The sequence below is a fragment of the Pongo abelii genome, chromosome 13 (genome assembly GCF_028885655.2).
Source record: "Pongo abelii isolate AG06213 chromosome 13, NHGRI_mPonAbe1-v2.0_pri, whole genome shotgun sequence".
NCBI lineage: Eukaryota > Metazoa > Chordata > Mammalia > Primates > Hominidae > Pongo > Pongo abelii.
In genome coordinates, this window is record NC_071998.2 from 91905848 (window position 1) to 92482563 (window position 576716).

General features: G+C 38.2%; 6 protein-coding genes, 1 long non-coding RNA gene and 3 pseudogenes across 13 annotated transcripts in view; 4 read left to right on the forward strand and 6 right to left on the reverse strand.

The window, feature by feature from the left end:
* The first annotated feature begins 109164 nt into the window (after nt 1-109164).
* LOC100458571 (glyceraldehyde-3-phosphate dehydrogenase-like) lies at nt 109165-110179 on the forward strand (annotated as a pseudogene).
* Nucleotides 110180-122527: 12348 nt separating this feature from the next.
* On the reverse strand, nt 122528-158504 carry LOC129047957 (uncharacterized). Its single transcript, XR_008509894.2, has 3 exons — nt 158293-158504; nt 124540-124657; nt 122528-122956 (listed from the first exon to the last, which is right to left on the reverse strand). It is a non-coding gene; the product is annotated as an uncharacterized LOC129047957 (long non-coding RNA).
* An 82-nt stretch (nt 158505-158586) lies between these two features.
* PLPPR1 (phospholipid phosphatase related 1) lies at nt 158587-463986 on the forward strand. Of its 2 annotated transcripts, none has more exons than XM_024252216.3 (8): nt 158587-158962; nt 312257-312364; nt 401328-401516; nt 422793-422925; nt 439690-439940; nt 443315-443491; nt 447855-447986; nt 455324-463985. In XM_024252216.3, exons 2-8 carry the CDS (start codon nt 312302-312304, stop codon nt 455354-455356), a joined length of 978 nt encoding a protein of 325 aa, XP_024107984.1. In that variant the 5' UTR covers nt 158587-158962; nt 312257-312301; the 3' UTR covers nt 455357-463985. The 2 variants fall into 2 exon arrangements, with proteins under 2 accessions (XP_024107984.1, XP_054376350.1); XM_054520375.2 differs by lacking the exon at nt 158587-158962 and adding an exon at nt 218080-218473 and having other exon boundaries at nt 455324-463986.
* Nucleotides 463987-465340: 1354 nt separating this feature from the next.
* On the reverse strand, nt 465341-470633 carry LOC100461881 (acyl-coenzyme A amino acid N-acyltransferase 2-like). The gene is given in 4 exon segments (XM_003777417.4): nt 465341-465561; nt 465564-465918; nt 469028-469230; nt 470151-470633. Coding segments are annotated over 4 exon segments (1230 nt in total). The 5' UTR covers nt 470602-470633.
* A 31728-nt stretch (nt 470634-502361) lies between these two features.
* On the forward strand, nt 502362-505083 carry LOC112134889 (zinc finger and BTB domain-containing protein 10-like; annotated as a pseudogene).
* On the reverse strand, nt 504016-535102 carry BAAT (bile acid-CoA:amino acid N-acyltransferase). Its single transcript, XM_002820049.5, has 4 exons — nt 530090-535102; nt 514790-515314; nt 511976-512178; nt 504016-506896 (listed from the first exon to the last, which is right to left on the reverse strand). Exons 2-4 carry the CDS (start codon nt 515253-515255, stop codon nt 506309-506311), a joined length of 1257 nt encoding a protein of 418 aa, XP_002820095.1. The 5' UTR covers nt 515256-515314; nt 530090-535102; the 3' UTR covers nt 504016-506308.
* Nucleotides 517851-530091, reverse strand: LOC129047959 (UAP56-interacting factor-like; annotated as a pseudogene).
* MRPL50 (mitochondrial ribosomal protein L50) lies at nt 532797-543813 on the reverse strand. The gene is given in 2 exon segments (NM_001131378.1): nt 532797-536080; nt 543697-543813. Coding segments are annotated over 2 exon segments (477 nt in total). The 5' UTR covers nt 543789-543813; the 3' UTR covers nt 532797-535695.
* Nucleotides 543814-543903: 90 nt separating this feature from the next.
* ZNF189 (zinc finger protein 189) lies at nt 543904-555860 on the forward strand. Of its 6 annotated transcripts, none has more exons than XM_024252772.3 (4): nt 543990-544385; nt 544596-544731; nt 545082-545208; nt 553133-555860. In XM_024252772.3, exons 3-4 carry the CDS (start codon nt 545175-545177, stop codon nt 554851-554853), a joined length of 1755 nt encoding a protein of 584 aa, XP_024108540.1. In that variant the 5' UTR covers nt 543990-544385; nt 544596-544731; nt 545082-545174; the 3' UTR covers nt 554854-555860. The 6 variants fall into 6 exon arrangements, with proteins under 6 accessions (XP_024108536.1, XP_024108537.1, XP_024108540.1 ...); XM_024252771.3 differs by having other exon boundaries at nt 545124-545208; XM_054520377.2 differs by having other exon boundaries at nt 545127-545208.
* A 10741-nt stretch (nt 555861-566601) lies between these two features.
* ALDOB (aldolase, fructose-bisphosphate B) overlaps nt 566602-576716 on the reverse strand; it is a 14383-nt gene continuing 4268 nt past the window's right edge. The window contains 8 exon segments of the mRNA NM_001133694.1: nt 566602-567125; nt 570060-570259; nt 570670-570844; nt 571771-571854; nt 572699-572859; nt 573686-573740; nt 574983-575194; nt 575995-576116. Coding sequence (NP_001127166.1) covers nt 567030-567125; nt 570060-570259; nt 570670-570844; nt 571771-571854; nt 572699-572859; nt 573686-573740; nt 574983-575194; nt 575995-576106 — 1095 coding nt within the window. The 5' untranslated portion in view covers nt 576107-576116 and the 3' untranslated portion in view covers nt 566602-567029.

The following is a 576716-nucleotide window of genomic DNA, read 5'->3' on the forward strand; positions in this document are numbered from 1 at the left end:
TAAAGAACAAAGTTGGAGGACTGTTCAGAATTTAAAACTATAGTAATCTCAACAGGGTGGTATTGGTGAAAGGATAGGAGCATAGATCAATAGAACTGAATAGTGTCTAGAAATAGAACAACACAAATATGGTCAACTGATTTTCAACAAAGGTGCTGAGGTAATTCATTAGAGGAAGGATAGTCTTTTCAAAGATAGTGCTGGAACAAGTGTACATCCATATGAAAAAAAGTGACCCATATCTCACACTATATTTGAAAATGAATGCAAAAATGGATCAGAGGCTTAGATATAAAACCTGAAACTTAAACTTGTAGAGGAAAACATTGGAGACAAATGTTTGAGACTTTGAGTTAGGCAAAGATTTCACAGAGAGGATGCACAAAGCCCAGACCTTAAAAGAAAAAAACTTATAAATTGGACTTCATCAAAATTAAAAACTTCTGCTCTTTGGAAAATACTGTTAAAAATGAATAAAGTTAAAAATGCTATTACAAATGAAAAAAGGGAGCCATAGTTGAAAGAAAATATTTGCAAAACACTTGAGGATTTGTAACCAGAATATATAAAGATGTATCAAAATGCAGTAGTAAAATAACAAATCTAATTTTTAAAAATGGACCAAGGCTTTGAGTGGACACTTTATTGAAGGAGAGATACCAGATGGCTGGTTGTGAGTAAGCACATGAAAAGACACTTAACACTTTAACACAATTACTTACAAGGGAATTGCAAAGTTATGCTGGTAAATACTACCACACATTTATTAGAATGACAACAACAAAACGAATAAACTCCACCCCTTCATTTGTTTGTGCACCTTCACCCTAATCTGACAATTCTAAGTGTTGACAAGGATATGAGGATATGGAGTACCTGGAACTGTCATACGTTGCTGGTGGGAATGCAGAATAGTATGGCAATTGTGGAAAACAGTTTGGCAGTTTCTTATAAAGATAAACATATACTTAGCATAGGGCCAGCAATCCCACTGCTAGGTATTTGCCCATGAGAAGTGAAAACATCTGCCTACACAAAGGTCTCTATGTAAATATAGCAACCCAAATGTCCATCAACGGATGAATGGATAAATGAAATTTTGGCACACCCACACAATGGAATACTATTCAGCAATAAAAAGGAACAAACTACTAATACATGCAACAATATGTATACACATGTAGAAAATACATGTAGAAAAGTAAAACTATAGGAACAGAAATTAGATCAATGGCTGTTAGGTGCTGGGAGTAGGAGTGGTACACAAGAAAGTTTTTGATGAAGATAAAATTTATTTTGATTGTGATAGTTACAAAACTATGTACATTTGTCAAAGTGTATAAAATTGTACACCTAAAAAGGTGAATTTTACTGGATGTAATTTTTTTTTAAAAAAGGAATGATGGGAAATACTAAAACAAACTTAAATTAAAAATTAAGCCTAAATATCAGTTGTAAATTTAGTAACAATATCATACCCAGAGTGATAAATAATTCTTATAAAAAGGACAAATATTCAAGTAAATAATTTTACTCATTTGAAATAAGAAACTGGGTTCAAAACTGGAATTATGTATTATCTTTTTAAAATCATTGATTAGAAAAAATACAAATAAATATACCCACCCTTTCAATTCAAGCAGTCCTAAAGAAAGCAATAAATGAGTCAAAGGAGACCAGGAGAAATAAATTAATAAAGATAAAAAAAGATTTTTGTGGATTAGAAAACAGGAATATGAAGATTTGATTAATAAATTCCAAAAATTATTGGGAAAAATATTGAAATGAATTTCTGCTTCACTGCTGAAGAAATTAAGTGACATTGGAAACTAGAATAGAATACGACCACTGATAAAAAAGAAAACAACATATCAGAATAAGATGAGAAATTTACTGCCATGTTAACTTTGTTATCAAAAGCAATAATAATAACATATTTACATTCGTATTAAAGAGCAACAGATAAAGTAATTTTTGTCAAAAATATCCCTTTAAAAGAGGACAGTGTTACAGTTCTTGAATATGTGGTCATTGCCTATTGTGGAGATGAACGTGCTTATGACTCAGTAACTTAGCCAAAAGCTGAGCTAAACAATAACCACCAACTATGGTAAATTTGGCCAACACATACTATAAAGTGTTTTTATTCTTAGTGAAATTATAACAAACTGTCTCTCAGACCACAGTGCAATCAAACTAGAATTCAAGATTAAGAAACTCACTCGAAACCACTCAACTACATGGAAACTGAACAACCTGCTCCTGAATGACTACTGGGTACATAACGAAATGAAGGCAGAAATAAAGATGTTCTTTGAAACCAATGAGAACAAAGACACAACATACCAGAATCTCTTGGACACATTTAAAGCAGTGTGTAGAGGGAAATTTATAACACTAAATGCCCACAAGAGAAAGCAGGAAAGATCTAAAACTGACACCCTAACATCACAATTAAAAGAACTACACAAGGAAGAGCAAACACATTCAAAAGCTAGCAGAAGGCAAGAAATAACTAAGATCAGAGCAGAACTGAAGGAAATAGAGACACAAAAAACCGCTCAAAAAATCAATGAATCCAGGAGCTGGTTTTTTGAAAAGATCAACAAAATTGATAGACCACTAGCAAGACTAATAAAGAAGAAAAGAGAAAAGAATCATATAGATGCACAGAAATACAAACTACCATCAGAGAATACTATAAACACCTCTACGCAAATAAACTAGAAAATCTAGAAGAAATGGATGAATTCCTGGACACATACACCCTCCCAAGACTAAACCAGGAAGAAGTTGAATCCCTAAATAGTCCAATAACAGGCTTTGAAATTGAGGCAATAATTAATAGCCTACCAACCAAAAAAAGTCCAGGATTAGACAGATTCACAGCCGAATTCTACTAGAGGTACAAAGTGCAGATGGTACCATTCCTTCTGAAACTATTCCAATCAATAGAAAAAGAGGGAATCCTCTCTAAATCATTTTATGAGGCCAGCATCATCCTGATACCAAAGCCTGGCAGAGACACACACAAAAAAGAGAATTTTAGACCAATAGCCCTGATGAATATTGATGCGAAAATCCTCAATAAAATACTGGCAAACCGAATCCAGCAGCACATCAAAAAGCTTATCCACCATGATCAAGTGGGCTTCATCCCTGGGATGCAAGGCTGGTTCAACATATGCAAATCAATAAAAGTAATCCCTCATATAAACAGAACCAAAGACAAAAACCACATGAGTATCTCAATAGATGCAGAAAAGGCTTTCAACAAAATTCAACAGCCCTTCATGCTAAAAACTCTCGATAAACTAGGTACTGACGGGATGTGTCTCAAAATAATAAGAGCTATATATGACAAACTCACAGCCAATATCATACTGAATGGGCAAAAACTGGAAGCATTCCCTTTGAAAACTGGTGCAAAACACGGATGTCCTCTCTCACCACTACTATTCAACATAGTGTTGGAAGTTCTGGCCAGGGCAATCAGCCAAGAGAAAGAAATAAAGGGTATTCAATTAGGAAAAGAGGAAGTCAAATTGTCCCTGTTTGCAGATGACATGATTGTATATTTAGAAAACCCCATCGTCTCAGCCCCAAATCTCCTTAAGCTGGTAAGCAACTTCAGCAAAGTCTCAGGATACAAAATCAATGTGCAAAAATCACAAGCATTCCTATACACCAATAACAGACAAACAGAGAGCCAAATCATGAGCGAACTCCCATTCACAATTGCTTCAAAGAGAATAAAATACCTAGGAATCCAACTTACAAGGGACATAAACAGAACCTCCTCAATGAGAACTACAAACCACTGCTCAATGAAATAAAAGAGGACACAGACAAACGGAAGAACATTCCATGCTCATGGATAGGAAGAATCAATATCATAAAAATGGCCATACTGTCCAAGGTAATTTTTAGATTTAATGCCATCCTCTTCAAGGTACCAATGACTTCCTTCACAGAATTGGAAAAAACTACTTTAAAGTTTATATGGAACCAAAAAAGAGCCTACATTGCCAAGTCAATCCTAAGGCAAAAGAACAAAGCTGGAGGCATCACGCTACCTGACTTCAAACTATACTACAAGGCTATAGTAAAAAAAACAGCATGGTACTGGTACCAAAACAGAGATATAGACCAATGGAACAGAACAGAGCCCTCAGAAATAATACCACACATCTACAACCATCTGATATTTGACAAACCTGACAAAAACAAGAAATGGGGAAATGATTTCCTATTTAATAAATGGTGCTGGGAAAACCAGCTAGCCATATGTAGAAAGCTGAAACTGGATGCCTTCCTTACACCTTATACAAAAATTAATTCAAGATGGATTAAAGACTTACATGTTAGACCTAAGAACATAAAAACCCTAAAAGAAAACCTAGGCAATACCATTTAGGACATAGGCATGTGTAAGGACTTCATGACTAAAACACCAAAAGCAATGGCAACAAAAGCCAAAATTGACAAATGGGATCTAATTAAATTAAAGAGCTCTGCATAGCAAAAGAAACTACCATCAGAGTGAACAGGCAACCTACAGAATGGGAGAAAATTTTTACAATCTACCCATCTGACAAATGGCTAATATCCAGAAGCTACAAAGAACTTAAGCAAATTTACAAGAAAAAAATCAAACAACCCCATCAAAAAGTGGGCGAAGGATATGAACAGACACTTCTCAAAAGAAGACATTTATGCAGCCAAAAAACACACGAAAAAATGCTCATCATCACTGGCCATCAGAGAAATGGAAATCAAAACCACAATGAGATACCATCTCACACCAGTTAGAATGATGATCATTAAAAAGTCAGGAAACAACAGATGCTGGAGAAGATGTGGAGAAATAGGAACACTTTTACACTGTTGATGGGACTGTAAACCAGTTCAACCATTGTGGAAGACTGTGGTGATTCCTCAGGGATCTGGAACTAGAAATACTGTTTGACCCAGCCATCCCATTACTGGGCATATACCCAAAGGATTATAAATCATGCTGCTATGAAGACACATGCACACATATGTTTATTGTGGCACTATCCACAATAGCAAAGACTTGGAACCAGCCCAAATGTCCATCAATGATAGACTGGATTAAGAAAATGTGGCACATATACACCATGGAATACTATGCAGCCATAAAAAAGGATGAGTTCATTTCCTTTGTAGGGACATGGATGAAGCTGGAAATCATCATTCTGAGCAAACTATCGCAAGGACAAAAACCCAAACCTTGTGTGTTCTCACTTATAGGTGGGAATTGAACAATGAGAACACTTGGGCATGGGGTGGGGAACATCACACACCAGGGCCTGTCATGGGGTGGAGGGTTGGGGGAGGGATAGAATTAGGAGATATACCTAATGTAAATGACGAGTTAATGGGTGTAGCACACAAACATGGCACATGTATACATATGTAACAAACCTGCACGTTGTGCACATGTACCCTAGAACTTAAAGTATAATAAAAAAGAATAAAATTATTCTTAATGCTCGACAATTAAGATGGGGACATAAGGAATATAGAAACTGATATACATCAAGTTAATGAGGCATATAAAATTTTAATAGTTCTCAAATCTGTAAGCTGCATCCATTTAATCAAAATTCTCATGTAGTACAACAGGACAGTTGAGAATAATTCAAAAATCAATATTAAATGGAGAATGTAAAGTTGACTTTTCATTTGTGTGGGAATAAAGACTATTGTTTACCATGTGTGTTACTATTAGAGGAGTGTTCATCCTCAGACAAATGAAACAAAGTATGAATATTTTGTATTTTTGTGTGTAAAATATATGAATTTCAAACTTCCTCAGCAAGATAGTTTTTAATCTATTTTATGCCATAATGCAGTTAAATTTAAATTTTATTATACTCTTGGCTGCCCATATCAATATAATATGCATTTAAAATTATACTTTTACTTACAAAATTAATTTAAATTAAATAGCATTTCTCACTGTTAGCAGAAAAAAGTCAAAACTTGTTTTTATATATAGGTGGTATAAATTTTTTCTTTTTCTTTTTTTCTTCTTTTTCTCTTTGGCTTTTAGTAGCCTCAGGCAACATATACCCAGAGTGATAAATAATTCTTCAAAAGGACAAATATTCAAGTAAATAATGTAAATCATTTGAAATAAGAAACTGGGTTCAAAATTGGAATTATATATTCTATTTTACATATAAATATTAAATATAAATATATGATTTATGGAAGATTGCATTTAAATGGAATTTAAAATGTAATAGATTTTCAGCCTAAAATCACACCATTACAGCATACAATGCAAAAACTGTCAAATCCGCCAACAAGTATCAAGGTATTGAAGACCTTCTAGATATGTGCTATTTAATATGGTAGCCACTAGCTATGTGTGGCTATTTAAGTTTAAATTAATTAAAATGAAATTTAAAAAGTTAGTTTCCTCCTCACACTAGCCACATCTCTCTTGCTCAGTAGTATGCATGACTCGTGGCTATCATATTGTACAGTACAGATGTAGAACATTTGTGTTATCATAGAAAATTCTATCAGACCACATTTATCTATATTATTGTGAAAGGGATTTGCTAGTTAAAATAGTAAAAAAGGCTATATTATGTCTTGAAGTTATTCTTGTTAATGTCTTTTTAATGATTATAAGCATTTAGAGAATAGGATTTTTGTCTGACCAGAACCTGGTACATGCTAGATGCTTAATACATACAAATACACTTATTTTTTATACCCCACTGTCAATAATGAACACAACCACAGCAGAAATGGCAACAATACCATCATATATTTTCATATACTTTACATTTTATAAGGTGCTTTCATGTAAATTTTCTCATTTGAGTTTAAAAGCAGTTTCAGAAAGTTGTCAGTAATTCTTCCATTTTGCAGTTGAGAAGTCTGAAATTCAGGGAGGTGAAAGGACTTTTCTAAAGGTTAACATGTGTCTACTTGGTAAGGTGGTCCTAATTCTACTATCTTGAAGAAAAGAAAATTTAACAACTAGTATACATGTCAAATACTACAACAGAATATATTACACTGAATGCAGTTAACCTTGAGATGCTGTGTACAGATGCCATCTTGATGGGACAAACTGAAGCTACTGATCAAAGGAACAAAAGACACGTATCTCTATAGGGTCAGCCTTGCATTTGTTTGCAGCTGAAAACAATTATGAGTTTCTGCTATAATCGAGCAAACTCTGACAATATGCCGTCAGCCAAAGATATAGAAAATGCACAACTAAGCCAGTCTCAATTTGGCATCAATAAGGAATAAAGCTCCAACTGAAAACAGATGCCTATATAATCATGGGTAAGAACCTCCAGGTGTTTACATCATTTTAGGCCCAACATTTTGGAGACTGGATAATTTACGGGACTCCAACTTTGTGAGAAACGTGAGTGAGTTTTCTGATTCTCAGAGCTTAGGCAGGAATAATACTACCCAGATGGAGGGCTGATGCACAATTTGAAGTATTGTCACGTTTGGGTCAATGGCTAAAAGAGTTTCTGCAAGCAGTCAGAACATGTTGTTGCACATCAATCAGATAAAAAGTTGCTGAGTTTCAGCAAAATCCTGTCGGCCATGAAGGTGAAAACCATACTGTAAAATTTTTTGTCATTATCTACAGGACAAATGCTAAGCTTCTGTAGCACACTGTGTGTGCATGTGTGTGTGTGTGTGATGTATATTGGTATAAGGAAAAAATCACAAACAGAAGATAATGAGTCTGTGTGTATGTATGTGTATTGTCTGGATTTATTCAGTTGCAAATGTCAGAAATTCAGTTCAAATCAGCTTAAACAAAGAAACACAAATTGGAATCAATTGGCTCATATAACTGGGATTTTTCAAGGGGTCAAGCTATTTTTAGAAATGGTTGGATTGTGAGGTTAGATTGATGTCATTAATAATTTTTTTGTTTATTTGTTTTGTTTTCTCCATCTCTCAGAGCTGCACTCTTCTGTTGGACTCATTCTCAGAAAGCTTCTTTTCTTTTCTTTTCTTTCTTTTTTTTTTTGAGACGGAGTCTCGCTCTGTCGCCCAGGCTGGAGTGCAGTGTCACACTCTTGGCTTACTGCAACCTCTGCCTCCTGGGTTCACGCCATTCTCCTGCCTCAGTCTCCCGAGTAGCTGGGACTACAGGCGCCTGCCAACACACCCGGCTAATTTTTTTTTTTTGTATTTTTAGTAGAGATGGGGTTTCTCCTTGTTAGCCAGGATGGTCTCCATCTCCTGACCTCGTGAACCGCCCGCCTCGGCCTCCCAAAGTGCTGGGATTACAGGCAAGAGCCACTGTGCCCGGCCAGAAAGGTTCTTTTCATAGGGCCACAAAGCTGTTCTTAACCGCATCCTCTTGGTGGGTCCTTAGCCTCTATAATCATAGAAGAGAAGCAATTTTTTCCCCAATAATCACAGAAAAACCTCCAAGGACGGCTCTGATTAGTATGACTTTGGTCACCTGTCCATTTGCGACCAGAAGGATGGACAATGATTGACCAGGCCCTGTCATGTGTCTTTCTCTGGAAGGAAAAGTAGAGGTCACCTCACTCAAACCAGGTAGCTTAAGAATAGGGGAGAAGTAGTTCCTGAAATGAAAAATGAGTTTCTGATGGCAACCAGAGAAACAGATGGTCACTACTCGAGTGTGTGTATGTATGTATGCGTGTGTGTGTTGCGTTAAGACCAAACCCTAGACAATGTTCATCAGTCGCATTAGCAAGACCCAATTCAAGTACTATTTATAACTTTGTTATAAATCTTATGTTACTTTAGAAACTTTATGCTCAACCACAGTGTCCAATGTAAAAAGTAAGTGACTGATCTTGGATTGATGATGAGAAGTGCTAGATATGAAATTCAAATATCTTCATGAATTCACATGTAGCAAACATCAAAGTAAATTATCATTGTTTTATATGCTAATGACTTAAATAATTGGCTTTGGTAAGATAAGGACTGGGTGGTCTAATAGATTTCAATAAATATTTGTTGACTTACAAATGAATATGTAAGCAAAATCCTAATTAATTTTTCCCTATTATTGTTTTCATGCTCTTAAAATAATTTATTTTTTCATAATTTTCCAGATGTTTGCCAGCATAAAATAGAACTTGATAATAAATTTGACATTTTATGTGGCTCTCATGGACTTTCAGTTATTGAGCTTATGAGGAGAAAGACTTTTTTTTCCAAATGAGAATGGAGTTCTTGGCGGATAGAATTAGGAATTCATTTTAATAATAAAATCTGAGCAAAGATAAATGCTAGTTATCTAAATGCCTAATTTTCTTTGATTCTGCAAAATAAGGATTATTTTGCAGACTTCTTCAAGCTAAATCCGTAAAATGTCATGCTAATTATACTTGAGATGTGAAATTTGATGTGATTGTAGGAGCCACCACAGCTTTATTCTGTATCATACTTCTTTCAAATAGCAATCATAAAACCTTGAAAGGTTTTCAATATCGGATACTATTTTAGAAATCAATAGTACCCAGAACCATGGGTCACTGGAGAAGAAAATTCATATCACATAATGATTTAGGCTACTAAGTTAAAAGGCAATAATGCTCACTCTTTAAAATACATAGTTTGTCATTAAAGAAAACAGGTAGTTTCAGGGCACACAGCCATAGAATTCTATGTTGTTTAAAAAGTCTTTGTAACTACTATCTCTCTTATTCCTATTAAAAGAACATACCACAATGACTTTTCATCACACTTCTTTCAGTTGTTTTAAATACTGTTCACTCAAAATTATCCTATGACCTGTAGTGAGACAAAGTTTTTAGTGTAAATTTTGTTATCCCAAGGGGTAAGTGAGCTTATAAGGCAGGGTGTCTTCTAGAAGGTGGGACCATATTGTTTTCTTCAGGCAGCATTCCACAGAGGTACTACATGGCTGTTATTCAGGGACTCCTGAAAGCTGACAGCCACATCTTTTCCACTTGACTCTGAGCTATCATCACACATCTGTATAGAAAATCTCTAACAAAGCTCAGGGCCCCACAGTTCCTTCTTACATGAGGCATGTTCCGGTATGTCTCCCTGGTTCCTGTCTCTTCTTTCTAACTGCTCTTTTTATGGGCTGACCTGGCTGCTAACTTTCCACTTGTTTTTTACTTTCAGCCCTTAGGTCTGATTACACAGCTACCTCTGTGCTTCCATTCTTTTTACTCTTTTCGATGCCCCATGGCTTATCACTAGAACTGTCCTTCTTGGTAGATACCAACTTTTGTAATTCATTAACAGTCTTTGAGTATTAACTATTTTCAGCTTGAAGCTATTCCAAGGCTAGTCAAAGGAAGAATTAAGGATAGAATTTAGGGACACTGAAAGTTCAAGAAGAGAGCTGCTAAGAAATAAAAGGGCAATGGAAGGAAAGAAAGTTTTCCTCACTGAGTTTTATAATCAGAGAAGTCTATATTCTCTGCAGAGGCATGGACAGAATCTGAAAGGGTAGTTCAGTTGGGAAGCTATGTTGAAAACCAATGTCAAAGACTAGTTTTAAGAGAACAAATGTGATAGAGATCCCATTGGAGTGGTGCTACAGGTCATCAGAGTAGGGATTGACTTGCTCAGAGAGTCAGCCAGGATAGTGCCAGAACTGGAATTTTCATCTCAGCTGTTTCTAAAATCCGAATTGCATCTATATGTGCTACCACCCTTTCCGCCCTCACTTCTCAAGAGGGTTCATAAGTCTTCTTTGACAGTACAATAATTCAACCAACAACGAATACATCTAGTTATACTGGGAACCAACTGATATTCCTCTATGCTGTTCTCACAGATATCATGAGAGATAAAACATCAAATGCTGGCTAAGCTCTACACAGACTATACCTTACATTCCCCTAATTTACCCCATCTACTAACTGGTCAGGACAAACTGACCTGTTGACCTAGTGAACTGGTGTTGGCCACTAGTGATCTATGTATTTTTATAGGTGACCACAATGATTGGTTTCATATTGTGGTGCTCTTCCTTAAATATTGGGATTACATTTTTTCCATGTTCTATGTCCTGGCATCCTTTTCAGTTTTGTGACTCATCAAATATTAGTGACATTAGCTGGTTTTCTAATTTTGTATCCATCAATATGGTGTGCTCGGGCTATAAGACTTAGGGTGATATAATGTAGCTGATGTTTTCTTAGTATTTCTTGATTCATTTTGATTTTATTCCTGTTAATTGGACAACGAAAGCAAATGGAACTCAGGAGCTAAGGAGTTCTGATTTTTTGGAATGTCATCCAGCATGGTTATACCGTTGACCACAAGTAGTGAGTATATTACTTCATTTTTGTACTAAGAAAAAGTTGAGGAGAGAATCAGATCTTTTGTCAAACTTGTCTTTTTTTTTGGGTATCAGATCATTTGATGTTTAGTCTTCTAGGAATTAGTCTTGCTTATCTGAGCTGCTGCCTTAAAAATAAGTAACACTGTAAGTGGTGACTGAAAGTGACCGATATCTTAATTTCAAAGAGATTTTGCTGAACTCACATATAAGCCTCATTTCTGAAAAAAAACATGGTAAGCAACGTAAAATGTCTACTAAATTTAAAAAATAAATGAATTAAAAATCATTATCTTTTGCTCTTTTGAATAATACAGGCTCGCTATCCTCATCTCATTCCATTATAAAGAACTAAGGTCCTATAAAATCAGAACCCTTGGCCATATCCCAAGCTATATTAATTTTTTTGTAGAGGCCCTAAGACCGTGGTGAGTATTTCAAATATATTATTTATAATTTTTATTTCTTTTTTTTTTTGTTTTTGAGACAGAGTCTTGCTCTGTCGCCCAGGCTGGAGTGCAATGGCGCGATGTCAGCTCACTGCAACCTCTGCCTCCCAGGTTCCAACAATTCTTCTGCCTCAGTCTCCCGAGTAGCTGTGATAATAGGCGCCCACCACCATGCCTGGCTGATTTTTGTATTTTTTTAGTAGAGACGGGGGTTTCACCATGTTGGTCAGGCTGGTCTCAAACTCCTGACCTCAGGTGATCCATCCGCCTTGGCCTCCCAAAGTGCTGGGATTACAGGCGTGAGCCACTGTGTCCGTCCTGTGATTTTAATTTCTTAACCACAACTAGTTACTTGCCAAAAGTCAATCAAGACTACCTAATTTTTTCAGAAAACCTTCAATTACTTTGGATATCCCATTATGTCTGCATGATGGGTTTAAAAATATTTTGGGAAAACAGCTCTTTACAAAGTAGGTGATTGGGGTGGAAGTGCTAAAAGGGTTATCTTAAACAATTCTATATAAATTTAAAATAAATACTTAGCTGGCTTGAAAGTGCAGAGTCAGAACATTCTAGAAAATATGAAAACAAAACCCCTCATACTACTATGGACACTAAGGTCTATTTTCTGTTAATAGGGTAAAATATTAGACAGAAAACAGTATTACATGAAAAAGAAGGTTTATTTCCTGTTCATAGAGTACCAAATACCCAGATCACTCCAGAACACATTCCCCCAGCTGCCAGGAATGTTATGTGCTGATGGCTGGCAGGTGTTCCTCTCCAGGAGCTGCCTCAGTCAAATGGGGCCTTCTCTCCCAAGGTTATCTCTCCACAGGGGTAGCCCATGTCTAATAAAGGATCAAGGTGGAGTTACAAGGATTGCCCCTTGCCTTAATTTCAGACAACCCTAAAGGGGCATTCTTTCTCCAGAGTTCCCTGTGGGATCAGCAAGGCCTCTGTTGTAACTGCATCAAGTATCATAGATCAACTTTGCCCTCTGTCCAGTTCTCACAGTTGTCATTCATGAAATCACCATCCAAGGGGTGATTCATGCAAATCTCTACTCTAGAGTATGTTTCCAGGGAGCCAAGCCTATGACAGTTGGTACCAGAAATGGTTTTAGGGAGCCGAATCTATAGTGCAGTTTTGGAGCAGGAAAACCTTATCACCAACCGTAGGTAGAGTACATGGCCCCTGGCATGCTGTAATTCTGCAATTGCTAAAATTTTCACTGGGATTGCATAATATTGGAAGGGAATGCCTTGGTTGCTGCAATATCTCAGGCACTTGAGAGTTGTGTGGGAAACAGAAATTATGAGAATTACGGAATGGATCATGCTTCATAATACTGACGCATTGGAGAAGACAATGAAAGGCTAAAGGTTAATCACCAGATGAAGAAAAAATAAGTAAATCAGAGTGCCTTCTTAGCAGTGTATATAGAGATGTACCTCTTTTAGCTGAAAGAGCAGAACAATCTGAGGCCCAAAACTTAAGAGCAGCAGAGTTCTTGAGAAATTTGAACTCTCTATTCCAACAAATCTTCTATGCCAAATTCAGGAGGACCTAATTGGAAAGGTGTGGGACTCTGAGATTTGGAATGGGCTATCTGTAGCATTTTACTCCATAAATTTGAAACCTCAGATGCTATTGAACCCTCTGGGCCTACAGAATTGACCAGCTCCACCCTGTTAAATGCTGTTGATCCCTCCAGCTTAATGACAATGTGGAGGTCTCTACCTTGAAGGTCAATACATGTCCCCATAAGGAGATATGTATTGTTTGCTTGCTCTGTAGATATCTTTCACTGGTGTCTTTTTGTCAATTTCTCAATATATTTCCGAGATATTTTCCTTTAAATATATTTTGAGGCAACATTATTTGGCACATAAAGTTTAATTATAGATATATCATTTTCTCCTTATATCAGCAGCTTGGAGAGGTTGTGCCTGACCAGCATAGCTCTTCTTTATTTAGGTAAGCAGTAAAATCAGCTTTGTGCTTTTTTAATTTCAGATATTAAGTCTTGACCTCATCCTTTCAAAATACTTACTTCATTAGGTTGTTTTGAAGGTTAAAGTCAAAGAACTGAACAAATAATAGCTGTTTTTGTTTTCCATGCTATTTTGTTTGGTACATAAATGTTCAACATGGCCTTTTAGCTTTTATCAATATAAAATGCTATATTTTCTCCTTCAGGGCTTGAATTTTATTTTATTTATTTTAATTTTTAAAGATTGTTTATTTGTTTATTTATTTTAGAGACAGGGTATTGCTCTGTTGTCCAGGCTGGTGCAGTGGTGTGATCACAGCTCACTCAAACTGCTGGACTTATGTGATCCTCTTGCCCCAGCCTCTTGAGTAGCTGGGACTACAGGCTCATGCCACCACTTCTGGCTGGTTTTTTTAAACATTACTTTTTAAGAGATGAGATCTCACTATGTTCACCAGGCTAGTTGCAAACAGTTTTGTTTTATATTAGCATTACAACCCTTCCCTTCCTGAAATTTCTTGAGAAATGTTTTGAGTTTTGCCAATTTGTTGGCCTTTAATTCCTTTGTGTTTATTATTTCTGGTCAGAGGACTCCTCAAGGCAGAGATTCAATTTCATAAGTAGTATCTTAAAAATATTCGTCATTACTAGAAATAATTATTTATTGTGTTCATGGCTAATTTTGGGTACTGCTAGGGTATTAATTCAGTTCACATCATTATTAAAAATCTTTTAAATCTCCAAAGCCCAGGACTTCAATATTTTAACTTAGATACTTACATAGGGAACAAAAGTAGTGGGGTGAGAAGTTGGCATGTAGTGGCTGCAGTAGGAAGCAGTTAAAGGCTGGTGTAGACTCTATGTCTCTGAACTATAATATTCTACAGACCTGGGACCTCACTGATCAGAGTTTTGGGTCTACGTACATTTTGTTTAAGACCAAACAGGACTACTTTGTATCTGAAAGCCAAAAAGACCATCTGCCCTATGATTTTTGCTACTCAATAAGTGGGCCTTTTTCTCCTTGAAATAATCTGCGTATGCAAGCAACAGAGGTCTGAGAATTACTTGGTAAGTATACAGACTCAGAAATGAGTTAGATGTGCAGGTTAAAGCATGTCTAAACCATAATCATGGTCCAGTTGGATATGAACCTTTTATTCAAACTGATACCGGTGATAAACTACCAAAATATCCCCCTCCCCATTTTCAGTATTTAAAGATAACAAGATAACCACTCTCTACTTTTTTTGTTGTTTTCTGAGTCACATCAAACTACTTCCTAGTTCCTTAAGTGAGTTTGTATTTTATTTTAGACAGAAAGGATGATTTTTATTTTGTCATACATATTCTATGGTCCTTCTTATTAATAAGAAGATAGGCTAGAGTAGGGTTTCTCAACCTGGGCATTACTGACATTTTGGACCAGGTAATTCTTTGTTATTGAAATTGTGGCTCCAACACCTTTACGGCAGATGTGATGTGGCTTCTTTCTGGCACTTCCCCCAGTTTAGAAGAAAAGATAGCAGGTAGTAATTATGTTATACCATGAGGTGCTAGAGAAGGTAGGAGTCTTCCCACTGTTTTGAGCCCTCGGGAAAAGTACAGGGGTCAAAAAGACAGTTACTAATGCTTGGTTTTAACTCCAATTTTACTGTAGGACGTAGGATGAGTGCTGAGTCTCCTGGTATTTTCAGTTCAGTCATTTGTCATATGTTTTATCTCTAAAGTTACTTCTAGTAATGTGAATTATTCACCATTATGTCCTCAGTATCTCCCATATTGTCTGGTTTATGGGAGTCACTAGATAACATTTGTTGAATAAACGAATATTCTGAATGTTCTGTGAGTCTAAGATTGCACTTCCATTGGCATTCACAATTATGTTTGTCTTATCCAACACTAAATCCCCAGAACCTACCACACTTAGAGGAACATTTTTAGGAGTTAGTAAACATTTATCTGATAAAAGCATGAACAAACATCATATGATTTTTTAGATTGTAAGATCACTGACAACAAATACAAATTCCAAAGCTTTACCATATTACTTTTATTCAAAACTACTCTCAGTGCAGGATATAGGAATACTGCAATAATGTATTCCAGCCCAAGTCATGGTATTTTAATACACATTTGTCCAAAAAGTGAGTGGTTCTTGCACTGAATTAGGACTTGTCCAGGCAAATTTTTACCTGTCATCCTTCTTTGAACAGCTGTGGTTTTTCAAAGACAGCTTTCTTGGCTTTGAGGAGCACCTCAGTTAGAAACTGGCCAAATTTTGGTTCCCTTGAAGTCAAGATGACACAGAAAGATACAGAGAAAATGATTTCAGGCTTTGACATTAGGGGGACTTACGTTTCAGGTCCAGTTCTGCTGCCCACTTGGTATGTGTGTTTAGGGGAGTTTTACCCAGCATGAGCCTCAGTTTTTCCTCTGTTAACTAGGGACCAATAATACTTGCCTTATTTGCTTGTCAAGATTAAATGAATGAACATGCTGTATAGCTGTCAATATCCGTCCCTTTAAAAATAATTTATAGTTTTACTTTGTGGTTCATAATGGATGTGTTCCCAAAATTTGTGTGTGCGCATGAACATACAAATGTGCACCCACACATAAAATAGATTTTTAAAAATTATATTTAATTTGACATAAAACAGATAAATTTTCTTTATAAAGGACTCCTACTGTCGCTGTTTTTGAAATAGGAGTAGGATGCCCCTGGTTTGTTTTATTTGAAATTTTTGGGTTGGGTACAATTGGTTCTGCAGCATGAATTCTCAGTCTTCTGCATTATCAAATAATCACTTTATATTTGTATTCACTTTAAACTGAAATAAATATAGCTTCTTGGTCTCCAGTGAATTCTGGTCCCCAGATCTTTTTGTTATACGTATTAAAACAAGGCAGTATATCATAGTGGTTAAGATTACTGGAAGCAGACTGCCTGGGCTCTTGGCTAGCTTGGTCTTTACCAACTATGTGGCTTTGGGAAACTCCTAACCTTTTTTACTTCCTTTTCTAATGTGCAGAATGGGGATAATAATAGTACCTATCTTATGTTGTTTTTGTAAGAATTGAAAGACCTGATATCTGTAGGTGTCTTGCATGTGATTAGCGGTAAAGAAAATTTATTTATTTCCAAGACCTATCCTAGAGCTTATGCTTATAAATTGTTAGAGGCAGAGCTACTAGAGGGCATGCAGAAGCCTAGATTTTGGCAGTTTCTACCCCTTTATTTTTTCAATTTACGCAGAACACTCTTCACAAAACAGTTGTTTAAAATGGGGCCCTCCTTAGTGTTTTTGAGATTCTCTAGTGTATATTTAATTCTATTGCTCTTCCTAAGTGCTTCCAATGCACTTAAATGGCTTCACAGTTGAATTTTTCTCTCATCTGTTGTGGAATTCACTAAAGATAGTGTACAGCTATAAATAAGCCTACCCATGCAACCGTAACCATGGCAACCACCAGCCTTCAAACAGGGAGAGTGGGGCTTACAAGCTGGTCTCAACTTTACAACAGCCCAATACATCCCCTTTCAAATTAGGCAGCTCAGGACTGTGCTTTGCACACAACACAGCCACTCGTTGCTTTCCACAAAGTCTCTATCGTTTACTTCAATCGAATACAATTCATTTCTGACTTTCACACATTCTTTGAAAGCACTGTACTGGATTCTGTGGGGGATAATAAAAATGACTTTAGCCAAGTCCTCCCACCAACATACAGTGGGGTGGGTCTTCCTAACATCTATGTTTCTCAGGTTATTCTTTTGCTGAAAACTCTTCAATGGCTCCCTGGTGGATATAGAATCCATCTCTTGCCTACATTTTCTTCTTTTGAGAGACAGGGTCTGGCTGTGTTACCCAGGCTGGAGTGCAGTAGTGCAATCATAGCTCACTCTTGCCTACTGTATTCCTCATTATCCTTCCTATGACAGCCTAAACTCCAGGCTTCCTCTGAAAAATGTATGTTCTTCAATGGTGTTCTCTCTCTCTCTCTCTCTCCCTCCCTCTGAAGTTCTTTCCAGACTCCCTTATTTGCTTTGCAAGCTTTTAATTTTTCTCCAGTCTGAACTCAAGTGCTTCACCCTGTTAACTTTTCTGTTATGGTGTGGTTTTAAGATGAGTTTAATTTGCATAGAAGCCCATCAATTTTTTCTTGTTCACATGAATTGTTCAATGGAATTAAGCACCTACCTCACTGGGTACTAGAAAATTAAAAACAAAAACAAAACAAAACAACAAGCAAAAATCCAAATCTCATTTATCAAAAAAGACTATGTAGAGACAGCAAATGGCACTTGGCTCATTATTCCTTGCATCAGTGTAAAAGATGCTCATGATTGGATTTTTGTCTTTGAAGAGGCCAGTGAGAGTTGTGAAATGCAGGTATTTGGTAAAAGGTAGCTATTAATGTGGTAGACATTTATAAAGTAGAGTTTATAGAACTTGACTGATTATAAATGGGAGATAAAGGAAAGAGAGAAGCTGACTGTAAAGTCAAGATGACTGAGAGAGTAATGATGCCATCTGTTGAGACAGGAAACGGGAAGTATTAATTTATCTGGAAGGTGGAGTTGATTTTTGACACATTATATCTGATGTATCATTAGAACATACATGTCTGGTACACAGTTGGGAATTCTTGCATAGACCTCAGAAACAATGCAGAACTAGAGAAGTCGATGAGAAAATCATCAACATTTAGATGGAAATATATAACGATGGCATGAACAAAACTGCTCGAGGAGAGTGAGATTGAGGAGAGACATCCACATTCAATAAGGAAACTTCAGAGAAGGAGACTCAGGAGTCCGTGAGAGAGGGGCAATGGAAGTGCTAAGGGCCCAGGCCAGGTGCAGAGACTGGCCTTGAGTAGGAGGATAGTCTCCCTTTGAACTGTATGAGATGGGGAGTGGGGTTACATGGGAATAGCATAGCCAGTGTCTTTTCTCCTCTCTGAACAAAGTAGGAGTCAAGGGCATCTTTGGAGGTGATGGTCTGGAGGCAGGAATGCCACCTTGATAAGAATATAATTGGAAGTTCTACTGTGGGAAGTGATTTAGGGAAGGGAGAACATAACTAGGACTGAGTTACAGCAGCTGAAGTTGGGTAATTTATCTCAAGGTGGAGTCCATTACTGCATTTGTGTGATTTCCTTAAGTGGGATTTAATAGCTTGGAGTAGGAATAAAAATGAATAAAAAGGAGGAGATGACCTCCAATCCCATTACATTTCCTCTTGCTTGCTCCACATTTTGCCCTCCTTCCTGTTCCTTGAATACAGCTGGAATATCAGATGTCCCACCTGCAGGAATTTTTCCGGAAAGCTAACTGCTTGATTTACTTCCTTTCTGTCATTGCTCGTATCTGACCTTCTCCATGAGGTCTACCCTGACCATCCTGTTTAATATTTTAACTTCAATTTTCTACATTTCTGATCTCCCATCCTCTCCACCCCTTCTTTTACCCATCACACTTACCTCCTAACATATTAAGTAATTTACTCATTTATCATATTTACTGTTTATTCTCTGTCTCCCTCCACTGGTATGGGAGCTCCATGAGGACAGGAATCTTTACTCTATGATGTATCCTAAATGGTCAGAACAGTACCTGGCACATAATAGTAGTTCAATAAATATTTGTTGAATAAAATTAGGTTGACTGAAGAAATGTGGGTGTCAGTGAAGGCATATATTGGTTATTAGTTTTGGTCGAACCAGAAACAGAAAATCCATATGAAACCTGAACTTTTTACTGTTATCTTTTTTATTTACTTTGTAACAAATTTCTTAGGTTATAAAATTAAATTATGCCCTCTCCCTCTTCAGATGCCCCATTCTCCCTCTCCCTCCATATTCAGTTGTAGTTATAACCTACTCTGTTAGATCACTCACTCACATCTAAGAATAAAATCATCTCAGTATGATTGTTTTTCATACAGGCATTTTGCCTTCTAAATTTCTCTCTCTCACTCTTTCCTTATCTATCTAGACCACTGTTAATTCCAGTAGTTTAGAAGTGTTTGGAAGTTGGAGGAGGTATTTTGTTGTTGGTGGCAGTAGTGGGGAAGACCATGACCATGGCATAGGAAGAACTTCTTCTTCTACCTTTACATGAAATGGCACTTTTTTTCTGCCACACTTCTCTATAGAGTGTTGATGTTTCCCTAGAAAAAGATGCCTGTTTTTGCCCAGTGAATTCTAGATAATCAGGTAACTGAACTCAACTGCAAGATTCAATGAACTATTTTAATGTTTCATGGAGTTATTCTACACATTTACCTAAAAAGCAGTCTTGCGATTGCTAGATTTTATTATTTGTTTTTCCCTATATTTGAAGATCTGGTAAAAGTGATAAAACTAACTTTACAGCAGGTATGTTTTTTAACTTAAAAAGATTAGTGACTTTAAGTCAGATTGAGACCAGGTGGGGATGGCTCTTCTCAGAGGAGCAAAGCAGGATTTTCTGCCCTCTCCCAACAGGGGAGGACTCTGCTTCTTACTCACACAGAGTCTGGGGCTTAGGAGCTCAGCTCTCATTTTCCTCTCAACCTCAAACTTAGGCAGGCCCTGCTTGTCTTTACTGCGGGGACAATTTTTTTCAAGTTTCCTCTCCTGCCCCTAATCTTTTTCACAAATATTTAATGGAAATTAGTAAAATGATTTTGTGGATAGGTAAGAATCCCCCTTTGTCTGGGGCCCCCAGTCATTCTAAACTGTTGTGCCAACCCAAACTCATCATTTAACATGTTATTAAAGCCTCAGATGTTTTATTCTTGCCAACTTCTGTGGTGGCTACCTCCTACCTCCACTCTTTTGCTGAAGATGAAACAGCTGTGGGATTCATTTCTTTTCAGAGGGTGTTGCCATCTTTTTGGATTTTAGTGCAGTAGGTTACCTTGCAACCTCAAGTCTCTGTGGAGACTAGACGTTTTTCATAGGCTATCAGACTTGTTCTTATTGTTAGGGTAGGAGTGACTTTCTCTGCTGACTTTTTGCATCCTAGGTGGAAGATAGAATACACTTTTAATATCTGAGAGAATTATATGGTTCTTTTCCCAATCTGTTTGGCTATTCCTAAATCTCTTGGTTTTCTGCTCACATTTAAAAGATTTTTAAACATTTCTTTAAACATGTAAGACATAGCTATTTTGTGTTCTGTGTCTAGGAATACCATTGTCTAGAATCTTTGCTGGTCTGACTTTGCTTGTTATTGTTGTGGATGCTTTCAGTGGTTGTTCTTTGGGTTCTTTTATGTTTTGGGATTTTTGGCTGTGAACTCATGTTCTTTGGAACTTTATCTATGGGAATTTTCTGAAGCCTAGATTGCAGTTACATTCTTTTAGAAAGAATTTGTATTTAGTATTCCATGGAGCACAGCCGACTATTTTATATCAAATTATCTGCCTGAGGTTTTTCAGACCACACTGGTAGCATGAGTGGTAAGTTTTATCTATGAATTCTCAGGGATGGTATTTTTCTTCTCCACCTAGCACCAGGGCCAAGACAATTTGGTTTCTGAATAATGCTATTTTGCAAGATGGATTTACTTCACATCCCCACCATTATATGTATGATGAAAATCTTAGATGTTCCAGCTTTATTTGGGGCCTTGTGGGGGAGGGATTTGCCTATTTTACACAGACCTGTGACTTTTTCTGTCACCTCAGTGCCCTGTATAGCCATCAAAAGAGATATAGTTCTCCACAAAAAACTTAAGAAAAAATTACTTTTTTGCTTGGTTTCCTACCAAGATTCCTTTTACACCTTAATTTGACTTCTGTAGATTCTTTACATTTGTACCTGCTCTGTAATCAATTATTATTATTTTTAAAATTTAATTTAATTTTAAGTTCTGGAATACATGTGCAGGACATGCAGGTTTGTTACGTAGGTAAACGTGTGTCATGGTGGTTTGCTGCACCTGTCAACCCATCACCTAAGTATTAAGTCCCGCATGCATTAGCTATTTATCCTGATGCTCTCCCTCCTCCTGTACCCCCTACCCAGACAGGCCCCAGTGTGTGTTGTTCCCCTTCCTATGTCCATGTGTTCTCATTGTTCAGCTCCTACTTATAAGTGAGAACATGCAGTGTTTGGTTTTCTGCTTCTGTGTTAGTTTGCTGAGGATAATGGCTTAAAAAAATCAAGAAATCTCCTCCTTTAACAGACTCAAAAGAACAAAATAGATTTTCCTTTTATTTTTTAATTGATAAATAAAAATTATATATATTTATTGTGTACGATATGATGTTTTGAAATATGTATACATCGTGGATTGGATAAATTGAGCTAATTAGTGTATGCATTACTTCACATACTCATCTTTTTTTATTGTTATTAAGAACACTTAATAACCTAGTCTCTTATTGATTTTTTTGTTTGTTTGTTTGAGATGGGGGTCTTACTTCATCACCCAGGCTGGAGTGTAGTGGTGCAATGATAACTTACTCTAACCTCAAATTCAAGAGCTCAAGTGATTCTCCTGCCTCAGCCTCCTGAATAGCTCTGACTACAGGCATGTGGCACCATGCCTGGCTAATTTTTATTTTTATTTTTTGTAGAAATAAGGTCTTACTATGTTGTCAAGGCTAGTCTTGAATTCCTGAGCTTAAGCTATCTTCCTGCCTCAGCTACCCAAAGTGTTGGGATTATAGGCATGAGCCACCACACCTAGCCTCTTACTGATTTCTGAGAATACAATGCATTGTTATTAACTATAGTTACCATGTTGTGTATCTCTTGAACTTATTTCTCCTAACTAGTTGAAAGTTTGTATTCTCTGCACAACATCTGTCCGCTACCACCCTCTTCCCCAGCCCCTGGTCACCACTATCAACTCTCTGCTTCTACAAGTCCAACTTTTTAAGATTCCACGTTTAAGTGAAGCTTGGTGTTTGTCTTTCTGTGACTGCTTATTTCATTTAACATAATGTCCACCTGGTTCATCCATGTTGTTGCAAATGATAGGATTTCCTTCTTTTTAATCGCCGAATAGCATTCCATTGTGTATATATACCTCATTTTCTTTATCCATTTGTTTTTTGATGAACACTTAGATTGATTCCATAATGCAGCAATTGTGAATAGTGCTGCAGTAAACAGTAAAAAATAGTGCTGCAAGCACTGCAGAGAGTGCGGACATTTCTTTGACAAACTGATTTCATTTCCCTTCAATATATACCCAGCAGTGGGATTGCTAAATCATATGGTAATTCTACTTTTAATTTTTTGAGGAACTTCATACTGTTTTCCATAATGGCTGTACTAGTTTTAAGTTTCCACCAACAATGTGCAGGAGTTCCCTTTTCTCCATGTCCTTGACAATACTTATTGTCTTTTGTCTTTTTGATGACAGGCATTCTAACACGTGTGAGGTGATATCTCATTGTGATTTAATTTGCATTTCTCTAATGATTATTGATGTTGAACATTTTTTTCTGTATGTCTGTTGGCCATTTGTATGTATTATGATGCAGTTTCTGAAAACTTCACAAGCATGCAAAATCCTATAATATGGTGTCTTTAAAGAGGTTCATGAAAGGGTGGAAAGGGCCCTGAAAAGCACTCTTGAATGTAAGTTTCTGATAACTTTAGAATCATATCAGACTAGATAAGAATTCCTAGAACTTTAATAAAAAGACTGGTTTATAAAACTGTTAACTCAAACAGAACAAAAATTAATTGAATACCAAGAAAATACTTGGCCAGATTTTCATGCTAAATCAGCCAATGCTGAAATTGTTTAGATATACAATTTGAATGAACTCCATGGTCTAAGTGAAATTACCTATGGTAACCCATCAGTTGTCAGTGCTATGCACCTAAATAGGAGAAATAACTTGTATTCAAGAGGACATAAGTCCAATGTTAAGCATGGACAACCAGGATGGCTGCCTTGTCCTTCCTGAGTCCTTAAGCCTTTTTTTTTTTTTTAATTACAAGTTCTGCATTCATGACTCATCATGAAAAAGATAAAATGATCCAAATTAAATATTATATTGGTGTGGTGACTTCTAAATTGCTAAAATAGTTTATGACCAATGTGTGGTTTTGTCAAACCCATATTCCTGAAAAGACAATCAAAACCTCAGGTACATTTCACTACCTGATGGGCCTTTTAAATATTTATAGACAGATTTCATCCAATTGTCATTTTCAATGCATGTTTTCTGGTTGTATGAAAGCTTTCCCATGCAAGAGGGCTGATGTTATAACAGTAGCTCATTATGCCACAGTGTATTTTCACCAGCTAAAGAAAGCTTTTCATGGTTCACTGACTGACTGAGGACAATCAATCCCTTTACAATCCAGAACCCAAAGATTAGATCTGAGAACTTCAGAGAAAGAATGCTCTTGTCATCCACACTGCAGCAAAACTTCAGGACCTTGAATCTTGGGTTCATAATCTCACAACTCAGAAGGTGTCCCTCCACACTCTTGGAATGCATACCCATTGGAAACCTTAAGGTAAAGCTAACCAGGGAAATTTCTTCCCAGAAGAAGATAGCATCCTTAATGGAAACAGCTTTCCCCCCCAAGATCACAGGTCAAGCTTTCTCTACTATCATGAGACTCTTTCACTTTTTTCCCCTTACTTATGCCTCTATAAACAATAGAAGTGTAAAGGGAGTCTGTTGTGTGTACTCATGGGGTAAATTTTTACTTGTGAAAGATTTTGTAGCCAAACTTATACATTTGATAAACTTATGCCTTGATAGATGAAAGATGAAGGCTCAATGTAGGTGAGAAATTTTAATGGTACATACATTGCCTCATAATCAGTCAGAAATAGAACATTGGTTCATTCCTCTTAACCCACATCATAGGTTAAAGAGAATATTGCCAGGAGGTCTTTACTCTTCTGGAAGGGCATCATCTGTTAGGTTCTTTTGCCATGGTGTGGAGTAAATGAGGCAATGATTAGAAATTTATCCCTCATGATAAGCTCTATAGCAGATTCTGCTATAAAGGCTATGGTTACACAACAGACTTAAAATTCTCATGTGAAAGTTATGCTAAATAATAGAATTGCTCTAGATTACTTACTAGCTAAACAGAGAAGTATCTGTGCAGCTGCTGGCACTTCTTGCCCATGGAGAAATACATCACATCAGGCATTACAGAGATTCAGTTGTAGGGGATTAATGAAGAGACTGCTTAGTTAAAGTGAGTAGACTCTTTATCTAGCTCATTTTTAAATGTATTTGATTTTAGGTGGTTTGGTTTATGGAGCCCTGGGTAAGGAGCATACTCCAAACTCTTGGTATTATCCTTCTGATAGTCATAATAATAGTCTCCCTGGTGCACTGTATTCTCTCAAAAGTTTTAAATGTTGCATGCAGCCATCTATAGAATGTCAAGTGGTCTCTCTTCAACTGGAATGACAAGACCTGAAAGAAATGTGTGACCATGAGGGCACCATAATCTGTAAATGACGTGCTAAGACCAGAAACCCAAAATGATGGTAACTGAGAGAGGTGCTAAGGCCCTAAATTTTGGTGATACTCTCATCTAAGTGAGAACCTGACCAAAAAGGGGGAATTATTAAGCAAAATTGTGAGAGGCCATTGTTTTGCACTAAGCTCATGCAGTAGGCCCTAACAGACCAGACCAAACCAAAATGGAGTCACTTGCGCTAAATGTGACATAATCAAACTAAGACTTTAAAGAAACACATAGATTCTAGAACAGACCAGGTTTTGTTTTTTCCTCCTGTAAACAGGACATTCTAGCATATAAGGAGGTACCTCGACTCTAACCCTCACAAAAAAAGTAACTTAAATTCCTTCTTCCCACCTTACAAAACCCATGTTCTGCTATTTCCCAGTGAGTTTAAACACCAAAGAAGTATATTTACGATGGTGATTGTGACATCAATGACTAAAGTTTTGGCCAATCTCTCAAAATTGAGAAGACGACCAAAAGGGGGGAATTGTTAGACCAAGTTTAGCCTAGATCTGCCTCCTTACATATTTTAAATTTGGCCTAAAAGTTTCTCTGTACTTTGCAAACTATAGCCTAAATGGAGTTATATACAAACTAGTCTACTCTTGTGTCAATCACTGAGTTTTGGCTGATCAAAGGTGGCCAACTGTTCAAACTGTGTTCAAATAAGGAAAAGCCGAGCTGTAACCAATCCAGCTGTTTCTGTACATCATCTCTGTTTTCTGTATGTCACTTTCCTTTTCCATCCATAAATCTTCTTCCACCACATGGCTGCACTGGAGTCTCTGAGCTTGAGAGACTGACTGAATTGTACTTTGCTCAATTAAACTCTTTTAAATTTAATTTGGCTAATGTTTTTCTTTTAGCACTACATTCAGGAAATGTAGAATAATTTTAAAAAGTAAAATAGTCTTGATATATGTATTTCCCTAAATTCCAGTCTCATAATTATATGGATCTGGGATGGTTTATTTTTGAGATAAGAGTATTTTTGATATTCTTGCTCCCTCTTCTTTGAACAACCCATGATTTTTTCCATACATCTGATTTAGCACTTGGGTTCTACCAGAGAATTAAACCCTACAGAAAATGATTTTTAGTGACTACTTTCTCAATTTTCCCAAGGACGGTACAAGCTAGTACCATTTTAGATATATAAGGGAAGTTAATTTATTCTGTACAATGAATACCTGAGGCTGGAATTATAGTTAATTCTCTTATGGAGCCTCACATGAAAACAGCTGCTAAGCACTATGCTATGTGTCATTCTTGAGGGGTCTCTTCAGCTGACTCCAGTCATAAAGGAAGCAGGAAGCCTGGCTTTTTAGAGAGATTACAGAGTATATGAGAGAAGGCCTTCTACTGTAATTCATTGTGGTATTCCCATGCCTTCCACGTCCCGTTCCTAAATGGTAAGATGACTAAAAACATGCAATAGTTTGGTAAAGAAAACATGATTTATGAGATAGGCCATAGTTTTAGAAATGTCATTTGTTTTCATGGTTCAAGGAGAGTTTTCTTGATTAACAAAAAATATTTGAGTCTAATTTAAAAATGTGAGTTTTAATTCCTACTCTCACCTTTTTCTCTGTCTTTACTCCACGTAGGATGAAAACCTGACACCAAGAAGAGGCTAGTGAGTCACTTTGGTTCTATTTATACCTAAATGATTATTAAATTTATTTTAAATCTCTCGAGTTCATGTACTCTTGGATAACAGCTGTGGTGTAAGAGTAGAGAATTAACTTTGAATTAAATTATAAATATCAAACAGTGTGTCCACTTCCAGTAGGATGCAACAGAACAAATCACTGGTAAATGTGAATTCTTCAAATTATTTCAATATTCCCTAAGCCATTTACTAAGCTTTATTATACCTGTTACCCCAAAGAGCCATTTTTTTTCTAAAATATAGATCAGATTCTCTTTCACTCCCATATTTAAAAACATTTAAAAGCTCTCTGTTGCACGATGAATAAAATAAGAGGCTTTTATTGAGGAATTCAAGGCCTTTCAAAATCTGGTTTCAATTAGCCTCTCTTGCCTTCTCCATCCCACGAAGCTCTTGGTTTGGATATGGTGCATAACCTTTGTCCTAATATGCCATGCCTTTGCTTATGCTCCTCTTTCGACTGGAGTGCCCTTTTCTGCTTCTCCATAAGCTAAACTTTTATTAATCCCTCAAACGTCAACTCAATATCATCTTAGCTTTTCTTTAAGAAGAGAATAATGGAGTGGTTCTCAAACATGGTTGAACACAGGATCACTAGGTAACTGAAAAAAGAGAAATACCAATTCTGAGTCCTACACCCAGAGATTCTGATTTGTTTGGTCTGAAGTAGGGCCTGGGTATCAATACATTTTTTAAGGTTCGCAGGCAAATCTAACGTGCAGTCAAGTAGAACCCCTAGGAGTGTGGTTAAGAGCCCAGGATAGTCAGACTGTAGGTAAATCTTGATTTTACTACTGTGTGTTTTGTTGCTTAACTTCTCTACGTCTCAGTTTTCTCATCTATAAAATTGAGAAAATAATCTACTTAATTCTTAGGGTTGTTGTAAACATTAGCTTAGATAATGCGGGTCAAGAACTTAGCCTAAAACCTGACATAATAAATGTTAGCCATTATCAATAGAAAAAATAGTTGTTACTTCTAGGTTCTGGACTTTATAATTTGCTTTTAAACTCAAAAGTTAACTCAGTTATAATCTTTACCAGATTGTGTTTGTGTTTCTCCATCCCTAGCTTGTATCATACTTGAGAGCAGCAGCCTGGCCCTACTAGTTCCTGCCCTCGACTTCCTATTCGATCAGAATTATTTCCTTTTGACCTTTTCTTTTTAATAAAACATATTTGAAGACATCATTCTCTCTTTGGAGGAAAACTGCAATAAGATCTTAACTAATCTCCCTACCTGGGCTCTTCCCTGTTAACTGCATCATACGTGAGTTTTTTACCTTCTCTGTGCTATTAAGGGCATTGTGAAAACTGTTCTTATGGAACTCACAGTTCTTTATTTAAAAGTTTGACTTGATTTTCAACTATGAGCTCTTTGAGGGGCAAGGTCTGTATCTTATGTCACTTGCACAACTGGCTTTTAGCAGTTTCTAGGAACATAGTGCGCTCAACTTGCAGGAAGGGAAAAAAAGGAAAGAAGGATGAAAGAAAGAAATTTGGAGAGGATTAGACAGTATTTCTGAGCCTAATTAAAAAATACAATTGAAAGAAGTCTCTAAAAAATTATATTTCAAGAAATGACATAGAACAGAGGGAAGATGTGAATATGAAGAAAATCTAAGGCAACATAAATTCATAAATCATTGCATAGTGGTCACAGACTGTACTGGAAATGTTTTAAAGATTCAGCATTGATACTTTAATCATTTCTCAAGCTCTTCAATGGAGTTTTCTAATTATCTGCCTATGCCTTCTTCTTCCCTACCCCTTCCACTTTGCTATCAATCTAAGCTACTTTTATGACATGTCTTAAGATTGGAACACCATAATTAGGTGAATTTCTTACATGCAGACTATTGGATCATAATGTCCCTTGCAAAACAGAAAGCTGTAAAAGTAAATAAAGATGTTAAATTCCCTTTGTCAGAGTGCTGATGAAGAATGCTTCAAGAAATAGAATAATAATGCTGAAGATCATTAAAATAAATCTAAATTTAACCTGTATATTCTTTATGATTATGATTAAATGGAAAATTAAAATCAGCTTAATAGCTGTGCTGTTGAAATGTTTTGTGGTATGTTATCGGCATATTTCAAATTTTAGTACCAAACTCATTAGAAGATATTTCAAATATCTACATTTTGCCTAACCAGAAGACCATTAAAATGCACATTGTCTTTTTCCTGTGGGAATTATATGCCACATCTTATTTACTAGCCTTGGAGCATGTTTCAAAGTACTTAGTATTGCTATTTATGATCCAAAGTAGACAAAATGAACTACAGTGTCTATTAAGTTGTAAAATGTAGTCAATGTCATGTTTTTGTTTTTTTCTTCTTTTGTTTTCTTTAAAAAATAGCATTTATCTTGTTTCTATTTACAGAGTGATTCAGGCTCATTATTTAACATTTTGAAGCAAATAAGAGTAAAACAAAGTAAAAAAACTCATAATATCATGGCATTTTATTATTTTATGTTTTGTTTAAGCTTTTATTTCTTATGTGGAAATACATTAATTTAAAGAAACGTCCTCCAGATATTGTTACATCCCTGCAATTTCAAATATTCAAAATATTTTTGCAGCTTAATTTTTATGTTCATTGGTAGTTTCAATGGGATCAGGGAAAAGGGGTAAGACATTTATTATTCTAGCACATCTTATCATGAATTTTCTGCAACAGTTTTTGAATGAGTTGAGAATGAATTGAGAAAGAGAAGGAACCAGAATCTAGTTGCTAAGTGAAAGCTAGGAATCTATGCCAGGGGGTCAAGTTTGCTAATCTCATCTCAGAAACAGCAGCATCAGCATCAGAGCAGGAAGGAGAGAGAGACACAAAGGTGAAGCCCATAGGACAAAAGAGGCAAACCTGGAGAAATAGATCCCGGAAAGATGACAGAGTCTGAGGCAGGGTCTTACACCTTTTATCTTGTTGTATTTGACATTAACTGTAAAACAGAACACAGGAGACAAAGGGTCACTTTTCTTTTTCACTGTAAAGATTAAGGTGCATGCATACAAACACAGCTTATCTATACAGTGTCTTTATTTCAGAAGGCAAATTTTCATTTTTCTGACTGAAGGAAATCAGAGGATTTGGGCACTCAAGAGTGATACATACTTCAAGTCAGCATTGTGTACAGGATCATGTACAGGTGTGTGCACCACTGGGGGAGCTGATCATCAATGCCCTTGTAACTCTCAGGCAAACAATGGCCTATTTTGTGCTTTGTATAATCCTCTCATCTAGCAGACTAGAAACCCCGTAAGAAAGCCCCATTTTACATCCAAGGAAGAGGCAGTTCATATAATTTAAATCACTTGTTCAAACCTACATAATGAAGGAGCTCAGACTTAAATTCAGGTCTATTGACTGAAGGAAGGTGTACGATATTAAAAAATCTTAGAAATCATCAAGGTGAATTCCAGAATATTAAAATCATGGGAACTCTGTAAGCTTTAAGGGTATGAACTAAATACCCTTAATGGGAAGAACAGCTTCACGTCAGATATGTGGAACTCATTTCCTCAAGATTTTGTGCCATGTGAGAAGATAAATCTGATCAAGAGAGATTCTCAGAAATTTGCCATAGGGAAATTATGGGTGTGAGTGTTTTGATAGATTTTCAAATTCTGTGGCTTTGTACTCTCACCATAAACAAACTAACAAAAAACAACAAAAACCAGGTTTTGTCTTTTCATAACACAAAGTGAGGCAGCAAGGTAGTCCAGAAAAAATGTGCACTTTGGAGACAAATGTATTAAGGTACAACATTTCAGCAGCACCACTAATTAGGTGTAGTAATTGGGCACACTATTTAATCTTTCTGAATCTATTTGAATTTTGACATCTGTACGAGGGGGCAATAATTCCTTTCTCATAAACTTGCTATGCTGATTAAATGAGATTATGGATTATGAAAAGCTGTCTAGAAATGTTGGCTGTTGCTAGACAACAACGATTTTTTTTTTTTTTACTATACAGTGAAAAAAACCATTCTTCCAAAAAATGCCAGATGTTTTCCTTGGTTGTGTTTCAAAGAGCACTAAATATGTTTGCATCCTCCAGGGTGGTTGCTTTGTAAGCCAGGTGCGAAAAGGAGGCTCTTTCCCAGAGAGTTTCAACAGTGATATCAGCCAACTCACGTAATTCAAGACCATCTCAAGATGCCATGTGGACCTGGTATCCATCTGTTGTTTGAGTAAATAATAATTTAATTTCTATTTTCAGTTAAACAAAATAGACAAGAGCATCTACCATTGCTTGTTCATTGACAGTTTGTCTGCTCCCTGAATAATTATTGCGTCTCAGTTGATTGTTTCTATATCTAAATTTGGAGTGTCCCAAAATGAATTTCTTTAACCTTGGGTAAATATTGAAGCAATCAGTAGAAAATGCGGATCCACTTTTACCTAGATAATCAATTAACCTTGAACAATGTCTGACTGACTTCCCCTTTCCTAAAAATATTCTTCACCCACAGAACAAAATCCAAACCCTTCAAATGTGTACACAAAGGTCCTCACAAGTTAATCTCTGCTTTTTGTGCCCTGTCTTCCTTCCATGCTTTCTAGTCACAAAAACCTCGAGTGGCTTCCCAGAGTCCTCCACTGCTTGCATCTTTGTCTTTCTTTGTCGTCACACCACCTGCCTCAGGTCATTCCTTCATTTTCAGACTTGGATGAACATCACTCCCTAGTGTACGATCTGCATTCTTGAGCAGCTGTCAAGGGGCCAGCTGACCCACCACTGGGAGAACCTTGATCAATGAGAAAGTTGACAGACATTCTCTTTCTTCCTCTTCCTTGTAGACTACTTCCACATGTGGTGCTTCCAGAGTTGTACTTAGCAAACATGCTTGCTGAGTAAAATGCTCTTTCTCTCTGCTTGTGAAGCTATAGCTGTTGTAATGCATTGTATCACCCTGTATCACATCTTCCACCCCGCCACCACCCCACTCTAGTTTCTGTTACTTTTGTCGTCCTGGGAATATACCTTGCAAATTGTTAGTGCCTTAAGACTTACTTCAGGTTCTGCTTTCTAGGGGACCTAGGCTAAAGCACCATCATTCCTCAACTCACCAATCTTTTGCATTGTTTTTAGATATTCTACTTGGAATGTGCCTCCACTCTCCATTATTAATAAAGATCCAGTTGAATTGCTGATATCTCTGTGCTCTCATGGTACCTGGCACCTCTACTGTTACTAAAGCACAAGACATGCTATTTTGTATATATGTAGTGGTGGGCAAATCTCGTCTGACAGGCTGTAACCTCCTTGAAGACAGGAAAATCGTCATTTATTCCCATATTGTTAGCATTTAGAATGGTGCTTGTCACTGATATAGTGCTCTCTAAAATTGTTTAAGGAATGAATAGGACCAAACAGATTTATGTGCTTTCTTTGGCTTATCTTGAGCATAATGGTCTAATGCTAAGGTATTTTATCATTATTTATCACTGGAAACGTGTTATATTATTATCTTTATATGTGAAATAAAGGGAGCTCCTTTGACCTGGAACCAAGAGGAGAAAGTCATTTGAATGACTGTAATGTCAGAACTTCTGACATGATCACTTCTTCTTACTGATATATGTATGACACATGATTCTACAACACATATTTTAATCTGTCTTTTTTTGGACAAATTGGCAAATGATTGGTACAGCTCTAGATGGTGTTACTCTAAAATTATTTGTGATATGTACAGTTTTCTAGAATGACTTACTAATTGTGATTCCACAGCTAACTTGGGGACAACACATAGTCAAATGGACTTATGTAATGGGTCCAAAGGACAGAAATTTAGGAAGGCCTCAAAGGGGATTGAGGTAGTATTTTGTATTACCTAGATAAGCATTATGAATTTGGAATTATAGCAGCTCTAGGATTAGATATTTAGCCTACCATCTTGAATTTCTCCAATACAGTGTCCCCAAATGATACCTTCTCTTTCTTTACCTTTCCTCAGGTTGATATGTAGGATCTATATAATCTGTGTATTTTCCTGTTGACCCACAGGTGGATCAACCTGCTCTGGTAAATGTCTTTATTAACAGATGCTAAAGACAAAATACCAAGAGAGAATAGAAAAATACGGGAGCAAATCTCCTAGGGCAATGGACAAAGAGTGCATTTTCTCTCTTAAATATATCACCTCTATGGTCTCTTCTTCAGTGCCTCTTTCTGCAGCCTTCTGCTTGAGCCTCATGTTGTCTTGGGAGGGTTTAGTTGCGAAATCCATGTGTAAGTATTTTTCTTTGGGTTAAGCGAGTACAGAGACATTTCTTAATGTCCACAGTGTAAGGTACAGCAGGTGTCAAAAAAACGTAATACTTTGCCAGCCAAATATTGTTGACCATTTATACTGATCCTATGACCCCCTCCAAAGGGGGCATAAATGCATAAATGCGGAGAAAAGTGGGTTCTGGTAGTACTTGGGCCATAGTTAGAGATCGAGATCATGACTGAGAACTGAGAGACAGATACTAAGATGTATTGAATGCCTAAGCACTTTTCTAAGGTGTTTTATTCATATAATTTTTCAATAACAATACTGTGAACTAGGCATTTTATCTTCATTTTACATATGAGGAAATTGATAACCCAGCTGGTTTAAGTAACTTGTCCAGGACTACACAGCCAGGTAGAGGCTGAACAATATGGTTGTCAACAATACCATGGATATTATACCTTTCTGATGCGGCATGGTGAAGATTCTCCAGGAAGAAGACACTTTGGGTGACTTCTCACCTTTGTTATCATCTGTTTTCATGCTTGGTGAAATATTTATTATACATCACACTATTCCAGGCACCACTTCCTGCAAAGGCAGCCATTTCTCAAGTAACTCTTCTGTGTGACTAAGGCTATTTATGGTGGTAGTTGAGACTGGCAGTTCAATAGTTAATGCCTGGTGGCATAAAGCGTCCCACGGAGTGGAACCACTGAGTGAGAATTTCAGCATATTGGACTTTGGCAGACACAGGGTGAAGCAAATGAGCCTCCTGACATAGGCAGGTATCCCATTCCATTTGACATCAATTGAAAAGCTTAAAGAATGTTCTAAACCTTCCCAATCTCTTCTCCTGCAGGGATAATATCACATGATTTCTGAGGAGAACAGAAAGTTTATTTTGTGCACTTTGAAAATTTAAGAACTCAGGTATAAGTTCTTATAATTTGAACAGTTCAACAGAATGTTCAGATAAAAGGTTGTAAAAGCTTTTTCCTTCCTGTTGTCTCTTTCAGTTATAATGGTTGAGAAGCCACTTTAAGTGAAAGACCTTTCTTTCCTCTTTTCAAGATAAAGGCTCAAGCCCTAAGAATCTGCCAAAATAAACTATTTCACATAACAATTTATTCAGAAAAGAAGCACATGTGAACTTTTTTTAATTGTTCACAAAGCTCTCCTACTTTCATATGTAAAGGAAGTATGAAAATGTAATAATAGTAAGTTGGAGCCTAATAAACTGTGATTGTTGAGAGAAAAAACAGAGGCTTACTCAAGGTGAATTCCATTTCTTTTTAATTACACCATTTTATTTGTTATGTCTACTCTCATGTATTCACAGGAAGCCTTGTCATCTTCTGTATGGCTGCCATGTCTTGCTTTCTTTTTAAATCTAAGATGACTGAAATTGAATGCATTCACCTCTTCTGAAAGCCCACTTTCACTCTTGGCCCTGTGACCCCACCAATTTTTAAAGGCGTGGTACAGTCCTTACCTACTGCAATTCATGGAACCATTTTAAAGTCCCCTCTCTGTTGGTTGCCTCTCCAAATAGTCACCCTTCTCTTAATTGACTCCCTCTCATCTGCTCCAAACTTCATTCCTTCCCAAGCCTTGCAGTGTGAGATTCAAAACTCCAATTTTTATTAACCAATCCCACTGCCTATGGAACTTCATGATCCATTATTTCTGGCCAGGCAGTTCTGGTCATGGTCCTTCTAAGGCATGATGACATTCCAGAAACTATAATGCATATCATCGAATTCAGTCCTCACCATGGTGTAGTGAACATGAGTCCTGGCTGGTTGAGCATTGAGCCCAGGCGGGTAATGGACTTTATTGTGGGAATTTGGCAGGTAATGTAACTACTCCATGTGTTTGTCTCCTTATTTGTAAAATAAGGATAATTCTGGCATCTACCTCATTGGGTTATTGTGAGGATTTAAACAGGCATGTATTAACTGTTTCTAGCCCATAGGGTGTGCTCGGTAGATGTTGGCTGTTGGTATCAAATCATATAGAAGGAGACCCAGGCACAGACAGATTAGGCAATTGCCAAGGTGCTGTAAAGTCAGTGAAGTTGCAGTTTGAGTCATGTCTGACTTCAGTATCCATTTAAATATTATGCTATGTGGCTTCTCTTCACAGCATTTATACCTGCAGTCTCTTCTCAATTTCTTTACTTCAAGTAATAGCTTAGATCTCTGGACTATTAGTACTGCACTCCCCACCTCCTACCTCTGAGATGCCATGCAAACCATAGAGAGGTAGCAGGTGGCCCCAGTTTGTGCCTCTAGCCACAAGCCAGGAGGCTGTGATGGCCTGCTGCTGACTCCTCCTGGGCTCTGAACACTTTGAGTGAAACATCTGATTTAGGCAAGAGCAGGATACCTGGATTGAGGCCCTCAATGAGGTAAGCTGATCAACGCATTCTTTTTACATCACAAAAGACTTCTAAAGAGGCACAACCTGTATATTAGGATGCGAGAGCTGACAGGGAGACCCAGGGTCTACCTAGGGGTCACACTCTGGTGAAAGTCAATTTTCAGCACAGGGATCATATTCATGGCTTGAAGATTCCTGTTATACTCCTGACAACTTCCAAACAACTTCCAAACAAGTCAACTTCCAAACAAGAAAAAAACTGTTGAGATTCATGATTACCAGCACAGGACTAGGTTAAATAGTTTAGGCAAAGAAAAGTGTCTAGAATGCTGGAAGAAAGAAAAGAAAGGATAAAACTAATGTTTATTATGTGAAGATCTTTTCTGTGCGAGGCACTATTTCAGATATTATCGTATATTCATTAATTTGGCCCATAAAAATTTAATGAGCACTTTTTATGTTCCAGGATAGCCTCTGATAGGTCCTAAGGCACTGGGACTAATACAGCAGGCATGCTCTTTGCTTTTACAGAGCTTAGATTCTTGCACAGGGAAAGATGTAGAGAAACATTTATATATCCTTTTTTCAACTTCTGAGAGGAAGGAATGTATTTCCATTTACGAATGTGGAAACTGAGTCCCAGAGAAGTGAGCTATCTTGCTCAATATCACAGGTCCATTAAGAAGCTGCGTTTTATATCCAGTTATTTCTAGACATTAATTTTGATATTCTTCCATTTGTCACAGAATCTCTTCTGCCATTAACTTTACGGTTGGCTTTGTAGCTAACATTAGATTAAACAATAAATTTGAGAGGCAAGCTAGTGAGATTTTGACATATATTGGATTGTTCTTCCGGAAACAAGCCAGATGCTTTTATCCAGCTTCCTAAAAATTTTCAATATCAGAGTTCTTAATAGTGACTCTTGCTTAAGCATCAGGTATATTAGGCACAATTATTTCTGAGTAGCTCAATAACAATAATTTTCTTCTACCAGATCCCTTAAAAGGTACGCATTGATTCAAAATAAAATTAGTTCCAAGTGTAATTGTCTGCCTCTCAGCCCCAGGAAGTAGATTCCCACCAAAATTCCTCAAAAGATATTTAAAAAAAAAGAATGTTTTTTATCTACACTAGAAAATAGAGGCCGGGCTTGGTCGTTCACACCTGTAATCCCAGCGCTTTGGGAGGCTGAGGCGGGCGGCTCACCTGAGGTCAGGAGTTCAAGACCAGCCTGGCCAACATGGCAAAACCCCATCTCCACTAAACAGACAAAAATTAGCTGGGCATGGTGGCACATGCCCATAGTCCCAGCCGCTCAGGAGGCTGAGGCACAAGAATTGCTTGAACCGGGAGGCAGAAGTTGCAGTGAGCCAAGATTGTGCTTCTGCACTCCAGCCTGGGCAACAGAGCGAGACTCCATCAAAAAAAAAAAAAAAAAAAAAAGCCACCCTTTTTCAGGCTGGGTGCGGTAGCTCACACCTGTAATCCCAGCACTTTGGGAGGCTGAGGCAGGTGGATCACCTGAGGTCAAGAGTTCGAGACCAGCCTGGCCAACATGGTAAAACCCCGTCTCTACTAAAAATACAAAAATGAGCCGGGCGTGGTGGCATGTGCCTATAATCATAGCTACTCGGGAGGCTAAGGCAGGAGAATCGCTTGAACCCAGGAGGCGGAGGTTGCAGTGAGCTGAGATCCTGCCACTGCACTCCAGCCTGGATGACAGAGCAAGACTCCATCTCAAAAAAAGAAGAAGAAAAGAAAATAGGAAAGGATGTATGTTAATTAGAATAGGCTTGAGAAGGCTTCACTAACAACCTCAAATTTTAATCTGTGCATTTGTCACAACAAGGGTTTATTCCTCTCTCCTCTACTCTTTTATGTCTCTGTTAGGATATCACCATTCTAGCAAAATCTTATCTGCAAAACTTTCTAGTCCTCTTCCTCTAATGCTACATTTTTTAATTCTCTGTTTTATTTTTCTTTATAGCTTTTTTAAAACAATAGATCTGATTTGCCATAAATTTATTATTCATTTATTGTTAGTTTCCCTGTTTCACACCACTAGAATGTAACTCTATGAAGGAAGAACCCTTTTTTTCTTTCGTTTTTTGTTGCTATATCTTTATTGCCTAAAACAGGTTCTGGGGCATGGTAGGCCCCAGATCAACCAAGATTTCCTGAGTGAATGAATTAATTTAATGATGAGGAAACTGAGGCTAGAGAGCACTAGACATCTCATTCTGCCTCATTTTATATTTATCATTATGTTTTTGAGATCTTTCCATGTTGGTATACATGGATCTAGCTAATTCCTTTTAACACAATATTATATAATTTGAATATGTCAATTTTTTTTTTCTATTTCACCATAGATGAGCATTTAGGCTGTTTTCAATGTAAGATTTTGGTGTTAAGTGTGGAGAAGGATGTTTTCAGTTGGCTCAGAAATGCAGAAATCAGTTAAGGTCTAAAGCTAAGGGCAAAAATGCCTCACATTCTCTTCATGGGACCATCATCCACAGGTACCATCTGCCTCTCTTCAGGCTTGCCCTCTCCCAACTGGGTATAATAAGGGGCCTGGAAGAGAGAAGGAGGTATCCTCTTGGGGAGTACTGTATTCACACAAGGAAGTTTTCTCCTTACTTACCTTGCACTCTCTCTCTCTCTCTCTCTCTCTCTGTGCGGGGAGGGGGGCGGGTGTGACGGGAGAGGATAGCACATATCCCCTTCCTGAATCCTAGGAAAAGAGTCCACAAAAAATCATTTAGGAAGCGATGGGGTGCCAAGATTAACTCCCCTATACTACATTTTGAGTCAGGGAAATTCTCTTCTGCAAGTTGCTGATGTCTGAGGTGTTGGAGAAAAAGGAAGAGAGTAGAGGATAGATCTAACGGAAGGAGCACCTGGAAAGCTCCCAGAATCTTCTCTACTTGGCATGGCAAGGCCATGCTCTTTTTCTGTCTTTTAGTTGAAGAGTACATTTCTTTGGCACTCTCATTTAAAGATTTGAGTTGAAATATTGTACATTCTGTATTGGTCTTTCATCTTTCATCATTTACTTAAAAGTTGTTTTCTTTCTTCTTACTCTAACCATGTTCTTCTAAAGGCCCGAAGTTTCAAGTAAAAGGACCAATATAAACGATTTCATGTGTGGTTGTGGAACTCTTTACTAGGAGGACACAATGTCTTTAAAATATGAAATGAAGAAAACGATGCTGTATTCAGGAGCTCTAGTGGTACAAAAACAATTTTTGATCATTTATAACAAAATAGTCCTACTTGAGGGCTTTAAGTTAGATACCCAGAGTAACTTTTAGATACATTAAAAACAGTTTCCAAGCTGCCTTTAAATTTTCCTGAGTATGATTTACTTTTTAATTAAAAATCACACTCAAAATATATTTAAAGTGATTAAAAGTATCAGATCATAATGCAATATGAGGACATCATTTATATATAATTAGTTAATAAGGTATTTGCGGTTAAATCTCATTATTTACATTGATTGTGCCATTTCTGGATTGTTCATATCTTCTACCAGACTCCCTACATATAAACTGTTTTATAATTATTATGTTTTCCACAAGTGTTGGGATAGTTAATGCTTGTGAATATTTCTTAAAAGACGTAAGAGTTTTTATTTAAGTTATAGTGGATGTAAATCATGCACTTAAGTTTCTGAATATTCACCCTTTGATTTCCTCTGACTCTTTTCCAGATCCTCTTATTGCATATTGTACTTGAATGGACTCTCATTGCCATAACTGGAAATTAAATTATAAGCAGTTATCAAATTGCTGTCAAGTGATATTGATCTTTAAATGTAACCTATATATTCAATGCAGCATGTAAGGTGTGGGCTTGCTATCTGTGAAATGAGCTGTAGTAATAAATTGGGTACACTACATTATTCATCATGCTTTTAGTGTCCATTAAACCAATTACTAAAAAGTAGGAGGAGGGTGGATGAAGAAAGCCATTGTGAATGCTGGAGATTTTTAAATGTATAGTGTTACCAATGTGGAGAGGGCACTGCACTATTCACTTCTTTATAGTTTCTCCTTAGGAATTCTCTTTTTTTTTTTTTTTTGAGACGGAGTCTCGCACTGTCGCCTGGGCAGGAGTGCAGTGGCATGATCTCGGCTCACTGCAACCTCCGCCTCCAGGCTTCAACGTATCCTCCTGCCTTAGCCTCCCAAGTAGCTGGGATTACAGGCACCCACCATCACGCCCAGCTAATTTTTTTTTGTATTTTTAGTAGAGATGGGATTTCACTATGTTGGTCAGGCTGGTCTCAAACTCCTGACCTCATGATCTGCCCGCCTCAGCCTCCCAAAGTGCTGGAATTATAGGCGTGAGCCACCACCAGGAATTCTTTTCTAAAGAAGTTTCTTTACTGCCCATCATCAGATTCTACTGGGTATCTCTAACTCACCGCATCTCAAGCTGGTTCTTCTCTGGAAAAATGCTACTGTGGGCAGAATTTCCTTTACATTATGGCTCCTTGTGAGTTTTTGTCCAATCACAAGAGATTAGAGGAGCTGCTGCCAATATTTCTTCACCAGCCCCTTGCCCATCACCTTCAATTAGGGAGAACGGGTGTCCCACCAGACAGCTGCAACTGCTGAGGGGGCATCTGCAGCTGCCAGGATAGTACCAAGGCACTGCAAATGAATGGCCAGATTTCTGCCTGAAGGCACCAAGGTTTAGAATTTCTCCTACAGGGACATTACCTCCAACTCAGAAGGTGAAAAAGAACTTCCATGAAGGCTACCTCCCTATGGGAACTCCTGCCAGCACACAGTGAAGCCCCGAGTTAATTGCATGTCAGCACTGACTTTCCTGTCAGGAGGACTGTGACAACTGGGTCATGCTTATTTTAATCCCAGCTGAGGAAATTGGGGGATTAAAATAATTGCCTGGATATTTCTAAGTCAAACTGGAGCAGAAACTGAAGTTCACAGATAAAGCTTCTCTCCTGGCTAAATTTCATCTTATACTCACTTTATGCTTTCTCTCTCCTCCTCCCCGTCTCCTGTTCCACTCCTGCACTTCCCCCTGAAATACTGGATGGTAGTGAAAAGAGCTTTGGAGTTAAAAAGATTGGCCTCACAACCTCAATTTTCCACTTATTTGCCAGCATCACTTTTGGCAAATAACTTTATTTGTTGAACCTCCATTTTTTCATCTATCAAATGTATTGTTGAGAGAATTAATGAGTTAAATTATGTGAACAGTCTTGAGTTTGGTACATCCTCAGTACATCATTAAAGACTAATACTTTTATCTTTCTCAATATTATTTCTCCATTTTATCCATACTAGGTCTTCACAGCTCCAGTCTACAAACTTTCAAAGCTTATCCCAATACTCTGAGAGCATAAAGGATTATTCAAACAATAAACCACATCAAGCACTGTTCAGCTACAGATAAATTTAACGCCGTAGCTATTATCTCACTCATTGGCTAACTGATTAATTGGTTGATGGATTCATTCATTGAAAAATTGTTTCATAAGCAACACTGTATCCTGGATGCTAGCTGTGTCAGGAGCTGGGGAAGAGGACATCTTTTTAAGGAGATAAACAAGAGTTGAGTCTGGGATGGTAGAAAAATTTCTCAAAGAAAAACAGAAATGTGTTATACATGTGTGGTACTTTCTACAAGATTAACTTTCTGTACAAGACCAGTCATTAAATCCTGCCCCAAATGATTTGTTTGGTGGCTTTATATTTTCATCTCTTTGGCTTTCTCAAGGCAGATATTTCACGCTTTAGGCGGCAGAGTATAGAGGTATGTACACAGATATTAGAGTCTAGTTTACAACTACACTTTCTGGTGTTATAATTTAGTTTGATATTTCAGTTACTTACCCTCCCTGTGCTCAGTTTCCTCATTTGTAAAATGAAGCCTATAAAATATCATCACTTGATAGGATTGTTGTGACACCTCAGAACAGTGCTGGGCACAAAGCACTAAAGTATTAATAGTTAGCCCCAGAGTATTAGTAGTTAGCCCTAGAGTATTAGTAGTTAGTACTGTAAATTAATGTCTTTAATCTATGCTGGCATTGCATCTACTCTGGATTCTCACTAGTCCAAAAGATTTTGCCCAGATTTGCTTTCCTTAATTTGTATTGTAAAACAAGATTATAAACAATCCTTCCTTCTAAACAACACATATGACCTGAAGATTCCTATAAACTTTCTCCTTCCCTCTCTCTAGTTCTCCTCCTTTAAGGAATTGCAGAAAGAAAGGAGTCAATAGAAAATAAAATGTTGAGTATTTGGTGGGCTGTGGAGGGTGGTTAGTGATATATCTAAAAGTTAGTGATGATCTAAAAGCTGAAATTATGAAATAAAAAAGGCTGAATTATTCCTGTAAGACCTTTGCTAGCACTAATGAAATGCAGTGGTCCCTTTCCCCCTGCAGAATACATCTGGTGCAATTTTCCCTTTGGCCATAAATTTATGCATCCACAGACAGCTGAGCAATAAATACTTTGTTTAATTTCTCATAGTTCCCTGTTGAGAAGGGGTCTCTTCATATGATTAGACTTGATGTGAAAGAAAATGACAACATTCTTATTCAGTTTTAATCATTATTTCCCTCTGTGTTGTATATAATGTTTGGGTTATTTTAATATACTTAAGCAAAATGGGATAATTAAATAGAGTTGTAATTGGTTTAATTGTCCCCATCTTTACAAATTGTGTTTATTTTAGTAGTATTGACTTTGAGAAAATGAAGCCATGTATTGTATGTAATTATTTATTTTTGTGATTCGTACTCATGACATTAGGTAGCCTAGCTCCAAGATAGACTATACATACTCACTCATTGCATTTTCAGGTGCAGTGTTGCTCAGGGGAAGGATTTTTTTTTAATTTTTATTTTAAGTTCAGGGGTATAAGTGCAGTTTTATTACACAGGTAAACTTGTGTCATGAGGGTTTGTTATACAGATTATTTCATCACCCAAGTATTAAACCTAGTACACATTATTTATTTTTCCTGATCCTCTCCCTCCTCTCACCCTCATCCCTCTGAAAGGCCCCAAGGTGTGTTGTTTCCCTCTGTGTGTCCATGTGTTCTCATCATTTAGATCCTACTTATAAGTGAGAACATGTGGTATTTTAACTACTGTGTCTTAGGCTATCATGTGCTGTCCTGGAAGACAGTCTGAAGCAACAGGTTGGAACTGATGGAGGTAAGTGCTATTCTTCCAGCTTCCTCTCTTCCTTTACATGGAATTGAAACTCCTACTATAATCATTCTTCATCAGTTTTATTTTGTTTTAATCACTTGGATCTACAATGTTTTAATTTTCACAATTTCCAAGTTTTATTTAGAACTTTTACAGCAAGCTCAATAGAATCGTGTGTTGGTATATGGATTTCCAGGGGGAAAATGCCTTGGTTTGTAGCACATGTCACCATGATACCATGATGTAAATGGTATTGAAATCATGGCTGATTTCAAAATACCAATATAACATCACTGAATATGGAGTTGAAAATGTATATTCAGCACTCGAGAGCCAATGAAGCTGCTCTAGTATGCCACTGCCTCTGTTGTTAACAGAATATATATATATAATATATATAAAATATCATTTCAATGTGTCATCAAAATCTTAAAGTTAATAATGAAATAATACATCCTTTTTTCATGTTAAGTCTATGTGTGTATATATTTCTTAAACAATTTTTTATTGATGTATAACAGATGTACATAGTTTCAGGATACATGGGATAATTTAATACACTCATATAAAGATCAAGTCAGTGTACCTGGGATATCTATCACCTTAAATATTTTGACTAAGAAAACTTTAGTCAGTATTCAAAATTATTCTACACTATTTGAAAAATATTTTGTGTGTGTATTATGTATGTATATATTTATGTACATACACACATATACCTACACACATGCACACAGATCTCCTTTTCTTTTGTAGCTAGAATTTTAGGCATATTCATATCCTTGACAACTGAGTATCATGTGATTGCAAGTGAAATCCAGTATAACAGCTTTACTCCTTTGGATAAAATCTAAATGAATAAAGAGATCAGGCATAAAACCTCTCCACAATTGGAGAGATGCCTTCTTCTCTTCTCGGGCTGCTTTTCTAACAAGCCAGGTGTTCTTGGACTAAAAAGAAAAAAAACAGAGCATTGTTCTGTTAACCTGGTTTTTAGTACTGCATTTAAATGAATAAAAGGTCTAATTGAACAGGCATCACTTTTCACACTTCCTGAAAGCAGATTCAGATTGCTGTGAATTGTGATTTTGTAAGTTTTTTTTTTTTTTTGGATCGTTTAAGTAACACTCTCTAGGGAACAGCCCTTAGGTTGATTGAGGTTAGCCACAGCTAGCCACAGCTGTGGGGAAACTCGCAGTGCCTTGACAATTCTGTCTTTATTATTCTGAACAGTGCTGATGTTTGGCAAAGAAGCTGCGTATGGTGCCTGGCGATGTTCAGCTGAGTGTGGGTATGTGTCTGTCCATGTTCTCCCGGGGTACCAGTGCCCTCTGGACTTCTGAAATCTTGTAGTTTACCAGGTGCGTGCAGCCACGCACTGATGGCAGGAAGCAATAAACTGGCTTTGCTGCGGCTGAAAACCTAGTGTTTATGGAACAACTGAGGCTGACTCTTGTTGTTAAAACGGATTATAATGTCAACAGGACTGGCTACAGAGATTATGGGGTCTAAAGTAAAATGAAAATTTGGGGCCCCTTGTGAAAACATTATCAATGTTTTCAAGGCAGTGATGACAGAGCATTAAGCCAAGCACCGGGTCTTTGCCTTTCTTTCTTTTTCTTTTTTCTTTCTTTGTTTCTTTGTTTCTTTCTTCTTCTTGTTTTTTTTTTGTTTTTTGAGATGGAGTCTCGCTCTGTTGCCAGGCTGGATGCAGTGCAGTGCTGCAATCTTGGCTCACTGCAACCTCCACCTCACTGGTTCAAGTGATTCTCCTGCCTCAGCCTCCCAAGTAGCTGGGACTACAGGCACGTGCCACCATGCCCAGCTAATTTTTTTTTATTTTTAGTAGAGACGGGGTTTCACCATGTTGGCCAGAATGGTCTCGATCTCTTGACCTCGTGATCCGCCCACCTTGGCCTCCCAAAGTGCTGGGGTTACTGGCGTGACCCACTGCACCCTGCTGGTCTTTGCCTTTCTAAGTGCAGGGCCTTGAGTGAATGCACAGGTCATACACCCGTGAAGCTGAGCCTGAATGTCATCATAGGTTCTCTCCATCTCCTTGCCATGCCACAGTGTTACCATGACGATGGAGCTAGGAAGCTTCAATAGGGACAAGATGCACTGGGGAGCCCTTCACCATCCAGACAGGAAAGTGTCCAGTCCTTAAAAGAAAAAAGAGGCAGCATCTCCTTCCAGAAGATAACTTGGGCAGATAATTACAATATGCGGCAGCAGAATGATTAGTCAGAAGAATTCCAATAAAAATAAATTCACATGGTTTCAAAGTCCAGAAGGCCAAACCTGGGGCTTCCCTGGCCAAAAGGAGTCAGAAATCTTACGTTGAAAAAGTTCAGTGAGAACAATCTATCAAGTCTGCCCTGTAAGCAAAGATGAATAAGGAAGAACAACAGAACGTATTTTCTGCCAGGATTCCTACAAAGGCATCATTAAAACAAAAGATTGTAAAGTCTGTGAAACCGTCTGCTCTCTGACTTGGTGGAAAATCCTTAATTAGAAACATGTAGAGGTTAAAATACAGTTTACACTCTGTTTTATAAAAATGTCAGCATCTTTCTATGACCAATGTATTACACAGACCTATTGCAAATGATTATTCTTACTATAAAAGGATTCTCTCCAGCAGAATTGCACCCAAAGTCCCACTGTCACTTAAAAACCTAAAGAGTTGACAGTCCTTATTCTTCTATCTTTACATGAATGACAACTGGGGACAACACTAGAAATTGTAGAGACAGGAAATGGTAGCTGGGTGAGGGAGGGTCTGGATATCAGAAGAGAAAGGGCGAGGAAGCTTTAGTGTGGTGAAGTTTGGTGTCTGGAATTGAATAGAATGTTAAGAAACAATCAGCTCCATTGCAGGTCTTGGTCCTTGAACTGTATTTCTCACACTACACCCCACAGGCAATAGTTTTCCCTTCCGTGGCTTCAGCAATATCTTTGAGGGTGAGGACTTGCAAGGCTCTGGCTCTAGGTTGTGGCTCTTTTTCTGAGTTGCAGACTCAAACTTCATCTCCCACCACACTCCTATTAATGACGGGCTACCTGCAGGACTTAGAACACACAATGCCTTTCCCCTTGCTGTTTCCTCTGCCTAGAATCCCATCTCTAATGCTAACCACTAACACCCCCACATCACTGCCTTTCCAACTTGCTAACTCCTCCAGATTCTTTTATACTCAGTTCCAATGAAGCTCTTCCTGGAAGCTTTCCCCATGTGTCTTTCTGATTTTTATGCTTTCCTTCTGGCATCCATTGCCATTTCCTTCTCTCCCACAATACTTATCATAGTATACTATAATTGTGCATTAACTTATTTGTCTCTTTCCCCAAAACAAGAGCTCCTTGAGGGCTGGGGCTGAATGAGGTCCTATTCTTGTTACATTTTCAGTTCCTAGCTGAGGCATAGCAGGTACTCAATAGTTACACATTGTTATATGGTAAACACACGTGATAGCAGTAACTTAAGCATCCCTGAGAATAATCCCTTATGGCAGACACACCTGAAACAATACCTTAAGCATAGCCTATATGGCAGACACACCTGACAGTAATGACATCAGAAATGAGAGTTGCCACGTGGAGGTTGCTGGGAGGATGGTGACAAGTGAAAGTGGTATATAAACTGCATGGTGTTTACAAGTGGTTGTGATTCTCCCGTTTAGCCTGCTGCCACTGGACTATCCTGTAAGTTCCCCCCAAATAAACCCTATGTTTTGTTCACTGGCTTTGCGTCTCTTCTTCAGCCTCTTGAACCTGATGCCCTTCCTATTGAGGTTAACACGGGTCCACCAGACAATTGGCGAGCTAGCTGGGATGTTGGAGAAAAATCCCATGAATGCCAAGAAGATGGGATTGGGGAAGGAGAAATCCATGGGGGAAATTCCAGGCTGGCCATTCACATTTATGTGGGGCCCAATAGCCTCTGTCTTTGGTGGATGAGGCCTAACATGTGAGTACAGGCACACCCCAAAACGTTGAAGGGTCTGGAAGAGCTGTTGTAGGGGGCGGATCCAACTACGTGAAAGTGCCCAGACTGTGGCAGCTGTGGTTGGCTGGTTGCTCCTGACTACACTGTGAACAGCCAAGGAAGCTGAGCTTGCAGCACAAGTGAGGGCTTATCAGTTATAGGATGACCTATGATTAGAAAGAGGTGCCAGGTTAGTTCAGGCTGAAATGTCGGAGACCTTGCTGTCCCACCTGTGAGCACAGGGTGACAAAATGGAGACCTTGGCTTATCAGGTAGCCTGTTTGAAGGGTCACTGGCTGCCACATCAATGAGTCAGGGCTATCATGACTAAATTGTCCTGGGACTCCATAGAGAGCTCTAGTGAGGAGGAGAGTGAGGACTGAGGTCAGCCCATAGAGGTTCCTGTACCCTCTGCACATCCAGTGGTCACTACCAAGATAAAGGTGAGCCAACTGGGCCTGCAGGGAGTAGGCCCCCAAGAGTTGCCCCCAATTGAAAGGCAGCAGCATGCCACAATGTAGGACTATACTGCTGTGTAATTGGTAGAGCTGGGAAAGAGGTTCAGGCAGAAGGGGAGAGAGTTGATCATGGGGTGATTTCTCCATCTGTGGGACAAAGGGCAAAGGGTGTCGTACTCTCTGGACTCAAGATGAGTGGAATGGCACCCATCACAAGCCACGCAGCCCTAAGGCAGCACCTCTATGGCTTCAATAGTGAACATCGGGCCATTCCCATTCTTAGCTGAGTGGTTGCAGGCTGCAAGGCAGCCTGGTCAAATGAGGGAGACATCCCTATGTCTCCTCTGCAATGATAGACTATGGAGGAATTGCAGGATATCCTCCCAGAATTAGGGACAAAGCATGCTACCTATGCTTAACATTACCAAGGTCCTGACAATGAGCTTTTCACTGCTGCCATGAAAGACACCATTTTACAGGTGGCACCTATCTAATGGTATGGCATGCTAGTGTCTATCCTGAGCCCCTTGGTAGGACAGCCAGTGTCTTGGGCAGCCCAAGTGGCTGCCAGCTTTGGGGAAATGGAGAAACTGTGTAGGTGTGGGGTGCACACTGATCAAGGTAACCTGCTATTGCCCTTGCCATGGAACCTGCCCACTGTGGAGCACATCATTATGTGGCCTTGGAAATGGCAAACCAGGCCCCAGTGGTTTTGTTTTTCCACTCTATTGGGAAAGGCCTGGAGGGAGATATTGGGTCACACCGTGTTGCTCCCTACTCCCCCTCATATTTCTTTCTGGAATGGTGAGTCCTGATCCCCCTTGCACAGGGGGGATGATCATCTTCTCACTGTGGAATGTTGTGGTGCCCCTGGTGTCTTGCACTGGCCTCATGTGCAACATGGTGGGGAGGAGGAGGGGAAATCCATTTAGTACTGCAAACTTGTCCTTTCTTGTACCCACTAAACATCTCACCTTCTGCCCATAGACAGTGTGCAGCAAACATCTTCATTGACTAGGCACAGACAGTGGCTTCTCTCCAGAACACAACAGATGGTTGGGTCTGTGGAGAGCTGCCCTTCTCCTCCACCATGGGCCTGCTGTGGCACATCCAAAATCAACTCCCAAGCACTTAGAAAAACTTTATGATTGTTATTATATTCACTATTCTTTTTTTGTTGTAGTTTGCATTCCTGCTGCTGTGTCTGGCTGCAGTGTGCCTCTGCACACCTGGCCCCAGGGGAATTGTGGGAGAATGGTATGCTAAGAATATGGGGGCCATTAAAGGGGCTGCTGGGGTTGACACATCTGAAAGCAGTAACTTAACTTAGGCATTCCAGGAGAATGACCCTGTATGGCAGATGCACCTGACAGAAAGAAAGTAAGAAATGAGGGGCTGGGACTAGTGGCTCACACCTGTAATCCTAGCACTCTGGGAGCTGAGGTGGGAAGATCACTAGAGCCCAGGAGTTTGACAGTTTGAGATCAGCCTGGGCAACAAAGTGAGACCCTGTCTCCAAGAAAACAAAAAACAAAAAACAAAAACTGGACATGGTAGTTCATGCCTGTTGTTCCAGCTACTCAGGAGGCTAAGGTGGGAGGATCACTTGAGCCCATGAGGTTGAGGCTGCAGTGAGCTATGATTGCACCACTGCACTCTAGCCTGGGTGACAGAGCAAGACCCTATCTCAGAAAAACAAAACAAAACAAAATTAAAAAAAAAAACCCACACCAAAAAAACAAAAAACAAATAAATAAATTAGGGTTGCCATATGGAGGCTGATGGGGTGGAGGGTGATGAATGAAAGTGCTATATAAACAGCATGTTTCTTACAAGTGGCCACACCCACTGCCACTGGACCACCCTGTAAGTTCCCCTAAATAAACCTATGTTTTAGTTTGCTGGTGTCAGATCCATTCTTCAGCATCTTGAACCTGGTGCCATACCTAATGAAGTTGGTAGGGGTCCAGCATGGCAGTTGGATGGATGAATAAATCAATAATTAAGTGAATGTTAGTTCTGGAGGGACGAGTGGAGTTGTTGTCCACATGCCTGGTTCTTCCTCTAAGAAAAATTGGAGTGTGTGATGGTTAATATTAAGTATCAACTTGATTGGATTGAAGGATGCAAAGGATTGTTCCTGGGTGTGTCTGTGAGGGTGTTACCGAAGGAAATTAACTTTTGAGTCAGTGGACTGGGATAGGCACACCCACCTTCAATGTGGGTGGGCACCATCTAATCAGCTGCCAGCAGGCAGGAGAAGGTGGGAGGAACAGACTTGCTGAGTATTCTGGCCTTCATCTTTCTCCCATGCCAGATGTTTTCTGCCCTCAAATATTGGACTCCAAGTTCTTTGACTTTTGGACTCTTGGACTTACACTAGTGATTTGCCAGGGGCTCTCGGGCCTCCAGCCACAGACTGAAGGCTGCACTGTCAGCTTCCCTACTTTTGAGGTTTTGGGACTCGGACTGATCCACTACTGGCTTCCTTGCTCCTCAACTTGCAGACAGCCTACTGTGAGACTTTACCTTGTGATCATGTGAGTCAATTCTCCTTAATAAACTCCCTTTTGTATATACATGTATCCATATACCCTAGAGAACCCCGACTAATACAGAGTGGTTAATGGAGGAGTAGAAAGGGCATTATTTATGTGTACCTTATCTAGTTAATGGCTGTTGAGAACGTGTTCAGATGGAGTACACCTGCAGCTTGTTTCCTCACTGTCACAGTAAAGGGTCATGTGAAGAATTGTTTCACGTTCCTGTGTCAGCTGTGCATTGATATGGCCTTTAATCAGTGACTCTCCATTCTGGCCAAGAGTTCAGGGTACTCATATCTGGATCTTCTCATTCATTGACTCCCTCACTCCTTCAACAGTTTTTCTTTCAGCATCACTTTTGGCTGCATTCAGGAAATTGCCCTGATGTGATGAAATGAGCGAATGGGCTCCCGCTGTGTGTGTTCTCACTCCTCCCAGGGCTGTGTCTGGGACTCTGGGAAGCAGGGTGGTTGATGACTGGATGGCTGCTGCCTGCTCTCCTCTCCCCTTTCCTGATTGTCACTGACTTTGGCCTGACATTGCTTGGTGACAGCCAAGTCCTACATTCTGGGTTTACTTTGCTGAAATAGCCTCAGAAAATGGGACAGCTGCCTGCAGTTGCCCTTTCAGGTGAGACCAGGAGGCCAAATGGTGGATAAATGAGAAAGTAGTGGAGTGAGTTTATCTAAATGATCTATGAAGGGTCTCCTCCTGTGGTAACTCCTGCCTCTTCAGCTCCTGCTCAGGAATCTGGACCGTGGACATACAGGCAATTGGACAGGCATGTATTTCTACTTTTCTTACGTTCTGGTGACAGCGTGTCAGGTAGAATTTACTTCAGTGGAAATTAAAATTTGTAAATCCCACAGGTTCTTGAAGAGGTAACTTATAAAAGTCCTACTTTGTAGAACCACTGACAATAAATACCAAGGACTGTGAGAATGGGAAGGAAATTTGAAGAAATCCAATCCCTTGATTTTTTTTTAGATAATTGTAATAATTAGCATTAATTGAGAACCTAACTATGTGCCAGCATATGTATCACCTCTCTATTATGTCATTTAATCCTTAAAATAACAGGGCTGTAGGTCTTGTTATTTGCATTTTACTTACTTAATTTTTGGAGTCTATTTTTATTCTTTTCTTCAAGTCACACATGGAATTCTCATTTTAGAGATGAGGAAATCAGTGATCGGAGAAGTGAAAACAACTGCTTGGTCATTTCACTAGTGGGAGGTGGAGCCAGAGTTAGAACCCACAGATCCTTTTATATTACATCTATAATCATATCTACTATTTATTTAGAGCCTACCAGATACTGGGACGAGTCCTTCACATGCATTGAATTATGAGACCTCCTTGACTCTGAGATATAGATATGGTTATCTCCATTTGACAGGTTGGGAAACTGAGATTCAGAGAGGTTAAAGGGAATGCCTATTCAAGGTCAAGCAGTAGAATTGAACTAGAAATCTGGTTTTCTGGAAGGCAAGTGTTTCTTTCATGCTTTCAGGTTGTGTCAGTGTTGTAAGGTCTTAGAAGGTATTTTTGACGGTATTATTTTCAGATCCTGGAAGGAAAGTTTGGGGACAGTGAAGGTGCTGAATTGCCTGTTGGTATCCTGCACTTTTTCTGCCCACCTGAGTTCTCTCCTCAGTGTCCTAGAGGCAGGAAGCTTGCACACTTCATTTTCCAGAATCCTTTGTCAACAGGCTCCTACTGCAGATGCCACAGATGACAGGAATTCATAGAAGATTTGGGAGAGGAAGAGAAAAAAAGTCATCGTCCACCCCTCCATCCAATCTCCTACTACTCTCTGCATATTCACACCACTCCAGACCTCCTCTCAACCTCGTTGGTGTTGAGATAACAGTAATGAGGATACTACCCCTTAAGGGTTTTTGACTCAATTATCCTTCTACCTGGATTGTTTTTTCTAGATACTCACGTGACCATCTCCCTTACTTCTCTAATCTTTGTTCAAACATCCTCTACTTCCTGAAATCTTCCCCGAGCACCTTACTTAAAATGACAGAAACTATCTTGGCATGTTTCTAGTCCCCCATTCCCTGCTTCATTTTTCCCCATAGCATTTATCAGCATCTGACATATATTTTACTTGTCAATTTATTTATGCCAGTCTATTTCCACTAGAATATGAGCTTCACAAAGGCAATTATTTGTGTCTGTTCATTACTGATTCCCTGTTCCAAGAACAGTATCTGGCTCAAGTTGAGCACTCAATAAATATTTGTTGAATAAATGAGAATGCACACTGTCCCTGACAGGTGAGCATGGGTGGTCACTCTGTGCACGCCGCACTGGTGCACTCCTGGAGGTCAATCATAAGAGTCTCATTTGCTTTGATCCTGAGCCTGCCATCACCTTTGCTGTTCCTCCTACTGTTTCTTGCTACTCTGATCTGTGGGGGCATCTGTTGGGTAAGGATCCAATTTTCCATAAAAAGTACAGATGGAGTTATCAAGAAGGCTATGCACAGCAGGGAATCTAGCTCTGCCAACCATTTGTAAAATCTTTGTCATAGCAGTCAGTGATGTACCAAAGGGGAGGCAGTAAAGGCTGTCTGCCCTGATGGGGAGGAGTTGCCTTGACATTGTTTAGAATTGCCAGTACATGGTGATAACAGAAATCAGACTTTCAGTCGGCTTTATTTATAGTATTTGAATTTTCCCCAGAATACGCACTCATTTATTGCACTCACACTAAATATGAGCACTCTCACTGCCCTGCCCTGGGTACACTACAGGCAGCAGCAGAGAGATGGCTGAGGGTCTGAAGCTGACCTCTAACAGGCATGCCCACAGTGTTTGGGAGCTTATTGTAGTAACGCTTCCACCACTGAGAACAGCACTGCTTCACAAGGAAGGTTAGCATGGGTACTGATGCAGAACTTAAATTTGTTCAATGTATCCACTGCCATCCTGATGACCCAGCCTTATTGCCAAGTCCTGAAATTCCATGTTAGGAGAGATTTCTGGGTATATTATTTGCTTTGTAAAAAAATTATTCTAAAACTTGGCTTAAAATAGTATCTCAGTTTGAGTGCTAAGAATCTGGGCATCTTAATTGGGACTTTTTTTTAGGGTCTCACAGGCTGCAGTCAAGGTATAGGCTGGGGTTGTAGTCTCATCTCAAGGTTCACCTGGCGAAGCACCCACTTGCAAGTTCATTCATGTGGTTGTTGGCAGGCCTCAGTTTCTCACTGGCTGCTGGTCAGAGGTTACACTTAGTTCTTTGCCACATGGGTCCCTCCACAGAGCATCTCACAACATGGCAGAGTCAGCAAGGTAGTGGGCAAGAAACAGCACCAGCGGGAGAGAGAGGACTAGTGACAGGGAAGTCACAGTCTTTTATAACCTAATCTAAAACATGATATGCCATTATTCTTGCTGTATTCTATTAGAAGCAAGTCACTAGGTTCAGCACACATGCGTGTACATTGGGAAGGAATTACACAAAAGTATGAATACCAAAGGCAGAGATCACTGGGAGTCATTTGGGAAGCTGCCCCACATTAGATCTCTTCTTAATAATTACTTTAAATATGCACGCATTGAACCTTGGGATGCTCAGTAAATTTTTCAGCCAGATCTTATTTTTCCTATACCTTGTAGAAATTGCTATACCTTGAAGCTTCCGGATGGTGGATGAAGTTATTTTCTGGGTTATGCTGAGGATGAACATTTTTTTCTTGCTTTGAAATTTCAAAGGGAATTTGGGAGGGAAGAGAGTTAAATACGTATGATTAAATGTTATTTTTGCATGGAAATCTTCAACTATTTTTTAAAAGAAAAGATGCATGGGCCATACAGTTTTTGAGGTCTTGCATATGTAGATGTCTGGCTGTTGTATTTGCCTATAAAAGAGTTGGTTGGATATCAAGTTATTGATACATATTCTTCTCGAAATTTTGCTGACATTAATTCACCGCCTTCTGCATTTTTTGTTGTGGTGTACAAAGGAAGCCTTGGTTAGCTAGGTTCTCGATCATTGTACACAGATGCTTTCAGTACTCTCCCACGTTACCTAAATATTCACCTTTTTAGCATGTGGCAACAGTGTCCTGCTACAAGCATCTGACTTTGTGCTGATAACTTCTGTCAGCACATGGGCTGGCCTGAAGTAACAGGATTTAAGATCCCTTCATCACCTTTTAGCCAGAGTTGGATAATAGTTCAGGATAAATATCTCATCTTCCTCACCCCTTAAGTGGAATAATGCTTTATATTCCTAGATTTCTCCATTACAGTTGAGCTTCAGTGGCCTACAGCTGTAACAATCTCAATGAAGGTGACTTTAATCATGACTCACTCTTCCTTATTTCATGTACCCACTCCTCTACAGGTTCCTCCTGGGATCAGCAAACTCTTGTCTCAGAATCTTCTTTGGGGGAACTCACTGGAAGACAATTCTTTAGAGGTAAGTTTATTCAGGTATCGGTAATCTTGTCCAGATGTTTACAAGATTTCAAAAAATTCATTTATTTTGATTGCTCAAAATTTTGTCAGGTTTGCCAAGAGGTTGTGTTTCTTTTATTTTTAAAATATTTTAACTTTTAGGTTTGGTGGTACAAGTGCAGGTTTGTTATATAGGTCAATTCATGACTTGGGGGTTTTGTGTACAGATTATTTCATTATCCAAGTACTAAGTATAGTACCTGACAGTTTTTCGTTTGTTTGTTTGTTTTTTGAGACAGAGTCTTGCTCCATTGCCCAGGCTGGAGTGCAATGGCGCAACCTCGGCTCAATGCAACCTCCGCCTCTCCAGTTCAAGCAATTCTCCTGCCTCAGCCTCCTGAGTACCTGGGATTACAGGCACATGCCACCACACCCAGCTATTTTTTTTTTGTATTTTTAGTAGACATGAGGTTTCACCATGTTGGCCAGCCTGGTCTTGAACTCCTGACCCCAGGTGATCCACCCACCTCGGGCTCCCAAAGTGCTGGGATTACAGGTATGAGCCATTGTGCCCGGCTGACAGTTTTTTTTTTTCTGAACCTCTCCCTTTTCCCGTCCTCCTTTCTCAATAGTCCCCCAGTGTCTGTTGTTTCCAACTATGTGTCCATGTGTTCTCATCATTTAGCTCCCACTTATAAATGAGAACATAGAGTATTTGGTTTTATGTTCCTGCACTAGTTTGCTAGGAATAAGGGCCACCAGTTCTGTCCATGTTCCTGCAAAGAACAAGATATTGTTATTTTTTATGGCTGCATAGTATCCCATGGTATGTATGTCCCATATTTTCTTTATCCAGTCTACTGTTGATGGGCTTTTAGGTTGATTCCATGTTTTTGCTACTGTATTGCAGCACTATATTGAATAGTGCTGCAGTGAATGCACATGTGAATGTGTCTTTACGGTAGAATGATTTACATTCCTTTGGTTATATGCCCAGTAGTAGAATTGCTGGGTCAAATGGTAGTTCTGTTTTTAGTTCATTGAGGAATTGCCACACTTCTTTCCACAATGGTTCAACTAATTTACACTTTCACCAGCAGTGTGTAAGTGTTCCCTTTTCTCTACACCTTGCCAGTATCTGTTATTTCTTGATTTTTTAGTAATAGCCATTTTGACTAGTGTGAGATGATATCTCATTGTGGTTTTGATTTGCATTTATCTAATGATTAGTGATATTGAGCATTTTTTAATGCTTCTTGGCCGCATGTAAGGTATTCGAAAAAATTGAGGAGGAGGGACTCATCCCCAACTAATTCTATGATGCCAGCATCAACTGCAACCAAAACCTGGCAGAGACACAACAAAAAAAAGAAAACTTCAGGCCAATATCCTTGATGAACATCAGTGCAAAAATCCTCAATGAAATACTAGCAAACTGAATCCAGCAGCATATCAAAAAGCTAATCCATCACGATCAAGTAGGCTTTATCCCTGGGATGCAAGGTTGGTTTGACATTTGTAAATCAATAAATGTGATTCATCACATACAGAGAACTAAAGACAAAACCCACATGATTATCTCAATAGATGCAGAAAAGGCTTTTGATAAATTCAAGACACCTTCATGTTAAAAAACCTCCCAATAAACTAGGCATTGAAGGAACATACCTCAAAATAATAGCTATCTATGACAAACCCACAGCCAACATCATATTGCATGGGCAAAAGGCAGAAGCATTCCCTTTGAAAACCAGAGCAAGATGTGGATGTCCTCTCTCATCCTGCTATTCAATATAGTACTGGAAGCCCTGGACAGAGCAATCAGGCAAAAGAAAGAAAAGGCATCCAAATAGGTAGCAGTTGTGTATCTTTAGCAGATTTTTCTTAGACGTATGGAACCCTTTAAGAAATATATGCACTTATTTTTCCTAAGCTCAAGGATTTTGTTAAACTATAGCTTTGATCATTTTTTCTTTTAAAATTTATTCTGATTTCTTCATAATGTTCAATTTGCTCTGGTCTCTCCTCTAATATCACTAAACATCACTAAAAATTGGAATATTTGTTCTCTGTTTTCTTTCTTCCATATCTATAATGGTATCTTTCATTAGTTACATATGGTTGTTTTTAGTCCCTACATTTGACATGGTTTGGCTCTGTGTCCCCACCCAAATCTCATCTTGAATTGTAATAATCCCCACATGTCAAGGGTGGGACCAATCGGAGATAATTGAATCAAGCGGGCAGTTTCCCCCATGCTGTCCTCATGATAGTGAATAAGTTCTCACGAGATCTGATGGTTTTATAAGGGGCTTCCCCCTTCCCTGGGCACTTATTCTTTCTCCTGACACCCTGTGAAGAGGTGCCTTCCACCATGATTGTAAGTTTCCTGAGGCCTCCCCAGCCATGTGGAACTGTGAGTCAGCTAAACCTCTTTTCTTTATAAATTACCCAGTGTTGGGTATTTTTTCATAGCAGCATGAGAATGGACTAATACAGTAAATTGATTCTGGGAGAGTGGTGTGCTACTATAAGGATACCCAAAAATGTGGAAGTGACTTTGGAACTGGGTAACAAGCAAAGGTTGGAACAGTTTGGAGAGCTCAGAAGAGGACAGGAAGATGTGGGAAAGTTTGAAACTTCCTAGAAACTTGTTGAATGGCTTTGACCAAAATGCTGATCGTGATGTGGACAATTAAGTTCAGGCTGGGGTGGTTTCAGATGGAGATGAGGAACTTGTTGGGACCTGGAATAAAGGTGCTTTTTGATATGCTTAAGCAAAGAGATTGGTGGTATTTTGCCTGTGTCCTAGAGATCTGTGCAACTTTGAACTTGAGAGAGATGATTTAGGGTATCTGGTGGAAGAAGATTTTAAGCAGAAAATCGTTCAAGAGGAAGCAGAGCATAAAAGTTTGGAAAATTTGCAGCCTGACAATGCAGTAAAAAAGGAAAACCCATTTTCTGGGGAGGAATTCAAGCCCACTGCAGAAATTTGCATAAGTAATGAGGAGCCAAATATTAATCACCAAGACAATGGAGAAAATGTCTCTAGGGCATGTCAGACACCTTCAAGGCCGTCCTTCCCATCATAGGTTCAAAGGCTTAGGAGGGAAAAATGGTTTCTTGGGCTGGGCCCAGGGCTCCCCCTGCTCTGTGTGGCTTCAGGACATGGTGCCCTGAGTTCCAACTGCTTCAGCTCCAGCCATGGCTAAAAGGGGCCAAGGTACAGCTCAGGCCATTGCTCCAGAGGGTGCAAGCCCAAAGCCATGGTGGCTTCCATGTGATATTGAACCTGTAAGTACACAGAAGATGAGAATTGAGGTTTGGGAACCTCTGTCTAGATTTCAGAGGATGTATGGAAACGCCTGGATGTCCAGGCAGAAGTCTGCCGCAGGGGTGGCTCTCTCATGGAGAACCTCTGCTAGGCAGTGTGGAAGGGAAATGTGGGGTTGGAGCCCCCTCATAGAGTCCCCACTGGGGCACTTCCTGGTGGAGCTGTGAGAAGAGGGCTATCGTCCTCCAAACCCTGGAATGGTAGATTCAGCAACAGCTTGCACTGTGTGCCTGGCAAACCTGCAGACACTCAATGCTATCCCATGAAAGCAGCCAGGAGGGAGGCTGTACCCTGCAAAGCCACAGGGGTGGAGCTGCCCAAGGCCATAGGAGTCCACCTCTTGCATCAGTGTGCTCTGGATGTAAGACATGGAGTCAAAGGAGATCATTTTGGAACGTTAAGGTTTAATGACTGCCCTATTGGATTTTGGACTTGCATGGGGCCTCTAGCCCTTTTGTTTTGGCCAATTTCTCCCATTCAGAATGGGTGTATTTATCTAAAACCTGTATCCCCATTGTATCTAGGAAGCAACTAACTTGCTTTTGGTTTTACAGGCTCATAGAAGGGGCTTGCCTTATCTCAGATAGGACTTTGGACTTGGACTTTTGAGGTAATGCTACAATGAGTTAAAACTTAGGGGACTGTTGGAAGTGCATGATTGTGTTTCGAAATGTGAGGACGTTGGGAGGGGCCAGGGGTGGAATGATATAGTTTGGCTTTGTGTCACCTTGAATTGTAATAATCCCCACGTGTCAAGGGCAGGACCAGGTGAGATAATTGAATCATGGGGGCAGTTTCCCCCATGCTGTCCTTGTGATAGAGAGTGAGTTCCCTGGAGATCTGATGGTTTTATAAGGGCCTTATCCCTTCGCTCAGTACTCATTCTCTCTCCTGCCACTCTGTGAGGAGGTGCTTTCCACCATTACTGTAAGTTTCCTGAGGCCCTCACCAGCCCTATAGAACTTTGAGTCAATTAAACCTCCTTTCTTTCTAAATTGCCCATTGTTGGGTATTTCTTCATAGCAGTGTGAGAACAGACTAATCCAGCATTCTAAGAAGGCTTTTCAAGTTTTTAAATGACATAACTTCTTCCATTTTCTGCAGCATCGATTTTGTTCTTTACCCTCTCAATGTGGTCTTAAATTCTGCTATTGTGTTTTTTCAATTCCTTGTTATCTCATCCATTTCCCCCTTTCATCTCATCTCAGCTTTTAAAAGAACTTGTTGCTTCTTAAAATATATAACATATCTTTTACACTTTACTGGTATTTTCTGGAAATTTTTTAGACCTTGCAATTGACAGTATTGTAAAGGTTTGCTTTTCTCTGAGTCTCCAGGATGTTGCCTTTTCCTGTTATGCAGTTGTATATTTTGTTTTGTTCCATATTTACATTTCTTTTTTACTCATCCTTGGTAAAGGTAACATCTATATAGACTGCATTAGTCAGGATTCCCCAGAGAAACAGAACAAATAAGAGATATCTATCTATAGCTATAGCTATATATATCATATACCATATATATGTATATGAGATTTATTATGAGGTGTTGGCTCACATGATTATGAAGGCTGAGGAGTCCCACGATCTGTCACAATCTGCTCTCTGCAAGCTAGAGGCCCAACAAAGCTGGTGGTGTAGTTCTAGTCCAAGCCTGAAGGCCTGAGAACCAGGAGAGCCAATGTCTGAGGGCAGAAGAAGATGCATGTGCCAGCTCAAGCAGAAAGAGCAAATTCATCTTTCTTTTGCCTTTTTGTTCCGTTCAGACCCTCAATGAATTGGATGGTGCCCACCTGCATTGGCAAGGATGGATCTTTTTTACTCAGCCTGTCGATTCTAACACACTCAGAAATAATGTTTTGCCATCTATCTGGGCATCTTTTAGTCCAGTCAAGTTAACACAAAAAAATAGCTATCACATAGACTTAGTGTTTATCAACAAATAGGGTGATTAATTTGGCCTATGTACTTCTTCCTATTTGCACAGAGATCAAATCTCTTTCTTAGATTTCTTGTTGGAAGAAGGAAGATTCATGTACACAGGTCTTAAATTCCCATTTCTTAGCAGCCATGACCCCAGTGAGGGCGGCTTCTCCGTCATTGCCTAATTTTCTAGGATGTTAAAAACTATGAATAAATTTGCTAGGCTGCCCCATGCCGTTTGTAATTGTGCCCCTCTTAACCCTTTACTTCCATTTCCTGCCCAGTTATTTTTCTAGGATTTACAGATTCTAAGACGATGTAGAGGAATGCCTATGGAGATGGGAAAAAGTGGTTTCGTGGGTTCAGAGGTCTTCATGTTCCACTAAAGTTCTAAGAGTTATACAGTGATGATTCCTGGGAGCAGCTCCTCTATGTTGGTTTAAGAAACACTTTATGTTGCAAGGATTATAGTAGATTTTCCTACCTTATTTTTCATGGTTCTTTTATTTCCACAAAACAAAGATGGCTAATGCCATGAACTGATGCTTTGGTCAATTTTCTAAATTCATGTTATCTTTCTTACAGTTATTATTAGTTTCTCCCAGATTTTGGCATTACGTGGTGTGACAGCCTCAATTTCTAGTGGCTTTGTGAACTGTGTTTTTTAAAATATATTATCATTAATATTTCTTTGAAAGATTGAGAAATACTGCATAAGTAAATGCTAACAAGACACTCCTTTGAATGAGAAATCTCATCTTTACATATATTACAATAAATGCATACTAGAGTTTGTCTTATTAGTTGAATACAATGTATAGCAGTAGGGATTTGTGATTTCATGTGTTTTAAACTTTACTCATAAGTAATATTATTTTCTATTATGTGATTAAAATATCTGTGACAAATAACTATAAGCTTGCTTTGTACATGCTATAAATATCTAGCTTAAAATTATTTTTGAAGAACCACCTCAACTTTATATGCCAATCTTGAAGAATATTGCTGCCAAAAATTATGACGAAGTAACTCAAAGCATACATATTCATGGCCATTGCTTCATATCTCTCCTCAGAATTCATGATTACATCCAATGTAGTGACAGAAACTCAGGGGAAGATATCCAAGAAAGCAAAACCTAAGCCGCAGTGAATAGATCCCCATCTTTAACAGGTATTAAAAACATAAGCATGAGAATGATTGACATGCAGGTGGATATTATAAAAGTGCAAGACTTTGAAGGCTTTTTCTGATATGCTGAAAATGAAAAAGGAAATCCAGACTTTAAAATTCATGTGCTTATTCTTCTGAAGTTTAAATTTTGGCCCTGCCACCTGTGATTAAGATTAACAGTAGATTGGGAGGCTGAGGCGGGTGTATCACGAGGTAAGGAGATTGAGACCATCTTGGCTAACATGGTGAAACCTCGTCTCTACTAAAAATACAAAAAATTAGCTGGGCGTGGTGGCATACACCTGTAATCCCAGCTACTTGAGAGGCTGAGGCATGGGAATTGCTTGAATCCAGGAGGCAGAGGTTGCAGTGAGCTGAGATCACACCATTGCACTCCAGCCAGGGCAACAGAGAGAGACTCCGTTTTTTTGTTTTGTTTTGTTTTGTTTTTTAAAGATTAACAGAACAACTAAACTTTTAATAATATAAATAAATACATATCTAGATCAAATATCAAATGTTGCTGAGTTATTGATGAGTAGAAAAATCTGTACCTTTAGTTATTTGTGAGGGTGTGCTAGTGTGACTTTCATGGGAACAAGGGACGAATTGTGTGCATCTCTTCCAAATTCTGTGCTCAGTGACACAACACTGACAGCTTGAAACACAGCACGTTTGGAGCATTTATGTCATGGAAATCAGCAAATGCTACAGTTAGGGTTCCCTCCACCAGAAAGCCAGTTGTTAAACATTTATCAGCACACTGCAATTATTAGGGCCCTTTTTGTACTTTCTTTCCCATGTTTATATGATTATATTTAGTTTATTTATGTAAAACTCCCAGCCTTCATCATTGTGATTGGTTGAGTCAGCTAATGATACTGGATTCAAATTTTAGTACATTTGATTTTACACAAGAGCAGGAAACCATGCTCAAGCAATGATTTCCTCCCTTGTTTTTCATAAGGAGTTGTTGGTTGGTGGCTAATAACTGCAAAAAAGCAATGGCTGTAAACTAGATCCTTTTTTGATTGTTTTTAAATCAATCATCCCATGCTAAAAGATGCACTTCTATTCCATTTTTTTTAAAAAAGTAAACTTTAATATCAATTAGAGGATGTATGCCTCCAGTTATGTAATAATGGACTTAATTTCATTTGCTCTAGATAGTGTCTCATAAATGAGTGTCCCTGGCATAGGGTCATGTTTCAAGCTCTGCTCTGTCATCCTAAAGTGTGGAGGACTTCCTCAGGGTGGGTGTGGGAGACAGACTGTCTGACAGGAGTACCCTGAGAAGTTAAGGAAGCAGGGATTCTAAGAAACAGCTGGCTTCCTCCATTTCTCTCAGCCTCCTTGATATTTCTTTCTTCCTTACTCTTTCCAATTCTCCTTTCATCATGATCTAATTCATCATTTATTGCGCTAATTAGGTTGCATTTACATCTCAGACTTTAATTTTTAAAAAGAAACAGTTGATGAGAAAGATGACTATAGAGAGTCATGTAGGTGACCTAGGTAAGAAAGCAATTTGTCAGCTTTTTAAATTGGCATCTTAAAAATTCATGTTCAATATTTATCTGAGGAAGAGAGAATGCCAGTACCTGTTAGGAATCCTTTGTCATTTCACCTTGAAAGCACTACTCCTGTCTATTTCACAGGACCAATTTACATGTAACTAGCTGTGAATGAAACTAAAGGGTGTAGGGCTGAGTTAACTGGCACTGTGTTTTTGAATTAGTTCAGTAATATCTAATATTCCTTAGAGAAGTGCTTCTCAACTTTTCATGTGCTTATCTATCCCTGGAAATTATGTTAAAAGCAGATCTAGCAATTTTCATTCAGTAGGCCTGGGGCAGGGCTGGAGATTAAAGTTGTTGCTTAGAATATGAGATGTGGAAGCCTTGATAGACCTGTACTTGTTAACTGTTTTAAAAGTAATAAGATTTTGGTCTACTAAGTGAGAATATTTGTTAAAAGATGTTCTTTTAAAAGAAGTAATGAAGGGTGTTGAAACCAGAAACATTAAGCACAAAATAATGAAGTAAAGATTTAACGTGGACACCGCTAGATAACTGGACAGTCGTATTTCTGTAACAATTGTTGTGATGATAACCATATAAGTTTACTTCTTCATGTACTAGGACATTCTGATTTATGAATATGTGGTTACAAAGTTGCCGTTACATAATGTAGATTCCCCACCCCTCATGCAGTTTTCAACTGTACAATTCTGAGCAAGCCACAAGCTGCCTATGATGTGTTTTTGCCAGGCACCCACTAGATGCTCAGTGAATACTTGTTAGCTGAATTGAATCCAAAGGAAACTCACATACCTGCCTACACAATTTAAACAGTGCTTGCCACATGAACATGCTTTCAGAAATGATTATTTCTATTCTAATCTCTTCAGACCTAGATGATAAGCACTGTCTGTTTTTAGGCTTTATGACCCAAGTGCACACTTCTGTCCACAAAACAACCCCTTGACCATTTTAGCCACTATTGAGCTCTGCTCTTTCCAAACACCTATAGTATTTATCCTATCTTGTACATCTGCCATTTGTATTAGAAAAAATTGCATCTCTAAAGACACTGCAAAATTTTCAAAAAGAGAGGCAATGTCATCTTGTTTTTTGGGATCCCATTTCACTTAGCACAGAGTTAGACACAGAGCAGTTATTCAACTGAAAATTATTAAATTGATTTACCCCTTTGATACTTTATTGTCAATTATCCTTTATTTGTTAAATATCTTAGATAGTTCAGACAAGGCCCAACACTTCCATAATCAAACAAAATATATCATTGCTTTAAGAAATTTTCTTATGACTCAGCCTTTCAAACACCCTTAGAACAAGATATCTTTCGATGTTTTTTTTAAGTCTTAGTTATATTTCTACATGGATCAGCTAGGCATGATTGTTGGTTTATTTCCTCAAGGTACAGTTGAAAATGTCTTTTATTCAATTTCCATCAGGACTACTGGTTGATGTTTTCTGTATGTTTACCAAAGGGTCAGCTGGACATAATTTTTGGTTTGATTACTTCAACCAGTCAATATACTGAGAAGAGCAAATCCAGCTGAAACACAGGGAAAAACTAATGCATGTTGAAGCATATAACTACCATTATTGAAATATTAGGGTAGATTTTATCTGATTCTAGGTGCTTTCGTTTAAGAGTTTATTTAATCTTATAGCACTATGAGGTCAGTAATAGTATAACCCACATGTATAATGAAAGACTGAGGCTTGGAGAATTAAAGGTACTTTCCCAGTTTCATGGTGCCAAGAAAATGCAGAGCTTGGACTTGAACGCAGAGTATCTATCTCTAAAGCTGTGCTATCTAATATATTAGCCACTAGCTTCATATAGTATTAAAATTTATTAAAATTTAAAAATCAGTTCCTCAGACACACTAACCACATTTCAAGTGCTCAGTAGGCACCTGTGGCTAGTGGTTAATCTGCTGGACAGCACAGGTATGGAACATTTTCATCATCATGTAAAGTTCCATTGAACAGTGCTTCTCCAGAGTCTGCATCTGCTGGAGACCTGCCAGCTGTGCTACCTTTTGAGAACTTCGCTGTAAAAAGGCCTGGAAATTGGAGAGGGCAACTTTATGGGAATGAAGAACTAGGAGGGTAAGGAAGGGGAAGAAAAGAAAAGGAAGAGCCCTACATTCTAGCCCACCTGGGATCTACACTGGGGGCTTCATTTAGGGACTAGTCTCTAGAAAAAGAGAATAAATCTGCACATTAGTAGCCAGCAATAACCACCTGCCTCCATCCAGGCTATAAAGGCCTTAGGGTCCACTCTCCCTGGAGAAGCAAGATTTCACCCTGGTCTTGCTTTTGGAGAAGTATGAAAGCTCAGCACCAACCTCACCAGCCTCTGCCGACTGCCCACCCTAGGCCCCCTGGGGCTTGGATGGCCTGACCACTCCACATTCACTGTCTATTCCTGATTTCCTGACCAACTTTAATGACTGGCAGTCTGGTTTGCTTTATATACACTGAGAAGTCAGCATCTCAGTACAGACTCACCACCTCAGACACATTGACCACTCCAAATACACACTGAAATAAAAAAATAACAATTATAGCTTATGATTAATATATTCCAGGTACCATGTCTAGGTACTTATAAGGTAACAAGCAGAAACTGTAGTTATTACTATTTTTACTTACATCTATTTTTCTGTTTTGTTTATATATGTTTGAACTTTCACAATTCTATGAAATATTTATATATTATTATCATTCTCATTTTACACATAAGGAAACTTGGGCTCAGAGACTTGATCACACAGCTATGAGTCAGTAGAGCAATAGGTGAGCCCCATCCTACCTATCTAGTAGGTAGTTCCTCTAGTAGTTCCCAGTGTCTGTTGTTCTCATCTTTGTATCCATGTGTACTCAATGTTTAGTTGCCATTTATAAGTGAGAATGTGCAGTATTTGGGTCTCTCTTCTTGTGTTAATTTGCTTAGGATAATGACCTCCAGTTGCATCCATGTAGCTGAAAATACAAGATTTCATTCTTTTTTATGGCTGCATAATATTCTATGGTGAACAGGCCCTTAGTTTCCATTCTTTTTTTTTTTTTAAATAAAGTTTTTTCTTCTTTTTTTTTTTTTTAAAGAGCTAGAGTCTTGCTCTGTCACCCAGGCTAGAGTGCAGTGGCACAATCATAGCTCACCGCAGCCTTGAACTCCTGAGCTCAAGCAATCCTTCTGCCTCAGCCTTTCAAGTAGTTAGGACTATGGGTGTGAACCACCATATCTGGCTAATTTTTGTTTTTTTTCATAGAGACAGAGTTTTGCTGTATTGCCCAAGCTGGTCTTGAACTACTGGCCTCAAGTAATCCTCCTGCCTCAGTCTCCCAAAACACTGGGATTATAGGCATGAGCCAACTGTGCCCAGCACTGTTGGTTCAATTTTTTAAAGTTTTAGTTTTGAATTTTGTTAAGGCACATTTCAAACATTCAGAAGGCAATGAATAGTTTAACAAAGCCCTAAGAGTTTCACGAAGTACACATTTTCCAGCTATGGTAATCTTTATTATTTTTATTATTTTTTTCAACTTTTTTTGGGTTCAGAGGCACATGTGTAGGCTTGTTACATGGGTAAACCGTGTGTCTCTGAGGCATGGTGTACAAATGATCCCATCACCCACATAGTAAGCATAGTACCCAATAGGTAGTTTTTCAGTACCTGCCCCCTTCTTCCCTCCCCATTCTGGTAGTCCCTAGTGTCTATTGTTCCCGTTTTTATGTCTGTGTGTACCCAATATTTAGCTCTTACTTATAAGTAAGGACACATGGTATTTGGTTTTCTGTTCCTGCATTAGTTTTCTTAGGATTATGGCCTGTGTCTGCATCCATGTTGCTGCAAAGGACATGAGTTCATTCTTTCTTATGGCTGTTTAGTATTCCATGGTATATATGTACCACATTTTCTTTACTCAGTTCATCATTGATGGCATGTAGGTTGCTATTGTGAATAGTGCTGCAATGAACATGTGAGTTCATGTGTCTTTGTGATAGAATGATTTATTTTCCTTTGATGGAATGATTTATTTCTGATAGGAAGATTTTTTTTGTGGAGGGGGGGTGTTGTACTCACTCATGGGATTGCTGGTTCTAATGGAAGTTCTCTTTTAAGTTCTTTGAGACATCTCCAAACTGCTTTCCACAGTGGCTGAACTAATTTACATTCTCACCAACAGTGTATAAGTGTTCCTTTTTCTCCATAGTCTTACCAGCATCTGTTGTTTTTGGACTTTTTAATAGCCATTCTGACTGGAATGTGATGTTATCTCATTGTGGTTTGGAGTGATTAATCATGTTGAGCATTCTTTCATATAATTGTTGGCCACATGTATGTTGTCTTTTGAGAAGTGTCTCTTCATGTGCTTTTCCCATTTTTTAATAGAACTATTTGAGTTTTGCTTGTTGAAACTTACAGATTTTGGATATAAGATCTTTGCTGTATACATAGTTTGTGAATATTTTCTCCCATTCTGTCTGTTTACTCTGTTTAATTAGGTCCTATTTGTCAATATTTTTTTTTGTTGCAGTTGCTTTTGGGGACTTGGTTGTGGATTCTTTGCCAAGGCTGATATCTAGAATGATATTTCCTAGATTTTCTTCTAGAATTTTTATAGTTTTAGGTCTTACATTTAAGTCTTTAATACAACTTGAGTTAATTTTTGTATACGGTGACAGGTGGATGGTGGGGGATCCAGTTTCATTCTTCTGCATATGGCTAGCCAGTTATCCCAGCACCATTTATTTAAGAGGTAGTCTTTTCCCCACTGTTTGTTATTGTCAGCTTTGTTGAAGATCAGATAGTTGTAGGTATGGCTTTATTTCTGGGTTCTCTATTCCATTCCCTTGGTCTACGTGTCAGTTTTTTGTACCAATAACAAGCTATTTTGGTTACTGTAGCCTCATAGTGTAGTTTGAAGTTGGATAATGCGATGCCTCTGGCTTTGTTCTTTTTGCTTAGGATTGCTTTGGCTTTTTGGACTCCTTTTTTTGTTTCCATATGAATTTTAGAATAGTTTTTTCTAATCCTTTGAAAAATTATGTTGGTAGTTTGATATAAATAGTATTGAATCTATAGATTGCTTTGGGAATTGTAGCCATTTTAATGAAATTGAGTCTTTTGATCCATAAACATGGGATGTTTTTCTTTTTGTTTCTTTCATCATCTATGATTTCTTTCAGCAGAGTTTTGTAATTCTCCTTGTAGAAAACCTTCACTTCCTTGGTTAGATGTATTTTTAGGTATTTTATTTTCTTTATGGCTATTGTAAACGGGATTGTGTCCTCGATTTGTCTCTCAGCTTGAATATTATTGGTGTATAGAAATGCTACTGATTTTTGTACATTGTGTCCTGAAATTTTACTAAAGTTGTTTACCAGCTCTAGGAGCCTTTTGGCAGAACCTTTAGGGTTTTCTATATATAGAATCATATCATCAGTGACGAGAGATAATTTGACTTCTTCTTTTCCTATTTCCCGCGACGTCTGCTCCTGGGTTCAAGTGATTCTCCTGCCTCAGCCTCCTGAGTAGGAGCGATTATAGGCACCTGCCACCACGCCCAGCTAATTTTTGTATTTTCAGTAGAGACGGGGTTTCACCATGTTGACCAGTATTAAATTCTTGATTGACATTTCCTTTCTTTGAGAATGCTAAATATAGACCCCCAGTCTCTTCTGCCTTATAGAATTTCTGTAGAGAAGCGTGCTGTTAAACCTGATGTGGCTCCCTTTGTGTATGATCTGACTTTTTTCCCTAGTCGCCACTAAGATTTTTTCTTTAGCATTGACCTTAGTCTACTGACCATATGCCTTGCTGATGTTTACTTTGTATGGTATCAGGCAGGTGTTCTTTGGGTTTCCTATACTCAGCAAGATTAGATAAATTTTCTTAAACTATTATCTCAAATATATTTTCCAGGATGATATGGTTTGGCTCTGTGTCCCCACCCAAATCTCATGTCAAATTGTAATTCCCAATGTTGGGGGAGGGACCTGGTGGAAGGTGATTGGATCATGGGGGCAGATTTCCCCCTTCCTGTTCTCAAGATAGTGAGTGAGCTCTCATGAGATCTGATGGTTTATAAGTGTGTGGCACTTCTCCCTTCGCTCTCTCTCTCTCCCGCTGCTGTGTGAAGATGTGCTTGCTTCCCCTTTGCCCTTCCACCTTGATTATATGTTTTCTGAGGCTTCTCCAGCCATGCTTTCTACACAGCCTGTGCAACTGTGAGCCAATTATACCTCTTTTCTGTATAAATCACTCAGTCTCAGGTAGTTCTTTATAGCAGTATGAGAATGGACTAATACACAGATTGTTTACTTTTTCTCCTCTTTTGGGAATGCCAATAATTCATAGATTTGATTGCTTTACATGATCCTATATTGTTCATCTTTTACATTAAAATTTTTTTTTTTTCTGATTGGGTTAGTTAGAAAGACCAGTCTTCAAGCTCTGAAATTCTTCTTTCTGCTTGATCTGGTTTATTGATACAGCTTTCAATTGTATTCTGAAATTCCTTAAGTGAGTTTTTCAGTTCCAGTATCTCTAATTGATTTATTTTTAAGATATTTACCTCTTTTGTTATTTCCTGAGTTGCTTTAGAGGTTGATTTTTGTTCATTTTCAACCTTGTCTTGTATATTGTTGAGTTTCTCTGCAATCCGTGCTTTGAGGTCCCCATCTGTTATCTCTGTGCCTCTGTTTTTGCTAGAGATCATTGCGGGAGAGCTAGAGTGAGCCTTTGGTGGTATCACAGCATTCAGATATTTTATGGTGGCAGAGTAATTATGTTGGTTCTTTCCCATCTGAAAAGGATTGTATTGGGTAGGACTTTTTGGCTTTGCTCCTGTAGTCCTACGCACTTCTCTTGGCATGTTTTTTATTGGGCTATATGGCCCAACCTGCAGGCTGGTAGATGGAATTTGCAGGTAAGAGCCAGGTGCTTCACAAGTTGGTGGGTGTGAAACCTGGTTTTTGTTCACTGTCTCTTGTTTTGGGTAACAAAACAAGGTGCTGTCTCTTGTTTTGGGTAAAGGACTGGACATTGGGGTGCCCAGTGTCCTGAGCTTCCTGTTGTACAGAGGTGGGAGGACACAGCTGAGCAGAGCTGGAGCCCCTCCCTGGCTTCCCACCAATATCCCAATAGTGACAGAAGGCACCAGCCTTGATGAGGGTGGCTGGGGGGATTTCCTGGTAAAATGTGCTGAAGTTTTGGCAGAGGGTGTTGTGCAGAGGGGGGGTGAAGTGGTTGAACTGGCCCCCCCTTTTAGATAGGCAGGAATATGGTCTGTTTCCCTGTCACATTCCTGTTCCAGGGCTTGTGACTCCTAGTTCAGATACACACTGTCATCCATCTCTGGACTGCAGTATAGCTGGGAGGTATGGGCAATGCTTGTTTTGTGACTCTCCATGGGAGTGGTTTCAGGGCATAACCTTGTCACTCAACCTGACACAGATAGCTTTTAGACTCGCCTGTTCTCCAATGTAGCAATGCTACTGCTTCTCTTAAAGGAGGGGTGGAGGGGTGCTCCACCTTTGGGCCAGTGTGAGTAGGTGTTGGTTGTGGTAGTGTCAGCTGCTTGAGTCAGCTCAGCCTTAGTTTCTGGGGAAAGTAGTCAGGTTCCAGGAAACTTGAATTGAGTTAGGTAGATCCCCAGTTCCCAGGCCCCTCTATATGGTCTGCTAAACAGCATGTGAGTCCTGAAAGGGCTTGATCGGGGTCCAGCTAACCCAGAGTTGATGTGGTGGCTATTATGGGGGCAGGAAGGCTGGTCCCTTGGTGACTGATCAAACTCTCAGGCAGGGGCTGGTGGAACACTTAGGTGGTGGGAGCCTGAAGGAAGATCACAGGCCTGTGGGGACTGGGTTTTCAGAAGGGCTCTGGGCTGTAGGTGAAATGACCAGATAGGGGCAGGGCAGCTGTGCTGTGGGCCTTTCACTAGGGATGGCAGGACCCCTTAGCTGGGGCAATGGAGACTGGTGGCTGTAGGGAACATGGCATGCTCATACTTCCCTCCCACCCAAGTGATGCTGAACTTTACTACTGGGGGCACATAAAGGTGCCAAGCATTGTCTGCTACTTCTGGGAGTTTTTCCCTGGAGGAACACAGAGCTGTCACTGACCGTAATGTTCAGGTGGGGCTACCACACTGGAAGCCCAAGCTGGCAAGCCTTGCCTTGCTAGGAGCAGTGGGCATGGGAAGTGGATGGTCTGCTGTCCAGGTGGTTCCTGGGTGAGTGCAGAGTTCAGGCAGGGGTGGGGTTGCTGTGCTGGAAGCCCAAGCCAAGCCTTTCCTGGAGAGGACGAGTGGGGCAGTCTGACTACTCTTCAGCATCATGACTTTGACCTCTACTGGGGCTATGGCAGTTGGTGCTTGGCTGCTTAGGGATCCAGGGTCTGTGGGGTTTCCAGAGCAGTGCCTCTGGAAAAACTCCAGGCAGCTCTCTGTGTGGTCTAGGCGGGGCTGTGGCGGTGGGTGCTTCTGTGTTCAGGATTGCAAAGGTCCATGTGGCAAGTGTGGACCCCTGGGCACTCTCACTCATTCACCCTTTCTCTGCATTAGGGAGCTTCCCCTCGCTCCAGGCTGGTCCTGTATAGGCAGCTTCCTGGCTTTACTCTTCTCTGTTCTCTGTGGGTCCCCCTGCTTCCTTGGTGAATCCTGATATGGTCTCTTTAATGATCTACTTGAAGAGCTAGTGTTTACTCACCATTCTGTTTCCTCTCCATGAGAGCAGCACACACTAGCTGCTTCTAGTCAGCCATCTTGAATTTAATTCTACAGGGATCTTCACATTCTTAACAACTACACTGGATGGCTCTGCTTGTCCAGCATGATGTCAATTTTCTATGTTCTTGATCTATGTAAACACTCACTTGGGTGTCCAATTGGGCATAGTTTTCACATGATTACTCAAGCCATAGTATTGACAAGCATCCACTGAGCTTCTAGAACCTGCTCATTTTGATAGGTAAATACCAATGATGGTGACAAGCATGTAGTAACTGATTGGAAGAATTTTCATCTTTTTTACATCAAACTTAGAATTTCTACTCTGTCCAGTGGTAAATATTTGTTACTTATTTTGCATTGCATAAAATAATTTAAGTATGTACTTATAAGTATATACACTTTTGAGTTTGTCTTAGGGACAAGAGTTTGACTTCAATTGCTTATCCCCCTTGAAACCTGTTTTAATCACAAAGTTGGGTGTTGCTCTCTTAAGAGCAAAGTCATTAAGTTTAGGAAGGATGATTTGAGAATAATAAAAGTGGTAATTATACAAACAAATAAATGCAACAGTTAATATTTCATTAATTATTATTAGTGTATGCCAAGCTAGTACTGCTAATATAAAACACAAAGGGCTAACTTTTAGAAAATTGGTAGAGTGTCATGGATATAAATAAACTGGAAAAACAAAATCAAAGTCCCAGAGGCTGTTCATAAGTCTTTTGTAGACTGGCTGAGACAGCAGAAAGCTCCCAGTTCATTCTGCTACATAAGTAACACTCTTGTCGGCAATGGCTGGAGGACCAAAGAATTTGGAATGTGATTAAAAATTGAGAATGGCCTCTGACAGTATAATGGATGTGGTATCCAACTCAACACTAAACACAAATATGTCCAATAGGGGAATTTATTATGTCCTACATAGTTGGGAAACCTATATCAACTCCAAGATGTCACAGTGGGAGTACTTGAGTTGTTTCCTAAACCTAAATGTGAAACTAAAACTAAAATCAATTCTGGGGAATGCCTCTTAGCACTGCAGTGATGAAGCATAATTCAACCAGCCATATGTGGAAATGACATCAGAGGATAAACCAGCTTGTCCTGGCTGAACTCAAATGGGGTTAGCTCAAGAGCAAGGACAGGAAAGAAACATGATCATTCCAAAGGATAGTTTCCAGCAAGGTAACTTTGGGTAAATATGACTGGGGGAATTAAAAAGACAGAGGGAAGGCTTTGAAAACTGCACCAGTGATCACACAACAAAAAGTCATCAGCAGTGGTACTGAATCATGTGTAATAGCCACACCCAAGTGTGCCCTCAGCATCATTCCTCAAAGAGGGTGAGATGAATGGAAGTCATACAATGTTTTGTTTCTTCCCGAGAACATATAACTCCTAAGGAATCTGATGGGGATTGTACCTTCAGAACATTAGTGCTTAGAGATGTCTTTAAAATCTTGAGAAACATAAATACCTTGTAGGTTGGTTGGTTTGGTGTGTGTTTAAGTATCTGAAGAGGCTTAAAACAGAAATATAAATAATATTTACATAAATATAAATAATGGTAAAATTTAAATAAAGAATTAGGTAGGCTATAGAAGGATAGATGCAGGTATGCTTGGAAAGACAACAGTGTGGTTTTATGTAGGCTGGGATCTTTTTGTCCCTGTAGTGCCCATATAGTTTGGGGCCCTGCACAGTAAAATCTATTTGACAGTGACAAAGAGTGATTGAAATGAGCATGGCATGTGAATTATGACATTTGACTTGAGAGTCCAGACATTTAAACACTGCCACTCACAGCTTCCAAACCTTGAGCTGTCATGTATTTATTTCTTCATTTAATGGACATATTTACTATATAGTATAGAAAAGTCTAAAGAGGTATATGTGCTCATGTGACTGACTTTATACATGGGAGGAAGAGTGACCCTTTGCGCCAAAATGTATCAGATACTAACTAGATAGGGCCTATAGATTTTAATTAAAATCCCCACAATTAAAAATCAAATCAGTTTCTCTTTTATTGGTCAAATCCTCAATCCAATTATCTTTTTGCTTCAAAAAGTAATTAAAAATCCCACAGACAATAATCCCTTAAACCCAGGGAGTCAATGATTTTTTTAAGTGGAGGCCTTTGAAATCCAATCAAAGCCCTGTATAAATGAAGAAAAGATGGAAAATTTATTTTTCCTTTCCTTTCTCTTTTAAAATATAAATTCATTTATTCTACAGTCACTACTAATTTGTAAGGAAACATAAGAAATAATTTGTAAATTAGTCTACCTACTTTCTTGAAATCTCTTAGTGGAAACTTGCCCTGGATTTCCCACCAGCAGCTACATTGGCTGATGGTGTTTTCACAAGGATACAGCCAGCTGGATAATGACTGTTATCAAGGAAGAGGGACTTTGAGGGACATAAAGGATAGAAGTTGAAAAATAAAATTACATAAAAAATAGTCAATTTGTATTTTTCAAAAACTTCAACTCATGGGTTTAATTTTGTTTACTTTGAGGTCTTTATTTACAGTAGTTAGTTTTAAAGAAATGAAGGTCCTCATTTCCAAATTATAGCTATAGAAATCTAATCGAGTCATGGTTACATTACTCAGCCTTTTAGAAAATGGTGACTGGTATCACTTCTATTGTTCTTCAAGTAGAAAATAAAATAACAATTGAATTATTTCCTTAATCACTCCCTCCTTTCTTCCCTCCCTTTTATACTACCTTCTCCCTTTTCATTTCTTATTTTTAAAAATTAAATTAGTTTCCTTAGTGTTTTTTATTTGTTTAAATGGACAGATAAAGCTGTATGTATTTATCATGTTTCACATGATGTTTTGAAATATTTACATTAAAGAAATACTAAATTGAGCTAATTAACATATGCATTATCTCACAAAGTTATTTTAGTGATGAGAACACTTAAAATCTACTCTCTTAGCCTTTCTCAATAATACAATAAATGGTCATTTAACTATAGTCACTTTACACTAGATTCCTTGAATATATGACTTCTATATAACTGTAATTCTATATTGTTTGACCACCCTCTCCTCACCCTCCTTTCCCCCTCTGGGTACCACTGTGATACTCTCTACTTCTAGGAGATCAATTTTATATTCCAGATATAGGCAAGATCACTTGGTATTTGTCTTTCTGTGCCTGGCTTATCTCACTTAACATATTGTCCTCCAGGTTCATCAGTGTTGTTGCAAATGACAATGTTTTTGTCTTTTTAATGGATGAATACTATTCCATTTTGTATATACATCACATTTTCTTTATCTATTCATTTGTTGATTGACACTTAGGTTGATGCCATATCTTGGCTATTGTAAATAATGCTGCAGTGAAAATGGAAGTGCAGATATCTCTTTGACAAACTGATTTTATTTCCTTTGGATATATACCCAGTGGTGGTATTGCTGGGTCATATGGCAATTCTATTTTTTATATTTGAGGAAACTTCATAGTGTTTTCCATAATGGCTGTGCTAATTTGCATTCCCACTGGCATGTGCAAAGATGCCTTTTTTTTCCCCCACATCCTTGACAATTCTTATGGTCTTATTGATTATAGCCATTCTAACAGGGATGAGGTGATAGTTCCTTGTGGTTTAATTTGCATTTCCCTGATGATTAGTGATGTTGAAAATTTTTCCACATACCTGTTGGCCATTTGTATGTCTTCTTTTGAGAAATGTTTATTTAGGTAATTCATCTATTTTTTAATCACATTATTTGTTGTTTTGCTTTTGAGTTGTTTGAGTTTCTTATATGTTTGGTATATTAACTCCTTATCAGATAAATGGTTTGTAAATATTTCTCTTATTCCTTAGGTTGTTTCTTTATTGTTGATTATTTCCTTTGCTGCGCAGAAGTTTTTTAGTTTGATGTAATCCCATTTGTCTATTTTTTTGCTTTTGTTGCCAGTGCTTTTGAAGTTATATCCAAAAATTGCTACCCAGACTAATGTCAAGGAGATTTTCCTTCATGTTTTCTAATAGTTTTAAGTTTCAGGTCTTAGGTTTAAGTCTTTATTCATTTTGAGTTGATGTTTGCATATGGTGTGAGATGACATTTAATTTCATTGTCCTGCATGTGGATATTCAGGATCATTTATTGAAGAGATTAGCTCTTTCCCCATTGTATGTTCTTGACATCTGTGTCACAGATCAATTGACTATAAATGGGTCAATGGATTTCTAGGCTCTCTATTGTGTTCCATTGATCTGTATGTCTGTTTTTATGCCAGTATCATGATATTTTGAATACTATAGCTCTATAGTAGACTTCCAAATCAGGCAGTCTAATTCCTCTAGCTTTGTTCTTTTTGCTTAAGATTACTTTGGCTATTTGGGGTCTTTTTTGGTTCCACACAAATTTAAGGAGTGTTTTTTCTCCTTCTGTGAAGAATGTCATTGGTATTTTTTTATAGGGATTGCATTGAATCTGTACATTGCTTTGGGTAGTATGGACATTTAAACAATATTAATTTTCCTTAATTCTTCCAATCCATGAACATAGGATATCTTTGCATTTATTTGTGTCTTCCTCAACTTCTCTCGTGAAAGTATTATAGTTTCAGTGTAGAGATATTTCACCTTCTTGGTTAAATTTATTCCTAAGGTTTTTTAATGTCATTGTAAATGAAATTGTTTCCTTGATTTATTTTTCATATTGCTTGCTTTTAGTGTATAGACATGTTACTAATTTTTGTATATTTATTTTATATCCTTCAACTTCACTAAATTTGTTTATTAGTTCTAACAGTTCTTTTGATGGAGTGTCTAGGATTTTCTTTATATAAGATTATGTCATCTGTAAACAGGGACATCTTCCTTTCCATTTGATGTCTTTTATTTCTTTCTGTTGTCTAATTGCTCTGGCTAGAACTTCTAGTACTATGTTGAATAGAATTGGTTCCAGTGGGCACATTTGTCTTGTTCTCGATCTTAAAGGAAAAGCTTTCAACTTTTCTTGTTGAGTATGTCAGCTGTGGGTTTTCCATACATGACCTTTATTGTGTTGAGGTGTATTCCTTCTCTACCAAATTTGTTGGGATTTTTAGTATGAAAGAATGTTGGATTTTGTCAAATGCTTTTTTCTGCATCTAATGAGATGGCCGTATTTTTTTCCTTCATTCTGTTGATGTGTTTTACCACATTTATAGATTTCTGTGTGTTTGACTCTCCTTGCATCCCTGAGATGAATACCACTTGCTAATGATGAATGATGTTAAAAATGTGCTGTTAGATTTGATTTGCCAGTGTTTTTTTTTTTTTTTGAGGACTTTTGCATTGGTTTATCAGGCATATTAGCCTTTAGTTTTTTTTTCTTTTTGTAATGTCCTCATGTTCCTTTGGTATCAGGGTAAGCTGACCTCATAAAATGAGTTTGAAAGTATTCCTTCCTCTTTAATTTTTTGGAAGAGTTTGAGAAGGATTGGTAGAATTTTTTTAATGTTTGGTAGAATTAACTGTGAAGCCATCAGGTCCCAAGCTTTTATTTAATGGGAGATTTTAAAATTATTGATTCAATCTTCTTACTCATTATTGGTCTGTACAGATTTTATGTTTCTTCATAATTCAGTCTCAGTAGGTTGCATGTGTCTAGAAATTTATCAGCTTCCTTTAAGTTATCCAGTTTGTTGGCGTATAGTTGTTCATAATATTCTCTCATGTTCTTCTGTGTTTCTTTTGTATCAGTCATAATTTCTCTTTTTTCATTTCTGATTTATTTATTTAAGTCTTCTTTTTTCTGTCTAAACTTTGTCTAAAGTTTTATGAATTTTATCTTTTCAAAAAACCAACTCTTAGTTTCATTGATTTTTTTCTAGTCCTTATTTCATTTATTTCTTTTCTGATCTTTACTATTTTCTTTTTCTACTAACATTGGGCTTAGTTTGTTCTTGTTTTACTAGTTCCTTAAGATGTAATGTTGTATTGCGTATTTGAGTTCTTCCTTCTTTTTTGATGTAGGCATTTATTGCTATACATTTCCCTCTTAGAACTGCTTTTGATGCATCTTATAAGTTTTGGTATTTTATGTTTCCATTTTTGTTTGTCTCAAGATATTTTAAAATTTCCCTATTATTTTCCTCCTTGAACCATTGGTTGTTCAAATGCATGTTGATTAATTTCCATGTATTTGCGAATTATCTGAAGCTTTTCCTGGTAATTTAGTTTGTTTTGATTACTTTATAAATATTGAACCTTGTCAGGAAAAACTAATTTGTGAGATACAGTTGGTTTAGTGCGCTCCTTAAGAAAGTGGTTCATTTTGACAGCCTATTTAATACTTTGTTTACTCTTAAAACTGTTGGTCTGCAGCTTCCACATGTCCATAGCAGCTGCAGGACTGGAGTTTAGCTCTTAGAGGAGAGAGTACAGAATGCAGACCTTTTTAACTGGGGAAGCTTGATGCAGTCTGGAAGGCTGACAGAGACTGTACTTTCCTTTCTACTCCAGGGCCTTACAATAGCATGGATGAGGTTGGATTAACAGAGTGACAGAAAACACTTCCTTGTTTTGTCTGCTCAGAAGTGCTTGTTTCCTGCTCACTGTTTGTAGTCTTGCATTTGATTGTCCCAGATTAAAATATAATATGACAACATTTGGAGGGAAATACATGTTGTTTTTCTTTCCAAGATTCCCAGTTTTACATTTACCTGCCCTTCTCTTACCCCTACAAAAGACCCTAGTTATTCTAAGTTAATAAATGGGTAGGGATCAGTCTTGATGGCATGTCTTCATGCTTACATCTCTCCTGGGTTAATGTGTTATGGGAGAAAAGATTGATTTTTTAACAATGGTTCCTGGAGTCTTTGCATATCTATCTGAAAACATCTCTAATGTTGAAGGCCATTGCTTGTGCAGAAGGTGATTGGAGTGTCAAAGCCCACGAAAACCTGAAGGTGTCTCATTAATTATTTATTCATTCAACACATATTTGGGCATATATCATCTTATTGTGGTTCACTTTATTGTGTTCCACAGATACTGCCTTTTTCTTTTAAAATACAAATTGAAGGTTTGTTGCAATCCTGCATTGAGCAAGTCTATTGGTGCCATTGCCATTTTTCAACAGCATGTGCTCACTTTTGTCTCTGTGTCAGCACTGTCTAGCAATAAAGTATTTTGAAAGCAAGTATGTACATCTTTTTAGACATAATGTATAATTGATATATTATAATATCAATATAGTGTAAGTATAATTTTTATATGCTCTGGGAAATAAAATTTGCGTGACTTGTTTTATTGTGATATTCACTTTACTGGGATGGTCTGTAACTAAACCCACAGTATCTGTGAGGTATGTCTGTATATTAAATGCCCACTCTGTGCCAGGCACTGTCATAGGCAAACTATTATTAAAGGAAGAATCCAGGTTAGAAGAACTCTGTGTAGAAGATGACTTGAGTCCAATGTCAGGAATTGTTACTCTTATGGGTTGTCTACCTAGGTGATTTTTAGTTATCTACTTGGATTCCCACCCGGGATTTGGTGACTCCTGTGTATGGTTAAACATCTTCAGTGGTACATGAGGACCACAGTTATGAACTACCAGATTATTCCCTCATTCCTCAAAATTGTATTAATCTCTCCTTGGTTTGTATTTATTACATTTCTTTTTTCTTTTTTTTTTTTTTTTTGAGGCAGGGTCTTGCAATGTCACTCAGGCTGGAATGCAGTGGCATAATCATGGCTCACTGCAGTCTTGACCTCCCAGGCTCAAGCAATCCTCCCACCTCAGCCTCCTGAGAAACTGGAACCACAGGGACATGCCACCATGCCTGGCTATTATTAAAAATTATTTATGGAGATGAGGTCTCTCTATGTTGCCCAGGCTGGTGCTGAACTCCTTGGCTTGAGCCATCATTGTGCCTTGGCCTCTCAAAGTGCTGGTATTACAGGTATGAGCCAACATGCCTGGTCTCATTTCTTTAAAAAAGTGCCTTCAGACAAAAGGCTCTATCTTTAAAATTTCAGCCAAATCCAACACCAGCACAATACAAGACAACTTTAATAACACAGAACAGTGTTTCGATTAATCTGAGAAACACAGATCTCCTACTTGCAGCTCCACTGAAAATCCCCATATATTTAATTTCAATTAGGAATTCCATTACAAAGCCTCTCTACCACCCTCTGGGGCTGTACTGAGAAACACAATTGAAGACCCAGACCAGGAGTTTGAGAAGAATACACAGGTGCTCCTCAATTTCCAATGGGATTATGTCCTGATAAATCCATCATAAATTGAAAATATCATCAGTTGGGAAAGTACATTTTTGACTTAATAATATTTTCAACCTCTGGTGGGTTTAGTCCCATCTTAAGTCAAGAAGCCTACCAAATGACTATCCCTTTTGCACCATAGTAAAGTAAAACAATTGTGAGTCAAACCAGGGTAAGTTGGGGACCGTCTGTATATCTTTCTTCTCATGATAGTAAGGAGTAAATTTGCCAGCAATTGAGTACTTGCTAAATGCCGTATGTAAATTGTGATGTCACCAATCCTCAAATCAACTTTCTAGGTTTGGAGAGGAAAAGAAGAAAGCCATTCTAGAAGCCAGATAGGTTTGCTTGTTGGTCTTTCTGTATGTAGATTTGTTTGATACTTACCCACAGCTCTAGTGAAGTAGTGTTGTGTTTGGACAAACAATAGGCAAAATATGTCAAGATTATGTAACTAGATACAGTTATGGTTCCACTGGCCTAGAATCACAAAAGCTGAATTTCTTTTTTTATTTTATTTTATTTTATTTTTTTCTTTTATTATTATTATTATTATTATTATTATTATTATACTTCAGGTTTTATGGTACATGTGCGCAATGTGCAGGTAAGTTACATATGTATACATGTGCCATGCTGGTGCGCTGCACCCACCAACTCGTCATCTAGCATTGAATTTCTTTGTTCTCAGCCATTTGGTGGTGTTGCTTGATTTATTTTTAAACTATAAGATCAAGAAGAGAATCCCAAAGATTGTTAGGTTCACTATCAAACCCCAAACACCTGATGAAAACTAGAATACCCAGAATCAACAATATCTGGTAATAGGAATCCAAACCAAGAGTTAGTGAAGCTCTCACAAGTAGTGCTTGGGGAGTATATTAAGATTTTGTGCATGCTCAAGTCCTTGTGTTTGTGGGCTAGCAATTAGAAATATTCTTATTTATTTGTTCAAAGTATCAGCAAGACGATCCTTAGAGTTTATTGCTAATACCAAGGCAGCTGCAAAAAAAATCACATCAAGATGAAACGGCTGATGATTATTGAAATAAGTATTATGTGTGTAATATATCTCATCTCCACGGACAAATATGAGTGTGTGGCTTAAATAATTGTAAGACTTTCTAACTTTTTTGACTTGAGGAAAAGAAAAATTAAGAATCAAGTGAGCATTGTCACGGAGGAGGGACAGGCACAGATAAAACACAGAGACAAAGAGAACTTTCTAGCTTTGATTTCCAAATGCCTGAGTTTTTAGAAATATGTACAGAATTCTACATAGTTTGAGAAGAGAGGGTACTCTTTATTCATCTTTCAAACCTAGACCAGAAAAGGTTTCCTTAAAAGGAGTTCTTAGGGTATGTAGAAGAAATTGAAGGAAAATGAAACAGTAGATATTTTGAGAACAAAGAGAATAAGCTTGTATTTTGCTCCTAACTCAGGGTCCTGAGTTGAGCCAATCAGTGGATTCCATCTTCTTGGCCACTTGGTTCTGGAGTGAATCTCATGACTCCTGCCAGTAATTCTGGAACAAGTGCTCATTCTCTCACTGCAGTGAACCATTTTATTAATATTGGGGAAGCTAGCATCAACACAAAGCTGATCTGAGGAGAAAAGCAGAACGAAGGCAAGCGCACAGAATTACTGGCATCCTGAAATGACATCAGGAACTGCCATGTTAAATTGTATATGAAGCCGACTCTATCTTTTAACTTTTCATCTACATAATAAATCACCTTCATTATTAATTAAGTCAATTTGTTAGGTATTCTTTTACTCGAAATCAATAGTATCTTACCTAAGACAACTACTATTTTTCATTTACCTCCTGTGCTTGTCAAAAGCCTTAGGCATAAACTCATTTAATTTATATACCATTCTGGGAAGTAAACATAATTATCTCCATTTGACAAATTAGAAAGCCGAGGCTCAGAATTGTTGCTCAAGGTAGCAGAACAGATGGATTTGTGGTGGACTTGCTTCTATTAAAACTCCAAAGCCTGGACTTTTTCTGTTTATGTCATATTATATTTCAATTGTGGGGTCCCAGGTCACTTTTTAAAAATGTTTTTATTAAACATTTATAAAAACAGATATTTTTATTAAAGTTCTGTGTTCCATGTGTCTCATGCCTTTTGCTGGCTTCTCTCTGGAAGTATTTCCATCCACTGATGTTATTTGAGAAATAGGCCACACATACACAATGCTCATTTTTTCCTACTGAATAACTTCAGGGAATTCAGGAAACAGAAATCAAGGATAAAATAGAGTATTAGAATCTATTTTAAAACAGCCTCATGAATTCAAGGAGCAGAACTGAATGTACTACATTTAAGGTGGCACCATGAAGTAGCAGAAAATGTGGGGCTTTGGAGTTAGATGTACATGGGTGAAAATTCCAGCTTTGGGACATCTGTGTTTACAGGGTGGTATATTGGATGTGGTTAATAGATATGCCATGAAAATTCCACTGAAAATCCAAGAGAATATGAAAAAATAATAAAATTAACAATGGTACTGACAAAGAGAAGAATGTAGTTCAAAGTCTGGCCCAACTTTTCACTAACTGCATTATTGAGGGGGAAGAATGAAGAAGAACTTTCCTAGATGATGTGCCATGTGCTCCACCTAATCTAGTCCCTCAGAAGGTGATGAAAAACTCTAACCAATCCCTTCCCTTTATACCCAACTCAGGATAATGAAGGGTCACACAACTAGAAAAATCCAGGGTCATTTTGCAAGTTGTGCACACACTGCTCCCCTCTGAGCCAGACTGATCTGGAATCCTTTCTCCCAGACTCTGTGACAGTGCCCCAGCCCATCAACCCTCCAATGGCCGTTCTCTTTATCCAGTCCATGAGGTAAATACAATGTCAAAGACACACACTGCAGGAGGAAGAGAGGCTCAGAAAAAATTGCATTGTATGGTATACTATGAAAGAAATGTCCTGTATTATGGGATATTTAGTCAGAAAAAATGAAAACAAGTAGAGACATGTGGAACACAGATAGTGGTTAATAGAGAGGGATGAAAGAAATGACCAGATTGAGGAAGGGAAGATCCAACCTTAGCTCATTAGTCCATCTGCTAGGAATCACAAATGAAGCTGTTTGTGCAGAAGCTGGGTTGTGCAGAAAATCCCAGACTCCTTATGTGAAGGAAAGTGGCAATATCAGAATGGGGTGTAAGGAGGAGTGACAATCCACCCAAGTTTACTCAGGACAAACAGTGGAGTAGGATTGAAAGATGTGTAAACAGGAAAAAAAAGAAACACCAAAACCAACAAAACCAAAAAGCAAACCATAGGAGGCAATTAAAAAAATATTGACTAGGGAAGGATACTCAATATATGTGGTAAGTGTGGGGAGATAACATTTTGAGATACTAACATTTTTTTTTCCTGTGTGTACTTCATTTTTTCATCAACCTCCTACCTCTACCCCATTCAATGATTTGGGCAGTGCTATGCTCCTTGCTCAAGGCAGGGGACAGGATAGGATAAAAGATAGAAACAAAGGAGTCTTATTGACTTTGTCTCCAAAAAACCTAGGCCCTTAGGTGACTGGAGAGAATCTTAGGCACAGCCAAAATGTTTGGGATGGAAGAGAAAGAGGTTGACCTTGCTAACTCCCAGGTAGAAGAAGGTGGATGGATTGGTCCAGGAAGATGGATCCTGTATCTTGCTTTCTGGGGGAAGCCTGGAGTTCAGAGAGGAAACAGGTGTGGTAAGTTTAGAGAGAATGGGTCTTAGCCAGTTTGGTGGAGATTTTGATGTCTCAGTATGACACAGAAAGGTTAGAATATGTTATGTGTCCATAAAACAAAAGGAAGAAGAAGAGAAAGACATCCAACTTGAAGGGGGCAGGCAGAGAGAAGCTGGTGATATTTCTTTTAGTGGTGATCTCTGCAGATTAATTAACAGAGAATCAAAAGGGGTCACAACATTCTCAGAGGAAAACTGCATAGAAATATGATATTGAACATCAGATGGGAATCCAACTCCTTACATCAAAATGGCATAGCACTGTATAAATCACCCAGATTTTAAACACCCTCTTCGGCAAGGGGAGGGAACCCTAAATTTTTATTTTTATAGACTTAGAGGGTACAAGTGCCATTTTATTACATAGCTATATGTGTAGTGATGAAGTCTGGGATTTTAGTGTAACCATCACCTGAATAATATAAATTTTACTCATTAAGTAATTTCTCATTCCCCACCCCCTCCCACCTTTCCACGCTTCTGAGTATTTTACATGTATTATTTCATATGTTCATATGTACAAATTATTTAGCTCCCACTTATAAGTGAGAACATGTGGCATTTAACTTTGTTTCTGAGTTGTTTCACTTAAGATAATGGCCTACAGTTCCATCCATGTTGCTTCAAAAGACATGAGTTCATTCTTTTTTACGTCTGCATAGTATTCCATTGTATATATGTGTGTGTGTGTGTGTATAAAGAAAATGTGTGTATATGTATATATATATACATATACACACACCACAATATATATATATACATCTACACACATTTTCTTTATACAATCATCTGTTGATGGACACTTAGGTTGACTCCATATCTTTGCTATCATGAATAGTGCTGTGATAGACATATGGGTGCAAGTATTTTTTGATATGATGATTTCTTTTCCTTTGGGTATATACCCAAGAGTGGGATTATTGCTGGATGGAGTGGTACATCTACTTTTATTCCTTTAAGAAATCTCCATACTATGTTTCCATAGAAGCTGTACTAATTTGCATGCCCACTAGCAGTGTGTAAGCTTTCCCTTTTCTCTGCACCCTCACCAACATCTGTTATTTTTTCACGTTTTTCATAATAGCCATTCTGACTACTATAAGATGGTATCTCATTGTGGTTCTAACCTGCATTTTTCTGAGGATTACTGATACTGAGCATTTTTTTATGTTTGTTGGCCATTTGTATGTCTTCTTTTGCAAAATATCTGTTTATGTCCTTTGCCCACTTTTTAATGGGGTTATTTTGTTGTGGTTGTTGAGTTGTTCGCATTCCTTATAGATTCCAGATATTAGTCATTTTTCAAATGTGTAGTTTGCAAATATTTTCTCCCATTCTTCAGGGTGTCTGTTCACTCTGTTGATTATTTCTTTTGTTGCATAGAAGGTTTTTAGTTTAATTAAGTCCCATTTGTCTATTTTTGCATTTGTTGCATTCGATTTTAGCAATGAATTATTTGCCATTGTTCAGGAGAGTTTTTCCTAGATTTTGTTCTAGTATTTTTATAGTGTTAGGTCTATAAGTCTTTAATCTATCTTGGTTAATTTTTGTATATGGTGAGAGATAGGAGTCCAGTTTCATTCTTCAACATACGGCTAGCCAATTTTCCCAGCACTATTTATTGAACAGGGTACCCTTTTCCCAGTGTATGTTTTTGTCAACCTTGTAAAAAGATCAGTTGGCTATAGTTATGTGGCTTTATTTCTGTGTTCTGTATTCTACTCCATTGATCTAGGTGTCTATTTTTGTACGAGTACCAGCTGTTTTGGTTACCTTACCCTTGCAGTATAATTTGAAATCAGGTAATGTGATGCCTCCAGATTTGTTCTTTTTGCTTAGGATTTCTTTGGCTATTTGGGCTCTTTTTTGGCTCCATATGAATTTAATTTTTTTTTAATTCCTGAAAAATGATATCGGTATTTTGATGGGATTGCATCGAATCTGTATATTGTTTCGGGCAGGACGGTTATTTAACTATATTGATTCTTATGATCTGTAAGCATGGGTTGCTTTTTCATTTGTTTGTGTCATCTACAATTTCTTTCATCAGTATTTTGTAGTTTTCCTTACAGAGATTTTTAACCCCCTTGGTTAAGTATATTCCTAGGTATTTTTTTTGGTAGCTATTGTAAATGAGATTGAGTTCTTCATTTGGTTTTCAGCTTGAACTTTATTGATTATATAAATGCTACTGACTTTTGTACAACAATTTTGTATCTTCAGAATTTACTGAATTCATTTATCAAATCTAGGAGTCTTTTAAAGGCGTCCCTAGGGTTTTCTAGGTGTATCATTAGCAAACAGAGGTAATTTGGTTGGCTTCCTCCTTTCCAATTTGGATGACTTTTATTTCTTTCTCTTGTCTGAGATTGCTCTGGCTAGGACTTCCAGTACTGTGTTGAATAGGGCAGTGAAAATGGGCATACTTGTCTTGTTCCAGGTCTTACGAGGAATACTTTCGGCTTTCCCCCATTCAGTATTATGTTGGCTGTGGGTTTGTCATATATGGCTTTTATTATTTTGAGGTATAGGAACCCCAAAATATGTGAGATTAAGTTTATCCTATCTTGGTGGAATGGAAATTCAAAGTATATATTAGGTCAAGTTGTTAATATTATAATGGTCTACTTATTTGCACATCTGAGATTAATATTAACTACATTGGCTATAATAATTATTCTCACATCAACACCTGAGTCCCTCTTTTTCATAATAGAGATCAATCTTTTAAAATAAATAAAAATAAATTGTATTGATAATTTTACGCCACTTTTTAAGGTAGCTGGAGTGTAGCTACCTTAAAACATGGGTTATAATTTGCTATTACAAAGACTTCAAACTTATTTCCATAGACTTAATTCAGGTGGTTCAACAGTTTAGTAACAAGCACCTAAGAGCCAGGAAAAAAATGTAAGTGCAAACTTTACTTCATTCATTTCTCTTTCCTGTGAGTCAAGTATATCCAATGGCGCAAAACCAGAATTCTTCTTAATAAAATACACATGCATGCTAGTAACCTGACCTTGGGCTAAATGAGACCAATAGAAAGATCATTTATATAACTCAGAACTATCTCTAAAGGCCGGCAGCTTTTAGATTACAGAGGGCGTTGGAGAGAAGCTGCTTATAGGTCCATAAAACAGTTTGATTTAGCCATTTCTCTCTTGAGATTATAAGAGCCAGCAAGCCTGTGAAAGCTCACTCTGGTGTCTCTTCTATTTAACTTGTAGGTAAGTTTTTCATCTAACCTTGTGAAATAAATAATTCAAATAATGATGCGTGAAATTTTATCAGCGTCTTCTAAGAATAAAAGACAGAAGAATTTATTTGCACCACAATTTCCAGATGACAGAAAAAAAAGAAAAAAAGTTTCTGATTTTTATTCCATTGTGCTAAAAGCTTCAGAAGAGCTGTGTATTGGTATTTTAACTGGTTTATATAAAATATCACCTTGTGACAAAAAACCAAACACCGCATGTTCTCACTCATAGGTGGAAATTGAACAATGAGAACACATGGACACAGGAAGGGGAACATCACACACCGGGGCCTGTTGTGGGGTGGGGCAGTGGGGAGGGATAGCATTAGGAGATATACCTAATGTTAAATGATGAGTTAATGTGTGCAGCACATGAACATGGCACATGTATACATATGTAACAAACCTGCACGTTGTGCATATGTACCCTAAAACTTAAAGTATAATAATAATAAAAAAAAGAAAACACACAATGTTGGTGGCAATGTAAATTAGTTCAGGCACCATGGAAAGCAGTTTGAAGATTTCTCAAAGAACTAAAAAATTAAAAATAAAAAAATAAAAATAATAAAATAAAATATCACCTTCTAAATTCTGGATAGCTAGTCTCTCCCTATTAATACCTTCCTTTATAAATCTTTACAAATATTTCACTGGAAAATATTTTAGTTAAATGCATTTTTAATTCTGTAATGCTAAGTGCTTCTTATGCACAAGCACTCTGTCTTGTGCTTTCTTTGTAGCAATAACTAAAACAGTCTTTTTCCTCAAGGAGCTCTAGGCCCAGTGGGAAAACAAATGAGTATACAGATAATTACAATTCCATGATATAAGTATTGTGATGAAGACTTGTTGTATTAGTCTGTTCTCACACTGATAATAAAGACATACATGAGACTGGGTAATTTATAAGAAAAAAGGGGTTTAATGGACTCACAGTTCCACATGGCTGGGGAGGCATCACAATCATGGTGGAAGATGAAGGAAGAGCAAAGGGACTTCTTACATGCCAGTGGGCAAGAGAGGACTTGTGCAGGGAAACTCCCCTTTATAAAACCATCAGCTGTCATGAGAGTTATTCACTATCAGGAGAACAGCACTGAAAGACCTGCCTCTGTGATCCAATTACCTCCCACGACACATGGGAATCATGGAAGCTACAATTCAAGATGAGATTTCTGTGAGGACACAGCCAAACCATATCACTTGATATCTACACACATTAAGTATGAAATGGTTAAACAGGAAAATCTCAGACCATTATTAATGGTGAGGATGCGACATGGGAGGTAGGCCACAGGAGGAGTCATGCTTAGCACCCTGTGGCACCCATTTGTAGCTCTGAGGTCCTATCAGAGAGTTACTCTTTTGTCTAAAGGGTGGCACTTTCCTGACCTCTCCCATCCCAATAGTGAGGGTATAGATGTGCCCAATAGTGAGGGTATAGATGAGGGTACAGTCTTTCTAGGGGCAGAATTCAGGACCCTGAAGGCCCAGCTCAGGAGAAGACAGGCGGAGTCACAGACTAAAAGGAGGCAGGCAGAGTGAGAGGTGCCATTACCAGAATCAGACTAAGTTACTACAAATTTATACAGAGCAGGGGAACCTATTGGGAACTTACCTTGTGCTTTGTTTCCACTGCTGTGGTCCTATCAGCAAGAATTGAAAGGCATGTGGATTCCCCCCTTGAGAGTTTAATTAAGGCATAGTGTGCCTAAAGCCCTGGCTTTCATTTCTTCCAGAAAAGGCAAAAAACCTTCTGTTAGTCTTGGATCCTGAGACATCAAGATATTTCTAATGAGAATCAGGGGCTCTTGTGGGAAAACGAGAGGTAAGAACAAATTCCTGGTGTGTCAGATCAGTGGTACCATCTGGCCACCAGGAACAACATCAGGAGGCACAACTCCCCATGCCCAGCTCTGGGTCACACAGGTGTCTTTTCAGACTTAATAAACCCCCAAAGAGAAGAGAGGGAGAGATGGGGAAGAGAGTCCCTAGGTGAGTTCCCATGAATCTTGACTGGTAGCACTCTGAGTTGGGTCTTAATTGAGGGTTTTCAGTCTTGACACTATTGATATTTTGGGTCATATAATTTTTTACTGTAGGGGTTGTTCTGTGTACTGTAGGATGGTTAGCTGCATCTTTAGCCTCTACCTGTGAGATGCCAATAGCACCCTAGCCCCTCAGTGTGACAAAGTGGTCTCCAGACATGGCCAAATGTTTTCTGGGGTTCCCCAGTTGAGAACCATTGTTCTAAAACAAATATGAGAAAATGACAAGACATTATCTGAACCTGAGTCTTGTGGAACAGGCCATTTCCATTACACCTGGGTAACGAGTATGTACTTCAGGCATTTTGTAAACTTATTGGTACAAACAAACTTCTTGAGCAGTGATAGAAGGTGGAAGATAACACTAAGGGCTCCCAAACAAGAAGAGACATCCCATGTAGGCAGGGTAAGATTCACGGATAGGAATCAACAACACTTATACAGTGAAAGAAGGTGAACCCAGCTATGACAGAGCTATAGCCTTGAGCCACGCCTGATGACCTCTTACCAGGTCCCTAGTGAGGAAGAGCTGGACATTTATATCAGCTCCCAGATGAATACTGTTTATAATTTGTGTGTATAACTTTGTGATCCAGGCATCAAAAAATCATTTTTACGTGTAAGTTACCCATAAACCATGTGTGTAGAGTTTTCATTCCAGAATACCTGGAATTATTAAGAAAACCTTTTGTTGTCCTAATAGAATCCATGATCAAAGAGTACTTTGGGCCAGGTGTGGTGGCTCAGCCTGTAGTCCCAGCACTTTGGGAGGCCAAGGTGGGCGGATCACCTGAGGTCGAGAGTTTGAGACCAGCCTGACCAACATGGAGAAACCCCATCTCTACTAAAAATACAAAATTAGCTGGGCATGGTGGTGTGTGCCTGTAAACCCAGCTACTGGGGAGGCTGAGGCAGGAGAATCACTTGAACCCGGGAGGCGGAGGTTGCGGTGAGCCGAGATGGTGCACCATTGCACTCCAGCCTGGGCAATAATTGCGAAACTCTGTCTGAAAAAAAAAAAGTGTACTTTGACTACTGTTTTGAATCCTGGGTGAGCTCTAATTAAATATCAGAGTAAAATATCTTGTGCTTGGGCTTCCTGGAGCAAAACCAGGTAAGCAGTAACTCTCCTCTTAGAGTATGTTGCTTCTACCTTGCTTTTCTCTGAGTTAGGAAGCAAGGAAAAGGATTCCCCACATCTGTCCCCTTATCCAGACACTTTTCTGGTTTCCCTTTTTTGACTATTTCCCTGTTTCACACTGCCCTTGGCATTTATTAGAGAATCTCAATGGATCCCAAAGAGAGTGGGATTCACAGGGCTACCGGGGCATCCTGTTCTGAGCTGCAGCATCCAGTTCTCTCATGGTATTCTTACCAACATCCATTCTCCCAAGCCCATCTATTTTCATTCAGGATTTGCAGTTCTCTATCTCCACTGTCATTTCTTCCTTCTGAGTTATTATCACTGAATTTTAGTATGGGATTAAACTTTAGGAACTATCCAGTCCACTCTCTTTCACCCCTACCGCATATGTGTAACTGGGTATCAGAGAGGGTAAGTGACTTACCTAAAAACACCTAGCTTAGAAGAGAATATAGGACACAAAGGAGGACTGAGGATGAAACATCTGGAACACCAACATTTCAAAGATAAGAAGGCAAGACAAGTTGAGAAAGAGAGTCAGATGTGCTCAAGGAAAACCAAGCTCAAGAAGTGATGGAGAAGCCACGGGAAGAGAGAGGGTCAGGAAGAAAGGAATAGCTAAGAATCTAGTGCCGTTACAGGGGAAAGCATCCCTTGAACAGGATGTCAGGACCCTGATGTCCTGTGGGGGGAAAGGCAACCTGCAGGAGTTAAAGAGAGGCAGAAGGAAACTCAGGATTTTGATGATGAAGAAGCTTTATCTTGGAAAGAAGGAAGGATTTCATTCTCCCCTTACCTGTCAGAGAATGCTCCTGAATACCTGGAGAATTCAGTGAGATTTCCAGCAGTGTAGACAGCAGGACAAGCTGACCAGTGATGCTGTGAAAAGCTATCCTTAATTACAAAGCTTCCCTTGGAACTTTAGAATTTCTATGGGGTAAAAGAGGGAACTGGGGAGGGCAGAGGGGCAAAACAGAAAGAATTGAATTGATTAATTCTATGCCTTCTCTTTTGGTGGAGCAGAATGGACTATCAGCTCTGTTAGGGAAATATGTGCTTTCGTAATGGAGTTTAAAATTGTTTTTCTCAAATTTCTGCATCTTTTATCTAAGTAATTGATGAAACAGACTACCTGCTAGTTACATGTTGCAGGGTTATTTTTCTGCCTGGGGGTGTTTTTATTCTCTTGAGAGAAGGATGCTATTTCTGTAAATCTCAAACATTACATGCATCAGAGAACTCAAGGAAAAAGCTTTTATTTTCTTGAGACAAACACAAATAGCTCCAGTTTCTTCTACCTTTTTTTTAAAGACACCTCATAAAGTGCTATCACAAACAAGCTCCCCAAATGAATTGTTTAGTGCTACAGTTTATTGGTATGCAAATACACATGCACATATTGCACTTATATTCCATATCTAGTTATACTGTGCTAAGAGTGATAGATTTTAGAAGACTGATAGATTTTATTCAATGGGTAATAATAAGTACAGGCAAATAAGAAACTCATATGTTAAAAGGTAAATAAATGATTAATAGAAAAATTGTAAAATTTTCTGCCAAGAGATTGAAGTCTAGATTTTTGATAACAATGTTAATTTCCTACTCACTCTTATTTTCTCTTTTTAAATCAGATGGTAGTTTCCCAAATTCAAGTTATAAAGCCATAACACAACCTGCATTTTTTTTTTGGTATGCTAAATGGTAAACTTCACATTGCCAGAATGGTATCTTTGATAATTTGGGAGAGAATCTCAACCATAACATGTAACCTGCATACTACATTCTCTTACACAAGGGACTTAGGTCACTCAATTATATTTTAATACTTTTTATTAATTCTACCTCACAAATGAGCTTTATTTTTTCCATCATATTTTCTACTTAGTATTCCTTTGAAACTTCTTCAGCTGAAAGTTAGGATTCCATAAATAGCCCCATAGTGGCAGAGGTGGCTGGTGGGCTGGTTGGGGAGTGAGCCTGGAAGAGGTTATAGGCCTATATGACCCAAAGTGATCATACAACTTCAAAACGAAGAAGCTATTTTAATTTTGCACATTGTCTTACATATTCAGAATTGAACCTCATATGGTTCAAGAAAATGTACTTTTAATTCCAGATGTCTTCTTATTTTCCCTGCTGCATCTACACTCCCTAGCAGAGTATCTGGCAGACAGTAGGCATTTGCTAACTATTTCTTGATTAAATAGATGAAGGATAATTCTGCAGGCTTGAAGAAACAAACATATCCAAAGAAACAAACATTTGATTTAGTCTAGGTCTGATTTTGTCAGTTTTGTCCAAATTCCAAAGCAAAGCATTCCGTTATTTGGTCAGATAAAAATAGGAACAGCACAAGGCATTCAAAGCTAGTAGTTATAATGTGGATGTGTGCAAGATTTGGCAGCAATATCTGTGACTGTGTTGATGAGCAGGGTGGATCCAGCTGATGTCTAGAATACAGGGTACCAAAGTGAGTCATGTTATTCTTCCTGAGGATTACAAAAGTCTTATGGTGTTAAAGGTTTAGGTGTACACAGTTAAGCTACAATTGAGTGAAGCAGAAGATGCAACAGTGGAAAAATGACTGCATGTATGAGTAGATGACCTGGGTTTTTTTTTTCTTGATTATAGCATTTATCATGTTATATTGCAAACATCTCTTTCTGACTTTGGGGATTTTAAAGAAAGAATTATTTTAAAAATCTCTAACGTGTAGCTTAGTATTTGGCACACAGCAAAGCCTCTAATAAAACATTTACTGAATTGCTAGATGGATCTAGAAAAGTTTTATGAAATGAGATTCAAGTTTTATTTTGATGACTAGGGTGAGGATTAAAGCTGAAAAGGCATTCCAGAATGATAAACTAGATGTGCCAAGAGGCAGGAAAGGTCTGTATATTATGGAAAAATAAGCCTAAGTTTAACATGCAGTCGGTTATAAGCAACAGTTTAAGATAAGTATATTGGGAACAAATTATGGCATGCTCTGATAACCACATTGAAGAGTTTGAACAATAACCTATGCATTAGGAGACTGTGAAGGTGAAGTGATATTTTCCTCTATGTGTCAGTAGGACATCTCTAATAGCACAGTGCTATGTGCATTGAAGACTAGGAGCCTTTTGACCACTAATTTTTGATCCTATTTCAATTTCTAAATTTCTGGTATTATCTCCTCTGCCATAGGAGGGAACTAAGGCAGAGTTTAATGTTTCGCAATCATAAAACCTTTATAGGTTACAATTCTGTGTACTGTAGGATGGTTAGCTGCATCTTCCATGTTGGAAGGCATCTTTGGCAAATACAAAATTATAATCACCTAAATTATAACAGCTATGAGGATATATATAGTGTTATAGAATTAGGAGTATGTATCATTGGTATGACCATTAAAATAAATAAAACTTTGAAATTAATTCATATGTGTCCGTTATGTACCATGCTTTCAGTCTTTCTCAAAGCAATAGTATTATGGGTAAAGGGAAGATCTGCTGTTTTAGTGAACTCATTTGTGCTCCTTATTTCAGGAGAAAAGTAATAAGCCAATAACAACAAAAGTGTAATTACAAAGGATTGTCCACCTGCGTTATCAAATAAATACCTCAATTATCTGCATTATTTGTCAGTGGATGTTCAAAATAGCCTTACAAATAATTAGCATTATTTCATGGTATGAAAAAACTCCTGCCCAGCACAAAAATTTGCAGGTTAAATTTTGATTCAACAACTAGTTCAAATGCCTGTTTTGAAGCAGCCACTGCACTAGGTATGCCAAAACAGATTCTATAATACTCTACTTGTTACAGGGCTAACTTGGATATGCAGCCACCTGGGGAGTTCTGCTTGTCAAACCCAGCTCAGCAGCAGCTCTGGGTTTGTTTGGAGATTCTCAAAGCCTCTTGAAAGCTGTAACTAAAGTAAGGTCAGTAGTGGAACTGAGGCAATATAGCTGATTGCATTGCATCAGAGCCCCTTGGGCTATGAGAAACCTGTGTGACTTGACAAGTTTCAAATGATAATGAATGTGGCTGTTGAAGAGTCTGTCTAGTTTAGTCACCATTTTATCCTCAGATCTAACATAACTGCCTAGCTTATAGTTGTTGCATATATTTACAACATACATTTGTCGAGCAAATGAATTCAGAACTAAGCAAATTGGTGGTAAGAAATGTGCAGAAAAGAAGGAAAAAAAGCTTATCCTCTGCACAAATAAGTTTTTTTCTTTTTTGTGAAATACTGCATAAAGTTAACAAGTTTCTTTTTCACACTGGAGCATCTCAAAAATTTAGTATGACTGCAAATCCTCAGGAGAAGGATTTAATAAAGCAGTTTCCTAAGCTTTTGTTGAGTGTAAAACACTTTGTACTCAAAATACTGATTAACATCTTTCTGCAGTGCTTGGGCTAATGCAATAAAAGATCAGTATGACATAATATGCATAAAAAGTACTCAAGTTAAATTTTGTTGGCTACTTTTAGGGGCACGTTGTCTGTGTATCATTGCACACTGGGCCTCCATGACAATAAGAGTACATAAAATTCTTGAAATATTTGGGTGTATCTATAATATCAGTAATCTATTCTGATGATGATTGGAGTAATAAATTATTCTGTAAGCTCTGAGGTAACATAAATCCTGATCTTTAATCTGTCAAACAGTTGCAAAACCAAGTTATATAATACTGAAGAGTATACAAACAAGAACAAGAGGGCCAGGGGTTCTGTTGTGCATCTATATCCAAAATACTAGGGCAGTTTGTAAATTGCTAAATAAAGATTACTGAGTTCCATACCCCTTCCAGAATTTTTGGAGACAGGCTGAGGGAGGCCTACAGATCTGCATTTAAAAACCATTCCAAATAACTCTAAAGCAAGGAGGTCAAAGGAGTACAGTTTGGGTAACACTTATTTAAACAATAGCACAATATATCATTGTACTGATCAAATATATCCAGTTTTCCTAATGTAGAGTTACCCAGTTCTTACCTTTTAAACACACAACACACATATCTCCTCTGGGTTTGGATGAGATTATTGCATCCTGGGATTATGACACAGAGATATATATCTTTAGTGGACATTGGTAGCCATTGCAGAAAACGGGTAAGGAAGGTATAATTCAGAGTTTGCTTTGGGATCCTGTTTTACTAGTTACACTTATTTTTAAGATTACTGTGTCAGCAAGGATTGATATCGTAGCTTGAGTTGGAAGCTGCAAGAATAGTAAGGAGGGGAGAGATGCCATCTAAGCAAGGAGGAATGGAACAAATCTCCACATCTGTCAAGTTGACAAATGGTCAGAATGGCTGATAGAATGGTTAGGTATGATGACTGGTGACATGGGCTCTGGACTCAAGGTACTTTAACTCTACTAGTTAATAGCTGTGGGGCCTGCTAAACTTCTCTGGGCCATGGCTGTTTCTTTTCCTTTTTAAAATGAAGATAAGAACATTGTATATCCCATAGGGTTATTTTTGAGGTTTAAATGAGATGGTTTCTATAAAGTGTATAGCCCAATTCCTGGTATATAGTAAACATTTAATATCAGCAATTATTAAGTGGCAGTGGCCTCCAGCTCCTCCATTATAGTATTTGCCATCTTGATTCAATCCTGTCAGTATTGCAGATACTGTTATTAAAAATGAAATGTGCCTGGCACGGTGGCTCACACCTGTAATCCCAACACTTTGGAAGGCCGAGGCAGCAGGTGGATTGCTTGAGGTCAGGAGTTTGAGACAAACCTGGCCAACATGGTGAAACACTGTCTCTACTAAAAATACAAAAAAGAAAAAAAAAAAGAAAAAGAAAAATATTAGCTGGGCGAGGTGATGCGCCTGTAGTCCTAGCTACTCAGGAGGATGAGGAATGCAAATCACTTGAACTTTAGAGGCAGAGGCTGCAGTGAGCTGAGATTGCACCACTGCACTCCAGCCTGGGCAACAGAGTGAGTGAGACCCTGTCTCAAAAATAAATAAATATGGCAGCATAGTATTCCATAGTGTATATGTGACAGATTTTCTTTATCTAGTCTTTCACTGATGGGCATTTGGGTTGGTTCCAAGTCTTTGCTATTGTGAACAGTGCCACAATAAATATATGTGTGCATGTGTCTTTATAATAGAATGATTTATAATCCTTTGGGTATATACCCAGTAATGGGATTGCTGGATCAAATGGTATTTCTAGTTCTAGATCCTTGAGGAATCGCCACACTGTGTTCCACAATGGTTGAACTAATTTACACTCCCACCAACAGTGTAAAAGCATTCCTATTTCTCCACATCCTCTCTAGCATCTGTTGTTTCCTGACTTCTTAATGATCACCATTCTAACTGGTGTGAGATGGTATCTCATTGTAGTTTTGATTTGCATTTCTCTAACGACCAGTGATGATGACCTTTTTTCCATATGTTTGTTGGCTGCATAAATGTCTTCTTTTGAGGTGTCTGTTCATATCCTTCACCCACTTTTTGATGGGGTTGTTTGTTTTTTCTTGTAAATCTGTTTAAGTTCGTTGTAGATTCTGGATACTAGCCCTTTGTCAGATGGATAGGTTGCAAAAATTTTCTCCCAAAGGATGAGTTCTTGTCCTTTGCAGGGACATGGATGATGCTGGAAACCATCATTCTCAGCAAACTAACACAAGAACAGAAAACCAAACACCACATGTTCTCACTCATAAGTGGGAGTTGAACAATGAGAACACATGGACACAGGGAGGGGAGCATCACACACCAGGGCTTGTCAGGGGGTGGGGGCTTAGAGAAGGGATAACATTAGGAGAAATACCTAATCTAGATGACGGGTTGATGGGTGCAGCAAACCATCATGGCATGTGTAACAAACCTGCATGTTCTGCATATGTACCCCAGAACTTAAAGTATAATAAAAAAATTATATGTTAAATATAAAAGATGAAAATATATATACATATAAGCCTATATATATATAAAATATAAAAATCTCTAGACAGAAGAAAAATAAATAAAATAAAATAAAAATAAAACCATATACTCTTACATGGAGTACAGCCTTGGAGCTCAACAACTTGGGATCAAATATCAGCTATGTTCCTCACATTTACAAACTGTGTGAACTCAAGCAAGTTATTAACCCGTGTGAACCTGTTTCTTCACCTGTATGTAGGGATAGAGTACCTAAGGAAAAAAGATGGCTGTCATCATTGTCATAATTTTCAGTTGCTCAAGCACTTGGCAACTTAATGTCCTTGTGGGATCAATTTAGGTGTTCCTGCATCTTTCTAAACTTTATTACATTAACTTGAGTTCATTGAAAGATTCCCTGACTTCCCAGCAGGAGCAAGAGAGTGCCCAGGCTCAGGGCCAGCTGGAGTTCCAGGATCCACCCAAGTCAGGAATGAGTGAGAATAGCAGGTAGCTCTGAGGTGTTGGGTGAAGAGGGGCCAGAATCTAAGTCTTTGGCAAGGATGAACTCAGGTAGCCAGCGATGCTTCAAAGTGTCATGACCAAGGGGAGACTGAAGAGAGAAATGCATTCAAGAAAAAGTTTGGAAACTGGAAATATGCAAGGCCGACTGAGTGTCGCAGAGGCCATGCCTGGAAATGTTCTCCCAGGCAGTTCTCCAGGATGGGAGGAGTCTTGCAGAAAACTGCTAGCAGAAGCCCCTGGTTGGTAAAAAAAAAAAAAAAAAAAAAAAATGCTGGGCGCAGTGGCTCAGGCCTGTAATCCCAGCACTTTGGGAGGCCGAGGCGGGTGGATCACGAGGTCAGGAGTTCAAGACCAGGCTGACTAATATGGTGAAACCCCGAATCTACTACAAATACAATAATTAGCCAGTTGTGGTGGCACACGCCTGTAATCCCAGCTATTCAGGAGGCCGAGGCAGGAGAATCGCTTGAGCCCAGGAGTCGGAGGTTGTATGGCACTTTGGACAATACTTAGAAATATAAAATATATAAGTATTGTTCTTACTTTACATATTATATGTGAACTCATTGAGGCCAGATTCTGTGCCTAATCCAATTTTGAATCTGTGAATCTCAGAGAGTAAATATTTATTTAATGTCATTTGATTCCAAGAGATCAAGTTTTTCATCATCCTTGTGTTTCCCATTCCCTTCTGTTTCTAGGACACTTTTCAAATATTTAGGGCTCTTTAAGGACAATTATAAGTTTCAGCTAATAGGTTTTTCATATTTTAACCAGTCTGATATTCTCTGTAATAGGAACTCAGATTTATTTTGTATTTCTAGAACAGTTATGGATCAGAATGTATTTTCTACTTAGTAATTGTGTGTGTATTACATAGTAAGGGGAGATCTAGCAGCATATTGGAAGCTTCAGTATTTCCCACATCTATTTTGTGTTACAAAAGATTATAAGGATCTGTGAAAATAAAAATAAAAAGAGTAACTTTTACTTTTCCACATAAATTCTTTATCATTAGTTTGATAACAACCTGAGAAAGTTAAAACTTAGCTCAAATGTGGAAGTACAGCTTAGGATTGCCATGACTATGTGAAAGGATTTCTTGTAAGTTAAACCGATGTGGTATTTAGAAAGATGTATTTGCGATATCATTGATGGAAAATGAGAAAATTTGTATGACTTAGGAAAGGAAATTAGGAAATATTTCTACAAATCTCATCATTGTCTCTTAATTTTTAAACAAGGTAATTACAGAATAATTTAGAAAATTTTACATAAAATGTTAAAGAACTGTATTATGTTACAATATTCTCTTCAAACATCAACATACTTCAAAATCTGTAATTTCCTTAATGAGAGAAGATTTCCTTTTCATTCTCTTAGTTGGAAGGAACACTTGGATGCAGAGGTTTAACTCTTGATAAACAGGACAAATTATACACTTGAGGACAGAGTGTATAATTAGGAAACTAAATTAAAGAAGCCATCTGCTTCTTTATACTGAAGGTGGAGTGCACGGGGTCCTCTGAATTGCAACTAAAGACTTAATGTGTATGCGACTTTATGCTCTACCTTTAGAATGGACAGAACTCTTATTGTGACAGTTGTCAGAATAGAGTTAAGTGACTGGTTAAAGTCACAATATTAAATTTGGATTTAGGAAAGGTCTCATCATTCTTTTACGCTTCTTATCTTTTATATTTTTCACTTGTCTCTATTTTAGAGTAACATCAAAATCATTATTCATACATTCACTGAAACTAGAATCTGTTTTAGAGTCTTCATTTGTTGTGCAGTCTATGTCAGAGGAAATAATGCTGTTGTTTGCAGAATTGGTATAATAATTTGCCCTCTGCTCCCTCAAATTTAGTTCTGTTTTTCCTTGTTGACTGTAATAATTTTAAAAATAATGAAAATTTTCATTTGTTACATATTTACTCTGTTCCAGGCATGATAGGACATATATATTTTCTTCACTATGAAAATGCCCCTCTCACGGTCATTCTAAATGTAATTATCAACACTTTGACTGCAAAGAGACTTCGTGGTTGTTTCTGATTCAGGAATTTTATGTATTTTCAATGCCTGTCTCCCCCCTTATGACTACCGCATTTTATATACGCATGTATTTATTTATTTTTAATTAACAAGTAAAATTATATCTATTTATGGCATATAACATGATGTTTTGTTTATATATACATTGTGGAATGGCTAAATCAAGCTATTTAACATATGCATTATCTGAATTACTTATTTTTTGCAGTAAGAACACTTTAAATCTATTCTCCTAGCAATTTTCAAATATATTGTTATTAACTTTACTCACCATGTTGTACAATAGCACCCTTGAAATAATTCCTTGTATGTAATTGACAGTTTTAGTCTTTTGACTAGCATCTCTGGTAACCACCATTTTATTCTCTATTTCTATGAGTTTGACTTTTTTATACTCTACATATGAGATCATACAATGAATACTGCATTTTGGTAGTGATTGCAGAAGAGTCCTGATAATGCTGAAGTTAATTCTAAGAGCCTTTGGCAGTACTTGTCACCTAAAGTTTTTCTTGTATAAATTTTCTCAAGGGGCAGAATATCTGGAGATTGTTTGATTTTGGCTTTTACTGTTTTTCATCCTTATAATATTGTTGGTATAACTTTATGTTTCTTATCTAAAGTTACACTTGAAGGAAAAAAATCAGTGTTTTCAGAATGCTGAAACTTCTTTGTTCCTACAAGCACGTTATTTCGTCTCTGCATAAATGTCAACTATTCATGTGTATTTGTTGAATAAGAATATTAATAGTTCTAGGTAAACGTAAAACTATTTGAACTTCTATAAGCATGCTTGAATTTAAATTTTGCATTACATGTTTTGTGAGGGAGTTATAGTTGGTGGATATTTTTATAATTTTTATTATTTTTTATTATACTTTAAGTTCTGGCATACATGTGCAGAACGTGCAGGTTTGCTACATAGGTATACATGTGCCATGGTGGTTTGTTGCACCCATCAACCCCTCATCTACATTAGGTGTTTCTCCTAATGTTATCTCTTCCCTAGTCCCCCACCCTCGACAAGCCCTGGTGTGTGATGCTCCCCTCCCTGTGCCCATGTGTTCTCATTGTTCAACTCCCACTTATGAGTGAGAACATGTGGTGTTTGGTTTTCCATTCTTGTGTTAGTTTGCTGAGAATGATGGTTTCCAGTGTCATCCATGTCCCTGCAAAGGACATGAAGTCATCCTTTTTTATGGCTGGATATTATACTAATAAAAATATTATATTTTGTGCCATGGTTTCTGCTGTCATAAGAGTGGTGTCTGAGTACAGGCCCCTTGACCCTCAACTGCTTTTCTTGTACCACTCCAAAAGTCTTAGCATTTGATATTTACAAAATGTTTTAAAGTCACAAAATGCCACATAATAACTAAGACTCTCTGAGGAGATACTTTATAAATGAAGGAGGAGAGAGCTGCACTACCCAAGAGCCTTGATGTCTTCAGAATCAGACATAGTAGACATTACACCGGGCAGTGTGGTTTCTCCAACTCAGTCCACTGGCAGAGGGAGCAGGGGAGCATTGGCTTCTGTAAAGTTATCTTCAGACGCAGGAAAAATAAATGATGGCAGGATATTGGATAATTTCTTAAGATACCGAAAGCACGGCTATCAAGAAAGAGATAGGTATATTTGACTAAAATGAAAACATTCTATATAAAAAAATAAGCAAAATGAAAGGTCAAGTCATGACTGGAAGAACACTTTCATGCCTATAACTGACAAATAATTAGTAACCAGAATATATAAAAAGTTTTACATATTTAAAAGAGAGATAACATAACCCAATAGAAAAATATGCAAAGGATATATGCAGGAACTGTACAAATAAGGAGACCCAAATGGTCAAAAACTACATGAAACTATAAATAATATTTTAGCTATTGAAGGAGAGAAATAAAATGGGTTACCATTTTATGCCTATATGCCTGGCCAAAAATAAAAAGATGAAATCAATTATTGATGAACATATGGGGAAGCAGGAACTCCCATATGTGGTTGGTGGGAGTATAAATTGCTTCACTAACTTTGCAGAGTAATTTAGCAATGTCTAGAAAGTTGATGTATCTGCCTGGGGATTAGCAATTCTTCATCTAGGTATATACGGAGATAAGCTTTGGCATATGTGCAAAGAGACACGTACAAGGATGTCTTTCAGTGATCATTTTAATAATGAAAAACTGTCAAGTAATTTAAACTGTGCACTAATAAAATAATAGATAAATATGATATGTTAATAGAGTAACATCAATCAAAATAAATTTCTATACATCAATATGGATAAATCTTGAAACATTTATTAAAAATGAACTTATGGATATAGTCATACAGAAAGACATGATTGATGTAAATTTTATAATTGCCCCCAAATACTATGTGCTTTTGAAGAGATATACACCTATTAAAAAAGGTACAAAAACATGAGTGGGAAGGCTACCCAGCAACTTCATGAGGATTGTTATCACTGAGGAGGCAGGGAATTTGGATGATTAAGTGTTGATTTTGAATGTAATATTTTATTTTTTATACAAAGATCTGAAGTGAAAATGGCAAAATCTTAATACATGATTAACCTGGGTGCAGGGGTCTATAGGTAATTTTTATCTATGCACAGGTGACTAGTATCTAGGTACTCTGGGTATAATTTTTTGTGTTGAAGTAGTTTTAAATTAAAACTAAAAAAGACAAATATTGTGATAAACATCCCCATATCCCAGCTTTTGTGGTCCCTATTAATTACTACCTCCGAATAAATCTCTTACAGTATAATTTTTAGTTTAAAGCATGAACACATTTTTCTCTTAATTCATTTTTAAACACAAGTTATTCATTTTTACTGTGGAAAAACTAGAATGTAGAATTAAGGAAAAAATACATCCATAATTCTATAATCCAGGGACTATCACTTTTAAGATCTTGTTGGGTGTAATTCCAAACATACCACATACTTAGGGGTCTCTCTCTCTCTCTCTCTCTCTCTCTCTATATATATATATATATATATATATATATATATATTTTTTTTTTTTTTTAACAGTACTTACATTCTTCCCAGAGTAAGCACCAGGTAACCATCCCAGAGCTCTCTTTCAAAGCACTTTGCTTCAAGTTAAAATTTCTAAGAACCTATCAACAATGTCAAGTGAGGACCTACTTTATATGGGACTTTTTGTGTACAGTAAGTCCTCACTTAACATTGTAGATGGTTCTTGGAAACTGTGACTTTAAGCAAAATGATGCACAACAGGTTCTCGAATATTGTCATTTAGTTCAACCTATTTCATTATAACATTGATGAGAAAAAAAAACTGGTTTCATTTTTTGTTATTTTGCTTAAAGTCACAATTTCCAAGAACCTACCAATGTCAAGTGAGGACTTTATACATTTTTGAATCTTTTGAGTTTGGAATCATGTATTGGGTTGGTGCAAAAGTAAAAGTAATGGTGAAAACTGCAATTACTTTTGCACCAACCTAATAAATCTATATATTTAAAATTACAATAAAATTAAGAAAAACTTTAAAAAATCTTTTCTGCCAGTTATTTTACTACCCCACACTCAAAATTAATGTGTGATGTGATATGGCGTGGGGCCTCCAAAAGTGACTGTCAATTTCAGAATAAAAGTTTTAAAACAGTGCTGTTACTGTCTCTACTCTATTTTTGAGGGAAGTCCCACACAAATTTGATGTAATAAATCCAAAAGAAAAAATAACTTGAAATTTAAATAACTTTAAAAAGAAGGAAAATTGGCAAAGATTGTCCAAGAGTTCTCCCCTATAATAGTACTGGGTATAGACTTTCTTACAACTGAGTTTGTAGCCAACCTTTTAAATGGGTCATTCCTATGCTATTATAGTTGTACTGTTCTTGCTCATGGAAAAAGGTGTAAGTTCTCCAATTCATTTTATAAGATAACTCTGACACAAAAACCTGATGAAGACAGCACAAGAAAAGAAACATACCTGCCAATTTCCCCTTTTCTTTGAACAGTGGAATTTTTTTTTCATAGCTCCCTTGTGCTAATATATTCTTACCCCTACTGGGGATATAACTCAGGTGGTTCCATTAGAGAGCCTGTGTGTTCCTGTCTGAATTTTTTATGGATGGAAATTTAGGTGCAGATTGGAAAAAAGAACAAAGAGGAGGGAAGAAGCAGATTATCAACTCTAGACAAAGGAGATTGGACTTTCTTTTATTTACTGTTGTTATAAGGTGGAACCCCATGGAAGTCTTCTCTGTAACACATGCATGCACACATACCATACCCCACGCAAAACCCACATCTCTATTTGTTTTACACATTTTCACCCAGTGCAAATCTCTATAGTGGTCTTCAGTATTGTGCCCATTGCTGCCGGTCCACAAATGTTTCACGTGTTACATTTCCCACCAGCAACACAGCCAACTCTTGTTCTCAAGCTCTTACCCTTCAAGCTGGGGCTTTCTCCCATTTGCTTTCCAGGTATGCTATTCTTTCTCAGTAATTCATCTCAGGTCGTTTTTTAATGGGTTCCATTAATCTGGTCCATTTTGTCTATTCTGTCAGGAACCCATTGCTGATTTCTAGTGTGTAGACTCTATTTACACACTTTGTTGGACATTTTATTGCGAATTTTGGGGTAAGGACAGCCCTTGCCACCATTTTGTCTGAAAGTACCTTTACAGTATTTAATTAAATAATATACCTCTACCTTTTACTAAAATTGGCTCTCAAGTTCTTTGTGTAAGAGTCCCTCTCTTTATGAAATGAGAAAATGGAGGCACTTTTTTATGTTTGCATAGTACTTTTTATTGTGAAAGCAATTTGTTGGTTTTCCTTTGAGTGGAATTTCCTTCCTATAGAATTGGAGATAAAGAAAAATGTATTTCCTCTATTTCTCCCTCATGTGCCTTATGTTATACTCTTAATGCTTATTTTTGTCTTTCTTTTGCATTCCATTCAGAATAATTAACTGTCACCATACAATTCTTCTTGCTCCTGTATAAAGAATTAGCAATGGCTCCCATGCATTTTTGAAATTCTATTTCTTATCTTTTATACCATATTACTCTCTCATAACCAATTCTAGCTGCAAGTCTATCATGAATTATTTTATGGCCAATTTATTCTTTTCTTTCCAAAGACTAAGTATGATTTTTTTTCTGTTAAAGCTACGTAACTAGTGTTCCAATTTATAATTTTCCCAAGAATTCCTTTAATGTCCAAAGCATCTGATAAAATATATGTGGGATCACAAGCTTCCATTTGCTCCAGTACATTTTCAATTATAGAGTGAAGTGCTTAGACCTTCTGAGCTCCCAGAACATATATAATCTCCCGTAACTACTGCAAATTTCCATCTGCTTCTATCATCACTCAAACTGGGGGGTCTCAGGTGGATCAATGTGTGAGATAGTCCATGTGGGATTTTAAACTGTGTTTGTTAGAATTACAGATTGATGCCTGCCATCATTGCCCCTTGAACACATTCACAAAGAATAAAAGATCTGGTAGCTTGGTTTATTTTCTCTTCCACCCCGACACAACTACTGGAGAGGAAACATCACTGTGAGGTAGAAGTGTTACAAACTCAATGAACAGATCTGGATTTGAGTACAACTTTATTATTTATCTGGCTTTGGACAAGCTGTTTCTGAGTCTCAGTAAAATGGGATTGACATTAGAAGTTATTATAGTCCAGAACCAGGACTATTCTGAGGATTGACAAGGTAATAAAGGAGCTAATACATTTTGAAATAGAGTGAAGTGTTACATGCTCTGACTGGTGTCGAAGTTTACATAGCCAAGATCTATAGGCCCAGATTTTAAAGGATGAGATGAGGGCTACCATTTCTCCCTCCCCCACCAACTTCCCACTCCAATCAATCCTTGTCACTTTCCCTTGTCAGCAATTCCCTGGCTCACGCTTTAAGATTGGTCTCTCTTGAAGCAGAAAATACTTTAATGTGCCTAGACTGAGGCAAGGAATGGTCTCACCGTCAGTACTGCTCTGCTTCAACAATGCTAATTTTAGAATGGAGGAGTTCAATAGGCAATTAAATATAGAAACAAGGAGATAAGTCAGCTTAAAAACTAACTGTGAGGACTTGAACCAAGGAAATACTCCCAAATAGAGAATAAGCCTTTTTGCAGTAATATGCTTATTACAGTATTCTTTACAAAAGGACAACAAAAATCCCAGGACTTTGGGAGGCCGAGGCGGGCAGATCACGAGGTCAGGAGATCGAGACCATCCTGGCTAACACAGTGAAACCCCGTCTCTACTAAAAATGCAAAAAAAAATTATCCGGGCATGGTGGTGGGCGCCTGTAGTCCCAGCTACTCGGGAGGCTGAGGCAGGAGAATGGCCTGAACCCGAGAGGCGGAGCTTGCAGTGAGCCGAGATTGCGCCACTGCACTCCAGCCTGGGCGACAGAGCGAGACTCCGTCTCAAAAAAAAAAAAAAAAGACAACAAAAATTTAGAGACCACCCAATATATCCAGCAATAGAGGATTAATAAGTACACTGAAAAATTCGCTTGATAAGATATTATACAATTTTAATGGTTATATTTATGAATATTTTATGATAATTAAAGAAATATCTATTTTTAATGCTTAATTAAAAAACAACATAGAAAACTGAATGTACAATTTGATCTCAGCAATGTAAAAAAAATAGTTCAGATGAAATACACCAACGTGGTAACAGTGATTATCTCTGGGTTGTGAGTTTAAGATGATTTTGATTTTCTGAATAATTTTCTACAATCTTAGATTTCCAGTAATGGGCATATTTTGTAGGCAAAAAGGGTGACTTTTGACAGAAGATGGGCTGGGGTTTTGTGAGGTTCGTTATAATGTGTGATTTTTTGGGAGAGTTCGCTGTGGCCCTGGGTTAGCCTGCACCCTGATAACACTTCCAGTGTTATCAGAAGGTCAATTTCCTAGCTGAGAATCAGAGAAAATAAAGGTGGTAAGTCTTGAGAGACATTTTATTGTGGCTAAGGGAAACCCAATAAATCACCCAGCTCTGCAGCAGAATTCACCTTTCCAATGATGGGAGAGTATATGCTTGTCAGCACGGACAGGGATGAGTAAAACGCTGTCAACTTCTGGCGCTTCATATTTCCCTCCTCTTCACGTGTAATTAATTAGATATCCACTTACCAATAGTGTCAAAATGTAGGTCTGCTTCCCCAAGTTCATCCAAGTCACATCTGTTTCTCTCACAAGCGTTCTTCTGGTTCACATCCACTGTATATGCGTCATAGCCGCTGTGTGTGATTTTAATTTCTAAATTGTTGGAAAACACTTTAATATCATCCTAATGTACTGACAATGGTATGCATTGATTTTCACAACTGGAAAATACTTTTTGAAAAGGCACAGAGACTCTTTTGTTTTGTAAACACGCCCATGGATGCACCCAGCTGTGGGTTTTTAAAGTCATCATCCTGGGAGGCAATCCTATCGCCAATGCTGAAAACATTTTTAAAATTTGTTATGTGAGCTTGTTCCCCTGCCTTGTTGTCTGGGTTCAAATGATTTTTGGCTGTTTCCAAAATAGAAATGGACCCTCAGAGGGCATAGCAGCCATTCTGAAAAATCTGCAGCAGGCCCCAGAGGCAAGCTCCATAGAAGAAGAGACAGAGATTACTTATGTTGAGTTGATACTGTTTGCCTGAAACAAGCGTTCACTTGGAAAAGTAAACCAATCAGAATCCACAAGCCCAGGTATGTCAGCTAAAATACCAGCTGGAAACACGGGCACATCTCATCATCACTCAGAAATTGATATAACCCAGCTTTAGGAGAAACTAGACTGAATTCTGGGCTGACTTCTAGTACACAGCAAATAAAACTTCTTTAAGACCTGTTAGAAGGTCTTTATAGCCTTCAACCTCATAATTTCAAGAAACTCAAATAGGAAGAAGGCTAGGAGTTGATGGGCACCTACCTTATGCCAGACAAGATATAAGAGGATATATATATATTTATTAAAAATACATTATTTAATTTTTACATCAACCATTAATGAGTATTAATATCCTCATTTTACAGAAGATGAACTCAAAGTTCAGAGAGAGAAATAGTTTACATGAGGTTACTTTAAGTAAATGGTTGCACAAGAATTTGAATCCAGTTTTCCATAGCCTAAGCTTGCTCCACTACTCCATAAAGTAGAACTCTCACAAGGCTCAGCCTTGCATTTTGGGGGAGAGTTTTATATTTTCAATTTGGGTCATCTGGAAACTAGTGCTTCACACAAAGGAAATTTTTTTTCAGAATAAAATTTGGTCCCCTGATTATGTGGGAAGTTGCAGGTCTGCAGCACCTGGGGAGATAGCCAATGTTAATAAGGTGATTTTTAATGAGGTGCTTGGGAAAGGAAGGGCATACTCTTGCCATGCACAAATTTCTACTTCACACTTTAAGAAGGGTGCAATTAAACAGCAGCAATAATAATAGTTTACTTTTATTGAGGGTTTTCTCTGTGCCAGGCCCTGTGCTTAGAACTTTACATGCAATGGTGGTTAAGTGTAGGCTTTCTTCAGCTAGAAATATGCCTTCCTAAGGGATGAATTAGTAAATGTTTCTCTTGAGAGGTGGACTAAGGTATATTAATTATGGAAAATAGCACTACTTAGTGAATATATGTATATGTATATTTGACATAATATATTTATATGTAATTGGGGACTAGGAGGCATATACATTTCTCAAGAAAGTGCTAAGGAATAGCGAACAGCTTCTCCAGGAACATTTGACTACTCTTCTTAGCCAGTTATGCTCTGAGGAGTGAGTAAAAGATGTTGGGAAAAAAGTGTAAATTATACAGATTCAATCCATTTGTAGCAATAAACATAATGGCTCTGGCAATATTATGTGCAAATTACATGAAAATGTAAATTATTATGAATTAGAAATGAATTAGAAATCGATGGAGAATTAGGCTAAGAAGCTTCCTTTTTGTTTTTGTGGGTTATTTTCCTTTTGAGATAAGGATAGTGTTTCCCCAAAGCATCATGGCTTACCTCTATTCCTAGTTTGTATTTGCAGCATATAGCATTAATAAATACCCACTTATACATGGGGACTATATAAATAAGATATGACTCCTTCTCAGACCAGTATTAATGGCTTCTCACTTTTCTGTCATTCTAGATTTAATAGTGAAGAATCTCCTCAAATTTCAACAAGTGACTTTATCCTCATAGTTTCCTTATGTTTTCCAGAGTATGATTCCTTTACACAAACTACAGCCTTTTGTATTCTCTATGGACTTGTTGCTGCATTCTTTCCTTGGGTGAATATCTTCTTAATCATCCTCTGGGTTTGGTCTAAGCAGGGAGACCAAATTAGACCCCAGGAGTGTGAAATTGGCATATTCACAATTCTTGTTTTTTACTGTGATTCCTTTAAGTCATCCCTTTAGAGTCTGGATGTAAGTGAATCTATAATCCTAGGTAAACCATACTAGTGAGAGAAGAGCTACTTGTCAACAAATGGGGGCATACTCATTTTAATTATAATGTACAATTATTTTCTTAATTATTTTCATAATAACTTCAATGACACTGTATTTATATTAATAGCTCTGTAGTTTTTTAAAAATAATTTCAACTTTTATTTTAGATTTGGGAGTTACATGTACAGGTTTGCTACATGGACATACTGCATGATGCTGAGGTTTGGGGTACACATGATCGTGTCACCCAGGTAGTGAGCACAGTACCCAGTAAATAGTTTTTCAGCCCTTGCCCCTCTTTCCTCCCGCTATCCTCTAGAAATCCTCAGTGGGTATTGTTCCCATCTTTATGTCTATGTGTACCCAATGTTTAGCTCCCACTTACAAGTAAGAACAAATGGCATTTGGTTTTCTGTTTCTCTGTTAATTTGTTTAGGATAATGGCCTCCAGCTGCATCAATGTTGCTGCAAAAGACATTATTTTGTTCTTTTTATGGCTGTGTAGTATTCTATGGTATAAGTGTACCACGTTATCCTTTTCCAGTCCACTGTTGATGGGTACCCAGGTAAATTTCATGTCTTTGCTATTGTGAATAGTGCTGTGATGAACATACGAGTACATGTGTCTTTTTGATAGAACAATTTATTTTCCTTTCGGTATATACCCAGTAATGGGATTGCTAGGTTAAATGGTAGTGCTGTTTTAAGTTCTCTGGGAAATCTCTAAACTTTGAGAATCACCAATTTCCACGTGGCTGAACCGATTTATATTCCCACCAACAGTGTATAAGTTTTCACTTCTCTCCACAGCCTTGCTAGCATATGTCATTTTTTGATTACTAATAGCAACCATTCTGGCTCTCTGCTTCTCCTATTCAACAGAGAGCTACATCTTGTGTAGTGCCAGCCACATCCCTGAGACGCTATGGAGAAAGTGAAGGGTGGAGTAAATGAGTTTGGCTGTATTAGACACCAGGTCTCCAGGGCTGCTTTTAACTCTGGCAAAGTAGATTTTGTCATGATCAGTGACTACTTCATTGACCTCAACCACATGGTATTTACATGTTCTAATATGATTCCACCCATGACGAGTTCCACAGCACCATCAAGGCTGAGAATGCAAAGCTTGTCATCAATGGAAATCCCATTACCATCTTCCAGTAGTGAGATCCCACCAAAATCAAACTGGGTGATGCCAACAGTGATTATGTTGTAGAGTCTACCATTATCTTCACTACCATGGAGAAGGCTGGAGCTCACTTAGAGGGGAGAATCAAAACAGTCATCATCTCTGGCCCTTCTGCTGATGCCCCCATGTTTGTGATGGACATGAACCATAAGAAATACAAAAACAGCCTCAAGATTGTCAGCAATGCCTCCTACACTACCAACTGCTTAGCCTCCCTGGCCAAGGTCATCCATGACAACTTTGGCATTATGGAGGGACTCATGACCGCAGTCCATGGCCTTCACTGCCACACTGCCACACCCAGAAGACTATGAATGGACCATCTGGGAAACTGCGGTGTGACGGCCTTGGGGGTCTCCAGAACATCACCCCTGCATCTAGTGGCCCTGCCAAGGCTGTATGCAAGGTCATCCCTGAGCAGAATGGGAAGCTCACTGGCATGGCCTTCCATGTCCCTATCACCAATGTGTCAGTCATGGATCTGACTTGCTGTCTGGAGAAAGCCTTCAAATATGATTACACCAAGAAGGTGAAGCAGGCATCAGAGGGCCCCAAGAGCATCCTGGGCTACACTTAGCACCAGGTTGTCTTCTCCAATTTTAACAATGATACCCACTCTTCCATCTTCCACGCTGGGGCCAGCATCACCTTTGAAAACCACTATACCAAGCTCATTTCCTGGTATGACCATGATTTTGGCTATAGCAACAGGGTGGTGAAACTCATGGTCTACATGACCTCCAAGGAATAAGAACCTCCAGGCTACCAGCCCCAGCAAGATCTCCAGAGGAAGAGAGAGGCCTTCAGTCCTGCACCACACTGAGAATCTCCCTTGCCACAGTTTCCATGTCATACCTTCTAAAGAAAGAGTGGCCTAGGGAATCATACTTTGTTGTGTACCATCAATAAAGTCCCCTGTTCTGAAAAAAAAATAGCCATTTTGACTTATGTGAGATTGGTTTTGGTTTGCATTTTTTTGATCAGTGATATTGAGCATTTTTTCCTATGTTTGTTGACTACTTATATGTCTTCTTTTGAGAAGTGCCTATTCATGTCCTTTGCCCACTTTTTAATGGGATTATTTGTTTTTTGCTTGTTGAATTGTTTGTGTTCCTCATAGACTCTGGAAATTGGACCTTTATTGGGTGTATAGTTTGTGAATATTTTCTCCCTTTCTGTAGGTTGTGTGTTTGCTCTTTTTTTTATATAGTTTCTTTTGCTGTGCAGAAGCTCTTTAGTTTAATTAGGTCCTACTTGTCAATTTTTGTTTTTGTTGCAATCACTTTTGAGGACTCAGTCATAAATTATTCCTCTAGGCCAATGTCCAGAATGGTATTTCCTAGGCTTTCTTGTAAGATTTTTATAGTTTTACATCTCACGTGTAAATCTTAAATACATCTTGAGTTAATTTTTATATATGGTAAAAGGTAGGGATCCATTTTCTTCTGCATATGGCTAGCGAGTTAACCCAGCACCATTTATTGAATAGTAAGTCCTTTCCCCAATGCTTATTTTTGTCAACTTCGTCAAGGACCAGATGGGTATAAGTGAACAACTTTATTTCTGGGTTCTCTATTCTTTTCCATTGGTCTATGTATCTGTTTCTGTACCAGTATCATGCTGTTTTGGTTACTGTAGCCTTATAGTATAGTTTGAAGTTGGGTAATGTGATGGCTCTGGCTTTCTTCCTTTTGCTTAGGATTGCTTTGGCTATTCAGGCTCTTTTTTGAGTCTCTATGAAATTAAGAATAGTTTTGTTCCCTAATTCTGTGAAGAATGATGTTGGTAGTTTGATAAGAATTGCATTGATTCTGTAGATTGCTTTGAGCAGTATTGCCACTTTAATGATCTTGGGTCTTCCGATTGATGAACATGGAGTATTTTTCCATTTATTTGTGTCATCAATAATTCCTTTCAGCAGTGTTTTGTAGTTCTCCTTGTTGAGATCTTCCACCTCCTTCGTTAGATATAGTCCTAGGTATTTTATTTTTTTGTGGCTATTGTAAATGGGTTGTGTTCTTGATTTGCCTCTTAGCTTGAACTTCATTGGTGTATAGAAATGTTACTGAGTTTTGTACATTGATTTTGTATCCTGAAATGTTACTGAAGTCATTTATCAGTTCTAGGAAACTTTTGGTGGTATAATTCCATAGATTTTACAAAATAATGTGTATGTATATGATCTCATTTAATCTTTGCAACCACATGAATTAGGTATTGTTATATTCATTTTGCCAGTAAGAAAATTTATGTTCAGAAAGGTGGATAATTTATTTGTGATCATAGAACCAGTAAGAAGCAGAACTAGAAGTAGAACCTGGGTTTTATGCCTCCAAATCATGTGCTTTTCCCAAAGATCACTGGCTGTTTGCAAAAGGCTTTAAAGTATATCTATGGATTTTGTATAAGACATTTCAAATAGGGTAATAAAATAATAAATCAGTAATTTCAGTACATATTGACAAAGTGAACAAAAGTGAGTTTGATTAATAGTGTGTGAGGTTAGTTCTCGTTCTTATAGGTCCCTAAGGGAACATCTATTAATAGGCTTTGGAAACAGAAAATAACTAGCCTAGAGATTTAAGACAACATGCAAAGATTTAACCTCACAGACTGAGTGTTTATTAGAAACTTATGGTTGGCTTCTTTGAATGCAGCTGATGGGTGTATTACAGAGCTAACAAACAGGGGTTATCTTTGACCCCCACTCCACCACATGTTTGTATTTATTGAACATCTACTATGCACCAGACCCTGTGTTAGTTGTTGGGAATATGTCCATGAGCAGGACTGGTCTCTCTGCTTCTGACCTTCTCATTTCCTCATCCAGCACATTCTCTACAGAGATGAAGAGTGATCTTTCTAAAGTGCAAATCTGACCATGTCCAGTCAATGTCACCAGGCTGTAGGTTTTCACAGACAAGAGATCACAGCTGTCTGATTTACCATTATATCATCATGATCAATCAAATCCAAACCTTGTAGGAAACACAAGGCCCTTCACAACTTGGCTCCTGCTTCGCTCTTCCAGCTCCAGCTCCCTTCCCCTACCTTATACTCTCTGCTCCAGCCATGTTGACCTCCTATATACAGACTTAGGGGTGTACAAAGTTCTTTTTCTTCACAGGCCTGAGAAGTGCTACTCTCTTTTCTCTGAGGCCTCAGGCCACTATCCTTCTTTTCCCATTCGTCTCCTGGTAAGTTGTATTTATTCTTCTCCCTCATTTCAGGCTTCACTTCCAGTAGAAAATTTCCTAGAACTGTCCCACAGAACTATCAATGCTTTCCTGTTTTATTTTGCATTCACCCTACACAGTTATATTACCTGTTTACTTATCAGTGTATCTCCTGCAACAGTAACTAGCACACATCAGGCACTCAGATATTTTTAAAGTGGTCTCCCTCAGTCCATTTTGTTTCACTATATAGACTACCTGAGACTGGGTAATATATGAAGAATGTATTGGCTCACAGTTCTGGAAGTGGGAAGTCTAAGGTCAAGGCAGCTGCAGGTTTGGTGATTGTGATTCCCAGATGGTGCCTTGCCTGTGAAGTCTTCCAGAAGTGAGGAAGGTTGGATACTCACATCTCAAGGGACAGAAGAGGCAAGAGAGAAGAAGGCTGAACTCAACTGTCTATACAGGCATTCATCCCACCCATGTAGGCAATGAAATGACAATTAAATTTCAATGTGAGTTTTGGAGGAGACACTCAAATAATAGCTGGGTCATTGAAGGAATGAATAAATAAAACAGTAGTGGAAAATTTGTCAGGGATTTTGTTTTATTTCCTCTGTATCCCAGAATCTATTATAATACATAGGTCATAGTGAATCTATACTGAATGTTTTTAAATTAATGAATTAATTCATGAATGAGTTAGGCAAAGCTTGTACACACGTGCACACATGCACACGTGTGCACACACAAACACACTCACACAGATACACCAGGATGAGCAGGTTGCTGCTGTGGGCTCAGGTGGCCAGCTTTTATTCCCTTATCTGGCCCCGCGCACGTCCTGCTGATTGGTCCATTTTACAGAGTGCTGATTGGTCCATTTTACAGAGTGCTCATTGGTTCGTTTTTACAGGGTGCTGATTGGTGCGTTTACAAAGCTTTAGCTAGACACAGAGGGCTGATTGGTCCATTTTTGCAGAGTGCTGATTTGTGCGTTTACAAACCTTTAGCTAGACACAGAATGCTGATTGGTGCGTTTTTACAGAGTGCTGATTGGTGCATTTACAAACCTTCAGCTAGACACGGAGCACTGATTGGTGTGTTTACAATCCTCTAGCTAGACAGAAAAGTTCTCCAAGTCCCCATCCCACCCAGAAGCCCAGCTTGCTTCACCTCTCACCAGGACAATATGTTATATTAGGACCATTCAATCCAAGCCACTCTCATGTGGTTAATTGACACTGTCTCTTGAGTGTCCACTGAGAAATCATTCTGCAAGGTGCTAGATGCTAAGGGACTCATAACCACCAAGTGCTCTCATCAAGGAGAGTGACTACTGCAGTAATATATTTGAAACAAATCTATGGTTTTCCTGGTGAATATCCTTAGTGGCCTCTTTTTTTGTTTTGCCCCCAGGTTGAAATACAACCTATTTAACATGGTTTCCAGTGCCAAACCTTGCAATCTCCTCCTAATATGCCTTTCTGGGCTCAGCTGCTTCGGTTTCCCAACCACCATGCCTCTGATCCTCTGCCAATCCCAGACCCTCTGCAATTCTGCAAGTTCACTCTGTTCCATCAGGCATCTAATTTTCAGTTGGTGCTCCCGCTTTCTGAAATACCTCTTCTCAGTTTTCCACTTAGAGAACTCTTTCTTATTCTTTAAACCCACATTCAAAATGTCATCCCTTTTGTGATACTGCTCAAAGTGATCCAAGAAGTTTGTCACTCCATTTTCCTTGCACTCATGGTAATTCGTACAGACCTGTAGGATAAAACCTTTCAAACAGAATGGCCATTATTGATATGTATTTGTTGGTGAATGCAGTGTGCATCTTGATGTTAAGAAATATACCCTACTTATCTTTGAGATATCCAACCCTCAGCATACTGATAGGCACTCAGTAAATATTTATGCAATAATAAATGTACAAAAACTGACTTCTTAATTTATAATATAACACCATATATTATATTATAACTGAATTCATCATATCCCAATAGATGGGTCTCACTCTCTTATTTTTGCAGTTTAGGTTTGAAACACTACGTTATAAAATTCTAATAATTTTCTCAGCAGTTTATATCATAACAATAATTGTGAATTTTTGTTTGAGTCACATGCCTTAGACATCTGCTATTTTACAGTGTGCACAGTTTGTGTTACATAGTATATGAGCTATTAAATTATATGCCAGTATATTTGACAATAAATTAATAATGTAGTTTCTAAAGTAAGCATTCCTCAAATCAGGATTTCAGGTTCCATCCATGTTCTTTGATAAGTTGTAAGATCTTCAGTAGAGGACTATATTATTTCTGTAGTGTAAGCTGGAAGTGATTAATAAATATAGTATTTTATGTCACAATGCTCATCTTTGTACTGGTATTTCCATCACCTACATGCTTCTTTCCTTGATCAGAATCCTTCCTAATGATGACTAATGGTATCCCACAGAGGCAGAAAATGGAGGTATTGAAAGAGCAGGAATACACTTCTAGCTATAAAATTCTTACTGAAAGAGTTGCATGCTTGAAATAGAACACAAATATAATTGAATGCTTAAAACTGAACACAAATATAATTAATGCCAGAGTGGATTTGGTTTCCAATAAAAATATAAATGATTTAGTTTAAAATGTTTGAGATAAAAATATTAATTCTAGTTTGTGAATGTAAGAATGCATTTGGTAGCAAGGATTGAATAGATAAAAGCATAGTTCAAATAAGGTTTAAATGCTTTACATGTGAATTCCAAAAACAAGTTGTTTAGCATTTTGGTAATGTTTAATATTTATATTATAAATCAAATTAATCAAGAGATTTATCACATTTTAAAATAAAATACATTACATTAATGTGGTTTAAAATTAACTAGAGTTTAATAGCAAAATGTAGTAACAATTGCAGTTATGAGAACGACTTAGAATCTGAAAAGGAATACATTTGCTGCAACGTGTACCTATATTAACATGACTTTATGAACCACCTGGACCTTGAACATCTGCAAAGATGAAGATGCTGGTGACATTCAATAAGGATTTGATGAATTAATAAATATATATTATAAATTCTTTTACATTTGTCTTTTTATGTCAGTGACATAGTTTGGCTGTGCCCCCACCCAAATCTCATATTGAATTCTCAGGTGTTGTGGGAGGGACCTGGTGGGAGGTAATTGAATCATGGGGGCGGGTCTTTCCCATGCTGTTCTCATGATAGGGAATAAGTCTCACAAGATCTGATGGTACTATAAGGGGGAGTTTCCCTGCACAAGCTCTTTATTTTGCCTGCTGCCATCCACGTAACTAAGATGTGACTTGCTCCTCCTTGCCTTCTGCCATGATTGTGAGGCCTCCCCAGCCACGTGGAACTGTTAAGTCCAATAAACTTCTTTCTTTTATAAATTGCCCAGTCTCGGGTATGTCTTTAGTAGCAGTGTGAAAATGGACTCATGCAATCAGCGTGTTTGAAATGGCTGAAGTAGCTCCTTTCTTCAAAAGAACTCCAAACAAACCTAATTAAGAGGTGTTCTCTTTTTTTCACTTATATATTTTTTTCTAAATCATTGTTGAATTACATATATTGAAAGTGAACACAGGATTATCTGGGCCATTTTTATTTTAGGAATTCAAAGCACACATGCTTCTGCCTACCTAGAATGAGGAAAGAGTTGATAAAAGAGGTGACACATTGTGAACAGAATATTTTTATTATGCACACCTGGGATAGGTTGCTTTGGGCAAGAAGCTACTTGCCTGAACTGCACTAATATTTTCTCATGTATCCAGCAGCCTGCACTCTAATTTTATAATAAAAAGTCACCTGTTTATTATAAACATGCTTGAGACTTAAAATGTAACAAATTTGACTCATTACATTTGAACAATTGCTTTATATCTCACAGTCTGGTGAAAAGTAACTGTTTTATCAGATGTTATTCTATATTATAGTACAGCTGGGAATATATTCTTCAGGTGCCTTATGGCTAGTTCATATGATTTTTATACGAAATTTGCAGTGTGAAAAAGGATAATTCTCTGAAATTTTTGTATGTGATTAGATGCTTATTCCCACAAATTCTTCTGAGGTCAGAAGAAGAGTGCAGCACAGTCATTCTCAGATCTGAAACCATATATTACAGAAACACTCTGCTTAATGTGATATGTTGGGTAAGTGAGAATCAGATTAATAATGCATCAGATCAATAATAATAATATCTGTGTTTACTATGTGAAGATATTATTATAAGCAGCTTATATGTGCTGACTCATTTAGTCCTCAGGATAACTTTATGAGGAACACATTATTATAATCCTTTTCTCTCTGTTTAAAAAAATGAGCAAACTGAGGCATACAGAAGCAAATATTCCAGGATCACACAACCATCCAGATCAGTGCTCAGGATTATAAACAAAGGCAGCCTAGCACCCAACTCTAGGGACATAAGCTGCCTGGTGACTTGTACCCCCAAGACTTAGCAGCAAGCACTGGAGTTAGGTGGTGGGTATCTGTATTGTTACCAGCTCTGTATTTGATTCTGAAGTACATTTTTTGAGTCATATAACGTAGGATTTGAATTCTGACTGTGAGTATGTACTGACTATGTGAAGTTGGACAAGTTATTTAATCTTGCTGAGCCTCAATTTCTTCAGTAAAATCGGGAGATATTTACCACTTAGAGTTGTGGGTGAATTAGGTGAGCCGTCATGTGTGAAGCACTTGTACAGAGTACGTGTTTAAGAAAGAGAAGGTATTGCTATTATTATTATGGAGAGTTGACAAAATCTTTCTATGTTCAAATAACTCTCTTTGAAAAGTATTTTTGTGGGAGTATGAAGGTACTCATTACACTATAATTTTTAAACTTTGGCCTACTTTGGAACTGTGCCTTCTCATTAATTCAAGAAGAGATACATTTATGGTCTACTTTTCATCATGACTTCCATTAGCACCTTGACATGATTTCAGAGAAACTCTTAAAACAGTATCTCACGGCAATATATTGCTTAACATGATACATTGGGTAATAGAGGAAATGGCTCATTGCCAGTAACTGTCCTGGCTGTCTCCTTGCCTCTTTATGAGTGGGAAGTAGTCTGTGGGCAAGTCCCTGAGCAGAAGAGATGAAAATCAGAAGATCGCCTTAGTTTGGGTCTCCTGCCTTTAGAGAAAACTCAAGAGAGCACTGGCTGTTGTAAGGAGATAATATACTGGAATATGCCCGTTAGCTCGTATCCCATTTATCACCTTTCCCCATTTCAACCAGAGACACTCAATACTTTGAGAATGGTTGGATGATTATAAAAGAAAAACTGTTTAACTTTTGTCTTCCAAAATGGACTCTCATAGCCCAATTCAGAGAAAACGTTGTGAAAGACAAAGCTTTTGATGCAAGCTTTGAGAGCAAGACCCAGGAGAGGAAAACAGCATTTCAGAAGTCCACCAGTAAAGCCCTAAAGGAACAGTGAAACCCTACATAATAAAAATTGAAAACAAGATAGGTGACCAGTCAGAAGACTCTGACCTGGGGGTAAAGGGTGGGTGGGAATTGGGAAGCCCAGGCTTAGAGAGTAAAGAGAAAGAGAGAAGGGAGACTAGGGAGGAGGCCAGTGGGCTCCATGAGTGGAAAGTCCTCATGTAGGAGACAATGCCTAGCCTGTTAGGGTGGGCACATTTCATGGCCAGAATCATGAAGCTGTGGACATGAGCCTCACTTGCAGACTGTCCATAACAGTGTGTGACGGTTCCTGCCAAGGTGCTGTTAGCGCCTTCATCATGTCTGTGAGGGCTCTCTAGAGACAGACCCATTGACCCTCCAACAGCAGTGATACTGCCCGGGCCTCGACACTTCACTTGGCCCATCTAAACTAATTTGTGTGGAAAATCCTCCACTTCAACAATGCAGGACACTCGTAATCTCCTGAACAAAAACAGTGGGATCCTGAATTTACTACTGGGACTATTGTACAATATAAGGTACCCAGCATCTGGACCCATGCAGCTGAACAGAAACAGCTTGATTTTTTTTCCCAGTTGGGAAAATAGCCAAACATACTGTCAGTTTTGGACTATGCAAATTATAACCATCATGCTCTGTGAAGAGTAAACGTTATGCACTTTGTAAGAATGATGTATGTCCTGCTTTTCACAGTTGGTCACCTTATTAGTTTAGGAGGCAATAGAGTGGTAGTAAAACTGCTGAATAGCAGAGACTATGTTTAATAAGAGGCAGCAGACACTTGGAAAAGAGAGGGTAACAAAAATATGAGTTATTTGATTTTACATTGCAGAAATCATTTCAAGGAAAACACTGCTTGCAAGGGGATTATTGTTCCTATTTAACTTATAGGAGATCATTTTAAAAGTTTACAGAACTTTTAAACATGGATCTTTCAACCTCAAAGTACTCATATTTGTATATTTCCATTTGTTCCTTTTTATACATTCACAAAGAAGGAAAGAAGATATTTGTAAATTTTACTTTACAAAGGCAGAAGTAGAGTTTCTACTGTGGGGAAACTGACAAACAAAAGAACTAAGTGACCTTGGAAAAATCTCTTGTCATGAATTTCTTTTGACACAAAAAAGATGGCGTTTACCATCATTTGGTAAATGTATGTATGAAGAAAAGGTAGATTGTTCTGAAATGAATGTTTTAAAAGTTCTATGGGAATATTTTCATATCTGAATTTGTTCAAGAAGTCAAATATACACTTCCATGCAGCTTAGGGAATTTAGAATGTGAGCAACAGCTTTGATTTTACAATAAGGCTATTAGTTACTCATTTTTCTTGAAGAGGACTTCAGTTGAAATTTGAAGGGCTCTTCTGGCCAAGTCAAAGCTGTTATGGTAAATGATTCTTACCTAATGCTTCCCAGCAATAGTCACTACTTGAGTCCATTATGTCTTAGGTTATTTTATTATCACCTTCGTTGGCTTAGTCATGTAGGATTTACATAACTTTGTATGTGTCTGATTGCAGGTGCTGGGATGCCAAAAAGGAAATGAAAGCCGGGATCCATCTGGAGACCTTTACACACTCTCTGTTGCAAGAGGCTGATGAATGAGGGTAGGAAGACACTCATGGGGACAAATATCTTTGATTTGCAAATAGACTGATTCCTCCAATATTAACCCTGATGTTTGTCACAGGGTGTAAGTAATTATGGTAATGTGGGTGGGAGTTAATGGCAGTGTTAAAGCTAGTTTGAAAGGAGTTTTAGTGGATAATGTTTTTGAGCCTTAGTTTAAAAAGAAAAGGTATCCATTGAGCCTCATATAACTTCTTGAGGTAAGTAGCAAAGGTATTATTACCACCTCTATTTTGTGGATGAGGAAACTGTGGCTCTGAAAGGTAAAATGACTTGCCTAGGGTCATACTCTCAACCGTCCATATTTCTCTCTATTGAAGAAAATAAAACACTGTACTCAATTTGAGAATTCTCCAAGAGAGAGTAGAAGGGTCTGGTATTGCTTATCTGCAACTCCATAGGTGAGGCAACACTGTAAGATTACTTTAAATACTGAGGGAATGGGAATCTCCAATGATCTTTTGGATTATGAGTATAAGTATGAAGGAACCTCAAACTCAAGGCTAGAACCAGTATTGTAATGCAACATAGCTGGACTCCTAGTAAATGGCCTGGATTGGAAACATCAGCTGGTGAATACCAGGGACAGCACCACTGCATCAGCTAAGACCCAAGAGAAATGGGGCACAGTGCCCTCTGCAATCTCTGAGAGTTGAGAGAAAAGTTGAAACAACAGGATTTCAGAAAAAATTGAGCAAGGGAACTCCCCAGGTCTAAGGACCATTTTTATATCCCTCCCCTTGCCAGGCTGCTAAAACACCTCTTTTGCAAACTATCCTGAAATGACTTCAGCAGGATTTGCCACTATTGTGACTCCCCTTGATTTTAGGAGAGCCTCTAAACCTTGGGTTGGCAAGTTTCAAGCCATCTATTGCCTATTTTTGTAAATATGGTTTTATTGGAACACAGGCATTCCCATGTATTTACATATTGTCTGTGGCTATTTTCATACTATGAAGACAAAGTTGAGTAGCTGCAACAGAGACCATATGGTCTGCAAAACAAAACAAAACAAAACAAAACAGGCTTCTAGACCTTTACAAAAAATGTTTGCTGACCTTTGTCCTAGACTATTAATAGAAACATGCCTTAATCTTGATGTGAACTCTGATTGGTCAGGAATTACTGCCTGGACTTACTGTGTTGAAAACTCTGAGTCTCTGGTTGATAAGAAAGTGTGCAGGGATCTATTAGCAATGTCTGCTATAGATACAGAAGCTAGGATTGGTGACACTTGTGCCAAGTATTTGTAATTCTCTACTGTAGGGTTTTATTTTTCCACTCTGCTGTGAGACCAACCAACCTCAGCCAACAAATTCACTGATGCCTTGAGGATTGTTCTTAATATGAAGCCAAGCAGGAGACTTCTATTGTAAGGCAAATTTAATATGTTCTTGAATAAATTAATTAATGTAACTAGTCACAGCTGTGACTTGAATGTTATAAACTTTGCTATATAGTTTACAAATAGTATCTTATTTGTCTTTACAAATCTGAAAGATCTATATTTGTCTTTATTTTGTGGCTAAGGAAATTAAGATATAGGAAATTAGCTACTTTTAGTGTTGAACTCAAATATGGTTCCAAAGACAATAATTTCATTCTGTTGGGTTAATTTAAATTGCAGAGGAATCAAAATGTCATTTTTAGCCTTTTCTGATGCATACAATTCAACAAGTAGGATTTAAAGTTGTACTTCTAAGAGAAATATCCCTGGGGGACTTAAACTATTGGTCATTCACACTTTTACTTGTAATACCTCAATATGACCATTTTGCCTCTTAAAAACAATCACAATTTCAAATATTGTACAAATATAATAGGAAGTTGTTTATAAGGTTTTTTTGCTTGTTTGTATGTTTTAGGAAAGAAAGTGGGAGAAGCAGTTTGGGGGCATGAAGTGTTCTTAGGGCAAACAGGATATTCAGAGATTTAATGTTTGCAAAACAGAAAGTTTGAATCATAGCTGGGGCCTAGTAGGTAGATATGGAATAAATTTTTCTGGATAGTTTTAGCCAATGTTGTTTTGATTGAAACTAGCAGAAACTTTTCAGAGCTAACTTATGTTGAAGAGCATTTATTAAAAGAATGCATTTTTTTTCTCATGGAATGTAAGGGCAAAAAAGTATAGCTGGTCTTTGAAAGGAACTGGATCTAACTGAAAATTCTCTCTTTCATGGGTGTGCTTTCTTTCTCCAGCTTCTTTTATTTCTTTGCATTCATGCTAGAAAAATAACTGCCCTAAATGGGAGCGACATTACTTTTTAGACTTTGTCATAGACCTGGGATGGGGAGTTAGATGTTGTGTCAGGACCTTAATTCTCAAATCATGACCAAAGATGAGAAGGGCCAGCAACTTATTTAAAGCCAAGTTTCAACCCCAGATAATCTTATAGCCCCATGAAGAGGGGACAATTTTATGGGACCTGGAGAGGAGCTAAAATTAAAAGCAACTCTCTGAAGCTTAACAGTTTGAAAATGGGTCTAGTTTCTTGGGGTTGGTAAGAGAATGAGAATGGTTATAGCCAGGCCTACCTTACCAAGTCCTGTTGGCCCCTTTTTGAGAAAGAGGGAGAAATTTTATGGATCACCCATCCCTGAAGACACTAACTTTAAGAATAAAGCTCCTTATTGTTAATTTTGCTAGATCAAATCTTCTTTAAGACTCAGCAATTCCAGTTATTCTCTCACTGCTTCACACCACTCTGAGATTGAAGAGCAAGAATCATAATAGCTATTACACCTGCCAGCAAGTCAAATCTTTCAGGCTGAAGAATATGAAAGAAAAAAAAGAGACAGACTCATCAGTGACTTATTTACTCAAATGTCACTACTTCTTTATTTCAAGCTTCTTTTGCACAGCCTTCTTCTAGCATCTACTAATTCATCGAGTGATCAACTTCACAATTATCATTTATTCTCCTTTTCCACCTCTTTCTACACTCAACACTGGCAATAAAATATTGAAATATGACAAAGATAAATGCAAATAATATTTCTAGATATATGAGGTCTCAGGGAAGATAAATCACAAGTAGACATAGAATTTGTTTTCAATGAGTTCTGTTAACGGAAAGGTTTTATTAGCATATATATATATACACACACACATATACACACACACACACACGATGGTACAAACAAATCGTAATTGCCGTAATATATTTAAAGTGTTCAATGCTGAACAGGAAAAAGAACGTGCTTCAGCTTCAGTGATGATGTGGCTAGAAGGAAGGTATCCTATTCTCGGAGACCTATAATATAAAGTTCAAAAAGCTTATTCAAACCCATCTGCAGACATCACTGGATTATCAGTAAATATCCTTAGAATCAGGATTTGTTTGATTTTGGTGTGAGATTACTTAATATTCAGGAGAAAAAGCAAAATTCAGCATTTTATTTGAAAAATTTGATAAATATCATTCATATATAATGTTAATAAACATAAATATATTAAAATATGTATAATAATTAGTCAACAAGGTAGAGGGAGGTAAAATATTTTGCTGAAGATCACATGGCTAGGAAATATTAATAATTTATTGCAGTGTAAAGAGACATCAATTAAGTAGCAAGAAATAAAACAGGTTATAATCTTTGCTTCATTATTGACTAATGTTGAGCAATTTGCTTACAATTTCTGAAGGTCAAGCTAAGATTTATATCTCCAATATGTATACAGCATTTACAAATGAAATTGGTCACATTAGGGGAATAAATTTCATAAGATAGAAAGACAAATTACAAATAAATGTGTGAAAAATTTGCAGTAGTTAATCGAAGACATATCAAACAAACAATGAAGCATGGTTTGCTTTTCAAAATGCTATAGATTAAAAAATATATATAAAGTTTCCAATGGCTCAGTGGAATACGCCCTTTCAAACACTTTGGTAAAAGTTAAATTTGCATAGACACTTTGGTATTCAACATAAAAGGACTTTATTTCTAAGAATTGATGCTAAGGATACAGATAGACATGCAAATATCAAGGAAGCTTATGAAAGCATTATTACAGTAAAATATTGGAAACTTATTTTAAATATTAGATACTGTACATTCATAAAAATTCATATTCTCAAAGAAAATTCACAAATGTAAGAAAATGGACATGATATAGTGTTAATTGAAAACATGACAAAATACTATATGTATAGCTATATCTATATATATACAAAATGATACCATTTTTAAACAAATAAATGAATAAGAAAGGGCCTAGAAGGAAATATGGTATTATAATAAAGAAATTAACTTTAGGTGGTGAGCCTATAGATGATATTCATTTACTTCTATATATATTACTGAATATTCTTCAGAGAACACAAACCAATTTTAATTAAGAAAATGAGACCATACATTAATTGCTTCAGAAAAAAATAGAAATTGAAAAAAATTCTATATTTATGGAATAAATTATAAAAGTCACACAATAATTACTTCTTAAAAGTACTTATAGACTGTTTAGCTGGTAAATTTTCTCTAAGTTATGAAGCACAAATAATTCCCATCATATATAAACTGTTTCGTTTGTGAAATAGATAAAAAAGTATCCAATTTATTAATTCTTTATTAATACTATGAAAACATGAGACAGTTTGCAACAGCAATTAAAAAAACATAGATTAATTTTCCTTATGACCACAAAGGCAAAAATCCTTAATAAAATGCAAGAAAGGGCCAGGTGTTGTGGCTCACCCCTGTAATATCCAGCACTTTGGGAGGCTGAGGCAGGTAGATCATTTAAGGCCAGGAGTTCAAGACCAGCCTGGCCAACCTGGTGAAACCCCGTCTCTACTAAAAATACAAAAATTAGCCAGGTGGTAGTGGCACACACCTGTAGTTCCAGCTACTCGGGAGGCTGAGGCAGGAGAATGGCTTGAACCCAGGAGGCAGAGGTTGTGGTGAGCCGAGATCATGCCATTGCACTCCAGTCTGGGTGACAAAGTGAAACCCTGTCTCAAACAAACAAAGAAACAAAAAAAGCAAGAAAGTTGAACTCAATAGTATATTTGAAGTCCACCCACAACCAAGTAGGATTCATGTGATAATTTCAAGGATGATTTAGTATTAGACAATCTGTTTATACAATAATTTGGATAGGTTTAATGAGAATAAATAGATTTGAGACAATATGTTATAATTTCAGTGCAATCTGAAAGTGCAATGCTGTGTGATAACACACAGCATTTATTCTTCACAAAACAATCCTAAAAGCCTGGAATAGAAGTATTTCTTAACATCAATATTTATTTGGAACCAATAATTATTTTTTTAAAATATGCAACACCAAAGACCTTTCCACTTAAATGAGAAATAGACATACTATTTATTAATCAGCTCTATGGCAGGGACTAGGAAACATGCTGGGTATACCAGAGGGGAGCAAAACAGACATTATCCCTGCTCTGATGTTACTTCCAGTGTAGCACTGTAGTAGAATATATACAAGGAATAGGAAATTATATAATTTCTATTTGCATAAATACAATTTTCATGTGAGAAGTATTATGAAGAAAATTAACAGAATAATGAAATAAAATTAAGGGGAGGTTTGTAGGATGCTATGTAGAGTGTTTGCCAGAGAAGCTCTCACTAGAGAGGTATCATTTAAGCTAAGATTGGGAGGATAGGAAAGTAAAATACTTATTACTGTTTTTTCATGGTGGCCATTTACCATAGCTCTTGAGTTTATAGCAATTCAATCAAAGAATAAATAGATATAAAATGTATAATACTTGAAGAGACAAAAGTATTATTACTTGTAGATAATATGTCTACATATACACCCATATAGGAAGAAGATAAGCTAATTATTAGAATTAAGAAATATAATTCAGCAAAGGGATCAGACATAGGATAAGTATTTTTTTAATCAATGTCTTTTTTATATACTAAAAGTAAGCAAGTAGGAGATGAATGGGGGTAATATTTCCCATTATCAATAATGACAAAAGTCAGAAAATATTTAGTAATAATTTTCACAAGAAAAGTTTACATAAAGAAAATTACAAATATTTACTTGATGATATTAAGGTAATACTTGTATTGGTGGAAAATTATACCAGCTCCAGTACGGGAAGACAAAGAAAATATCTTAAAGGTATCATTTCTTCCCTAATTTGTAGTTTTATAGCATTTCAAGTATAAGCACTTGTATAACTTGAAAAAATAATTTAAAAATCTAGATTAAAAATATGTGTAATAGGGGAAGAACTTTCTCTGACCATTAGTAAAGTGTATTACAAAATCACAGAGATTACAATAGTGTGGGGTTTGAGTAAGAAAAGCCTGGTTCATCAAAGGAGCAGTAGAGTTAGACCTAAAAGAAATCTTACTATATATAAAAAGTGTTATATAATAAATATTATAAATAATGAAGAACAAGTTATTCAGTGCAGGATATTGAAAACAGTTTTATTTTTACTTCATACTATATAGAATTAAGTATTTAAAAATAACACTCTAAACAACTAGACATTTCTGTAGATGAGTATTGAATGGCCATTGAGATAGGAAACTGCATATTAAGTCTAAAAACGTAGAAAATTTTAACTTTTCAAAAGTTATGGGCTTAAGAAATCATCAACAGAGTAGACAGCCTACAGAATGGGAGAAAATATTTGCAAACTATGCATCTGACAAAGGCATAATATCCAGAATCTATAAGGAACTTAAACAAATTAACAAGCAAAAACCTAACAACCTGATTAAAGGATATGAACACACATTTCTCAAAAGAAGACATACATGTGGCCAACAGGCATACAAAAAAATGCTCAACATCACTATCATTAGACAAATACAAATCCAAACCACAATGAGTTGCCATTTCATGTCAGTCAGAATGGCAATGATTTAAAATGTCAAAAAACAACGGATGCTGGTGAGATTGCAGAGAAAAAGGAACACTTTTACACTGTTGGTGGGAGTGTAATTAGTTCAACCATTGTGGCGATTCCTCAAAGATAGAGAGGCAGAAATACCGTTTGCCCCAGCAATCCCATTACTGGGTATATACCCAAAGGAATATAAATCATTTTGTTATAAAGGTACATGCATGTGTGTTCATTGCAGCATTATTCACAATAGCAAAGACATGGAATCAACTCAAATGCCCATCAATGATAGATTGGATAAAGAAAATGTGGTACATTTTCACCATGGAATACTATGCACCCATATGAAAGAATAAAATCACATCCTGTGCAGCAACATGGATGCAGCTGGAGACTGTTATCCCAAACGAACTAATGCAGGAACATAAAACTAAACACTGCATGTTCTCACTTATTAGTGGGAGCTAAACATTGAGTACACATAGACACAAAGAAGGGAACAATAGACACTAGGGCTACTTAAGGGTGAAGGATGGGAGGAGGGCGAGGACTGAAAAACTACCTATTAGGTACTATGCTCATTACCTGGATAATAATCTGTATACCAAACCCCTGCAACATGCAGTTTACACCTTGTAACAAACCTACACATGTACCCCCTGAACCTAAAATAAAAGTTGGAAAGGAAAAATAACATTATGAGCTTAAAGCAAACAAAAATAAAAGATCCTTGACAAATTAGGAAAAGATTTTTAGGGAACAACAAAAATATTTTTAAAACCTCAATATCTGTGAAGCCCAACAAAGAATAAGACAGTAATAAACAATAGATGAAATGGGCAGGGAACATAAGCAGACATTTCAAAAGATTAAAAAACGCTTATCTTCATTAGTAATTCAGGAATAAATATTAAAATAACATGGCATTTTTGCCTATCAATTAATAAATATATACTTTAAAAAATGTTTACATGCACTGGCAGACATAGTTTAAAAGGCACTCTAACATCCTGTTATAGAAATGAACATTGGTATGACCTTTCTGCAAAATAGGTTGGTCATTTGTGTAAGATTTTTAAAAGAGTTTATATCTTTGGTTGAATAATTATAGTTGAGGGGAACTCAACAGAATAAATTAATCAAAGCTGTTAACAAAGATTTAGGTATATGAATGCTAGTCATGGCATTATTTGTAACCAGAAAAACTTGAAAACAACTAAAATGTGCAACAATAGAGAATTATGTAAGTACTATATTTATATGATAATGTGTTCCTTTCAAATTAAATGTTTTTGAAGAATATTTAGTTACATGGATAATACTCACAAAATTTTAAGTAAAAATGATCAAATTATTAAGTAAAAATAAAACTAAATACAAAGTATGACCAAAAATTTCAAAATACAGTATATATGAAGGTGAATGGATACATAGAAAAAAATTAAAATATTAATTAAACTATAATTATTTCTGGGTAGTAACATTATGAATATTTTCTCTTTGCTATATTCTTCTGTAGTTTCTAATTATTTTAAATCTTTATCATGTATTCATTGATGTCCAGGAAAGCCATCTAATAACAAATAACATTAACAATAAAAATGTATACAATAAGGATTTTGTAACAATAATCATTCTTTACAGGATCAAATGAATAATCTATATGTACACAATGAAATTTAGGAGGAAACATAGAACTTACAAATTTTTACTGCTAATTTTTATAGCTGTAACCCTTAAGTTAAGCAAGTTTACAGTTACTAACACTAGTAAAAACTGTGTAAAGATTTATAATTTTGTACTAATTAAAGATAATTTCTCACATTTCTTGACAGAATGGGGTTATACTACATTTTTAAAATCATATTATAAATGAAATCATGTTTCAAAGTAATAATATACTCACTATGATTTTCGCAATGTTATTAGAAGAAATCAATTGAGCATGTTCTTCAGTTTTGGTGCTATCATTGTAACAGCAGCCTTTACAGGAACACCCTCCATCCCCTTTTCTGTGTATGCAAATTATCAAAGTCTTGCCCCTGAGATAGTGATGTTTCCTACTGAAAGACATCAGAAAAATTCTTAATTCTGGTGAGCTAATCTTCCCTTGTAATCTGCTCTTCTCTGGTTTTAACCATGTACTGTATTCTCAGGGTTGAGTCTTTTTCATTGGTGGAAAGAATGCATATTTCTAATTATCTGATAGTAAAAAATAAATCTCTAACATACTGTGATGCCTAACGTGAAGTTCCTCTGAAAACAACTGAAAATAACATCTGCATCAATTTCTTATCGTTTTCGCTCTTATTTTGTTTTTTGTTTTAACGTTTGGACTCAACTTTCCCCAAGTTGCTCAAAGATTCAGATAATCGACCGAAGGCACCTGAGGCTGAGAAATGTGCTAGTAGTTGATGTCTGACATATTATCAGGGGAAGAGAGGATGGATTGACCCTTCCGAAAAATACCTTTAAAATTTAAACTAGCTTCATTTCTCACAGGCTTCTCTGTTTACCCTGGAATACTCTTGTTATCATAGAGAAAATAAGTATTAAATATTTTCTATGTCAATTCTGGAATGAATGAATAATTAGAGATTAACAGGGGTATAAGTCATTCAGATTTAACCTTGTCAAAGAGTAGTTCTCAGTTTTCATTCTGAAATAGTTTCAAAAATAAGTATAAGCAGGGCTTAATGTTTATAAAAGCTCTTCCACATCACATATCAATTTATTCTCTCAATGAACACGGGAAATAGGTAAGATTGCATCATCATTATTCTCATATTATGGAAGAGGGACAAGAGATTCAGAGATATGTGCTTTGCTCCAGGTCACAGAGTTATAGGCACAAGAGAAACGATTAAGATCCAGTTCTTCTGACCCCACTGTACAACACTGTTTATCTGTTAGACACCCAAATATCCAAATGCAAGTTGTAATTCATTAGTACTTCTCATAAAACAAAAAGAAATCCTTGACTGTACTAAATTCCTGGATATCAAATCACAAATCAGTATTTTTTAAGAAAATTAAGTTTAATTTATGCCAAGTACTTACATTGGTATCAATTTACATTTTTGTGACTCATATCACAAACCATGTCATTCCTTTGAATATGGAAAGCCCGAGTAGAATATTTATGAAAAGGATTTAACTCTATGGAATGAAAGGAATGACCCAGTCCCTGGATAATTGCAGGATTTAATTCTACAGAATTGTTACTGGTAGTAGATGCTGACCTTTAATTCACAGTTCCTAAATACACTCCCTAAACAGGAGTATAATTATATAAGGTACATTTCAAGCCAACATTTAAAAAAACTAAGATTTGTGGGAAATACAATACAAGAATGTGAGAGAGATTTCCACAAATGCATTTAGTGCTGGACTAGAGAAGAACATATCCAGCCTTCACCCCTTGAAACAGACTCAATCTGAGAAATTAAGAAATTGTGTACATCTCTGGAACCAGAAAACTAGCAACTGTACCATTGAATCAGAAAACTTAACCAGTTGTCTCTGATTATCAGTGCTTCTCCATGGGATGGCAGAAACACTGTACCTCACTTTTGCATATTTATTCATTAAAAGAAAATGGAAAAAATATCAAAAATGAGAGATGTAAGAACTTTCATTGCAGTAAATTCTGTAAGAGAAAAAATGTTAAGAACTCATTCAATTCAGAATCAGAAAGAATGAGCAGTGAGAATAGGATATTTCACTTGAATAGAGCAATGATGCACGATACACCAGAAGATGGAGGAAACTACAACAAAATTTGGAATGGAAATAATGCATCTATTTTTCCTCTAGTTGAGGACAAAACTAATAATCAGATTTGTTGTTCATCTGATAAGGGAGACTAAAAGCAACCAATTTATTATCAAGTCTAAATTAATTTTGCTTAGTTGGAAGATGGATCGAAAGACAGAGACAAAACTAAATCCACGAGGGCTCTAGTAAATCAGTGCACAACAAGGGAAAATGTGTTATTCTGAATAGTTAAAGATAAGTTTACCTGAGAAAATAACTGTAGAATTCAGAATATTTCATAAGACCTAGCTTCCTCATTAGAAAGCAAGAAAACAGGCCAGGCTCAGTGGCTCACGCCTGTAATCCCAACACTTTGGGAGGCTGAGGTGAGTGGATTACAAGGTCAGGAGTTCGAGACCAGTCTGACCAACATGGTGAAACCCTATCTCTACTAAAAATACAAAAATTAGCTAGGCATGGTGGTATATGCCTGTAATCCCAGCTACTCAGGAGGCTGAGGCAGGAGAATTACTTGAACCTGGGAGGCAGAGGTTGCAGTGAGCCAAGGTCGTGCCACTGCATTCCAGCCTGGGTGACAGAGCAAGACTCCGTCTCAAAAAAAAAAAAAAAAAGCAAGGAAACATATTTCCCAGGAAATTATAAAAGCCATGAAGAAATCATAAGATAAACCCAAAAGACAGGAGAATGAAATATAAAGGAATATGGATACTATAACAAGGATTTGGAGGCAACAAAAATATAACACCAGCACTAAAAGTATATTTCTGGCAATAGCAGACCAGATTGCTTGGATCAATCCTATTACTGAGAACAACTAGAAAAGCTAGACAAAGTAAAAACAATGTATGTTTGAAGGCACTGGAGGATTACTAAAATAGAAGGGATTTGCAGGAAAAAAAATCTGGGAAATAATTTAACCTTGCATTTGGCACTTTTTTTCTCAAGACAGTTTGCTGATTCTGAAAGTGTCAGCCTAGAGGTTGAGAAATTGATCTCAACTTGTAGCAGACTAACAGGGCTGGTGGTGTGAGAAATGAAGTTCAGAGTCCACCAATGGGGAGAGGCCCTGGTCTACACTTTTCAGTAGGGACAATGAAAGGCTACAATCTAAGAATAAGAATAAATTCAAAAGGGAGCAGCTCTGCATAGCAGGTGCCAACAAACATTTTAGCTTTTCTATAAAGGACCAGATGATAAATATTTTAGACTTTGCAGGCTTCACACTCAAATCTGCTATTGTAGTATGAGAGCAGACATAGACAGTATGTAAACACCTGGGCATGGCTGAATGTTCCTGTATTTGCAAAACAGGCTCAGAATCCTGTCCTTTTTTGGAAGGTATTATTGAGTAGATTATTGGCTAGGATGCCAGGGTCAGATTGGCAGCTAGAATAGTAGACACCTGCTTCCTAAGGGGTGATGGAAGGTGAAGGCAATGAGAGATTTAGGTAACTCCTGCTGCAGTTTGGGGTTATTTCTTGTGTGGTAGGCAGAATAATGCCCTACCCAAACATGTCCAAATTGTAACCGCAGGAACCCGTCAACATGTTGTAATGTGGCAAATGTTGCAGATGGAATTGAGGTAGCTGATCAACTGACCCAAAGACAAGGAGATTACCTGAATTACACAGGTGGGTGCAATATAGTCATAAATGTATTTAAAAGAGGAAGAGGAAGGCAGAAGAGAGAGTTAGAGTAGATAGGGAGACGAGACTATGGAAGCAGTGACCAGAATTATGCAATGTGAGAAAGACTTGATTAGCCATTGCTGGTTTTGAAGATGGAAGTGGGCCATGAGATGAGAAATGCAGACAGCCTCTAGAAGTTGGAATATGCAAGAAAACAGAATCTCTTCTAGTGCCTCCAGAAAGGAGCACAGCCTGATTTTATCCACTGGGACTCACTTGGTACTTCCGACCTCCAAATTTGTAAGGTAATAAATTTGTTCTGTTTGTGGCAATTTGTTACAGCAACACTCCTCTTACCTGGGGGTGGAGCTGACAATGCAGGTGGGGTAAAAGGAGACCCATGGATTGGCAGAAGGAGGAATGCAGAGATGGAGAATTAGGCTGGAACCAACACTACTCACTTGGTTTGCAACTGAATTATGCAAACCAACAAGGTATCAGTTTTATAAATGCTGCATTCTAATAATTAAAATCAAGAACAATTACCCCACTCTGCATAATCCTTCATGATTTAATGTTTCTTTAAAAGGAGAACGTTCATAATTAACTCATTTATTTATCCAGCCCCCGTTATTTTCAACCTGCTGTTTGTCAGATGAGATTATGACTTATAATAATAAAAAATAAAAATTGCTTCTTATGAAAAAAGAAGTCTATCCATAAGACCTGAAGCTGAATAAGTCTCATTACATATAAATTCGCAAAGTGGCAATCGTGACAGGCACAATTTCACCTTTGTAGGCACAAAATGGTGACATGAAGAGCAAGAGAGAGAAACATGAATGTTACTGAATTATACCACTCTTGCCTTATTTTAAAAGATACTTGAGACTGGGTAATTTATAAAGAAAAGAAGCTTAATGCGCTTAAGATTCTACAGGATGTATAAAAAGCACAGTGCTGGCATCTGCTTCTGGGGAAGCCTCTGGGAGCATACAATGATGGTGAAAGGCCATGTAGGGGAAGTTGCCTGTCACATGGCCAAAGCAGGAACAAGAGAAAGTTGTTGAGGGGTGGGGCGGGGGTGGGGGCGGGGGGGCAGCAGGTGCTGCACACTTCTAAATGACCAGATCTTGTGTGAATTCATGGCAAGAACTCACTTATCACCAAAGGGATGGCCCAAGCCATTCATGAGGAATCCGACCGCATGATCCAAACACCTCCCACCAGGCCCCACCTCCAACATTGGGAATTACATTTCAACATAGTATTTGAGCAGGGACGAACATTCAAACTGTATGAGTTACCTTGTATAAGTCCTTCAATTTAGAAAAATTGGATGTTAAAATAGGATGCATCCTAGCTTTTGACTAAGGCATAAAGACTGGATGGTATGTTCCAAGGTGAGTGGGTTTAGTTAAACAACTTATACATATTGAGGCTATAAGAGGTTAAGGTGATTGGAGACGACAAAATTTCTTTGTGTAGAACTCTGATTCCTAACCAACCTGGGAGGGATGAGGGGCATGGGATGAGTGAGTTTTCCTCACTTCAGGTCTACTGAGGGGGGCCAGATTCTTTCCTGCATTTGGAAGACACTGTGGACTGATGCCTGGCCTGTGCCGAGGCTATCAAAGAGAGAGATGCTAACTGAAGCTGCTCATGGAAGCACAATAAAGGCTAAATTTTGAAAACAATGCATTTTCCTCCAATAGAGAGCCAAAGGAGATCCTGGGGAACAGGCATGGAATCCATGTCTATCACAAGAATGTTGGCCTGAGGTCACTGAAAATAACATTTTGCCCAAAAAAGTGTCTACCAGAGTACGAGGGGAATCTTGTAGAAACTGAGGTTGAAGCACTGGGTGCAGAAACTGAAGGATACCTGTAGTGGCCAGCTGAAGGAGAGCCTCTACCAGGTCAAGAGAACTATGGTTGGGAAAAGCCAGCAGGAAGTCATCAATGGATGCTAATAGCGCCTCAAGAGCTAGAGTAATTTTTAAACATCGACCAGGTCCACGAGATAATTTGTATCAGCAGTTAAGTGTGAAGTTTCCTACCCCTGCCCCAAAACCTGCTTTTTTTTTTTTTTTTTTCTTTTGCCTCTTCTTGCTCTGAGCCCAGAGGGTCAGAAAAGAGAGTAGTGGCTGCCCCTTAAATCTGGTGAGAGAGCCTCCAAGGGCGCCTCACAGAGACAGTTATGGTTCCTTGCCTGAGTAATCTAAAGGCTAGAGGCTATGGCTACTGGCCTGATGCAGGAGTGAGGGAGAGAGAGAAGACAAAAGGCTGAGCTGGAGTTGGGGTTATATATTTGAAGGTCATAGGATGTAGCTGAATGCATGAGACTGTGCAAGATTCCCCAGGGAACTGCTACCGTCCCCCAGAATAGAGGAATACAGATATTGAAGCCGTGAAAAATGCCACCACTTAAATGGTAGAAGTAAAGAAGGAGTTTATTTTAATATAAACAGGTCCTCATCAAGCCTTCCTTTTGGTCAAAGGCCCCCATTTATGAGTCCTCTGCCTGACACCAGGGTTTCAGTCTGTGATCCTGTGAGAGGCCATGAGTAAAAGGCCACCTAGTAGCTAGAGCCACAGGCTCGATGTTATCAGTCTGGAGAATTAATGAATGGAGCCATTTAGCCAGAGATGTAAAGGGAAATAGAACTACTATGGAGTGAACTTAGAGTAATTTATTAGTCCTTTGAATCACACTCTCATTTGCTTTTATATATGAATAGTAATACTGCCAGTAATATCTTGTAGAATTCAAGTCAATGATAATAACTTAGTAGCAGTAACTACAATTTACTTGTCTATACTTTTCTAGGCCCTGACTAGGCTTTTTATTTATTTTTATTTTTATTTATTTATTAATTTATTTGTTTATTTATTTTTGCACCATACTGTTAAGTTTTCCTGAAACAAAGAAGGGGAAAAATGTATTGACCAAGGACACGAATTAGGTCCTGGCAGAGAATTCTTATTTTTCATGCATAGCATCAGTGAATAGTTCGTTCTAGCCTATTAATTATTTAAATAGTTATTATCTATGTTTGTCTTTCTTGCTTGAAATAAAAACTGCTGATCTAAGCTTATCTGCATCTTAACATCTTTTAGCAATACAGAGTGTGTACAAAAGCTTTTTTTGGCAGAGCAGAAAGAGGAAGATGAATCTTACTATCAGCCAAGAAGCTAGCAGCATGTCAGTCATTTTTACATGAATTCTCATTTAATTATGACAACAAACTTGTAAAAATAGATGTCTTACCTTTACTTTATAAATGAAGAGACAAAGGTCACTAAGTTATTAAGTGGCAAGACTCTGACTATAATTCCAATGTCTGATTCTAGAACCTACAATGAAAATATAGGCCCACTATTCTTTCCATGATACCATCAGAAAATGCTTTATATATCATATCTCATTTTATTTCTCCATATGATAATGAAGTAGATAAGAATTAAATGCTGTATTGCCAATTTTACAGACTGAGCATTTGTTGAACTGAACATAAGAGTCAGTCTAGGCAATCCAATGAGCCAATAAATTTTAACCCAAAGAAAAGTAAATGTGATCTGAAATGTATTCTATTTTGAACCATGATTTCCTTGTTGTAGTATGCTGAAAACATGTCCTCCTCTGCAAAAATTAATTTACTTATTAATGCCTGGAACCTATGAGTATTATCTTATTAAGCAAATGCATTTTACTTTATGTGGCAAAATATATGTTTAAGTTAAGGGTCTTAAAAGTCAGAGTTTATCCTGGATTAACTGGGTAAACCCTAAATGCAATGACATATTTTGATAAAAGACAGACTGAAAGAGATTTGAGACAAACTGTAGAGGAGAAGAGACACATATGTCAAACATATGTGCCTAAAAAGCTATTTCGGAATGAGACAATAGAATGGAGATCAATTGATAAAAGAAAGATAAAAGAGCACTTTATGTAGCTGAACAAAACCAAAACTTTTAAGTAGAAAAATGTTGTGGGGTGGGGGGAGGCGGGAGGGATAGCATTAGGAGATATACCTAATGCTAAATGGCGAGTTAATGGGTGCAGCACACCAGCATGGCACATGTATACATATGTAACTAACCTGCACATTGTGCACATGTACCCTAAAACTTAAAGTATAATAATAATTAAAACAAAGAAAAGTGTCCCCAAGATTTTTAAACACCATACTAAATCTCAGGACAATAGTTAAAAGAAAATCCTAAAAACTTCCAGAGGGGAAACATATTTCTCCTACAAAGGTACAAAAAATGGATTTTTATTTGACTTTTCTAGATTCCAGAAGATAATGAAAATATGCCTTAAACTATTCTTAAGGAAAATAATTTTGAATCAAGAATTCCACTTCAGCTAAATTTGCGCATAAGTGGAAAAGTTAAGTGGATAAGTTAAGTTCTCTCTCTCACATGCACTCTCAAAAATATAATTACTCAGGGAAACCCCTTGAAATAGCAACTGAAGATATGCCAGTAAAACAGATACAATCCAAAAAGAACACAAGGGAAAATAAAACACTGGTATACAATAAAACAAATAAAAATAAAATTATATTGTTACAACTATGTAGTTGTCAATGTATAGTAATAAAAGCAACAACATGGAGCTAAAAAAGGAAGTGGCAGGGTATAGAGAAAGAGAATTACAAATATGATAATGTTATTTAATTCAAGAGGAGGTTATAATACTAACCCTAGATATTGAAGGAAATAAACAAATTAAAATAAAACTTTAAGTGTAGCCATCAAAGGGAACATAGAAAACCATCAAACCATTAAAGGAAAGAAAAATACAACAAAATTTGATGAGTCAATTCTAAAAAAAGTATTTAAAAAGGGGAAAACCTCCAAGCAAACACAGTAAAAAGAAAATAAGATGCTAAGAATACCAATGTATCTTCAATCACAATAAATGTGAATGGATTAAATTTTCACATTGAATCATTCAGGACATAAGCACGGGCAAAGATTTCACGATGAAGATGACAAAAGCAAAAATTGACAAATTGGATCTAATTAAAGAGCTTCTGCACAGCAAAATAAACTATCAACAGAGTAAGCAGACAACCTACAGAATGGGAAAACATTTTTGCAAGCTATGCATCTGAAAAAGTTCTAATTTCCATCATCTATAAGGAACTTAAACAAATTTATAAGAAAAAAAACAACCCCATTAAAAAATGGGCAAAGGACATGAACAGACACTTCTCAAAAGAAGGCATACATGTGGCCAACAATCACATGAAAAAAATTCAGTATCACTGATTATTAGAGAAATGCAAATCAAAACCACAATGAGATACCATCTCACACTAGTCAGAATGACTATTATTAAAAAGTCAAAAGATAACAGATGCTGGTGAGGTTGTGGAGGAAAAAAGAATGCTTTTACACTGTTAGTGGGAGTGTAAATTAGTTCAATCATTGTGGAAGACGGTATGGTGATTCCTCGAAGACCTAGAGACAAATACCATTAGACCCAGAAATCCCATTACTGGTATATACCCAAAGGAATATAAAAAGTTCTATTATAATGACACATGCACATGTATGTTTACTGCAGCACTCTTTACAATAGCAAAGACATGGAATCAACCTAAATGCCCATCAATAATACACTGGATAAAGAAAATATGGCACATATATACCACAGAATACTGTGCAGCCATAAAAAAGAATGAGATTATGTCCTTTGCAGGGGCATGGATGGAGCTGGAGGCCATTATCCCTAGCAAATCAATGCAGGAACAGAAAATCACATATCACGTGTTCTCATTTATAAGTGGGAGCTAAAGGATGAGAACAAATGGACACGTGGAGGGAAAGAATGCACACTGGGTCCTATTGGAGGCTGGAGGGTGAGAGGAGGGAGACGATTAGGAAAAATAACTAATGCACACTAGGCTTAATCCCTGAGTGATGAAATAATATGTACAACGAACTCCCATGACACACATTTACCTATGTAACAAATCTGCACATCCTGCACATGTACCCCTGAACCTAAGAGTTTTAAAAAACATTTCCACATTGAAACAGAGGTGTATATTGTACCAAAACTAGTCCAAATAGAGGTTGCTTAGAAACGGTATACCAAAAATAACAACAAAAAGTTACTCAATAACCAATCATTCTAACGCTATATAAACCATTTCATGGCAGAGACAGATACAATTTTTTTTTACTTCAGTACATGAGGCTTCTGTAATCTAGATACAAAAACTAGACAGAGAAATAAAAATGAGAGAGAATTATAAATTTTATTATTAAATAGATGTAAAATCCTAAAATATTAAGAAAAATCTAATAATGTTTTAAAATCAAAATCCTTATCAAATGGTTTAGTCTCAGGAATACTAGAATGGTCAAGCATTAAATAATTTCTATTAAAGGGAGTGACTACACTAACAGATTGAAAGAGGAAAAATCACATCATCATCCCAAAAGATTCCAAAGAAGCATTTAATCGAATTAAATTCTCATTCTTGATAAAATTTATAGTAACCTAGAAAGAAGAAAATTTCTCAATGTAAGTGTCTCTACAAGAAAACAAAGCAAAATCATATTGACCCATAAAAATTTGGAAGCATTTGCAATAATAAAATATTTCAAATATGTAAAACTAAACCAAATGAGAAATATGTAATACTGATATTAAAAACTATAAATCTTTCCTGAAAGACATAAGAGAAGTCCTGAATAAATGAAAAGGTACTATTTTAATGGAGGGAGAGAGTCAATATTTTAGGTTGACAATTCTTCCACATTAATAAATTCAGTGCAACACATACATGATTGTAAAATGAAATTTATGATGATGACTTTAAAACTAATATCCAATAAGAAAATGCAGAAGAGTGATAAAAATTTTGAACACAGAAAAAAATTGATTTAATTACATACAATTTAAAAATATTGAATTGTCACAAAAATTAAAACCAGGCAGCAGTTTGGCATTATATTTTAAAATACTATTGCACATATTAAATAGCTGATACAAATAAAATGAAAAAGATAGGGACATAAATAGTAAAAGGAGCAAAGGCCATAAACAGGCAATTTACAGAAAAACAAAAATCATCAATAACAGGAAAAGATGCTCATAATATTTTGGGAAATTACAGTTTGTGAGAGTACTACTGTGAATCAGGCATTCTCATACATTTTTATTTCCAGGAGTATAAACTGGTAAAGTGTTTGGGGAGAAATTTTTAATTATTAATATCTGAAGTGCATGCACACTTCTACCTAGTAATATTTATCTGTGTGCAGGAAAAGACATGTGCAAAGATGTTCATTACAACACTGTTCAAAATAGCAAAAAATTAAAGATAATCTAAATGATCATCATACAGCAATGGGTAAATAAATGATGGTATATTCATATTAGCTGTTCTATGTAACAATTAAAAAGAATGTGGTTGATCTATGTGAACCTACACAGAAAGAAAGACATTAAGTGAACTTAAGGTATGTCTGATGCCATTTATTGAAAATGGACCACATATTTTATGTACATATGGTAGTGTACAGCAAATTTTATGTAAGTATGTACAGTAATATGTCAACAGTTCTCACCTCTGGAGAAAGTGGGATTGGTGGGAGAGTAGAAAATGGCAGTGAGGTCCATGTTTATTTTTTCTGTAAACATATCTCTATACCTTGAATTTTTCATAACATTATTTTGTAATAAACTAATAATACATACAACTGTGTTTATTTAAATGCACACACAAACACATATACACATTACTAAGGAAATCTCTCATTCTTAATAGACAATGAAAAGAAAGAAATGTGCCAGTTCTTCCACTGAGGCCAACTAGAAAACCTGGATAAAATATATTACATATCTACGCATAGATACTAGACAGCCAACATGTTGTTGAATATTTAAAGTAGGCTAGAGGAAGAGAGCTTTTCCTCTTTGAGAATTTACTGATTGCAGAGGGCAAGTGTTGAGAGATTACAAACCTGAGTGAGATTTTGAGAATCTCATAAAACTAAGGGGCTATGGACTTCAATTCCAGGGACCACCAAAAAGCACAGACCCTGGTGAACTCCTTGACTTTATCTTGGGATCTTAAAGAGTGGCAGCACTGAACTAAGAGGTAAATAGCACCCCTTCCCAATATGTCAGTAGCTTTGAGTCATCTCATTCACTCATTGTTATGGACCGAATTATGTCCCCCTGAAATTCATATGTTCAAGTCCTAACCCCTGGTACCACAGACTGTGACAGTATTTGGAGACAGAGTCTTTAAAAAGTAATTAAGTTAAAATGAAGCCATTAGAGTGGGCCTTAATGCAATGTGACTGGTGTCCTTATAAGAAGAAAAGATTCAGACACAGACACACACAGAGGAAAGACCAGGTAAAGATATAGGAAGAAGACAGCCATCTACAAACCAACAAGAGAGGCTTCAGAAGAAACTAACCCTGCTAGCACCTTGATCTGAGACTTCTAGCCTCCAGAATCATGAGAAAATAAATTTATGTTGTTTAAGCTACCCAGTCTGTGACAGTTTGTTATAGCAGCCTTAGGAAATATATTAACAATGATTCAACTGGATTAAAGTGAATCCTAGATTCCAAGTGCCCCAGGGACCAGGCAGAAACTAATCATGGGAGATATTTGGTCTCAAATTATTCCTACAAATGAAATGAAATTATTACAATAAAAGTAAAAGTAATCAAGAGATAAGACAATGCAGACGAAAAGCAGCAGAAATGATAATAGAAACTGACTTATAGGACCCCCAGTAGTGCAGTGTTAATACCTAGACTTTAAACTAAGTATGCCCAATATATTCAAGGGTATAAAACGTAAGACTAGAAATTTCAGTAGAGAATTGAAAACTAAAAAATAGTCAAATACAAATCTGAAAATGAAAAATAGCCAAAATTAACAACTTAATAGATGGAATTAACTGCAGATTAGAAACAATTGAAGAAAGAATTAGTGATTGAAAGGCTGATTAGAAAAAAAACCCAAAATGAGACACAAGGAGACAAAATGATAGAAAATACAGAAGAATGCATAAGCGATATGCAGGACATGGTTAGAAGATCTGATATATGTGGAACTGAACTAAAAGGAAGGAAGAAGAATGGTCCAGAATCAATATTTTGAGAGAAAATGGCTAAAACTATTCAAAACTGATGAAAGACATCAAGTCACATTTTCAAGAAGTCCTAAGAACTCCAAGCAAGGCAAGTTAAGTGAAATCCATCCTTGGAAGTTCTTCTTAAAAATCTTAAAAGCAGCCAGTGAAAAAACATTACTTTTAAAGGAACAAGGCTGATAGCTGAGTTGTCAATAGAAACAATGAAGCTAGAAAAAAGAGTATCTACAAAGCCCTGGAAGAAAATTACTGACCTAAATTATTCATCCTATGAAAATATCCTTCAAGAATAAAAGTGAAATGAAGACATCTCCAGATGAACAAAAATGGTGATAACTCATCACTAAAGGAAATTCAAAAGTACATTTCAGACAGAAGGAATATGATCCCAGATGAAAGTTTGGAGACGCAGAAATAAATGAAAGACAATAGAAAGATAATACATAGATAAATAGAAGTAGATGTTGAATGTATAACAATGTCCTTATGGATTTAAAATATGCATAAATTAAAATATATACAAATAAAAAATAAATCTTGACATTTGCAACAACATAGATGGACTTGCAGGACATTTTGTTAAGCGAAACAAGCCAGACACGGAAAGACAAATACCACATGATCTCATTCATATGTGGAATCTAAAACAAGTTGATCTTATTACAATAATGGTTACCAGGGGCTGGGGTGGTGGTCAAGGAGGGGGTTGAGGAAATGATCCAAGGTTACAACATTTCAATTAGATAGAATAAGTTCAAGAGATATATTGTGCAACATGGTGACTATATAATAAACAATGATACATTGTATTCTTAAAAAATGCTAAGGTTTAAAATGTTCTCACCACAAAAATGACAACTGTGTGAGGTAATGCATATGTTGCTTGGCTTGGTTTGGCCATTGTGCAGTGCTTATGTGTTTCAGAATGTCATGCTATATACAATTTAATCTGTCAATCTGAAAATTTAAAAATATAAAAATAACTATACATATATAGAGAGAGCATATATTGTATATGCTGAAAATCAATGCATTAAACATCTATCTTTTGAAAGTAAGAAAAGCCCAGTAAATTAAACTCTAAGAAATTAGCAGGATGTAATAATAAGAACAAAGATTAATAAAATAAAAATTAACAATAAAGAGAATAAAAAGGCCAAAAGTTTTTTTTTGAAAAGAGTACTAAAATAGAGAAACACTTCAAAAGACTGATTTTTAAAAAGGAAGATACAAATAACCAATGTCAGGAATAGTAAGTAGGAAGGGACCTCACTATATATTGTACAAATAGTAAAAATGTAGTTAAGATGGCATTGTGGACAATTTTATGACAATAAAATTGAAATATAAATGCAATGAACATACCAGAAAAATTCAACTTACCAAAAACTGACACCATAAGAAATAGAAAATATGAATTTTTAAAATTACTTTCTTTAGGGGGTACTTTGTGTTAGATATAAATTAACTGAAATTATCCCCTTCGTGTATGCACGTAGCAGCTCCACAGAGGGGTTTGTGCTTGTAAAATCAAGTATGGTTCAATGGCAAGTTAATGGGTGCAGCACACCAGCATGGCACATGTATACATATGTAGCTAACCTGCACATTGTGCACATGTACCCTAAAAAAGTATAATAATAATAAAAAAAGTATGGTTCTACATAGAGAAAGATAAAGGTATTCTACCTTACATTTCCTTTCAGTCTACATTTAAGAAACTTTCCCATCATGCTGTTCAACCTGTGCATAAAGTAGACCTGAAACCTGTCCTGCCCTTCTTTCTGCATATATACATGCTGATTGTAGACTGGGTTCAGGCAGAGTTACCAAAACCTTGGCAGGAACGAGGAAGGGGGAATGTTCATCCAAATAAATACTCAAGTGTGTGTCTTATTCTTTCCACTTTCCATAGATTGAAGCTAAGGCAAAGGAATGACTTTAAGCATCATCACAGAAGGAGATTATGATGATAGTTTGTTTAACGATAAGTAATTTCTGATTCCCTATCCGAACACTGTTGTAAAATATATTTTGCCTGTTTTTGTGCTTTTGTAAGAATATTTCTTATTAAATTAATCACACTGTTGCTGAAACTGAACAGATATTTCACATACTCAATGAAGTAAACTGTGGATTACGAAAGTTTACTAAGAAATAGCAAAATAGGCAGAAAGTAATCACAGAGTCTATAAAATAGACACTGGAATTGCTCTACTAGTAAACAGCATGAGTTATTCTTCCCACAGTATGGAGGAACTATCATGCTTAGATCTTTATTTTAAAACTCAGCTAATAGATATATCAGTAGAAATAATAAAATAATAAAACAACTGCATAATAAGTGAAATAATACAAAATCAACCAAAGCTTGTATTCCTGAGAAATTGGTAAGCTTCTTCTTTTTTCTATGGTGTGATCATCTCATGTTTTGCTTTTTGCTCAAACATACAGAGAACATAGAGAAAGGTTTGAGACTCAGGTTCACAAATCTGATTAATCCTTGTAGCCAATATATGACTTTCCTGCTATCTTCTGTGATACTGGTGTTCTCTGTTTATTTGTATTTTATTAATTTTTTAAAAAAAATTACAGTAACTCTACCTTGCTGGAAGGTGCTTCAACGTGAATGCATCATGTATAAATGTGAAACAACAAAGTAAAAATTGTGACATTATAAGAGAGGTTTTCCAGTAAAATTCAAGTAATTTATTTTATTTATCTAGATTATCCATTATATTTTATTGACAAAATTCAATTTATTGGCTTCTACGTTTATACCTATTGCCAGAAAGAAGCTCTCTGTGTATATGCTAAATTGTTAAGTTGTAGCACCTTGTAAATAAAGAAAAATTTTCAATGTTTATCAAAATGTATGCAGAAAAAAAAATATGTTCTTTTTCTTCACATAATAACAATGTCTTCTCAGCAACAATTCCTATAGTCCACAGTGCAATGATCCAAGCCTTCAAGGAGAGGAAGTGAGAGATGAGCCCCTCATTAAATGTTGCCTGTTGGGCTAGTTAGTTCACCTTGAATACACATGACTGGTGGCCAGCAAGGAATTGTCTATTAATTTAATTTTTTATTTGCAGACATTTATACATGTTGCCCATTTTAAGATAGCTCATCTATATACCAATCACTCAAGTGGACTAATTCTTAAGACTGACAGAGGGTATGAGTAAATGCACATGGAAATCGACAAGTGAACAGGCTGACAAATTCAGAACTGCAAACACACTGCTTCCATCTACTCAACTGGAGCCATGTTTACAGATCAGAGCTCAGATATACGTAAGAGTCCTTTGGAAAATGTCATTAAGCATTTGCTTCTCCATTCCTAAAAAGATCTAGTTTAGCCAGTGGTAAAGGGAAATATGTCAACTATAATAAAAATGGTGATAGCCTCATTTTTCAGCTGAATTTCCCACTATGAAAAGGGCTTAATTATTAGCAAAAAGCTCTGCTACCCAGGAGCTTTCCTCCTATCCAATGTGACATTACTCACTCTCCACCCACAGCCCAATGGAAAATTGTAATGAGCAAAGCTGGGGGAGGCAGCAGTGTAACAAAATTCTGCAAAACAATCCTCTTGAGTTGATTCCCTCACCCTTTCCTCTTTAGCAATATGCAAAACCATGAAACCAACCCACCACAGATGATATTTGTGAGGTCCATCACTCGGTGAGTTGGGTGCTATGAAATGTGTGTTACAGGAAAAGTCTATGTTTGAATAGGGCTTAACTTCTTTAATAATAACAATAATAATGGAATATACTATTTGCCAAACAGTATGCTAGGTGTCAAACATAGAATCTCATTGAATCCTTTAAACTACCTTACAAAGAGTGCATTATTTTAATCACCATTTTACAAGCTGGGTGATTTGCAGTTAAGTCTATGTTTCCTAGCACAACGCTCTTTCCATTCACCTACAGGACTCTCCTATTGAGTTTGCTGCATGGTTTTACCTGTGTGATGCTGTCCGTGAGATCTAGTCTGGTGTGTGTGTGTGTGTGTGTGTGTGTTTGGTATCTTCTATGCTGTTTGAGCTGCATAGGAAAACCTTCACCCCTCATTTGCCATACTGCCCCTGGTTCACAAGAAATTGTGCCCTACCACATCACAGCTCTTTTCCTAAGGATCCTGGTGCATTGCACGGTTTTCTTGTGACTATAGCATAATTTAGTCATCCACAGGCCTTAGGATGTACCATTGTGTGTACTATGACCCTCATGAAAACAAGAAATCTCTGAAGAGTGTCAGAAACTCTACATCAGAAGATGCACACTGGCTGTGATTTAAATCTTGCTTGTAGATGTATTTTCTTGACCAACACAGGGGTTCTTTGTCTGTGTTTTGGGAAACAAAAATATTCAACTTTTACAAAAAAATCAAAGATTTCATGTAAAACCTGACTTGCACCTTTTCTTGAAAAACTAAGAACTGATAACACTGTATCCTTTTTCTGCATGACAACTGTGAGTATCTTCCTTTAAAAGGGCATACACTCTGGTCTACTGCAGGACCTTTCTTCCATAAGTCTGTATTTGCATCTATACGTAGTATTGCTCGATGATTCTCATTGCCTACTGGGCAGGCATTGTGAGTTTGCTGATTCCTGCTTTGCTTGAATCATGACTCCCATCATCTGAAGCACTGTTAGCAAGGCATCTGTTGACAGCCAATTAGCCAAGACTGCCCTTTTCTGTTCTCTGTGTGGTGAAGCCATGTGTGACTTTTTTTTTTTTTTTGGTCCTCTTTGGCTATGTTGAGTACTTCCATTATCCACAACTAGCAAAACCCTATTCCACTTAACAGTCAAGAGAATGCAGCTAACCACTCCCTGAAGCTTCTTCACCCCCAAACTTCCTTAGGGTGTATCTGGAGGAGCTTTATGGAACAGTGAGAATTTCTAAAGATACCCAGGAATTGTGATTCCTGCTTCAGAACCTTGAGGGCACTTTTTTCACTGAAATGAAGGCTCACTTCCTATTTATTTTTCCTACCCAGTTGCAAACCATCTGGTAAATGTTAATTCTTTCTCCCAAACCGAGGAGAATGACCTGAAGTGGAGAGAGTAAGGAACTGTCAATTTATCCTGCAACATTTCAATGCTGTGTTTAGTGATAGCTCCCTTGCATTTCAATTCAACCCATATTCATCAAGCGCCTTCGACGTGTAAAGGACTATGCCCTGCAGAGTGGCTGCGGATCACACCCCATGTTTTTAAAGCACTTTGATATACATTATTTTATGTAAACCATATATTAATCCAATGAGATGTGTCTTCATTATGCCCGTTTTACAGATAATGGTCCCTAGGCTGAGAATGATCTTATCCAACATCATTGTGAGAAATAAAGAGCAAAACCAAAGTTTGAACTCAAGGTTTGGGACTCTATTTCAGTACAGTACCTAGAGTTTTAATATTATCTTAGACCATATTAGTCTAGAGGAAATGGTCTCATTGACAGAAGAAAAAAATGATTCTCTAGCTTCTTCCAGTTTTCTACGGTATATGAGATGGAAGCACAAATATTGATGAAAAGATCCTCTCTTCTACAAGCTATATTCTGTTCTTTAATTTGTATTTGGGTTTAATTTATTTAATTTTCTATTTTCTAGTTCTGGCTGCTGGTAAGAGGACACTACTAATCTAGAAAAGGGAGCCTCAACATTGTAACTGCCGCTGCAGCACACCATTATTAGAACAGATCCTAATATTTGGGATTAAACAGATACACTGAGCCAGCATTGCAGGTGCCATGGAAGTTTCACTGCCCTCAATATTGCTGACACTCATTACCATGGGCATGCAGCGGTACAGTTGCTGCTAGTTATCCCTGCCAGTCATGGACAGTGTGGGGACACTGGTACCACTGATTGCCAAAGCAGGGCTGTGCTCCCTGGTGCTCTGTATACACCCATGATGTGCTACTCTTTGGGAGTGGGCACAGAGATAAAGTGATTTGGTTTGGTGGAAGTGGTGATGGGATACTCCACAGCCAAGAGTTCTTCTCTGTGAGACCTACAAGAGGCAAGAAACAGTGGTGAGAGTCCTCCTGCTCCTCTGTGTCCTGGCCAGTACAATTCGCATTCACTTAGAATCAGGCACTCCTGTGGACTAGCAGAAGGCAGCAGTAACATTTTTCCTGAAATGAAACATCTCCTAGGAGTTAGGCATTTACTGTCTTATTTTATGCTCTAATTCTAATATGGAAGCACAGCTATTTATATGCCATTAATTTATTCATTTAACAAACATAAATGAAGTACTTATTGTGTACCAGGTAAGAGACATAACTCCTATTTTCAATTTGTTCACAGGCTATAAAAGGAATCACATATTGTCTTGGTCTGTTTGTGCTGCTATAACAAAATATTTGAAACTGGATAATTTGTAAAGTACAGAAATTTATTTTCTCACAGTTCTGAAAGCTGGGAAATCCAAGATCAAGGTGGCGGCATCTGGTGAGAATTTTCTTGTTGGGCCCTCACATGGTGAAGGCAGAAGGGCAAAAAGGGGAGGAATGCTATATTCTCAAACAGTGGGAGGGTAGAGGAGAATGAACCCACTCTCAAGCCCTTTTATAAGATCGTTAAACTTATCCATGAGGTCTCCATTTTCATGACTTATTAAAAGCCCTACCTCTTAATATTATCACAACGGTGATGAAAAGTTTCACCGTGAATTTTAGTGGGGATAAAAACAGTCAAACCACAACCATGTAGAAATGTGTAACTACAATACAGTATGAGAGGTTCTAGGATACAGGTACTCAGATGGTTGTGAGAACACTGAGTATGGATACTTTATTTCCCCTCCTCTATTTTGGGGGATTCAGAAACATTTTCTGAATGAAGGTATATCTGAGCTGACACTTGAAGGACAGAAAAGACTTAAGCAGACATGACGGGGTAAGTCACAGCAGCATGTAAGAAGTGCTGATAGAAGAAAACTTGGCACATTTGGAGCGGCTTTGAGGTGATAAGATTTGGGTGGGTTGTGAATAGTGAAGTTTGGGGCAGATATATCCTTGGTCAAGATCATGAAGGAACTTGAGCATCAGGCTGGGAAAACCCTTGAAAAGTTAAGCCAGTGAGTGACATGATCACATTTTAGATCCCTTCTAGATGCAGAATAAAAGATGAACCTGGTGAGGAGGACAAACCAAGAACAGCTCCTCTTTCTCTGGGAAGTTGATGCTTATGAACTGGACAACTTTGGGAGGTGTGGGGAACGACAGAATACCAACAAAGCCAGTCACATCAGTCTGGCAAGCAGAGGGGTGACAGCGGTTCCAGGCATTCTCGCTGACAACCCCTGCAGTGCAGGAGCCCTTGGGATGAGAGGCAGCTTCAGTCTGCCTGAGTGCCATGGGATATCTTACCAACCATGCAAAGCTGTGATTTGGCACATGTATCCACCAGGCCTGGGAGGAGCAATGCCACTGTCAACTTCAGGAGCCTAGAAAAGCTGACAGTAAAGAGAACTCAGACCAGCCTTAGCTGGATTTTGACAGCAGCAGTGGTTATAGAGTAGGGCTGGGCCTGAGGCCAAATGAGTTGGCAGGGTCTCCCTGGCCTCTGCCTTGCCCCACTCAGCTCCATCTGTCTAATGGTGGGTGTCAGCCTTGAAGAGTGCCAGCCATCGATTCTCGCAATTCAGGAAAGGAGAAGAGGACACATAAGATATATGCTCATAAATGAAAGACTGCCTAAAATGTCCTGGGCTAGAAACCAGTCACAGTGTGGCCATAGGGATCCTTTACACACTGTCCTCATCCTTTGCCTGCTTTCCCTTTTGTTTACTATTTTTATTCTTACAGAGATGCCCAAATGAATGTGTCAATAAAGACATTTTCAATGGGGCCAGAGAAAGAAAATCTAATTCAAAATGCCTTAAGCAAAAAACGAATTAACTGTTCAAGTAACTGAAAAGTCCACTGATATTTTAGGGTATAGTAGGATTAGGGATTCAAAACTGTGTTAAAGTTTCTCTTCTGTCATTCCCAGCCTTACAGCATTTTAACTGCTTAGCATCCTAGTATAAAAGAGGCTTTTTTTCCCATGGGAACAAAAGTTCTGAATTTTAATCTAATTTTCCTGTTTTGGAAAATGACTAGAGCAATGGGAAACTCTGGTTAACTAGGCTGGAATTCTATGCACACGCTTGCAGCGGGGAGAGGTTTTTCAATCCCACTCAAAACAAATGGATTAATTGTTGGAGAATGGCACTTTCTTAGAGGAAATGAGGAAATACGGATAGCATTACTGGCCAAAAGGGGAAAATTACAAACCAAAACAACAGACACTTCACTTTATTGAATCTTTGGCTTGCCAAGTTATGTGGACTAAAGGTGATTAATTCCAATGAAGGTTATCTGTTGATGATGATAGTATAATTGGTAATTAATGATGATTAATTATGATTGGTATTTTATGAAGAGATTTGTATAGTTTGGTATATTGTTGAGTAATTTTCCTGAGACAGTTTTCCTAGTTGGAAGAGTGGTTTAGACACTTTGCTAAGTTAATGTATCATTTACCATTAAAAGTGCTGTGGAATTATCCAAGGGCTAGGAGCCATGGTCTTAAAACATTTCAGTTAAATGACTTAAAATCATAACTCATACCTATATCAAAGTTAGGTGGTTAACATAAAATATTCATATGACTATAGTATATTATTCCAGCAACACCTTAAGATTGTTTCTAGCTAAGTCCCCGAGGCTTTTCCTTTATACCTTTCATGAAATTGTTATTTTACCAAATACATTTGTAAATTGAAAATAACATAAATGCACAAAGTCACAATATTAGGCATGATTTGTTCAGAGCACTGTCTGGAGGTCCTGACCTCAATTTCATTGATTACATTGGCACAAACAATACCTATTTGTTAAATAAAAGAAGAATGAATGAATGACTATCATAGTCTAATTCCTATAGGGAAGTTAAAAAATATATATATAGGTACCAAAATCCATTTGTAGATCCTTATCACCCCAGCTTGGGATGATACTTGGGATGTTAGCCTTGAGAAAAGAAAGAAAAAAAATCATGAAACATTTTGAAAAAAGAATTGTCCTGTCAGGGTGACAAAATATGATAACTGGTTATAATAAGAGGCCAAAGATGACCTCAAGTTTTTAAGATGACTTTTGGATGGGAAACATGAATGATGTTGCTGATGATAGCTTCTGTTTACTAAGTGTCAATTTCTTGTCAGACATCTTTTGTGTTATCTTATTTCTCATGATTTAGTAAGATAAATTACTTTCAGTATTTTATATATGAGAAAACAGGCTTAGAGTATCTTGCCTATGGGCATGCAGCTAAAACATTCCCTGACAGAGCTGGAATTCAACCCAATGTCAGCCTAATATCCTGTTTTTACTAGATTATGGGTATCATTAATATAATTCTTTTTGAGAGGGAAAGCTTGCTGGGAGGGAGTAATTGAAGGAGTGAATTACATTTATTTTTCTAATTTTAAAAATTGTGGTAAAATACACGCAACATAAAATTTACCATTTTAACCATTTTTAAGTGCAACCATCACCATCATCCGTCTTAAGAACATTTTTCATCTTCCAAAACTGAAACTCTACCCATAAGTAGTAACTCCCCACTCCCTGCTACCTGCAGCCTCTGGGAACCACCATTCTACTTTCTGTTTATATGAATTTGATTATTCTAGGTACCTTACATAGGTAGAATCATACAGTATTTGTACTTTTGTGACTGGCTTAATTCTCATAGTATTCAAGGTTTATAGCATGCATCAGATTCTCCTTCCGTTTAAAGGCTGAATAATATTCCATTGTATGTATATGCATGTGCTACATTTTATTTATCCATTCATCTGTCAATGGACACTTGGATTTCTTTTACACTTTGGCTATTGTGAATCTAAGTCCCTGTTTTCATTTTTAGGGGTATATACCCAAAAACGGAATTGCTGGAACTTATGGTAATTCTATGTTTAATTCTTTGAAAAATGATCATAGTGACTGCACCATTTTATATTCCCACCATTGGACCAAGGATCCAGTTTCTACAAATCCTCGTCAACACTTATTTCCTGTTTTGTTTTTTTTTTTTTTAAATAAAAGCTATCCTAATGGGAGTGAAGTGGTATTTCATTGTGGTTTTGATTTGCTTAGTGATGTTGAACATTTTTTTATGGTGAAAAATTGGCCATTCTTGTATCTTCTTTGGAGAAATGTCTATTCAACTCCTTTGCCCATTTTTTAATTGGGTTGGTTTTTTTCCTGTTGTTGAGTTGTAGTTCTTTATATAATCTGGATATTAATACCTTATCAGACATATGAGATATATGGTTTCCAAGTATTTCCTCCCATTCCATGGGTTGCCTTTTTACTCTGTTGATGGTGTCCCTTGAAGGTTTTAGTTTTGATGTAGTCTAATTTATCTGTCTCTTCTTTTGTTGCCTGTGCTTTTGGTGTCATATCTAAGAAATCATTGCCAAATCCAATGTCATGAAGCTTTTCCACTCAGAGTTTTCTTCTAAGAGTTTTGTAGTTTTTGCTTGTGTTTAGGTTTTTGATCCATTTTGAGTTGATCTGTGTATATGGTGTGAGTGTCTAACTTCATTATTGTGCCTGTTGGCCACAATATTTGTTGAAAAAATTGTCTTTTCCCCCGTTGAATGGTCTTGGCAAGTTTGTCAAAAATAATTTTGACCATATATGTGAGGGTTTATTTCTGGGTCCTCTATTCCAATAGTCTACATGTCTGTCTTTAGGCCACTACTACCCTATTTTGTTTAGCTTTGTAGTAAGTTTTGAAATCAGGGAGTTTGGGACCTCCAATTTTTTTTTTTTCTAAATTGTCTCTTTTTCTAATTGTCTCGGTTATTTGGGTTCCCTCAAATAACCTTGAGATTTCATATGAATTTTAAAATGGATTTTTCTATTTCTGCAAAAAAGATGTCGGAATTTTGATAGGGATTGCATTGAATTTGTAACTCAGAGTGAAATTTGAGTGAAATTTTTAGATAAGCTGAATTTCATAACTTGGGCTGAATGTGGAAAAATGCTCAGACAGCAGCTCAACTTGTGTGAATTCAACTCAGAAGTGTTGCTCCTACACTGGGGCCTGTATAAGAATATATTTGTTTTATTGAGGTTGAGTTTATCTTTAGAGGCAGTTTTCCTAAGGTGCTAGTTATAATTAGCATATATTTACCTGCCCCATTTTAATAGGAGTATCATGCTCACACTATTGTTTTTATTTTCCTTTACAATATTCCTCTCGCTGAACTTTTAGGGCTACGAAAGTTGGTTTTAGGTTAAAAATAGTATAGTTGCCCTTGCTTCCACTGTTCCATGTGGAAAACACAGCCAATTGCCTTACAAAAAGGAAAAAAATAATTTTCCGAATACATTCTTAAGATAGTGTGAAAGCCACACTCGCTGATGAAGAGCCCCTAAACTGACAACAGACTAAGATTTCCTGCACAGATTTCATGGTTCTTATTATTTTCCTACAGGCAGGACAGAAAGCAAGATTCAAGTTCCTTCTACTGAACACATTGCTGATGCCAGAGGTGAAGTGTGGAAAATGAAGAATTAGACTCAGGGTTGGCAATCTATAGCTTGTTGGCCAAATCCAGTCCACCACCTGTTTTTTTTTTTTTTTTTTTTTTTTTTTTTTAAATACACTGGAACACAGCCATTCTCATTCTTTTATTCATCGTCCATGCCTGTAGAGTAGAGTAGTTGTGACAGAGGCCATATGGCCCACAAAGCCTAAAATATATACAATCTGGTGCTTTGCAGAATAAGTTTATTGACCCCTGGACTAGACTATTAAAAAGTGAGGATTGAGGGCTGGGTGTGGTGGCTCACTCCTGCAATCTCAGTATTTTGGGAGGCTGAGGCAGGTGGATAGCTTGAGGCCAGGAGTTCAAGACCAGCCTGGCCAACATGGCAAATCCCTGTCTCTACTAAAAATACAAAAATTAGCCTGGTGTGGTCACACATGCCTGTAATCCAAGCTTCTTGGGAGGCTGAGGCACAAGAATTGAACCTAGGAAGGGGAGGTTGCAGTGAGCTGAGATCCTTCCACTGTACTCCAGTCTGAGTGACAGAGCAAGACTCTGTTTCAAAAAAAAAAAAAAAAAAAAAAAAGGATGATTGAGTAATTTAGTTCAGCTCTCTCATTTTAAAGATAATAAAAATAAAGACATATGATTTATCAACCACTGGGAGTGAATGGTTCCATGTTGGCAGCATGGAACAGACAGAGAAAAAGAGATAGATGGGCTTTTGCAAACCTATCTCTCCTGGATTAGGGCAGAGTCCACAGAAGGGAAAAGCTAGCAGTAGAATATCTATAAAATGTAAAGTCCAAGAGAGGTTGAATCACAATTCTTACAATTCCCAATGAGGTGTCTGAGAGGGATAACTGGGATGGCACCACGAGGTGGAATCAAACAGTGGTGGAATCAGTGATAGGTATCTGGGTCCTACTTGGGCAGACATGGAAAACTAGGTGGGAGTGGAGCTCCTAGTGTTGCTGGAGCAACACATATGCATAGATCCTGGGGGCTGGGCCATATGAGGCATTAACCCAGGTTATAAATCACGGTATATGAAGAAACCTAGAAATCAGAGCATATGAAATAGCAACAAGCATTAGGTCCAAGGTGGGTGAGATGAGTCCATAAATAACAAAGAGATTCTTGAGATCTGTATCGGTCAGTGTCCCAGCAAGAAACATAAATCACCCTAAAATTAAGATAAAATTAAGATAATCTGAGGAGAGTACCAGGGTTGGTCTGTATGATTGAAAAAATGTGGCAGAAGTGATGGCCTGTTACTTCTGAGATTAGGCTATAAAAGACTGCAGCTTCTATTTTGGGATCTCCCTCTCTCTCTCTGATGATCATTCTTAATAAACTCCTTTATTAGGTGAATGAAATGAAAGATAAAAGATAAACAGGATGCCGATCCCCTGGTCCTCTCATCCTCCTTTCCCTGTCTCAGAGTAGTTTTGATCAGAGATGAGACTGTTCATAGTTAAGCCTTCCTCCACCCCACAAACTCCCCATTACCCAAATTCCCATCCATGAAAACAGAACCAACTTCTTACTAGACCCTTACATGAAAACAGAACCAGCTTCTTACTAGACCCTTTCATTGAAGACAGCTATAGTAGAAATGCTGGGGGTAAAGTTCTGGGGGTGGTCCTTTTTGCTTTTTGGATTTTCTTGATGACAAAAAAGAGTTCTAACCATGATTGACCCAAATATTTTGTCCTACTTAGGGGCAAAGTTTAATATATTAGAACATTATTCTGGTGGATTAGTTTGGCCAGCATGAATCTATCCTTTGAATAATAGTACACTCTAAGCCAAAACTAATTCGCTTTCTAAACCAGAAAAATTAGAATGTACTTAATATATATGTTTCCATGGGGATAAAAACTATCTACAGAAGCCTGATTTGCTTTTCTCATCTCAACTCCCATTTATAGATAATCACACACAAAACAGTGTCTACTGACTTCATCATCTATAAGGAATGCCAAGTATCATGGTACTTGGTAGTCTATTTCAAAGTCAACGTGTTACCAACATAAATTCATTTTTGGCAATGTATTTATTCATTTACTCCTTAAACATTTACTGAACAGATACATCTTTCTCATTTTCACAAGGCACTAGGAGCATAAAAAAAGAAATAAACTCTGCTCTTGAATGGCTTACATCCAACCTAGGGGGGACAAGTCAGACATAAAAAAAGAACTTGATGTTGAGTTACAGTAAGAATATATGTAAAGGGCTATAGGGATAGTCTTGTAATAGTTTTTGATAGTTCCAGAAACACTTTGATTCTTGGAATAAGAAACCACTAGTTTAGCCCTTATACTAATGGCCTGACATTTTTATTGAACCAGAAAAGATTGCTATATATAAGAAATTTCTACAGGAAGAAAACATTATATATTTATTTGTCTTATTAGGGTGATTTTTGAAAAGAACCAAAATTATAGGTAGGATACAATTCAAATGGAAATGGTGCATTTCCTATTTCTTAGAAAATATTCAGAGCAGAATCTTTGCACATGCTATACCATGACAGAGTTATGTTACTTCACCTATATATAACCTAATACAATTTTCATATAGTTTTCTATATGTCACATATGTAACATAAAGAAAACTATAAGAAAATACAGTTTTATAAGAATCCAGACACCTCAATAGCTTCCATAACTCGAGAGAATTTAATGCCCAGTCCTTTCATCTATTACTTGTTTTTATTAATTATAGAATTTTTTTGGATATTATGTTTTGAATACCTACTTCTATTTAAAATTTAATAGCTAGTTTTCTTTAAAAATATAAAATTTCATATATAATATGTAATAAAATATAATAAAATATATAATTAAATATATGTAATATAAAAAAATAAAAATATATAATTTCATATATATCCAGGCAACAATGCTGGGTTATTTTGCTGATATAGGAAGTAAGGACATTAGGTATGTTGCTTCATTGGTAGAAGGAAGTACAAAGTTTAGGGATTATTCTTTAAGTAGAGCAGATGAGTATTAAGTCTGAAATCTGTGAAAAAGGAGCATTAAAAATACTGGCAGCCACTAAAATTCTTACCATTAATTTATCTCAAAACCATCTGCAGATGTGTGCATATTAATTGGCTTTGGGCATTTTGTTACCTAGGAGGAATAACACATATGATAACTAAAATTAGAAGGCAGGCAAAAAAAAAAAAGTGAAAATACAAAACTTGGTATTTCAATGTAGGTGGGGTGTTACAGCAAGAGACCCTGCCAGGCAGGAGTCCTTAATCACTGTGAGACGTGAGTGGCAAAAAGTGCTTGAGGCATGTTACTGAAAGACAAAGCTATCTCACACTTACGTCTAGATTTGAGGGTGGAAGGGTGAGAGTTGGAGCTATTCCCCATTCACACTGCCACACATCTTTATAGCATGCTTTTCATTACATGGATTTGAATACATCAGTGATCAGGGTGATGAGTGAGGGGGCGATGGAGGAAGCCAGAAGGAAAAATTGGAAGGCTTTTGGCTTTAATCTGCTTTGCTTGTTTAAGCTAAGGAAAAAAGATCTTCTTAGCCTTTTTTTTAAATAAACTATCACAATGATGAAAATATTAATAACCAAAATAAGAGCTACAGGTTATGGAGAGCTTGTTATGAGTAGGCACTATGTTAAGTGCTTTATGTACATCATCTCACTTAATGTCCCTGTGTTTTCCCTACTGTCCCCAAACAGTAAAAATCTCTTCCAGAACTGCTCATTCACCATCTCCTAGCAGACACACCATAAAGAGATTTCACTTTATTTGCAATTCTGCGTTTAAAAATTCTCCTTCACCCTTCACCTTGTTGGAGCTACTTTCTGCTTTGAGATGGTGAACAGGTCCATCTGCTTAGAGATGGTCCCTAAGCATTGATGGGAGTGGTATCCCTTTCCCTCTCACCCAAGGCCAGGCTCAGATAGAGTGGGCTTCTTGGCCAGGCATCCCTGGATACTTATTATTGTAGAAGGAAGTGCCTTAGAACTGTCTCCTACTGAGTGAACGGTAAACCCCAGCCCCTCTTAGTTCATGAATTCAAAGCCGTCACTCACCTTGTGCTTACGCACCAGGGCAAAGAGAATGGCTATCTTGCCTCAAGGAAGCAATTGGCCCTACCAATACTAACACCTTGCAATTCTAGTGAACACTGTTTACTGTTCTAAGGGGAACATAACAACAAGGCAGATCTATCTTGGATGCCTCCCAAGAAGCCGAGCACCAAAGGGAAGTCCTGATATAAACAGGCATGGAAGGAGGAGCTCCAAATACCCTACATGGTTCACTATAGAGGCTTTGCTGCTCTTCAGGAGAACCTGATCTCCCCTACCTGGTGGATGGAGACTCACTCTCACTTGTCCTCCAAGCAAAAAGATGCTGCAATTCTACTTCTTTCAAGGATCTACTGAGAAAATAAACCTGCCACTACACCCAGGGCACTTTCTCTTTTTAAGAACTTTCCCTTTTTTCTTTCCTTCCTCTAAGTCTGTTCTCCTAAACTTTTTGTTGGTGGTATTTAGACATGCTGTTTTTTTCTCCTCTGGGTGTGCTCTAGGATTTGATCTAATTGTCCTGCTGTTCGAGTGTCACTTGGCATTATTATTGGGAAGATGAATGGGATGTGGGTCAGAGTTCAGCAAGAAGGCATCTGCTTGCTTCCACTGTAAAGTGGAAATGCTTAGAAGTGATCTTTAATGAAAGCTTGGAAAAGATTTGCACAAGGCAGGCTGTCCTCTATTCCTCCAAAGCAGAGGGGACCAAAGGTGATCCTTTCCTGGAGGGACAGAAAATGAATAAAAAGGAGGTAGAAATCTCTTTACAGGGAGTTTCCTGCTTGGGATGTCTTTTCTTCTGTAGGAGAGAAAATGGGGTGTGGTGTGTGGGGAGACAGAACGATTAAACAGGGAAGAGATTGAAAATAGAAGCTCTTGAATGGATCCTAACCATTCTGTTTTGCTCACAGAACAATCTGATCCAAGAAGTTTCCACTCCACTTGCAATGACTCTCACCTGCCATCTCCCCTGGCCTCAGGTTACTGTGCCATAGCAGGCTCAGGTTCTCTTACTGGACTCTCTTCGAGTTGACAGTTCTCCCACTTTACCAAGTAGCCAGAGGCCTCACAAAGACCTAGAATTGCGTTGGCATTCTAGGCAAGGGGACAATGAACCCATTGTTCTTTTTTTTTTTTTTTTTTTTTTTGCCTTCTTAAATAGGGCAAATATCTCTTCCATTTAACCCTGTCACCAAAGGAGGCTGAGTATGGGGTCCTCAGAGACTCACCTTCCTTCCACTCCTCCTTTGTTGTTTGGAAGAGTTATCGCTAGCCCCCTCCTCGCCCTCGCCCCATTAAAGCTGTTGTGGGACCCGACTGGACGTTGCCTTTTCTTGCTCTTAAAAGAGTGGAAGTTGGGAGGGGAAGAAAGAAGCACACACCAGGAAACTCATTTTAGTTCGGGGCGACCTGCAGCGTGTGGTTCCTCCTGGACCTCTGGGGAGACGCATCTCGGTTGCCCGCGGGGTAGAAGCAAGAGAATGGCCCACAGGGACGCCCGCGCCAGCGCTAAAACCACACCGGGAGAGGACAGCCCCACGTTACCGAGGACTCGAGGCAGAAGCGGTCTCCAAGGATGGGTGGGGATCCCACCAGTGGCTTCCAGCGCTGCATGCGCCGCGGAGTCCCAGCGCAGGGCGCACCTTTGCGGCGGGGTTTCCCCTCTGCCTTCTGGGAACCCCGCGGAGCGACTGCCGCTGGACGCAATCTGGCTGGCTCGCCTCTACCCCGAGCTCACTCTCTGCTCTGCCTGGGCTCTGGAGCCAGCGCTGAGTCTCTCTTGAGCATGCGCAGCCCGGCACCCTCCCCGCCTCTCCCCTCCTCCACCCCCTCCGCGCCAGCCTTTTGCTCTTTCCTTTCATTAAACAAACAGGAGATCCTGAAACCTGGACCCTGTGCAAGCTGCAGCGCCAGGAGGAGGCAGCGGCGGAGGCAGAGCGCGGGATGGGCGCCCAGCGGCATCTGTGATCCCGCGCACCTCCGCCCCACGGGCGCGCGCACAAACACTGACACACACATACACACACTCGCGCACACACTCACACAAACACACACTAGTACACGCCCGCGCCGCGCGCTCGCCGGCTTGCTCTCCCACGCAAGCGGAATGCAGCAGTGCCTGGAGAGCGTGTCTCGGGCCGCCGCCTGAATGTACCTCGCTCCCGGGAGCCGGACGGCCCAGTAGGGCGCACTGGAGGACGCTCAGCTGCGGGAGGTGAGTGCGGCGCCCGCAGCCGGGCCGCTGGGGAAGTCGCTGCGCCGGGGCAGTGGGGCAGCGCGGGGCAAGCTCCTGGCCGGACCCGGCGGCGCAGGTGTCCCATGCCTTGCTTGTGGGTGTCGAGGTGCAGATGAAGGCGGCGCCGGGGCTGTGCAGAGGAGAGGACGAACCCAGGGAGGGTCGCCTCCTGCGTGGTGTCAGATTGACCCAGCAGAAAGCTACCACCTCCCTGCTCATAAACTTTCCTTCCATGTCATCTGGGAAACGTGGAGACAAAGGGGGCGTGGAGGCTCCCTCCGTCCCGTTCCACCCTCCTGACTGCATTCCGGGCTGCAACGCGAGCCTGCACGCGTTAGGTGGGTGTGCAGGCGGGGGCGCCCTGCAGGTAGCTGACGCCAAGTCCTCCCACCCGGGAGGGGGTTGAGATTTCTCACCCCAAGCTGTAAGGGTTGCCATTGATTTTCCCTCAGGCATGGGCACCTGTCATCCTTCCCTTCCACCCCTCTGCGTCCTAGGCGCATGGTGGGGTGTGTGTGTCACCTGGAAAATTGGAGGGGCAGCCTTCGGCTTTCTCATCGAGCTCCAGTGCCAAAGGCGCCGGGGTGAGGCTCGGGTCAGTGCGAGGATAAATGATGAGTTACTGACAGGCTTGCCATAATCACCTCCTAGAACGGAGGGCGCTAGGATCTCTCCTCCCCGGGGAAGGTGCTGTCTTCACGCACACCACCGCGGCAGCGCTGGGAGCTGGACAGGGGCTGCTGCTGCGGCGGCGGCAGTGGGAAGACGGGCTTTATCCTCTCCCAACCCATTTCCCAAGGGTTTTATGACACGCACGAGTGGAATATGTGGAGGATTCTGGGTTATTATTTTTCTTTGTGGGGATGTCTTTTTTTTTCCTTTCAACCTCTTTCCTGGGAGAGATTCTGTGGTGTCTGCTATCTAGTTGGTGGACAGGCACGGTTCTGAATATCTCTTCGGCCCGATGGAAAAGGTCCTGAGAAAAGGATTTCCTAAAATCCTTTCTACTGCTGGGGCGGGATCTCAGAGTGCAGTGCACCCGCTGCACCCGGGAAAAGCATCAAATCGAATGGCCTTTTGAAACAGCGGAGACTGGGTCAGCCCGTGAGGAGTCCAGGACTGGGACAAAGGGAGATAGAAGAGGGACAAATAATGGTCAGTTAGGAGAGGTGTGACTAGAGGTTAATGAAGGCAGAAAGAGGTTGACTGGAGGGGACGTACACTACGGCCTTCATTGAATTTCTATGCCCCTTCTGCTTGTATGGTTGGCAGCTCCTATTCTTCTGGTGGGACTCTAGTTTTGAGGTGTCTGGAACGTCACATCTGGAGCGTAAAAGACTTCACTATTTCTGGGATAACGTTTAGCATACTTACGAATTAGTTGTTTAGATCTAGAAAGTGCCTCGTGTGAAAGTCTCTCCATCTTGACGTGTTGGTTGTACCTGGAAGGAGGGATGGGCAGACAGGTACATTTTTGGCTCTTGTGCACGTCGGGAGCCTTGGATTTTTAGGAAAAGTGTATGGGGAACCTGGAAGCCAAGCTGATGCTGACAGAAGTAAACTCCGGAAGCTCAGATTCAGTACTTATGCCTGCTGCTCCTCACGGGTGGGGGTGAGGGCTTCTCTTCACTTTGAGATGACAGGTTGGGGAGTCTCTCTGCTGCTTGGGTTGGGGACCTTTTTATCTTTAACGTTCTGTGACTTCTTTGAAGTGGGAGAAAGCATGATATTTGTGAGATTAATTGAGAAATCACTTATGAAAGTAATCTTGACTCATAAGTAAGCATAGCCAAAGGTGAAAAGCTTTTTGAAGAAAGGAAAAAAAAAAAAAAAGCGGGGGGTGGGGGGGTGGAATTGGGAAAGAGATGCTAATTATTAAAATAGTTTCGCTTTTGTGATTTTTAAAGGTATTCAGTAAGATAGAAATATGAGTGTTTTATTTTCAAATAACTAGGGAAGTAAAGACCTTTCCAGGAATATTTTCAAGTGAAATTGGCATAGAGGGGATTTAACTATAATTGTCGGCATATGTCCTTTTTATCCCATGGTGAACACTCTCATCATTTTCTTTGAAAACCTTGGCAAGAAAAGATCAATAATATTTTTTGCTTTCACTAGAGCTCTTTATTTGCTTTGTTACTATATATTTCCTCTTCCTTCATCTGCAAGATCAGTTTATTTTGATTATACTAGATTCTATTTACAAGCATTTATTGACCACCTATCCTGTATTTAGCATTGGAAGTCATATAAAATATGTAACATAGCTCTGTCCCTCAAAGTGTTTATGTTCTAGTTGTAAATACAAGATGAACACACATGAAATAGAAAGCAGGATAGTTCTGTATTGTACTATGAGCTCTTAACGTGTATGCTGTACACTTCATCCCCTCCTCCTGAATTTTCTCAACATTCAGAAAACATGTATAAGTACTTGTTACATGCTGGAAGCTGGGAAAAAAAAAGATGAGAAAGTAAAAAATGGTCCCAATCATCAAGGAAACAGGTATTTAACTATGATGCAATCTGATTAACTGCTATAATTGTAGGTTAAACCATGTGCCAATAGTACAGGCATGAAAGTGATTTTTTCCTTTCCCTAGAGGATTTGAGCAGGTGATCTTTGAGAAAAATGAATAGTCTTTTACCAGGGAGGAAAGGATAGAAAGGACATTCCAGGCAGAGGAAATACTTGAGAGTGCCTGATAAATTAGGGTAACAATAAGCCATCTCATGTGGTTAGAGCCATTGAGGGTGAACAGCACCTGGGTGGCACCAATTAACAAGTAATGCTATAGAGTGAGTTTTTCAGAGATATGCTGAGTTTTTCAGAGATATTTTTCAGAATGCCATGGAGGCACAAAGGGAGGGCATCCAACTCAAGGAGAGTAAGAAGATTAAGAAGGTTTCTCAGAGAGCTTGACATTAGCTGAGTCTTGAACAAGGACAAGGAGGAAAGAAGGGCTTTCCAGGCAGAAATATCTCTGTAAGGCCTGGAAGTAGTTCTGTGTGGCTGTAGCGACAGATATGGGTTCTTAGCATTTTGCAGTGGCACAACATCAAGCAAGAGACATAAGCAGCAATCAAGTGTGAATGGAACTATCCAAGCATAAGAACTTCAATTATATGGGGAAGGCTAGGGGTGTTTGTTTGAAAGTTGAGAAAGTTTGAGACATGATCAGATTTGCATTAGAGAATGATGACTGTGACCACAGTGTGGAGGATGACTTGGAGGTGGTGAGACTGGAGGCAGGGAAATTATTGTGGAAATGTAGGTGTTAAATGACGAGGGTGGTGGCAGTAGGGGTGGACAAGAGGAGATGTATCTGAAAGACAAGTGAAGTAAAGCCTGCTAATATAAGAAGGGCCTTCCTTCTTCTGTGTGCTCGTGTATCACCCTCTTCTTTCCCAGCATTCACTTGTGTAACTGCCTTTTTTGCGTTGTGAGAGTAAGGCATTCACAGTGGCATCACCAGCATTTAGCACAGGCCTGGTATGGAGTAGGGACCCAATAAATATTTGTTGAATGAATCATTAAATAAATGAATGAGAAATCCAGCCATGAGGTGATGATTCCTGCATTAGAATAGTAGAAGATAAATCATGACTTCCATTTCTCCAAGGTGATCAACTGACTTGGAGGTCAGTGTTAAAATGTGCCAGGGAGGCCACAAATCAAAACAAAACCCACATTTTCTCAGCTGCCCCTATGAAGAAGAACTGTACCCTGAAGTGCCACTAGGAAATAGCATCATGACTTTTTTTTTATATTTAAAAAATGAGCTCATCACTGCATCTTGGAAGCAACAGCATTTAGCACAGTTGCTGATACATAGTAGGATGGCAGTGTGTATAAATTCCCTTTTCCCCCTTTCTTGTCAGAATTTCCTGATTTAATATACATTGTGAAAACTTTAATCTGCACCAGAGAGTTCATAAGGATCTTACTTAAAGAGCTCATTGCATCTTGGCATCCTGGAATGAGGGCCAGATCATCTGTGTTCCAGCCATCAACACTGCAGACCCAGGAACTAGGTCCCTTACTGAACCAAGCCCAAACATGTTGAATTTCATGTTGAATCTGAAAATGCCATTAAGAGATGCCAGAATGGGGAAAAAACATAGTCAGAGTTTGTTTTCAAATTGACTACGGGGAGTGCAACAGAAGGCAAATCAAAGATAGCACTTTGGGTTTGACCGTTGGTAGCTGGATTGATGGTGACAGAGGGATGGGGAAGGAGGTTAGCTCAGGAAAGTAAAAGGCTTAATGCTGTTTTGCAGAAATTGATTTTGGGGTGACACCAGAGCATCTTGGAAAGCATTAGTACAGATCCCAGCATCTAGTGATTTCAAAGTAAATGCCAAGTATTATTTTTATTAGGGAAGAAGATGGGAAGAGGAGGACACCATATAGCCAAAGACTAAATTTCAGCATTTAGCAAAATGTAGGGATTAAGGAGAGAAATAAGCCCCAGGAAAGAGCATAGGAAGTGAATACTCAGACAAGAACGAAAAGAACTGGCATGAAAGCAAAAGCCTCAGGGAACCATGAGGAGTGCTCAGACTTCACAGAAACAGTCCCAACTCTGCCAGGACTTGTTTAAGTGCCTCCACATGGAGTCCTATTTAATCTTGACAACACCTATGACTCCTATTCCCACTTTACAGCTGAGGCAGCTGAAACAGAGAGGTCCCAGTAGCTTGTCCATAGTTACCAAGTTACAAAGTATCAGAGTCAGGTCTCAAAGGCCATTTTCATAATTGTACAAGCAATTTCCTTTCATCAAATGTATAAATTACCAGGATGATTTTAAGTGAGGGGAGTTTGAAAAGGTTGAAAGTAGGGAACTGAAAAAGGACAATGAAAAAGAGTTTTCTGGTGACCATTAGGAAAGCAATCTTAGTATAGCAGTGTGCTCAGAAACCATTTCAGAGAGTTCAGTGGGGAATGGGAGGAAGAAAAAAACGTGCAATGCATAACTATCAGTCATTTATGAAGTCTAGCAGGGGAAAGAGTTATGAGGCTGTAGGTACAGTGAGAAGGTACAGTGAGTCTCAAGTGCAGTTTTTATCAAAGGGGAGCAGATGGAACCAGCTAGTGTCTAAGAACAAAGGGTTTGGGAAATGAGAACAGGAGAGGAGAGAGAGAGGAGAAAGGATGCCTTTCTCCAAGAGCATGCAAAGATAGATTTGAGGACAGATACAGAAGATGCTCTCCTTCCCCACAACTAAATGACTGAAGTGAGTCCTCTAAAACTCAGAGAATTCAGATCCTTAAATGTCCTGGAAACTTAAGGAGCTTCTGAGTGCCATACCTCAATGGTACCACTTGGGTATGCAGGCTGATGAGCCTGACTTGTTTATGTAGCACAGCGGTTGAGAGCACAGGCTCTAGAGTTAGGCTGTTAACCTGAATTAATTCTGAATTAATTCAGAATTCTAAATTAATTGAATTCTCAATTCTGGCTTTGCCACTTATAAACTGTGTGACTTTGGGCACACGGTTTTACTTCTCTGTGCTTTCAATTACTCCTGCTTTTAAGATGGAGCCCATTGCAGAGGATTGTGAGGATTAGCTGAGTTCGTTGTAAAGGTCGGATAGAGTAAGTACCTAATAAATGGAGAGTATTAAGCGTAATAGCAGTGAGGTTAAAAACATAAAGCTTTGACTTTATGCTCAAGACTCAAGAGATGGTGTGCTTTTGCGTTCATTAAAAAATTTGGGGGCGGGGGGGTTGGTTATAAATAGTTGGCTTGAATCCTGTCTTCCTAAGTGCAGAAATTAAATCAGCAGACACAAATATGGCAGGCACAGACCAGCTCAGCTGTCATAAGCCTAGGTAGAGTAGACATGTGCTGGGAGTACCTGCCAATAACACTTGCCTAGTTGCCCACTTCTCACACCTGTCTGGGGAAGATGAAAGTTTGCTTGCGTTTAGCCTAGTCTTTGCACCTTCAGGCTCATAGGCATCAGACAACAGGGACTTAGCTGTTTAGCAGATTGTTTTAGGGAAGCGACTACTTGTATTAATTACAGCACCTCTTCGGTACTGAGGGGCATAAACTGTAAATATCTCAAATGTGAGATTTACAACATTCCGTAGGAAATTAAATGCCTCCCTTCATGGAAAAATTTGTGAGGTGTTCTAAAATAGAATCCCAGTGGATGTGGAAACTCTGTCATCTAGCTATTTGGCAGCAGGGCAGGAACTGCAACCCAGGTTTGACTCATAACTCTGTGTCTTTGCGTTATACTCTGGCAAATACTTCTATTACTGTGCTGTAATCAAAGACTTTTTCCCCCCATCCATCCTATTAATGTTTCATCCAAACTAAACTTCTCACAGTTACCCCCATGAGATTTTTCTTTTTACCTTCAGGCCTTTCGCCATGCTGTTCCCTCTTTCTGGAATTCCATCATTGTCTTCCCCTAACTCCTTTGAGTTTTTAGGTCAGAGTCACTTTCTAGGGAAGTTGTCCTGACCTCTTAACTCTAAGGTTGGCTTCTCTTTCTATGTGTTTCAATAGTCCCCAACTCTGTATTTTTTTGTGCTTAACATAGTGCTTGGCATATAGTAAGTGTTCAGTAAACGTTTTTGATTGAATGACTGAATCAATTACTGAACCAACTTCTCCTTTTGAGTCATTGATGACACTTCAAATAAAGCAACTTCACATTATAGAAAATCATAGAATTGTTCCAAGTTCAAAGATTCATTAGAAGTTACCTAATCATACTTTCAAGTGAAATGACACAAGGAAACTGAGAACTAAGGAACTGCAGCAACTTACCTGAGGCTTTTGCTTACTGTAGTTAAGTGATATCAGAATGGAGGCCAGAATTCTCATATTCTAATTTCAGACCCAGATTCTGCCCAGGGCTGGGGTGAGGGTGGGGTGAGAGAAGCAAACGCGGATTGGTTCCTGACTTTATTTAAAATTTTGATACTGTGTGTGTTCATCATGGAATGTTGCATTATGTTTTTTTAAATGTTGCATTAAAATATTGTTTACCTTGATTGCTGAGTTTTTTGGAATGTCTTAAATTTTGTGCCCAATGCAGGTGCCTCACTCATCTGACCCTAGTCCCAGCCCTGCTCTTTCCACAAAGGGTACATCCTAGCTTTCCTACACTGGTGTAAAAATGCAGGAACAGTGTATATGGAAAGGGCCCTGATTGAAAATATTGAAACACCATTCATCATGGCGGTATGAACTGCTAATAAGCATTTCATGACCTGGCTAATCTTCTGGTCAATAAACGTTATGTTCACATTGTAAAAGCAAAGCCAAAAGAATAAGAATAAAAGCTCTATCTGCCTGTCATCTCTCTATTTATCTCTTTGTCTTAGGGCTAGAGCAAAATGTAAAGATCATCTAGACTAGTCCTTAATTTATAAATTTACATGTAGTTATTACTATACTTCCATATTTTTAAGTTTTTTGAAGACCCAAGAACCAAGATAGAAAAGAGAAAAAAACTATTCCATTTATAAACTTGGCTGGTCTTGGCTTACAGCACTGCTGGCCTGTTTTGAAGATTTGAGGTCAGAAGGTAGAATGGCCAAGCTTGGAAGGTAGAATGACAAAGCTTGGCTATTTCTGCCAAAAAAAAAAAAAAAAAAAGAAGAAGAAGAAGAAGAAGAAAGGAAAGAAGCATGAATGGAAAGGATAAAAAGAGATAGATGAAAGACATTTTCAGTAGGCCTCCTATGTACCATATGAGCTACTACTATGGATTATTAACCTCTACAACACACTGGAAAATAGGTATCAGTATCCCCATTTGGCAGCTGAGCAAACCAAGTCTCAGAAAACTGAATTAAGAGCTTACCTAAGCTCTCAAAGCTACTGCTGGACTGAAAACCTGGTCTGAGTCCAAAATCTATGCTTATCCTATTTAATCCTTCTGATTCTCAAAGGTGTAGAGTTTCAGATCACCCCATAACCTTCTTGCCACCCATGATGCCATGAAGCCTTAGATGAGAGCTTCAGCAGCTTGTCCATGTTTACTGGATGGGAAGTCAGCAGTCAGCTCCACATCGGGCTGTTATTTCCTCATTATATGGTACATTTATCTTTTTCCATTCATCAGTAACAACAGAGAGAAGAACTGCATACACATAAGAAATAATCCGCTGTTTGTGTGAATGTTATAAATTTTTACATGACATGATAGTCCATATTTTATATTGCCTCCATTATGTTAGAAAGGGCTTTTTCTCTGGGTATTATGGCATCAGGTGTTCTAGAAATGCTTACAGACGCAGGGTGAAGAAAAAGTGATCATATTTACTGGAGCAAATCTGTCACAATGAAGGGTAATGTGTTTGCATGGCTCTCTGTCAAGGGGTTCTGGGGTGCCCTTTTTATTGAGGTTTCTGATGAGTAGCATGGAGCAGTGACCTCCCCCACCAACATTTAGATTCAATGAAATACATAATCAAGTGGAATCAGATACAATTAACAAGAATAATATCTGGGTGAGAGTACTGCTGTTCGGCTCAGCAGCTCTGTAAGCCAAGCATGCTTTATCATTTTCCCATCTCCCAGCCTTTGCTAGCTATCGCTTCCAGGCAACCCACACACTCAAATGCTCTAATAATCAGCCCGCAGCCTTCCCTCCTGGGGGTCACAGGAACTAAAAAATAGAAAGACCTTTTCATTCACACTTGTATTAACTGGAAAAAACATTATCTCTCTGTATGTTTTTTTTTTTTTCTGCTGTAAAAGCAAGGGAATATCTCTAGGTTTGAGACAGTCTTTTGGGTCTAGTTTTTTTTTGCATGGATTGACATGTAATATGTGACACAGACAGTTCCTGGCCAGGCTAGTTTGAAACAATGTATTTTAGCAACTAAAAATGAATTAAGCCAATTATATGTGTACTATGATAAAATACAAAATGTAGATATAATGAGGTTCTTAGTGTAGAAAGTAAATATCACTCGTATTTCTGCTCTAACCTCTTTCCCAGAAAACCACTATCAGTTGTTTGGTGTATATTTCTTCAACTTTTTTGGTCCATTAACATTTACATTTATTATTTTTATAAAGGTAGGATTAACTTTACATATTATTTTACTATTTACTTTTAGCTATAATTTCAAATAGAAGCAATTTCTTTTCATTAATAAATATTTGGTAAATATTACTCTTATATGAAAAGGATGACTGCTGCTTTCCATCTTAAAATAGAGCTCAGTTGATATATCTTAGGGTCCTTTGGCCATCAGTCCTCATGTATATTCAGTCATTGAACAAATATTTTTTCTGAGCTCATTTGAAGAGCTACCTACTGTACGATGTACTTTGGAAACATTCACATTCTAGCAAGAGAAAAAAATAACGAGAGGACTTAATAAATGGCAAAAGCTGTAAATTCTCCTTGATTCACAGAATTGCTTGAAGGGCTAATCTAATTTTTAAATTGTCTAATTTTTCTAGATAAGAAAGTTGAGGTCCATCAAGGTTAAGTGATTTGTCCAGGTTTCCACAACTAGTGATTGAAGAGGCTGGGATAACAGGCAGTTTCCAGCCTGTTAAACCAGTGCTGATTTCATTACACTTGACTGCAAATCAACCCCCACATCAAGAAGAGGGAACAAGGGAACTCCACAAATACTAGTTTGAGCAACGGATTTCTGGCGCATTGAAATTCATGCCTTATGTAACTGCTGTTAACCCACAAATGGCTGCAGAGATTGCGTGCCCATCCTCCTGCCCATCCCTGCCCGTATAACCCCTCACTGCACTCTATCATCTCCTCCTCCATGGCCTGATATTCTCACAATAGAATAACACTTTGAAGTTAGACAACAATCAGCTGTAATATTGAGATCAGGTGGTGCCCATGTTACCTAGGGAGAGTGTTCATCTGTAAACCTATTGGTAGAGATTTATTTTTCAGTTTAGCTTCTTGCCATCCTGAACCTTAAGGAATGAATTCCAAGATAAATGAATTTTACCTGCTAATTTTAATCAAGTCATGAAGTCTTTGTTATACTAACCAATGATTTTTCTCCATGATAGTAGCATAAATAGAACTCTGATTCTTAAATACTCTAATTATCCTTCCTTGCTCTGAAAGCAGGATCATGTGGTGGTTAAGAGTTTGGACTGGAGTGTCAGATGGAGCTAGGTTCTAGGCTGAGCTCTGCCATCCACTAGCTTTGTGATGTTATGCCAATTCCTTACTCTTATTAAGTCTCAGATCTTTCATCTGTGATATGGAGATAATAAAAGTACCCCTTCCACAGTGATGTTTTTATGAGATAAATAAATTACTTGCCTTAACACAGAGTCTACAACATGACCAATGATACTGTAGCTGCCATTATCATTCATTATTTTTTATATACCCGTGATATACAGCTATAAGGGCTATATCACTTGACATAGCGCTTAGAACCATTTAGATGTCAAACTTTAAAATACTGAATAACACTCTTACCTTCTGTATTAGTCCATTTTCACACTGCTGATAAAGACATACCTGAGACTGGGCAATTTACAAAGGAAAGAGGTTTAATGGAGAACTCGCAGTTACATGTGGCTGGGGAAGCCTCATAATCATGGCAGAAGGCAAGGAGGAGCAAGTCACATCTTACGTGGATGGTGGCAGGAAAAGAGAGCTTGTACAGGGAAACTCCTGTTTTTTAAAAACCATCAGATCTCGTGAGACTCATTAACTATCGTTGAGAACAGCACAGGAAAAATCCACCCCATAATTTAGTCACCTCCCACCGGGCTCCTCCCATGACACATGGGAATTGTGGGAGTTACAATTCAAGAAGATATTTTGGTGGGGACACAGCCAAACCATATTGCCTCCTTAAAAGAAAAAAAAATAGAGACTTAAACCAGAAGTTGAAAATATGACTCAATATGCTAATAATTTGAAAACTTTTCAGAATATCACCTTTAGTCATTGCTGATCCATGAACTGCAGAATTCAGAACATAGCAAGAGGTGGGAAAATGAAAACATTTGATCAATACATCAAAACTTTGCTATAAAAATTAAACTTCAGCCCTCTTTGTCTGCATGATTTTATTTTCATGCAAATACTTGGGAATTGGTGATAATGTCTACCTTTCTCAAACATAAAGATAACACTATTATCACTATTACTTAAATATGTTTTTCAAGTCTCATTTGCCTTAGTTATACTGATAGGTTACCTGGATGTAGACACATATATATGCTTTCACAGAATCATGGAACTGAGGTGTGAATGTTAAGAATCCCAGCCACCTACTCAGTGCTGGAATCTCTTTTTTCATACTATGTCACAAGAAACTGTCCAGCCTCTCCTTTTTGGCATCAGGGCTCCATTTCTTCCCCTTCTTGGTGACTATAGTGGATATACCCAAGATAGAAGCTGATTGGGTGTGAGCTGTGGTTGACCAGGATCCTGAGAGTTGTTCATCAAACATCCCAAACATACTTTCACCTCAGGGTCTTTGCGTTTGCTGTTAGCTCAGTTTAGAATGCCTGTTCTACAAAAACTTGAATGTCTCCCTTTTCTACCACCACATCTGCTCAAGTGTCATCAGACAGGCCTTCCCTCATAACTGTCTAAAACACTCAACCCATTAATTTTTAACTCTTTACTCTGATTTGCATTTCTGCATTAGTACTGATAAATGCCTTATTATTCGTATGTCTGTTTACTTGTTTATTTGTGACCGGCCTCCTTCTACTATGTAAGCATCATAAGATGAGGGACTCTATATATTTTGTCCATTGTTATACCTCCAAGACGTAGAAGAGTACCTGTCACACTCTATAAATTTAATTAAAATGTATTTAATAAATGAACAAAAGAAAAAATAATTGTCGTCTTGAGAATGGATTAAGACACCAGTAGCAATCACTAGGTCTGAAACGCAGGAGAGCAAGAGAACATCTAAAATGGGACATTAGCTCCAGAGGCCGAGAATGGGGGAGATCTATGAATGCATAGTGGAAAATGGTCCCCAATGTAGGGGCTTGGTCCCATAGGACAGCTCTTAATGAGGCTGAGGTGTCTCAACCTGGATTTCGGGTACATGGATCTCTGGTGGTCGGGGCATATGCCAGAGAGCTTACTTATGCCATGAGCCTATTTCACTGTGGGACCTTCCAACATTAAAGCATTCTTCCTGATGGAGCTGAATTCTGCCTCCCTCTAGCTACTTGATGGAAGATGGCCAGGTAAAGCCGTGCAATTCATATGGAAGAAGATGAAATTAAGTGGTACCTATAGAAATACAACTCCATTTTGTATTAATATAAAGACTCATTTGTATAGTGTTACAACAAAATAAGCAAATGGGACACAGATTAAGGAATCAAAGTGAGAAAATACCTTTGGCGAACTAAAAATATTTAGGACAGATACCTTCTTATTTCTATATATGAACTGTTATTGAGGAAACACAAATTTCTATGGGAAATCTAGCTATCTTGGGATCTTTAAGTGTGAGGCTACCTCTGGTTACTAGGTTTGGTTCTGGGTGAAATGCTGACAGATGTTCTTATGTGGTTTATTGTGGTCTGTGTGGTCTAGGGGACAGCAGCCAGAGGCAGCTCTGTGGAGGACTTTGGGGCCATAAAGAAGCTTTGGACTACTTGAAGTTGTGCCTGGAGTCCCTCCTGGGGAAGCTGTGTAAGGAGTGGCAGTGTTGCCTGAAAAACTTAAGTCTGAGTCTCCGTCTCTGTGAATTTCCTTGGAGAGCAATTATTGAATGTTTTATGGTTCTCTTGCTTTGAACAGAAGTTTTCACTCATTTAAATGCCAACTACATGGAAGAATGTACTAAACCAATTGAAAGGAAATGTAAAATTCTTGGAAAGTTTAACCATGTTAAAAGAGAATATGATGGCCTAGACTCTTAAAAGATGTTAGCTTTTATGAGCATCATCAGGGAAAGTAAGTCTGGAGGCAGCTGGTGGAAAGCTAAACACATATAGAGAAAATATAATTTAAGGAAGAAGAACTGAGAGAAGAGAAATTTAATCATTCAGCACTGGGTGAATGGATTGCCTGACATTACAAGAAGGTTAAAGTCACTAGAGAATAAATCAGAATTTATCAGATAATTTGTAGCTTTTTCAATAGAGCATTTGGAGGAGAGAACTCCACATAGCTTCTTTCATCAAAGGGTGAGCCTTCATCCAAGAGCGAAATCTTTCCCCTCTCTCCCAAACTCTCCACTCACCTGTAAGTTTTTGTTCCTTTAGGTGTTTTCTTGAATTCAAGATTCTTTGTTGTGGATCCAAGGGGACAGTTGCTGAGATGAGGGTTTCTTTTTCCTCTTGTTAATTCAGAAAGCATTTAATAATCACCCCAGGGACACTTCTTTCTGTCTAGGAATTTGCCTGGCCTACCAGATCTTCTGTAGCCAAGAGACTTTCTGCTAGATTCCCCCTCACACCACGTTGGACACCATCCTGATAATAATGATGGGTTACCTGCCAAGGTAGATTCACCTTTCAAAGAGACCTGCTACTGAACATCTAGAACCACAGCAAGAGACTTGAGAACTTTTCTTTTTCTTCAAAAAAAATTCTGGATTATTTCTCAATTTGAGTTTAAGGAATTCCTATAACTTAAGTGATTATACTTTTGACCAAAAGAAAGTTTAATGAAATTATAATTCCCAGGGTAATATTCTGTAAATGAGAATGATTTAAACATTTTTAAATGGGAATTAAAAATAATTGTTTGATTATTATAGGAGATGAAAACACATACTTATCAGTCACTTCATATGGACTTCACCCAGGATAATTTCTCCTCTGACTTTTCCCTAATCTTCTGCCCCCTTTCTCCAGAGCTGCTTTCCCTTTGCATTTTTTTTCCATAGGTTTTTGGGGAACAGGTGGTATTTGGTTACATGAATAAGTTCTTTAGTGATGACTTTGGTTTGCCGATCACTGGAGCAGTATACACAGAACCCAATTTGTAACATTTTATCTCTCACCCCCTTCCCACCCTTTCCCCCTGAGTCCCCAAAGTCCATTGTATCATTCTTATGCCTTTCCTTCCTCACAGTTTAGCTCCCACTTATGAGTGAGAACATATGATGTTTGGTTTTCCATTCCTGAGTAACTTTACTTACTATAATAGTCTCCAATCCCATCTAGGTTGCTGCAAATGCTATTATTTCATTCCTTTTTACGGCTGAGTAGTATTCCATCATATATATATATGTATATATGTGTATATATATGTGTGTATGTATATACATACACATATATACATATGTATGTGTATATACATACACATACACACATATATGTACATACTTACATACATCAATATATCAGTCACAGGTTCTTTATCCACTCGTTGACTGATGGGTATTTGGGCTGTTTCTACATTTTTGCAATTGTGAATTTTGCTGCTATAAACATGTTTGTGCAAATATCTTTTTTATATAATGACTTATTTTCCTCTGGGTAGATACCCAGTAGTGGGATTGCTGGATCAAATGGTAGTTCTACTTTTAGTTCTTTAAGGAATCTCCCCTACTGTTTTCCATAGTGGTTGTACTAGTTTACGTTCCCACCAGCAGTGTAGAAGTGTTCCCTTTTCACCGCATGCACCCCAACATCTATTTTTTTTTATTATTTTTTGATAATGGCCATTCTTGAGGGAGTAAGGTGGTATCACATTGTGGTTTTAATTTGCATCTCCCTAATCGTTAGTCATGTTGAGCACTTTTTCATGTTTTTGTCCATCTTCTAGACATTGGCTTAGACAAAGATTTCATGACCAAGAACCCAAAAGCAAATGCAACAAAAACAAAGATAAATAGGTGAGACTTAATTAAACTAAACAGCTTTTGCATGGCAAAAGGAATAGTCAGCAGAGTAAACCGACAACCCACAGACTGGGAGAAAATCTTCACAATCTATACATCTGTCAAAGGACTAATGTCCAGAATCTACAAGGAACGCAAACAAATTAGCAAGAAAAACAAACAAACAATACCATCAAAAAATAGGCTAAGGAAATGAATAGACAGTTCTCCCTTTGCATTTGTATTTGTCTGCTCTCTTGCATATTTTGGGCAGCCTTTGCTGCTGACTCCTACTGCATGATCCCCACACTCTCCCCTAGACAGCTTTGCAGTTCATACATGCCCCCCCGAAAGAGAACATAGAAAACATTTGGAAGTGGTAGAGTGTGCTGTAAAGAGTGTGAGATTTCTGTCAAAAGTTCTTAGTGTAAGCCTTACTTCTGGCTTATTCACTGTGCAGCTGAGAATTTTCTTAACCTCTCTGAGATTTAATTGCTTCATTTGTAAAATGAAAACAAGGGTAACTCAAAGAGAATTGTTTTGAGATAAAGTATTGGAGGGTAAATTTTAAAATTCTGCACAAGTACTCATTAATACATTGTTACTAATTTAGCACCATGATTTTATAGAAAATGAAGGGAGATGAAGTAACTCTTCTGGCAATGTGAAACTCAAATTTTTACTGTTCATTTTTCAATTGAAAACTAAAGCATATAGTATGAATCAGATAGAAATGCATGTGCTGGCTGAGGATATAAATCACCCTAGGATCAGATGTGTTTCTCTTTGATGTGTCTAGGAAGTGTTTTATGGTAAACTTGAGTACATGTTTGGCATTCATACAGGGAATCTCTTTACCTAATTTGCCCAAAATTACTTACTTAAGGGTATTAGGTGTTATGTTTACCATGTTCCCTTCTTAATATGAGGACTATCTGAGATTACCCAGAGGAGTTAAGAAGATTCTCAGCCTTGATTTTAAAACTGTAGATGGGTGTAGAAGGGGGCTGCTTACAAAAGATGAAAATGGAAAGGGTCAAGAGAGCAGGGATCTGAGTTGATCCAAAAGGAATCAGCTATTTCAAGACTACCTAGATTAGAAGCACCAAGGTCTTGCCAGACATAGCTGTGTGGTTTGAAAGCACCAAACTCAGTGCCAAAAGAAGGGTCTCAATGCCCTCGACCTCTGTAGAGCTGGGAGTGGGAGCAGCTAAAACCATTTTGACCCGAATCACTAGGAAAATTCAACTGGATGAATAGTCTAGATAGAATCTGAACAGGCTGATGGAGGTCTTGGCAGTTAGACAATAGTTGAAACTAGGCACATTCCTGTTCTTTTATTTATTCAATATATTTAAGTATGTATTAAATATTTGTGGAATGGGTGAGTGAATGGAAGTGTAATAAGTAAGTGAATGGAAGTGAATGAGTAAGTCAATCAAAAGAGCAATGAATAAATGGAATGACTCTGAGCTTCTGAGAGTTGGAAGCTAGATGCCTAATTGGCAATAGGTAGGGAGAGAATGAGCCAACAATGCACTGGATTAGAGATCTGAAATGATTGCTCTAAAGAAGCATATTTTAACAAGACAGGGTCAGATAAGAGGCTAGCCCCAAAGCTGTACAAGCCATGAGTGATGACACCACCTGATGTTTGAAGAGTTTTTAATATCCTTGCACTGCCTTGCAGACATAGTATAGGATAATAGGAAGAGCTTGGGCTCTGGAATCCACCAGATGATTTTCAGTTCTGATTTACTAGCTTTAACATGGGAAAGATATTTAACCTCTCTAACCTTCAATTTCTTCCTTGAAAAATGGGTTCATAATACCTACCACATATGATTGTTGTAAGGAGCATCTGAGCTGTCTGTAAATCTCTGGGACGTTGTTCATTCTCAATAACTATCATTTGTCTTCCCCCTTCCTTGATCTTAGATTACAAAAATATCAGCAACATCCTCCAGATATGGACATGTTGAAAACCAACAAAAAATCATAGCTTCTTCCAAAATTACAGAAATTTATATTAACTAACCAACACTGGTTTACTCCACAAAATTCAACATACACATTGTAATGCATCTATGTGTCTGTAAGTGCACTGCATTGAGGCCCTACTAAACACAAACTTCACTTTATCCATTGCTGTGTGTGGACCTCACCCAGGAGAGTTTCTCCTTGGACATTTTCCCAGTTTTCTGCCCCCTTTTTTCCCAGAGCTACTTTTCCCTTGCTTTTGTCTTTGTCTACTCTTCTGCCCATTTTAGACATCTCTTGCTGTTCCTAAATGCATGATGCCCTCCCCTTCACCCAGACCGTTTTACAGTTCGTACTTCCCCTCCACCCCTGCCCAGAGCAATAGGAAAACTGCCAAGTTGCATTTTTCCTTCTCCATCATCTGCTCCAATTTTTCTTTACCTCTTTTATTCTTTTTTTTTTTTGAGACAGAGTCTTGCCGTGTCGCCCAGGCTTGAGTGCAGTGGCGCGATCTCGGCTCACTGCAAGCTCCGCCTCCCGGGTTCACGCCATTCTCCTGCCTCAGCCTCCCGAGTAGCTGGGACTACAGGCGCCTGTCACCATGCCCGGCTAATTTTTTTGTGTATTTTTAGTAGAGACAAAACTTTCACCGTGTTAGCCAGGATGGTCTCCATCTCCTGACCTCGTGATCCGCCCCCCTCGGCCTCCCAAAGTGCTGGGATTACAGGCGTGAGCCACCGCACCCGGCCTACCTCTTTTAGTCTTACAAAACTCAGTAAAACATCCTTTTATCTCTCAGTGTTTTCTCAACTCTTATTCCCTTAGTTTATTCTTGCTGTTACGAATTTCATAAATCCTTTTAATTATTTTATTTTAACGCATTTATCTTGGTTAAGTATCACTATTGGTATATGGCCTTTAAAATGGAACTTACTGAAAACCCCCCTTCTTTGGTCACATTGATCTCACTAGATTGGGAGTCGGGGGAGAAGAGGGTTGGTTTTGGGATGAAACTGTTCCACCTCAGATCATCAGGCATTAGATTCTCATAATGAACACGCAGCCTAGATCCCTTGCATGCACAGTTCACAATAGGGTTCGCGCTCCTATGAGAACTTAATGCTGCCCTAGATAATACATCTTTTCTTCCCTAGCAGAATGATTTATAGTTTTTTGAGTCTTATTTTTACTCTGAGATTCCCCTCCTCTCATATACATACATTTAGTCCTTTTAACCATTTCTAGATTAAGGGATTTTTGCTCCTTCTAGGAAGTTCTTACACTATTCCTCCTTGACAGTCAGGAACTCTCAAGTTTTGAGGATGTCTTCCATGCTTTCACATCACTGTTGATCAGAATTGGTTATAGAGTAATAATCTTCTTAATGACTTCATCTGTCCATTGAGAAGTGAACTTGCATAAAAGATGTTAAGGGTATATCTGAGCACTGTGTCAAGCAAATTGTCTTTTAGCCAGTTTGTGGATATTTATCTTCTATACCTACTCTGCCTTATTGTGGTGCATATTCTGTGCTTTGTGTTGGAAACACACCATTCCTTCCCTTCATCAGCCCAAGCAGTCTCCATTGTAACCTTACAATGGTATCATTTCAATTTCTCTCTCTTCTCATTTTTCAGCTTCATTGCAGCCAGCATGAATCCACCCCCAGGTCGGAACCATGTGATTTCCTCAGTATTTGATGCTCAGTACCTGTGCTTTTTCAAAGTGTGAATTTATAATGCTCGTGTAATTTATAATGCTCAAATGTCATTTATAATGCTCGTGTAAAATTTATAATGCTCAAAACAGTAGTCTGTTTTGAATACCCTCCTGTCTTTGAGCAGCCCTTCAATTTTGTTTACTACCCTTTTGATTACTCTCATGTTTTCTTTGCTCAGGCTACTGATCACAGCTAAGGTATTGCTAAGAACTTTAGAAACTGAACCTTTAATGTTGAAGGAAGTGATTTAACTTAGATGTGTCTTGCGGTTTTCCTCAAATTGTGCCATACCGGTAGGTGGACCCCAGCCTAGTATATAGAAGGAGTTAGAAAAAAATGTGTTGACTTGACTGACTGAGTGAATCACCTGCTCCTTTATCCCATTTGCCACACTCAGGTACCACTTGGCCCAACTTCATTTCTTCTTCTTCTGTGTCTTGAGAACTATGTCAGCAGAAATGTGTCAGAGAAACCAGTCCATAAATAGATCATTACTCATAGGGAGAGATGCCAAATAGGCTTGTTCTGTGTCCAAGAAAACACTGGGGCTCCTGAAAAGCAAAATGAAAAATGACAACAGAGTTTATAATTTCACTGGGAAGACAAAAGCCATAGATATAAGACAGCATAATCCTTGATCTAGTGAACATTCGAGATAGGAGGTACCAGGCCTTCCCTGAGCTAATTAAAAGTCACAGGGATCCTAGAGCCCTTGGGCCTCTCAGAAACTGTGTTAACTTCTTACTGAGTCTCTTATATATTCCTACAAGATATCAGAGAAGAATACACCACTTTAGGTTGTAAGGCTAACCTGGAGAAATGGGGCTTACAGTGAGATAATAAATCATAATAAGCCAAAAATCACTTTTCAGGAAAAGGCTTCTTTTACTTTACGTAAAGTATAAAGATTAATGTGACACTGTCTCATTTCAGGGAGATTCACAGAAGCATTGATTTTATAATAGGAAACATGCACATCTCCTAATGCATTTGCATTGAATATACATACTTCAATAGCCACAAATCCTCAGAGGTCAGGAAAAATCTTGATTCAGAGCCATCATCTACAGGGTGGCTATCCACTAGTACCCAGAGGCAATGATGCCTTAAAATACAGGAAAAGGGTAGCACCATATGGCGTAAAATGGGTTAATAAACATACTCTCCAAGAACATTACAAAATGATAAGAAATAGATAATAAAAAAAGAGCAAAGTGTATAAATAAGAAACTTATAAAAGAGAAAAGGCAACTAGTCAATATCATATCAAGGGAAGTTCAGTTTCGCTAGTGGTTAGAGAAATAAAAGCTCAAGATATCATTTTGCAGCTATCAGATCAGTAAACAATTTTAAAATATTGTTTTCATTGAGCACTGGCACTTGTGTGTGCCCCTGTGTGTGGGAAAACACACTTCGAGCACTGCAGACAGTTGTGTGAATTACTATAACAGTTTTGGGACTTAATTGGCAAATATTTTCAAAATTAATTATGTTTTCATTCAGTAATCCAACTTCAGGGAAGATAGAAGATATTCTAGAAAAATAAGGGTATGAATATTTAAGGATGTATCCAGTGATACAGCATTTAGTAGCTAAAATCTGGAAAAATATCTAAATACTTAACAAGAGGACATTGAATAAATTTATAGAGTATTAAATAAATTGAAACATTGTGCCACTTTGACAAATGTGACTTTATGTCTATTCACCTAGAAGAATGTTCATTATCCTTTGGCAGCTAGAAAAATAATAATAGTGGCTTAAAAGTACATACTTCATGTTATATGCCAGGCACTATTCCAAGTATTTTGCATATATTGCTTCATTAAGTTCTCATAGTATCAATATACAGTTGAGAAAACTGAGGCAGATATAGGTTAAATGACTTGTCCAAGGTCACACAAATGCTTAGGGGTAGAACTAGGACTTAAACTCTGATGGGCTGGCCCTGAAGTTGCCACTCTTAATGACTATGGTATACTTTTTTTCAACATATGGAGTAATGGATATTGTAAAATTCTATTTTTATATAAAAACAAGATAAAAAATAACCATATATATGTGTATGTATGTTAAGTGATCTTTTTAATAAGAGCCTTGATTTAAAAAAAAAAAAAAAGAGTATAGGCCATGCACGGTGGCTCACGCCTGTAATCCCAGTACTTTGGGAGGCTGAGGTGGGCAGATCACCTGAGGTTAGGAGTTCAAGACCAGCCTGGCCAACATGGTGAAACCTGTCTCTACTAAAAATGCAAAAATTAGCCAGGTGTGGTGGTGTGCGCCTGTAGTCCCAGCTACTCGGGAGGCTGAGGCAGGAGAATTGCTTCAACCTGGGAGGTGGAGGTTGCAGTGAGCCAAGATCATGCCACTGCACTCCAGCCTGCGACAGAGTGAGACTCCAACTCAGGAAAAAAAAAAAAGAGTATAAGCAATTCTCTGAGTTTATTACACTTAGACTGGACAACTATAACAGGAGCTTCCTTAAAGATTCCAGAAAATTCCAAGATCTGTGATTCTGTGAGTTCCAAATTGATTTGATTTTTCCTCAATGTCTTTTTTTGGGAAAAAAAACAAAAAGATGTACATGTGTTGAGAGAATTTTCTGTCCACTATGAGAAGTGGAGGGGAATAATGGCAAAGATTTTATTTTAAATATGAAGTCATTAATATAAAAGACAGAAAAGTAATGAAAACTATATGTATATTTGAGCTTTCCAAGAAGGGCTTGGGTCTTATTTTTGATATCCAGACATCTGTGAGGAAGATTTCCCAAATGAGTAGGTGCTGGGTTTTCTGCTGTTTATTTGTTCCTGGCAAAGCCAAGTGTGAAGAGACAGCATCTGGGACAGGGAGTATTGTAAGGACGTGTTTGAGTATTGTGGAGTAGGATAGAACATGCACCCAGAAGAGGGAAGAGGGATGATGAAATTACACAATGGATTTTGTCTTTCTGCTGGTCTTTCTATTGGTAGTGCCAAATTGATACAAAACATTTATAATAGTCACAATTGGCCCATCTTGATGCCTATTAATAGCAGCATTGATTGATCCTAGACAAACTAGAACTGTTCTCACTTTGAAACTCACAGAGTTTCAAAACCTGAAATTCTGAAACCCTTGTGTTACCACAACCTCTTAGCCTTTCATCTCATTGCCTCTGCACATCTCCTTTCATCCATCAGCTCTTACCCAGTCTCCTTAGCCTTCTCTTTGTCAATCGAATGTTTCATCCAAACTCTACTGTCACTCTAGGTTCACTTTGTCTCCTCCCAGGACTTCCTGAAGATGATCCTTTCATAGTTTCATCTTGCCTCTATTACTTCTTATTTTCAGTCTACTTTTCTAGCATATCTCACTCTATCGTCCCTTAAATGCTGATATTGATGAGCTTCCATTTTCTGTTCTTCACAACATTCAGTGTTGTTTCTGTTTTTACTGCTATCTCAGTTAAGGATGTAATTATTTTGCCCATAAGTTTTTACTCATATCCTCTTCTCTCCATCCCTTCCAATTCTTTGTTACTACTACTACTAGCACTACCTCTCTCTCTCTCTCTGTCTCTCTCTCTTGCTAATCGTTATTGCCCCATTACTCAACATGAGCAGCAGCTCATCATGAAATCTAAGCCCTTTATTCTGGCACTCAATATCCTCCAATAGTAAGCCCCAGACTTTCTTCCTCACCTTATTTTCTACTTGCTCAAGTTGCATCAGATTTATAGCCTTTCCACAAGCATGCCCCACATATTCCTGCTCCCATATCTTAGACCTTCTTGTCTCGTGTGCACTTGTCAAAGTTTTAACTATCCTTCAGTACCTACTGAAATCTTCCTCCATCTTTCAGATGCTTCTAGTCAGAAATAATCATTTTCTACTTAATTTTCACATTACATTTCTACTTCTACTAGTGCTTACTTCATTACTCTTCTTGCTTTGCAGCTATTTTATACACATGTTACTCTCTTCTGTTTACTCTGCACCTTCTTCAAGGCAGGTAGACATTTATTTTTTAATTTAGACATACAGAGCAAGTGTAAGTAATTCCGACACGCATTGGTGATAACCACTATTTACATTTTAATGTGTATCCTTGCAGGCTTTCTTTATGCCTACATAGAGTTTTCTTCATTTAAAAAAAAATGATGTTACCTTATACATATTCTTTTATAACTGGATTTTAGTATGTAAAGAGACATAAGAATTGAATGGTAGGTAAATGAGTCATATTAGAAACAGACTGCCTGAATTCAAATATCTGCTTTATTGCTTACTAGCTAGGTAAACTTAGGCATAATATTTAACCTTTCTGTACTTCAGTTGCCTAATCTGTAAAATATAGATAAGAATAATACTTATCTCTTATGCTTATGGTAAGGATTAATAACATAATCCACATAAAATATGCCATGGTGTATTGAACATAATAAGCACATAATAAATATAAGTGTTACTTGCTACTATTATAAAAATATATCTGAGCATAGCTTTAAGACCATATGTATGGTCTTGATGAGTGGTTTTCAACTGGTGGTGATTTGTCCCCTTGGGGAACTTTGGGCATGTCTAGAGACATTTTTAGCTGCCACAATGGGGTAAGGAGTAGTGCTATGGTGTCTAGTGTATAGAAGCTTGAGCTACTGTTACACATCCTGCAATGCACAGGACAGCCCTCCACTCCCACGGCAAAGAACAATCTATAATATTTTATAATCAATAGTGGCATGGCTGAAAAGCCACAATCAAGGGCATCTAGGGCCTCAGTTGGCACATACAAGATAGCGGAGAAGACGGAGATGGCTGGAGTGGCTGGGATTTCCCTCTATGTTGCCTTTTTTCATAGGAAGCTGGCTTGGGCTTATTTGCATGGTGGCAGAAGATTTCCCAGCAGTAATAGAGGGCAAACCCCAATGTGCAAAAACTTTTGTATCCTCTGCTTAGGTCATATTTTCTAATGTCCCATTGGCAAAAGCAAGTTCTATGGCCAAGCCCAGTTTCAGGGGGTAGAAAAAAGAGATTCCACTTTTTAATCAGAGCTGCAATCCATTGTGGCTTAAAAGAAAATCTTCCACATAGGGTTGGCATACTGTCAACTGAGGCTCTTTTTGCTAAACTGCCATCCAGGGAGGCAACTGGACTCAGTCAGCAATGGTCGCCTGTATTTCACTGTCTCACAAATACTTCTAAGCTGGTGGTAAAAAGAAATTGGCACTTAAATTCTTTGATCAATCAGGTGAGAGTAAAAGGACAGGGCGGAAGGAGCACAAAATAGATACTTTATGTCAATCCATTTTTGATATCTCCACTCAGAAGAGCCCAGATTCACATGTTAAATAGCCTGATGACATCTCAACTTGGATGCCACACAGTACCTAAAACAGAACATGTAAAAATATTTACCTTCCCTCACAAACCTGCATTGCCTACACTTCCCATTTCAGTTAATGGGGCCACCATTATCTAATCACCGGAGCCTGAAAACCAGATCTCCTCCTGGAGGCTTCTTCCCCCTCACTTCCTTTCTTAATGTCATCAAGCCCTCCATTACTTTACCTCCTAAAGGTCTCTCATATTGATTTCATACTTCTCCATTCCCATCACCACAGGATTCATTTAGACTCAGAATTCCTTGGTTGGATCATTACAATATCCTTTGTGTCCACTGTCAACTCTTCTATCTAATGCCTCCAGAGTTATCTTCCAAAAATAAACAATTTCAATTTCATGACAAAAATCTCTTGAATTTTATGTCCTCTGTGGAATCTCTGTGTCCTTCAGGGATTATGTTCAAATGCCCTAACAGGGTATTCATGTCCCTGCTCTGGGAGGAATGATAATTCCTCGGCCTACCTTACAAGATTGTTTGGAAAAACAAATGAGATACTGTCTGTATGTTGAATGAATGAACAAGGGTATGAATCAATAAGTGAATACAAAGGAAGTACTTCTGTGTGGCTGCAGTAAAGGATCTGGAAGTTGTAGGGGAAAGATGCATCTTGAAGGATAGTCTGGGGCTTGATCATAAATGGCCTTGTGTATGAGGCTGAGAAGACAAGGCTTTATTCTGTAAAAAATTAGAAGCATATGATGGCCTCTGATACTTCACAAAATCTCTAGAAAAAGGTATATAAAACCCCATGTATCAGGCTGGGAGAGGTGGCTCACACCTGTAATCCCAGTATTTTGGGAAGCTGAGGTAGGCAGATCACTTGAGGTCAGGAGTTCGAGACCAGCCTGGCCAACATAGTGAAACCCCGTCTCTACTAAAAATACAAAAATTAGCTGGGCATGGTGGCACACACCTGTAATTTCAGCTACTCAGGAGGCTGAGTCAGGAGAATCGTTTGAACCCAGGAGCCAGAGGTTGCAGTGAGCTGAGATAGAGCCACTGCACGCCAGCCTGGGCGACAGAGCAAGACTCCATCTCAAAAACAAAACAAAACAAAACAAAACGCAAAAAAACCCTTTTTGTCATAGAATTCAATATCAAAAATTATTAATGTGAATACTTTTGCCCATATTGAACTATAATTTCCTCATGAAACTTAATACCCCAAGTAGCCTGAATTCTATAACGTAATTTTCACAAAGGCTTTCAATTCACCAGATAATTTTTCAAGCCCCTCTCATGCATTCATTTATTTGGACACAACCTTTGACCTGAATCAAAAAATGATTCCAGAAACATTTCTGAAGCCTATTGATGACAGACTCAATTGGAACAGAATCCAAAATGGTATTGGCGTACTGGCATTGAGGTGTAATATTTATGTTAGGCCCTCCTGTCTTCAGCTGTGCTTTGCACAAACCTTTCTTTTAGACAGGATTTGTTCTTCACAAAGACTTATTGCTTATTATCCAGTGCCCTGTGATCCCTGAGGTTATTGAAAATTGATTTGTTCCACGGCCTTTCCAAGGTGCCGGCCGCTGAAATCCTTGGCCATCAAATGGAGGGAATTGCAAATAAATAAACAAATACATAAATAATAAACGAGCCTTCTTTGTTTCAAGTCTCTGACTTCCACTATGCTGCAAAACCTCTCCGTGTGCATTTGCTGTGTCAGCCAAAAGTGAAAAGACAGAATGGGAATTGAGGAAGGCCATTAGGAGCTGAAGCAGCAGGAATCAGATACGGAGAGCCCCTGGCCCTGCTGTGAGCATGAAGGCAGGGATGGTCTGTGGCAGGAGGGGAGCTAAGCACTTTTTTCTTTGCTTCTTGGTTAACAACGTGGTCATTTCATAAGCAAAAGGTTCCATGTGGACTGCTTAACCTGAGCTCATAGTTCAGTTCTTAAAATTCCAAGTCCCTTTAACTGAAAGGTTCAACTAGAACCAATGATTATATAAAACGGTTATCATTAGGATGGGGCTTTTCACACTTTGAATAAAATTAAGTTCTATTTTCCTTGAAGGATTTTTGCATCCTGTACAGGAGGATCATCTGTAACATTAAATTGTTTTTGAGTTTTTATGCTGACAGTGAAAAAGATCTAAATGGATTAGTCTTTCCTTTCCTATGCTAATCTAGGAAGCATCCTTTTGATACCCACCATTATAAAGACAATCTTTAAAACCAAATAATAGGCTATGAAATGTGTTGTGGGTTCTTATTTCATTCAAGACAGAGCTTACCTTTAAGTCTCCAGCTGAGACAGTTGGGTTTATCTTTCTGAAAGCAGTTTGGCCAAGTGTTTCAAGTAAATCAAAAGATCGGTTAATCAATTCCTTAGCGAATTGGATTAGACACTCTCATTTCAAATGGCAGTTTTATGCTTACTCATTGTCTTGAATAATCTTAAATACTTTATGCTATCTTCCTGCTCCATTATTTATGTAATCACTGGCCCTTAGTATTCTGCTTTAGGTCATATAAAATCACTTACAGATATTTTCATTACGAACACAGAAGCTCTTTATGTCATAATCCAATTTGATGGGTCTTTCCCCCTGCATTCTCTCATGTGGGAATTCTTGTTTTAACTTTATTGATCTGTCTGGTTTATTGTTGGGCCACATGGCTCCATATCACATGGGTAGGATGGAGAGGTACAGTGAATAGCCGTAGATGTTTTGAGGATTCTCTTGCTGGTAGACACAATTAACTTCATCTCTTTCAAGCTGTCAGTTATAAAGCCATTGTTTGCTTGGAATACATTTGGAATTTATGTCATGTTCCCCAAAGCTAACTGCCTCCTGTATCTGTAGTTGGCAGTTTCTACTTTACGCAAGTTATTAATACAAAAGCGGCAATAGCAACAGCTTCCATTTATTGAGTCTTCTTAAGTGCCAGTTTCTGCATAAATGCTTTACAGGCATTATCTTATTAATCCTTTGGTATTCTGGGGAAGTATGTACTATTATTACCCATAGTCTTTAGGTGAGAAAAGAGAGGCTGACAGAAGAAACCCTGTGCTTGTGTGGATGGAGGGAAAAATATGATCTTCTGCCAGCTCTAATTTAGAGCCGTTACACATCTGTGGCAGATGTAAGGCAGATGTTATTGACTCTAGTCTAGAGATGAAGTTTGTCAGATGAAGAAGTAAGTTATTTGATGACATTCACCCAACTAGTAAGTTACGGTGATAGATTTTAAAGCGAAGTCTTTCCACTTTAAAGCTTGAATTGTTGCAGTTTGGGACAAATCCTGAGAGAATTTGTTTAGGTAATTAAAAAAAAATCAAAGAGATTGTTGGGCCACACTAACAGTGCCCCTGATGTAGGCTATCACAGATTTATTATAGCATGGGCTAGTATATTTTTGTTTTTCTGTAGCAATACCTTGTGGCCTTTGGAGTGATTCAAGTTAGAAGATGAATGGGTGTGGTGGCAGTGGGCCCAGAATATTATGAAAATGCAAGACAAACAAGATGAGAGTGAAATCATCACAGAATATAGCCTGAGTAGGGCAAATGTACTAGAGCAAATTAGAAGGAGATTCATGTGCAAGGGCTAAGGGGAAGAATTCATCAATTACTCAAACTTTGAACTCCAAAGAAGTAGTTCAGTAGGTGTGGAAGAGCTGGAGATGCAGATGTAGATAAGGAGATTGTGATCATGTCCGTGGACCAGTGAGTTTAGAAATGGGGATGGAGTGGACTGAAGTGTAAACCACAAACGAGTGGTAGGGAGGGAGGAATTCTAAAGTCTGAGGGTTATTCTCCACTGCTCCTCAGAGACGAGCCTACCGCATCAGTCAAGCCAGGCTACTCATTACTCAACCCCCCAGCCCTCTGCCCTGTGTCCCCTAGCCCAGCTTTCCAGGCACAAGACAATACACCAAACATACCTAATGCATGAAGCCTGCCAGTGTTTATGTTGTTCTGCCCACCTTGAAAGCCATCTCCTCAACTGTAAACCCTGTATGTCTGGCACTTAGTTCAATGCTTAGCATTTTGTTGGCCTCAATTTGTGTCTTTAGAATAAATGAATGAAATAATACATTACTAGCAAATGTTTGAATGAATCCTATTCTTATTCCCAAAAAGTAATCCAATTTTTTAGTGTAATGTTAGATATATAAGGATCAAAAAAGTGATTTGATCAACTATTTTCTTGGTTAAAGGAATGATATTAATATTCTGCAAAAATGTACTGTAAATAGCAATACCATTTGGAAACCTATTTTTATGATCAGAAAAGTGGATTATTTCTCTAAAATGAATAAGCCAGTACCTGCATTATCAAGGTATATCATTCTAGTGAAAAATTTAGTATTTTGAACTGTTATATATTAATGGGCATTGTGGAAATGTACAATAAACAAGGTGATGGTATATTGTTAAAAAAAAAATACCTCATTTAACAACTACTGACTTTTTAGTGCTTACTAGGAGCCAGGAACTATGCTTAGTGTTTTATATATTTATACTAATTTGCTGACAGTTTTCTCAATAGCTCAGAAGGTGTCCTTAGTATTCCCAGTTCACAGAAAAAGACACTGAGATTTAGAGATATTATCTTAGTAAATAAGAAGGCTGGAGGTTGAACCTTCTGTCTGTTCCTGAAGAACATGCTTTAACCACTAGGTTATACTCTTTTCTATCGGAAGGAGTGCTTGGTTGAGCCCACATTGCATCTACCTTTATAACCAAGCATATTTGTGTACACCTGAGAAGACAATGGGCTAGACAGGCTGTTAGTTTCTTTTCGCATGAGTAACTTTGGAGGTGAGGAGGAAGAGAAAGTGGGCCTGGGGATTACAACATGATGGCTTTTGTGAAACATCTACCTTCATGCTCTGCCCCATCTGAGCCCATTGGAAAGCACCATTTCTAAGTAACGGTGTGGCAAAGCTGAGGGGGAAAGTGTGGAACCAGAGCCTTCTTCCTTGAACACACCTAGAGGTCCATGGTTTTGTGAGCACTGAGATACATCATGCTTGGCATGACTATTCTATATGGGAGAGGGGGCAGTATCAGCAGCTATGGTAGCAGCAAGGGGCCCTCCTCAAATGGCTTTGCTGTCTGTGAACACTGACCAAGAGAGCTGGAGTGGGAGAAGTAGACCCTGACAAGTACCATGTGATGATGAGAACTAAGAGAGCCGTTTGTGAGCTTACATAAGATACTTCGTGGGGCCCACCAAACATATCTGAGTGAGACTCTGAGGAGGTGGGGGTGGGGTTGTTTGCAGGTCCTGCCTGAACAGATGGGGCAGGAGACAGTGAAATTTGATTTATTACAGCTACTGTGATCCCATCTGTTGGTGAAGCCCAGAGAAACTCAACCATCCCAGACTAAAGTTACCCAGTCCCCCATTGCTAACAGAGGAGATGCAACTACTTAGACTGTATGTTCAGTCTGAAATAGTATGGGGAATAGACATCTTACCATTAATTGTGATATAGGCAAAATAGCATTTTGTACTTCATAATGATACCCAGTATAGTATAACATTTAAATTATTTTTTCTAATTTTCTATGTCATCTCTTTTATTTCTCACTGCTCAATTACGGGGCAGCCCCATTTTATAGGCAAAAGAGTTGCTCAAATTAAAAATAATATTAACAACAGTAACAACAATAATTAAGTTCCAAAGCATTATACTAAGCAAGTTATGTGCACTACTATTTAATCCTTAAAATTACTCTGTAAAATGAGTATTGGTATTATTTTCATATTATGGAGGAATAAATTAAGGCTCAAAAAAGTTAATTAACTTAAGGTTACACAGCTAACAAATTTCTGAGTCAGGGCTTCAATCCATATTACTCCCACCTAAAAGTACACACTTCCAGCCACTTACTATTCTGGTGGGGGGAGAACTAAAATTCTGATTTTGTGATTATCTGTGAAATAACTTTTCTGTCTGTTTTTTACCAGCAAGGGAGTTTTTCATTGCATATGAGGTAGACATTCTCTTAAATAACTTTTTTTGTGTGATCTTTTCATTAATATGTATCAAAAGGAAGCATATGATTTTCAGATGGATTCATTTCTCATTTCCACTGCTTTCATTAATTTGAATATCAAAGAATTTGCTTGTTTATACACACTCAAGAATGAGCACTCCAAAAGGAGACAAAAGCAACTCTCTGAAAAGGTTTTAACATGTTTTTATGAGTAAAAAATAGTTTGTGTGAATCATTCAGGGTTTGTGTGCATTACACACAAAAAACTAAATGAGTATAACAAGTTAAATTTATGAATTAAGGATCTGGTAATTCACCAGCCACCTGTCTGTAAAAGGCTTTTGAATTTGGTGTATGTAAAATGCTTCCTATAATTACATGGAGGGAATAGGCATTATGGCTGTAAAGTAATGAGGTTAAAAATATGCAAGAATTTACATATTTGCAAACCATATATCTGATAAGAGGTTAATATCCAAAATATATAAGGAACTCAAGCAACTCAATAGCAAAACCACAAATAATCGAAGTAAAAATTGGGCAAAGGGCCTGAATAAACATTTTTCAAAGGAAGATTTACAAATGGCCATCAGGTATATGACAAAATGCTGAATATCACTGATCAGCAAAGCAAAGAGAATTAAAACCACAATGAGGTATCACCTCACACCTGTCAGGACGGCAATTATCAAAAAGACAAGATAACAAGTGCTGGCATGGATGTGGAGAAAAGGGAACCCTTGCACACCATTAATGAGAATGTAAATTAGTACAGCCATTATGGAAAACAGTATGAAGGTTGCTTTAAAAATTATCTAAAAATAGAACTACAATATTATCCAGGAATCCCACTACTGGGTATATACCCAAAGGAATTGAAATAAGTATGTTGAAAAGATACCTGTATTTTCATGTTCATTGCAGCATGATTCACAATAGCTAAGATATGGAATCAACCTAAGTTATCATCAATGGATGAATGGATAAAGAAAATGAGTTATATATACATGATGGGATACTATTCAGCCTTAATAAAAAAAGGAAATCCTGTCATTCGCAACAAGATGGATGAATCTGGAGGATATTATGTTAAGTGAAATAAGCCAGAAACAGAAAGACAAATGCCAAATGATTTCACTTATATGTGGAGTGTCAAATAGTTGAATTCAGAAAAACAGAGTAAAATGGTGTTTACCAGAGGCTAGGAGTAGGAAAATTAGGGAGATGCTTGTCAAAGAACACAAAATTTCAGTTACACAGGAGGAATAAGTTCAAGAAATCTATTGTACGTCATAGTGACTACAGTTAACATATTGTATATTTGAAAATTGATTAGAAAGTAAATTTCATGTGTTTTCACCACAAAAAAAATTGATATGTGAGGTAATGCATATGTTAATTATCTTAATTTAGCCATTTCTCAATATATACATATAACAAAACACCATGCTGTTCACCATACATAAATATATATAACTTTTACTTGTCAATTAAAATAGGGGCTGAGTATTAAAAATATATACAATAATTTAGATAATTTAACACATTACTTTTTAATGCATTAAAAATAATGAGTGCAAGCTTTTCACTCTGTAGCAAGATACAGGGATTTTATACATTTAAATGTGTGTTTTTCTCTCTAAAGTTGTCACTTTAGAATTTCTATTTACTTTATTCCAGTAATAATACCATTTGTTAAAAGACTTTCAAAATTTCCCTTTGTGAATTTTCCCCAGAGCCACTTTATAAAGTACAAAAATGTTGTATCAATTTATAATCACTCCCTCCTTTTTTTTTTAAACAAAAAAGTGGTAATTCTTCATTCTGTAATTCGTCTTATTTACCAAACCAAACTCTGAACTGCTTTTGACCATTTTCCCAAACTAATCCTAGTGTCTGAGTATGAAGACTTGTCACCATTCAAGAAATCCAAAGGATTGTGGAGGAAGCCCCCAGAATATTTAAATAATTAACTTCCCAGTGTGGATTATACCCTGATTGGGCCTGCATGTCTTTGAGGTGATAGATTCTGCTCTGCCCTTTGCAAAAGCAGCATTACTCTGTAGTCTCACATATACAGATTGAAGATCTCATTTTGCCATTCTAATATCTTGAAATTATAAGATATGAAATATATCTAATTGCCTCTATGAAAGCAGAGGCAAATTTCTAGCCAGTGTGACGCGTTCTTCTGAGCTCTTCATCCCATTAACTTTCATTTATGATATTAAAAAAAAAACATGTTAATTAAGATATAACTTGCAAAATGCTCTGCAGTTTGTGTGTGTGTGAGAGAGAAAGAGGGACTTTCAGGAATTGAAGATTTTCACTGCAGGATACACTTCTGACAACTGACTAAAAAGCAGCTCAGTCAGACATCTTTATTATGGAGCGCAAGTCACATTTTAAACAACTGAAGCTTATTATTTTGGTATTTTCTTCTGGATTTGCCATCACTTTTAATGGCAAAAAGAGCAATTACATTTGCACCAACCTAGTAAGATTAACTCATTTGATTCCTGAGGCTCCCAGGGTCGTTTAGAGTTAATTTTCCCTAGTCTGTGTTCCCTAGACATGTTAGAGACTATTTTCTTCTCAAGATCAAGGAAGATGTTGTATTTATGCAGAGTCCTTAAAACATAGGTATTGTAACTGGCACATAGCAGATACAGGTTAATATTTATGGAATAATGAACAAATAATTGGTCAGGGTCTCTGGAAATCAGTTTGAACTGCTTTAATATGATAACCTCTACAGTTCCTCTGAAATCTGAACAAAATTTTGGGGTGAGAAAATCAAGAAATAACTATCTAGCTGGCTTGAGTCTAGAATCTTCAGGAGAGATAAGAATTATTATGCTATTTGGAATTGCTTTGATGTGAACAGCTGCATTTTGTTCATCAGATGATATAATTGCATAGGTAAAGGCTAAAGTAGCCAAAATTGAAAAATGGTTAATGTATGCAGTTTCTAGCTGTCAATCAAATTCTGCCTTTTGCAAGTATTTCTGGGGCATTCACAGTTATGACAAAATGTGGAGTGTGTGTGTGTTTGTGTGTGTGTGTGTGTTTTCCTTCACAAACCTCAGGATTTCATGCAAATGTCTGTCAGGGATCACATTAAACAACATTAACCACCTCAATGGAAGCTGAAAAATCCCTTCAAACTTACAGATATTCTCGAAAGAAGGTAATTTTAAAAAATATATGTTTTCTTTTCAGATCATAATTGTGCAAATGGGGCTCATTGATTGCCTGGATTTTAGTTTAGCCCTCATTAAACTACATACAGGCTAATATTCCTTTAATATTGGTAGACCTGAGTTTTGCAGAATAAGCAAACCTTTTGATAGGTTTTATACTTAAACATAGCAAAAAAATTATTTTAATGCTAGGTTATAGGCATAATCCTCACATATTTTAGACTGTATTATTTTATGCTGTGATTTAAACTGTTACATTTAGGGAACATGTTTAGAACATCTTATGATGCATTATAACTGCATTGAAAGCACTAACTCCTGAAATGTAGAGAGGAAAGGTAACTAAAATTACCTGAAATTTGTTTTTTTGTCTAAATATTCTTTCCCAGAAGAGACTCTCAAATGAAAACTGATCCAATAGATAACAATTATAAGGTAAGGCAAAAATAATAGGCTCTATGTTATCATATGATGTAAGCGCTTGTGCTGTCTTTGGGCTTGTGTTTGGAAATATGGTTTACTCTGGGTCATTCATTTATCATTGTGTCCACCAGATTTTTGTAATCCTCATGGTGATGATAACTTAATTTGCTACAGAGTCTTAGGTCATGCTCAAAGTTCAGTTTTGGGAGCAGCAGGAATGGGCTTGGCTTGATAACGATCACATGATCGTTGTGTGTTCTCAGTCAACTGTTTTTCATATATCCCAAAGGGTGAGAAACCTGACATAAACTTTCTTTAACACAGCTAGAGTGAGATATTTGAGGAGATTATGTTTTCTAAAACATATAGAGTGTTTATTAAGACTTTCAGAAAGTATAAAAGCTGCTAGGTAATGCACAAGGCACTTCCTTGAACTGTATACTTATTTCTTTTCATTTAAAAGAAATTCTAATTTTGTGAACTTTGTTCTTCCGGACCAAGCTGTGAGTGGAAAAGAAGATGGGCCTCTGCCCCATGCAGTCATTCAGGGCCTCACGGTGAAGGTATGGCATCCTCACATGTGGTTTTCAGAGACCCTTTAGGTGTCAATCAATGTCCAGCTGGCACTTAAGCAAAGAGAGTGGAGAGATTGTGAGGACCCTTCTAGTGGTGGCACTTCCACCCACATGCTATTGGCCAAGATTCAGTCACATAACTATGCTTACATACAAGGGGGAAGGAGGAGAACATAAAGTATTTTACTGGAAAGCCACTTCTCCAATTCAGCTCCTCAACACAGAATAGACATTCTCTGGTAGAACACTAGCGGTCTCTTCCACACTCCTCACATATTAAGCTCCATCCACCCTGACTTTTATCGTGATCCTGGCATATTTCCATCTCAGGGCCTTTGTCTATGTTGTTCCTCTTCTAGGAAAATTTCTGCTGCCCTTAACTTGTCTGGTCATTTTTCTTTTCAATCTTAAGGTTTTTCTTAAACACTATCCCCATCAAAGACACCTTTCTTAACCACCTGTCAAAAGTAAGATTGTCCCAAGTACCTTGTCGGTTTTCTTTACAGCACTTACCATAATTGGCAATCATTTGATCTGTTTACTTCCTTTTGTTTGTTTCTCCCACTAGAGTGTAAGCTCATGAAACTAGGTATATGATTGTCTTTTACACTAGTGAATTCCTAATGCTTGTCACAGTGCTTGACATGTAGTAGATGCTTATCAAATATTTTCTAAATTAAAGCAGAAGGCTCTGGGTTATGAGTAAATAATTATAGTATTAAACTAAAACACCATTACTATTAATAAAATTTATAGATCTATGATTCTATAGACAGGTTTGACAAAACACAGTCAATGCATCATTATTACCCTGTACTGACACTTTATATTAATCCAACTCGTTCTTGAATGATTATAAACTGACTATTCCAATTAGCTATTGATGTATAGTATGTTACCTGAAAACTTAGTGGCTTAAAACAGCAACAATAATTTTATCACCTCATGGTTTTTGCGGGGCAAGAATTCAGAAAGTGTTTGGCTAAACCTGGCTCAGAATTTCTCATGGGATTAATATTTATAGAATGAATGAATGAATGAATGGGGTTATGTAATGAATATTTATAGAATGAATGAATGAATAAATGGGGTTATGGAATGAATATTTATGGAATGAATGAATGAATGAATGGGGTTATGGTCAAATATTTGCTGGAGCTAGACCAACAGTGGGGCCAGAGCAAACACAGAGGCTGCAGGTTTCCAAAGATCAAGTATTCCTGTGAGCCAGTCAGAAGCACATTGTCATTTATGACTTAGCCTTGGAAGCAGGGCATCCATTTTGCTGTATGCCATTGGTTGAAACAGTCACAAAAGCCCTCCTGGTCCAAGCGGAGCAGACATAGACTCAATTCTGGGTAGGAGGTGCATCTTAGTCTGTTTTCTGTTACTATAACTGAATATCTGAGACTGAGTAATTTATAAAAAATGTATTTCTTACAGTTCTGGAGGCTGGGAAGTCTAAGATTGAGGGAGCGCATCTGATGAGGGCCTTCTTTCCGTTGGGGACTCTGCAGAGTCCTGAGGTCACTCAGGGAGTCCCATGGAAAGGCGGCTCATGAGAGAGGGCAAAACTGGGTTTCATAACAGACCTACTCTCATGATAACCAACCCATTCTCGTGATAATTGATTAATCAATGAATGGACTAATCCATGAGGGCTCTGTCTTTAAGACCAAATCACCTCCCAAAGGTCCCGCCTCTCAACACATCTACACTAGGGACCAACTTTTTAAGACATGAACTTTTGGGGGACACAATCAAACCATATCAAGAAATATCAAAGGATTTATGGATATATTTTTAAACTGTCATATCAATCAGGAGGGAATGAATCCTTGGACTTGCAGAGCATTTTAAGGACTTATTATTACCAGGCTTTCTCTCTCACCCTACTTTTTTATACAGGCCAGTAAGGAATTCCATAGCACTTAACCTCCTCCCTGCACAGAACGCTCTTTAAGTAGCTGAGGTATGTATGTGTTCAGAACTTCTTATTTGAAAAATGCCTCCTCTGCGGGATATTGTAGATGTCATATTATGAGAACCCTGACGTCGAATCGAGCATTCACTTCTTTTCATACCTTTGGAAATAGGCTGTATTGATTCTTAACATTTCTCTGGCACATTTGTGGAAAACAGCTTTTCTCAGAATAATTGGTCTTGGTTTCCCAGCCTTAATATTCTACATAACAAATCCTCTGTTTTCATTAAAGCATTTTATTTAAAACAAATGGGTCAAAAATATTCTTTACCCTGGTCACAATTCTGTAGGAAGAAATTGTCAAGCATTCTGGGATGCTGCTCTATAACCATCTCAGTAAAGTCTTCTCATGAGATGGTTTAAAAGGTGGATAATTTGTGTTAGAAAACTCACAAACTGTTAGATTACTCCAAGTTCCAAAATACGCAGGAAATCCTTAATCAAATGTGTAACATAATCCCACTATTATTTTTACTATGAGACTTTATTTATAGTTAGAAATATACTGTTCCAAGTGTGACCTTAAGCAAGGATTCATTGACTTAAAAAAAACTTTTTATTTCAAAGGAATTTTATTTTTACAGAAAAGTTGCAAGACTATTACAGGGAACACTTGTATAACCCTCACCTAACTTCCCCTATTGTTGACATTACTATGGTACTTTTGTCCCAATTCATGAACCACTATTGATACACTTATTAACTAAAATCCACACTTAATTGAGATTTTCTTAATTTTTACCTGTCTGCTTTCTGTACCAGGATCCCACTCAGGATACCACATTGCATTTACTTCTCATGTTTCCCTAGACTCCTGTAGACTGTTACAGCTTTTCAGATATTCCTTATTTTTGATGACCTTGACGGTTTGAGGAATGCTGATCAGATATTTCATAGAATGTTTTTCAATTTGGGTTTGTCTGATATTTTCTCATGATTAACAGGACTTACGGATTTGGGGGATGAAAATTGTCTGTTCTACCCATGTCATATCAAGAGCACATACTATCAATGTGACTTATCACTATTGATGTTAACCTTGATCACCTGGCTGAGATAGTATGTGTCAGATTTCTCCACTGTAGCAAATTACTTTTGTCCCTACCCCGTTCCATACTTTGGAAGGAATTCACCATGCACATCCCCCTCTTAAGGAATGGGGAGTCATGCTCCACCTTCATGGGGTGGGGGCGGGGGAGTATCCATTTAAGTTATTTGGAATCTTCTGTACAGGAGATTCATTTCTTCTCCCTCATTTATTTACTTAATCATGTATGTCAGTATGGACTCATGGATGCTTATTATATACTTTGGGTTATAATCCAATACAACTATATTTTGTTGCTCAAATTGTTCCATCCTTGGCCATTGGGAGTGCTTTCAGTTAGATCCTGGGCTCCTTTGACATATCCCCATCATAGTGATTTTCTTTGGGCACTTCCTTACTTTCTGGCCCTAAAAGATGTTCCAAACTCATCTTGTTTATTTTATTCCCCTGCCCTAGAATCAGCCATTTTTTCAAGGATTCCTGGTCCTTTAATTGGAAAATCATGTTAGAAACCAAGAACTAGCTACTAGATGTGCTTGTTGCTCCTGGGGTGGGTTCATTGAATTTCTCCAGCCTACCATTTATAAACACTTACCTACCATTTATTGAACAGCTACTCTGAGCTAGACATTTTAGTTACACAAGATGAATAAATTCTCACCCTGCCTGATGGTGTTCCAGATGAGAAAATTCTCATATGTTAAATGTCTTGCCTGAGATAGAGAGCTAGTAAACGGCAAAGCTAATATTCAAGCTTTGTTCTCTGTAATGGTAAGGACAGTGTTCATTTGCAATGATACCTCAACTCTGTTGTGAGGTCATACATTTTTTTCCTGCTGGCAGTCAACTATTTTATAGGTTCAAACTGCAACTGAACAATATAATATTTCTGTCTCAGTACACGTCACCAAAAAAAGACTCAAAGATAGGACCTATATTTAATTAGCAAATAACATTACTTCATATAACATCACCATCATTGTCTTGGTCTGCTTTAAGATAGGATTTGAGGAAGTACGGTCAATCAGAGGAAACATTTGGCTCTTGTGGCCTTGGGCTGTGCATTTTGTAAAACAAATATGGTTCTTGCCCTCAAGAATATTGTATTGAATAGGATGGGTAAAAAATATATATAATCAATAGAAATTAATGATTCATTAGTAACTAAAGGACTTTAATAAGAGGGTATGCAAGAGTGAGTCTTAGGAAGTTAGAGGATGAGTAACATGAAGCCAGAAACGACTCTTGAAAGAACAGAGGAAAAGTCAAATGCTTTTTATTCCGCCGAGAGAGGTCACAATCCACCTTTCAAAACTTTGTCTGGAGTGCAGATAAAAAGTCTTCCCTGGACTTCCAAACCCTTTGGCACTAACAGATTCCTTTCTTTCCTCTAGGTGGGTGCTGAGAACAGCAAAGATGGACAGGGTAGACCAAGCATTGTTCTGTTAGGGAGTTGAGTGTCATAACTAAGAGAACAGGCTTTAAGGACAGAAAAGCCATGTGTTTAAATCCTAGGCCTGGCACTTATGAGCTGTATGACCTTGAGTAGGTTCCCTAACCTTCCAGAGTTTTAGTTTGTTTATTGTTTAAGTGAGGAATAACAGTACCTTCCTCACAGGGCTGTTGTGAGAATTATTTGAGGCAAAACATATGCCGAGCATAATGCTAAACGCTGAGAAGGTACTCAATTATTATTAAAAGGTGTCTAAAGTACACATTAGCCCACAAAAGCCTATTCAGAGAATAATATGGTTGATCCATTATTATAAGGGCAATAATTGTTATATTAATGCCAAACATTTATTGAGCAAATACCATGTACAAGTCCTTGTTCTAGGACCTTACATATATTAACTGAATTAATTATACTAACGATATTACTGAATCCAACCAGTCTTTATAAATTATTTCTAGGGAAAATGCTTCTCAAATTTTGGATGTGGGAGAGAAGAAAGATAACACCTCAGTGTCAGTAGAGTCATGGCAGTAGAGTAGAGACATAGCCGGTGTATTGATGGAAGCCCGAGGGGAAGTGAACAGAGCAGACAGGTCCCGGTAGGGGCTTAAAAAAGCAGTATTTGGGAACAGGGTTTTCAGTCATCACTGAATAGCTTTGGAAAGACCTGGATTTGTGAATACATTTTCAATATTTTTTTTCTCAAGACTTGCTAACCAGGCCTGGTACGGTGGGAAGGGGTAGAATTTCAGATTGCTGTAATGCTGAAATATTTGGTATGGGTGAAACTTTATGAACTAAGAGTAGGGAAAATGCTCTTATTTTTCAGGGTGCCCATAGGCTTAGTATAAATTAAAACCTAGCCTCCCTGAGTCTATGATCCCTTCCCCAAACACCGAGAGACAAATGTGCTCAAGACTTACTAATTAGGTGGAACCATCTAATGATTTCATTGCTGTTGCAGCTTCCACTAAGAGAGTGTTTGATTCATGTAAGGCAATCAAAACTATAATCCACTGCTAGCAAATGGAGACAGACAAGAACGTTACTTCTAGTGAGTGTAGTGTATCAACTTTGATTATTATGCATAGGATGACAAGGGATAGGAAAAGGGCTCTGTCTGCTGAAAGACTACTTAGAATTACTGTCCATTATCCAGGGCAAATGTTTTACAAAATAAAACAGTGACTTCTGCTTAGGGTATCTTTGGGAACTGAGGACAGAAGAGGAAATTGACTACTGGAAAGAGTTCCCCTGGTGGCACTTAAGATGATCTAGCCTTCCCTAGTGGCTGTTGTTATTTTCCATATGGATGCTCTTCAGGAGGAAAGCAAGAAAACAAACCAGCATATTTGTTTAGAAAAAAAAAAAAAAAAGCTGTGATGCTGCAAAACTCATATTAAAATCTACAGCAGCCTGGCTCCTGATAACCTGTGAGTTGCTGGGCGTAACCACCTTTTTAAATCCTGTAATAGAACAACAACCAACATGTTAGATATAATGATTTTCATTTTAGAGATGAAAAAATTAAGGCTGATAGAGGTAAAGCAACTTTCCCAAGATCAAGTAATAGAGCTGGATGTCAACCTACACTTCCCCTCTCTAGAGCCCATGATTAGAATCACTGTGCTGCAGGTCTGTGTCTACAATGGTAATGTTGTGACATAACTGAGCAGTATCAGTGGTGTCCTCCCTGGAAAGGCCTGGCCATCCCAGTGATAGGTTTCTGAGTTAGAAGACATCTTAGACACTCCACATGTTCTTAACCTGCCTTCACATTGGAATTACCTGGAAAACTGAAAAATAAACTTATACCTGAATCCCACTCTCAGAATTTTAGATTTGACTGATCTGGGTGGAGCATTGTTGGTGGGAAAGGCAGGTATTTAAAAGTTCCCTAGTTGGTTCCAATATGATTCAAAGTTGAGAACAACTGACCAGCCCTCTGGACTGGCAACACTTATGTCCCTGAACTGTCAGCATCAGCATCATCTGGAAATTTGTCAGAAATGCAGACTGCCAGGCTTCACCTCAGGTGATTTGTATGCACACTCCAGTTTGAGAGAATGGTAGGCAGTGCCCAGCTAACCCCTAAGGGATTAGGAGGACTTAGATAGGGAAAGTGGGAAGGGAAGAACAGAGGGAATTTTGATGTTTTCTCATGATTAACAGGGCTTATGGGTTTTGGGGAGGAAAATAGTGCTGTTCTACCCATATCATATCGAGAGTACATACTATCAATGTGACTTATAACTATTGATGTTAACCTTGATCACCTGGTTGAGATAGTGTGTATCAGATTTCTCCACTGTAGCAAATTACTTTTGTCCCCACCCCCTTCCATACTTTGGAAGGAATTTACTATGCACATTCCTCACTTAAGGAATGGGGAGACATGCTCCGACTTCATAGGGTCAGGGGGACTATCAATTTAAGTTATTTGGAATTCTTCTGTACAGGAGATTCATTTCTTCTCCGTCATTTATTTACTTAATCATTTATGTCAGTATGGACTCGTAGATGTTTATTATATACTTTGGGTTATAATCCAATACTACTATATTTTGCTCAAATTTTTCCAGCCTTGGCCATTGGGAACTCTTTCAGTTGGATCCTGGGCTCCTTTGACATATTCCCATCATAGTGAATGTGAGAATAACATCGCAAAGGCCCAGAAAAGGAAGAATGGCACATAAAGGAACTAGAAGCAGGTCTTGGTGGCTGAAGCAGAGATTACCAAGAGATTATTAGATCAACCTTTTCATACAGATGAGAAATGCTTCTTTCTAGGACTAAGGACTGAGCAGTGGCTACTTCCTCTGTCTGCCTGGTTCATATCTTCCACCTGAAGTGATACCTTCTCAATAAGGGCCTTCCCTGGTTTCCTCATTTAAATCATAATCTTTCCTCTAAACGTGCACTCTCAGACTTCAATATTTGCTCCATTTTTTCCCCTCAACATTTGTAACCTTCTAATATGCTAAATAGTGTATTAATTTTGTCTTTCTTTGCTGCACATCCCCACCCTAGAATGTAAACTCAACGAGCACATAGATTTTGTTTTTGTTCTCCATTGTATCCTCCAGCACTAACAACAGTATCTGACACTTCAAAGAGGTGCTTCACATTTATTTGCTGAGTTAATGAATTAATCAATTTACAAAAATTTGGGTTAGGTTATGCTTACTTTATCTAGAGTGGGATTGTGAAATCAGTCAAAAGCCTTTTCAGGAGTTTAAATGAGTGAAGAACAAGATCAGGTTTGATTTTAGAAAGACCATCTGGCTGTGTGTAGCTAGTGGACCCAGGAGTGGGGAGGCCCAGGGCTGCACTAAACGCAGGGTAAGGCCAGTTTGGTGACAATGTCAGCCTGCCCTAAGGGAGCAGTGGCTGAAGAAGATAGGATGCATTTGAGGTCTTCTTAGGAAGTAGCATCAGCAGGGGACAGCTCAGGGGGTGAGAAAGAGAGGAGTCATTCTAGGTTTCTGGTTTAGGCAGCCAGAAAGATGGAAAGCCATCTGTAGGCAGTGCTGAGGAAGAACAGATATTTGGAGGGAAAAAGTTAAGCTGTTTTGAAGTATTAAAAATTGCAGACTGATGTAACCTGGTGGAAATGTAGATTTCACATTCATTAAACAGTGACCTATTACCCTTTTGGCACTATAGTAAGCCCCAACGAGTAAGTGGTAGTCATTCAGTGAAGTACCCAGTATGTGCCAGACATAGTGTCAGCTCCAGTGGGGAATGAGACAGGTGTGTGGATTCATCCTCCTTGCACTTGCAGAACTTGGAGAAACAGAAAAAATCATGTGAGAGCTATGGGAGTGAGAAGGAGAGAGAGAGAGACAGAGAGACAGAGAGACAGAGACAGAGAGAGATAGTACAAGATTACTTTCAGCTGGGCATTCAGGGGAATGCAGCTTTCTGGTAATGATAGCATTTACAATAGAGCTTAAAAGAAATATAAAGTTTAGAAACAGAACAAAGGAAATCAAAAGCATGAAGGCAAACAATCTACATACTATGTCAGGAATAGTGAATAATTTGGGTTGCCAGGAATTAGGAACATAGAGCTCAGGGTAGGGTGTGTAATGAGAGGCAAACTTGTAAACACAAATGGAAATCCTAGAAAGCCAGGTGAAGGAATTTCAGCTGTAAGATTCTGTAAGAGGTTAGCTTGGAACAGAATAGAAATACAGCAACTGTCTATTCAGTGTATCTATGAATCATTTTTGAATGGAGGTAATGGTTGAAATGTGGTGTTTGGAGAAGATACACATGATTTCAGTATGGACAATGGGATAGAGAGGGAAGAAGCTGGGAAATGAGGCTATTTCAGTAGTGTATTAGTTAGATAGCCTATTTACTGTGTTAGATATCCCTACAGTCCAGCGTCAATACTGTAAATGTTTGCCTGTCATTTTTGCAAATCCACTGCAGATGTTTCTGGTTGGGTGGCTCATTTGTACAGACAGCTCTCCTCCAAATTGTGACTCAAGCCCTCGTCTTCCTTATATGTTGTGGCTTAGCCCTCCTCTAGGTCTTTGGAGTCTCTCCTCCATCCAGCTCACAATTTGGAAAAGAGAAAGGAAGGTATTCTCAAAAGGATTCTATGGGCCATCCAGAAAGAGCAGATAGCACTTCTGCATGCATTCCATTATAGCCAGAACCAAATCATGTGGCTTCAGCTAACTGTAAGAGAGGCTGGGACGTGTAGTCTAGCTGTGTGCCCAGGCAGAGAAGGGAACTGATTTGGTGTATAACAAATCACGCTGTGCCACAAGTAATGAAGGTGAGAGAGAAAGATTAACTGAGGGAACAGAGAGGAAGAGATGCATTCAGTAGATACTGGGCAAGTGGAATTGGCAGTAAAATTGCTATTGATTGGGCGTCGGATGTAGGGTAGGCAAATAATACATTTTTCAAATAAGATTGCTGCCAAGGAAATGATATTTACATCATATGCCGTGGAAAACATATGTTAATATTTCCCAGATCTTAGATTGTCATTATGGGCTTTGTAGTTCAGAAGAAAACAAAGGAAACTATTGTAGCAACTCAGGAGAAGATTCACAGAGAAGTTTAGAAGTTCTTGCATCCATATGAAAGCTTTTTATTCTCGCATGTTTTATTAAAGAAAATAATTTCACCATTCATGGTTGCTATTCGTGAAAACTTTAAGAAAGCATGTGTCCAAATTTGTGATGTTTAGGAATTCTTAACTGGTTTAACCAAGTAGGGTAAGAATACACAAACTCATATAACTACCTTGACAAATGCAGAAAATCAAAGGTAGCTACTATTATTATGTAGATAAAACAAAGACAATTGGAGAGGAATGGGTCTAGGTTAGATGATCTGAGCACAGAGTAATAAATCATGGCATGTTTGTATAGCATGGTGATACTTTAAAACTCTAATTTTTGCTGGGTTATTTCTCAAAGGAACTTCCAACTCAATTGTAGCTCACCAATACAGGATTCTGGGTTGAAATTTGTTTTGCAGCCAAATTATTGCACAAATTGAGGCAGCTCTGCACAGCATGTGTTTTGTTTCAATGACTATACAGTGAGGGGTGTTATGCAAAGGGCCACTAATCAGGGAAAAGACTCTCTTCAACTTTTCAGGGCTACATGTAAAGGAAAATTTACATGTTTCATTAAAAGTGAACCATCCTATTGGTTTGTATGCAACCTGGATCATTTACATTTTCTGCTTAAAAAAAAAAAAAAGCTCAGACATTGTTTGCAGTCCTATGTCTTCCCTCAGTTCATTAGCCTGAATAAACTAAGTTCCCTTGGTGGAGAAATTGATTGTAGAGCAGTGGGTTTCTTGGGGTTGGTCATTGCTGAATACCCAGATAACCTCAATAAGATTAGCCTTGTCTTTTCCTATGGGCTTTGATGATGGCAATCTACTATATTCTCTGATTAAAATCCTTGTCACACTTGACTTTTGTTTTGCTTAATTTTTACAATGTCTTCAGCTTGAAAAATAAAAGTAGATCGATCTGTTTCACTTACTCTAAGTTAAGTTGTTCCTTACACGGATTTCCATGCATTGGCTCATGTTTGCGTATCTGCACTGAAGTAGCCAGTGCTAATCTATATGAATCTGTTTTATGAAGAGAGAAGAAAGAAGATGAAGCCATGAATATTAATATCCTATTATCATGTGATTATATTCCAAGCACATATACCATAAAAATCACAAAATGAGAAAGGAAAGGATGTCAGGATATTCTATATAATTCCTGTCCCAAAGAAATGAAGCCAGGAAAGCGCATGAAACAAAGTATGATTCAGGCCTTGCCATGGTAAAAAGCTATGGCTCCGAGGTTTCAATTCTGAATTCAATTGTGAAGTCCTAGGGGGTATACTGATGCATCAGGAAAAGTGAACATGGCATCCACTGTCTTTGTGGATCAATAACATGCAATACGTTAAATTGAAGGTTTGTGAATGCTATATATATTTCAGTTTAGGTGATTAGCTATCACAAAATCAAGTATGACATTGGGATGTAGCATTTTTCCTTAGTTATTAGAAATAGATCTAATAGATAAGCATGGAATTTTGGCTCTCATAAATCATTTAAACTCACTAATTTTTCCCTAAAAGAAAAAATGAGGTTCATAGAGGTAAAGCAGCTTACCCAACATGACCCAGCTAATTAATGACTTGTTTTGCAACATTACATGATAACCCATTTGCAGCAACAGGTCCACAAATATTCTTCTCTTTGAATAAGCATCAAGGCTCTGTCCATTCTTAAGTAAAACATTTCTCTGAGAAAATGGGGCAGTGCAAGGCATAGGAGAAACAGGTTTCCTTCCTCCAACTATCCTTTCTCTAACTATGACTTTGTGCTCCTGTTCTGTTTGGTTGCTATGTTGGTCATTCATTCATTTATTACCCACTGAGCATCACTATGTGGTAGGTTTTCTGCCAGGTTTAACAGAACACCGAGAGAATGGTGTATGAGTATGTTTGTATACTGGATGAGCTAAGTATTGCACTAATTATCAAGTGATTACCCAGAAAAATAATTTCAAATAATAGAAACATGTTTGGTGCAATGATAACAAAAGGAAGAACTACAGATACAAGTTTATGAAGTGTCATTAAAACAACCCCCAGCAGGATCTGATTCTAAAGTGTGGTGTTTTACTTTCCTTCCCAAGCAAAAGAAATTAAGGGCGATCACTTACTGTGAGCCACAGAATTTGAACCAAACATTAAGCATCTCCTAAAAATAAATTTTCATGGACAACAGTTGCGGGAAACTGCTCAAATTAGTGCTATAAAAATTAAGGTTTATGTTAAGAGCTGGAGAACAGATAGAATTCTTAAATAATCCAGTGTTTAAGAGAAGTAGATCTTTTATATTTTTGTTTGGGTTGAAAACTGAATTTTTCAAGTATTGTAAATTAGCATTTCCTTGTATGGATTTTCAGTTTGGTGACTTGTTAAGAGTCATATGCCTGAGATCACAGATAATAGCCTCACATTAAAATAAATTTGAATTCTGCTTCATTTTAAAATATGTTTGATTTGTTCACCACACCATTGGTCTTTTTATAAAATAGCTTTATTGTCTTTGGTAGAGTAAGGATAATATTACTATATTCATTCTCTGATTAGCACAATGAACATTCCACCAGCTTTGTACTAAATTATAAGCCCTGGTCTAATTTTCTTATTACAAATGACATGTGGAATACATTTTCTAATTACAGATGACGTAGATCACAAACAGTTCTCAGATGAGAGTAACAGAAAGAGACCAATCAAGGTAGAGTCATTTGGTGCCTAGTGAAGAAAGCTCTCTTGTGACTAGAAAACTCAAACTGCTATCTGGTCTCCTCCACAGATTTTTGTTTATTCAAAAATTATTTATCATTTACCCCCTAGTGCTACAGATAAACAGAGAGCCAGAGGAATTCCTTGCCTACTTGGAGCTTTCTCTGTGTAGAGAAGGCAGATAATAAGCATATAAGCAATTAATGATAACATACCTTCAGATAGAGATGAGTGCCAGGGATAGAAAATAAAATAGGACAGTGGTGTAGATGGAGAGTGGTTGGATGAGGATTTCCTTTAGCTGGGGGATAGGGTAAGAAGGCCCTTCAGAGAAGGTGAAGAGCAAAGTGAGAACAAGTTTAGTCAGAGGGAACAATCAGTGCAAAGACCCTGAAACTGGAACAAGCATGAGGTGTTGAGGGTCAGAAAGAAGGCCAGTGACACAGAAGGGGCACGCGGGAAAGTGTCAGATGAAGCTGGAGATTGGACAGGGACTTGAGCAGGTACAGCAGTGGCTATCAAAGTGCAGTCACTGGACCAGCAGCATCAATATCATTCTTGGAATTTGTGAGTAATGCAAATTCTCCAGGCCCACCCCAAACCTCCTGAATCAGACACTCTAGGGTGGGGCCCAGCCATCTGTGTTCTAACCAGCCTTCCAGGTCACTCTGATGCATGCTTAAGCTTTGATCTGCTTATCTAGAGCCTTGTCTGCTGTGATGAGGAATTTGAGTTTTAGTCTTTATTGGAAGCTTTCAAGCAAAAGACTGAAATAATGTGGCTTTGCCTTTGAGAAGATAACTTTGGCCTTTGTGAGAAGAATGGGCATATTGGTACTTACTCTTTTATGTATATGTTCTGACTAAAAATTGTGGCTCAGCGGGAAAGAACAATTAGCAAATTCGTGCAGAGCTCTATTTGCTTTTATTGTGAAGGATAATTGTGTTCAGTCTCATGTTTGAATCCCAGATGTCTGTACCTGAAAATGCAAATAGCAATTCCCTACTGTGAGATGTCAGATAACTGAAATCCAAACACACTTGTGGAAATGCAAACCCATTATCAATTGTCTTTGAGTACTAATGTCTTAAATAAGGCAGATTTTCTAGTTGAAATAAATAATTGACTTTAGTAATGGAATATAATTAGGAGAGTTATTAATATTAGTTGTCTATTTTACTGTGGATATCAGCTCATTTTTGGTATTGTGTGTGTGTGTAAAACATATTTCTAAAGTAGAAACTTAACCTTCCTACTATAAAATTCCTCTGGATATTTATTGAGTCTTCAAGGGATGATCCAAGAATGTTCTAGAACAAGTCTTCTTCCACTACTCACATTTGCCATTTCCTCTGCTTCTTCCCTACTTCCCTCTTTTCCTATGATATACCTGATAAAGTTATATGAGGGTATTTTGTCTGTGCCACAACTATCACAGGTAGACCTGTGCCACCTCCCATTACTGGAGGTGTTACCTCTTGTCATATGTCCTTGTGGCACTGTGGTAGCATCCCAGTGGACTAGCGCTATGGCTGCTTTGCTGAGGGGGCAAATCCCTCACACCCCATTGATGCCAAAGTTAGACAGACTAAACCCAAATAAATGCTGCCTCTGCTTCTTCACATCTCACAGATCTTTTGAGAAAAAGCCACTCTTTTTATTCCTGCTTATGCCCCTCTCTCTTCTTAGGACTAGACAGGATTCCTAGGAATGGCCAGAGGCAATTCTCCAAGACCAACCTGAGTTTTCATTCCTTCCCATATGTTCTCTTTTCTACCAGCCACCCCGTTTCTCCAGCCAACTGGCTTAACCATTTGTGTATTACTTGAAACTTTGCTGCCTTTGTTTTCTTTTTTTTCATGTATTCTAGACATATGCAGCCACATTAGTAGGTATATTATGCATTCAAATAGTTATGCATTCAAATAGTGCTAATTAAGTTACCTGAAGCCTGTAACTGACTGTCTTAGGTCAGCTTCTCCAAGATAGAGATTAGTGTGCAGAAAGTTTATTGGAGGATGTGCTCAGAATAGCACCTGTGAGGGGGTAGGAAGCTGACTGGACAGAGGAGGGAGTGAAACTGCAGTGCATCACCACAGAGGCCTTAGACAATCCCATGAGGAGCTCCAAAGCGGGGAAAGACCTTCAGAGTCATTCCAAATTGAGGCAAGGGAGCTGCATCTAGGAACCCCCCATATGACCTGGGTAGGGGGCCTAACCTTGGGCAAGGCCGCTCCCTTAGAAAGGGCAATTTCCAAAAGGGACACAGGTGTGAAAACCAGCACCTTAGTCCCGAAGAATGGGGAAGCGGATATGGGTTCTGTACCACTATCCACTACAGTTGCAGAAAGACCTTTCACTTTTATATGTGAGGGGAAACAGAATTTGTAAATGTTTATGATCATTCCTTTTCATACCTTTGATGAGCTAATGGCCCATAGGTGAAAAGTAGACCTGGAGGAGCTAGGAGAAAGTCAAATGGCTTTACCTGGAAGAAAAGAGAGTCTGGAATGGAGGAGAAGAAGAAGAAGGAGAAGGAGGAGGAGGAGGAGGAGAAGGAGGAGGAGGAGGAGGTGGTGGTGGTGGTGGTGGTGGTGGGTCAAGGGCTCCAGGTAGGGTCAGAGAAGTATCAGTGAGGCTGAGTTCTGAGATCTGGCAACAAAAAGGGGCTAGATGTGAGCAGGTCCTGTTCAGAGTAGAATGTAGAAAACCCTGGGGACAGATAACGATATTTAAAAAGGTGTTTTAGGAAATCTTTCTGTGTGAAGTAAAATACAACTTCCTTCCTGATCTCCTTGAGAATCTCTAGTTAAGATTTTCAGTTTTTTTGGAATCAGATTTGTGTGTGCTTCTAAATTTTTTTCCATGTTGAGATTGGCCTTAAGGTTAGAGAAAGATGATGTGAGATAGTCCATGTACCTATAAGTTAAAGTAAATCCGGCTGGGCATGGTGGCATACTCCTGTAATCATAGCTACCTGGGGGGCTAAGGCAGGAGAATCACTTGAACCTGGGAGGTAGAGGTTGCAGTGAGCTGAGATGGCACCACTACACTCCAGCCTGGGCGACAGAGTGAGACTCCATCTCAAAAAAAAAAAAAAAAAAGTAAATCTCTTGGCCATTTCTGCTAGTACTTGCTCCAGTCTATTTCCTTTTTGTTCTCCTCTATCTTCATTCCCTCCTGTCTCAATTCTTGTTTCTTTCTTAGTAAGAAAAAAAAGTATTCTTGGTTTCTCATGCAGAAAAACTCAGCCCTCTTCCTATCCCCACCCTCAAGCTTGATTCTGACCTCCTTTTGTACATGCAAAGATCAATTAATGTCATCCTCTAAACAATGTGCTAGATTGTCAGGGTCTTACCCTTTCATGTATGTTTTATTTAAAAATAGTGTTTTTAAAAATATTTTTAAAGTTATATGTGTGGATGGTATTAAGAGTTAAATATTTTAATATGTTGGTGAGGAAATGCCATCCTCCCTACCACTTTCACCTCCCTAGAAGCATCTGCTTTCCATGTTTTAAAGTAAATTTCCTCTCAGCAGTTTCCACTCATGTTATCTTCTTGTAGAAATCATTCCCATGGACTTCTGACCTGGCCCAGTCTGGTCTGGTGAGCCCCTAGGCAGGCTGCATACATTTTATTCTGCCATCTCCCTTTGTTGTCATCCTGGAGATTCTCTTTTCTGCTTTCTTGTGTAAAATCATCTGTTTCCTGAAATTCATTATTTCTACTTTCTTAATTTACTTCTTTGTTTTGCTGGAGCACATCTCTCAGTATCTTCCCAAGAAAGGATACACAAGAGGGAAGGTTTTGTTGTTGTTGTTGTGTGCTTTGTTTTAGAATTTTCATTTCTGAATGTTTCTCTTTTATCCTCATGCTAAATAATAATAGTTGGGCAGGTAAGGGCTTCTAGATCAAAACTCACTATTTCCTTCACATCTTGAAGGTATTGCTCTATTATCTTTTCATTTTGATTGCCTTTTTTTTTTTTTTTTTTTTTTTGAGACAGAGTCTAGCTCTGCTGCCCAGGCTGGAGTGCAGTGGCGCGATCTTGGCTCACTGCAACCTCTGTCTCCCAGGTTCACGCAATTCTCCTGCCTCAGCCTCCTGAGTAGCTGGGATTACAGGCGTGCGCCACAATGCCCGGCTAATTTTTGTATTTTTAGTAGAGGCTGGGTTTCACCATGTTGGTCAGGCTAGTCTTGAACTCCTGACCTCGTGATCCGCCTGCCTCAGCCTCCCAAGTGCTGGGATTACAGGCATGAGCCACCATGCCCAGCCTAGACTCTCCATTCTTTGTAGGAAAGCCTATTTTTCTGTCTCTCTGGAAGTTTCTGGCATCTTTTAATTCTCCCTAAAATTCTGAAATTTTACTGTGAAATTTCATACAATGCCTTAATAGGGGTCTATTTTTACCCATTACACTGGGCCATTAGGCTAGTCAGAGCTTTAAATCTGAGATTTATATCTTTCATGTATAGAAAATTTCCTTGAGTTTTTTTTCATTGACAGTTCCTCTCTTCTCTCTGTTCTATCTGATGATTCGATTTTTGAAATGTGAACATATTTAGAATCTCTGCATACTATGGAAAGATTTGTTGACCCTGGCCTTTACTGTAGGGTGATTGGATGGACTCTTTTCTTACAGAACTTCTGATATGGCTGGGTGCAGTGGCTCATGCCTGTAATTCCAGCATTTTGGGAGGCTGTCCTAAGAGTTCAAGACCAGCCTGGCTGACATGGAAAAGCCTTGCCTCTACAAAAATTAGCAAGGCATGGTAGCACATGCCTGTAGTCCCAGCTGCTTGAGAGTCTGAAGTGGGAGAATTGCCAGAGCCTAGGGAGGTTGAGGCTGCAATGAGCCATGATTGTGCCACTGCATTGCAGCCTGGGCAACAGAGTAAGACCCTGTTTCAAAAAATAAAATAAAAATAAAAACCTAAAAAGCAAAAAACAAACAAGCAAACAACTAACCCCCACCAAAACAACAACAACCAAACAACAAAAATACTGATATCAATATATTTAGATTTTTCTCTTTGGCTGGTTACAATCTCCAGAGAAGTCTCTTCTAATCCCCTGCATGTCTGCCAACCTCTGGGAACTGAGAGATGGAAAAGGGCTGAGGTCTGAGCATTCAGTCTGTAAATGCTCTATAATTCTGTCGTTTTCAGTATGGGGCTTTGCATTCAACTGTTTGGAGACCCCTTTTTCCCATTCCTGAGAATAGAGCTCCAGGCTCTACTAAGATGGAGAAAGAACAATGGTAGTAGACTTAGGAGGAGCAAATGCTTCCTAAACACTCTTCTAACACATCTTCCTGTGTTTAGCTGTATCATCTTTCTCCCTTTCAGAAGTATCTGGTGCCATTGATTCCGGAGCCTAGTGGGAGTTCTGCAGTGTAGAACAGATTGTTTCTTGCCTTTTCCTGCTGCTGATTTAGAATTCTGCTTTCTCAGTCTACCAAGTCAGTTGTCACCCATCCATCCATTCTCTAGCCCCCAACATTTTAGATTATTGTCTCCTCTCTCATTTTCCTTTGTGAGTTCAAGCATTTAAAAAATATCTTACTTGGGATTTAATGTGGTTTGGGGGGTAGGTGCAGAACTAAGTATGCGTATTTTATTTTTTTATTTTTTTGAGACAGAACCTCGCTCTGTCGCCCGGGCTGGAGTGCAGTGGTGCGATCTCGCCTCACTGCAACCTCTGCCTCCCTCCCGGGTTCAAGCAATTCTCTGTCTCAAACGCCTGCCACCACGCCCAGATAATTTTTGTATTTTTAGTAGAGATGGGGTTTTACCATCTTGGCCAGGCTGGTCTCGAACTCCTGACCTCATGATCTACCCACCTCAGCCTCCCAAAGTGCTGGGATTACAGGTGTAAGCCACCACGCCCGGCCAATGCATGTATTTAATTCACCACTTTAAATCAGAAATGACTTCCAATCTATTTCCTCCCCTCTAGTCTCTGAATTGGGTTAGAAGAAGTGGAGAATTATATGAATTATGGCATCTCTATCCCTATACTTCCCCATTAGAAATCAGAAATAGATACAGTAAATTTAGATTAATTTTTTTCTCTGTGTTACATATCGACATGGTCCAATTCTGTTTCTGCTTAACATAAGATGAGCAGAGATGTATTTAAATCTCAGAAAAAGGAATGGAGATTAGGTAATAGCAGAAATCTCCAGACTGTGTGGGATGTTGAAATGTGTTATCAGGGGAATCCGCTGAAGCTTGTGAGTAGCTGAATTGACACAGAGCTAGGAGCATAAGCTTGGATCTTAACTTGGCTGGCATTGCTTTTGTAAGGCACAACAATTGGTGCAAGAAGAAGCACACTCTTTTCTTTGTCTGGATTTGGAAATATCTGCAATTTTAAGCAGATGCAATGCTCTGGTTGATGCATCTTTAGATATTGCAGAGTTGTCCCTGAGATCAAGTCAGTTACATCCAATTAATGTCTGGGCTTCATTTTTGAGAGTGGAGGATGTAGTGGGTGTCAGATGGGCAGTGCCTTAGAGACAACTGTGGAGGGGAATAAGGGGCTCTGGCCATAGGTATAAAAACCAACACATGTAACCAACCTATTAATACTATATCTTCCAATTTCTTGTTGGAAAAGTGGTATCTGATTACCCTGTTACTATTACAGTCCCTAGGTTTACTTGCTCAGCCATTTGTTTTTCTTCTCTGTTATCCTTCATATTAGTTATAACATTAGCTTACCTAGATATTTTGGGGGTAATTTTTTTCTCTCTTCTGGTGAGAGTGAGGGGGTGTTGGGGTAAGCAGAAAAGCATTCCTCCTCCCCCACCAAGGAAGGGATTTTTATTTTTTTTTTTTTAGGAAAAAAGTGGTTTGCCCTTGTGAAGTTCACCTTAGATGATGAGATGTTATTGCATATGGTGAATCCAGTGCTGCAGGGAGAAAGCTATCTTTGCCATGCATTAAACTGAATTGGATATATGTTTAACTGCAAAGTCAAGCTCATGAAAATAAAGTTGTCATTTACTAGTTTGCAATGGAAGCTTGGCCACTCCTTACCTTTTCTGGGTTTTAAATTTGGAACAATAATGCTGGTATACTGATTATTTATTTGGCAAGGATTTTCCAGTCCCATGTGTTACTCAGGAGTAAAGATCATGGGCTTTGGGGTGAGATAAACCTGGGTCAAAATGTGCGTGACTTGGATCAAGCAAGTTAATCTTTCTAAATCTCAGCCTTCTTATTTGTAAAATGGGGATGATGTGAATGTTCCTCTTAGGGTTGCTGTGAAGATTAAATAAGCAAATATAAGTAAATTGCTCAGCATACAGCAGTGAGGGACAACTACTGTCATCAGCCTGATTTTCATTGCTGTCACGATTATTCAAAGATACCGAATATCAGAAGGGAGAAGAAGGAGAAAAAGGAATTTCCTAAGTGGCATGGGAGTAAGCTGAGGCCCGGCCTTTTCTTTAGAATCTAGTTTAAGGCCTTTAAAAGCTTGACTCTACAGCACAGATTAGCAAATGAATCCTGCTTTATGGAACAGGAACGTCCACTAGTTCTGTCTAGAATTTTTCTTTTCTTTTTTTTTTTTTTTTTTGAGATCGAGTCTCACTCTGTCACCCAGGCTGGAGTGCAGTGGCGCAATCTTGGCTCAAGGCAAACTCCGGCTCTGGGGTTCAAACGATTCTGCTGCCTCAGCCTCCTGAATAGCTGAGATTACAGATGTCAACCTGGGAGGCAGAGGTTACCGTGAGCCAAGATCATGCCAATGCCCTCCAGCCTGGGTGACAGAGCAAGACTCCATCTCAAAAAAAAAAAAAAAAAAAATGTTATGCAAAATTGACTGGAAAGAATAGCATGTAGTAAATGAAGCCTTTTTTCTTTCTCCTGTTATTAAATCAAACGCATTTCATAAAGGAGCAGGAGCCTCTTAAATAAATGCAATGAAGCCTCCTGTAAGCATTTACTCCAGGGACTAACAAAAATCAATTGGTTACTCAAGGTAGATCTTTAACAAAAGATTGAATCAAAATGGCATTGAAAATTGCATCTACACCATAAAGCAGTGTCCCCGTAAGAGGAGTGATCACTTACCATGCAGCATCCTTACTGTAGATTCCTTTATCTGTTTTAAAGGAGAAGGCTTGATTGAGGAATGCTGCATTGAATACAAAGGTTTATTCTTTCATCTGTTTACTTATAAATGATCAGATTCTTTATTTTAAATAACTAAGAGAAAGAAAGAATATTCCCAAGCCTTATAAAAGCAAGAGTAAGTACAGTCATGCATAATTCTCATGAGACCTCCACCTTGGCTGATACTGCCTAATTAATCTTTACAGCTCATCTGTAAGGAGGATGCAGTTTAAATGTGTCCCAATCTGTAGATCTAATAACTATGGAGCATAGAAGATAAATTGTGTTTGGCCTGAATGGCTGGGTTTAGAGGAGTTCTCTACAGTGACTATAATGAGGCCTATTCTAAGCTTTGCACACAAGGGGACTTTGACTCAGAGCTTTCTGTGTGGGATTCCTGGGAGGCTGTCTAATCAGGGAAAATTTGTTGGAAATGATCAGGTGGTCCTAGCCATTGGAGGAGTAACACAGTCTGTGCTATGCTTTTGAGACCCGCTTGGACCCAGTCTGTTTTCTAAATTCCAGGATCTGGATAGATTGAAGATGCTGTGCCCAGCAAGGTACATGGTGAAAATTCCTACCAATGATACTAAATGAACTAAAACTCTTATGCATCACCAGATGCCTATGGAGGGTGTTCCCTAAGAGTGAAAGCAGTGTGGCAATGATGATGCTGACATGATGATGGTGACAGTGATGACAATGATTTACTTTTATTTAATGCTGCTCTGGTAGGCACAGAGCCACATGCTCTATTTTATTTACTTTAATCTACACAATATTCTGTGCAGTTCGTACTATTGTAATACCAAGTTTATAAAGGAGAAGTAAAGTCTCTGGCTTTTGTTAGGAAAGAGAAAAGTGGAAAACCAGAGCTTCATAGAGGGAGTCATGCTTTTCTAATGTATGATTTGACAGTTTACTTTGCAAGGCTTCTTTGGTTTTTTACAGTTCTTTTCAATTTTTGATTCAAGGATTTCTTTGGGACATGGTATGTAGGTCTTTAACTAGGTACTAAGCATAAAGAAAGGAAAATAGGCCTAGTGCCTATCCTTAAGAAATTCAGTCTACCTTGGGCTACAAACTCAAATTCTTTCAGGGACAATCATGCTGTGTGACATTGACGAATATGGCAGTGTGACAGGGCCTGAGTCTGGCCAGAGAATGCATGTCCCACCTAAAGGTGTTCCAATTAAGATAAACAGCAATGGCAACAAAAATCCTTGCCACATAAGCAGAACTCCTCTCTGGGATGGATTAGGTCTGGTGATTATTTTTGTGATTCATGAGCTAGTTATTTCTTAATTCCTTGGCCAATAGAAAGTTTGTGATTTTTCATATTAAAATAAAAACATAGTTTCTGAACCTCTCTGCTATGGAAGCTTAGGAGCCAATGGATAGCCATGGTCAGTAAGGAAGATGAAGGAGGTAGGGGAGAGTCAAGGATGAGAGGATGGGATCCATCTACAGAGCACATGGCCAGATGGGGCCATTTATAATCATAATCCTAAACATAGAGGCATGAAGTCTTAGAAACAAATGTTGGGGCCAACATTAAAAGATAAAAGATACTATGGGAATAGAGAGGAAAAAAAACAATAGAAAAAATTCAATTCCTGTTTGGAAGTGAAGTCATAATTCATTAACTTTTGCCAGAAAGTTTTTAGAAAATGGATTCCGTTATTCCTCAGTAGGTCAAAGACAGGGCCTTTAAAGGAAGGGAGGCGGGACTAATTTTCAGAAGGAGGTGGTGCTGGAGGCACTGGGGTAATCCGTAAAGTGGACTCACTTCTTTAGCTTGTCCCCAGAACTTACTCAGGCTTCTTGGGGTTCCACTTGCCTCATTGGAAATGGACCAAGGTGGCTCTACTGTCTTCATCCTAATCCAGACCTGAAGTCTAAGGGTCTCTTTGCCTTGTTCCTGATCTTAGGTTGGAAACGTTCAATCTGTCATCATTATATATGAGGTTTTGTAGATGCCTTTTATCAGGTTGAGGAAGTTCCCTTCTATTCCTAGTTTATTGAATGTTTTTATCATGAAAGTGTTAGATTTTATGAAAAGTCGATCATGTGCTTTTTGTATTTTAATCTATTGATATGATGACTATGTTCATTTGTCTACTGTCTTTAATGTAGCTTCTTGAACACCTGAGGATATTTATCTCCGTATACTCAAATCATGTCATCACTTAAGCTCTTTGATAGCAGATATTAGGCTAGAATTTGGGGCACAAGAGTTTTTTGGGGATCAGCACTTATGGAAGAAGTGGGAGGAAGCAAGATTAGGCAGGGGAAGAAGGTAAATGGTGATATATGTCTGACAAAATCTCAGCCAATCTGTCAGCGAGCTGGATAGGAATTTTCCATCAGAGTTGTCCTGTGATGGGTCACAATGATTGGACCTTTTTGCCCATTTTTCTCAGTAACCAAATGTGGTCTACCCCATGAAGGGTGTGTCCCATAGCCAGGTAGCTGCCTACAGCTGAAGTGACTGTGAAGATGCTTATATCTGGAGGCTGTCTTCAGTAATCCTCCCCTGAAGGGTGATCTGGGCTATACATTACTATGTCAACCACACCACTGCTCATAGAAATCTGAGACTCTCACCCAAGATTTATTCTAGTATCAGAGGTTTTAGTCATAGAGTAGAACAGAAGTGTGTAGATAACCTTCATATCCTTGGTCAAAATCTATATACAAAATCTGTATAGTAGGCCAGTAGCCACAAATCCATAAGCAGGTTCCCATACTCCTTCATGGACTTCTTAGCAGCACAGAAAACTCTATATCCACAGTGTTCCAAGGCTTTGATGACTAATCTAAATATTATCTCATGAGAAGCAGGTCAGCCTCGAATCAAAAAATATTTGAGAGTCTGGAAGCAGCGACTCAGGCCTATAATCCTAACACTTTGGGAGGCCAAGGAGGGTGGATCACTTGAGGTCAGGAGTTTGAGACCAGCCTGGCCAACATGGTGAAACCCCATCTCTACTAAAAATACAAGATTTAGCCAGGCGTGGTGATGTACACCTGTAATTCCAGCTACTCAGGAGGCTGAGGCAGGAGAATCACTTGGACCCAGGAGGTAGAGGTTGCAGTGAGCCAAGACTGCGCCATTGTACTCCAGCCTGGGTGACAGAGTGAGTGAGACTCTGTCTCAAAAAATAAAAATAAAAATAAAAATAAAAAAATTGAGATTAGATTTGTATTTTCTATGATGACAGTTAATTCTTATAAAATCTAAGAAGTGAAGTTTTACTGACACTCTCTTCACTTAAGAAAGGAAATTTTTAATTGAATATGTACTTTAATGTCCCTGTTTTCTTTTATGTTTATTTATTCTGCTAGTCTTTTCTCATTGTCATCTTCATTTTTCTACTAAAAGTCTCCATACATGTTATTCAGGAAGCCATAGAAATCATGAGAAGAACAGAACAAGAGACGTAAAAATTATATCTACTTCTACCAAAGAAACATTTATAAAATATAGGATAAATACTTGGTTTGCTGTGGGTTTTACTTTTTATTCACTCTACCTTTGTTTCTCTACGTCTCATTTTAGTGGCCCTCTAAAACCAATGTAGACTGGGTTGAATTTACTTGTTCTTTGTTCTCAGAAAATGTGGCATAATGAACAGGAAACCACATTTACACTGATGTGAAGTGTCAATACATTTTATGTAAATAAGTCTCTAGGGTCTTACATAGTAGATTATCTGGGAAGTGGGGAGGGAGAAATTAACCCATTCAGTGTTGCTAAACATTGACCATAATCTTTTCGAGAAGTAAGAGTTACTATTTGGTATTATTTTATTCAGAATTGTCTACGTATTGTTTTCTGTGGCAAATGTTTCTTCCACAAATGAAATCACTGATCATTCCTTTAATCTGAAATTTGACTCATTAATAACAGGTGTTAGATGTATCTCTGTCTCTCTGATAAGTGCCAGCACTAAGCAGAGAGACTGGTACATGGTAGAGACTTTGTCAACACTGCATGAACAAATGCTTTTAGGTCTTTTCAAGTACAAATTAGAAGAGGACCCTTACTGATAGTTTGGAATATGAAAAGAAGCATCAAAATTTCCCCTGCCTTCAATTCTACCTTCCTCATCCTCATGGAAATGACTAGCTGAATTTAGATATTGCAGGGAACGTCAAGCAGTTTCTGATAAAATGGTGCAGGTATGTCCAGATAGAAAATGACTTTGAGGACCAATAAAGAATTTGTGGTAAGAGTACAGAAAATCTACTCTCAGCAAATTTCCAATATGTGCAATGATGGATGTTCATTTACTTGATGGTAGTAATCACTTCGGTATGTATATTAAAATGTCATGATGTACACCTTAAATGTATAAAATTAAAAATAAAATAATTATTAAAAAAGTTAAAGTAAATAATTCTAATATAAAAATATTTATTTGCTTATGAAATTACTGTCTCCCCTCTATTTATAGAAGTCAGATAGGCCATATAGTAGGCAAATGAAATCGCCAGATGAATAGCATAAAAGTTGAAAATAAATAGTCTCACTTTGTGTTTCCTTTCTTTTAAAAAAAAATAAAACACAGTTTAGTTCTGTAATATTGAGCAACTGTTGATTTTCATGATAACGATATCAGAACATCTTAAGTAATCAGCAATAAAATTTTCCATTGTTGAGCTCTATATGATCAAAAAGACATTTTTTATTGCTCTCACCCTGTAAAATGCTTTGAGGAAATTACAGCAAGGATTACAATGAGAAATGGTTGGCAATGATATTTCAGCTGTCATTTATCTTATAGTATTCACTTTTAACCTGCTTAGCCTTTTATTATTCCATGTCTAGAAATCTCCTTTATAATGAAATTACAACTTTAAATGGAAATTAACAACACAAACACAAAAGAGCTGCTCAAATTTTCTGCGCTGCATCATTACGGATCCCGGAATGTTAGTACTCAGCTGATGAAACAAATATTTTGACACCTTACAACAATTATAAATCGTGAACATTTAAAACTCACAGGGATTGCCTTTCCTGGTGAGTTGTCATGGATCTCTGATTCCTGATAAGCTAATTCTAGGAGACTGGCATATAATAGTGGGTAACTTTTATTAATTATGTAGTATTTGGCAGGCATTATGCTAATATGTGTTAAATCAGTTTTATCATTCAATCCTCACAACAGCCAAATGAGAAAGTTCTTATTGTCATTTTACAGATTATTAAATTGATGCTCAAAAAGTTAAGGGACTTGCCCAGGAATACATAGTAAGTAATAAAGCTAGAATATAGATAGATAGATAGTAGTTAATTGTTGTTAACCAAACACATTGTTATTGTAACTAGTTTAATTACATTTTTTGAAAAATACTATTAGTATTCTCATGATTATATTCACTGTAGAAAAATCAGAAAACAAGAAAAGTGTTAAGATGAAGCTAGAAATCACCCATGCTTTCCTTTAATGCTTGTCATTATTTAGATATACACATGAAGTACAAAGTTGGAATAATATTGGACCAAATGTAACCGGTTTTTCCATGTGAAAATGTAGTATGAACATTTGTTCATATCATTAGTTTTCTTCTAAAATGGTATTTTAATAGTGTTTAACACATGATATCATATTTCACCTTATAAATACATGGTTTAGTCAGCCAATTTCTTATTTTCATTTTGATTTGTTTTTCTAATTTTTCATCATTATAAGCTTATCGCAGTGAACTTTTCTGTTTAAGAATCTCTTGTTTTTTAATTATTATAAATTAATTGAGATTGAGTCAAAATTGCTACTTTAGAAGCATTTGATACATATTTCTAAACTGTCCTGGGGCAGATTTTTGCAAGATGTATGAGTTGTCCAGGGCTGCAGTAACAAAATACCACAAACTTGGTGGATTAGTACAACAAAAATTTATTGTCTCACAGACTTGGAGTCTGAGAACAAGGTGTTGGCTGGTCTGTGCTCCCTCTGAAACCTGTAGGGGAGGGATCATCTCTTGCTTCTTCCAGCTTCTGGTAGCCCCAGACATATTCCTTTGTTTGTGGCAGCATAACTCCAATCTTCACACAGCATATTCTCCCTATGTCTCTTCACACCTTCTGCCCTCTGTGTCTGTATTCAAATTTCCTCTTTATATAACGACATGAGCCCTAGTAGATTAGAACCTTTTCTTAACTTGGATAAATCTGCAAAGACCCCGTTTCCAAACAAGGTCACATTCTGAGGTATAGGGGGTTATGACTTCAATGTATCTTTTTGGGGGGACATAATTCAACACATATCACAAAGCATACAATCTTTATTAATGTATAAGAGTCCTTATTTCCCTGAAACTTCACCAGGACTGCGTAAAACTTAATAAATAAAAAAGATTTCATGTTTGCTGATTTAAAGATGAAAAACTGTGTGTACACACATACATGTGTTGTTTGATTTCTATTGAAATTGTGCATTTTCTTATGGATGATTATGCTTTCCCTCAATCCACCCTTGACCCACCCCAATCTGGCTTCCAGAGTGCCAGTAGCCTCCTTCCCTCTGAGTTCATTATTCACATCTCTGTTTTTTAACTGCTATAACCTCTTCAATAGTAATGCATTCTTGGGACCCAACTTACCTGCTTGAAACATATTTTAAGTTTGCCTTGCACAGCTGTGCCTTTCTGGTTTTCTTCCTTTCTTTTTGGCTGCTCCTTTTCAACTTTGTGTACTTCTGTTTTTTTCCCCATCCTCTGAATTCCACTGTTCTTCATGGTTGTGTGCTAGGTCCCTTCCTATCCTCCCTCCCTCCCTTTCTTTTCCCCTCCTTCCTTTTCTTCTTCCCCCTCCACTCTTCCTCGGCTTGGTAGCCTAAATTACCACATATGTTAATTAATCTCAAATCTGCATCTCTAATCTAGAGTGCTTTTCTGATCTTCAGACCCATGCATGTACCTGACATCAGTATTGCAGAATTCCAAATTCGATGTGTTCAGAAGTGAATCAACACCTATCTCCTTAACCTGTTTCTCACTTTCTATGTTTCCTTACAGAAGCACCATCTCATATAGTTGCCCAGGACAGAATCTTGGCATCATCCTCAATCCCTCCTCTCTCTCACTGTGTTAATTTTTTATTGCTACTCTAACAAATTGTCGCAGAATTAGTGATTTAAATGTACAAATTTAGTATCTTACATTTCTGGAGGTCAGAAGTTCACAATGACCCTCACTGGGCGAAAGTCAAGATGTTGGCAGGGCTGCATGTCTTCTGGAGGCTCTGGGGGAGAATCTGTTTTCTTGCTTTTCCTAGTGTTCCTTGGCTCATAGCTGCCTTCCTTCATCTTCAAACCCAGCAAGGTCAGCCTAAGTCCTTCTTACACTGCCAATTCCTCTGGCTCTCTCTTTTGTCTTCCTCTTCCTCTTCTACCCTTGTGGTCACATTGGGCCTACCATGATAATGTAGGATAATCTCTATATTTAAGGTCATCTGATTAGCAACCTAATTCCATCTGCAACCTTAATCCCCCTTTTCTGTATAGCTTAGTATATTCATAGATTCTGGGGATTCGGCCAGGGACATCTTTGGGTAGTTATTATTCTGCCTACCATACCTTTCTTAGCTAATTAGCTACTCCATCTAAAGGCTTTTATCTCTTAAATATATCTCAACCACTCCAGTTTCCTTTTCCTTTCTTGTCTTGACTTGTAATTCCGATCTCATCAACTCTCACTTGAATTATGCAGATAATCTCCTAACTGGCCTCCCAGCTTTTGGCTTTCTCCTTGCCAAGGCATTCGAAACACCTCCTTCCCTCTGCACTTCTTAACGTGAAGCATGGGTCCCCTCTTGATGTATCCATTGATTACATCCCCAGCTGCTTCTCTTGACACTCTCTCCTTGCACCCTTTATTTCAGCTGCTTCTGAACTTCATCTTCCTCCAGCACAACATGCTCTCTCTCACCTCTGGGCCTGTACACCTGTTCCTTCAAAGCAGAACACATTGTGTTTCTATCTTTGTCTTGCTAAAGTCTACTTCTCTTTCAGGTGTCATTTTAAAAGTCACTTTCTTTAGGAAGCCTCTGCTGATCCCCGTCCTCCAAATTGTTATATGTCCCTACTTCCCTATTTCAGAACCTATTAATTTTGCACTGTGATTTATTGTTGTTGTTGTTTATTTAACTATCTCTCTGCTCTTCTTGACTCTAAGTTTCATCAGGACCAGGAGGGAGTCATATCTGTCCTGTTAATCACTCCTGGCATATTTTTAGTGCCTAACTGATATTTGACATAGTAATTTCTCAAAATATATTTGGTGAATAAGGGAATCACCATAGTTTAAATCCTTATTAAATAAAATGGGTGCCCAGTCCAGCCTTACCTACCTCTTGAGCCTCATCCTACCTCTCTGTGCCCCATGCATACTGGCCTTTCAGCATTTCCAGGGGCCCTTACTCCCTCGTGCTGCAGGAACGCTGCCCCCTGCATCCTGTCTCTGAAGTGAATTCCCATGCCCATGCTTATCCTCCAGATCTCGGCTCAGGGCTCACCTCTTCAGGGAAATCTTCCTTGACTTCCATCCTATTGTGGACTAATTGTTTGTGTCCCCTCAAAATCCATCTGTTGAAACCCTGATTCTCGATGTGATGGTTTTAGGAGGTGGGATCTTTGAAAGGGTTTTAGGGTTAGATGAGGTCACGAAGCAAGGGTCCCCATGATGGGATTAGTGTCCTTATAAGAAGAGGAAAAGACTGGAGCTTGCTCTTCCTCTCTTCTTTGTGAAGACACAGTGAGAAGATGACCATCTGCAAACCAGGAAGAGGGCCCTCACCAGACACCAAATCTAATAGCACTGTGGTCTAGGACTTTCCAGCTTCCAGAGAAATAAATGTTGTTTAAGCTACTGCTACCGAGCCTGTGGTCTTTTATTATGGCAGTTTGAGCTTAGACACACTCTCACTGCTTTCTAAGGAAGGAAGGAGAGAGGCAAGTCACCAGCTTTGAGTCATTTTCAAATTTGATAAGAATAACAATAGCACTTTCATCTAAATTATAGAATAAAAGCTTGAACAGGATTGAGCCAAATACAGAAACCTGGGAATGCTAAAACTTCCCTCCAAGTTAATACTAATCCATTAATCAACACTCTCAGTTATTAATAGGCTGCCACCAAGCCCATGTAGAAAATATGAACGATAAAGTAATCACTGGGGAATCTTGAAAGCTAGATTTAATATTTCAGAAAAATTCATTCATTAATTTATTCACTCGATTGAGTGCCCACTTAATACGTAGCCCTGACATTTTTAACTGAATATTTTGGTCATGGGAGCTATAATAAAGCTTAGAAACTTCAGAATGTCAGCCTTCTGCCTATTCAGAAGTCATGTAATTAGTTCCTTGTCTGTTTTGATGCATCTAGCAAACATGCCACAACCATGGACCAATTTTGCATTCAACCCTATGTTCCTCTACTTTAACTTTGAAATTTTCATCCATCTACTTAACTGACATGTAAGTGCATCACTACTACAGAGCAGCCACTTCCATCTTCTTTGCTTAAATGAAATGGAGATTGTGACTACCTCTTTTCACTAGATCAGCTTTGGGGCTTTATCATCCCAGAAGTAGTCAAGGCCCAGAATGCATGATGACCAGGAATCTGTGAATCATTGCCAGCATTCCTGGATTACTCTCCAAAGGAGCAGACCATTGTTTCCAGCTCCAATGCAACATTTGATTTGTAACTTGCAGTTTTTCTGAAAGTGTGATAGGATACACGTTCTCTCTCCCAACCCCTTGTTCATGTGATCATCAAATCCCATAATTTTTACCTCTTACCTCCCATCTGCGGCTCTCCTGCTCCTCCTTTATCCAGGGCATCATCATCATCCATCTGAATTGCAGCCAGAATATTCTAGTAAGCTCCCTTCTTCCTGCCTTGCCACTCTCCAGATATTCTTCATATGGTTAGCCAGAGTGATATTTCTAAAAGACAAATCAACTCGAGCCATTCTCTTGCTTAAAAACCTTCAGTGGCTCCCTATTACCTATGGGCTTATGTCTAATCTCCTATCAAGACACTTAAGGCCTTTGCTATCTGGTTCTAACCTTCCTCTATAGCTCGCATTTTTTCTATTCTCTGTATAGTATCTTTGGCTCCTTTCGTTTCCCTGATCGTATTACCCTCCTGTGCCTTTGCAGTTGCTAGTGTTCTTTTGCAATATCCTACTTTCTCTGTCTTGCTGAATACACAGGAATGCACAATGCATTCAAACACGCCAGAGAAGCTCTCTGGAGCACATCCACCTCACCAAACCCATGCATAATTAGGCATTCTTTCCTTTATATTTTTATGTTTATAAAAATCAGATTAGATTAATAGATTATTGATCCCTTGAGCTTAAGACTATGTTTTATTTTCCTATATCCCTCAAAACTAAAACATGCAGCTATACATTATATAGTTGTTGAATTAATTCATAAATACCATCATATTAGAAAATGCTTATATGGTCATTAGTCTATGTTGGGCACTGTTCTAAGCACTGCACATAGGTTGCCTCATTTAAAGAATGAATGCATACAGCCAGGTGATCCTTTTGGTTAATAAGCAGCAAATTGTGAGTTAAATGTGGCAAACATGGGAAAACTACTTTAGCAGCCACTCTGTCACCAACCCACAATCCCATTTTCTTGCTTCCACTTTTTTCAGCTCACTAGTGACCTCCCATGGGGCTTCAGTCTATCTCCATTCTAGAAACCATCTGATATTAGGCAGGAAGTTTCAAGGAGCCCCATCCTCTTCCCTAGTGCCTGGTAGCATCAAGCCTCAGTGCTGAACACAAGCTCCAGGCTGTGTTGTCGATGGCCTTGCAGCTAATCTGACCCAGTGTGAGGTGTCTGAATAGTGATCTGTAGTCAGTGTTTATATAGTTGTCTATCCCTTTCTCAGATCTTCAAATTGTCTGTCCTGGAATGGTCCATAGTACCATGTTTTCTAAGCTCAATAGTCTCACTTCTTCTATCCTCATGTGCCTCAATCAATAGGATGGGACTTTAGACTGAATCCCTATTCCAAGATTTTATTTGAATAACATCTGAGATTAATTGGGACTTCTATTCATTCCCCACTGCTTCCTATGCTGCTGAGGAGTTTTCTGACAGCTGTGGGTAGAATTACAGTAGCTGATTGTTTGTTAGACTGCTGGACTTTTGAGCATTGTCCTTACTACTCCTTGGAGGTTCCTGGTCTGGATCTTTCCTGAGACTGTGATGGACTTGTTTGCCATATAAATGGAGCTTGCCTGCCAGTCCAAACCTTACCTGCATGTATCATAGTAGTTTCAATGTGAGAAAGCATAATTTTTCCCTTTATTTAGCTTATAACATAATCCTTTTTAAAAGCTAAACTTCCTTGATCACATACTATGTGCCAGACATAAAACTTTCACATAAAAGCTGCAGGGTAAGCATGACTATCCCCTTTATACAGATGAAGAAACCATGTTTCTGAAATATTAAATGGTTTTCTCAAGGTCACAGAGTAAGTGGTGGAACCGAGATTCAAATTACCACCAGTCTGACTCCAAACACCAAGCTCTTTCTCTGCAAATTGGAGAAGGAAACACTTGGGACACACAGAGAAGTATTTCTGGGCCTCTGAAGGAGGCTGAATTCATAATAAGTTCTCAATCAATACTCTTTGCTTTAAATGTTGACCCAGTATTGCTGTCCAAGCCTTTCTTATTGATTGTGGTTAAAGCAATTGTAAAATCACGAAGTAGAACCAATCAAAAGCTTCCCTGAAATGAACGAACGTGGAATGCCTTGTAGTTACATGACTGTGGGCTGCCAAAAATGACAGAAGATGTGGTTATAAGCACATTCAAATCCAGCAAAAGCCTTACAATTGCTGGAACAATTTTCTTCAAGTAGATGAGGGTATTTGAGTGTGGCAAACAGGTATAAATTCTGTGTAAACAGTGGTGTGCTTGGGCTACCCTGAAGATCACAAAAAGTGATGAGACAATGGGTGGGCCAGCACATTCTTCTTAAAAAGCAGTGGAATGCCAGCAGCATCAGGAAAGAGGCTGGGGGCCATAGAGGACCAAGTATACCTTTCGGAAGAAGAATACCGTAATCACAATGGGAAGTGGGCAGAACAGTAGCTACTCCTTGATCATCTCTAGCATGGATTGGTTAGCAATGCACACCTGGTACAGGATACAGTATCTGAGTGAGTGGACATATGATGCAATGATCCATAGGTGTCTACATGAGCAAGAGTGATCTGAATAGGCACACATAACATCAGAAGACGTTTGTGAAGCATATGTATGAACATGCGTAAGACCTGAGTGAACATGTGTATCATCTGCAAAAGGATAGGTAATAGCTAAATAAGCACATGAATATCAAAGATCAAAGTGAATAGTTTAACATAGGTAAGATTTAAATGAGCGTTGTTAACAACACAGTGAACATTTGCATTATTTTCATGTACATGTGTGCTGTCTAATGAGGATTTGCAATATCTCAGGAATAACATCTGAATAAGCACATGTGCTATATGAATATCAGTGTGTAATGTTGGAGCTCTTTGCCATCTAAGTGAATATGGTTTTTAGAAAAGCTGGCCAGGCACAGTGGTTCACACCTGTAATCCCAGCACTTTGAGAGGCTGACGTGGAAGGATTGCTTGAGCCCAGGAGTTTGAAAGCACTCTGGGTAACATAGTGAGACCCCATCTCTACAAAAAAATTTAAAACTTAGCCACATGTGGTGGCCCACACCTGTAGTCCCAGCTGCAAGGGAGTCTAAAGTGGGAGGGATTGCTTGAGACCAGGAGATCAAAGCTGCTGACATGTGTAACATTTTAGTGAACATGTGTATCACCCACATGAATAAGGACATGATCTGAACAGGCAGGGAGAACATCTGAATGAGGGTGGGTAACATCTAAGTCAGTGGATCTCAAACTTGAGCATGGCCAGAATCATCTGCACGACTTGCACAGATTGCTGGGACCTCACCCCAGAGTTTCTGATTCAGCAGATTAAGGGTGAAGTTAGAATTTGCATTTCTAACCAGCTTCCAGGTGACGCTGTGCCTGCTGGTCTGGAAAGTGCATTTTGAGAACCACTGTCCTAAGTATGTGTAACACCTGCATGTAACATCCAGGTAAGCTGACTAACATCTAAGTCAGATCTAAGTGAACATGTTAACATTTAAGGGACAAATGTATCACCCGAACAAGTATTGTGCCATCTACAGGAGCACATGAACATTTGAATGATGTGTTTAGAATATAAGTGAACCTGTGTTACATCTCAATACCTCTGTGAAACATGTGAACAAGCATGTTTAAAATCTGAGGGTATGTGGAATATCTGAGTGAGTGCTAGTACCATCTGAGTAGATTTAACCTCTAGAAGGTATGTATGTGTTTTACACCTGAAAGTATTCATTGTCTGTATCATAAGACAAACATATACAAATAATTACCATACACTGTGGGAAATGCAACAATGAGTGTCCAAGGAACAGAGACACACAAGAAACAATGGCCACATTCGGAATGGACTCCATCCAGAGGAGGATGTGTGGATGGAAGAGATGATGTGTGAGGTCTGTTTCAAAAGCTGATTAGGAATTCTTCAGGATGCCAGGAAGAGGTAGGTGGGGGAGGTATTTCTGTAAGAGGGCCCAGCGAAGGCAATAAGCATAAAATATAAAATAGCTTGGCGTGTCTGTAGAACCTCATGTAGTTTTGGATTTGTATAATGAAAATATGAGGAGTAGAGAATAGACTAGAGTGCTCATGAGACATCAGGTCACAGAAGTCCTTGTGGCCCATAACACTGAACCTGAACATGGTGGTGCTTTTTTTCTGCCTCCCAGTAAGTGATAGAGCATCAATGGATAGATTTAAGCAGTTAAGTCATGTGATTGGTTTGTGTTCAGAAATATCACTCTGGAGGCCGAGTGGAAGATAGATTGGAAATGCAGCAGGAAATCTACTGCAACATCTGTTTATGCCAGATGATAAGGTCTTAAATTATAGCAAAAGCAGTGGAAAAAGGCAGAATAAGAAGCCATTTTAGAAGTAAAAGTCAATAGGACTCGTGGGCTTGTGTCCTGGTGGGTCATGAGTATCAGGTAGAACGAATAAATGAGATGGGGGAGGAAGGCAGGACGCACAGGGAGGGATGATGCATTTGATATCAGACACAGTCAATTAAAGCACTTCTGCAACATTCAGAAGGGGAGGTTGCATACCCCTTCTAGGGTCTGGAGGTCAGGGGATAGTTCAGGTCAAAGACAGAAGTGTGGAGATGATCTGTCAGTAATAACTAAACTCATGGGAATGCGACTGACTAGTGAATGAGTGGGGAACAAAGAGGCTAAAGATGGGGAGCCCCAGGGGTCATCAACAAGTGAATGGTAGGTAAAAGAAGAGAAAGGGAAATGAAGTCAGCCCATCAGGGAAGCAGGCAAGATGCAGCAGCAAGTGGCCTCTCAAAACAGTGCATCCCTTTAAAAATGGGAAAAGTGTATTTAATGTAAATGTCAAGGATAGAGTGTGTGGTTCAAGAGGAACCAACTGGGAACAGGAATTCCTGAGTTCCATCCTGGCCATGGCACTGGGTACTTCTGTGGTCTTGGTTCATTAATTTGAGTTTCTGGGCCTCCATTTTCAAATATGGAAAGTGAGAAGTGAGTCTTGAATATAAGAGAACAAGAGCTCACTAACTTCTGTTTTGTCTATAGATGAGAATTTAAAGGCTGTCCTCAACATGCTTAATCTTATACAAGGACAGGCTCTGGAGTTGCTCAGTCCTGGGTTCAAAGCCTAAAGGCACCAATTACTAGTTCTTTGACTCTTGGAAAGTTACTCAATCCCTCTAAACCTCAATTTTCTATAAAATAAGTCTAATAGATGGATGTGGTGTGTGTGTGTCGGTGGGAGGCAGGGGGAGGAGTGTGCTGGTCAGTGGGGATGTGAATATTTAAAGAGACAAGCCATGTAAAGTGCTTAGCAAAATGCAAACAAACCAGCAACAGCAAAACAAAACCCTATGAATGCTATTATGATGGAGAAAGTTGAATTAAATTGTCTCTAATATCCCTCCTAGCCCAGCACTCTTTGTCTGTGTCTGTTTCCCTTTTTGTCTATGATCCCGTGATGAGCCACTTGGTGAATATTCATGTCCTAAATATTGACTAGGAAGAAGGATTTGTTTTCTGATTTCTGACATATATTGCAAAGTCAAGAGAAATTAATTGTGGTGGGAAAAAAATCATGAAATGCAAATATATCCAGCTCTCCCTTTCTGTGGGTTACCCATCCATGAATTCAATCAACCTCGGATTGAAAATACATGGGGAGAAAAAGGATGGTTACATCTGTACTGAACAGGTACAGACTTTTTTCCCTTTGCATCATTCCCTAGACAATACGATATGACAGCTACTTATATAGCGCTTACATTGTATTAGGTTTTATAAGGAATTAAGAGATGATTTAGGATATAGAGGAGAATGTCCATGTGTATGTTATATGCAAAAACGACACCATTTTATGTAAGGGATTTGATTACCTGTAGATTTTGGTATTCTTGAGAAGTCCTGGAACCAGTCCCCGCTGGATACCAAGGGATGACAGTACACTAAAAAAATATGGCTCACCAGAAAGTGCCCTTCTTTCTCCTCTTCTCCCCTTGAGGCAGTGAAGGAGTCTGTGCTGTATAGAATTGAAAGAGTTTTCCACTAATGTCCGATAATAAATTGCTTCCCAGATCCAGTCACTGATGATTATTTTTTTTCAGTGTATTGCAGTAAAACGAGAAAGAGTTATAGATTTGGGAAAAAAATGTGGTGGCTGATTATTTTCTTTCTTTTTTTTTCTGACATACGGTCAGAGGGACTCATCATTTCCTTTACAAGAATCACATTTTAGGTATTTTTTTCTTATGTGCAATATTCTGAAACATGAAATTTACAAAAAAAATGAGTTAATATGGGTCCCTAACTAAATTTAGAACCCAGCAAAGTAGAAAGATAAAAGCGTCTGATTTAAAGAATGTCACACATGGAAAGTGAAGAACATGGGAAGATCTCACCTTTGGGGTGGCAGTGATTATTTTGCAATGCAAAATTATTTCATCTCCATTTGCAAAGGCAGGCTAATGAGACTGAGTGGATTAAAGGGGGGACCTGGGAAAGGAATAAGAATTAGGTTTTACCTTCTAATTACTTATTTATTTTTATTTGTGAAAAAAACCTAAGACTGCATTTTCTAGGTATTATTGGAACTGTCTGCCTTTGTATGAGTCTTCCACCCTAACTCCTCACACTTCTCTCAACTCACCTGCTTAAAGTGCAACATCATTAATTTGACCACTAAAATAATATAATTATTATGGAAATGTATTTTAGAACACACCCTTTTATATGCTAGCATTTAAGAAATTTCAAGGAATTATTTTCTGATAATATATGGGAGAAGCTCAAAGACAGTTCATTAGAAACTATTTACTCTTTGTTTCGTGTGTGTGTGTGTGTGTGTGTGTGTGTGTGTGTGTGTTGTGTTCCTAGTTCATATTTATCAAGCAGTTATAATACACAGGTATTTCCCCAGGTTCTTTATAATTTAATCCTCATAGTTAGGGCCCCACAGTTAGGACTGTTATTTCCCCATTCTATAGCTAAGAGAACTGTGGTTAGTAATGCAAAGTAATTCACCCACAGTAACATAGCTAAACAGTGGGAGAATAAAATGTGAATGCAGATCTGCCTGATCTCAAAACTCACACTTTGAGCCAGTGTGCAGTATTGTGTATACAAAAAGGTATGTGTAAGTAAATTAAGCCTTAAGAAATGCACACCCATTCCTGTTAGTGTCTTGTTGAGCTTACTGCTGGAACTTTGTGCATTCTTTTATTATAGCATTTGCTCTGTGTTATAGTTACATTTCTCTCATTCTTTATCAATGATTCTTGACTTTTTTGTGCGGCAGGATGGCAGTCATGAATTCTTCAGAGGATTTATCAAAGTTAGGACCTCTCTGAAGAAACATGTGGACTGGGTTAATGTGCCAGTGATTACTTACATACCATCGTATATTTCTCCCATCAAAATATAATAAGTGTCCTTCGGTTTTCTGGTTTTTTATTTATCATTCTTTTATTTAGTATGCTAATACTAAAGGAAACGTGGTCCTGTCCTGAAAATGAGTGTTTACTGTCAATGCTCCTGAATCTTTGTTACTGTATGTCACCTTTTGGTCCAGCTGCAGCTCCAGAACCAGCTCTGGACAGTGGTTGACACATTTCTTGAAGACCTGAGGATAATCTGAGGTAATTCAAATGGAAAAAAAAAAAAGGAAACAATAACAATTCAGCATCAGACATTATTGCTTTCCAAAATTTCTTATGAAACACTTTACCAAATAAATGGTCATCCTCTTGAATAAATGGAATAAAAGGATGAATGAAAGAATAAACAAATGTAAAGATCCTTTAGATATCAATGGACCATATGGTTCAAACCCTTGAACAAAACTATTAGCTCCTTGAGGGCAAATCTTTTTTTTTTTCTGCATTCTTCATCATTCTATAGAAGCTGATTCTCAAGAACTATGGTATTTCTTGAATATATTTAAAAAATAAACCCATGAACCCAATACAGATGACCCTATACCACAAAGCAGATTAGCTCCTCTGTTTAAACTTTTTCCTTTAAAGCCAGGCTAGAAGCCCTTCAAAGAGTACTTGCAAATACAAGTGCAGTATTATTCTCCCAAAAAAGAATTCTGCCATCACCTCTTCCATGCTGTTTATAAGTTACTACCTTTTTCACTTATCATGTTTCTAGTAATTTTTATGTAATTGTCTGCTTTCCCATTCTACTGTAAGCTTGTAAACTGCTTGAAGGTAGGAACCACTTTTATCTTCTACTATTGTAATTCGATGTTTTTGGAAATAATAATAATAATAATCATGTTTGTTAAAAGAGACTTAAATCAGGTAATGCATGATAAAAATCAATTGATCTGTCTATGGACCAGGAGTTGTCAGATAGTAAGCACCTTGCAAAGGCTTATTCTACTTTGTATTCCTGACTGATAGCATAGAATCTGGTACCCAGTAGGTGCTCAATAGATGTTTGTTGAATGAAATAAATACATGCATAAGTGATGCATAAATAAATGATTATGCAATGTTTTGGATAAGTAGTATGATCAGATAATTTATTGTCCACTTTGAGACTCTTTGTGACCGTTAGTAACTAAGTAGTCATGCCAGAACAACAGGCATAGACAAGAACGGTCCAGGCATACAAGAAATTTGGTCACCTTAAGATAGCAAAATGGATTTCTGTTTAGAGAAAATAAAAGCCAATAGCATTGTAATTCAGTTCCTTTTATCCTTATTCTTCCTTTGTTTCTTTCTTTCTGGTAAATCCCACTTCATGCCATAAATTAACTCCAAACAATTAAGCTACACCTTTTGTCTGCTTTGGAAGTTCCAGAATTCTTTTCATCTCCAAGAGTTATTTTTTATAAAATGTGTTTTTATGTTAATATGCAATGGGTTTATTAGTGTTATTCCTGAATTAATAAATATTTTTTCAGTTTATCAATATTATTTACCAATATAGTAAAGACTGATATAACCCACATAAGCAAAAGCTCTTTTTGGTCCTCAGTAATTTTTTTTTTTTTTGAGACGGAGTCTCCCTCTGTCGCCCAGGCTGGAGTGCAGCGGCGCGATCTCGGCTCACTGCAAGCTCCGCCTGCCAGGTTGACGCCATTCTCCTGCCTCAGCCTCCCGAGTAGCTGGGACTATAGGCGCCCGCCACCACGCCGGGCTAATTTTTGGTTTTTTTTTTTTTTTTTTTTTAGTAGAGACGGGATTTCACCGTAGCCAGGATGCTCTCGATCTCCTGACCTCGTGATCCGCCGGCCTCGGCCTCCCAAAGTGCTGGGATTACAGGCGTGAGCCACCGCGCCCGGACGGTCCTCAGTATTTTTGAAGGGCATAAAGGGGTCCTGAAATCAAATAGTTTGGGAACCTCTGATCTACTGTAATTAAACACCATCATTTCAATAGAAAACTGAAACTTAGATTTCCCCAAGGGCATAGTTGATGCATTTAAATAAGCATTTTTTTATGTTCTCTCTTTTGCCATTGCTCATCATGTTTCATAGATCTAGGATTGTGAGCTCTTATAAAGCCAGTGTTATGCCATATACTTCTGGCTTATAGCACAATCATAGCTACACAGGAAGTATTCAAAATGTACTCACTGAGTGAATTATTATTCTCGTAAATTTCAAAATTTCTTCTAGTATGTTTTTCAAAAGGTATACATAGTAGGTTCATGCACAAAGCACTTAATGTTGAGTTTTTTAGCATTCCCATGGCAAGATCTTCTTGTAATTTAGTAATCTGTAATCCTACTGTCCCAGGATAATCACTGTTAGTATTCTTGGGTATATTACTTTTTTCTTTTTCAATACAGTTTGGAGTATTTGAGTACAACCTTATATTTTAATAAATTTTCCTCATAATCAGCTAGCCATATATAATATCTGCCACTGGGCAGATTGTTTGTGCCATGACACTTTCAAAGTTACTTTGAATTCTTGACATATACAAATGGCCATTGTGTGGCGCTGAGTGACTCTGCTTTAGGAAAGGTGGGGCTGCTTCTGTTCAATAATTTCCCAGCAAAGTATCCCAGACATGTAAACAGTTAGTCATTTTTAACAGTACTAAAACAAAACAGCTCTTGTTATTGTTTTAAATTATCATCTATAAAAGCAATATAATATGTATGTAAAGTGAATAATATGAATTACAAAACAAGTTTTTAGCTAACAAATTAGCTGAAGAATAGCAGGAACAAGAATTTCACCAGGCTTCAGAATTCATATGATGATTCAACAGGATTTTTGAATTTGAGTTTCAGATTGAGTGATAGATCTCACTTGTAATTTAAAACATACAAATGAAAATAACAAAAATAATACAGCTTCTTAGCTTGCAGAGTGACAAGGATTAAAATGTTGCATAATACTCAGTGTTGCTAAGGATAATAAAAATGTAAATAAACACAACTAGATGGCAATATGGGGACATCTAGCAAAATTAAAAGGCATCTATCCATTTACCTAGCAAATTCCTTTTATTCTGAAACATTTACACAAATTTGCAAAATATATATACAAGAATGTTATATCATTGTTTGTAATAGCAAAAATTGAATGAAACCTACTGTCTGTCAATATTGGACTGTTTTTATGAGCCATGATATATCCAGACCACTAAATCTAGTAAAATTATCAAAAGGATTGAACGAGAGATATAATGTCCTGATAGTGAATACTCTCCAAGGGGTATTGCTAATATTTAGCATGCTTCAATTTTTGTAATTTCTGGAAGAATAAGAAGTTGCTAACAGTGGTTACATCTAAAGTGCAGGGTGGCATGGAGGAAGAAAAAATATAGGTGTTTGCTTTTTGAGAAATTATGTTCATGTGTTACTTCTATAATTAGTAATAGTTTATAAAGGGCCTTAAGATGTATACCTTTTGATCCAGCAATATGACATTTTGGAATTAATCTTATGGGAATAACTAGGTATGCATGCGAAGCCATGGTCCCATAAGATGTTCTTTTTGCCTTGCTAATAATTGTGAAGAATTGGGAGCAGTATAAGTGATCAACCACAGAAGATGGGTTAATGGAATTATAGTTTATTATTAAAAATAATGTCATAAAGGAATATTAATCATGTATTAGATGATGACCCTTGGAAAAGTATGGACAGTGTAACTAAATATCTAAAATGATACATACCAAAACATGACTAGCGGTGGGGTAATGGGTAATTTTTATATTCTTTTTATTTTTAAATTTATGTTTCCTAAATACTCTCCAAAGAACAAGTGTTATTGCTATTAAAAAGAAAATAAGCAATTCAAGTCATTTTCAGAAAATAACAAATAAAAGCTAGGAAGATATTCCTGCTAAGGGTAAATCAATCTTCTCTTGATATTATTAGAATATCTGATTCTATATTATTGTAGCCCAATTCTATTTCATAGTTCAGTAATGCTAATAATGCTTTGCTTATGCAATAGAATTTATATGTAACTGATGCAGTCATAAGACCTTTTCTATTTAGCAGTGAATTCCTTTAATAAAAATATTTTGGAGATTGTATGGTGAAATATTTGGGGGATAGTATTTTCCTGTTATACCTATATTTGCAGCCTAAATAACATTAAATAATCAATGCAATTTGGTATGATTTGTCAATATTCTGTTAGTGCTAGTCTGGCATTTTATAAATAGATTTATTTACTTTGCTAAGATAGACAAACTATGAAGCACTGTCAGTTACTTTGTGAAAATTTCAAATGCCAGGTAGTGAAACCTAATAGCACAGTTGTAAAAACTGCATATACTATTTTCTGAGTCTCTCTGACCCCACAGCAGTGCAAATGCTTGCATTTCTCTCTGCTTGACCCAGTTGAATCATATCGTTTTAAGGTATCTGTCCACCCAACCTACCATGGATAATGAGACATTTAGAAAGGCATATAAATATTAGAAAGTCTTTGTAGTAGAACTGAATAAAATTTATTCACTCAAATACCAGTATTTTTAAATAGATACAGCGTTGCTTCAGCCTCATCTCCTCCCTTCCCAACCACATAATGTGCTTTATTTAAACAAACTGAAGTTCAGAGGATCATTTGGAATTTCCCTGTCCCCATATACACACTTTATCAGCAGGCATACATGTCAACTGAGAATCATATTTAAAGACAATGCAGTCTTACAATGTTATTTAAACATCTTACCTGCGTATTAGCTTAACACCTAGTTTGTCACTTAGAAACTTTTGTATCACAAAAGTATTCATGGTGGTGAAGACAACTTTCAGATTCTGTCATTTCTATATTGTTTTATGAAGCACATACATATATGTATTTATATTTACATAACAGGCAACAGGTACTCCACATATAGGATTAAAAAGTGGATACAGAAGGAAATAAAAGTTTATTTTCATGAATAGCATTTAGATAAGATTGCTGTCCTTACCTATTTAGTATTGGGTTCATATTCTGAGAGGATACAGTTTTTGATTTTAGGAGTTTGGCTATTGTTTTCATCTAAAAATATCCAAGATTAACAGCTTCAGTTGCAAACAGTGTCATTAGCAGTCTTTCAGATGGTTTAATACAGAAGCTATCTCTTCCTGCATTTAATCGTTGTCTCCTCCTGGCATGCAGTAATTCCTTCCCTCCACATGCAGAACCCCCACATGACTCCATAGTTACCCCAAGCAGTGCAGAACTGAGCTTGACAGTTTCCATATGGTGCTTCACACTTTGGGGAAATGTGGGAATGAGGAATGCTGAGAGTGCACTTTTCATTCCTCCAAATTGATATAGGAAGTGGTGCTGGCAGCTGTCTAACTGTGGAACATCTGAGCAGGTGTGTTAAAACTTCATCTTCACATTGTCAAATGCCAGGTGGCAGCACTTGCTTGTTTGTTTGTTTATCATTTATGTCAAAATAAACCCAGCAGAAACAAGATCCTGTCGATTCACATGGCAGACACTGACCATTCAGATGTCTGGCTCAGATATTTTTTTTTTTATTTTCGGTGAACATGATTTGCAGCTTAAAAGATGGATTCTTTCTTCTAGTTTTTTACTTCTCATTTTGGGAACTGAAAAATCGTGAAAGATGCTTCTAATTATCTGTTCACAATTGTATATACCTGGAACCTCAACCATGGCTGTGTTATTCTTTTAGACATAGACATTCAAGTTCAGGAGGTCATAGAATGGTAATCAGAGTTGAGAGAGGAAGTTATAAGAAGAATTTTATTCTCTTGCTGAATTCTTAAGCATTTTAATCCTTTTTTTTTTTTTTTTTTTTTTAACCCTGGAGGATGTTTTAGTAGCCTCCAGTGTGAAAACTAAATACTGGTTCTGATTTACTTGAACCAAAACTAAACGAAACGAAACACTAAGGCATTAGGTCAGTGTTTTTGTACATTTATGCCTTTATACTCTGTAAATACTGTTTGCTGTTTAGAGAAGCAACAAGAAAGTGATATGAGTAAGGGATATATAACTATTATTTCTGTTTTTAATTTTTCTGCAGGAAATAGATCTCTTATAAGACGAACCAGAAAATTTATCTTCCCAAGATCTTTGCAAACCAAAATTCAAATGTACCCATGGCACTACAATTACATTTCTAATAGGAATTTTTACAACTTCTTAAATAGTCCAGTATTGAATGTGCTTGGGGGAAAATGTAAGTGTTAAGAAAGAACAGAAAAAAAAAAAAAAAAAAAAAACCAGTCTATTTTGCCACTGAAGCTTTTTCACATGCAAAAAAACGAAACAACAACAAAAACAGAAAACCAACCAAACTCCCGCATTGTTGATAGACATACCTTTTTTTTTTTCCACAAGAAAACTTTTAAAAAAGCAATTTGCATATTTCTGCAGAAACGTGAAGCTCTGTGGTTCTTTTGGTTATGTTGCAGAATTGTGCAGAAGTCTCTGCCCAGCAATAAATGAAGGCAAACTTGGAAAGGTTAGCTGTAGGGTCTGCAGGCAGAGAGGAAGGCCTGGAACCTGGAAGGGGACTTCTTAGGAGATGATATGAGGAAGCACAGATAGGGAAGGAGGGAAAGGCAGTGACAGGCAGAAAATAGGGACAGTTCAGATGGTCTGAGGCATTAAAAAAAGTGTAGGCATTTTCCTTTCAAATGAAGTCAGAGAGAAAGAATAGGAATGAGAGAATGAATGAGGCCAATCTGAGGCTAAAAAAGAGGAATCTTCTCAAACTGAGCTTCTGTAATAACAGTAGTTAATATTTCATTGAACACTGTTCTAACTGCTTTAATATATCATTTCATCCTCACAACACCCCTGTGACCAGGGTACTACTATCATCCCCAACATAAATGAGCAGCCTAAGACCCAGAGAATTTAAGTAACTCACCAAAATCACATACTAGTAAATGGTGTATCAGGCAGGATCCCAACAGGGGACAGATAGCACACTTGTATTTGTCTGATTTAAGGAGAACTTAAACCTGAAGATCCAGGAAATAGATACGGCTGTGTGGCTAGGGTCATCTACAAAAGACTGAGATCTTTAGATAAGAAATGTAGCTGGCCCAAGGTCACTCTGCAGGGAGAGAGGTAGGAGTATCAGACCTCACTCTTCTTTCTTCCTGTCTCCTGCCATTGCTCCCCATTGGGAGGCAGGAAGGTAAGGAAGCCAGCTTATGTGACTCGCACAGGCCAACACCTCAGGGCACAGAACAGCATGATTAAGGTAGATCTTGGGGTAAGCAACAGTGGAAAAGGGATTTGAACTTAATCTGGTTCTGGGACAGATGCTCTTAACAATTACATATCTGCCTCTCTAAGTGCAAAGTGCTTAGGTAGAGCTGGTCCCAGTTTAATGAAGACCTGAATGGTCAGCGAGGGGTTACTGTTTTTCCTGTACTCCTTAAAAGCACAGTAGGTGGATGCTGGTAGACATGCATCTCTATAAAGGGGAGAGCTTAGGACAATTTGTTAATGGTCTGGTTTAGATGAACTTCTTCAGTACCTTTGAGAGGTGGTGGAGAGGTCTCCTTTTTATTTTGTTATCTCTTGTAGCTAATTATGTTTCTCAGCATAGTCTGAGCCCTGCAGTTGCTGGAGATGACTCTCCAGGTAACTTCAGCATCACACTCTGGGGCCAGACTGCATTTGATTATGCTGCATTCTCACATTCTGTCCCATATCCACAGTATTGAAAGTACATTCATTTATGACACCTCAATCCATTTCCACTCCAAAGCCCTAGTGAAACGAAGTGCCCCACTCACTTCTGGAAGATGGCTTTCTTCTTTCCAAATGGAGCTTTAGGAATGCACAGGAAAAGAGGCAGCCTAAGCATTTACATGTATCCGTGCTCCCAGGCTGATTCACACAAAGCATCAGCAACCTGCATAAATTTAGCCTGTGAGGGCAATTGTGATAGTTGTGAGAGTGATGACTGATTTCAATATGCAAGTATTTATTGGGTGTCTACAATGGGAAAACATTGGGGCTATAGTGATGAACACAACAGATGTAGTCTTATCATACTTTTGGAATTTTACTTTTAAAAGTACAAATGGCCAGTTGAGATCGAAAGATGTGTCTTTTCTTCCCTTAGGGAATATAAGAGAGGACAAAGAATTGAGCTTAAAAGAAAATCATAGATGTAAGAGACATAAAAAACCGTATTGCATAATAGCCTTTTTAGCAACCGTTACTTAAAACCTGACAGTGAAATGAGCATATATACCATATGGCATGTGTGTATTATGCTTTTATCATATTACTTGAATGTACACTTAGCTGCATCCCATTTTAATGAAAGGGATTTCTTGCTTTCTTTATACTCATAGAATTCCCTCAGATTCAACTACACTTAGCTGCATCCCATTTTAATGAAAGGGATTTCTTGCTTTCCTTAGTCTCATAGAATTCCCTCAGATTCAACTAAAAAAGATAATAACAGCAACAATAATAGTAATTTACTCCATTAAAGATGACCACTTTATGCTAATTTCCAAATAACTCTCACTACTTAACAGTAGATTTTGGACTCTACTCAAGACCTTCCAGTTTTTCGGAGAATGAGAAGAACATTCTGTAGAAGCACAAAACTTTCAAGATTCTCTAGGAATTAATACAAATCCAAATGTGGTTCTGTGGCCAAATGTCAGTATCATCTAGAAAATCCAATAAATACCTATAGAGTACTGACTGTCTGAGAGGCAGGCAACCAGGAAAAAACATGGGGTTAAGAGTACAGGCTCTGAGAGAATAATTATGTTTTGGGAACTATAGTATGTCTGTTATTAGATTCTAGTCTCATGAGTTGTTTTTTAAGTTTTTTTCTGAATTTAGACTAACTCTGCTTATTCTTGTGAAACCACCAGTGATCTCTGGCTGTTGCTCAGAAGAAACAAAAGGGATGGGTAATGTAAAAGTCTGAATCAATATTCTAATTTTGTCCACATATTGGAATCAGCTAGCGGTCCCATATCAGCTTGGTTCTATCAGTTCATGGAAAGCCTTCTTATTTAGTTTACTTGGGATAATTTTGCTTAACTGTTGTGGAATATATTGCTGTTGTACTCTTTGTGTAGAAATGCAGGATAAGGGCTTGGTGCAGTGGCTCACGCCTGTAATCCCAGGACTTTGGGAGGCCAAGGCGGGCGGATCACAAGGTCAAGAGATCAAGACCATCCTGGCCAACATGGTGAAACCGCATCTCTACTAAAAATACAAAAAAGCTGGGTGTGGTGGTGCGTGCCTCCAGTCCCAGCTACTCAGGAGGCTGAGACATGGTTTGCTTGAAGCTGGGAGGTGGAGGTTGCAGTGAGCCAGGATTGCACCACTGCACTCCAGCCTGGTGACAGAGTGAGACTCCATCTCAAAAAAAAAAAAAAAAAAAGTAAAAAAGGAAATGCAAGATAAGCTTATTGAATGTTTTCCTAAATTGAGCACTTATTAATCTTCCAAATATCATCTTTTGTTGAAACTCAAGATTTATGAGTGGCCCTCAACATACTGATGCTTTCTAACCAGGCTCCTCTCTACCCTGAATATAAAAGACCTTCATAGTTAGGCGGGGATATCATATCATCGTCCCTATTTAGCCTGAAGAAGTTACAGAAGATGGATCTTCATCTCTCTGCAACCCTTAGGATTAAGGATTCTCTTATAAAAGGAAGGGGGAATATGTCAGAGGCTTTTAAACCAGAGTGACTTTATCTTGTATAGAGGCTGGGTAAAATGAGGCTGAGACCTACTAGGCTGCATTCCCAGGAGGTTAGAGCATTCTTAGTCACAGGATGAGATAGGAGCTCAGCACTAGATACAAGTCATAAAGACCTTGCTGATAAAGCAGGCTGCAGTGGAGAAGCCGGCCAAAACCCACCAAAACCAAGATGATGGCAAGAGTGACCTCTAGTTGTCCTCACTGCTCATTATACACTAATTATAATGTATTAGCATGCTAAAAGACATTCCCACCAGCGCCAAGACAGTTTATAAATGGCATGGCAATGTCAGGAAGTTACCCTATATGATCTAAAAAGGGGAGGAAGCTTCACTTCTGGAAATTGTTCACCCTTTTCCTGGAAAACTCATGAATAACTCACTCCTTGTTTAGCATATAATAAAGAAATAACCATAAAAATGGGCAACCAGCAGCCCATGCTGCTGCTCTGCCTATGAAATAGCCATTCTTTTATTCCTTTACTTTCTTAATAAACTTGCTTTCACTTTAAAAAAAAAAAAAAAAGTACAGGCTCTGAAATCACACATGTGAAAGAAAACCTTAGGCAAATAGTTTAATTTCCAAAGTCTTAGTGTCCTTCCCTTTAAATGGAGATACTACCTCTTTCAAAAGGCAATTGTGAAGATCAAATGACATCCTGTACCTAGCACAGAACCTGGCACATCTGAGAACTCAATAAACATTCCTTGATCCTACCAGTATTCTCATAATCACCATAGTTTTGTCTGACTCCCTCTTTTCAAATTAAGTGGTACTCTGGGATATTGGGGTTAACCCTGTTCAAGGGCTGCTTTGTTGGACACTGTCAATAGAGACAGAATGTGTAAGTTTAGCAGTATTTTCAAGGAAAAAGCATAAAGGAACAATTCAGATGGTAGCCAATGGGTGAAAGAAGATAAAATATTCAGAGAAATTACCTAAGATACAGTGTAGCTGCTCTAGCTTTGATTTATGACTAACATCCTAGGACAGAGATGGGGAGGAAGCTGATAAACAGAGGCTATGACCTGCTGTGGGCAATAATGTTTCAGGATCTCAGATGCCACTTCACAGATGGGACATAGGTGTTGCCTGGTTGGGTTTCGAGTATCTGGGTTTAGTGGGGCTGAGCTGAGACAGCCAAAGAGAAAGCACATAAATATCCAAGGGAGAGAATGTGTCTGGCTTCAGACCTTACAGATCAAAATTGTCTCTCCAGATAAAGGTCTAAAAGAGAGAGCTGAATAAATCAAACAAGAGGTGACGAGAAATTGAGGAGGAAGTGAAGCACAGAAGATCTGAGACTGATATCTGAACTGGGAAGGGATACCTGGAACTCTCTCTCTCTCTTTCTCTCTCCATGGGTTCTGGGGTTGCACATTGGCTGAGATAAAGATGAATTTCAGTTGGACCAGCAGATATTGGAGAATGATGAGAGCAGCTGTTAAGGAAGGTAGGGGAAATATTATGAAGCTTACTTTAGATCATGCTAAGGGGTTTCTATTTGAGCCTGTAGACAATGTTGATCAGATTTCTGTTTTACAAAGACAACCCTTAAATGCTTCACCTTATCCCCACAGTACTAATTAATTGCCTTTGCTTCTCATTCCCACACGGCTTGGCTCTTGCCACATCATGACTTATTTTTTATTTTTTTTCTATGACTATCTTTCTCCTTCCAACTGTGAAATTTCTTGAAGGCAGACCCTATGTCTTTGACTTTCATGCCATGTTTTTTGTTTTGTTTTGTTTTGTTTTGTTTGTTTGTTTTTTAAGACAAAGACATGGCAGGTAAAATTCAAATTTGGATGACATCCATGAGACATGAGAAGTTTGTTTCTAGAAACTCCTGAAGGACTTGGGCTTGGGGCTCAGAGAGTAAGCTGCTTCTCTCCAATACTAAAATCAAACCCCTGGGAATGGGCCAGCCAAATTGGACATGTAGCACCAGGAGCTTTCTGAGAGTATTTTTCTCTTTCTTTTTCATCTCTTGTCTCCCCAGCCTTACCATGTTCTTGCCCATAGAGCTCAACATATGTTTAGTACATGAAAGACTGATACCTCTTCTTTGAAGGGTAATTTGTGGACAGGACCTTCAGAGTGGTGCTTTCCCCTGTGTTACGGTATCCTTGTGTTCCAGGGTGGTAAGCTGCTTTGGCAATGTGGCAGCCCACTGGCCTCCTGGGAGATGCTTCAAGAGTAAGCCATTTCACACCGTGCTGCCTGGGGAGCTCAGAGCAAACCCTGGCCATCAGATGTGGCCAGTGGAGGGCAGCAGAGGGCTGCAGAGCGTGGTCCAGTGTCCCTCTGGAGGTCCTGGAACTATCAGGACATGTATATGGATGTGAGAGTGCAGGATTGACAGGAAAATGCCTATCAGCAATCAAGAAGAACCAATAGATTCTTGGGAGAAAGATCAGGCTGTAGGGAAATTGAGGAGCTGGCACTTTGAAAACCCTGAAGTAGATTAGGGAATATCAGTGGGAAACTAGAAACTCAGCATGTGGAGTAAGGACCAGCCCAACACCATAACAATAATACTTCTGCCTTCTGCAGATCACCAGAGGCCAGAGATGGATGAGATGCCTTCCAGAGGACCTCAGTGAGAACCTCAATTGGCCTTTTGGCCCTCTATCTAGCTTAGAGAATGCAGTGGCTCTGGGCTCTGGAATAATAATCTCCTCCCCATCCTTCTTCACTTCCCTCCCCACCCAAACCACCAATTTCTGTCTCATCTGTGGTTTTATACTCAACTGTGGAGGCTAGTGCCATACATAGGTGAAAACTCAGGTTATCAGTGGCTACTCAACAGCCTCACTAGTGGCCAATCTTACCTCAGTTTACTGCCATAATTAGAAGTTAGCAGGTATTTCTACTTTTAGCCTCTGTTTTATTGGCTTTGCTTACCGGCTAAAACAGGTCTCGGGGTTCTTTCTGTGGCTAATTTAAGTCACACATGTTGGTACCTACAGTGATGTTCCAGCCAAAATATATTTGCACATGTAGTAATAAAAATAATCATCTGCCACATGTGAGAAAGAGAAAGAAATCTCTCACAATTTATTTTCCATTTTTTTTTACTCGTTAGCACCTTCACTCTAGCTATAACAGCCAATGGAATCCCTTGTTGTGAGTTCCTATTGTTAGCCTTGATGGCTAGAGTTGCTGATATTACTGGCATTAGGCTTTGCAACTTATTTCAAGGAAAGATAACATTTGGATGTCCACATTTTTGTTCAAGGTCATTGGCCAATTGTATCTTATCAATGTCTTTATTCTTGTATCATCTATATTTATTACACCTTAAGGAAGCATCATAAATATCCTTATTGGCTAGAGCCTCACTTCCTTGTAAGGTATCTTTTTCAATGACTTATCCTTGCCTTTCTGTTCATAGTTGGTTAGCAACAGGTGCAGTTGAATAAATGGATGGGTATGTGTCTATAAGATAAGTGCCATCTCCTTCTTTTATATTAAGATATTTCCATTTCTTCAGCTAAACAATGGAGATGATTGCACCACCATATGCTCCCCTCCTTCAACAGATGTAAGTGTGGGGTCATCACAAAAGAAAGGGTTTGAGGACCAGTTACTCAGCCGCTCATCCCAAATGGCTTAAGAATCTCTGTATCCTGGAAGAGAATATGGCCCTATGAGGCCCTTTCTATTATATCCAGAATGTAGTGACTTTTTCCTTCTTATTACCATAATCACATCCATTGCATTGGACATATGGTGGCTTAGAGGACAAAATTAGAATTAATCAGTGAGTGGCTATTACAGGGAAACAATGACTCAACTTAAATAGCATTTTTCTAAGTTAAACCTGCCTAAAGATTGACAGGGCTGATTCACAAGGAGGTGAACTGTAATCCTGGGGGTTTTAGGTAGAGGGGAAGGCCACTTGTCACCACTGGTTCTCTCTGATGGCCAGATCAGATTCTTTGTAAAATCTTCTGTAGCACCTGGGACACATAATTATTACAGGCTTCTAAAATGGGTTTCTAACAAGTTACTACTGTTACCTGAAATCATAGCCAGCAGAATAGTGCAATGCACTTTAAAAACAATATCTAACTTCTTTTTATCAGATGAGGAATAAATTAGCATTCATTGAGCTCCTGTGTATCAGGTATTGTGCTAAGCACTTTACATCCTTTAATGCTTGCAACAACCCTGTTAGGCAAGGGTTATTCTTTTCATTCCACAGGTAAAGAAACTGAGACTCAGAGCATTTAAGTCAATTGTCTAAGTTCACATCACAGTAGAACCCAAATCTGTAGCCAGATCTGTCTGAATGGCTGTCTTTTCAACACACCAGGCCACCTTTTATGAAGAAATAAAGGCTATGCTGACCAAAGCTCTGTTCTCCTGAGTATTATCATGCATTTTAGTTGCAAATAATATTTAAAACAGTAATACATAATCAAGGAGAATTTTTTTTTGTCAATGACTGCAGGGTAAACCTACCTCAGCTTCATTCTACATTTACCTCAGAGTGTGTGTATAGTCAGTTTTCACACTGAATGTCAGCAAATGGAGTGGATGTGGTGCTCAAAGAAGGCAAAAAATAAGTGATCGTCTTAGATTTACAAGAGTTGCAAAAATTTTGTAACCAGCTATGCTGTAAGAATTGTGAGTGTGGTCAAGTAAGACTAGTGAATTCTTCCAGAAGGTAGCAGCTTTTTCCCTTGCTATTACACTGGCTGAGTATCTACTCTTCTTTAGATATAGGATATGCACTAGGGAAGCTGTTTGAAGACTGATTACAAATGTGGCCATGACAATGTGGTTAAGTGATTTCATTAATATGTAGTTTAAAGAACAGAAAGGTCAGTGCCACCCCAAGGAACATGGAGGTAGCATTTTCCAATACTATCTAGAAAGCTGGAGCATGTCCAAATAGTTAGCCTTTGGGTATTTATTTCCTTTGTATGAAAACAAACATTGAGACTTGCTTTGTATTCATTTGTTTTTCAGGTTAGTTATTGCCATTTGCTTTGAACATGTATAAAGGGATTTTTCAGAAGTAGCATCTGAGCTGTAACAAGGAATCTTATCTGGCAATCTTCCCTGATCTGTCACTGAAGGCTAATCTCACCACAGGAACACTGTCATACATCATAAAGATATATACCCTTTCCAGGCATTTTAAAACACATTTATCTTTCCTTCATTTTACAAATACTGACTTTCTACAACTGTTGGTTTTAATAATATTACCAGCAAACAGTTAATTGTACTTGCTATGTGCGTGGCATGGTTCTAAGAGCTTTTTATCTCACAAGAACTCTGAGATGAATCTCATTTTCCAGAAGTGGAAACTGTATAAAGCTTAAATTTTTTTCTTAATAGACTAGGAAAAAAATAAGGTTAATCAAAATCCCTGCAAGCTTTAAGGTTGATATTTAATTTAAAACAAAACAAAAACAGTTTCAAAATAGTATATTCCCAAGATTATTTGTAGTCATATTTATTGTTCACCTTAACGTTCAGTCATCACTGAAGATCTCTGTAGCTAATCAGAGTCAATCGAGCCACTAAATTTATTGTGAAATAAATGACATCCCTATGAAAAATACTCTGTTCTAAATATGACCCAGGACAAACTCTGAATTAGAGCTGTTGCATTTTGTATACTACTGTACTTCCATCTTCATTAACACCTAGCCAGTCTTTCTTCTAACACCTAGTTAGCAACTGGTTACTGTCAAAGACTGCTGTGTTTCAGTTCTGTCCAGAGGAGCTAGATCTGTATTTGTCTACATCTGTTTTCAGAATTGCAAATGGTAACTTTTAATATAAATAGCTTTTCTTAAGTACAATGTTTTGGGGCCTCATAAAAGCACTCTTCCCTTAGACCTGAATGTAACATCGGTATGGTAGATTCACCTGGGCTTGTGCCAAGGTCTCAAGGTCTTTGTTATAGATGGTTCTCCCTATATGCCATATCAATATATCTCTATATTTTCAAAATCTGAAATAGTGTTCTATGCTCTAAAATTGATACCAAACATTAAAAATCTGAAAGTCCTCCCAAATTAGGAATATTGAATAGCTCTACCTGTAAGTTAGTCCCGAGGTCTTCAAGACACTAAGAAGTAGAATATTTTCATGGTTAGGTCTCTGAGCTTGGAAATCAGATGGCCTGAGTCTGATCTGGCCTGTACAGGCAACTGTGGGTTACCATAAATGTAATGTGTCCAGTGATAGATGGGTGCTCACAGGATAGTAGGGAGCCCATGGAGAGGGGTTGTTGGGGTGATCAGACCCAACACCAGGTCGTGGGGGCGATGAAGTCTGGCGGAAAAAGATTGAGAAAAAGACAGTTTGAGAAGTAAAGTGGGACCAGGGGGCCATTGCAACTGTGGAGGCTGCAAAGGCCCTGAGCTCTGGGAGCCCACGCTATTTATTGGTAATCCAACAAAGAAACAGGTGGTGAGAATGTGGAGGTTGAAAGGGCACGTTGCATTAAGCACATGATTTACAGCTGTGATGGTTTAGCATTTGCTCTGCTACTTGAGATAATGGAGAGCAGGTTCTTTTAATTCAAGATACAATCAATCCTGGGAGAGCAAGGAGCCAGCAAGTCTAGAAACATTCCAGAGCCACAAGCCCTGGATTCTATCCAAGCCACGAGGGATTTTATGCCCTGGGCTTAGATTATGGTGCGTCAGGGTAGCCTTCCACCTTTAGCACAGAGCTTGGTGTTCCAAAGGCCACAAGGGGTTTTAGACCCTGGACCTCGGACATGTTCCAAGACTCTTTTACATTATGTCAGACATGCAAGCCCTGCCTCAGCTTCTCCCAACACTCAGCTTTACCCAACATGCCCCCCTTCTCTTTTTTGTAAAACAGAAGGTATTGTTATTACTATCTTTATTACTAGCTATCATTATTTCTAGCATAAAAGGTGGCCTATTTTAATTGAGCAAGGCACTTTCATGCTCTGCAGCCCTTAATTGCCAGTTGGTGATCCAGCTTCATTTTTCTTAGCCCTTATACAAACTGGAGTCCCTCTGGTTTGAATACTTCCCACTTATCTCCCCTTTCCCTTTTTCAAGAGGACCCTTAATTCTAGGGGTTGAAGAAGGATGAAGGTCCATCTTCTGTAACTTCTTCATGCTGAATAGGGGTGATGATACTCCTGCCTAACTGTTCGGGTCTTGTGTATTCAGGGTAGAGAAGTTCAGTCAGAAAGCGTTGGCCCATTAAGCATCTGTAGGTAAAACCCTGGTGCTCCAGCAGTTTTTCAGCTTCCTGTGCAGTTTTCTTGATCTGTCTCCATGTTATGGGGATTGCACCTACATAGTTCATGCATCTCCTGCAAAAACACAAGCGTACCCTCAACCCCACATTAGTAAATCTACTGAAACAGAAGCAAAAACTTTTTTGGCTGTAGCCAGGAGGCCACTGATAATGAGAAACAGTCCCCTTCTAACAGAAGGCACAGGGAAAGCAAATCAAGGCTTTTCAAACCTTCAATTCACACCATACAGGTGGGCCCACTAGATGCTGTGGCTCATGATAGATCTTCAGATGTTTGGTGGGCACCCACACAGGCACCTGATCATCACCTGGAGAGACACAAGCAAATCCTCTTCCCCATATAGTTATCTTTCCTTTTTCCCACCTCTTTGTATGTGACCATATTTTTTTCTAAGGCCTGCGGCATTAAGACGAGTTAAAGAATGGAATGCTTATGCATCAGCAAAGACCGCAGAAACCAATGCATCCACCCCTTGATTAAGTTTAGTTAAAAGACCAAAAGGTCCTGGAGAGAAAAGAAAGAGCATTTTTATCCTTACCTCCCTCCCCTCTATTCCTTTTATATTTGCCCTTTGAGCCATAGCTAATTTCCATAATTCAGAATGTTCTTGTCTGTCCCTGCAAATCTCTGCTAGTCTTTGCTAGTCTCTACTTTTGTACCTCTTTAGGGCACTGACCTTATATTGCTAGTCTTTGCTTTTGTACCTCTTTAGGGCACTGACCTTATATTGCTAGTCTTCGTCTATCCCTATCTGTCCCTGTGGTACCTGTTAGTTCCTGTGAGTTCCTGCAAATCCCTATCTCTATTTATCTCTATCTCTATTTATCTCTACTTTACTTACTTGTCTCTACTTTACCTACTTACTTGTCTCTACTTTACTTACTTACTTGTCTCTACTTACTTACTTATCTCTACTTACTTACTTGTCTCTGCTTACTTACTTGTCTCAACTTATCTCTGCTTACTTACTTATCTCTACTTACTCACTTATCTCTACATCTTTCCTGGAAACCTTTTTTATGACCCTGGGTAGAGCTCAGAAATCCATGCTTTAAGCTTCAGCAAGAGACAAAACAGGGACCCTGGACCCAGCACCAGATTGAAGGGAATCAGTGCTCTCTCCTCCCTAAAGCAGGAAAACCAGAGTTAGGCCCTTGCACATTTCCACTCCACATCAGAGTCATCCTCAATTTCCTGGAATAAATTGTTGATCATGGCAATTCACATATTTAGCAAAACAGTGACCATTGTAACATTACAGACTCCATAAAGAACATAACCAATGTTTTCAATGAATTTGTGGTTATAACTGATGACCACTGATTTCACTTCAGAAAGTCCAAATATAGCCCAGAACAGTGTATTAAAACTCTGTTGTGAAGGCTTCATTTTGTTTTACACCAATGTAGTAGGAGTAGAGGTTGAACATTCCCATCATAAAGGCCACAAACACCACAATGAACACATTCAGCCCATATCATGCCTGTGTGCTCATTAAATCTGTTTTTCTCTAGCAGAGGCAGGTTAGCCATGAAACTGAAGCTTCAAGATGGCTTTACTTGTCCTATGCAAAGCAGCCCATGATTTATTTTTTCCGGGGACTACTGCCAACCAGGCCTGTGTGTCAATCTGTAAGCATCCAACAGCAGGTCTACTGTGCAAATAGGTCTTTTGTCAGATACTTGATTAACCCAATATAGAGCCTTTCCTATTGGATTAGTACTACCAAAGCCTCCTGTTCTTTTCACTGTGCTGCTTCCCAGCTTTATGTCAACAACTGAGCAATTCTTTCTCCTAGGGAAGCAGACCATGGAGTTGAGGAACTAATAACTAATTGAATTTCTCTGGTATAATCAGAACCAATCATTCCTGTATGCACAGTGACACCCTTCAAATTTAGACCAGACCTTCCAAGCAATAGACCAACTGTTCCTGAGGGCAACGGTCCCCTAACTCCCATAGGGATCTTTTTTGGTGGCTCTCCAGGAAGTAAGGAGACGGGAATTGTGCTGCAGAGGTCCACGGCAGCACTGCCCACCACGGCGGGAGACAATTGTTGCCGTTTGTAAGGGCACTGACTGTGCCAGATATGCCTTGGTTTATTGAGGTGCTCTCTGAATAAACAAGCCTCAGATTCCACTGGGTCTTAGTACTACCAGTTGCTCCAGGTTTTAATGTTGCAACTACAGGAGTGGTAAGTTTTTTTTTTTTTTTTTTTTTTGCATTCAACCTTTATTTATTCTACATCTCATTCTTCAGATAACAATGTGCTACTTTCCACTTTCCACACACATATTCTTAATTAATTTTGTTTGTCTATCCAAAAATTACAGAAGTATAAAAGGCATTTTGTTTACAATATGTATTAATATTTATATTTGTTTTTTTTCATTTATTTATTTATTATTATTATACTTTAGGTTTTAGGGTACATGTGCACAATGTGCAGGTTACTTACATATGTATACATATGCCATGCTGGTGTGCTGCACCCACTAACTCGTCATCTAGCATTAGGTATATCTCCCAATGCTATCCCTCCCCCCTCCCCCCACCCCACAACAGTCCCCAGAGTGTGATGTTCCCCTTCCTGTGTCCATGTGTTCTCATCGTTCAGTTCCCACCTATGAGTGAGAACATGCGGTGTTTGGTTTTTTGTTCTTGCAATAGTTTACTGAGAATGATGATTTCCAATTTCATCCATGTCCCTACAAAGGACATGAACTCATCATTTTTTATGGCTGCATAGTATTCCATGGTGTATATGTGCCACATTTTCTTAATCCAGTCTATCATTGTTGGACATTTGGTTTGGTTCCAAGTCTTTGCTATTGTGAATAGTGCCGCAATAAACATACGTGTGCATGTGTCTTTATAGCAGCATGATTTATAGTCCTTTGGGTATATACCCAGTAATGGGATTGCTGGGTCAAATGTAATTTCTAGTTCTAGATCCCTGAGGAATCGCCACACTGACTTCCACAATGGTTGAACTAGTTTACAGTCCCACCAACAGTGTAAAAGTGTTCCTATTTCTCCACATCCTCTCCAGCACCTGTTGTTTCCTGACTTTTTAATGATCCCCATTCTAACTGGTGTGAGATGGTATCTCATTGTGATTTTGATTTGCATTTCTCTGATGGCCAGTGATGGTGAGCATTTTTTCATGTGTTTTTTGGCTGCATAAATGTCTTCTTTTGAGAAGTGTCTGTTCGTGTCCTTCGCCCACTTTTTGATGGGGTTGTTTGTTTTTTTCTTGTAAATTTGTTGGAGTTCATTGTAGATTCTGGATATTAGCCCTTTGTCAGATGAGTAGGTTGCGAAAATTTTCTTCCATTTTGTAGGTTGCCTGTTCACTCTGATGGTAGTTTATTTTGCTGTGCAGAAGCTCTTTAGTTTAATTAGAGCCCGTTTGTCAATTTTGGCTTTTGTTGCCATTGCTTTTGGTGTTTTAGACATGAAGTCCTTGCCCACGCCTATATCCTGAATGGTAATGCCTAGGTTTTCTTCTAGGGTTTTTATGGTTTTAGGTCTAACATTTAAGTCTTTAATCCATCTTGAATTGATTTTTGTATAAGGTGTAAGGAAGGGATCCAGTTTCAGCTTTCTACATATGGCTAGCCAGTTTTCCCAGCACCATTTATTAAATAGGGAATCCTTTCCCCATTTCTTGTTTTTCTCAGGTTTGTCAAAGATGAGATAGTTGTAGATATGCAGCGTTATTTCTGAGGGCTCTGTTCTGTTCCATTGATCTATATCTCTGTTTTGGTACCAGTACCATGCTGTTTTGGTTACTGTAGCCTTGTAGTATAGTTTGAAGTCAGGTAGCGTGATGCCTCCAGCTTTGTTCTTTTGGCTTTGGATTGACTTGGCTATGTGGGCTCTTTTTTGGTTCCATATGAACTTTAAAGTAGTTTCTTCCAATTCTGTGAGGAAAGTCATTGGTAGCTTGATGGGGATGGCATTGAATCTGTAAATTACCTTGGGCAGTATGGCCATTTTCATGATATTGATTCTTCCTACCCATGAGCATGGAATGTTCTTCCATTTGTTTGTATCCTCTTTTATTTCCTTGAGCAGTGGTTTGTAGTTCTCCTTGAAGAGGTCCTTCATGTCCCTTGTAAGTTGGATTCCTAGGTATTTTATTCTCTTTGAAGCAATTGTGAATGGGCGTTCACTCATGATTTGGCTCTCTGTTTGTCTGTTGTTGGTGTATAAGAATGCTTGTGATTTTTGTACATTGATTTTGTATCCTGAGAGTTTGCTGAAGTTGCTTATCAGCTTAAGGAGATTTTGGGCTGAGACAATGGGGTTTTCTAGATATACAATCATGGTAAGTTTTATAGCTAATTGATTTTCTCTCCCATTAAGGAGAGAAACAGGAGGTGGCCATTCACTTAATTCAGCAGGTGGAGCTGACAGGCTAGTAAAACACACTTTTTTCAGTTTCCCTTTCTTTTATTTAATTTCCTCCAGTTTCTGTTCCTCACATTCAGAATCTGAAGTTAGTTGTGTACGCTCTTCCTCCTCTTACTCATCTGAATCTGTCTCATCATCTGTTTGAAATGGCTCAAGAGCTGCTTTTATTAGCGCCCACATTGACCAAACCGAGACTGGAATTTTTGCTCCATCTTTATATGCTTTTTAAAAATCTCTGCCAATTCTCTCCCATTTATCCAACTCCATAGTCACTTGTTCCGGGAACCATGGGCAAAACTGCTTTACTGCACTAAAGAGTGATAACAAATTCTAAGTACTAACTTTCACTCCCCCTCTTCGTAATAAATGCCTTAAGAAAAATAAGCAGAATGTCTACTTTCAATTTGTCCCATTGTTACCCTGGTTCTTCCAAGCACTCAACTTTCCCGCCGAGCTTCTTTTAGACATCCTCGGGTGTCCTTTGATGATGTGTCCTCTGCTTTGATACGCTCTACCGTTCCTTCACCGGGATCTTTGTCACCCCATGATGGGCACCAGGAATGTTGGTGTGATCAGATCCAACACCAGGTCGTGGGGGCAACAAAGTCTGGCGGAGTCTAAGGATTGAGAAAAAGTTTGAGAAGTAAAGTGGGACCAGGGGGCCATTGCAAATGTGGAGGCTGTGAAGGCCCTGAGCTCTGGGAGCCCACGCTATTTATTGGTAATCCAACAAAGAAACAGGTGGTGAGAATGTGGAGGTTGAAAGGGCACGTTGCGTTAAGCACATGATTTACAGCTGTGATGGTTTAGCATTTGCTCTGCTACTTGAGATAGTGGAGAGCAGGTTCTTTTAACTCAAGATACAATCAATCCTGGGAGAGCAAGGAGCAAGGAGCCAGCAAGTCTAGACACATTCCAGAGCCACGAACCCTGGATTCTATCCAAGTCACGAGGGATTTTATGCCCTGGGCTTAGATTATGGTGCGTCAGGGTAGCCTTCCACCTTTAGCACAGAGCTTGGTGTTCCAAAGGCCACAAGTTCCAAGACTCTTTTACATTATGTCAGACATGCAAGCCCTGCCTCAGCTTCTCCCAACACTCAGCTTTTCCCAACAAGGGATGGGGTAAATGAGGAGAATGAAACAGATAGACAGTTAGAGGATCATTTCAAGAAGATGAGGGATGAGAAATAGAGAAAGAAATAGAGAAAGAAATAGAGAAAGAGAGTAGGAAGAATTAAATCCATCAGATATTGGGCTGTGTGGGGGATATTGGGCTGAGGTGCAGGTAAGGTTTAAGGTTAACAGAATTTCTAGAAAAAGTAGTTCAGGAATTTTACTGGGATCTAGAAAACATTAAGCACTTTGGGATATTGAGAATTTTGTTGGGGAACATGGGCTCTGTGTCTAGAGATATATTTAAGGAAGAACTGGTACCATAGTTTTAAAGAACCAAGTGGTCTGTGGCTTACATTGGAACACAAACCAGAACATCCAGCTGTAGAGAAATTCAAAGGGAGAAAAACTTCACTGGAATCATGATTCTTCCCAGCGTATCTTTATAGATTTTTGTTTAAATTCAGAGAAGTTATTTCTTTAAAAGGATGAGTACTTATTTTTAAAAGTGCATATAAATCATTTTTTCCTTTGAGATATAATAGTGATCTTACCTACTCTTGCCAAACTCTTGTATTATTTGAACCAATCTATGGCAGGCAGTTTACTGAGTGCCAAACTCAGTTTCCATTTGCTGTTTTAAAGGCATGGTAGACCTGAACTTTCTTCAAAACAGCAAATGGATACTGTGTTTGGTACTCAGCCGAGTGCAGGTTTAACATGACAGGAGGGTGATGTTTTTTCTGTTGATGTGCCCAAGTTAATCTGAGTTCTCTCTCCAAATACATAGGTAGGTATTATCAATTTCTCTGCCTAAATCCATGTAATCTGCAGGGTTGACAACTTCTCTGGTGAGAGCTTTGAAAGCGGATGATTCCATAATACTCTCTCTTATTGTTTGATGAGGGTAATTCACAACATAACTCTCTGTGATGAGGAATAGAGAGGTTAAAATGCGGACTCAAGTTAACTCAATCAATAGAGGACTTTGAAACCCCATCTTTTTCCTCTTTCTGATAATACAAATCCCGTTGTTCTCTCAAAGTTGGTACAAAGCTGATCTATTCCTAGAAGCTAAACCTGACCAACTATACTTAATAATGCCTAACATATCATATATAGATATTATATAATATTAATCCTTCTTACATCTCACAGATCATAGATATAGATATACATCTGTACTAAAGGTGTTCTAATTACTTTATTGTCTCCCCAGGTAGATTTTGAACCATATAGGGTAGAGTTCCTTGTCCTCTAATTCTTTAGTGCTCCCATGCCCTCTTGTTCATTATAGAGCACACTGTAGAGGCCCAAGAGATCCTTGTTTAAAATTTAAGACTGCCTATATCAAATGTTGGCAAAGTGATGGAGTAATTGGAACTCTTATTCACCACTGGTGATAATGTGAAATGGTACATCCACCTTAAATAACAGTTGAGAAACTTAAAAAAAAAAATGTTACCCATGCACCATATGACCCAGCCATTCCATTGCTAGATATTTATCCAAGAGAAGTGAAAGCATATTTCCACACAAAAACTTGTAAACAATCGTTCATAGTAGTTGTATTTGTAACAGCCCAGAACTAGAAACTACCCAAAAACCTGTCCACTTACAGGTGAATGGATAAGCAATTTTGGTATATCCACACACTCAGCAATAGCAATAAAAAAAAGGGAAAAAGCCAGGTGCGGTGTCTCACGCCTGTAATCCCAGCACTTTGGGAGGCTGAGGCAGGTGGATCACGAGGTCAAGAGTTCAAGACCATCCTGGCCAACATGGTGAAACCCTGTCTCTACTAAAAATACAAAAAAATAGCCAGGTATGGTGGCAGGCGCCTGTAGTCCCAGCTACTCGGGAGGCTGAGGCAGGAGAGTGGTGTGAACCTGGGAGATGGAGCTTGAAGTGAGCCGAGATCACACCACTGCACTCCAGCCTAGGTGACAGAGAAAGACTCTGTCTCAAAAAAATAATAATAAAAAAATAAAATAAAAGGGAAAAAAATTCATACAATAACATGGATAAATCTCAAAATAATTATTCTAATTACAGAAGATAGACAACAAATATATATATTAATAGTATTCCATTTAGGTAAAATTCTAGGAAGTGCAAACTAATGTATTTTGACAGCAGTTAATGTAGTTGCCTGGGGATGAGAAAACAGAGAGCAGTAGATAAAGGACAATGATGAAAGTTTTTGGGGATATGGAAATGCTCATTATCTTGATTATGGTGATGGATTCATGGGTATATACATATGTCAAATGTCATCAAATTTACACTTTAAATATGTTCAGTTTATTTGTCAATTATACCTCATGAAGCTGGGGGAAAAGGCAAAAAAAAATTGTACAGAAACTATTCTGCATCTCCCTTTAGTATTCCACCGTCTCCATGTTTTCATGGTGAGAAGCTCCTGCTTTGAGACAATCACACAGATGACACTGAGCAGATTCGGGGCATTCAGGTCAGACAGAGCTTGCATGATCCAAGCTCTGCCACTTTATCAGTTGCATAACCCTGGGAAAGTTACTCAGCATCCCTACACCTGTTTTCTCTTCCATAAAATGGAGCTAATTACATGCCAACCTCAGAGGGATGCTTTAAAAACTAATTAGATTAAATGTCTGGTACTTCATAGATGGTAGCTATCACTATTAGATACGTTATTACATATTGTTAAGCACTTATTTTTTATGAGACTGGCACAAATTTACTGAGAACTTTCTCAGTTTGATTTTAATTCTGCTGATTCCCAACCAATTACTAAGAATAAAGCAACTAACAAAGAATAAGCAGACTATGGCTGAAAATATAGATAATACAAAATCACTTCTGGGAGCTCATCTTCTCCATTCTCCATCACTTGTGCTAAGCTGAGTTGGCAACATATGTGCAAGTGTGTTCAGATGTTCTCAGTAGAGAATAGGATAATACAGAGAATGTGTATCAGGTGCAAAGAGAGATTTAATAAACTGGTCAAGAAGTACTTGAAAAAGTATGTGTTTTGGTTTTGACAGGTATGGCTTTAAATATGAGCTCAGCCTCTTACTACTTACAGAGGAAGCCCTGGACAGGTTATTAAACTTCTATAAATCTGAGTTTATGCATGTATAAAATGTAGATAAAGGTACACACATCACAAATTTGTTGTGAGAATAATAATCATGTTAATATTAGAAATAATTTTAAAGATAAATATGTGCTTAATGGCCTCTACCCTTCTCATTCTGGATAAGGCCAATTGCATAGTTAATAATGATAATCATGTGATTTAACCTGACCTTGACGGCATTTTAAAAAAATTGCCTATTGTAATGCCCTGGTACAGCATTCTGTAAACTCATTCTGGAATAATCATGCGTATGCGTGAATGCAGGGAGAAATGAGATTACCTGAACTTCTGAACCCTCTCATTAATATTTCTTTTAAGGGGAGAATACCTGTCATATTTGAAACCTAAGCTGAGGAGGGTAGCTAAAGCAGTATTTTTGTTTAAAAGTAGTGAAGACAGGTGCCAAAACCCAAGCCTCTAATTCCTAAGGCAATTCCAAATTCCTTGACCCCAGCTGTGTCTGTTGTTGAGCTCATCAGGTTTAAAGGGGCCACCTGAGGAGGACTTTTAGCACTCACAAGTTCTATTAGGAAAATAGAAGCACAAAGTAAGCCAGATGGAGCCAGAATGTAGAGGACTCGTCGTGAGCGGGGAGCCCACTTGGTCAGCTCAGTGAAGGTTCTCCCTCAGATGCCAACATCTACATGTGGATATGGAAGGTTTGCCAACACTTACATTCTTTTTCTTAGCTAACTTTCCACAGAGTCTGAGAAAGGTACATATTGTAACCTAACTTTTCAAAGGAAGAATTAAGTTCTAGAGAAATGGGTAGTGAAGAACTTTGCTTTGAAAGAAATTGTTTGTAAAGAGTTAAAACCATGGACTCTGTACTCAGATTACCTGGGTTCAGTTTTTAGCTTTGCCACTTACTGGCTGTATGGTCTGGTGCCAGTTACTTAAACTTTCTCTTGGTTTCCCTATCTGTGAAATGGTGATAATAATAGTGTCTGCCTCATAGTGTTGTTCCCAGCACTGATATGAGTTGAAACAAGGTGGTCAGAACAGTATCTGGCTTATAGCAAGTGCTGTATTTGTGTTGGTTATTGTTTTTTGAATGTTTGCTACAGCAAGCTTCATAAGAAAAGAAGCTGTGGTGTATTGGGATTATCTTGGTTTTCCATAACTACATTTGTCTTAGACTATTTGCCTAGTAATGTCTAATGACATTGTAATGGTTTTTAAATACAGATAGTTTGGAAACTGAGGGGGCACTGTGCCTTCTCAGTGTCCTCTCATTGGACAACACTATTTCACTGTTGTTCAATGTTTTCAGCTTAAAGAACATCCTCCTTCCACACTAGAAGGAGGATGACTATTGTATGCCTATTATACTTGAGTTTATCCCTGTAGGAAAGTGAAGAAAACTAGAGCAAAGTAAAATTCAGTGCTAAAAAGAAATAAGCTATCAAGCCGTGAAAAGACATGATGGAAATTAAATGCATATTACTAAGTGAAAGAAGCCAATCTTAAGAGCCTACATATTGTAAGATTTCAACCATATGTCATTCTGGAAAAGCAAGATTATGGAGACAATAAGGAGGTCAGTGGTTACCGTGAGTTGGGGACTGGGGAAGAGATGAATAGGCAGAACACAGAGAATTTTGAGGGAGGTGAAATTACTTTGTATGATACTATGATGATGGATACATGTTATTATCCATATATCCAAACCCAAAGAATATACAAGCCAAGAATGAAGCCTAATGTAATCTATGGACTCTGGATGCTTATGATGTGTCAATGTAAGTTTATCAGTTGCAACAACGCACCACTCTGGTGGGGAATATTGTTACTGGGGAAGGCTATGCATATGTATGGGCAGCGGGTATATGAGAAATGTCTAAACCTTCCTCCCAATTTTGCTGTAAACCTAAATCTGCTTTATTATTAAGTCTTAATAATAAAAGAATGCATTAGAGGATTCCAGTACTTAAGTGGATTTTTTCATCCCTTCTTTTTTCCTCAGTCTCTGGAACTTGTCTCTGTCTTGAATAATTTTAAGCAAGGATTGTGGTTGTGTTCTCTCAGGTCTAAATTTAGCTGCCAGATTCAATCATGCTACAAAGCTGTGCAACTGAATTAGTGTTTAGCTGTGATAGAAATCCCTTGGGAATCAAGTTCCAATTAGGAAACTTAAGCTTGAGTAACAGTCTTAGAAATAAAATAATTTTTTCTTTCTTTTTCCATATATAGAATTTTCCCCATCAATACCCACTTTGATCCACAAAATTTCCTTTACCACACATGGTCTGTCTCTCTTATATTACACATGCTTGAAATTGATCTTATACTTTAATATTATTTTCCTTTTAATAAGCATAGTTTTCAGCTGCTGGGAAGAATATAGATCTAATTATTTCCCCCGATTTTATGTCCATTATGAAAGAAAATTTGCTGTAATTAAATCATTAAAGCACTATAATTTGTAGTAACATGAGAATGCAGGAAAGGGAACAGGTTGAATTTGGCCTCCAATATCAAATGGAACTAAATTTGAATTCTAGCTTCACCATTTGAACCCTTTTGTCATTTGATAAATTATTTAACTTAAGCTCCAATCACTTTATCTGCAAAAACTGAATAATAGTTGGATCTACTATACATGATATTTACATGGCTAGTTTTAGGCGATCATGATTAAACGATATGACATATGCAGGTGCTTAGTGTATTGCCTGGCATCAAGTGAACACTCAGTAAAGAGTAAGTAATACTGTATCACTGTTGCTCAATGTTTTCAGTTTAAAGAACATCCTCCTTCCACACTAGAAAGAGGATGACTGTTGTATGCCTACTATACTTGAGTTTATCCCTGTAGGAAAGTGAAGAAAACTAGAGCAAAGTAAAAACACACTTAAGCCATGCAGCAGAATAGTAAGGTGGTTATAGGCTTAGACAACCCAGGTGCAAGTCCCAGCTCCACTCCTTACTACTCTGAGTTTTGGCAAGTTGCTTAACCTTGCTGTGCTTCATTTTCTCCATTTACAAAATTGGATCCATAATACTACCTATTGGGTAGTTGTGAGAATTAAGTAAGATGATATACACAAGGCATTTGGCACATAGAACTGGCTCATGGAAAGCATTCAAATATTTGAATTACTAATATTCAAGGACAGGTGAGGAAATCATAGATTGTTAGCCTAACTAAACTCAAGTTTAGATTTGGAGTTCTAGGAAATGTTCAGGAGTTTTGTTCTACTGTATAAAGATGAAGTTGGCATCTGCTAATAGTTTCTGCCACCCTTCAAGCCAAACTGACTATATCTGTGTGTTAAGCCTTTACTGACTGCTTAAGAATTATAGAAAATATGAAAGTTTAACACTTAAGGAATTTGCTATTTAAAAAGACAAGCCTAAGTCATAGAAAATAATTTGAGGAGAGCATCAGATAATACAGTCCAAGTGTCAAGTGATATATTGTGGTCTGTAAGAACAGGATTTTTTTTTTTTTTTTGAGACCATTCCTTGTTCTGTCACCCAGGCTGGAGTGCAGTGGTGTGACCTGGGCTCACTGCAACCTCTGCCTCCTGGGCTCAAGTGATCCTCCTACCTCAGCCTCCCAAGTAGCTTTGACTACATTCATGCCCCACCATGCCTGTCTAAATTTTTTATTTTTTTGTAGAGACAGTGTTTTGCCACATTGCCCAAGCTGGTCTTGAACTCCTGAGCTCAAGTGATTTGCCCACCTCAGCCTCCCAGAGTGCCGGGATTACAGGCATGAGCCACCACGCATGGCCAGAACAGGAAAAACTGAAAGATGAACTTCAATTGTTCAGTGTATGGCAAATAACTAAAAGAGTTTGGAAGGTGGTAGAGAGAGATTCCAATTCTAGTCCAACAGAACAGTAAGAGCAAATGTGTGGGACACGGTGGAACTGGGCCTGGTATGGAGCAGCAGATGAATGATAAACCTTGGGAGAATCAGAGGATATCTGTGGGCAAATAGTGGGACGTGGGGCTGGGTATGGCTTATGAGGCAACAGAGGACCTGCAAAGAGTCGAGCTTATGGCTCAACTCACACCCTTCCCCATTTTACAGATGAGGTGATTGAGGCATGAAAACTATTTCTCTGTGTCATTATTAATTGGAGTCAGAGCTGGTGTTAGGTCCACCCTATTAGTCCTGACTCCCTGGCTAGTGAACTTGCAACTGCATCACTGTGTGGGATTAGAGATTACAAAGAACCTGGACTGGGGAAATTAGCTTGATGCTATCCCCATGGTCATTTTTCTAATTTTGTAAATTAATCGCTGCCCTTTTTCTATCCACACCATATTCCCTAAAGCGAAAAAAGCAAATGTTAATTCATAGGCCACTCAAACAAAGGCCTTATCTAAATCCCCATTTGGGAACATTCAACCCCAAACAAGCCATCTGGTTATTGGAGTGATGGCTTAGAATCAGGTACTGATTCCCAGGCAACGTGTTTTCCATTGTATCACATCACTTGCACTTGTTTACTGTGATTTCAAACTCCTCTCTTAAGGGTCTCCTTGTTTCTGTCCCTGCCAGGCTAAATGGCCCAGTGTTGTTTTGTTTGGTTTTCCTACAGTGTATTTTTCTCTCTCACTTTTACCAACTACCTCAAGATCAATGACACATTATCCTCTTCCACTTAAATGGGGCTCTCAGGATTGCTATCCCTGTAGCTCCCTAAGATCTGCTGATTTGGAGTTTATATTCTGTCGGGTTGTATTCCTGAATTATGTAGGTCATTAGAGTAGAAAGATGTTTCCCTTCTATTCTGAGTTACCTCTGGCTTAAAGGTTGCAGATCTTATTGCTGCAGGAGTCCTTTCTTGATAAAAGCTGGGGACTTACCTCCTTGGAGATCCCTGTTTGCTGCTACATTCTTGTACATTTTCACCTTTACATTTTTCAGTTTTCCCTTCCTGCCTCTGTCTGCCCAGCAGGCTCTCAACGAAGAAAGGAGCAGTAGGAGAGTCAGGTAAATCCTGTCCATTAACACACCCAAGGTTTATTTTAGATGGCTATGCTGGGAAGAGGAGGCAGGTCAGAAACCGTAGACAAAATGCAAAAGCAGGTAGTGTGTTCCGTGATTGAAGTTACAGGGATTTAGGAAAGTTTCTCTGATAACGTTTTTTTCCCCCTCATCAGCTTTAATCTCTCTTCTTCACCTCTGAGTGGGTGTTAATTACTTCGGAGTTCTTTTCTTGCCTCACCACCTCCTCCTCTTCTTCCCTCCTTTAGTGGAGGGTAAATAGGAATTAGTGGGGAATAATTATCTCATCTTCTCTTTCACCATTTATTACCAGCCCACTTCCCTCTAGAATCTGATATACTGCTTGTATGTTGCAAATTGCTCCAGAGTGCCTGGAAGAAACATATAATGTTCACATGAATAGCTTATGCGATCAGTATTACCGTTGAGAGAGTAAATACGTGTATGTACACTAAATCGGAGATCTCTTTCACTGGATATATTTAAATTGGGGGACAAAAGTCTTGTAGATTCTCTTTTGCTGATCCTATTTGATGCCATTTAACACATGGTTTGTATGACAACGTCCTTTTTTCCACTGACCTTAAGCTGCTTTTATCACCTTAGTGAAGCTTCCAATTTCTCTACCTTTACTTGTTACTATTGAATCTTTTACTCATAAATCTCTTCCTTCCTGTTCAATTTTTGGTCAATAATGTCAGCATATGTTTATTCATGAATTGTATTTATTCTGTATGTTTACTTTTAAGAACTTTATGTACGGAAGCATGTTGTGTTATTATAAGTCATACTAGCATGGTGAGAAATTGAACGTGGTTACCTGGCTTGCAACATCTGACTCTTCTGACTTGTAGTCAAGGTGATCTTCTCGGGATAGAATGATGGGTACCTGAAGCTGGGAAGGGCAGTGGGGGCAGTGGACAGGGGTGAGAGATGTGGGAATGGTTAATGGGTCTAAAAATATAGTTAGATAGAATGAATAAGATCAGGTATTTGTTAGTGCAACCGAGTGATTATTTTATAATAATTTATTGTATATTCTAAAATATAATTTTACATTTTAAAATGGCTAAAAGTATAATTGGAATGTTTGTAACTAAAAAAATGATAAATGCTTGAGGTGATGGATACCTCATTTACTAGGATGTGGTTATTACACGTTGTATGCTTGTTTCAAAATATCTCATATACCCTGTACATATGTAGACATACTACATACCCATAAAAATTAAAAATGAAAAAGATGTGCTCTTCACTGAGCCTGTTCCTTAAGTCTTAAGAGCAGTCAGAGAGGTGATGTTCTTTGGCAGACTGAGGGGCAGTTCTGGAGAGAAGGAAGTGCACTGGGCTTGGAAATATGTAAAGGCAAGAGAAGCAACTGGCGGGGAGAGGCACCATGCTGGTTTTCACTGCCAGGTGAGAAAGAAAGTCAGGGAGGAGAAGAGCACAGGTCACAAGGAATGGAAGTTGGAGGGACAAGAAATACATAGTTGGATAGGAATCGATGGAAGAAGGAAAGATTAAAGCAGGAGAATGTAAAGTATAATTAGGGACACTGATAGCCCATACTTTGCCTTGGGTAAATTAGAAAAGGATGCCAGTTCCTCTGGGTGGAGGTGGTCCTGTATTGGGGTGTACAGCTTCGTGAGCAGAGAGCAGGCTGCTTTTTAGCTTTCATTTGCCTCCTTAGTTGGGTGTCCCTGTGCAAGGCATAGCCTGCATACTGGACATGGCAGCCTGGGGTAAACTGCTCAAGAATATCCTCTAAAGAGCAGTCTACAGCTTCTAGTATGTGGTACCACTAGAAAATAACTGGAGGCTAAAAAGTAATGCAAGAAAATAGTTTGCCTCTGAAACAGTCATAATGTTTCTTTCCATAATGTATTAGGGTTTACAAATTTCCTAAACATCCATGCCTGATTTGATTCCCAAAATAGCCCTTACTATACTGTCATACCCACTGTGTAAATGAACAGACAGTTTCAAGTTATCAGGTTATTCACAAGTAATAAGCAAGTGGCAGAGGCAGGATTTAAATCCAGATCCTCTGACTAAAATCCTGAGCTTTTCTGCTGTACCAGGCTACCTACACAGCACAGAGATAGCATCGATGAGGCTGTGTGTGTGAATTATCATTATTACCCCTCATGCATATGGGTAATTAAGTTATGCACATCCAGTCATTAAGACAGCTCTGTCATCTTGTACCATCTTATCTGTCCTAGTATTATTTTCCATAATATGGAAAGTAGGCTATGGGTCAATACAGATCAGAGTTCTTGCCACTGAGGTGATTTCGAGAAATGAATTCCTGTGCCTCAGTTTCCTCATTTGTAAACTAAGGTCAGTATTATCTACCTCATAACTCACTGGGTTGTTAAAAGTCATGGTCATATTTCTGAGTGTTGACATTTATAAGACAGGCTATATTGCTGTATTCCAAAGACTAGTGTAGTACCTGGCACAAACAGGTGTTTTATATCTATCTATCTGCCTGCTTGTCTATTGAAAGAATTAACGAATTTGAAGGTTTACTGCATGCTGGGTGCTGTACTAAATGCTTTACAAATATTATCTATTTCTCATCACAGAGATGCAGGATAGATATGACAACCTCCATTTCACAAGTAAGGAAATCAAGATACAAGACTGGTCCTAAATCTTACGCTCTTAGCTACCAGAATCATTCAATTTGAACCCCAGCCCTGGCTCTCACTAGCTGTGTGACCTCTGTTGAGTTACTTCACTCATTAGCACCAGGCACTCTGATATGTGTGCCACATCTGTTGCCTGATTTAATGCTCACAAAGTGCCTGTGAAGCAGGAATTATCACCCTCCAGTGACAGAGGATGACTAGGGCTCAGAGAAGATAATACCTTACCAGGATGATAAAGCTAAAAAGTGGCAGAACTAGGATTTGAACCTGTGTATTTCTATTTCAAATTTCATGTTTTTTCCCCAGGGTTTGTTAGGATTAAAGTTGACTCTTCATGAACTGTGACCACTTCTGTGTGCCTATCCTACCAATGGGACGTAGTTGTCTTTTCATATGAAGGGAAGGGGTGTCCAGCAACTGTTTTTACCCTTAGAACTCATTGTAACTATTAATGTTTTCTAAGTATCATTTTTTTCATGTTGTCTAAGTATCATGTTTAATGACACCAATGTCTTCAAAGGGTGAAGAAATATAGATTATTTCACAACAAATACATGAAAAAAATCTACAAATTGCAAAATTAATTATTTTGCCATGAGGCCTCTTGGGATGAATACATTATAAAGACAGAACTGTGTTCACCACCATATGGAATGTTAGCCACTTTGGCTGCGCCTCTACATCCTTGGAAAGAAGCCAGTGGCATTGTCTCCCATGCGGTGAGACCTGTGAGAGTGTGCATTGCCAGAGCTAATGAGGGGTGTGTGCTTAATGGAGAAAATGTCACCACCAAAGACATGAAGGAGAGAGAGAATCTGACTAGTTGGTCCTCAGGAACTGGGCTTACAGTTCTTTACAAACTAAAGCTTTTCATATTTGTTTACTCTAGAGACATTTAAAAAGCTATCATGATTTTTAGATTTAGACTGGAAGAAAAGAGAAATTCTCATGGAGTTTGGGTTCCTTTTCCCCTTCAGGATTGACAGTGTGGTGAGGAGGTAGTCAGATAAGATGCCAGGGAGTGACTGCAAAAAGAATGAATAGGCAGTGTGTTACACTCAAATTGGTAGTGTTACCATTATATTGCCATTTTACTTCCAGGTAAGTGTGGAAATGTAAACCAAGAGTTATATATAATTGGCCAATGGAGTGACCATATTTTAGAAGTTAATACATTTTTAGGTTCACAGCAAAATTGAGCCAAAAGTACGGAGTTCTCGTATACTCCTTATTCCCACACATGCACAGTCTCCCTAGAATGGCCATTTTGAACTAAAAGATGAAAGTGGATGTGGTTTCAGAACCAAGGACTGAGGGCCTGGAATCTAGACCTGAATCTGGAATCAGCTAGAGTCTATGATCTGAAACAGCTGGAGAGCCTTTCCCTATTCTGTACCTCAACTGCTGACAGGAACAAGTGGAATAAGCATCTGCCCCAAATTGCCATTCGATAGAGTTAATAAGACAAAGCTGGTGAATCTATAACCTCCTCAAATGAGAGGGATAGTATGAGTACAAAAGGAACTAGAAAGGTATCATTACTTCCCTATCCACCTACATCCCTCTCTACTCCCCACTTTGTGTCACCAAAAGGTCTAAGGTTTTAAACATTCTCATAAAAATCACTTTTGAAGAATAGATTTTGTTTTTTCTAGAGAAACAGAAAATAAGGTGAATAAGTAGAGAAAGTGGATTACTGAAATGTACAGAAGCCAATTTGAGTTTTATTCATTCAGCAAATGTTTGTAGAGGTCTACTGTGTACTAGGCTCTGGTTGTTACTGAGCAGAAAAGGTGTAGGTATTTGAAAAGCCAGCAAGGATAAAATAGCCTTGAAATTGTTAGGGTGGAAATCGGTATGCAAAATGTTCTTTATATCTTTACACATATTGGCAAGTGGCTAAAAGGCAGCAGAGGATGCCTTACGTTTTTACAAAACAGTCTGTCTCCACAGGGACTTTCCCCCGTTTAAATGGCTCTTCATCATCTCATCTGTTGTAGAAGAATAAATAGCCCCTTCTAGAAGGTACAATATGCAGCTATTTAATGACACATAATAACCTAACAGAAGCCAGTAAAATTGTTATACCCTTAGACAGTGTGGAGCAGAATAGGGATAAAAAGATAATAACCAATTACTTACAATGGAATTTGGCCAATGAGTTGTGGGGAGGATGATTTTTGTGAAAAGCGTAATAAGACTTATTGAACTCCTACAATTTGGTACGTATGTACTCTGTCTAGTCTAGTAGGAAGGACAATACAGTACTAGGATGATAAACTAACTGGCAATAGCAAGATGCAAGGCAGATGTGAGAAAGGTGGAAAGTGTGCTCCGTGAGATAAGCGACCTCAAGGTCTGCCAGAAGGCAACACTCTCTGCTTAGAGGACTCATGATGATGATGCCTAGCAGGAATCCTGTGACAAAAGGATCCAAATATGGAAGTTTCTGTTTGGAAGAAAATATTACATTTCTGTATAATTTAACTCTATGTAGGAGTGTCATATTCTTTCAATATGAATTCCTTGACTAGAAAATAAACATTAATTACCAACTATGAAGAACTTGGCATGTTATACATTGTGAAGAGAGATTGGTCTCCTAGGAGAATCTATGGAAATCTCCTCTGGCAAAAGGGAAGATTCCACACTGTGAAAGTATTGGCTGTGTTTCATGTTATTTAATCATTAGCATCATAAATTCTTAATGACTAGGAGGGTCGATAAAACAAAAATAGCTGTAATTTATTGAGCATCCTCATTATGCCACTCACTGGGGTAAGCATTTGATGTGAATTATCTTATTAATTAATAAGATTAATATTAATTAATAAGAATTAATTCTGGGCACGATCTATGAACTAGACACTATTACCAATGGAGGATTAGAGAGATTAAGTAAGTACTTTGCCAAAAACCACACTGCAAATGGCAAATCTTACTACTCCCTGTTAGATGAAATTGAACTGAAGTAAAACTCAAGTTCTTAACAATAATGGTGAATTTTTCCTAACATACGATAAGCAGGAGGATTCTACGTTGTATATGGATGAGTATTTAAAAACATTTATTGAACAAGGCTTAGAAAAGAATCCAACCCTTAGTTCTTAGAATGAGACTAAGTAAAAATAGTAGATTCAAAGTTAATTATCTAGCAATAGGATGGACATGGGAAAGACATAAAGAAGTATGTGAGTAACTGAGATTGGAAAACTGCATGAAAACACACATCTTTACCTGAACCTCCGTCACTGACACCTTCTATTCCCACACTCCCTGGAATTTCAGTCCCTATATCCACCCAGTGATTCCCCACCACAGATCAACCCCATTGTTGACTTTCTCTACTGCTGCTCCTTTGTTGCCTAACAATATAGAAAATAAAATGCATAATCCTGCTAATTGGCCAGATCACTGCAGATTTATCATTCTTGGGCCCAATTGGTTCTCCCTGTTCAGCCAGTCTACTTTTTATCTTCCAGTGTCTAGTCCAAACCACGACCAGTTTTCTGAATCCAAATCTATCTGATCATCTCTCTCACTAGGTGATCCTAACTTTCTCCTTCACCAAGAGAATATCTCATTAGACTTTATCTTACATGTAAGTGAAAGGAGGTACAGAAAGTTTAAATAACTTGCCCAAAGTCTTACTGCTAATAATAGTAGAGCAGGGATTCAAACTTTGTCATTCTAGCTATAGACTTTGCCCTATTAACCACTATACCATTCTGCCTCTCTCTGGTCATACATTTTGAGTGACTTAATTAAAAAGTCAGGAAACAACAGGTGCTGGAGAGGATGTGGAGAAATAGGAACACTTTTACACTGTTGGTGGGACTGTAAACTAATTCAACCCTTGTGGAAGTCAGTGTGGCGATTCCTCAGGGATCTAGAACTAGAAATTCCATTCGACCCAGCCATCCCATTACTGGGTATATACCCAAAGGACTATAAATCATGCTGCTATAAAGACACATGCACACGTATGTTTATTGCGGCATTATTCACAATAGCAAAGACTTGGAACCAACCCAAATGTCCAACAATGATAGACTGGATTAAGAAAATGTGGCACATATACACCATGGAATACTATGCAGCCATAAAAAATGATGAGTTCACGTCCTTTGTAGGGACATGGATGAAATTGGAAATCATCATTCTCAGTAAACTATCGCAAGAACAAAAAACCAAACACCGCATATTCTCACTCATAGGTGGGAATTGAACAATGAGAACACATGGACACAGGAAGGGGAACATCACACTCTGGGGACTGTTGTGGGGTGGGGGGAGGGGGGAGGGATAGCACTGGGAGATATACCTAATGCTAGATGACGAGTTGGTGGGTGCAGCGCACCAGCATGGCACATGTATACATATGTAACTTACCTGCACATTGCGCACATGTACCATAAAACCTTAAGTTTAATAATAATAAATAATAATAAAAGAAGAAAAAAAAAAAAAAGAAAAAAAAAAAAAAAAATGAATAGATGGGTTAAAGACCCATCAGAACTTGAAACTTGGGCTGCTTCTGGCCTATAGCAGCCAGGACAGCTAGGCTTGTACTTAAATGTGGCCTGACCCCACATGCTTTTGTTTGGACTTGGTTTTATTTGGATGGCCCTTTCATCAGGGATAAGAGGAACTCCTACGAGGAATTTCCTCTGTGATTAGTCTTTGCTTTGTCCCAGCTTGCTGTGTGGCCAGAATAGATGCTCCCCCTGTCTTCGCCTGCTTCAGCTAGTTCTTCTACATTCCCTATTTTACTTGAGGACATTCACCCAGATAAGAATTCAGGAATAGTCCCAGAATCCTTCCTGGGCTCTCCTAAAACTCACTCTCTTGAATCTGTCTCCTTTTTTCATTTTCCACTGTTGTTTCTTTAATTCCTTCATTTGGCTGCTGCTGCTTTTTTTTTCCCCCTTGGCATTAAGGATTGAGTGATGAACAGGACAGACAAAGCCCCTCTCCTCAAGGAGTTCCTATTACAGTGGGCAGAGGATGCAACCGAGATCAGATTGTGATAAGTACTATGACAAGTGTCAAGTATGAGTGAGAAAAGCAAACTCCAGAGAGTAGGGTATAGTGGGGTGGCCTGAGGGTATTAAAAGCTTCTGTGAGGTAGATGTTCATAAATTTATTGTGCAACTAGAGATCCAGTTGAGTGATTTTTTTTTTCTCTTGTAACATTTGCCTGGTTGGATGAGGCACAGAGAAAGTGGATGGATCAATGGCTTTCTTCATTTCCTCGTCATCTCTTATTTGGCCCCATTACATCTAGTTCCTGCCTGTCTACAACTCCATATTAATGCCAGCATTTTCTTTGTAAAACACAGATGTGTCATATTGTTGCTCTGACTAGAAATTTCTATGCCCTCTACTTATAGCATTGGTTTCCAGACTTAAGTCTATCAAATCATCTAGAGAGATTACCAGACAGACTAGAGGCTGCCTCTTCATCCTTCATGCCTTTGCCAACTTCTTATTCTGTAGGTCTGGGGTGGTGCTATGGGCTGCATTGTGTCTTTCCTCAAGTTCATATATCGAAGCCCTAACTCTTCATCTCTCAGAATGTGACTCTGTTTGAAGCCAGGACCTCTAAAGAACTAAAGAGTTTCTGCACAGCAAAATAAACTACCATTAGAGTGAACAGGCAACCTACAGAATGGGAGAAAATTTTTACAATCTACCCATCTGACAAAGGGCTAATATCCAGAATCTACAAAGAACTTAAACAAATTTACAAGAAAAAAAATCAAACAACCCCATCAAAAAGTGGGCGAAGGATATGAACAGACACTTCTCCGAAGAAGACATTTACGCAGCCAACAGACACATGAAAAAATGCTCATCATCACTGACTGAGAAATGCAAATCAAAACCGCAATGAGATACCATCTCACACCAGTTAGAATGGTGATCATTAAAATGTCAGGAAACAACAGGTGCTGGAGAGGATGTGGAGAAATAGGAACACTTTTACACTGTTGGTGGGACTGTAAACTAGTTCAACCATTGTGGAAGACAGTGTGGTGATTCCTCATGGATGTAGAGCTAGAAATAACATTTGACCCAGCCATCCCATTACTGGGTATATACCCAAAGGATTATAAATCATGCTGCTATAAAGACACGTGCACACGTATGTTTACTGTGGCACTATTCACAATAGCAAAGACTTGGAACCAACCCAAATGTCTATCAATGATAGACTGGATTAAGAAAATATGGCACACATACACCATGGAATACTATTCAGTCATAAAAAAGGATGAGTTCACGTCCTTTGTAGGGACATGGATGAAGCTGGAAACCATCATTCTCAGCAAACTATCATAAGGACAGAAAACCAAACACCTCATGTTCTCACTCATAGGTGGGAATTGAACAATGAGAACACTTGGACACAGGGTGGGGAACATCACACACTGGGGCCTGTCATGGGGTGGGAGGAGGGGGGAGGGATAGCATTAGGAGAAATACCTAATGTAAATGATGAATTAATGGGTGCAGCACACCAACATGGCACATGTATACATATGTAACAAACCTGCACGTAGTGTACATGTGCCCTAGAACTTCAAGTATAATAATAAGTAATTAAGTTAAATGGGGTCATTGGAGTCAGCCCTAATCCAATGACGGGTGTCCTTGTAAGAAGAGATTAGGACACAGAGACACACAGACTAAGGGGTGACCATGTGAAGACACAGTGAGAAAGCAGCCATCTCAACCCAAGGAGAAGAGGTCTCAGAAAAAAACCAAACCTATTGACACCTTAACCTTGGACTTCCAGCCTCCATAACTATGAGAAGATTAATTTCTGTTGTTGAAGCCATCCAGTCTGTGACATTTTGTGATGGCAGCCCTAGCAGGCAAATACAGGTGGGATCTGAGAATCTGCATTTCTAACACATTTTCAGTTGATGTTGATGGTCCAGAGACCACACTTTGAAAACTACTGGTCTGAAAAACATTTTGCTAAATCTTTCATAAACTGGTCTATGTCCAATTTCATTTCCCCACCTTCTCATTCACTTATATAATAGTGTTCTAACCAACCACACTACTCATAGCATTTTCAACATGCCAAATACTTTCTCATCTGTTACCTCTGCTCATGCTGTTTCTCTTGCCTTAATACTTATTCCCCTTTCTCACCGTGGTGAGAAAGTCCAGACCTATCATATAGTGTTTGTCTTTCTGTGCCTGGCTTATTTCAGTTAACATAATGTCCTCCAGTTTCATTCATGTTGCTGTAACTCACAGAAGCAGAAAGTAAAATGGTGGATACCAGGGGCTGAGGGGACTGAGGAGATGTTAGTCAAAGGATACCAAATTTCAGACAGGAAGAATCAGTTAAAAAGAGCTATTGCACATCATGGGGACTGCAGTTAATAGCAATGTATTATATACTTGAAAATAGCTAAGAGAGTAGATTTAAGTGTTCTCACCACAAACAAATGATAAGTATTTAAGGTAGTTCAGCTGTTAATTAGCTTGATTTAGCCATTTCATAATGTATACAAATTTTAAACATATTGTACACAATAAATCTATACAATTTTTTTTTTGAGACGGAGTTTTGCTCTTGTTACCCAGACTGGAGTGCAATGGCATGATCTCGGCTCACTGCAACCTCCGCCTCCCGGGTTCAAGTGATTCTCCTGCCTTGTCGTCCCAAGTAGCTGGGATTACAAGCACCTGCCACCATGCCCAGCTAATTTTTGTGTTTTTAGTAGAGACGGGGTTTCACCATGTTGGCCAGGCTAGTCTCGAACTCCTGACCTCAGGTGATCCATCCGCCTCAGCCTCCCAAGGTTCTGGGATTACAAATGTAAGCCACCGTGACTGGCAATATATATGATTTGTCAGTTAAAAAATAAGAATCAGAATAAGAAAAGAAATATCAGGCCAGATATGGTGGCTCACGCCTATCATCCCAGCGCTTTGGGAGGTCAAGAGAGAAGGATAGCTTGAGACCAGCCTGGGCAACATGGCAAGACCCTATTTCTACCAAAAAAATACGAAAATAGCCAAATATGCTGGCAGGTGCCTGTGGTCCCAGCTGCTCAGGAGGCTGAGGCAGGAGGACCCCTTGAGCCCAGGAGGTTAAAGTGTAGTGAGCCTTGATGCCACCACTGCATTCTAGCTTGGGTGATAGAGCAAGAGCTTGTCTCAAAAGAAAAAGAAAAAAGTTCCCTAAACATAACTTCTGAGAATCCTTCCCTCATTCTACTATTTAGATAAAATTAATTACTACTTCCCTCTGTCTCCCATAGTGCTTCATATCTCTTGGTATTTCTCATAGTGTAGCATAATTCTTTATGTGTCTCTTGCTCTGAGGAACTATAGTTTGTTTGCTTCTGCATCCCCAATGACTTGCACAGGGCCTGGCACATAGCAGATGCTCAATAAATGTTTGTTAAAAAAATGACTAGTTAGGCAGTTAGATTCTTAGTGTGGTTGGAGAAGAGCCTTCAGAACAGTCTTGAATGAAAAAGGGGTAATACACTTGATCTCCTCTTATAAGGATACCTGATATTAAGCCTCCCTAGATGGAGGCCCATGTAGTAGAAAGTACAGGTCTCCTAGAACACTCCAAAAACTACCAGCCAGTCTAATTTAAGAGACTTTCTGTTAACTATGCAGAAAGAAAGGCAGGATGTTTCAAAATCACGTGTCCCATGTCCTGTCTTTCTTTTGGATTACCCGGGAATTTTAGAAACCAGTGAAGTACCATTATTGAAAGCACAGCTGAACAAACTGGCTGAACAAGCAAGTTCCAAGCATGAAGTGCAGAAGGAATGAGTTCCCTTATTCCCCAGTAAGGGCCTAAGAAGCAATTAACAAAATGTTCTCTGCCTCTAATCTCCCTCTCACCCCCAGCCAGGACACAGTACATTGCCTGAGTTCTCAGTGATGACACAGGCCATTATCCTAGGGTCAAGAAGCTTAAAATTCTGCCACAAACACATGACATTAGAATGTGAAAAATACAGAGATGCTTTATTTTGTGATATTGATATTTTGCAATTGTAAGCCTTGTTCTGATTCCACATGGCACTAAGAATTTTAAGAAACTTCTGTTTCTGATTTATGCTACTTAATTAAAAAGAAGTAGGATGTTGTTAAGGCTGTGTTGTTGGGTGAAATGTCGCTATGACATTTTTAAAACAGTGGAGTCACAGCTCAGCTACCTGATAACGTTAAAACTAAACAGAAACTATATGTGCAGGCTGAAAGTAACTTCCCTACAAAAGAGGTCCTGTGCTTGGAATTACCTATTGGCTGGTTTGATGGCCTCATTTGAACTTCACTCACAAGTTGTTCTCTGTGGCTCAGAGCAGAATTCTACCTCGTGCTTAGCGGTCTAGTGTATTTCCAATGTCTGCACATTTATAATTTGTAAGGCATGTCTTGTATTTGTTCACAGTAAGGGCTCCCTGTGAGAATTACCCGTTTTCTGTCTTTGGGTGGGTTTTACAAAAATAGCCACTTTTAGTCTTATGAAGGCACCGATTTCTTCATAATATTAGGGGATATTTTGAATTACTCTGGGAATCATGATGATGAATTTTCATACTAACTGCCTTTTTGGCTCATCCTGTCTTTTTAGTAGTACTCGCTTAGTGGGGAAGGAGCAGAATAGCATAAAGCATAGAGACCGATGAATTAAGAAGACGGGAGAGCAAAATTAAGGAGAAAAACAGACCCAGGAAATGGACAAACAGAAATAAATTCCAGGGAAGGAGAAGGAAAGAGGGGGACATACGTGGAGAAGAGAGAAGACGTAGTTTCAGGAATTGGAGGTGACTGTGCAGGAAACCAGCAGCTCATACAGCAGGTATTTTGGGAGTGTGGGGGGAAGGGCCCCAGGCACCCATTTGCTGTTTACACATCTCATGCTCTTTGCTATTCACTCTACTGTCATTATCCTGTCAAATCCTCCCAAGAACCCTGTGGGATGTTAACATCCTGGTTCAGTGGTTCAGTGAAGTTAAGTCACTTGCCTAATGTCACTTAGTAAGTGGCAGAAATGGAATTTAAGCCCAGGAGTGTTCTGACCTCAAAGTCCATTCTTACGGTCAAGTCCAAGGGGCTTTCTTTTTCCTGGCTCAGGGCATTCTGCAAACCATGGTCATAACTGAAGTCAAATTTGGATGCCCATTCACTTGAGGGTGGATATTAGGAGAGGGTGCTACAAGTGTGCAGTTAGGCTGTCATCAACCTACCTCTCTGCTCCGAGTGGATGGAGTGGAGTTTCAATTGCCTAGGGTGCCTTGCCTTAGTATAACTGTGAGTTGAGTCTTCCATACTCTCTCCTCTGGAATGTACCTCCCTTGGACCCTCATACAGTAAATGCCCTTGTAACCGATCTTCTTTACTTCAGTCCCATATTTCATTGCCTGGGGACTCTGCCCTTGTTTATAGGAAACTTAAGTGCTCCTGGTTATCTGACTTCAAACACTGCCTTGGTCATTGGCCTTGCAATGAAACTACATATACAACTCCTGCAAAAACTCTTAAAGAGTAAGAAAATTGCTAGCAGCTCCCAAGTAATCAGACCTGGAATGTAGATCCTCCACCACTTTTCTCTCATCTCATTTTCAGCCATTTGTTGGAACTGTTTCTTCAGCTCTCTTGTTGCCTCATGGAATGAATCTCCAACATTCTCTCCATCTCTATTCCCTACTCCCATTATGTGAGGTCAAGCCCTTTCTGTCTTTTGTTAAGCCCCTACATTAGCATTGTAAATAGCCCTATGCCAGGGTCTCTTCATTGTTCCTCTTAAAGATTTTTTGCCAGATTATTCTTACCCAAAACACAATGTAGGTCTTGCTATATGTTCACTTGGTCACACCAATTGCAGAATAAAACTCCCACACCTTAGTTTGGCTTTTGAAGCCCTCCACCCAGTCCCACAGAGACTCATCTCACCTTACCTTCTAGTACTCTCCAATCCAGCGTTCCCTATTCCAGGGCATATTTAGAATTTTCCCCATTTCTGTGCCTTTATTCCCACAATTCCGTCTGCTTGGAAGTCATTCTCCCTTGATCCCCACATGTCCAAATCTGTCTGTAATTCCAATGCCAGATACCCCCAAAACCTTCTATTAGCACTCTCTTCCCCATCCTTCTGGCTGAAGTAATGATCTCCCACCATCTTTTATTTAAAATTCTTTTAAGACAATTGTATTTTTAATTTGTATTTGAAATATTTAGGTAATAAGAAGCACCAGTGTTATGTATTCTTGCAGAAATTTGCTCCACAGAATTGTGAACAGTTGACACGTTCTTTCTGAGTTTTCCCCACACGTGTGAGAGAGTGGGAAAACACTGTTATCAGAGCTATGTTTAAAAGGAATAATTACCATAAAACTCTATACATTACACATCCAGAATTAAGTAAAGCATAGACACTGGAATATAACAGGGACTCTACAGATATTTGTGAATGAATGAATAAATAAGCAAAGGAAAATTCCTCAAGAGTTCAGTCTTTAAAAATCCCTAACCTTACAACCATTACCATGTTAAACACTTCTGGGACTTATCTGTGAGGACTCCAGAACTCTATAAGACCCCACAGTCTTATGGTTATCGGGGGTACCCATGTGTGCACCAGATATTCCATCTGGGACCTGTGGGCTTTACCTTCCCTACAGTAAGTTCCATACCTGGCTTACACTAGAGGTGGCTAGACAATGAGAACAGTTTGGCTGGTTATAAAATTCTCAGGTCATGTTTTCATTTCTTTAGAATTTTATCCATGGTTTTTCATTATATTCTATATTCTATTCTAATTCACTACATTGTCATATATCTTCTATATGTTGCTAGAAAGGAGTCAGAAGCCAATAGAAGTTTTTATTCTCCTTGCTCTTTATAAGTGGGCATCCATAGAATATTTTTTATCTTTGGAGTTCAGCAACATCATCAATACTGTGTCAGGCTTTCCTAGGGAAAGATATGTCTTTTTTATCTTCAGTTTCAAATCTTTATTCCAGGCTTATTTTCTTCTTTTAAATCTTTTAATATTTGTATTCCATTTTTTCTGTTCTCTTTTGCAGGAACACCAATTATAGGTATGTAGGATTCCCTTTGACTTCTACATCTATCATCTTTATAACCATGTTAATATCTTTGTTTTTCTTAACTTGTTTTATGTCATTTACTTAAGCCTCTCCACTGTATCCACAACTGTTTTTCAGTTGCGTTTATTTTATATATGTGCTTTTAATGGGACACATGCTTTTATTTTTATTTTCCATTTCTTGAACTCTGCCAACTCACTCTTTTTATCATCTTCTATAATCTCATAGTAATCACCTATTTGAAATTCTGTATCTCTTCTTTAAGCTCATTCTACAGCTATATGAAATATTTTTGTGTCTTTTGAGATTTATTTGTAGAATCCTTCCTTTTTATCTGATGGTTCTTTTTCTGTTAAATGACCTTAATCCAATTTTTCTTCTTTTCTTCTTTGTTGGGGGAATTCAGTTTTGTTTAATTTTGCTTGCTTTGGTTTTGTAGTTTTATGCATAGGTCTCAAGTTGGTGCCTTTCTGGTTATTAGTTATTCTTGATTTGGGCTACTAGCTTCTGAAGAATATATCTATGTACAATGAAAGAGAACAGTTAAATTGGAGCATTCTGTAACTTTAGTTGAGCTTCTTATGTCAAAAGCCTTCTCACAAAATCTGTTATGTTTTGTGTTTCTTATTTATTTTAATCTTAGGCATCTGATTTCAATTTTTGTCACTCAAAAATCTGGTGTGGTTTTTAGCAAAGCCTCTAAGTCATAGTTGGTTAGTGTCATGATCTGGGGATGGCTGCCTCTTGTCTTTCTGTCATCCTGTTCTCCTCTGACTGTCTCTATCAACTAGGTGGTTGTGCGGTGGATCATAGGAAGAGCCACTCGGCTTGTTTCCACTTCAGATCCAGCTCCCTGCTGATCTGTCAGGATATGACCTGCTTCTTTATGATATGTTTGTGAACTCAGATCTCATTGCCTCTAACAAAATGACATTTCAACATGCCTTTAAGGGCAGTGGCTCTCGTTCTTGGTGCAGTCTGCTTTCTACTTGAGCTCTGAGGCATACATGTTCACTCTTACATATACACATTTTACATGATTGGTCTGCTGTAGTTTATACTTGGGACAGCATTGCCATTTCTGTTTAAATGAATTTTTTCCTGTAATAGTCTTAAACGTGGTATTTTAGAGAACAGAATAAAATGGAAACATCTTTACATCTTTAAGCAAAGGTCCAGATGGCATGTTTTTAAAGGTCAAATCAGATGAAAAAAAAGCCATGTGTGGATTATAGAAAATACTCCATGAACTAGATAACACCAAAGTAATGGGAATTTGTTGCCCTTATGAGTTGGCTGTGTAATTCTTTGGAACTCTTCTCAGATGAAATAATGGTGGAAAAACAACTTTAAAATGTAGGAAACTAAGTATAAGGTGGTAATATTCTCTACAGAAAATAATTTATGTAAATCAAATTTATCCGAAGACACTTAGTTGCTGGAATACCCAAAGGCCTTTTTATTTATTTGGCTTCAAATATTTGTACTTATTATCAAAGGAAAATATATTAGTGTCCTTAAGCAGAGGCAAATAGCAGCTATTGCATAAATGTGAGATAAAGCCATGTTGCTTTGATGTGTTCTAGAGTCATACAGAATAGCAGAGCAGCATCCTAAGTAATGAGCTAATTGCCAGGTTCTCTGACATTCTGGATGAATGCTTGAGCATGTACCAATGAAGCCTCCTGTGTGGCAGTATTACTTGTCACCCTCCCCCACTATTGGTTTACAAAGGGATGGCAACTGTGTAGCACTTGCACTGCCACTTCTCTCTCTCCCAGTCCATAAATGAGTGCTAATTCATGATCTTATGCTTAGGTGGAACATGGCCTCAGAATCTTTCCCAGTACAAAACTTAAAGCACTACTATAAATCCATTCAAGTTGGTGTGACCAAACCAATCTGTTTGCCACTCTTTGTCTAACTCATCATTGGACTTCCTGATTTGATGATCTTCCAAAAATAATGATGAGCAAGTAGAAATGTGTGAAATTATACATAGAAAATGAGATCATCTAGTTCTAGATCCTTGAGGAATCGCCACACTGTCTTCCACAATGGTTGAACTAGTTTACAGTCCCACTAACAGTGTAAAAGTGTTCCTATTCCTCCACATCCTCTCCAGCACCTGTTGTTTCCTGACTTTTTAATGATCGCCATTCTAACTGGTGTGAGATGGTATCTCATTGTGGTTTTGATTTGCATTTCTCTGACAGCCATTGATGATGAGCATTTTTTCATGTGTCTGTTGGCTGCATAAATGCCTTATTTTGAGAAGTGTCTGTTCATATCCTTTGCCCACTTTTCGATGGGGTTGTTTGATTTTTTTTCTTGTAAATTTGTTTGAGTTCATTGTAGATTCTGGATATTAGCCCTTTGTCAGATGAGTAGATTGCAAAAATTTTCTCCCATTCTATAGGTTGCCTGTTCACTCTGATGATAGTTTCTTTTGCTGTGCAGAAGCTCTTTAGTTTAATTAGATCCCATTTGTCAATTTTAGCTTTTGTTGCCGTTGCTTTTGGTGTTTTAGACATGAAGTCCTTGCCCATGCCTATGTCCTGAATGTTATTGCCAAGGTTTTCTTCTAGGGTTTTTATGGTTTTAGGTCTAAAATTTAAGTCTTTAATTCATCTTGAATTAATTTTTGTATATGGTGTAAGGAAGGCATCCAGTTTCAGCTTTCTACATATGGCTAGCCAGTTTTCCCAGCATCATTTATTAAATAGGGAATCCTTTCCCCATTTCTTGTTTTTATCAGGTTTGTCAAAGATTGGATGGTTGTAGATGTGTGGTATTATTTTTGAGGGCTCTGTTCTGTTCCATTGGTCTATATATCTGTTTTGGTACCAGTACCATGCTGTTTTGGTTACTGTAGCCTTGTAGTATAGTTTGAAGTCAGGTAGCGTGATGCCTCCAGCTTTGTTCTTTTGGCTTAGGATTGACTTGGCAATGCGGGCTCTTTTTTGGTTCCATATGAACTTTAAAGTCATTTTTTCCAATTCTGTGCAGAAAGTCATTGGTAGCTTGATGGGGATGGCATTGAATCTATAAATTACCTTGGGCAGTATGGCCATTTTCATGATATTGATTCTTGCTATCCATGAGCAGGGAATGTTCTTCCATTTGTTTGTGTCCTCTTTTATTTCGTTGAGCAGTGGTTTGTAGTTCTCCTTGAAGAGGTCCTTCACATCCCTTGTAAGTTGGATTCCTAGGTATTTTATTCTCTTTGAAGCAATTGTGAATGGGAGTTCACTCATGATTTGGCTCTCTGTCTGTTATTGGTGTGTAAGAATGCTTGTGATTTTTGCACATTGATTTTGTATCCTGAGACTGCTGAAGTTGCTTATCAGCTTAAGGAGATTTTGGGTGGAGAGGATGGGGTTTTCTAAATATACAATCATGTCATCTGCAAACAGGGACAATTTGACTTCCTCTTTTCCTAATTGAATCCCCTTTATTTCTTTCTCCTGCCTGATTGCTCTGGTCAGAACTTCCAACACTATGTTGAATAGGAGTGGTGAGAGAGGGCATCCCTGTCTTGTGCCATTTTTCAAAGGGAATGCTTCCAGTTTTTGCCCATTCAGTATGATATTGGCTGTGGGTTTGTCATAAATAGCTCTTATTATTTTGAGATATGTCCCATCAATACCTAATTTATTTATTTATTGAGACAGAGTCTCACTCTGTTTCCCAGGCTGGAGAGCAGTGGCGTGATGTTGGCTCACTGCAAACTCCGACTCCTGGGTTCACGCCATTCTCCTGCCTCAGCCTCCTGAGTAGCTGGGACTACAGGCGCCCACCACCACGCCTAGCTAATTTTTTTGTATTTTTTTCTTTTTTGGTAGAGACAGGGTTTCACCGCATTAGCCAGGATGGTCTCGATCTCCTGACCTTGTGATCTGCCCGCCTCGGCCTCCCAAAGTGCTGGGATTACAGGCGTAAGCCACCATGCCCGGCCCATCAATACCTAATTTATTGAGAGTTTTTAGCATGAAGGGCTGTTGAATTTTGTCAAAGGCCTTTTCTGCGTCTATTGAGATAATCATGTGGTTTTGGTCTTTGGTTCTGTTCGTATGCTGGATTACGTTTATTGATTTGTGTATGTTGAACCAGCTTTGCATTCCTGGGATGAAGCCCACTTGATCATGGTGGATAAGCTTTTTGATGTGCTGCTGGATTTGGTTTGCCAGTATTTTATAGAGGATTTTTGCATCGCTGTTCATCAGGGATATTGGTCTAAAATTCTCTTTTTTCGTTGTGTCTCTGCCAGGGTTTGGTATCAGGATGATGCTGGCCTCATAAAATGAGTTAGGGAGGATTCCCTCTTTTTCTATTGATTGGAATAGTTTCAGAAGGAATGGTACCAGCTCCTCCTTGTACCTCTGGTAGAATTCGGCTGTGAATCCATCTGGTCCTAGACTTTTTTTGGTTGGTAGGCTATCAATTATTGCCTCAATTTCAGAGCCTGTTATTGGTCTATTCAGGGATTCAACTTCTTCCTGGTTTAGTCTTGGGAGGGTGTATGTGTCGAGGAATTTATCCATTTCTTCTAGATTTTCTAGTTTATTTGCTTAGAGGTGTTCATAGTATTCTCTGATGGTAGTCTGTATTTCTTTGGGATCAGTGGTGATATCCCCTCAAGGATCTAGAACTAGAAATATCATTTGACCCAGCCATCCCATTACTTGGCATATACTCAAAGGATTATAAATCATGCTGCTATAAAGACACATGCACATGTATGTTTACTGTGGCACTATTCACAATAGCAAAGACTTGGAACCAACTCAAATGTCCATCAATGACAGACTGGATTAAGAAAATGTGGCACGTATACACCATGGAATACTATGCAGCCATAAAAAAGGATGAGTTCATGTCCTTTGTAGGAACATGGATGAAGCCGGAAACCATCATTCTCGGCAAACTATCGCAAGGACAAAAAACCAAACACCACATGTTCTCACTCACAGGTGGGAATTGAACAATGAGAACACTTGGACACAGGGTGGGGAACATCACACACTGGGGCCTGTCGTGGGGTGGGGGGAAGGGGGGAGGGATAGCATTAGGAGATATAGGTAATGTAAATGATGAGTTAATGGGTGCAGCACACCAACATTGCACATGTATACATATGTAACAAACCTGCATGTTGTGCATGTGTACCCTAAAACTTAAAGTATAATTTAAAAAAAAAAGAAAATGAGATTGTCTGTCAGGAAACAAGTCTCTTTGCTTGTTTTTCAGGCCATTTGAGTAGGATGACTGACATTCAATTTAAATATTTATTGATGCCTTCTCCGGGCCAGTCCTGCTGAACTGGAGAAAGGAGATTGTTTTAGTCTATTGTGTGCTGTTATGACAATACCAGAGAGTGGGTAATTTATAAAGAACAGAGATTTATTTCTTGCAGTTACGGAGGTTGGGAAGTCAAGGTTGAGAGGCTTGCATCTGGTGAGAGCCTTCTTGCTGTGTCATCCCATGAGGAAGGGCAAGAAAGCATATATATGCAAGAGATTAAGGAGAGTGAACTCATCCTTTTACTAGGAACCCGCACCCGTGACAGCAGCATTAATCCATTCACAAGGGCAGAGGCCCCATGACCTAATCACCTCTTAAAGGCCCTACCTCTCAACATTGTTGCATTGGGGACTAGATTTCTTTTCTTTTTTCTTTTTTTTTTTTTTTTTACATAGAGTTTTGCTCTTGTTGCCCAGGCTGGAGTGCAGTGGCGCAGTCTTGGCTCAATGCAACCTCCAGCTCCCAGATTCAAGCGATTCTCCTGCCTCAGCCTCCCAAGTAGCTGGGATTATAGGCATGCGCCATCACACCTAGCTAATTTTTGTATTTTTAGTAGAGAGGGGTTTCTCCATGTTTGTCAGTCTAGTCTCTAACTCCCGACCTCAAGTGATCTGCCTGCCTCAGCCTCCCAAAGTGCTGGGATTACAAGCATGAGCCACTGGCCAGGCCAGGGGATTAAATTTCTAATACATGGATTTTGGGGACACATTCAAACAAGAGCAAATATGAATATAATATAGGCCTTGTCTTTAAGGAGTCAGCCAATTAGTCAGCTAGTATTTATCCAACACTTTTTCTGGCAGACATAATACTTAGCACTGGGGTTATAGCAGAGAACAAAAGAGATACTGACCTTGTCCTCATGAAATGAATAGTCTAAAAGGAAGATGGGAATTCAGCATATATAATGGTTAACTAACAAATACATAAAGTCCTACAAAGTAGTAGACTGTATACCACTGCTTGCATTTGACCATGGGTTCTGAGTTTGTTGTGGGTGGAGGGGTTTTCTAGCTAATGTTAGAGATAGCTGCAGAAGGCCAGGCATGATGGCTCACACCTGTAATCCCAGTAATATGGGAGGCCAAGGCAGATGGATAACTTGAGCTCAAGAGTTCAAGACCAGCCTGGGCAACATGGCAAACCCCCATCTCTACAGAAAATACAAAAATTAACCAGGTATGGTGGTGTCTGCCTGTGGTCCCAACTATTTGGGGGTGCTGAGGCAAGATAATTGCTTGAGTCTGGGAGGCAGAAGTTGCAGTGAGCCAAATTTGCACCATTGCACTCCAGCCTGGGTGATGGGAGTCAAACCCTGTCTCCAAAAAAAAAAAAAAAAAAAAAAGAAATAGTTGCAGAAGCAAACTAATAGAACTTGGAATGCTACATACAGTAAAACAGTTATATACAAAGAATAGAAAAAATACAAGACATAATGATTAATTCTGTCTTATAGGGTTTGGGAATCAGAGAAAGGCAATACCTGAGGGAGGTTTTAATGAATGAATGGTATGTCAATGAGAAGAGGAGAGGGGAAGTCTTTCCAGATGGAGCAAATAGCTTGAGTTCAAAAACTAAAGAGAGCTATTGCCTAGTATTTGCAGAGAAATATAAGTGATTCTGAATGGCAAGCATTAGGCAGGGTTAAGATAATAAAGGTCCCTATATGACATATAAAGAAATTTAAACTTTGTCTTTATATACTAGTGAGCCTGGCATTGACATGGTCCCACTTATTACAGAAGGATCATTTGGTAGCAGTATTGAGGATGGATTAATGGGTGGAATAAAACCTGGAGATAAGGAACAAAAATAGGTTATTATACCATGTGAGGGAGCTAATGAGGAATTATAATGAACTATTTCAATCACAGATTTGAAATGACAGATTCTAAATACCTAAGCCAACTTACACTTTTTGGTCCCCACTTCGCTTGATTTTTCTGTGTTAATGAAGATGAAAAGGAGAGAACAAATTTGGGCAATATTCAGGAGGTAAAATTCACTTGCCAACTGATTGATTGGTCATGATATTTAAGAGGAAGGATGGGTGATTAAGCATATCAAGGTTTCACTAAGTAAGATGCAGCTTCTATGAGATTTGAGCTAAAAACCTATGAGTTTAGTCTTGGATATATGAACTGTAGACATCTATAAACATTCAGTAAATATGTCCAGTTGGGTGGTGGCTATATGTGTCTAAATTTAAAAGAGTCATCAATCCTGAATATATGGATTTGAGCATTATTAGCATATTGTGATGGTTAAAACCATGTAGATGAATGAAATTACCCAGGATGAGCATATATGGTGAAAAGAAAAGTCTGAGAGGAAACCCCTGGGGAACATCGGTACTTAAATAGTTTGCAGAAGAATAGACTCCAGCAAGGCAGCCTACAAAGAAATAGTCAGAAATGTAAGAGGAAAATCAAGAGAGTGGTGTCACAGAAGTCAAGGTAAATGAAACTTACAGGGGCCAGGCGTGGTGACTCATGCCTGTAATCCCTGTACTTTGGGAGGCTATGGTGGGTGGATCACTTGAGGCTGGGAGTTTGAGATAAGCTTGGCCAACATGGTAAAACACCATCTCTGTTAAAAAAAAAATTAAAAATTAGCTGGGCCTGGTTGTACAATGCCTGTAGTCCCAGCTACTGGGGAGGCTGAGGCACGAGAATCACTTGAACCTGGGAGGCGGAGGTTGCAGTGAGCCAAGATTGCACCATTGCACTCCAGCCTGGGTGACAGATGGAAACTCTGTCTCAAAAAATAAAATAAGTGAATAAAAAATAAATAAATAAATAAATAAGCTTAAGGAAGATGGTTTCTACAGTGTTACAAATTACAGTGAAATGGAGTAAACTAGGGGCAGAAAACTGTTAGTTGGGTTTGGCACTTAAAAGTTTGTCGTTATTTAGTAAAAAAAAAAACTTCAATAGAGAAATGGTAAAGAAGCAGATTGCAATTAGTAAAGATGGGAAAATTAAAACCCCAAAGCACTATTTAGATGGAATGAAAAGGAAAATGGAGGGTAGAGTTAGGAAGATATCTGGAAAGGGATGACAGAGGGTTTCATCACAGAGTGAGAAAAGATTGTTTCCTAGGAAGAAGAAGAGGTCAGTGGAGGAGAGAGTGAGATGGAAGGTGATAGGACCAGAATTCAAATGAAGAAGCTGGCTTTCATCTCAGTTTGGATCTTTCCAGAAACATGCCATGAGACAAAAAAGCAGATACAAATAGTTTCTTTGGGAAGCAGAGGAAATATCAGTAGTGGAGTGGGACAGTGAGAAAGGGAAGGAAGGCAGCTGACAAAGGATAAACTGTCAAGTCAGCTATCATCATGAGTCGCTGGAACTTAACTCAGTGGGAAAGTCTATAACAGTGTAAAATGCATGCCTCAGAATTTTCTCAAGCAAAGGGTGGGAAAGCTGAGGCATTTTTACTCCAAGTACCTTCAAACGTTGGTTGAGAGTTGCTTCCTGGAGTTTTACTTCTCTGGCACTTCTAGCCTGCATTGCAGGTGACTGAGCAATTATCCTCTGCTTCAGGAAAATAGCTCCAGGTAAATAGAGGTTGCAGATACTGCACAGCTGGGAGTTGGGCCAGATCAACTGAAGCAGTAAGGCTTAGGGGTACATGCTAGGCACCAACTGCTTCTCCTACAGTTTGGAGGACTGACTTCAGCTGAGTGAATGGAGGCATGACATTGAATGGACTCTCCATTAACCTTTCATGTAATAATTTTGTGTGTGCTTATCGCTAAATTCATATACTTTCAATTTTAAGAGTCAAACATGTTTAAATAGAAATCTATAGGATAAAAACCTACCCCCATCTTACATATGCAATTGATAATATAATCCTGATGATGCCTGGCTCCAGTTTCAATAGAAGTAGAAGGTCTTAGTTGATTCAAAATAATCAGTGAATTAATCTAGGTATTTAGAAATTAAAGTGGGGAAACAAGCCCCCAGTCACAGAATTCATATCCTTAGGAAAAGTCATCATCCTATAGTTGGTCTCTCTTACTACAGAGATGTAAATATAGGCATTGGCCTTAAATTTATACTATTTTGAGTTGATTTGAAAGATTTGAGTGGTAGTTTAGGCTCTGGAAATATGTTTCCCTTCTGAATTTTTTTCTTTGAAATTTGGGTAAAAATGATTTTTCTCCTGCATAATGATACGAATAACACTATTTACTCTTAAATGTGTTAATCTAATTACTAAATATTAAAGAAATGATTGAAATGTTTCAAGGGGACATGGAGCTGAAAGGTGGAATGAGAGACTTCTATTTGGGCTATAAGCCTTGTGTTTGACCTTTTAAACTCAGCACTTCCACTACTTTATTTCTAAATGTTCTATGAAGAAATAAGAGTTTGTAGAACAAAACAGAAGGGCTAAAAGAGACACCAGTTAGAAAGAGGTGGAGAGTCAGCACTGGACTGCAAAAGAACAAAGATTCCAGGCATACAAGGATGATAAATCACTTCCACAAATGAGCGCAGAGGGATATTGTGTACAATGTTTCCATGAAGAAAGAGGGCACTGATAGGTATCCACCTGGTTGAAATGAACAACTACTGTGTTCCAAGCTTTGTATTGATAGTTTTAACCTTTACATGTCATTTTCTAGGGAGTGAGACCTTTAGAGCTGGATGCTTAAGACTGTAACTTAAGTTTCTTCCACAAAGAGGATTTATTTTGCTTTTTGTGACATTATGGTGCTAGAACAAAATGTACTAAGAAAAATTTGATGGCAGTGATAGCATTATCTTAAGGGATAAAGACGTGGAGTGAGAATGCTAAGTGTGGATGAAAAGGCCTCTTCAAAACCCATTTGGATTTGTAAAGTGCATGCCTGGAGACAGCTTGAGCCTCTAGAAATGAGAAGAACAATGGGAGAATGGTTTTATTCCCATCTGAATAATTGCAAGTTGACCTTCCTCCAACTAGAAAAGTGGGGTTGTGTCTGAGGACTTGGTTGGAGAATAATTTTTCCTTAGTTGCTTCATGATACTGAACAGGTCACTTAGCCTTTCTCCTCCTTACTTTCTTTCACAGTAAAATGAGATGTTAATCTCCATTTCTAAGGGTTGTTGTGGAGACCGCATGAAGACATTGATGTAACTCTGCCTGGCAGATAATGTAAAGTGCCCATTTGTGCCTTTTGCTTTCTTTGCTTTTGAGGCATTTGGCACTTTATTATTCTTTGATCAAAATGAAAGCTTTCACATGGGAAATCAATTTTTGGGGGATTTGGGTCTTCAAACTTTTATCCAAAAATAAAGACTATATATTCCATGGCATAGTGTGCGTGACAAATGGGAGAATTTAAAATGCAGCCTTAAAGGGTGTTAAAACAATTTTGTTTAACATGGACTGAGGATCAGCACAGAGCTCAGGTTTGATGGAGAGCATAAAATTAGACAAATTCCTGGATAAAAGACTTATAATCTAATTAGCCATCAAGATCCCATAAATATTTATGCAAAAATCATATGACTGGAAAGAATTTCAAGTTAAATGCAAATATGATTTTGAAAAAAGAAAGCCCTTAACTTCCTTGTTCACTCTAACCTCTTCTATGCATTCAACATGTCATCGAAATATTAAAAAAAGAAAAAACTTAAACCACTTTAGTATGACAAGTTGTCGGTAGCCGGATAGCTGACTGGATATAAAACATTATACCCCTTCAGCTATTAAACCTGTCCTTAAAAAAGAATATCTCTCAATTTCCTTCAAGATCACTTGTGCTTCAATGAATAGCATTAAACCGCTTTGCTTTTGATGATGTCATTTCATCAGCACAGTTTTTTGCCCTTAACCTATAAGAGATACAAGTGGGAGGTTCCTAAAAGTCATTTCAACATTGTCAGCTGAATATAAGTATGATTTTCTGAGCTGACTACAAATGGAACAAGCTGTAAGAGTGTTTTGTTCACTGCAGGTGTTCAAATATAGGCTCAGTATATAGTAGTTATCATGTTGCTTCAGTTACTCTAAAATGTTCTGGCTCTAGGAAACCAAAGACGACGAGAAGAATATGGACACACATTAAGTTGAGGAAAGAATTGGGTTATGGGGTATCTCTCTACAAACCTGCAAATAAGCACAACTGTTCACTGATGTTAAGCCAGAGAATATCTGAACCTCATTAGATTTTACTTCCTTGTATTTTACTGTGTGTCTCCACATACCTTGAAAACCACATTAACAAACTAGATTTGTACCCTTGCACTAAGGCTTACTTGTCGGATTTAGGGCAAGTTATGGACCTACTCTAGGCCTCAGTTTCCTTATCTGTAAAATGGGGTTATTAATAAGAGTGCCTGCCTTATAAGATTATTATGGGGGTTCATTAAGGCAATCCTGGAGAGTTTCACTCTGCCTACCTCACAGGAAGCATTCAAAATATAATCTTTTTACTAAAATAAAGACAAAATAGTGCTTATAAGGGGATTTTCCCATACCGTAGGACCATTTGTCTCTCAAAAAAATTATTACCTTTTTCAAACTGTAAAAGTCCTTTTCTGAAACTCTAAGCATAGGTTGGGTACTTGGACTAGATTCATGGGATATGTTTTTACCCCAGACTTCATTATTTTAAGTATTTAATTCATAGCATTCATTTAGAGTAAATATTTCAATATTTTTTTCTCTCAAAATACTGATAGCCTGGCTATCCTAGGTAAGCATTGTATAGGATAAGGAGCTAGCATGGTAAAGTAGGAAGCCCTCTGACTTTAGAGCGCAGTGGCCGTAGTTTATGTTCTAGCTTTGACACTTGTTAGCCTGGTAGCCACCTGAGGCAAGTTACTTAACCTCTCTGAGCCTCAGTATCCACAATTGTTAAAAAAAAATAAATAAAAGATAATATTATTTTTAAAGGACTGGAAGAAAAGCATAATGAGTAATTTCATGTTATATCATATGTACTGGCTATCCAGCAAACAATCTTTCCAAAGATTGCAGTTTTCACTTTTCAGCCAGCCAGGTATGTCTGCATGATTAAACACAGCCTGAGAGTGCTTCGTCCCCACCCCACAAGCAGCAGGAATATCTTCTGTCTTGCCTTTGTCCTAACACAGAATTGATGTAAGATTCTGAATTGTTCCCAGGCTGTGTCAGTATAAAGGCCCTAAATAAATGCTTTGGTTAGAAACAGTTTTGGCTCATTCACAAAGCAGTGACAAAGGTGACCAACTTCCAAAGGCAAAGCAAATGATTATGTGACTGGCTTTATTTGCTTAGGGAAGAATTTGTGAATTTTGTGCCAACAGCATATGTACACATTGCTGTAGCTATCTCTTCCTCCTTTTTAGAGCCATTGAGGCTTCTTAGCTTGATGGGCTAAACTAGAGAGAATTAGACTTTTTGTGTTATTAAGTTTGGGACATTCTAGCTTCAACCTTACCATTGCTTTTGATTTTTGTTTTCTGGGTCTTGTAAAAGCTTAGGGGGTTTGACCTACCATTTTGTTAGCATTGACCCATCACGGAGCTCTGCATGCTGGGTTTTTATGTTCTTGGTTGTCCAGATGGGTTTGTTCTGTGCTGTGAGGAATGCAGTTAATTAAGGCCTTCAGGCAGAACCTACAAGTGCTTTTTAGGTTTTTCTTGCTGATTGGTTCATCATTCTCCTTAACTTATTATCCACATTTCTCCTCCAATCTCAAGAATGAACTTCTCGTAAAGCCCCACCGGCTGACACATAGCCTGCAAACCGCTGCCTGTTTGACGGCCTTGTGGTTTCTCTGTGAGAAAAAATAATTGTCAAAATTAGTTCATATTTAAATCTTAAGCTTTTCTGAAAATAGATGTGAACAAATTAGGTGTCCTGGGAATTAACCAAAGCTAAGTAATTAATGATCTTTTTATCTGTGTGAATAAGGAGAATGTTTAATAAGTATTGCTAATGTTCTCTAAAAGCAGTCCCTTCTTATTGAACAGAATAGTATCGTAGTTTGTTCCTAATTGGTGTCTGAACACTCCACGACAAAAATAGAGAACTGAACTACAAATGCTGAGGGTAAGAACTTTCATTCAACAAATGTTTATGGAACACTTGGCATGTGCTAAACAGTACACACATCAAAAAATTTACCTCTCATAATACAAAGGAATAGACAGAAATGCAGCAAGTTTCAGGGACTAGCTTGCTTACTTGATTCCAGTTGTGATCTGGCTTCAAATCCATACCTGTCAGACTAAAACTAGTGCTGAAGTCTGTTGAACATGTGCTTTTTCGTCTAGGTGCAAAGTTACATACATGTACTCAGGTGATGGGGTTGGTGCTGACTTGGAGAGGAAATCTTGCTATTCTGGTGGCATTCTAGTGACATCCGGCTGAAGCACAGGTTGTTTAATGAACCCATCTAGATTTTACTCTGTAGGTCACAAGCCAGCAAGTACTGAGACCAAAAAAAAAAAAAGGACAAATGGATGAGAACACTGTAACAGGTGTTAACTTCATCAAAAGTTTATTTATAGATAGCAGCACAGTCAGTCAGCAGATGTAAATCTTTTGGGGGGGGGGTTAATTTATGTTAACCATTCCAGGTTGGGTGACAAAATAATATCAAATCCCTGGAATAATTTTTACCATCCTGTGAGGTGTGGAGCTTCAATGACATAGAAAAGAAGAGCAGGTCTCCTAAATATCATCATTGAATGTATCTTGGTAGGAATTTGTGGGTATTTGTTTGAAATTATGAAAAACTCAGGACATGTATCAGGGAGTCACCATCCGTGCATGCTTATTTTATGCTAAAATGAACCAATGTATCAGAGAGTAAACTAACCATCAGCCAGAAAGCTAATGACCAGGTATGTGGGTTAAGCCCTTCACTTCCTTTTCTTTTTATTTTTACAGAGAAGAATTGATGTGGTGACTAAGTGTTCAAACTTGGGGCCAGACACTTGGGTATAAATTCCAGCTCTAATACTTACCAGCTATGTGAACCTGGGCACTCTGCTTAAACTCTCTGTAAACATTTCTCATCTATAAAATGCAGTTTATAATTGGATCTATTTCATAGAGTTGTTATGAGTTTTAAATAAATGAATGCCATTTAAATTTTGCTATTTTCTTTTTTTTTTTTTTTTTTTTTGAGACAGTGTCTTGCTCTGTCGCTCAGGCTGGAGTGCAGTGGCACGATCTTGGCTCACTGCAACCTCTACCTCCCAGGTTCGAGTGATTCTTGTGCTTCAGCCTTTAGAGTAGCTGGGGTTACAGGTACACACCACTATGGCCAGCTGATTTTTTTTTTTTTTTTTGTATTTTTAGTAGAGATGGGGTTTTGCCATGTTGGCTAGGCTGGTCTCGAACTCCTGGCCTCAAGTGATCTACCTGCCTTGGCCTCCCAAAGTGCCAGGATTACAGTCGCAAGGCACTGCACCTGGCCAAAATTTTGCTGTTTTCTTCATTCCTGTGATCCTTACGTTTTGACAGCATTATAAGTTTTTTCCCTAAAAATTAAAGGGGAAAGATGAAGTAGAAGTAAAACTAAAAGTGTTTGTTTTTCAGGGTGTTTTGTTTGTTTGTTTTAGTAATTTTAGCACAAGAACCAGGTGAACCAGGTTGTTTGACTTCACTCATTTTCTTTCCAACATGAATATTATGATTGACTATGCATTAATCAGAGTCTTTTGCAGATATGAGAGGGGAGGGGGTTGGAGGTGAGAGGAGAGGGAGTTGGAGCTAAAGGCAAGCTTTTAGTCACCCCTTCCACAGTTCTCCTTGGAACAATCGTAAATATCTGCCATGTGTTGTTCACTTAGGTAACATTTAAAGCACCAGGCCAGATGCTGTGAGAGACATGAAGAATTATGCAAGTCAGAGATCCCTGTTGATTATAATCAGGATTGAAAGATAACACATATGTCTATAGGAAGTTAAATAAGAACTTTGGAGTCTGACTGAAAGAAAATGAGTGCACCAAAAGCAAATCAGACTGGGCTTAAGAGGGTTTAAGAGACGGTGATTTTCTCACTCTGTCATTGACATAATGTTGCCTGTGGTTAAGCACCAAATCAATGGCTGAGATGGTAAGTGTTGCATGGCTTATTGGTAGATCAAAGCATGACTGTTATGAATGATTTGACTGAGTTGAATACAGTCATCTGAGAAGGCTTCATGGCAGGGGTAGAAATTGAACTATGCCTTGAAGGATATGTAGGAGTTGGAAAAGCAAAGAGAAAATAAAGGATGCAAATACTTGTAGGAACTCCAATTTATTTGGGGAATAAATTTACAATAGGATATTATTTTTGTCACTTTTCTTGCAGCATGGTATTTTTAAAAGAGATATTTAAAGGCAATTCTCAATAATAATCTGCTCCATGCTGTGCCTGATTCTGGGCCAGATGAAGGTTGAGAGGAAAAATTGGGATTCATGAAAAGGACAGAAGAGGAGGCTGCAGGTGATTTAACAATAGAGTAAGCGGAAAGCTCTTCGTCATCTGTTCATCACCACTGGAGACAAAACAGAAAAGATGACTGTTTTAGTGTGAGGGATTTAAATAAATAAGGAAAAGCATTTTGACATCCCCATGACTCTCACTTTAATCAATTATTAAATCTTATCTATTTGCTATTTTAATAATTTTGAATTCACTCACCTGCCTGTCTGAAATGCCACATTCTTAAGCCACCATCTCCTTTTGTCTAGATGATCATAGGAGTCTTTGGCCACTTTACCATATTCATTCTTCTCTCACTCTCTGCCAAATGAACAATCTTTAATAAAAGCAAATCAGATCATGGCAGTTTTCTTCCTTAAAACCTTTCTATAATTTACTATTCTTATAATTAATTCCAAACTTTATAGCGTGACCTATTTGTTTCTGCATCCCGGGCCCTGCCTCTTCTCCAGCATCACTGCACGTCCACATTGCCTGGGCCCTTTATGTTTCAACCATACAGCCATGTTTTTTTTTCACTTCAGGAACTTCCCATATAGGATTCCCTTTGACAGGAATATATTTCTCACCCTCACTTAATTCCTATACATCCAAAGATCAGTTTTTCATGGGACAGTTTCCTGGCCCCCTAGCCTATGTTAAATACCGCATTATAGGCTCTGGGGAGACATCGTTTTTATCCCACTTGTAATGACTTGTTTAATATCATCTTTCCAAAAGACACTTAGTGTACAACTGTTGAACAAAATAGGCAAGAAGTTGTGAAACTTAGTAATACATTCAGACATTAAAGAAAGACAATTAGTAAACCAAGCAGAAATTATATTTGTCCAATGATAAGTGACATCAATGAAAGAGAAGATATAGAGTAAGGATCAGGAATTTTACATAAGGAAAGCAGTTTGCAGTATTAAAAAGAATGGTCAATATGTCTCTATATCATACAAAAATTAACTCCAGAAAATTATAGTGTTAAATGTAAATCTTGAAATATAAAGCAATGGCCTCAATAAAGCCTGGTATGGACTAGTAAGTCATTAATAAATGTTTGTCAAGGAGATTAATGAGCAAAAATTTCAGATCACATTCATTTAAAATTCTAAAGTTGGTTTAGCCCCACTATGCACACAGTGCTCCCCTGAGTGTGTAGCAGTGCGGGCAAACCATGGCCAACCCCAGCATTGTCTCAGTTCTGCTCTGAAATCTCCTGTGGTGAAAGAGAATTTCTCCCACTTCTTTGTCCTGTCTCCTGTGAGATTCCAACAGGGTCTAACAGAGCTAATTAGTTACCCTGACGCTAGGGCATAAGGACTTCCTGGCAGTGATTTCTGAGGATGCCAAAAGATCTATTGAAAAAAAAAAAACAAAAACTGTTCCAGAGAGTAGACATGCAGATAGATTTGGTATCTCAACTCCTGGATTGCTGTCTCTGTCTTTATGTCTCTCGGTGTGTGTGTGTGTGTGTGTGTGTGTGTGTGTGTGTGTGTGTGCCTTTCTCTCTCTCTCTCACACACACACACACATACACACACACAAACACATACACTTTCTCTTCCTGTCTCCCTTTCTGAAAAACAAACAGCTTGGCTCCTGGGCAGCTTAGCTTTAAATTGGAAAATGCTGCTTTGCTTGGCAGAACAACAGTATCACAGCCTCCCCACCGCTCAGAACAGCTTGTGACATACATCCCTGCAGGCAAGACCATAAAGGGCTGTCTAATATACTAGAACCACCACCTCCAAAAATACTTTCCTGCACAGCTTTTTAAGAATTCTAGTCTATCAGGGCATTTCCTCTCTTCTCCTGCAATTTGTTACTCTGGAATTGATCTTTGGCTTCTTTTCTCTTTGCTTAATTAATGATCCTCATCTCTTGAGTCATTAGAAACCAATGTGGCCCTGGAGATGAGAACTAGTACAGACATCAAAGGGCAATGGAGAGGAATCAATGACAGGACAGGAGTTCTGAAAGGGCACTTTGGTCCCTCTGACTTTAATAACATAACAAATGTCCCTTTTAAGCCACTTCAGAGAATCCCAGATTCAAACAAGAGCGTCTATCTACCTCTCCTCCCTGCTCATCTTAAAAATACAAAATCTAGATTGAAGCCAGCTCTTGCATCATTCTTGTATTAGTCTGTTCTCACACTGCTGATAAAGACATATCTGAGACTGAGTAATTTATAAAGGAAAGAGGCTTAATTGACTCACAGTTCCACATGGCTGGAGAGGCCTCAAAATCAAAGGCAAAGGAGGAGCAAAGTCGCGTCTTACACAGTGGCCGGTAAGAGAGCTTGTGTAGGGAAATTCCCCTTTGTAAAACCATAAGATCTCCTGAGACTTACTCACTATCATAAGAACAGCACGGGAAAGACCTGCCCCTATGATTCAATTACCTCCCACCAGATCCCTCCTACAATGCATAGGAATTATGGAAGCTACAATTCAAAATGAGATTTGAGTGGGGACACAGCAAAACCATGTCAATTCTAATTCTGTCCTAAATGATAGTGGCACCTAATAAGTCTCCCTCTAGTGGACACCCACTGCCATCCCTCTTGCATTCTCTTAGCCATAGTTAATAAAGGGACTCTAACATCCTTAACTTGCATTCAACAACCCAGTCACTATCTGCAGTGCTACCTTCCTTGGTGTCTTTTATGTGCTGGCCAAACTTGCCTAACCCTAATTTCATACCATAGATATGATATGGGATGTTCTGTTCCATACTTTGCTCATTACATTGCTTATGCCTAGAAATCCTTCTCCTTCCTCCTGGGCCTCTTCATAACTAACCTGTCCTCACAGACCTAGCTCAACTATCATCCATGGAAAAATTCTACTTCCTATGAATTCTCATTCTCTATGTTATTTTTTAAAATAGATTCTGCATTTCCATCTGCATATACTCTCTTGCTAGATTTTAAGCTACCTGCTGTCAATGACGGCTTGACTCATATTTACATGACTCAAAGCTTAAGATAAGGCCTTGAACCCAGAAGGTACTTAACACATTATTGGATGGGTGGGTGAGTGGATAAAGTGGAAGCTTTTTCTCAATGCTCATCTTCAAAATAATTTAGTTAAAGGCATTATGACACTAGGAACACTAAAGGCTTTCTAAAATGTGGCCCATTTTACAATAGACTTCAACATAATGCAAGTTCATCTTAAGCCTTATTAATGGACATTTTTTATTGAAAAAATGTGAGAGACCACAACGAAACAATCCATGACTTTTTATGTAGTCAGTCCTACAACCTGAATCATAATGGCAATGTAATAGGGGTTTCATTATTAATTTTGTTACTGATAACTTCAGTTACTTTTTTATATTTGAAATTTTATAACCAAAGCAAGAAGAGAATACAAATACGTAAGTATGCTTAAGAATCATATTCATTACTTTTAAGTTGAGAGCAATGACAACATATTCTTGGCCTATTTTCTCCCCAGACTTTAAACCAAGTACCACTTTCGCTGGGGACTTTCCCAATGTCTCATCCCTTTTGGGATGTGTGTGTCTGTGTGTCTGTGTGCTTCAGTTCTTTCTCCACTGCTTTAAGGTCTCAGTTTAACTGAGCATCAAAAACTCATTTTCCTTCAGACTTTGATTTTATTGAAGGAAACATCAACTCACTACTTTCTAATTAAACAAATCTCTTTGTGCCCTTCTACTTTTTGCGGCTATTTTTTTCTAGTGGAAAATTAGAGGTAAACAATAAGAACAATTTTAAGAAGAAATTAGGGCAATGCCCTTCTAGTCTGGGGATGGTGTTTTCCTACTTAGCAGTTCTCCAGGTGGTGGACCGTGAGATAATTCAGGATACTCCCTTCTCATTAGTTTATTTTGACATTATCATGCTCTCTGCTTTCTTCTCAACTGCTTCAGGTCACCTGCTGAGTTTTGTGGTTGGCATCATTCTTGTTCTTATTGTTGTCTTAAAAAGACTAGTGTAACAGAGATGGCTTACTTTTTTAGATGAACTCAAACTTTTTTAAAAAATTTGCTTTTTGTTACATGTTATCAAATATTATCAAGGTATATATCTTTAAAAAAAAATCTAAAGTGATTTTTTTCATAAGAATGAAGTCCCAGAGGTAGAATTTAATAGAATCATCTCTCTTTTCAATTTTATGTTTGAAAATGTGTTCTGGTTTACATTTTTATGTCTAGGACTTCCAAATACTTTATTTTTCACTATTCTTTGGGTCCAAGGTAGAGTGAGTTCTATTTAGTTGTAGTAGGCAGAGATGATTGACCTGAGACTTAGATTAAGACCATATTGTTGAGTTCTTTCAAGACCTAGTGAGGACTGACCCAAGACCTACGAGTGGATCAGGAGCTTAAAAAAACTGATCTAGAGCCAAGTAGAATCAAATGATGGAGCTGAGTAGCTGAGGGAAGTTGTTTATGTTAACATTTACTGTGTACCTACTATGTGCCAAGCACTGTATGAAGTGCTAAGGTTACTGTGCTGACCAAGACAAACATGGTCCTGGCCTCATGGAGCAAAGTTGACAGTCCAGAAAAATAAAGATATGAAACAATTACACAATGCATACTATATTAGTCTGTTCTCACACTGCTGATAAAGATATAACCAAGACTGGGTAATTTGTAAAGGAAAGAGGTTTAATGGAGTCACAGTTCCACATGGCTGGAGAGGCCTCACAATCGTGGCAGAAATTAAAGAGGAAGCAAGACACATCTTACATGGCAGCAGGCAAGAGAGAACTTGTGCAGGGGAACTCCTCTTTATAAAACCATCAGATCTCATGAGAAAGATCCCCCCATGATTCAATTACCTCCCACCGGGCCCCTTCTATGACACGTGGGATTGTGGGAGCTATTCAAGATGAGATTTGAGTGGGGACACAGCTAAACCATATCACATACTAGTAAGAACTATGATCAAAGTGTGTAATAGACCTGAAGTAGTCTGAGAAGGTGACAAAACTTTCTCACTGAAAATGGCATTTAGGCCAGACACAGTGGCCCATGCCTGTAATCTCAGCACTTTGGGAGGCCAAAGTGGGAGGATCACTTGAGTCCAGGGATTTAAGATCAGCCTGGGCAATGTAGTGAGACTCCATCTTTACAAAAACATTTTTAAAAGGACAGCTAGGCATGGTGGCATGTGCCTGTAATCCCAGCTACTGGGGAGGCTGAGGTAGGAGGATAACTTGAACCAGGAAGGTCAAGAGTATGGTAAGCTATGATTACATCACTGCACTCCAGCCTGGGAAACAGAACAAGATCCTGTCTCTTAAAAAAAAGAAAAGAAAATGGCATTTAATTGCAGATCTGAAAGACAGGCAGACATTTTCCTAGGCAAATATAGAGGGGTAAGACTGTTCTAGGCCAGGGGTCCCCAACCCCAAGACAGCAATGACTGTCTTGCAGACTTTCCATTCAGGCACAGAACTTAATTGTGAACCAGACATATAAGTTCAAAGGATTCATATAGGTAAATAGGGCAGCTGAGTCCTGGTCACTCACTTGAGGTCCAGGCGGGGATCCAGGATTAGAGGGAGAATGAGGTATTTGTGATGCACCAGATTTAAGCCACAGGAACAAAGCTGAAAGACTAGTCTTATGAACAAGGACAATGTACTGTGGGAGCCCTGAGGAAACCTGGAATTACCCCTGGGTCTAAAAAAGTCACTTAGGTACAATGTGGGGGCCCAGGTATCCTCACAGTGTTCCTGAATCTGGGTAGTTTGCAAAGATTTGACTAAATTTCAGATTTCCCTGGATTATAGGTCTTCCATTCTTTGTATCTCACTGCCTTAGCCTTAGTCGGGGATAGCTCAAGGGCTGCATTGTGGATCTAGCTGTAAGAAACTGGAGCGGAGAGACTGTAGAGAAGGGCAGTGCCAATGCCCCCCTCTTGTTGTGTCTGGGTCTTCACATGTCATCCTTTATAAGCTTTGCAACTCTCTAAAAGTGAACAAAGTATTTCTCTTGAAAGCTCAGATAGTGTATTCCTAAATCCCACACCATCTATTGGTGAAATCTATTTTGCACTCACCTGCAATCTCATTGCATTTGTTCCTATCCCTTAATGTCTTTGTTCTTTAAAAAATAGATTTTTCTAGCTTTGAGAAATTGAATGCAAATTAATTTAAAAATTAAATTTGATCTTAGTTGAGGATCATGTACTAAACAGAAATGATTCAGAATAGAGAGGGGTAGCTCAGTACCACTGAGGAAACGAATGCCTATTTAACTTGTGTCAAAGATGAGCTCCCTTTTGGGATCATGGCTTGCTCTGAGTATTGGGGAATATGATGAAATGTAACTCTCACGTCTCATTCTTTCTTATCTTTTAATTTTTCCTTTTCTACTCCAACCGTCTTACCTCCAATTAAGATTTGGCATCATATAGAAATACACCACTCTCCCTTAATTCTAGCCATAATCTCATTTTATTGTGAACCAACCTAATTTTGAGGAACTTCTAGGAAGTTTCACCATGTTAAATGTTGTGAAACTCGTATTAGAGATGCCTTCAACTTGACCTGGGCCATGGATCGTGCTGTCACACATATTTGCTTCCAGGAGGCCCCAACACCAGGGAAAAAGCATACCACTCAGTAGTGCAAAGACTGGCTATAACATATTAAGATGTCTTTTGCAAAATAAAAGATATCTCAATGAATATTCAGTATTTGGTAACAGACACACTAAAGGGGAAAAAAAATATGCTACAAGGAGTACTTTTCAGTGTCACTTTATGGTCCCTGGATGAGAAATGTTTTCATGCTCAATTATTATTCAGTCAAAATCTAAGTACACCTGATATCTGGTGAGTTAGTTAGGAGGTTTTCTACTTTGGTTAGTGGGAAGAGAAAGTATTCTTGGCCCCGTGTAAACCCCAATGATTACTTACTCTAATTCTCTTAGATGGTTTCTCTCTGGGCCTTGGGTAGTTTCCACCCGTGCATGTGCTCATCGGTACTCTGCTGAAGACTCAAGGTCCCTCTGCAAACCCCCAAGGGCTCTCTCTCTGCAGCACTCTCCTCTCTGGAACTCTGCCTTGTGAACTTGAGATGCCATGGCCTCCCCACATTCCCAGCTCTATCTACCCAACTCAGGGTGATCGCTGGCCGCTTGCGTGGATTCCCCTTGTTGTATCATTGCCTAGATACTCTCCAGACTGAAAGCTAGGGCAATCATGGGGCTCACCTCTGCTTGTTCCCATCTTTCAAGGATCATTGCACTTTATTGCATGTCCAATGTCTTGAATACCATTCTTTCAATTTATTTTTGTCTGTATTTCTTAGTTGTTTCAGGCATGAAATCCCACTTACTTTATCTTGGCTGGAAGCAAAATCCCTCCAGAGCTATTTTAAGGTTGTTAAGATTGTAGTCAGTGCTCACTTTTTGAGGCCTCAATCCCTAGGATAACAAACCCATAAAGAATAATCTACATCTAAGAGTAAACTTTGATTTTATGGCAAAGTGAAATGCAAAGATTTTAACTATTCTTTTAAAATCCTTTTCCTGAGTCACTAATTTAATATACAGTTATTTACAGTTTCTCTGCAAAGGATTATTTTTATATTAAGAGTAGCCTACTTACAAATCATTTTTATATTAATGAAATTGTTGTGAAGACTAAGTTTAATAGTTAATGAAGCTGCTAGAGTTTTACCTTTTCAGGCGTATTCTTACATATTTATTCATTTGGTTTTGCATATTTTTGATGCCTTTAAACAATTTCTTATGTATTTTCATGGGCTCTTAAATAGCTCACAGGCTCTAGCAATTGGCCCTATAGTACCTAATGGATAAAACAGCCCTGCTTTCTTCTGGAGTTCAGAGTGTTTTAGTATCATCCATAGACTCTGGGCTTAGGAAGCCCTTTGTTTCCCCCAGTACAACAAGACACGAGGTAATTTTCAGATTTCCCTCTGTTAGGTATTAGGCAGGAATATGGTTGTCCGCTTGGCTAAAACTATGACCTTTAACCCAGCTAAAGAAGTTTCTTCACCAGCTCAAAAATTCTCATCCTAGGGGCTCTGCTGTTAATTCTCCTAAATTAGTAGTTCTCCATCAGGGGAAGTCTCCATGCCTTTTTTCTCTCTCCTCTTGAAGAGGACATGTGGCAAAGTCTGTAGAAATTTTTAGTTTTCACCCTTGGGTGGCAAAGGGAGAATTGCTACTATTGGCATTTTGTGGATAGAATCTGGCAATATTACTAAACATCCAGCAATGTTCAGTAGAGGCCCTCACAACAAAGAATTATCTGGCCTGCAAGATCAACAGTGACAGAGTTGAGAAACAATGTTCCAGCCTAGGCAACGTAGTGAGACCCTGTTTCCACAAATCTTTAAAAATTAGCTGGACATGGTGGTGTGTGCTGTAGTTCCAGCTACTCAAGAGGCTGAGGTGGGAGGATTGGTTCTACCAGGGTGGTCAATGGTGCAAGTGAGCCATGATGGCACCACTGCATTCTAGCCTGGGCAACAGAGCGAGATCCTGTCAGAAAAAGAAAAGAAAGGAAAAAACACTGCTCAAAAATCAATGTAGGCTCAAAGTGCAGAATTCTTGGGCTTACTTCGAAGGGTACAATTTTTGGTGGGCTTGTTGTTGCCTGGCTTTTTAGATTTTTATTTTAGTGAACTCTATTAAGTCATTCTAATTTTGAACGGAATCATCATGACATTTTAAAAAGATTAATTCAACATATCCTCTATACAAAGAGCAATTTGTAGCTTCCTTAAAATCATAAGTGCTGGGCTATTACAAATGACCATGGTCTGTGACTTGACCATTAGCAATTTAACTGACATCAAGGCTGGGCAGAAAGACCCAGTAGGTCATGGAGACCCTTTTGAAGGGCATTTTTGTTCTCTGCACATTCCCTGACTGATCATATGGCTCTGACTTTGCATAGCTTAGAAATGAAAGAGGTTTGTTTCCATCCTGCTATCACCATGCTCCATCATCATCCATTTTCTGTACCACAGACACAGGTACTTTGTAATGGGTAATTATTTTTATTTGTCCTGAGTTACCTAGGAATGATTATATTTCTCATAAACAAGAGGAAAGAAATTATGTAGAAAATTCCATGGGAGCACATGAGATAGCATTGAATCTTTTATTGAAATTCATATTCCAATGAAGTCTGATTCATAATATATTTACCTCCTAGAAATGAAGAGCTTTATTTGAATTAATTAGCAAGAAACATCAGTGTCTGTCAATATTGATTTTTTCTTTGCCTAAGTTCCTATCTGATGTGGAAATAACCAATTCTGTAATTCTTATCCTTGAAGTATTCTAATTATGAGAGTTTGTGCATAATGAGCTTCAAGTACATAAACAAATTTTGGTAGCATCTATAGCTCTTCCTTGAACTTCATACATTTGACCTGGTATTGTTTTTAGAGTTTTACAAACATGTTAGGCTGATTCTTATCTTTGGAAACCTTTGTTCCTGCTGTTCCTTTTAGCTGAAATGCTTCTCTCTCCCATGTCTGATAGGGGAACACCAACACTATTTTAGTCAACTTAGACAAGCTGTCTCCTCTAACAAACCTTTACTTATGTTTATTCCAACTAGGGCTGCATTATCATTTCATGGGCCCTAAGCAGTTTTGTGGGCACCTTTCTTCATGAAAAAATTAAAATTTGTATTTTACAATTGAATTGGCATTAAACTGAATATATTAATATTATATATTGAAAACATTTTTGTCTACTTAAAAGTTAACTTTTCTTCTGATTTTAAAATAAAACATTTTTGTAGACTGCTAAAAAGTATTGTGGGTCCTAGGCACTGTCTACTGTGCCTAAAAGATAACACATCTCTGACCACAAGGGTTAGAATTGATCATTCTTTGGTGCCACCATTATTTCTTTTTCATATAAGTGCCTATGATACATTGTTATATTTGTTTATATATTTTTCAGTCTCTTCTTGATATCTGTTAGCCCATAGAATACAGGGTATTTGACTAGCTTATTGCTTCTAGTCATGCCTAATGGGATACCTGGCATGATTTAAGAATAAGTGAATGAATAAATTACATGGCTTGTTATGGTATTTTGAAACCTTTGTCACCAAGAAACTCAAATTCATGAGAACACAGCAAGGCTGGGCTAAATGAGAATCTTGGTGGCTGCCATATGTGGTACTTCTTCAGAAAGAGTTGTGACGACTTTTGCTTTGAGAAGATAAAGTAAGACATACTTTTCCCTATTCCTTTCACTAAGTACAACTAGAAAGCTTGGATGCTTTATATAAAAGAAAAGAAGACTCAAGAGAGAGAAAAGCCAGACTGGCTAAGGACTTCACAACACAAGGAACAACATAGTAGTGACTTCTCAGGATTTTCTTTTGCCTCAGGTGTCTCAGACCTGATATTGGAGAAGCTGGCAACCACAAATGCCAATAGGAGCAGACAAATAATGACCCAAGGAAAGCCTGCTTGTTCTAGCCAAAGGGCCTGGAAAAGGGTAGCCTGACAAGCCAGACAACTTTTAGATAATAACCTTCTTGACCCTAGTCAAACACCACAGAAAAAACTGAGGCCCCACCTCCACCTACTAGAAAAGATTGAATTAAGTGCTTAGATATCCACCCTGGCCAGGAGGTAAGGAGGGTCCCAAGACTCTTGCTGGGTTCAGGACAGAGGCCAAGTGGGGAGCCAGGACTTTATTTCTTGATGAGCAATGAGTATCTTCCCTTCCACGGTGTTAAGAGAGAATATGTGGGGAGCCAGAATTCCTACTCCAACAGGCAGTAATGAGGCACTCCTACCCGTTCCTCACTGGGATGGTATCAGAGGAAGCCTAATGTGAAGTTAGAAATTTTACGACCAATAACAATGCCACCTTCTTGTAATATCTGTGGAGGCCACCTAGGGGCAGTAATGAGGTACCTCTGTCTCCACCAGGGTGGTATCAGTGGAGGCCTAGTGGGAGTGCTGGACTCCACCTCTGTTAAGCAATAACAAGGGGCCCCTCTCTAACCATGTATAATAGGAGGCCAAGTGGAGAACCTAGACTTCACCTTCACATGGCAGTTACAAAGTGACATTCCCCCTCCACCCACTTGAGCAGCGTCAGGGGAGTTACAATAAAGCACAAGATCAAAAGAAAATTTTGAGCCTTATAATATCCTAAGGTTTTAATAATCACTTTTCATACCAAGAATCAAAAAGATCTCAAACTAATTATGAAAACACAATCAAAAGACACCAATGACAGGATAACATAGATGTTAAAATTATCTGAAAAGGATCATAGAACAGCCATCATGCAAATGCTTCAATGGAAAATTACAAGTATCTTTGAAACAAATGAAAAAATAGTCTCAGCAAAGAAAGTAAGTTTTAATTACTGTAACTTTGTAATATATTTTGAAATCAGAAAGTATGATGCCTCCAGCTTTGTTCTTTTGCTCAAGATTGCTTTGGTGATTTGGGTCCTTTTTCCATAGGAATTTTAGGATTTTTTTTTCTATTTCTGTGAAAAATGCCACTTGAATTTTGATAGGAATCACATTAAATCTGTAGATTGCTTTGTGTAGTCTGGACATTTTAACAATACTAATTATTCCAATCCATGAACATGGGATGCCTTTTCTTTTTTGGTGTCTTCTTCAATGTCTTTCATCAACATGTACTGTTTTCAGTGCAGATATTTTACCTCTTTAAATTTATTCCTAAGTGTTTTATTCTTTTCAATGCTATTGTGAATTGGCTCATTTTCATAATTTCTTTTTCAGACAGTTCATTGTTAGTGTATTTCTATACTGACGTATGTTTTGTATGGTGAGAGTTTTACTAAGGGTGTTTGTTGTTTTTGTTTGTTGTGGTGAAAGGAATGAGAATATTCCACTATACTAGGTTTTACTGAATCATTCTTCAAAGTAGTTGTTCCAAATAGCACTTCTTTCAGCTGTGTAGAAGAGAATTTGCTGCTCCATATGGCCAATCTTTGATGCTATCAGAGTTTTACCTTCTTCCAATTTCATGGATGTGAAACAAAAAATATTATTTTAGTTTTTATAACCTATTAATGAGGTTGTAAATATTTTCATGTTAGTCATCCATATTTCTTCTTTAAATTGACTATACCCATTTTTCTATTAGGTTGTATAATTTATATAATTTCTATTAAGTTGTTAGTCTTTTCTAATAATTCCCAATATTAATTTTATTTTGACATTGATTTGTATTTTTTACATTGTAAATTGCTTTCAAAAATCTGGATGGGTATAACAATAGTAAGGTAATCAGTATCTGAATTAAATGATCTTTGAAATTAAAGTTTAACAAGGAAAGTCTCTGAGTAAAAATGGCTAACTAGTAAAATGTAAATATAAAAGACATCATTAATGTGGATGGACCTGAGTGGCCAAAAACTGAAAATATTTGTATCCCATATGAGTGCTTACTAATGGGTGACCTCAGAAGAGGAGGATTTTAATGATCAAGTGGATAGAATGACCTATGACCTGTGGACACCACTCAGCCTCTTTCCTCAGCCACCCATGTCATCGCCCAATGGGCCCATGGACAAAGTGGCCATGGTGGCAAGGATAGAGGTTACACATGGGCTCAGCAACATGGACTTCCACTCACCAAGGCTGACCTGGCTACTGCCACTGCTGAGTGCCCAATTTGCCAGCAGCAGAGACCAACACTGAGCCCTAGATATAGCACCATTCCTTGGGGTGGCAGGTTGATTATATTGGACCTCTTCCATCATGGAAAGAGCAGAGGTTTGTCCTCACTGGAGTAGACACTTACTCCAGATATGGGTTTGCCTATCCTGCATGCAATGCTTCTGGCAAGACTATCATCCGTGAACTTATGGAATACCTTATCCACCATCATGGTATTCCACACAGCATTGCCTCTGACCAAGGCACTCATTTTGCAGCTAAAGAAGTGCAGCAGTGGGCTCATGCTCACAGAATTCACTGGTCTTACCATGTACCCTATCATCCTGAAGCAGCTAGAATGATAGAATGGTGGAATGGCCTTTGGAAGTCACAATTACAATGCCAACTTGGTGACAATGCTTTGCAGGGCTGGGGCAGAGTTCTCCAGAAGGCCATGTATGCTCTGAATCAGTGTCCAATATACGGTACTGTTTCTCCCATAGCCAGGATTCATGAGTCCAGGAATCAAGGAATGGAAGTGGAAGTGGCACCACTCACCATCACCCCTAGTGATCCACTAGCAAAATTTTTGCTTCCTGTTCCCACGACATTATGTTCTGCTAGCCTAGAGGTCTTAGTTCCAGAGGGAGGAACACTGTCACCAGCAGACACAACAATGATTCCATTAAACTGTAAGTTAAGAGTGCCACCTGGAAAGTTTGGGCTTCTCCTACCTTTAAGTCAATGGGCTAAGAAGGGAGTTACAGTATTGGCTGGGATAATAGACCTGGACTGTCAAGGTGAAATCAGTCTACTACTCTACAACTTAGGTAAGGAAGAGTATGCATGGAATCCATTAGGAGATCCATTAGGGCATCGCTTAGTATTACCATGCCCTGTGATTAAGGTCAATGGAAAACTACAACAGCCTAATCCAGGCAGGACTACAAATGGCCCAGACCCTTCAGGAATGAAGGTTTGGGTCACACCATCAAGAAAAAAAACACAACCTGCTGAGTTGCTTGCTGAAGGCAAAGGGAATACAGAATGGGTAGTAGAAGAAGTTAATCACCAATACCAGCTATGACCACTTGACCAGCTGCAGGAATAAGGACTGTAATTGTCATAAGTATTTCCTCCTTCTTTTGTTAAAAACATGTTTGTGCACGTATATACTTGTACTAAGAAAATATCTTCATTTTATTTCCTTTATCATGTGACATAAGATTTATTGACTTCATATCAGCATTTAAGTAAAGTATTGTTAACTTTATGTACGTGGGTTGGGGATTGGTACATTTCCGGTTGTATGAAGGGTAGTTATATTACATTAGACATAATTATGACCTTATTACTGTCTTTATTTGAAGATTATGCATAATCTCAGGAGATGTGTGTGGGTTCAAGTTGACAAGGAGTAGACTTGTGATGGTTAATACTGAGTGCCAACTTCATTGGCTTGAAGGATGCAAAGTATTAATCCTGAGTGTGTCTGTGAAGGCATTGCCAAAGGATATTAACATTTGAGTCAGTGGGCTGGAGAAGGCAAACCCACCTTAATCTGGATGGGCACCATCTAATCAGCTGCCAGAGAATATAAAGCAGGCAGAAAAACTTGAAAAGGTTAGACTGGCCTAGGCTCCCAACCTATATATTTCTCCCATGCTGGATGCTTCCTGCCTTCAAACATCAGACTCCAAGTTCTTCAGTTTTGGAACTCAGACTGGCTCTCGTTGCTCCTCAGCCTGCAGATGGCTTATTGTGGGACCGTGTGATTGTGTGAGTTAATACTTAATAAACTCTCATATATATATATATATACATACACACATACACACACACATATACATATATATACACATATACACACATATATATACACATACGCACACAATACATTCCATTAATTCTGATTATGTCCCTCTAGAAAACCCTGACTAATACAATTAAGAAATTAAAAGAAATGTCCATACTACCCAAAGAGGTCTATAGATTCAATGAAATCCCTATCAGAATTCCAGTGTAATTTTTCACAGAAATAAAAACAATTATAAAATTTGTATGGAACCACAAAAGATCTCAAACAGTCAAAGGAATAGAGAAAAAAAAAGAATAAAACTGAATGCATTACACTACCTAACTTAAAAATCTATAAGCTATAATGAACAAAAACAACATGGTCCTGGCATTAAAAACAGACATTTTGACCAATAGAACAGTATAGACAGCCCAGAAATAAGCCCATATATTTGTGGTCAATTGATTTTCAACAGAGGTGCCAAGAAAGCACTAGTGGAGAAAGAATAGTCTCTTCAATAAATGGTGTTGGGAAAACTGGATCTACGCAAGCAGAAGAACAAAATTGGACTCTTATTCCACACCATAAACAAAAATTAACTCGAAGTGGATTAACTACTTAAACATGAGACCTGAAACTGTAAAACTACAAAAAGAAAACCAGGGAAATGCTTCACAATATTGGACTGGACAAAGATGTTTTTAGATATGACCCCAAAAGCACAAGCACAAGCAAAATATAAACAAATGGGATTACACCAAACAAAAAAGCTCTGCACAGCAAAGGAAACAGTAAAGAGACAACCTACAGATCAGGAGAAAATATTTTCAAACATACATCTGATGAGGGGGTAATATTTAAAATATATGAAGAACTCAAACAACTCAATAGCAATAAAACAACCCAATCTAAACACAGTCAAAGAATCTTTGTAGAGACTTATCAAAAGAGGACATACAAATGGCCAACAGATATGTATTAGATTATTTATTATATATCTAAGATATCTTAGATATGTAATATATATCTAAGATATATTAGATATGTAATATATATCTTAGATATATTAGATATGTAATATATATCTTAGATATATTAGATATGTAATATATATCTTAGATATATTAGATATGTAATATATATCTTAGATATATTAGATATGTAATATATATCTTAGATATATTAGATATGTAATATATATCTTAGATATATTAGATATGTAATATATATCTTAGATATATTAGATATGTAATATATATCTTAGATATATTAGATATGTAATATATATCTTAGATATGTAATACATATCTAATATATCTTAGATATGTAATATATATCTAATATGTAATATATGATATGTAATATATATCTAATATCTAATATATGTAATATATATCTAATATCTAATATATGATATGTAATATATTTCTAATATCTAATATATATTTATAAATTTATATATATATATATGCTCATCACTGATGATCAGGGAAATACAAATTAAAACCACATTGAGGTATTACTTCATACCTGTTAGAATGGCTATTATAAAAAAGATGAAAGATAGTAAGTGCTGACGAGGGTGTGGAGAAAAAAAAATGCTTGTGCACTGTTGAATGGGAATGTAAATTAATACATCCATTCTGGAAAACAGTATGGAGGCTCCTCAGAAAACTAAGTATATAATTTATCATATTATCCAGTAATCCCACTTCTGAGTGTATATCCAAAGGAAATGAAATCAGTATGCCAAAAATATATATGCATTCTCATGTTCATTGAAGCATTATTCACAACAGCCAAGATATTAAAACTACCTAGGTGTCAATTATCAATGAATGGATAAAGAAAATTTGGCATATGTATGTGTGTGTGTGTGTGTTTGTATATGTATATGTATGTATATACATGTATGTATGTATATGTATGTATGTATATACATGTATGTATGTATATGTATATATGTATATACACACACACATACATATATACACACACCAAATTACTATTTGGGGGTGTGTGTGTACACACACACACATATATATATACACACACATACCTAATACGCCAGATTTTCTTTATCCATTCATTAATAATTGACACCTAGGTAGTATACATATAAAATTAATAATTGACACCTAGGTAGTATACATATAAAATTATATGTATACACCTAGGTAGTGTACATATAAAATTATATGTATACACCTAGGTAGTGTACATATAAAATTATATGTATACACCTAGGTAGTGTACATATAAAATTATATGTATACACCTAGGTAGTGTACATATAAAATTATATGTATACACCTAGGTAGTGTACATATAAAATTATATGTATACACCTAGGTAGTGTACATATAAAATTATATGTATACACCTAGGTAGTGTACATATAAAATTATATGTATACACCTAGGTAGTGTACATATAAAATTATATGTATACACCTAGGTAGTGTACATATAAAATTATATGTATACACCTAGGTGTATACATATAATTTTCTTTATCCATTCATTAATAATTGACACCAAGGTAGTATACATATAATGTGTGTGTGTATATATATATACACATACATATACACACATACATATATACACATATATAGTATGTATGTGTATATATATACACACACACACATACATACATAAACCAAATTTTGTTCATTCATTGATAATTGACGCCTAGGTAGTATATATATAGTACAGTATATATATAGTATAGTGTTACTATACTATTTGGTGAACATATATATGTAATATTGTAATGGAATACTATTTAGCCTTAAAAGGGGGAAATAACATGGATGAAGCTGGAGCACATCATGCTAAGTAAGATAAGCTAGGAACAGAAAGACAAATACCGTATGATTTCACTTACATGTGGAATCTAAAAAAGTTGAAATCATAGAAATAGGGAGTAGAATGATGGATACCAGTGGCTGGAAGAGGGGGATGGATGGAGAAAGGGAAGATGTTGATCAAAGGGTGTAAAGTTTCAGATAGACAGGAGGCATAAGCTTTAATGATCTGTTGCGCAGAATGGTGATTATAATGATATATATTTCAAAATTCCTATAAAATTAGATTTTAAATGTTTTGGTAGTAAAAATAAGTATGTGAGGTGACACATTTGTTAATTATGCTGATTTAATCATTTCATATTATAAAAATCAAAACACCACATTATACCTCATAAATATATATAACAACTATTATTTGTCAATTAAAGAAAAGTGGGCGGCAGCTAATGGGAACAGGGCTTGCTTTTGGGGTGAAAAAATATTTTGGAACTTGGTGGTGGTTGCATAATATTGTGAAGGTACTCAATGTCACTGAATTGTATTCTTTAAGATGGTTAACTTTGTATTGTGTGAATTTCACCTCAATCAATGAAAAAGATGGACAAAATAAAATTGAAACATAAACAAAAGACTGGAAGAAAATATTGAAAATATGTATCTGATAAAGATTTGTATATAGAATGTAAAAAAAACCTTTACACCTTGAAAATAATAAGACGAACAACCCAACCACAAAAAATATTTGAATAGACACTTCACAAAAGAAGATATAAAAATGGGTAATAAGCACATGGAAAGATGCTCAACATAATTTTTTATTAGCAAAATGAAAATTAAAACCACAATGAGATATCATTTCACGCCCAGTAGAATAGCTATAATAAAAAAGATAAATAATAAAAATGTCAATGACAATGTGGAGAAATGGGAACTCTCATACATTGCTGATGGGAATGTAGAATGGCATAGCTACTTTGGAAAACATTTTAGTAGTGCTGTTAAAAAATTAAACATAATTTAACATATGACCTAGCAATTCTCTTAGATGTCTAATATCCATGAGAAATGAAAATATAAATCCACACAAAGAATTGTACACAGATGTTATTAGCATGGTTTTCCATAATATTGGATACAACCAAATACTGGATATAGCCAAAAATTCAAAACAATCTAAATTTCTACCAACTGGTAAAGGTGCAATAGCCATACAATGGAACATTATTCGGCAGTTAAAAGGAAAAAAATTACTGAATGTGCAACAACATGAATGGATCTCAAAAATATGCTAAGTGAAGAAATGCAGAAATAAGAGGTCATGTATTATATTATTCTATTCATTTAAAATATCCAGAAAAGGCAAATCTGTAGAGTCAGAAAGCAGATTACCTGGCTTTGGGATATGGTGAAGGAGTTGATGGTGGGAATTAACAGTAAATAGACATGATAATTCTTTTAGGGGTGATTAAAAAGTTCTAAAACTATCTTATGAAAATGTTGCACAATTTGGTAAATTTATTTAAAATATTGAATTGTACACTTAAAATGAGTGAATTGGTATATATGAAATATACCTCACTATAGTTACTCCCGTCTCTTTATGTGTGTGTGTGTGTGTGTGTGTGTGTGTGTGTAGCCATATACATATAAAAAGCTTGGTTGCATTTTGGACCAGAAAAATGAAAATAGAGGGGAATTTCGTATCCTAAAGCTTGTCTTATATTCTCCACTTTGTTATTCTTTATTAATTGCATGGAGAAGCCATCTAAAACACTAGGTGTCTGATGCCTTTGCTTTTTCTCGTGCCTCTGCCTTCTTGAACATAATTAATATTTAATTTTCTTTTCAGATATACAACACTGTATTTGGCTGATGCTAACAGGAAAGTTCATTTATATCATAAATACTAAGTAAATTCTAAGATATTTGGGTTAAGTAAGGGCAAAATTAAAATGGTTGTCCATTTTAAAATGATGCTTGTCCAATCAATTGAATGTGTTTTCTACATATAGATTCCTTTCTTATTGTAGAAAATAACATCCTAAAATAGAATGGTGAAATAACACATGTAGTATGGGTATGATTTTATAACAGAAAATATCCAATTTTAATTGAAAAAAATTAAGTTGCCTAAAAAAATACTGTGATTGGTATGGATTTATAAAGCATGTAATGTTAAATTTGATCAGAGAAACTTTTAATTGACAAGTGAGGAGTTGATATCTCAAAAGGGAAGGATATGTATTTTAAAGTTTCATTCTGGAAAAGGGCAGAAAGAAACTTAGGAAGGATAGAAATGAAGACATTAAAATTAATGTCTGACCTTTTAAAAAGTACAGCTGGCCATTCAAATAGACTAGTACTTCCTATGTTACCTTTCATACTGTAATCAAAATCTACAAGAACTGTTGGTAGGGATGAAAGAGAAACAGAACAAATGAAAAATAATGACTTTAAGAGCAGATATCTGAAATGTGTAGTATTGCTTTGGCTAGAGAATAAAAAATGTACTGGATTTTTAAAACTCTGGACTGGAAATTTCATTAAAGCTTAAAATCTTTACTTCATTGTATTAAGAAGAATCAAAACTAACTGATCTCCTAATACAATTATATTTTCAGTTCAAAGCGGGGAAGATATGTTCTAATAAAATATCTAATGACAATCTGCTATTGCCCAGCTACTCCATTCTTGTAAGCTAAGTGAATGTCTTATAAGTTAAATGAAATGTGTTATGCCTTTACTGTTTTATGTTTGGGTCACACACAGGGCTGAGGGAAACCAGTGAAACAGATCAGTGACATATTAACCTGAAGTTGTTCATGGCTGTGTATTCAAGAGAGCAAGGACAAATAATGGTCAAGGAAGGAAGTCAGGGATTGGTGGCTCTGTACTAAATGTCAGCTTCAAAGGGAGAGACCAGAGCATAAGCAGACAATTCTCTAGGTTGCAAATTGGGAGGATTAGGAACAAGTAAGAGAGATCCATGCAGGATGGACAAGAAAAAAAAGTTTTATACCGAAAATTGTATTTCATGGCATTAAGGCAGTCTACTGGGGTAAGGCACTATGCAGTACTAGGCAATTAGAATTCTATTCACTAGCTATGTGCACAAGGGGCTCCTGACCTGGTCATTTTGGCTGTAAAACTATTCATGGCAAGTATATATTATTTGCTTTTTATTGGAATGATTATTAGTCTGACTTGACTGTGTTGTAGATCACTGTTTTGCTTTTGCACACAGTCTGCTTATCTAGAAGGTAGCTGATATTTTTATGTAAGTACCTAAGGGACTTCTCAATATGTGGTTCTTATACTATGCAACCTATTTCTATTTCAGCCTGGACAGTTTTAGACGGTGCAGTCTTGCTATATGGTGTGAGAAATGGCTGTAGGAAACAACACTCAACGAAGTTATTCCATCATCCCGTGTTTTATATTTGTTGAGGTATGTGTATTTTTTAACCTTTATGGACAAATTGAAATAAAAGTAACAGTTTTTATTCTGATAACTTAGATTATTTTATAAAATTAATTTTATGGTTGGTAATTCAATTTTGATAGCACAAATATTGGTAAAGATCAATAAACTATGCAAAATGTTTCTTAAATAGGAAGTCATAGAGTAAGAATTTTTTAAACTTCACCTTTGGGGTAGGAATATTGTGTTTTATTATATTTCTTCTATTTTCAACAATGATGTGAATGTTAACTATCAAAGAGAATGAAACATTTTAATTAATTTTTTTATTAAAAAATCAGTATCCTCTTTCAGGAAGTCAATAATCCAGGCATTTTACAGATGATATTAGTTCATGGTCTTTTGCCTTGGAACCCAAATAAAGAAAAATAATCTTAGAGTTTACTATCTCCTCTGGACATTTTAGTAGGGTATTGGGAGCTTGTGCAATGTGTGATTTATTTTGTCCTGAATTACTTTGTTCAGTTGCTCCAACTTTGTACTAGCAGTTTTTCCAGCATCTTTTTGGTTAAATTTCCTGGACTCTTTTGTACTCTGCCTCCGTTTCTATGTTTGCTATAGAGGAGACCAAGACATGAATTTTTTAGGAAATTCGGAAAAAAACTGCTGTCTAGGTTATCTCAAAATAAGATGTGGATTTGCCAGAGATGTTATTGTATCTGCCTTATCAAGAAAATAGGGCATCTAGTGGATCGGTTTTTTTAGCCTAAAGATCAGACCTAAAATATGACAGTGTAAAGAGCTGAAAAGGAAGTATCCTGAACTTCTGTCTGGGTAACTGAAGGATAGTCTCCACATCCCAGGGGTGAGCTGTAGCATATTCTTTGTTACGGCATCTTTTTGGCTGACTGTGGGAGAAATGTGTGTTGATCCGCTTTATTATCCATATAAAAACAAAGTTGGGTTAAACCACTGTTCGTATTAGCAAAAATGTACTTTCAGTACATCTGTTGTTTATACAAATCCTGTGAAACACTTAGACAAGAACTTTTATGTTCTCCAACTTGAAATAACTTTACCTGCCTATATAGTCAGATAATTTTGAGCATTCTGATTTTTGATCAAATATATGGGTGTATGGCGGATCATTGCGTTTCACCTTATAGATATTGCTTGGTACTTTTAGATGAACAAATATTTCATAATTTATTTTCTGGTGATATTTGATAATCTGTTCATATTGCAGAATCAGGTAAAGATAGGAGAGAAGGTTGGAACAGAGATGTTAATATAAGCGAAGGTACATATAGACTCAATTTAAGCTAAATATCTGAACGGGTAAACAAAGAACTCATCATTCAACAAGAAACACATATTCTTAATATTTTGCATTTAACTTGCTATACGATGCCAAAATAACTCCATTCAGACAATAGTGATAATTATATATATTGTGGGTTCTGGTTACTATTCTTCTTATTAATATTGTGGTGAAGGGAAAAAATCATTTTTCCTGCTGCTCATGCGAAAAGGTTAGAAGGTAAAATAATAGTACCTTTTTCAGTGTTTGCTTTCTCTTTTGTTATATGAAAAATAATTTTTTAAGTAGGCTGGGGGAAGTTAGGGAATAAGTCATCCATCATCATCTTTATCCTCCCTGCAGCAATTTTATTTTATATTTTCTTAAAAATCAAAGAGGAAGCAACCCTCAAAGTGAGACGTTTAATTTACTGCTGGAAGCTGTAGTCTCCGAAGATTTTCAGCTCTCTAATGTGTGAATGATGAGCTTGGCCGGTGGAGCAGCAACGAGGGAGATAAATTAGTTCTTCTGTAGCTTACCCTGACACAAACATAAATAGAAGTCTAAAAATCTGGGAGAGGAAAGATGATTTATTCTTTTTCTTGTCGTATTGTTGTTCTTATTTTGCATGGAAGTTCTCTTAGACCTCTCTTAGAAATAGGCAGGCAAAAGGGAAGGGAAGTAGGACACAGAAGACATTGAGGGGGAAGGAGGTGAATCTCAAAGTGACTCTCATGATTCTCGTGTATTTCATTCATCAAACACTTATTTTTTACCTATATTATTCCAGGTACTGTAACAAGGATATCACAAAACTTGGTAAAAAATGTCAACTTGACCAATGAATATCTTTTCACTGTTTTTTAATCATGAAAGAATTTAATCACAGAAAATAACTGACATCCCTGCACCTACCATCAAGACAAAATCTTAAAGTTTTGTCATATTTGCTTCAAATATTTTTGTCAAGGAAAATAAAATGTTACAGATATGGCCAAAATCCTATTGTCCTGAAGCCAGAAATCATTATATGTATGAAGTTTGGGGCTTCTTTTCCTTACATGTTTCCCATGCATGTTTTATATTTTCCTACATATGTATGTATTCATAAATATTTTAGGAAAATTTTACATAAATGACACTATGCTGAACCTTTCTTTCACCACTTGCCTTTTCATTCAACATTTTGTTTCTGAGATTTATCCAGATTGGCAGTCCATTCATTTTAATTGTTGCAATTTATCCTATTGTGCAAATATACCTACTGAGGGACAGTTTGTTTATGCGTTTGTTTACTTAATATGCTTTTTCACTGTCATAAATGTTTTTGCAGAAAATATTCTTATTTTTGTCTCTTTGTGCATACATGCAAGCACTCTCTTAGTCTGACACATAGCAGAATTGCTAGAGGATAATTACATTTGCCAGTTGTTTTCTGCTGCATTATAGAAGCAACCTTGATATTTGTATATCAATTTCTTTGAAGAAATTTTAAAAACCTCTATTATTAATTTTATGTCATATATTCTGTAGTTTCTTTTTCAGACAATCACATCATCTATAAGTGGCAGCAGATTTATTTCTTCTTTTCCAATTGTCATGTTTTTACTTTTTTGCCTTGTCTTATTGCTTTGGTTAAGAACTCCCCTGTAACGTTGGATAGAGGCAGTGGTAGAGAACATCTTTGCCTTGTTGCCGACCTTAAAGAAAATACTTCAAGTGTTTTACTATTGAATTATGAATAAACATGGATTTTTACTTTTTTCTTGCTCCCTATCATCATCTAATTTTGATTACTTAATTTGTTTTAATCCCCCATTTCCTTCTTTTATTGGTTAAAAATTATATTTCTTTTTTAAAATTACTTTAAAATTTTAAATATACATACTTGACAACACAAACTGAAGTTCATTAATAGCTCCATGATTCTCTTAAACAATCAATGACCGTTCTTTGGCTACTTTGAGCTCTTATATGTCATCCTTCATTTTTATATTTTCCTTAAAATTTTCACCTTTTTTTCAGTTGGACTTCTTTGAATTTACCTGTATTCATCAGTTTCTTTGCTTACTATTCCTCTCCTACTGTAATTTCCTCATGAAGTTTATTCTTTAGCAGTCCTTTCAGCAAGAGTCTAGTACTGTTGATGAAGAGATTCAAACTCTGAAGAGATTTATTCTGAGCTAAACATGAGTGACCATGCACTGTAACACAGCCTGCAGGAGACCCTGAGAACATGTGCTCAAAGTGGTCAGGGTGAAGCTTGGTTTCATACATTTTAAGGAAATATGAGACATCAATCAAATACATTCAAGATATACATTGGTTTGGTCCAGAAAGTGGAACAATCCGAAGGGGAGAACTTTCAGGTTACAGGTAGATTTAAAAATTTTCTGATTGGCAATTTGTTGAAAGAGTCATTATCAATAGAAAGGAATGTCTGGTTTGATAAGAGGTTATGGAGACCAAAATTTTATCATATAGATGAAGCCTCCAGGTAGCAGGCTCCGGAGAGAATAGATTGTAAATGTTTCTTATCAGACTTAAAGTCTGTGTAGATGGTAAATGCTGGTCAGCTTTTCCTGAATTCCAAAAGGGAGGAGGGTATAATGAGGCATGTCTGACCCTCCAACCTTGTCATGAGTTGGGGGATTAAATTCTCCACCTTTTTTGGTGCTCTGAAATTTCAATATAATATGTCTAAGTGTGAATTTATACTAGCTAGGACTTACTGTGTATCCTGAATATTAACAGTCATGTTTGTCACTAATTCTGTAAAACTCTCAGCCATTGCTGCTTCAAATATTTTTTCTGCAACATCTATGTGTATCTTCTCATTCTTTCACTCCATCTCTTAGCCCATTTTGTTGCTGTTTTTTTAATTTCCAGAAATTCTATGTGTTTTTAAAATGATTTTTATAGTGTCATTTTCTGTGCTTACGGTTTTGTTTCTTTTGTCCTTAATTATATTAAATGTAATTATATATTTTCAGATTGTCCTATTATCTGAAAATATTGGCACTGATCCTCCTGTTGGTTGTGTCTGCTGTCTTTAATGAACAAGAGGACATCTATTTTCTCATGGTGGACTGTTTCCTTATATTTGTGGTTTTTGTTTAGCTCCAGTTTAGCCGAGCTTACTTCTTCTGTAAGGTTCATGTAGACCTTAGGTGTTGAGAGTATCACTTTGGAGGAATTTTGCATAAATGTTTGTTGCCCTTGGGTTTAATTTCTATATTCAGCAACCAAACTTGTAAAGTCTCAAACGTATAGTCAAAGTTGATCTTTCCTTGTAGTCTTCCTATACCAGCAGGTGGATTATATGGAACACTTTCAGTTTACCTGTGAATTGAAAGGGAAGGAGAGAGGGATAACCATTGTTTGTAGATATTTGCAGTGGAATGTTTTCATGCCGTTTTTGTTTCATGAATACATTCATTCATTCATTCCACAAACACTTATTCAGTAACTACATTTTTCCCCAAGGCATTATGTCTTTTGCCGTTTTGGATACTTTACATAGTAACTATCCTTCTGTAACTTGGATCTCACTAAGTTCTTCATAGAGCTGGGACTGTTGGGCCATGCTTGAAATGCGTTTGACAGATCCAGGGTGGGAAAGAGACATACAAGCTGCTCATAGTGGAATGCTGATGTGCATTTTCTTGGTGATTTTAATTGTATGAGCAGAGTTTTGACTTGGGGATGTTTTGTTTATTTGTGGCAGTTGGTGAGGAGAACAGATGCCAACCAGCCTCTACAATTCAAAGTTGCTGATAACTGAGGAGCCTGCCTGGGACTCACCCAGGAGGCTGAAATGGTGGTAGAGAAGCTGCCTGACAATACAGCGGGCAACATAAAAGGTCTTATGGGGACCACAAGTCAGCAGCAGCACTGCCCCTGGTAATCCTTGAATTTCTTATAGACCAAAAGGAAAAGTTAAGATGCCACTGGAGAGAGAACAAAGTTTGTAGATTACGAGAGCACCTACAGGGAAAAGCTGAAAGGGAGAGGATTAACAGTGGGAGGAAAGCAGAATGGATCAAGAAGTATATGTAATGGACATGGCAGGCAGTTCTGAAAACCAAATCCTTGAATGATAGACATTCAGAAAAATTTCTCTTTTGTACATCTCCCAGTCTCAGCTGATCTTGAAATGTATCTTGCAGTCCTGGCCCAGAGCCCTTAAAAATAGGATAGTGATTTTAAAAGCCAGGATATAAACTTTTCTATCACTTATCAGACAGAATCACTAAAATTTCAAGATAGTCCACAATGATATTTCTGGCTGACAGGTCATAGCTCTTTACTGCTCTGGTTCTACCAGAGCAAGCTGAAACAATGCTGAGCCAGACAAAAGCTAGAGAAGTCAGATGGTGCAGGAAAAGGAGAAAATTGACAATCTTTAATGAACATGAGGACATCTATTTTCTCATCATTTTTTCTCCTTAAACTCATATCATTACTTTTTGTTAGAATAAAGGTACTTAAACATACCCAAAAAATTAAAAAGAGATAAAATTCAAATAGCCTGTGATTTTCATTCTTAGTCCTTTTTCCCTTCCTTCTGCCTTCCCTTCTTCCTTCTCTCCCATTCCACTTCTGATACTCTTTCTCTCTTCCTGTTTTCTTCCTCCTTCCTTTTTTTCACTGTCATTTCAGCAACACTTCTCATGCTTGAGGCTCTTTTTGTAAAAAGGACTTCTCTGAGGAAAAACACATTACAATTGGTAAGTGAAACATCTGAAAAACAGGAATGTAAACTTCTTGAAGTCTCTCATGCCTTCTCACAGCTAATACCAGGCATATTTGCCAAAATGCTTAAGACTGAGATGTCCTGTTTGACAGATATTCCCAGACATCAGTGGATTCCTCTCAAGACAATTTTACCATGTTCTCTATGAAACCATTAATAACTCAGCCAAGTCTCTTTTATATATTTGTGCTAATAGCAACTCTAAGTGGAGCTTAGTTACCATAGCAGACAATATTAAGTACCAGGAATTGGACAGAATGAATGAAATTGTTGTTTGATATGTACAGGTCTGACAGTTTTATCATTTTGATGGTTGCTCATACTTGCAATTTTTATTGCCTATTTTTGACAACTCATTTTTCTCAGCTTGAACCTAGCAGGTGATTGTTATAAATTGCAGACTGCAGATAAATAATATCATGAAGTTCAGCAAGAACTTGATGATTTTGAGTGTCTTTCTCTGGGGCCAGAACTTAAAGAATTCCATATCATCACTTTTGGGCATTGAATGCCATTTCAATGTTTCCCTTATTTTGTGTGTCTCAGGTTTTGAAAAACGAATGTCTCTTGGCCTTGCTTTTGGCCATTTACTTGCAGGTGCCCAAATTCAACAGTGCTGACTGCCCTGTTCCTGAGACTTAGATTGCAACTCTTACATTTTTACATTTAAGTAACATTGAAAGCTTTTTCTCTAAAGAAGCAAAAGAGGCTTTTAAAAAACTCTGCTGGATCTTATTAAAGTATCATAATTTTATCCTTATATAGAATGAGTGAGAAGAGAAAATAATTTGATGTCAAAAGCACAGAGTTTGAGTCTTGGCTCTGCCATTTATTGCTAGTATGAACTTGGGGAATTTCTTTGGACCCCAATTGCTTCATCTGTGAAATGGAAATAAAAATGACTTCCTTATGGGAACTTCTGGGGGAAAAAAAACGTGGCTGTACCTGAACGTGCTTGCCAAGAGGTAGGTGGTTAATAAATGTTAACATGAAAATAATGAAAAACAACAGCTTCTACCCAATATAAAACAACAAATTTGAAAAGAAAACCTACAAAACACACACACACATACACACACACACAACCTTGATACTAAGAGAGGGACTCTGCATAGTTTAATCCCTAGAAATGTGACATTGCTGGGCTTGAATATTTTTATAATATATACTAAGGTGGTTACTGAATAAGGTTTCAAACAAAGTAATAAAAATTTTTGAGAGTCTTTTAAATTGCAGTGACAAATGTAAAGTACTTCTGCATGCATTTTCTTATTTAAACATCATTTGACTAGTGTTTGCAATATCAGAACGAGGACAATACCAATATTCAAGTATCCACTTTTCATGGTATTGAAATATCAGTGTTAAGTTCTAAAATGAGCTATGGTTTCCATCACCCTTTATCCTTGTCTTTAGATGCTCTTCCAGTTGAGTGAGGGTTCCTCTGTTCTTCAGCATTGAGGCTCTACAAGTAGAGTATTTTGAGATATAGTCCACTGTTAAAATAAATTGTCACAAAGAAGAGAAGAGAATGTAGGGCTAAGAAAATGGATCTGGCACTGGAGGACAAGGAATCAGGAGAGAAGGAAATACTGCTCTCACAGAAATCAGGTGTTTAGACTCCAAGGGAAGGACTGGGAGTTGAGCGTGGAAATATCCCACCCCCTGTCTTTCTGTGATTCCCCTACTATGCCCTTTTCCTATTTTCCTTAATGGTTCATCCTTCTCTCCCCATCCTGCCCTTTCAGAGATAATAAAGACCCAGTCTGACTCTGGTCGGTAGGGGGGGGGGGGCAAGAAATACAAATCTCATAAATATAAGATATACAGCCTCACTAGTAATCTATAAAATGGTAATGATAACTGTAACATACCATGGAAACATTTTGAATGAGAAGGGATAAGGTCAGAATGAAAGTGCCTTTGCTCTTGTCAACATTTTGATGAAATAGGTAAATCTGCACATATCTTAAGATACATTATTCAGGTTTCAGATTTTTTATATCCCCAAATATTGGTGTTGTATCATTAAGTACACCATATTTGACATTTGTATGGTATTTTAGTATAAAACTGGAGTACTGAAAAAATCAATAGGATAATATTGACCCTATGCAATAGAAATTCGTCTTCACTTTTTAAATTTCAAATGAAAAGGTATAGAGGAGCTAATTGATTTACTTAAGGCTACATTGCCAATAGATGTTACACTTGAGATTTAAATGTAACATAAATGCAACTCTTATATTCCTTCCACTACAAATATGTAGGCATAATTATTGGTCTCAGAGTCACATTCAGGAAGTCAACTTTCTGCACTGGATAACAAAGATAGAGTAAGGAAGTCCTTTCTGATGCGTTCAGACATACAGAAATGTTGAAATATGAGATTTCTACAATCTGCCCTCCTTTAAGAGCTGAAAGAATATTTTTACATTTTAATCCAGGTAAATCTCAACTATCTGGAACTCTGGATACAGGCTCATTTTGTTTGATGGAGGTTTAGCTGATAATCAGAAAACTCCTTTGACGTCTGTAAGTGTTAAGTAACATTCTTTTAAAAATGTGTTTTGAGCGATTTCAAGCATATTCTATATAATAAAACATAATTTAATAATTGCTCAAGTACTTACGGCCCAGCTATATAAAATCTTAACATTTTGACATTATTTAGTTCAGATTTAAGATAAAATAATAAAAGCATAACTGATATAGTTGAAGCTCCCATGAACCCTTCCATACAGGGTCTTGTCTTCCTCTTTGCCTCTCCAGTGATCATCACCAAACTGAATTTGATGCACGTAGTTTTCTAAGATTTGAATAATTTTCTAAAATGTGTTTACTTTGTGCCTTAAAAAGTTCAAAATGCTGACCGGGTGTGGTGGCTCACACCTGTAATCCTCGCACTTTGGGAGGCCGAGGCGGGCGGATCACCTGAGGTCGAGAATTTGAGATCAGCCTGACCAACATGGAGAAACCCTGTTTCTACTAAAAATACAAAAAATTAGCCTGGCATGGTGGCGCACGCCTGTAATCTCAGCTACTCGGGAGGCTGAGGCAGTAAAATCACTTGAACCCGGGAGGCGGAGGTTGCGGTGAGCCGAGATCGAGCGCCATTGCGCGCCAGCCTGGGCAACAAGAGTGAAACTCCGTCTCAAAAAAAAAAAAAAAGTTAAAATGCTGAGCGCAATTACATGTGTTTTTTGATAAGGTGTATTGACCACAGGTTGTGATTATAGGCTATCATAGTTGTAGATGTTAGGAAATTGGACCAAATACATATATTGACCCAGGCTAAATATTCTAAATTGGCATTTTAAAATAATCTCTGCTAAAACTGACCTTAATAATTAGTATGCGATAGTTTTGCCATAATAACAGACTATGCCTAAATCTCAGTGGCTTAACATATCACAAGCTGATTTCTCACACTGCCAGTCCCATGTATGTTGGTTTGAGAGCTCGTTCATCACAATCACTCAGGGACCCATCCTGTTGGTATCTCCATCTCAACAAGCTTTTACGGTCACTTTGGTAAAGGGAAACAAACAAACATGGTGATTCACAACACAGGCTTTTATAGCTTCATATTTAATTGATATAGGTCAGTTCCACTCACATTTCATTAGCCAAAGCAATGGAAATGTGGCCATGCCCCACTTGAAAGAGAGTAGGGAATTGCATTCCACAAATGTATTGAAGGGAACGAGATTCTTTATAGCCTAAATGATTACCACAGTTCCCTCATGGTTTAATGTCTTCCTACGGAAAAGTAAGTCCCAAATCATCCAGATAATAAAAGTTTTTACTTAGACATATTCTAGTTCATAAAGGCATTTGCATGTGCTTGCTAGGTTTTTTATTCATTGAATAATTTATATAGTAAGTGGTGCTGATAGCATTCCCTGTCACTAAAGAGTTCAAGCAGAGACCAGTTTGCCAAGTGGTAGGAGGCTGAAGAGAAGATTCTAGCACTACATGAGTGACTGGACTAGGAGACCATTAACATTTCCTTGTGACTCTGAGTACCTGTCATTCCAAAGATGGCAGTCCTAGTGACAACCATATATACCGAAGTATCTGGCATCGCCCAGCTTCTACCCCAGCTTTCCTCAATCTGCCACCTGCTTTGTGTTGTTTTCCAGACCACTTGTTCCTATGCTGTATATACCATGTGGTAACGTCATGTGTTCCCTGTAAATTTCCCTGAGAATTAGCATTACAGTACTTTAAACCAAGCATTCTTCATAACGTTGAATGAATATACCAATACTTTGATCTTCATAGACTTTTACATTCTTGCCTTCCCTCATGGGGCATAAGCCCAGGCAACCATTCCAAGATAATGACAGACTCTGAAGGGAACATACTATATTTGTAAGAACTATAAAAGATAGCATCTTGTCTAATGCAGTGTATTATTTTGCAAAGGTAGCTAGTAAATTCATTCTTTGCTTTGCGATGCATTTTTCTCTCACTAAATTAATCCCTCTTTGAATATAATATCAACCAGTCTAGACCATCATTGATATGTGTGGCTGGCCAAGGTATTAGAATTTCTCTTGAATCTTAATTCCAAAATTACATGAAGCATAATTTCTAAGCTAATGCAGTGCTATAATAATTTAAGACAACTGACATTCTAATCTATCTCGGAGCCTATAAAAACAGACTTTAGAGGAAGTCTACTTTTAAGAGGATGAAATATAAAATGGCAATCTGTTGAGAGAGTAGCTTGGCAATGTTTAGCAAAATTTTCAAGACTTCGTATTTTTTTTAGACCCCAAAAGAACACTCCTAATAATCTATCTTACAGAAATAATCATGAATATGACAGATTTTACTGCAAGATAATTTATCGCAAAATTGTTAATAATTATGAAAAATAAAATTCCCAATACTAAACTACAGAGTATTGGTTTTAAAATTCTTGTCCCTTTATATAGTGGACCACTATGCATTGATTAAAAAATTATATTGTTGGCCGGGCGCGGCGGCTCACGCCTGTAATCCCAGCACTTTGGGAGGCCGAGGCGGGCGGATCACAAGGTCAGAAGATCGAGACCATCCTGGCTAACACAGTGAAACCACGTCTCTACTAAAAATACAAAAATAAAATTAGCTGGGCGTGGTGGCGGGTGCCTGTAGTCCCAGCTACATGGGAGGCTGAGGCGGGAGAATGGCGTGAACCCAGGAGGCAGAGCTTGCAGTGAGCCGAGATCGGGCCACTGCACTCCAGCCTGGGCAACAGAGCGAGACTCTGTCTCAAAAAAAAAAAATAATAATAATAAATGTTAAAGATTTAGCCTCATGAGGAAATATTCAAATCAGATAGTTATGTGAATGCGGGAGGGAATGGCTTCAAAGCAGTATGTAATCTGAGTTTCCCCAGGCTTTCGCCAGTACATGAATATAGATGACAGTCATGGTATCAGTGAGAACTAAAACACCAGTATCTATTGTTCAGACCTGTTCACAGTGGATTCCAACAGCTCTACACAATTGCCAGGTTGAGCCTGAGATTTTCATCTGTGTTCATGAAGCAGTCTCTTGCCTTGTTACCCAGAGAACTAGCCACCTTTTTCTTTGTCAATTTTGGTCACGCATATCTGTTTCCTCAAGCAAAGAAACCATGTAAAGTTGCCTCACCCTGCCATTGCTAGCATTACTCACAAGAGGGATGCTAATATTGACCCACTAGTATTATACTTTCTCCACACAGAGGCGGGAAGAAGCCCTGCTCCCAAACTTGATGTCTCACTGTCACCGGAACATCAGTGGGGTGCTGTGTCTTAAGGACAAATATTTAAGGCAGACTTCCATGTCTTTCCTACTATCATTTTTTCTCTACTTTCTCTATGCAGGTTAATTCATAAAAATGGCTTTTGTGAACCATCAGACTCACTAACTTCTCAGATATGCCAGGTGTGTTAGTTATGGCAATAGATATTGCAGGCTCCAAGCCAGATAACCTCTCCATTCCAACTGGGCAAGACAGATGTAAAATGTGATGCCTTTTTGGAACTATGTGCCTATCAAGTGTATGCCTAGAAAGAAAAGGTATGCACCAAAATCAGTGTCTATGTCTGGGTATTGGGATTAAAAACACATTTTGTGCAGTGAACTTGTATTTCTTTTTATCAGAAAAAATAAAATAACTATGTTTAAAGACTGCATTAAATTACTGATGTGTGTAGTATGAAATACAGAATTCTTTATACAAAGTTAGAGACTGGTTATGTCTTCTGCGATTTGAAAACTATTTATATTCACAAAAGATCCAAAGACATATCATTTCTCAAAGCACAATGGAAATAATGAGAGTTGCTCTTTCTAACACCCGATTATTTTTACAACACATTCTATGTGGTTTTCACCAATGCCAAGCCTTAGGGAGCATGACTATAAATAAATATACTCACATTTCACTTGTCAGTCTTGTTTAGGAAAATAAATAATATTTGAGTATTCTGAATTTCTTTTATTTTAGATTAATTGTTCATTACATAAAATGATTTTCCTTATTTTCAGTCTTAGTACTATATTTTCTACATATACGTGTGTATGTTGCTCTGGCCAGTATACCCACTGGTATTCTCAGTCTTTGTGGTACATGTTACATCAGTAAAGAATCTGTGCCCTACTCCCATCCCCATGAACCTGTCACCACCAAAAGCATCCCTCCCCACAGTTAATAATAAAAGCATAGACTCTTAGGGCTAAATGGGGCCTTAGATCACTTATGCAAATCCCTCATTTCAGATAAGGTAACAGATTCATAGAGGTTAAGTAACTTGTCTAAGATTATACAACTGATTATTAACTGAGTTCACAACCAAACCTGCAGGTCTTGATTCTGTCCTGATCAATGACAAATTTCATACTCAAAAATTTCAAGATTTCAAAAGCAGAACTATAAAACTTATTTCAGAATGTTTATAGCAAGAATGATTTCATAATGGGCAGTGTGGTGTATCTTCACATACATAACATGATGAGAGGTGGAGCCTTCAAGATTAGGAGAGCCTAGGGCCTACAAAGATTCTTTTTTTAAAAAAAAATTTTATTATACTTTAAGTTTTAGGGTACATGTGCACAATGTGCAAGTTTGTTACATTTGTATACATGTGCCATGTTGGTGTGCTGCACCCATTAACTTGTCGTTTAGCATTAGGTATATCTCCTAATGCTATCCCTCCCTCCTCCCCCAACCCCACAACAGTCCCCGGTGTGTGATGTTCCCCTTCCTATGTCCATGTGTTCTCATTGTTCAATTCCCACCTATGAGTGAGTGAGAACGTGGGGTGTTTGGTTTTTTGTCCTTGCCATAGTTTGCTGAGAATGATGGTTTCCGGTTTCATCCGTGTCCCTACAAAGGACGTGAACTCATCGTTTTTTATGGCTGCATAGTATTCCATGGTACAAAGATTCTATAGGAGCTTCCAGTCATCTGTCTGAAGGGGTCAGGAAAGCCAACCAGAGGAATTTACATGTAGACCAATACCTGAAGACGGTGAGGTGGTATCCAAGTGTGAAGGCATAGGCTCATGGGAGAAGGGCTTCAGAAGGAAAGCATAGCTTGGCATGGACGAAGACCTATAAAGGTACTGAGAATTTGAAGAGCTGAAAGGGTTTCAAGGCTGGAGCTTAGAGGATGAGACGGGGAGTAGTGACAGTGCAAGGTAGGCAGAGGCCAAATCATGCAGTACCTTGCAGGCCATGTTATGCAGTTTATTTATCGTAAGAGCTTTGGGAAACGAGCATTCTTGAATATTTTGAGTTTAGACCTTACCTGCTGATATGAGATCACAGAAGTGGTGCTGAGAACCTGGAGCCATGGAAAGGAGACATGAGCTGAGATTTTCACTATATACAATAGATACCATATTCCTTCAGACTGCAGAATATCTTTCTCAGAGGGGAACAAGTGTCATGGCCCCAGTGCTCTCACTGCCCACTTTCCGTAATACATAGTAGACAGATAAAAATGTGAAAGGAACTCAGTTATTGAAAAACTTCTGAATATAAGGGATTGCATTCTAAACAACTATGTCACCCTGTCTTATAACTCAGGAAACTTAAAAATACAATCTCAATGGTTGGCCTAACTTTGATGCTTTGCAAAGCTGCTTTGGTTTATCTGCTAGTCCCTGTGGCAGGGGCTTGAAAATATTTTCCCAATATTTCTAACCAGCATATGTAAGTACAGTAACTTTATTCTCTGTCCTAATGTCAACTCTTCTGTCCTATTTTCCCCATAAATTTACTCCTTCAGCAGACCATGTGTTAGAAAAATGTGGCCACTCTAGCATAAGGGTATCTGATACTTTTTCTCCTGATGCATGATCTGTTGGATATAAAAGTGATTTGTTTCCCCATATAAATGATTTTTCAGAATTGGACTGGCAAAGTGTTAACTCATCCATATACTCATTATATTTTCTTTACGAGCAACAGCTTATATTTGAGAATTGAGACACAGAAAAATAAGGTACATCTATAGCTGAGATAGAGATCTTTATCTCTGAGGTACTAGTTAGCCTGTATGGAGATTCATTAATAGCCTTTGGTTTCACTAGCACACTTTTTTCATACTGCAGTACACAGACCACCTGCTTTGAAGTGATTGGAGTTCTTGTTAAAATTCTGAACCCAACCACTGATTTTAATCAGAATGGGACGAAACTAGAGATTTGCATTTTATAAGTTTTCAGGTCATTCCAGTAAAGCTTGAGAACTAAATGAATAAAGAACCTCACTGTGGGAAGGTACACCAATAGAGTGTGGGAGATGCTCATTTTCTCATGATCTATCCCCAGGGGCCTTGCAAACAGTTCTGGAACAGATAGGATTCTCTGTCCTCTGCCTGAGGCTGTTCTCCAGCTTTAGGAACATGCTAGGTCAACAAATAGACTATAATTGATGGGGCATTAGCAGTCTCAGGAGCAGCCCTCAACAAAAGAAGGAGGGGTGATGGTAGATAAATAATCCAGCTTCCTCATTCTTCAGTGGGACAATTCACAGGAGTTTGATATAGTCTCTGAGAGGGTACCAGCAAAATAGAATGCCAGTTGCCCATAGTGATAACACACTCATTAATGGACCTCATTGGCTTCCCTCCCTTTCCATCCCTTTGGGAAGTGATCCCATCCAACATGTTTCCTGGGATCACTTCACAAATAAACTTCTTACACCCACATAATTGTTTCAAAGTTCACTTTATGGGAAACCCAGTAAGGCAGAGAATACATACAAAGTGGAAAAACTTTATTCTAACAAAACTAGGTGATACTATTTGAAGGATAGAGGGCTACAACAGTTTTTAAAGAGATTTGAAGTAAATCTGAGAGCTATGTGATCCAGGGTATTTATTACCGAATTAAGTCAGTGTAGACAATTTCATTTTATTTATTTTTCATGTTGTATGCCATTATTTCTGTGTAGGTCCCCATCCTTCTGTGAAATTTAATGTGTTCCACATCCTATCCAACCAATGCATTTTAATCATTTGATATTAAACTCTGCAACTTTTCCTTGAGAACATCTTCAGATTTTCTGGGGATAAATATTTGGTATACATTGCATGGAATGTAGATAACTAAAAAATTCATTAATTTTCTTTTGATAGTAGATAAAATAATCACAGAAAAAAAGTAAAGACTCATTTTCTCTGGAACTACATGTTATTAGACCCAATTTCCCAATCTGTTTGTGCTGCTTTAAGAAAATATATGAGCCTGAGTAAATTATAAAAAACAGAAAAGTATTTTTCATGGTTCTGGGGGCTGGAAAGTCCAAGATCAAGCTTGTCTGGTAAGGGTTGCATCCTCTGGAGGGGACAAACACCATGTCCTCACATGACAGGACAAAAGGGCAAAACAGCTGAATGCTGTATGAAGCCTCTTTCATAAGGACCTAAATTCTATTTATGAGAGAGGAGCCCTCATAGTCTAATCACCTTTTAAAGGTCCCATCTCTTAATACTATCACTTTGGCCATTAAGTTTCAACACCTGAACTTTGGAGGAGACATATTGAAGCCATTAGCATCTAATAATTTCAACTCTATACTGTTAAAATATAAGTTCCTCTTAGCTGATATTTCCTCAGACTCTTTTTTGGCATCTCCTAAGATGAAACACTTTGAAGCTAAAATATAATATGATTTTCAGTTCTGGAGTAAGACAGCATGGTATTTTAGGGAAAGTTTGGATTTGAGGGTCTGACAAAATATCTGTATGACCTTCAGCAGGTTACTGACCAGCTCAGACTTTCAGTTTTCTAAACTATAAAAAGGTAATAATGATAATACCTGCTTTACTAGGCTGTTTTCAGAGTTAAATAAAATAGAGTTTTTAAGTTGCCTAGAACCTGGCAGGCTACATGATCAATAATCATTAGCTTACAAGACAATCCAGCTAGAGCCAATATGAAAAAGCCAGCCTTGTATCAGTTCAGGGGTGTTCTTCAGGTTTATTATCACATAGTTTTATTCAACTTGCTCTATTATGTCATTTATTCAGCAACTCATCTTAGGTTAAGAGTTCTTTATAGGATTCTTGTGGTGAATGTCTGTGACCTGCAAACATGTGATTGACTTTGGCATGATTCCTAGCTCAAGTGAAAGCTCAAAGGGCTGGCATCTCAACCTAATGACATACACAGAATTTATTCAATTTGTTTGCTTCCCACAGAAATTAGCATACTTTAAAAAACAGATAGTTTTGACTCTCTTCAAACACAAGATGCAAAATAGGGAATTAATCGGGTCCAACCAGTTTGGAGGTTTATGTGCCCACTCTTGCCACTAAAAAACAAGAAGTTGCATGAAATTTTTCCCTTTGGATTGGTCATGCAAACTTGCATCGTATAAGCAATGACAAAGTCTCTGACACATGCTTCCAAGGAAAATTAAGACCTTGGTTAGTTGTTTAATGTGCATCATGTGGCTGCTTAGCCTATTGGAGAACATCATGCTATAGAGAATTTCATGGTAAGTTCTTATTGGCAAATTCTGTTCACTGTGAGAATCCTTTATTTGTGAAAATATTTTTATCGCATACATCCCTTATCCTCCCAAAATATTTTGTCTTCTCTTGTCCTACCTATGTGGTTGCATATTTAGAAGTCTAGTCATCCCTCCCTGGCCTCAACCTTTTGAGGGCTGGGGTAATATCATTTCCATCTTCATATCCCTCAAGTCTTGCTATTGAACAGTTATGTGCACAAAGCATATGCTTGTCTTGCACTGGATTCCTTCAGAAGCTGACCCTAAAATGAGGATTTGCATGCAAGTAGTTTATCTGGGTGGTAATCCCAGAAAGTACTATAGAAAGCGCGGAAATGGGGGGAGGAGCCAAGATGGCCGAATAGGAACAGCTCCGGTCTACAGCTCCCAGCGTGAGCGATGCAGAAAATGGGTGATTTCTGCATTTCCATCTGAGGTACCGTGTTCATCACTAGGGAATGCCAGACAGTGGGCGCAGGTCAGTGGGTGAGCACACCGTGCCCCAACCGAAGCAGGGGCAAGGCATTGCCTCACTCGGGAAGCGCAAGGGGTCAGGGAGTTCCCTTTCCAGGGGTGACAGACAGCACCTAGAAAATTGGGCCACTCCCACCCGAATACTGTGCTTTTCCGACGGGCTTAGGAAACGGTGCATCAGGAGATTATAGCCCGCACCTGGCTCAGAGGGTCCTATGCCCACGGAGTCTCGCTGATTGCTAGCACAGCAGTCTGAGATCAAACAGCAAGTCGGCAGCGAGGCTGGGGGAGGGGTGCCCGCCATTGCCCAGGCTCGCTTAGGTAAACAAAGCAGCCGGGAAGCTTGAACTGGGTGGAGCCCACCACAGCTCAAGGAGGCCTGCCTGCCTCTATAGGCTCCACCTCTGGGGGCAGAGCAGACAAACAAAAAGACAGCAGTAACCTCTGCAGACTTAAATGTCCCTGTCTGACAGCTTTGAGGAGAGCAGTGGTTCTCCCAGCACGCAGCTGGAGATCTGAGAATGGGCAGACTGCCTCCTCAAGTGGGTCCCTGACCCCTGACCCCCGAGCAGCCTAACGGGGAGGCACCCCCCAGCAGGGGCAGACTGACACCTCACACGGCTGGCTGGGTACTCCAACAGACCTGCAGCTGAGGGTCCTGTCTGTTAGAAGGAAAACTAACAGAAAGGACATCCACACCAAAAACCCATCTGTACATCACCATCATCAAAGACCAAAAGTAGATAAAACCACAAAGATGGGGAAAAAACAGAGCAGAAAAACTGGAAACTCTAAAAAGCAGAGTGCCTCTCCTCCTCCAAAGGAATGCAGTTCCTCACCAGCAATGAAACAAAGCTGGATGGAGAATGACTTTGACGAGCTGAGAGAAGAAGGCTTCAGACGATCAAATTACTCCGAGCTACGGGAAGATATTCAAACCAAAGGCAAAGAAGTTGAAAACTTTGAAAAAAATTTAGAAGAATGTATAACTAGAATAACCAATATAGAGAAGTGCTTAAAGGAGATGATGGAGCTGAAAACCAAGGCTCGAGAACTACGTGAAGAATGCAGAAGCCTCAGGAGCCGATGCGATCAAATGGAAGAAAGGGTATCAGCAATGGAAGATGAAATGAATGAAATGAAGCAAGAAGGGAAGTTTAGAGAAAAAAGAATAAAAAGAAACGAGCAAAGCCTCCAAGAAATATGGGACGATGTGAAAAGACCAAATCTACGTCTGATTGGTGTACCTGAAAGTGACGGGGAGAATGGAACCAAGTTGGAAAACACTCTGCAGGATATTATCCAGGAGAACTTTCCCAATCTAGCAAGGCAAGCCAACATTCAGATTCAGGAAATACAGAGAACGCCGCAAAGATACTCCTCGAGAAGAGCAACTCCAAGACACATAATTGTCAGATTCACCAAAGTTGAAATGAAGGAAAAAATCTTAAGGGCAGCCAGAGAGAAAGGTCGGGTTACCCTCGACAGGAAGCCCATTAGACTAACAGCGGATCTCTCAGCAGAAACCCTACAAGCCAGAAGAGAGTGGGGGCCAATATTCAACATTTTTAAAGAAAAGAATTTTCAACCCAGAGTTTCATATCCAGCCAAACTAAGCTTCATAAGTGAAGGAGAAATAAAATACTTTACAGACAAGCAAATGCTGAGAGATTTTGTCACCACCAGGCCTGCCCTAAAAGAGCTCCTGAAGGAAGCACTAAACATGGAAAGGCACAACCGGTACCAGCCACTGCAAAATCATGCCAAAATGTAAAGACCATCAAGGCTAGGAAGAGACTGCATCAACTAACGAGCAAAATAACCAGCTAACATCATAATGACAGGATCAAATTCACACATAACAATATTAACTTTAAATGTAAATGGACTAAATGCTCCAATTAAAAGACACAGACTGGCAAATTGGATAAAGACTCAAGACCCATCAGTGTGCTGTATTCAGGAAACCCATCTCATGTGCAGAGACACACATAGGCTCAAAATAAAAGGATGGGGGAAGATCTACCAAGCAAATGGAAAACAAAAAAAGGCAGGGGTTACAATCCTAGTCTCTGATAAAACAGACTTTAAACCAACAAAAATCAAAAGAGACAAAGAAGGCCATTACATAATGGTAAAGGGATTAATTCAACAAGAAGAGCTAACTATCCTAAATACATATGCACCCAATACAGGAGCACCCAGATTCATAAAGCAAGTCCTGAGTGACCTACAAAGAGACTTAGACTCCCACACATTAACAATGGGAGACTTTAACACCCCGCTGTCAACATTAGACAGATCAACAAGACAGAAAGTCAACAAGGATACCCAGGAATTGAACTCAGCTCTGCACCAAGCCGACCTAATAGACATCTACAGAACTCTCCACCCCAAATCAACAGAATATACATTTTTTTCAGCACCACACCACACCTATTCCAAAATTGACCACATACTTGGAAGTAAAGCTCTCCTCAATAAATGTAAAAGAACAGAAATTATAACAAACTATCTCTCAGATCACACTGCAATCAAGCTAGAACTCAGGATTAAGAATCTCACTCAAAACCGCTCAACTACATGGAAACTGAACAACCTGCTCCTGAATGACTACTGGGTACATAACGAAATGAAGGCAGAAATAAGGATGTTCTTTGAAACCAACGAGAACCAAGACACAACATACCAGAATCTCTGGGATGCATTCAAAGCAGTGTGTAGAGGGAAATTTATAGCACTAAATGCCCACAAGAGAAAGCAGGAAAGATCCAAAATTGACACCCTAACATCACAATTAAAAGAACTAGAAAAGCAAGAGCAAACACATTCAAAAGCTAGCAGAAGGCAAGAAATAACTAAAATCAGAGCAGAACTGAAGGAAATAGAGACACAAAAAACCCTTCAAAAAACTAATGAATCCAGGAGCTGGTTTTTTGAAAGGATCAACAAAATTGATAGACCGCTAGCAAGATTAATAAAGAAAAAGAGAAGAATCAAATAGGTGCAATAAAAAATGATAAAGGGGATATCACCACCGATCCCACAGAAATAGAAACTACCATCAGAGAATACTACAAACACCTCTACGCAAATAAGCTAGAAAATCTAGAAGAAATGGATAAATTCCTTGACACATACACCCTCCCAAGACTAAACCAGGAAGAAGTTGAATCTCTGAATAGACCAATAACAGGAGCTGAAATTCTGGCAATAATCAATAGCTTACCAACCAAAAAAAGTCCAGGACCAGATGAATTCACAGCCAAATTCTACCAGAGGTACAAGGAGGAGATGGTACCATTCCTTCTGAAACTATTCCAATCAATAGAAAAAGAGGGAATCCTCCCTAACTCATTTTATGAGGCCAGCATCATCCTGATACCAAAGCCAAGCAGAGACACAACCAAAAAAGAGAATTTTAGACCAATATCCTTGATGAACATTGATGCAAAAATCCTCAATAAAATACTGGCAAACAGAATCCAGCAGCACATCAAAAAGCTTATCCACCATGATCAAGTGGGCTTCATCCCTGGGATGCAAGGCTGGTTCAATATACGCAAATCAATAAACGTAATCCAGCATATAAACAGAACCAAAGATAAAAACCTCATGATTATCTCAATAGATGCAGAAAAGACCTTTGACAAAATTCAACAACGCTTCATGCTAAAAACTCTCAATAAATTCGGTATTGATGGGACGTATCTCAAAATAATAAGAGCTATCTATGACAAACCCACAGCCAATATCATACTGAATGGGCAAAAACTGGAAGCATTCCCTTTGAAAACTGGCACAAGACAGGGATGCCCTCTCTCACCACTTCTATTCAACATAGTGTTGGAAGTTCTGGCCAGGGCAATTAGGCAGGAGAAGGAAATCAAGGGTATTCAGTTAGGAAAAGAGGAAGTCAAATTATCCCTGTTTGCAGACGACATGATTGTATATCTAGGAAACCCCATTGTCTCAGCCCAAAATCTCCTGAAGCTGATAAGCAACTTCAGAAAAGTCTCAGGATACAAAATCAATGTACAAAAATCACAAGCATTCTTATACACCAATAACAGACAAATAGAGAGCCAAATCATGAGTGAACTCCCATTCACAATTGCTTCAAAGAGAATAAAATACCTAGGAATCCAACTTACAAGGGATGTGAAGGACCCCTTCAAGGAGAACTACAAACCACTGCTCAAGGAAATAAAAGAGGATACAAACAAATGGAAGAAGATTCCATGCTCATGGGTAGGAAGAATCAGTATCATGAAAATGGCCATACTGCCCAAGGTAATTTACAGATTCAATGCCATCCCCATCAAGCTACCAATGACTTTCCTCACAGAATTGGAAAAAACTACTTTAAAGTTCATATGGAACCAAAAAAGAGCCCGCATCACCAAGTCAATCCTAAGCCAAAAGAACAAAGCTGGAGGCATCACGCTACCTGACTTCAAACTATACTACAAGGCTACAGTAACCAAAACAGCATGGTACTGGTACCAAAACAGAGATATAGATCAATGGAACAGAACAGAGCCCTTGGAAATAACACCACATATCTACAACTATCTGATCTTTGACAAACCTGACAAAAACAAGCAATGGGGAAAGGATTCCCTATTTAATAAATGGTGCTGGGAAAACTGGCTAGCCATATGTAGAAAGCTGAAACTGGATCCCTTCCTTACACCTTATACAAAAATCAATTCAAGATGGATTAAAGACTTAAATGTTAGACCTAAAACCATAAAAACCCTAGAAGAGAACCTCGGCATTACCATTCAGGACATAGGCATGGGCAAGGACTTCATGTCTAAAACACCAAAAGCAATGGCAACAAAAGCCAAAATTGACAAATGGGATCTAATTAAACTAAAGAGCTTCTGCACAGCAAAGGAAACTACCATCAGAGTGAATAGGCAACCTACAAAATGGGAAAAAATTTTCGCAACCTACTCATCTGACAAAGGGCTAATATCCAGAATCTACAATGAACTCAAACAAATTTACAAGAAAAAAACAAACAACCGCATCAAAAAGTGGGCAAAGGACATGAACAGACACTTCTCAAAAGAAGACATTTATGCAGCCAAAAAACATGAAAAAATGCTCACCATCACTGGCCATCAGAGAGATGCAAATCAAAACCACAATGAGATACCATCTCACACCAGTTAGAATGGCGATCATTAAAAAGTCAGGAAACAACAGGTGCTGGAGAGGATGTGGAGAAATAGGAACACTTTTACACTGTTGGTGGGACTGTAAACTAGTTCAACCCTTGTGGAAGTCAGTGTGGCGATTCCTCAGGGATCTAGAACTAGAAATTCCATTTGACCCAGCCATCCCATTACTGGGTATATACCCAAAGGACTATAAACCATGCTGCTATAAAGACACATGCACACGTATGTTTATTGCGGCATTATTCACAATAGCAAAGACTTGGAACCAACCCAAATGTCCAACAATGATAGACTGGATTAAGAAAATGTGGCACATATACACTATGGAATACTATGCAGCCATAAAAAATGATGAGTTCATGTCCTTTGTAGGGACATGGATGAAATTGGAAATCAGCATTCTCAGTAAACTATCACAAGAACAAAAAACCAAACACCGCATATTCTCACTCATAGGTGGGAATTGAACAATGAGAACACATGGACACAGGAAGGGGAACATCACACTTCGGGGATTGTTGTGGGGTGGGGGGAGGGGGGAGGGATAGCATTGGGAGATATACCTAATGCTAGATGACGAGTTAGTGGGTGCAGTGCACCAGCATGGCACATGTATACATATGTAACTAACCTGCACATTGCGCACATGTTCCATAAAACCTAAAGTATAATAATAAAAAAAAAAAAAGAAAATTAAAAAGTGCGGAAATGGAAAAGAAATGAAGCTGATACAGGGTGCTTTAAAGAGCAGCCTCTCATTGTGGAGAAATGGGGCTCTGTGCATGCTGGAGATTTCTAGGAGGCTGCCAGAATATGCCTCATAGTTCTCCCAGCTGAGGGGCAAGAAAGCTGGAATATCTGTCATATGGTAGCTACATTGTTGTTTGAGGTTTATTCCCAGAGGCATTGAATTTTGGACACTTTGGCCAGCCTTGCATATAGTCAGTGTACTTCTGAATCTCAGAAAACCCTCAGGCACAGATTCGCTCTTGCAAGAAAGTGGTGAGTACCAAGGGACTAGGGCAGGGCAGTAGCTGCCTCTGCAGTAATGCTCAATAAACTCCTATTGCACAGAATTGAATGGAAGTTGCTGAGAGCTATAAGAAATGTCACATAACCCCGAGACTTCAAATCATCGATTTTTTACAAACCTCTTGCAGATACATGTTTTCAACAGTATCAACTCTGTCATTACTGAATGATTTGGGGGCAGTGCCACCTCTAAATGCAGCGAGGCAGTTTTTCTTCAAACACAGTATTCTTTCACATTATTTGTATGTCTTCTATACCCAGGCTATGTTACAGATGGAGCAAGATGGAGCAATAAAAGTATTAGATTGGTGCAAAAGTAATTGCTGTTTTTGCCATTACTTTTAAAGCATAACTTTTATGCTTTTTAAACCAAGCTATATAGGATTTCAGCAGAGACCCTAGGGGGGGAAAAAAGACTTTATGGTCCTTTGGAAACAGTGCTGGGCCAGGAATCAGGGAATTTGGATTTTCATCTTCATTCTTGTGTAAACTTGTAGCCATGTGGCCTTGAAGAAATCACTTTGAAGCTTCTAGACTTCATTTTGCTCATCTGTAAAATATACATATTGAACACTAAGGTTTCTTCCAGATTCAAGCATAATGATCCTATGAAATAAGGCAATGGGACTTATAAAAGTTATGTGGATCTAGTAGAAATTGGGAGGAAATAAATGGACGTCTGTGCAAATACATATATCTATTTGTAACGTGTATATAGATGTGTATATATATATACACATTATATAGATATGTTATCTATCTAAAGATAGATATATAACTTCAGAAGTTATTTTTACTCTAAAATTAAAAGATAAATTTTATGGCATTCAGAATGTGGTTTGCAAATTTTTTTTTCTCTTTTTTCCTGAAAGCAAATATTCTCTACCACTTAGAAATGAGAATGTGTTTTCCATGTAGGATCAGAATAGGGAAAGGAATTTGAGAAAGAGTTATATCTTTGTTTTTCTTATTACTGGCCTGATTAAGTTGTCTGTAAAGATAAATATCAGTGGAAACTTTGTGTGGATGTACTAAGATTGCTTCCCCTGTAACGCAAGTTTCTCTTGATTTCCCATTAGTCTTCAGAATTATACCAGTATGAAAGGATTCCCTATCTTTTAGTGTTTAAAAAAAAAAAAGAAACCTTGCAGTTTACTGAGTTAACCTAAGCTTGGTCTCATAACCCAATATAAATGAAAGATTTTTTGTTATTTGTTCTCAAGAGGTAGAGTGGTGCGAAAGGGGTAGTAGCAACCAGCTCAAGCCCATTGGAGATTTGTAGGGCTCACCTGCCCCAACCTCTTTTTCCTAGAGGACTTTATGTCACACTATGAATAAGGGAAATCAGGAGTTTCAAGATAAGGATGAAAATCATATTGTACTGGAGATGGCAAAGAAAAGGCAATTCACATTCTAGACCAGCACTAAACCCAATCATCCCTGGCTTTGACCTTCCCACCTGGATCCTTTCCACCTAAATGCCTAGGCTTTGCTGATGTTTAGGTGAAGATGCTGAGTATGATTAGTTCTGATTTTAAGTTCCAGCCAGCCATATTGACGAGCATTCTGCAGCTGCTGTTTCCATATATTGAGAAAGCAAAGCCACAGCTGGGCTCTTCTCTTAGGGCTTGGCTACTGTGTGCACTTCCCTGGAGACCAACCCCACTCCAAATTGGGTCTTGAGGGCTCTGGGAGTACTGAATGGATTTCTAAGCTTCTCTATGATCTCTAAGGTGTTGGTATTTTCTTATTGGGCTACTATGAATGAGATCCCAAAAGACCTTCAAGTCAAATTCAACTTTCAACTTTTTAAGAACTGAGAATATTTAAGTATATGAGATGCTCACCCCAGTGCAGTCTAGTCTACCACAAATTAAAGTGAGTAAGACTCAATTTTACTAGGGTCCTTGAAAGAAGTTTAGGTTCTATCTTTGGAGAGAAGGTTTGTGTATATGGTGGGGGAGGTGGAGGAGGAGAAATGTGGTAACCAACTCATTCTATAGTTGCATGTGGATTTTATTTTTGTACCCTTTAAGGTACTCATGTCTCAAAGTTTTAAGTCCCTATTAGAAGAAAGAATGGAGTCATTACTGCTCACAAAATCCTTATGTATCTATTAGGGGGCTTCATAAGATCAATGCATGTTTTTATTTCTTTTGGCAGGTTATCTTATTCTACCCTGAAGGCATTAGAGCAGTGGTTTTAAAACTTCAATATGCATGAGAATCACTAGGAGAGTTAAAAAATGTAGATTCCTGATTCTCCTCTCAAAGACCAGATTCAGGAAAAGTGGTTGATTAGAAATTTAAATTTTAAATAATTGCCCCACCTGATGCTAAATGCTGTTGGCAGGTGGATCTTATTTTTTGAGAAAAACTATTTTAGAGAAGCTCATATGATAAATGTTTTTGAAAAATCTCTTTACCTAGAAGTGGCCTTGTCAATGCCAGAAATTGGATGTTTCTAAGAAGACATAAATCATGAATAAGTAATGCATTGCTATCTACAGGAAAATAAATAGGTATGAGATGTTCATCTGAAAGTCATTGTTGTTATTTGGGGACATCATATGTATTTAAACATTTTGTTTTGTATGTTCACCTTTTTCTGATGTTCATAAAGTTTACACTGACAAATTCCCTTTAGGTATGGCAAATATAACCACTTAAGAGCTCTGTCATGTCATAGACTAGCCTGCGACCTTAAAACTGTTAAATCAGATTTTATGTAACAAACATTTATTAAATACCTACTTATTGCAACTTTTCTTTGTGCTGGGCCCTATGCCAGGCACTGAAGTGATATCATATTTGAACTCTCCTGTAAATGGTCTATGAGTGTCCTGTACTTATAGGCTTGTGTAAAATAGCACAGGTTCAGACAAACTTGAGTTTTACTAAAGCAAAGAGGTGCTGCTTACTTAGTTTTAGTCAGCTTAGTTATCATAATCTTTCCTATAACTGGGAAGAAGGATATGATCTATATCTCCTCAGAGAGACTGTCGACTGATGGTGAGAAGAGGGTAAGACAGTCATGAGGGTGGGGAGAGTGTGCCCACAAATTATACCATCACAGTGCCCCAAAGATTCTGGCAAATGGGAGAATTGTTAAAGTCTTAGTGAATGCAGGATTTAGGGGAACTAGCTCATTTCTCAAAAATGATGGGATTGAAAAAGATTTTAAAACTATTGACCTGTAATGATTTCTGGAGGCATTTTTAAACTTAGGACTTTGTAAATATAACAATTATCTGTGAATGTTTGAATCCATACTCAGGACACAAAGATATTCAGGACCAAGTCTTGTGACATACACACACAATACACATGTGATTTCCAGGTTCATACTCTCAACCTGATGGTTAACTTTCTGGAAGTTCTCCTTTGAGTACAGATTATGCTGCAGGACTATATCTGAAAATGCATAGTAAAATGCCTGCTGTTTTGATCTATTAACCCTAGACTCCATTTGTTCTACTCTGCAGCCTGAGCTTTCTCCCAGAGTCTGAGCTCTCTGCTTGCTGTTAAGGTGCCTTTTCTGTTCTGTGCTTTTGAGTTGTGGGCACATTGCCCAACCCTCTCTTGATCCACAGCAAGGGGGCAGAGGTGGGGATGGAGGACAGGATTGGTTTAAACTTGTCTCACTTACAGCAGAGTCTCTTCTTGAAAAGGGTTGGACATGAAAATTTGATTCAGCTCCCAACTACAACACCTAGGTAGGTTTTCCTGTTCATCTGTTGAATGTCTACCTATATGTGAGCTAATTATATTTTCCCTGTAACTACTATCCATACCTGAAAGTACTCATTCCTCCAGGACTCAGAGCTGCTTCAAGGACCAAGCTGCACCAGGGCCAAAGAGATTTCAAGCACCACCAGGACCTTGACATCCTTTGTAATGGCATAGAGTGGACCACCAGAGCAACCCCTCCATTGCCAAGCCAGGACTTATAGTGAATATAACCCCTGACACTGAAATCCTTCAAAAAGGGACATCACCTACCCCTTTCCACCCTAGGTTTGGAATATAAACATGCAATAGGTACTAAGATATTTTTCCTCTGTGATTTGCATTATCCTGATTATTTTCCAGATTGTACCTTTTATAATTTATAATTATCTTAATTTTTACTTGCCTACTTTTTTATTGTGTGTATGCATCTTTCACAGACTGTAAACTCCATATCTGACACGTGTAAAATACTCAATAAATATTGGCTCAGGGAATGAGTAGATAAACCTTTAAAAAAAATCTAAATATTCAAACCTTTTCTTTCCCCTCACTAATTCCTCTTAAAAAAGGAAGGAAAATGAGACAGAAAAGGAACTAGAAGCATTAGACCAGATTACCTGCAGAATTATTATTGCCCTCTACACTTTAGTTGTACCTAAATTGGAAAAACTAAGCAAAGCTGTCTTCAAACCCTTTATTCCTTAGTTCAGTTTTTTTCAAAGCCCAAATGGGGATTGGCAGTCTTCTTGCTCCGAACAATTGGATATTCTTTTTTCTTAGAGCCCAGATGAATTTTTTTGAAAGTCGTTCCAGGGGCCTGAGATGAAGTGGGGGTGTGAGAAGTAAGTTGGCTAGGGCAGATAGAACCTAAAAGTGTCTTCCCCTTAAGTCAGCTCCCCTTATGAGGCTGTATGATACTGGGCCACCCCCATTCACCGTGGAAAACAAACCCATCACTAATGGACTCTATTTCGGCATATGAAGTAGTCAAAGACAATTCCTGATAGAACCATTGTCTACCTGTGTGGTCCTTCAAGAATTAGGGGAAGAAGAATTCTGTGCCTCTGAGAGATTTTGAAAAAAGAAAGAGTGCTTTTGGGGGGACTAGGGGACAGAATATATATCCAGAAGGAGATTATAAGAGAACTAGGTAAACAGGACCACAGAAGGACTTCCAAGAGCCTAAGGAAAGGTCTCAAATGAAAAGCTAGAGGCCCTATTCTACCTACAAACATATTTCATTTGGGTCACACAGTGCTTATCAGGAAATCCAAATTCTGATGCCTCCTGCAAAATTGAAAGATCTGGTAACACTGGGATTACATCCCATAGACCAACAATATCCTAAAGCTGGGGTGCAGCTCCCCCTTTAAAGGGAGCATATATTTTTTGGTTAGCCAAGTCTCACTACTACCTGTTACCTTATATTCTCCCAATTTTACTCATTTATATTGGTTCCAGTAGGCTGTGAGATTTCAATTTTCGTCTATGGAATAGATTTGGGATTTTTAAAGGGACAGTGTAGAAGTGAATGCACAGCCACTATTTGCCTGACTCCATTGGATAGAATCAAAGGCTCTGAGAAGGTGTGGTTGTCACACAGTGATTAAAAGTCCTCTGGAGACACACATGGAGAATGTCTCTTGAACCTGAGCATTTGTCAGTGATGGAAAATTTCCTGGTGAATTTTTCACTCCCTGGTGATCATTTTCTTTGTGAGCATCCTTGGCTTTGCATTTTCGTCAATTTGTGCTGATGTCTCTGTAAACATTCTTACCTCTTTTGGATATCACAGCTATTCTTTAATCTTTATACTTCAACCTTCACTTGTTCCAAGTGGCTAAGTAGCTCTCTACTGGAAAATTTGCTTAGTCTCAGCAAATGTGCCTGTTATTAGTTCAGATTAGTTTTGCCAAATCACTGAATATAATATCCTTGGGGTAGAATAAATTAATACATTTGTAAAGGTAATTCCACTAAGTTTTCTTTTTCACAGCAGTCAGAAAAAGGAAATAGAACATTTATAATGGAGCCTTTGGAGTGGTTTTCTAAAAGACCCACAAAAATTCTAATTCATTGTAATTTGGTACCTTTCACATTTACAGAGACAGATCACACTGACCGCTTCCACATCCTTTAGTGCTTCCCACCTTTGGCCAGGCTAAGAGAAAAGAAGGATCTAACTTGGGCATGCCATTTAGTCTGTCTGTGCCTTGGTTTCCTCGTTCACTTACTGTCATTTATTGAGCACATGTGGAGCGTATTGGGCAAGAAAAGAGGCCTACCCTCAGCTCAGAAACTAATAAACTAAAAGAATTCATTTAAAAAAATTGTTTTTCTGAAATTGGGGTCCCGGACCAGTAGCATCATCATTACCTGGGAACTTTTTAGAAAAGCAAATTCTCAACACCCACTTCAAACCTAATGAATCAGAAAGTCTGTGGGGGTAGGGCCCAGTAATTCGTGTTTTAACAAGCCCTCCAGGTGATTGTAACATGCATAAATATTTGAGAATGTGTGTGTTCTGTGTTCCATTTACAGAAACTATATGAGTTTCTCCACAAAGCTTTCTCTGAAATGAAATGAATAAACTAAGCATGAAGTCTGTGGATTCAAGGAGGTGAACTTTTTCCTCTGTGAATTTTTCTTGTATGGCAGATATGTGTGGGTAACTCAGCATAGATGTGTTATAGACAGGACCAACCTTAATTGTGGAATGAATGAAATATCTTTGCTCCTTATCTATCACTCCCTTTAGGGTCGTTTCTTGGATTTCTTGGCCCCTTCAGTCCATCAGCACCTCCACAGCCCAACAATCTGTGCTTTTTCCCTTTATAAAACCCGCTTTTCATTGTTTATTCATTAGAAATATAGGATCTACCAATTCACATGAAGGACTGATGTTTGTTTTAAACCGTGAAGATGAATAGGGTAAAACCTGCAACATAGTTTGAGTAATTGACACTGCAGTTTTCTTGCTAGCCAAACTATTTGATATCCACATCAAGTCAATGTCAAGGAATCTGACTATTCCAGGTTTGTTCATTTTCAGCTACTGAGGTAGTTACTCTAATGAACTACTGCAAATGTGGATAATTTTTTAGCGAGAAGTTTTAAAAATAGCACATCAGCTATGTTCTGGGTCACAGCCTCGCTGATCTAATCATTTTCTCTGTCTTCAAGATTGACATTGATTCCTGCAGACAGTTTGATTGTGCGGTGACTGTTAACACAGATATGAGCCCAGGAATAATGTTGTCTTAGATGTGAAAAATGAGCCATACTTCCTGGAAGTATATGGATTACTTTCCTAACCTTGTAAGTTTCCTTCAGATGTAGGATTATTTTTAGAATTATAAAACCAAATGTTACATGCATTTTCTACGTCCTGATAATTGCTTTAAGCTGTGATCATCGACCATGCTTTGCTAATACTACAAATAGTGGCTAGTGCTGCAGTACAATATACAATGGCATTCTGTCATAGCAAAAGTACCTCTGGCTTAGTGAAGTATGAATTGCATATACCTCGCAGAAATTAATGTAGCCCCTGCTGTTTCTTTAGAGCACTGCAGAGATCATTTGGTATAAGACAGGAGTATGAGGAGATAATGACACAAGAAACTTAGGAATCCTTAATCCAGGGGGCTCAGGGGTTCCCTGGGCTCTGTGGGGCTTTGTATGGGAAGTAAGCAGTGGTTAAAGAACAGACTGGGAAGACAAGTCTGTGCCTCGCCATTCCCACCCACTCTCTTGAGTCTTCTGCAGGGGGTACTTGACTTTTTTTTTCTTTCTCTCATTCTTTATGACAGACTATAAGAGGATTCATAGTCTCCAATCAATTTTTCTTCCAAATTTGGTCTTGCATCATATGAGTATGATGGATTTGACACATTTATGTTGATCAATTTTGTTGATAAAAATGGAGAGGCATTTAAAATCTAGAATTTAGAAAAAGAATGCAATCTACTGCTTTATCATGGAAGTGGGTATCCTTCCATTTTTAATTGTAATTGAGCTTAATATTATATTCATCCTATTATTATAATTATGGTTTTGTTTTGTTTTGTTTTTGAGACGGAGTCTCGCTGTGTCACCCAGGCTGGAGTGCAGTGGCGCAACCTCCACTCACTGCAAGCTCCGCCTCCCGGGTTCACGCCATTCTCCTGCCTCAGCATCCTGAGTAGCTGGGACTACAGGCGCCTGCCACCACGCCTGGCTAATTTTTTGTATTTTTAGTAGAAACGGGGTTTCACCATGTTAGCCAGGATGGTCTCGATCTCCTGACCTCGCGATCCACCCGCCTCGACATCCCAAAGTGCTGGGATTACAGGCGTGAGCCACTGCGCCCGGCCTATAATTATGGTTTTATTGCCCCGGGTTAATTTCAGAATTAAGATGTTGATGCTGAAATTAATGTTCAGAAAAGATAGGGGATTTCACAAGGGGTCACCTACTCAGTCAGAAATAAGATTCATTAACATGATAAGAAAAAAAAGGCAGCCTCTGCCACCCAGGAGCTGTCCTAGTACTATCAACTGGGCCTTGGTGTTCTCCTATGAACACAAAAAATTTCATACACACCATCATCAAACAAGGCTATTCTATGACCGTGATGGATCAAGACAAAAACAAGACTACTCTGAATTCACATCTGAAAACAGAGAAAACATTGTCTAAATCAAAAAATACGAAACATTTACCTGTCCTATCTAATGAGTGACTGAGATACCTGAGACCACATAGTCCCATGGTGTGCATCATCCCTTGCTGCAACAAGCAAACCAAACTTGATTCAACTCTAGGGGTTTCCTGGTGGTCTTTGGCCAGAAAATATTCTATAAATGAGCTAATTCCTCAGTTGTGTCCATTCTGGAAAACAAATCTGAATTCTACTAGTTAGGCCCACCTCCTTAACACTAGGCCTAGCTTGTTCTTACAGCAACTCTGTCCCTCTCTGTGACTTCGGTTCTTCTGGGAGATTTATTATTAATGGGCTCATATGATGAAAAGATTTTAGTCTTTTGGACAGAAAGAGTAACTTTCTTCTTAGAATCCAAACTAAAAATAGATCTTTCATTTATAAATGATAATAGCTAACAGCTAATACCATATATCAGGCACCGTGCTAAGTATTTCACATAAATTGTTTTAATCCTTGTAACAAGCCTATGAAATGGATATTATTACCACCTCCACTTTACATACAAGGAAACAAATACAGAGAGGTGAATTAAATTGGCCAAGATTATACAGCTAATGGGAAAGGTAGGGCTCAAATTCAAGTTGTTCTAACACCACATCCTTTGCTTTTATTGCTGTGAGATTTTTTTTTTCTTAGACACCTAGGTTGCTTCCAAATCTTGGCTATTGTTTGTTTGTTTGTTTCTGAGATGGAGTCTCGCTCTGTCACCCAGGCTGGAGTACAGTGGTGCGATCTCAGCTCACTGCAACCTCTGCTTCCTGAGTTCAAGTGATTCTCCTGCCTCAGCCTCCCTAGTAGCTGGGATTACAGACATGTGCCACCATGCCTGGCCAATTTTTGTATTTTTAGTAGAGATGGGGTTTTCCCATGTTGGCCAGGCTGTTTTCAAACTCCTGACCTCCATTGATCTGCCTGCCTCAGCCTCCCAAAGTGCTGGGATTACAGGCGTGGGCCATCACTCCCGGCCACATCTTTTGCTCTTCACTCACATTCCGTTGCTTTTGAGATGCCTTCTCTTCCCTAAAATCTGATAGTAGTAAATCAAAATGCCAGCTATATACAGAGTAACATACATGATTCCAGAAGATCATAGTAATAATTGTCAAAATATTTGCATATTTTATGGTAAATGTAATTTCCAACATCATTCTTCTTACTACAATAATGAGTCCAGTGATCAAACTCTTGAGAGAAAAATGCACTGTTGTCAGTATATAACTATAGGTTTCAGATTATATAAACAGGTATTTTCAGATGTATATTCTCTGAGTTATCAAGGATCATTGTATAACTATATAGAAAGTTGTCTTCTTTGAATATGGTAGACATATCTATATTGAAAGGAATGAGAGATATCTATAACATGAGGATTGAGTACAAGTGTATGATGATGTTGTCAGTTGTAACACATTTCCTGTGTAATTCTCTTCCTCACTGGTAATATCTTGTTGAGTATTTTTATCTAGAGGTGCCATTCAGTTTGCCCTAGAGTATTTTATTTCTTTTATGCCAGTCATTCTCATTCTTCACTGTTCTCTGCCCATTGTAGTCATAAATAGTTTACATAAATTAACTAGTTTTAGTCCTTGTAACAAGCCTGTGAAGTGAATGCTATTATTGCCTTCACTTTACAGATGAGGACACTGCAATACAGAGAGGTGAATTAAATTGCCCAAGATGATTATAGCTAGTGGTGAAACTAGGGTTCAAATTCATAGTGGTTTTATTCCTATCTCATAGTCTACTCGATCATTCCTTTAATGCAAACTTACCATTCTTCTACAGTTTGTCAGAACTTTTATAATAGTTTAGCCATTTTTATACCTCTTCAAACCTTTAAACATTTGATCCATGTTAGTTACTAAATCAAGAGCTTATTTGAATACCCAAAAATGCATAACATAGTTTAAGTAAGCAACCAGAAAGAGATAAAATCCTTAAAAATACTTTTTAAAAGCACTATATTAAATTCAAAGTAAGGAATCTGTTTAAATTTTATATTATGTGGAAATTCTAAGGTTATTAAAATAGTAAAACTGCAGAAGCATATAAAATTTATAAATACTTTAACTTTCTGTCATTTTTCAATGTCAACTTTATAAATTAAAAGGTATGGTTTAAACATGGTTACTCTGTGCTTTCATGTCCATTATCTGGAGCAATCATGGGAAAACCTATGACCGCCTGAGTCTTTAGGATATATCTTAGCATTTTGTTTATAGGATACTCTTTATCAATTCCTACCTTATACCATTTGGGTTGCAATTTATTTTTATGATCCTTCCAATCCTCCATATTGCCAATCAGATTCTAAAGCTGATGTTCAGTACTTAACAAGGAAAATACACTGTGAAAAAAGCAGAGGGAAACTTAGTTTAATCATAAACACCTCAAATGCAAATGTATCATTGTCTTAATATAATTCACATAAGGTTAAGTACTGAAAGAAATAAAGGTTATAATTGAATTAAATAATTTCTTTCATCAGTATTGTATCTCTTAATGCAAACTTCTATGACTCCTTATATTCATAGAAAGAACCAGGAACGTGGGTCAGTTTACAGAGAAGTGTTTGGCTACAGTTCTGATCTCTGAAGAGAATGTGCAATTCAGTCACTCTTGACTGCTCTGTAAGGCCTCCAGAAAAATCTGTATAAAGAGATGGATGAGGTGACAAGACAGATCCTGGTAATAAAAAAGGGAGCTTAGGGATTGCTATCACTGAAGGACTGAAGGACTAAGGATTAGGTCAGAAATATTTTTGTTCAAGTTCATTCAAGAATCAATCACATTCTGCAGGAATGCTGGGGAAAATTACAATTTGACCTGCTACAGAGGTACCTTTTATCCTTGAATAGCTCCTTATACTTCAATAAGCTTAAGTACATCATGGCACTGCCAACATATTCTAAATAGCTAGCACATACCCAGCACTTTGTCATGTCACATTAATTTTTAGAGGTTTATTATATGTGTGATAGGTGTGTAGATATATACACATGCACACACACATATACACACACGTGAATGTACTGTGTAATAAAATCAAAACGCCAGTAGTAACTATTTTAAGACAAAAATCTGGACCTTAAATTTTCATGCAGAAAGTCATTAAAAGTTGTTATTTTTAACTTAAATGATAAATATTCTAAAGAACATTTTGGTCAATTGAGAAATAATTCACACTTTTAATTCTATCAGCATTATTCATTAAATTGGTTTGGAAGTCCAACCCTATGCTCTCAAAACTAAACAAAAATAAACATTGGAAAGAATCTATAAACTATATTACTTTATAGCTTGAAAAGCTAAAGGAGGGGCCAGGTGCGGTGCATCACGCCTGTAATCCCAGCACTTGGGGAGGCCGAGGCAGGCAGATCACTTGAGGTCAGGAGTTCAAGACCAGCCTGGCCAATGTGGTGAAATCTTGTCTCTACTAAAAATACAAAATTTAGCCAGGCATGGTGGCGGGCGCTTGTAATCCCAGCTACTCAGGAGGCTGAGGCAGGAGAATCACTTGAACCTGGGAGGCAGAGGTTGTAGTCAGCCGAGATCACGCCACTGCACTCCAGCCTGGGTGACAGAGTAAGACTCCATCAAATAAAAAAAAAAAAGAAAAGAAAAGAAAAGAAAAAAGCTAAAGGGACCAGATAAACTCTCCTCAAATTTTATGTTTGTAATAGTAAAGCTATTTGAAATGTTAAAAGAAATTCATGTATGGTAAGGTAGGCATTACTAAGCAATGAATAAGGAAAATATTTACAGTTGGAATTGTGATTCTCAATTTTAAAGTAGATTAGCATATAACCCATGTTTAATACTATACATTAAAATTAATGCTGTGAATAGAATTAAACATATGAAGTAATATCATTAAAAATAACCAGAAGAGAATAGATTCAACTGTCTGATCTTTGAGGTAGCAATTATTGAAAGAAATTATCGAAGATTCTATCACATTAAAAAAAAATCACTGCCCTGCTTAAAAAAAAAATCAGTGTTCTGACATGAATGTCATAATTAAAAAGGGAAATCATAGAAAAACAAGACATTTGAACCTATTATAACAGATTTAGGATTAAACATATATACCAAGGGTTAGCAAACTTTTTTGGTAAAGGGCCAAATTATAAATGTTTTAGGCCTTGTGGACAGGGACAGTTTCATGGACTTGTTACCTGCACTTGGTTGAAACTTCTGCTGTCACTGTCTTAACATTCTCAATAATTGTTTAACAAGGATCTCCACATTCTCAGTTTTTACTGGACCTTGTAAATTATGTAGTCACTTCTACCTGTGGGCCATACAATCTCTGTTGAAACTATTCAACTCTATGGTTGTAGTATGCAAAAGCAGCCATACATAATAGATAAATGAATGAGTGTAGAAGTATTCCAATAAAACTATAAAAACAGGCAATAGACCAGGTTTAGCCCATGAGCCATAGTTTGTTGATTCTTTGTCTATATGATATAGAATGTTTATAGAAATTGAAAATGACTATATATTAATGAATTGTCCAACCTCAATAATTCTTAAACAATTACCTATTAACAGAAAATGACTATTGAAATAATACAAACTTAAAATAATGATAAATTTCTATATTAAAATCATGATAAACCTAGTATCTCAAGAAATGCTCACTCCAAGCATAATTTTGGAAAACATTTGAAGAACACATTTGAAGAATTATTTAAAAAGACACTTACCCTTTGACTCAGTAATTTCACTCCTAGGAAGTTATCTCAAAAAATAAATCAAAATTAGAAAATGCTATATACATGACTAGATATTTTTAGAAGATGAAAAACCAAAAACCACATAAATATCATATAACACAAGTATGCTCAATTCAAGTACAATCTATCAATTTTATGGAAGAATACACTATTCTTGATAGTATATCAAGAATATGCTATCAGTGTGGATCAAAAATGATCCACATTGGGAATATGAGATAGCATCTTGGAAAGTGTTTTCAGTATTCTGTTAAGTGGAAAGAATAAGCAATAAAGTCTGTCAATGCTGTATTTGCAAAAATGTAAAAACTATTGTGTGCATAATGATAAATATTGGAAGAAACCAGAGAGGAAAGAATCAGAATACAGTCTTTGAGTTCCAACTCTGACATCAGTCTAGTTCTGAGCGGGACATGTGGCCCCTCCTTGTTTGATGGAGCACCACTTGGCATGACCCTGAGCAAGGTACTTGACCTCTCTATGACTCAGTTTATTTTTCTACAAATTAGATGTAGATAACATTATACTCCCTATCTCATAAGGATGTGACACTTAAAAAATATATAGGGCATAGTGCAGTGCTTTGCCCATAGTAAGCTTTCAAATGTTAACTATTATTGTTATTATTACTATTTTTATTAGCAAAGCATGGGAAATTAAAAGTTTCATTTTTAGTTCAGCTGTTAACATGTTATTTGTGCAGTTTAACTTCTAACAGCTGTCTTTTAAAATGTAATGATTAAGACTACAGCAATCTTGGCAGGTAGCAAACTAAAACCATTAAAACACGGATAATAAAAAGACTATTATAAAGATTTCACCAATAGAAATGGGAAAAGAATTACTGAAATGCTTTCAAATAAGTTGCTAAGGAAAGTCACAGAGACAATTAAAATGAGCACAGGGAAAAAGGTAATGAGCGGTGATAATTAAAGCTGCCACCAGATACATATACACATGCACACTCACACACGTCTATATGTCCTTTAGGGAAATTGACTAAGTCAGCAGAGGAACAGAGGAAAGGATAGTTATTAAACCGGTCATGTCATGAACAAGCTCCTCCATCCGGCTTCTCCCCTACTGTGAAAGGGGAAGAGAAGTCACACAGCATCAGCATTAATGCTATGGAAGCTTTCTGTTAAAGCTTGTCCTTGCCTTTGTCCTCACCTCTCACTGTAGGTGGATGGGGCTCCCAGACACCATGTAGATAGATGGTCCGTGGAGGTTTGCAGTTGGGTTACTTTAAGCAATTCTGCCCCAAGTCTAGGAGGTGGGTATATAACACTGAATTCACTCCAGCTACCTGGTACATGAGAAAAGAAGCATTTAATGCTGAAATCTGGAAGTATTCTGCAACTTCATGATAATTATCCTTGTTACAAAGGGCCAGATTATGATTTATAGGACCATCTCACCTTGTTGCTCTCTGCTATATCTAGGAATATCTGTTAGACTGAACTAGGCAGTGTTCTATTTCCTCGCCATGCCAGAATTTGCAAATTCTCTCAGCACAGAGATGTATGTGTATAATGTTTAAGTATAAAACAATATATTACCTACACGAAGTCAGTAGATCGTTAATAATATTAAGATGTTCTACTTGTGGTATCAAGTTCTCAACATTTTGACTGTGCTGCACCTCATAATACCTAAAGATGCAGGGAACATGCTGTTCTGAGATTGTGTCTTGCTGCATACCCACCTGGACAGTATTTATCCTCTTGTTGCTATCCTGCGATCAGTTCTAATTGGGTAATCAAGCTCACACTTTCTAGAGCTCCATAATCTATGCATTACCTCAGCTGGGCTCTTAGAACCTTCATTTACTCTGAAATTCACAGGTAGAATGCTCATAGCCTTGGCAGAGAGCCAAGGAATCCCTTTGTTTTGTCCCTTGGTGTTACCATCTTATGTACTTGCTCATCTTGCCAGTGTCCTTTTTTCATTTCCCCATAGTATTCTGGCAGAAATAATGGAAGCCTCAACTGGAGCACTTCACCGACATCAGTAGATGTGTTCTCTAAATCTGCGTTTCTTTGGCGTTAGTGATGTTTGGGGCTGGATAATTCCTTGTTATGGGAGGTTGCATTGTGCATCATAGGATGTAGAGCAGTATCCTTGGCCCCTACCCACTAAATGCCTTGAGTTGTAACAACCCAAAATGTCTCCAGACTTTGCCAAATGTCCACTGAGGGGCAAAATTGCTTCAATTGAGAACCACTCTTCTAGATGATACTTCTATATGACTTTCTGACCACTTTTATGTTAAAAATGTCATTTAATTGAGCACGGTGGTTTACATATATTAACTCATTATTTATCACCTCAACTATAAAAGGATGTTATTAATCCCTTTCTTTCAGATGAGGAAATTGAGGCCCTGCCAAGTGTTACACAGTTAATAAGCAGCAATATCAGGAAAACTGTTTTCAAACTGATTGCTTTACCTAATCTAATAGTCCAGATGGATACAGGCTTCAGATAAGGCTTGATCCAGCAGTACAAAGACATTAAATATAGACTTTATCCTCTCACACTCCTCCCACCTAATTTAATTTCTTAGCTCCCTTTCTTTATCTTAATGTTTCACCCCTTGGCCTAGCAGCTCTAGACTTTCCCCTTGTGGTAGTAGTTCATGTCATACAGCTTCATATTACCCCATCCAAAAAGAAGACACACTTTCGTGGTAGCTCCACAGAAAGTTAACTGTTTTTCCTCTTAAGCTCCAGAAAAATATTTCATTGGTTCTCATTGAGTCATATGCCCATCTCTGAACCAACGGTTGCAGCTAGAAGGTTGAACATGTTGTTGGCTTTAGCCAATCAAGGCTCTACCCTGGAGCAATGGATAGGATTAATCCCCATCAAACGATATAGCCAAAAGTAAGGAGAACTGGTTTTTCAAAGTATGTTAGAAGTATAATCCCAGAAGATGAAGAAATGGATGCTGGGTTTAGGACAAATAACATGCTTCTACACCAATTTTTTTAACAGTGTTAACATGCCTCCTACAGTTGATAGTTTTTGTTAACACTACCCCTCTCCCTGTTCTATTTTTGCAACTTTACCATAGGCCTGTTTTCTTTTTCTTTTTTTCATAAGGTATTGCAGTACAGGTGGTATTAGGTTACATAAGTAAGTTCTTTAGTGGTGATTTGTGAGATCCTGGTGTACCCATCACCTGAGCAGTATACGCTGCACCGTATTTGTTGTCTTTTATCCCTCGCCCCCTCCCACTCTTCCCCCCAAGTCTCCAAAATCCATGGTATCATTCTTATCAAAGGCCTGCTTTCTTCGCTTGACATTGCTGGAAACTCCTTGAGATAAGTGTCCAGGGACAGCCCATTAGTCAGTAAAGAACAGTATGGTGGACCCAGATCCATGGGTCCCACCCTGCTCTTTGGAGGGGCTTCCCCAGCTGGCTCCTATGGAATGGCTGGAACCTCTGGCTCACAGGGACTCCCTGAAGGGCAGAGCCAGACTGACCCCCTGCAAGTAGTACAGCACTTCATTCTTCAAGGGGAAAAGAAAGGAACTTAACTTTTTTGAGCACTTACTGCATGCCACACCAGTCACATACACCATATTATTTCTTTCTACAACCACCCTGAGGTAGGTATTGCCACCCTGCTTTAAAAATGAGGAAATGGAAGCTCAGAGAGGTGAAGCAACTTGCCCCAAATCATACCACCTGCAGGAAGCAGTACACAGGTTTGAAATGATGGCTGTTTCACTCTGAAACCTGTGCTTTTTGTCTCTAAAAGTGAATGTCTTAGAAGAATATATATTTACGGAGAATATACATTTGCTAAGAATCTGTACTTATCAAGAAATATGCTCAACACTACTTGAATAAGACAGAACACAAAGCCTTTTCTCTTTTCCCGAGGATTAAATGAATGGAAGGAAAGAAAATAGGAAAGAGAAAATCCTTGTGTAATGAGAGAATCCTTAGCTGTTCTAGTAGTAAAGAGACCATGTAGAAAATCAGCATCAACATATAACAACAACAGCATCTATAGCAATGGTGAAGCAGTTTCTTCACCAGGAGTGCAATGCATGACTACTTTAGGCAGTGACACCAAGTCCTCCAAGAAATATAGCAGCACCTGGGGCAGCCTTGCAGCAACTTGGGAATTGAAGTAGCACCTGAGAAACTGGGGAAGCCAGCAGTGGGTACGATTGTCCCATAGTAAGACAACTCAGCTCTCCCCTCAGGTTGGTGTGTCCCAGGGGAATTCCTGTTAGATGATGTGCCAATACACGCCAGCATGGTTTTTGCTAAAAGGCAGATTCTGCATTCTACCATTTTTCCATCATATGTCTCAGAGAATATGGGCAATTGTATGTGATGTGGCATGTTCCACAGATAGTCTGGAGCAGAAGTCCTCAAATTGGGTTCTGCAGAGGGCTAGCCTTCTGAGAGAGAGCCTTAAAGATGGTATGAGGTGGGACCAGGAGGAAGCCTGTGTGTTTTTTCTTCATTGCTTCTCCTGGGGTACCTCCACTTCAGCGTGTTTCTAATATTGGAGTTCTATGTAAGATTGTGTCTGTGAAGAACATTTTACACTAACAAAGGTTTAAAAGCCATAGTCCTAGAAGGAAGTATATATCTGTCTCTGAAATGTCTAAGTTATCTGAGAATGACAGGTCTTAAAACAATATGGAAGTCAACTGCTGTGGAGGACACCAGCTGTTGGTGGTAAGTCTCTCCTGAGTTTGCACAGGAATAATAACTTGTTGGTGTACAATAGTGTCGGTTACGACATTCTAAAAACAGAATTTCAAGAGTTTGTGTGAAACCATTCATCATAAAGCAAACTCTCCCACCCCATGATATTAGATCCTTCATTAGTTCACCCACAGCCAACAGGACCTATAATGATACATTCTAAGTAAAGCACTAGGACTTTAAGTATTTTGGTTGTCTATCCCAACTAGTGACAGTGAAAGAGGCTACAGACTACTTCTCTCCCAACCTACCATCTAAGAGTGTGAAGAAATGCATTTAAGAAATGGAGTGGGGCCTGGCTCAGTGAGCACACAGGTAATCCCTGTGCTGTGGGAGACTGAGGTGGGAAGATTGTTTGAAGCCAGAAGTTTGAGACTAACCTGGGCAACAAAGTGAAACCCATCTCTACGAAAAAAAAACAAAGAAAATTTTTAGCTGGGCACCATGGGATGAGCCTGTAGTGCCAGCTACTTGGGAGGCTGAAGTGGGAGAATTGCGTGTGCCCAGGAGTTTGAGCTTGCAGTGAGCTATGATGGTACCACTGCACTCCAGTCTGGGTGACAGACTGAGACCCTGTTTCAAAAAAAAAAAAAAAAAAAAACCTTAATTGGGGAAATTGTGCTATATTTTGAGATAACTTGAGTTCCCCTGGGAAGTGATGAAACGGCAAATGTAGTGTAAAATCAAACATCCAGTCACTTTAGTTGTATCAATTTAAAGAAAATGATGTATGAATATTGATATGGTTAGGCTTCGTGTCCCCACCCAAATCTCATCTTGAATTGTAATCCCCATAAGCCCCTCGTGTCGAGGGAGAGACCAGGTGGAGGTCATTGAATTATGGGGGCAGTTTCCCCCCTGCTGTTCTCATGGTAGTGAGTGACTGTCAAAAGATCTGATGGTTTTATAAGCATCTGGCATTTCCCCTGCTTGTACTCATTCTTTCCCCTACCAACCTGTGAAGAGATGCCTTCCGCCATGATTTTAAGTTTCCTGAGGCCTCCCCAACCATGCAGAACTGTGAGTCAATTAAACCTCTTTTTTTTTTTTTTTAATTTTTTAATTTTTATTTTTTGCTATTGAGTTGAAAAGTTTCCTTACATGTTTTGGAATATTAGCCCTTTATTCTTTATAAATTACCCAGTCTGAAGTATTTCTTCGTAGCTGCATGAGAACAAACCAATACAAATATATATATATGAAGTACATTATATACATTATATACATTATATACATTATATGTGTGTATAACCAAACCAGTACTTCATCATTGTAGAAAACAAGTAGTTTTTAGTTTCTCTTTAAAATGTGTCAACATTATGTAATAATATGAAACCTCTGCCCGAGTTCTTCTCCTGTTTCAATTAATGATGTGTTATAACATAAGGCTTGGTATCTGGTGCTAAATCTCCCCCATATTATAGAGATGGAATAACAAGCCCTCAAGCCTCCCTAGGGGAGCTATTGTGAGGAATAAATAAGAATATTCCACTGTGCCATAGTCTCTGGCAATTGGCAATGTAAGAAGCTGAAGAAAGTAGAAAAATTCTGCAAAAATGGACATTCTCTACAAATTTGGGTGAAGGTCTTTGCTTTTGTTGATGATTACACACTAACAACGATTTAAAGTGTTCTGCCAGAAAATAGAGGGGATGCCAGGGTCATATCCAAAAGATATGATCTTCTATTCAATTTTGAACATTCATTTTAGTTCATGGTGGGGAACAATTAAAAGCTTCCATTTTGATGACTTTGAATTTATTTCCCTTCTTTTCACTGAACTCAAAGTTAATGATGCTCGGGCTGCTGTCATTGAGTCTTTCACAGAGTGTTTTATTCCTTCCTTATAAAGTGGGCATCGTGGTGACAATTTCACTTGGGAAAGAAAACACACTATGAGCTCTGAGTGCCCTCAGGCCTAGGGTTGGGGTTTATAGACACAATGGAGGAGATCTGAGGGTGCAAAAAGGCTGTGCAGCAGGTCTTCAAATAACATTGCTTCATTACAATGTTGATAAGGAAAAAAAGTTGATTACTGGTCAGTGCCACAGTCTGGCTGAAGTTTGCATGCTTTCTCCATGTCTGTGGGTTTTCTCTGGGTACTCTGCCTTCCTTGCACATCCCAAAGCTACGCACATTAGGTGAAGTGGTGTGCTTATGTGGTCCTAGCCTGAGAGAGTGGGTGTGGTGTGAGTGTCCCTCCCATGGGATGGCGTCCTGTCCAGGGCTGGTTCTTCCAGTTGCTGGGATAAATATCAACCCTCAACCCTTAGTATATAATTATCTTTTTATTAATCTTTCTTAAATGTATGTATAGTTCACATTTATTGCAATGCTTAATATTGAAAGTGTTTTGATACCTGTCTTTGGAACTTTGGTGATACTTTTATAACCAGAAATGTGCCATAGGAACTTAACTCCAGTTTATATCAATTAGGTAAAATTGGCTTTGTTGTACATCATTTTGCTGAGAGTCACGGTTTCCAAGATCTTACTGAGGACTTACCACGTTAGCATGTTTGTTAATTCATGCATGTTAGCATGAATTTGTGTTTGTGCAGGAATCTGTTATTTGGACTCATTTAAGGAATGAATTTTGCCAGCAATTCCTCCTTAAGTGAGTAGGATCATTAAGTCAATTTCTTTAGAATACATGTCATCTTTAATGTTTCTTGTGGCCCATTTGTGGAGTGAAATATTGCCACTGCTCACACTGTGGCTTCGCTAAAATAGCAGGCACCGCAGATGGATTTAACGAGAGCCATGCCTCACCTCTCTGTGCAGGGCTGACTGGCTCATTCCAATTCCACACAGCTCACCCAAAGCAAGAGCTGGCCCACTGCCATACAAGGATTTACCCATAAACTCCTGTTTCCCAGAATTTCTCATCCCAATTGCAAAAACTTCCTGTGCAGCTGAACACGAAGCGGGAGCATGCAGTGAAAATAACTCCAGATGAACAAAGAAAGAAGGACCCAAAGCAGTCAGAATGCGATGGTTTTGAAATGTCACACACCCATGCTTACACATTGTGTTCACTCCTGGAGGCTTCATACACTCAGTTAGCATTATCCCCCCGCCCCCCACCCCACCACCACCCCCTGTGTAACCAAGAAATATAATTTAAATGTGTCAGATACTAGAGACAGCAATCTGGTGGATCATTAAGATGCTTTGTAAAAATGATAGATCCTCTCCTATTTTACCAAACCAGTTGTCAATATTGAGGCTTGGAGGATGTTTAGGATCAATCCATCAATACCCCTTATTTTGCATCTGGGGAAACTGAGGCCCAGAGAGATTAAAGTCATTTTTCATAGATCATACAGTAAGTAAGCGAGAAAACTGAGGTCTGACCTCGGGTCTCCTGACTCCCAATGTGATGTTCTTTCTACAGAACCAAAGAGCCCATGGCTTATTTTCGTCACTTTTCAATCTCATTTCCTGAGCTTACCCTCTGACATGATGGTTTAACTGCTTGCACTATGAACAAGTGTCATGGTAGCTTTTCCCAAAGGCGATTTTCCTGGGAATCCCTTTGCTTATTACAAGAAGGCAGAAAAAGATTTTGAGATATTAATTTGTGCACACACATGTATGTGTGTTGATTCCCGTCCCCCCCACCCCAACTCATCCCATTCCATTTCAATACCAAGCAAGTAGCCAGGGCTTGAGTGTGCCTTAGTCATTACAGAGATATATACCAGGGAAAACAGCTGAAGCTACTGAAAGTTACTGATTGCTCTTGTTGTCATAGGCTGTTTGTGCTGCTATAACAAACCACCATACACTGGGTGGCTCATAAACAAAAGAAATGTATTTCTCATAGTTCTGGAAGCTGGGAAGTCCAAGATCAAGGCATTGATAGATTCAGTGTCTGGTGAGGGCCCTCTTCCTAGTTCCTAGATGACTGTCTTCTCCCTGTGTTCTTATGTGGCAGAAAGGAGTGAGAGAGCTTGCTGGGTCTCTTTTATAAAGAAACTAATCCCATTTATGAGGGCTTCAACCTCAAGACCTAATCACCTCCCAAAGACCCCATCTCTTAATACCATCCCTTGGAGGCTGGGATTTCAACATATAAATTTGACACAACTCTTGTGTTTTATCAAAGCTTATTTTTTTTAAGTTGTTATACTGGTATACCTGAAGGGGCAGGAAGAGAAGAGGCATGTCCTTGAGGGCCAGAAGAGAGAAGGAAGGAGCATATTCCCCAAAACTGGAAAAGAGGAACAAAATAATTAGGTCTATTAATGGAGACACACGTCCTCTTGGGTGGCAGATCTTCTGTGAGGTAGCGGAACCTCAAAGGTGATGACCACATGGGGGCACCAAAAGAGGCTGAACCTTGGACCCTGCAGCTCCAAGCCCCAGCAAAGGTGCCTGTGCCCTAATTGTGACACAGAAGCAGCAGAGCCATGGGAACTTGAAGGGACTGTGTGGGCTGCACACAAAGGGCTGCAGAGCCAACCAGTATAGATCAGCACCTTGAGGGCCTCTTTGATGCACTAGGATCCCATAGGGGAGCCCCAGTAATCACGACTGGGAATACATTTCCCGTGGCCCAATGTGATGGTGGCTTCAATGCCATACATACATTGACTTTAAAAAATAAAAAAATGTAAAAGTGTTCCTTTTTCTCTGCAACCGTGACAGCATCTGTTGTTTCTGGACTTTTTAATAATCGCCATTCTGACTGACATGAGATAGTATCTCATTGTGGTTTTGATTTGCATTTCTAATGATCAGTGATGTTGAGCTTTTTTTCATAGGTTTGTTGTTGGCTGCATGAATGTCTTCTTTTGAAAAGTGTCTGTTCATGCCTTTTGCCCACTTTTTAATGGGATTTTTTTCTTGTAAATCCATTTAAGTTCCTAGTAGACTCTGGACATTAGATTAATAGATTGCAAAAAGTTTCTCCCATTCTGTATGTTGCCTGTCTTTAACATTTTCCTTCAAAAGCGTTTCCGAGTGAATTGTAGGCCAGCAGCTCAGGCTACACATAATTTCATTTTGAGGTTAAACAACCCCCAAATTTGTTCATTCTTCATTTGACATAATGAAATCAGGAGAACCCACAGTTATTCAGAAGATGTGAAGTTTCTAGTTTTTCAATTTTGTTCCTGTGTTTTTTGTTTGTGATGGAGTCTCACTCTTTTGCCCAGGCTGGAGTGCAGTGGTGTGATCTCGGCTCACTGCAACCTCCACCTCCTGGGTTCAAGCAATTCTCCTGTCTCAGCCTCCCAAGTAGCTGGGATTACAGGCATGTGCCACCACACCCGGCTAATTATATTTTTAGCAGAGATTGGGTTTCACCATGTTGGCCAGGCTGGTCTAGAACTCCTGGCCTCAGGAGATCCACCCACCTCGGCCTCCCAAAGTGCTGGGATTACAGACACAAACCACTGCGCTCAGCCGGCTTTCCTTTTAACTCAGATCAATCTGACAAATTCAAGATGACTGCCTAGGATGTTTGAGACACTTTGTTATTGCTGTCAGGAGCACACACATATGCACACACTCCATCGAGAAGTTTAGGGAGAGCAGGTAAAATCAACCTAAATGGTGAGAAAAATAATGTTGCAAACTCCCCTTACCCACATGCCCACGGCAGGTGTCTCCTTCCAGTCCTAATATAAGCTCCCTCCGCTGACCAAAGCTCTGGTTCAAATGCTCCTCATACACAGTAGGGATGCAGTGGAACAAACACTGGATTTTGAAAGCAAAGAGTGAGGTCCACATACTTTATTTGGATCCTAGTTTCTTTAATTCCTTCACCTGTTAATGGATGTGATACTTGCCTTACCAACTAGAGGGTTGGTCAGAATATATCACACTTAAAAGTGCGGTGTAAAAAATGTTTTAAAGACATTGTCAAGGAATAAGTATATAAAACAGACAAGAGGGAATTAAGTATAGAGGGTAAAATGTAAAGAAGTAGAAAAGGTAAATAAATAAATTTAAACAAAAGAAAAACTGGACAGAGGTTGAAATTGATAGTAAATTCCAATGGAACTATTGGGGATGTGACGTATTAGGGAAATGAGATTATTTAAAAGCAGAATCAATTGAGTACTCCATAAACGCTAGACAGGAAAGGGGGAGTCATAATCTAAAATAGTTAAATAGTGAATTTTGTGCAGAAGTCGAAGGCAACTGGACAAAGTAGCAGCCGAATTTTGGGGAGAGTAGATTGACTGGCAAACACCAATAGGAAGTTAACAGAAACCCGCAGGAGAAAAATACAAAATAAGTGAGTTGAATGAATAAGACAAGGAAAGATCCCCCCCTCCCACCCACCTCAAGTCACTGTCTTATTTACCTAGGAGTTAATATAAAGTGTTTCATGGGTTGGAGCCCCCAAGGAGATTCATCTGACCATTCCTATGACCTGCCTTGTTCAAATTGGTCAGTTCTAAACTCAGAATAAAAAAGTTGTTAGGTCTGCTTCTAGAAGTTTCTCTTGTTTGTTATCAGATCAAGGGTTTGATGTTGGATCAGAGCCACAATGACACATTAATTCACAAGTGTAATTGTACATTGAAATGACAAAGTGTATCTGCAGTCATTCAGTAAAAAGAAAAACAGCGCAGTGTGGTATTCAAGGATTAGCTGTGTTTATTATTTTGCATCTTATGAAATTTGCAACATTCCCAAGATCTCAGAAACAGAAGCAAAAGCTAGTTCTCATATGTACCCTGTAGCCAGTTTTGGGGCACTGATTACCTATTCCATGAGAATATACAAACTTTGAGAAATTAACACTTTATTTTTTTCCATTTATAAAACCAATACATATAAAATGCAAAAAAGAAAAACTCATCAAATGTTTGATCATTGATAGGAATCCATTTCTAATAATTTGATGTATTTCCTTCCAATATTTTCTAGGCCATATTTTATTTCATGATTTCATGCTGTATTTCACAGATGACTTTTTAAAAATTTATCTTTATGATAAAAAAGAGCATTTAAAATACTCTTTTAAAATAAGGTGTCCGATTCTAAAATGCTGTGTGCATTTGAAAACTTTCATCTTTGAGTTTCTACAACAAGATCTTTAATAGGAAGTAAAATTCAGCAGCAAAACTGACCATAAATTTACAGAACCCATTTGGAGGGCCAGAGCCAGCAAAGTCAGCAGATCCTAAAGCCTCTCCAATTTCTGTGCCTTGCCAAGTGACTGAAGTGGAGAGGCAATTTGACTATTGCCTTCTGACTTTAATTAATGTTTAATACTCAGTGGCAAAAGTGCACTTCCTCTTGTAAGTTCTCATTAAGTTCTTTTTGAATCAGTTAACACTCTGTTTATAAAGATGTGGGTATTTTCTCTTAATTACTGTAATTTTGACTACTGCTGTAAAAATCAGTTCTCCATGTCACACTGTCAGAGATCATTACAAATGTATACAGGCTTCTCCCTCCCTCTCCTGGAACCAATCCAGTCATCTCTGGAAATTAAATGCATTAAAAGGTTTAATAAAGAAAAGGAAAATCCAGACATATCATATCTCATTTCAAACCATTCCAGAATAAAACCAGGATGTATTCATCAGGATGCTGAAATGTATTGTTTAAACATTAAGGATATTGATGCAGAGTTCTATTAATTACAATAAATTATTGTAAATCCAATTCATTCCACTGAACAAGGATGAATTGAGATGACTGATGCTCACAGAAGCACATTTTTGATTGTTGATATTTCCTTTCATATGGAAAGACACCCATAAGGGCATAAACCCTGGCCTCTGTCCACACCTTCAGTTGTTCTTCCCCTGGGATGCAATAAAGTACACGATTGCCAAGTTTGGAAGAAAAACTAGGCATGCATAGCTCAGCATCTTCCTTTCTCCTTCCCCTTGGGAGCCAGCTACCACAGGAAATACGTGTTCTAGTCTGTTCCTTCTGTGTGGAAAAGGACTGTGGTTTTCTAGCACTATCTATGACTGAGTAGGCACATCTACCTAATTTTGTGGTTCAGTATTAGGAGGTCCACCTAAGTCTCTAACCCAGCCTTTAGAAGTAATGAGGGACTATTTTGATCTCTCTCACACCCCTCTCAACTGATTCAAAACCCATTGTGGGCTAAAGTGGGTGCTATTTTATCAACACCACCAAAACACAAAGGCTAGTTTCAAAATAAAAGAATTAAAACATCAGACTTTTAGACATTATTAAAGTTTTTTATTTTTATTTTATTTTTTTGAACTGGTCATTTTCTGCTCTGAATTTGCAGGTTTTCCCATTGTGGGCTAAAGTGGGTGCTATTTTATCAACACCACCAAAACACAAAGGCTAGTTTCAAAATAAAAAAGAATTAAAACATCAGACTTTTAGACATTATTAAAGTTTTTAATTTTTTTTTTTGAACTAGTCATTTTCTGCTCTGAATTTGCAGATTTTTTTAATTTATTTTTTTTTCCAGTGAATTCTGCTGTACTCTCTGCCTTGTAGTGTTTAATTCTGGATCTATTGAATAAAAAGGAAGAGATCTAGCTGTCTGGCCAGAATTTTCTTTGGCAGGAAGTTGTTATTCCTCATGCATTGATATTTGTCCTCTGTCATATTAGGAATTACTTTCCCTATTAATGACGACTTGATGAGGTTAAGTGAATCATCCAAGCTTACACAGCCATTTAGCAGCAGAACAGGGGTTTGAACTGTCCAGCTCCAAGGCCAGAGTTTTTCTTCAGAAAAACTTTCACTATATTCCTTCCTACAACCCCTACACCATGCCCAGTCCTTGCACTGTCATGACTGTTGCAGGCAGGGAAAAAAGAAACAGAAAATGGTGCCCCAATTAAAAAAAACAAAAAAACAAAAAAACTTGTAAGAGAGTAGTGGGAACCATCTGTGGCCTGAAGTCTCCTGGCTATAAATGAGATCGTTTGTGTTTTTTTTAGTTTTGGTTTCTTTCTACCCCCAAGCAGGTTAAGCCATATACATCAAGCAGAGATTTAGCACAAATTCTCCCATTGCAAGAGTTTAATTTTCTCAGGTACTTTTGAAAATGGAGGAGGATTCCACATTGTTTTTTAAAATGTCTTATGTGATTATGCTATTGATTGGGGCTAACCAAGGCTCTTTTCAATTGCAAAACAAATCTGATGACCTTTTTCTTTCAAATTTGTTTAATGGCTTTGAAAATGTTACTACAAAAGTCAAAATGTCTTGAGTTTACTACCCAGGGAACTCTCACCCTTGACAAAGATTCGTTTGTGTCACCACAATAATAAAACCCATATATTAAAGAAATATCAAAGTATACTTTATTTTAGTGAACTTTGCTCATTGTTGATTCACTTGCTTTAAAGTAGTCGATTTTCCTTCCTGTTGCTGTATGCAGCATTGGAGAGAAAACCAAGTTTATGCTAATCCATATTGACACAAATATTCTGAATTTCTCTCGTTATCTTCCTTATATATTTTTACTTTTTCTATCTTATACTTCAAACTTCCTATTCTTGATCATCAAATTATGTGGCCTAGTTAAATGTAATTTTCAAAGCATTACACTTTCAAAGGTAAATTTTAAAATCACATACAAACACACATTTCAGCACTTTTATGCTTGCAAAAGCATATTGCCGTGGAAAAAGGCCTAAGTGCAGCCACACGTGAATGAACAAAATATTTGAGTACAGTTAGTGACAGGAAGTTGAACTGATTTGTAGGAGGCCAATTTTTCTGGTGCTGTTTTATTTTTTTAATGTCTTCGAAAGTAAACAACTGATTATCCAAAAGCATGCTTTGCAGGTCTTTTAGCCTCACTGAGAAATTCTGGGATATATCTCATCTGCTCTCCCGGTTCTGCAAAAACTGGTTCAAGTAGACCAGTGGCCTTGGAGTGTCTGTTCTCACTGTGGTGCTAGTGTCACTGGGACAACTGGGCAAATGGGCATCATGACATGAAAAGGCTACATTTTACTGCTCCTAAATTGTTCTGTTTGGGGAGCTTTTTTCAGGTTAAGTAGATAATTGTATCCTTCTCCTCTTTTTTTTTTTTTTCTTAAAAAGAGAAAAAAAATAATGAAGAAATTGGGGTTAAAGAGTAACAAGCAATTTGCCCAAGGTCATAGGTCTAATGAGTAGCAGAGCCTGGACCTTCTGATTACAAATCTGCTCTTTGTACTGCTCAGCACTGATTCCATATCACAATAGCCTTGGGCCTATAATTACATCCCTAGTTGCCTGCCTGCTGAGCTACATGTGTTTTCATGGAGAGATTAGAATTATACCAGCATTTCAACCCCATCACTACCTTGCCCAAGCTATGGGGTCTTGGGCAAGTTATTTTTTCTCCGTGAACCTCAGTTTCCTCAATCAGTAAAATGGGTATAAAGGCACTCAACATTACGAGGGGCTTTTAAAGAAAATGTCCAGTTGTTCATAGGTACCTAAAGACTTCCCTTTATCTTATTAACTTTCTTTTGGCTTATCTGACTCCAGCTAAAATAAATGTGTCTGATCCTACACTGAACAACTTTCTTACCTGATCAAATCACCAAAATTTCCCCATTCAGGTCAGCATCTGAGCACTTCAGATTCCAAACCTGTGTTGGAATATACGTCTCATTACATATGACTAATCTTTCCAAATAGACTTGAGTTAGCTTTCAAAGGACATTTAGATTAAGCCCAGAATCTTTTTCTGAACTGAACTGTAACTGCTACTCAACATATATTTCATTTACCAACAGATGGCTGCATTTAATTCTGTTTACTACCGTTAACAAGCTTCTCTAAACATAGACATGCCAAACTGGATGTAGGTGTGTGATTTTAGGGCCATTCTTCATTTACTTCTGAAAGTGTAATGATTAAAAAATTATTTTGTAACTGGGGAAAATGGAGTAATGTTTACAAAAAGAGAAAGTTTGAATCACAAACTTAAAATGAAAGTGAGCTCATCAGAAGGGTTGATGCTGGTAGAGATGGTACCCTGTGCCTTGGACCCTGCCAGAATGACCCAACAGGGATGGGAGTTGTCATGGTTTTAATGTTTGTCCCCTTCAAAATTCATAGCAAAATTTAATTGCCATTGTAACAGTATTAAGACGTAGGACTTTTCAGATGATTAGGCCATGAAGGTTCAATCTTCATGGGTGGGATTGGTGCGTTATATAAAGGCAAATTTGCCCCTCTCTTGCTGTTGCTCTTTCTCTCACCTTCTGACATGTAATATTTTAGCAAGAAGGTCCTTACCAGATCCCAGCTCCTTGATATTGGACTTTTCACCCTCCAGGATTGTCCATTATAAGTCTCAGGTATTGTGATACAGCTGCACAAAATTATCTAAGACAGAAGTGGAGAACAGAATCTCAGGACCTCTGTTATTCAGAAAGTGGCCAGAACAACTTTGCATTGGAGGGTATAAGGAAGACAAAATTACCCTTTAAACATGGCTTGAAAATAATTTTTGGGCCTTGCCACCATGTAATTCCAATGTCAGCTAAGGCTACTTGACCCCTTAATATCATTATAATACTGACTTAGTCCTCCATTTTGTACTTGCAGAGGTCCAGAGTCCTACCCAAGATTTCTGTGAATTCTTGGGGTAGGGAGAAGGTGGTGAGAGGCAAGGAATGAGAGAAGGATTCACATTTACATGGTCTCCTCTAGCTTCATGCTCCTGATTCTGCATATTCAGCATAGTTTGCGTGACTTCTCTGTACTTCTCTGTCATTCAAGTTCTTATCCTTTCCCACGTGTCATCAACATGGAACCAAGGTGTTGTTTTCTTCCCCCGCCCTGGTATTTGTAACATACACATACCCACTCACAAGGCAGTTGTTTGTTGAAAATATAAGGAGAAGAGGATGAGTTTACCTTGAAATGTTGCAAATAACTTCATATTTAGACATTTTAGTTCTAAAAAGTTTTCTCATCATGTGGAGAATTTTAATGGCTACTTCACCTCCGGAGAACTATCTCAGTGGCTTCTCACCTTTTCTCTCTCCCAATTTACAAATTTATAATTTATTAAAAATGCAGAGCCATTTAGCCCTCCCTTTTATTGACTTGGTTCCTATCATGTCCTTAGGGTTTTACCTTCTCTCCAATCTCCAAGTGTATTTTTTAAAACAAACAAACAAAAGTTCTATACCTTAATGCTGTAAGGGCTTAAGTTGAGATATATATCTCAGGCATTAGAGAGAGAGAGAGATCTCAACTAGAAATTCCTGTTCCAGGAGTTCAGAATATGGCCCCACAGGCCAAGGCAAATTTTAGACCAGAATACCTAGCCTTTGTCTGCCAATTTACTTAGAAGTGACTTCACTGATTTGTGTTAAATAAATGAAGGTAAAATCTGAATGAACCTTAAAAGTAGGTTAGAATTAGTCTGCCTTCTTTTTCTCCAAATAGACTTAAATCAGAGAAATTTATAGATGTGTATCTGTGTTTAAATGTATCCTTACTTTTTGCTGTTTCTTAAGATCCTGAATTTCATTAAGTCTCAGGATTCTAATTTCTAAGTTATAAAACTAACATATTCTTGAGTACAGAGATTAAAAAAAAAAGCTGAGATACCAAGTTTTTCTATAAACTATGATAATGCATACATAATTATACCTGACATCTAGCATTTATATCATGGCAGATGTGGAAAGAATTGCATTTATTTTCGATGGTATTTAACAATCTTTCTATCCATGAAAAATTGTGGGTCTTGTGTGTCTAAGGTAAATAAGTGCAGCTCTTTAGCACATCTCTGCATTCCACATTTGCATATTTTACTTCCCCCCACCCCCATTCCTTTCATGATTGTTTGACTTTGCCTATATGGGTAGAAGGGGAGAGGGAAGAACAGACCAGTATTTGTTGTACTGAATAAGTTTCAAACACAGGGAGAACTGTTTAATTTCACTCTCATGACAGTTAGATGGGAGCTGTAAGCATTAGTGATGCTAGTTCACCATGATGCAAATTCAGCTTTCTTCTCAATTCCTGGGATTGGAAGTGCTGAATCTGCAGCTGCTGTGATATTAGTCTCTCTTTAACAAAAATTTTTTAAAACCTCTAGCATCTTTCATTTATCTTGGAAAAACCAAATATGTACATGCTGTACTTTCATTTTCTAAAGTTTCATTTAGAACAGATGACATTTCTATGTGAATTTTTTCTAAGAAAAGAAATAGTTTCTTGTCTGCTTTGACTTGTTGATTATTTCTAAGTGCTCAATTACTGAGAGCACTTCTCTGGGTCTAGCTCTCCAGCTGATAGAACACCAATGCCCCCTGCTGATAAATTTCTGAAAACCTTTCCTTAGAAAATGAGAACATAAACTCTCACTTACAGGCACAGTATTCACCAGCTTCCTCTGAAAAAGATGTATGCTTCTAGGCTCATCTTGGTGTGCCTTATTAGCCTCTCATTAGTGTAATTTCCTGAATTAGTCTTTGCTAAAGCAGCTATGAAGTTATTTCATGCTTGGCTGGCTTTATAAAAAAATAATTTTAAAAATATCAGCAGAGATTTATACCCGCCAAAATGGGAACCAGAACTATTTGATTATGGTAATGTAATTCCTGTTACATTGTATTTATATTTAGAGTGGGGGTTCCTCATAATACCTTCATATTTGTCTTACTGTTTCTTCAGTATTGATAGAATTTCTGGTAGAGAGACTTTAAAGCCTGTTGTTCTAGATTTTCTTGAATGCCCTCTAATATTCTCTCCATCAAGTAATTGCCAGGGTTGTGCTTGGTTTTCCCTAGCAGTAGAAAACACACTACCTATCAAAGCAAACTATAGCATCTTTAAACAATTCTAAAAAAAGTTTATGCAAATTTTTTTCTGTCTAACTTCCAAATACATATTGGACCAATTTTTATCCTCTGGCTGTTATAACAACTTTTGCTATAACAAATCTAATTTCTCATAATTCTTCTATTATTTGAACAGAGGAATCATGTCCTCCTCCTGGCATCTTTCTCTTCCCTAGGAAAAGTAATAACTGTCAGAGAAAAGGCAAATATTTCTATAAATGTGGACCAAAGGACAGAATGCCAGTAGAATATATAATTCCTATTTTTAAATCATAGACTGATTGTTATCCTCTCTCTCTAAACTCACACACACACAATTTTCTTCATAGTTACCATGACACACTTGAAAAAATTACCATCTTTTTTTTCCTTTTTTAGTTAACATGTAATAACTGTACATATTTATGGGATACAGTGATATTTTGATACATGTATAAAATGTGTAATAATCAAATCAAGATAATTAGCAAATCTAATACCTTGAACATGTTTTTCTTTGTATGTGAACATTCAAAATCCTCTCCTCTAGCTTTTTGAAAATATTATTGTTAACCCTCAAAAGAAAATGCAACAAAACCAAAAACAGACAAACAGGACTTAATTAAACTAAAAGCCTTCTGCACAGCAAAATAAATAATCAGTAAGCAAACAACCTATAGAATGGGAAGAAAATATTTGCAAACTATATATCTGACAAAGGGCTAATATCCAGAATCTACAAGAAACTCAAGAAAAACTCATTAAAATGTGGGTAAAAGACAGGAACAGATATTTTTCAAAAGACAACATGCAAGTGTATCTTTAAACATGTGAAAAATGCTCAACATCATGAATCATCAGAGAAATACAAATTAAAACCACAACAAGATACCATCTTACACCAGTCAGAATGGCTATTATTAAAAAGTCAAAAAACAATAGATGTTGGCTAGGATGTGGAGAAAGGAGAACACTTATACATTGTTGATGGGAATGTAAATTAGTACAGCCTCTATGGAAAACACAATGGAGAGTTCTCAATAGAACTAAAAATAGAACCACCAAATGATCCAGCTGTCTCACTACTGGGTGTCTACCCTAAGGAAAATAAATCATTATATAAAAAAGATACCTGCACTGTTATATTTATCACAGTACTATTCACAATAGCACAGTCATGGAATCAACTTAAGTGTTCACCAACTGATTCAATAAAGAAATGTCGTGTGTGTGTGTGTGTGTGTGTGTGTGTATATATATATATATATAGCAAAAAGTAAGGATACATTAAACACAGATACACATCTATAAATTTCTCTGATTTAAGTCTATTTGGAGAATAAGCCTGTATATATATATATATATACACACACACACACATAGGCTATATATAAATATATCCTATATATATACACATATGGGCTACATACATATATATACACACACACACACAGGCTATATATATATATATATATATATATATATATATATATATATGCTTATTCTCCAAATAGACTTAGAGAAATGTGTATATATATATAGGCTATATATATATATATATATATATATAGGCTATATATATATATATATATAGGCTATATATATATATATATATATAGGCTATATATATATATATATATATATGATGGAATTATGTGTGTGTGTGTGTGTGTGTGTGTGTGTATATATGCACACAATGGAATACTACTCATCTGTATAAAACAATGAAAGCGTGTCTTTTAGCAACATACTTCGATGGAATTGGAGGCCATTATCCTAAATGAAATAACTCAGAAACAAAGTCAAATACTGCATGTTCTCACTTGCAAGTGGGAGGTAAACAATGGGTACACATGGACATACAGAGTGGAATAATAGACACTGGAGACACTAAAAGGTGGGAGAGTGGGAGGACAGTGAGCATTGAAAAATTACCTGTTGGGTACAATGTCTGCTATTCAGATGATGGGTAAGCTAAAAGCCCAGACTTCACCTCTGTGCAATATATTCATGTCACAAAACTGCACTTGTACTCCCTAAATACATAAATTTAAAAATTATTGTTAACCATACTTGTACAGAACACAAGAACTCATTCCTGCCATCTAGCTGTAACTTTCTATTCATTAACCAACCTCTCTTTATCCTCCTTTCCTTCCTATCCTTCCAGCTTCTAACAATCGCAGTTCTATTTTCCCCTTCTATGAGCTCACTTTTTTTTTTAGCTCCTACACATGCAGCGTTTATCTGTCTGTGCCTGACTTAACATAATATCCTCAAGGCTTACTCATGCTGAATAAATAGCTGAATTTCATCGAGTGAGTGTATGTGTGTGTCTGTGTGTGTACATATATACCATATTTTCTTTATGCATTTATTTGTTGGTGGACATTTAGGCAATTCTGTATCTTTGGTATTGTGATTAGAGCGGCAATAAATGTGGGGGTGCAGGTATCACTTCCATATACTTCCTTTCCTTTGGATGAATACCCAAGTAGTGGGATTGCTGGATTGTGTGGTAGTTTTATTTTTAGTTTTTTCAGAAACCTCCATACTGTTTTCTACAATGGCTGTACTAATTTACATTCCTACCAGCAGTGCATGAGTGCCCTTTTTGGAGATTAGAGGTGGGAGAGAGGGAGGTAAGGGTAGAAAAACTGTTGGGTACTCTGCCTAGTAATGGGTGATGGGATAATTCATACCCCAAAGCTCAGAATCATGCAGTATATCCAGGTAACAAACCTACACATGTGCCCCCTAAATCTAAAATAAAAGTTGAAAAAATAAGATTTGATTCCTAAAAAACAGTAACAGTTCCTTTTTCCTTGCATCTTTGCTAGCAGTTATTTTTTGATAATAGGCATTCTAACTGGGAGGAGAAAATAACTCATTGTGGTTATGATTTGCATTTCCATGATAACTAGGGATGTTGAACATTTTTCATGTACCTCTTGGCCATTGGTATGGCTTTTGAGAGATGTCCATTAGGATCATTTGTCCATTTTTAATCAGATTTTTATTGTTGAGTTATTTGAGCTCCTTGTATATCCTGGATATCCCCTTGTTAGATGAATAGCTTGCAAATATTTTCTCCCATTCTATAGATTGTTCCTTCACACTGTTGTTTCCTTCGCTGTGCAGAAGCTTTTGAGTGTGATATAGTTCCATTTGTCTATTATTTGTTGTTGTTGCCTGTGCTTTTGAAGACTTACCCATAAAATTTTTGCCTAGACCAATGTCCTAAAACATTTCTTCTAAGTTATCTCCTAGTAGTTTTATAGTTTCAGGTCTTACATTTAAGTCTAATTCATTTTAAGTTGATTTTTGTAAATGATGAGAGATAGGGGTATAGTTTTATTCTTCTGCCTATGGAGATCCAGTTTTTTTCTGCATCACTTATTGAAGAGGGTGTCCTTTTCCCAGTGTATATTCCCAGCACCTTTGTAGAAAATCAGTTTGCTCTGAATATGAGGATCTATTTATGTGTTCTCTATTCCATTTCATTGGTCTGTATGTCTGTTTTTATACCAATACCATGCTGTTTTGCTTAGTATAGCTTTGCAGTATATTTTGAAGTCAGGTAGTGTGATGTCTCCAGCTTTGTTATTTTTGCTAAGTACTGCCTTGGCTATTCAGGGTCTTTTGTGGTTCCATACAAGTTTTAGAATTGTTTTTTTCTCTTTCTCTGAAGAATATCATTGGCATTTTGATTTGGGATTTCATTGCATCTGTGGATTGCTTTGGGTAGCACAGTCATCTTAACAATATCAATTCTTCTAATCTATTAGGATGACATGAAAAAATTACTGTCTTTGAACTAAGTAAAAAAGGGACAATTTCAGCTTCTATGAAAATGTGACTTGAATGTTCTTCAAAAGATTCAATCTCAAGGTTCCTTCATAAATGCCTTGAAATTGTTATCCGACCTCCCTTCTTAGCCCACATATTTTTAAGCAAGCAGTGTCAGATGAGGATTTCCAATAAAGTTGGGAAATTACTGAAGTTGGATTAAGGTTTAGGAAAATCAGCCAATCTCTTACAAGGCCAACTGGATCTTTGTTAAATGCTTATCATTCCACTGAGTGTCCTGCCACTTCAAGCAGATGTAGAATCAGGATCCTGGTGCTTTCTGTGTAAGTCTCATTCCCTCCTTTTATTTGCAGTGCTATTTCCTAAGTGTATAGGTAGCCAATAATGAAGGCATTGCCATACTTTACCCTGAACACGGTAAAACAAGCAATGACCTTAAGCCATTAATAACTGGGACCAATAGCCACACAAGTGTTCATGGGCTTGTTTTGCTACCATGTCTTCAAAGTTGCTCTTTGCTATTATAATTTTCTAAAAATAATGCAAGATGGTTGTATGTCTTGTGTTCTTTCCAAAGCAGACACTGAGATGGAATAGGTACATGAAAGGTTTGTTGGGGAATATACATGTGAAGAGAGAGGCAGCAGTACTGGGCAAGTGGAGACGTTGCTCATGATGCAGACAGATGAGGTCTCCGCCAGCCTAAGGGAGGTGTTCTAGAGCAAAGATTGCTCATTCAAGAAGTCCTCAGTTGTACAGAAATGGCTAGACCAGGGGTGTCCAGTCGTTTGGCTTCCCTGGGTCATACTGAGAGAAGAAGAATTTCCTTGGGCCACACATAAAATATACTAACACTAACAGTAGCTGATGAGCTTTGAAAAAAATCACAACAAAATCTCATGTTTTAAGAAAATCTATGAATTTGTGTTGGACCACATTCAAAGCCATCCTGAGCCACATGCAGCCTATGGGCTGCTGGCTGGACAAGCTTGAGATAGACCTTCACACCCCATTTTTGTTAGCCATTGACTGGGGACACCTAAGAATGTGGCGTTGGCTACCATTGCCTTATGGCAGTGGCTACTCAGCCATTGGCTGGGGCCTTATCTGAAAAGAGCAAGCTCACAGCTCAGATATGAGGTAGACGACCCTGAAGGAGCTAACAGCTGGATGGTGCCAGATAATCACATTCCTTGTCACTGGGCAACAAAACATTTCTTGAAGGAAGATCTGAGTGGTACAAGTCAGTTTTTGGCACAACGGTTTATCGTTACCAAATCAGTCAATCAACATTTGTAGTTGTTGCTTTAGCTGTCTGTTTCTGGGTAACAAACCACCCTATTTTAACAGTTAAAAGCTCCAAATGTAATCATTTATTTTTTAAAAATATTTTATTTTGCACAGAAATTTGTGGATCAGGAATTCAGAAAGAATCTGGCTGATTGGCTCTTGCTTAGGCTTTTCATGTGGCTACAATTATCTAAGTTATCTACCAGAAAATCCAAAATGGTTCACAAGTCATTGGCAGTTGAAGCTGCCTGTTAGCTAGGAGTTTGCTGGCACTAATAGCACCAACATGTGTCCTCTTTATGAGCCTTGGGCTTCTCACAGTATGAAAATGAGTGAGTGACTTTGGAGTGTGGGTACTTCAAGAAGAGACATTCCAAGAGACCAAGGGAGGAGCTGGAATTCTTTTTGTTTTTTTTTTCTCTGATATAGTCTTGGAAACCTTGCCATACCCTTTTAATCCCATGCTGTTGGTCAAGCAAACCACCTTCAGGGAGAGGAGAATTAGATTCAACCTCTCAGTGAGAGAAGCAGCAAAGAATTTGTTGTCAACTTTGATCTTCCATCTTTGTGTTTTATTAGAATAAGAGTGCTTGCTCTCAATTCTATTACAATAGATACTGTTAAAATTCTTTTTGATTTGCGATGCCTCACCAAAATAATTTCCATTTCTTCAATCATTGCTCCTTTGACATGATGTTGGGTGCCTGATTGCTCTCTTAATGTTTTTCAGTTTATATCTGCCTTAATCTAAGAGCAGCATCATACCAAGTATTCTAAATGTAGACTGATCACCCTACAGAAAAGCAGAACTATCACTGCCTATATATTCTAGAACTGCTAATGGAGCCATGGGAGACAGAAGCTTTTGTGGAAGTGATGCCACAATATTCATGCACATTGAGTTAACCTATTCCAGAAACATTAATTAAGTGCTCACTGTGTACTGGGAACTATAAGTACTGAGGCTACAATGATAACTAGAACTTGGCAACTTTCCTTGAGGAGCTCACAGTTTAATGGTGAAGATTGTCATGCAAACAAGTAATTATTGTTCTCTGTCATGCACTATAACAGGAAAATAAGACTAAGTGAACACAGAGGAGAAAATTTCTAATGCTTCCTAGAAAAAATAAAGAGGCTTCGCAGTGCCTGTGAACACTTATTATGCCTCAAAGAAATTCATTAGGCAAAGAAATGAAAGAAAGAATAATTGTAGCAGAAGGAAAAGCATATGAATAGGCACAGAGGTATAACAAAGTGAGACACATGTAGGTAACCTTACCTGAAGTAGAAATGTATGATTCATCAATTGGATATTTGCAGGCGACAGCTGTAAGATGAGGTTGGAAAGGTAGAGAGGACCCAGGTCATCAGAATCTTAAATTTCACAGTAGGGAGTTGGGATTTTTATCCTCTAGAAAAAGGACATCAATTAACTTTTTAGAAAAAAATACATTAGTGGAAGTGCAGAAAATGGACTCTTCTGGACCAGAGCAAGACCCAAAGTTGGGAATCTAGCTAAGAGACTTGTGCTGGAAAGAAGTGATGAGGGCCTGAATTAAAGAACAGCAGATATGAAGAGGAACAGTTTTGAGTCTTATTAAGAATATTAAATTGATCAGATTTACAGTCTGGCTAAATATGGAGTGGAGAAAAAGAAAGAAGGACTCATGGATGACTCTCCATTTTCTGTCCTGAATAACTGTATAGATAGTTGTCCAATTTTCAGAGAAGGAAGTACTGTGAGAGGAGGCTTCAGGAGGTGGAGAGAGGGAACATTATGGTTCAGATTGGAAAATCTTGAATATAAGGTGCCTAAGAAACTTCTAGGAGGAGATGTTAAGTGTGAATTAAGAAATAAGGGTCTAGAGCTCAAGAGAGTGTTTTGGGCTGGTACTCTAGATCTGTGAATCATCAAAGTATAGGTGGTAGTGGAAGCCACTGGAAAAACTCACTAGAAAGTAAGGTCTAGAACTTAGGAAAGGGGTTCACATGATAAATGAATATTTAAACATACAAGAGATAGCTGAAACCCTGGGAATATATGACATTCCTCCCTGCACAGTAGGGAAAGAATACGGAGTTGATGGTAGAACCCTGGAAAACATGACCATTTGAGGTGTGCACATGAGGAGAATTGACGAAAGAGACTTGAGATGGAATTCTGAGTGCTAGGAAAATAACCACAAAAAAAGGGAGGCAAGGGCAGAGATATATTCAAGAAAAAGTGGAGTGAACAGGAGTGTCAAATGCTGCAGAGACGTCAAATAATGTTAGGACTGAAAAGTGCCTAATGAATTTTTCAATTAGGAGGTTACTGATGACTTTAATGAGATGATTTGAGAAGAATGGAGGAAGTCAATGAAGTTAACCCCCCATGTAGCTTTGCAGTGTAGGAATGTAAACAGATTGAGTAAAGGCAGTAAAAATTTAAAAGAAAAAAAATCAAAGCATGGCTTTATTTTTTGTTTTGTTTTAAATGTTGAGATATGTTCAGAAGCAGTGAAGATGAAGAGATTCAAGATTCAGAAAGACAAAAAATAATTAATAGGGTTACAAGAAAGCTAAATTAGTTGACAGCTGAGAATGAATAATTTTTTTTTGGTATTTCTGTTAAGTTACATCTATGCTCTCTCATCATCATCACCCAGTATCTGAGCAACAAATTCTTTTAGAACAAAGTGTTAGGGGTTTCCATTTTTTATCTCTATGATTTAAAAAAAAATTCAGTCTCTCATTTGAGATGTAGTATTGACTAAGATAGTAGGTTATTTGCACATATCAAGTCTCTATAATTTGGGGATAATCTTTTCTAGGTTGACATACAATAAAATGCAGCTTTGATGTAGTGAAAATCATACTGAGGACAATGTTAGAACCAAGAATTTTTATTCATTAAAAGATGCCATAAAATAAAAAGTTAAGCCAATAAATACCTGGGAAAATTTGTTAATATGTATCTGATAGAAGATTAGTGTCCAGAATTTATTAATAACTACCAGTCAACTAAAAAAATAGAATACAAAAAAAAACACATAAATAGGCATTTTATTAAAGAGGAAACACAAAGGGTAAATACATATATGAAAAGATGGCCAACCTTATTAGTCATTAGAGAAGTGCAAGTTAAGAATACAATACACCCACTAGTACTATATTTACTAGCTGAAAGACTACACCAAGAATGTATCCTGTGAGTAGTTAAGAATTCTAAAACACTGCTGCTAAGCCTGGATAAGAAAAACCACTTTAAACACAATTTGGTATTATCTTACAAAGTTGAGCATGTATATTAACCTATGTTCCAGAAACTCCACTTGTTATCACTTGCCCTAAATAAACTTTATACATGTCTCATTAGACATGATCAAGATAACTCATAGCAATTTTACCTTATAGCAAAAAAAGAGCTCAATTTAAACAATGAAAATAAATGAACTTCAGCTACATGCAAGAATGTGGATAAGTATTGCAATATAATGTACAGTGATAAAACATGACTGATATACCATTTTTATTTAATTTAGGTAAACATACAATGAGCAATGAAATGATAAATATAAAATTCAGAAAAATATTGACCTCTTTAGGGATTGTATCAGGTTAGGGTTGCAACAAGATATAGTAGGCTAAGATTAGAGCTGTATATACAAGAAGTCTCTATGTCATTGATGATGTCCTACTTCAAAAATTTGGTGATATATCTACGTATTTATTTTATTATGTGTCCAACTTATACTATGTATTTTTTCTAGTGCATATCAAGTCTTAAACACTAAAAGAGTAAGAATCCACTGGACTTGGGAGAGCTCTGTATTCTTACCCAGGTTCTTTTGCTAACTTTCTCTGGAACCACAAAAAAGTTACTTGTCTGATCTTTGGTTCCCCCTCATCTGTAACTGGAAAGACTGAGTAATCTCTAAAGTGCTTTCCAGCTCCAAGAATCTTTAATCCCATGAGCCAAAGAATTAATATGGTCTATAAGTCAGGGAACTTCCCCAAGTAGCTGTCAAATTACATATTTTGACATAGAGTCAAAATAGGGTAAAGGGACAAAGAATATTAATCTGCCAGATTATTCTAAATACATGGAAAATCCAAATAAGGAAAGACAAATAAGGTTGTATTTGGTTATTTGAAACTATATTGTTTTACCTCTGGGTCAAAGGGCTACTTGACCATAATCTCCCATATAGCTTTCAAAATTAAATATATATAAATATATATATATTCAATATATATATTATATATTCAAGCACTGAAATATATATATTCCATATATATACATTCTCTCTCTATATATTCCATATATATACATTCTCTCTCTATATATTCCATATATATACATTCTCTCTCTCTATATTCCATATATATACATTCTCTCTATATATATTCCATATATATACATTCTCTCTATATATATTCCATATATATACATTCTCTCTCTCTATATTCCATATATATACATTCTCTCTATATATATTCCATATATATACATTCTCTCTCTATATATTCCATATATATACATTCTCTCTCTATATATTCCATATATATACATTCTCTATATATTCCATATACATATTCATATATATTCATATATAGTTATATATATTCATATATATACATATATTCATATATATTCATATATATATTCTATATATATTCATATATATATATTCAGGCACTGAAATCTAGGGAAAATGACATTCGAATGACAAAAGTCTCAATAAATATCTCCAGATATGACACAGATTGACTCATAGGAAGAGAGAATACACTGAGGCCAACTTAAACTTCTTGCCTGCCCTAAGAAAGCAGTAGTAGCACACGAAATAAAAAACAAAACTCCTTAGAAAAACCCTATTAACATTCCCTAATTAAGAGGACAGGGACAGACTCTGGGACACACAGGCTCAAACCACTTGGCTGACTTTTCACCAATGCTAATCAACATACTAGCAAATGATAATAGCACATTTATAGTGCATACGATATGCCAGAGGTATTTCTGAGCTCTTCAGGTAATTAGCTTATTGGTAGATACTATTGTTTCCATTTTACAGATGAAGGAACTGAGGTATAGAGAATTTAAGTGATTCTCTATGGTTAGTGAGTGGCAGAGACAAGATGTAAACCCAATCTCTTTGCTTCTAGAGTCTGGTGCCTTAATCACAGAATTATACTATCCCCCAACAGCAAAAGAAAGTAGCTATATCTGGTGTCCATTGCCGTAATAACACTGTGTAACAAAGCACTCCCAAATTCAGTGACATACAACAGTAGGCATTTATTTAGCTTATGAGTTTGTAGTTTGGTTGTCTAGACTATACTGGGCCGTTTTCCTGGTCTCATCTGGGTACACTCCTAGGTCTCAGAGTTAACCAGCTATTGTCTGTGGTGCACACATCTGGGAGTTACTTTGCTGTCACCTGCATGACTCATCTCTCTTCTATGAATCTTTCACATCCTTCCAGCTAGCTAACCCAGTCGTATTCTCCTGGCAGAGGTGCAAGAGCAGTTATGAACTCTCAAATGCCTCTGCTTGTAGTCACATCAGCACACATCTCTACAGGCTGAAATAAGTCACTCTTCCTATTTAGTGAGAGAAACTACAAGGGGAATGGCATGTGTATATGAGAGGTCTCATAGAAGAATTGAGTCCTCTAACTCATTAATTTACCATAAAACCACGCCAAGAGGTGCCCAAAGCAGCTTCTGTGGCAATGACAAGACTCATTCCTGAAGCCATGAGCAGCAGCTCCTGGAAGGAGGGAGGCCCAACAACCTGTCATTTAGATCCAAGCTTTAAGACAACTGGATTCAGAAACGTGGTCTCCGCAGAAGATTTTTCAATGAGAGAGAAAAAAAACAGACGCAGCAACACAAAGGCAACCTCAGCAGCCTTCCTCAGGCTTCTAGATGACCACAATGGGTCTTACATCAACCACTTAGCATCCGAGAGAATTTGCACAGCCACCATAGAAAAAGGAAGGGGGCCTAAATAGAGATTTATGAGGAAAAGTGTTTTCAGTTTCTAATGGGGTTGACAGTTACCACATGTCAATCTACAGAGCATCTCTGGTTGGCAGTTGTCTTCAGGCACTTGAGAGAACGTGGGTGTGCAGTAGTCTGGGTATGGGCACCCATCTAGCTGCTAATGTCTGAATCTTGCCTTTCACCCATTTACTAAACAAGCACACATAGAGCAGTTACCATGTACCTGACTCTGAAAACACATGAGCTGTGCTGTGTTTGCAATCACTGGGGATCTGTTAGTCTGGAGCACTGATTTTTCACTGGCTCCCTGGTAGAGGGATGTGTCTTTCAGGCCCAGGGTACTCCTTGAAATATTTGTAGGAATTAAAGCAGTCTGATTATTGCTGTTCTGCTTCCTAAGGCTCCTCAGTCTCTGAACATGCTGAGTGAGTATAACCACCTCTTAAGTATATCCAGCTAAGTTTTTTTTTCTGATTCTCAGGGAATAGAGTTCTTATTCTCCTTCATAGAAAAATAAAGAAACTCTGTTCAGGAAAAGGGTGGCCTAAGACTGGGTGAGCTTATATAGCAATACTAACAATTTTAAGGATCTACTTCTGGAGACAGTAGAGGGCGAGGCATAAGGTGTCAGGTGATGAAGCTCAGACCAGCTCCCTGACTACTCACCCTAGTTATGGCAGTTCGGACATCAAAGATGTCAAAAATGTGAAAACACCATTGAAATGATCTTTCACACACTGAGTTCCCTACCCTCTGGTGGCCATTGCAAGAGGTCAAAAAGCAGGCAGTCAAAAATGAAAAGGTACCCTGTCATGAACAACATTAACTATCTAAGAATATAACTTTCTGAACCTTTTTAGCTCAGCATGCTTGGCCTAAGACAAATGCTCTAAATGTATCTTACAAAGTACTTTCACATTTCATTGAATAAATTTCAACTGCAAATACCGACAAGGCATGCTCAGGCATAGGAATCCTAGTATAATAGCAAAGTAGTTAGAATGCCAAATGATACAGATTATGCATTGTGTTATGTTCAGAAAGTTTTAAAGAGGAACAATCATTTTCAAAAGAACCAGAAATCAATCTGAGAGGATAAAAGTGAGAAAAGGAGGCTTAGATTACTTTTCAGAACCTCCAGTCAAGCATGGACATCCACAGAGTGACAGTTTTTCATACGAATCAGGAGATTATGAGCTCTGAGATCCTTTCCCCTATCATGTGTATTAGGATAATTGTTTCTCTAATTCAAATCTCTAAGCAGCTTAATGCCTGTTCTTATCTTATTTCAATTTAGAGAAAACAACAAAAATGCTGTATCTGCTGCGTGTCTGCTTCTCCAAGTGAAACTTTAAATTACCCCAAGCTCTGAGCTTAAGTGGTTGACCAAATAGGTTAGGCATTCCTTCTAAATATAAAAAGGTGAAGAAAGACTTTCTGAGGACAAAACTCAAAAAGTGGTCTTAAGATTGTCAGGGGAGTATAATAACATCTTCCTACCAAAATACATCTGGGAACAACTTAATCTAAGATTAGAGGTTAAAAAACAAAACAAATCTTTGCTGCATTCAATGCTGTGAGTTAGGTAGAACCACCACGATTATACCAAATTCCACGCCAAACTTCATGATATGCCAACACTATTAGGTGACAGATTTGGGGATTTATCTGTAGCAAAAGATAGCCATCTTCACTGAAGCCATTTGGCTTCCTACAAAATTAAACCATCTCTGAGCAAATGTCTAGCAGTATCTCATGCTAGATTGCCTCTTGTGTGCCTCTCCTTCTGGAGAAGATACTTTGTAACCAGAGTTTTCTCATCTCAGGACCTTGTGGGTACTTTAAGTGAGCTTAGAAATCATTCAAGCATGTATTTAAAACCCCATGATATTCTATCCCATTTTAGAACCTACTATCTAAAAAGGTTGTACCACTTGTGTTATCAGGGGTGGCCCAATTATAAATGATTGGTAATGACTGTCTGGAGTACCACGTGGAAAAGATCAACAGGAAAGAGTCCCAAAAATTATTAGCACATCTGTCATAATCATGGGTGGAGGAGGGTGGCACATATAGCATGTTTTTGTCATTTCTAATTCTGTTAACTCTATACTATTTTTTTTTCCTCACATTTTCTCACTTCTTTAAACACAGTAAATGGAAGCCTGGTTGGGTGTGGAAAAGGGCTTAGGTCCTCCACATTTTGAACAATGAAGATGGTCTAATGTGTGTCATTGATCGTTTAGTTAGGTGAGTGTTATGAAATGGTGCAGGTTTTTCTCAACTACAAATACCCAACATAGGAATACTAGAAGTGGACAACTGGTCTTTGCTCTGGAGATGGAGAAGATGCAACTCCTAGAATCTCAAAGAGCAAGAAAAGGTTTTGTAGCTGGCACATCTCTTCTCATCACTTGCTGGACAATGGGCACAGCTGTATTTGAGGGCTTATGTTTTCTGGAGATGACTGCTTTCCTTTCTCTACATTGTCGTCCACACCCGGTACAATAATAGGGGTTCAACTGATACTTTTTGCAATAAGAATTAAATCCATGCTGCCTAGTGCTAGGTTGCCACAATTTAGGAAACACATTACATGATAAAAATGTTTTTTAAATGACTGCATTTCTACGTTAGTACCAAAGGCTTATTATTTTTTCCAATTTATAGCACAACATGGAAGAGCACAAAACAGAAGAGCTAGCTCTTCCTCCCTTCTCACATACAGCCCCACCATTCTGCCTCAAAGAACACTGGGACTAATTCTGTCATGCCCTTTGTTCCTATCTTAGAAAATAAGGACTCTGGGTCTTCTCTCACCCCGTGGTTCTTGTGCTCACACAGCTCTGTGCATCTCGAACTGATTCCATCCTCCTCCTTTTCAAAGAGCACCTTCTTATGCTTACTCAAAGTATGAGTTGCTCTATGAACTCCAAAACTCACCCGCAATCAGCAAAATCCATTATATTCTTAACCTTGTCTGAATAGTACCTTCTCTTTCCTACTGGAAATTTGGCTCTCCTTAATTATATTGCTTCCCTAGAGCCCTCCCAAGTGGCCATATCTTATTTCCCATACCTCTTGTTTTAATGGACTTAGTGACAGGCTAGGTGTTGTTTTTGCTCCTCATTGCTTCTTCCAGACTAATGTCCTGCTCTCCTCCTTAAAATTAATCCACTTGGAAACTCTTACCATCAGTCAATACCATCAACCCTGCCTCCTTGGTGCAGCTATACATAGTTATTAAAAAACGAAAGAAATCTTTGCTGCATTCAATGCTGTGAGTTAGGTAGAAGCACCATGATTACACCAAATTCCATGCCAAACTTCATGATATGCCAACACTATTAGGTGATAGATTTGGGGACTTAACTGTGGCAACAGATAGCCATCCTCACTGACACCACAGCACCTCCCCTATTCTTTGGAGATTCTGGTCCTTGTCCATGGCTCACTGTTGCTTTCTCTCCAGCTCTATTCTTGTCATCACCTTTTTCAGTCTTATCTCCTGGACTCCTCTTTATTCTATGGGTTCACTAACTAGCTGATCACATACTCTGATGACCCCCCAAAATGTGTCTCTAACCAAGAACTTTTTTCAATTCATATTCAGCTGCCTCCTTCGTGTCTCACTTGGATGTCTAATAGGCATATCAAAAAATGTTCAAAATTAAACTTATTTAATTTTAAACCCATAGCCCCCAAAGTTGTTCCTTTTACAGCCTCTCTCTTGTGGACCAAGACTTCATTTCTGTGCACTGTTGTTTCTCTACTGCCTGGCATATAGTAGGTGCTCAGTAAAAGTTGAGTGAATGAATCATTTTTTATTTTAACAGTAGTTAAAACTAAACTGTTGTAAAGCAGGGTATTTCACTTCTTTATTGAGAGTGTAAGCTAGATAGAATGTTGTGAGCTTGCTCTGGAAATGCAATAGCACAGCAGTGTTAGAAGTATTCTGAGTACTTAGTAACAGATGTGTTAACAAACCATTGTACCAAATCTGATTTTTCTGCCTGCCATTCTTCTGCTCCAGTCTCATATAGATTACCACCAGGGTCAATCTCTTCAATGACAGATTTGACCATGCCACTGCCTTGCTCAAAATGCTTTGGAGTATATAAAGAAATATAACTTCCTCCACCTGGCATCCAAAGGTCTCCTTTTTTGAGTTTCCACCTATTACTTCTCCATCTTCATCCTGAGATAGGGCCCTTGATACAAGCAGCATCATAACCCTAAAGGTGACTCTGGTCTCTCATGTTCATCAGGACTTCTTGGCTGGAAATGACAGAAATGAGATAGAAGAGAACATATTGGCTCATGTAGCTGTAAATATGTCTCTGTACTGATATAGAAGGATGGTTGGTCACAATGTATTGTTGAGAGAAAAGCAAGCTATAGAACAGCATGTTTATTGTGATTCTAATTTTACATATTTTTACATCTACCTATGGTTGAGTGTGTTTATATGCCTGAGGAGGAAAAAGTCTGGAAGAATAAATATACACCAAATGTTAGTAATAATTAACCTTTAGTGAGTAAAAAATCCTGATGATTTATTTTCCAATTTACATGTTAGAATACTCTATAGAAAAGGTTTAAACTTACGCTTCGTTCATAGTATCACCCTGCTAATGCAATGCCATCATATGCCATCCAATATGGAGCCAGTAGCTATGTATGGCCACTTAAATTTAAAAGTGAAATAAAAAAATTCCATCCATCCGTTGCACTAGCCACATTTCAAGTGCTCAAGAGCCACTTGGCTGCCACATTGAGTACATAGGTATAGAACATTTCCATAAATGCACAGTGTTACTCCCACAATGTGAAACACCTGTCAAGCTAGATGAACTAGATGTTCACCTGATTGCTTTCCCTAGTATAATTGGCTTCGTTTACATGCAGCCAGAGGGAAGCAGGTGCAGGTCTGAACACTTGTGACCGAAGTCCCAATCTGTTCATTTATGCAGGATCCTTAAATGTGTTTGGGAAAGACATTATCTTAGAGGGAACCTATTGAGTAATTTCAAAGGGAAATAAGAAAAATCCTTACCCAGTAATTTTTAAAGGAAAATGAGAACATCTGAGTCTCTTTTGCAACATTGAGATTTACCTGTTTTAATTAGAAAAACAAACTGCTTGATTTGAGAGAATGTTTTTCCTTTTCATCTTATTTGCCTAATTCCCAAATAACTTGGCCATGCTCATGGAGAAAGAAGAATCATGTTCCTTTCTGGCAAGGAAATTAAAACGGTACCATAAGTACTTCTGTTTAAAACTGTTTGAAAGCAAACATAGGAAACTCTTACCATGTTTCCTAAGTTTTTTTTTTAATTGGAATCTTTAACATTTGTTCCACATGGCATGATGAAAACTCAATGTTCGTTTTATGTTTTCATTCTAATGTGGAGTCATAAAATCATTTTTCAGTACCTAAGTCCCTAATTTAAAAACTCATGATGAGAAAATAATTCCTATTATAACCAAAACTCTTTTAAAAAGATTTAAGTGTGATTTTAATATTTAAATAGAACTTTATTATATCTCTGATCTCCTTTGAAAACTATGAAACAGTAGGTTCATGAAAATATTCCTCATTTTTTAGAGCAAAATTATTACACTGATATCTGTAATGAATTACAGTGGAGGGTTCCACAGCATTTCATGGTTGTGGACTTTTGTACAAGAGTCAACAGAAATCAGGTGTCTTTTTTTTTATTTAATAAAATATTAAGAATGCATTAGTGGCCAGGCATGGTGGCTCATGCCTGTAATCCCAGCAGTTTGGGAGGCCGAGGCAGGCAGATCATTTGAGGTCAGGAGTTCAAGACCAACTTGGCCAACATGGTGAAACCCCATCTCTACTAAAAATACAAAATGAGCTGGGTGTGGTGGCATACACCTGTAATTTCAGCTACTTGGGAGGCTGAGGCACGAGAATTGCTTGAACCCAGGAGGCTGCGGTGAGCCAAGATCATGCTCCTGGACTCCAGCCTGGGCGACAGAGTGAGACTTTGTCTCCAAAAATAAAAAGAATGCATTAGCATGCAGCATGATTCTTATTTTCTACTCATTCTGTTTCTTTTTCAACAAGTCAGATTTATTACAACCATAAATTGAGAAAGACAGTATTTTGGGTCTATTATCAAATGCCACCTTTTATTCAACATGACACCTTCTAAGTCTATAGGATGCTAAATATTCATTCATGGGCTCTATTTGGTCTTTGCGTCTACCAAATTGAATTAATTATACTGCCCAGTATGTGGTTCAGTCATTTGATGATTTGTCCTCACCATTCCCTATCCTGACTCTAATGTATGTATTATATGCCCTTAAATATGTATATATCCTGAAAAGTATGTAGTGTTTTTAGTACATGTTTTTAACTTAGATAAAAATCATTGTACTACGGGTCTTTCTCTGCTTCTTTTCTGTTTTTCACTTAATGCTTTTAAGCTTTGTTTGTCAGTGGAACATAATGATTAAGAGTAGAAAATCTAGACCAGCAGTTCCCAACATTTTTGGCACCAGAGACCAATTTTGTGGAAGATAATTTTTCCACGGACCAGGGGATAGGGATGGTTTTAGGATGATTCAAGCACATTGCATTTATTGTGTATTTTATTTCTATTATTATTAAAATATAACATATAATGAAATAATTATACAACTCACCATATGTAGAATCAGTGGGAGCCCTTAGCTTGTTTTCCTGAAACTAGGCAGTCCATCTGGGCGTGATAGGAAACAGTGACAGATTATCAGGCATTAGATTCTCATAAGGAACATGAAACCTAGATCTCACACTTGTGCAGTTCACAATAGGGTTCATGCTCCTATGAGAATCTCATGTCACTGCTGATTTGACAGGAGGCAGAGCTCAGGTGGTAGTGTGAGCAATGGGGAGCAGCTGTAAATACAGATGAAGCTTTGCTCACTTGCCTGCCACTCACCTCCTGCTGTGTGGCCCAGTTCCTATCAGGCCACAGACCAGGGGGGTTGTGAATCCCTGATCTAGATTATACTACATAGGGTGAATGCTGGCTCTTCCATGCTGTGTGACCTTATGCTAATAACTTAAACTCTCTGATCCTCACGTTCCTTACCTGTAAAATAGTTACTAATATCCATTTTGTAAAAATATAAGGACTGAATGAATGTGTGTAAAGAACTTAGGCTTCGAAAAGTATTAGACATTTAATAAGAGCCACTTATGTGTTTATGAAAATCCAGTACATTATTTTTAACAATTATGTAATATTCCATCATAGACAGTACCTCATTTTACTTATTTTCCCATCATAGACAGTACCTCATTTTACTTATTTTCCTGTTCCCTCCAACTTTTTAACCAAAAATGACACTGTATTGACATCCTTATGTCTTTCCTTGCACAAACCTATGAGATGTATACCAACGAATGTGACTACTGGGTTATAGGGCATATGCACACTCCCCTTCTCCAGGCAGTGCCAGGTTGTACGCCAAAAAGTCTGTGCCAACTTAAAATCTCTTGGCTGTGCATGGTGTTTCCATTTGCCTATATTCTCATCAACACTTATTATCTAACTTTCAAATTTTTGCTAATTTGATTAGACATAAAAATAGCATGTCACTGTTGTTTTCATTTGCATTTCTCCATTAGTGAGCTCATGTATATGAAAGTTAGTCATTTGGATTTCTCTAGCATTTGGCTGGTAAATGTTTAACTCCTGGCTTTAGGGGATGACAAAAGAGAAGGGAGGTTGATTTGTTGTGCAGTTTGTCAATTTCCACGGTATAAATACTGCAGCATGACCAATTTCAAGCTACCCTTTAGCAACTAGCTCATTAAATTTCATAATATGCTCTCATAAGATGGCACAACACAGCTCCAGGACACTATTGGATTGTTCCCTCTAGAAATTGCTTATTCTTAACTTTGCCCATGTAAATATTTGATTTCCTGTCTTTCCCTTCAAGATTTACAGGAGTTTGTTTTATATATATGATGTTAATTACATCTGTGTTTCGAAGTTTGCAAATAATTTCTCCCACTCGGCAAGAGTTAACCCTTTTGTTAACTTTATTGAAGAGTTAGTTTACTGAACAGAATGCTTTGAAGTTTGATGTATTCAATTATTTCCATTTTTTTCCTTTGGCCTTTTGCTTTAGGGATCTTATTTAAGAAATGCATCTTACTCCAAATGTGTTTATCAAACACCAGGTTTCATTCTTGCTGCCTGGGATTCAAAGATGAGTTCCTGAGGAGCTTGCAGTTTAGGGGCAAGAAAACAACATGCAACTGAGTAGTGGCAATACAATATGGAATGTGTTTATTGTTGCTACATTTGCAAATATTTAGATGTTCTTTTGCAAAGCAAAACAAGTTTCCCCAATAGTGCATCTATGTGCATGATTAAAGGTCTGAACTTCACGAGCTAGGAGAGGTAAAGTAATAACTCTTTATAACTTCACAAAGCATCCTAGTGTCTTGGGAATTTCATCTTGTCTCCTTTGAGAAAGTTGTCCAAAGATAATAGAACTTGAGACGACCTTACAGCAGTGATGGAGCCAAGTCCAGTGTTCCATTGCTAACCCATTTCTCTGGCCATACACATTTGCTGCTCCTCCTCTTAGTTTCCGCTCCTGCTCCTCCCTGTGCTTCCTTAGAAAACAACAGCAGCAACTCTTGTGTTATCCTTTAACCCAACTGTTTGAACTGCATCCTCTCTTTTGAAATTTTCTACATATAGCTTATAAACTTTAAAACAGGATATATGTGTTTTACATAATAATTGATAGAAACTCGAGTTTAATTTATAAAATATTAGGTAGGTGTTTGCTTACACGTTCATAGAATGGTGTGATCACATAAAACTACACCCAGATAAGCCTTGAAGAAATATACGTAAGTCTTTTAGAGATATAGATGGTGATAGTGATGCTGAGCCTGACTGGGTTGAAGAAGAAGAAGAACTATCTTGTGAGGAGTTGAGGAGCTCCAAGCCATATTTTTCAAGGGTTGAGGGGGTGAGCAGACTGCCACTGCTGACGGCTTCACCAGAATTGCTCCTAAGCAACCCAGAGATCCAAAAGGGGTCTCTGTAATCGCAGAAATTCCAGGGGTGGTGCTCATTGTGAAGTATGTTGTTGCTGCTATTATTGTTTGCCACATTCTTTCATTCTCCTTTCTTAGCTTGCTATGACATATGCATAATAGTGAATAGCGTAGCAAAGAACCTGATTTGGGAGTCCCTATGCCTGAACTATGAGATGGCATTTGTCTCTGAGTTCCTCAAAATGGTCCAAGCAAAATGTTCCTATTTTGTAACCACAATTGAGGTCAATGGTTCAATGATCAAGAACAGATAGTATATTTATCCTGATAGAAATAAAGATTGTAGCAATACAAGAGGCTTTTTTTTAAATTTGATGCTTGTAAACAGGTTGCTTTTAACACCCCCAATACAAATAAACAGTCATACTTTTTCTCTACCTCTTCTTTCCAGTTCAGAAACTGTGTCTGCATTTCCCAAATTCAGTTTCATGAATATTCTTTACATTGATAATTTAGTGCACCATGGGTAGAAAGCGGGGAAAGTTCTATGTTCAAATGAGTTTAAATGACTGTATGCCAAAATGCATTTCTGGGAATTCCACAATACCAGTAGGCCCTGAGAATCTTCCAGTAACAAAATCTGTCAAATTGAGTTTAACCCAGGATTTCACAAACTTCTCCTGGCCCCAGATACTTATCTCTCTGTCTCATGTCCCCACACTCCCTCTTCTTTCCCAGAGCACTTATTACTATCTTGTATATTGGAGAACACCACTCAGAACACATTTATATTAAACCAATAGTTTAGTTTTAACCAATGTAATAATATGTCCCAGTTTCATATCATATCACAAACTATAGACTCTCACCCACTTATTCAACCAATATTTTATTATTATGTGCCTGTGCTAAACTGGGGTTACAGATTTGAAGGATCCCTTCCCTCAGGGCCTGACAGCTTGGTTTGGAGGGAATGGGATAGTCACCTCATGCCAGAAGGGCACAGTTCCTGGCAGGTATGCACAGGAACTGTATAGGAGCACAGGAGGGAGCCATCACATTATGCTGTGAAGACTTCTGAGCAATTTCAGGAGCTTTAGTGTTCATCTAAGCCGATGTCCATCCACTTCTGGGTTCTTCTTTATAATTCAACAACTAGTGTTCTGTACTAGAATATTCTAGTGATAGAAAACACATTACATGCTCCCATCCTCAAATAATGAAAAGTACAGCATCAAATATATCACAAAACCCCACACAACTTAATCCCACTGTAGCCCATCCATAATTACTAGGCAAACTTCTTTTGTTGGGCTAAAATCCTATTTTTTTTTTTAGATTAAGTGGATTAATCTATTTTTCAATCCTTAAGTAAGTTATCTTTAGTTTGGACTTACAACATCACACATTAGGGTTTTAATGTGGATATTATTATAGCATGAACAGGCCAACAGAATTAATTATAAAAGTTTTATTTACTCTTCTGTCTAGGTTTAAGACTCAAAATGACTGTTAGAACAAGGGAAAGGCTAAAAGCCACACATTAGGCAGAAAGTTAAACCAGTCTCCCCAAAGCCAATTCAGTACTCATTTTTGTACAATGCCTAAAGCTGCACAAGTAGTTAATGGTCCATCTAGTACTGCATCCGGGTCTTAAAATTCCAAAGGCCATACATTTCCGTTACACCATGACAACCATCTCAAATGTCACTGCTGCCACAATACTTCTCTGTCTCTCAGAGTTAATATTCACTTCTTGATGTCATTGTGGTGTCTGTCCATCCTTCCTTCCATCTTTCTCAGCCACTCATCTATCCATCTGTTAAGGTATAACTGATTGTGTTATAACGCTGATAATATGGTCACATCCTCATATTCTTGAAAAGCTAAGAACTTCATCTTTTTATTTCTCTCATCCCTCTGAGGGGCTTGGCACATGGTTGGTGTGTAGCAGGAGTTTCCTGACTTCTATTGCTTCACCAGAGAGACCTCAAGTTAGCACCAAAATCGGTTTAGTTTAACAAAAGATACAGCAGAACTGTAAAATTTTAGACCATAGAGATCCTTGATGGATTGCATCTATCCCCTGCCCCTCCCTTACCTGCCTTAAACAAGTGAATAAATAAGTAAAATGCACAAGTCATCCATGATCTTCTATTCACAGAATTCTCCTGGCTCATCCTCTCACCACTGTCACTTTCTCATGAACACTATGTGTATTCAGCTCTGCCCTTTCCCTTCTTTGAGGCAGCCCTGGGAAAGAACAGAGCTCTTGAGCCTCTCAGGCTCAAGTTCTATGCCTTTTTCTCTACTGATCCTTGCAATTATTGACTATGAGAACCTTGCTGTAGGATTTTATATTTATCCCAAATGTCAGAATCATTTTGAATTTTTAATCTTGCTTTCTCTGATATTAGCTATGCCTGCCAGTTTTGTATCACTATACATTTAACATTCTTCTATGTATTCACCCATGTCATTGAATTAAAAAATCCCTAGCAGCAAAAGATCAAAGGGAAAATTTTGTACCCTAATTTAGTTTAAGTTATACCAAATATTTATTCCTTCCTTGATGTAGTTGTAAATCTACTTAGTAATATTATTATATGCTACATTTCTCCATATCATCCACCTATAAACAACCACCGAGACACTGGAGGAAGGAAGTACTAAATGAAGACAAGGATGTAGTATTTGCATTTATTCTTTAAGGAGTGGCCAAGTAAGAAGGTGAAGGAAGCCCAGGAAGAGAGGTAGACCTATGTATTCTCCACTAACTAAGGGGCCATGCCTGATGGGATTTGCTGGCTTGGACTCTATTCAAATGGTAGGCTGCTTCTATCCATTACCAAAAAATATGGGCAGGACAAAGGCCAGTGTGTTCAATGCAGAGAAAATTGCTGGATTTACCTAGAATAGCTGTGTCTTAATCTGGGCTGCAATAGCAAATTGTAATAGACTAGGAAGCATAAATGACCATATAGCTCACTGTTTTGAAAACTGGGAAGCCAAGATCAAAGAGCCAGCAGATTCACTGTCTAGTGAGGGCCCTCTTGCTGGTTTGCAGGTAGCTACTGTGAACCCCATATATCTAAGACAGGTCTGAATTTAGAAAGTTTATCCAAGGTTAAAGAGATATGCCTATGATATAGCCTGAGGAGGTCCTGATGACATGTACCCTAGGTGATCAGGACACAGCTTGGTTTTATACATTTTAGAAGATGTGAGACATCAATCAATATATGTAGGTTGTACATTGGTTCAGTCCAGAAAGGCGGGACAACTTGAAGCTGGGAGGGGGCTTCCAGGTCACAGGTAGATAAGAGACAAATGGTTGCATTCTTTTGAGTTTCTGATTAGCCCTTCCAAAGGAAGCAATCGGATATGCATTTATCTCAGTCAGCAGAGGGATGACTTTGAGTTCTGTCTGTCCTTTGTCCACAAGACAATTCCTTGTGAGGGAGGCATGTAGCTTTTTAATCATTTTTTAGAAATGGAATGGGAGACAGGTTTTCCCTAAGAAGTTCCCAGCTTGACTTTTTCCTTTGGCTTAGTGATTTTGGGGTCCCAAGATTCATTTTAGTTTCATACTGCCTCCTTGCTATAACCTCACTGAGGCCAGGAGAGAGAGATCAGCTCTCTCATGTCTCCTAAGAACACTAATCCTATTCATGAGACTGGGACCCCACCTCCAAATACCATCACATTGGGGATTTAGGCTTTGAAATATGAATTTGGGGAGAACACAAAAATTCAGTCCATACAAAGTAATCACTGAAGATTTTGGAGGAGTATACAGATATAATCATAGCTATACCTTAGGATGGTAACTCTTTAGCAGCAGGGTAAACGATGGCATGGAGAGGTTGAGATCCCAAAGGCAGCAAAAGCAGGTCGACAAGATTTCAAAAGTGTAGGTGAGAGAATGTGGAAGCCTGAAAGTGGCAGTGGCAGTTTGCATAAGTGAGATAAATGTAAGGAGACCCTTCAGTAAGACTTTGGCAACTGACCAGGTATGGCGTGAAGAGAAAGCTAGGGGAAGGAGGAGTCTAAGATGACACTGAGATTTCTAGCCTGTGTAACTGAGAGAATGGTGGTTGGATTTACCAGGATATGGAACTCAAGAGAAGCTGCAGCTTGGGGAGAGGAGAAATAATGAGTTCCAGTTTAGACTTGTGGCATTTGGAGTACCTATGGAACACACCAAGTTGGTGGTCAGGAGAAAATCCAGAGCTACAAATGATGATAGGAGAGTCAATGGAATCAATATAAGAAAGGAAGCCACAAAAAGAGATCTCCCTAGAAGAGAATATAGAAAGAAAATGACAAAGGGGTTAAAGATAGATCCTGGGTGGGTACCACCATTTATAGACCAGGCTGAAGAAAAGGGAAAATTAAAGGAACCGTGTTTTCAGATAGTTAAGACAGAAGAATGGAGGAGGAGGAGACCTCAGTCAACCTCTACTATCACCCCAAAGTAAAAAAGCACTGAAAAGGAAGAGCAAATAGAAATTTAAAAGCAAGAAAAAGAGATGAGTACTTATCAAGTGCCAGGCATTGTACTAAGCTTTTTATATACATCATGTCATTGTGTTAATTGCAGGTTTTAAGTGTAAAAAGAACAGTTAAATGGCTCCAGAGGTTCAGATTGAGGTAACTCATTATACCTCACAGAGTAGTGTTAAGTATCATGTAAAATAATATATTTAAAGTTACATAGCTGATTACATGGGCAATCAGTAAGAGTCATTATTATTATTTCTTTGGACTTACTTTTATAATATCTGTCTTCCCTGACAGAAAACCCCATGAGTCCGAAGACCATGGCTATTTTAACATTTTTGTTGCTCAGTTTTTTTAACTAAGTATTCTTGATGTCTGTGTATAGTAGACACTCAATATTAGTTGAATGACTGGATGATCACATTTCATCCACATATCCTTGCCTGTGGGCACCTCTTTAGTCCTTAAAGAAGAGGGGATGAATTCTCATATACACACTGGTACATTTGAAGTCCCTCAGTTTTCACAAGAGGATGTCCTTCTTAACCACAGTTTAATTGCTTTAATTAAAACATATAGGTCTGTCATGGAATCAACCTAAATGCTCAACAATGACAGACTGGATAAATAAACTGTGGAACATATACACCATGGAATAGTATGCATCCATAAAAAAGAATGAGATCATGTCCTTTGCCAGAACATGGATAGAGCTGGAGGCCATTATCGTTAGCAAACTAACACAGACACAGAAAACCAAATACTGCATGTTCTGACTTATAAGTGGGAGCTAAATGATAACACATCAACACATAGAGGGGAACAATGCACACCAGAACCTACTGAAAGGCAGAGGACCAGGAAAAATAATGGATACTAGACTTTATACCTACGTGATGAAATAATCTGTACAACAAACCCCCATAACACACATTTACCTATGTAACAGACCCATACATCCTGCACATGTACCCCTGAACTTAAAAGTTAAAAAAAAAAAAAAAAAGATATAGGTCTGTATTTAACTAACTGGAGACTTGCTAGAAAAATGGTCTCTAATTCACTGCTGCCCATTAGTTTTTAGATACTAAACTGAGAAAAACTATACCAAGGAAGGAGTCTTGAAAGATACACAGTCTATCTACTCTTCTAAGAAATTATTTTTGTTATGAGTCAGACACTGCTCTAAGTACTTGTTACACAGTCCTCATTTAATCTTCATGATAATCTGAAGCATTAGGTACCATAGTACCATAGTATTATTAACCCAGTTTTTCAAATGGAGGCACAAAAATTTAGACCACACACCTAGTAGGCAGCACAGCTGGTTTCCAACCTAGGCAGTCTGTCCTGTACTCTTAACCTTCCATTACTCTGTCTCTCTCAAGTTCAACTGCAGCTGAATCATAATGCCTACCTCTTCCATTCTATTTCAGAGTCTTGTTTTTATGAGTTTTGCTTATGTGAAACCTATATTAAGTTGATATGAGGTCTCATATTAAGAACAGCACCATCAGGAAACAATAGATACTGGAGAAGATGTGGAGAAATAGGAATGCTTTTACACTGTTGGTGGGAGTGTAAATTAGTTCAACCATTGTGGAAGACAGTGTGGCAATTCCTCAAGGATCTAGAACCAGAAATACCATTCGAGCCAGCAATCCCATTACTGGGTATATACCCAAAGTATTATAAGTCATTCTACTATACAGATACATGCCCACGTATGTTTATTGCAGCACTGTTCACAATAGCAAAGACTTGGAACCAGCCCAAATGCCCATCAATGATAGACTGGATAAAGAAAATGTGGCACATATATACCATGAAATACTATGCAGCCATAAAAAGGGATGAGTTCATGTCCTTTGCAAGGACATGGATGAAGCAGGAAACCATCATTCTCAGCAAACTAACACAAGAACAGAAAACCAAACAATGCATATTCTCATTCATAAGTGGGAGTTGAACAATGAGAACACCTGGACACAGGTAGTGGAACATCGCACACCAGGGCCTGTCGGGGGGTAGGGGGCTAGGGGAGGGATAGCATTAGGAGAAATACCTAATGTACATGACAGGTTGATGGGTGCAGCAAACCACCATGGCACGTGTATACCTATGTAACAAACCTGGACATTCTGCACTTGTATCCCAGAACTTAAAGTATAATTTAAAAAAAAAGAAAAATTTTAAAAAAGAACAGCACCATGATACTCACCACTGAATCATTGTTTATCCTGTTACATTGTTTACAAGAACCCAAATGAAGAACTCCTGTCTAGTCACTATATCAGAAGTATTCTGCTTATCCTTTAACCATTGGTTTGCTTTTGATCTTATAGATATTGACCACCATTTCCTTATTGCATTGACTGTCAGACAATTTAGAATGAAGCATGTAATTCCTGCCTTTATTTTATATCACCATATTTATTTCCTTCCTGCTTCCATTCCAACTTCTTGCTGATGCTAGCTTACTTTATTTGATGAAAGTTGATTTTTGGAACAAAATAGGAATACATAAACACACCTCACTGCATTTTTGTGAGACGATTATTAACCTTCATATAGATGAGAAAACTGACACTTGGAAACATTTAAAGTGTCCAAGTATGTAACATAGTTTAGTTCTTAATATTCTGCTGACTTATATTTGTAACCTGACTTTCCCCTAGGCCACAAAAATTTGAGTGGAGAGAGATGTTTATAGTAATCCTCCAAGGTTTACTCCTGTGAGCTGTGTGACCTCATGCAATCTGTCTGTGCCTGTTTCCTCAAATGTAAAATGGAAATAATAATGTACTTACCACTCACAATGGTTGGGCAGATGAAGAGTTAATTTACGTAAGGTGTTTAAAACAGTTCCTGGGACATGCACAATGTAACATTACCATCTCTGCCTCCTTCTCCTTTTCTTCCTCCCTCTTTTCTCCCTTCTCTCTCCTTCCTCCACCTCCTTGGCTCTTGCGTCTGTTGTATATGGAGGACCTCCATCCCCTCTCAGGGGGTCAAACTTATTTCTAAGTCTCCCCAGTGAGGTCTCATGGGGGCTAACAATTTATGTGCTTCCCCTCTAGCCTACTACATTGGTTTCCAGTTCTGTCAATGCTACTTGAGGGTTTCCCACCCCAGCCCTTGTGTGCAACCATTGACATTTGTGACTGGGATGCTTTTTCCCAATACCAAAAAACATCCAAATCCTTAAAGTGTGCTATTCCCTGGTGTCCTGGCTAAGACATTGCTTTCATATCACAACCACGTCAGTTCTTACCACCTAAGCTCTGATGTCATACTCCCTCTGCCCAACATTTCCTTTATCCCCTCGCTTTATGGAATTGAACATCTATATTGATGGGGCCAGGCCAAAACCAATACCCTAAGCAGACACCACACAGCCATTTCCCTCCACATGCATCCTCTTCTCCCTCATGCAATATCCCCCCCGCCTTCCATTGTTCTCCTTCTATCAACTCCCCTCCCAACCAGTTCACCAGGCACCTGCAGCCATGCATGACTCCCACTTGGGATCAGCAGACAACCTCCTACAGAAGACTTGTTGTTCCTTGTGTTGGTGGGCACGCCCCAGGTAGATTACAAATTACATGGGGTTGGAGAGCATGTCTGAGAATTCCTCACCTTCACAGCACTTAGACTGAGTTCAGAGGCAGCTCACAAGAAGAGTTGCTGATTGACTAAGCTTTGATAGCTCATGGCCGAACCACAATGAGAAACTTCTTTGGGGAGGGATATATTGTCTCTGGTTTGTCTGTGCTTGGTTCATTGTTTGTGTTTAGACACCCCAGATTGCTCAGGGCCATCCTAGTTTTAGCCATGAAAGTCCTGTGCCCCAGGAAGCCCCTCAGCCCTGAACAAACTGGACGGTTGATCACCTAGCACTAGGATTCCCTAGTTTGAAATACGCCCTTTACACTTGAGACAAGATGCTTCATGTATACTCTCATTCCAAACTCTTGCCTCTGTCCTACTGCCCTGGACACACAGGCTTATATGAGTCACACCATCATTATCTGATTCCCTGTTTCCCCAGCTTGTATCAGGACATATAAATTATTGGTCCACAGTTCCCCCAGACTTAACAGCCTGTTGGAAAAGGTTCTCATCCTCTTCTCTCAGCTTTGTGACCTTCACAATTATTGCTCTTCTTGACATTTTTACTTTTCTTTAACCAGCAAAGGGCCTTGGTAGAAACACAGTGCTTTCAACCACAGGAAGCTGAATTTCAGATATTGCTGGATTCTGCCTTCCAAAGCCTCGTGGAATGATCAGCACTTAATGCATTTTTTACTACTGTATTGGATTGTCATTCTTGGAAAGCAACAGCTGAGGAAAGTCCCTGGTACATGAGCTCCTTACACCTTGTTATACTCCCACAGCCATAATTGCTTCTTTCACACTGACATCTTCAACCCTTTCACCAGTACTTGCACCCAGCATGGCCTCACCATCTGCTCATGTGACACCAACATTATGGCCTCCCTCCATGCATTCCTAAATGGAGCTGAGGAAGGCAACAGAGATGGCAAGTGTGCCAGCTGGCACCAGTGACACAAACATAGACAGTGATAAATCATATCTCAGGACAGGGAGGAAGAAAGGAGTATGCTGATGGCTAATTGTGTGGCATCATCAGTGCAGTGAGATGGATCTCTCTGCTCATGGAGACAGAATCAGTGTGTGTTGTTTCTGTTCCTGCAGTATGTGCATCAGTTTCCTTTAAAAATATGGTCACAGGAGGCTGGGTACAGTGGCTCAAGCCTGTAATCCCAGCACTTTGGGAGGCTGAGGCAGGCGGATCACGAGGTCAGAAGTTCGAGACCAGCCTGGCCAACATAGTGAAACCCCGTCTCTACTAAAAATACAAAAAATTAGCTGCGTGTGGTGGTGTGTGCCTGTAATCCCAGCTACTCAGGAGGCTGAGGCAGGAGAATCGTGTGAACCTGGGAGGCAGAGGTTGCAGTGAGCCGAGATCGCGCCATTGCACACCAGCCTGGGCGACAGTGCGAGACACCGCCTCAAAAAAAAAAAAAAAAAAGGTCACAGGAGAATGTTCAATAGAAAATCAACTAGAAATCAAAATCTGAGTTGTTCTATCTCTGCTTCTGTGCATCTCTAAATAGCATTATTGGGGGACTTCCCAGGGAGTTTGAGGATTGCTTGAAAATGACAGGGAAGGCCGGGCGCAGTGGCTCACGCGTGTAATCCCAACACTTTGGGAGGCTGAGATGGGTGGATCACTCGAGGTCAAGTGTTTGAGACCAGCCCTGGTCTACATGATGGAAACCTTGTCTCTACTAAAAATACAAAAAATTAGGCAGGCGTGATGGCATGCACCTGTAATCCCAGCTACCGGGGAAGCGGAGGTTGCAGTGAGCCGAGATCCTGCCACTGCACTCCAGCCTGGAAGACAGAATGAGACCCTGTCTCCAAAAAAAAAAAAAAAGAAAGAAAGAAAAAGAAAATGACAGGGAAGAGTTTCTGGCTTCTGGCTGCTCGGGGGAAGAGCCAAGGCAAGCCAATTCATGCTCGTGGGGGGTGGTCAGTTCTGTCACATAAGCTGCTGAAGCTCCCACCTACCACTACCACCCTTTGGGTCTCCAAGGTTCTCTGTTCTTTATGTCCTGCAAATTTTTATAAACTTTTAATTTATCCAGTTCTCTCTGAATGCTGCTTCCAGGATTAAATCAACTAGGCAACTATTCAAGATTTGTTCTATAGATCTCAAATTTAGGCATGTAATGCTTTCTTTGTTGTTAGCTCTTCATTGATTTCAGTGTATTTGGTGTTAAAACAGAACTATCTTAAGAGTTTCCATTCCTTGTGTTTGTCTTGAGTTCTTTTCCTATACATAAGTTTTTGCTTTCATTTACATCATTTTCACTTTTTTTAGAAAAAGGAAGTGGTAGCACAAAGATACCCATAAAATACAATCCTCTTCCCACAAAAGAGGAAGCTAGATGTCATTTTGGTTTTTATTTTTTTTATCCAGGAGCCCCTATAGATCTTGCCTATTCCCATTCAGGTATCTCCCAAGAGCTGATGAAGCCAAGAGAGAGAAAATTGTTTCCAGCCACATGGATGAGACACATGAGACACACAAAAATCCCAGATCAGCCCTTTGCAGGGGTACAGACAGAACTCCAGAGACAGAGCCTTAAAACTTTTGGAAGCCTGGTGTTATTTCATCTTCAAAACATCAAGTCAACTGGCTAGGTTCCTTTCCATCAGGTCAACTCACTTAACAAGTCAAGCATAAAAGAAACAGAAACTTTATAGCTTTGATTTTATAAACTAGCTGCAATCAGGAGCACCTATTAGTAGGGGAAGCTTTGGAGTATCTCTCTCAATCTTTCAGGAAACATATTTATCCAAGTCTCTTCTCTGTTGCTATAAGGAAAATAAATAAACCAATCACTTCAAACAGCAGAGAAGGCTGGCATAAAGGTTGGTGATTTACATGTGGCCCCAATAAACAACTCCAGGCGTGGAAAAACACATGGAAGTGTCCAGAGATTACTGGACAGTCCGAAGTTGTGATTGGAGATCCACATCTTTGGGAGCAGAAAATGCTAGATACTAGAAGAATGTAATCCATAAACAGTCAGAAACAAGTCATGTGTAAGGGCTAGTGAATGAAGAGATGGTTTGTGGCCTAATTGGAATAAAAGGAAAGGTAGCAATGGATGTAGCTAAAAGGTAAATACCTTTAGATAAGATGATTAGAAATTTGTACTTGAAGCTGGGCGCAGTGGCTCATGCCTGTATAATCCTAGCACTTTGGAAGGCCGAGGTGGGTAGATCATTTGAATTAAGAATCTTCCCTGTCCTTCCAATTTCTCCTCTTTTGATGCCTTTCCTCTTTGGTATCTCTGCTATAATGTGTCTCAAGTACAAACTTCTGTCTGGTTTTGTTTTGTTTTTGAGACAGAGTCTCTATGCAGCCATAAAAAATGATGAGTTCATGTCCTTTGTAGGGACATGGATGAAGCTGGAAACCATCATTCTCAGCAAACCATCGCCAGGACAAAAAACCAAACACCACATGTTCTCACTCATAGGTGGCAATTGAACAATGAGAACACTTGGACACAGGAAGGGGAACATCACACACCGGGGCCTGTTGTGGGTGGGGGGAGGGGGGAGGGATAACATTAGGAGATATACCTAATGTAAATGACGAATTAATGGGTGCCGCACACCAACATGGCACATGTATACATATGTAACAAACCTGCACGTTGTGCACATGTACCCTAGAACTTCAAGTATAATAAAAATATATATACATAAAAAAAATAAAATCTTTGATGTGAAAAAAAAAAAGAAAAAAGAAAATGATGCTATCTGCTACTGTATGGAAGAGTTGCAGAATTACTATCCCAGAAGTAGAGGCTGTGCTGGTTCCAGTGAATGGTTTATAGTGGGGCAGAGGGTAAAGGCTGTGCTTCAATGCTGTGGCTAAAGCAATGGATAGGAAAATGGATGAGAATGCCAAAAATTGCCTCTCTGTGCTGGAGTTTAGCTACTTTGCCTCCCCCATCGCTCTCCACCTTTTTGTATAAGATGCAGTTTTAGATCCTGATACAGCTCAGCTTTTGCTTTTTTCCTACAGATCAGGAAATGTGGGTTTCTAGTCCTGGCTTTCACACTAACCAGCTGTGTGGCCTTGGATTAGTCATTCTGGGGCTGAAATAAGAACTTTAGTCTTCTTAAGCCCTGAAAAGATTATGATTTACCTTTACTGCCTTATATGTACTTCAAAATACAAACAACTTTAAGCCATAGATATCTAAAGATGTCCTACCAAGTTCTGATTTTTTTTTTTGCATAACTTTGATACCTTTAAACAAATCAACATTTAAAAATACATTTTCTTCATTTTAGTTTCCCTGTTTTGTTAATGCTCAATCTAAGCACATGTTTAGTTTAATTTTTGGATAATCAGGCAGTGGTCAGTTCCACTTTCCTCATCTATGAAATAAAGGTGTCAGACAGGAAGAACTCTAAGATATCCCCCAGCTTAAGATTCTGTAATTTCATGAGCTCAAATGTATTTTCTATCTACCTTTATTCACCATCTTCTCTTGGCATTGGTGATTTCCAAATATGAATGGAAAAACGTTACATTTCCATATCCCCTCAATTCCACATACCTGCTAAAAACTATATCTAAACTTCGGTGAGTATCTAGGACATCTGAGTCAAAAGGATAACTGTGTCTTTTTTTTCCATGTCTAAATCTTACGAAGGCTATATTTCTATAATAAGATACGATCATCAGCAAAGTCCTTGACTTACTGGCAGAAACCATTTTGGAAAAAGATAAAAGTTATGACTGATGTAGAATACCTGCCAATAACTTAGGGTGTTGAAATTTCCCTTAACCCATCTAGGATTTAGCTTTCCTGTTAATTTCTTCGTTTGTCCATTCCTTCGTTTACTCGTGGTTTACCTACCTTTCATATTTCATAAGGTAAGTCTACCTGTAATAATGTATGAAATTGCTTGTGAACAGTTCTCACATCTATGTCTTGACAACTTTTTTGCCACTGCCTTTTGACTTTTCACCTCTGTCCTAAATGGCTATAGTGCCTTGGTTCCCGTGCATACTCTGAGACTCTGAAAGGGTGGCAGCAGGGGCTGAAGCTCTCTACAAGCCTGACTGGGATCTGCCTTTCAGATGGGAGCTGCTCATTATTTGCTGGAAGGTTTATAGAACAGATGTTACAAGGCAGACAAGCAAGCACACACTCCCAGAGCACGCTGCGCCAGGCACGCACACACTCGCCAATACCAATATCAGGAGAGCCGCTGCTGGGGTGATGGAGGGAGTGTGCTCTGAGGGGCAAGGGCTGCTCCGAAGCCCTGCTAATGTCTCTGTGTGGCCATGCTGTATTTTCAGCTTGTCATCATGGCTGGGACAGTGCTGCTTGCCTACTACTTCGAATGCACTGACACTTTTCAGGTGCATATCCAAGGATTCTTCTGTCAGGACGGAGACTTAATGAAGCCTTACCCAGGGACAGAGGAAGAAAGCTTCATCACCCCTCTGGTGCTCTATTGTGTGCTGGCTGCCACCCCAACTGCTATTGTAAGTACAGAAATAGACTTTCCTCTTTATTGTCAGATATCCAAGAATATTTTGTCTGCTTTTTCTCCTCTTTCTTCTCTTCCTGAGCATTCACCAGCAGTTTTATCAGTGGCATCCTATTTCAGCCAAAACAGAGTGAATGGAGCTCTGCAGAGAAACTCATTAAAATAGGTCTTGTCTTGTATGGATGGCTTTTGTTTTTCGGTATCTGAATTTTAAAAAGATGTTTTTTTAAAAAGCATGTGAGAATGTTATAAATCAACAGGTATGATTGGCTAATGTGTTAAGAACAGCTATTGTCCTCTTGAAAAAATATGCTATGAGTTGCAAGTATTCAAAAGAGATTCTGAATGTAAGTGCTGGCACTGATATAATGGCTGAGATTAGAGTAGAATAGAATCCCTCAGGCCGATATCTCCTGCTGTTCTCATTGAACTTCCAGAGAGGCCAGAGATGAGATAAATTGCTTAACCTGAAGTTTGCTGTGATTGATTCTTGATGGCTCTGGCTCTGTTCAGATTATATCACATTAAATTAAGTTGCAGCTTTACCTTCATTTATTTCATTTTCCCTTTCATGAGGCAAAAAATGAGCCACACAGTTCTCTAGGGAGATTGCTTAACAGCATAAAGTTTGCAGATCTGTGTTACCTGGTCAAGTGATTTAACACTTAGACATTTTAATTTTTATTTTAAAAATGATATTTGGGGGAGTTTTAAACTAAGTGTTTCTGCCTAAATATGCCATAAGGTCAGATTAGTCGGGATGTGATCTTAGTTCCCATTCCCCTCCTTCTCTTCTAACAGCTGACTCCCCAAACTCTCCCTCCTCCCCTACCTGCCCTCTATTCGGCAGTAATAAAAATACTGACTGGCATGCCGAGGAATACAGCAATTGCTCAGATACTCAAGTTCAAATATTATTTTTTTGTGCCAATGTTTTGCTTGCTTTCAGATGAGAAATGGAATAGAATTTTGAAAATAAGTAATACGTGCATAATAAATTCATCTGGCTTATTGATCCCAGGCTCTACAAAGCTCTCCCTTAAATGATAAGACTGTGCTGTAAGGACTAAGATCAGCATTGATGAGCCACAACATGATGTATCAGAGGGACTAAGAAACAAGCTTTGCTGCCCAACACACCTGAATTCACATCCTGGCTTTGGGCAAGTCACCTCACTGTTCCCTCCCATACAAAATAAGGACAACTGAATGCTTACCTCGTGCGTTGCTGTGGGGCTTAGAAATGACTTAGCACAGTGCCTGGCATTTACGAAGTATTCAGGAATAGGGAAACAAAAAACTTGGCTGGAACTGCTCTTTGCCCTCTTTGGAATCACAGACCAACTTTCTACTTCTGAAAGGAATGAAATTCCACTGAGAACCCTCATTAAGACCTCTTCTCTCCAATTCTAGATGAAGGAAGATATGCTCATTCCTCAGAGGAAGGGTAATCTCTGTATGCCTCTTACCAGCCTACAGAATAAGAGAAAGCATACAGGACACCTTTCCATGTACCTCACAATGTGACACACTCCAACACCCCACGTAAAACTAGGAGGCCAGACTGGGTTCTGTCTGGTATGGTTTCGTGGTGGCTGTACCTGGAGGCCGTGGGCTCAGTCTAGAATTGGGTCCTGGTTTCTTCCTGTCTCGTAAGCATATCGCTTTCCTGTGTATTCAGACAGGCATCCCTGAGTGATCCATTGACTTACTAACATATTTCCTCTCTTCTTCCCAGTCCCAGGAAATTTCATTTATCGTTGCCCAGGTTCTCCTTTAGTTACTTTTTATAATTATAGAGATTGTTTTACATTTAAAAAAATGTAAAAAAGGGAAGGAAATGGATTAATAAAAATTGTGAGCAGAAAGTTAAAGTCAGAAAATAGAATTAATAAATTAAATGTACATCTGCCTGGCTAGTCTATAATAGAAAGTCAGACATACAAATACAGTTAAGAAAACATATATTTAAAAGCAAAAATAAAAATATAAACTTAAGACTTATTTAAGTTGTATGTACAGTTCTGTGCCAATAAATGCTTACATCTCAATAAAATTTATCTCTATGAAGATATTTACTAGTGATGCCTTATATCAAATTTTTTAAAAGATGTAGCAAAGCTGAATATATGAATGCCAACAGAATAAAATTTTAAACATGCCAAAATTTATCTCAAAAAATAGTACTCAGGACACACAGCTGTGGAGTAATTTTCCTCAAACATTTGAGGAATAAGAAATCTCAAACAATGTAAAATGTTTCAAGGCCTTTTCATAAATGAAAAACTTTTCCATGCATATTACAAACAAGAAAAATATGGAAGTCAAGCACTTAGAAAGCGAGTCCACATAAATACCCACAAAAGCACCCTGAATAGTAACAATAATCTCACTTAGCAGTGTTGATGCAAGCATATAAAAACAAACTGGTAGATTTGCCTACTTAAGAATAAAAATTTCTATCAGAAGTAAAGACTGAAAAAAAGCTTGCCGCATAGGAGACTCAAATGTAAATACCCTTAATACTTAAAAAGATGAGCTTCCCAAAATCAAAATGAGAGAAGACAAGAATAGACAACCAACAACCAGCAATCAATAGACTATGTGCATATAAATATTTCTAAATTCATCACTAACCAAAGAAAAATCATTTTTAAAGGATACAGCATTTTTCTCATTTAAAATTGGCAAATGTTTTCAAGGAACTTGGTCTATGTTTATGAAATATAGACACTTTCATGTAATTCTAGTCAAAGCATAAACTAATATTTTCTTTCTGAAGAGCAGTTTGTTAAAGATGTATTAAGAGCTTAATAAACTTCAGACCCAGTCATTAATTACATTTTCTAGATTTATAAAAATACAAAGATTTGTATATAGGGATGTTCATGTCAGTAATAGTTTTAATAATGAGAAACTAGGAACTAGCTAAATACACAATACCAGACTGGTTTAATACATTATGTGCCAGCCATGTTTTTGAAACACCTTAAGTAATGATGGAACATGTTTGTAATTTAATATTAGGATTTTTTAAGGCCAAAAAATTGTATGCAGTATTGTGGGTAAGATCTTTTTCTCTTCTGTAAGAAAATCTGACCTCACAATTTTCTGCCTCTGTTTCCCTAGAAAAAGATAATATGTATCAATTATGTCACCAGGTAAAATTGAGCCCTTATTGGTGAATTGCATCTGTTCTCAGATAACTGTTATGACCTGAGAGAGTGCTTCTGCTGTGACTTCCAATAACAGTGACTCTGGTAACTTGGCGTATCTATTGTGGGTACCCAGAAACTATGCCTATGGAGTTGTTACACCATATATTGACTCTTATAGGGCTTTTCAGCCAGGGTAATTCCTGCATCCTCTGAAATGTATGTAGCCTCCATGCACCTGAGCTGTATTGCTCTGCTGGACCACTGCAAGGACATGTGCTAAAGATAAGTAGGTAATGCTACCCCACCGGCAAGCTGTGGTTTCTTCCAAGTGGACCAGCACCAAATGTAGTCTGTGGGTCTGAATATTTAACAGATCCTAAGAAGATACGTCGTGGGTGTTGCAAGTATAATCCCAAATTTATAATTATAAAAGGAATAGAAAGAAAGTAAACATTTTCAACTATTATTTCTGAATGGTAATGTTGTTTTTTTTTCTTCATTTATACTTTTATATATTTCTTTCCAAATTCTACATGAATGTATATTAGTTTTAAACCAAAGACGTACCTCTAAAACAAATTATATAGTCCATTTCTTTTGGCAATAATTACAAAATGACCAAACTTTAATAAGACTTGAAAATGGCAATTCTAATAAAAACACACATCACCAAAACTTTACAAAGAATTTTCTCTTCTCTCAGAGTAAAAGTGATAGGTCTTCCTTCATTTTAAGATTTTCAGCAGAAGCTCTTCTCCAGGCTACAGCTTTTGATCTTATCTCTTCCGTTAATTCATTTTCCCCAAATGACACAAATTGAAATGTAGTACAACTGCTCCCATGGAAGTCAAGGTGATTTGGTCAGTGGACAGAGCATTAAGCACCTACAGTTCTACTCTAGTTCTTGATTATGAAACCCCGATTCAGCTTTTTCATTCCTTTGATAATACTGACAAACCCCCCAAATATATTACATAAATGATGGTCACAAGAATAACATCTTTTAATATACTTATATTGTGCAGACATGGCCTAATTTATCCTCAGAACAGCCAAAGAACATAGAGAAAGTGTGTGGTGCAATTTCTTTCATTTTGAGTTGAGACTGTTGAGACTCAAGTAGGTTAGATGATTTGCTGAAGGTTCCACCTAGTTCTGTACATGATTAGACAGCCACCCATTTGGTTCCACTTATTTTCCTCGCAAATGAGGGGCATTGGTAGGAACCAGGGCTGATTGCAGCTGATAGGTCAATGGCAAAGAGCAGTGTGGCCTTGCTAGCCTGCTAATGGTGCTTGATTTTCCCTCAAGACCTAAAAATACATGAGCAGCAGCAAGATAGAAAACAGAAGAACTTTTCTGATAATGCTCAGGGAAGTTTCATGGGAACAGTTTCCTGGAACAAGGAGCTGCATTCACTTCTCCTGTCCCATCCTGGTGAGGTATGACCTGTTGCAGCTCCCAAGTGTCCACCTCAGCACACACCCCTGCTTCTGAGTATGCATCCTCCACTCTCCTCACAACGCAGTCATCTTTTCCCAGGTTTGATAAGACTAGAGAGGCAGGTCTCATGTCACAGCTCTGCCCCCAGTAACTGTGTGACCTCTGATAAGCCATGTTCCTTCTGTGGGTTCAGTTTCCTCATCTGTGCCTAAAAGAAACGGTTAGGCTAAATGATCTCTAAGCACCTGCCAGTTCTCAGATTCCATGAAAACTGAAAAAGGAACATTCTCATCAGAAGCTAACATTTGGAGTCTTCCAAACTCCCAAGTCACGACTCTCTTTCTGGAGTCTGATTTTGCACCTCTGTGCCGGATTAAGTGTTTCACTTAACTGCACAGTTGTTTATTCCTTCTTAAAACCATTTCCTGTTCTCTATGGAGTATAATGAAGTCATGACTCCTCTTGGGTGATCTGTGAGACACTAACTAATATCAAATCTCAAAAGTGTAGCTCAATGTGGACTTGTCTGTCCTTGGTTTTCTGTGCTCCCTCAAGCACATTAACCATGGAAAAACCTAGCACCCTGCACTGCTGCACGTCTGCAGATGGGCACTAATGACCCCATTCACAATTGCAGGGGTGCACAAGAAATGCTTGAGGGGAAAGACTCTGCTGTATGTTCAACCTGTCATTTCCTATTTCTCCTTTTGTGCTTTGCTGTCAGAAAAGATCAGCATCATATTGAGACACGGCCACATGGGATAAACCGCAAAAGGCCAAGGCCACTGCTGTCCCAGATCTTCAGGAAAGGTTAGAGCATGGGGGATTTACTGTGTCCCCGTTTAGCCCAAAGTGGCAGCCTATGCTTGAAAGAAATCTGCAGGGTATGTTCTGACCACCTGGAAACCCTGGCTAACTACTGCCTCGGGCCTTCTGAATAAACTCATACACTCAGAGTCAAAGGAAGAGAGCCTGTTTGGATAAGAGGATTTACTCAGCAGAGAATCTGATTTACCCTCATTTTATCTCAGCCCCAGCAGCACAAGGCATGAAAAAAATGGCTATTAAACCTTTTTTCTTGGCCTCACAACGAAGTGACAGGGGAGTATTTAGTATTGAAGTAGCAGAACATGACTTCCAGCCCGAGGATTGAAATAGCTCACATTTTGTATGCAAGTGTGCACGCATGCATTACAAGACTCATCTAGAATTTCCTAGGAAAGGAAGAGACAAACACAACTTGATAGAAAGGCACAATTTGGAGAAAATTGTGAATCTTCATTTGGGGGTTTCTGGGCCGTAAGCTCTTCCAGCAAATGTAAAAACCCAGAGCACAGTGCGGATCACAAAGTGGGCTCTCAATAATGCAAGCCTGTTGGCTGGCTGACGAGGGGTGCAGCTGCCGAAGCAAAGGAGACATTGTAGGGTCTTGTACTTCCTCATAATCTGCCTTTTCCAGGCTCTGAACAACCTCATCTGTTGAAACTCTTTATAACATTTTATAATTCACATCTTTTTCCCTTTTGTACATTATCACATGACTTCCTTTTTTAAAAAAAAATTTCACCATGACTACATTTTCTTTGTTGCTAATATATTCAGTGTTTATAATTTACATTTTTCTGGAAAAAATTTCTAGATATGCCATTATTGTGGATTTTTTAAAAAACTTAAATCCATTTTCTCATTTTCTGTCCATACTGCAGATGACTGCTCCAAATCTCCTTTAGAGATTGTTTTTCTCCTGACATCATTCCACCAAGAGATATGCTTTCCATCTTCAATATACCCCTCCTAATAACTGATGACTAGATGATTATGTTAAGAAACTTGACAATTTGTTTCTTGGAGAGAATATTGTTTGCCTAAAAATATGTGATTTTCAATGCATTTTACTTTTTACTCTATTTTTACTTCAATGCATTTTCAATGCATTTTACTTTTTACTGAAAGCAGTATTTTAGCTAATTCATTTTAAATTCCCATTTCTCTTGTATTCGCTGTTCAGAAAAAAAGATGTAAGAGAACACTATGCTTTGGAAATATAAAATACAGCACCAAGGCGGTATCATATCAAGTGCCAACTAAAGACACCTTCTGAACGGGTGGATGTGGCCCCTGGATTAAGACCAGTAGAGAGGCTCCAGTTTACAAAAACACTTATTATCCCATTTACTGAACTATTTTCAGAATCATCCAAACAGCCTGGGTTCCATTTAAGCCTTGAATTTTGAAACGCATAGGAAGTGTCTAGAGCTGAATTGCATCATTTACACCTACGAGCTCTCGAACTAGCCAAAGTTCAGCAAGTAAGGGGACAGGAAGCTCTCTGCAGGTCTGGAGTTATCAATGTGACAGCACTCATCAGGAAATATTAAAGCGGAGCATGAAGACATTGGCAGTTAGGGCTAGCAGCAGGGTCTATAGGTTGAAAATCTCCTGGGTGACTTTTAAACAAAATCTAAAACAAAAACCATTTCTGCCTTCTTGGAGATGTTTGTTACTATTGAAGCCTCCCAGGGAGAATATTAGAAGTATCTAAAAATCTGTAAGACTTAGAGCCCTGAAACTACTTAGAGACTAATATTGGGGAGTATATAAAGAACTCTCTCCTCTTCCTCAGAGTGTTAGAATATCTAGAGTGTGGGCAAAATCTGATCACCAGCCTCTGCTGTCCTTTAAGAACCCAAAGTGACAGAGATATCAGGAAATGTGATGACTCTGGGGTAGGCTGTGTCTACTTTGCTTTCAGGGAAGGTTACTTGGTGAGGGTAAAGGCCCATGGGATTGTAGAAGGAAATGATGGCTGAAGGAAGAAGCAATGCAAGAAATCACACTGGCCTTGGAGAGCTTAACTGACTGAACTATGATTGAAGCCCAGTTACGTGATTCCAGTTTCCCTTAACGAGCCCTCTTTTTTTAGCTCCTATCATAATGGCAAAGATGTTGGGGCTAAAAAAGCACCTTAGGGATCCTGTAGTAAAACTTCTTCATTTGACAGATGAGAAACTGACACCTAAAGAGGTCAAGCAACTAGTCCAAAATTAAACACCTGGTTAGGGCAGAGCCGAGCTAGAATTACACTATATTTCGTTACTCCAGGACTAGGCACAATGATTTCTTTCTCCTGTTTCAACACACATTCTTGCCTGGGTAGACCAGCAAGTACAAACAGAAAACATAGGACATGTATATATGCTTCTACATTCACTTTTTAATCTTCTCAACAACTATGTAATACAGTCACTACTTTCATATTGAAATCATTAGAAAAAGAAAAACTGAACCTCAAAAAGTTTCCATTACTTACCCAAAGTCACACATCAATAAATGAGAGAGCTGAGATTTCAACTCCAAAGCCCGCATTCAGGAAACAGCAAAAACTTTGATATCACCCAGTACTAGAGCCACAACTAGCATATGTATGACCACAAAATATGTATTCTGGGAATTCTAAATGCCCTTTTAAATTGCAACCACATATAACATGCAGTGAAATTTCCTTACAATACAAAATTATAATACATCTTTCAGTGACTAGTTTTTTCCACAGACTGTTGATATTCTGAAATCTAAAAACTTCCTCTAAACTTTTTGTATTGATATCAGTTATTTATTGCATACCACATGTTTTTAAAAATATTTGTGAAGAAGAGGGATGGAGCAAGTTGGTGGAATAGTGCTATCCAGTAATCATACCCCCTCCAACTGAAACATCAACTTGAACAACTATCCATGTGCTAAAATATTAATACTTTCACAAGAGCTAAGGAAACAAGGTGAGATATCAGAGTAACTGGTTGGAACACAATAATAATAAAAGATGCATTGAAAATGGTGGAAAGGAGAATTTTACCTTACCTGCACCACCCCTCCCCCAACCATCACAACATTGAGAGACACACCATCCACTTGGGGAAAAGAGAGGGGTATGAGAACAGGACTTTGCCTTGGACCCCAACCCTGGGCCCACCACAGTGAAATCCAGCATCAGGCAGGCTGGCAGGCACCCACAGCCCCAGACTCCAGAGTAGTACCCACAAACTGAGTCCCAGTGCTGGGTGGGACCCTGCAGTCCCAGACTTCAAGCCTGTGGGGGCAGAGTTGATCTCCCAGTTGTACTACCGCTGGCTTGACTTCAGGGTCTATAGGATCTGGACAGGCCTAAGCAGCAGGCAGGCCTCAGCAGCCCCAGGTTTTGGGCACACCCCACCCCTGTAGTGACCCTGGGATTCAGAACCAACTCAATGGCCTGCCTGAAATCTCTGAATGGACTGTTGAAGAGCTTTTCCAGACAAAGCCAATCTGCAAAGACTGGAATAAGTACCTACTTCTACAAATGTGTATATATCAATACACAACCCCAAGAACAATCAGTATAACATGATATCACCAAAGGGACAAAATAAAATGCTGCTGACCCTAAAGAAATAGAGATGTTTGAACTCACTGACAAGAAATTAAAAATAACTGTTTTTAAGGAAGCTCAATGAACTTCAAGAAAATACAGAAAAACAATACAAGTAAATGAGGACAACATTAAGTGAGCAGAACGAGAAATTTAACACTATATTGGACGTTATATTTAGCATTATATAATTATAAAGGGGTTAATTCAGCAAGAGAATGTAACAATTGTAAATACATATGCACCCAGCAGTGGGGCATGCAGATATACAAAGCAAAAAATTATTAGAGCTAGAGAGATAGACCTCAATGCAAAAATAGCTGGCGATTTCAACACCCCACTTTCAGCATTGGACAGATAGTCCAGACAGAAAATCAATAAAGGAACTTTGATCTTAATCTGTAGTATAGACCAAATGGACTTGATATTTATAAAACATTTCATCCAATGGGAACACAATACACATTCTCCTCCTCAGCACCTAGATTATTCTCAAGGACAGGTAATATCTAAGACATTAAAAAGTCTTAAATTCAAAAAATAGTCATATCAAGTATATTCTCTGACCACACTGGAATAAAACTAATAATCAATAATAAGAGGAATGTTGGAAACTATACACACACATGGAAATTAAACAATATGCTCCTGAATGACCAGTGGATCAATGAATAAGAAGGAAGTTAAGAAATATTATGAGTCAAATGAAAATAGAAACCCAACATACCAAAGTGGATGGAATCAAACAAAAGCAGTACTAAGAGGGAATTTTATAGCAATAAACTCCTACAGCAAAAACGTAGAAAAATATCAAACAAACAACATAATGATGCATCTGAAAGAACTAGAAAACCAAGGGCAAACCAAACCCAAATTATGCAAAGAAATAATACAGATCAGAGCAGAAATAAATGAAATTTATAAAACAATACAAAAGATCGATTAAATGAAAAGTTGGTTTTTGGAAAGATAATTGACAAACAGCCAGACCAAGACAAAAAGAGATGACTCAAACAAATAAAATCAGAGATGAAAAAAGAGACATTGGAACTGATACCACAGAAATTAGAAGGATCCTTAGAGACTACTAGGAGCAGCTATATGCCAATAAATTGCAAAACCTAGAGAAAATGGATAAACTCTAGACATATACAACTTACCAAGATTGAGCCATGAGGAAATCCAAAACTTGAATAGATCAATAACAAGTAATAAGATCAAAGTCATAATAAAAAGCTTCTCAGCAAAGAAAAGCCCAGGACCTGATGGTTTCACTATTGACTTTTACCAAACATTTAAAGAAGAACTAATACCAATTCTACTCAAACTATTCTGCAAAAGAGAGGAGCAAAGAATACTTCCAAACTTATTATATGAGGCCAGTATTGCCCTTATGTCAAAACCAGACAAAGACACATCAAAAAAAAGGAAAAGTACAGGCCAATATCCCTAATGAACATGGCTGCAAAAATCTTCAACAGAATACTAGCAAACAGCATTCAACAACACATTAAAAAGATCATTTATCATGACCAAGTGGGATTTATCCCAGGGATGCAAGGATGGCTCAACATATGCAAATCAATCAATGTGATACATCATATCAGAATGAAGAAAAAAAACGATCATTTCCATTAATGCTTAAAAAAGTATTTGATAAAATTCAGCATCCTTTCATAATTAAAAACCCTCATAAAACTGAGTATAGAAGGAACATACCTCAACACAATAAATGCCATATAAAACAGACCCATGGCTAGTAACATACTGAATGGGCAAAAACTGAAAGCCTTTCCTCTAAGATCTGGAACATGATAAGGAAGCCCACTTTCACCACTGTTATTCAATATAGGACTGGAAGTGCTAGCTAGAGCAATCAGATGAAAGAAAGAGCATCCAAACTGGACAGGAAGTCAAATTATCCTTCCTTGCAGACTATATGATCTTATATTTGGAAAAACCTAAAGACTCCACCAAAAAAAAAAACTATTAGAACTAATACATAAATTCAATAAAATTTCAGGATACACAATGAACAAACAAAAAATGGTAGCATTTCTATATGCCAACAATGAACAATCTGAAAAAGAAATCAAGAAAATAATCCCATTTACAATAGCTACAAATAAAATACCTAGGAATAAACTTAATCAAATAAGTGAAAGAGCTCTACAATGAAACTATAAAATACTGATGCAAAAAATTGAGGACACAAAAAGTGAAAAGACATTTCATGTTTGTGGATTAGAAGAATATTGTTAAAATGCCCATACTACCGAAAGTGAGCCACAGATTCAGTGCAATTCCTATGAAAATACCAATGATATTCTTCAAAAAAATAGAAAAGAAACAATTCTGACATTTATATGACATCACAAAAGACTCAGAATAGCCAAAGCTATCTTGAGCAAAAATAACAAAACTGGAGGAATCATATTACCTGACTTCAAATTATACTACAGAGCTATAGTAACCAATACAGCATAGTGCTGCCATGAAAACAGACGCATAAACCAATGGAACAGAATAGAGAACCCAGACATTAATAAAATAAGAATAGAGACTAGAAAAACAATAGAGAAGAACAAAATGAAGAGTTGCTTTTTTGAAAAGATAGACTAAATTGATAAACCTTTAGACAAGAAAAAAGAGAAGATTCAAAGATTCAAAATCAGAGATGAGAAAGGAAACATTACAGCTGACACTACAGAAATACAAAGGATCATATTAGACTATTATGAACAATGATACACCAACAAATTGGATAACCTAGAAGAAACAGGTAAGTTTCTGGAAACACACACCCTACCCAAGATTAAATCATGAAGAAATAGAAATTCCAAACAAACTAATAACAAGTTAGGGGATTGAATCAATAATATACAGTCCCCCAGCAAAGAAAAGCCCAGGAGCTGACAGCTTTGCTGCTGAATTCTACCAAAAATTTAAAGTAAAACTGATATCATACCTTTTCTAACTCTCTCCCAAAAAAATTGAAAAGGAGGGACTACTTCCAAATTCATTTTACAAGGTCAGCATTACCCTAATACCAAAGCCAGAGAAGGACACAACAACAACACAGGTCAACATTCCTGATGAACATAGATACAAAGATGCTCAAAAAACCCTAACAAATCAAACTTAACAGCACAGTTTAAAAGACCATTTACCGTGATCATGTGGGATTCATCCCAGGGGTGCAAAGAAGGTTCAACATACACAAATCAATAAATGTAGTACATCACTTTAAAAGAATGAGGAACAAAAACTATGTGATTATTTCAATAAATGCAAAAACGATTTGACAAAATTCAATATCCTTTTATGATTTAAAAAACCGTCAACAAATTAGGTATAAAGAAATGTAACTCAATACAATAAAGGCCATATGTGGTAAACTCACAGCCAAATTCATATTCAATGGAGAAAAGTTGAAAGTTTTTTCTCTGAGATGCGGAATAAGACAAGGGTAACTCTCACCACTTCTATTCAACATAGTACTAAAAGTCCTAGCCAGAGCAATTTGGCAAGAGAAAGAAAGAAAAGACATTCAAATTGGAAGCAAAAACATTAAATTGTCCTTGTTTGCGTATGACATCTTATATATAGAAAACCCTGAAGACTCTACTGAAAACTGTTAGAATAAACTAGTTCAGTAAAGTTGCAGGATATAAAACAAAATACAAAAATCAGTAGCATTTCTATATATTAACTGCAAGCTATCTGAAAAAAAGTAAATAATAATCCTATTTATAATAGCTACAAAAAATACTTAGGAATTTAACCAAAGAGATGAAAAGTATCTACAATGAAAACTATAAAATATTGATGAAAGAAATTGGAGATGCAAAAGAATGGAAAGATATTCTATGTTCATGGATTGGAAGAATTAATACTGTTAAAATGTTTAATACTACCTGCAGCAATCTACAGATTCAACTCAACTGCTACCAAAATATCAATGATATATTTTTTATAGTGACGGGATCTCGCTATGTTGACCAGGCTAGTCTTGAACTCCTGGCCTCAAGCAGTCCTCCAATCTCAGCCTTCCAAAGTGCTAAGATCACAGCCGTGAGCCACCACACCCAGCTATCAATGGTATTTTTCACAGGATAGAAAAAACAATCCTAAAAGTCATCAATCAAAAAAGACCTAGAATAGCCAAAGCAATCCTGAGCAAAAAAGAACAAATCTGGAGACATCACACTATCTGACTTAAAAATATACTACAAGGCTATTAGTAACCAAAACAACATGCTATTGGCATATAAAGAAAGACCAATGGAATAGAAGGGAACCCAGAAATAAATCCACACGTTTATAGCCAACTGATTTTCAACAAAGGTGTCAAGCACACACAATGGGAAAAGGTCAGTCCATTAATAAATTATGTTAGGAAAACTGGCTATCTACATGCAGAAGAGTAAAATTAAACCTTTATCTCACACCGTATACAAAAATCAACTCAAAATGGATTAAATACTTAATTGTAATACCTAAAGCAATGAGGACTTACATAGAAGAAAAACTTCATGACATATGTCTGGGCAATAATTTTCTGGATATGAACCCAAAAGCACAGGCAACAAAAGCAAAAATAGACAAATGGGACTACATCAAACTAAAATGCTTCTGCACAGTGAAGAAAACCAGCAATAAAGTGGAGACAACCTACAGAATGGGAAAATGTATTTGTAAACCATATGTCTAATAAAGGTTATTAAAATATAAGGAAATCAAACAACTCAATAGCAAGGTAATAACCCAATTTAAAAATGAAGAAAAGGCCTAAATAGACAAAAGACAAATGGCCAACAAATATATGAAAAAAAAATGCTGAGTATCACTAATCATCAAGGACATGCAAATTAAAACCACATTGAGATATAATCTCACACCTGTTAGAATGGCTATTATCAAAAGATGAAAGATAAATATTGGTGGGAATATAGAGAAAAGGGAACCCTTGCACATTGCTGGTAGAAATGTAAGTTAGTACAGCCATTATAGGAATCCATATGGAGGTTCCTCAAAAAATTAAAAATAGAATTGCCATTGATCTAGTAGCAGTCTATATACCACTACTGAGTGTATATACAAAGGAAATGAAATAAGTATATCAAAGAGATATCTGCACTGCCATATTCATTGCAGCATTATTCCCAATAGCCAAGATATGGAATCTGCCTCAGTGTCTGGATTTAAAAAGATGTGATATATATGCCATTAAAAAGGCAATTCTGTCATTGGTGACAAGATGGATAAACCTAGAGGACATTATGTTAAGTGAAATAATCCAGGCACAGAAAGACAAATACTGCATGATCTCACTTCTAATTATAGATGTGGAATCTACAGAAGTTGATCTCACGAGAGGAATAAGTTCAAGAGATCTATTACACAATATTGTGACTATAATTAATAAAATATATTCTTGAAAAATCCCAAGTGAATATTAAGTGTTTGTACCACAAAAATGATAACTATGTAAGATCATGCATATGTTAATTATCTAGATTTATTAATATCACAGTGTGCATACAATTTAATGCATCAAGTTGCACTCAATAAATACCTACAATTTTATCTGTCAAGTTTTAAAAAATAAAATTTTTGAAGAAACACAGCCTAAAAGATAACATGCCAAACTGATGCACTGTGTTTCAGGGTTATTTGGTTTACATTTGGGTTTTCATATTCAAAAGATAACTTTATCAAGATAGAACAGTTATCTTCATTACTTATAGTCACTGTCATCTAAAGGTCATGTGTCTGTTGGGATTAGAGCTGGCATAAGTTGGGGGATGAGAAATGGACCAATGGAATCCATTTGCAGTTCATTCACTGCCAGATCTAGTTTGGCCTTGACCATTTCTCACTGGAGAATACTCTCAATTGCCATGGGTGTTACGGTGTTTGTTATCCAACAATCAGAAAGACCAAAATTAGGCAAGGCAACCAGGTCTGAACACATGGAGAGTCCCACATGACCCAGATGCTCTCTCAGCACAGTAATAGATTGAGGCAAAGTGATGTGGCAGAGGTACAGTACGATGGAGGACCCCTGACATTGCCAAAACCAGAATCACAAGTCTGCCATGGTTAGCAAAACAATATCCAATGTGGGCTAATGGCTTGGCATAAAGAAGAAAGATCCCTTATCTTCCTGGCTCCTTTCTCTCTCTTCAAGCAGAATCGGGCCGTATATGAGACTATGGGACCCAGTGAATGGACCGTCCTATGTGTCAGCAAAATACAGGAAAATGAACATCTCTGAAGCCTACTCATTTGCATGTGAGAGCTGGATTGTTTCATAGGCACATTTTATGTTCATCATACTTTTAACTGAAAGCTAGGAATATCTCATTACACTTTAATTATAAAATGACCCACTTCTTCCCTTCCTGTATTTCTTTTACAAACATTATCACTTAATATAATCCAGACATTATGCCAATAACTAGATAGATTAGTATATACCCTTGCTCTGATTTTTCTTTTATGCTCCATACCTCATTTGCTATTTGATTGTTGTTGGCTGACAGTAATAATCCTTATACCACTTATCACTTTTGACATGAGAGTATTAGGACATTTTACTTATGAATTTGAGTCCCAACTCTGTTGCATAAGTTCTGTTTAGCCTGTTATACTTTGGTGTGCTTCTGTTTAGATCTGTGTGGGTACACACTCGTATGTTTTAATGAAGATAGGTTGTGTGTAAATTTTATCACTATCTTGTTTTTTTTATCCCCTTGTGTAAGTATTGAAAAGCCTCACTGAATGGAGAATTTCTAGAATTTGTACTTATTTTCATAAAGTAAGAAATGGGCTTCTGAAATGACTGAGACAAGCAATGCTTTTTTCTTTTTTGATTATCTCATGTTTGTCACTCTCCCATCTCCTTGGTTTATTTTTTAATCATGTGTGATTTCATGACATTTCCAAAGGGGAAAAAAAAGTCTTTCCTACTCTTTTACACAGTCAACACAACACTTCTAACCCAGATGTTGATATGTTTCTCTCAAACGCAAACCAGTTCTCCAACTGGTGTCCTTTAATTCAACTCAGTTCTGACACTGTCTACCCGGAATTGGTGTCAGATTCTATAGATTGAGGGCTTGGTCTTACAAGACTGCCTCTATTTCTAACGCCACTTGCAAGTAATAATCTGTTACCTATACTTCTGATCAACCAGCTATAAACTGAGGTTCCCACAACCCCCTCCACTGGTTCCATTAATTTGCAAAACAATTCACAGAACTCAGGGAAACCCTTTGCTAACATTTACCCATTTATTATAAAGGATATTACAAAGGACACAGATGAACAGCCAGATGGAAGAGATGGATAGAACAAGGTATGTGGGAAGGGGCACAAAGCATCCATGCCCTCTCAGGGCTCACCACCATGTGGGTACCTCCCTATGTTCATCAATGCAGAACTTCCCTGAACCTAGTCCATTTGGGGTTTTAATGGAGGCTTCATTACGTAAACACAATTGATTAAATCACCGGCTACTGCTTATTGACTCAGCCTTCAGCCCCCTTTTTCCTCCCCAGAACTGAGTGAGGCTGAAAGTTCCAACCCTCTAAGCACATGGTGGGTTCCCCTGGCAACCAGCCCCTACCCTTAAGCTACCCAGAGCTCACCAAGTTGTCTCATTAGAACAAAAGGTGATCCAAATCACATAGGGAATTACAAAGGCCTTAGGAGCTCTGTTTCAGGAACTGGGGACAGAAACCTATATGTGTGTGTGTATATATATATATTTTATATATATATATTTTACATATATATATACACACACACACACACATATACATACACACTTCTTATGTCATATCACATTATGATTTGTTTCTATTTCCCTGCTATGTATCTGTCCACTTCTGTGTCCCCAGTGCTGGTACAATGCCAGGCACAGAGTGGGTGTTCCTCTCCCCCAAATTGTTGAGCACTATATGAATGAATAAGTAAATTTAGTATAAAAGAGATAGTTTATATTTATTTTCTGATTTTTATGTATTCTTAAGCAATACAGCCAGAATTCTGTGATTTCTGGCACATAGTGCGGTTTTCCTCAAGTGTTCATCTTCAGGGCAATTAAAGTTGGAGTGTTCTATCCGAAAGTAAATCCTTTAAGGATTAAATGTCATATTTATTCCAACAAATGTTTCACTTCCAAGATTAGGCTGTAGAAGACCACAAAAACAGATATTGCCCCTACTGTATACCAGGTTCTGTTCTAGGCATTGTACAAGGAAGGACAAAAGTTCTGCCCTTGAAGACATCACAGACAAATGGAGAGGGACTTACAAACAATAATCCCATTCACTGGGAGATGTTGGGCTAGAGATCTGTATAGTGCACTATGGCAGTGACAGGACAGCCTTTTAATTTTCCTACAGGGCCTGACAAAGCCTTCCCCACTAAGGCAGTCACATTTTCATTAAGTCTGAAAAGTAATAGAAATCACTTTTTCTTGTTTTAAGTCGGCTTCATTAAACCTATATTCTCAAGGAGCTTCTTTAACTTGATATGCTTATTTCATCCAACATTAAGCAACTACTGTGTAACTTTGCACTGGTCTAGGCTCAGGATGCAACCAAGAATAAGACAAGCAGGACATCCCATAACTAAGAAAAATGATAATATGTAATTATTTGTGATAAGAGCTAGAAACGAAAAACACAAGGTTAAGAGATTCATGTATAATTAAAATACCTAATCTAGTCTGCAAGAGCAAGGAAAGCTCCCACAAGGAAATACTACTTCATTTATCCAATCATGTGTGAATTTATCCCCATCTGTTCACTGAGATGAAAAACTGTAGTGTAGTACCATCATATATATTAGGGACAAACAAAGCCCCTTGGCACCTTATTTTGGCAGAGATAGGTCTTATGCAAAAAGAGAGAGGGCTGAGTTCCAGAAGCTATTCAAATATTTTTATATGGTAGAGCATCAATTCATTGTTAATTCCAAGGGATATTAGGCACAGAATATTTCTAACTCTGCACAACCATAGGTACCTCCTGCCAAGGTGATCCATGCTGGGTCATTGTTTACCTGTTTGACTCTGAATTCTATTTTTCTTGCCTACTTTCCACCCCAGTTCTTACTTGCTTGACTCCCTCTGTGCCAGTGCCAAGCCACTATCCCACCTGCAACCCATCTATGCCTTGCTTCTTTCTTGTACCTCACTGGCCCTTCCTTGTGGATTTCTCTCTGATTCAGCCAATAACACCATGGTACCATGTGTTATTCCACATATCTGCCCTATCTCTGCTGAGGCTGATGCTGAACTCCAGGGAAGTCTTGTTACTTTTATAGTGTGACAGAACTGTAAAGCAAGATCTTCAGATCTAAAGTCTAAAAACCATTTTGTTTAGTTAAAAAAAAAATCTGGCTAAGATGTCCTAATAAATTTATGGCTAAATATTATTACTAAAGTTTTTAAAACAGCATTCTATCAAAATAATTAAAGTAGCTTATGACTGTTACAATCATCTTAGCCTGTACAATGAGTAACTTTTCTATTTTTCAGTGGTTTTTCTGTTTTTTTCTCCCTTCCCCATTTTCTCTCCAATGTCAATTTCAACCAGCACTGTCCATTTCAAGGTCACATCATCCAGATTTAGGACAATTCCAGGGAAGTTGGTCATGAATTAAGGAGAACTCCAAAAGCCTTGCTGAGCTACAGAGATGCCAAGGGCCCTGTTGCCTATAAGAGCAAGAATCTTTTAAGCCACATAAAATGTTCAGTCTACTTTTCTTTCCTTTTAAATAAAATTAAAATTAAAATTAAAAAAAAGAGAAGGAACCAATCACATTTCAGATTCCAGGCAGGGGTAGGAGCAAAAATACAAATATTAATGGCCCTCAACTGGAGGAACTCAATGTCTTTAGGATAGACTGAGATTTTCCATGTCATGGGGTAAGAACCATAATAGATATCTGGTTCAAGTACTCTTGGCAGAGGAGGGAAAAGGTCCTCTTGTAAATAAAGATGGCATCTTTTACATATATAACAAGCAGCAGAGTCTCCTAGCCATGAGGTTCATTTGGCATTAGGGATGAAAATTGACTTTCCTAGAGGAGAGAAATCCCCTTCTACCCAGGAGCCTTGGCCTCTTAGCACTTTGTCCTTGTAATGTGTATAAGACCTAATCTGATTTTATAAGATTTTTGTATGTGTTCTTCAGTAGATTATATACTCATGGAGGTTATAAGTCTTTTATTCATCTTGCAATCTGCCTCCCCAGTGACATTACAAGGTGCTTTGTAATAATAGTAGTAATAATGATAACAACAATGTTAATGCAGTTGTAATTGATTTCATAACAACTTCACCCTCTTATATAATATAGTACATATTATGGTGCTGTTCTATCCAATTCATGCACATGCATATATGAGTGTGTTTATTTATTAAACCTACAAATAGACACTGTTATCCTGCTTATACAGATAACTGAGGCATAGAAAGGTTAATTTGTCCAAGGTCTTCAGAATTAATAAATCACAAACCCCAGCTTTGAAGCCAAGAAACCCTGGCTTCAGAGTTCTCCCTCCTTACCACTACACTTGTCCATAGTAGTGACTTAATAAAAATATTTCTTACATTTTTACTTAATATTGAGGACAGAGAAAACAAAACAGGTTAAATTCAGCGTGTTTTAAATGCTAAAGACTTAATATGCTGTTAAAGTTTGAGGTAGAACAGTATAGTGGAAATAGAACTATAGGTCACATTCTAGAGATGTTTCAGATACTATCTGTCTGTGTGTGTCTGAGTTCCTGAAACCCATAAAGGGAGGAGAACATTATAAATGATTCCAGTTTTGAAATTTTATACTTTTTAATTTCTGTTATCCATGTGCCTTTCATTATGTCATCATCTTTATCCATCTAAACAGATATTCCAGCATGACAGGAGAAATATAAGGTATGGGAATTAAAACATTAATAAATTTTCTCTAAAATCACAGGTCTACGTACAGCAAAGATGATCATCTATCAGATCACATTATTCTGGGGAAATGTTAAAATTAGGATTAAGAAAATCAAAATGGCATATGAATAGTGGGAAGTGTGGACTTTGGAATCCAATTGACGTACATACTAATTCCTGTGCCCCATGTGCCATCCATATGCTTTGGAGGGTAAATTACCTAAACTTGCTAAACTGTCACCCCTCAACAGTAAAGCAAGGATAGTTATGCCTACAGGAGGGATCTTGTGAGCCTGAAAATACTATGCTGAAGTGCCTAATGCCCAGTATTTAACAGATGACGGTAATTAACCTTTTACTCTTCCTTGATAAGTCTCAATCTTCAGTTATGGCAGTGTCATTGTTCATGAAAACTTGTCTCCTGCCAATTCCTTGTTTTAAATGGGAATACACTGTCCTGGGTGCCATAAGGATACTAAAGAATTATTAAGATGTAGTCCCTGCTATTAGGGGGCTTCCAATCTACATAAGGGCATTATAATTTAAAGGGTAACATATACTTATTAGTTTAATAAGAGAGAGATGCCTATAATAAAGAAGGGCTAATCAACCAGTTCAGGGTAGGAGAAATATAACTGAGGCAAATGTGATCAAATAAGAATTTAGAATGTAAATAATTGTAATGGCACATAATAAGGTAATGCAGTTGAGTAAAGTCCTCACTTAATGTTGTGGATAGGTTCTTGGAACTGCAAGTTTAAGCAAAACAACAAGCTATATAACAAAACTAATTTTACCGTAGACTAATTGATATAAACAAGAGTTAAATTCTTATAGCATACAGTATGTCATTTCACTTAAAGTTCCAGTTTTCACGAACCTATTGATATAAAGTGAGGTCTCACTGTCACCTCTTGTGATGTGTGTATATAATGCCTTCTTGGGCACATTGGCTGTCTGAATCATTCCTCATCATTGCAACTCACACAGAAAGTTAAAAAAGAATTCAATCCCAGCATGAACCTTGTCATAAATTCTATTACAACTTATAATTTCAATTTGTTTCCATGTGACCTTAGATTTTAATATTATAGGATGAAACTCTATCTGAAATGATCAATTATCACTTTCTCTAATTCTTTTAAAGTGTTAAATGCAAATTACTATCTAATTCACCATCTCTTTCTAACATCTTTTAAAAGTATTGTGGGTCCTCAACAGTTTTGTTTTGTTTTTAAAGCCATGGGCCTCTCTTATCAAACAGATCTCCAACTTGACATTTCTTAAACATTCCTTCCGTAGATTTTTATTGGTGAGATATCCATGTATTTCATAAAATCAACAAGAGAATCCCTGATTGCTCAGGAGAAAACAATTCTGACCGGAGAATGCTGTTACCTGAACCCCTTACTTCGAAGGATCATAAGATTCATAGGTGAGTACAAGATGGTGCTGAACTAAGCTCTCACATAAAAGTAAAATTACTAAAGGCAAACACTTGGTAAAATAAACTATGGAAGTATCAACATTAAAAGCAAGGGCTGCTTTGGGGATTTTCCTGATCCTACTGCCACATCAAATTTTTAACTCTCAAAATGGTACTTCTTAAATTGTCTTATGAATGATTTCAACTGATATTTCCCCCCACATAGCAGTTATCTGAGATTCCCCTGGACGTATGTTTCAGTATTGGCTGGATATTGCTATACACCTTTTAGCAGAGTCAGGCAAGGGGTTGGGGTGGGGGAGCATCAGGGGATGCCAATAAAGTAAATTTAGAAATAGTCAAATTTCCTGACAGAGATTTCCCATCCAGTAATTTTGTTATGCAGGGAATTTAACAAAGAGTGGGAAATCTCAGCCATCAGTTTCTTGAAAATAATGCCTTTTCAAAGTTGGAAAACAAATACTTTTATTAGTGTTCATGATAAGGAATAATGAAGGCATATTCTACATCCCTCCTTCTAGGACTTTTATGAAAACTCCTGAGGTGCTAGTGATTAATAATTACAGATATGGGAATAAATGTGTATGGGTACAGGTAGGAATAGAGATCTTACAAAGTTCCTGCACATTAAGTACTCTATAAATGATAACTATTACAGTATTCTAATGAGATCCTACAAATACCTACTGACCAGATTTTTAAGGGAGCCATGATACCATTTAAAACAAGAGAACTGACAACTGAGAAAGTGAAGGTCAGAATACAGCATGCTGTCAACAAGCCTTTTGGTAATCCTTAATCTTTTTTTCCTGTTGTAGGAAATGATTGAATTTCTTCAAGTAATAAGCAAATACCATATCAAAATCAAATATGTAATAACTTGTCTGGTTGGAGTGGAAATGAAAGAAATAGTGCAGCGGGAAACCTAAGAAAATCTAATTTAAAAGAAGTAACCCTTAACATTAAAATAGTCTCAGGCATTTGATGTTATTTGCAGAATAAAAGTTTTTGCAGATTATGGAAGTTTGCAATTGGCTTACCGGGTATACCCCGATCAATATGATGCCACTACTGTCTAGTTCACTCATTCCAAACAATGGTTCCTTCCAAAGATGTCCAGAGTTTGATCACTTCCCAGAGGGGCAAGATAAGAGATCATCAAGGGGAAATGAGGAGAGAATATTTGTTATACAGAACACTAAACTAGACATTTTACAGAAATTATTTCATTTAATCTACCCAAAACCCTGTAAAGTATTTTATTTTTTAGACAGATTCTTGCTCTCTCCCCAGGCTGGAGTGCAGTGGCACGATCTTGGCTCACTGCAACCTCTGTCTGCCAGGTTCAAGTGATTCTCCTGTCTCAGCCTCCCGAGTAGGTGGGATTACAGGTGCCTGTCCCTAAGGCTGGATAATTTTTGCATTTTTGCATTTTTAGTAGAGACGGGGTTCCACCATCTTGGCCAAGCTTGAACTTCTGACCTCAGGTGATCCACCTGCCTCAGCCTCCCAAAGTGCTGGGATTACAGACATGAGTCACTGTGCCCAGCCCCTGTAACGTATTTCATAGTCCTACTTGTACATATGAAGAATCTTGACAGGAAATGGGGTAAAGTAACTTTTCCCAAGGAGTAACACATGCACACACACATACATAATTTGATTCAGGGAAGATTTTATGACCACTGTCCAATCTGTTTCCTGTACATATAATTAAAGCAAGTTATTTAAAGCAGAGATTTATTACAATTAAATTGGAATACCTTTAAAAGTCACTGTTATTTCCCTTGGCAAAGGTAAATTACACATTTTGTGACCCACCCACTTGAAGCAGAGTCCAAGGAATAGAAATTTTGACTGGCACTTGTCATTTATATAGACCTTTATGCATTGGTAGCACAAGTCTCTGTTCATTGAGGGATGCCAGAAGATACCTACCGTCCAGGAACCAGTCCTCTAGATTGTCTGTTGTGGTATCCAAAACTCCCACTTGAGACACCACATCGGAGTGAGGCATGGTTCAGAAAGACCACCATTAAAGTAGAAATTTGTCACGCTGGAGGAGCATCAAATTCCCATTTATAATCAATGACACGTTAGTCCATTTGGGTCTATCATAAGTTAATAGAGATCTGGACCTTGGGAGGATAAGCCAGCGACATTCAAATAAGGTGAGTTAGAGTTCAGCATCATGAGATTCTGCTTCTAAGGAAGGGATGCTAGAGCAGAGAGATAGCCAAAAGATAACATTTAAACTTTGGAGAATTAGAGGAAACAGCATTGAAAGGCAAGGGGGATTGCTGGGTTTAGTAAAAAAAAAAAAAAAAAAGCACTTGCTTCACACTTTCCCTCTTTTGTTTTTTATGACTCTAGGATCCACCCAATTGCTCAAGTAAAAAATCTGAGACAGACCTTAGGCCATCTGGTAACTTGTTAGAAATTCTTAAGCCTCATTCTATACCTGCTAAATCAGAAAATATGGGGATTAAGTCTGATTATTTGTGTTTTCACAAGTCATCCAGGTGATTCTGATGCATGGAAAATTTGAGAACCACTGGTTTAGGCGATTAAAAGTTCTGTTCTCCCTATATCTTGTTTTGCAATATCATTGCATTCACCCCAGCCCCACAAAGCTACCATCTATTGACCGTTTTGTAGCTATTGAGCTTTTTGAAGCAAAAATATGAGCAAGTCAATTCTCTGCTTAAAACCTTTCAATAGATTTCTAGTGTTCTTAACATAGCCTACAGAGCCCTTCACAATCTGAGGTCCTCACATGCCTCCAGCCTTATCCGGAGTCACTCCCTCGTGAGGCCCTCTCCCATCATGCTAAACAGCTTCACATGCCCTCCAAAGGAAAGTGTGACACCTTGCCTCAGTACCTGCACATGTGCTGCTCCTTCAGCCTAGAATATTCTATTGCTACCCCTTCACTTTACAAGCTGGCCAAACCCTACTCGTCTTCAGAACGCTGTTTAGACATTACCTGTTTACCAATCCCATCAACTAGTTGCCTCGTCTTCTAGGCCTCCATTGAGCCTTGCACCTACATCTGTTATAGGCACTTCTCATATTACTATAATTACTTAAATCTGTTACTCCTATTAATTTGTGATCGCTTGGAGAGCAGAAGTTATATCTTTTTCATTCCATATCAACAGCATACTTCAAAGTACCTGGCACATAGGTTGCCAAAAAATGATTTTTGAGAGTTGATATGGTTTGGCTTTGTGTCTCTACCCAAATCTCATCTTGAATTGTACTCCCATAATTCCCACATGTTGAGAGAGGGACCTGGTAGGAGATAACTTGAATCATGGGGGTGGTTCCCCCATACTGTTCTCATGGTAGTGAATAAGTCTCAAAATATCTGATGGTTTTATCAGGGGTTTCTGCTTTTGCGTCTTCCTCATTTTCTCTCTTTGCCTGCTGCCATCTATGTAAGACATGACTTGCTCCTCCTTGCCTTCTGCCATGATTGTGAGGCTTCCCCAGCCACATGGAACTGTGAGTTCTTCATTAAACCTCTTTGCTTTGTAAATTGCCCAACCTCAGGTATGTCTTTATTAGGGTGAATGAAAAGCAAAGATAAACTTTGTTAAATCATGGATTTGCCTAAAACTAGTTTCATAAAAGCTGATTCTTAAGTATTCATTTGCCTTCTGTTTAATTAACTTTATTACCACTTTCAGCTTAGTCCTAGGAAATTAAAGTGCAGAAATGAGGTAATTTCTAAGAGAAAGCCAGAGAAGTCTGTTCTGACTTTTCCTGTAGGAGGGGTGAAGGAATGCATCTATTTATCTTGAGAAGGGTAACTTACTCTGAGTATGTGAATTTTTTTCACAAGAAAGGCTACTACTTAGAATAAAGACTCTTTAAATGGAAATGTTTTCTTTGGAAAAAATTAGAGTAAAATAAGGGAGTAATCAAAATGTATTAGAAAAACTTATTTTGAAGAGCTTAACAGTCTTTTTTCTAGCCCCAAAGCTACCAAAATACATACTACGCAATTGACATTGGAAAATGACAACTGTTTCCGCTAGCCATTCTAATGAACCTGAAATGGCATGACTTTTCTCTTGCAGTTTATGTAATTATTCCACAATCTACTACAAATAGTATTTTCCAAGAAATATCATCAGCTCCACATTGCAAAAAAGGCCAGTGAATTTGTTTTTAAGAAAGTAAGGCTTTATGCTGTAAAAGATGAAAAAACGTGAGATTCTAATACAATTCTGGTGAAAGTAAATTGATATTTAACCCTTTCTGCATTGCAATTTGACAGTGTATTTCAATAACCTTACAAATAATGGTTTTTTTAAACCCCAAATTCCACTGCAAATAATCCATTCTAATGAAACAATCAGAAATGTAGATTAATTTTTGTGGACTAAAATTATTTTTTAAGTTAGATATCTCTAATTTTTTTTAAAAAAATGCTGCCATTGTAAGTTGCAACCTCAGAAAATGGTATTAAGAATTTTTCATGGAGAATATTCATGATATGTGAAAAGTGAAAACACTATGAATCCATAATTGTTTTTAAATAAAAAGAATACAACATTATATAAGTGTATATGTGTATTTGTGTGTTATCCATAGCAAAGAGACTGAAGGGAACCACACTAAAAATTAGCTGTTGTCACTTCTGAATTGTAGGATAATGGGCAAATTGGGCAAGTAATTTTTGGCTTTCTAATGTTCTATAATTTTAATTTTTTATCATGAATATGTTTACTTTTAGAAATCAGAAAAAGAACTAAAGATAATTTTTTTTTTTAAGAGTGAGGGCAGAATAAAGGCTATCTAGAACGATGGCCAAGTTCTCTAACAGTCTTCAGTGTGGATAGAAGAGCAAAAATTTCAACTTGTTCTCTAATTCTTTTGTCTCCTCTCGTCTGTGTGGCATGGATTTGAAGGGTAGGCTTCTGCTTCACCCCACAGATCCAAATTAAGTTTTAAATGAGACAATGGCAAGAATAGTGAATCAAAGAGAAAACATTCAAATTCAACCATCTCCTCCTTTAGCAAATGCTAATGGTGTTGACTTTGACAGAGAGTATTAAATTCCTTTGATTCACAAATCCAACAATACATTTCCCCCCCCCCCCCAACATTCTCATTATAAGAAAGCTGCCTGTCCTCCCAGGTTTTAAGCATAAAACATCATAGCTAAACTTCTCTATCCACTTCTAAACCATTGTATAGTTTCTCAAGTTATATTTATATAATGTGGGAAGGGAGGAAAGGAACTGGCTAAACTAACAAATTTTACCTGTACTTTATAAAAACAAATGTAATCAAATTAGTAACATGTATTAAGACTCCTCTCTCTCATTTTTTCCCTCTTCATTTCTTTTACTTTATACCATTTCCTTTGCTACTACATTACATTGCATAGTAACAGCAATACAGATTTATGTTCTCAAGAGAGTTAAACACCCACCTTTCTTTTTCAGTGGCAATGACTAAATAAGGAAGTTACATTTTCCAAAAAAAATATGAAGTTCAGTTCAGTTCTGTTCACAAATATATTTGAGTAAATATTTTTGTAAATATCAATTATTAAATAGTAACTTTTTAATATTGAAAAGTAATTAATAGCATTCGAATTTGATGAGGGTTTTTGGTTTGTTTACCATATCGAAGGAAAACTAAATTAACTTTCCCTTCCTGAACTGTTGCTTTGAGTTAATTAAAAAACTGATCCAAATATGCAAACATTAGACTATTAGCACTAAAATAGCTTGTCATCCAGAGCTCTTCATTATAGTCTTTTCATTTGGGGTCACACAGTTGATCCATTATTACTTCTAATAAAAATTTAATTAAATACCAGCCAAGTCTTCTGCCATTTAGATCCGGTCCGAGGATTAGGTAGCACTGGACAGACTAAAAAGTGCCACGGTAAACAGCGAATTCATGTAACGCTAAATAATTTCCATAAATCAAGTGTGGTCTAAGTGAAGCATGAATATTTTAAATGCAGTTTCAAAGGTCATGGCGTTTTATGGTTGTAAGAATTGATACCCTGGGACGAGCTTAATGTCAGCCTTTTTGAGAACTAGAAAATCTTCGATTTTGAAAGTCATTTAAATGTACTTTATCAGAAAAAGACTTTATTTGATTCAATTAGTCTATTTCTGTTTGCATTCAGTATTTATAGTTAAAATACAGCTGGGGGGCCGGTATGTTCATTCAACCTTCAATGAAATACTCATTGAGCACCTACTAGATGCTAGGTACAGATTAAGGTGTTGAGAATCTATGAGTGAACCAAATAGAAATGTGCCCTCATTCAGTTTACAATCTGATAGAAAAATCCAGACACTAAACAAAATAAATTATAGTGTTAGAAGATAAGTGGTACAGAGAAAAATAGGGAAAGGAAATAGGGAATTTGTGGCAACAGATATGTAATTTTAAATGGAGAGGGGAAGCTGTATACCATGAGAATTGTCGAGTTGGCAGTGAATTCATAGCAGGACAGAGCAATCAAGACAGGGATGATCCCAGGGAGCCAGATGCCCAGGGAACCAGGCCAGCTCCATGTGCTGACCGAGAAGTTCAAGCTACCCAGGTAGTCTAAAGATAAGTGACAGTGCCCAGGCACCCAACTTTCTTTCTGAGCCATGAGTCTAGATCATAAAAGAAAAATGTCAAGAGCAAGGCAGGACATGGGCCTATAAGCAGATGGAGATAATTTCTATAACTCAGCAACAGGAACCGTAGTTGAAGCTCAGGTACACAGGTTAAGAGGAAAGAGCCAGGAAGAATCTTAAGGGAAAAAAATGGAACCCGTGTTTCTGGACCACTTAAGCAACCAAGCCACTAGACTTAGACACTAAGATGTTTGCTGCTTCCTACTAGGGATCAGGATTGGGCTTGTGGCTGGGATTCAAGGATGCAGGGGAGGAAGGATACTGAAGCTGGTACCATGACTGGCCTAGAAGGCATAGCCAGGGAGCAAACTTTGCTTGGGTCTCAAGAAATTGAGGTTGCTTTTGGTTCTTCTGCTCAGTCCAGGGACTGAATCTCTTCCCCTCTGAATGTCATCCTTGGTGAGCCAGAATATTAGACATCTGAACAAGACTCCTACCCTAGAACTCCCTAGATTACCATAATTATCAAGAGGAAAGTTATTGAGTCATATGAGACTCTAATGATTCTTTTCTGTGGGTCCTCCTTAGCACTAGTGTTTAGAGGCTGGACTCCAATAAAGGACTGAGCAGAAAACTGCTTTCTCTAGCACTTTGCAGGTTAGACAATGCACATTCATGACCCTACAGTGAACTTAATTGCTGTAAAACAGTGTTTCTTACCCTCGGCACTATCGACATTCTCTGCCAGATAATTCTTTTTTTGTGTAGAAGTAGAATACTGACTTGTGTGCATTGTATTAATACAATGTTTAGTAGTACCCCTGGCCTCTGTCCACCAAATGCCAATAGCACTCACTCCTCCACTAGTGACAATCAAAAATGTCTCCAAACATTACAAAAGTTCCCTGGGGCAGGGTCACCCTCAGCTGACAACTACTTTTGTAAAGGTTTTTTTAAGTATATTTCAAAGACTTTTAAGAAGTTATACAATATCTTGCGTAACAAAAATATTCATATAACAAAATTAGGCGCTGATGACTCAACAGTTAGTAGTAAAGAGTGGTTTCAAAGATTTCTATAATAATTTTTAAAAAGTAGTGTGTGTTTTGGAAGCAACTTACTTATTTTTATTTTCTGAGACAGGGTCTTACTCTGCCACCCAGGCTGGAGTGCAGTAACATGATCACAGCTCACTGCAGCCTTGACCTCCCAGGCTCAAGCAATCCTCCCTCCTCAGCCTCCTGAGTAGCCGGGAGCACAGGCACACACGGCCACACCCAGCTAATTTTAAATTATTATTATTTGCAGAGACAGGGTCTCCCTATGTTGCTGAGGTTGGTTTCGAACTCCTGGGCTTAAGGGATCCTCCAGCCTCAGCCTTCCAGAGTGTTGATATTATAGGTGGCAGAAACTATTTAAGTTATTACATTAGAACATAATGAAATTGTTTAGGAAATGCATCAAGCAGAGGGCAACAGCACCAGATCTCAGTATCTGTAAATCACCAACAGGGCTGGCAGCTGCCCATGGGGGCTTGATACTGATCTTGTGGTAGGAATGAGAGTAGATTCAGATCATCAGCTTCAGCTTTAGAAACTTATAAACATGGAATCACGAAAGCCGAATTTAAAGACTTCTAAAAATCCAGGCCTCGATATTCCTGTATTTCTATATCTCTTGGTAGCTACATTTTTTTCTCCACATTTAGTTTGTATCTAGGGCATATTTTCTAGACTTAGTTGCATCCACATGTTCCATTCCACTTTAAAGTTACCATAGCCTCTGGCAAACTTTTATGTTTTCCTCTGTATTAAGCAGCATTTGGCATTATACCGCCTAGAGGGACCGAGAAGATATTTAGAGGCTAGGTGGCAAGAGAGAAGGCTCATATTTGTGAGATAAAGCACTGGGGAATTGTCCTGTCAAAGGAGTAAAGAGGATATTCTTGAGATAAAATCCTGTTAAGAAGTAATTTTATGCTTTGAGGAAGTAAAAATGTATTTGTTTGTTCTTTTGTTTATAAAAATATTTGGTGGGCTTTCTAGTTGATTACTCCTCTTTATTAAGTAATTATCCTTCATCTTCACTTATCATCATGAGTAATTACAATGACAAATAGAGGGTATTTTTTTCTAAACCACCAGTTTATCGCATTGTAAAAGGTGCTTTATTAATGCAAAGGATGAATAACTGAGTCAAATATGTATTTCAGGTTGTTACAATTGTAGGTTTCTTATCTCTTTCCTGCATTTAAAAAAAATTTTATAATCAATTTATAACCACTTCCCTTAGTTACATCTACTTCTCTCAGTTATAAGAGCAATATCAATAAAGGGCTCACAATTTACAAAGTGTTTTTACAACTTTTTTATGATTTGAGTAATCACCCTGTGATACAAGGACTACTTATAATTCATTTTAACAGATAAAGTAACTAGGTTCAGATTAATGGATTTTAATAAAATCTATTCTTATTATTTCAACCATCTGATCAAGACAAGCAGGCTGTTGTCAGCCTTTGGTGTTTGTGCGGTATCGATAGGAGAAAGAGACTACAGCATTGCTCTGTAAACACCTGAAATTTACTATCCAAGGAACTGATGTATTCAATTTTGCCAGAAACTTATTTTTGAAGCACAATATATAAGGCATATGGATAAATTTGCACCAATTGTGTTTGTGTCATACTAGAAAAAAGTCAGATTCATTGCTAAAGTGATGAGAAAAGTGCCTTATTCAAATGATGACATATCATAGATATTCAATCTTCTTCTTTTTGGAAAATTGACTACAAAATTGAAGAATTCGTATTCTGTTGTGGCAAGTGCAATACATTTCACGAGGGACATGCTATAAAGTCCTTGCCTCTTCTCAGTGCTGTGTGTATGTGCGTGTGTGTGTGCTCCCAAGCATAAGCTAAAATATCTTTATGGTCTGATGCTTATTCATATGTATGTTAATAATAAATAAGCTTAGAGAATTATGATTAAGAATATAGACTCTGGAGCCCTACTATTTGGTTTCTAACCCAAGCTCCTCTACTCACTAGCTGTATGACCTTGGTCAAGTTAATTGACTTCTCTGGATCTCAATTTCCTCATCTGTAAAATGTAGAGATAATATTGTCTACCTCCAAGTCATGGTGAGCATTAGGTGAACTAATATTGCAAAGCACTTAGAACAATACTTTGTATGTACTAAGCACAGCATATTAGCTGTTGTTATTATTACCTGGTATCCATGGCAGTCATAGTTAAACATCTCATCAGGTCAGTACACCTTTATAAGGAAATGGGATGAACATGGTAACCTCAGATAAATTATCTTCATAGGAAACTTCCAGTTTGAATAAAGCATGTTAATGAGAAAGCATTTTACCACTTTTCCTTTTCCTAAAGAAACTGTGGTTTCCTGAAGGAATGGTCTTCAACAGTTGAATTGAGGGAACTTGGCAAAAATAGAATTAGATAGAGATTTTCTACTAGGGATCCTGATGTAGAAAAGAAAAAGCAAAAGTGAACTGTATGTATTTCTTTAATCTTGTGTTCCATTTCCAATGGAAGTTAGTGGTTGAATCAGAATGTGGTTGGGGAAACAGTGTTAAGAATTCCTTAGGTATTCCTCTTACAGTGTTGAAATGGCACTGGTAAACACCTGCCATTTGCTTGTACTTTTCTGTGTGGGATAAGATTTTTCATCATTTTTTCTACCAAAACAGAAGCCAGAAGCTGATGGGAGGGCACATTTTCTCATTTTGTGGACATCACGGTAGAAAAGCTACCACCAAGAGATGCACAAAGCTGGTTAGATTTTGAAAACGAGAAAATGTTCAAGCATCCTCAATATCATACAACATGCTACTACTTTCACTATCTTTCATGACATTATTTTACCATAGAGAAACAAAAGAACAGTCCTCTTTTAACAGTTAATTTTTGTTATTTTTTGTTTTTTTGAGACAGAGTCTCGCTCTGTTGCCCAGGCTGGAGTGCAGTGGCACAATCTGGGCTTACTGCAACCTCCGCCTCCCACGTTCAAGTGATTCTCCTGCCTCAGCCTCCTGAGTAGCTGGAATTACAGGCACCCAGCATCACCAGCTAATTTTTGTATTTTTAGTAAGGATGGGGTTTTATCATGCTGGCCAGGCTGGTCTCAAACTCCTGGCCTTAAGTGATCCACCCACCTCCGCCTCCCAAAGTGCTGGGATTACAGGGACAAGCCACTCTGCCCACAGGTTTTTTTGTTTTGTTTTGTTTGTTGTTGTTGTTTGAGAAGGAGTTTTACTCTTGTTGCCCAGGCTGAAGTGCAATGGCACAATCTCTGCTCACTGCAACCTCTGCCTCCCAGGTTCAAGTGATTCTCCTGTCTCAGCCTCCTGAGTAGCTGGGATTACAGGCATGCATCACCATACCCGGCTAATTTTGCATTTTTAGTAGAGATAGGATTTCACCCTATTGGTCAGGCTGGTCTTGAACTCCTAAGTTCAGGTGATCCGCCTGCCTCAGCCTCCCAAAGTGCTGAGATTACAGGCATGAGCCACCATGCCTGGCCAACAATTTTTGACAAGAGATTGAGAATGAATGTTAAGGAAAGTAGGGAGGGGTGGTACAAGCTGCGGTTCAGACTAAGCAACTGCCCACAGAGTAGCTTTTCAACGTTGTTGCAGAGTATTGTTGGCAATTTAATCCAGATAAATTGTTTTTATGTCTTTTTCACTTTTCTTTTCTTTTTTAAAGTTCCATGTGTTAGTTTCCCCACATGAAAATGTATAGGAGTTTTTATGTGCCCACGTGTTAATACTGAAACTGACAACCATTGTAATTTCTCAGAATCAGAAATAGGGACATTTCTAAGATATGCATGTCTCAATAAAACTACCCATCAATACTTCCCAAGTTCCTCATGACTTGAGTTTCTTGTGCTTCACAAACATCTCCAATAAAAAGCATTTGTTGTGTATGACATAGATCTCCATACTCTAAGGTTTTTTTATTCTCACTGCATTAGAATAGAGAATGCTTTGATTAGTGAATTATGATTTACAGTTTTCCAATTCATGAGACACTTATAAAGTCCCAGTTTTTAATGATCACTTATTCTCTAGTTGCCTAGCACTATGCCCGACTTTGTGAATTTTATAAAAAGGAGATATGATCCCTGTGACGTACATGCTAAATGGTTTTTTGTCAACTATGTTCTCTGAAATCAGGGATGCAAGGCACCAACATGAATTAGAAAATATGGACAAGTTTCTATGCTCTTTTATCCTCTTCTGTTAATCTCTAAAGTTTCTTCAGCAATTTATTCATTGATCCCACAATTATCTGTTAAATGTTTACTATGTGCCAAGTTTGATGCTAGGTGCTGGGACTGCAACGATGAGCAAAAACAAATGTGTTCCTTGCTGTAATAAAGCTTGCATATTCAACAATTCTAATGTGACAGATGGAAATTATTGAATAATCTATGCAAGTGTAAAATTTCTACTGAAACAAGAAAGAGAATAACCATTCTAGTCTAAAATAGGAGATTTTTCCAATGTCCAATGTGATCTGTGATTATTTCTCCCTGTTTACTGTTAAATGGGGCAAGACTATGCACGCTCTGTTTATCAGCAGAAGTGTGACTTGTTCTTGGCCAACTTTTCAGAGCTACAGCTTGAAAGCAGATGTACACAGCCCCAAGTCCAGTCCCTAGTTAGCAGACTTCCTACTAGAGCTCCTCAGCTCCAAGGAACTAGCATCCGCTGTCCTCACTGTGTGGCTCAGTGGTACTCTATAGAGCATGCACAAAGCTGCTATAGCCAGCAGCAGCCATGCTCTCCAGAACACGTGGATCTAGTCCTCTCAGAATGCGAAATGCCCATGCCTGTGCCCCTGCCGCCTCCTGTTGAGTTCTTGTCCAGGAGTCTCTCTCTAAATACATTTAGAAAAAAAACAGGTAAGAGAGGAGAGTCTTCAGCAAATTCAGAGCGAACTCATTTAGTGGGGAGACAGAAGCCTTGTTTTCTGGGGATTCTAAATCCTGGATCTCAGAGTCAGGGGCCCGATAGTATGAAAGAAAGAAAACCTTTCCCTAGGTTTTCTCCTGCAGTCTCTGTAGTCTCTGTCTTCTGAGGAGAAGCTTGAGTTTTCCATGAGGTAAAAGTGTGTGTGTGGGTGTGGGTGTGCGTGTGTGTGTGCATGCGCAAGTGTGTGTATGTGTGTGAGAAAAAGAGAGAGATTAAACATACTCCATATGAAGGTTATCAACAGTGGACCCCTCTCACTCATCCTCCCTTCAGTTTGGTGTCAGTTGGCAAAGTTTCCATCTTTTTTCACTGTCATCATGTATGATTTTAGTGGACAATGAGAGATGCTCCATCACAGGCTGTCAGCAAAGTGCCTTTTAGACTGGAGAGTTACACATTTATCATTTAGTATGCAACATTTGGCCTTCAGTTTTGAGGCTCTACCCAAGGTCCCAGACTTTCAGGGCCTAAAAGGAACATGGTCCTTCCTTTGCTCACCCCACCAACCCCTGCTAATTGTTACTCTGTTGCATGCATCTAGGCTTCCTAATGAAGGTCTGCTGTGTGGACAGCACTGAGCAGTCTGGTTCTATACTTTTCCCAGTTCTGAAGGGATCCTGGAATGAGGCCTATTATTGTTTGTCAGTAGACCAATTATTGGTGGCTTTGAAGATCCCCTTCATGCACGTTTCCTGGTTCTGTCACTGTTTCTACTACATTCTTGGTGGAGTCAAGGGCTGGAGTCCTGCGCTGGGTCCATAGCAGGAATAGGGTCGCAGAATTTCACTCCTTGTCCTAAACTACTAGGGATCAAAGATCCTAACTTGTCCAAAGACATCCTATCTGAGATCAGATGGGGTCCAGGTAAAACCCCGAGGAAAAAAAGAGAGAGACTTTAACACCTTCATCATCCTCTTTCTTCATCCTTTGTTTAGCCCAGTGTGCATCAGTTATGTTCTTTTAGGTCACAAAGAGCTCAGGTTTCCTTAGACAATCCATGTTACTGGGACCTGATCATGGCCATCAGCAGCAGACACCAATTTTTTTGTCCCTCTTCCAAGCCTCTTCTCTACTAATTTGACCCTTCCTTGGCCATTGCTAATGCAGTTACCCTGTGCTGTGGTGCCAAGCTGGATGTGAAACTTCTCTAAGAGGTTTGTAAACCCCAATCTACATCCCAGCAGAAACACAATGACCTTTGTCCACATTTACAAAAAAACCTTTCTGGAGATTTGTATTTCCCAGCCCCTGAGGCTTGACACCAGCCTGAGGCGGGGAGCCTGGAAGTACCTCTTTACTTCTGTAATCAGACCAGGCAGGGCCCCAGCTCCTCCTGTGACACCCACATCTGCTTCCTCCCCTGCTCTGTGGCTGATTTCAGAAACTTTGTAAGACTGTCTCGCCCTCCAGGTTATAGCTCTTGATCTTCCAAACCAAGCATATTCAGAATTCTGAACACAGCCACAGCAATCACAACAAGCACATAGCTCTGGCAAATCAAAAGTGCTTTACTTTTGGACTTTTGTGTCTGTTGTAAACTGGAAAATCCATTCAGAAACATAATTGGCTTCTCTGAAGTAAGAAACATCACAGATGGAACAGAGCCTTAAGATAAATAGAACCATCTGAGGGGTGTGGGGTTCCAGAAGTGAAAAATATCTATTAAAAATATGATCTCACCTGAAGAATTTTAGACTTCAAGCTAAGATACAGAGACATTTTTAAAACATCTTCAAATCATACCTTGCAATACTGGAGACCAAATGGTGTTTCATCTGACTCTAAGGGCAAAAGTAGCTGTTTTTAGCTTCTGAGGCTTGTAAAAATACACGCAAGCAGCTCAGGGTTAAGTAACAGAGAGATGGCTTGAGTTCCTCTAGAAAAGCCCTGTATGATCTGACATGGTGTGTGAGTCACCAGTGCAGGTTCCACCGTGCTTTGTTGTGTGGCCTGCGCAGGGCAGGTGGGCTTCCCAGGCTGATGTGGTACCTTCTGAAGCTGGATCAAATGCACCAGAGTGAAGTGCTTGGACAGCAGATGCTTCTGAAGCCAGCAGAAGAAACAGACACAATCCACAGAAGGCAGAGAGAAGAATAGAAAGCCACTTTCAGCCCTGACGTACAGGACAGTGGCGTGGAGAGCTGGCCATCATACAATCGCTGTGACCACAGAGCTGGCACTGACCCAAGGAGACTAGAAATCCTCTGCCAAAGAAAGAATAAAACCTGCCCTAATTGGAAACACTTCTGACAAAATGCCAAAGGGAGATGCTGCCACTTTTCCTTTTTCAGATCGTAAATTACCCTAGTTTCCTGGAAAAGTTATGTCTGGACAGACTTATTGCCCCTTGAAAGACCCAGCAACCTGGTCTTCGAGAATCTTGCTTGAAGATGTAGAAAATCTCCAACCATTCAGACTTCCAGTACCTGGGGGTGAAAACTGCCTCGGATGATCAATGAATGCCTGCTCTCAGAGGTCAGACCCAATGAGTATGAGCCAGCAGAAGCTATTAAAAGAGCTAGTTCTCATTATGATAAAGCACATTCTGGCAAGGCCACAAAAAGAAAGATTATGGCAATCAATACAGATACAAATGCAAACCAGATGAAGGTTTCAGCCAAACTAGTCTTCACTTCTGCTATAATGGATTAATTTTTGGGTGCTGAAGTCAGCACAATTTGCAGATTCAGAACACTGAATACGGGAGTCAAAATTGGGTAGATATTTAGTTGAAACTGTAGCAGACCCTTGACATTTACAAGGGTTAATGCTGCCTCTCACACTTGTCAATGTCTACCTTCAATTACATATAAGACATCTTCATCTCTTCAACCCACTTATAGCTCTACACAGCCTTTCTCAGTGCATAGATGTAATATACAGGCCTTGAAATAATTCACAGCAGAGCTTTCTATAAGGAAACCTCTGCATGTTCAAGCTTGTTGGGGCTAATCCTCTGGAATTTACCAGAGAACAAGTAAAATCCAGGAAGTATAGCCTGCTCACAGGGTTTTCAGACCAACAGCAAAATCAGAATAATGCACCCTTCCCCACCAAAAGATGGTCATGTCCCTGGAAACTGAATGTTACCTTACATGGCAAAAGGGAATGCAGGCGTGGTTGAAGTTTTGATAGGGAGACTATCCTCGATTATCCAGATATAATTACAAGGGTCCTTATAAGAGACAGGCAGGAGGGTCAGAGTCAGACAGTGAAGGCAGAAGTTGGAATGATGTGAAGTGCTGGAAAGAGGCCATGACATAAGGAATGAAGGCAACTTCTAGAACATATGGAAAAGGAAAGATGTGGATTATGCCCTGAGCACTTAGAAAGAACACAGCCTTGCCAATGCTTTGAGTTTAGCTTAGTGGAACCTATTGTAGGCTTCTGAATTCCAGAATACAGAAGTTTGAAGGGGATACATTTGTGTTGTAAGCCCCTCCGTTTGTGGTAATTTGATGTGGCAGCAATAGGAGACTACTGGTCAACAACATTTGTTTTTAACACTTTTCCTTTATTCTCATTTTCTGTTTCCAACATCAAATGAAACTCCAATTCAAGCAAAGTTTCTAGAATAATTTTTTTAAAAGACAATTCCATAAGATCCTCCTTTACTCTCACCTGCCATGTTGTAAATAACTCCTCCCAAGATGACTTGCATTTCCAAGTAGAATCAGGGAGAACGTATTTTGTATAGAAGGAGAGAGAACTGATGTTGATTAATTATGTAGACACCATAGCGAGTATTTTGCACATATATTATTATATTTTCCCCAAACTACCCCCTACTCCATTTTGCAGCTAATGTAACCAAGGTTCAAAAAAGATAAATAACTTATACTGTGAATGAGTCACCAGTGATGAGTCTATATGACTCCAAAATTCAAATTATTTTTGTTAGACTGTGCTTTTTCTAAACTACTGATACAAAACCATAAAGTGCTAACAGTAGAATGTCTACATCAATTTGGAAGAAATGGTGATTTGGGAAGCAGGTACCACTCCTGGAAAGATACTCCAGGGACTACTAAGAATCATTTTGATAGGTCATCATGAACTCTCACCACTGTTTTCTCTTAGGAGAAAAATGCAATCGATGGAGTATGTTACCATTCCTAATGATTTTAAATCTTCTTATAGGGGTGTTTGCATTTGGACTTTTTGCTACTGACATTTTTGTAAACGCCGGACAAGTGGTCACTGGGCACTTAACGCCATACTTCCTGACTGTGTGCAAGCCGAACTACACCAGTACAGACTGCCAAGCGCACCACCAGTTTATAAACAATGGGAACATTTGTACTGGGGACCTGGAAGTGATAGAAAAGGCTCGGAGATCCTTTCCCTCCAAACACGCTGCTCTGAGCATTTACTCCGCCTTATATGCCACGGTGAGTGTGCAAGTCTTGTCTCTCCTAAATCCAGTTTTTGATAGGCTGTGTGCCTCCCTGCCTTGTCTGTCTCCATTCTTTCATTGTCACTTATAGTGACTCTTAAAGTTATGTATGTCATAGTTCTCTATATTATGCTATTGATATACTAGCCCCCCCGACACACACACTTCTACCCCATTTTCAATCTCCTGATCTGCCAGAGGATATTAGTTCTGGAATGTTTTGATAATCACCTAATTATATCCTCCCATTTACAGATGTGAAAGCTGGGTGCCACAGTATAGCTAAGATCATACAACCAGAGCAGGGACGAGACTCCTGGTACTGTGTCTGAGATTTTCTTACCTCCCGCAACAGTATTCTTTGTCAAAGTTTTGGTTGGTTTTGGAACAGCACACCTTCTCATACCTGCCTATAAATTTGCAGGCATGGGTCTTATACGAATGGCTGCCCCAACAACATGCAGACCCAGGATAAATACACAGCTTTCCTTTGCTCTTACACTTTTCTCCATGACTTTGCTAGGAGACAGGGATGATTCTAGAAGAACCTCAACACCCCAAAGTATGTTTCTTATTGTCTCCCAGATCGCACAGCCATTGACTGCCCCACTGGGGTATAATTTTCTCTTGTTTTCTTTTTGTTCTAGTAACAGAAAAACCAAAGTATATCCCACATCTTAAAGAACAATGGTGTCTCTCTTATTTTCCAACTTTTTAACTGCATTCATTTTGGAAATCACTTCATTTCACTCTTGTCTGGCTTATGCATTCTTAGGACCCAGAATATAGACATGCAGATATCAGCCCAAAGGCTCCACAGGCTGATACGATATTGCTGGTGGACACCAGGTGCATTTACTAGTGGCAGAGCAACTGTTGGCCAAAAACACCCCCTTTCCTTACTTCAACTTATTTTATATTCAGAATATGACTAGTCTGGTGATTCTCAATGGAAAGTGGGGGAAGGGAAAAGACAGAGGGAAAACTCCTTTCAAACTGTCCATTCTTCCCAAACATTCTGAGTATGCCCTCAACCCACCCCCCAGGGAGATGCTACCCTTCCTGTCACTGAGTGTAATTGCAGGAGGCATGTTCTGCCTCTGCGGGAAGAAAACGGCTCTGTGCCATCACCCCTAGGGTGGAAAAAAGGCAAAAACTCATATGAATTTCTTATACCCCAAATGATTCTTTAATTTGTCGCATAAAAACTGCATGTTCTGAATCTAATAATTAATACACAGTCATTCTTTGTGACTATGAGTCTGATCTATTTATTTAGAACAACCAGGAGCAGACAGTGCCTTTGTGTCCCATTTACAGGATCACATCGATAGGGTTATTTTGTCAACCACCAACTACCAAATATAAGTCTTTTTAGTTATTTCTTTTGGATCTACTCTTTAATGAATATGTGACAAAAATGACTTCAGCTGTCCCCACATTAAAGAAACAAGGATGCAAATAACACAGAAGCCTCAATTTACAAAACAGATTATAGCTTGGTTAAATGTCTTTGCTTTACCAAAAACAAAACAAAACCAAAAAACCTCTATGCAGGTATTTTTTTTTAAACAAATAAAGCCCTCTGAAGTATTCAACTTATTTTCTAATTTTCAGAATGTTGATTTGTCCTAATTATCTAGAACCTAAACAATGTATTCTGGTGCCTTTTCCTGTATTTATCAGACTCAAGTCATTGCTGTGTGAAATTAATTTTTATAGTGCCATTATAAAAATTATTCTGTTACTTATAATAAACTACTGCCTCAACAATGAGACATGAAGTTCTTTGGGCAAGAAAGAAGTAAATATCATCAGCTTAACACGAATAAATGCGACTACAGCATATTCTCAAGGATTCAGATGTTATCCAATTCAAATCACGCCTCACAGACTATAGTCAGATAAACCCTGATATAAGATTCCAGTTGCATAAATCTTCCAAGCCTCTATTACATGTCAAATGCTTTCAGAAATTACTCAACAAGGACTTCCTAAGTACTAGTTACTATGAAGAATACCAACTAACCATAGGCTCATGCTTTTAATAGTTTTTAATCTTATAGGAAAGATTTGTGACAGATATAATTGGAAAACATAATAGCATGAACAACTAAATATATACAGTATAGATTTTAAGTAACATTTACCACAGAGTCTGAAAATCGTGTAATAATATGCTGTAATTTATGTAACTTTGATACAACCAGTTTTATAGGGAATCTGCTACATAGAAGAGATTCCTATCTTCTGGTATTCTCACCAGTGTTAAGGCATCATTTTAGGATATTAAGAATTTCTATTGCAATACTATAAAATGCATCTATTTTAACTTATATGTGCTCAGGCCATATACACATATAAGTATCAGCACATTATTTTTTAGAATTGCTAAACTCACATAGCACATTTGTTAAGAAATGATAGACCAATGGTGCCCTCTAGTGGTGTTTTGTAACTACTACCAAAGGTTAGCTAAAAAAGTGTACTTACTTGAAAAAGGCATGGCTTCTTAACTCTAGACCACCAGGGACACATTTGCTAACTGAACCTATAAAACGTCAGAGTCTTACCCAGCACCTCAAAACAAACTAATAACAGCCGCCTACATCTCAGGTGTCATAAAGTGTATCGTCTTTTACTTAGTTCAGGTCTTCTTGACTTTTTGTATCTTGTGGAACACACAGAAAAGTTTTAATATTTTAAGAAACAGTGGAGTAAATGAATGAATAAAGCTGATCACAGCTGTCCTAAGGAATGTAGGAGTCCATTTACTAGCACAGCTGAAACCTATTTATGTGATGCAGTTGTTGGGAGGTTCTAATTCAGCCTATCAACTAACTCATCAGTCAACACTTTGGTATTAATTGCCTGAAGGTGTGACGAAGCAACCAGGAACTTTTTGGGACACAAAAAATAAAATGTACGATCGCTTACAGTCACTCTCCTGCCTGGTTTTCTCCACCAAAAGCTTCATTCCTATAGAAGGTTTATTTGGTATCTTAGACTCTCATATGGATTTCTTATACCCCAAATGATATTTAAACTTGTCACATAAAAACTATATGTTCTGAATCTAATCATTAATGTGTTCTTTGTGTCACTAATAACTTCTGTTCACATGTCCACTAGGTTACAAAAGACTGATTAATATACATCTGTTCATTGTTCTTGCTGCACTGATTTCCTACCTAAATACTTTATTAAATAGCTTAGTGGAGTTGTTCAAGGAATACTAGTTAGTGTGGTTGCTTTGACACGAGCACCTGCTTGTGTGCGCTGGTGTATGTACCTGCTTGCTTGCTTGCATGTGTACGCACCAGTACAAGGAGGCTGCCTGGTCACTCCCTGGCCTCTGACCTATTCCAGATGTATATTACAAGCACAATCAAGACGAAGAGCAGTCGACTGGCCAAGCCGGTGCTGTGCCTCGGAACTCTCTGCACAGCCTTCCTGACAGGCCTCAACCGGGTCTCTGAGTATCGGAATCACTGCTCGGACGTGATTGCTGGCTTCATCCTGGGCACTGCAGTGGCCCTGTTTCTGGTAGGTTGACTTCCCTCTTTTTACCTTTTCCCCCCTCTTCTACTCTCTGAAAAACTGTGAGTCAGGTTTCCCAGACTTCACCATCTGTGTTCCTTTTGTCCCAACCTTGTGAATTACAATTATTCTCCAAGTATTATGCATGCTTTTGCTACAAAAATGATTTCAAAACACCCTTTCCTTTCAGAAACAGGATTGCCAAATTCCTTCTGGGTGGCCGGGAGAGAATTGCCCCTAGAAGGACAGCTGGCTCTACCTCTTTCAACACTGGGCTTGGGACTGGGGCCAAGCAGACTCATGATAAACTGGCATACCTTCAAACCAATCTTCTTTAAGTATTTGTTCTCAGCATATTGGGGGCAAAAGCTAAGTGTTCCTTGAGGGAAGAATAGAGAATGAAGAGCACTGGTAGAAGCAAGCAGCCTCTTCTCCAGCATCCCAAGAAACTCAACTCTAGCTCCAAGTTGCATCTCCTACTCAGAAATTTTAAAAACCCTGCAGATTATCACACCCACCCTTTTTAGTGGGCCTCTGTTACTATTGGAACACACCTCTTGGGAATCTTACTTTCACTAAACTGGCTTCTCAACCACCTATCTTCCTGGAGAAGAGTTTTGGTTAATACATTTTTCTTGTATTTCTGATTATGTTTTAGTTCCCCAAATAGATGGAGGTCTGGCCACCTGCTCACCTAGGAAATCCCTTAAGTTGAGTTGGATTTGATAAAAAGAGGTTAATTTTTATTCTTTTTGTCTTCCTTTTCACAGTTTTATTGAAGTATAGTAGGTATACAATAAATGACACATCAGGTGTACAATTTGATCAATTTCGGCGTACAACTTTCTCTCCCACCCTTCCTTTTCCCTTATCCCCAGGCAACTGGTGATCTTCTGTCATTCTATATCAGTTTGCCTTTTCTACAATTTCATATTAATTGAATCATAATGTATTTTTTCTGGTATCTTTCACCTAGCATAATTATTTTGAGATTCATCTATGTTGTGGAATGTATCAATAATTCCTTTTTATTGCTGTGTAGTATTCCATTGCATGTTCACACCTCAGAGATGCAGATTTCTATTATCTTCAAGGACTTAAAACAGGCCCAGAAAAATTTATGATGAATCATCAGGCCTGGAGACTCCCATATTGTGCATGAAATAAATCCCCTAACAATGTTCAGGAAGCCTCCCCAAGGAGAAAGAAGCCATTACAGTCTTGTAGGACCTCCCTCCTCCTATTCTGCCCTCTCTGGTCCAAGATCCATTTGGATTGGCATCACACATAGCTGGATTTCGGTCATAGGACTTAACACACTTCCTTTTCCCAGCCCCTCTTCCTTCTCTCCCCAATATGCAAAATACACACATGCCTCTCCCAGCCTCTAACTTGGTTTTCCAACTTGTAAAAAATCTGCTAAGATACGGACAATGCTCACATTCAGAACACTGATTGGGAAGCTTCTTTCTCAAAATGACAGGCCTATCTCGGAGATAATGCAGCTTTGGCTCCAGACCATTGCAACAGTGAGTATCACAGTAAAGCTTAGGCACACAATTTTTTGGTTTCCCAGTGCATATAAAAAGTTATGTTTACATTATTCTGTAGCCTATTAAGTGTGCAATAGCATTATATCTTAAAAAAAAAAAAACCAATGTATTTACCTTAATTTAAAAGCACTTTATGGCTTTAAAAAAGTGTTGATGCAGACACAAAGTGAGCACGTGCTGTTGAAAAAATGGTGCCAATAGACTTGCTGGACACAGTGTTGTCAAAAAGCTTCAATTTAAAAAAAAAAAAAAAACAATATCTGCAACATGCAATAAAGTGAAGAGAAATAAAACAAAAATGTGCCAGTATTTTGAATGGATCCAGGCATTCTTTCTATAGTGAAAGATGAAAAACTAAACTGCAAATACTCTGGATGAAGTTGCAGGAAAAGCAGTGCTGAAGTGATCATAAAATGTTGATATCTCATTAGGAACTTTCCTGAGGAACGCCTTTTAAAAACAACATTTTATGGATACCTAGAAGTTACACACTTTTGGGGGGTATGTGTGATATTTTGATACAAGCATACAATGTATAATAATCAAATCTGGGTAACTGGGATATCCATCACCTCAAATACTGTTACTTTGTGTTAGGAACATTCCAAATCTATTCTTCCATTTATTTTGAAATATACAGTAAATTATTGTTAATTATTGTCACTCTACTGTTATAGTGAGCAGGCCTCATTTTTTCCATCTGACTGTATTTTTGTATTGATTAACCAACTCCTCTTCCCCCTACTGCCTACTACCGTTCCTGAGGAATTTTTTTTGAGAAGGAAAGAAAACAGGTGACTTGAAGGGAAGAGAAGGGTTTCAAAGGGAGATCAATGGTGTATAAATAGACTTCGGCTCAAGAAAAGACAAACAATGTTGCTGACCATCAGTTCTGAAGCAGCCATCCCCAGTTAGAGAGGAAGAGCCATTCTGACTGTTCCAAGCAATTTTGTAGGGTCTTTGTGGGATGATGTCGGGGTTTGCTGAAGCCCCATACACAAATCCTGCTTCAACGTTAAACTTGTTTTCTCTCCATAACATGCAGCCCTGTTTCTCATCACTCAGTAACTACTCAGTCTGCTAGTGCTTTCAAGTGACTTCCCAATTAATGTCAAAATTTGTTTTCCTACAAATGGCGTTTATGTAAGACCCAGATCTGTCGTTGAATTGCTCTGGCATGAGAGAGACCACCCTGTTGGCACATGCTTGTGAACATACCTCACAGACACACACAAAGCTGGGAAATGGGAGGGGAAGGATTTTCCTGGAGGAGCCTGGAGGTATTTCAAAGCAGAGACTTGGAGAGGAGACAGAAAAAGAAGAGCAAACACTGAGAATGGCAGGATATCTACTGTAAATGTTTAATAGTGCTTTATGTTTGTGTTTCCCATGAGGCGGAATGTGGGAGGAAGGGGAAGGAAGTTATTAGCTGAACAAGTACCATATGCTGTATGCTTTATAGACATCTAATCAAGTGCCCCCAGGGCAACTCTAACAATATTCCTATCCTCATTTTATAGACAAGGAAGATGAGGCTCAAAGATAAGTAACTTGCCCAATAGCCACCCAACCAATACCCAGCAGAGGAACCTGGGTCTCTCCACTCCAAAGTTTCTACAGGTTCCCCTCCTCTCATTTCCTAATGGGGGCAGTTAAAGCACAGTGTAGGGAGGGGTGCAGGTGGCTCACACCTGTAGTCCCAGCACTTTGGGAGGCCGAGGCCGGCAGATCACGAGGTCAGGAGATCGAGACCATCCTGGCTAACACGATGAAACCCCGTCTCTACTGAAAAATATAAAAAATTAGCCGGGCATGGTGGCAGTGAGCCGAGATTGCACCACTGCACTCCAGCCTGGGTGACAGACTGAGACTCTATCTCAAAAAAAAAAAAAAAAAAAAAAAAAAGCTGAGTGTAAGAGTGAGATGGAGATGAGCCAGGTAGAGAGGACGCATGCCAATGTGCTACAGGGTTTGAAGAGTAGCAGGAAAGATTTAAAGATGCTGGATGAAGAAACAAAGAAAGTGTGGGGAAAAGGCAGGGAAAAGGAGGGTTCTTCTCGGGCAAAAAAAAAAAAAAAAAAAAAAAGCAGAGAAGATAGTAGGAACAGTCAGTTATGAAAAGACCTCAGCAGAAAACAGAAAAGTAGGCAGTAACTTACAGGGAAAGTTTTTAAATGGAAGCAATAAAACTCAAGAGTTATCTAATCTCAAGCAAATAGTCATAATTTGAAGATGACAATCTAAGGTAAGAGTTAAAGACCAGCTAACATGGACTGAATACTTGCTATGCGTTTGGCACTTTTTAAGGGGCAAAATAGTATAGGGATATGATTTAGGGGCTCTGGAGTTTCAATCTGTGTGTGACCTTGGGCAAATTATCTAACTTCCCTGTGTCCCCCTATCTAGGCTGGAGATAACAGTACCTCCCTTATGAAATTGTTGGGTGGGTTAAGTGAAATTGGATAAAATCCTCAGGGTCCTGCCAGACACACAGTGGCCCTCAATAAATTTTAGCTGTTATTATGAGGTGATTTGCATTCACCTTGTCTTTAATCATTACAAATCTGAAGTGGGTATTACTATTCTTATTTTACAGGTGAGAAAACAGACCCAGTGGGGTGGGGAGTGATTATTACTGGTCATCTGGTGATTAAACAGAAGTTTCCACAGTACTTCCCATAGTCCCTTCCCCCTCTCTCAAAGGAAAAAGGTCACTCTGGTGATGATATTCAAGGGGAAAGGCCTGCCACCCTCACAGATGCCAGGCATTGATGGCTGCAGTCTGACCCCATTCTTTTTTCCCCCTCGTCCTGCAGGGAATGTGTGTGGTTCATAACTTTAAAGGAACGCAAGGATCTCCTTCCAAACCCAAGCCTGAGGATCCCCGTGGAGTACCCCTAATGGCTTTCCCAAGGATAGAAAGCCCTCTGGAAACCTTAAGTGCACAGGTATGGTAAAGCAGTTTTAGCAAACCAAACCCACAGGCTGAACACTTTGGGAGGTCAGTATCAAGACCATGAATACCACTAAATCTACCCAGCATCAATGAGAATCTGATTCATTTATTGTAAAGGCCCTCACAAAAGGCAGTCTTCACTTTTTCCCCTCGATTATTCCTATATTTATTCTGGGGGTTGGGGCAATCATGAATCCTCAGAGAGTTTTTAGTAATGTCTAACTTAAACCTTAGCTGTTTCAGGATACTTTGACCTACAATGTAATATCACATTTATGAAATTTGGACTAATCATATGGAAAAAAAACAATTTGACTTAATAACTAGGATAATATTTGGAAAGAAAAAGGTTTTGTTACACACAGTGATGTAAGCTGGAGGCACATTTTAAAAGGCTACTAAATGTCCCTTTGGACCTGTTTTTGTGACAAAAATTCAATGCAACAGTACCTCCTGATCTGTTACTCTACAACAGAACCTTGCATCATAGCAGCGATACAAAAAATAATTGGATACAGTCCTTGCCCTCAAATAACTCACAGATGAGGGGCAGTCATGGTGGCTCACACCTATAATCCCAGCACTTTTGGAGGCTAAGGTGGGATGATTGCTTGAAACTAAGAGTTGGAGATCAACCTGGTCAATGTAACAAGTCTCCATCTCTACTAAATAAATAAATAAATAAATCGCAGATGATCAGGAAAGGTGGATATAAATAGGTAGTCATAATATGACATGCTGAATCAGAGGTGCACAAAGTGCTGTATGCATACAAATGAAGGGGAAAAAATCTACTCCATCTGAGAAGACAGGGAAAGCCAGGAAGACGACTTGCCAACTGAAAGGAGCCTGGACAGATGATATGAAGCACTTAATTTTGGCCAGGACAGTTGCTAGGAGCTTTACAAATATATCATTACTTGAACAACCACCCTATTGAATAGATACTATAATTCCTATTTCACAGGTAAAGATAAGAATGCAGAAGACAGGCCGAGCATGGTGGCTCAACGCCTGTAATCCCAGCACGTTGGGAGGCCAAGGCAGGTGAATTGCTTGAGCCCAGGAGTTTGAGACCAGACTGGGCAACATGGCAAAACCCTGTCTCTACTAAAAAAAATACAAAAATTAGCCCGGCATGGTAGCGCATGCCTGTAGTCCCAGCTACTTCAGAGGCTGAGGTGGGAGGGGTGTTTGAGCCTGGGAGATTAAGACTACAGCATGCTGTGATCGCACCACTGCACTCTAGCCTGGGTGACAGAGTGAGACGCTGTCTCAAAAAAAAAAAAAAAAAAAAAAAAAAAAAAAAAAAAAAACAACTGAAGACAGTGATGTTAGATTACCTGCCCAAGGCCGTATAGGTAGCAAGTAGGAAAGCTGGATGAGTAGGAGTTCTTTAAGCAGATAGGGGGACAATTAATAATATGATTTTCATTAGCATGTCATCTTTTTCAGGTAGCTGAACCCGGCTAAAGTGTTTATGTTTTGTCAGTCTGTTTATCTTGAAATCTTGTATTTGGCATTTTCCTACTGAAGCATTTTTATAGAAGATATAAGAGATAAGCAAATCACTTCCCTTTGTTCCCTTTGGAATTATTATGTACTTCATATCAGTGCAATATAAAATAATATTTTCACTATTTAACGATGATTAACTGTCACATCTCTCTAAGACAAACTACCCTATGCTCTTTCCCACCCCTCCCCGAGATGGAGTCTCACTCTGTCGCCTAGGCTGGAGTGCAGTGGCACGATCTCAGCTCACTGCAGCCTCTGTCTCCGGGGTTCAAGCGATTCTCTTGCCTCAGCCTGCCAAGTAGCTGGGACTACAGGCACGCGCCACCTCGCCTGGCTAATTTTTTGTATTCTTAGTAGAGACAGTTTTTTGCCATGTTGGCCAGGCTGGTCTCAATATCCTATGCCTTTTTACCTTTAATTAAATCTAATATTATTAATGAACCAGGTTTGGGGGGAGTGGGGGTTGGAAAAAGAAAGCTACCTCCATATCTCCATTTTGGGAAAAATATTTAAGGTTCTCCATTAATACAGTACCAAATATTGTTTTGTTTTCCCGTAATTTGTATTAAGGCTAACATTTTAACTTGGTCTAGAAATAAAATTTTAACAAAAATATTTCTGATTTATATACAGCCTGTCACTACAGGTTAAATATCAAATTAGCTAAATAGCGATACCTTGTAATGAAATAGTGAAATAGAATCTCTCTAACTTTTCTTCCCTAACTACAATCCTGTGTTTAGTGAAGTCAGAGAGGGTCTCTATTTTGGGGGGTAAAATGAAAACAAGTGAATTTTAAAAAGAAACAGAAAATATTTGCTGAGTTCCATAGACATACCAGTCTCTGTGTCCTTGTAAATGCTATCCCCCAAATATTCTGATATAAGAACACCCCTTTTGCACACCTCATCCTTCCACCCAGCACTGCTCAAGCATGACATCTGTCTAATGCCTTCCCTAGACTTCTTTCTTTCTTAATTATCAGGGCCACTGATGGTTGATCAGGCCTAGAGATGTCCAGACTCTATTTTGAGGGATTCTACTTGAATTGAAAAATGAAGTGCTAAACAGGGTTTCAAAAAATGCTATTCACAAGATAGATAAAGGATTCTTAAAATGGATATTAATTCATTGTTTACAGGTAGTAGTTGAACTTCTCTCAAACCTGTCAATAGATCTTTGTGATTATGGATGCCACCTCATATGGATACAATTTGAGGCCTTGCCTGAATACCAGGCTTGGGCCAAAGGACCCTCCAGACCCCTCTCATGTGACTGTCACTCATAATTAAAGCCAAGTGTTCCATCATGTCTGCCTCCTCCAAAGACTTGGGACTTTTTGAGGACCCTATAAACTATGTCTTATATTTACCATGTATGCTGGCATCCACTAGGTGTGAAATAAATATTGATGGATTAATACAAACTTGTCCCAAAACCCAAACTAGACACTTTAGCCAAAACCAAGAACCTCAAATTTGACCATAATCACTATTTGAACATCCACAGAAAGTAGAGATTTATAAGAAACTATCAGAGGGACTTCTGCAGGCTAGCGAGAATGAAGCCACAGAAAGCTAAAGCGAAGTATTGCCTCTCACATTATGCTATCCATACCAATTGTGAAAAATGCAAGTCACCAAGCATCTGTTTTTAGTAATAAATGTTTCCACATGGATAGTTAGAAAGATAAACCCTTTATTTGTTGGTCAAGAAAGGAGAACTAGCATTTATTGAGAGTCATCTCATTTAATATTCATGATATTGTATTGGTTTTGTTATATCCTATTTTATAGATGAAGAAAGTAAGGCACCAGGTTTAAGTAATATGCCCAAGGTCACCCAGTCAAAATTAAATGAAGACCCATCCAATACTAAAGGCCCTGCTGGTTCTCCTACACCACACAGTCTGAGATTTCATTCAATTAAAATTCTTTTTTGAAATCCGCAACTCCCAGCATTGAATATGAAAACATTCTACAGGGGGCTGGTATATTGAACCTGAGCTACAGTTTTTCCAAAATAAATACCCCTCTGTGGGCAAGAACTTCCCTTGCAACTCCAACAGCCATGGTTTCTGTTAGAAACGGCATCTTTGTAATTTTCGGAACAGAACCATCTTCCCAGCATGTGGACCTTTTAAGATCAGAGATTAGAACCTCACTTCAGAGCACACAATCATACACATGAAATCCATCCCACTATTCAAAATATCTTAAGGAGAAGACTGGATGGGGAGGGCATGGGTCACCCTCATTTCCCTTTCTCCCAAGACATTCTTTCCCCTTTGCCACATGGAGTCCTCAGAGCCACAGTGCTCTGGTCCTCTCTAAAACATTACCTCAAATTTGAATATCTACCTTCTGTGATTCCCCTTAGTATAGTTGATTGAGACGGGGTGCATTTTCTAAAATCTTTCCAAATACCATAGAGAAACCAAAAAGTAAACAATTATAAAACAAAAATAGTCAAGTTTTTCAAAGCATTATTTTATGATCGTATAAAGTTGTTGGGATCCCAAAGGAACCAATTCTTAATTATCCGTATTCTACACCCCGCCCCGCTCACAATGTACATAAGCAATCAGCTGAGTGTTATTCAGTTGCATTCTTGTCCACACAGTTTCTAATAACAAAAATTAAATTAGAAATGAAACAACTGTGTTAACTCACTCTGGATGTGGTATAGAGCCTCCAGATGTCTTCCCCATAGGGGAAAAAGATATATAATTATATTAAATATATATTAAATATAGATACATATATACACTAATATATATTTATATACATATATAAGTATATATGTATGTATATATACATACATATCATTTAATTTTGATTGGTGACCTTGGGCATATTACTTAAACCTGGTGCCTTACTTTCTTCATCTATGTATGTATATATACTTATATATGTATACATATATAGTTAAAAGATGCTTATACATATTTAATATATATTTATATTATATTAAATTTGTATTGTTAATGTATATTTATATATTAATATATAATTCTATAATTCTATATTTAATTTTAAATTTTATAATGTGTAATAAGTTATAACTATAATATATATTATTTATATAATATATATTTATTAAATTTATATTATATATTTATATATTTATTAAATTTATATATTATATATATTACATATGTTTTAAACACAAAAAAAGAGGAATTCTATCTGTACTGACCATGGATATGTGGACCCTCACCCCAGGATATTCTGATTCAGCAGGTGTGGAGTTTAAAAAAAAAAAATGAAGGAGGTACTCCTAGAGAATTCTGATGGCCCCTTGATTCAGAACTGGTGATAATATAGACTTCGTATTATCAATAGAAAAAAAAAGACTTGGAGGGAGAAATCTGCCTAAAGTCACCTACCTAGTTATCTTAGGATATTAAATGGCTTTATCTTTACCATTTACTCTTAAATGGAATCTTATATAAATGACCAAAGTGTTGACCCAAAAAAATTCAAATAGAAAGCATATCGTAGAAGAATAAAATGTAAAGTTATTTTTGCCTTAGGAAAGAAATGCACCAGAACCTGTTTTCACAAAGATTTCAGACAAAAGTACCTTGAAAAATACAAAATACTCAGTTTCTAAAAATGTGTATCTGAGCTCTAAAGAATATAATGTAAATCCCCAGTGTCCTAAAAACAGAAATCAGTGGCTGGGTGTGGTGGCTCATGCCTGTAATCCCAGGACTTTGGGAGACCGAGGCGGGTGGATCACCTGAGGTCAGAAGTTCAAGACCAGCCTGGCCAACATGGTGAAACACCGTCTCTACTAAAAATACAAAAATTAGCCGAGCGTGGTGGCAGATGCCTGTAATCCCAGCTACTCAGGAGGCTGAGGCAACAGAATCGCTTGAACCCAGGAGGCATGGGTTGCAGTGAGCCGAGATCATACCATTCCACTCCAGCCTGGGGGACAAGAATGAGACTTAGTCTCAAAAAAAAAAAAAAAAAAAAAAAAAAAAAAAAAAAAAAGACACAAATCAGGAAAGCCATAATAATAACTAGATCAAAGCCACAGTTTGTTAAAGATTTAATGATTTCATAGACCCAAAGCATTGAGTTTTACATTCAAATAAAAGACAAGACCTTAGGTTTGCAAGAAGTGGGAGGTTATATACATTTTATATATATATATATATATATATATATATATATATATACATAAAAATTAAATGCTTCCATTTGATGAACCTGGAGCAGTTACTATCTGCTGCTAAAGTTTCTATTATATTACCAATGCAAAAAAAAAAATGTCCTTGAGGTTTCTGTCTGATTGTGGCAGTCAAGATTGAATAGAGGAGTAATGCTAGGGAAAACATGGAGAGAGAATTTTTGCAACTCAGAAATAACCTTGTAAACAGTGAAGAGCCCATTTTACTCAAAAGAAGAACCTAAATATCCACCCTCACCTAGTTGATTACATGTATAAAAGCTTAATAGTTAAAACTAATTAAAAGCCAGACAGTGACAAAAATATTTGACATAATTACAAGGAAAATGGATGAATCCTCAGTCATAGGAGATTGTAGTACATTTCTCTTATTAATGAGCAAACAAAAATAGTAAGGATACACATGATCAACAAGATTGATCTGATGTTCATTATATATAACCCTCCTCAAAACACTTGAAACATTATGAAAATGCATCATATACAAGACCATGATACAAGTCTCAAGAAAAACATTTTAATGGATCTGTATTATGTAAACCACATTTTCTCTAGCCCAAAAAAATGTTAAACTAAAAACCAACCCCTCAAAAATTCCATACATTTTGAAATAATAAACTCATTTCTTTGTAACTTGTGACTCAAAGGATAAAACATACAGAAAGGTTTTAAACATTGGAACCGTTTCATATTAAAAACATTACATTAAAAATGTGTGGAATGCTAAGTTACTTTGAGGCTCTTAAATGTTTATATTAGAAAATACTTAAGCATAAGACAGAATTACATAGAGAATAAGTTTAGGTGTAGATGCCGGGCACAGTAGCTCGTGCCTGTAATCCCAGCACTTCAGAAGGCAAAGATGGGAGGGTCAGTTGAGCCCAGGAGTTCGAGACCAGCCTGGGCAACATAGTGAGACACTGTCTCTACAAAAAGTTTAAAAGTTAACCAGGCATGGTGGCATGTGCCCAGTGTCCTACCTACCTACTCAGGAAGCTGAGATAGGAGGATCACTTGAGCCCAGCAGGTCAAGGCTGTACTCCAGCCTGGGTGACACAGTGAACCCTGTCTCCAAAAAAAAAAAAAAAAAAAAAAAAAAAGTTTAGGTGAAGAAGTTATCCTATTTTGGATGACAAATCAGGGAAGTTTTAATGAAAGAGGTAAGGAGGCCAGGTGCGGTGGCTCACACCTGTAATCCCAGCACTTTGGGAGGTCAGGAGTTTGATACCAGCCTGACCAACATGGAGAAACTCTGTCTCTACTAAAAATACAAAATTAGCCGGGCATGATGATGCATGCCTGTAATCCCAGCTACTTGGGAGGCTGAGGCAGGAGAATTGCTTGAACCCAGGAGGGAGAGGTTGCAGTAAGCCGAGATTGCACCATTGCACTCCAGCCTGGGCAACAATTGTGAAACTCCATCTCAAAAAATAAAATAAAAAAACCAAAAGAGGTAAGAGAAATTGAGGGGCCTTGGAAGAGCATATTAGGGAGAGGGAACAGCCTGTGTACCCTTGAGGAGACAAAACAAGGCAATATTTAGGGACAAGTGAGTGTGCACGTGTCAGGCAACCCTATCTCAGATTTTATCTGCTTGTGTTTGCTCCACAGAATCACTCTGCGTCCATGACCGAAGTTACCTGAGACGACTGATGTGTCACAAGCTGTTTTTTAAAATCATCTTCCAATTCTATACTTCAAAACACACAGTTGCTCAATGTCAAACTGTGATGACAAATATTATGTTTATCTAGTTAGAAGCTAATGTTTTGTACATTTTTTGTATGAGGAAGTGACGTAGCTTGCCCTGATTTTTTTTTTTTTTTTTTGGTCAGCTTTAATATATTTATGCCAGAATTTTAAAACCAACAAAATTTTCTTGTTCAAGCGTGCATTGAAGAACCACATTTATTCAATGGTTGACGTTGTTTTGTGATATTTGTACACAAATTTTCTTTTCTCAGTTTTATAAACACAGAAGTAAATTTAACAATTCACTTTAAATTTTTATTACCACAGTTGCTGCCTCCTCCAGAATTTTTGAATTTTAATAAAAGGCAAACTTTTGAGCTGCAGGAAGGACAATGTTGGTTAATAATAAATCTCAAAGTCAATTGTAGAAAAAAAATTGTCTTCAAAAAGAATGTTGCACTCTGATCGCTTAACAAATTGTTACATTCAAAGTTTAAAGTGATATATTAACAAAGTCACCTAGTTACACAAACAATTGTCAGAGAATTCTGGATTTGGAGGGTATTGGGGTTATATGATTCTTTCTTAGATAATGGCCTCTACTAAAGAACTCAAGATCTTTCTGGAATGTCTTCTGGCAGGCAGGTGTCACTGTCACCTTTTCTCCAAAAAGCAGCCAACATCAGCCTCCCCTGTCAACTCAACAGTTTTGTATCTCATATTATATGGACTTTATATGAAAATGAATATTTTACAGTTTGCACAGTATTATTTTACAGAAAAGGAATCAGAGAATCTACAACATACGGCCCCAGAGCAACAGTTTTACTTTGTGGCTTTTAATTATTCTAGAATTTTAACTGCATCTCATTTTTCTAGCATGGTGATAACTAATATGTAACTCCTTTGATTGAAGGAGCTCTTTTATCCGTACCTATCAGAATGTTTTCTTGACACTTCCATGTTGGCTCTTCTCAGCTTTTTTTGTACATATTTTTTTTTCTAAAGAGAAGAAAAAATTATCACAAAATGTATTCTGGCTCATGTTTTTTGTCTTAAGCTTTATCCACAGGACAAAGGTATTTGAAGAGTCATGATGAAGTGAACTCAAGTGTTTACACTGTTCAGTTCCACGTCTGCTGAAATAAATTCTAATAGGGGCATGACTGAGGGATAACTTCACAGGTGTGTGTGAGAATATGTGAGCGTTTAGGCAAATAAAATTCTTTAAATTATTAAGATTCTCAGAAACATTCTGGATCCCTAGCACGCTCTCTCTACCTTCAGCCTACCCATAGATACTTCTGAGTTGTCAATAAAAAGTTGGACAGTAGTTTTTAAGAACAAAAGTTACCTCTGCTAAAATTTTTCATAATCCCCCATCTCATTCTGGCCTAAGCTTACCTATGCACATACAATGTCATACACATCTTCTGGGTGATATCTGACTACAGTTAGGAGAGGGAACCAAAGAACTTTCACAAACGTAATCTGTCTGTTCTCAAAACACTGAGCCCAGTGAAGCTGTGACAAAGCCAAAGGAGTATGATATATGTCAGCAGTAGTATCAAAACCCAGGTCTGCCCGACTCCACATTTCATTCTTTCCACTACATCAAGATATGCCTTTGAACCGAGTCCACATCTTTTCATGGGTTTTCAGTGTAATATACCTACTTATCTGGTTTAAGGGATACTGCTGGAAGAAAAGGAAACAGTGAGAAGGAATAATTTGTAAGCTCTGAGGTCTCCAATCCTGTATAAGCTACCTACATGTAATGTCACGCAATTTCAGAATGACTTTTCTTTTTCTAAACATATTTTAGGATTTTTAAAAAAGAAACAATGAGGGATTCATTTTATTTTATTGTTCATCATAAGACATGCTGAAAAATGCTGGCAGTCTAAATTGCTTTTACATTACCCATTTCTTGTCACAATGTATCTGGCTACCAGATAGCGTTTCTGAGAACGTAAGTTGGTAGAATGAGTCATGTTATCCTTCTACTCTTCTTTCTAGTTCTGATTTTAAAGGGACCTATCTGTAGTATTCTAGGAGCTTTGGCCACAGACTCATTTTCCTGGCCTTGGACTTGGGAGATGTTGGTGTATGACTGAGCCATGCCGAGACAGCACACTGGTGCACTTGGAGCCAAGGGGCATCTCTGGACTCCTACCCCTGGAATCCCTGAGTCTGATTCCTTACCACTACGGCATGGCAACTTTAGTGTTGCCTCCTATTTAGCCCCAAGACACTTCACAGGCCTCACACTGATCTGTCAAGTCTGTCATTTGAAATTCTTCAGGCTAGAGACTCCTCCATGTGGGTTGTCTGCCAAGGAAAAAGCCATCTGTCCAAATAGGACAAGTGGTGACTGTAGCCTCAGAGAATGAATTCTGCAGTAAACTTCTCTTTTTAAGGAAAGCCCACAGGTGCATGAGAAAGTCTGACTCATTGGAAGAGGAAAGTGGGGGAGGAGAGAGAAACAAAGGAAGGCTAGCCAGGTGTGTTGACATAAGCAACCTCATGAGGCTGTTAGCCCCTGTGTTTATCTATGATGTCTTTTTTTTTATTCTGTGCCAAGAACATCACCTGACACAGAAAAATCACTTAGTTAAAATTTCTGTAATACATGAATAGATGCCAGACTTCTTCCTACTTTGGCTGAAGGGAGACTATGACTCATTTGGAAATAAAGAGTATTTTAGCGGAGCCTGAAGATAGCTGAAAGATGAATACATTTAGATGCAGGACTAACCATGGTGAGGAAACTGCACTTACCAGCTAAACATGTGGGTGCCCCTTTTGGTAAATATCTCCCTATCAGGCTGTGATAGACAGATGGGCTATATGTAGCTGAATATAAGGCCCTTCAGGAGAGAATATGTATTCTCTACTGAATCAGAGAATGCAAGCAGGCAAAATTCTACCTTCAAGATGCAAGAGAGTAGGGATCACTGGGATGATATAAAGAGTGAAAGAAGCACAAGTGGCATTTTTGTTTCAAAAAACTGATTAGACTCCCTATTACAGGCAACTGCCAGAACCTCTCAAATGTGTTCAGTGTCTTAGAGGTAAATACATCAAATACCAGATTGCCCAAGTCTGTTTTAAGGAGTAGGTTACATTATGGTCATTATACTATTCCCGCTCTTATCGGAGGAACCCACCCCCAATATTTCAACATAGGTTCTTTCTATTTTCCTTGTCAGCAGGCTGAGAAATAGAGACAGTATAAAGAGAGGAATTTTACAGCTGGGCCGCTGGGGGTGACATTGCATATCAGTAGGACTGTGATGCCCACCTGGGCCTCAAAACCAGCAAGTTTTTATGAAGGGTTTCAAAAGGGGAGGGGGTGTGAGAACAGGGAGTAGGTATAAAGATCACATGCTTCAAAGGGCAAAAAGCAGAGCTACTACTAAGGGTCTAACAAAGATGACATGCTTCTGAGGGAACAGGACAAAGGGCAAAAGCAGAACTACTGATAAGGGTCCAACAAAGATCATAGGGCAAAGGGCAAAAACAGAACTACTGATAAGGGTCTATGTTCAGCGGTGCCTGTATTGTCTTGATAAACATCTTAAATAACAGAAAACAGGGTTTGAGAGCAGAGAACTGGTCTGACCACAAATTTACCAGGGCAGTTTTTCCCCATCCTAGTAAGCCTGAGGGTACTGCAGGAGACCAGGGCTTATCTCCATCACACAAGACAGACACTCCCAGAGTGGCCATTTATCAACCTCCCCCCAGGAATGCATTCCTTTCCCTGGATATTAATATTAATATTCCTTGCTAGGAAGAGAATTTTGCAATATCTCTCCTACTTGCACATCCATTTATAGGCTCCCTGCAAGAAGAAAAATATGGCTCTTTTTGCCCGACCCCACAGGCAGTCAGACCTTGTGTTTGTCTTCCCTTGTTCCCTAAAAATCACGGATATTCTGTTCTTTTTCAAGGTGCACTGATTTCATATTGTTTAAACACATGTTTTACAATCAATTTGTACAGTTTACACAATTATCACAGTGGTCCTGAGGTGACGTACATCCTCAGCTTACGAAGATAACAGGATTAAGAGATTACAGGCCTAAGAAATTATAAAAGTATTATTTTGGAACTGATAAATGTCCATGAAATCTTCACAACTTATGTTTCTCTGCTGTGGCTCCAGCTGGTCCCTCCATTTGGGGTCCCTGGCTTCCCACATGCTCTGTTGAATTCAAGACATGTACTAGAACTAGCGTGTCATTTACTATCATCCCCTATACTACTATAGGGATTTTTAAATAAATACCAAATTCCTTGCTCACATCCTCATTCTTGATCCAGATTGTTCCAGAACTGATAGATGCATTCACTTACTCAATAAGTACTTAACGAGCATCTATTATGTGCTAAGATCATGTGAAGAACTGGAGATACATAACAAAATTAACAGACCTATTTCTTACCCTTACAAAGCTTAGAGTCGAGTGGGATAAGAGGAGAACCAACACAAAATATTTAATATATAAATGCTTTTAAGGAACTCCTGATTTAGACAGGGAAGACAGAGTTATCAGGTAAGGCTTCTCTAAAGAAGTGACATACATGTTGGGCTATTTAGAGTAAGGAGGTAATGAGACAGAAACCCTAAGGAAAGTCATATCAGGTCAAGGGAACAGCACATACAAAAGCCCTGGGGCAGGAAAGAGCTTTATACATGTGAAGAACTGAAGGCTGGCTGGTGAGTGAAGGGGAAAAAGATATTTAATGATACTGAAGATCAGAGATCTTGGATGACTTGTTATGGACTGTGAATTTATCCTAAAATGATAAGAAGCCCTCAGTGGACAGGAGAATGGCATAGTTAGATTTGTATTTTTAAAGGATCCCTCTGAGCTACATCTGTGTGTGTAGAAAGTGTAAGAGGGTATTGTGTTGGACTAAACATGATTATGATTGATGTAGGGTAGTGGCAGTAATGGTAAAGAGAACATGCATTGGAAAGATATGAAAAATATCTAGGAAGCAGACTCAACAGAGTTTGAGACCCGATTGTATGTGGTGGGATCATAGCTTTCAATAAACACTTTCTTCCTAGAGAACACTTTTCCAGATCTGATTCCCCCAACTCATAGGAGCCTCGTGATAGATGAAAAGCTGGAAAGGAAAATAAATTGAATTTGGATTTACTCTCTAGCCCATTGACCCATAAGAGTTTTACTTCTCATGGAAACCCAGGTAACACCACACACACTTCTAATACTAGAAATGACTCTGCCAGGAAAATTAACTTTTGCACCTCCCCAAACTGGTGCCTCTGTCCTCATCCTGGCTTGTCATTTTGGTATCCCGTGTGTCAGCATCTATAAAAAGTTAGATTTTGTGGCTTTCCTATGAAGCCAAGTAAACCCATGTGATCAGTGGAGGGGAGGGTGAAGGTAAAGCTCTTTTCCTCAAAAGCATTCTCTTTCTCTTTAAAAGGAAGATGTGCTTACATTTCCCTATTAACCTTAATGGAACGTCCATCTATCAATTTACTTCATGTTCTTTGGAACAGAGAACAATTCTTCCTTTGGGATGTTGTTTAATGCTGTTATACAAAGTAATTTCTCTGTTGAATTGTCCTATAAGGCCAAAAGTTTTTTTCAACTTCAAGCGATGTTTTTTAGTATTTCAGGATTGGATAAATCCAGACTCACTAAAGTCACACAGACTTCTTATGTGTATTTCTACACAAAATATGTCCCCTTTTTATTCCCCCTCTTGGCAGCCAAAAGTTTCTTTCTGTCTTTGTAGGGATGGTGCAGTCAGGTGTTTTCTCATCTTGGCATTTTTTGTTCTTCAGCAGCCATGGGGTTTAAGTGTGCGGGTGAGCAGGTGCAGCTTCACCACAGCTGCTCATTGTCTGGTGAAGGTTTCTCTGGTTCAGGGCCTGGGCCCAATGAGGTCCATACCTAGGGATAACTAACTAGTCACCACTTGTGGAATTAATTCATCATTTGAGGGATTTAAGTGTGACAACCTTGAAAACTAATTTCTGTACATTTGGCAAAATCAAGTCAAGCCTACAAGGCAGACTCAGGAGCCAAGACTCCAGCAGAACCTTGCAAAGAAGAAAGCTGAAAAAAAAAAAAAAAAAAAACCCACACTTTATTTTGCTGAAATCAGATCCCTGAAAAGTAAGACCTGGGTGGTGCTGATTCCAATGAGGGGACTCCAGTTCATTTTGTTTTTTAAATATAATGACAACACCCACAATAGAACCTGGATGTATTCATGAAAGTCATGGGTAAAAGGAGGAATAAAAAAGGATGACATATCTATAAAACAAGAACACATTTTAAGAATCAGATCCAATTATAGAACATGAAAATTAAAAATGATCAAAATAAAACCCCAGAGATTAGCTAAATAGATTAGACACACCTTAAGAACAAGTTAGTGGGTTGAACAGTTAAACTGTAAAATTCTCCGAGAATGCAGGAGGGGAAAGTAGAGAGAAAAGTAAGAGAAAATTTTAATATTCACGGAGAATGAATCCAGAAGCTCCAAAATCCTCTTAATAGGAGTTCCAAGGAAGGAACAGAAAAAATGGAAAAGGTGAACTGGTCAGATAATTAACAGAAGCAAATGTCCTAAAGCTGAAGACAGATTGTCGTAGTCCGTTTGTGCTGCTATAACAGAATACATGCGACTGGGTGCTTAATAAAACAGAGAAAAGTATTTCTCACAGTTCTAGAAGCTGGGAGTCCAAAATCAAGGTGCCAGCAGGTTCAGTTGTCTGGTGAGGACTGCTCTGTTTCCAAGATGGTACCTTGTTGCTGAGTCCTCAAGGAAAGAAACATCGTGTCTTCATGTGGCAGAAAGCAAAAAGGCCAAACGCTCCATGAAGCCTCTTTTTATAAGAACCCTAACCTCATCCACTAGGGAGGAAGCCTCATGGCCTAATCGCTTCTAAAAGGCCTCAGCTGTTAATACTATTCCATTGTATGGCGCCCCTCCCAATTTCAGGTGTTGGACCTTAATGTATATTACATTACATTAAGTGTTGCACATTAAGTTTCAACACCTGAAATTGGGAGGGATGCCATACATTCAAACCATAACATAGAAACAAGTTTTTATTTGAAATAGGTCATATAGTGCCAGTCAAGATAAATTTAAAGAGTACTGATAAACCTACCCTTAGTTATATCTTGATGAAATTTCAGAACAAAGAGAAAATTGTAAAAATCTTCCAGAGAGGTAAAAAATCCGACGAAGTAACGAGAATCAGACTTCTCATTGGCAAAAAATTGTCACCAAAAAAAAACCCCAAAGTGCTGAAGGAAAATAATTGTTAATATCAAATTCTTTCTCTATAAAAATTATCATTAACATGTCAGAGCAAAAGATAGACGTTTTCAGATGTACTAAGATTCAAATGAATATGAATCTTTCAAGGAATTATGTGAGCTTGTACTTTGAACAAATGGCAAAAGTAAAGCCAAGAATTTCTTAAAAATGAATTGTAAGAGAGAGCAAGGATGCCAAAGTTATTGCTGTATATATAAAAAGAAAGAGCAAGGAAATTATTAAAGCATAGTTATTGTTGTTAAAAATAATCTGAAATTAATGGGGGAATTCCACGGAGAAAAAGATGTAGTATATACTAACATTCTTGTCTTTGGGGACAGAAAGGTAAATATCTTGAATATATCTCTTTTTTTAACTTTTTATTATGAAAAATTGCAGGCACATATGAAAATAGAGAGATAATATAACAAACTTGACTACACCCATCATCTAAACTTAATAATTATTCACATTTTGCCGTATTTCCATAGTATTTTAAATTACCAGATATCACTCTATTATGCTAAATATGTCAGAACGCATCTCTAAATAGTGACTTTTTTACATAACCACAATAGTATTATTACACCTAACAAGATAACAATTCCTTAGTATCGTTTAATATCCAGTCCATATTCAAATTTCTCGAATTATCCCCAAAATATCTTTTTACAGTTACTTTATTCAAACCAGAGCCACACGTCACATTTTGTTGATATGTCTCAAGTCTCTTTTAGTTCTGAAGTTAATTGCCCGGGCTCACTCTAGCCTTTCTTTTTTTCACGCAATTAACTTGTTGAAGAAACAAGGCAGTTGTCCCATAGAATGATCCATACTCTGGATTTGTTAACTTGTAGGGCCTTTTACCTTGCTCTCCAGATACCATAGTAATTATTAATTAATTATTAAAGGCTTGATTAGTTTCAAGCCTACTCCTAGGATTAGTTTCACTACTCCTGAAACTGTCGTTAGCAGTAGTTCTAAGCAGTGCTGAGTCCTCCACATTACATCCCATCATGAAGCATATGTCACTGACCCCTTTTACAGATGCTAAACTTAAGCAGTGAGTTCACGTGGTAATAATCTGATTCCTTTATTGCAAAATGACATTCCTCCCCTCCTCCTAGTAATGGCAAATTATTTACAAGATAACACTTTGTACTTTTGCAAAATCACTCTTGGGTTTAAATGGAACAAAAAGTAAATCAGAACTTTTTTAGAAATTAATGAAATGAGAGCACTACATATCACAAAACCAGGAAAATACAAAAGCGGCAGCAGAAAATAATTTATTTCTAAAAATCAGAAATCAATGAATCAGTAAAAAACAATTTGACCAAAAAATAAACCAAAAACTGTCCCTGGAAAAGGTAACTAAAAGAGAAATATTTGGCAAATCAGGCTGAGAAGAAAAAGAAAACACATGCATATAAACAATAGGGGCCATGTCAAAAATTGTAAGAGAAAAATGTGTTCTAGAGAACATGGGTGCAATTCTGAAAAAATATAAATGACCAGATTGGCTTTAAAACAAATTTTAAAACCCACATTAATCAATATGAGAAATTAATTTATTAAAATTAGATACATAAGAAAAATGAGTCCATTAATGAATGAAATTCACCTCACTAACAGACTGGAGAAGGAAAGATTTATGAAAATAATAATGGCTAACTCTAGAATAGTAATTGTGTGCCAGGCACTGTTCCAACAGCTTTAAAAAATATTAACTCATTTAATTTTAATAAATGCCACAAAGGCATTTGATAAAATTCAATTTTATTAAAATGGTAAATATATATTTTAGGAATAAATAGAAGCATCACTATTCTAAAAAAAAATTAAGACTCTACTGGAAATCTATAGCAAGCATTATACTTAATGGTGGTTTTAGAACTTTTCATATCGTGTCAGAAACGCAGTTCAAAATCATTTAAACAGAAAATGTATTTCTGTCAGTAACTTGGAAGTTCTAGGGAATTTATCTAGATTGGCAATGCCTGGGCCCAGGGTATTGCTAACTGGGGTATAAAAGATTATTCAGTTTGCAAGGGGCCAGGTGTAGTGGCTTATGCCTTTAATCTCAGAACTTTGGGAGGCAGAGGCAAGAAGATTACTTGGGGCCAGCCTAACCAGATCCTGTCTCTCCAAAAAAAAAATTAGCTGGGCGTGGTGATACACACCTTCAATCCCAGTGACTCAGGAGGCTGAGGTGGGAGGATAGCTTGAGCCTGGCAGTTCGAGGCTGCAGTAAGCCATGATCCTGCCACTGCACTCCAGCCTGGGTGAATGTGACTCTGTCTCAACAACAAAAACAAACAATAAAACAATTTGCAAGGGTATCACCATTTTGAAATAATAATGTGCCTTAGTTCGTATAAACTAGGATTCAATTTACAAAAATTTGAAACACGTACCAATTTATGAGAAATACTTCCCATGAATGTGTGCCCGGTTCTTTGATTTTTGTCTGACCTCCTTCCAGTTGATTCAAGATGATTGTGAATCCAGCCAAACTAGGAGAGGCCCCTCTCCCCACTGCGTTCTTGCCTTATCCTCGTTATCCTCCCACCCGCACTCCAGCCTCTGTCTACCCCATCATCACTCAGCCTTTGCTCAGAGTTTGCTTCTGGTCTTAATGAGGTGTTGCCTGAAGAATTTCTGGATCTGCCCCCAGGCGTGCTCCTGGGCTGCCGCATGAGCAGCAGCATCTCCTCCCCAGAGCAAGGGCCCGGAAATGCCCGGGTCCCAGGACGCGAAGCACAAGGGAGCATAGGGCGGTTCTAGGACATGGCCTGCCCCGGGGTACACCGGCATCCTCCTGCTGCTTCTGCCTCCACGGCCTGCTCAGCGTACGCTTTACTATCCAGGCATTCGTCACTCTCCCCAACGATGAAAAGAATCCAACCCCTAGCCTTTTCAACAGGAAGCACACTCTGCTGATGGAGCTCATCTCGGGGGTCTCCCTTACGGTGGCGGAGGCGCACAGCTCCAGAGACGTGGACCTGCAGGCGCTGCGGGGCTGAGCTGATGGGTGTCACAATCAGATCCCCGTATCTGACTGGAACTTCAAAGCTGGCGTTGGGCCCATTAATGCAGACGGTGGCCACCACCTGCTTCATGTAGTAGGCCATAGCCAAGCCAATCTCGGCACCTTTGTACACGGAGATCACTCCAATTCCTGGCCTTTGGATCTGAAGCACAAAACAAAGGGAATCTGTTACAGGTCACAAGCTGAGAAAGAGCTGTCCCGGGCATGCCAATAAACAACTATGATGGAAAGAGTCAAAGAAGGTCGAGTCTTGGCACTCAGATTTACCAGCTCCTGGGACTGAGAATGTTACCCGCTTACTCTCACTAACCTTTATTGTCTTGTAGGGATGATACTGACCTGGCGAGGTTGTTACGAGGATCAGGTGAAACAATAGAAATAAACACTCTTCATCAATGGTAGAGTTTTGTAAGGGCAAAAAGAGTCTAACGCACCAGAGATGCTTGGCATTACAAGAATAGAGCCAGGTAAGCTTTCTGAAGAATAAAATTCTTGTCTCTAGCCAGAAAAAAAAGGTGTTTTTCAGGTTCTCTCAAATATTATGTACGTGGAATTCACATTTAAATAGCATTTTATAGCTACAAAGGTTTTGCCCATATATTACCTCCATAAATTCAAGAGCTAATCCTGAAAGCAATGAGAGTATAAAGAAAAAAGGCTTGGATTCAGTAAATAATTGAATTGTATTACCAATAGGAAAAGGTAGTAGCTTATAGAGGAGGATCATTAATTCTCTGGTAGACTGAGGGAGCTGAGGGGACATGAAAGATCTGAAAGATGAGGGGGGAAAGGAAGGACACTCTGGACAGACAACGACAAGTACATAAAGACCTAGTTTGCTTATTTTGCTCACAATTGTACCCCTAGCACTTCCTGTCATCAGAATCATCTGATTTTTTTTTTTAATTTGAGCTTCCTGAAACTCAAATTTTCAAGTGTCTGTTCCCATAGGTATGAGTGGGCCCAAGAATCTGATACTGTAAAATGTCCCCCAAGGAAATCGGGAAACATCTGTGTGATTAATGAATGAGGGTGTGAAGGAGGATGGCTGTAACTGGAAGTAGGAAATTGATTAATAGGCTAAAACAATCTCAAGGAGGATGAAGAAGGTGTGATGTATTGAGAAAGACAGGAGTAGAACCTAAAACACTTTGTGATTGGTTGAAGACTTGGGAAGAGAGGGAAGAAAATAGATGGGCAAAGATAACAAAGTGGTTTTTTTCAGAGTTTACTCTATGCTAACTGCTATACACACATTATCTCAGTTGGTCTTTCCAACAGCCAAACTGGATTCAGGAAACTTAAAAGATTTGCTTAAGGCCACAACATTATCAAGGGACAGAGGTGGAAATTTAAGCTTATCCCATGAATCTAAATCTAAGTTGAATATCTGCAGTTGACTTTTCTTCCTCAGACTAATTTCACAAATAGTTAAATCTGAAATGGAAAAAAAAAAAATTTGAAAACATTTTAGTTGGGATTTAATTCTTTTTAGGCAAACTTTTAAAAAGACCCAAATAAGCTTAGAAAAATTACACATGTTTTCTCAACACTAAAGATGAAGATGTTGATAATGTCCCAATAGGAAATATATCCTCTCTCTCCTTGAGAAGAGTCAAGGCTCTCCAGGGTTGGGGTGGAAAAGAATAAAACATTTGAGGAAGTCAAAGATAATTTAATGGTTTGGAGCAAGGACCTTATCAGATTGTATCTGTCACTTACTGCCTATGTAGTTTTGACACATTACTTTAAATATGCTTTCTCATCTGAAAAATGAGGTTGCTGTTGATAGTACTTCATAAGGCTACTGTGAATGTTACATGAGACTGCATATAAAATGTTTAAGGCTATTGTGAATGTTACATGAGACTGCATATAAAATGTTTATCATAGAGTCTAACAAATAGTCACTTATCAAATGTAAGCCAGTATTGTTTTACTATTATTAAGTTGATCTATAAGAAATGGCTGACATTTGAACATTTTGATCTGCAAAACAGTAAGTTAAACTTAGTAGAATACCAACCCTGATATTTGATATTGTGATATCTGTTTCTGGGTTTTTGTTTTTTTTTTTTTGGAGACAGAGTCTCACTCTGTCGCCCAGGCTGGAGTGCAGTGGCCTGATCTCGGCTCACTGCAATCTCTGCCTCCCGGGTTCAAGCAATTCTCCTGCCTCAGCCTCCGGAGTAGCTGGGACTACAGGCTTCTGCCACCACACCTGGCTAATTTTTGTATTTTTAGTAGAGAGGAGGTTTCACCATATTGGCCAGGCTGGTCTCGAACTCCTGATCTTGTGATCCGCCCACCTCAGCCTCCCAAAGTGCTGGGATTACAGGCGTAAGCCACCGCGCCTGGCCTCTCTTTTTAATCATTAGCACAAATATCAGTATTTTGGAACTCCACAAGAGAATAGATCCCAGTTCAACTAATATTTACCTCATAGAAGAAACTAGGTTAATGTTACTATTCCAGTCCTTTCAATCATTAATGTGCATAAGAATCACCTGAGGATCTTTTTAATATGCAGTTTGCTGTTTCAGGGATGGAAAATGAGATGCTGTATTTCTGAAGGCTTCCAGGTGATGCTGTGGCCACTGGTCCATGAACTACATTTTCAAAAGTAGAAGGACACACTTGACAAAGAGTGATAAATGACCCTTCCTTTTCAGATTCCTTTCTCTAGCCTGGCTCTTGGCATTGGACACTTACTCTATGCTTCACTCTGCCCCTAGCTCTGAAACTAACTAAAAAGCTAATTCAGCTAGTCAGATAATTCAGTCAAGCCAGTTTTGCTGATGCTCCCGACCTGATTTTGCACCTTTGTCCTGATCTTCGTTCCAGGACTCTTCAGTGTGACTTACTACAGCATTATCCCCCTGCAGAGATAATCACTGAAGTTTGAAAACATGTCAAACCAGAGAATTCATGATTTGAGATGAGTGGCAGTAAAGCATTGAAGAGACCCTTATGAATAAGTTATAAACACTTCAAATGAAAGACATTTTGATTTTTTTCCACTAAAAAATAATCACATTATGTCCACCATTTATTTATTGTCTTCTATGTGCCAATAAGCACAAAACTGATCAAAAATCAACTCAACAATCTTACAAGGCAGCTATTACCATCCCCATTTAACTGTCAGCTGTGCTGTGTCCAAGTCTGCGCAAATTGGTAAAACAGAACAGACATTGGTGATTTTGTTTTTTTGTAGTTGTCCAAGGTAAAATGGAAAGTATTTTAAATACCTTGGGATGAGCTAGTAGCAAGTTGGCAGCTTCCTCAAAATATTCCAAGTCCACCTCCTGCAGTTTGTCAGGCAAGTCCTCGTAGGCAAAATATGCTAATGCCAGCAGTGCAAAACCATGGGAAGCCAAAAGACTGGCCCGAAATTCTACTAGGCCCCCAATGCCCCCAAACAAATCAATGACTCCTGGGAAAGGGCCTTCCCCTGCGAGTGCAAAGAAAGAAGAGAATGGGATCAGAAAGAGCGAAAAAAGGGTCAAATAGCCGTGAAAATACAAGGTGAGCAAAATTAATTACACACACACACACACACTAGCACATTAGTTTTAAAACTTTATGGGAGGTCGGGTGCGGTGGCTCACGCCTGTAATACCAGCACTTTGGGAGGCCAAGGCGGGTGGATCACAAGGTCAGGAGATCGAGACCATCCTGGCTAACATGGTGAAACCCCGTCTCTACTAAAAAATACAAAAAATTAGCCGGGCGTCGTGGCGGGCGCCTGTAGTCCTAGCTACTCGGGAGGCTGAGGCAGGAGAATGGCTTGAGCCTGGGAGGCGGAGCTTGCAGTGAGCCGAGATGGCTCCACTGCACTCCAGCCTGGGCGACAGAGCGAGACTCCGTCTCAAAACAAACAAAAAAAACTTTATGGGAAATACTGGTTCTCTAATAATTTGATACTATTTGTTATTATTTTTATTTCCATTATCATATGGTTTGGCTGTGTCCCCAGCTAAACACCTCAACTTGAATCATATCTCCCAGAATTCCCAGAGTCAAAGAAGGAATTCTGGGAGATACAATTGGGAGGGACCCAGGGCAAGGTAATTGAGTCATAGGGGCTGGTCTTTCCCGTGCTATTCTCATGATAGTGAATAAGTCTCACGAGATCTGATGGTTTTATCAGGGGTTTCTGCTTTTGCTTCTTCTTCATTCTGTCTTGTTGCTGCCGTGTAAGAAGTGCCTTTCGCCTTCCGCCATGATTATGAGACCTCCCCAGCCATGTGGAACTGTAAGTCCAATTAAATCTCTTTTTGTTCCCACTTTCGGGTATGCCTTTATCAGCAGCATGAAAATGAACTAATACACATTAACAGTGGTTTCTGTATCACAAAAGATTAGTTTCACCTGGAGGAAGAAAAAGGGCTCCTTGCACTCGACCTTCTTGGATCTGCTTCCTCTGCACCCCAGGGCCTGAGAACCAGCGCTGCATGGTCTGGCTGGCCTTGGGCTAAACAGTGGCTGAATCTTGAAAACAAATGGAGTCATATAGGTCCAGACTGACCCAAAAGGGGCTGTTCATCACATTCTGCTTGAGCAGCCTCTGGAAAGGCCTCTCAGGCTTCAGAGACCAAAAGAGGCCCATTGGATATACTCCCATGTAGTCACCTCCAAATGCGGGAGCCTGCTCCAAGTCCACCTCACCAGCCTCATTAGCCCTGTAGAAGGCCATGGATTGGAACAGATTCTTCTTCTCATCCTTCAGCGTTACCACCTGGGATGGGGGCAGGCCTGTCACTTGGATGTGCACTGGATCATCTGCAAGGGCACTTGCTGGGGTGGCTGACAGCTGGAACATTTGCAACTTGCAAGGGACCAAGTGGTGCTTCACCCCCTGTAATGGGAGAGAAGACTTTAAGTTGGAGATTTAAATTCCAAGGAAAGGTCAAGGCAAGGTTTATATTAGGTCTGACCAAATTAAACTTCTGGGAACTTAGTGAAAAATGTGCAAAACTTTTGGAGGAGGGAGAGAGAGATGTGCAGAAAGTACTCATTATTCTCATTTTACAGGTGAGGAAACCAGTTAATGGCATGCTCCAAGTCTCACAAGTAGTTGATAGTAGAAGTGGGAATTCAAGCTATATTTGACACCACAGCCTCCTGTCTTACCCATTATAACACTAGTAAATCTTAGTTTTGTGGTTTTCAGTACATTAAGGTTTAATTCTTCAGCTGAAATAATACCCGTGTGACCTATCTTTACAAGGTATTAGAAGCCAAGGGGGATAATACATGATAAAGGGCTCTGAAACAACACTGCTTTTCAGCCCCCACACCTGTTGGGTATGGGTATGGGCACAGAATTACATAAACACACACTCTGTTATTGTTGTTGTTATTTTCCTTTTAGTCAGTCATCCCTACCTGCCATTGTTAGACCTCTAGCTCTTTGCAGATTTTCCATTGTTTGTTCTTTTTAAGGGAAAATAAAACTTTCATGCTCTTGTCTTTGATATTATGCTTTTCTAATAGAGTTATGAATGCCAGTGTTGTTTGTAGTAAAGAGACTACAATATACATTTGATTGGCCACTTTGTACCCTGCTCCATTATAAGGAAAATGGGGTCTTCTTCCCTCCCTCCCTTCCTTTCTTTTTTCCTCTGTACCCCATTCCACAAAAGATTTGAATCTGTTTACTGACAAAGAGTAAAACAGTTAAAGAGTAAAATTAAATAAAATAAGATTTGGGAAAATATGGACTAGGATTACAAGTATTTATCACAGAAAACCTGGAACATGAAAAGAAGGGCATTTTGTGTGCTGAAAGTTTGGTGCCAATCTACTGATAGCCAAAGGAAAAAGGGCTGCCTGGTCAGTTATAGTGTTCTAACTATTCTCATAGAAAAAATTATCAGTTCCTTAGGGGAAAGGAAAAAGTGAGGCCCTTCCCAAAAAGATCTTTAGCTCTAAAAGATATTTCTCACATGAGACTTTGGCATATACATCTGAACCATTTTTCAACAATATCTTCACAGAAATAGCAGTAATAGGTATCCCCCCAAAAGCTTGACTCTCCAAGGGGTCCTCAATTTTATTTAGGGGAAAATTCAAAATAAAGACTTTGGGGTTTGTATTTGGGTGCAAAAAAAACTTCTGTGGAAATAAATAGGCTCCGGTAGTGCAGGTGGAGGAAAAGAGCAATTGATGCCTGTCTTAGTTTGTTGTGTATGCTATCAGGGAATACTTGAGGCTGGGTAATTTATAAAGAAAAGAGGTTTACTTGGGGCTCATGATTCTGCAGGCTGTATAAGAAGCATGGCTCCAGCATCTGCTCCTGATGTGGGCTTCAGGCGGCTTCCACTCATGGTGGAAGGAGAAGGGGAGCTGGCATGTACAGCCATCACATGAGAGGAGAGGAAGCAAGAGAAAGAGGGCAGGAAGATGCCAGGCTCTTGCTAACAACCAGCTCTCAGAGGAACTAAGAATGGGAGAATGCACTCATTACCACAAGGACCTCACCAAAACATTCAGGAGAGATTCGCCCCCATGACCCAAATACCTCCCAAGAGGCCCCACCTCCAAGAGTAGGGATCAAATTCAACGTGAGATTTGGAGGGGTCAAACATCCCAACTACAGCAATGCCCAATTCTCTACCGTAGAGAAGGGATTAGTCATCAGAGGTAGAAGAGGATCAAGGGGAAAAACGTCTTTTTGCATTTACTTTTAAAAAGTGATTTTCTGCAAAGGACACACTCCCACCTGATAACCTCATTAACAAACAGCACTACTGACCATTTTACACACACTTAAATTCATGGTCAATACAATAATTTTGAATAAATAGAATGATTATGAATATTTTTTCTCAATATTGGCAAAGTTCTTGACAGAAGGTGGCATCAATTCCAACTTCATGAGTCATTCATGTTAGGGAGATGGGACATGTAATATTAAAAAGAGTGTCTGGTGTCCCCTGCAACATTTCAATGTTCTGTAGGTATTAATATTTTCTGATATGATTCCTTCCTGTAAGCCTCTGTATCTGCTGTCCTCTTTGTTCCCCAAAAAGATATCTTTAAGAAGACATCATTGATTCTTCCTCTCCTTGCTATTATTCTCCTTCTCTAAACTTCTGTACAATGCATTAGCCCAATACAGCTTTGATTTTTATAGTTAATTAATTTGAATCGCTTACTATAACCACTCTTCAGCATGCATCCTGTATCTAGTTTTATCCTCCCAAATGAGCCTCTCAAGGGTAATAACTGTGTATGAAAACTTTAGGGATCCTTTCAACATCGATATAATAAATTATACAATGTACACGATTAGGAGTTATAAGGCTCATAAGGGGCAGAATAAAATAGCATCAAAAATGTAATAGAAATAAATATTATATAGCACATTTGTGATTGAAGATTTGAGGCTTTCTTCCCAAGTTGTGGTTCCTTTTTATCTGAGAATAGTCTCCTAAAGCCCAGAGCTATGATCACTCAGGAGCTATGTATGTACCTTGTGGCGTCAACCCTGGTGCCACTGCTGATTGGATTAGAGCTGAATTTCAGATTCAAGATGTGGCAATGATGTTTTCACCTTGCTAGCTTAGAATTGAGACCCAGAGATCATCACTCACTCTATCAGGGTCAAGACTAAGGTGAGGCAAGAGAGGCACCTAGAGGACCAAAGTTTACTTTCATGTCACTGAGAGACCAAGCCTCTAATGTCTTCCTGATATTTTGCACCCTTGAACCTCTCTTTCCTTACCCTGGCCCTGGATTCACATGTAATTGAATCCATAAAATTCAGAAGCTGAAGCTGTATCCAGATAATCCCAGAAAATCAGTCTTAGGGGAAAGATGTGGGAGTTTGAGGGGAGGGGGAGGGGGAGGGGGAAGGGGAGGGGGAGACAGGGAGGGGGAGGGGGATGGGGAGGGGGAGGGAGGGACGGTGAGGGGGAGAGGGAAGGGGAAGGGGAAGGGGAGGGGGGACAGGGAGGGGGGGAACGGAGAGGGGGAGGGGGAGATGGGGAGGGAGAAGGGGAGATGGGGAGGGGTGGGGGGAGGGGGAGGGGGAGATGGGGACCGGGAGAGGGGAAGGGGAGAGGGAGAGAGAGAAGTTATGAATGAATACAGTAGATATAAAGATGAAAGTCAGAGGAAGTAATCTTACTAGATTTCAAATTCCTGGTTCTAACCACTCCTGAAGGTCAACTGTACTTGGGTTCCTTGAGACACTCTGGCATCCTTATAATAGAATCCCTTTGTTTACATTAGCTTGATTTGATAACTATTACTTGCAATCAAAGAGTCAACTAGTTCAACTTTGCATTTCACAAGCTCAGAATGATTGACTTCTGTAAGGTCATATATGGTCAAGAGAGAAAAAGTGCCAAGTTTCCTGACTTAGTTGCATGCTTTTTTTTTACTGGCCAACAGACTATGATTCAAACTTTGGGAAAGCATATGACTTTTACTTTTTCTAAAAAGTTCTACTGAGTGAGAAATTCCTCTAGGCTATCCCAACAGTCTGAGGTTTCCTTTTGGTCATATCTGAGAGTCTACCAACAGAGAAAATCCCAGCATCAAACTCCTTTCTAAAACCAGGCTGGTTATGCCCCTAGACTATGTGATAGAATCAATCTCACCCTGTTATGTGAAGGCCTGGTATCCCACATCATTCACCACCTCTCTGTGTTGTCTCTGCTACTGTATATTAGTGAAGGCTGCTAATGTCAAGGTACAGAAATCTCCAAATTTTGAGGCCCCTAGTCCCAAAAAGAGATCTTTCAATATAATCCCCCTTAACCTTTACCAACAGAAATATATCTAACCTGGAAAAAAATGATCTTGTTATCTAAACTGAAGAGACATATTATACATTTTCATGTATAGATTCCTTTCTGGTGAATTGATAGCATCAGCACACTGTAAACTAAGTAGAGCAGTTGTAGGATTTATTAGTTTAGCTACAGAAAAATCAATCTTTTCCCATGAGTGTGGGTACTTTTTTATTCTCAGCCCACTACTATCAATTCTCCTTAAAGCTGGGGTATTTGTTTGTAGACACCTGATTTTCAGTCCGTAAGAAACACAATGATTCCATCATGTTTCTGTCCTTGAATCACTTGTTGAATTGTATGTTAGGACAGTGACTGTCTTTAGGACTTCGAACATGCACATTAAACAGCCACGAGACATACAGTCTGTATCAGTCTTTTCTCACGTTGCTGATAAAGACATACTTGAGACTGGGCAGTTCTATTCTCCCCTTAATTTCTTTTTCTCTAACAGCAATTATTAAGCATTTACTAAAAGCTAGCTATTGGATAATATTAATTCCCATAGTAAAGCTTTTTCGCTTTTCAAGGCTCTTTCAAGGTCATTATTCCCTGTGGGAATGACAACCCTGTAGGAGTAAAAACATATTACTATGCTTACATTACAAATTAGGAAATAGAGCTCAGTGAGTTAAATGATTTAGCCAAGTTTGCCTATGTAGTCAATGGTGAAGCAAGAATCTTAACTCATACCAGGTGACCCAACACATAAACCTTAACTATTTTCCCCAAATGAGAGTAGAAATGTGAAAACTCACTACTCACTCTTCCCTTAACCTACCCCTCCGTTTTTTCTTTCTCAATACTTTATTTTTAATTTCATCTTTATTTTTCCTGACTCTGAACTTTTTAGTTAAGTATACACCCTGGTGCATACTTTGGCAGGACAGATAGTGAAATAGTAGAATTATAGCCCACAAACTCATATGTGCACAAAATGTATTTTTTTCTCTTTTTCTAGATTCCAAGTAAATTCTATTTTAAGTCTTTGTTCTAAGATTATATCTCTGCCACCTGGAGGAACAAAGACTCAAAATAGAAATTACTTGGAATCCAAGTAAGTTTTCGGTGGCTTCTATAATGCTGAAAGACTTGGGAAGCTTATACACTATTGTGCATTCTTCTGGACCTGCTGTACAATGTATGCCAGAGGCTCCAAATTCAGATACCCATGGGGACCAAGCAGGTAATATAAATTTATAGATAAGGGCCAGGAATAAATGAGATACAGAATTGTAAAGAACTAAAGACAACCTAGTCTTTAGCCCAGTCAAAAGGCATTCAGTATGCAACAAAACAAGATGTGAACCAAACAAAACATACTCATTTATGACTTCTGGAGTGCATTATCAGCCATTAGGTTTTTTGTAACTCAAAAACCAAAAGAAGATTTTTTTTCCCCTCTTTCTGATGTGCTACCTTTTTTTAAGGCAATAGATATCAACTGGCCTCCTTTAGGTAGAAGAAGGACGACAAAGTAAAGTGGAAATGCCAAAATGAGGGGATGAGAAGTGGGAAGTGAGGACCCATCCATTAATATGTCCAGTGATAAAGAACAAGTTGAGCTGGGCGCGATGGCTCATGCCTGTAATCCCAGCACTTTGAGAGGCCGAGGCAGGCGGATCACGAGGTAAGGAGTTCGAGACCAGCCTGGCCAATATGGTGAAACCTCATCTCTTCTAAAAATACAAAAATTAGCCAGGCATGGTGGTGTGCACCTGTAGTCCCAGCTACTCAGGAGGCTGAGGCAGAAGAATCACTTGAACCCAAGAGGTGGAGGCTGCAGTGAGCCAAGATCACACCACTACACTCCAGCCTGGGCGACAGAGCAAGACGCTGTCTCAAAAAAAAAAAAAAAAAAAAAAAAAAAAAAAAAAAAAAAAAGAGCAAGTTGACACCGGCCGGCCTCAAAAACCAAAGCCTTCAAACCTTCTCCTTGCCACCTCTCCCCATGCTTAATCTATATGACTTTTTCCTACTTTTCTATTACGTTTGTATTACCTTATTCTCAGTTGGATCCCAACTAATCCATATACATGGATTCATACCCTTGTTAGTTGATAAGGCTTATTGCTTCTCAGAGCTAGCTCCTCATAGATTCCAGAGTGTTAATTTATAAGATCCTTAAGGCTTCTCCTGTGCAACACTGCATTGTCATAATCATCAGTAAACTACCTACTGTATAAGGGACACCCATCTGAAGAGGTCTCTCCTTCCTCTGGGCCCTCCAGCATGCCTCTCAAAGCACTTAATATATTGAGCCTTATAATCATTTATGTTGTGTTTTCTCTCTCCTATTAATCTGAAATTTTCTTGAGGGCAGAATTCTGTTTGATTTATTCATCACCTTTACTGTATACAGAGCCCTTCACATTCCATGTATTCATAAATGATTTTAACTGTACACTCTTCATTCCCACAAACTCTCGTCCTTTTTCCCAAATCTTTCTTCCTTTTTACAGTTTTTTTTTTTTGTCTCTACAATATTGTCAGACTGATCTCTGCAAAACTCAAAAGACAAATTACTCTTCTACTTTAAACTTCCAGTAGCCCCCAGATTCATTTAAGGGTAGAATCTAAATCCTTTGGCATAGCGCTTAAGACCACTTCCAAGGGAGTGGCTCTACCATGGAGCCCTAGAGACTCTACATGTGTCTACGTGGGATGCATAGGCAAACCATGGACTGCCATATGACCTAAATCTGGGTGGAATGCCCTGTGATCCTCCTAGGAACATGGCAAGGGAGGAAATCTTCAGAGAAGGCTTCACGAGGTTGTTTTCTCATCTGCCTCTATCTTGTGGGATCCTGCCCTGAGGCGGTTTTCTGATATACCTCCCAGGTTCCAGAGGAACATGAGACTTTCCAGCTTAACCCCTACACTTCTGTAGGGCAGGACTGCAGCTCTATAGCCATTTAGCTGCAGTCTGGAATTGACTGGCCAGCAATAGGGTGTATCACAACTCTTGCTGAAGCCATCTGACCCCTTTTGTTTCAGTGCCGTCCTTTTGGTGTGTGGGATAAGGACTCACAGGGCTGACATCTTTAGCTTATCTTGTCTTCACTATATATATAAGTAATAATCTGGCTGAATCTAAAATTAGTTCATTATTTCTTTACCAGCTGAATCTGTAAGTGTTAGACTTGGATGGTCCTTTATGTTTGGCACCCTTCATAATCTGATTCAATCAAAGCCTTTAACCCTGATCTATTTACTAGTCTAAACAACGATCTCATTACAAACTTAACATATGATATTGTGAAAGTCTGCTTCTTTATCTGACTATCCATTTTCTGCTCTATACAAATACAGTAGTCACTAGCCATACATAGCTAATTAAATGTAATTAATTAAAAATAAATAAAACAGAAATCTAGTTCCTCAGCCACACTAACCACAATTTAATTGCTCAATAATCACGTGTAACTAGTGGCTACTATATTGAACAATGTAGATACAGAACATTTCTGCCATTAGAGAATATTCTATTGGATAGCACTATTCCAGACTGTAAATTCCTCAAGGGCAGAAATTCTATCCTGTTCAACACTATGTGTCAGTTCTTAGAACAGGGCCTGACACATATTTACTAAGCAGGTGGCTGCTTCATAAATATTTGATGAATACATGAAAGAATAAATGATATGCATAAAATAAAAAAATTGAGTAAAATTTCTGAGAGACAATGAATAAGAAAGAATAGAAGCCAACTTGACTGTTTATAGTCTACTTCTGAAGATGGGAGATGCTTCAAGATCCGATTGAATATATTTTCCCAGCTTCCCCACTTTTTTGCACTGGAAGCCAGGACTCCCCACACTGCAGGGTATCCAGGAAACAAAGGATACAAAGCAGTGGAGAACAAGCAGCATTAACCTTGCTGCCTCCCACAGGATTCACCCTGAAGTGGTTGGGGAGGGAGCCCTTAGCAATATGGAGACAGCCTTACTGGAGGCTGAACATGAAAGCAATGTTATGGAGTCTGGAGGTCCCTGACCACAGTGAAAGGGATCAAGTCTATATCACTGGGAGACAGTGGCCTATTAGAAGAAAGAGAAGTCAAAAACTGGTAGGGCACCAAAAAGAGGAGGCAGAAAGCAAAGAATAAAAGAACAGAAGGTCACCAATGCAGATTAAAATTACTAATCAAGAAACGAAACTCTTATTCTCTTTAGGAGCCTGTTGCTTTTGTCATCACTAGCACTTCATCTCTCAGTCCAGGTAGAAATATCACCCCCAGCTCACCTCCCCCTACTCCTGTGCACTAAATCCCAGAGAAAAGTGTTTTGAAAGTCAAGAAACAATCTCTATAAATTCATATTAGCTGGACCCGTACTACTCTGGCAGCCCAGCTGTGCATGTTGCCTCCAAAATAGTCATCCAACAATCTCTTAGTTAGGTTGATGCATCTGACAAAAATCTGTGTTTCAGAGCAATGAACCACCTGAGATAATGATTACTCGTCCCTCAGAGAACTGTGTTTTCCTCTGGGATGAGAGAAACAAACACAGCAAGATGAAAGCAGCCTTTCCAGATGCCCTGCAGGCAGATGTATCAGAAAGCAGACCCTCTCTACAAAGCAATGACATCCCTGACTCCCCAGATACTCACAGTGAGTTCAGCTGCAGGAGGCAGACTAAAGCAGGATGGCTTGCTGAACTTAGAAGCCAACTTAGAAGCACTGGATGCTTGCCTGTTGCTTGCTAATTTATATCATTTAAAACAACCCAGACTATTGAAAGTTGAAATTGTCTGCACAGAAACCATCCACTATTCTTCTTAAGTTGCCAGCAACAGGGCTACCAGCAGATGCTGCCGAAGGGTCTGGGCAGAGCCCAGTCTCTCTAGTCTGTTTTTTCAGTTCAGGTGTTCACAATGGAGTCTAATATTTCATCACATAGCTCGGGTTTCTAAGCCTTTTCTTTTGACTCACTCAACTCCTGGTTCTAATCTCCTTTGCTTTAGTTCCATATGTGTCTCCTCCTCTAAGTCAGTGGTCTCTGGACAGTTTCCTCTGGAAGAGTGTCTAAGAGAGCAAGTCCCAAATACCAATTTTAGGAGCAATCCGAGCCGGTGGCATAAGACTCACCTGAGGAGCCTGTTAAGAAAGATTCCTGGGTCCTGCACCTGAATGTTCTGACTTGATAGGTCTGAGATAAGGTTCTTGCATATGTATTTTTAACAGGGATTTCTAATATGTATCCTAATCTGAAAACCACTTTTCCAAAGGACAGCAAAAGCTTTCCCAGACAGAAATGCTACCCAGAACTGGAACTACTGAAATTTTCATTGTCCCATTGTTAATCCCATCAGCCAATGGCCATTGTCAAAATGTATAAATGAGCTAACTTACAGATTGTAGACTCTGCTTTAGGCTGTGAATTCCTTAAGGGAGGGGTCTTGCCTTTTTGTTTTTGTATCTCTTGCAGCCAGTAAGGTATAGTTGGAAGATCACTGGTCTCTGGACTCAGATTTAGATTAGAACCCTTACTTCATTACTCTGTGCAACTTACATCAAACAAATTACTTAACTCTCCATGTGCTTCAGCCTTCTAATTTGTAAAATGGGAGTAATATGATAAAATGTAATAAAAGTGAAACATAAGACTTGGAAAAAAGGGGTTGATCTTGGAACTCAAAGACATATTGGGATGTCTAGAAGAAGAGGGAGGTATTTTGGTACACAGTTCTCATACTGAGAGGTACATTGATGAGATAGCAAGGACCCCATATTCATGACTAGTTTCCAGAACCAGATACAAACATAGGAGGTAAAGTGGAGGAGAGGTACAGCAGAAATAGAAAGTGTTGTTTTTACTAAGACTCTAAGAGAAACACAGAAAAGGGTAGGCAAGTCATGATGACCCAGGTGGCAAAGTGAAGTACAAGCTAAGAAGTACATCCAGGCATTCTCCACCCTGCTCCCCAGAAAAGGGAACATGGTACTCCATAGACCATCAAGGGATATAGCCAATGAGAATTTAGGACACTGGCAAAGCACTGGACGTAAGGTGTTCACCATATACAAGGGAGGTATTCGCAGTTGTCAGTAGTATGTATGAGCCACACACACACACACCAAAAGTGAGAGGACATCACTCAGCTTTGGTCATATCACTGAAGAAGACCTGGAGCAAGCAGAGCTAGAAAAAGAAAAAATGAATGGTCAGCGTCACAGGGAAGCAGATAGAACTTATTGATTAACACATGAGACATCCCTAAGGATACCCTACAAATAACTGTCATGGGTATTTTCAGGAGAAAAGATTTTCCACATTCTCCAGAAGGATCAGGAACTGTAAAATAGAGGTTAAGGTATAAAGTAGTTGGCATATTTTAAAGCTTAATGACTGTTACTTGATTTTCCTTGCAAAAAATTGAAGAAAAATTTAGAGTGCCTGGATACCCTAACATTGACAAATTATTTCAAATAAACCTCTGTTTTATTTGGTGCATTTGTATTATTCCATTTGGAAAAATTATAGGAAAATTTAAAATATGACACAGCTATATATGTGCATATTTGCTTAACGAAAATATATGCACATGCAAACTGAAGAAAAACACATATGGCCATCCAGATGACATAATCAAGCATACTTGTAATCATTAGCAGCCATCCTTAACTATTGTGAGATATAGTTCCTGATAGTAACCAAGATGACTGTGAATTTGCCAACATCCATATCCACAATGGCCATCACATGGTATCAGTTCCATATTCATTCAACAATAATTCATTAAGTTCCCATTATGTCCAAGGATGTTTGAATTAACCAGGACCCTGTTCCTGCTCAAGAAATTCGTAGACTAGTTCAGGGGTTGGCAAACTACAGTCTGCAGACCAAATCCAGTCTCTATCTGTTTTAATAGATAAAGTTTTTGTTTATGTGTTACTTACAGCTCCTTTCACTTTACAATGGCAGTCGATGATTGCAATAGAGACCATATATTTTGGAGCATTTCAGATTTCAGATTTCAGATTTTCAGATTAGGGATCAACCTGCATAAATAGTTTCAGTTTCTTTGGAAAACCCTGACTAATACAGCCTATGATCCTAAAATATTTACTTTCTACCCCTTTACAGCAAAAGTTTGCTTACCCCTGGTGTAGCTGAAAAGATAGAAAAAGTAAACAGGCAATTCTAATGGAGTGTGTTAAGTGCACTTCCAAAAATAAAATCCTAGGAATACTCAGAAGGGGCACCTAACACATAGCAGGAAAGATTCCTGGAAGTGGTACCTATGAGTGGAGCTTGACACCTGGGTAGGGATTCACTGGATAAAGAAGTATAGAAGTGCCTTCCAGAAAGAAGGACAAGTTTATATATAGATATATCCCCTTTGTGAGACTGCAATATAATAAAAGCTTCATGAGGGCAGGCATTTTTTTTTTACTGTTTTATTCCTTAAAGTATCCAATCACCTGGAACTATTCCTGGCTCATTGAGGGTGCTCAATAAATATGCACTGAATGAATTCAAAACATTCAAATGGCTGGAGTACTGGGAAGATGAGTTTGGAAGGAACACAGTTATATAATCAAGCCAAACAACAAGGTGAGGCCTCAGAAATCATATGCTAGTTTTTGAACATTGATCAGTATTTACATCACTAATGACAGATTAGTTTGGACTTAGAAAACAGTCCTTATCTGCTGGATTCTGGCCTCCAAACCCAGTGATTATTACTTGAGGGATTTTAGAGGTTGAGTTGGGAGGGAATTAATGGAGACTGGGAAATTTATGAATTTTCTCTTTGGAATGTGCTTCGAGACTAGTGCCCAAATCTGTAGAAAGGGGAAAGTTTTTGAAATGACAATTATTTTTAACTCAAGCCTGTATCCACTAATGCATCATCTTTTTTATTTACTTGGATGCAGTAGCCATGACTAGGGGGTTTAGAGCCAACAGTTTTCATTAGAATGAAATAATAAAACATTGTCCCTGTCTTACCTCATTTGCCAATGGCTGATTAACAAACCTAAGAAATGTTATGAATAGCATGCTCAGGGGGGAAATAACTGGCTAGTTTTAAATATGTCAGTATGAAAATACTACTTTAAATGAGAGATTTCAATTGTATAGTGAAGGAAAAATGATTTCTGGCTAAGGCATAAGTAAGTTCTATGTTTTACCCCCCTTTGGTCACAGTGTAGATTGGCCTTCAATAACACTTATCAATGATTATTCACAACTAAAATTAATCTTCCAGTTATCCTAGAATATTATTTTTCATTTTTGAATCCCAGGAAGTATTTCAGGACTCTTGTTATAACCTACCACACTGAACTGCTCCTGACTACCTGCCATGCTTAGCAAAAAGGTCTTCTTTTTCCTAATATAAATTTTAGTATCAAATTAATTTATACCATGTGTCATGTAACATCTTTTATCAAGGAAATTTTACTTTATAGATTGCAGTCTTGGAAGTATATTATTGTGCTCATTATAATCTTTTTTTTGTTTTCTTTTAACTATTTTTATTTTGTAATTATTTCCTTTTATTTTATTTCATCTAAATAATAAAAAATTAAAGATGAAAAGACCACTTTTGTTACTATTTAATTAAAATATGAAACACTGTCATTTCAATCAGAAAAAAAATTTCAAACAGACTAATATAGAAATATTTAAAAAGTCTATTTAAGATAATTCAAATTAAGTTATTAAATGTTTGATGTAAGTTAAAGATATCAGAGGATTTTCTCATTTCTAATATTTCCATATGACACCTATTCCTCATCAGGTAATAATGGTATTTATTCTGAATAACATGTTCTTTTTTTTGTTTTTGTTTTTGTTGTGTTTTTTATTTTATTATTATTATACTTTAAGTTTTAGGGTACATGTGCACAATGTGCAGGTTAGTTACATATGTATACATGTGCCATGCTGGTGCGCTGCACCCATTAACTCTTCATTTAGCGTTAGGTATATCTCCTAATGCTATCCCTCCCCCCTCCCCCGACCCCACAACAGTCCCCAGAGTGTGATGTTCCCCTTCCTGTGTCCATGTGTTCTCATTGTTCAATTCCCACCTATGAGTGAGAATATGCAGTGTTTGGTTTTTTGTTCTTCCGATAGTTTACTGAGAATGATGATTTCCAATTTCATCCATGTCCCTACAAAGGACATGAACTCATCATTTTTTATGGCTGCATGGTATTCCATGGTGTATATGTGCCACATTTTCTTAATCTAGTCTATCATTGTTGGACATTTGGGTTGGTTCCAAGTCTTTGCTATTGTGAATAGTGCCGCAATAAACATACGTGTGCATGTGTCTTTATAGCAGCATGATTTATAATCCTTTGGGTATATACCCAGTAATGGGATGGCTGGGTCAAATGGTATTTCTAGTTCTAGATCCCTGAGGAATGGCCACACTGACTTCCACAATGGTTGAACTAGTTTACAGTCCCACCAACAGTGTAAAAGTGTTCCTATTTCTCCACATCCTCTCCAGCACCTGTTGTTTCCTGACTTTTTAATGATTTCCATTCTAACTGGTGTGAGATGGTATCTCATTGTGGTTTTGATTTGCATTTCTCTGATGGCCAGTGATGGTGAGCATTTTTTTCATGTGTTTTTTGGCTGCATAAATGTCTTCTTTTGGGAAGTGTCTGTTCATGTCCTTTGCCCACTTTTTGATGGGGTTGTTTGTTTTTTTCTTGTAAATTTGTTTGAGTTCATTGTAGATTCTGGATATTAGCCCTTTGTCAGATGAGTAGGTTGCAAAAATTTTCTCCCATTTTGTAGGTTGCCTGTTCACTCTGATAGTAGTTTCTTTTGCTGTGCAGAAGCTCTTTAGTTTAATTAGATCCCATTTGTCAATTTTGGCTTTTGTTGCCATTGCTTTTGGTGTTTTAGACATGAAGTCCTTGCCCATGCCTATGTCCTGAATGGTAATGCCTAGGTTTTCTTCTAGGGTTTTTATGGTTTTAGGTCTAACATTTAAGTCTTTAATCCATCTTGAATTAATTTTTGTGTAAGGTGTAAGGAAGGGATCCAGTTTCAGCTTTCTCCATATGGCTAGTCAGTTTTCCCAGCACCATTTATTAAATAGGGAATCCTTTCCCCATTTCTTGTTTTTGTCAGGTTTGTCAAAGATCAGATAGTTATAAATATGTGGCGTTATTTCTGATGGCTCTGTTCTGTTCCATTGATCTATATCTCTGTTTTGGTACCAGTAGCATGCTGTTTTGGTTACTGTAGCCTTGTAGTATAGTTTGAAGTCAGGTCGTGTGATGCTTCCAGCTTTGTTCTTTTGGCTTAGGATTGACTTGGTGATGCGGGCTCTTTTCTGGTGCCACATGAACTTTAAAGTAGTTTTTTCCAATTCTGTGAAGAAAGTCATTGGTAGCTTGATGGGGATGGCATTGAATCTATAAATTACCTTGAGCAGTATGGCCATTTTCACGATATTGATTCTTCCTACCCATGAGCATGGAATGTTCTTCCATTTCTTTGTATCCTCTTTTGTTTCATTGAGCAGTGGTTTGTAGTTCTCCTTGAAGAGGTCCTTCACATCCCTTGTAAGTTGGATTCCTAGGTATTTTATTCTCTTTGAAGCAATTGTGAATGGGAGTTCACTCATGATTTGGCTCTCTGTTTGTCTGTTATTGGTGTATAAGAATGCTTGTGATTTTTGTACATTGATTTTGTATCCTGAGACTTTGCTGAAGTTGCTTATCAGCTTAAGGAGATTTTGGGCTGAGACAATGGGGTTTTCTAGATATACAATCATGTAATCTGCAAACAGGGACAATTTGACTTCCTCTTTTCCTAATTGAATACATTTTATTTCCTTCTCCTGCCTAATGGCCCTGGCCAGAACTTCTAACACTATGTTGAATAGGAGTGGTGAGAGAGGGCATGCCTGTCTTGTGCCAGTTTTCAAAGGGAATGCTTCCAGTTTTTGCCCATTCAGTATGATATTGGCTGTGGGTTTGTCATAGATAGCTCTTATTATTTTGAGATACGTCCCAACAATACCTAATTTATTGAGAGTTTTTAGCATGAAGCGTTGTTGAATTTTGTCAAAGGCCTTTTCTGCATCTATTGAGATGATCATGTGGTTTTTGTCTCTGGTTCTGTTTATATGCTGGATTACATTTATTGATTTGCGTATATTGAACCAGCCTTGCATCCCAGGGATGAAGCCCACTTAATCATGGTGGATGAGCTTTTTGATGTGCTGCTGGATTCGGCTTGCCAGTATTTTATTGAGGATTTTTGCATCAATGTTCATCACGGATATTGGTCTAAAATTCTCTTTTTTGGTTGTGTCTCTGCCAGGCTTTGGTATCAGGATGATGCTGACCTCATAAAATGAGTTAGGGAGGATTCCCTCTTTTTCTGTTGATTGGAATAGTTTCAGAAGGAATGGTACCAGTTCCTCCTTGTACCTCTGGTAGAATTCTGCTGTGAATCCATCTGGTCCTGGACTCTTTTTGGTTGGTAAGCTATTGATTATTGCCACAATTTCAGCTCCTGTTATTGGTCTATTCAGAGATTCAATTTCTTCCTGGTTTAGTCTTGGGAGGGTGTATGTGTTGAGGAAGTATCTTTTTAAAAAACCTAGAATTACTGACAGAAAGGTTAAAATTTAGGAACATCTGATTGCTTAAGTCATGGATAAGGAGAGGGGAAATGGTAGCAAAAATAAATGATTTTGCAATGAAGGCTATTCTTTTTTTCTGTTTTTTTGAGTTGGAGTCTCGCTCCATCACCCAGGCTGCAGTGCAGTGGCGCCATCTCAGCTCACGGCAAGCTCTGCCTCTGGCGTTCACGCCATTCTTCTGCCTCAGCCTCCTGAGTAGCTGGGACTACAGGCACCCGCTACCATGCCCAGCTAATTTTTTGTATTTTTAATAGAGACGTGGTTTCACCATGTTGGCCAGGATGGTCTCAATCTCCTGACCTCGTGATCCGCCCACCTTGGTCTCCCAAAGTGCTGGGATTACAGGCATGAGCCACCACGCCTGGCCACAGTGAAGACTATTCTAATGGTTTAAAGTCACCAGGTATACTTAGGAATTCCACGAAGTTTCCACATAGCTACAACACAATCAATGGAAACTATGACTCTTTTTGTGATAGATCCAGGAATGTTCCTAGTCATTAATGGAACCTAAAAAATGTTCTCCATAAGAAGGGTAAATATAGAAATTGAAGTGTTTCTAGCTGTCCTGAGATAAAAACAGTGATGGTGTATGACCAAAATTTATTTCAGATTTCCAGAGAATAGAGTTTAACAGCCTATGGGAGAAAATCTCAATATAATAGAATGGAGAAGATATAGGGATAAGTCCCCGAATTCTAATCCCAGTCCTGCCATTAAATTAATTGCCAAAAAAAAAAAAAAAAAAAAAATTCAAGGCTCTGTTATTTACCTACGTAATGAGAAGGCTGGCTCTAAACAATATTCAAAAAAGTTACTCATTAGGTAGCTATTGTATTTTCCTCTAATTTGGTCTTGAGGTCTCTCTCAGGAGCATGGGTAGAAACTCTTGCCCTACCCTGCCAGGGCTCCAGGGATTTGGTCATGAATGTTTATAGTGTGTCTTTCATGGGACACTTCTATATCAGCAGACAGCCTAATGCCTGGGTGTCCAACCCATGACAGGGTGTTCCTCTCACAGAAAACTTGTTTATACTGGAAGATGCCTTTGGGGTTCTTGTCTGTCCTGTGTCCAGTTTATTCCTACCAAGACAGCCCCTCTCTAGGAGAGCCCTGATGGAGAAAGAAGGTAGAAGTTAGATTTGGGTGTGTTGGTCAGGTGAGACACAGAAGAGGCAACTTAGCAAAACACATGAAATAACAGAAGAGCATATTACTTACAGATCAGAGAAGAGAGGGAAAGAATGCCAACGGGAAGGGGAGAGCTGTCCAGGATATGCACTCAACCAGCATGTGGGGAGCAAGAGAGAGAGAGGGACCTTTGGGCCAAAGCCTTTATTGGGGTTCAGGGTGTTACCCAAGCAGGTTTCCCAAGGGGAGTTTTAATTGACAGGTTTAGAACAAGCAGGCAATAGTTCCAAGAGGTCACAGGCAACTGAGAGGTGGTTGCTAAGCCTATCTGCACAGTTCGTATGAGGTGTGGGGGTCAGTGGGCAAGTCAAGTAAGTTGTATCTAGCTGTCCCCTAAGGAGGTGGTCACAAAAAAGCATTTGTATAAGCAGATATCTGGATCAGCCACACTGAGGAAGTTGGAAGAGGCAGAGAACTAGAAATTGTTGTCAAGGGTGACTAAGTCCTGCTTCTGGGATGAGAAAGTCCAACTTATACTCAAAATGGATACATTTGAGTATACATGCATATAAAGGCAATGTAAAATTATAAGAATTCACTACAGTAGCATCTTTTAATTTTTGCCATATCTGGTTACTCCCTGACCTATTACTGTAAGGCAAGAATAATATTTAATAATATCTCTCAATGCATTTACAATTCTCAGTAATCATTTTATTGTTCCTCTGAAGCTTTATTACATTAAGGCAAAGCCCTGGGGCTTATTGTCCTAGGGAAGAAGGCAGCCCTGCCTAGAAAGGTCTAGGCCTTGACCAAAAGTGGGAATGGATTATGAAAAACTGAAAATCCCGGAGGAATCTTTTGTTCTGTTTCCTGTTTGGAGTTCTGGAAAACACAGTAAAATGGGACATTGTGTGTTTAGACAAATAGAGATTCAAAGATAGCACACACAAGTCTCTTTTTGCTCTCCTGTTCTGTGAAAGGTTTCTGGAAGTTTCCATATTCTCACAGTGATGGGCTCGGAAGGCAGCTGAGAGTTGAAGGCCAGTAAGTCTCACCTGAAAACATGATGGCAATGGGTGATCTAAGATCACGTAACTGTCCTTGGCTGCTTTATTTATAAGGAAATAACATAGATTCAGTAATTTGTAAGTAATAGAAATTTATTTCTCACAGTTCTGAATGCTGAGAAATTCAAGATCAAGGCACTGGCCGGTTTAGTGTCTGATGAGGGCTTGCTCTCTGCTCCACAGATGGCACCTTGTTGCTGCATCCTCACATGGCAGAAGGAGCAAAACCGCTCCCTTCAACCTTTTTAAGGCTGATCCCATTCATGAGAGCAGAGCCTCTGTGATTTAATCACTTCCCAAAAGGTCCCACTTCTTAATACCGTTACTTTGCGGGTTAGGTTTCAACATATAAATTTGGGGGATATACCAACTTTCAGATCATAGAGTTCTGCTCTTGGCCCTCCAAAATGTATGTTCTTCTCACATGCAGAATGTATTCATTCCATCCCAGTAGCTCCCCAGGCCTTAACTTGTTCCAGCACAAATTCAAAAGTCTGAAGTCCAAAGTCTCATTTAAATCAAATATGATTGAGATTCAAAGGTGTGACTCATCCTGAGGCAAATTCCCCTCCAGCTGTGAGCCTCTGAAATCAGACAAGTTACATGCTTTGAAAATACAATGGTGGGATAGGCACAGGGCAGACATTTCCTTTCCAAAAGGGAGAAGTAGGAAAGAAGAAAAAGATAATAAATCCTGACTAACTCCAAAACCCAACAGGGCAAATATTAAGCCTCAAGAATAATCTTCGACTTGACATTTTACCTTTTAAACACTTGGGGGATGGGGGGTAGTCCTGTCCATGGCTTTGCTGGGCACAACCCATACAGCATTTCTCACATATTGGAGTCACATGCCTATGGCTCTCCCAGGCTGGAATTGCACACTGGTGGCTCTACCAGTCTGGGGTCTTGGGGATGGCTCTGCTCCCACGGTTTCACTGGGCATTGCCATACTGTGGTAGGGCTCTCTGTGGTGGTCCTGCTCCTGTGATAGTTCTCTGTCTGGGCTCTGAGGCTTTCTGGGGCATCCTTTGAAATCTAAGGGAGGCAGGCATGCCCTAACGACTTGTGCACTCTGCACTTTGGTAGAGATAGCACTTCACAGACACCACCAAGATTTACTATATTGCCTTCCAGAGAGTGGCCCAAACTGCACATGGGCCTGTTTGAACCATACCTGGGGCAGCTGAGGAGCATTGCATCAGAATGCAGGAAGTGGAGAATTGAGGCCACCTGGCGTCAAGGTCCTACAGGTGCCCAAGCTTCCTCTTTTGATACAGATATGTTGCCCCCAGCCTTGGCACTCTGTGCCTATGATAGGAAGGACAGCACAAATAAACACTGAAAGGCCTTTGGTGTCATTCTTTCCTTATCTTGATAAATAGCACTTGATTTCTGCCTCACCGTACTAATCTCCTTATCAAACGGTTACTTAGCCACACCCTTGGTGTTCTCTCTTGAACACACCTTTCCATTCTATACAATATGACCAGGCTGAGAATTTTCCAAATCTTTAAGTTCTGCTTCCACGTTTTATTATAAGTAGTCAAAATCCTCAACATTTTGCTTAGAGATTTCTTCTAGAACATGAACATGATTTGGCCAAGTTCTTTGCCCCTTTGTAACAGAGATCATCTAGTCCTCAGTTGCCAATAATGTGTCCTTCATTTTCTTCTGAGACTTCATCAGAATGGCCTTTACCATCTGTATTTCTATAATATCAACATTTTGATCACAACCACTTAGGTAATCTCTAAGAAGATGGAGGCTATTTCTACAGGTTCTTCAACCTCACCTTCTTCTGAACCCTCACATGAGTTGCCCCTAAGGCTCCTTTCATGGCAGTGGACCTGTAAACTCTTTCCATCCTTTATTTATTATGCAGTTCGAAAGCTGCTTTCCCATTTTTAGGTTTTGTTATTAACAAATCAACCTATCTCTCTGTGCCTATTTCTGTCTTTGTCGGTCTCTGCTGCTATAACGAAATGCCTTAGATGGGGTAATTTACAATAGAAATGTATTTCTCACAGTTCTGGAGCCTGGGAGGTCTAAGATCAAGGAACTAGCAGATATGGTCTCTGGTAAGGGCTACTCTCTGCTCCATGGATAGCATCTTGTTTCTCCATCCTCACATGGTGAAGGTGGCAAGACACCTCCCTTCAACCTCTTTTTTATTTTTATTTTTTTATTTACTTTTTTTTGTTTGAATCTTTAATGAGAAAAAACATATACTATCGAGCTTAAGAATATGGTGTGTTTGGTGTGCCATTGGGCCAAGGGTTGGGGATACACGTGGCAGAATTAGGAAACAGGATATACATCAACAAAAATTCACACGATCATAAGAAGGAAAACTGGCACTTGGCACAATCAACTCTGTTTCCTCATCATTCAGCAGCATATTGGGAATCCTGCGGCTGAGGCAGAACCCACGTCTAGACTCTGGGCACTGCAGGGTGCCCTCCAACACATCCACCTCCAGCAGCACATGGTGCATCTTCCTCAGAAACTGTTCATCCTCCTCATATCCCTCAACCGGCCCTTTAGGCACCCCAGTCAGGTGCAAGGTATGTATCAGCTGCCTCCAGGAGCACCGGTCACTCCTAGGGTATCATACTGTGCCACTAAGTGAGGGTTGAACTCCATAGGGCAGATGCAGACCTCAGTGGCCTGGAGGTGCAGGGGGAAGACACAGGGCCCCACCCCCGCACATGCAAGCTCAGCAGATTGTCTTCAACCTCTTTCATAAGGGCAGTGATCCCATGAGGGCTTTGCCCATATGGCTTAATCACTTCCAAAAAGGCCCCACCTCTTAATGTCATCACCTTGGGGATTAGGTTTTTAAACATATAAATTTTGGGGGCATTAATATTAAGATCATAGTAATGGGCATATGTGATGTACAAGCCTATCCTTTACATTTGTGGGACCTACAGCAAGAGTAAAAAATGAAAACCTACATACAATATTATAAATATTTAAAATGAAAAGCCAGGCACAGTGACTTATGTCTCTAATCCCAGTTACTTGGGAGGCTGAGGCAGAAGGATTGATTGAAGCCAGGAGTTTGAGACCAGACTGGGCAACATAGTAAGACCCTATCTCTAAAACTTTTTTTTCTTAACAAAAAGAAAAGGTTTAATTGGACTCACAATTCTACATGGCTGGGAGGCCTCACAATCATGGTGGAAGGCAAGGGGAGCAAGTCACATCTTACATAGATGGTGGCAGGCTAAGAGAGCTTGTACAGGGAAACTCCCCCTTATAATACCGTCAGATCTCATGAGACTTATTTACTATCAGGAGAACAGCATGGGAAAGACCCACCTCCATAATTCAGTCATCTCCCACCAGGTCCCTCTCACACACTTGGGAATTATGGGAGCTACAAGATGATATTTGGTTGAGTACACAGAGACAAACTATATCATTCTGCCCCTGGTCCCTCCCAAATCTTATATCTTCACATTTCAAAACCAATCATGCCTTCCCAATAGTCCCTCAAAGGCCCAACTCATTTCAACATTAACCCAAAAGTCCAAGTCCAAAGTCTCATCTGAGACAAGGCAAGTCCCTTCTGCCTATAAACCTGTAAAATCAAAAGCAAGCTAGTTATTTCCTAGATACAATGGGGGTACACGCATTGGGTAAATACAGCTATTCCAAGTGGGAGAAATTGGCCAGAACAAAGGTGCTATAGGCCCCATGAAATTCTGAAATCCAGCAGGGTAGTCAAATCTTAAAGTTCCAAAATGATCTCCTTTGACTCCATGTCTTACGTCTGGGTCACACTGATGCAAGAGGTAGGTTCCCATGGTCTTGGGCAGCACTGCCCCTGTAGCTTTGCAGGGTACAGCCTCCCTCATGGCTGCTTTCACAGGCTGTTGTGGAGTGTCCTGAGTCTTTTCCAGGCATACAGTGCAGGCTGTCAGTGGATCTACCACTCTGGGATCTGGAGGATGGTGGCCCTCTTCTCGCAGCTCCACTAGCCAGTGCCCCAGTAGTGACTCTGTGTGGGGGCTTTGACCCCACATTTCCCTTCCACATTGCCATAGCAGAGGTTCTCCATGAGGGCCCCACCTCTGCAGATTTGGGTGGGGACACAGAGCCAAACCATATCATTGGGCAAGTCCTATAGGCTGAGAGAAATAGTTAAATAAAGGCCATTTAGAGAAGGGTCAGGTGACCTTAACATCAGAGGGCTCTCAGGAAGATATCTTGGTAAATACTCTTACACCTTTCCCCTTGACTCATAGCAGGACCACTCTAGGCCGGTCAACAGAAAGAATTGATCCTTTTCCCTGTGTGCTGTTTTACCAGAAACTTTACCCTGCTCAGAGCAGGGACACAGATGGGGGTATTTTCCAAGCAAATCTCCAGTTTCCCACTTGACTGCTATGTGAGGAACCCCTGTTAATAGAGGATCTGACCACTGAACATGACTGGCAGTCTGAAGTGGAGTCTGCAGATGGACCCCATTCCTCACTAAAACCTGAGCATCCCACCTGAAGCCAGTGGCTCACTCCAGTTCTTCCCCACTCTTCCTGTGCCACTCCACACTCAGTTCAAATATTGGCCAGCCACGATGGCTCATACCTGTAATCCCAACACTTCGGGAGGCTGAAGCTGGCAGATTGCTTGAGCCCAGGAGTTTGAGACCAGCCTGGGTAACGTGGCGAAACCCCATCTAGTTCAAAGTGGCTGGGGAGGCTTCACAATTACGGCAGAAGGCAAGGAGGAGCAAGTCAAGTCATATCTTACGTGGACGGCAGTAGTCAAAAGAGCCAAAAATTTTTTAAAAAATATAGCTAGTCAGATGACATACACTTTTAGTCCCACCTACTCAGGAGGCTGAGATGAGAGGGACAGTCACTCAAGCCAAGGAGTTCAAGGCTGCAGGACTGATGATCATACCACTGTACTCCAGTCTGGACAACAGAGCTAGACCCTGTCTCTTAATAAATAAATAATTATTTAAAATTAAGAAATCAAGAAAAACTGTTCAATAAAATATGCTCTATGCTCTTACCTTTAAATATGACTTCATGAGGACAAAATAAAAAATATTTGTAAAACTCTAATTTTTCAGTGACTAGAAGTCAACAAATACCAAAAAATTCCTAAACATAATTATAGTACATATCTAAGTATTCTTTTGATAGGCCAGTAACGTTTCAAATGAGTATAAAATAAAGACATTCATAATTTATAAATTATTGTATATTTATTCTGTTTCATTTTAGCAAAATAACTGATTATGTTGTTTATTATAAACTATTTTCACATAATTTCTGTTCTATTGACAGTCATTTCTAAGGAAACATCTTTCTTTCAGTCATAATAGTTGTTAGGGTGTTTCTTAGTCATTTCAATTTGGAGAAATTTCGTTCTGCAGAGGCTATAGAAACTGAATGGTCAAAACATTTTTATAGTAATACTTAAATTCAGAAATAAAACATGAATATACATATCAAGATAAATTATTGAAAGTTTGTAAATAATAAATTATTATAACTGCAGAAAATATTATAAAATATTTAATTTCATTATATAAATTTCTATCAATTATATTGTGATTTTCACTTTCCAAGTGATATCAACATCAATACATTTATGCAAAGAAGGGACATCACACTTTACACCTATTTATCTAAACACAGATACAGATCTAAGATTAACATAAACTATATGCAAAATGTTCTTTAACTGCCACATGCAAGTATTGCAAATATTAAGCTAATCCTGAATACGTCCAGGATCACATATTCAACAGAGAGAAAAAAAATACACATTACACTATTGGGAAGAACATTTTGTTACCCAAGAATCTGTTGCATTTGTGCTGTCTGAGGGGAATCAATGGTAATTATTTGGCCTTGTTTTTTGCAGAGGAAATCCAAAGATTAATTCTCCTACATCAACACTGATGTAGCACAAACCTTCCCAGTACTGGAAAGCTATTTCCTTTTGTTTTATGAACATAAGATAAGCTATGTGGGACCTGAAACTGAGGTGCTAAGTGACATCTCTTGAATACTAAGTAACAGGGACACCCATGTATTATTTCATAAACTTGTAAGGATGGGGGCAGCGTATGTGATATGTAAGGAGGCGGATTGTCTAAAACAAAAAAACAGGTGCCCTTCACAATTTTTCTGAAAATCTAAAACTGTTCTAAAATTAAAAATTTATTTAGAAAACGTTTTTAAATAAACATATTATTGTTTAATATGTTTTTAAATAAACATATTATTTGTTTAATTAGTCCTCTATTAATTACTGTTGATTGTCACTGTTAACTACTCCTATTGTTGTTTTAAATAATAGCATTTATGCACAAAAATGTAAATAATACAGAAAACTATACACTTTAAAATAAATGCTTATTGTATATATTTTCATGATAAAGTAATAACACGTGTATAAATATTATATATCATATTATTCTGGGTTTTTGGTCTGGGTTTCTTTTTCTGAACAGTACTTCAAGGCTAGTATCAATCCCCTGATTTCATTGATATTTTAAAATAAGACTAATAATTAGCAAGTTGCCTGCATGATATATAAGGATGGTGGTCAGGTGAGCCTGTAAATATTTTAAACCTTTGGGAATTAAAACTTCTAAAATGATTGTTTTGAAGTTCAAATTGAGGTAGAAGGCTGGACTCAACTCGAGAGGTAGGGCTCAGACACCAGACCAAATTGAGGACTAGCTAAAACAGGGATGAGGGAGAAGCAGTTTTCCATAAGACATGCCTAACAGTGTCCCATGACAGCTTACCATGGCCATGGCAACACCTGGTAGTTGCCACTCCTTTCCATGGCAATGAACTCATGACCCAAAAGTTGTCACCCTTTTCCTGGCAATTTCTGGATAAACCACCCCTTAATCTACATGTAATTAAAAGTGGGTATAAATATGACTGCAAAAACTGCCCTGAGATGCTACTCTCAGCACACTGCCTATGGGGTAGCCCTGCTCTGCAGGAGCAGTCACAGAACTGTAACACCACCACAGCTCTAACACTGCTGGAGCTGTAATACTGCCACTTAAATAAAGCTATTTTCTTCTACCCCACCACCAGGTTGCCCTTGAATTATTTCCTAGGTAAAGCCAAGAACCCTTGCAGGCTAAGCCCTACCTTGGGGCTCACCCACTCTACATCAAAATGATATGTAAAATATAGATGATAAGAAGAGTAGTATAAATTCTCACATAATAAATTTTCATATGAATTGAGTGTCTTTTCAGAAATACATTGGAACGTTACTTACAGGAGTTGACAATTATTTAGTATATGAAAGAATGTTTATCCTACATATTCAGGCTATTGCAATAGAAGTGAAATATATTTATTGCCTATATGAAAGAAATATATTTATATGGATAAATGCCCAACTGCATGAAGATTTTAGTGAAATTCTTAACTAGGTAATTAAAAATGTACTGAATTTTTTTTTTTTTCTCAGTCTTGTGAAGAGAAGGGAATGATACTAAACGTTTGTTATTTTATGCTGAAGTTTATTTATTTTCATATCAAAAGTTCTCATTCCTCTATTCAAGTTGCTGAAAGAACTTTAAAATTAAATGACTTCATTAGTCTGCAGTAAAGAATAGACAGCTCAATTTTATATTGTTTACGAAAAGGAGAATCTGGCCAGTCATCAGCCAAAGTTAACAAAAGAAAGGGCAAAGCTTAATTGTCTTAGTGTGGACTTCAATAATTGGAAAAGCTGGGAAGATGATTCAGATGAAGACATGTCTAATTTTGGTCATTTCTCTGAAATGATGTGCTGACACCAGCTTCGTTGTGGAGACCCTAACCCAGTGGCACTAGAGGAATTAAAGACACACACAGAAATATAGCGTGTGGAGTGGGAAATCAAGGGACTCAACAGCCTTCAAAGCTGAGAGCCCTGAACAGAGATTTACCTACATATTTACTGACAGCAAGCCAGTGATAAGCATTGTTTCTATAGATTATAGATTAACTAAAAGTATTCCTTACGGGAAACAAAGGGATGGGCCAAAACTAAGGGATGGGCTCTGGCTAGTTATCTGCAGCAGGAACGTGTCCTTAAGGCACAGATTGCTCATGCTATTGTTTGTGGCTTAGGAACGCCTTTAAGCGGTTTTCTGCCCTGGGTGGGCCAGGTGTTCCTGGCCCTCATTCCGGTAAACCCACAACCTTCGGCGTGGGCATCATGGCCATCACGAACATGTCACAGTGCTGCAGAGATTTTGTTTATGGCCAGTTTTGGGGCCAATTTATGGCCAGATTTGGAGGCCTGTTCCCAACAATGATGAACAACATGGGTGGTGAGGAGGATGTGGATTTACCAGAAATCAATGGGGCAGATGCCGATTTAAAAGATAGTGATGAAAAAATGCCAGATCTGGAGTAAGGAATATTGTCATCACCTAGATTTTGAAAAAGAAAAGCAACTTCTCTGCAAGATTTCATAATTGAGAGAATACCTGAGTTGACAGCTCTGAAGGCAGTTGCTGTATTTGCCTACTTTAACCCATTTGTCAACTTATTTGCGTTTTTAAAGGCTTCACTGAGGGTTAATATGTACCATTTGTATGCGGCAATTTGAAGTCAGCTAAGGCAGTAACCTTATGCACGAACATTTCCCAGACTTCCATGAAGCTGTTGTGGTCCCAGGCAATTGATGCAGCAGTTGTGATAAGTAAAACATATCATCTAAGTCTCCTTTTCTTCATAATGTAGATACTGATAGGAAGCTCTCAGCTTAGGGAAAGATAACTAAATTTAGGGTATAGAATATGGACTTAAAAGCAGATGAAGCAAATTGGCTGACACCTTAAATTGATAACCTGCTGTTCTTCTGGTGTATACTTCAGGACTATTCTACTAACATTTAGTGTTCAAAAACTTCACTTCACACTATTGTATGTAAGTGATCACTTGTCAGTGTGCCAGATCTATCTTAGCTAAAACTAGTAAATGACTTAACTTAGATGGTTTCTGAAACCTGTACATTTGGTATTTTTTGGCCCATAAGCTTTTAATTCTCTTAGCATGGAGGATGAAGGAAGCTGTACACTGTTGCTTGAGAGTCTGCAGCTTCAGACCAGATTTATATTTGCATGGAAGTATGGCAAGTGAGTGAAAAAAGTGTTAGTGCACTTTGGATTTTTAATTTCCTTTTTTTTTAAAAATTATTCTGCTTGTACCAAGGCTGAAAACCTCAATTTATGTTAGTGACAGTAGAGATTTTTTTTATGTCTACATTCTTTCTAATAAACTGCTGGAAGACTTCTTGGCTGTCCTTTTAAGTGTCTGACTTACTGTAATTTTATGTATTTACCATTGATTGTAATGTATTTTTATTTGAGGAAGAATTTCGGATTTTTCCTGTTTGGAAAAAAGGGCTTGCTGCAATGTCATAGGAAACCTTTTAAAAGCGGATTTGTAATAGAAAATTTTACATGCACTTTGCTGCAACTGGAAAAGAAAGCATTGTGATTTTATTGAAATATAACTAAATGTGTTGTCCTCCTCTAAAAAAAGATGATAATAATTCAAGATTTGAACAAAAACTTGAAAGAGGTGATGACATTGTTCATCTCTACAACAGTATTCATGACTTGGACTGGACATGCAAGTTAACACATAATGCAAATTGATCTGCTTATTTGAACAACCTGAATTTATACTTATAAATCAAATTTATATCAGTCAGTGTTCTCCATACAAGACAACATGAGTATGGCTATTGTAAAGCTAGCAAGGTGAACAAACACCTTAATCATAATATATTTGATTCTTTTTATCTTTTGAATTACCAAATTTCATCAGAAGTTTCTGAAAACAATCTATTGTGAAGAGCCATTTGAAAGAGTTGAAAAAAATCAAAGATCATTATAGGAATTTCCCTGACTTTTAGCTCTAGTAGGAATATTGTGGCAGCTTAGTTCCAAATTACCCCACTCTTCCTAAAAACCAATCAGAGTTAGAAAAAAAGGCACACTTTCGGTGAAACTAGAAGACAGATAAATCTAACAAATTACAAATATTCACTCCCAGAAAGAGACAACACTATGAGAAGAGGAAGCATCTGTGAGGTAATGTGGGACCCATAAGTGGCAGAGCTCAGTAAGCCATTATGGTGGACACACTGATGCTGCACTGAAATCCTCCTTCAGAAATCAAGGATTTGTAATCCAACTGTTGAAAGCACTGCTGGGAAACAGCACTCAGCTGTCAGCCATCTTCAAGGATTACCTTAGCTGAATAAAGCCACCTAAGGTATGCCCCAACACAATGGCTATTATCAAAAAAAGAAAAAGAAAAAAGAAAAAAACACGTGTTGATGAGAATGCAGAGAAATTGGAACCCTTGTGTATTGCTGTTGGAAATGTAAAATGGTGGAGCCATTATGAAAAACAGTATGATGGTTCATCAAAAAATCAAACATAGAATTACCATGTGATCTAATAATTCCACTTTGGGTATATATCCAAAAGTATTGAAAAGCAGGGTGTAAACACATCTTTATATACCAGTGTTCATAGCAGTATTATTCAAATAGTCAAAAGGTAGAAAAAACCCAAATGTCCATCAACAGATGAATGACTAAATAAAATGATGAGTAAATACACATACAATGGAATATCATTCAGCTGTAAAAAAGAAAAGAAAATTCTGACACATGCTACAAAATGGATAAACTTTGAAGACATTACATTAAGTGAAATAAGCCAGACACAAAAGGGCAAATAAGGATTCTACTTATATGAGGAACCTAGAATAGTTAAATTCACAAAAATAGAAAATAAAAAGGTGTTTCCAGGAACAAGGGTAAGGGGAAAATGTTATTGTTTAATGGATATAAAGTTTTAGTTTGGAAAGATGAAAAAATTCTGGAGATAGACAGTTGTAATGATAGCATATCAATGTGTATGTCCTTAATGCCACTATACAGCATATATATTATAGAACTAAAAATTTTATGTCTATTTTTTGTTGTATCTATTTTATCACAATAAAAAGTCAGTATCTTTTACAAAGTTTTGTTCATAGTTTTTAATTAAGCAAAAATTTATCTAGATTCCTTTTTTTGCTTAAATTTTTTTTTATTTTTATTTTAGATTCAAGGGTAAGTGTGCAAGTTTGTTATACAGGTAAACTCATATGACAGGGATTTATTGTACAGATTATTTTGTCACCCGTGTACTAAGCATAGTACCCAATAGCTACTTTTTCTGTTCCTCTCTTTCCTCCCACCCTCCACCCTCAAATAGACCCCAGTGTCTGTTGTTCCCCGCTTTGTGTCCATGTGTGCTCATCATTTAGCTCCCACATATAAGGGAAAACCTGCAGTATTTGGTTTTCTGTTCCTATGTTAGTTTCTTCCAACTCCATCCATGTTTCTGCAAAGAACATGATCTTGTTCTTTTTTTGTGGCTGCGTAGTATTCCATCGTGTATATGTACCACATTTTCTTTATTCAGTCTACCATTGGTGGGCATTTAGGATGATTCCATGTAGTATTCCATCGTGTATATGTACCACATTTTCTTTATTCAGTCTACCATTGGTGGGCATTTAGGATGATTCCATGTCTTTGCTATTGTGAATAGTGTTGCAGTGAGCATATGCATGCATATATCTCTATGATAGAACAATTTCTATTCCTTTGGGAATGGAATCCTAGTAATGGGATTGCTGGGTCAAATGGTAGTTGTATTTTTAGCTCCTTAAGGAATTGCCACACTGCTTTCCACAATGGTTGAATTTTATACTCCCACCAACAGTGTATAAGCATTCCTTTTGCTCTGCAACCTCACCAGCATCTGTTATTTTTTGACTTTTTAATAGTAGCCATTCTGACTGATGTAAGATGGTATCTCATTGTGTTTCTGATTTGCATTTCTCTAATGATCAGTGATGTTGAACTTCTTTTTATATGCTTGTTGGGCATATGTATGTCTTCTTTTGAAAAGTGTCAGGTCATGTCCTTTTCTATTTTAACTCTGGCGACATTAATGTGCCAGATTAAGGGTTTTTTTTTTTTTTTAAGATTTTATCATGTAATTTAATTTTTTTTTTTATTTTCCTGGTATGTGAAAGGCTAAAAAATATAAAGAACTGGTTTGGACTGGAAATATCCTCTATAATATAGAAAAAAATATATTTTACTAGATATCAATAAAAATCCAGGTTGTCTTTTAAAAAATTACCAGGAATAATTACATATCCAGGATCGTACTACTAAACTTTCTAAAAAGGAGATAATTTTTATTGTAATTAAACTATTATATTAAAAAAGAAATTTTTAAGATTCTGTTTATGAAAGAAGTACATTGGTATAACATCTAACCCAAAAATATCATGAAAAAGGAAACAACAGTTTAATCCCATTTATTAATGTTAATTAAGAATACATCATGACCAAATGAGTTTCATTTCTCAAATGCAAAGATGACTAAATACTAAAAAATAATTTATTCCATTTAGATATCCAGAGAAAAACCATAGAATTATTTCTGATGATGCTAAAAAGGCACTTGAAAAACAATTCAAAAAATTCTTAGTTTAAAAAAATTTTTCATAGACTATAAATCAAGAGATATACATGAAGCCAAACACCAACATCATACTATATAGGCAAAAACATTCCTCCTAAAGTCCCAAACAGGAAATAAGAAAATTACACCCATTATGACAACTATTATATAACTTTGGACTGGAGGTATTAGCCATTACATGATTATTACTCATATAGTCAAAGGAGATGTTCCTATTGACTGGGTCTATGAAATATGACCACTTCTATAACTGAAAGAGGAGGGAGGCTATTAGTCTCACTCAACAAAATGGAATGATTTTACTCTAAACAGAGGGAGTATCAGAAAGCAGATAGAAGGAAAAGAGTTTAGGCACACACAACCAAAGTGTCCTCAATTTACTTCCACTATTCTAAGTCTTCACTGGCTCCCCACCTACCTACAAAACGATTCAAAATATATTTCTAGTCATCCATCTTCACCTTGATTATCCACCAATCACCTTCCACTTCCATACATCGCAATTTAGTAGCTCAGAAATATTTGGGCTATGACTTGCCCCTTAGAGAAAACCCCTCAAAGTTGACCTTGGACAAGGTTATTTGGATTGCACTATGCCCAGGACCATAAAATTATGTCCTGCAAGCCAAATAACCTACAGCCTATTTTTGTACTGCTTGTGGGTTAAGAATGGTTTTTACACTTGTAAATACTTGGAGAAAAAATAAAAAGAAAATATTATTTTGTGATGCAAAGACTATATGCAAATTTTAGTGTCCATAAATCAAGTTTAATTGAAACACAGACAGTCATTCATTACACACTATCCATAGGTGTTGCTGTGCTATCATGGCAGAGCTGAGTAATAGTGACAGGGACCTTATGGCTTGCAATACTGAAAATATTTGCTATCTAATACCTTACAGAAAGAGTTTGCCAGCTCCTAAGCTACAGACACACAATCCTCTCATCATGGCTGTGTCCCCAAGTTGCAATTCTGTGAATTTCATATGGTGCCTTTCTCATTGCTGAGAATGCCAAAATGTTGGACATTTTTAAGCACAAAAATAAGTTCATTTAATTTTATTAGATTTTGCTGAATTATTGATTGTAGACCCATTCTATGATCTTATATCCATATCAACTTCCATATTGCCTTAAACTAATAGATTATTTTCCCAGATCTAGTTTTCCAATAACAATTGCATTACTATTTTAAAATATCAGAGATCTAAGCACATTTAATTTGAGTTACAGGACATCAACAAACATCAACCTCTGATTCATTTCATGTCTCTTTTATAAGCCAAGGCATTCTGTAGTTTATCAGTGGTAGCTTTTTTTCCCTTATATATTGCTATGATTGCAAACTGGAATATTTTAGGTCAGGTAGAACTCTAAGTTTATTTCTACAAATATGGGACTCTCAGTGTATGATACTGGGTTAAGTAGAAACCATTTTTCCCTTTTAAAGTTAAGGCGACCATTCTCAGTCCTCTTGCCGTTCTCTTGCTGTGACTTCCTTCTTACAGTAAAAGATCGAAGACATTCTTCTGTGAAGGGCAGGAGTGTAGGAGCTGGTGAAGGAGAGACTGTCCAGAACTTCCCGCTCATGCAGTCCAAGTCTCTAGTGCAGAAGCTGTAGTGCTCCTCAAAGACCTTGTAGCTCAAGGACTTTCCCTAGCTGCAATATTCCAAGGATACTGGCCTTATATCTTGAGGTTGGTGCCAAATGACCCCGTGGATGATGGAGGTCTGAACCTTCCTCAAGTGAGTCATGATGAGCTTTCTTGGGGGACCGACAACAACAAAAACACCCTTCTCCTGTGGTACCGCATCTCTGTTGAGTACAGACTCCATGGAGATAATGCCAAGGAGTCAGGAATACCATCAGAGGAGGGGTACTGTGAGTTTACTAGCAGACCAAATGAGAACTGTTACTGCTGTCAACTTCTGTGACAACAAAATGAACAAAAAAGAAAGGTAACCTTTGTGGTGTCAGCACTGTAGTAAGCAGAAAATCTGTAAGGCTCCTAAGAACATCCTGGTTACTGGCAGCCATTTCTTTAAGACTTTATATAGCATTAAAAACTAAGAAAGCCCTAACCGAAATACTACTACCCACTTAGATATTGCTGCAGTCAAAATTTTTCAGTCCTTGTGGACTTCTTGTATTCTGGTAACCTGGTACTCACAAGCCAAAATAATGACAGTGGCCTATCTTCAAACAAGTGAAATTTCAAACTTGCTGAAATTTTATTACAGATGCCTAAATTTATTAAAGATTAAATATAAGCATTAAATCAGAAGTTCCATGGGTCTGCAGTTGTGGACTATAATAATAGAAAACAAGGCCGGGCATGGTGGCTCATGCCTGTAATCCCAGCACTTTGGGAGGCCAATGCGCATGGATCACTTGAGGCCAGGAGTTCAAGATCTGCCTGGCATACATGGCAAACCCTGTCTCTGCTAAAAATACAAAATTAGCCAAGGGTGGTGGCTCATGCCTGTAATCCCAGCTACTCGGGAGGCATGAGAATTGCTTGAACCTGGGAAACAAAAGTTGCAGTGAGCCAAGATTGTGCCACTACCCTCCAGCCTGGGTGACAGAGCAAGACTGTCTAAACAAACAAACAAGCAAACAAACAAAACTCAGTTAATAGAGATGGTCTGCCTTCATCATGGGATCAAAAAATTGCCAATTTTTGGGCAACATTAAGTCTTACCAATTTGGCAAGTAATATAAAAACTGAAAATGATGGCTGTAATGTCAACAAGGGCCAAACAGAAAACTACCAAGTAAATGACAATAGTTGGGTCCAGAATGCATCTCCTGAAATGGCTGAAAACAAATTCAAAGGTCAAACAAGTGTTTGCTTGGAATAATATGGGCTCCCAGGGAATTCAAGAAACTGGAAAACACGGAGGAAAAACCAAACTACAAGGAGATTTATTTATAATACATCATCTAATAATGAAACAAATTTAGATTACTCGATGCAGCCACCTATTGCCTTTTCAGAGGAAAATACGCTACTCATATTTGAGTAGAAATCTTGGAAGAACCAGATTTGGATGTTGCTCTACTTTCAGGGCCAGATGATAATAAGAATGTATTGGCTGAAGCTGGGTCTAATCAAGATGGAGGTGATGTTAGAACTTCACATGATTTTATAATAAGTATGGTTTGATGCCTGGCACTTCAAGTGACTTCAAGTATGAATTGATACCAGATACTTTGATTTCAAATATGGATTATTGCCAGAATCTTGGCCAAAACAAGAAACTTGGGAAAATGGTGGATCATTTGTGTTAGGTTGTTCTTGTGTTGCTATAAAGAAATACCTGAGACTGGGTAATTTATAAAGAAAAGAGATTTAATTGGATCATGGTCCTGCAGGCTTTACAGAAGCATAATGCTTGCATCTGCTTGGCTTCTGGGGAGGCCTCAGGAAGTTTACAATCATGGCAGCAGGTGAACGGCGAGGAGGCATCTCACATGGCGAGAGAGGAGGCAAGAAAGAGTGGGAGGACGGGGAGGAGGTGCCACACACTTTTAAACAGTCAGATCTCTTGAGAACTCAGTATCATACTCTCATGAGGACAGTACCAAGCCATGAGGGTCCACCCCCATGACACAAACATCTCCCACCAGGCCTCACCTCCAACACTAGGGATTACATTTCAGCATGAAATTTGGGCACAACAAATATCCAAACCATATCATCATCTCTAATCATGAATAAGTTAAAATGCCATCATTGTAGCTATGCAGCCAAATGCAAACAAACACTAAAAAAGCACTTGCTTATTCATACAGGAGTGAGATCATTTAGCTGTGATTTTTTACACTTGAAGAAAACATGTAAGAAAACATTTCTTGGTGCATAAGAAGGATAAAAATGCAAATGTATGGTATGTAAGATCATGTTAGCAGCCAGTGTTGCAGTAAGTCATGGATCTTGACCCTATGGTTTTTGTGTAGACTGTACCAATAAATCACAACCAGGAAGGCCAGAAAGTGTAGATGAGAGACAGGATACAGAATCCCTCATGATAAAGACTATGAGGAGAATGAAGTAGGAGAAGCTGATGAAAAGCGGGTTGATGATGGAGATCAGAATGATCCATCTCAATGAGATGAATTAGCAGATGTTTGTATGTCTCTAGATATTTAACTGACCCACTATATTCCTCAAGGATATTGTATTTGGACATAATACAAATTGACAGTTTGGAATGTTGAACTCAAAGTCTTGCAAAATGTGGTACATGCTAGATGGTAGTTATGTTGCTATGAGAACTATATGATCAAAGCCTTATAGCAAAAAAAAATTTTTAATATTTGCAAAGGACTGTACAGCAAACAACCATGTGGTTGAATTACATGGAGTCCTCATATATTCAGTTGGTTATCAAACTAAAGTATTTTTTATTTATGGGCTGTACAGTAACCATTTGGGTCTTACGGAAATATAGTACCTGTCCTTATAGAGCTCACATTCATATGCTACTCCAACATGACTGAAGAAATTCATTATGGAAGTACAGTGACAGTTGACCCAATCACTCAGTTTATCAAACTCCCCAGGCTAGCCTGTACTAATAGAGTTATGTTTCTATTTTTATTTTTTACTTTTATTAATTTTATTTTTAATACAGATTTTCAGTAAGGGGCATTTTCAACCTAATTGGTTCTATTTTCTTGTATTTTCCATTTTAATTTGCTTCATAACTTAAACCAAGGCTCTTCTAGTCTTAGTTATTATGTCTCAATTATGTGCCAATGGGCATGTTTTTAAGAACTGAAGAGGTAATTTATTGCAATGAACTAACTGACTTCCTCCATTCCTTCTTTCCTTTTTGACATGAATTTTACTACCCCACAAATGAAAAATGATGTTGCAAAGTTACTGTGGTGAAGTTGAAAAATATCACTAAAATGATTATAATTTAGTATTAATTTTCTCCTGCTGCTCTAATCTGATAAATTCTTACTATATAGTGTTTTCTAACATGGTATTTGGTTTTAGGTATCTGTCACTTTGGTGCTATTCTTGTTTGCCTTTTCTTATTTTTGCCAGTGTACTATACCTCAGTCCTATTTAGAAGACCTGATGGAAAGAAAAGTCATGTAAATAATAGGTAAAATGATTTGTTTTATGATTTATCCACCATGTCCAGTTTGGTTAGCTTGTTATGCAGTATAAGTGAAATATCAGGTTTTTACCCTATGCTCTTTTTAATCATTAAAATTAATACAAAATGTATGTGGCAGTTAGGGGAGACATTCTGCCATGAAAATTGAGAGAAGGTCCTGGTATAGAGATTTGCTTCTTTATTTTCTAGGAATATCTAGTCTTCTTAGAGTTGACTGGTCACATCTGGAATGAGGTGCTTCCTGAGAAATCTCTGGATTTCCTTCCAAGCATGTTCCTGTGCAGCTGCGTGTGGGATCACCTCTCCTCCCCAGTGTAACCTCAAATCATGGGTCGTTGAGGCACAGCACAGAGGAGAATAGGGAGGTTCTATCAGGTGGCCTGCCCCAGGGTAAGATAGCAGGGTCCAGTTGTTCTTCCCATGTCTCTTCAGCTGTTCTATGGCTTGTTCAGCATGTGCTTTGCTGTTGATAGTCTTATCACCTTCTCCTACAATGAAGAGGAATTGCCCCTGGGCCTCTTCAATAGGAAACAAATATTGACTGGCCCCAACTTGAGTTGTCTCAAAAGTGCGATAGAGCTCTAGTAACCCCAAGGCATTGATGGATATTAATTGTGCAGAATGGGGAAGGGGCTGATGGATCTGACCACGATACACCTGTGGAATGCCAAAAGGAAAGTTGGTCCCATTAATAAGTACCGTGGCTGTGACTTGCTTTAGGTAAATAGCCATAGATAGTCCAATCTGTACTCCTTGACATACAGAGACTACCCCAACGCCTGAGCCAAAGACCTGAAAAAAATAATAGAAATGAGAAATTATTCTAGCCTTCATTTAGGAAAACTCCACAATCTCAAACAACCAAAGAACTTCACTGGCTAATGAGAACAAAGCAAGTATTAATCCTACCCACATCCCTAGCTATAGAGTTCTGGAATATATAATATGTATTCAAAAGAAATACTCCAAAAATATGTCAAGCTTTACCGACTGTATATTATGCATTCAGTATTGTGTTAGGTTCTGAGTTTAAAATGCCCTAAAGAAATGCAGATGTCGTGGGGAAAATAAGAAATGGCACATGACTATTGTGAATAATGTGGGTCAGGGTATAGATGATTGGTACACTTTCCTCCCTTCAGAGGAAAGGGCACCTTGTAGGAAGAGACTGAGAAAGAAAGTGAGATCAGTAGGATAGAGTTGAACAGAGGATTCTAGATTTGCTTTGTTTTTTCCAAAAGTTTTCTCATTGTGGAGAAAAATGTCATAAAGGAGGCTTGGCTCAGCTTCCTCCCTCATTGTCAGTCATCAAATAAGCATCCTTAAATGATCTACCCTACGGCAAGCACTGGGAGTCACAGAGAGAAAAGGAACAATCTCTTGTCATTAAGGAACTCACTGCCAGATGAAGACACAGGAGGAAAAAAAAACACAACAGATGATTGGAGCATCATAAATTCTATGATATAAGAATGCATATAGGCTAGACTGCCAACCCAGATTAGCAGGGAATAAAGGCAGGATCAAAGAAAGGCTGTCAGAGGAAATGGGCTACAAAACAAATGAGTCTTCATATTAAAAAATGAAAGCCAAGCCTGGTTAACATAGTGAGACCCCATCTCTACAAAACTAAAAAATTAGTTGGATATGGTGGTGTGTGCCTGTAGGCCCAGCTACTCAGGAGGTTGAGGTGGAAGGATCACTTGAGCCCAGGAGTTCAAGGCTTTAGTGAGCTATGATTGTGCCACTGTACCCCAGCCTGGGCAATAGAGTGAGACCCTGTCTCAAGAAATAAAAATAAAAAGAAAGTCAACTAGAAGGAATGGTATTCTATGCTGAGTATAGCAGACACTGTTAGTTGCCTACACAGGAGCCATTCTCCACAATTTCAAAGCTAATATGACCTTGATTTTGTGTGGCATAGCAATATATCCAGCCCCCAAGGGATAAAGTCTGATGGATCCTAATCTATTTCCCTTTCTCAGCCTCTCTTCTAAGGCCAACATATTCTACTAAGGACTTTTCTTTCCCCCCGTGCAAAATGACACAGAATCATGAAGAGAAAGCCTATGTTTATGATCATTCTTTTCAGACTAGGATGCTGGCCTGTTGACTTAATTCCTGAAACTGCCAGAGTCATTTTGTGACCTTCAGAGTAAGGCTAGAAAATTGCAGAAATATCAATCTAATCTCCTTGATCAAAAACTACACCAAGTTTCTAAGCCAAAGTTTGAACCACGTATCACCAAACCTGTTATGTAAGAGAATAAGATACCTTGTGTTGATGTTTAAGCCACCATCAGCCACTTTTCTGAGAAATGTAGCCAAAACATTCCTAATGTATTCACCATGGGAGAAACTCATGCAAAAACTGAGAGGCAATGAAGAGCAAGGCATTTAGAGGAACCACAAGTAGTTCTTCATTATTTTAATTTAGAGTATAAGGTGGGAAATAACATAATAAGTCTGAAACAGAAAACACCAAGTTTATGGTGCATAGCTTTGAAAGATATATTAAGCATCTTCAGTTTTTTTCCTAACAAAGGAGGAAAATTAGGACAAATTTTAAGGATGGGCATAAGATAAGACTGAACAAGTATGCAGAAGTCAGATCATAGGAAGTTTTGTCTAACATGCTAGGAAGCCTGGCCTTTATCCTACAATAAATACGGAGACTCTTAAGCAAGTGAGTAAAATAGTTGTGTTCTAGGAAGGCCCATTTTACAACTCTGACTTGCATAAATGGAGGCAGAAAAGCCATAGCTTAATGCACTGATATAAGCAGGAAATAATACTGTCCTGAACTAAGGTAACAGCAGTAAAAATGAAAAGGAAACTACATGTTCATGAGTTATTTTTGAGTATTGAGTGTATTGCTCCCAGTTACCAATTTGGTTGGGAATTCTAAGGAGGAGTTAAAGAAAATTGTTCTTTGTGCCACAAAATAAAGCTCAGAGTCCTAGAGAGAAGCATCACTTTTCTAAAACCTTTGTTGACTTCCTGTATTTATTTTAATTGATCTCCTACATTTTAAAGGCATTTTATAAACCAATGTTTGGGATATTTTCCCTACTACTTAGAAACACATGAATCAATATACAACTCATGCCAAGCTGATGAAAATGTGAGAAATTCTTAGGGTAAGAGGGAAAAAACAACTAAACAAATGGAATGAGTCATATATATTCTCTATTTCCTACCCCGTATATTTAACAGGGGTGGCTTGAATCAATTAAAAGTTCCTTTCAAGCTCTGAAATTCTGTATTTTTTTAATTTTAATTTTAATTTTTTATTTTTTATTTTATTTTTATTTTTTGAGACTGAGTCTCATTCTGTCGCCCAGGCTGGAGTGCAGTGGCACAATCTCAGCTCGCTGCAACCTCCACCTCTCAGGTTCAAGCAATTCTCCTGCCTCAGCCTCCCGAGCTGGAACTACAGGCGCCCGCCACCACACCCGGCTAATTTTTGTATTTTTAGTAGAGTTGGGTTTTCTTCATGTTGGCCAGGCTGGTCTTGAACTCCTGACCTCAGGTGATCTGCCCACCTCGGCCTCCCAAAGTGCTGGGATTACAGGCATGAGCCACTGTGCCTGGCCTAATTTTTATTTTTAATTGACAAATAATAATTATACATATTTATGGGGCACAATGTGATATTTCAGTGCATATATACATGGTGGAATGAACAAATCAGGATGATTAACATATCCATTACCTCACAAACTTACCATTTCTTTGTGGTAAGAACATTTAAAATCTAATCTTTTAGCAATTTGGAAATATACAACACATTATTATTAACTACAGTCACCATGCTGTGCAACAGATCACCAGATCTTAGTCTTCTTGTCTAACAGAAACTTTGTATCCTTTGACTTACCTTTCTCCCCCACCCCTCCCAATCCTATATCTTAATATATAAGATAGAGAATGACAGTTATGGTAAGGAAAGATGGGAACTCAGAGTGGATTTGGCTATGAAAGATAAAGTAAAAGCAAGTATAACATGAAAGAACAAAAAAGCATGACTCAAATCTGTGCAGGCTTTTAAAACAGTAACTCTTGTTACAACTTCTACCACAAAATTTGGGATCAGGAAATTATGAGTTCTTAGAAGTTACTTCAAATCAACACATAGAGAAATAAGACCTGCAAGAAAGATCTCTGTTCTATCATCCTGCAGAAGAGACAATGTGAAGTAGGTTTAATGGAATTTCCCCAGAGTCTAGGGAAAAAAATCTGGTTTCCAGGCCTGGATTAATCATTAACTAGCTATCTATGTGACACTGGCAAGAACAGTGATGAAAAAGTCATGCAGCAAATATAAGGGGAACAAGGCAAAGGCAGTGAAAAAAGAAAATCACATAACCTCTCCACTTCTCATCTAAGCCAGGAAGGAGGCTCATAATGATAATATTGACTGACATTTCAAGGGCAGTTCCATTATATGCATCAAAAATAGCCATTTAAAATGTTCACTACATCAGTAGATTGTCAGTAATTGTTGCTTATCTTATTTCTGCAAACCTGATTATATCTTGGTGATCCTTATATAAAAAACCATGTAGTATGGAGATTTAATTTTACTTCAATTCTTATTAAAAAAAAATAGACGCCAAGGCAGGTGGATCACTTGAGGTCAGGAGTTTGAGACCAGCTTTCCCAACATGGCAAAACCCCGTCTCTACTAAAAATACAAAAATTAGCCAGGTGTAGTGGCACGCGCCTATAGTCCCAGCTACTCAGGAGGCTGAGGTAGGAAAATTGCTTGAACCTGGGAGGTGGAGGTTGCAGTGAGCTGAGATTGTGCCACTGCCTCTAGCCTAGGCGATAAAGCGAGACTCTGTCAAAAAAAAAAAAAAAAAAAAAGAAAGGAAAGAAAAAATATTGGGCAATTAACAAGGTTTAATAAACTCCAACTCTATCCCATATCATAGTAGCAAAGCACATGTTTTAAAATTTTAAAAGCCATATGGATTGGAAAGCACTAATAGTATTATGTCTAAGGGCTCATAAGTAACTAAAAATTCAGACTCATTCTTCAAAGAAATACAGATTATCTGTCCAGTTAAGTATAGTGATGAGAAAAATGATAGCTAGTTAATAATTAGAGCTATAAGATAAGGCTGAAGCAGTATGTAGAAGTCAGATCATAGAAAGTTCTGTCTAACATTTGTTCATCTTTGAGTGCTTAGTATTGCCGGGTTCTATGATAAGCATTTTGCATGCATTCTCCTTTTTTCTTTTCTCTCTCTTTTTTTTTTTTTTCCTTTGTCACCCAGGCTGGAGTACAGTGGCAGGAACATGGCTCACCGCAGCCTCAACTTCCCAGGCTCAAGCGATCTTTCCTCCTCAGCCCCTGCTAAGTAACTGGGACTACAGGTGCCTGCTACCACACCCAGCTATTTTTTTAGTATTTATAGAGAAAGAGTTTGGCTATGTTGCCCAGGCTGGTCTTGAACTGTTGGCTTCTATTAATCCTCCCATCTTGGCCTCCCAGAGCGCTAGAATTACAGGCTTAAGCCATCACACCCAGCCAGTCCCTTTTTAAAGAATAACCATAATATCTTATGACTTCTCTTAACTTCCAAGTACGATTCTCAGTGAACTTGAAATTCTATTCATGCCCATGTTATTTATAATTCACATGATTTATTTCTCATCCAGTGTCTTTTGCTCAGAAAGACAAAATGCATAGGAAGTTAGCCTGTGCACATTGTAGTATCAAAAGGCACAGGCTTCTGGCCACGTGTCAGATCATGCCACTGCACTCCAGCCTGGGTGACAGAGCAAGACCCTGTCTCTTAACAACAACAAAAACAAAAACAAAAAACCCGAGGGACTCAAACCTACTGAAAAGGCAAAAATTACCTTTGGATGTCTCAGGAGAAAGTTGGCAGCCTCCTCAAAATATTCCAAATCTGTTACTTCTGGTTTGGGGGGCAGGTCTTCATAGTTATGGTAAGCCAAGGCCAAGGAGGCGAAGCCACGACTGGCTAGGAGGCTGGCCCGAAATTCAAGCAGCCCACCCAAACCACCAAACAAATCAATTACCCCTGGGAAGAGACCCTCTCCTGAAAAATAACAAAACAGAATTGTACATGAAGAGAAGGTGTGGAAAAGATAAGAAAAACTTGAAAATACAAAGCAGAAATGCAAATGATAAGATAATAAAAGAAAAGATAAAATAAATAAAGAAAATAAAAACATGAGAACACAAAGCAGAAATGCAAAATTACATTCAAATGTAATTTTGAAATTAACATTTAAATATTCAAATATAATTCCAACACTTTTAGCCTTCTACCTGGGGCAGAATTAAGGCCCATTGAATATATAATGGGACACAATATCTAGACGTTTGACTAGGAACTACATTCAGAGACATATTTACTCTCTGCAGCTGAGGAAATGGGAATTCACGGTAGTTTCTATACTCTTGTTGTAAAGAAAGGCATATAAATTAGGCCAGGGCTTCTTAACCTATAAAGAAGTATACAAATAAGCTCTAGGAAATCCATGAAGATCCTGAAATTACAATATATGCAAAATATGGTATATATATATTTATAGGTGAATTTTACTTATGAGAGGTTCCACAGATTTAATTTAGTTCTCAAAGAAATACATGGTTCAAAAAATTTTTTAAAAATGATTGTATTAGCTAAAATCCTGACTTAACACTGCTCTGCTACATTCATTTGACTATACAGTGATGAAATCTTACACTTAAGCTTATGTAAATGATAAGCCCTTTTATTCAATAACACCATGTTCATTTTCTGCAGGCTGACACATGGTAAAAAGTAGGGACGGCCAGATTATCATTCTACACTCACTCCTTATAGGCAGCTTTTTTCCAAAATAAAGCAGAGCCCACACACTGAAAGAAACTTACGATGCATTGATTAGGGATATTCTATTCTTTTATAAGTGGTTTTAACTAAGACAGAGTGATGCCATCCATATTTGAAAGGAGTGGCTTGATTTAAAGGAGTACTGAGAATTTTTAAAAATTACTATAATGAAGTACAATGAATAAAGAATAAATAAAGTGATGTTGAATATATCTTAGTTTTAAATTATCATTTGCATAAATGAATAAAGATGTTTTTACCATCTGATTGACAAGAATGAGGGAACACTTAAAAGTACTGAGTCTTTTATCTTGGAAGAATGTTACAGTCAAGAAATATTTGTGATCTGACTCAACCTCCTTATAACCTCACACAACTCAGCTCTCTTTTGTTCCCCCTATAGAAAACACACTTGAAGCAGGAGACCCAGCACATGCAGTGTTCAAGAGGATTCACAAACAGCACACCCTAAACCAGCACATCATCCCAAGATGGAAGGCCTGTACCAATAAACAGATTTTTAACTGGGGTGGGATAATAGAGGCACAGCAATTTGTGCCATTTAATTCTTGGTCCCTATATATAATAAAGTGGTCTACATGCTATTTACTGGGTATTTTAAAAATTCAGATTTATCTGAACAAGTACATGGGTTATGGTGAATTTGGAAAGGAAAGCTTTTATTGCTTTTTTTCTTCTGAGAAATTAACTTTGCTTTATTTGGCCCCACAATAAACTCTGAGAAATGTACCAAAAGATGTTTAAACCACTTATTTATTGGTATTTGGAGATTTCTGTGGGAAACTATGAGTGTTCTGATAAGTTTTATAGCCATTAGGAAGCATGCTATATTATTAGATTCATGGAATAGTCTATAAATATGTAATATTTATGAAGCTAGAGGGTACAAAGTTTCTTGCATCCTCTATATTTGCTGCAATCTTTCAGTCCATCTCATCTCCAGCTTGTTGTGGCCACAAGGTAATAACCCATGCCTAAACTGAAACTCAACCTGACAGAGCCTGTACAAGGATCTGGGATACGGTTTCCATCACATCAAGATGAGGGTCTTCATATAGCTATAAGATTAGAGCTATAAGATAAGGCTGAAGAAGTATGCAGAAGTCAGATCATAGAAAGTTTTGTCTAACATTTGTTCATCTTTGAGTACTTAGTATTGCCAGGTTCTATGATAAGCATTTTGCATGTATTATCCTTTTTTTTTTTTTTTTTGCTTTGTCACCCAGGCTGGAGTGCAGTGTCAGGAACATGGCTCACTGCAGCCTCAACCTCACAGGCTCAAGAGATCTTTCCTCCTCAGCCCCTACTGAGTAGCTGGGACTACAGGTGCCTGCTACTACACCCAGCTAATTTTTTGGCATTTATAGAGAAAGAGTTTGGCTATGTTGCCCAGGCTGGTCTTGAACTGTTGGCCTCTATTAATCCTCCCATCTTGGCTTCAATGCAGAAAAATTTAGCATAAATCCAAAGCTATGTAAAGCCCATAATGTAGGGACTCCATAAACTATATGTAGTCACATTCTTAGACAAGCTTCAGAATTGTTGAGATGAAACTTGAGCTGGAGTAGAATATTACCACATTCTTGTTCTGACCCAAGGTTAACATTGATTGTAAGGCAGGAAGCAGTGCTCTAGGTATTATCCATATTTAAGTTAAATTTCTAGAGGGATAATGCATTTAAAGTGGAAAAACAATAATAACAATAACCAGAGTAATTCTACAAGCTATTGAAGCTAAATTTCTAGATGGATAATGTATTTAAAGTGGAAAAACAAGAATAACAATAAGCAGAGTAATTCTACTCACCTGGAGGGAGAAAGAGAGCTCCTCGAAGGCGGCCTTCTTGAACCTTAATTCGTGTGACACCAGGTGCCACATACCACCTCTCCAAAGTCAGGCTGGCCTTTGGAGCACTGGCAACTTTATTGTTCACTATTAACTCTAAGTCATAAAGTTTTACTTGGACCTGGAAAGGCCTATTCATCACATCTCTTTTCAACAGTCTTGTTAATAGCTTTTCAGGCTTCAGAGACCAGAAGAGACCCATGGGGTGGACTCCCATATAATCCCCTCCAAGTGAAGAAGCATGATTCAGGTCCACCTCACCGAATTCATTGGCCCTATAGTGGGCTTGAGAATAAAACATGTCTCCGTTTTCATCTTCCAGTGATGCCTGAAAACTCACCATCTGAAAGGGAATCAGGCCTGTAGCTCGGATATGCACTGGCTCATCAACAAGTGCACTCACAGGGGTAGCTGTCAACTGGATCATTTTTTTAGTGTGGCACCTGGGATGATTCTTCAGGAATATCTTCAGCAAAACCTCAAAACCTCAAAAAAGAAAGAAAGAGGAGCAGTAAAATAGAGATAAGGGTTGATGAAAGGTGAATTGAATCAGCATTCAGACCACTTAGGAGTCAGTTGTAACCCTCTAGTTCTTTAGAAACTTCCTGATATAGTCTTCTAGTACAAGACACCTGAGAGCTTTCAACGAATTTCTAGAAGACAGTAAGCAAGCTGACAAATTTTATAACAATAATGAACCACTGTTAAAGAAGCAGCAGCCAAAATATGCATGAATGGTATCAATACATCTAGGAAGATAACACAATCTGTTATACAGAAACTTTAAAAAAATCACGTACAATGGAGGATAAAAATAAGATGTGGATTTGAAAATATGGTTATTTATTGAACGTTTATATATATATGAGACATTTGACTTCATGCTAATCCCTTCCCCAAGTCCTGGAAACAGAATGCCTTGCATCCAAGAGTTTACCTGCAACAGAACATAAAAAAATAGAGGGATCATGGAATAGGAATACTATACAACCATGAAAAAATGAAACCATGTCCTTTGCAGCAACATGGATGCAGCTAAAGGCCATTTCCCTAAGTGAACTAATGCAGAAACAGATAACCAAATACCTCATGTTCTCACTTATAAGTGGGAGCCAAACATTGGGTACACATGGACAATGGGAACAGTAGACACTGGGGACTGCAAGAGGACAGAGAGAGGGATGGGGGCAAGGGCTGAAAAACTACCTACTGGGTACTTTACTTAATATCAGGGTGACAGGTTCAGTCATACCCCAAACCTCAGCATCATCACACAATATACCTATGTAACAATCCTGCACATATACCCCCTGATTCTAAAATAAAAGTTAAAAAAAAAAAAAAAAAAACCCAGAAGGATCTTCTCAAAAGAATGAGAAAAAAATCTTTGGAAAGAACAAAAGGGGTGGTGTGTGTACTGCTGTCTAGAGAAAAAACATCCATAGCTTTGTACTTAGGATTTACCCAAAGGAAAGCAAAACTAGAAGCTGACAGGCCCTTCAGGCACATAAAAGTCTTGCTGAGCTTTTTGTAACCTTTTAAAAATTAAGAAATGGCCATCTCCTTTTGATTAGCGTGAAGAAAGCCACAAGAGTTACCACTGTTCTCTCTCTAACAAACACAACTATCTGCGTAAACTACAAAATTAGTTTTGGGGTTGTTGGTTTTTTTTTTTTTTTTGGTCTTTATTGTTTTGTTTGTAACTCATTAGATTACTGAGAATGCAAAGAATCTACATGAATTGAACTCCAGCAAGTGACAAGCTGCTCCATAGGAAACAGGAAATTTTCTCTCCTACATGCTGATTTACAATTATGATAAAGCAGCAAAAAATAAACCCAACAGAAAAAAATAAGGAGAAATCAACAGAAAATTTAATGCACTTTTAATGGATATGTGTGGATTGGTTTGATAAACTAGAATTCCAAGAAACTGTAGCCACAGAGTTAAGTCTTTCTCTATCTGCCAACTCTCCGTAGAGCTTCACCATGTGCTCAGACCGAGATCAGTGGTGCAAGTTGAAAGAAATCTGAGGCATTGCAGGCCTTCATGTAAAATAAGGCAGCTGCCTTTCAATGAATGGGGTCACAGGAGCAGAGTAGAGACAGAATCGGGAATAGGAAATGAGAACACCCTTATATCATATTTCACAAACTGTTCTAAAGACAGCAAATTCTTGCTCAGCTGCTTTTCCTTGCTGTAAAATAAGCTACTAGTAATTCTAAACCAATCTAGAATGCATTGTTTCTGGACCAAATATAAGCATGCATACTTACAAAAATGCTTGGCAATGAGTACTTGGCCTATTTGTCCCCATAGCCATAAAAAATAATGTGATCATGTCTTTTGCGGGAACAGGGATGAGTATCAAATAGCTGAGGAAAGACTAGAATTTATTTTTAAATTCTGTGACTGACTTCCAAAAATCCCTTATCACTAGAAGTACTGGCAAAATATCAGATATTAAGGATCAGATTTAATTCTTTGATATAAGCATGAAATTTTTACTGATAGCTTTCCAGGGCTAGCATAAACCATTAAGTAACCCAAGAAGCATGAGAGACAAGAATGAAGTCTAGTATACAAAGCAAGGCAGGCTGAACAATAACGATGTTTTGTTTTATAGGAAAAGTCAACATTAATAATATACTCCAGAGAAACTATCACCTACTTGGATGTTTTTAACATTATAGCAAACTAAAACGTCAAGCTTCAAAATGACCAAACTTGTAACTTATAGCTGGAACATTTTGCTGAATTTGTCATTATACTATAATTTATAGTGTTCAACATCTGAGGACTCAGCACTATATTGGCAAACAGACTAACTCCTCCCGCCCATCAAAGGTCTTCGGGGTAGGGGTGAAGCCCTTTTCTCCCCATCAATACTGAGCTTTATACCATACAAGAAATCAGTGAAAGGTAAACAAGGTACAATGTAATTCTATTATATATTTTGCATCCGTTATTTGTGACATATACAAGTATATTTTTGGTTTTGGAGCTATAAATTAATTTAGCAAGCTTCAAAGCTCATAAATTTTAACTTTTCAAATGAGAAGTAACTTTTCAAATAAAGTTTAGGACTTTATGGCTATTAATTTTACTATCAAAATGTCTGAAGGACTCAATTCACTTAATAATTATAATTCTAAATATCATTTGAAGAATTATTTGCGGACACTAGACTCAAGACTACACTAAATCCAAACTATCGGGGGACCTGCTCCGATAATCACGTAGGTTCTTTTCTATTTTCCTAAGCGTCGGCTGGCTTGAGAAATAAAGGGACAGAGTACAAAAGAGAGAAATTTTAAAGCTGGGTGTCCGGGGGAGACATTGCACGTTGGTAGGATCCGTGATGCCCCACAAGCCACAAAAACCAGCAAGTTTTTATTACGGAGTTTCAAAAGGAGAGGGAGTATATGAATAGGTGTGGGTGACAGACATCAAGTACTTAACAGGGTAATAGAATATCACAAGGCCAGTGGCGGCAGGGCGAAATCACAGGACCACAGCTCCCGAGGCGAAATTAAAATTGCTAATGAAGTTTTGGGCACCATTGTCATTGATAACATCTTATCAGGAGACAGCGTTTTGAGATCAACTGGTCTGACCAAAATTTATTAGGCGGGAATTTCCTCTTCCTAATAAGCCTGGGAGCGCTATGGGAGACTGGAGTTTATTTCACCCCTGCAGTCTCAACCATAAGAGACAGGTACGCCCCGGGGGGGCCAGTTCAGAGACCTACCCCTAGGTTCGCATTCTCCTTCTTAGGGATATCCCATGCTGAGAAAAAGAATTCAGCGATATTTCTCCCATTTGCTTTTGAAAGAAGAGAAATATGACTCTGTTCTGCCAGGCTCACCGGCGGTCAGAGTTTAAGGTTCTCTCTCTTATTCCCTGAACAATTGCTGTTATCCTGTTCTTTTTTCAGGGTGTCCACATTTCATATTGCTCAAACACACATGCTGTACAATTTTTGTAGTTAACGCAATTATTACAGGGTGCTGGAACGATATACATCCTCCTCAACTGACAGGATTAACAGATTAAAGTAAAGACAGGCATAGGAAATCACAAGGGTATTGATTGGGGAAGTGGTAAGTGTCCATGAAATCTTTACAATTTATGTTTAGAGATTGCAGTAAAGACAGGAATAAGAAATTGCAGAAGTATTAATTTGGGGAACTAATAAATGTCCATAAAATCTTCACAATCCACGCTCCTCTGCCATGGCTTCAGCCGGTCCTTCTGTTTGGGGTCCCTGACTTCCCGCAACACCAAACAGTACACATATGACCTAAGTTTTGAAGTTTTTCATCTTAGTTACCTGTCTTTCAACTTGCTACTTGCTCTCATGCTTTCATTCACTAAATACAAACTGTCAGATTGTTAAACTGGACCCTCTCCTCCAAGGCCCTATCAGATTAACTTTGTAAATATGCATCTTCAGCCTTTAAGCACCAACATTTTAAGCTGAGACTAATGCCTAGAGCCACATTTCTTATTATAAGTTCAGCACTAAAAATTCATAATTCTGGGGCATTAGCCTAAAATGTACCTGAAAAGTGAACCAAGTTTCAGATATTTCCATAAATCTTAAAACTCCAAACTAGAATTGCAATATTTTAAAAAATATCTCTAATGAAGACAAGGCAACTATATTTACTGCATCAACACTATTAAAGGATAAGTGACAGCAACACAGGGACCTACTCATATTTCAGAAGGCCAAGATTTTTCATGATAAAATCTAAAAAAATGGGCAAAGGCAATGAGATCCTAAATACCACTATCATAAAAATAATCAATTTCTATATTTCTATCTTCCTTCTGCTATAAGAGGAACCGAAGAAGTCAAATAATTGTTCTGTCTGAGCCAACAATGAAATCTTTAGGAACAGGTATATTCCCTGTTATTCTCAGGGGATTATATTATACCTGCTTTATTTTAAAAAAATAAAACCTTCAAAAATAAAAATGAGTTAGCCTTGTGAATGTTTTAAAGCATAGTTTCTTGAATTTCTGTGACGAACTCTTCAAGCAATTCAATTTTTCAGCGTCATCACTCAAAATTCCCTTTGATATGGGATCTATCCCATGATTACTGATATGGTTTGGCTGTGTCCCCAACCAAATCTCAACCCTGAATTGTAATAATCCCCACATGTTAAGGGCAGGGCCAGGTGGAAATAATTGAATCGTGGGAGTTGTTCCTCCCATACTGTTCTCATGGTAGTGAATAAGTCTCACAAGATCTGATGGTTTTATACATGGGAGTTCCCTGCACAAGCTCTCTTGCCTGCCACCATGTAAGAAATGCCTTTGCTTTTCCATTGTCTTCCGCTATGACTGTGAGGCCTCTCCAGCCATGTGAAACTTTGAGTCCATTAAACCTCTTTCCTTTATAAATTACCTACTCTCAGGTATGTCTTTATTAGCAGTGTGTGAACAGACTAATACAGTTACAAAGCAGCTTCCTCCTTTGTTGTTTGTCAAGAGTGGCTCTTTGTTCCTTCAGGATCCTAAACTTCTCATTCAAAGTCATCTCTGTCTGTTTTCCGGCACAATTTATGTCAATTGTAGGGTTCCACTTTAGGAACTTCCGTTATGTCAGATTGCTTCCATTTTGTTAAAAATGAAGATACAGCAGTATGAATTAATCCTGACTTCTGTGTTGTTGGTCATTGCACCGCTCCAGGATTGTCCAAAGATAGAGTCAAAATTCCTCCGTTTGTGGTGAAAGTGAGGCAGCCGGTGGGAAGGAGTCCATGGAAAAACTCCAACCGCGGGCGCACTGGGAGGAATGCACACCAGGGTGCCACCGAAGTTTCTGCCATTTGCAGTAGGGAGGAGCCTGGCCCCTCCTCTTCCCGTGTGGAACCTTGGATTCAAATGGCGAGGCAGGGAGCGCACTACCGGCGATTCTGGCTTTGCAGAAAGTAACTTTTCCCTCTTTTCTCCTTTTTGCCCAATAAGTTCCATTTTTCTCACTTCGCAAATTGTGAGCCTAAATTTTTGTGGCCATGGGACAAGGACCACATCTTTAGCTGAACTAAAAAGAAGTCCTGCAACAAAAATTTGCCATTGATGAGTTCTCTTTCCTACTACATTATCCAGCAGTTGCTGTTGTGTTCAACTGGGTCTGCACCTTCAGGTCTCTTCTGAAAAGAAAAGTTGCCTGACGCATGTGCTTCTGATGGCTTAATTTATTTCCACTCTTGGTAAAATTGGCTGGAATGTTATTTTTTCTGTTTAGCTGGTTAGGTCCCTTGAGAACTGCAACTGGTTTTTTCTGCACTTCATATTTGTCCCAGAAGGTTTGCCTTCCTTTTTAACACTAGAAAATATCGTTCTATATTCCTGTCACTTAGAGATGGATGATTCATAGGATTAATTTCTTTGTGAATTCCAGTTGCTTTCCTAGATGCAAGGCCAGTGATAACTCCATAAAGCTGTCTCTTTCCAGGCATTACTCTTCCTCTGTGCTCAGACTAGTCTTACCAAAGCCAGAATTCTGTTGAATTCTCCATCATATGCTCATCCTGAATTGCCAGGCTCCGGTTAGAAAATTCTGCTTCTTTCCTCTCTGTCAATTTAGTTTGATGATATTATCCAAAGACATACCAATTTTGTTGAGATTTTCATTGTTGTGGGCTTTCAGTGGCAGCAACGAGGTCACCATGCCTCCCACCAACCAGGTACCAAAATGGTTCATGGCTGGAGACGCCTCACTAGAACAGTCAGCAGAGAAGGCCACAGTTGGAGGCCTGCCACCTCCCACTTACCCACAAACACTAGCTGCATCGTTGGAGGCCTGCCACCTCCCACTCGTGCACAAAGACTAGGAGCATGTAGGCATGCTGGCCCGGTTTAGTGGTATTTTAAAGATTGTTTCAAAATGAATGGAAGAAATGATATAGATACAAGTAAATAGATCTAAAAGTTGGAGAAAGAGAAACATAGAAAGCAATTTTGTAAGAGGGCATTAATGGGCATTAGGTAGATTCCATGTCTTTGAAACTGTGAAAAGCTATTGTGAATAGTGCTGCAATGAACATTCATATGCATGTGTCTTTATGGTAGAGTGATTTATTTATATTCCTTTGGATAGATAAAAGCTTTATGGAATTCTTGTGTGGTCAAAAGCTGAGTGAGAGTCAATGAAATTATTCATAAAATTTTATTAAAATTAACTTTACTATTGATAATACCCTAACACAAAGTAAAATTTAGTTTTCTCTTTTGAACAAGATTTTTGGGTAGTATTAATGAGAGATAATAAAATTTTTGTTTACCTTTTGAGTCTTAATACAACACTATCAAATGTTGGGTGGACCAAAGGGAGTCCCTGCTGGTTCCCCAACATTAAAGAGCCCCAAACCAGTTTTCTATATTTACACCAGATTGGGGAAGTTTCAAAAATCAGAAGGCAAAAATTACAATGAAAAAGCTGATTAATAATTTCCTGGGGCAATGTGGAGACAGGCTAATCAGATAAAGATGGACAAAAAGGCCCACATCCCTTGGCTCAACTCCTTGCTGGGAACCCAAAGATTTTTTCACAAGAGAGGGTAAAATGGTCTGGGGGTGGAGTACAGAAGTTCCTCAGACTAGAGCATAAAATATAAGGATTGATAGGATTATAAAAGCTAAAATGTTTACAACACCCCTTCATGCTAAAAACTCTCAATAAACTAGATATTGATGGAACATATCTCAAAATAATAAGAGCTATTTATGACAAACCCATAGCCAATATCATACTGAATTGGCAAAAGCTGGAAGCATTCCCTTTGAAAACCAGCACAAGACAAGCATGTCCTCTCTCACCACTCCTATTCAACACAGTATTGGAAGTTCCGGCCAGGGCAATAAGGCAAGAGAAAGAAATAAGGGGTATTCAAATAGGAAGAGAGGAAGACAAATTGTCTCTGTTTGCAGATGACATGATTCTATATTTAGAGAACCCCATTATCTCAGCCTAAATACTCCTTAAGCTGATAAGCAACTTCAGCAAAGTCTCAGGATACAAAATCAATGTGCAAAAATCACAAGCATTACTATACCAATATTAGACAAGCAGACAGCCAAAACATAAGTGAACTCCCAATCACAATTGCAACAAAGAGAATAAAATACATAGGAATACAGCTTACAAGGGATGTGAAGGACCTCTTCAAGGAGAACTACAAACCACTGCTCAAGGAAATAAGAGAGGACATAAACAAATGGAAAAAAAATTCCATGCTCATTGATAGAAAGAAGTGATATTGTGAAAATGGCCATACTGCCCAAAGTAATTTATAAATTCAGTGCTATTCCCATCAAGCTTCCATTGACTTTCTTCACAGAACTAGAAAAAACTACTTTAAATTTCATATGGAACCAAAAAAGAGCCCATATAGCCAAGACAATCCTAAGCAAAAAGAACAAAGCTGGAGGCATCATGCTACCTGACTTCAAACTATACTACAAGGCTACAGTAACCAAAACAGCATGGTACTGGTACCAAAACAGATATATAGACCAATGGAACAGAACAGAGGCCTCAGAAATAACACCACACATCTACAACCATCTGATCTTTGACAAATCTGACAAAAGCAAGCAACAGAGAAAGGATTCCCTATTTAATAAATGGTCCTGGGAAAACTGGCTAGCCATATGCAGAAAATGGAAACTAGACCTCTTCCTTACACCTTATACAAAAATTAACTCAAGATGGATTAAAGACTTAAATGTAAAACCTAAAACCATAAAAACCCTAGAAGAAAACCTAAGCAATACCATTCAGGACATAGGCATAGGCAAAGACTTCATGACTAAAACACCAAAAGCAATTTTAGCAGAAGCCAAAATTGACCAATGGGATCTAATTAAACTAAAGAGCTTCTGCTCAGCAAAAGAAACTATCATCAGAGTGAACAGGCAACCTACAGAATGAAAGAAAATGTTTGCGATCTATCCATCTGACAAAGGGCTAACATCCAGAATCTACAAGGAACTTAAACAAATTTACAAGAAAAAAACAAACTGCCTCATCAAAAAGTGGGTGAAGGATATAAACAGACACTTCTCAAAAGAAGACATTTATGCAGCCAACAAACATATTAAAAAAAAGCTCATCATCACTGGTCATTAGAGAAATGCAAATCAAAACCACAATGAGATAATATCTCATGCCAGTTAGAATGGTGATCATTAAAAAGTCAAGAAACAACAGATTCTGGAGAGGATGTGGAGAAACAGGAACAGTTGTACACTTGCTGGGAGTGTAAAATACTTCAACCATTGTAGAAGACAGTATGGCGATTCCTCAAGGATCTAAAACCAGAAATACCATTGTTAGGAGGTCTCCAACTCCTGACCTCAGGTGATCCACCCGCCTCAGCCTCCCAAAGTGCTGGGATTGCAGGCGTGAGCCACTGCGCCCAGCGAATGTCACGTTTTGACACGCCCAGGAACCTCTAGTTATTTGGAAATCTTTAGAAGAATTCACCCAATTTATACAGCTATTGCAGCCTGATGGCAAATCCCTGGCTTTGTTAGCCTCAAGACTTTAAAATATCTGAGATTCTTTATTTAAAAGTTCCAAAAAAGCCAATTTTAAAAGAACCTATATGGCCAATAGCTATTCTTGCTGCACTTTATGCAAATAATCAGGTCAAGTATAATGAGACTAAAATTCATTTTGTAAATAAATTGGTCCTACAATAATTTATCCTTGGTAGAAATAGAGAAACTTAGAAAAAAATTGTTTCAGAAGAAAACTACTGTACACCCATGATTAGATTTTAGTCTTAACCATTGTTTTTATTACTTGCCTACAATTTGGACTAAATCCTAAATTATTTTCTGGCTACAAGAAGTCTCTAAAGACAAACCCTGTTTTAATTTTCTTCATGTTGTTTTTAGTTGGCTCCCTAATGGAATAGGTTTTTTTTTTTTTTTTTTTTTTTTTTTTTTTTTTTTTGTTCTGGCATACACATTCTCTTTTTGATTGTAGTCCCTTGTGTGCATATTAATGTTATTTATCTCTCATCGTTTTACTTCATCCGAGAAAATCAAAATCATGGTACTCCAAAGACTAGAGATGATTCAAGAAAGCCTATGCGTTTTTTCTCATCTGAAATCCCGCTGGGCCTGATCTGTTTCCCATTGCCAGTGCACTGCTACAAAAGCTATACAATATCAAGCACCCTTCCTCTAAACTCAAGGACCACTGAAGAAGAGGACAGTGTGTGAGATTCTAAGAGACCAATTAGAAAGCTGGAATGTGGAGGTTACAGCAACTCCATCTTGGATTCTAATCTGCCATGTTGACATCTGATTAACCCCACTTCTAGGAATGCCTTTAAGATTTCTGCCTTATCTACTATCTCTTGTATAAGAGCACCTACCATAAATCCTACCCTTAGACAAATTCCTACATATTCCTGCTGAAGCATGTATATCCTTTCCCTATGGTATATCAACCCTGGGTCTGGGGAGTAACAGTGAGGCGATCCTTTGTCTCACAGCCGCCTGAGATACAGCTTCTGTTTGTAAGCCCCTATTAAATGTTTCTCTCTGAGAAACTGTTTTGTCACTCTCTTTATTCAGTGTCTCAGCTCCCTTGGCCTTTGGGGGTAGGTTTGCATAGACCTGCTCACTTACCACAGAGCAAGCTTACTCACAGCATGGTGGCTGGGTTGGAAAGGCAAGCAACACAAGAGAGAAAAAGCTAGGTAGAAGCTGTATCCTTTTTATATCCTAGCATTGGAAATCACATAGCATAATCTCTGCCATTTAATAGCAGTCACAAGCTCCCATCAAAATTCAAGTGGAGAAAACACTGATACCTATTAACATAAGTAGGAGAAATGTCAATCACATTGTAAATGTTTTTTAAGTGGATGAAATGTGCATGTGTATTTGCTTTTTATTTTTTAAGATGGAGTCTTGCTCTGTTGCCCAGGCTGGATTGCAGTGGTGCAATCTTGGCTCACTGCAACCTCCACTTCCCAGTTCAAGTGATTCTCCTGCCTCAGCCTCCCGAGTAGCTGGGATTACAGGCACCCACCACCATGGCTGGCTAATTTTTTTTGTGTTTTTTTAGTAGAGATGGGGTTTCAGCATGTTGGTCAGGCTGGTCTCGAACTCCTGACCTCAAATGATCTGCCTGCCTCGGCCTCCCAAAGTGCTGGGATTACAGGCATGAGCCACCACACCTGGCCATGTGTGTGTACTTGTATGTGTATTTGTGTATACATTTTTGGGAAATGCAATCTGCCACAAGAGGAAAGGAGGAATAAAGGAGCAAATAATAAATGGGATGAATGGAAATGGGAGTTTTAAACCCACACATATCAATAATTACGTTAAATATAAACAGATCAAACACTCCAATTAGAAGACACAGGCCAGGCATGGTGACTCATGCCTGTAATCCTAGCACTTTGGGAGGCTGAGGTGTGAGGACCAGTTGATCCCAGGAGGTTGAGACCAGCCTGGGCAGCATAGTGAGATCCCATCTCTACAAAAAAAAAGTAAAAATTAGCTGGGTGTGGTGGGGCAAACTTGTAGTCCCAGCTGCTTGAGAGGCTGAGGCAGAAGAATTGCTTGAGCCCAAGAGGTCAAGGATGCAGTGAGCTGTGATCATGCCACTGGGTGAAAGAGCTGACTCCACCCTGGGTGAAAGAGCTGAAATCCTATCTCTAAAATAAATGTATATATAAAAATAAAAAAGAAGACAGATTGTCAAACTAATTGAAAAAGCAAGTGGTTATTTTTCAGAAACACATTGTCAAAAAAAGACAGATTGAAAGTAAAAGAAAATATATGCAACAGTGTTTGTGTTGCATATATATGTGTATATATAGATGAGAGATGAGACAGACACAGACATAAATACATGCTGACAAGAATGAGCCTACAGAGAGAGAAGTCCTGAGAATAATAATTCAGTGGTGAGTAAACATTGAATGTGTTTCCTGAGAAGCTTAAAAATAAGTGATACTATAGCTTCCAAGCACCATATTTCATTTGTTTTCTTGTAATCAAGAAATTGAGTACTTAAGATCATACAGAAATACGTGAGAGTCAGAAATGGAATCTACATTTCCAACTCTTAGTCAAATTGATTAGTACTTCAAAAAGAATTTATCAAGAGTCTACATGTCATAGTCACTGACAGATAAGATGCAGTTCCTACTCTAAATAAGCTTAAGCTATAGTATTTCTTCTACACATTGTTACAGTAGGTAGCTAGTCATGCATGAGTGGGGCAGGAGAGGGTTGCCACCACCCACCAGAATGTCAGGTGACTATCAGGTGATGGTCACTCTGCTTCTCTAAAATAACAATTCGTCACAGCCAGCACCAGGGAGAGGCAGTTTCTCAACAGATAAAAACACCTGAAATTGATAACTGGCAGCTTTCAGGAATTGGGCGACTGAGCTCAAACATGTGCATTAAGAGTCAAAATGGCAGAGTATGACCTTCCAGGGGCATTCCACCAGAATTTGAAAGAAAGCCTCAGATAAGCATGCATAAAACTCCAGTAAACATACTGTGCATGCCCACATCCCAAGCACAAGCAGGGCACCATGCATGTGGGTGGCTCCCCATAACCCTTAAGGGAAGGATGAAGGGAAAGGGGTGCAAGATGCCAGAAGTAGGCCAGCATATAAAATCCTAGGTTCAAGGTTAAACGAGGCACTTGACCTCCAAGATACCTGCTTGGGTCTCTTCCAAGTGTGTTTTCCTTTCTTTCCTGTTCTAAAGCTTTTTTAATAAACTTCTGCTCCTGCTCTGAAACTTGCCTCGGTCTCTTTTACTGCCTTATGCCCCTCAGTTGAATTCTTTCTTTTGAGGAGGCAAGAAATGAGATTGCTGCAGACCCATACAGATTTGCCACCAGTAACTCATATATTCGCCACCTCTAACAATATTATCCATTACATTTATTTCTATTCAAATATCACATGCATCAACCAGCGTGCCCAAACAGAAATAAGTCAATTAGAAAGTCATTAACTTTCCTTAACTTATACTTGCTTTTTTTGGTATTTTTTAACATTACATTTCACTACCAGAAAGCATTCCTGAATTGCATAAATAGGTATAACATATATTCAAAGCTTCAAGAAATATTTTCACAGAATCTAACAATATTATCCATTACATTTATTTCTATTCAAATATCACATGCATCAACCAGCGTGCCCAAACAGAAATAAGTCAATTAGAAAGTCATTAACTTTCCTTAACTTATACTTGCTTTTTTTGGTATTTTTTAACATTACATTTCACTACCAGAAAGCATTCCTGAATTGCATAAATAGGTATAACATATATTCAAAGCTTCAAGAAATATTTTCACAGAATCTAATTCTAACATGGCATTAGTCTTACATTAAAAGAAAATTACCCTTCAAACAAAATATAAGTAGGACCACAATACAGTTTCCCAGAATAGGAGGGCTTATTCTATAAAATTCTAGGCAATAGTCTTTTAAAAGAGGGAGAAATATTGATGGGGATGGGGAAGACAGAATAAAGAAATTTTAACAAATGACTTCTGATAGCCTTTCGTTTTCCTCGGAAATATAAATACCAGCTCAATATCGTCATAATAGCAAGTCCCTACTGACATCCTTTCTAAGCAAATCAAAATGAAAAGACATACTTATCTGAGCACTGTGGGCAACTCTACAGCTGAGATTATGAAATGAGCAAAAAGACTATTTGTCCTCATGAACTGCTAAAATTCCAAGCACTGAAGTAAACAAACTAACTGATTTAATTCAAGAGCAGAGATTTTAACTTATTTCCAATCGGCCCAAAAGAAATAGTCCTGATTAAAATACAAAGTACCTGGATTTTTCCTCTTGAGCCTTCTTTTCCAGCAGTAAAGGGAAAATGACAGACACCCTACCAAAAGTTGCCTAGAAGGCCAAAACCTCAAATATGCCTTTGGAAGTATAACAGAGCTAACTTAAGTGCTAGGTTACCACATACCTCTTGCTCTAGATTCCTATTAATTTTTAACAGTTATTGAACCCAATAAATGTATCGCTATTTTCCCTCTTCATTTTCTGTTCTCTCTAAATCCCTCCCTCTTAGGGATTGCCACTACATTTTACTCACATTATTTTAATAATTTTCTTTATAGAAGTTGTTTGACCCCTATTGGCACCATTAGGGCATATTTTTCTTCTGCAATAAAATACTCAAGGTAACTTCTGAAGGGCTCTGCATTTGCAAATGCTTTCTTTCCCAAGACAACAAAAGATGAAAACTACAAATGTGATCACAGTAATGAGTAATAAAATACTCAAGCCCCACTTTCAGAATTTGGGGAGCACCAAATCTCCTACTAATTCTCCTCAACTAATTCACACGGTTTCTTGAAATAGCTACAGGACGGAGTGTTAGTAGGATTTTACATGACAATAAAAGGACTATCTCCATAAAAGTACTGGATCTTTTTTGAGGTGACAGAGCATTTAAAAAGTGCAAACTTAAAGGAAACTATTGGTAAATTCAACTTAATTTTAAGGGTCTGATCAGCCAAATACTCCATAAAAAACTTGAAAACTATTAAGCTACTACCTTGCAAGACTTATGCTACAGATACAAGTGATTAAGAATTATTAACTGGGATACATAAAATATTCCTAAAAAAGTAATGTCTAAAAATCTCAGGTGAATATGAGAAAAAGTCTTAAACAGGTACTTAACAGACAATAGGACACAATCATAAGCATATGGGAAAAGGCTTAATCTCATTTATTATCAAAGAAATGCAAATTAAAATCATGGTGTGTATTTCATACCTATAAGGATGGCAAAAATTAAAAATTCCAAAAATAAGAGTTGGTTAGGAAGTGAATCACTCAGACTCAAGCCCTACTAAGGGAATATGAATTGGTACCACCACTTTGGAAAGCAATTGGACATTGTCTAATAAATGTGACAATACGAATAACTTTTGACCCAGCAATTCTTCTAGAGAATAAAAATAAATGAATTACAACTACATGCAATAACCTGGATGAATCTTATAAACATAATGTCATTAGAAACTAGTCATAAATACACATAAATAAATCTTTCAAATTTGTATTTGCTGAACTAAAACTATAAGCCACACTTTTGGAGTAAATCTTTAAACAAAAGCAAGGAAAGGATTACTGACAGTCTGGATTGTGGTGAAAAATTATTAATGTAGTTTACATTAACAGAATGCAAGTAAATGAAAAAAACACATACCTATCAGGAGAACCTGCCCCCAATATTTCAACGTAGGTTCTATTTTCCCTAAGTGTCGGCCGGTCTGATAAATAAAGAGAAAGAGTACAAAGAGAGGAATTTACAGCTGGGCCTCCGGGGGTGACGTCACGTATCAGCAGGACCGTGATGCCCCAAGCCACAAAACCCGCAAGTTTTTATTAAGGATTTCAAAAGGGGAGGGGGTGTACGAACAGGGAGTAGGTCACAAAGATCACATGCTTCAAAGGGCAAAAGGGAGAACAAGATCACATGCTTCTGAGGCCAATAAAGATCACAAGGCAAGGGCAAAGCAAAGCTCACAAGGCAAAGGGCAAACTTAGAATTACTGATGAGGGTCTATGTTCAGCTGTGTATTGTCTTGATAAACATCTTAAACAAAAGAAAACAGGGTTCAAGAGCAGAGAACCGGTCTGACCTCAAATTTACCACAGCAGGATTTTTTCCCCATCCTAGATATAAGCCTGAGGGTACCGCAGGAGACTAGGGTGTATTTCAGTCCTTATCTCAACTGCGTAAGACAGACACTCTCAGAGTGGCCGTTTATAGACCTCCCCCTGGGAATGCAATTCTTTTCCTAGGGTCTTAATATTTAATATTCCTTGCTAGGAGAAGAATTTAGCAATCTCTCTCCTACTTACACGTCCATTTATAAGCTCTCTGCAAGAAGAAAAATATGGCTCTATTCTGCCCGACCCCACAGGCAGTCAGACCTTGTGGTTGTCTTCCCTTGTTCCCTAAAATCGTGGTTATTCTTTCTTTTTCAAAGTGCACTGATTTCATATTGTTCAAACACACGTTTTGCAATCAATTTGTACAGTCAGATACAATTACAGTGGTCCTGAGGTGATGTACATCCTCAGCTTATGAAGATAAGAGGATTAAGAGATTAAAATAAGACAGGCGTAAGAAATTATAAGAGTATTATTTGGGAAGTGATAAATGTCCATGAAATCTTCACAATTTATGTTCAGAGATTGCAGTAAAGACAGGTGTAAGAAATTATAAAAGTATTAGTTTTGGGAACTGATATATGTCCATATTAAAATGAAATCTCCACAATTTATGTTCCTCTGCCGCGGCTCCAGCCGGTCCCTCCATTTGGGGTCCCTGACTTCCCGCAACACATACCATGCAACAGTAAGCCTAAGAAACCTAAAGTAGTAATGACTAAGATTATAAAATATATATGTGTATCTATATGACAAGATCATAAAAATCATAAATCTGAATAACAGATTTCAAGATTTATGGGGCAAAAATTGACAGAATTAAAGGGAGAAATAGGAAAAAAAACAATTCCATAACCATGAGTGAAGGTGTTTAAATCCCTTTTAACAACTGGTAGAAAACTTGAAAAAAATCAGTAAAGGCATAGATTTGAACACTATAATGACCTTACCCTAATCACCTCAACAACTTCAAATGTACACAGCATGTTCAACAAGATAGGCCATAAGTTAGGCCATAAAATCTCAATACATGTAAAAATACTGAAATCATATATTCTCAATGAAATTAGAAATTAATAACATTAAGCCATCTAGAAAACTCCGAAATCAAACATTTATAATGTCATGAGTCAAAAAGAAATCACACTGGAAATTAGGAAATATTTCAAACTGAATGATAAAGGAATAATAATATAATTTTTAAAATTATAAAATGAAGCCAAAGCTAAAATATTGATAAGCTACAACCTAGATTGATTAAATAAAAAAAAGATAGGACACAAATAACAAATAACTCAAAATGAAAGTAGGCCTATTATTATAGATCCAACTCACATTAATTAGGGAATAGTATGAACAATTTTATGCTAACTAATTTGGTAAGTTACATGAAATCAATTACTTGAAAAAATTTACTGAAGAATAAATGAGACCAAGAAACATAATAATTAATGACCAACTCAATAAACCAGGATTGGATCCTGGATTGGAAGTGAAATTGCTATAAAGGTCTTTACTAGGACATTGGTGAAATTTGAATATGGACAGTATATGATTATTGTTACATCAGTGTTACATATTTTGAATTTGGTATTTCACGATGGAAAGCAAAACTTTGATGATTGCTCCAGTCTGTTACTGTACAGCTAAGATTAACTTTGGAATTCTATAGGATCAGAGGTTACAGACTATTTTTAAATTTGGAAACCTTTCAAGTAAAAGCTTTAGGATTTTTGCACTGTGAAACAACCTAGTGAAAATTTCAAGGTCCTTGTCACTTTGTGTTTTAGGATTCACAGAATACATGCTAATGGGATTATGAATCAAAGAAGTAGGAACAAATTGTTCATTCTTAGGTTTAGGGTCAAGAAATTTACAGTACAGTATCTTCTACTTCTGAGTAGAAAGATTTATGGCAGACCAATTCTCTAAGAACTAGAAAAGCAGGATTAAAAAGAACAGAAAAGCAAAACACTGGGAACAATTTAAATATCCAGTCGAATATTGGTTAAATAATTGCATGACATCTAATTATACAATAATATGCTATTAATCAAATTTGTTATTCTTATCTTTAAAAATATGGGGAAATGCTTATAATGTGAAGGGGAGCATGATGCCATAGTAATTGTAAAATACAGGAAAATAACTGTTTTCATTTGGAAATATACCAAAATGTTAAGTAATTATGAGCGGCAAGATAGTTTTGTTTTTTCATTCTTGTTTTTGCTTTTTTCTTTCCCAATTTTCTAAAAAGAATGTGCTACTTTTGTAATCAGAAAAATGACACGTTAAGAAAGGAGGGAGGCGTCTATTTTATGCTGTTTAAAACATATATTACATATGTAAAACCATTCTATTGAGTCTGAATCCCTATTTTATCAGCAGGCTTTATTTAAGCATACCTACTAAGCTTACAGAAGTTCCATCTAAGTAAAATTAGTTAACTGATACCCTTTTTATGTAGCAATCGTTAAATTTTTAAAAATGTAAACCCTTTAAAATTACATCATATGTTTGATTATCTCATTAAACAAGTTAGCAAGCCTAATTTAATATTTCAGGAAAACTAAAGGCCATTATTCTGATATATTCACTGTATTGAACTATAAACCAGTGATGCCCTCTAGTGGTACTGATGGACGTACAGTTTACCTTCCCTTTTGGGATGTGTTTACCCTCCTTGTTGGCTAAATTTACCAAGACTGTTGTTTCAGGTGGCAGTACTTGTCTCCCACCTCAATACTAGCATCTAGATCCATGTTCTCAAAACATAATCAGCTTTTGAAGCATGCAGAAGCTCAGGACCTACTCCAGACTTACCAAATCAAAATTTGCATTTTTAAAAGATCCCCACATGAAAAAATGAATAAAAGATCCCCAAATGATTAACATGCACGTTAAATTTTGAGAATATTGCTCTAGGCTACAAAGGAGAAATTTCTTCTGTCCTAACAATCACATGAAGCTGCTTGGTTTTTGCAGTTACCACTCCAGTTGTAACTGTTTTCCACATAGACCTTCTCATCCCTTATTTCCATCTTGCCCTTTGTTTTTCTGTGTCTCTGGAGCAGAAGGAAAAATTGTATAGAAAATGAGATAATGAAATTCTGTACATAAAATTCCAATGATTCCATGCTGAATCTTTTACACAGCAGAAGCAGAAGGACATACAGCAGGCCTTCTGTACGTAAACCCTTTAAAATTACATCATATGTTTGATTATCTCATTAAACAACAGCAAGCCTAATTTAATCTTTCAGGAAAACTAGAGGCCATTATTCTGATATAGTCACTGTATTGAACTATAAACCAGTGATGCCCTCTAGAGGTACTGATGGATATGCAGTTTACCTTCCCTGATGGGATGTTTACCCTCCTTGTTGGCTAAATTTACCAAGACTGTGTGTTCCCCATCTGTGGATTTGACCAATTGTGGATCAAAAATGTTCGGGGGGGAAAAAAAGATGACTGCATCTGTACTGAATATGTATACTTTTTTTCCTTCTCATTATTCCCTAATCAGCATAACAACTATTTACATAGCTATTTACATTGTATTCACAATTGTGAAAGCTATTTACATTGTATTCACAATTGTCAAAGCTATTTACATTGTATTCACAATTGTGAATACTATTTACATTCACAACTATAACATATAACATAGTATTCACAATAGTTACGTTCACAACTATTTACATAGTATTCACAATTGTAAATATTATTTTATAGCTATTTACATAGCTACATATTTACATAAATTTAACATTTACATATTTACATAACTATTTACATTGTATTCACAATTGTAAATACTATTTACATTCTATTCAGTATAAGTAATCTAAAGATGATTTAAAGTATATGGGAGGATGTGCATACATAATATGCAAATACTAAATCATTTTATAAAAGGGGCTTGGGCATCTGTGGACTCTGGTATCCAAGCAGGTGTCCTGGAACCAGTCCCCAAGGAATCAACTGTAATGTCTAAGCTCCAGAGCTCCAGGCACTCTGACACCTGAAGTTCTTGAATGAAGTGCCTGTGGATGATATTTGTAGGGCATGTCTATACTGTTAACTAATTTTCTTAATGAAGATTCTAGAATTTATATTCCCAACTGAATTTTGCCCTCTTCAAAGGAGTAACCCTGGGAAAGAGAATAAATGCAATTTCTTTTGTTAAAAACCCTTCTATCACTTTTCTTTAGGAATTGTCAGCAGTCAAAACAATATAAGATATTCCTTCTGTCTCAATACTCTCCAGCCATATCTAAAGCTTGAAAAAAAAAATCCCGAATTTAACACCTTTGTCATTCAGAACCATCTGATAACCTGCTATTTAAGTAATTTCCACAAATTAAGTGCATTAAAGCACAAAGACTTGCCACTCTAGTGAATACTCAGCACCACTTTTTAAAAGTTATAGAGAAAAAGGTCTAAAATAAGCATCATCTCCTCTGAAGAGAATATGCAATTAGACATAGAATCTGGCACATCTCTTATGAGGAATAGTCACAGCACTCAATATTTGGCACATATTCTAATTTTTTCAAAATTATACTTACTGGAAAGAAATGGCAAGGCAGAGCACAAGCAAATTTCACTTAAAAAATTTACAACACACAATACACTTTAACAAATCTACTTTAATTCTAAAAGAAATTAATCTAGAACTGTCAGTAATACACAACATACTTTTATGTTTCTTTTATAGATATCTATCTAATAAAAGTTTATTTGTGTATGTGCAATGCATAACTCTACCTTAGATATGAATCCTAACAGGATGAAAATAGTTTCTTGCAACTACTTTATACTTATGAAGGGTGTGAACTTGCAATGTCCTCCTGTCTTAAACCCAAGTTAATGACAGTGCCCTCTCAAAACTTTTCATAAATAATGACCTCATTTCATTTAAAAAATGGTTTCAGCAAATATGAAAATAGAAAGTCCGTTATTTGTCCATTTGTAATATGAGAAAAAAAGAGATGATACATTCCTCTACAGAAAAAGTGGGTTTAGAGAACAGTTCTGGTACTATTTCACATGGTAAAGTATCAAAAGGTCTAATGAGCAGCCCCCTTGCTCAGGGAAAAACAGTGATTTCAATGTGTTTCTCTTCCGAATTGCTTAGTAACTCCAAGTGATTTTCAAATTGGGGGGCAGATTACTGGCATTGAGTTCATCAAATTTAGATCTATCTTGAATAGGGACATTATAGAAATCAAGAACATCTCTAACCCTGCACATCTGGTGGAGTCTGGAGTTAGGGACTACATGACCCAAGTCATCAGCTAAATGAGCCAAAAGATTGAACTTTAGACGACTATCTTCCAGGGAGATGTCTTGCCAATTACTAGGAAGAGATGAACCAAAAAATTCTTTAACGTAAGATTCCAAACGACTCTGGAGATCTTCAGGTGGTGTGTATGCTCGGCTTCGTAAGGGTGGACACGCTAGGATAGGTTCCTTTTTCTCTTCTACTGTCTCAACAACCACCGGCTCTTTCTCTTTTCTGGAATGATCAAAAACAAACACACAAATCCATTAATGAAGTTGACAAACACCAGACCAAATCTTGCCTACCAATCAAAATCAACAATGGCACACTGATTACCGCTGGGGACCACTGAGAGTAGGAAAGAATATGGTAGGCCTCTGCTGTTGGAACGTTCATGGTTGAACTGAGTTGGGAGAGACAGAAAAAAGCTAAGTATATATTTTACATACTGTAAGAATTCCTAAGAATGGGTGAAGAAGTAAGGTAAATCATTGTCTGGGATTCCCCATCCACCAAGATACCACCCCAATCTACCTTTCTGGTCTTACCTTTCACTGATTACCTAAATATAGTCCATGTGATACTCTATATCCTGTGTCCCAAGCACACTCCCACTTTCCTGACACAATGTGTTGGCTCAAGTCATATCTTAAAATGCCTGTCTTTTATCTTCACCTATGGAAATCTTGCTTATTCTGTAAGTCTTAGGATAAAATTGTTCTCTTCCAAGACGCTTTACCTAATTTCCAGAATCAAATATAATTGTGATTTCATGTGATCTCTTCAGCAGTTTATACTGCTCTCAGAGTGTATCACATCCTACCTGACTTTTAATTTTACTTACATTCTACTTCACAGAAAGTGAAGAGATGGAAAAAGATATTCCATGCAAACAGAAACCAAAAAGAACAGGAGTAGCTATACTTACATCAGATAAAATAAATTTCAAGTCAAAAACTATAAAAGAGATAAAGAAGGTCATTACATAATCATAAAGAGGTCAATTCAGCAAAAGCATATAACAATTATAAATATATATGCAACCAATATTGGAGAACCTAAACACATAACACAAATATTAATAGATCTAAAGGAAGAGATAGACTACAATACATTAATAGTTGTGGATTTCAACACCCACTCTCAATAATAGGCAGATCATCCAGACAAAATCAGCAAAGAAAGACTGGAATTACATTCTACACCAAATGAACTTGACACTTAGAGAACACTTCACCCAACTGCTGCAGAATACATATTCTTCTCATGAGTACATGGTACATTCTCCAGGGTAGATTGTATCAGAGAACACAAAATAAGTTTTAACAAATTCATAAAACTCAAAATCATATCAAGGACTTTTCTAACAACAAGGAAATATAACTAGAAATCAATAACAAGAACTCTGGAAACTATACAACTACATAAAAAATAACATGCTCCCAAATGACCAATGAGTCAATGATGAAATTAGGAAGGAAATTTTAAAACGTCTTGAAGCAATAAAAATGAAAACACAACACATCAAAACCTATGCGATACAGCAGAAGCAGTAGTAAGAGGGAAGCTTATAGTAATAAACATCTACATGAAAAAAGAAAAACTTCATATAAACAATCTAAAGATGCACCTTAAATTAGAAAAAGACAAACCAAACCCAAAATTAGTAGAAGGAAAGAAATAAGATCAGTGTAGAAATAAATGAAATAGAGTAAAAAAGCAATAAAAAAGATCAATGAATTAAAAAGTTGGTTTATTGAAAAGTTAAAATCAACAAACCTTTAGCTAGACTAAAAAAAACAGAGAGAAGACACAAATACATAAAATCAGAGGCAAAAAAGGAGATATTACACTGATACCACAAAAATTTAAAGGCTAATTACAGATTGTTACAAGCAACTATAAGTCGATAGATTGGAAAACCTAGAAGAGATGGATTAATTCCTAGACACAGACAACTTACCAGGATTAAATCATGAGGAAAAAGAAAACCCAAACAGAAATAATGAGACAGAAGCTGTAATAAAAGTCTCCCATCAAAGAAAAGCTTAAGACCTGATGGCTTCACTACTGAACTCTACCAAGCATTTAAAGAAGAACTAATGCCAATCAATACGAATTCTACAAAAGCTACTCCAAAACACTGAAGGAGAGAATACTTCCAAACACACTCTACAAGGCCAGCATTACCCTGATGCCAAAACCAGACAAAGACAAAATAAAAAAGGAAAACACATTCTACAAGACCAGCATTACCCTGATACCAAAACCAGACAAAGACAAAATAAAAAAGGAAAACTACAGGTCAATATTCCTGATGAGCACAGATGCAAAAACCCTCAACAAAACATTAGCAAGCAGAATTAAACCACACATTAAAATGATCATTCACCATGATCAAGTGGGATTCATCCCAGAATGCAAGAATGGTTCAATATATGCAAATCAACAAACTCGATACATCACACTGATAGAATCAAGAACAAGAATCATGTGATCATTTCAATAGATGCTGAAAAAGCATTTCATACATTCCAACATCCTTTCATGATAAAAACTGTCAATAAACTGGATACTGAAGGAACATACCTCAACATAATAAAGGTCATGTATGACAAACCCACCAAACAAGGACACAAAACAAGCTAGCATCATTGAATGGGAAAAAACTGAAAGTCTTTCCTCTAAGATCTTGAACAAGACAAGGATGCTCACTTTCATCACTTGTATTCAACACAGAACTTGAAGTCCTCGCCACAGCAATTAGACAAGAGAAAGAAATAAAGTACATCAAAATTGAAAAGAAGTCAAATTGTTCTTATTTGATATATGATCTTACATATCATATGTAAGATATATAATCTTATATATCTTGTTGATATATGATCTTGTATTTAGAAAAACCTAAATATCCACCAAAAAACTCTTAGAAATTATAAATTCAGTAAAGTTTCAGAATACAAAAATCAACATACAAAATCAGTAGCATTTCCATATGCCAACAGTAAACAATCTGAAAAAGAAATCAAGAAATCAACTCCATTAACAATAGCCACACACACAAAAAATCTAGGAATAAACTTCAACAAAGAAGTAAAAGATCTCTACAATAAAAACTATAAAACACTGATGAAAAAATTGAAGGGGACACACAAAAAATGGAGATATCCCACGTTCATGGACTGGGAGAATTGATGTTGTTGAAATGCTTATGCTACCCAAAGTGATATACTGTCAATGTAATCTTTATCAAAATACCAATGACGTTCTTCACAGAAATAGAGAAAAAAATCCTAAAATTCGTATGAAACCACAAAATGCCTTGAATAGCCAAAGTAATGCTAAGCAAAAAAAAAAAAAAAGATCACACCTAACTGACCCCGCCTTGCTTCTAACCTTTAAGGTGTCCTTGTTCATTCCTGGGCATAGGCCAAACTAACCTTGGGAAGGAAATGAGTTTATGGTTTGACTCTGAAACAAAATTGATAATAGCCTTTTTCTGAAAAGACCTCCTTCCTGCCTGGAAACCAGTTTGCTTTTGTAGGACTAACAAATTAGCTACAAGATTAGAAATTATGGTTAGGGGTCATTCATACTCTGGCTGCAAGAGTCTCATCCTCCCCAAATTGCTCCTGGGATAACACTGCTATTGTAAAATTCAAGGTCAGTGCTTGAGATATTTTGCAGACCCTGCACTCAGTGGATTAGCTTACACCACCAAAGCCGGTAATCTGGCTCAATCAGTTCTGTGATCCCACCCAGGAACATAAATTGGCAAGAACTCACTTAGACCCCCTATGATTTCATTTCCAACCCAACCAGTCAACACTCCCCATTTCCTGGGCCCCTACCTGCCAAATTATCTTTAAAACTTCCAATCCCCAAGTTTTCGGGGAGACAGATTTGACTAATAATAAAACTCCAGTCTCCTGCACAGCTGACTCTGCGTGAATTACTCTTTCTCCGTTGCAATTCCTCTGCCTTGATACATCAGCTCTGTCTAGGCAAAGTGAACCCGTTGGGCAGTTATAAAACTATAACACTACTAGAAGAAAACATTGGGGAGATGCTTCAGGACATTGGTCTGGGCAACGACCTCTTGAGTAAGACCTCAAAAGCACAGGCAATAAGAACAAAAATAGACAAATGGGATTACACTAAACTAAAAAGCTTCTGTGTAGAAGACAACATTGGGGAGATGCTTCAGGACTTTGGTCCGGGCAATGACCTTTTGAGTTAAGACCTCAAAAGCACAGGCAACAAGAACAAAAATCGACAAATGGGATTATATCAAACTAAAAAGCTTCTGCATAGCAAAGGCAACAATAAACAAAGTGAACAGGCAACCTAGAGAATAGGAGAAAAATTGGCAAACTATCCAACAAGGGATTAATAACCAGAATATACAAGGAACCCAAACAACTCAGTAACAACAAGAAAAAAAACCTGATTTAAAAATAGCAAAAGAAATGAATACATATTTCTCAAAGAAGATATACAAATGACCAACAGGTATATAAAAAAAAGATCTCTAATCATCAGGGAAATGCAACTCAATAACACAATGAGGTATCATCTCACCTGAGTTAAAATGACTATTATTTAAAAGATAAAAAATAACAAATGCTGGCAAGGATGTAAAGAAAGGGGAACACTAGTACACTGTTGGTGGGAATGTAAATTAGTACAACTGCTATGGAGAAAAGTATGGAAATTTCCCAAAGAAATTAAAAATAAAATTACCATATGATCTGGCAATCCCACTGCTGGGTATATGTCCAAAAGAAAGTTAATCAGTCTAACAGAGATATCTGTACTCCATGTTTATTACAGCACTATTCACAATAGCCAAAATATGGAATCAAACTAAGTTTCTACCAATGGATGAATGGATATTAAAAAAACCGTACATATACTCAATGGAATATTATTCAGCCATTAAAAAAGGATGAAATCCTGTCATTTGCAGTAACATGGATGAAATTGGAGGACACTCTTAAGTGAAATAAGCCAGGTGCAGAAAGACAGATATCGCATGTTCTCGCTCCTATGTGTGAACCAAAAAAAAATGACCTCATGGAGGTAGTAATAAATTGATGGTTACCAGAGGCTGGGAAGGGTAGTTAGGAGGTAAGGTATGAAGACAGATTGGTTAGAAATACAGTTAAAAGGAGTAACACAGTTAGAGAAGAGGAATACGCTAAAAAGAGTAAGTTCTAGTGTTTGATTTCACAATTAGATGACTATAGTTAGTAGTAATTTATTTATATTTCAAAATAGCTAGAAGTGAAGATTTAGAATGTTCCCAAAACAAAGAGATAAATAACGTGATGGATACGTCAACTATTCAGATTTGGCTATTACACATTGTATGCTTCCATCAAAATATCACATGTACCCCATAAATATCTACAACTATTATACATCCATAAACATTAAAAAAAAATTACAAATAAACATCACCTCATACCCATTAGGATGGTCATTACCAAAAAGACAAGTGTGGTGAGGACATGGAAAAAACAGCACCCTTACATGCTGCTGGTGGGAATGAAACTTGGCATAGCCATTATAAAAAACAGTATTAAGGTTCCTCAAAAGTTATAAACAGAACTATCCTAACTATCCTAAGATCTAGCAATCTTACTACTCGGTATATATCCAAAGGAAATGAAAGCAGTTATCTCAAAGAGATATCTGCACTCTCATCTTCATTGCAGCATGTGTGTATACATGTAAATGTATACATGTATACACACACACACACACAATATTTAAGGCTGAATAAAATGCCATATGTGTGTATATATGTATATGTGTATCTATGTATGAATATATGTATATATTATGTGCTTGCATATATACACACACATAAAATGGCATTTTATTCAGCCTTAAAAAAGGATATTTGTAACACATGGATGAACCTGGAAAATATTATGCTAAGAGAAATAAACCAGACAGAGTAATACCACATGATCTCACTTATATGTAGTATCTAAAAAGTCAAATTAGGCTGGGTGCAGTGGCTCACGCCTGTAATCCCAGCACTTTGGGAGGCTGAGGTGGGTGGATCATGAGGTCAAGAGATCGAGACCATTCTGGCCAACATGGAGAAACCCTGTCTCTACTAAAAATACAAAAATTAGCCGGGTGTGGTGGTGGGCACCTGTAGTCCCAGCTACTCGGGAGGCTGAGGCAGGAGAATCACTTGAACCTGGGAGGCAGAGGTTGCAGTGAGCCAAGATAGCACCACTGCACTCCAACCTGGAGACAGAGTGAGACTCCATCTCCAAAACAAACAAAAAGTCAAATTCATAGAAACAGAGAGTAGGATGGTGGTTACCAGGGGTGGCGGAAATGGAGAGACGCTGGACAAAGGTAAAATTTAAATTATGTAGAATGAAAAAGTTCCAGAGATCTAATGTACACCATGGTGATGATCATTAATAATACTGTACTGTACACTTGAAATCTTCTGAGAGTAAATCTTAAGTGTTTTCACCACACACACAAAAATTCTAACTAGCCAGGTGTGGTGGCTCACCCCTGGAATCCCAGCAATTTGGGAGGCCAAGGCGGGAAAATTACTTGAGCCCAGGAGTTCAAGACCAGCCTGCGCAACATAGTGAGAACTCCTTTCTCTAAAACAAAACAAAACAGAAAGTATGTGAAGAGATGAATATGATAATTAGCTTGACTAATAATCAACATCAAGTTGTATACCTTAAATATATAAAATTTTTAAAATAGTAAAGAAAATATAATCATCATTCTCAGTAATCTCTTATTTCCTCTAGTTTTCTTCATAATTTACCATTTCCTGAAATTACATTACACATTTGTTCATTTCTTCCTCCATTAGAACATATGCCCTACGAGAACAAAAATTTGGTCTGTTTTAGTAACCACTGTATTCTTACAACACCTAAGATATAGCCTGGCATATAGTAAACAGCCTAAAAAATATTTGTTGAGTGAATGAATAAAACAAACTGGGAAGAGATTTGAGAGATAATAACAAATATTAACCAAAGAAGAGGGAAAGCTAATATTTGAACTGATGAAAAAGATCTTTCCTAACTAATTGTAGTGGTTTTGTTTGAAACCTAAGAGGGCATACACTGTTCCCTAAGGTTCCCACCATACGTTTTGATTTCCTAAACACTATCTAAGTCAAATTAGATTTACCTTCAAACAATTACACATGGTGCAGCCGTGCAGCAGAAAAAGCAGTAGATGGGGAGTTAGGAGGCATATGTTCTAGATCCAGTTTTGCAATTAACTTGCTTTGTGACTTTGGGAAAATCACTTCCCTCCTGTGGGCCTGTTTTCTCATGTTGGAGTACCTCGAGGAGGAGAATGGATTTTGTTTTTCCTGCTGTATCCTAGGCGCTTAGAGTAATGCTGGCGCTAAGAAATCTGTTGAATGACTAAATGAATGAACAAACAAAATGAGGAGGCAGTACTTCATTACTGAACCTTGCTTGTGAAGAAACACAGCCGGCAAATGAGTTTAGTTTACCAAGCGCTTTCATGTGTTTGCAAACACACTCGGTGTCTCGCACACGAGGTTAATCCTGCTTGCTTAATAAATAAATGAATGAGTGAAGTGAAAAGGAAAGGGGGTGGTATTTCCGTTATAAGATGAGAAAACTAAGGCCGAGAGTGGAAGAGACTGGGTCCCACCACTCAATGAGTGCTTCTCAACTCGGGACCCTAACCGGACCTCCTTGTCCTTGCTCTGATCAGGCGCGGGACCGCGATGGCCTAACACTCTCTTTTGAATTCGTCCCTAATCCTCCTTAACTTTCCTTGAACATGACCCACCGTCCACCATTCAGCTTTACCTGAATCGAGACCAAAATTCTCTACGTGGTGTCCCTGAGACTGTCCACATGAAGACTCTTCTGGTAATGCCCGACACAGATCGCGCCGCCATCTTCGATGAGATCCACGGGCCTGAGCGCAGCCTTCAGCCAGCAGTGACGCGCCCAGACCAGCCAATCGGATACAATCCCAGTGGCAAGAGCTTTCTTTTTCCTGTAGGCTCCCTCGCCCTTTGCACGCTGGGAAATGTAGTCCAATAGCTGTTGCTGGCGGCGTCTGGACCGCGGCGCTCTTTCCGAGCATGACGGGAGTTGTAGTTGAGGGGGCCCCGGGAAGAATCTGGGTGACGCCTTCTGGTCCGGGGGCGGGCGGTCATAGCGTTACTTGGCTGAAAGGAGGAGGAACTGGCAGCGGGGAGGAGGCTCTAGCGAGGCCTGAAAGGCTGCGTAACCAGGCAGGAGTAGGGGTTGGGGTTCGGGGTTGGGGGACAGCCAGGGATCGCGTCTGATATGCTGTTGGGGTCGTGACCGTCTGGGGGCCGAGGCAGGCACTGGCCAGACCCAGCCAGGGATCCTCGTCTTCGTCGAGCCTAATTTCCAGCAGCCGGGTAGGCCTCACCAGAGGCTCCTTTCCGTGAGGCCGCCCCCAATTCCTGCCCCTATTCTCTGCCTGGGAGATGGCTTCCCCGAGCCCCCCGCCGGAGTCAAAGGTAAGTAAGCACCCCCCGGGGATCCCGGTTGTCTCGCCACTACCCCAGCTAGGCCGCACCACTGGTTTCTCCCCCAGGCCCCCCACCAACCTCCTGACCGCCTCTTTAGGGCCAGCGCCTTGCAAGGAACTCCCCACTAGTGCGCTGGGGTGCGGTTCGCGAACAAACTGCCCACTGGCTCTCTCTTTTTTTTTTTTTTTCTTTTTCTAGAGATACTTGATAAATCGGCCTGAGAAAATAAGTAATGCTCCAGACTAGCTCTCTCATTTGTGAGTTCTTCAGGTGAAGCACCATTTTTGACCTTCCCTTGTGTCTTCTGTTCCTGGCACAGTGCCTGGACCCCAAGGTACACGCTTAGAGAACCTCAAGGAATTGAATTGAATAGAGTCACAAGCCAGTGCAAATGGAAAATTGAAATAGGCAGTGAGGTGAGGGAAGCTTGGAGAGGCCTTGGGGCAGTTTACTAAAATTAAACTCTTAGGGCATAATAAATCAGAAAAGCCTTATCCATAGGTCCTTTCTAGTCTGAGATGTCTGTCAGTTACAGTTCGTTCCCAGAATTGGGCAACATATGGAACTTTCAGTTATGTTCCTCGTAGCCTACTTGGCCACAATAAGTGATTGCCTCTGCCACTTTTAGTGGTAGAACTGTCCTTGAGACAACAGGAACTGACTACAGAAATCATACTATTTCAGGGGTTGCTGACATTTGAGGATGTGGCTGTGTTTTTTACCCAGGAGGAGTGGGATTATCTGGACCCAGCTCAGAGAAGCCTGTATAAAGATGTCATGATGGAGAATTATGGAAACCTGGTCTCACTGGGTAAGAATCTGCTGTTTCTCTAATTAAAATATCTAAGAAGGTAGAGATAAATCAGACCAACAGAACATTTGGACGGAAACCAGTACCAAAACTGCTTTGTTCCATAGTTCTGATTCAAACCTTTTAGGCATTAATCGTTTCCGTAACTCTCATCCCTAGCTTCCTTGAAGTGACCAAACTGCAAGCCTTTCGGGCATCCTGTCTTCATAATCTCATTCCCATATTGTTCTGTACTTTCCGTCCTGGCTCATCCTCCCACAGCTTTCCTCCCACCCCTTTTCACTCTGCGTTCTGGAGCCCCTGTTCGTCTTCACATAATGTTCCTTCCCTCCTGGCCTTAACTGAAACCTGGCACTTTCCCAAGGACAACGTTTCTCTGGCAGTTTTTCAAGTGGGGGCTGCTTATTCTCCCACATCCGCCTCCTTCCCCATCCTTTGTCTCAGTGTTGGAAGGGGGAAGTTATTGTTCACTCAGCTTTTAAATGCTGTCCCCTAAGCATTAGTTTTCCGCCTTCAAACAAAATCTCTCCTTCTTTGAGGTCTCAGCAGTCTTGCTTTTTCCACTCAATTCCTTTTCACTATCTGTCAACTTTTAGTTTGGTCCTTCACACATAACTTTGTCACATGTTTCATAGTCTATTTTAACTCATGCCATGGATGACCCAGTTAATACTTCAGCCTCAGTGGATCTTACTTCAGGGACCCTGTTTTCCACTTTTTCTCAGCACCTTACATCATTAATCATACCAGTTTTGTCATAACAGGCAAATTGTAAATCCCAATACCCTATTCTCTGACCAGTTATTCAGCAATGGAAGTTTATTGACTGTGACTAGACGAGGGTAACCAAAACAGACAGGCTTTCTCCCCTTGTGGAGCTTACTACAACTTCTCTATCTTTCCTACTCCTTTCCACCTAAACCCATTCATTATTAATGATGTTTCCTATCCCTTGAAGTCTCTGTTTTTTCACCAAGGTGTCCAACCTTTCTGGGCTTGTCTCCCCATCTAATCACCAGCAAGCTCTCTTGCTAGCTTGTCATTATTCTCTACCCATTCTGCAAACTTCAAATCCTGTATTTGTTATAAAATGCACCTTTCCCTCTTTCCTACCCAAATTGCTAAACATAGCAGGAGAAATTCTCTAACCAGAAAGATTGATATCCTGTATATAAGTATGGCCTTTTTCTTCTACTCTCCACTGGGTTTTTATATCTTAGCAATATTTTTTGTCCTTGATATGCTCACTGCCCTGTTCTTTTTAGTGACTATTCCAAAAGCTTATCCATCATTCAGAAGTGAAGCTCACCTTCTGTTTCTCAGAGAAAATGAAGGCCAATAAGCATGAACTCTCAACTTCTCTGCCTCTTATCTACACACTTAAAGCTGCTCTCATCTTCTCACCTTTCTAGAAACTAATCAGTTATTCTTTTTTCCCTTATACTTTCAGTCACTATTTCTTCTCCCTTGGTACCCGTATTCTGATGATTGGTATGTTCATAACTCTTCAATAGGAGAAAAGAGAGGAAAAAAGAAAAAATCCCTTCTATGAATCAGACACTCCCTCTTGCTGCTGCCTATAATTTACTACTTGTTCTCTTCATAGTCAAGATTTTGTAAGAGTAGTTAATGTGTGTTCTGTACTTCTTTACCTCCCCTTGTGTCTGAGCCCTTTTGTCTTGCCTCTAATACTCCCTTTAAATTGTTTGTCAGTGATCTGTAACACGTCATTGTCAAATGCAGTAGACTCTTTTGGGACCTTATTTTATTCTACTTCTCTATGAATATGTGAAACTCTTTATTGCTTCCCTCCATTAGCTTGCATTCTCAGACTTCCCCTTAGTCTCTACTCTTTCCTTGGGGGACCTTACCTACACTCAGGTCATCAGCTACCACTCTGTGAAAATAATCTCAATTTTTTTTTCAAGACGTAGCCTCATTCTATTGCCCAGGCTGGAGTGCAGTGGCGTGATCTCAGCTCACTGCAGCCTCCGCCTCCTGGGTTCAAGAGATTCTCCTGCCTCAGCCTCCTGAGTAGCTGAGAAAAACAGGCGTGCACCACCACACCCAGCTAATTTTTGTAGTTTTAGTAGAGAAGGGGTTTCACTGTGTTGGCCGGGCTGGTCTCGAACTCCTGATCTCAGGTGATCCACCCACCTTGGCCTCCCAAAGTGCGGGATTACAGGTGTGAGCCACCGTGCCTGGCCCAAATCCTTATTTCCACCTAAGAAAGGTAATGTGGAGCCTAACTGCCTAGGTTTAAATCCTCGTTCCACCACTTACTTAGCCTGGTGAGTATAGTGATTTAACCTCTCTTTGCCTCAGTTTATTTTTTTATAAAATGGAAATAATAATAGCACCTACCTCATAGGGTTATTGTGAGCATTGACTGAATTAATATATGTAAAACACTTGACACACTGACATGTAGTAAGAACAATATAAATGTTGACTTATATTGTTGTCATCATCTTCTCTGTTGAGTTTCAAATTCCTAGTCATCTTTTGAAGACCACATGAGTAACTCAAACCTGGCAAGTTTCAATCCATTAAAATCAAGGGCCTTCTCTCCAGAGTTAAGCACTCCTTTCTTTGTTTTACCTTGTATATACTCCTGCTATTGAATTTATCATACTATACTACAATCATTCCATATATGTTACTTTTCTAACCTCACTGATTACTGTGAGGATGGTAAATATACCTGTTTCATTTGATTTCTCCAGCACTTAGCATAGAGCCAGGCCTGTATTATATGCTTCGTAAATATTTATATGACTGAGTAAGTACAGTTAATTTAAGACTCAGTATCTCTTAACTGGATTATTGCATTAACCCCTAAACTACCCCCTTGCCACTAGTCTCCTTTTTTAAAATATATTCTCTCTACTGCCACCAAAGTGATTTTGTATTAGTTAACTGTGTAAAACTTCTGATGGTTCCTGATAGCTTAAAGGATAGAAATCTTAATTTCTTATCATATAGGACCTTCCAAGTATAGCCTCTGCCTATCTTTCTTGCCTCACCTGTTTTTTCCTGCACACCACTTTAGTCTTCAGCCATATCAGCTGCTGATATATGTGTGTGTGTGTGCATATGTGTGTGTGTGTGTGTGTTTTAATATGCCATGTTGTCTCTCAGTCACTGCCAGCTTATCCATACATACGGTATTCTGGTTGATAGAACCAAGTAAGTGCCTGGCCCTGCCTTCTCCTAGAACTGCAGCATGTAAATACCATATGGACAAGGTGTGACAGTGTGCCCATAGATGATCTTGTATTGGAGGCTGTCTTCTTTATTTCAGCTTAAATACAGCTTTCCATCATTCATCATTTCTCCTCCCACAGTCTTTTCATCCTCCTCAATAGACCCTATCTCCATCCCTTTGGTGAGAGCTCCCTTGATGAGAGATCACTATGACTCTACTGTTGCAATGCAGTATTCTCTTCTACATCATCTTAACTGCTTTTCATAATGCAACTCTTGTCTAGCTTTATGGTTTTGGCTTTTCATTCATACTTTTCCTTTTCAAGCTTATTTTTAAAAAAACTTTAATAGCTACATCGATGATATGGTTGATAGCTTAATTTCTCAGATCTTTGACATCTTCAATTTTAATGACTCTTTCCGCAATGACTTGCAGAGTGCCACCTTATTACTGTGTCTTCACATGGCAGAAGGGGAGAGAGGTAGAGCAAACGTTCTGGTCTTTGTTCCTCTTTTTATAAGAGCACTAATCCCATCATGGGGGCCCCACCATCATGACCTCATCTAAATTTAATTACTTCCCGAAGGCCCCACCTCCAAATATCATCACATTGTGGATTAGGGCTTCATATGAATATTTGGTGGGAACACAAACATTCAGTCTATAACACTGTCTTATCTCTTTTTTCTCCTTGACAGTTTAGTCTTTCCTCCTTATGTTCACATACTTCTGTCCTTTTGACTTCTGGTTTGATAGGTTACAATTCTAGCTACCTTCCGAATAACTAGCGATTTCAGTTTTAATTCCAGGTTCTTTGGCGAAACCCACTGAGTCAACTATCTGTGTAGAAAAATTGGCCATGACCACAGGATGGGAAGATATTGCATAAGCATTGCCAAGCCCAGATCTAATGGGTAGTCACTTCAAGGCTGCTCTGTGTGGAAGCCTTACACTTGTTTTCTTCACCTGCCTGTCCTGTTGACCTATTTATTTTTATGTGAATGTCATTGTTTTATTCACTTTAACAATATATTACATTTTATGTCTGGTAATATAAGTCATTCTTAAATAATCTTTTTCAGGATGTACTTCACTAGTCTGCCTTCTTCTAAACTTTAGATTTATTTACTTTTTTATTGGTTCATATGATTTTTGATTGGAATGTGATTAGTTTCATAGATTGAAAGGAATTGAGATCCTTATAATATTGAATCTCTTTAGCCATTCGGTTGACTCTGTTTAACTGTATCCTTTTGTCTTTCAGAAAAATTGTATGGAATATTTTTATGGATCTTACACATTTCTTATGTTTATTCCTAGGTTTTATGTTTTTTGTTACTATTGTGAAGAGTTTATATCATTTCTGTATAATATTTACTTTTTTTGTACTAAGAACAAGATTTTTAATCTTGTTATGATTATATTTTCATTTGCATCTTCTAGGAATTTTAGGTATATATTCATATCATCTTCAAGTAATGATCATTTTATCTTATTCATTTGAATGAAATTGACAGAACAGTATCCACTAATCCAACTAATATAACTGAACAAATATTCTGAAGAAACTGCCTTCTCACAAAGAATTTACAATCTAGTGGAAGAGACAAACAGTTAAAAAATGCAGTGTAATCATAGCAATAATAGAATTACGGTCAAGGACTGGTAATAGAAAAATAGAACACCTAAATCTGTCTAGTGGACTTAGTAAAGGCTTTGTAGAGGAACTGTTGCTTTAAACTTAAAGATTGCTTTGAATCTTAAAGTGAAACCAAAAGTTTGCCAGGTAAACAGTGTTGAGGGACATTGAGTAAATGAGATATGTAAAGATAAGACATGAAAGACTGTAACACAAACAATTTGCCTACATAAAGTATGATAAAGTAGGGAGAAACATGACTTGAGGCTTACAGACTGTGTCATGAAGGGTTGTATCATAGCAAAGAGCTTGATTCGATCTTAAAGGTGATGGGGAGCTGCTAAATCTACAGGTGATGAGATGAGTAGAATTCCGTTTTACAGAGATCTCTTCTAGAATCAGTATGGCATATATAATGTGTTGGCAGCCTGAAGACTGGAGCCAAAGATTATAAGGCAGCTAGATGATTGTGAGGGATGAAAGATAGGTGCTAGAGAGAAATCCAGGATTTGGATGATTGATTAACAGTAAGAAGAAGGGAGAAATACGGGATGATTCCTGCTTTGAGACTGTAGGGTAATGGATGATGGTGCCTTTCAAGAGATAATTAAAGGTGGGGAAAGGCATGAAAGCAGATGATGATGACCATGTTAATTGTGAGCCCTTTGTGAGGCATTTAACTGGAGATATCTGGAGGGTGTATATACAGAACAAGTAAGGATGTAAATGTGGGTAACAATAACAAAAATCAGTTGACAAAGGAAAAGAAAGAAATGAGGGAAATTTATCAGAAAAGGCCAAAGAAGTAGGGAAGGAAATAGAAGAATGTAATAGCGTAGAAACCAAAAACAGATAATGTCAAGAAATAGGGGTGGTCAGCAGTGTTAGATGCTGCTGAATAACATAAGTACTGAAACATGTCCATTTTAGGCCAGGCACGGTGACTCACTCCTGTAATCCCAGCACTTTGGGAAGCCGAGTTGGGTGGATCACCTGAGGTCAGAGTTTGAGACCAACATGGTGAAACTCCATCTCTACTAAAAATGCAAAAAAATTAGCTAGGCACGGTGGCGGGTACCTGTAATCCCAGCTACTTGGGAGGCTGAGGCAGGAGAATTGCTTGAGCCTGCGAGGTGGAGGTTGTAGTGAGCCAAGATCACTCCATTGCACTCCAGCCTGGGCAATAAGAGTGAAACTCTGTCTCAAAAAAAAAAAAAAAATGCCCGTTTTATTATTATTTGAGTCATTGGTAATCTAATGAGAAGTTTCTCTAGATACTGGAAACAGAAACCGGATTTCGCCATAGGTTGCAGAATAGATTGAATAGGAAGAGGCTGGGCATGGAAAACATAAGAAATAGAAAACCTCGGTGTTAAGATTTTTTTTCAATGCGTGGCTTTCATAAAGAGAAGGATTTCAGGTTCAAGATAAAATTGGACATATTTATGTAATGATAGGAAAGTGTCAATAGAGAGTGTGTATTGAAGAAAGAGGAAAGACGGGATAATTAAGCAAATGCCCAGAGGTGAGTGGGATCGATAAGTGGTGGATGCCTTAGCTTTGCATAAGAACCAGATATATCTTTATGTACCATTGGCAGATAATTTTATAGGTAGAGGACAGAAAGTTGAGGGAGTTCTTTCATGTTTTTTCATTATGTGAAAGAAAATACAGCCCACTGAAAAATTTGAGAGGGGACACTAAATAGCCTTAGAAGAAATAAAATTTCTAGTAGTTTCTTAGGGGAATAGGAAAAGGTTATTTTAGAATAAAATAATGAAGTAAGCAAATAGAAAATTCAAAGATGACTCCACAAAAAATTGAGAGAAAAGAGGATGTATGAAAAAGGAGCTTGTTTAGGGCCAAATATAAATGTGGTCATTATTGAATCTTCTAGTGGAATTATCTAATACCTATTCCAGCAAGAGATGGAAAATCAGGAAGATGTCAGAAGCAAGCCTAAATGTACTATATGACACTCTGTTATATCATAGACCACTGTGTTGTCTTTTCTTCAACACATGCAAGATTTTCATTTCTCAGTTGTCATGCAGCCTCTCAGTTGGAACAAGATGGTGAACCTTGGGTCTTATATTGTTAGAGAGTTTAGAATCACTTGTACTTGAGGTATGATTTGTGGTAGGTGAAGTCATAAGCTACCACAGACTGCCCTTTTTGGTTGTTGCTCCCATGAACTCTGACCATGTTTCTTAATACTTATTTTATTCTGCATCTCAATATCATAGACTCTCTGTCACCCAACCCTTTATTATTGTTTTTAAAAGCCATTTTGTCTCTTTTTACAGGAACTGCTTTTTACTTAAGATTTTCTTTATCATATTATTTTCTTTCCCCATTTTTTACTTAACATCCATTCCATTTGGCAGGGGGGCTTCATGTCTTATCTCTGAATCCTGGCTGATTACAGTGTTTCTGCAGTGCTTTTGATGGGCAGTGAGTAAATGCTTGTTAATGAATGAATTATTGTTTCCCCTGGATCTTTGTCTTTTATCCTTCTTAGCATCTTTTTTTATTTTTATTTTTATTTTTTTGAGATTAGGTCTCACTCTATTGCCTAGGCTGGTGTGCAGCGACGCAAACACGGCTTGCTGCAGCCTCAACCTGTTGGGCTTAAATGATCAATCCTCCCACCTCAGCTACCTGGGTAGCTGGGACTACAGGTGTGCACCACCATGTCTGGCTAATTTAAAAAAAAATTTTTTTTGTAGAGATGAAGTCTCACTGTTGCCCAGGCTGGTCTCAAACTCCTGAGCTCAAGTGATCCTCCCACCTCACTCTCCCAAAATGCTAGGATTACAGGCATGAGCCACTATGCCTGGCCATTAGCATCTGCTCCCTTATGTTAATTATTTGGTCTGATCATATTCCAATAATGCTTTCTCATCCTAAATTTTCTTGAACTTAGTAGAGTTTTTTTTTCATTCTACCCTGTTTTCCTTGATAGACTGATTAATCCCACCTTGACTTGATTTGTTTCTTTGTTTGCCCATCTTACTTTGTTTCTCCTTGCTTCAAAGACCTTGATTGATCTTTGTATTTCCTTTTTATTATTCCAGATGTTTTGAACAGAGATAAGGATGAGGAGCCAACTGTAAAACAAGAGATTGAAGAAATTGAGGAAGAAGTGGAACCACAGGGTGTAATAGTTACAAGAATCAAAAGTGAAATTGACCAGGATCCTATGGGTAGAGAAACCTTTGAACTTGTTGGTAGGTTAGATAAACAAAGAGGGATCTTCCTATGGGAAATACCAAGGGAATCTTTGACCCAGGAACAGAGAATGTTCAGAGAAAACACTAACATTATCCGTAAAAGACCAAACTCAGAAGAGAAATGCCATAAATGTGAAGAATGTGGAAAGGGTTTTGTCCGCAAGGCCCATTTCATTCAACATCAAAGGGTCCATACTGGTGAGAAACCTTTTCAGTGCAATGAATGTGGGAAAAGTTTTAGTCGCAGTTCATTTGTTATTGAACATCAGAGAATTCACACTGGGGAAAGGCCCTATGAGTGTAATTACTGTGGAAAAACCTTTAGTGTGAGCTCAACCCTTATTAGACATCAGAGAATCCACACTGGAGAAAGACCCTATCAGTGTAATCAGTGTAAACAGAGCTTCAGCCAGAGAAGGAGCCTTGTTAAACATCAAAGGATTCATACAGGTGAGAAACCCCATAAATGTAGTGACTGTGGGAAAGCCTTCAGTTGGAAATCACACCTTATTGAACATCAAAGAACCCACACTGGTGAGAAACCTTATCACTGTACCAAATGTAAGAAGAGCTTTAGTCGAAATTCATTGCTTGTTGAGCATCAAAGAATTCACACTGGGGAAAGACCCCATAAATGTGGTGAATGTGGGAAAGCCTTTCGATTAAGCACATACCTTATACAGCATCAAAAAATTCACACTGGCGAGAAGCCTTTTCTTTGTATTGAGTGTGGAAAAAGTTTTAGTCGGAGCTCATTCCTTATTGAACATCAGAGGATCCATACTGGTGAAAGACCTTATCAGTGCAAAGAGTGTGGGAAAAGTTTCAGTCAACTTTGCAACCTTACTCGTCATCAGAGAATTCACACAGGAGACAAGCCCCATAAATGTGAGGAATGTGGAAAAGCCTTTAGTAGAAGCTCAGGTCTTATTCAGCATCAGAGAATACACACCAGGGAGAAGACTTATCCGTACAATGAAACTAAGGAAAGTTTTGATCCAAATTGCAGTCTTGTTATACAGCAGGAAGTCTACCCTAAGGAGAAATCTTATAAATGTGATGAATGTGGGAAAACTTTTAGTGTTAGTGCTCATCTTGTACAACATCAAAGAATCCACACTGGTGAAAAGCCCTATCTATGTACTGTCTGTGGGAAAAGCTTCAGCCGGAGCTCATTTCTTATTGAACATCAGAGAATCCACACTGGTGAGAGACCCTATCTGTGCAGACAGTGTGGAAAAAGCTTTAGTCAGCTTTGTAATCTTATTCGACATCAGGGTGTTCACACAGGTAATAAACCCCATAAATGTGATGAATGTGGAAAGGCCTTTAGCCGGAACTCGGGTCTTATTCAGCATCAGAGAATACACACAGGAGAGAAACCTTATAAGTGTGAGAAGTGCGACAAAAGTTTCAGTCAACAGCGCAGTCTTGTCAACCATCAGAAGATCCATGCAGAGGTGAAAACCCAAGAAACCCATGAATGTGATGCTTGTGGTGAAGCGTTTAATTGCCGCATTTCTCTTATTCAGCATCAGAAATTGCACACAGCATGGATGCAATAAATGTAGAGCAATACATAAGCTCAATTTGATTTGAGACTAGTACCCAAGTGCAGTTTTAGTATGGCTCAACATGGGTCAGATTTAGTGATAAAGCAAATTCTCCTTGGCCTCAGGCAAATAGTTTCTAAAGATTCTGTGAATAGTGGACAACTGCCCATGAGCATCTGACTTCCCTTACTCTTTGATGATCATAGAGAAAGACTTGGTAATTTATCTAAGTATCTTTAATAAATCTTTCGGCAGAGAGATTAAACCTAGATTCAGAGCATGGGTGCTCTGAGGGACAAAGTGGGATTAGTATAAGGGAGCTGGAGCAGCTGATAGTGGAAAACTGAGAATAATGATTCAAAGAGTCTTCTGTCACCATGTCATATTGTGGTTCTTTCAGTTCCATGATATGTTTGGCTCTGCATGCCAAAGTCCAGTGATTAAGCATATGTAAGTTGTCAAGGAAACAAAGCCCAAATGTTTTTAAAACAAGTATACAGTTTTTGTCATTGTTTAAGAAAGCCAGTTGTTTGGCATGTGAGTTAAAGGCAGTTCCAATGCCTGATGGTTCCCAGATCTGTGAAATGAGTGGACCATTAACCTTACATGTAAAGATTATGTTGGTAATTAAGAAACCTAACAAAGGTGTTACCAAGGAACCTTTGGGAGTGCCTTTTTTGTTTTTCAAGATGGACCCCAAAAAGTGGAGGAAGATATTGTTCTTTTGTGCCCTCCTACCTGTGAGAGATATTTGTAGTCCTATGTGAATGAGCTTATCCCTCCACAACCAGGTGCATATAAAAGTGTACATATTTTGACTGCCAAGAATTGGAAATGAAAAGACCTGGAGTCTATGCTAGGAAGCTGAGATATTTTGGTATTGCATTGGTTTTTATGGTAACTAGGTTTTGCATGCAATTAAAAATCCTTATTTCTTGTTCTAGGGCTTCCCTTAGTTAATGGTTATTATAAACCTATTAATTCATCTGTTCTAATCATTAAAACCTGTTTTGTTTTTCGCTTTGTGTAAGAGTTGTTACTTTAGTGTAAAACCAATTATGTCAAACGCATTACTGTGTTTTTAAAATTAGAATCAAAGATAGGAAGGAAATAGCTGTCATTTGTTCTGTGTGTGACTAGTTAACCTTTTCTGGAGTAGCTCAATTAAGCCCAGGTTCTTTAGTTTCTGAGTATAGAATTCCAAATTACCAGAATTCTGTAATTCCAGCTTCCTAATAGTTTGAGCAAATGACCACTCCCTTTCTCCTGTACCTCAGTCATTCTAAAAATTACCTCCAGACTTTCATCTTCCCATCTCTTTATGTGTATACCTGCATGTGAGTGTGGAGATTATGGTACATGTATAGAAAGATACATATCTTTGTGCATTCCCTTATTCAAATTAGGTACTCATAGGTACTATACAGTTGACATTTCAAAACAATTTGTAGTCCAAGGAAAAGTACAAAAAACAACATACTGTGCCTGACTCATATAAAGTTATCCTGCCCTGGACCTTCCCAGTTGTATTTATTTTACACTAGTGGTTCCCAGATCAGGATCTCAACTAATGAGGTTCTTAGACCTGTTCTCAGTATTTTAAAAATCTATTGTGTATGTTTTCACTGCATGTAAACTGAAACACATTTCTTTGCTTTTTGTTGAAGTCACATCAGTTTCATGTATGGTTTTATCTTCCATAGCAGAAGCACTGGCTGCTGTTGACCTCATAGTAGTTTGAGGCTATGGTTGTATGAGGTATTCTTACATAATTTTTAATATCCTTGGACATGAATCTGGAATTTATAGAAATTTCATAATTTTAAAATCCTTGGACAACTCAGAACTCCAGTAACAGTGAACAGTTCTTGACTGCATATACAAATCATTGCTTATAAAAAACATAGAACCCTAAAAAATCATTTTTTTTTAAATTATACTTTAAGTTCTGGGATACATATGCGAATGTGCAGGTTTGTTACATAGGTATACATGTGCCATGGTGTCATTCTGCATGGTGGCATTGCAGAAATTTTCTTCCATTCTGTAGGTTGCCTGTTCACTCTGATGCTAGTTTCTTTTGCTGTGCAGAAGCTCTTTAGTTTAGTTAGATCCCATTCATCAATTTTGGCTTTTGTTGCTTTAGTGTTTTAGTTAATTTTGGTGTTTTAGTCATGAAGTCTTTGTCCATGCCTATGTTCTGAATGGTATTGCCTAGGTTTTCTTCTAGGGTTTTTATGGTTTTAGGTTTTACATTTAAATCTTTATTCCATCTTGAGCTAATTTTTGTATAAGGTGTAAAGAAGGGGTCCAGTTTCCGCTTTCTGCATATGGCTAGCTGGTTTTCCCAGGACCATTTATTAAATAGGGAATCCTTTCTCCATTGCTTGTTTTTGTCAGGTTTGTCAAAGATCAGATGGTTGTAGATGTGTGGTGTTATTTCTGAGGCCTCTGTTCTGTTCCATTGGTCTATATATCTGTTTTGGTACCAGTACCATGCTGTTTTGGTTACTATAGCCTTGTAGTATAGTTTGAAGTCAGTTAGCGTGATTCCTCCAGCTTTGTTCTTTTTGCTTAGGATTGTCTTGTCTATGTGGGTTCTTTTTTGGTTCCATATGAAATTTAAAGTAGTTTTTTTCTAGTTCTATGAAAAAAGTCAGTGGTAGCTTGATGGGAATAGCATTGACTTTATAAATTACTTTGGGCACTATGGCCATTTTTACGTAAAAAAACATTTTTTAAAAAAAGCAGTGCCGGGCATGGTGGCTCATGCCTGTAATCCCAGCACTTTGGGAGGCCAAGGCGGGTGGATCTCCTGAGGTCAGGAGTTTGAGACCAGCCTGACCAACATGGAGAAACCCTGTCTCTACTAAAAATACAAAATTAGCCAGGCATGGTGACACATACCTGTAATCCCAGCTACTTGGGAGGCTGAGGCAGGAGAATCGCTTGAACCTGGGAGGTGGAGGTTGCGGTGAGCCGAGATCACACCATTGCACTCCAGCCTGGGCAACAACAGCAAAACTCTGTCTCAAAAAAATAAAAATAAAAATAAAACAAGCAGTTAAGTGTCCATTTCTGTTTCCCAAGAAAATTATAAAAGTATGCAGAAGGCTCTAGAGAGGGAAATGTATCTAGAAGAGAAGGGAAGGAAAAAGTTAAATCAAGAGGAAGATGCTTAAGATGAAGCTAAAAGATGAGTACCAGGGAAGATGAATAGTATCTGAAGGCAGGGGAATTGTGAGATAACTGGTAGCTACAAATTGAACTCCTGATTCCTTGGTGAATTGGGAATGTGACAGGAGGTAAGGCTGTCCTTCTGTAAGGGCAGATCAAGAGTTGTCATGCTAGGGAGACTATTCTGCCTACAATTCTAGGGTACTATTTTGTATTTAAGTATGCTGTGTATATTAAAAGGGTACATATTTGAAGTGTTCAGCTCTTAGTTTTCGCTACTAAACACCTATGTAACCAGCACTCAGCTTAAGAATAACATTACTAGTACTACAAATACTTCCCTTGTGCAACTTTCCAAATATTAAACCCCAAAATCCTATGTTCCATAGGGAGGGAAAGATTTGGGACCAGGTTTTTTGGTTGTTTGTGTTTTTTGTTTGTTTTTTAAATTTTCACCTGGTTCTTATTAAGTGTGCAAGGACCGTGGTTCTTGACCTTCCTTAGGTTTGTGGATCTTAATTCTCAGAAAATTGCATGTGGAAAATACTGTGCCAGGGCCTCGTTTCTGTGTAAAAACTTCAACAGGTCTTTAAAGTAGTCCAGTTGAGAGATTATGGTGCTTCAACTAAGGCAGTGGGAATGTGAGAAAGAGATGAATTTGAGAAATATTTATAAACAGATTTGGTTGCTAATTGGATGAGAAAACTAAGGAAGAGTAAAGATTCAAAGTCAGTTTGGGTTGTTGGTGCTCTTATTCAATGAGACAGGACAAAAAAAAAGTGCACCTTGTATGGAATGAGGAGATCACTAACATTTTGAATGTGTGTTAGTCTGTCTGTGAGATAGTAAAGATGTCCAGAGGCAATTGCAGATATGGATATGGTGCTCAGGAAAAAGAACTGGGCTAGAAATTGATTTAGGAATTCACCAGTGTTTAGACATGAATGGATTAAGCCTTAAGGAAAGAATACAGCAAGAAAAGAAGTCCAGAGATGGAATCCTAGGGCCTACTTTGTTTAGTGGGTAGGCAAGGTGCAAAGGAGACAGGAATAACCAGAAGTATGGGAAACCCAACATGTAGTGATAACTTCTATCAGAAAGTGATCCAGAAGCATGCTGCAGAAAGGCTGAGGAAGGGTTGAAGAGTGTCTTTTGGATTTGATAATTAGTCATTAATGGGTTTCTGTAAGAACAGCTTCTGGAGTTAGGAAGAGCCAGTTTTCAGGGGGCTAAATGGTATCTGGAGAGTAGATCATCAGCTCCCAAATATGGTCAATTCTTAAAAATTATTCTACATTCAAGTAGCAAAAATAATGATAATATAATATCCTTGTTAAAAAAAAGATAAATTGATTATTACAGACCTTTGTTCTGAAAGTGTGCTCTTTTCTTAAAAAAAAAAAAAAAAAAAAAACTAAGTCCTTTTTTGAAATAATAGTGATTTGGGAGGATTGTCTGTTACATTTATGTCTTTACTTAAAAAAAAATGGCAACCCTTTATTGGTTATTCTTTTTACTTCCTTAATTTTACTGTTCTATAAAGTTAGAGAATAAAAGTAGATTACTCGTCTGTGAGTATAAAGAGGGCTGTAGATGGAGATTAAAGAAAAATTTGAGTGGATAGCCAGTTGAGGGATAGGTTGAAGTTAGAGGAGAGCAGAATGAAAGTTGATTAAGTTATTAGATATGCTGAAATGAGTACTAACAGTTATGGAAAGATTTTCTTCAGGGACCTTCTTCAACTTGGGAGAAAATGAAAGAGGACGGATTTGGTGTCTGGCTGGGTGAGGGGAAAATCGAATTCACTTGAGATGACCCATTAAAAAAAAAAAATAATCAAATCCATGTTTTGAGGATCAGGGAAGGAAGATGGGTGGACATGGTTAGGGGTAGAGTTAGGTGTCTTGTCAATAATAAAGGTTTGAAGGAGCAGCTGGGGATAGTTGGGATTTTATTTAGAGCCCAGCTGAAGTAAAACTGTTTTAAAAATTATTTTTATTTTTTACTCCTATGGCATCGCAAGAAGTAAAACTATGAACTTAATGAAATTACTCATATTTCTTCTGGGTATTAACATATGAGACAATTTTTAAAGAAAATTGAGCTTAAAGTAGATGAAGCAAATTATTGATTAGATAAAATTTTAAAATGAGCAGGTAAAAGGGGTCTTTGGTGGCAGAAAGAAAAACAGGCAAACATATTCTATTTCTCTGTAATTTTGATGAGTGAGGCATTTCACATTCATCTGTCTTCCTAAAGGAGGATGTCATCAGCAAATCTAGGGGCACACAGAACACACCTAGTTGAGCACAGTGCTTGCAGAATAAATTTCAACTCCTTTTTTGAAAACAATCTAGTCCAGGTATTCCAATCATTTTTTTTTAAAGTTGCTGTTCCCAGTCAGTATTTGATACATTTGACATTATTCTCCCTCATTCAAAAGTGTTTTGTGGCCCCAGGTGGGTAGTAGGGGTGGGTTGATTGGTTTCTTTAAAATTAAGTCCATCTATAATCATAATGCACAGACAAACAGAAGGGAGACACATTTGCTTTACCGCACAAGTGGGAAAGATCAATTAACATGTATTTAAAAAATTTAAAAATACCTGCTAGGTGTTATGTCAGTTTGATGGTGCGTCAAGCAGCCCTTTATCATCAAGGAGACTTGAAGACTTGAGGAATGCATAGTAAGCCACATGTGTTACATGAGACGGGAAAAATCACCCAACTTTCCAAAACTCTGAGTTTTGATTGTGTGATTTCATTCACACAAATAAAACATGGTGTGTGTGTCTTGCCTGTGTTGTTGCCTGTCTGGGAGCCATGCTCTAAGAACAGATTTCTCATGTTAGTCCACTGGCTGAGGTAAATCCTCACATTACATGACAGTCATTGTTTCCCTGCAACCCAGAAGTGCACTCTGAACAGGACAGAGTAACAGAGCAGGAGAAGGAAAAGTTGTACATAGCTGCAGAAGGCTGCCTTGACCTTGATTATCCGACACCTGAGACCCTGGGCTACTGCCTAGCCCTGGCTGTTCTGAACTGCTCAAAGAATTAGTGCTATGTTTAGAAAATGCCCTATTTTTCTTTTTTTTACAGTATTATTATACTTTAATTTCTAGGGTACATGTGCACAATGTGCAGGTTTGTTACATATGTATACATGTGCCATGTTGGTGTGCTGCACCCATTAACTCGTCATTTACATTAGGTATATCTCCTAATGCTATCCTTCCCCCCTCCCCCTGAGGGCCCTGAACAGTCCCCAGTGTGTGATGTTCCCCTTTCTGTGTCCATGTGTTCTCATTGTTCAATTCTCACCTATAAGTGGGAACATGGGGTGTTTGGTTTTTTGTCCTTGAGAAAGTTTGCTGAAAATGATGGTTTCCAGCTTTACCCATGTCCCTACAAAGGACATGAACTCATCCTTTTTTATGGCTGCATAGTATTCCATGGTGTATATGTGCCACATTTTCTTAATCCAGTCTATCACTGATGGACATTTGGGTTGGTTCCAAGTCTTTGCTATTGTGAATAGTGCCACAATAAACATAACGTGTGCATGTGTCTTTATAGCAGCATGCTTTATAATCCTTTGGGTATATACCCAGTAGTGGGGATGGCTGGATCAAATGGTATTTCTAGTTCTAGATCCTTGAGGAATCACCACACTGTCTTCCACAATGGTCGAACTAGTTTACAGTCCCACCAGTAGTGTAAAAGTGTTCCTATTTCTCCACATCCTCTCCAGCACCTGTTGTTTCCTGACTTTTTAATGATCCCCATTCTAACTGGTGTGAGATGGTATCTCATTGTGGTTTTGATTTGCATTTCTCTGATAGCCAGTGATGGTGAGCATTTTTTCATGTGTCTTTTGGCTGCATTAATGTCTTCTTTTGAGAAGTGTCTGTTCATATCCTTTGCCCACTTGTTGATGGGGTTGTTTGTTTTTTTCTTGTAAGTTTGTTTCTTTGTAGATTCTGGATATTAGCCCTTTGTCAGAGGAGTAGATTGCAAAAATTTTCTCCCATTCTGTAGGTTGCCTGTACACTCTGATGGTAGTTTCTGTTGCTGTGCAGAAGCTCTTTAGTTTAATTAGATTGAAAATGCCCTATTTTTCATCTGCCACACTACTCAGCCTGGCATGTATGTAAGTCTTTTTGAGAACTAGATAAAGAATTTTGAGCTTTCATTTGTCCCAAGCTCTTGCCTATCAGGTTGCAATGAAACAGACTTTATTAAGATGGTAAATGGCTGTGCTACATACAAGGAATTGTTTGTTGTTTTCTCTAATCTAAAGATGTCATGTCTACTCACCTACCTCATCAACAAAAGGCCAGGTGCTACATTGGATTGCTATTATAGACACTTAACTGGCTCCTGGTTCCCTCCTGATCCTTTACATTCTAGAAAGTAATTTTCAGCACTGGTCTTATGTTATTCTTTCCTTAAATGTCATCCACAGTTCCCTATTTCTCATTACTTCAAGGCAAGACTTTCTAAAGTATCTCTGCCCATCCATGTGCCACTCCGTTATGGGAAATCAGCCTCACCATTCCAGGTTGATTTCCCATAATTCTCTCAACACATAGTTTGTACTCTAGTAAGGACGCACAATTCGTGTTCATTCTCATTCATGAGCCTTTACCTTTCTTCAAGAGCCAGCTGACAGGGAAAACTAATATTTATTCCCTACTTATGTATCTGGCACTGTATATAAAATATTGCCCTCAAAACAAGCCTCTTTTACAGATGTGAAGACTGAGGCTCAGAGAGACTGTGTTTCCCAAGATCATATAACTAATAATAAACTGCCTTCAGCTAATCCTCCCTCTTCCATAAAGTATTCCTTCCCTTTTGATCTCAGTATCTAGCCTATGCCACTGCAATTTAGCACATTATTGTGTACCATTTTCTTTGTTTTCTAACTGCATGCTTGTCTTCCTCATTTCCATGGTAAGCATAGAAGGACCATGTAGTATCTTTACAGTGCTGAGCATACAGTAGGTGCTGCAAGAGTACTTGTTGGCTGATTTTTATATATGTTATACATATTGATGCCCAGTACTGAGTGCTTTAGATTATTTCAAGAGGCTTAGACTGCTTTCCAGCCAGAATACCATGTTTATATGAGCAGCAGAAAAAGAGCTGTGACTAGCTGTGTTCAGCTTTGCATCACTTCTCTCTCTTAATTCATCCTGTCTTCAAAATGGGCTTTGGGATTGGTAGCATTGCATGAGCCCTCCCAGCTGCATTGAGCATGGGCAATTTATCTTTTACTCTAGAAATGTGGCAGATATTGTTCCAAGGGCAGGTTCACAATTCTTTATCTGAAAGCCTTGAGGCCATATGTGCTTTGGAAATCAGAATTTTGTCAGATTTTAGAGAGTAAATATATTGCTTATGCAATATATTGTATATATTATATAACTCCTTCTGCAGGGTCTCAGGAAGCACCTGCAATCAAGCACATTAATATTGCTGCATCTCATCAAATGGAGTAAAGATGACAGATAGGTTCAAGTCAGGTTTTACCACCAAATAATTTACTAAAACTTATGAGAAAACTTTTGGTCTTCAGAGTTTTTAGATTTCAGAATTGTGAATAAGGGATTGGAACTTGTTATTGAGATGTATTGACTCATTTATTCTTACAACAATATGTGATCATGTACTTTTTCTTATTTTGGTGATGAAGAAACTGAACGACAGAAAGGTATAATGTGTCCAAGGTCACATGGCTAGTAAGTGACAGGGCCACCATTTGAATCTATGCTGTCTGACTCCAGAACCTGTGCTTTGAAGAACCCTGAGTACTCCCACCCAAGAGGACTTTGTAAATCACACTAGCTTAAATCTCACCATTGACTGGTTATGTGACCTTGGAAAACTTCCTTAGAACGCTGGACCCCAGTTTTCTCCTCTGTCACTGTGAGTGACATCTAGATGGCAGCTGGAGTCTTTCATTCCAGCAGGGCTAAATCAGATGATCTGGAAATCCCATTTCTGTTTTGCCTAAAGCTCACTCCAAGATTGCTGCAAGTTTCTAGAAGCTTATCTTCTCACTGTCACAGTTGTTTTTTGCTTCTCCTAAATTAATTCACATTATGAATCATTACGAATCATCTCAGTATATTGTTTTTATAAAGCATGCTGTAGACTCAAATGAGAAACTCAGTTCTTCCTCACAAGAAGACAGTATCTTTAGATTGCTTAATAATAGTTCTCCTCCTTCTCAAAAGCCCGTCACCTCCCCACAATTACATATTGCCCTAGCTTCTTTCCTGCCTCCTCCTTTTCCTTCCTTTCTCATTTCTTCCTCTCTTCCCTCATTTTCTTGCCCATTCCCTTCCTGCTTCCCTCTTCCCTCTTCAGAGCAAAAACAAATTCCTTTTTATTCTTTCCACAACTTAGTCATTTGTGTGTGTGTATGTGTGGCCTTGGCTCTTGATAGCTTCAAAATGTCATCTTCTCCCAGTGACTTATGAACGTATTTTCTTACACACAGGCAGTATCCTCTCTATGAGTTCCTTTCCTTTTTGTTCTCCTATAATGTCCAACCTAAATGCCATCTCTCCCTTTCCTACACCAAGACATCTGATTCTACACCCTGACTCTGCACCCCACTTACCAACACCCAGTCAATGGTTTGTGTGTTTCTTGCTTAGCTATTTAAGCTTAATTGTCTGGTGTGCCCTAAAGCTGAAATTTCTCTATTTTTCATGTCTAGTACCAGGTTTTAGTTTTAGTAGGTGTTTAATAACTACTAAAATAAATCTGACAAAGTAATCAAAGCTGGGAAGTCACTAAATACTCACTCAGTAATCACAGCGAAATTGAACTCTGTCGCCTTGTAAAACACTTGTCTGCATATTACCCTGAAAGGAGGAAATTACTGGGATTAAGATTTCAAAGACAACAGTAGTCCTTTAGTAGGGAAAATATATCAGATGATAGCCAGGAAAATGCATTATATAAATCCTCATTCCCAGTAAAATGTAATTCAGCCTTGACCAAAATATATAAGTAACTCATCCTTGATTATAAATTCATGGTTAACTGATAAGAATCTAAGAGGTTTCTTTAGATACCTCTTAAAATATCTAAAGAATTCAGCGATGCCGAGTAAGATCTAGATAAAAACTATCTGGCAGAAAAGCTTTGTCTCACAAAGTGTTACCTACCTGCTTTTAGGACAGCTTGGCACATAGTGGGAGATGAAGTGCTTGATAATTGACTGAAATGTACAAGGAGAAATGCACAAGACCTACACCACGGGTGGCAGAGATATTGAACACAGCCTGTCACCTTGCCCTGTAAGATCTCTGGCTGTGTATCCATTTTTTGAGCAAGAGACCTGAGTTCAGAAGACCTGAATTTTAATCTCTCAGCTCTGCCATAAATGTGTGACCCTCAGTAAGTAATTTTACTTCTCTGGACTTGGTTTTATCATCTGTAAAATGAAAACCATGGGCTTAATAGATCTCTAATATAGGCTTGAGTTGCTTGTATGAATGTAGTTGTTTTTAGAAAAGTAATGACAAGTACATGGAAATAAACATTCAAATACTGTAGAGGGCAGGTAATAAGGAAATGTCATCTTTCCTGTGCCCCAACTCCCAGGTCTTTCTCCCAGGTCTTAGAGTAGGCCCCTTTGGCTAATTCTATCTTATTCCCCTAAATAATATGTTAAGCCTCTGTTTCTTCATTTGTTAATCTACACAATACCATTTGTCTTTGTATTATTCAAGGTAAGAAATTTAGCATACTACCATCAATATTTTAATTTTAGATATACATTTTTATGATTTACATCCATTTCTTTTATTACTTAAATAGAATTAAAGCACTATTTCTTAACCCATCAGTTTTAAGTAGTATTCCTGACTCCACTTTCTTTGCTTTCCTCCACTCCTCCTCCCCCTTATATTTCCCAGCTTCTGTCAGTTAAATCAACACTTTAATATTGTCCAAAGTTACAATATTTAAATTCTCTTTTATAACTCTGGTTGTCTTAAGTGCTGTAACTATAGGTTAATTCTGAAAATTGAAAGTCAATACAGTATCATTATGTGAATATTATTTACCGCAAAACTATGAAATGTGCCTGGATGTGCAGATGACAAGGTAGTCCTGTTTCACCAAACCTGGGCCACTTGAAGAAGAATGCTCCAAGCATTGAAGTCACATTAATTCTCTTATTATACTCCACAAGTTGCTCAAAATCATTCTACATTTTTAGCTGGCTTCATATTGTGAATGGCTTTAATTTTCAAATACCCTCAAACTTGAAATTTAGATTGGTAGTTCTCAAACTTGACTGTACATTGGAATCACTGAGGGAGCTTTAAGAAATCTAATAGTTAGAGGATCCCAGGTCTAGGGTTTCTGATTTAATTGAGCTAGGGTGTGGCCTGAGCATCTCAGTTTTTAAAATTTTGCGGCTTGATTACAATGAATAGCCAGAGTTGAAGACCTTTACTGTTGAAACCCAGTCATGTCTAGTAGAGTCAAAAGTAATGAAATATACTGAGTCTTTGGACAACAAGAGCAGAAAAGTGAAACCCAATAGCAGCCGAAGGTTTATAGAATATTTATTTCTTTTTTGGTTGCAGCTATCTCCTTCCCAACCTACCACTGCTAAGACTGTTTCATAAGATGCACTTCTCTACACTCAGCTAATGAGGTGTTTCAATCAGCAGTTGTTCTTTGGATGAGGAGCCGATATTGTTTTAAAGCCTATTATTTTCTTGGGTGGGTATTCTGGAGCATGGGGAGCTGAAAGTGTTGCTAGGAAACTGCTGTGTGAAATTTGATCAGGTCCTTGGTATTCATTTTTATGTTTCAATAACTGATTTATTTTTTCCCCCTTGTACTTAAGATTTAACATGTGTTGTATTTCCAGCAGTTCAAATCTAATTGTGTCAAATTTCCGGGATTGGAGGAAAAGTTGCTCCCTTTCAGCCCTCCTACTAGAAGCACTGGAGCTAGGCTGGCAGGCATTGGACCCTAGTAGGTATAGCAGGCAGTGAAGAGTGACTGGGTGGAAGCAGCCCCAGAAGAACCCGTGTGAACGTACTGTCCTTTGGCCGCCTGGTGGTTAGCCTAGAAGACAAATATGAGAGAGGAGACCGGTTAGAGTAAATGTGACCCCACCTTGACCCTGTCTGCTTCTCATGGGAAACCAGCCAAACCTTCACTCAGATTTTCTTCTTTTTACAGCAATGTTGCTGAATATTGCTGCTGATACCATCCCCTTCTATAAAGTGTCTCCCCTTTTTATCCCAGTTTTCTGAGCATTTCTTTGGTAAGCTTGAGGTTTGTGTCAGTTACTGGGGAAATCTCTGTTCAGTACCAACAATATTGCAGCAACAGTACTGGAAACTAAAGTTGAGAAATTTCTCACTAGTATAGTACACTATACCAAAAGAAAAACATGTTTATTTAAACAATATTTCCATTTTCTACCTATATTGGTCTAGAATAATATGTAATTTTTATTTAGTTGTTATAGTATCATTTGCTTTCCTGTATACATTCCAGTTAAAGATAAATTCAGAATTATGAAACTTATGACAATATTTGAATGTCACTCAGTGGTACCACTTCTTCCAGTCAGTGTTGCTATTGTCTGTTCTCTCCAGGACTTATTTCTACATTTTACATCAGTGGTTCTCCAACTGTGTTTCATGGTCTACCAGCATCCCTTAGGAACATGTTAGAAATAGAAATTCCCTGGCCTTACCCCAGACCTACTGAATTAGAAACTCAGTGGGTGAGACCCATAATCTGCATTTTTAACAAGTGCTTCAAGTGGGGGTAGGGGAAATGAAAAGAGGTTGGTAATGGGTACAAAAATACAGTTAGACAGAAGGAATAAGTTCTAGTGTTCGATAGAACAGTAAGGTGATTATAGTTAACAATGATTTATTACATATTTTAAAATAGCTGGAAGAGAAGATTTGGAATGTTCCAAACCCAAAGAAATAATAAATATTTGGAGTGAATACCCTAATTATCCTGATTTGATCATTATACATTATATGCATATATAAAAAATCACAGATACCCTACAAATCTATACAATTATTATGTATAAATATAAAAGATCACAACAACAAAACCAAGTCCTTCAGGTGATTCAGATCCACACTGGAGCTTGGGAAGCACCATCCTTGATGATAAACTCAGCTTCCCTTCTTCTGTGTGGATGTCCCTTATGACCTGCGCTTTCACAATCCCTCCATCACGTGAGCTAGGTCTCCTCAGTCCATCAGCCACGCAGCAGCAGCACTGCTGCACCCTGCTTTCCACAGTCAAGGTAAAGCACTACTTTGAAAATCTCATACCTCTCTTATGCCTGTGAGATGATGATTTAGCTTCCCTGGGGCCTTCCTTCCCTTTAGGGCCTCATCACCACACTTCTGACTACTCTTGATTCCTTGCCTAGCTTCCTCTATGGTCAGCAAGCTAACAGAGGCTATTGCTAAAATTTGTCACTCTTCTATCTTCCTATTAAACTTTCACTCTTCTACCCCGCTATTTTGCGTTCTGAATCTTCCTGCATGCTTTAGACAGCTGTTAGGAAAACTCAGGAATGAAGCTACCACACACTCACTCTTATTTCAGCTGCACCTTACCTGATGCTTGGCTATGTCTGGCCATAATGTCCGATCAATTTCCTAGCAAGTTCCTTTAACTGCTTTTCTACCCTTTCCGACTGTCAGTATTGAAATTTCCATTTCTTCATCATTCTCAGCAGATACCCTCAACTGTAATCAGTCATCAACTGCTACATCTCTTGACTTATATAGAGCTGATTCCAACCGTGTTCTCTTTTCTGCCTCTTCCCTCCTTTTTGTCTTACACCAGCTGTGCCACCTATGGTTAATATTGAGTCTCATGCAGTCCTGCTCCTCTAAGTTCTTCTTCACTCAATTATCCCCACTCTCCCATCTTTACTGTCTCCTCTGGCTCCTCTTTCTTTACATTTAAACATGCCAAGCTCTCTCCTATTTGGCTAAACTCCAAGCTTCCTGGAGGACATGGCTATGTCTCATTTGTTCACCCCAGTTCTTGGCTCATAAAGGGTATTTTAAAAATTTTGGTTATTATTTGAATAAAAACTTTGTTGGTCCCCATTTCTCCTGGCAACCTTTCTGGGTCTTTTTCTGAAAAACTTCTTGAATGGGCACCTTTCCTTTCCTCTTTATTGAAACTGTTTCAGTGAGGGTCACTGATATGCTCCTAAACGCCAATCTCAGTGTCTTTTCTTGGCCTTTGTTTTGAATCTCTCTATAGCATGTTATTATTGGCCCTTTGAAATTGTTTACTTGGCTAGGTGTGATGGCTCATGTCTGTAATCCCAGCACTTTGGGAGGTTGAGGTGGGCAGATCACCTGAGGTCAGGGGTTTGAGACCAGCCTGGCCAACATGGTGAAACCCCGTCTTTACTAAAAAATACAGAAATTAGCCAGGTATGGTGGCGCATGCCTCTAGTCCCAGCTACTTGGGAGGCTGAGGCAGAAGAATTGCTTGAATCCAGGAGGTGGAAGTTGCAGTGAGCCGAGATTGTGCCACTGTACTCCAGCCTGGGTGACAGAGTAACACTCCATCTCAAAACAAACAAACAAACAAATAAACATGAAAGAAAAAAATTCTTCACTCTTTATTCTCAGAATGCTTGGTTCACCCGGCAATATAATTGCTACTTTTCTTGGTTGCTTCTCTTCTTCATCTTCCCAAAATAAGAAGTATCCTAGGTTCAGTTCTTGGTCCTCTTATCTCCTTCCCTCTGATGTGTTTCTGTTGAAATTGTCCTTCAGTCTCCTGTCATCAACTATACTCCTAGTGTGGATAATTCAAAATTCTCTCTAGCCTCAATCCTCATACTGACCTCTACTGCCACATTTTCAAATGCCTAATAGACACTATCTGTAGATACCTTCTTGGCCCAAAGAAAACAATGCTTCTCCGTGTTGGAAAGTCAAGCCCCAAATGTGAACATCATCAAGTAGATAAGAGGTGGCAGCATCTTACCACGGCCCGCTTCATAAAAGCCTCCTGGGTTGCCTCCTTGTTTGCAGCCTTGCCACCCCAGGCAGCCAGTGCACTGGCCTGCAGGGCCCGTCCATAAGAGAAACTTAGTTTCCAGGGCTTTGGTAGAGGGCAAAGGTTGATAGCATTGAGGTTGAGAGTGGCATCCTCTTCACTCATGCCACCAGACAAAAAGCAGATGCCTGGTAGGAGAGAAGCCATTTCACTCTATTAGTCTCACCTTATGTACCCTGCTTGAGAAAGCAAGCAATGAACCTACCAGAAAAGTAATGGCTCTGTCTTTTCTCTGCTTAATTTGCCTTAAAGCAAACTGAGAAATCAGTTTGCTTTTGCTGAAGCTACTTGGGCTAGAGATAGGTGCTTTAAATACATAAGGAAGGCAGTGAAATGTTGAAGAAATACATGGATTGTGGGCATTTGGGCAGACTTGGGATGCTTGGTATTCTGAAGTGGGAGGAGAAGTGCTGGCTGCCTGTGAGATAACAGAAGTTTGTTTCATGAATAGAAGCAGATTTCTGGACAAACACAAAGCCTGTGGCTCTTCAAAGAATGAGGGCTAAGACCTTGAGTTAGAGAAGAAAGAAGGCCTTACCAGGAACAGCTGCAGGAACAGTACGGTGGAGAGCTGTTACAGTGGCCATAGCCACTTGTTCTGGAGTATACTTCTTGGTGCAGGCATGTCCAGCAGTCACCATGTTGGGCTTTAGCAGGGTGCCCTCCAGGTAAACATGATGGTCATTCAGGGCCTTGTAGACAGCAGCCAGGACCTGAAGGACAAGAGGTCCCACCAGGTGAAACTCAAAGCTAGTCATAGAGTCACTGACCTTGGCACATTTACACTGCAGGGAGGCAGGATGAAGGAATTCTCATCTGTCGCTTGGCAAAAGCTTCTGAACGAACCTCCAGGCCTCATTAGACCAATGTGTTGCAATCCATAGCCACTGAACACAACCAAACTGGCCTGTCTTCATCACCCATAATCTAGCTTCTCATTCACTGCATGAGTGACAGGCATGGCTCTGCTTCCTAGAAGCCCTTCATTCCTTTCTTTCCGTTACTCGCTTGGTCAATGTCATTCCTTATTGAGACTGCATTGCTTTAGCTATTTGGGGTCATCTAAACAGGCCTCCACTGTCCATGTTTACAGAAGCTGAGTAGTCATAGAAGCATACATTTTAGAGGTGGAAGTGCTTTTAGATTGCATTTCAGTCCACATAATTTTCCAAGTAGAGAAACTAAGGTCAGGTGACATTATGACTCCCCTACTTTCTCACAGTGTATGAATAGAACCACCCTCTTTCAGATCTACTGTGGCTAATTTAGAAAGTCAGATGGAATAAAGTACTTTCTAATTACATCTTCTCATTTGAGCCACATGTCTTATTTTAAAATTTCTTTGTGTACATGTAATTGAATTGAAGTCAAAAGTGATAATATGACTTGCCCAAGATCCCACAAGTGGAAAAGCGGATTCTCCGACCCAAGTCTTGGTACTGCAACTCCTGTGCTTTTTCTATATGGAGCATACCATGTGCCAAAAAGGTGAAGGGCTGATGAGCACCTCCCTACCTTCTCAATGCTATCCATCCTAAAGGCTACTTCAGATATAACAGCTATTATATGTTAAGTAACAGCTGTTACCTAAAACTAAGATTTTTCAACTAGAATTGGGGCCTTCATATTTAAAACTTACCTTCTCAGTAACATACTGGCAGTGTTCCAGGTCATGGTCTCCATCAGGAATTACCTCTGGTTCAACAATAGGTACCAGTCCATTCTAAAAAGGAAAATCAAGGAAGCAAAAGTGAAGCTGTGCTCACTGTTATCCTTTCCTTAAGAGGAGATTCAACAGTTGCAATTGGTATAAATTGAAGCCATTATGGAGAAATACTACATAGATGACTTAAAGGCAGTAGAATTTTTCAGAATGAGGTAAAAAATAAATACAAACCCATAATTACTGTATTTCTTTCTAGAGATTATTCTAGCTGCCACAGAACCTAGCTACTGTCTTTTTAGGGCATCTAAGCATAAATCATTAAGAAAGATGTCTCTAAGTTGGGTTAATGAAGAAATTCAAGAAGTGTTTAGAGTTCTAATTGGGAATCTCCAGCTGTCCACAACTCTAGTAACCCCAACATAGTACTCACAGAAGAAAATCAAACTTAACTGGGACCCAGAGACATTTTAGTATGTGTTGGAAACTTTAGCATCTGGTCACATCCTCCAAGGAGTTATTTGGATTGGAACTCGGTCAGAGCTGTCACTCTTCAGCTAGGAATCTAAGAGGATCATGTCTTGGATGTTACGGAGTATAGACAACCAAGTTCCCTGGCCTCAAAAGCCCGATCACTTATAAGACAAATTATGGAGCTTTGACAGAGGGCAGCAGTTGATGGCATTATCCTTTGAACTCATAGCTTAGTTGGACTCCTACTGGCTTGTGGGACCAAATATTTTTCCCCACCATAGTTGGCTATAGCAAAAGTTGTGAAAAATGCCACTAGGATATACTGGTGTGGGAAAAGGAGGTCCATTTGTAGTTATGGTATAATTGAAAAGAAAAGCTCTGAAGAAAGCTCTAGCCTACTCTTTTTCAGCCCAAGGGGAAGGCAGAGCACCTGCTGACAGATGCTGGCATAGCGAGCCAGGGCGTTGGCGTTTTCCTGGATAGCGAGGCTGGATGGACACTGGTCAGCAATCCTCAGCACGGCACGCCACTTCCCAAAGTCAACACCATCTTTCTTGTACTGAGCACAGCGCTCTGAGAGGCCATCAAGCCCTGCAAGTCACAAAAGAGAGAAAGGCTTCTTTGTACCTTTGTACCTAATCCATAGGGCTTCTAATAAAGGGAAGGAGTTCTCCCTTTGCTTAGCTTTCAATCCACTGAGCTTGAGGATTGAAAACAGCCAAGCATATCAGCATTAATCACAACACTGAACAAGAAGACCTAGATTTAATAAATAGTGTTTTGACATACATACTATCTACTCCATATATAGAATAGAAGAAACCAATACTTAATATAATACTCATTTTACAAATGTGGAAACTGAGGCTCCTAATGGTTAAGCTACTTTACCAAGTTTGAATTGCTCAAGAGTGACAGAGCTGGGATTCAAATTCTGCTTAGCTAACCCAATGTTGTGAGTTAATGCTTGTCTACTTGGGCAGAAGTACCTTGCAAAATTATCTAGGTAGCATGTAATAGAACCAGGATTCAAACCCAGGTGTGTCTGACCTCAAAGTGTGGGGACTTTCCACTCTACTGCTACTAATTTTTTTCTAAAAATAGTACTTCCAGGTGCAGAGTTTAATCTGCTTTGTCCAAGGTACTGTGGTAAGCACCTTATGTACATTGTCTAAGTTAATCCCCACAACATTTCGAGAAATCTCCATTTTGAGATAGGAGAACTGAGGCTTACAATATTTCAATGACTGGCCCAAGGTCACAGTTGTTAAATGGAGGAGCTGGTATTGAAAACCAGGTATGTGCGGCTCTAAGACCAGTGTAATAGTTGTGTTTTGTTTTCCCTTGCTTCCTTCTTTACTTGCCTTCGTTTCTAGCTTATACTGGCATGATTCATCTCAGTGGGCAATATCCTTACCTTGAATGGTGGTTTCTTTGTTTGTTCCTGCAAGAGGAGCACCTCCTTGGTCTAACTGTGGATACAAATAATTAACAAATAATTAACAGGTGTCAGATGTCAGGAAAACACAAGCAGAACTCTTGAACTAACTAACAGTTTGCATCTTTTACAGATCAAGGAGTTGAATTAATAAAGTGTATTAGTGCGAGGGACCCAGTTCAGTCCATAGCAGAAGGGAAGTTACCTGGAAGGTACACTGTGAGAGTGTCTACCCTAACATTTATTGAGTACCTGCACACACCAGGTATTGTGTTAGTACAAGAGGTAAAGAGAATTAAGGATACAACCTCTACTCTCTACATAGCAAAGGCAAAAGTCACGAGCTCGAGAATTAGTCTAAACTGGCTCTGACCTTGCCTCGCTGTGTTGGCAAGTTATGTTACTCTTCGTAGTTCAGTTTTCTCACTTCATCTCTAAATAAGGGTAATAATTGAGTCTACTACCAGAGGTTATGAGAATTAAATGAATGCTTGGAATGGTAAAAACTCTTATTCAATGGATACTAGTTTTCACTTTTGAGAAGTTTATGCACTATTGGAAGACCTAGTTATAAGATAGAATAGTAAATGCTTCAATAATTATAATAGTTACCATTAACTGAATAATTACGCAATATAAACTTTTTCTTTTCTTTTTTCTTTCTTTCTTTTTTTTTTTGACAGGGTCTCACTCTTTTTTTTTGAGACAGGGTCATCCAGGCTGGAGTGCAGTGGTATGACCATAGCTCACTCCAGCTTCGACCTCTAGGGCTCAGGTGATCAATCTTTCCACCTCAGCCTGCTGAGTAGCTGGGACTACAGGCATGCACCAACACACCTGGCTAATTTTTTTTGATTTTTAGTAGAGACAAGGTCTCACTGTGTTGCTCAGTTTGGTCTCAAACTCCTGAGCTCAAGTGATCCTCTTGCCTCTGCCTTCCAAAGTGCTGGGATTACAGCAGTAAGCAACCACATCCAGCCTAGAAACTTTTAGTCATTTCATCCCTGTAAGAACATCATGAGGTAGATTCCCATTTTAAGAAATGAGATTGAGATGCAAAGAGATTAAGAACGTGTAGAAAATTTGAGTGAAAGAAGAGGGCACTGGAGGAAAACTCTAGAAGAGGATCTTGTTCTCTGTGGGAAGATGACGATGGAAAAGGGTGAGAAGAGAAATATGATGAGGAGAATGTTCAGAGTGTTGGCCCTGTCCTTGCCAGTGTGCTTGGAGTTTGCCTAGGACAAAGCAGAGGTGAGGTGTGAATGGAGGTGTTCACCTTGATTCCCACCACGATCCCCTTTTCCTTGAGGATGTTTCTGAACAGCTTTCCCTGGCTGTCCTTCTGGTAGAGGGTCTCGTGGAAAAGGATCACACCCCCGATGCTCTGGTTGATGGAACTGTCCACAGAGAAGAGGATTTCTCGGAACTGCCGACGGTTCTCTTCAGTGTTTTCTACCTTGATCCTCTGCAGGCGGTTCCCCATGGTACCTATGGTGGGAGGGCCAAGGGCAGCATAAGGAGCAAGCCAGGGCTTTCCCGTCACCCTTCTTCACATCATCTCAGAGACCCTCACCACGGTGGAAAGCGAGACTCCCTTTCTTTTTCAGATAGTCAAAGCTCCTGCCTCAATTTTTTGTGTTCCAGGGAGAAGACCTTGGTTGCTATCAGGTGGATGGTTAGGGAGTGTGTGGGCTGGGCATGTAGAGGTCGGGGTGGAAGCCACCATCAGGTCCAGGTGGATATGGAAGGCCCTCAGCCCTCTCTAGCCTCCCTGATCCAGTCCTCAGTCTCGCTGGATATACATGCAGAAGGAGGGATGGGGCATGCTCTTGATTCTCAGGGTTCTGTCATTTTATGGCAGGCTGTGCAACTCTGCCACAGCTCTCCCTTGTGTCATCCTGAGGTTCTCCCATCCATAAGCCCTGTCCTATTCCAGATGCAGATACTTTCCTGCCCTTCCTGACTCAACTGAATTTAAACTGACTTCTCACTAGTAGCAGATGCCTGTGTATCTGACCTTATGCTAGTTACTAAGTTTCTGGCCTTACTACAAGGCTGGATTCAAATGACCCCTGGCTTAAATGAAGGGCTTGAGCCTCTTTCCTTGGCTTTCAGTAATGTGCCTACTACTTACAGGACTCAAAAGCTCTATGCTTACTGAGTCTTCTGCTCCCACTCCTGTGTACATAAACCTTTACTTCCATAAAGAATATGATTATCAAGTTGTTTTTGCTAAGTGTAGAAAAAATAATATGTTGTTATATGATGGGACTGCTTTTCACACTCACCTACAGATTCATCTGCAGCCAGGATCCCCTTTCCATTGGCAACAATGCTCTGGGCAATTTCTGAGAGCTCCTTCTTCTGCTCCTGGGTGAGGGCTGGAAATCGGTGGGCCATGGTGACAGGTCTGGAAAAGAGTGTGCGAGAGTTGTGCACAGAACCATGGGTGGCTCAGATGGATGCATGATCAAGACAGGGTGCAGACATGCTGTGCAGACCTCTGTGACACCTCTGACCCATTTCCACAGGTGGATAAACAAATGAGGTATGTTTTTCCCCCATCATTTATTAGTTGCAATTAGCTGCAATGAATGAAGGTGGGTTACTGAATGTTCGTGGTGATCCTAGACAGAATGCTTTCCAGCAGACCTTTGGAATCACTAATCAAAACACTGAACCAGCTAATTAGTGACCCACTAAAATATGACTAATAGAGGGGACTGCAGTAATAGACTGTCTCTCTATTCTGTGGACTCCTGGTGCCACTGGATTTCCTTAATGGCTTGAGGCCAGGACAATGACGCTCTTGATCTCTGCAGTTATCCTCCACTTTTCTCTGTTAGTCTGTAGTTCCAACAGATTATTCTCCAGGCAACAAACTTGAAAGGAGAAATCTATACATAGTCTTAAAGCTAACTTCCATTTGACCTCGGGCTACAGAGGGTTGGGTGCAAGTTTCCTTTTCCTTATATTCAACCCTCTATGAAACCACTTGGGGCCGACCAGA

What these genes read in the sequence shown, in the direction of transcription:
- PLPPR1 (XM_024252216.3), top strand. Translation starts at nt 312,302, where the DNA reads ATGGCTGTAGGAAACAACACTCAACGAAGTTATTCCATCATCCCGTGT. An exon ending in CTGCCACCCCAACTGCTATT is followed by an intron (nt 401,517 to 422,792) that starts GTAAGTACAGAA and finishes TTCCTTCCGTAG; the next exon opens with ATTTTTATTGGTGAGATATC. An exon ending in ACTCCGCCTTATATGCCACG is followed by an intron (nt 439,941 to 443,314) that starts GTGAGTGTGCAA and finishes GACCTATTCCAG; the next exon opens with ATGTATATTACAAGCACAAT.
- BAAT (XM_002820049.5), bottom strand. Translation starts at nt 515,255, where the DNA reads ATGATCCAGTTGACAGCTACCCCTGTGAGTGCACTTGTTGATGAGCCA. An exon ending in AGCTCTCTTTCTCCCTCCAG is followed by an intron (nt 512,179 to 514,789) that starts GTGAGTAGAATT and finishes GTTATTTTTCAG; the next exon opens with GAGAGGGTCTCTTCCCAGGG. An exon ending in TTCTCCTGAGACATCCAAAG is followed by an intron (nt 506,897 to 511,975) that starts GTAATTTTTGCC and finishes TATTTTTTTCAG; the next exon opens with GTCTTTGGCTCAGGCGTTGG.
- ZNF189 (XM_024252768.3), top strand. Translation starts at nt 544,353, where the DNA reads ATGGCTTCCCCGAGCCCCCCGCCGGAGTCAAAG. An exon ending in GCCCCCCGCCGGAGTCAAAG is followed by an intron (nt 544,386 to 545,081) that starts GTAAGTAAGCAC and finishes ATACTATTTCAG; the next exon opens with GGGTTGCTGACATTTGAGGA. An exon ending in TGGAAACCTGGTCTCACTGG is followed by an intron (nt 545,209 to 553,132) that starts GTAAGAATCTGC and finishes TTATTATTCCAG; the next exon opens with ATGTTTTGAACAGAGATAAG.